General features: G+C 32.4%; 7 protein-coding genes and 1 long non-coding RNA gene across 18 annotated transcripts; 5 read left to right on the plus strand and 3 right to left on the minus strand.

Annotated features, from left to right (window-relative positions):
* Nucleotides 1-2,050: 2,050 nt before the first annotated feature.
* Nucleotides 2,051-6,292, plus strand: Qsox1 (Quiescin sulfhydryl oxidase 1). The gene has a single exon (XM_088260887.1). It carries the CDS (start codon nt 2,443-2,445, stop codon nt 4,252-4,254), a length of 1,812 nt encoding a protein of 603 aa, XP_088117013.1. The 5' UTR covers nt 2,051-2,442; the 3' UTR covers nt 4,255-6,292.
* Nucleotides 6,293-18,233: 11,941 nt separating this feature from the next.
* On the minus strand, nt 18,234-45,780 carry Flo1 (flotillin-1). 4 transcript variants are annotated; one of them, XM_088260864.1, is made up of 11 exons: nt 45,588-45,780; nt 40,170-40,336; nt 38,427-38,606; nt 37,137-37,220; nt 36,587-36,637; nt 30,751-30,969; nt 30,136-30,296; nt 29,264-29,498; nt 28,426-28,590; nt 22,126-22,206; nt 18,500-18,639 (listed from the first exon to the last, which is right to left on the minus strand). In XM_088260864.1, exons 1-10 carry the CDS (start codon nt 45,637-45,639, stop codon nt 22,135-22,137), a joined length of 1,386 nt encoding a protein of 461 aa, XP_088116990.1. In that variant the 5' UTR covers nt 45,640-45,780; the 3' UTR covers nt 18,500-18,639; nt 22,126-22,134. The 4 variants fall into 4 exon arrangements, with proteins under 4 accessions (XP_088116993.1, XP_088116994.1, XP_088116990.1 ...); XM_088260867.1 differs by lacking the exon at nt 22,126-22,206 and having other exon boundaries at nt 18,234-18,639; XM_088260866.1 differs by lacking the exon at nt 36,587-36,637.
* A 9,229-nt stretch (nt 45,781-55,009) lies between these two features.
* Nucleotides 55,010-73,845, plus strand: LOC148308878 (DNA topoisomerase 1-like). Of its 3 annotated transcripts, none has more exons than XM_088260934.1 (5): nt 55,010-55,120; nt 56,862-57,042; nt 65,885-66,051; nt 66,362-67,936; nt 68,442-73,845. In XM_088260934.1, the coding sequence occupies exons 2-5, from the start codon at nt 56,953-56,955 to the stop codon at nt 68,542-68,544; spliced, it is 1,935 nt and encodes a 644-aa protein (XP_088117060.1). In that variant the 5' UTR covers nt 55,010-55,120; nt 56,862-56,952; the 3' UTR covers nt 68,545-73,845. The 3 variants fall into 3 exon arrangements, with proteins under 3 accessions (XP_088117060.1, XP_088117061.1, XP_088117062.1); XM_088260935.1 differs by lacking the exon at nt 55,010-55,120 and adding an exon at nt 55,158-55,463; XM_088260936.1 differs by lacking the exon at nt 55,010-55,120 and having other exon boundaries at nt 56,914-57,001.
* A 2,698-nt stretch (nt 73,846-76,543) lies between these two features.
* Nucleotides 76,544-106,827, minus strand: LOC148308879 (protein scabrous-like). The gene is made up of 4 exons (XM_088260886.1): nt 106,545-106,827; nt 86,331-86,694; nt 78,532-79,200; nt 76,544-77,789 (listed from the first exon to the last, which is right to left on the minus strand). The coding sequence occupies exons 1-4, from the start codon at nt 106,709-106,711 to the stop codon at nt 77,061-77,063; spliced, it is 1,929 nt and encodes a 642-aa protein (XP_088117012.1). The 5' UTR covers nt 106,712-106,827; the 3' UTR covers nt 76,544-77,060.
* Nucleotides 106,828-224,168: 117,341 nt separating this feature from the next.
* LOC148308880 (uncharacterized) lies at nt 224,169-297,535 on the minus strand. The gene is made up of 3 exons (XR_015837625.1): nt 297,050-297,535; nt 225,870-225,935; nt 224,169-224,291 (listed from the first exon to the last, which is right to left on the minus strand). It is a non-coding gene; the product is annotated as an uncharacterized LOC148308880 (long non-coding RNA).
* Nucleotides 227,145-295,855, plus strand: LOC148308881 (uncharacterized). 4 transcript variants are annotated; one of them, XM_088260945.1, is made up of 7 exons: nt 227,145-227,389; nt 276,764-277,009; nt 284,864-285,032; nt 285,712-285,942; nt 290,177-290,344; nt 292,283-292,388; nt 294,781-295,855. In XM_088260945.1, the coding sequence occupies exons 1-7, from the start codon at nt 227,260-227,262 to the stop codon at nt 294,868-294,870; spliced, it is 1,140 nt and encodes a 379-aa protein (XP_088117071.1). In that variant the 5' UTR covers nt 227,145-227,259; the 3' UTR covers nt 294,871-295,855. The 4 variants fall into 4 exon arrangements, with proteins under 4 accessions (XP_088117071.1, XP_088117073.1, XP_088117070.1 ...); XM_088260944.1 differs by having other exon boundaries at nt 227,164-227,389; nt 285,712-285,936; XM_088260947.1 differs by lacking the exon at nt 290,177-290,344.
* A 919-nt stretch (nt 297,536-298,454) lies between the features above and the next one.
* Nucleotides 298,455-455,689, plus strand: LOC148308882 (WD repeat-containing protein 47). 3 transcript variants are annotated; one of them, XM_088260855.1, is made up of 11 exons: nt 298,455-298,630; nt 299,403-299,464; nt 345,648-346,884; nt 347,000-347,089; nt 378,407-378,455; nt 446,819-447,009; nt 450,406-450,586; nt 451,784-451,927; nt 452,357-452,512; nt 453,502-453,721; nt 454,284-455,689. In XM_088260855.1, exons 3-11 carry the CDS (start codon nt 345,659-345,661, stop codon nt 454,427-454,429), a joined length of 2,403 nt encoding a protein of 800 aa, XP_088116981.1. In that variant the 5' UTR covers nt 298,455-298,630; nt 299,403-299,464; nt 345,648-345,658; the 3' UTR covers nt 454,430-455,689. The 3 variants fall into 3 exon arrangements, with proteins under 3 accessions (XP_088116981.1, XP_088116983.1, XP_088116980.1); XM_088260857.1 differs by lacking the exons at nt 298,455-298,630; nt 299,403-299,464 and adding an exon at nt 314,662-314,801; XM_088260854.1 differs by lacking the exons at nt 298,455-298,630; nt 299,403-299,464 and adding an exon at nt 337,243-337,276.
* Nucleotides 390,494-434,387, plus strand: LOC148308883 (uncharacterized). Its single transcript, XM_088260858.1, has 3 exons — nt 390,494-390,866; nt 433,940-434,162; nt 434,255-434,387. The coding sequence occupies exons 1-3, from the start codon at nt 390,640-390,642 to the stop codon at nt 434,291-434,293; spliced, it is 489 nt and encodes a 162-aa protein (XP_088116984.1). The 5' UTR covers nt 390,494-390,639; the 3' UTR covers nt 434,294-434,387.
* Nucleotides 455,690-467,317: the final 11,628 nt, after the last annotated feature.

Consider the following 467,317-nt stretch of genomic DNA (forward strand, 5'->3'; position numbering starts at 1 on the left):
ACATGCAAACGCGATACAGTCACAAACTGGTCCCTGTTACAAATCACATGCATTCGCTGACCGAACGGTGCTTCTCAAACTAAATGTCAAGCGCACCTGTATGTTAGTGTTGAGAAGCAGTGGTTTTAATACGATGCCAACTGTGAAATGACAGTCAATTTCATACAACGTAATTCATTGAAAACGACAAGGCCTAAATGAATCCATGAAATAGTTGTATAATTTTCATGCTTTTTAAAGAATAAACGTCGAATGTAAATATATTCTTCAAAAATAATATTTTAATTACATTGAATTGATATGTTTCTTGGAAATCTGAAACCTAAAAATGTTTAAGTAAAATCTTGAGGCAATAGTAAATATAAAGATGCTAAAATATATCTTACGTCTTTTGTGGATTTCCATGTATGGAGCGTGTTTATAAAATACTCATTTTTTGTATTAAAAAAAAAATACACATGTAGGTATTAAAATTACATTTATTGTTTTACTCAGAATATAAATTAGTGAAAAAAAAAGGAATATTATTTTTGAACTGTAAAGAAAAAAGGGCGTATATACGGTTCAATCAAATGTGACATCATTTTTGGTAACACATATAATTTTTCTAGCTCCCATATGGTATTTAATAACGACACATTTTGTGACATTTGCAGATAGGACAGAACATCTTACCTCATCTTCTTATAAGATAAATAGTAAAGATACAGTCATGATACAAATCCAATCTCCAGGCAACCTTCATACCGTTGAATGCGGTGCCTGCAAGTCTTAAACAAAACTTCCATTTTCTGTTTGTAACACACTTCTAAGTACTTGAAACTCTCGACCCTTTGTTGCTGGGTATCTAAGCACGAGCTGTTTTACAACTGTAATTGGGCTCCACGTGTTTTAAAACCATCGGCGGAGTCGTCGATTACGACAGCATCATGTGCGTATTCTAGGCCGCAGAGTTTACGGAATAAGGTTGTGGTGTGTCGATCATCCATGAGGATGATAAAAAGAACGGAGCAATGACGCAACCAAACCAATTTGCGACAACATCAACTGTCAGTTTTTTTAAATGTAAAAATCGCTGGTTATTATGTCTTACACTATAACATATCCATAAAACGAGTCCCTGAGAAATTAAATTGGTAGTAAGAAGATTAAATATAATAAGTTATTTTAAAAAATGCATTCTAAGTACCAGCATTTGATAAATATCACGATGTGTGATTGTTAGATAATAAATTAATATGAAAAATCACAAGAATAACGGTGACATTCTTACTGAAGTCTGTAGAGAACTAAGGGAGATATTAAGGTTTAAACTTTATATATTTGAATAAAATGAAAAACGTGCGTTCGCATACTTCATCAAATTTCCGTCATCGAAGGTTTATGATGTCATATGGTTTATTGTCTATGGTTTATAGAGCTGTAATAGTAGTACTTTGGATTGTTTGTTTGCCACTACACTATTATACCATTTGTGTGACTTACTACTAATCTATATGACACCAACATTAAAATAACTTCATCGTTTCTGTGACGTCATTTATTGCCAACATACGAAAATAACCTTTTTTCGTAGGCGAATTTTTCAAAAGAAAATCATGAATGAAAAGTTAAATTATATCGGCTGTTATAAACACAAAACGAGTCTTATACAATCCTTTATAGGTTTAGTATGTTAAAATAGATATTCCTCCCGTCTGACAAAGATCCATTATTGTGGAAATCAAAAATCATTAAATTAATTTATCACAGATACATTTATTCAAGAAGACTAATGGGAAACCTAATTGAATCGACCAGATGTTAACTGGTATTGAAAGGAATGTGGACAAAATATTTAAATATGTTTTGTGCATTATATCCATTTCAAAGTCGATAAAGTGTACCTACCTACAAAAAAAAATGTAAAGTTATCCAACATACCCCATATAATTTTATGTTATTTATTTTCGTTGTGATGTCAGTACTCATAAAAGTCATTTTTCTATGGTTTGAAAAAAGAAGCATGCTGTTTTTGTCTACGTACTTCCTCTTTCGAGCTGTCATTATATAGTAGGGAGATTTCACGGGTTTCAGTTTCTAACGATCGGAACATAATGCGGAATATTTTTAAGTTTAACTGACACACATGAATATAGAAATGTCGATCTTCAGCAAGTAATGACGTGACTGTGGCATAGGGACTTGTTGATTCCACGGTATTCGAATTACGCCCGCGGTTATTATTCCGAAATACACAGCTCATACTATTTTGTTCTATTGAATAGAAATTCTCGCTACTGATAATAATTACTTATGTACCTGTCGCGGTCAAGCCGGTTAATGTGTGAAAGTAGAATTAAACGAAGCAATATTTACTGTTTATGTCATAGACTATGAGGTATTATTCCACGGACTAAGAGTCATTTTTTTTACCTTCGAGCCAGTCGCCCCGAAATCAACATGAAAAGACTGTGTGTATTATATATACTCGTATCGAGTATTTCTTCTGTCCACAACGGTGTGATCGAAAACAAAAAAAATGGAGTGAAAGGTTTATACGACCCTTCAGATAAAATAGCAATTCTCACTCACGAGAACTTCAACAGCAAAGTATTGAATAAGCCGAATGCTAATATTGTGGAATTTTACAACAGTTGGTGCGGCCATTGTATGAGGTTTGCGCCTATCTGGAAGGCTCTCGCCGCCGACGTCCAGCAGTGGAGTCCGGTAGTGGTGGTGGGAGCCATCGACTGCGCCGACGACGACAACAACGGCATCTGCAGGGAGTACGAGATATTGCAATACCCCACGTTGAAGTTCTTCCACCAGAAGTATAAAGCCGGCCCCGACATGATGGGCGAGACCGTGAGCAGCGGAGAATCTGCCCAAAGCATTCGGAACCTCCTGGTGCAGAAGCTGCAGAAGGAGCAGGCCGAGGGAAGGGGCGCCGGCTGGCCGCCGATCACTTCCCAGGACGCGGACTCCCTGCCGCAGTTGTGGACCAACCAGCCGCTGAACATCAAAGTGATGTTCCTTATATTCGAGACGAGCAATGCCACTATGGGAACTGAAGTTATTCTCGACATGAATGTGGTGTTTGGCATCCAAGTGAGGAAAGTGTCCAATTCTTCTTCTTTGGTGAAGTTGTTGAAGGTTTCGCAATATCCTAGTCTGATAGCGGTCAACAGAGATCTCTCCACCAAGAACCTCACCGACAGAAATGCTTCGCGGCAGAGTTTTCGGAAATCAATCATCACCTATATGCAATCTGATAAATACAAAGGTATCGTAGAACTGAACGATTTTGACGACGATCCGGACAACCCCGTCGTCTCTAAAAACGATTTCAGCAATCATTCTAAGAAAGATCTCCAAAGTGTAAGTATCGTGTTCCAAGCGGATATAGAGACCGCTCTGAGATATACATTAACGCACGAGATCGCTAAACTTAAGTACTTGAACGGCGAGGAGTTGGCGGCTTTGCGACGATATTTGCGAGTGGTAGCTAAATACTTTCCGTTTAATGCGAATGGGGATTTGTTTATGTCAGAATTAAACAAGCAACTTGCGAACGCTAATGTCCAGTGGACGGGAGAGCAGTTTGGCAACACCGTGCGGGAGTTAGAGTCTGCGTACGCTCCCGTGTACGCCACGAGTCCGGAGTATGTGGGGTGCAAGGGGAGCGCGCCTCGCTTCAGGGGATTCACTTGCGGACTGTGGACCGTGTTTCACGTACTGACTGTGAGCGCCGCCGACAAAAAAACTTCCGACGCATCCGAGGTCCTGAAAGCGATACACGGCTTCGTTAAGTACTTCTTCGGGTGCTCGGAGTGCTCGGAGCACTTCCAGGCCATGGCCGGCGAGCAGCTGGAGAAGGTGGCGGAGGCGGACGGAGCCATCATCTGGCTGTGGACCGCGCACAACGAGGTGAACCACCGCCTGGCCGGGGACCCCTCGGAGGACCCCCTGTTCCCCAAGAAGCAGTACCCCGGCGCGGAGCAGTGCCCCGCGTGCCGCGACGCCATGGGCGCTTGGGACTTCAAACAAGTATTGCTCTACCTTAAACATGTCTATAGTGGGAAACAAATTAGCCTCACCGCCGCCACAACTCTTCCTACGGACGCAACTAACGTTACTAATTTAGATTCCATTCTCTTCATGTTGTTGTACCTATATTTTGCTGTAATGATTATATTTATCTTGCGATTATTTCTAACTAAAAGGATATACAGGAAGAAGGTGTACATTCACGATTCTTTAGGCAAAGTCTAAATTTATCACAAGTTTGTAAAACTACAACATACTAGTTGTAGTTGGTAGTAGCCGACAAAATTGCAAGCTCTGGCATTCCATAGAGTCTGGAAAGTTTGCAATAAATAATTACACCGGATAGAACATTTTGTTTGTATGTAACAATTATGTTATTGCCCGAAATTGGAGAATGTATGGTATTTTTTCACATTGCCCGCTCGATACATGCTTGACGCATGAATATGCAAACATTACATTTTTCTATAACGCTATTATCATATGAATCCGCTGTTTTGTAGAGTCGTCATAGAAAACAGGTGTTGAATAATACAACATGTGGGTTCTGTTGATATAATCGTGCATTTCAACTCGAACTAACGATTGCAACTGAAACTAATGGAGCTCCCAATCAGCAAATTTATAAGACTCAATTTTCATAAATATATATCTACATATCTCTGTTATTGCCCAGAACAAAAAACCACAATCTAACAAAATGTTATTTTTAACTAATTCCCTATATGTAGTCATAAGGTTTACCTATTTATTCGCTTAGTATTCCTCGGGGCTCAAATGATATACAACAATTCTTGCGAAACTTTTATTGCGGTAATATAAATTTACACTTGTTTATTGTTAGAGACTTTAGAAACGATTTTTGAACAACGAATGTACTTTGAAAACATTGTTAGTATTAAATAAGGTGCGAAATGATGAATTGAATTTGAAAATATTTTGTCTTCCTAACTGCGAGTTAATCAATTTTCCTCAGATTTTAAATATGTATTTAGTTTTTAGCAAATGATTAATAATAAATGTAGAAATTTGAATGTGGAGTAAAATGTTTTTTTAACCACGGTGTTGTGAGCAATACAATGATTTTAGAGGTAAAATCACCAATTAATCAATCTAAAATGTATTGAAATATATGGTGTTCATTTTTATCTTAAAGCCATTTTTTTATATTTATTCACAAGATAATTTCTTGAAGACATTTATATTATATATATGGCAATAATAATTTATTTGTTAATAACTATAGGGTCCGCCATCTAAAGTTTTTTTTTTCAACTAGTGCTTATTTCGTGAATGGTAACACTTAGCTCATGTCTGATTTGACAGATAATTAGTTTTACCCTTCCGCTGAGCGAATATGGTTATGTATACGCTTGAACAACGCTGGGAAATATTGCGACATTACTTTGAAAATCATGGTAATGTTGCAGAATGTGTGCGAAAATTGCGTACGGTTTTTGGAAGAAGAGAAGCACCGTCAGCTCCGTATGTTCGTTATCTTGTGAAAAAAGTGAAAGAAACTGGCATCCTCATCAATAAACCAAAGCGTGAAAAGCCAAAAACAGTGCGTACACCCGAGAATATCGATGTTGTGGCAGAAAGTGTGCGTGAAGCGCCATCAACATCAATTCACCGTCGTTCTCAACAATTGAACATTTCGGAGACATCATTGAGACGAATTTTGCATAAAGACCTTGGTATGACGCCATACAAAGTCCAATTGGTTCAGGAGTTGAAGCCAACTGACCATCCAATGCGTTTTCGCTTCGCTGAGTGGGCCTGCGATCGACTTACAGAAGATGCCGATTTTGCCAAAAAAATCATCTTTTCGGATGAAGCTCATTTTGATCTTGGCGGGTATGTAAACAAGCAAAATTGTCGTATTTGGGGCACAGAAAACCCGCACGCATACATTGAAAAGCCGGTACACCCAAAACGAGTCACTGTTTGGTGCGGATTTTGGTCCAGAGGCATAATTGGGCCATTTTTCTTTGAAAATGAGCAAGGAGTGGCCGTTACAGTCAATGGCGATCGTTATCGGGCCATGTTGAACGGATTTTTGTTCACAAAAATTGAAGAGGAGGATATTGGCAACATTTGGTTTCAACAGGACGGCGCTACGTGCCACACAGCCGAAGTTTTTTAGTTTTTTTTTTATAGCATTTTCAAAAAAAAAAAGTTATTTGGCGGACCCTATATTAACTTGTTGAATAGAAAATTTCTAGGTTTTGCTTTGTATAGAATGCTTTGTAATATTTATTTGTTTTAGTAAAATAATAACATACTTAGTTATTGTTTTGTAGTAATTACATTTTAAAAATTACATATAATTAAATATATTAAAACTACAAATCAAAATCAAGTCTAAATAACAAATTGTATAATAGTTTAAGATTTGCTGATATATATATATATATATATATATATATATATATATATATATATATATATATATATATATATATATATATATATATATATATATATATATATATATATATATATATATATATATATATATATATATATATATATATATATATATGTATATATATATATATATATATATATATATATATATATGTATATATATATATATATATATATATATATATATATATATATATATATATATATATATATATATATATATATATATATGTGTGTGTGTGTGTTAAAATTGATAATAATTTATTTCTGATTTTAGTAAAAAAAAATATACTGATTTTAGATACTTTATTTTTTATACTGATTTTAGTAAATTTTCTTCAAAATGTTGTATATTTCACTTTGATTTTGATAAACATCATATTATTTATATATCCCAAACTTGAGGTAAAATGCGTGAGCATTATATGGTCCACATAGCTTAAGTAAGGTACAATATATTAAGTTAGGTAATCGTGTATTACATGGTGATATGTACTGTATCTTATCATATTGTTGGCGGAGGTTTTTTTATCAACCCCGACTCTGTATATTAACTAGGGTTGTATACTAATCACAAGTAACTGCAAACCCAACTCCAATCTATACCATGTTTTTGGCGTCTTGCGTTATACCAAAAGGAAGCAAATACAAAGCTCATAAGTGTCTCCCGCTCTCTACCAACAGTATTTTAAAGATGCTTTTAAGCATTTCCCGCAAGCAATGTATTTATAAACCAATATAAATAAACAAACATCAAAATATAATTAAACATAATATAATTAAAACCACAAAATGAACATTAAAAGTTTACACATTACACATCGTCATTTGGGATAAATGAATAAATCACTTCCATATATTACTGTTGGCTTTTGCATGTAAATTTTGCTTACTTTAAATAGTATGTATTTGTGCCTTTTTGATGCGTGATGCGAATACGTTGCCATCTTTTCTTCGTTTCTTTATTTTAATAATTGCATGTATCTATCAATTTTAATAATTTTAACAAATAACTGGCATAAATCAGCTCCAAAAATACTACACATTCATAAATATATTGTAAATATATTGTATATATTATAACAGTCAGATTGTCTGGTCAAACTGGTTGGTTACAATGAAAAGATGTTTTAGTTAAAACTACATACATAGTTTGCGAATTGTAAACCGATTGGACCAAACTCTTTTTCTGTTTGAAACATAGTAATTAGTTTTCTGCCTTAATTTGTTCTGTTCACTTTTCATAAGATAAGATTGTAAAATTTGTGTTTTAAAATAAATTGTATTTTTTTAATCAATAATGAGATTTTATCTTTATATCTTTAGCAATAACTCATAACGACGGTTAGTAGAGAAAAAGGCATATTTAAAAATTGAAATGTATTTTTATTTTGATAAACAAAAGACTTACTATACAAGTTTTTTTTTAAATCTTCAATGCCTTATCAGATTTCAAAATGAACACCACTATCCTAAAGCTCTTTAAACACATTAATCCTTTGGACGCGTAAATCGATTATATTCCATGACTTGTAAAAGCCATGGACTATAGTGCATGGCTTTTACAAGCCTTGGACATGGCTTAAACAAATAAAAGGAATTTTATAGAATACTTTACTTTTTATGAAAAATTTGCATTTTTCAAATCAACTTTTATTTTTTGCTTAACGCGTTCAAAGGGTTAAATAAAACTGTTAATGTTTACAACTTGGGGTACAATGATATTTTGGACAGTAAATTGACAATTTTACAAACAGCTTTCAGGGTGTACAAAACCACATGAGAATAGGCTACTTGGGGTATTAAAGACAAAATGTGCGATCAAAGGTCTATGCACAACTCGTCTTTGATAAAAAATCTCAGATAATATGCTCTTTTCGCTTTCCTACATCCATGTTTGAAAAAAATATTGTTGTAAAGGTTCCGCTTTGTAATTAGGAAAAAAAATTATGAGATATTTTTTAGTTGAAATAGTAGTATGTAATTAGTTCTATTAGAAGTAATATATTTTTTATGAAAAATGTGATTTTTTATTTCAATTTAGATAATTTAATTCAATATAAAACCTTGCTTTTAACCATATAAATAAATACGGTGAGTAAATTATGATCTTATGATATAATATGTAAATATCATAAGTAAATTATCATATGTAAATTATCAACTGCATTTATTTTTTTAATATCGCGCATTCAAAAGTTTAAACTCAATAAATTAAAAACTAGCTACGGTGTCTAGTGATAAATAGAATGCAAAAAATGTGAAAGTTCAATAACTGGAGTGGAACTAATGGTCAAAAAAACTTAAGAAAAACGACGTTTTCGTCCAGTGCTCTTATATTAATATATGCACTTAGTTATCTAGTGAGTGCCCTAACTTGGAGCAAAATTCATTATAAAATAATACATAGCGAGATTATAATACACACACATTTGTTAGTTGCTCAATTATAAAATAGTTTAACTTGCAATGTTTCTAAGTGCTGAATTTAAGATTAGATACTAATTAACACTTGAATGTTTCATCGCAATTTGCATAATTTATACGTGCATTACGGCTTCACGATTTGAATTTTGATATTCAAAATATACATGGAAGATTTTCTACGATTGATAGTAATATTTACAAATTTAATCATTGAATAATGTATTATGTGGAATTTGCTTGTAGATGTCCATAATTTATTGTCATTACTTTAAATAAACAAAATCAGTTTCAAATGAGCATATATATATATATATATATATATATATATATATATATATATATATATATATATATATATATATATATATATATATATATATATATATAAATATTAAAATCTACATAAACATATGTCTGTGAGAGTGTGTATATTTATCTATAAATAAATTTCACAAAAATTTTTGTTTTTTCTACATTTCTGTATTAGGTAGCAATTTCAACATATTCATGTTGGTCATCTAAAATAAAAATAAAAATTATAAATATATATATATATATATATATATATATATATATATATATATATATATATATATATATATATATATATAAATATACTATTTGATAAAAACGTATGAAATGTGAGATTAGCAATTATTGTGCAATATCGTTAGTTGTAATGGTGCAAATTAATCAATATTTAAAATATATATTTTTTATAAATCTTAAAAATTTAAATTGAAATCCATTTTGTTGAGATTGATGTAAAGTATTAGTAGAGTTTGTTATTTCACACTGCCTTTTTCATGTATTCTAAATTTAATTTCAATGATTATCTAGGATTTTATAGAGCAATCTTATAGAGTAATGCAATGTTACGTTGGTAATTACAAAATTTAAAGACTTATTATATTTAGAAGAGTCTTGAATAATTTGTTAATCTATTTTCATATTGTCTGAGTCCATTATTATTAAACAACTATTGAACAATAAGAAAATGTATATTCTTGAAGTCAAAATTCATGTGAATTTCTTTTGACAATCACCTTCCATTATATTTAGTAGATCATGTTAAGTAAAATTGATTTTAGTTTCAAAATTAATTTAAGATCTTCATATGGTTTGCTGCTTTTTAAGATAGTAGGCCTTAATTATTGAGATTTCCATGATAGGGCATGCTTTAAACGGAAATAAAAAAGGCTAATAAAGAAAACCTAGTTAAGATCTTACTTAAGATCTTACCGTCATGTAACTGAAGCTCCAAATATAAGATTTTCAATCCCATCCTTTTTCCATTAAAGGAAAACCTAATTTTTAAGCATAAGTTGAAAACTAACATGGGTTTTTTTAAATGACCTAATTTCAAGTGAGTTTGAAATTTAGTTACGGCTTATCCAACACCATTTATCAAACCCTACTTAGGCTCCAATTTTACATGTTTTATAGCCCATTCCTACTTATGAGTAGGTTAACTCGTAATGTTTAAAGTTAATATAATTTCATGTAAATAATGAGTGAAAATTCTAGACAAAAGCACTCGCTATCTCACTAAAGGCACGAGTTTAAACAAAACATGGACCCAAAATATAAAAATCCATTCAAAATAAATTAACTAAATTTAATTTGCAAATGTAAAAAAGTAATGTATTCCTGTGATCTATTTTCTTTGAAAACTTGATTTCACCAATGGAACTGCAATTTTGCAAAATGTGGCATTTTCATGCACATATCCCATAGTGTTGGTTAGGGGTTGCCTCGGTACTAATTATTCTAGTTCACTTTTTAGCTATTTCATATTGAATGTTTAAAGCATGATGTTATAAACTTGTATTTTAAATGCAGCTATTTTGTGTTTTTGAGTTCAAATTATCTGTAAGAATTTTTATGTTAGCAACTAATCTCGACATATCAAGTTATCTTAGCAGAATACCGACTTTTGTGCAGTATATATTGTCGAATTTTTTGATAATCTTAATTAAATGTTATTAAGCTCAAGGTTTTATAAAAATTAAACTCGCTTAAAAGTGTACTAATTGACAAACTAGTCTCGTGAAATTATATCTTAGAACTAAGAATACACATTTTTTCCCAGAGATTTAACATTTTGGCCAAAGGTCACTACTTATTTTATTTACCAAATTTAATATTTGAAGCATTTTACTGATAAGATATCAAATCACAAGAAATAATTTTTCTTAGCCACGCTTTTGCCTCAGCTTCCTAAATTTTATTCATTACGAAATATTATTTGAAATGAAGTACACCAGACAAGAGCAATTTAATTAAATAATGACTTGTTTCAAATAACAAATTGTTTCTTAATTTGGTTGCGCATTAAATATTTCTGTATATATATATATATATATATATATATATATATATATATATATATATATATATATATATATATATATATATATATATATATATATATATATATATATATATATATATATATATATGTATGAGTGCCGTTCAATTAATATGTAGACTGGCGTCACATGTCTTGATCCCTTACAGAGTAGTCACCTCCCCGACACAAACACTTATCCCGATGGTGTTTCCACTTTTAGGTCCTGGTCCTGTAAATTCCCAAAATTAAGGCAAATCTGACAAAGTAGTTGAAAGACATCACAAAAGTAGCATTTCAGGGCTGTTTTCAAAAGTGAAAACACCGTTGGGATAAGTGTGCATCAGGTAGGTGACTTTTTTGAAGGGGACTTAGATATGTAACTTTGAAATAAAGTATGCCTTGTTTTATGACTTCAGTCTACATATAGATTCAACAGACTAAGAGACCTAAAATTGACAATTAGACACCAGAAACTAACAAATACCATCCTAAACGGGTTATCGAAAATATTACATTTAAATGGGCATTAGTCACATCAGTAAACTACAAATTATCAATGTTTAAATATATAGTGCATAATTTATCTGTTATTTTATTAATTGTGTAACTATATATCTATATTTTTCAATTAAAGTGAAGACCGAAAAATCTATTTAATTGTTTCATAATCAATTTAAAGTCAAAAACCTACACGATATTTCCCTCATTTATCCCTCCCTTATCAAGGTATCTGACACTTTTATGTACCCAATGGTGTATAGTGCTCCGTGATGAGTCCTGTGTTTCAGATACCACCTTAGGATAATTTTAAACAATTATGAAATAATAGTGAAAATTCACATCTATTTATTTTAAGCCCCCTTTGGGAATCAAACCCGAGTACTTAAGCACCATTTTCAAATGAACTAACCACCAACCTAAGGAGATGGATTAAACCTGTACATAAATTTCTTAATCTGGAAATTTACTTCTCTTGAAATCCTTTTTTTATTTCAATTTCATGCTTTGTGTTGCGCGCTATCAACCCTTTTTTACGAAATCCAAATCAAATTCCTACTTGTTATTAAAATATAAGACCACACATATAATCGTTTTCTATCGTCAGCTCTTGCCCTGTTTATTTTTTACTTCTTCCTGAATATTATTTTTAATGACAACACTTTGAGTGGAAAATCTCTGTTGTTCAAATATACACATACACACAAACAGATAACATTTTACAGTTGTCTGCTATCAAATATCACTTGAATTTAATTTTATAGGAACTCATACAAATAAACAGCGTCCAAGTTACACAAGCTAGTACAAGTATGGGTTCGCAATTCCGAGTCACCTAACTATTACTGCCATGCGCTTCCCAGATAGAGGTAATGTCCTTAACCCTGAACTTGTTTATTTATGTAGTCTCTAACCAATCAGATAAGTTCAACTTCCATACTTAAACTGAAGTGCATGACTGATCGCCGTCTTCGTGTAATTGACAACAAGTTAATGGGTTGATACAATGTCCTTAAGGTGTATGACGCACAAGGACAGTCTTTGTGCGCCATATCGGTGCTAATAGTAGTCTTACATCGGTTAATTTATGATCAACGCTCCAAAATCTTTCGGTTTGATACCACCTATAACCATAAAATTCATATTGCGGGACACTGTATGAATTCTTTTTGTTCCAAAATTTACTTATTTCTTATTACTCCTACACACACAAGAATGTCTTCAAAAAACCATATAACAGATGACCTGTTTTGTCTTTTATCTTTTGTATAGTGTTTCCCATCAGCCATGCATTTTACCGTGATCCGCTTATTCTCAGTTTTTGATTGCACATCACAGTGGTGAAAATTTGTTTATCTTCATCATATGTACATATGTAATGCTGTTGCGGTTTTTTTTTAATTTTCTAACAATTAATCATGGCAGCTCAAGGTCTTCGTGTAATGTGGCCGATTGGTAATTCTTACATATCCATGATCCACAAATTCTGAAAAAAAGCATTGTCAGGTTGCAATTCTGAAAATACAGACTTGCCCGCACTAGTGAAGACATTAGTATGTGTGTGTACATTGCGGGTTAATTTTTATGTAAATGTAATTTATTTTCAGACAATATTATTTTTTTTAATAAAAATTATTAAACAAAAATGTCTTGTTTTATTTATGTTTCGGCATTTACTTTGTGGTAAGACATGTTGAAAGTATTAAAGAAAACACTTGTTTTTTTACCACTTGAGTTTATTGAAAACTAGTTTTGGATGCTTAGTTGCCATCTTCAGATCTAAATGTAAACTCGATACAATTTAGTAGACTCTAAAAAACGGTGTTTGATTTTAATATTTAATATATATATTATTTTTATAATTACTGCCTCAGCACTTCCTCCTTTGTAAATATTTTTTTTTTTTTTTTAGTATTCAACTCTCACGCAGTATTAAAATGTCTGTTGACCAGTCTGATTATGTCGGTTACGACAAAACCCGGTTGCTGGTCAAATAAAATATGTGTGGAAAAAATTACATAGCTGTTATTTTATTCTATAAAATGCAATTCCACCAAGAAATGTTAGTACAAAACTTAAATCTAGTATTAAAATGTGTTGTTGATATTTTAAAATGTAGTATACCTTTATAGTTTTAGGGTGGAATTTCATATTGAACCTTCCTTCAACAAAAATAGAAGAGGCATATTAGTGTTTTATTATATAACAATACATAAAAAAGTACTCGTATACAAAATAGATAAAAACTGATTTATAAATATTTTTATAACCAATAAAATTATTTTATTTGTTATAAAAACTATCAACCATTTCATAAAGAACACATACTATTTTATATAGATGTCAAACCTATTTTGGAGATATTCACAGGTTTGTTGACATGTTGTTTTGTAATCCAAAACTTTGTTTCGACACAATAACTCATTTTCTTAGTTTACTTCTATCACTGTCATTTTGTAAACCTCAACATATATATATATATTTTTTATTAGTTATAAAATGATAATCCCAAGTTTGTGTTTCAATCGTTGAAGAAATAAAAATAATGTTCCTGGATTACTCTTTTTTAACCAAAATAATAGTTTTGTTTATCTAAAGTGCCAAATGCACAAGCTAGTATGAGTACAGGTGTCCAAACCCGAGTACCCTAGCTATCGCTGCTGCGCTGCCTGTCCCGATTACCTTCCTTCTCCATTTCCTTTCCCATATGGCGGTGACGTCCTTCATGTCGACCTCTTTCGCTTTCGTCATCTGTATCCCCTTAAATTTATTCCACTCCTAATTCCGACAGAACAGAATAAATGGATAGATATTATCACAAAGTGGCAAATCAATTCATGAAAAGAAGATTCTCCGAATTAACCGGAATATAGATGGCCCCTCTGCATTTATGCAATGACAATATGCAATTGTGAATGGAATATACTTTGGTGAAACATTGTGTAATCTGTTTGTAAACAAAGTAGTTTGTAGAATGATTTGCATTAGTAATTTATTCAATACAGCCCGAGTACTTGATATTATTGTTAAATAGTTCACACATTTATCCGACCTTGAATGTGTCATAACAAAACCACAAAAACGTTGCCAAGCATTTTTTTAGTACCATTCAATGTTTTCAGTATTCAAAGCTGCCATTTTTCATACATGTACTAGTTGTAAATGGTTCATTTCAAATAATACCTCATATCGTGTCTCGTGGCTGGGATTTGTGTTTGAATCCTTACACCCCAAAATATCTATCAGACTTTTGTGCATTAGAAAGTACTCTAATCCACACTAAGGTCATCTTACAAGTCAAATAGATGAAAACTCTCTGACCTCCGACGCCAACCCAACACCAAGTTTGGGGAGCGAGCTTGCTTTTTTCTGTGAAGTGTAATTTATTAATTGCATTCAGATCATAATGAAGTTTTTGTATACATAGTACAAAGCAAAAGATGTTTTAAAAGTCAAATATAAAGCGCCTGTAAAACGATGTATTGTTAAAATTACCCAAATATTATTATTATTCCACATGGAAGTTATGCAGATATCTTGTGTAGATATCTATATGCTTCTATTATTTAAAATATATCCTTTTATTAAATATACAAGGTAATTTATTATTATTATCAACTTAAATCAAACGCAAATTATGATTGTACAAATTGATTTATTTTTCTGACAGGTGTTTCACCTTGCTAGGGCATTATCAAATTGGGTTGAAAAAATCAGATACACTGAAGTGCAAAGTCGTCAATAGAGTTGGATATTAATAAAGTTGCCAGTGCATTTTGAGCAGGGAGTGTATATTGCATGTTTAACTTTCCAATTGATTATTTATTCATGCGCCCGCAGTCAGCTCTATAGGGAAGTTACCAATTTGTGCTACTGTTGCAAATGAATATGATGATTGGTACGATGAAGGATGAGGAACAGCGTCTTATATTATCTGGATTACACAAAGTGTATATATATCAGCACCTGTCAACTTTATTGTAGATTTTTCTTTTATAATGTCCGAGTTTATAAAAAAAATGAATGAAATAAAACACTTTTTTTTTTACTGGAATATAGTTTATGAAAAGAAAAAACATATATAATATCATATATTTCTTAAAAATTAATAAACTTTTACATTCATTTAATACATACACTTAACAACATAATGAAAAAGAACTTGTTTATGTGGAATTTCTCTAATGTGCAAAAACTCTTGTTTGGCCCGATCAGTATGTAGTGTAAGGAAAGTCAAGTAGTATACATATATCGATAATGATTATCAAGCAAACCACACATTAATTATAATGTAGAAACACACTGCTATTATTAATGAAAGCTTAATGATAAAAAGAGTGGTGAATATAAAATATTGCTGAGGAACCAGCAACATCAGAGTTTTAGCACATAAGAGATACGGGCTAATAATATTTTTCTATAAACAAGGGTAGACCCCTATACATAATAAGATGTGGGAGGGAGATCTGCCCAAATATAGTTACTACATTACTGATAAACAGATAATTATAATAAGCAAAAGTTAATAGTTATCACGAAATTTCTACTGAAATTCCTAAAAAAAAAACTCTCTTTATAAATTTTTTATTGTAGTTGACAATATACAACCTCATTTCAGATTTCTTTTTAAAAATCATTTCAAATTTCAATAGTGACTTATTTACTTTAGTATACATTTTTAATGTTCTGCTAGTTGTTAGTGTGATTTCCATGCATAAAATCTTCATATGAATGTAAATGCGCGATGTCCATAACCATAATTTAAAAGTAATAAGTTAATTTTGTAATTCACCGAGTTTGTTATAAAAGTTCCTAGGCATTTTGAATTTAGGCAGACTTCCCTCGCATTATTAAGTTTAAATAAGATTCCGCATTACAGTGTGAAATAACATAAGAAAAATGACTAAAGGAGTAGTAAACTTAAGAAAAATAATGCATTTATGATTTTTGTTAGTAAGCTTTTTTTGTAATATTCATTTAGAGCGTCAGTAAACTGACATTATGTTAGATTTATATTATATATACACACCAAGATACGACACGTAGAAAAATAGCTTTTCCTCATTTTGACTGGAGTATATTCAGTACTTGAGGGTACACAATCAATATTCAACTCACTTCAAACTTTATTTTCCATTTAGAATCAAAATAGTACTGCAATTTTATAAATGGGATAGAATTCAGGCATTATTTTATTTATTACGAGAGTAAATAACATAAATCATAACAACTTGAAAAAATACATCCTAGTACTAGCTGTGAAAACATTACTTCTAAAAGTGACAATGTATTTTAAGGAATTATTTACATTAAAAGTATATTAAATGGGAAGGATTCTGTTAAGTTTTTCCCGTTGTATGAACACAATACATTTGTACGAGAAACGTATTCAAGCTTAACCAGCCAACTAGCAATTACACAGTATGGACAATTACTTTAACAATCAGCAGCTTGCCATAATTAAGGATACTTTCTATCATTGTTTACAGTGTATTAAGATTCTACTATTGCGTGTGGACACTTTAAATAGATGTCCCTGTCCATAGTAAAGTGGTAAGAAATTTTCCACTTCAAAATTGATTTGATGTAATTTATCACACAAAGACAAGGTAATCAGTCCTGACTGATCACTTTGTGCAAGCTTAGGGTCCATTAATATTACAGTGAAAAAACAACATTATTCTTTATCAACCAATGTTTCTATTTATAATATTATTTTTTTGACCTTATCCGCTTCCAATGGTGCATAGGGCACTGCTTCAATTTAATGCAATGTTAAGTTTGATTATTAATGATCAACTTAACATTGTATTAAATTGAATCAGTACCCTATGCACCATTGAAAGTGGATAGGGTCAAAAGAAGAATACTATAGACAGAAATATTGTTTAATATTAAATAATGTTGCGTTAAATATTTTTTCACTGTAATATTAATGGACCCTGAGCTTGCACATACTGAAGCGTACTACGGCTGTCCAAACTTAAAACACAGTAAGGGACATTTTTTTTGCAGTACGTTTTTTTTTTCATTTTTGGACTAAGTAGATTCTACTTAGTCCAAAATTGCATAAAAAACGTACTACAAAAAAATGTCCCTTACTGTGTTTTAAGTTTGGACAGCCGTAGTACGCTTCAGTATGTGCAAGCTCAGGGTCCATTAATATTACAGTGAAAAAATATTTAACGCAACATTATTTAATATTAAACAATATTTCTGTCTATAGTATTCTTCTTTTGACCCTGATTGCCCTACTGATTGCCCTTACAGTCGATGTAACACTGCATTTTACTGTTACAACTTTCTGTCCCCCATTTTATGTAGAAAAATAGGGATTAAGAAAGTTTTACAAGAGTAATTCAGTTACATTTTGTTTTCAAAAACTCGCTAGCAGACAGATTAAAAGAAAAAGCTAAAAACATAGAAAAATTTAAAGATTAAAAAAAAACTTAGTCTAGGGCATGGCAGATGAACAATTATTACAATATTTAGAATATTTTTTTATTGATTATAGTTTAAATATAATTTAATTTACTAGATAGCCCTAAATTTGTGCTAAAATAACAATATGTAAAATAACACACAACAAATCATAAAAGCAATGTTTGTGTATAATTAAAACACACTCGTGTCAATACATTTAACTAGTAAAATAAAGAATAAGTGTAGAGAAATACAAATGACTGGGAGCAATCACGTTCGTAATAATTCTGCTGTTCCCAAGCGGTCAGTGTATCTCTACGCTAGTTTGTCTTGACAGTTCTCCAAGTGTCACATTCTAGCTTATGATTGTTGTAAGCATTGAACAAGAGAGATTCTTAGGATAATGTGGCATATAATACCCTAGCTGTAGATATCTCGGGATCTGTTGAACCGGAACTTGTCTAAGCCGCTCGTACAGACTGAAACAAAATTAAACTTTAATTTTTTTGCACAATCCACATCTTTTCATGTCGACGCTGAAATGTTAGCATACTGAAAAAAATTCTATCCTACAAAGTAATCAGAAATTACCTACTTTTACATCCATATCATATTTTATCATGCTCTTTCTTGCAAATGTCACTAATTTATAATTACGCTATTTATTACATACATTTCCTTAAGCCCGATGGTTTGTGTACAACGTTTTTATGTACAACGTTTTGAGTGTGTACAAATTTGGATTATCTCCACTTAACGAGTTGTCGCCTACTTTCAAAATCAGCCAGATCCATGTAGGTCGATTTTACAAAAAATGTTAAATTCTTTGGGTAACATTTATGTTAAAAAGATTTGTCTATTTTTAGATAAAATATTATCAAATAGAGAATTTTCCCATTATTAAAAAAAATAATTCAGTATTAACAAAAAAAAACCACGAGACACAAACCGATAATCACGTCATCTTAATTTTTGACCTGTCCCTGCTCTCTGATTGGCCGATATGGGTCAGAAGGCAAGTTTCATGAATAAAGGGGAATATGAAATATAATGCTGTTTTTAAGTATTTTTTAGCAGGGTTTTCAAGTACATAAATATTTTAAACAATAAAACCCACAATGGCATTCCGATAGAGTAGTTAATTTTAAAATCTTATAAAATTGGATCTGGCGGATTTTGAAAGTAGGTGACAAAGTTATTTTTTACATTTTACACAAGTATTAGGACACACTGAGAATGTTGTAAATAAAATAACTAGTCAAATTATAAGCTAAATAAAATTGAAAACCACGTTTTCGGGCGGGTCTCAAGTATCTGAATGTAATCCAGGATTCGGACGTCACATACAAATAATAAGAGTCTCTGTTGAATATAAGCTTTCGTCATTCCAACATAGATGGTTGATGTGAACTCACACATACTGTGTCACAAATTTGATCAATATATCTAGAAGTTCCAAAAATTAAGGTCAAGCCTATGATATTCGTAAGCCCTGTAAATGCCCAGACTTCCATATTCTTCTTCATCTATGTTGAGATGTCAAAAATGTTAGTTTTATTCTCCATCTTTACCAGCCGTTTCTCCACTGCTGTATGTAGGCTTCTTCTAATGACTTACAAACTTCTCTAGTTTGGGAAAAAATGATAGTTTTATGTATTTAAAAATCCCAGTTAATGGATTCTTGATTTCTGTTGAGATCTTGAATATACCTTTTCCAATAAACTGTTTTTTCTCCCCGGATTAGTGACATTTGCGAGAACGGAGACAACATATATTTTTCAAACTCCAATCAAAATGATGCTTTATGAAATCAGGTCAAAGTTCCACCAGTAACAAGTAAATATCCATTTATAGCTTTACGAGTTAACCAGCCAATTCTACTTGATCATATTTTGCAAGAAAAGCTCTTAAGATTTCATTTCATAAATATGTATGTACAGGTAACTACTTAAAATTATACATCAATATATGAAATATTGAACTGTTATTTTACATATTATTCATATTAATAACTATTCGATAAATGTTCTGAGAAATCCTGCAAAATTTGGTAGAATGGATTCAGTTGGTTTAATGCATTAAACTATAAAAATAAAAAATAAATATTAAAGCTCATGTATAGACACCAATTAGTAAATTATTATACATATGTATACATATCTAAGATATTGAAAACAAACATAGCTATCTCCATGCAATTAAAACACAGACCTAATAATTAAACATTGATTACAAAAATCATTATTAATTTATTATTAGATTAAAACCAATATTTTTAGCTTTTCCACTTTTTTATTTGACCAGCGACCGGGTTTCGTCGTTACCGACATCATCAGACTGATGATGTCGGTAACGACGAAACCCGGTCGCTGGTCAAATAAAAAAAGTGGAAAAGCTAAAAATATTGGTTTTAATCTAATAATAAATTAAAAATGCAATTCCATCACGAAGTGTCAGTGGATAATATAAATCTATTAAAAATCATTATAATTTGGAGGGCGATTATGTTAAAATATAAAATACTTATAAACCATTTATTTTTATTGAATACCCGAGTGGTATTCGGTCAGTCTTGTTTCAACAGTTAAATGGTAAATAAGTAATAATATTTTAACTATAAGTATTATTACTATATGGAAGTCTAGGCATTTCAATCTGCTTGCATGCAAAAATAAGCATAAATGTAAAAAGAGATTACTTAAGCCAGCCAATTCCAGGTTGTAAGCATTGCGAATCCTCAGACTTCCATATTCTCTTTGAACAAAAAATGCTTCACCTCTGTTGAGATATCCAATATGTTATCATGAATCGTAAAAAAAAAATCTAAATTATACTACGAGTAGTTAACATATAAAATGGAGACAAAATTATTGAATTGGTAAACTGACTTGAAGTATTTGACTATTTTTATGATATAAAATAGACAAGTCAAAGCTTTACTACTTAATTAAATTACTTTAAAAGTTTAATTTTAATCAGAGCATATTAATTAATATTGAATTCTTATTGTAAACGTAATTCAATATTCATATAGTAATTACACCATAACTATGAATGAATGGCAACACCATGCAATCTAATGACTACATGAAATATACATAAAGTCCCATAAAGCAGGAAAGATGAGTTTGGCATTAACATTATTATACAGACTTGGTTATTAAGTTTTTGAAATCATAAACAAAATATCACAAGTCCAAATGTGACAATTAGCATAAAAACCCGATATATCCATCAACAGATGTTGAGATATGAAGGCAGTTTTGTAAAAGTAAAACTTGTGATACTGTGAAACAAAACATAACCGGCAGGGCCGAGAAGTAGTTTCAAACTATGACATACATTATAAACAAGTCAACCATAAGCACAAGTTAATTTAAGCAGTTATTTTTTTCTATTTGAAATATTATGTTAATTCAAAATATAAAAAAAAAATCAAATAATATCTTTCAGGTACAAATTGTAATACATATTTTTATAAATGTACATAAGTATAAAAATGCAACACATCAAAATAAAAAACAGTTAAAAATGTTACATTACAACAAACATTTTTTGTTTGTTTTAAATTTAAATCTACAATTCATTTTGCGGTTATCTGAAAAGTGTAATAATGGAAATATTGTGTTTTGAATACCTTAAGTCACACGAGAAAAACACATAGTTTAGAGTGCAAATTCTTAAGCCAAAGTATGGTGATTCGATACATATATATATCTCTTATTACACACTTATTAATATTACACATTTATTGCTCTTATTTGTAATACATATGTAATAGATTGTGAAAGTAGAGGTGCAAATTGCGTGGTTGTGATACACAAATTACATTTATGGACAACATGTATATTTCGACTTACCAATGTTATGATAAAAATTCTACTTTCTATCACCAGACGAATCTCAAATTAATATCGAGGCGAACAATCCGGGTCATAGAGAGTCGCCAATTTCGAATAACTTACGCATTTTTACTATTTACCAACGGGTTTTGTTTTAGCCGCAGTTCCTTGTGATTGCGATTGTGTTTGTGCATTCCGCCCAATCTGCCAGATAGAAAGTGGGGTTTGTTATTGGTGAGCAAAGCATTCTAGATCATCAACAACAAGGCTCGAGTCCAGCGAGATTCCATACCTCTCGTCCTTTGTTAAGGGACTTTATAGGACTCAATGCAAAATAACAACAGGTACAGAAATGTTCCGTCCAAAGTGAATACTCAGTTTCATTTAAAATAAGTTGTGGAAGATTGACATAATCGTTACAAATTGTACAGCACCTTATTCTTCAGTTTTACACTTGAAAGGTGCCACTCTAGGGTGAAAAATTTATCATTTTACTTAGTAATCACTTAAATTTGGGCGGACATTACTTCATATTAACCCTCATTAAGTGTCAACTGAGACAAATCACTCCAAACTGAAGCCAGACCAAATATAAAGGTTTACCAATTATATTATTATTATTTTGTAAGAGCCTCGTTACATAATGATGTTACCCAATTGCGTAGCATAGTTTACAAGTCTATGACTGGTTATGTTTATATTATCGGGATCTAGGTAGGTACACTCCCCATAAGTTGATTTTATCCAAAATACAATTATAAAACATTACATAGTTTAATTTTGCAAGCAGTTTCAATAGATACTGGATTTGAATTTTTCAGTAATTTTCAGTAATAATTGACATCAATAGTCTTTTATTTTCCATCTTTCATCTCTGCAGTGCTATCACAGCTTGATGGTATCTTATATCTACCTGGTTGAGTCATGAAACAAGAGCATTTTTGCTTATTATGCGTTTTATACTGAACTTTATTCCCAGTATCGAAGTAAGGTAGGTACACTATATACAGCGATATACAAGATTGAATTTTAAATACTTGTGTGCCTATATTTTCTTTTTTTTTGCTTCAATAATATTTTAGTTGAGTGAGGTTATCATTTATTCAGTTTCAGCAAACAATGCAACTGAAAAATCTATTAATTTGACAATATATAAGACGTGTTGCGATTAAAATACTAACATATACAATATTTGCGATTTTTAAAGACTTCCATTTTCAAATGTTTTTTTGTTGTTATTGTAGGTAATGTGTTTATTGGCTGTTTGAATTAATACGTGGAGTGATGTCATAAAACAAAATGTACTTTATTTGAAAGTTACATGTGTGGGTCCCCTTTAAAATATTCAAGTTCACGATGCACACATTTTTATCCCAATGGTGTTTCCACTATTGGAAACAGTCCTGGAATGCTTCTTTTATTCTTTTGTTCTTCCTTCCGCTTTTTCGTTGCATTTGCCTTCATCTCAGAAATCATCTCAAATCATCCTTTTATAGTCTTTTGAGTTTGGGGAACAAGAAGAGGTCAGAAGGAGCGAGATCGGATGAGTAGGGTGGGTGGGGAAGAACAGTAATCGAATGTTTGGCGAAAAACTAAAACCTAAATGGGCTGGAGCGTGACATGGGCGTATACATCAGCTTCACTCCATTCAGGTTTCAGAACTTGCGAGCCTTTGGCCAAACACTAGATAACTCTTCTTCCCCACTCACCCTACTTATCTCAATGTTTCTACTATTTAAAAGTCATGAAATGCTTATTTTGTGATTCCTTTAGATCTTTTGTGGCATTTGCTTTAATTTTGAGAATCGTCTCAAATCTTCTTCGTTTCAAAGGTCTTTTGAGTTTGGGGAACAAGAAGAAGTCAGAAGGAGCGAGATCAGGTGAGTAGGGTGGATGAGGAGGAACAGTGATCGAATGTTTGGCCAAAAACTAAAACCTGAACGGGCTGGAGTGTGAAGTGAGCGTTGTTATTATCTCAGCTTCACCCTATTCAGGTTCCACAACTTGCGAGTTGTTTGCCAAACACTCGATCACTCTTCTTCCCCACTCACTCTACTTATCTTAATGGTGTTTCCAATTTAGAAACAGTCCAGAAATGCTTTTTTTATGATTCTTTCAGATCTTTAGTCGCATTTGCTTTAATTTTGAGAATTGTCTCGAATCTTCTTTGTTTCAAAGATATTTTGAATTTGGGGAACAAGAAGAAGTCAGAAGGAGCGAGATCAGGTAAGCAGGGCGGCGGGTGAGGAAGAACAGTGATCGAATGTTTGGCCAAAAACTAAAACCTGAATGGGCTGGAGCGTAACATAGGCGTATATATATCAGCTTCACTCCATTCAGGTTTCAGAACTTGCGAGTTTTTTGCCAAACACTCAATCACTCCTCTTCCCCACCCACCCCGCTCACCTGATCACGCTCCTTTTGACTTCTTCTTGTTCCCAAACTCAAAATGAATGGAAAAACTATGAATGGAAGAAGATTTGAGACTATTCCCGAAATTAAAGCAAATGCGACAAAAGATCTGAAGGAATCACAAAAGAAGCATTCCAGGACTGTTTCTAAAAGTGAAAACACCATTGGGATAAGTGTGTGAATCGGAGAGGTGAATTCTTTAAAGGGGACCCAGACATGTAACTTCTAAATAAAGTACATTTTGTTTTATGACGCCGGTCTACGTATTAATTGAACAGGCCAAGTATAACATTGTATACCAGTAAGAGTTAAAGATATACTTTATTAACTTAAACACGCATGTCTTTACAATATTTTTATAGTCACACGTCAGATTTATAATTTGTTAATAACAAATTTTAAAAACTAGAGGTAATGTTTTGTTTGAAAGAATGAGGCATACACAATGCTGTTTAATGTTGGCAAAGTTGGTCACGCTGACAATGTTTTTTTTGTTTTATGGGATTGGTAGTGAATGTATCTATGTCGCTTACTATTAATAATGTATTATCCTAAAAGATGTATTATCAACCTGTGATTGCATTGTTCACTGATTGCAATGTTCTTCAAAAATCACTGTTTATACTTGGCGTATTTATAAAAATGGATATTGTTTGTACTATCCATAAACAAACAACTGTAATCTAACAGTACAATTTTTTTTACTTAAACCGCAGTCAAGATTAAACTATAAATGTTTGCGATTCAATTCTTCAAAAGTGGAAATAAAGGACACCACTACAAGAAAAAAACTAATATCTATACTCTACATAGATGTCACTAGCATGAACTTTTTGAAACCTCTATGTAATGATAGAAAATATTAAATGTTCAATTTGGTCACAGTAAAAGTGCATTAATTCGAAGGATGATTAAAATTTTACTGCAATTTGCATAATAATCCAAAACTTTAGTTTCTCAGATGGTTTTTCATACAAAACATTCAATATTTGAAACGTGGAAAAAAAATTGTATTAAATTTTTTTAAAAAAACTAGAAAAGAGCAAAAATTTTATAATAATTAGAATGTTTTTTTTCAATTGACATAATTTTATTTTATTTTGTCTACCAAAAATATGTACTCGCGCTATATGTCATTTTGAAATATCACTGTCATTGTAAACCATCGGTTTGCATGAGCCAACATGATTTTTTGAAATATTTAGAATAGAAATATTTCTTATATCCGGTCATAGAATTCTTTTATTAATGAGCTTTTACTGTATGCTATATTTATTTATGTATGTAATGACCCGGTGAATAGATAGATACATTCAGTTTATATACTTTCACTAAGTAGAATCACTAAGCAATATGCTAGTTATTATACAAAATATATAGCAAATGGAAATCTAACTGAAGTCTATGCGCCAAAAACTACACATATAAAGATCTTCAAAAAAGTTATTTATTCTTTAAAAACTCCAGTGGATTCAATTTCAAAATTTCAGGTTACAGAAGATTATTGCTGAAAAAATTCAACAAATAATATTTTACCTCGCATACCGATAATATAAAAAATCACCATTTTTCTACTAAGGCAGTTAGTTTTTTTTTGTTTGTGTGAAAATATTTGTTGCAGGTTAGTAAGCGTACATGAAAATTATAGAATATTTACAAAAATACAAACAAAAAATGGATATTTCAATTAATCAGTGAAGAGGTTTAGAATTTTTTTGGTAGTCTAGTTAATGGGTCAAAATTAAGGTAAAAATAATATTTTAACATTCAATTTTGTTAATATTAACTCTCTCGTCACGTTACCAGTGTCATTCTAGTACAATTCTATGACACAATTGACATAAATTTTGTATCCTTTAAGAATAGCCAGTCACCCTCAACATATTTTTTTTGTCATCAGCATTTCACTCAATCGATAGCTATGGAATTTAATAAAAAATCAAAATAGAATCAAAGGAGGTCAATATCACTAACATTATATTCACGATGGATTGTAATTTCAGCCTGGAATGATTATGACAGTGAAACAGTAAAATAATGATCAAAATACGGTGAATGAAGTGTCCAAAAGTGTGTGAACATATAAAATACTCAATACAAGTTTGAAACGGGAAATTATAAGTCGAAATAAATTTTAAATATGAGGCTACAATACATAAACACCATACAGTAAAAGTCCGTTAATTATAACAAGGATGATTTGTAATTTTTAAGGTTCCAAAATAGATTTTTTAAATAAATTTTATGAAAATTTCGATATTTAGTATATTTTTTAATTCGAAAAAAAAAATTCCCATACAGTATTTATGAATTATTGCAAAATTATCAGTTGACATCCCGTGAATGGTTTTATTAAACGGCTGACAAAAATACATTTAAAATGACAATTTCTGTCTTGACACCACATGTTTCGGATTGTTTGTGTTAAAATATATTCTCAAAATGTATTTTAAAACATTAAATAAATAAAAAAACAAATAACTCTGTTAATTGTTAGAATAAAATAACAACTATGTAGTTTTTCCACATTAATTTTATTTGACCAGCAACCGGGTATCATCAGACTGATCTGATGATACCCGGTTACGATACAACAAAACCCGGTTGCTGGTCAAATAAAATTCATGTGGAAAAACACATAGTTGTTATTTTAATCTATAAAAATGCAGTTCCACCAAGAAATGTTTGTACAAAACTTAAATCTAACTCTGTTAATGCAAGAGATATTTGTATTTTTGTGTGTAACTAAAAATAACTAATATGAATTCCATTAGTGCGAAGGAGACATCTATATGTTCAAGTATATCTATCTCTTGGTAAATTTCAAATTGATTACCAAAAAAAAATTGGATCCTTTAAAATAACAAATTATCATGCTGAGTAATGTACTTTTACTGAGGGTTGAGAAACTGAATGTAAACAGCAAAATGAAAACATTGATCTATGGTTTCATATATCTTGTCTCCAGTGTGGTCTTGGTAAAATGAACGGAGCATACTAAATTGAGATTCATTGGAGAACTATGCTCATCCATAATGTTGCAAGGTCCAAATTGAACGTCTTTCCCTGAGTTTGGATAGTCCTTCATAATTCTAGGTTACTTATCATTGCTGGACTTTGAGCACTTACACCAACCAGCACCATCAGCTCTCTAGACATAAATTCATAAAATAGTTATATGGCTTCACATTGTATGCAGGCAGTTAGTAAAAGAAGTATATTAAGAATAGCGGATACCACCCAGCTTCTTTAATCTTTTAAAAAACACCATACTTTAAAAAAAAAATACGATTCACATTTTACCATAAACGATTCATAATATGGTAAAGGTTCCTTATTTGTAAATTGAGGAATCAATAGCTTTTAAAAAAATCCCCCCCTTTTTGTATATACAAATTTTATGTTTCCAAATATACATGAATATTTTATTAACAAAAAACAAATCTATTTTTTCCCTTTGTTTGCTTTCCAGATTTTTTAACAAAAAAAAAGTGGTTTTGACTCTTATTTTGTGATTTGATTTGAAATTCAAGAGAAATATTTTAGCAAAATAAATAAATTATCAACTATGAGATAATGCGTATAATGTTAAGATGAATGAAAAAAATTGTGAGAAAAAGAAAATTACAAAATTAAAATATCTTGCCGTTGTGAAAACTTTTCATTCGTGGGTGTACCTATATAAAAAAAATATATTAGTATCAATATACACGACACATGTTGATATCAAAGACCGGAAAAAGATGTTCAAGATAAGTGGTGGGGTGCATTCCAGACACTGCAAGAGGTAATTGAAAATATATTACGATATTAAGATCAAGAAGATGAAAATTGGCAGATGACAATGAGTCAAATATATAATGATTTCTTTTATTAAGAAATTTCCAAAATATAAAATCATTCTGCAGTGGGGTTTCTGCAGATCTGACTTGTCGATTTGATATTTTTGTTTTAATTCACCGGTCGAATTCTGGAAATTGTCGCGAATGTGTTCAGTGACGAAGGGGGTACCTTAGCGATGTCAATTCCCGTGAGTGCACGGACCACTTCCGGCACGCGCTGAACAATGTTCAGCACCTCCCCCGTGAGCTTAGAGGCCCCCACATCGGCGCCGCCGCAGGACACCATGGTCACCTTGCGGGCCTGAGACAACGGAGCCGCCACCTCTGCAGCAATCTGGAGGAAGAACAGTTGTTATTATAAACCCCCAATGTGGCCAGAATGTCAAAGACAAGGACTTCAAGTATATACCAGTCCAGTGCGATATTAAACAAATATTAGAGTGAAAAATTACTGATAATTTTTTGACATTCCTAGGAAACAACAGTATGAAGGCTATCTGGATATCGGAGGACCAAATGCCACCTATATAATGCCTGCATCGCCTGTGAGACATGGCACATTACAAGGGCCTAGAGCAGCCGTATAAGAAATACGATGTAGGACACCGTAACCCGCGATCACTACTGTCGCCAAGAAAAGGCAATTCAGTTTTCTAGGCCATGTACTTCGCATGCCTCTCAAGAGCTGCCATCAAGCTTGCCTTTACAAGGCCCGCCTGCAGGACGTCCACTGCAGACAATCTATCGACAATTCAGAATGCGGACCTGACTTGAGAGGATGCGTGGGAGCTGGCAGCCGACAGAAGAGCCTGAAGGTAGTTTGTGAATTCCATATGATCCACATGGGGAGCGGATATGGTATGGAGTAGGAATCAAACCTAGGACCTTGTGCGAATTATGGTTGTGTATTATGGTTATGTAGTAGGAATCTATGGTTGTGTAGTAGATCCAGTGCCTGTTTGGGTAAACGCTGTTTAAAGTATATAGATGGCATTGCAGTGTGGAACCTTTGGAAGTGTTTCGAGTAACATCTCAATCATGGCAGCCTCCTTGTACTCCTTCCAGGCCTCGGCCTTGTTGGCCGCCTGCTCCGCCTCGGCCGTGGCGCGTGCGAGGGCGGCGCAGGCCTCTGCCTCGCCGCGCGCGCGCACCGCGGCCGCCTCGCCCTCCGCCTCCAGCACCGCACGCACCCGGTGCGCCTCCGCGATCTTTTCCAGTCGGTACTTCTCCGCCTCAGCCGGCCTGAAAACACAAAACAATATGGAACTGTTTACTAATAATGGAAGATCAGCGCATTTCGGGACACCAAATACGTTTTCATTTTACCAAAATTCACTTAGAATAAAACTACTCTATCACAATTTTCAGAGACTGACAAAATGGTGTTAATTCAAGGAATAGACACCATTTTAACAGTCTAGCAAAATAGACCTCTATTGTGATAGTTGTGAAGAACTATAATTGGTACTCATGATTTTATTTTTTGTATTCTGATGTATCATATATTGTAACTGTTGTTCTTCCTTACAATAAAAAAAAAAAAAAAAAGAAAGTGTAAAGGTGGTCCCACGCCTCTCAACTCGATCAAATTGTACATTCTGTCGTTTAACTCAACCACTCCATCCACTCGCAAACTCACATACAAATATATGTATATATGTGTATATATGTGTATATATGTGTATATATATATATATATATATATATATATATATATATATATATATATATATATATATATATATATATATATATATATATATATATATATATATATATATATATATATATATATATATATATATATATTTATATATATATATATATATCTCGTGCTATTGGATGCGTTGCGCCATAGTTTAGGGAGCTGTCACTATACCTGCGGACTGTGGCCTCCAGTTCTTGTTCCTTACGCTGCACTTCCTGTTGCTGTACTGCTATTTCCTGTGTGCGTTCCACCACTTTGATTTGCATTTGTTCTTCCTTGATCCTTTGCTTGGTCTTAGCTGCTTGGAGTTCATAGGCCATCTCAGCTTCAGCCTTAATTAAGATTAATACATTTAGTTCTGACCATCAGTGTCATGCATAAAAACTTTTCTCTCATTAGGTGCTTACTTTTCACGGTATTTTTTAAGGAAGAATATGATGAAACTCATTAATATAGAAGCTACTCAAGCTATAAGATGAAAATACGTTGATTCGATGCAGTGCTCTATATACCATTGGGTGAAGGCAAGTTTTTAAAATTAGATGGGACAGTATAACTTCATTTTTACATTTTTTTAATGGACTGATGAAAAAATATGTGAAATTGAAAAAACCAGAAAAAGTATGTAAAAATGCAGTTAAACAATTTCTTCGTCTTCTTTTTGTCATCCAATGGCACATAGGATACTGCATCAGATTGACGCAATGTCATGTTAGTTATATGAAAACAAGTAAAGGAAACCAGCTGAATGAGTGTTAGTTTTATGTCAGAAAATGTGTGTCACACCTTTTTAGTTTGAACCTCGACATCATAAGCAGCCTTTTTCAATTCGAAGTCTCGTTGCGCCTTGGCGATTTCGGTGTCGTTCAGGAACCTGGCGGCCATGCGTTGTTCCTCGGCGATGGCTTCCTTGATCTGCGCCTCGCAGCGGGCTTCCGCTTCTCCGATCCGAGCGTCTCTCTTCACCTCTGCAGTCCTGGCCATTCCCAGCGATTTGAGATATCCCTGAACAACAGCGGACACATTAATAAACGCATCAAACCGTCAGACTGATATTAGTAATAGACGGCGAATTCAAAATCTCACATTTCTACGCTTGCTTGGATTAAATTGTAAAGGAAAAATACTCGTCTTATACCACTTGCAAGTTTCCAAAACCAGTCGTTATAATCAAATAAATATAACTCGAGTGGTAAAAAACAAGTGTTTTTCTTTTACAATTTCCTCATGCCTTACCACAAAGTGAATGTCGGAACAATAAATAAAATATTTGCTTAGATTAATATAATACCTAACTGAATAAGTCCATTACTGTCTGGAAATATTGAGGAATTACGATAAAGAAGAATGTTGTGGCTCAGGAATATTAGAGGATGGAGTGGAATGGCTGACCATTCCAGGCCATTCTCTTAAATTCCATTAATTAAAAAATTATATATGAGCTCATATCAAACTAACATCTTGCATATACCTTTTTTAAATCGATTCACTGAGTCATCCCTACATAGTCGTAAAATGCTTCACTAAGAACAAAACAATAATAACAGCATACACTATATCACAGTAACAAAAAAATTACAAATGAATTGACATGACAAACATGTGCTTCAGCTGAATACTTAAGGTGAATTTCTAATTAGATTGCTACAGATCCTCACGTGACTATTATAAAAGCTATTATGTATATGTTATGGACCAAGTGACTTATCAAACATTATGCATAATGCCTGGGGCAAATATAATGTGTTACCACTTTGACTGATAAAATGCAACATACTTTTAGAGTAATGTAAGTAATAGTGTCAAACTAGGAGTTTGAATGAATGAGTTTTGTAAAAATTAAACAATATATTGTTGGCTTAGTTGCTCTATCTTAGCTTGCTTTACATCAGAGTAAAAACATTTAAAGAATTGATAAATTGGGAATACAAAAATACTTTATTACACTTGTACATACATATACAAAATATGTAATATGACTTTATAAAATAAATTAAAATGAATCCAATGCATGCTAAAATGATAATATTTGTTACTCTTTCTTGTAAAAGAAACCCGGGTGGAGTTAACCACTTTATAGATTATATATATCAATAATATGTATCTCTAAACCTTCCAGAGTAATAACACATGTATTGCCTCTATGTTTGATTATCTTATGTGAAAGTACGTCTGTTGATAAATGATCCGCAACACATACATACGCATTAAAGTGTTTGAAACATTTTTGAAAAAGTGTGAAAAATTTAAACCAAAAAAATTACACCATAAATTACTGAAAATATTAAACCCTTATCCGTCCAACAAATGCATTTGAAACAACATCGAATGCCATGCACGTTGAGCCCGAACCGTTAGGCCATACGGTTTGTGTTTCATCAGAATTGACAATAACAATGAGGTATGTACCTACATACAGAAAAACTTTACTCATTGCCATTACAATAAGTACCGGTGCTAAATGCAACCATGTTGAACGAGGTCATCTTAAAATGTAAATATTCACCATATCTCTTACCTCTCCATGTATCAAAGAGTGAAAATACCACATATGATTTATGGCAACCACTCTAGGCAACTAGAAACTGCCGAAATGCAAATGCTTAGATGTTCAGCTGGAGTGTCCCTTAGAGACAAAATAAAGAGTTCACACATTCGTGGATCCTGGGTATAACAGACATCAGTTGAAAGGTAGAGGTAAGGCAATACAGATGGTATGGGCACATAAGACATAGAGAACCTGAACATATTGTAAACCAGGCGATTGCCACGGATCTTCCTCGAAAGACATTTACAAAAAGTTTTAAAAAAATCATGGACGCTACAGAAAGGTAACATGATTCGAAGGCATGACCTAGGTGACGTTGTCCATGACAGAATGACCTACAACCTGAGGACGAGGAGAGCTGACCTCAACAGTCCACAAAGACGATAAGTTGGAATGGAGCCAGGAAGGAGATTTAGGGAGTGGCATACTCACTGTTTATTTATTTTTCATCATACACGTATTTACAAATTACAGTTTGTAATAATGTGCTGTCACTGTTATTACAAATTACACTTAGCAATAATGTGCTGTCACTGGATTTTCCTGTCCCAAAGGCAATTCATGTAAAACGAATAAAGATCAATGCCTTTCAGATTTCCATAAACCTTCCATTTTAAAAGCTTATCTGCTGGTACGATAGTAAGGATATGAAAATATATCACGAGCACCCCGATCAATTAAAAATTAATATTTCTGAATTCGTTTTGCAATTGACGGACAAAAAAATGGCTTTGTCAGTTTGACAGTCAGCACTCGTCTAGATTTTAAAAAAATATTGTTTTTGAAAAATTAGAATATCTTTTCATGATTCTATATTATGGTGATGAAAATATTTCCGTATATGTTTACAATTTAACTAAGATCAACAAAAAAAAACTGATATCTTAAATTTCGAATGAAGAAACAATTGTAATGTACGAATAAACAAATGAATTGGCTTTTGAGCCTGTAAAAAAAGTATTGAATATGTAAAAAAATAATATTTTGTTAAAATTAGTAGAAATATACAACCATTTTTCCTTCGTGAAAACCAAGTCAGGTTAGTACTTGATACTCATGCATTTTTTTACTATAATAAAGAATAAATAAATAAATATATATACATACATATACAGAGTAAACAAAAGAACTACTGGTTGCATTTGTTATTTGCTCGCAAAGTGTTGAATTAGAAGGGATAAGATTAAATGAGGAACCTATTAACATAATTTTGTGTTGAAATGTTGCAACAAAATTATCTTAAAGATTCAAAAATAAACATTAAAAAATATATTTTATTATTAATATATTTCAGCATGGTTGTCGTATCACCCATGATATGTATTTAAATTTACAGATATAATCGTTTAAAAGTTTAAAATGTCGCAACACGGTAAAAGTATCATTTTATACTAAAGGGAATATGCAAGTCTGGGAATTCACAGGACTTTCGACCTGGAATTGTCTAGCTTATGTCCATTTTGCCCATTATTGAATAAATGTGGCCTGTTCAATTAATATGCAGACTGACGTTATATAACAAAATGTACTTTGTATAGAAGTTGCATGTCTGGCGTTACATAAGGCAAATGCGACGAAAGAGCTGAAGAACATTGCGAAACATGCGTTGCAGGACTGTTTCCAAAAGTGAGAGCACCGGGGAGGTGAATACTTTGAAGGAGACCCAGACATGTAACTTCTAAATAAAGTGCATTTTTTTTAGGAAGCCAGTCTCTACGTATTAGTTGAACAGGCTGAGTATTACCTAAATTCTTGAAAATTTTATATCATATATTGAGTATTTTTACAAGCACTCTCATATCTCGACAGACGTGACTGGTATTCTGTTGAGAACTTTATAAAGAAAACATTTTTCCCCTTTTATATGAGAATTCTTTCAATAGATGAGAATTCTTTCGAATTTATTTTCACCTATTAGGAAACACTATTACAAAAACACTTTTTCAATTTGCATTTCTACTTCTATGAAAATTTGACAGATGATTATTAACAATATTTTTAATTTATTTTATTGTGTAACTCCTGAGGCCAGTATTTCGGTGCAATCAATTAATAATAAAAAACGATTTTTACTTTTTTTACTAAATTTATAATTAAAATTGATTGAAGAAAAATTTAAGAGATAGCGCAAAACTTTTTTTACATGATTTTTATATACACCGTGTTTCAGGACCATACCATGAAATTCAAGAGATCAATAATTAAGGAAAAAAAACTCCGATAGATTAAAATATAGCATATTGTGTTAGATATGAAAGAATAATGTTTCAATATATAAATACCACATTAGATATGAAAATACTTTACTGTGACTGTAAGGGCGTTTGTGCACTACATGGAATTTTACCGTCCGGCACTTCAATTAGTGTGATGAAACGATGATTAGCTTGTGTTTTTGTCAATCTTTCTTCGGATCGGTGCGTTAACACGTTGCGCGTAAATTCGATCACGCTAAACTACTGTAGTCGCTTATATTTTTCAAAACCGGACTGCCGGTAACTTTCCGTGTGGCGCACAAGTGGCTTAAAACTATAAAAACAGTGTACCAAAAAATAGCAAATGCTTTTAAAAAATCCTGATTTGACAAAAAAAAATTGTTTTTCGACTGATCCAGGCCAATTTGCCTTACTGCACCTAAAAAACTTTTACTTTAAAATTTTTTAGAATGTTCATCCAATTTCAATGTTTTAAAAAAAATAGCACCCGTCAATCAAAAGAAGTCTGATTCGGCTCGTAAGAAGTCACGTCAAGATCTAGTCCATTTTTATGTTAGTGTCACGTGTTTACTTTAATCATGCTATAATTTATTGATGGAGGTTGAAGTTGTGTTAACTAAAGAAATGTTAACAAATACTAAAAGTATAATGTCTAATATATAATATCAAAAAAAAATTACTGTGTATATTAGAAAAACAGACACCAGTCTGGCTATTCTTACCCTGACGAAATAAAGAATTCTTACCAGCTGCACTGGGTTACAATTACAAATCCTTTATAATTTTTACATGGCAATTGGTTCTTCAACCCATCCGGAGCAAACTGCCTACCCTCACCTCTTAATCGAATTGCTATCCATTGTTACTGCTTAGATATTACCAATTTACGGAGGGTACTGGATGAAAATGTCATCGATTTGCATTGTTTTTGAACATCAATTACATTTTAGTAAACAAGCTATGAAAACTACTTTTGCGAGCAATGTATTTAAAAAAAATTATAGTATTATTTTTATAATTATAATTTTATAATTACAAAATATTTTATAATTTGATAATTTAAAAAAAAAGCTTTATTGTAACTCTTTCCTTGCAGGTGGCATATAGTCTGCGAAACCTTGGATAATGCCCAGTGCGCATTTTGCATAAAGTTGGAGAAGCAGACAGAATTAATAGACCCAAAATTAAAATCTCAATATCCGTGTTCTCAATTTTCACATTGTAATGATTTTTTTATAAAACAGCTAATTTTTTATAGGATTGATATCTATGACAATAATTCTGAAAAATTATCTGTTAAGAAAAATTAGGGATTTGTGCCGTATGTATGTAAATACATATTAAATTAAATATTTCAAATTATTTAAAACTATATGGAAAATTTATCATCTGAATGGTTTTTAACTTACGTCAATATCTGGTACTATTGTAATAAATTAATGCTATTTGTTTTGAGTGATTAAAATAAAATAATAATAAAAGATTTCATAGTTGTGCCACGTAGTATGAATTTCATATGTAAGGATATATTAATATATTGTGTCGGGTTGTGGTCCCGTGGTTAGTGTAGCGGGCTCTTAAGTCAGAGTTTCTCAGTTCGAACCCACTTTACCACAATTTGATACCTTGACAACTAAAGCAAAACAATTGATAAAAAAGTGTAAACAATAACATTTCCATCTGATCCCTGATAATGTCTAGCATTTTTTTGGGTTAGTAAAACAAATATTTACTGGGTTATTATTTTTTAAATATATCCAAGCGTGCGTTTTAATTATTGAAAAAATACACTTTTCAATTCGCTTTCAATTCCCTTTAAAAAGCTTTTACAATTTTTAATTTGTTTTTTTTTTCTTACTGTATTACGCGTACTACGAGTAGTGATTCCATCCTGGCCCACAAACGTGCCCTGAAATACGGTGCATAGTAACATTTTCTAAACATTAAGAAATCCTAACTCTCATGGAACAAAGGTGGATTTCTCACTAATTACTTGATTAAATACAGACTAGTAATAGTGAAAAAGTAAAATAACAAAACAAAACAATGGTAAGCTAGGCCAAGTATCGCTACAGTCAATATTATACAACATCAAGTATACTTAAACTAAATAAATTGACATACCTTGGCCCCCTGTGGCAAAAGAAAAAAAAGAAATGTTTAATTATATTATTTAATATAAAATAAAAATTAAAGGCTACACGAATAATAGTTTGGGAAGTGAATGAAGAAATGTCAAAATTCAAATCTAAAGACTAGAGTTATTTTGAATTGTTTAAATGCCATAAATTAATTACAGCCAATATGGATGAAAACTAGCATTATCTGCTTACGGGTAAATTAAAACAAGACCATAATTAAATGATAATAATAATTAGGAGACAACTAAATTAGGGAGTGACCCTTACCTCTTCATCCCTGATATCTTTCAGAGTGTAAGACACAACGGTGATGCCCATATTCACAAGATCGCTAGAAGCAACCTCGAACACCTGCAAATTAAACAAAATATTCACTGTCAAACTGATGATGTCATGCACAGGGAAACCTCAATAATACAATTCCTTCAGTGTATCCTCATCCTGTCATTTCATAATCATACTAAAGAATATACGAGTCCATACTAGTAGTTGAGTGATGTAGGGGTGTGACTGATGAGTAACTGTTTCCTTTTCAGTTGCCTGATTCGGATGGCATTTGTTAATTTTTTTCGGTTTATACTTCCAGCTTATGTTTTTGATGTCAAATTGTAAAAAAAAAATACAAGTACATACGCAACAAAATTTGTGCACTGATTATCATTATTATCTTTAAATGATCTAATCCAAAAACAGAAATGGGTAAGACGCATAAGAAGTGGTTTTTTAATACTATTGCCCATGTCTTGAGGTACAAAGATAATAAAATGATATTAGATTTAACCTAATTAACCAACCAATAGATGAGCGTCATAGGCATAAAGAAGATAGTATTTACTATTCAGTAATATAAAATATTATTCTACTTTAAACTCTAATCTGGGCCCAATTGTGCACAGGTCATCACATTGAAACAATGTTATTTTGATCATTGATTACAGGAAGACAGAGTGATCAGTACTGTACTTATATTTAAAAGTGAAAAATAACTAATGTTCACTGGAAATTTAACACAGCACAGTAGCCCATTTGCATCAACTACTGTACTACAGAAGTGGATAAAAGGGAGAACTAGTATTTTCTCTTTTAAATATATTTAACTTAATGAATCGCATTCTTGAAAATGTGTTGGCTTTGATTTTTAAGCATGTGGGTTACAGACTTATAAATTTACAGAGCAGTAATTAACAAGTACCAAATGCCGCCTTTATAATGGCTGCACCACTCCTATTCTCTTAAACGGCAATGAGACATGGCACCATACAAGGGCCCAGAGCAGCCGTATACTTAGTGACAGGAATAGATGTCTGTGTAAGCACTGGTATGCTCAGACTTCTATCTTCTTTCATACTGACCTATATATTGACTTATAACTTGCCTGCCCAGAAACATCCAACCCCACATTGCACTACACGGATATCCCCAAGATAGACGACTCCCGGGCAGAGCACCAAAGAGATAGATTAACAGCTGGGAATCGACATCGCAGGAAGTTAATCCCTTTTAAAAACAGGCCACAAGGCCTACACCAAGCAGAAGAGAAAAAGAAGAAGAACTTGCCTGCTTGGAAAACTTCTTCCGGTCCTTGTAAATCTCTTCCACGGTCATGGATCCCATGATGGCCCTCTGGTGCCCTTCGAGTGTCACAAGAGCAATGTGCTGAATTTCGTGTTCACCCTTTCCTAGAAATTGCTCGCAAGCTGCAAGCAGCATCTCGGAGTTTTGCCCCTGTATTTTGACCTATAAAATAATTTCAGGAAATTCACATTCTGAATTTAATTTTCTTCCCAATATAGCAATAATGTCCTTCATTTACGTCATCCCTAAAAAAACTAACCAACTAACTAACCATCATGCCGCTTCCCGCAGGGGTAGTCAGAGAGAATAGAACGCCACACCACTCTGTCTTTGCAAACATTTTTCGCCTCTTCCATGTTCATGCATCTCCTCATACATACCCGCCGATTGTTACGACTCCTAACCTGACCACTTTCAAGTGGTCATCTCTATCCTATCAAAAATATTCCCTATTGTATATATTCATGAATCTGAAGCGCAGGACTGGTTACCTACCTTTTACAAGTATTTAATAGTATACCTAGTGAAGATAGACAGTAATTAATATGTTTGCTAAAAATATAAAATTCGTTTTACTTGATTGTATTAATTAATCCTTTTCACTGTTACAAACAAAACATATTGTACATCTACTATAATAAATGCTGATTTTTGGCACTGAACATTATGTATTTATAATAGTTTTAAATCAGGTTTGCATTGATTCAATGTGGCTTCTTATCTACTCCTATTGATGCAAAGGGCACTGTATTAGATAATTCAAAGCTATATAAATCATAAATTAATTTAATATATTAAATACTTCTCTCAACACCCAATTGTGCATAGGGCACCACATTGAATCAACACAGTATTAACTTGATTGTTAACTATAAACGGTGATGTAATGTGATCATTCCAGAGATCCAGATTATTGGATAAAACCCTATTTCCTTTGCAAAAAGAGATGTTAATTCTTTGTTGAGAAATCTAACGCAGTTAAACCCCGGAAGCTACAGATAAATATAAAGTTTGTATTCAAACTCGTAGATGGAAGCATCTGTAGCTTCTGAGACTAGTCGTAACAATATAATACTCAAGTGGTAAAAAACAAGTTTTTTCATTCACAATTCAGGTATATATCGCTCACTCCTTTCAAGAACGTCATAAATCAAAAAACTTGATTTTTCAGGAGAACGCTTTTAAAGTTTAAAAATATAATACAATGTATTAAAAACAAATAACAAGCCACTTATTGAAATTTTTACTGTGCAACACATCTTTTTAGGTAAAACCTGAATGTTTTATCTCCATTTGAAAAATATTTAATATATTTAAAAAAAGAATTAAACAATACCTTTTCTTCAAAATGCAAAAACAACATTTTCTGCCCTGTAGCGGGTAAATATTAAGTTGAAAATATGCCTCTTTTGCTGGGATATAGTACATTTTCTGGGCATTCCGAAAACGTGCACAACTGAAAATTGTCAATTTTTGATTTATGACGTTCTTGAAAGGAGTGAGCGATATGTACACTATACTGTAACTCAAAACTGTATATACATACATATGTAATTATATACTTTTTTTAAAAATCTTTTAATTCATTTCCCCAACATACCCATTTTAGTACATATGCAGGTTATTTTTAGATGTTAATGGGTTAACGGGTTAATTCACTATCCAAAACTGTCCCCTTTTTATTTCGGTTGACCGGGGTTTTACTGTATATCATATGACATTTACCTGCGCAATTCCGGTCACCGATATGGGCACGCCCTGACTGGTGTACACTGTGGGACTCTCCACTTGCAGAGTCATGGTGTTGAGCGATATCCTCTGGACTTGTTGGATGCACGGCCACACAAACGCGCGCCCGCCGGGCACCAACAGCGGCTTGGAATAACAGCATCCTGTAAAAACGGAATTCACACATTTGGGAAATGCGGTCTACTTTTACCCTTAGGAATGCACCAAACAGATGGGTATATTTTTATCCACCTTCGTTAGTTTTCATGTCTTAACCAGTTCCCTGACTAGCCTTCATGTGACTCGGACAAGGAGTGCCTGAGTCACGCGTATTGCATTTCACAAGTAAATTGTATTCTGACTTATCAGTCCTGCTTTGCCCGACCGAGTCAAATATTGACTCATTTGTTTTCATTGAATAACCCGACTAATGTGTAAAGGCAACTAGCCGTAACTCAATTTGCGGCTGTTTGGCGGAACACGGCTCAAAGCATTCTCATAACTGGCCTCTATCATATACAATCACAGATATTTTTTTTTTTCTTTACCGAGATATTCATTATCCAAATAGCCGCAAAATTTTATTAATATGATACATGTGTTGGCAAAAAGCATAATTTAAAATTAAATTTAAACTCATTTATCTCACAACTACTGTTTTATAACTTGCGGCTATTTGCCTTTGCACACTAGCCGAGCGGTGTTCGGACAGTTTTATTTCAACTTGTGGGGAGCAATTTTCTGCAGTGACGTATTTTCTTGCCAAAATTAAACAATTAAGTGGTTGAAAAAATAAGGTTTTGTAAATTATGTATTTTTTTTACATTTATTTCATTTGGTAAATACCACTATTTTTTTAAACCATTGTGACACATGTTTCGATGCATTTTGCATAATTTTCAAACACTGTATGTGACATATTGAGTTAAACTAAAACTTTGTTTTCAACCTACATTTATTTTTTAACCGGTTTCAACAAGAACCTTGTCACCTACAGGGATGGACAAGTAAATGTTCATCTCTTCTTGTCAAAACCGGTTAAAGAAAAGTACCAAAAATAATAGGTTTTAGTTTTAAAAACAAAGTTTTAACTTTTCAAAATTGTATAAAATGTACCACATAGTATCTGCAAAAAACATTTAAGAAGCCGTATGTGAAGCCAAGTCTAAATTTTAGACTTGTGTCTTTGGGATGTTTAAGGATGAATGCATCGAAACACGCACAACAATAGATTTTAAGAGATAGTGGTATTTATTATGTGAAATTTAAGTTAAAAAGTGACTGCCGAATCAAGTCATGAAATTATATTATTATTATCGTTCTAACCCTTATGCATACTCAATGGTGCATAGAGCACTGAAAAGCATCAACAAAGTGTTCTTTTTATGGTTAATTACATGAATGCAGTTGTGCGCTTTAGTTACCAGTGCAGGGTGATCAAATAAATGTCACAATGAAAAATCATTTATATTTATTTTGAACCCCCTGGAAAATTAACCCAGGACATTTAGCATGGTAGTCAAATGCACTTACTCTACATTATGAAGGCAGATAAAAATATGTGCACTACAGTGCCAAGGAATAATTTTATAGACAACAATCGCATACAGCAAGAAGTAACTACTGGCTTCACTATGCAAATTGACTAGTGAACGATTATAAACAAACAAGTTTCAAAATATTTTTTTTTAAACGACAAACTTCCACCATTTTGTTCTACAATTGAAAATGACAGCAAAAGTGTCACAAAAAATATGAAAAGCCTGTTCTGTTCACAAATACCCTAACAGCAGGTTCTCTTTTAGATAAAACCGGAGTTAAACGGTCACAATAAAAAGCGAAATGTGAATGTTGCAGGGGCAGGAAAAGGCAAGGCATAAAAGGAATACAAAAAAAACGTTAAAGTAACAAGGGCGGGAAGTATCATTACAAAAGAAATACATAAAACAAAAACAACAAAAAACATAAAAGGGGGACTCCATATCTTCGCCAAATTGAAAGTAAAAAAATATTAGAGGTGATCTAACAGAAAAAGCAAATCCTCCATTTCTTATATTATAATAACTTAAGGGAAGTATATTTGTAAATAAATGTATATATATATATATATTATAATTAAAATGTAACTTTGTTTTGAAATCACTTTCAACGATTAAAATAGAATAAAAATGTGTGTGTGTGTTTGTGTGTGTGTGTGTTTACTCATAGTGTAGGCCTTATTTTTTCAGTAAAACTTGTGATATCTTCAGCATTTTTGATAATTATCAATAGTTGATTATAATTATATGGCATTGTTATTTTTTTGTACAAAGATGAGGTTGTAAAAGTCATCACATAGCATTATTAAAATGACACATTATCACTGATTACAGTCACATGATTGCGTCTAAATATCAGATATAATACTATCAGTAAAAAGACAGACTGATAAATAAAATTAAAAAGTGAGATTTTAAGGCAGTTTCATAAGCACTTCTTTTTATTACTCAGCATCCAAATCCAACACTGTCTAGGCAAATTTTGACAACCTTCCAGGGGTGACATGAAAACATGTAGATATCTGTAACATAACTACCAGAAATTTATTTTAATGGTTTTGGTATTTTGAAACCATTCAGTAATCTGTATTGTCGTAAGTTAATGTTACCAATTTTAATATGTGTATTCATTTGAGTCGATTCACGAATAAAAGATTTTCAACGTTAATACTTATTTAAACATGAACATCCAGAACTGATCAACTTTGGATTTTTGTAATTAACAATACAATGCAATTCCCTATGCACCATTGGGTGCAGATAAGGGTTAGAAGAAGTGTTTTTTTTTTACAAATGGAATTGTTAAAATTTATTTACACCGCATAATTTAACCCAATTGGAATCAACACCCAGAACAGATAAGATGTGTTTTTATTACTCTAAAAGATTCACGTAGTCAATATATTATGATAAATGAAATAAATATAATAATTGTGATGTCATATTATATATATTAATTAAGATGTGCATGCTTACTTTAATGTCTGTGTTAAGTAAAATGGTGTCAAATCATAATATTGTAAGTCTGTGAGGGTATCGCAATCAGTATGTACGTCATGTCTTTTACTTACATGTCATTGAAATACATAATAATGACAAGGTCACAGTTCATAATAATCTTCATATTAACCTAACCGGATCTAATAGGGGGATTGAAATCCCCCAAATATGAATTTTTATTTATTATAAAGTAAAAAATTAGTATTATACTAGAAAATATGGTGTAAGTATCTCATACTTACTCCATATTTTTTGTAATCTTAAGGTGGGGACTGACCGGAGTCATTTAGTCGTAACGTAACATGTTACGATGCGAGCATTCCTATAGTCAGTATAGCGAGCCGAGCCGCTTCCGAGTACTCCATCTGAAGTCGGATGCTCGCTGCGAATGTTACATTACGACCAAATGTGGAGGTCAGTCCCCACGTTTTAAAATAATACCAAGGAAAATATAGTCACCCTGCGAGAATATATTCAATTACGTCATAAAATAATACGGGGAAATCAGTTTGAGCTATTTCTTCGCCGGGGTGATTTGCCCGTGCGGGCAAATTAAAGGGCCATTTTTATGCCCGTATGTTGTGTGCAAATCAAGGTTAATAAAAATGGTCAAATTATATGGAGCAAGCAGGTAATTGCAGAATATTAGTATAACTAACTTGGAGTACGCTGCCACAGTGTGGTTGTTAGTGTATGTCTTAGGTTTGATTCCAACAGTGGTCAAAATAAATAAATGTGATTTTCCACTACCGAAGACACGTTGATCACCTTGCCTTAACATAATTAACCTTCCCCTCCCGGTGATATGTATTTACTACAACTCGAGTTTCAAAATGAGAACATCAGTATAAAATATAATAGATACGAGCTTAGAATTTTTGTATTCTTCCGTAATAGTATTACAAAATAGTATTATAAAAGTTATTCATTTACAGCGACGAAAATAAATTGTAAATTAAATCAAGGATAGAATAACCAATACACAAACGTTTCTCAGAGTATGCGTGCGTGCCGCACTTTACGTACACGCGCACGCGGCTTCCTACTGTTTCGGACGATCTCATTTTAGTTGCCCATAAGACGTCGTCCTGGATGGTTCTATCGCTGTGCTAGCTGTGGCGGATACTTACGATGTACTTTTTTTTCTTTTTTAGGTACTTACCAGAGCTAACATTACAAAATTGATACATTTCAACTTCAGCTATGGCCAATATGAAGCAACATTTAGGAATATTCACATTTTTCCTGTATTTAAATCACATTTTCATATGGTGTACAAAATACATATCATGAGCAGCACACGGAAATTTTTAGCACCGTAAGGGAAGGGTTAATATATAGTACTGATGTAATAGTGCTCTAGACACCGACTCTTGACATCATAAACAACTGTATATGTACACCCATTTCGACAAACTTTACGGAAGTACAATAATACTAAAACTGACTATGTTTTGAGGTAATCATATATCATGGGATATATTAGAGTGATTGAGTTCTAAAAAAAATTTTACTACAATAAAAAAATAAAAATCAAATAAATACATACACCTCGTTTTTTATTTTGTAATTATGTTATCAACTAGCCGATAACATTGGCGAATTGATGAATCAGTAAATCAACAAATCTGTGAATCAGTAAGTCACTAAATAGTCCAGAACATGTGATATTCACTCAATATTGGAACCCAGTAACTCCATGTATGTTATCCCAATGACCCATATCTAAAAAAAGAGTTTTTTATCATAGTACACCATTTTCCCTGAAAAAATACCTATTTTTATTATACATTACTAGGCATTAGAATCTAATGAGTAGATAAACATGACTATCAGATACTCAAAGAAAAACAATTTTTGATAATGTTATTAATACTATACAACATTTGATATATAATGAGATAATAGAACGTCCAGCTTAGATGTTCTTAATAGGCAAATGCCGGATGGAATGATACATTTTGTTATAATATTCATATTATGTATTGAATAGAAGAAATCTATGAATGGCGTAATTTAAGAAATCAATAAAACTACTAAATTTAATTGAAATACTCTACGCGTATGAAATTGTTCTGCGTGTAATACGATAGCGAGAAAACGCTCAATTCCTTTAAATTAATGGATACTGTAAACAGAATAGGCAAATATATGGTTTTAGAGTTATAAATAGAATGATGGTGTCGGTCGCAAAATGTCTTAAAATTAACATAACACAAGTTCAGGAATAACGTAATATTGTCACCAAATTCGCGTTTTGAGAGCAAAGCAATGCACGAGGAAAAAATCAATAATGGTAACATTTATCGCAATAAACATGACGCGCCCATGGCGGTAGGACTGTCATGTAAGCTAGAATAACACTGTATTTCCATACCTGATACCACCAAAGCCTCGTTCGGTCCGCAAGTAGTGAATCCCCAGCCCATAATAACTGAATAAACAATGTTTGGCGTGCGAATTAATAAAAAAACGAAACTTTTAACACAATCGGAACCGACACCGCGACCAATTTACGCCAGTTACGCTTCACGCCGCCACAGACAAATTAGTGTTTTTTTTTTACGCAGAGACAAAAATAGCGCAATGACATAATTAGTGCAATGTTGCCATAGCAATAAATATTCAATATTATGTTTTTTTTATTTATTTAAAATTGTATGAATTTGAATGTTCAATAAGAAAAAATAAAAATAAATGCGTGTGCACCACCGTACACACGATAAAAGTTAAACTTCATAAAAAAAAACAGAATAAATGTGATTTACTTTACGAGACATGCAATTATGCAAAATTCGCTTAAAAATATTCTGTTCATTCCATATTCACGCTCTTATCGATTGGTGTTTCAAATGGTAATAATGATATTAATATTTTGTGATAACTACAATATTAGACATGTATCCGTTATTTAATATTTTCTAGATAAAGAGAATAAAATTGTATCTTAAGTAGATCCAGATTTTGTTGTTGGGTTTGTTATTTACGTACAGACCAAAATTCTCACGAAGAAAGTTAATTACTACGAGGCCTATAAACCCCTTTCCTTCATTCATATTTTTTGAAATTTTGTTATGGTTTTTACGATTGTTTTAGCTACACATGTGAAAATTTACGACATGGTGAATTATAGTCACTAGTTTCGTGTTTTATACATTTTTAAAATTATTAAATAAATAAAAAAATTTAGAACTCAATGGTAACAATCAGCAATGGGTAATCGAATTGAAAAACTGAATTAAATAAAAAAAACCTTTTTTTAAGTTCTTACTTAAATCGATTAATGGATTTGATTACCTACTAATCACTTTGCATGCACCGAGTTCATTATGTACTATACGTAATCGAATAATATAAATTTGATGATTTTGTATTTGTGTTTGTGTCAAATTCATGGGTTTACTTTTTTACATGTACATACAATTACTGACCGAAGTTAAAATATTTGATTGCCTAACATACATATGGTAAATCTTGTTTATTTATGTATTTAGGGAACTTTCTATACATAATATATGTACCTACATTAGCGGGCTTTTGAATACGAAGTAATATCTTTCAACTAACCAAACACAGACTAGTTATAGCAATCGTGGTTTTTCCATTACACAGCTATTTGAAATAAATGGGCAGATAGTGCTTGTACAAAACGTAAATTGTAAGGTCTGACACCACCAGATTTTAGGTACTGATTGATCTGATCGTGCCAAATCTTTTTCGGCCGTCCTCGTTCTGTTCTCCCACTCACATTCGCTACATATGCTTTCTTAGTCATTCTCTCTGTATCCATTCGTTCCACATGTCCATACCACCTTCAAGAACTCTTCTTATTATTTTCAATTATTCCTAGTTCAGCCTTACATTCTTATATGTTATGTTTATTTTATCTTTGTTTTTAATTCTGTCATACAATGATTTCACACACATTCGTCTCAGTGAGTGCATTTCAACAGCGTTCACTTTGCTTTCATCTTACCTTTACAAGTTCCATGTTCCGCTTCCATACATCAGTGTCGTTACCAGCACTCCGTTGTGAATCGCCAGTTTGGCTTCCATGGGAACTCGGAGTAGCATACCCGCCTGGCTTATAAACATGGGACACTACTAATATGCACGACCTCCCTGTGATACCATATTGTAATTACGGACACAAATAATATCTTAATTTCCTTTACCTTCAAATATCACCATCACCCGAAATCATTGATAAACCGGATGGTCTGCCGTTCATTTTTCTTTGAATCATTTCCTCACCTGAATGCAATACTATCTTAAGTCGCATATAAGTCAATAAGGTTTTATTTCTTCATATATTGTGTTCATTATGTTATTGATTTTATTGCGCAGAACGTTCTTAACATGATTAAATACCTAATCGAGCATTTTGATTATGAATATTTGAAAAAAAAATACTACTTGATGATTGAGAGAACTCTATTTCGAATGTTAATTTTTATTATCCGTTAATGTATGTAAAATGTCTTTATATGCAGATAGAATAGTTTTGAATTCAGGCGATTTGAAGGCGTGTACAGCCGTACAGCCTCCGAATGCGCCTCGTAGCGGATTTTATCCGAATTAATTCGAAAGAAAACATTATTGCAGTAAATTTTATTCATATATTCCCACAGATGGCAGAGCTATGTACAACGAAATAAATATTATCATTATTTAATTCGGCAGTAAGTTTGTGGTAATGTATTTTCTTTTTAAATTTTAATTTCATTTGGTAAATACCACTTTTTCTTCAAATTTATTATGGGACGTGTTTCAATGCATTCCGCATCATTTTCCAACATCGTACGCTTCTTCACTTTTCTTCAAACACTTATCCGCACCTGATGGTGCAAAGGGCACTGCATCACATAAACCAGTGTTATCTTTAAAACGAAGGAAAGGTGATCAGTCCTCCGCTTCAGGTACCAGTCCGTGTAATATTGAAAAAATATTATCGTTAAAAATTACTTATTTTTATTTGAACCCTCCTGGGATTCAATCGCGGGATCTCCAGCATGGTAGTCAATTACGCTGTTTTTTAAGCAGGTTTTAACATTTATGCATAGTGAAATAATTAAATCAGTTTTTCGAGATTTTCAACTTTAAATTCTAAAGTAATCATAAATTTACATTCTAGTAAAAATAAATTGTATTATACATAAGTAGTTAATATTTAGATAAAAGTAAAACAACTAGTCTTATTTATGTACTTATGTACTTATTTGATAAAGCAGAATACGTAAGTTCGACTCGATGAGCTGTTTGTACAATTTTTGGTCGGTAGATGGCATTACTCACAACTCTGTCAATTTAGTGCATATTCTGCAAAACCGTGTTAGTGAAAGACTTGAATAAAATTTTAATTTAATAAGAAAAAGTTGATACGATTTCATAATAATAAATAATATGTTAATATGCAATAATAAATATAAATTTATATTTAATTAAATTATTACCTAGACATAAGATCGCTAAAGATTATAAGATGATTTGATGGCAAATAGATTATTATGCCACAAATAAAGATGAAAAATCTATTTAATTATGCTGCAATATTTTAAACACCATTATCTCAGAACAGAACATTAGCTGTTAAAATATTACAATATTAGCTGAACCCATGTCTGACTTCTTGGGTTCAGTTAGTATACCCCCGATAGTACAAATTATTTTGTATTTCTCTTCCCTCATCAAAGTACTCTAACTTCATAATTAAATTGAAACTTTATTTTAAAATCACTATAAATATTTTATTATAATGTCTACCGGTTTCGAAGCTTACCGCTTCTTTATCAAAACTGATTAAAGCACACTGATGGTTGGCTTCGAAACCGATTTATAATTAAGTTATAATAAAATATTTATAGTGATTTTAAAACAAAGTTACATTTTAATTATAAAATGGAAAATCACTAAGTAAGTCCTTCAAATATAAATTACATACTCTAACTTCCTTTTCTTAACTTTGTTTTCTTAACAACGTTTTTAAATTTTCCCTCATTTTCACGCATCTTACATATAAATATAGTCTAATAATATAGATCAGCGTTACATTTCTTGGAAAAAATGTAGTGATTTCAAAGTACAACGTTCAAATAATAATATGCCTTGCGGACGCGGCGATTCAAATTATGATATGCCTACCGGAATTCGCCTATATTCGCAAAAAAATATACTCATGTGTAATTGTGCAATAATTGACTAAATGAATTTATGTCCAAGGTTTTAAAATCGTTGATATGTGTTTAAATATTATATATTAATTGTATATCGTTGTAGGTTATAAAATAACGCATTACATCATCCTAGAGCTCAAAAACGCATGTTTAAAGAATATTTTATTATGACGCAACTTTAAAGTTGCATTATTTGTATTAAACACATTGTTGGAAAATTTAAATTTAAAAAGCAAAATAAATAAATACTCGCCGACGAACGACGCTACATAAAAATATTATTCTGCTTTGTAGATAAATAACATTTTCATTTTTTTTTTCTGATGTATGTATATTCGTAGTTTCATTGAATTGTATTTTATTTCCAGAGCCTGTCAAATTAAGTAAAGATATACAAATATAATTCAAAATTACGACTAACGTTTGTGCTTGTTCTCTTCATGGGAACCAGTGTTCTCTTCATAGTACACTATCCCTTTAAGTGAACATTTCCCATTTTTGTAAAATTTCCATAACCTAGAATCTAACAGGAGAATCCAAAATTTACTATAGGTATTATAGAAGGAATGAATATTTTACAAAACTTCATACATTGTTTTTTAAACACTGTATTGATTTTGTATTTAGAGCAAGGAGATAAAAATATACCCTTCATGGTGGTTCTCCCCTACTTAATGTGCTATCATTTTAATTCAAATGCTTGTGGTGATGCAGCCTTCACCAGTTTGAAAATGAATTAACGAGAAAAACGCAAATGCGAAAAATGCAAACCACGTCTGCGCGGTTTTTTACTTTGCTGCACTAATTTCAAATATGTGAATCTAGGGTTGCTTTCTGAAAATTGCATAGTTAAACTCTTAAAATATTTTAAACGAACAATAATTAATTCTTCCCATTTTGCCGCTTCAGGCAGGGGTTGGTAACCATCCGGTTATTTTAATTTGTCAACTGGTGCTCTACAACTCTAAACAACAACTCAGTAGTACAGTGGAATTCTCTCAAGTTATTACGCCAGGAATGCTTGTTTCCTTTGGTGGGTTTACTTTCGACTTGCCTAGTAATATAACAGTCATAATTCATGTAAATATCCATATTCTTCTTCATCTATGTTTAGATGTACAAAATGTAAAAATAACTACTACTAAGTTGAGAAACCCGGATTTATGAACAAAGATTTAGACACATCCTAAATGTTGTGAATAAAAAATAACTGGTCAATTTATGAGCTACATAAAAATTGAAAATTGCTTTTTTAAGAGTCTCCCAGTATGTAAAAAAAACAGTCAGAATCTTGCATACATTTAAATAAAAGGTTCTCCTCTAAATAAGAGCTTATGAAGTTCGTACTGACATTTCGTGGTGGAATTGAATTTTCTATAATAAAATAATAACCATAAAGTTTTATATTTTATTTGACCAGTGACCGGGTTTCACCGTTACCGACATCATTAGAATGGTGGGCGGCTAGAAAAATGGATGTTATATATTTATTTTTTATTTATTTTATTTATTTTATTTATTTTATTTATTTATTTATTTCATAATACATAGATACATTCAATATACATATTCATTTCATATACACATTTATTATACGTATTACGGCTCTTTAGGCATGGCCTGTGTTGAGCCGAATACTAACATGGTAATACAAAGTTTATATATATATTTTTTTTAATTTTTAATATATATATATTTTTTTAATGATAAGATTATAAACATAACATACAGGAGATACAAAAATAATTTATGTTTTAAGGTTTTTAAATGTGATAATTACACCTGGACTTTAATTAATTCACTTTCCACCTTGTCCCTTCCAATGTTAAGTAACCATCGACGGACACTGTTCTTAAAGACCTGATCACTCCTGGAAATATACAACAAGGTAGGGGTTAAAAGCCACCATTATATATTTATTTCTTTCTGACAAAATGAATTCAAATTTACAAACAAAAATCCACTTAATAAATGAAATAAAAACGGGTTTTTTATGTGCTTTTAATTTCTAGTAATTCTTTACAATTTTTTTAAAATAGTATTAATATATTTGACTTGAAATAACGTATCATTTCAACTATCAGTCTCTGTGGTGCGTTTTGTAAAAACACCCCCACAAATACTTTTTTCCTCCTTGTTGTGATTGTATTTTTCCTCAAAGGAAGATCCCAGAGAACATGTTTACATTGAGATATAAAGAAATATACATAAAAATTGTGATTAAAATATAAACGCGTTCACCCACATACGTTTATAACCCTTTAAATACGTCGGGGTAGAATTTCGCTAGAATGTCTGTACATTTGTACACTGGGATTGAATTTACATGTGTTTCTGCGGTTGAAAGATGATGATAGCATTCAACAGGCAGAATTTTGTTTTCAGCGGATGGAGCTCTTTATTACGAACGTACTTACTAAGAGCGAAAGGGGTAACTGAAGTTTGGAATAAAAATTTGCAAAGAAAAGCAATATTTCATATATTTATTCTAAACTAGCGCATATATAAATACAAAAAGTTTAATGCATAATGCGTTTGTGAAATAAACATGGCCGATGAAATTATTAAACCGAATTAAATAATAATTTTTCTAAATAAGTCGTTATTCATATCGGTAAATATTATCAATCATTAATAATCCTCAAAATAATTGTTTTGTAAGACTCAAGTTTTGCACTGACATTTCATATAATAAAATAACAACTTTCGTTATTACTGACATCATCAGACTGGTCTTTCTAATGGTCTCAGTAAATTGAAAATCCGAAGTGTGTTTCAATCGTCGAAGACATACAAATGATGTTCCTGTTTTTTTCTGACTGAAAAACTGCATAAGTGAACGCCAATCAGTGCACAAAATGATTGTGTAATTTTACTTCTTAATATATTTTATTATTTGACATAAAAATCTTAGTGACGAATACCATACTAATGCGGTAGCCAAAAAATAACAGTTATCTATTAGTCACAACTCTACAGTAAAATGTTAAGCGCATATTTCGCTTGAGTCCTGGGTTCGATTCCCAGGAAGTTTTAAATTATAAAGAGAAAATTTGAGCGCAAACTTAATAACCTAGTCTCGTGTTATTAGAGATCATGTTTAACACTTTGTCGATCGGATGCAGTACCCTATGCACCAAAATCATATGTCATTAAAGAAGAAAAAGAGCGTAAATGAATTCAGTAAACGGGATAGTAAAATGAAAGTGAATACTTTATACATTTTTTAAAACCAACAAACGCCACCAGAAATATAGAAACAAGCATACTAAATAGGTAAACTTAAAAAGATAATCATGATATATATGTACGAGTTCCAAAAAATGTGTAGTGTGGTTGTCAATCATGGGTAGAATGGTGAATATTGCATGTGTGTAAAGTGATTACTCAACCTGTATATGACAGGTAAATACACAGGCTTCCATATGCTTCTTCATCTATGTCGAAATGAAAAAATAACGCCCAATTGGCCATTTGGATCCACCCAAAATGTTGTGAGTAAATTGACAATAAATTAAATGTAGATACCTTCTTTGAGCTTAGTACGTCCGTATCCCACGGTGCTTTATTATGCACGTATCAAACATACCGAGTCTCTCTCATCGCTGTAATCCTCCGCGTTTATTCCTGTTCTTGAATTTGCGTAATGGACGTATGTACCCTCGATGTTATAATGGAAAACTCCCAACGGCCTGAATAAGTTATGACGTCAGTATTACTAGAGCATCCGAATGTTGCTAAATTTATTCTATAACTGGTTTTAATCTAATATTCAATGAAGACGTGAAGGTACGCTATGACAATGGTAAGAGGGCCATAATAAAATTACTCCGTCACTAGCGCTAAGGGATCTTTGCTACAGGGCACTAACACACACCGAAATGGTTTACTTATGCTTGTTTATATTCTTAATCACGCTTTCCGACTGATTTTTCTTCATTATAAAATAAAGCTAACTTGTGTTTAACTACTGGTTAAACATGCACACGTTTAACCCTGATGATGACAAGGTTCTTGTCGAAACCGGTTAGAGAAAAGTACCAATAAAAAGTGGTCAAAAAGAAAGTAGTTTTATATTACAAAGTTTATAAAATGTGCCACAACAACATTCAAGAAATTATTTTTCTTCTTCATTCGCTATAAGTAGTCTTTGGCTTTCTCTAAGTTCAATCCAGCATCTCGAAGGTCCACGAGTATAGTCAGCAATGGTCGGTAGGGGTCGTCTTCGGGGTTGGAAGAAGAGACCAACACGCCAGCTTGCGTCCTTACGTTCTACCACCACCAGAAGCAGAAAACTTCAGAGATACATCACCATGGCGGGTCGCGGAAAAGGAGGTGAAGTGAACAGAAAATCAAGGTCCCGTTTAAAGTATGCCAGTCTGTAATTCCCCGTCGGCCGTATCTGGGCTTACGACCTGTATGTAATAGGCTGGTTTAAGTGACCACTTATATTTATACTTCAATTGACCCTTATTTAACATGCTAGTTCTTCGACACCTTCTATGGTTGGTGTCAGATTTTTTTTTTAAATCAGCAGTGACCATCAATAAATAGGTATGTAAGATTCTTCCTGAATTATTTTAATTAAATCTAAACAAAGCATTAATACAAAAAGTGGAAACAAATCCAGAAATTGCGAACAAAGATTTGGACACACTCAAAATATTGTAGTTATTTTGATTATTAATAGTTTTTGAATAGCATACTCCTCACTCAAAATACATTGATATATCAAAATCACTATTATATTTTACAAGATAGATTTTTTTTAAACACGAAAAACAAATTAGGTATGTCGTAATAAAAAAAAATTGTACTGAAGGGAACATTTTTCAATTTTAAAACATGACAAGCTGCGTTGTCAGTTTATGTTAAAGTAATATCTCAAATTAAGTATCTGTCATGTCACATACAAAGTGAAGATGTTTTTTACCGTCGTAGAAAGAGTTTAGAAAGATTTTCTTCCCCTTTCTGCGTCAAACTTGTACATTTTTCGTTTAAAAAATAAAATAAATTACTTACACGTTGACAACTAAACATAGATGAAGAAGAATGCGGAAGTCAGGAAGTCTTTTGTTCTTCATCTATGTTGAGATGCCATAATAAATAACCTGTAAGTGGACGAATACAGATTTTTAAACATAGATTTAGATACACTTAAAATATTGTAAATAAAATAACTAACCATAACGCCGTTATTTCCTCGCTCATTCGTTCCACGTGTCCAAACTATCTCAACGCTACTTATTTTGTCATTTTTTTTTATCGATAATTCTTATCTCAGCCTTGCATTCTTTCCTTATTTCACTATTCAAACATCTATCGTTTTGCCGCTTTCATCCTTCTTTTCTCAACTCCATGCTTCACTTCCATACATTATTTCATACATTCCGGTATCCGGTGTGCATTCCGGTGTGCTAGTATCTAAAACAATTCTAGTAGTATTTTACATACGTTTCATGAAAGTCTGCCAAATAAAATAAGTCTACTCAGCTCAACCATTTTCATTAATATCTACATTTTTTAATGTTAAGCGGGTACTATTCAGCACATTTTATAAAGTTCAAGTAGTCACCTCATAACATAAGTGATCTAAATTTAAATTATTTTTATTGGGCGATCGTTAATTTTTGGACTTAACAAGAAGTGGCCGTCATTCATACTACAAGTAGAAATAGACTTTATCAGTACATAATCATGGAACAATAGAAGGAACGGAGAACAGCTAAAAGACACGGTAGGTGTGTCGTTCTAAGAAATTAAATTATTGACATTAGATAGTAAATGAAGTAAACATTTACCATAAATAAGCCGTGTCTCTCTCTTTCTCTCTCATTTACAAACGTTAACAAGTATACTCGTATATTCCGAACGAGTAGGCAGAGAGAACATAACGTAACACCACTCTGTCTTTGCAAACATTATTCGCCTCTTCCATATTCGTGCATGTCCTCATACGTAGCCGCCGATTATTTCGACTTCTGACCTGACCACGCCCAAGTATTTGACATACTTGATCAAGCCGATTTTTTCTCGGTCCTCTTCTGCTTTTATTACCAACCACATGCCACCAAGATGATGTAAGTACAGTCCGCCAGAAAATAACATTTTTAGAGCAATATAACGTCGAATTGCAGGACCATCCATCGTATTCTCCCAATGGTCTTACAATATTAGTTTATATAAATGATAAATAGTGATATGAAAAATAACTATGAACTCAATGGTAACAGTCAGCGATGGGTAATCGAATAAAAAAAAACAATTAAATATCAACTTCTTTAAAGGTTGTTACTTAAACCGATTAATGGATGTTGTAAAGTCCTAACGATTTTTTCACATTACCGAAAATCAAGAACAGTTTAACTTAAAACGTTATTTAGACTGTACGAAGACGAGTGAAAAAACTGTCCTCAAATTCGGTTTGGACGCATCAAAAAATGTACTCATCTTCACAAAGAATATTCTTCTCCTTCTTCTTCCTTCTTATAGATCCTAGGATCTGTCTGCTCCATTATCTGTCTCTTGTGATGTGTATTGCCAGCTATCACACTTTCGCTTTGGAGGTCCTACATGTGGTCTTCTTCCATATGGGTTCTCTTGAACAGCATCGTGGATTTTGAATCGTTCATTTTGAAAAGTAATAAATTCATTATAACCTATCTTCTATTTATTCCATCTCTATATAAAAAAAACTTATAAGACAACCCTCGTATTATGATTTCTACTTTAAAACAAACAACTTATCCAATTAAAATCATTCTTGAATTCACTTTACAATTTACGGGAATCTATCCCGTGACTCTAGCTCCTCGACCCAACTACGTCATTACCTAGCTACGTCATGACCCAACAACGTCATGACCTAAACCTTTGAATGTCCATAACATTTCCTTTGTTGCAATTCACAATGGAAAAATTAAAACTTGATGGAAAACAAAACGCACAGTTACTGAAGCGAAGGAAGCATGGTTTTCATGTCAAAAGATTCAAATAAAATCTGTTCAAATTTTCTATTTCTTTCTAATGACCCCACCCGACCCATGTGTACAATTATCTAGTTCTGGTCATCCGTGAAATCACTTCTGAATTTTTTTGCACAGCCTTTTTGCAGCATTCTGTCAAGTCGCATTTCTGAGGAAAGAAGGTGAGAGGTGGTAGTCAACTTAATTCTGTATATAAAGACAATGTTCATTCTTCAAACCCTCATCCACATCCGATGGTGCATAGGGTACTGCATCATATAAACGCAGTGTTATCTTCATCGTTATCACATGAAGGAAAGGTGATCAGCCTTTCGCTTCAGGTACGAGTCCAGGGTAAAATTGAATAAATATTAGAGTGAAAAAATCACTTATATTTATTTGCCCCCCCCCCCATTGGAATCGAACCTGGGACCTCCAGTACGGTAGCCGAGTGATACACGAGCGTATCATATAATTGAAAAATAGGAAGATTAATAAATTATTTCTTTACAGGTTTTAACAAGGATTATACCGATCGCCATATGATTTTTATAATAATTTATTTTCCAATGTAAAAAAAGATCCATAAATTGTCTTTTTACAAATGGATAATCCCAAGACTATTATTGCGCAAGACAACTCCAAATCCGAAGGTTTGAACCGTCCCTGCAATAAAAATGATTTCAAATTAAAGGTATTTAAAAAAATGTGCATGCAACACCGTTCACGTGATAAAAGTGAAACTTCTAAAAAAATAAAGAAAAATTTAGTGTGAGACAGAGACATCTTAAAATAAATGCAATGCAAAATATGCACCAAAAATATTTTGTTAAAAAATCTTTCATAAAATGCTTGTGGTCAAATACGTGGCGTAAATCAACTATTTATATTTTTTTTGACGCCGTATACGCTTAAAAAAGTCATATTTATAATTTTTCAGTAGTTTAATATCTTTTCACGGGTATAATCAATTAATGTCTATACGTCGCGACGCGTCGCTCTCTTTTACGCGAGTGCACCGTGACGTTGGAATATGGTATACATCTCTTTCTTTTTCTCCGGACGTTATATCTTTCTTCTTTCTCGTGTAACAAAATGTCATCTCTCAATTTTCACCCAATTATCGATGATCGAATAGCCGCCGGAAAAAGTTTCACTTAAAAAAGTTGATAATCTATAGCATTTTGCAACATTTGTTTTTTTTAATGATTTTTACTCGTATGGTATGTAACGCGACAAAAGTTTCATCACAAAATACACAAACACATTGTATAAAGGTATGTACAATGCATACAACGCAAAAATGATTGGCGTTGGTAAATGTTGACATTTACCAAATCGGTGGAATAAAAACCCGAAACAAAGGCATTTTTCGGACGGTTAACACTTCACTATTGTAAAACCTTTGATGTTTGTTATTATGTTTCCGACTTTTACTATCACGTTAAATAACGATAGAGCATACTTTCCTATGCATATTCAATAAGTTAATAAAATAAGTCTTTTACGAAAATCACTCATAAACGAGTGGAGGCTTATAAAAAAAAATAATCATACTGAAATAAAGGTTGAATACGTCATGAGTTGTTATTTTAGTAATATAAAATATTTTAAATGGATCTATAGCATTTTCGCAAAATATTTTTTTTTCACATGGCCAAATATTATTATTGTGACATAAAACTGCTCTAAATGGCTAAAATTATTTTTCCTTTGCAAATTATTCTTAATAGATTAATAGCATTTTTCCAACACGACACAGCTTTACCAACGTCAAATGTATATTTAAACGTGTTTTACCAACAAAAACTGCTCTTATTAGCGATATAGTGTTTGTCCAACACAAAATTATATTTAATGGATTAACATTCTTTTTCCAACATAAACAGCTCTATTTATGTAGATAAAAAGGGCTTTTTCAACATAAAACACTCTTAATGGATTAACATTGTTTCTAAAACATACAACTGCTTTAATTAGCAATATATTGTTTTCCAATATAAAATTACTCTTAATGGATTTACAATGTTTATCCAACATAAAATTGCTCTAATTGATAATCAATGTTTTAAATGTTCGTATAGGTAAAAAAAATACTGAATCACTATAAAGACTGATACTCTTCTTTCTTATCCCAAAGTATGAATTAATGAATATTAATGAAAAAATAAAATATTTCATTTGATTCAGAGAGATTTTCTTCAATTAAATTGATTCGTTGTGCTCGATACCATGTCCGTGTCAGCGATTTTTTTTAAATTTTCACTTTAACCATAATATTATTTTGTCTGTTTTAACTTTAGACCAACTTCAAACGCTTCTCGTGTCCCATTTCAAGAAGACAATTTAAATTAATTTTATTATAATGGTTAAGTTCCAATTCGATACAAAGTTGTTCTGTATTATCTATATACAATAGTTTGGGTGCTAGATAGAAGTGTTTTCTCTGGTCGAATGCAGTTGACATTTTTTGTACATCACACATTTTTATTTATCTGAAAGGGGTTTCTACAAACCACAGTCAACCAGAACAGTTTTTAAAAAGTTTTAATGAAATTGCTTCATTCCGCACTTTACAGGATTCGCAGTGACGCTAACAGTGACCTTTTTATAATTGCTTTACTTTGTTTCAAATTTTTATTTTCTCATAAGAGAAGTCTGCGAAACAACCACAAAGGAACATTGTTGACGTCACATCCATGCAACGTGCTCATATTAATGAGAAAAATCCATATGCAAATCCTGCCCTAAAGACTATTTTATTCATTGTAAGTTCGCCTTATTTCTTGGAATCTAGTCACTGTCTACAGATTCTTCCGTCTTGCGGGTACAAACTCCCGTATAATAAGGCGAACAGCTTATTTTCATCCTAAAATGAAATCATTTTGAAACTAATAAGAATAATTGAAAAATTTGAAGGAAATATTAAAATACATAAAAAATATTTCTTTAATTTTAGTAAAATTAATTAAAGTACAGTAAAAATACACTTTCATAAATTAATTAATAAATTTATTCAAATTGGATCGTAATTGGTCTTACTCGTATAATTCTTGAAAAAAATATTATGTTTGATAATAATAAATGATTTATTAATAAAAAACTAAAATGAAATATTATTTATAGATATTACCAAAGAAAAAATTAAATGTTTTTGCATCCATATTTTTTCAGAATGTAGGCCTTTTTACATAAAATTTGTTTTTATTTAACGAGTGCAAGAATGCGCACGTTATTTTAATAGTTAAAAATGGTTATCATCTGGGGTTTTTACCCCAACTAAATATATTAATTGTTTATTACATTAATTTAATTTTTGTACGAACAAAATTGACATGCATAAATTTACATTATGATCATTTTGCTACAATTTATAGCCTTTGTTTTTCACAAAATCTATACTGTTGATGAAAATATTTATGTATCCAATGAAGCGCCCTTGAGGTAGTATTTTACGAAAATGGCGCTACAAAAATTATTTTAAATTATCTTTACTATCAATTTATCAGTAAAAATTACTATGGGATTTGTAATATTTTGTATGATAATAATTGGGCTCATGAATAGTATACAATAAAAGTAATTTTCTTCCTTACGTAACACTTATTTAAAGTTATTTTTAATTTAAGTTTTACTTGGTAAATACCCAGCGGTGGGCTGCAGGGGGCTCGGAGGGGCTGGCGCGAGCCACTTGTTGAATTAAAAGAAATCAATATTCTCTGATTAAATCAGCCATCAGAATTTTCTACCATAAAAAAATAAGTCATAACGACGAGTATATTTTGTCGTTTGATGTGCATATCAAGTATTTTTTAATATTTTTTATTACATTATGTATTTTGGATAGTTAAAACAAAATGAAAAAAATAAAAATCGTTAGACGCTATTTATGAACATTGAAGTTCCATGCATTGCGCAAGTCATATTTATCGTTGTGTTTTGGAATTATTTAGGTTTTTTTTATTTTTATATTTGTTTCCTGTGATTGTTTCAATACTTCCCCGAAGAGTTATTATGTAAGTGTATTTAAACTATAAAAAATTGATTAATAGTGACTTTTCTAGGCTTATACTAAAAAAAATTCAAAAATTAATATACGCCATGTATTTGACCACGTATATGAAAAGTTATTAAACACACGTTTTGTGAAAATTTTGTATTTTTTGTATTTTCTGTTTCTCTAACTTTATTCCGTTATTCTTTATTTTTTTTTAAGAAGTTTCACTTCTATCACGTATACAATGCTACACGCTCAATTTAAAAAAAAATATTTCCGGTCAATACTAAAGAACCAATTTACATATGTATCTACATGTTAAATATTTTAAAAATGGAATACGTTTTACAGAAATAGTAAAATGATTAATTTAACCGTTAAAACATTATTTTAACGTTAAAAGACATTTAATAAGTCGCTAAAAAGAAGTATTTTTAAAACTTAAGATGAAGATAAAAATATTCATATGCATCGTAAAAATAATATTTAAAAAAACGTGACCATTATCTAAAAAAAGGTTTTTTTTAATTATAATTTTCCTTAGGTTACTTGGCTATATTTAATTTAGCACTTTGTATTGTCTGCAAAAATATAAATCTTAATCAAATTTTTCCACAAATGTACAAACAAATTCAGTATCGGCAAATATGAAAATAAAATTATGATTTACAACATTTTGAGTGTGTCCAAATACTTGTTCACAAAATCTGGATTATCTCCGATTACAGGAGTTATTTTCATATTATTTTTTGACATCTCATCAAAGATGAAGAATATGGAAGGTATAGAATTATAAGCTTAATAATAAAAATGAAAATGGTATTTTCTGGCGTTTCTCATGTGTGTGATTATAATCCAGGATTCGGATCTCACATACTAATATAAGAGTTTCTGCTTAGTAAAAAGCTTCTTTACATCTCACCAATAGATGTCTCTAGTGAAGTTCTAGTGATTCATGAATAAGGTTTCTAAATTGGTTCATATATATAGAACTTCCAAGAATTTGAGTAGTGTGGTTGTCAATAATGGGTAGAACAGCCTATGACGGTCGTAAGCCCCGTAGATGCCCAGACTTCCATATTCTTCATCTTTGATGAGATGTCAAAAAATAATATAAAATTATGATCTTTAAATATGAAAGTAAATTTATTTTCTACCAATGAAAAAAATATTAACGATTGAGAAATACACTTTTCTCCCAATATATGATATGGAACAGACAGATGATTTCGTATATTTAGGAAGTATGTACTCTAGGGATGGATAAGAGATGATGCTGGAAACAGAGCACTATAAATGGCGTACATAAATCAGTTGTAGCAAACAAAAGCCACACACCGAAAGCTGAGTTCTGGTACCAACCCTAATGTACGAACATGAATCATGGAGGAGCAAAACAAGAATGAAAGTAGACTTAATACTGTCGAAATATGATCACTTACATGAATGCGCGGTATAATGATGTATGATAGATGTTCGAAAGGTAAAATAAATAAATAAGGCAAAGCTGAGATAAGCAGTCTGGATAATTTAAAAAAAATATATATGTTTCGATGGTTTTTACGTGTGGATAAAAAAATAATAAAATCCCTTTTACTCGTATAACACAAAAAAACCAAATCTTCTAACCCTTATCCGTACCAAATGGTGCATAGGGTACTGCATCGTATTACGCAGTGTTGTCTTGATTGTTACTTACATGAAGGCAGGGTGATCACTCCTGCGCTTTAGGGACCAGTCCCGGGTAATTTTAAATAAATATGAGCAAAATCCCTCATATTTATTTTTACCTCCCTTGGGATTCGAACCCGAGACATCCAGCACGGTAGCTAAACACGCTAACCATTGCACCACGGATGCGGACAAAAATCCCTATTACTCGAATAACAAAAATAACGTGAAAACGCCCAAGACTTCCATCTATCAACTAATTCGTCTGGAATGCACAGCTTTTTTTTTTAGATACTCTAGCCATATTATGTATTGATTTAGAAATGAGTAGACGGATTTTACACTCAACCCTTTCGGAAAAGCGTTACCAGTGCAGTTGATGAAGTAGTGGGGTGATGTGACTGAATTTCAAATTCCGAAAATTAGTCTCGCTGCAGCGTTCAACACTGATTGCAGTCATTTTATTGTTTGATGAACGCATGAATAAATTACACCTACCTAGATTAAGTGGTATAGCTCCGCATATTTAAATTTATCAAACAGGACACGTTTTTTACAATTTGAATTAGAAACAAAAACCTGACCAATAAACGAAGTGAGATGTTTTTGTGTTCCACAATAACAAAATGGTGTGAGAGAACTGTCATAATGTGAAAATGATTTTACTCATATTTCTGTACCCTTTATGGTTTTACTCTCGTTTTTATTTACATAAACCATTACAGATATGCACACAATATTTTTTAAAGTTTCATCGCAAACGGTTGAACAGTAAAGGAGTCTATAAAGGACAAACACACATACATTCATTTTTATACAAACGAATATATGGACTAGATGTATCCGGCTACCCGTTGCTGTGGCTCAGGCCGGTTAAAACAAAATTAACCCCATTTACAGTTATATTAAGAAAAATAAGTAAACGAAGAAGTTGAAGAAGACAGATAAGAAAAAAGAGTAGAAAAAGAATAATAATAATAATGAAAGTAGTAGAAATTATAAAAAAAATAATCACCATCATCTTCTTCCTCGTTTTCTTTCTACCTTCAGAAGGCCTTCTGCCGTCTGAGTTCTCTGGAGACATATTCGGGCAAGTATATATTCTTGCATTCTATTGACATGGGCATTCCAGAATCGTCTTCGCTGTTTTCCCCATCTGACTATATCTTCCGTACCACACATTTTTCACAATTTCCGCAATCCTAATTCGGTCTCTTAACGGGTTTCCGGTTATGCATCGCAATGTGCTCATTTCTGAAGTTCTTAGAAGAGATTTGGTTCTCGCTGTGCCTGCTCTGGTCTCTACCCCATATTGCTCACTCTTTTCAAAAACGTAAATATAAAAAAAATCGTCAATTTTCAGTTGTGCATGTTTTGGGAATGCCCAAAAAATGCACTATATCCCAGCAAAAGCGGCATATTTTTAACTTTATATTTACCCGCTACAAAAGCGGGTAAATATAAAGTTAAAAATATGGTAATATAATACAGGGCAAAACGTTTTTGCATTTTGAAGAAAAGGTATTGTTTAATTATTTTTTTTAATAAACTAGGTATTTTTTTAACGGAGAAAAAACTTTCAGGTTTTACCTAAAAAGATCTGTTGTACAGTGAAGAGTTCAATAAGTATCTTGATATTTAGTTTTAAAACATTTTATTATATTTTTGAAAAAAATTATATGAAAAATCAAGTTTTTTTTATATATATGACGTTGTTGAAAGGAGTGAGCGATATGTGGTCTTACACATATCTTCTGTATTTTTACTTTGCTCTCAATATTGATATGCTTATTCCTTCTTGGTACTTCTTTTTTCTCTTGTTTAATTATAATAAAATAATAATAATACTAATACTAATAATAAACGACAGTCGCTCGAGGTAATATGTATTTGTAATTTAAATTAAGGCAAAATTATGTTGTAAGTAGACTGAATGCAGTCGAAATACGATTTTTCAGACGAATGCATTTGTAAAACGATGTAAAGTTGAAATAAACATTATCCATTAAAAAAAATTAAGTTGTATTTAATGTTTTGGATATAAGTATATGTATTCGTATAAAGAGAAATGTCTTGAAATTTAGCAACAAAAAAAACAACACGATATGTTAATAAAAACCCCACAGTCCACTTGAGACGATATTTAACAAGCAGTCCAAAGAAACGGAGGGAAATCTCCGAGCACACTCCAGCAATGTATTTATTTATTTACTCATATTCAATATAAAACATCAAGCACAAATATGGTCCGAATATTGGGCCGCTTTCGGCTTGACGCTCGTCGAGACGCAATACATATTTACGAACACTTGAATACCTGTGTACGGACTCGAGGGTTGATATGACAGAATGTAAAGCTAACTTACCAAGTAATCATCGCGCCACTTTTCCGCAGGGGTAGGCAGAGAGAATAGAACACGACACTCATCTGTCTTTGCAAACAATCTTCGCCTCTTCCACATTCTTGCATCTCCTTATACATACCCGCCAATTATTCAGACTCCATACCTTACCACTTTCAAATGTATGAAATACTTGATCATGCCTTTTTTCCTCGGTCTTCCTCTGCTTCCATTTCCAGCCACATTCGCCTCATGAGTTTTGTTTTACTATCATGTCTTCACGCATTCGTCCCACATCCCCAAACCTTTTCTCAAGACACCTTCCTTAGTTTTATCCATAATGCTAATCTCAGCATTGCATTCTTTCCTTATTTCACCATTTGAACAAAATATATCATACATCGTTTTGACGTATTGTACATTCGTCTCAGTATATATGTATATTTAGGTATATATAATAATATATCAATAGAATTTCAATTTAAAATTCAATTTTCAGTTAAATGCATGTTTTAAAGGAGATCAATTCAAAATTATAATTTTAAATGTCAAAAAATGTCATTGTTTAACAATAGATCCATTTCAGATCATAGACCTGAAAATTGTATTGGAAGATGCGTAGTATTTTTGTGAAATGTTTCTTAATTTTTTTTATTGCACCTCTCCTCGCTGAAGTTTGCCGAAAACTTCTATTTTTACTTTATCTGTAGCTGATCTTATTTCTCTTTGTTTGTGAAATATTAGTAATTCAAAATATAATCTTCAAAATTCCATTTTTAGAAAGGTCACTTTCAATATTTACAACTTTAGAAATTTGAGTGAACTAACTTGATATGCCTGGCGAATTTTACAAGTGCATAAAGTGATATATTTAACATTTTTCATTTAAGTATTGATAAAAAAGTTTGTGAGAATATGAATGTCTGGCCATTCACAGGACGTACGACTGTTATTGGTTGGTGATGATTTTATAGACTGTGTGACGTTTACTATTCTACCCACGATTGATTACTACATTACTGAGATTTTATGGGTTAAAGTTACAACATACATATTTTTTTCAGGTCAAACTAAAAAAAAAGAGTTTGAAATTGGATAATATGCAAAACTTTCATTGCGTGCGACAGAATTTTGCCTAAAAATGTATTATTTTTTGTACTAATTGATACTTCCTTATTAATATTTAAGAAAGTGATCGCTTAAACTAGCTGTGAATGCGCTGAATTTTAATCTTTAATTACATCTAAACATTATCATATAAACATTATTAATCTTTAATTACAAGTATAAGTGGTGTACAACCAGATTTGTGAACATTCAAAATGAATGAAAAAGTGTATGAAGGGATCACTTATAAACCATGAAAGGTGGTAAGCCCTTTAAATGCTCAGACCTCTACATTCCTATGTTAATTACCTCTTCATCTATGTTTAAATATAAATAAAAATAACTCTCCATTTAAAACATTTGTGAAAGCACCTTTTCACACTTTTATTTTATTTTTATATGCGCATTTAATCTTTTAGAAGGAAAATCCTTTTACGAGAGAGAACGTAAATGCAATATCACCCAAGAAAAAGAAAAAAGTGGCTGTGAATATGGAGCCAATTCCATCAACAAGTAGCGGAGGAGGAAATATAATATTACCAATGGAAAAGAGAAAAATTGAAGCCGAAGAGGAAATTTGGAAATGGTAATAAAAGCTGTCATGTTTTTCAAACGATAATAAAAATAGAAAACTGACGGAGGATCACTTCTTAGATTAACAAGATTACACGAAAATTACTTTCCACGAAATACAATACTTTTTAATGTTATATTGATCATGACGCGATAAAAGAAAAGTATTTACAAATTTTGAAATACTTTATCATACAATTTCGAATAGTTGATAAGGACAAATAAAATTAAGAAAATGCATATAAAAGATGTTTTTATAATATTAATTTGAGTTGGGAAAAACGAAAACTCATATGTCGTATTGTTGAATTTTGTTTGCGTAGGTGGGATGAAGAAACAAAAAACGACGACATAAAATGGACATTCCTCGAACACAAAGGACCTCTCTTCGCACCCGAATATGAACTTTTACCGAGAGACGTTATTTTCCGCTACGACGGGCGGATATTTCCATTAAGTAGGAAATCTGAGGAAATCGCTGGATTTTATGCAAAGATGCTCGATCACGAATATACCACGAAATTCGTATTTAATCACAATTTCTTCAACGACTGGCGTAATTCTATGAATGATGATGAAAGAGCGATAATAAAGGATCTAACAAAATGTGATTTTAGACCGATGTATGAGTATTTTAAAGAGCAATCGAAGAGTAATAAAGATAAGACAAAAATTGAAGTCCTCGCTCTTAAATCCAAAAAAGAAGAGATTAAAAAAGAATATGGAATATGCAAAATTGACTCTCATACTGAGAAAATTGGAAACTTTCGGATAGAACCACCGGGACTTTTTAGAGGACGTGGTGAACACCCCAAAATGGGTATGATAAAACAAAGAGTCATGCCAGAAAATGTGATAATAAACTGTTCCAAGGATAGTAGGATACCGAGAGCTCCGGCTGGACACAGGTGGCAAGAAGTCAGACATGATAACACCGTCACGTGGCTCGCCTGCTGGAAAGAAAATATTCAAGAACAAGTTAAATATATTATGTTGAATCCTAGCTCCAAATTGAAGGGAGAAAAGGATTGGCAGAAATACGAAACTGCTAGAAAGCTAGCTGAGAGTATAGACCAAATCAGAGAAACGTACAGAAAAGAATGGAAATCTAAAGATATGAAAATTCGGCAGCGTGCAGTAGCACTCTACTTTATTGACAGGCTGGCACTCAGAGCGGGGAATGAGAAAGACGAAGGCCAAACTGATACCGTGGGTTGTTGCTCTCTTCGAGTCGAACATTTACAACTCCACAAAGAAAGAGAGGGTAAAAAATATGTTGTTATTTTCGATTTCTTAGGCAAAGATTCTATACGATACTATAATGAAGTCCCGGTTGAAAAATTAGTTTTTGAAAATTTAGAGCTCTTTAAAGCAAACAAAGGAAAAGGAGATAATTTATTTGATCATTTGAACACATTAACAATGAACGAGTACCTTAAAAGACTGATGCCTAACTTGACTGCCAAGGTTTTCCGCACATTTAACGCATCTTTCACGCTTCAACGTCGACTGGATGAACTTACATGTAATGACGCGACAATCGCGGAAAAAATTCTGGCATATAATCGTGCAAATAGATCTGTGGCTGTATTATGTAACCATCAGAAAGCTATTTCTAAAAGACATCAGAAGTCTATGCAAGCGCTTGCAGAGAAGATTCGGGCAATGCTTGATCAGATTGAAAAAGAAAAACGCGATTTTAAGGAAGCTGTGAGCCGAACTAGTTGCGGGTCGGATAAAGAGAAACTCACCGTAAGAAAGAAGCAGAAAGCAGTTGAATGTCTCCAGGAACGATTGAGAAAACTCAAAGTCCAAGAAACTGACCGTGATGAAAACAAAAGTATAGCTTTGGGAACATCCAAATTGAATTACCTAGATCCCAGAATTTCAATTGCTTGGTAAAGTATATTTTATAATATAAACCTCGTTCTTTGGAGTTCCAAAATAAACTGATCCAAATCATTGGTGACAATTTGCCAGTCTTTTAAAACCACCATTAAAACTCTCAAATAAACAATTCAGTCCGCAACCGGCTGCCTAAGAGCCAGACGCGTTGTTTGCACACAATTTTTTTCTTCATCTAATCTACATGTATTTAGAAAAAAATATTTGTTTTAGTTTTTATAACTTCTTACCTTTTAATAACTCATCGCACTTTTCAAAATCATATATTTACCATATATTTCTTTCAGTACGAAAACGCTGCTTTAAGCAAAAATTCAATTACGTTAAATGTTACCTGGGCTAAAAGGAAATTAAGTTCGGTTATCGATTATCCCGCCTCAATACAATGTTATACTAGAAATTATAAAAATACGATTTACCCTGATAAACGAGACTTAAAAAAAAACACCGATTCGCATGAGTATTTTAATTTTAATATTATGATTATTTTTTTTGCAGGTGTAAAAAACACGGAGTCCCCATTGAAAAAATTTATAACAAAACACAACGGGAAAAATTTCGATGGGCTGTGGATATGGCTTCAGAAGATTACGTTTTTTAAGTAATTTTTCTTCAAATTTTATTTTTGTCAACACGAATTTCAACATGTTCAAACCTTTGTATGAAGATATTAAGATAAGTTACGCAATATAAAATACAAAATTTTCAATATCTACACGAATTTCAATATCTTCAATCCTTTGTATGAAGATATTAAGGTAAGTTACGCAATGAAAATTACGAAATTACAGAATTTCTGGATTTATCTTTCGAGGGGTATTATACAGACACGTAACAATTTTACAGGTAGAATTCTTTAAATGTATTGAATGTATTTTTAGCACTGATAAGGCTTAGATGATCACGTTGTACATTTATAAAACGTTTATCATTATGTCCGTGTTTAACCCTCCCTTCCCGGTGTTGTGTACCTTGTACACATTGCTTCTAATAACCATCAATATCTCTATAAATATAGTACATACAAAGCTAAGATTTTAGGTATTCCTCATATTTACGCATTAATTAAAAAAATAATATAAATAGTAATAAACAAATAAACAGCGCGTGAAGAATGTGCGGGAGCCGCGACACTATATTCGCATCTCACTCTTGCATACTTGCACTGTGCAAGCGTGAGGAGCTCACTGCTCAATATTCTCTGGCTAGCGGCAGTCGGCAGTCGCTTATGGGCTTCCGACAAGAGTGGGCCTATGCTTGTTCCGTGAGCGTTGCCAGATGGTTTTTTAATGTTTTCAGCAAATAAATCTAGGTTATTATAATTTTTTAATTCATTTATAATTAATTAAGGGGATTAGCTATAAACGTCCGTATTTTTTCGATCGATAATTTTTTATTGTGTAGTGAGTACCCAACACCGGGACGCGCGTTTTATTTTAGGACCGGAAGGGAAAGGATAAACATCCATATCAATACTATTCTTATCGAAATCTGCAAATAAGTTATTGTGATATAAAAGATACAAATGAATAATATAATTAAAAAATAATACAACTCGTTACGTCCTCGCGTTGACACCATTACTTCTTTCGACCGCAGGAGTTTAAATCGTTGTAACTAAATACTTGATACCGACTCGAAGAATCTTAAATATATTTCATGAAGATCTTTGAAATAAAAAAATAACTAAATTCTAACACTTGCTGAATCACAACGAAAATAAAAAATGAATTTGTATAAAGTTAAAATAAAACATAAACATATGTACATATAAAGAATATACATCAATATTAAGATATTTATAGTAACGAATAAACAATTAAATAAAAGTATAGTGAAAAAATTATAATCTCTAAAAAACCTATCATTCCTAACCGATTCAGCGACATTGTTCATTATTATTATTATTTTTATTATTTTTTTTTTAAACCCTTATCCGCACCCCAATGGTGCATGGGGCACTGTGTCATATAAACGCAGTGTTATCTTGATCGTTATACACATGAAGAAAAGGTGATCAGCCCTCCGCTTCAGGTACTAGTCCATGGTAATATTGAATAAATATTACAGTGAAAAAATCACTTATATTTATTTTACCCCCCTTGGGAATCGAACCTGGGACCTCCAGAACGGTAGCCGAGCGTGCTGGCCGTTACACTACGGAGGCGGACAGATTATTGTTTATTATTATTCTTCCTTAATTGACTCGACAGTCAGTTTGCGGTAATATCTATCTATTTTTAAAATAAATTTTACTTGGAAAATACGAGTTGATACAGTGTTCGAGAATTATGCTTAATTTTTTTTTTTTTTTTCGTTGATATAGTTTTTTACATTTTTTAAAATTATAAGCATGTACTACGGCTCTTTAGGCATAGCCTGTATTGAGCCTGTGTTAATCCATCGACACTATCTTATTCTAACGTTTTGTATCGTTGTGCATATGTCGCTCTCTTTTCTCCACACCCGTGGCGTCGGAATGTATAGCACTCTTCCTTCTCTCTAAGTTTTTTATCTTTCTTCTCTCTCACGTAACAAAATTTACCTAATAAAAGTGTCGCGTTATTGAAATTTCAATTTCGAATCTCGTCCAATTATCGATTATCGAATCGCCGCCATAGAAGTTTTATTAAAAAAAGCTTAATATGATTATTTAAGGTTGTCTGTACCTATAAAAAAATATAAATTCGAACAAAGCACTATTGCTTAGAGCAAAACCGTTTTTATTAAGGCTACAGCGTAAAATGTCTTTGTTGAAAGCTTTAAGTTTAATATAAAAACCATTGAAAATCTAATCGTCGTAGGCGCCGTTACTTTCTCGGTCAATTGTTTTATAAATCCAATTTATGTATGTAACTGACCCGAATTAATTAAATAATGAAATTCAGGGGCATATTTTGTAAGACTTTTCTATAAAAATGCGTACCAGCCAGCAGCTTTGCTTCTCGTTTTATTGGTTTCCTATGAAGTTTATCCAATGGCACTTAAAAAGTTAGGAATTGCCACGCTTTATATGAAATAACGTGAAATGGCCTTTTCACTATTTTTTTAGGAACGAACCGTCTGAAAAAGGATTTTTTGTTACAAATTTAAAAAAAAAAGTGTTTACCAGTATATCGCGTATCCACGGGGGTAGGCAGTGAGAATAGAACCCCACAACAATCTTCGCCCCTTCCACGTTCATGCATCTCTTCATACATACCTGCCAAGTATTCCGACTCCTGACGTGACCAAGCCCAAATATTCGAAATACTAGATCATGCCAAGTTTGTCTCAGTTTTTCTTTCTTCTCTTCTTTTACCAACTAAATTCGCTTTATAATTTTGTTTTAATATTCTTTCATACTCATTCGATTCACTTGCTCGAACCATCTCAATACACCTATTTTTTCTTTCGATAATGCTTATCTCAGCCTTGCATCATTTCCTTATATCACCATTTGAACATCTATTACACATAGTTTTATTGTAAATTCGTCTATGATTGTAATATTTAAAATATTAAATTACCATTTGAAATATAATGTAATCATTTAAATTTTTTGCTAAATAGGGTATTTTTTCGTGTAAGTTTTTATATTTTTATGTCAAGTGTAAGTAGTGACTGAAAACATTAAAAGGAATGTTTACTTTTCAGTATTTCCACAAGTTAATACTTTCAGCGAGGTCCTTTTAGTGCATTGGCATGTACCTATATAATATCCTTTGAGTGCATTTGCTTCGCTCTAAATACGAAAGAGGAAAGCGTATATCTCCACGAATATTTCATTTTCTAAATGATTTCCGTTTATTTTATTTACATGAGAAAGATTATATTTTATTCTTAACTAACTATGACTAGACGAATACGACAAATAAATGAGCTCTGTGACAAATCTTGATTGATATAAGATATTGAATCCATTGTGTCTATTGTATTGTTTTTAGGGATCAACTTATAAATTTACTATTAGCTATACACATCCACTTTCATTTTTAAAACATATAAACCATATAGTATATGCTATAAATCCTGTACATAATAGGCGAATTTTCAATAATAATCATTTTAATAAGGAGAATTTTCCAAGACAAATAACTAATAAATATAAAAAAAAAATATTTTAAAAATACTAACTGTACTCGACATCTAAATGAAATATACTTTAATAAAATGGTTGGTGTTCGTAATGCTTGTACTATTAGGCGATTAAAGTATTAACAATCCGTGAAACCATTCTGTAATCAAAAACATTGAATATGCTAGGTGATAGCACATGTCAACAATTATGTCGTCAGCTATAAGGAATGTTTGGTATTGAGTGCGTAGCTGTTACTATCAACAAATGGCGCTGCCATAATTCTGAAAAAATTAACAATGTGTTATTTGTTTCATGTTAAAACACCTATCACAGGTGTTTTTGTACTACAATATATTCAAAATTTCAAATTAACCGGTGAATTACTTATGCCAAAAAATAAAGTATTATTTTTTGGCATCTCATCAAAGATGAAGAAAAATATGGAAGTCTGGGCATTTACGGGGCTGACTACCGTCATAGGCTGGTTAAAGTTATCACTTTACACACGTGTAACATTCACCAATTCTACCCATTATTGACAACCACACTACTCAAATTCTTAGAAGTTCTATATATATGAACCAATTCCGAAACGTTGTTCTTGAATTATTAGAACTTCACTAGATACACCTATGGGTGAGATGAAAAGAAACTTTTTTTATTGAGCAGAAACTCTTTTATTAGTATTTTCTTATTATCAGTTATATTAGTATTTTATATTATAAGTATCTTTTATTAGTGAGATCCGAATCATGGATTATAATCACATACACGAGAAACGCCAGAAAATATCATTTTTATTATTATTATTTTAGCTTATAATTTGTCCAGTTAATTAAAAATTATCATGTTATATTTCTGCTTCAATTGAGACCATCTTGCGCATGTTACGTCCTGGGCACCATCTATGTTAAGTAAGTTAGTAAGTTTTTTTTAAATGAGCAGAGACCTTTATAAAATATATTTATTATCTTTTCCGAATTACTTTACGTACTAGGAGACGCCTGAAAACATAATTATGAATTTTATTTAATCTTTATTTTAAACAGTTTATAATTCAGTTGGGTATGTATGAGGAGATGCATGAACGTGGAAGAGGTGAAGAATGTTTGCAAAGACAGAGTGGTGTGGCGTCCTATTCTCTCTACCTACCCCTGCGGAGAAGCGGCGTGATGGTTAGTTAGTTAGTTAGTTATATTTCACTGATTTTCGAATGCTCACAAATTCTTTGTTTACCTTTTACATGTTGTCTTTCATGATAGACAACATGCTTCTTGTCCACTGTTGTCGCTGTTTTTATTTGATATATTTATATATGTATTTTCAATACTTTTGATTAAATTGTTTTTTCATACTAATATTTTTTATTATGATATGAAACGGATTAAAATAAGATTTCGATTAAATTTATTTTCTATTTCATCAGATTGAGTCACATCGCGTGCTGGGTATAGTGAGTACTTAGTAAATACTTTACTTAAAATCTTTTGAGGCCCAATATTGATTCTTAATTTAATAATACAGCAAGAACATAGTAAACAATTTACTTAAAATCTTTTGATGCCTTATATTGTGATACCTAATGTAATAGTCTTTGGAGTGGAATCAATATCACCAATAAGTACAGGGAGCGCCAAAATAATCTGACGGTTTTTACCGCCGTAGTGTTGGGCGAGGTGGTAAGGGGTGGTGGGGATAAGACCGTTTCAGAGCCCTCGCGTTGACATATTTAGTGTTCATTTCCATGGTGGTCCGCTGATTGATTTGATGATTGATGAAATTTCATGATAAGCGACGAGTCACATTTTTATCTGGATGGTTTTATCAACAACTTTCGAAGAATTGCATGACCGTCCTCTGCTAAGTCCTAATGTTATCTTAGTACGTATAAACTTACATGGCAGTGATAAGGACTTTGAAAGCATAAGTAATATTTTTATTATTATTTACTGTTGACCGCGAAAAAGTGTATTTTGAATTAAAATACAAAAATATGTTTTTTTTTTTAAATTAATAAATAAATCATCAAATCATGTTGTTGCTCCCTTTATCATGTAAGTAAACTCGACTTTATATATTCATATGTTGTGTAAAGTTAACGTAACCAATTCCAACTCGGTATTTGTGTTCCCTAAATTAAAGTAATGTTTTGCTTATAAGCACGATACTAGGCTTATAATGATTGGAAATGTTCCTGATAACCCCTTGGGCATTTATTATAAGCCCGTATGTTTATATAACTTTTCAGTTAATAAATATTTTTTTTCCGATGTATGGATTTTTCTCCCTACTGATAAAATATCAATATTATTAATGTTCGAACATGAGATTCATTTTATTTTTAATTCAAATTTAATTTTATTTGAGAATTTACAAAATCAGTAATATCTATTGTAGTTATACACACATACGAGTATTATAAAAAAATGCTTGTACTGTTTCAATAACGAAATTCTGTATTTGTAAAAATACCTGGAAGAGGGACGGGAGGGAAAGGGGGAAAAGGTAAAGAAAAACGATCACAGCTCAAGTCAAAGACAAATTGTACGAAATGAGAAGCACACCACGAAATCAATGTCGACTGACAATGTCAAATGATCTCAGCGTTGACAAATGAAACATCTATCGTTCTTATTAAAGAAGATGGATGTCTGAGCATCCCAGGGAATACGGCCGGGCATTTGTCTGGCTTGAGTGGTCACTTTATAAACTTGTGTAACGTTCACCATCCTGCTCATTATTAATCATCCATATTGCATTATTTTTTAAATTTGTATACTTGTAATGCCGATAATATCGAATCACGGACATATTTTAGTCATTACAAACAATGAATATCAGTATTAGCAATTGAAAAACTAATCAATGACCGTGTAAATATTGAAAAAACATTTTATTTTGACAAACATATTGTTTTGTTGTATTTTTTTGGAGATGCACTCTCTTCCTCTATCTCAACGTCCCAAGGACACAACTCTAATATTTAGATTCAGATTAACATTACGGTGTTCGAAAATGATGCGGGAATTGTGGTATTTACCATGTAAAACTAAATTAAATAAAAAAATATAGATTTGAACAAAAAGTGACTACCGAATCAATTAATGAAATAATTTATATATATTTTTTATATTCTGTGGTATGGTAATTAAAGTGGTATTACACAAAGTAAACAATGGATGATAAGGAGAGTGTTTTAAATAATAGTTGTTTAGAGATGGTCTTATTTGTTTTAAACAAAAGTAAAGAAGAACTCATCGACAAGATTTATATTTGAATCAATAAAGACTACAGACTGTCGTCTTGTCCTTACTACTGAAAAGGGGTGGTGGATGTTAAGATTGTCGTTGTTCCCGTTTCTTCCCGGTAGCTCCCAATTATCCCGCGGGCACCGGCGCTACTCCAACGGCCCCAGGCCGCTGAAACCCCTCAAGCAACACCGGATCAAACCATTTTGGGCCGAAATTCTACTTCGAAAAGGGATGACATAATTAAAAATAGCAGAATAATAAAATTAAAAAGGACCGAATTATAAAATAAAACGGATTTCAAAGGACGCTTTTCAATGGACAAAAGCATTGTTTTTAGTATATTTTATAATTAACCTCTAACAAACTAACCATCAAACAACTCTCCCACAGGGATAGGCAGAAGGAATAAAACGAAACACCACTCTGTCCTCACAAACCTTCTACGTTTCTTCCACATTCATGCATTTCCTCATATTTAAATAAAAAAAATATCATTTCTAAATAAACGAAATCATTTACCTGTTCCATACATTCATATATATATATATATATATATATATATATATATATATATATATATATATATATATATATATATATATATATTTATTTATATATATATATATATATATATATATATATATATATATATATATTTATTTATTTTTTCTTCTAACCATTATCTGCCCCCAATGGTCCATAGGGCACTGCATCCAATATTCTTCTTACCCGTGACCGCACCCAATGGTGCATAGGATACTGCATACTATTGACGCAGTGTTATCTTGATTGTTATTTACGTGAAGGCAAGGTGATCATTCCTCCGATTCAGGGACCAGTCCAGTGTAATATTGAATAAATATTATGGTGTAAAATTACTAATATTTATTATCACCCTCCCCCCTCTGGGAATGGAATTGCATCCCACATAAACAGTTTTATCTGAATGCTTAAATTTATGTTAGCAAGGTAATCAACCCTGGACTCAAGTACAACTCCGGGTAAGTATTAAATAAATTCCAGAATAAAAAATCCATTTTGTTTTATTTTGACCCCCCTGGGAATCGAGCCCGGGACATCCGGTTAAAAGTGGTAACCACTGCACTATAGAGGCGGACAATATTAATTTTTTCGTTTAATCTTTAATTTTCTTTCCAAAAAAATAACCTTTTGTTAATTGCAGAATACTTAACTGCATTTTTTTTCGCTAACTAGATATGGTTTGGTAACAGAGGGTTGAAATAATCATGAGAATTAAAAGATGTTTTATTTCATAATCATTTATTATTTGCTTATAGCATTAATTCTTTAACACATAGATACATAGGTATATCGTGTACATGACGTACCCATACATGCATACTCTTCACCTCCACAGATGTTAACCGATCTATTATAGGTACGGACGTTCTCCTCAATGAACGATGATTTCTTTGACTTATCATTCGTTATTAAGTTCATACAATTTATTTAATATTAAGTGAGTAAGGTAATATGGCAAGCGATTATACAGAACGCTTCAAGGGTGCTTTGTTTAGAGAGAATACGTATTTCGAGTGATTCTTATAACATTCCTCAACCCTCTCCCGAGCACTGTTGAAGCTGCTTCAGTATCTGTATGTTAAAGATGATATTTATTATAAGTATTTATATTTTTACGTTAAATAGGATAATATTATATAATCTTAAAGTATTTCTTTAATATCTTTGACACCTTTACCTTCAAAGATTTGGTTTAAACATTAATGAATCTTTGGTTAATGGTAAATAAGTTATCGTCGACGTAGCGTGCGTTTTGGTTTCCGTTTAGTTGGCCTTGCAGTCCGGCTGGGTCTTCAGCTCCATTCGGGAGCTGGCGACGGCGATCCACTCGTTGTTGACGGAGTCGAACCAGGTCAGGCCCAAGATGTACTTGCCGTTCAGGTTCACCTGTTGGCAGTGAGAGAACCACCAGCCGCCCTCGTAGTTGCCGGCGCAGTGGCTGTTGGAGATGTCGCGGTCGCGGTCGATGGCGGAGAACTCCATGTTGTTCTGGTAGGCGAGCGCGTCGCCCGCGTTCCCGGAGTACCCGCTCACGGTGAGGCGGTAGCCGGAGCTGGCGGAGCCCACGCTGAACCTCTTGTAGTTGGCTTCCCAGTTGTGGCCGTAGATGTCCACCATCTGCACGCGGAGAGAAGTGCAGTTGTTGGCCGTCAGCCTGTGCAGGGCGTCGTTCCCGATCCAGAACTCTCCCTCGGGGCAGCCGAACCCTTCGGCGTAGTCCAGGTACTTCCTGTTGAAGTCCTCGGAGCCGTTGAAGCGGCTCTGCATCAGGGTCCAGCCTTTGTTGCACCGGGTCTGCAGGGGGGGTCCGTAGCCGGGAGAGATCAGTGCGTTGCCGGACGATTTCTCGATATCGCTGCAGTCGTCGGGAAGGTGGCTCACGATGTCTTGGTACTGCTTCTCCATTTCCTTAAGTTCCTCGAGCTCTCCGATCAGCTCGGGCATATCCTCCACATCCAGCGTGGAACCGTTCACGGATAGTTGGGCCTCGGTCTGGAAATAATAACAGCTCATTAATTCACTCACGGACTAATTATTTGATAATTATTGATAGTAGATAGACTGAGGATGAGTCTTAATAATTCCATGGGTTTTTTTCATTTTCTGTCAGATTTTGAGCCATTTTTGAAAACCGTCTGATATATAAGTAAATACAGAAGTTAACGGAAGCAAGCAACATTGCGAATTGAATAATTTGTTGAATTTCCTAACTAACCATTCGCCTTATAAAATAATTTAACATTTAAAAAAAAATCATAATCATATCCTACTAACTCTATTGGGCTATGACGATACTAAAAATTCACGGAGATTAGTTTTATGCTCCGTATGGTAGAAATTCGGAAATCGAATCTTAGCCCTCGCGCTAACCCTACTAAAGGCGATCAATATATTTGAAATATATGGCAATATGATCTCGAGGGTTGATTCCATATTTCGATCAAATATCCAAAGCGCAGGACTGATCACATCGCTTTAATATTAGTAACGATCAAGTGAACACCGCTTCGATCCGATGCAGTGCCCTATGAACCACCAGGGTCACAGAAATGCGGTGAATATGATATTAAATAAATTTACAATTTGATTGTATCAGTAATCAAGGTGCAGAAGGGATCATTTATTAAATATTGTTGAAAAGTCCAATGATCCTTATACCCCTCAACAACTGATATAGTTAATCACGATAAGTCACTAGTTACAAGTAGATAAAAATATATTAATATTTAATTACTTTTGTTATGTGGTCAGCCAAACGGTAGAAATGCAGCTTGGATTGGTTCTCCAGGTGGGTAATGGTTTTGTTGTTCGACTGCAGCAGAATGTGGTCTTCGTCTACCTTATCGGCCGTGTTCGAAACGCTAACGGCTATAGCCTTAACTGACTGGCAGATGCTCTCCTGGTTTTTCTGGAGGTACTCGAAGTGCGAGTTGAGCTGAGCCATGTCGATGTCGAGCTTGACGATCTCGTTCTTAAACTGAGGGAGCACCGTGTCTACCCTCTGCTCGAGGTTCTCCATGTTCTCGAGCAGCTGCATCATGGACGCGTGGACGCGGTTGAAGTTGCCCACTTGCCCGGTGATGTTTTCGATCTGATTGCGCTGTTGGATTTGTGCCTCCATGAGGTCTCGGATCTTCGTGGATTCCAAAAGGGAGCTCTCTCCCGCCAGAGCTTCCAGCTTGGCTTGAACGTGCACCATCTGGTCGGTCATCAGGTCCTGGACCATTTTCACGTTCGAGTAGAACTTCTTCAAGTCCCTGATCTGCTTGGTTATGAGGTTGAAGTGTCTCAGCTTGTGAGGGGGGATTGCCAAGGCTGATGCCCGCTTGTCCACAGTCCACTTCCTGGACAAACTATTGAATGCCTTGAAGCTCATTTTGTGCTCCACGTTGATCACCTTTATCTGAAACAAATGAAAAAGAACATAAAAATACAAATCATAGCTTGTTTGTTTCATTAATAATAATATACAAAAAAATTATAAACGAAATTCGATATACTTATTTAATAAATGTTTAAATGGGAAAAAATATGATACCCAGGTATGTATTTTATAATGTCGTATTTGACTTTATCATTTTCTAAACATAAATAATACGTACGTCTCCATAGTATTGTGTTTAAAACATTTTGCTACCATGCTGGAGGTCCCGAGTTCGATTCTCACGGAGGTCGAAATAAATATAAGTATTTTTTTCATTCTAATATTGATTTGATATGCCCTTTGGCTAGTGCCTGAAGCGATAGACTAGCCACCTTGCTATCATATAATAGACGATCGATCTAAGTTTGTATCGATTCGTTACATTTCTCTATGCACCATTGGATGCGAAAGAAAAGAAAAGTGAGTAAAACCACGGAATTTTAGAATTTCCCTTATCATAAAAGCCGAGTCTTCGTCTCTGCTCAGAGACGTGTAATTGAAACCTATGTAGTGTTTAACCGTTGGGTTTTAATCTCAAATAATCAACAGACGGCGGTTGATCGTGAGTGAAGTGCAGGCATGCATGTGTGCCGTGTAAATGTTAGCGTACTGTACGAGGAGTTGTGGATGTGTGGGTGTTTACCTCTGTTAATAATTACATTCCTCGGAAAGGGGATATCCCTCGATAGCACCTGCCGCCGGCGACCGTTTCATCGTACGAATATTGCGAGAAGACTTTTTATAATCAACAAAATTCGGTCGACAAATTCAAATTGCGCAAACCAGATACCGGTTTGGTATTAACTTAAAACCAAGGTAAGAAAATGAATCGCTGTTCAACTTATTACGACTGAAGTACACCACAAAAAACAGTAGCGATCGTTTCACTTATGTCCAAATCTTTGTAAGAACACGAATTCATAAATCATCCTTAGAGGGGTTTTATAAAGATTTATTTAACTTTTTACGACTAAAGTACACCTTTAAATAACAGTAGCAATTTTTTCACAAGAACATGAATTTATGAATCATTATTGAGGAGTTATATCAAGATTTATTCAATTTATTACATCTAAAGTACACCTTAAAAAGGCATGAAAGATCTATGCATTGACTTTAGATGAATGGTGAACGTTATATAAGCGTGTCAAGTGACATTTTATACCAGCCGATGACAGGTGTCTTGGATATGCCCACATTTCTCCCTTTCCGTAAATTCATTCGTAACTGACAACAACCCACAAAAAACTCCTAATATAAAATATTAAATATTAAATTCCTGACATATTAAATTCTTTGATTTCGAGCAAATATTGAAATCGCGCTACCATATAATGTACGAGTACCTGCGACACTGATATCGTGATGTGTCCCCCATTTCGTAAAATTTGTCTTTGACTTGAGCTTTGATCTTTCCCCTTTCCCCTTATTCCTCCCTCCCGTCCCTATTCCAGGTATTTTTACAAATACGGATTTTTTAAATTGGAACAGTACAAGTACTTGTTTTGTAACACTCGTATGCATGTGTGTAGCTATAACTTGATGTTACTAATTTGATAAATTCCCAAAATGTTTTTTTTTAATAAAAAAATAATTAAAATATTAAAAGATTGTTATTAATTGGGAATACCACCCACCATGTAACAAAAAAATACCTTTTCAGAAAAATGTATACATGATGATTAAAAAGTATAGTTTGCAAACGGATATCAATAATATCGTATATTCATTATAATATATTCAAGTACATCATTTCAGTACCTATGGAGCCGAAAGTCAAACATGGAGTCTCACCCGAGCTACCACAAGGAAGATTGAAGCAATTAAAATGTAGTGCAATATAAGTATGCCTAAAATATCATAGGGTTCAGAAAGGTCAAAACGAAGATGTTTTATGACGCATGGGAAAAAGTAAATCGTCAGATATTAAAGGTAAACGCTGCATAGGAATAAGACATATATCCTGGCCTAAAAACTAGTGAGAGTTGTTTCATTATAGCACTTAGTCGCTGTTTAGAGTTGTTGAAGACAAGGTAAACATTTATATGACGACGGCCACCCTTAGCGTGAAGTGGGCCGATGAGAAGTTTCCTCAATTTTGAACTTGAAATAGTTTCGTAGGAATTTGTAGATTTCCCACGACCAGTCCATTCATTATGAAGGCATATTATCTCACCTCATCACCGGTAATAAAACAAATTTAATAGCTTTTTAGTAATATTAAATTTGTTTATAAATACAAGCATTCGAATAACATTAACAGATCACTGCCTAAGATTAGGTCTAGCTGGTAACCTCTCCAGTACGGAGACGGCAGGGGCGTGCATTCTATTTAGGCAGATTAGTTGTGCCTACCTCACTATACCTTACTAGCCACCTCTGTGTCGAATGTCGTTGCAAACATCAAAATGTGATTAGAAAAAACTCAATTTACAAAGATTTATTGAGCGAAGTGACTTATATCAGCCGCGTTCAAGTGACGCGAAGTAGTACGAGTATGGGTATGCAACCTCGGGTGCCCTAGACGTTGATTATGTTTCTTCTGCATTTTCTTTTCTATACATATACAAGTCATGTCCTTCACCCTGGACTCCGTCACTTGTATCAAATATATTCTACCGCCATTCTAGATCTGCTCTCATATAATTAATGATTAAGTCAATACTGCATCGATCCGATAAGTACTTTATGCACCATATTGTTGCGAATAAGGGAAAAATTAAAATAAATGTTCCCTTGCTTTTGCACCCAACGAATCGTCTTACGTATGAAACTGATACGAGCTTTAGACATGTTATCGAATAAAAAGTGGGAGTTGTATTTTGAGCATATTCGATCCGGTCATTTAAATCCGTTCGTTGGCGAACTATCCACTCTAATACGGATATACTCTGGCCCGTATCCCTTTATTGTCTATTTTTCCACGATTAAGCTCAAATTGCTTAATTGTCGGGTGCTGGCGAATTTTTTCGAAAATTCCCACCAGATGTATTATTTTGGAGGGTTCCCGTGCGAAAACGCCAGAGAATCGGAATCCTTGAGAATAATTGTATTATTCCAAGTACTTGGTCACGATATACACCGATGTGTGAGACTTAAATCAATTATGGTCAGTTCCTTTCGCTCGCTGCGAGGAAAACGTTGTTTCTTCGAAAAATACATACGTTATTCTCTGTAACAATTAAGATGGCACAACAGATAAGCTGCGTAATGAAAATTTGAATGTTTTATTTACAGACATGTATGTACATAAATATAATTTTATGGGAAGCAAACCCAGAAATTTGAAATAGAATGAAAAAACTTCCCAGTAAACTTTTTGCATGTGAAAAATCTGCGTATGAATTCTAAATAATTCAACTTTGGGACCTTGGGAAATAGGTTTTTATCCGCCTCCATACACTTCACAGTGTTGTAGATCCCGGGATCGATTCCCAAGAGGATGAAAATTTATTTACACGATTTAAAATTTAAATATTTATTTATCAACAGTCTGGATTAGTACTTGAAGCGTGGGACTGAATGCCTTCATATCTTCGTGTATTATATTTAATGACCGGTCAAATAAAAAGCTTCATAAAACAGTTTTTTTTTAAAATAAGTGTTTGTAAATCATAGGTAGAATGGTGAATGTTACACGTGTACGAAGTAATCACTTAAGCCTATGACTCGACACAGGTCAAAAGCCCTGCTTTACCCAAACTTCCATATTCTTTTTCATCTACGTTCTTCTTTTGGTTGGAATACGCTTTGTGTCTTGTTTTTAACATTTATGTTGTCAGAATGACCAAAATTACACTGCGCCTATACGATGCAGTGCTCTATGCACCAAATGGCCCGAATAAGGGTAAGAAGAAGATTTATAAAATTATATGAACTAAAATATATTGCACTCAAACACTGGAAGGGCACATCTCGAGATCGATTGTAAAAATTATAAAATCGATTTTTAAAAATATATGGATTATATAGAAGTATATAATATAACTTTAAAAAGTGTTTCAGGCGGGTCGTAAAGTGTAAAAATACTTTCGGAAGAATTCTCACTTATATGGTCAGAAGGCAAAAGTATTTACTTTGCAAAGCTCTTAAAACAGATGTCAGTTCCAACTGAAATACGAAAGAGGTTGCGAAATATGCCATATAGACAACTTCCAAGAATCCTGGCGATATGGATGTTCAAGAATGGGGAAAGAAGTACTCGTTGTATATGCAATCACTTTAGGTTCAATTAGCCGTATAAATGCCCCGATTTGAATATCATATAATCGTTTGCTATAAAAAAAAAACCTGGTTTCTCTAAATACATTATTAAATCTACTTTTTTTTTTTAATGTCCGTCTCCTTAGTGTAATGGTCAGCACGCTCAGCTACCGTTCTAGAGGTCCCGGGTTCGATTCCCAGGGGGGTCAAATAAATAAAAGTGATTTTTTCACTCTAATTACCCTGGACTGGTTCCTGAAGCGGAGGGCTGATAACCTTTCCTTCATCTGTTAATGATCAAGATAACACTGCGTTTATATGATGCAGTGCCCTATGCACCATTGGGGTGCGGATAAGGGTTTGAATTAATGAATTATAATAAATCTTCCTGAATTTATTTCTTTAAATTTGTATGGTCGATTTCAAGTACCTACACAGATTCTTATATGGGTAATCAACAAAAATCACGAAAACGTTGCAGGATGTCAAAAATTAACCACATGGACAGTAAGTACGTTCGAAACTATTGATGAACAAGAAAATTACCCAAAATTTAATATTCCCTTACAGATTTTGCGCCGTATTCCGAGCCATATTAATAATCGCTAGGTGACATTACGCTTCAGTCATCCCGGGACAAGTACGAGAAAGTCGAACGTACGACGAGAAGAGCTATACGACTCGTGCGTTACACTTTGCCTCGAGTAGGTATCGAATATTAATTGTATCGAAAATTAGTTACCGAGAATAGTCCGCGTATTTAATTCAGATAAATTAATTTGAAATACAATTGAGCACACTAATTGTTTGAGTACTAATTTTAGCCTAGTACTTATAAAGAGGTTTAATTTACTTTACTGTGAACGTTAGTTCTTTTTAAAGGCTGATAATGATATAAAGATCTACGGCAAATTAAAATATATAAAACTTGTGCGACCCATCATGACATATGGAATCGAATACAGAGAGGACACCGTAGTAACAATAAACGCGGTAAAAGTCGGAAATGAAGACACTAAGAAACATATCTGGCATGAGTCTACTAGTTAGAATAAGGAACACCAGGATTAAAGAAATATGCGAGATCGAAGATGTCATTAGGTGGGGAAGGCAACAAAGAAGTATGCGCGTGTTAGGAGTATGGAATGATCCAGGCTCGCTCACATTGCTCTGCATGGCCAACCCCAAGGTAGACGCTTCCAGGGTAGACTACCATAGAGATTGATTGACAGCTGGGAATCGATATCGGAGGAGGCTTATCCCTCTTAAAAACAGGCTACCAGATCCCACACCAAGAAGAAGTAGAAGACTGGTACTTATGAGAAAAGTGGCAGGCTGAGGACCTCATTGTCCTGATGGAGGGTTGCTCAATATATTTTAGTATGGAGACCAACCATTTGATTAAACCTCAAAAATATTTGATCAATGTCTCTTGCATAGATGAAGAATTGTAGATTGCATATATAGAATTTGTAGAACCTGTAATTGTAAAAACCATCAATCCCGAAGGTAAATAATTCGATCCCGGGACCTATTGCAATCAAATGACGGAATATACCGCAAACGCAGAAAAATCGTAATTATTACATTATTTAATTTAAGGAAAAACCTTTCCTTTGAGGTTTGTGACCGAAAACAAAAACAAAACATTCCGCCCTCTTAAATACACATTACTTATACTTGAAGAGCATATTTCGTCTTACATAATATGTTCCGAGTTACCTCGATAGATATAGATTATTAAAAATATAATTTGGCTACCGAAGAAATAATACACAAAACGCATTTATTTATAAAACGTAATAAAACTCTGCTCCGTTGATCATGAATGTAAAATAAAAAATATAAAATATAAAAAAAATCGTAATTTATGTCTGTTAGAGACGTAAATGAGACGCAAACGTAAAGTTCTAACACGATATAATTAATTTTTAGTTTTAAAATAAACACGCCTAACGATTTTACCTTATAAAACGTAATAAACAGATTCTCGGCCAGTGTGTTTTTTCAACATTCGACCGATTTTTTGTTGTTGATATTATTTATATCTATTTCATTCAAATTAAGATATTAGAAAAAAAATTGCCTCACTGTATTTTAATACAATAATGTATGTTATACATAGATAATGCATATATACATAAATGTAAACGTATATTTATTTTATAAAATACAGGTATAATTAAAGTCGCGATGGTTAAAAGCCGTATTTCAGTATTCACTGGAATATGGCGGATAAAGTCGCTGTTTTTCAAAATGTATCACATTCGGTTTCTTCGCCTATATAAAAAAAATACACAAAAACGCATCATATAATATTTAACCTTTTCTGGAAGAACATCGTAAGCACTTTTAATGGGATAATTAAATATTGTAAGATAAAACTATTAATTGTAGAGAAGGTTTTTTTTCAAAAGTATTGTTTTAATTTTTTTCTTTGTTTGTAAATAAAAAAAATATTTGACACTAGCAGAAACATCCTTTCACTGGGTGATTGCCAGATAATAAATAATAAATGAATATTCTAGGTTACTTGTTACTCAAAAGTGGTATTAACCAATTAAAAAAGAATAGGTTTTACCACAAAGTGACTGCCGAATCAATCTATGAAATTATTTGGTTTTACACATTGCACTGCACAGCCAACCCCAAGGTAAACGACTCCCAGGCACACTACCAAAATGATGGATCGACAGGAAATCGACATCACAGGAGGTTAATGTGCCCTCTTAAAAAGAAGCCTACAATAAGAAGAAGAATCGATTTTAATTTGTTTTAAATACGTATTGCCTGCGTTTTACGATATTATTCAAGATTTTTAGCATTACGATGTTCTGCTTCTAAGGGACCGATATCTTCAAAGATCGTACGAAGTAACAAGGATTATGCAATTTGATAAAACTCACCTGTTCCTTGAGGGTTTGGATTTCCTGGTTCGAGATCTCGATTTGCCTCCAGGCGGTTTTGATGTCGCATTGCGCCTTGGCGAGCTGCTTCCTCAGGTCTCTCTCTACCTGCGGTATGGCGGTGGTCCTCGTCATCCTCGTCTCGGGAGCCGCTTCCGCCGAGAGCCGCAGGGACGCTTCCGTGGCCAGGTCGGTCTCCGCGGCGCGGGCCGTCGCGATCTCCGCGTGCATCGAGGATATCTCGCTCCGCAGGACGCCGATCTCGGCCCGGAGGCTGTCCACGGCTTCGTGCGCCCACTCCATGGCAGACGCGTCCGGGTACACTTCGTTCTCGGCTTTGGACGTGAGGATGACGACCTTTTCCCTGAAACAAAAAGAGAACACTTGTGTCAAACGACTGCTCGATGTATGGATTGGTTTTGAGCAGCGTTTAAAAACACTTTTAATTCGCATCCCAATATATATTTTATTCGCCAAGTCCAAGACAATAAAAAAATATCTATAATTAAAATATAACTTCGAAACATTAGACATAATGATCAAGTTTTAATAAGTTATTTGTAATGTTTTTAAAACATAACTATATTTTAATTATAAAATGGAAAATCACAAAGTTATTGCTACAAATGTAAATTATATAAAAAATTATCTCCTTGTGTAATATTATACGCCACATTCGTTAAAGTGAACTGTGGATGATCGCAGGAAATCAGCAGATGTGATCCTATTAACTAAATCGCTCAACTCGCATATGACTGGACGGAATTGTAAGAATGTATGTCTTTGTGTCCAGTCGAATCATCAGGCATCTGACACCTTAGCGCTTCCCACGAGTGGAACAAATTCTAAACAATGTTTATCGCTCCTCAAAATTGGTTCACAATGAATATGAGGATTTTAATGCATCGGCGCGTTTTTGCTAGATGCATCATAATTTTGATGCATCTAGCATCCATGTTTAAACTGACGAGACCTTACATATGAAAGAACGTGTCAATTATATAATATACAAATATACAAGTTCTCAAACATTTGATAAGTGCAGTTATCAAAAATAGGTAAATTGTTACACGTAATAAAGTGATAATTTAAACTAGCCTATAATAAGTGGTAAGCCCGGTAAATACCAAGATTTAAAAATCTTTGTTGAGATGTCAATATAAACAATTCCTTAGTGGCGAGACACTGATTTGTGAACAAAGATTTGGACACATCCCTATAATTTATTAATAGTATTTTTTCGTAAAAATATCATTGCAAATACTTTTGAGACGCACCCCTTAAATAAACATTATTCTCAACACATTAGGTACCAACTTAGTTCCTATAATATTTGAAGCGAAGATTGATAGTTTTCCCGGGACGTTATTCAATTTTAAACTCCTCAAAGACTTTCGTGGCTGCCATTTGTATATAAATGTGTTCATAAATTTATAATGAAATTTATTATAATTTTAACAGCGTGAGACTTGATGGTGAACGGAGTACAATATTATCGGGAATTAAATTTTTCTTTTAAAAATACATGAGCGAGAAAAATCTACGCTTACGAAAACAATAATAAAAATGCAAAATGAAGATTATAATATTCTGAAAGGTTTTCTATGTCACCTATATCTATTTCTGTAGAACAGAGACGTCGTTTTTAAGCGGATAATAATTTACCCAACAAACCATCATGCCGTTTCCCCGTAGAGGTAGGCGGAGAGAATAGAACGCCAAACCAATCTATCTTAGACAACAATCTTTACCTCTTCCACTCACGCAAAATAATAATAAATAATTTTCCAAAAACAGAAAAGCACAATTTTTATTTAAATTTCTAGAGATAAAAGTCTACTACGGTTTTTCGAACTTGTCGAATATGTATTGTTTGGTATTTTTTTAGGTGACCACTTTAAAAATAGTTACTGATCAAACAATAAACAGTTTATCATATTCTAGGATCTAGAAAACGTAATTGTCCGGTAAAAAAACCACCAAGTGAATTGCCATAAAAATGTTTTACAACGTAAATTAACGAATTATCCATTGTTCGTATGTAATTTTTATACAAATAAAAACACATGTCGTATAAAATAACAAATAAAATTAACGGTAATAACAGATAAAAGGTGATCTGTCAGACGAATGTGCGGGAAAACGATGTATGATTGATGTTCGAGAGATGATATATGTAAATCACTAAAGAAAGCAAAGCTGAAATAAGTATTATCGATAAAATTGAAAATTGTTTTGAATATGTGGAACTATTGAGTGAGAAAAGAACGGTATGTGGTTGGTAATAAAAACAAGAGTGCGGATAACTTGGAATGATCAAGTATTTCAAATTCGTGGTCAAATACTAAAAACGCAATTGTTTGCTGAATTATTTCGACGATCTCATTTCTCCAATTAAATCTCAGTGAAGCGCCTTTGAGGTAGGTTACGAAGATAGAGCGATATAAATATAAATTCTACAAAAATATTATTCTTATTAATATTATTACTATTTCGACAAGTTGGTCATTCGGATCAGGAATGAATCGTTCCGCTGGGCTAGTGGAAGGTAGCACCTTTATTGTATTTGTAGGTATAATAATGAAGACGGCAGCTGCAACCTACCTGTTTTTTTTATACCTTTCTGTACCTTCGCCAGGCCGCACGCATTTCTGGTTCAAAAGTATTCAATCAATACAGACATACGGGCACAATACACAACTTTCTCGTTTCGGTATTTTTTAAAACCGAATTTGCCAAAAATACAATATCGAGTGAGTTGGGCAATAAATTGCAACCGATTACTTTCTCCATAAAAGGCGCGTTACGAAGAAAAACGGACCGAAAATTGCGCGTGCATCACCGTACATGTGATAGAGGTAAACTTCTTTAAAAAAATGAATAAGAGAGCTTTTATGCAAGAGGAAAACTTTGCATGATCAAGTTTTTCAAATACCTGGTTGGGAGTCGGAATAATCGGCGGGTTTACATATATGCATGAGGAAATGCATGAATGATAAATCTGATTGGAGTTCTATTCTCTCTGCCCACTTCTACGGGGAAGCGGCGCGATCGTTAGTTAGTATTTAATGTGTGAAAAAGATAGAACATCTCAAAATAAATACAACGGCACAAAATTTTCCTAAAATAATCTGTTTATTCAATATTTACACTGTCATTTATTGGCGCTTCAATTGATAATACTGATATTGATGGTTTGTGGCAACTAAAATAAGAGATATATATCGTGATTAGATATTTTCGGCATTGAAAATAAACAAGTTTTGAAAATGAATGCAATATGGATGATTTGTAATGTGCACAAAAGTGTACGTTACACAAGTTTTTAAATTGATCACTGAATTGGTCAGCCTATGACAGGTATAAAAACTATTTAGCTGTTGTTTTAACAAACAAATAAAATTTAATAATTGAAATTTAACAAAGGTTAAAAGATGAAGAAAAATAATTGGTTTACTCTATTTTCGAAGGATTTAAAAGTCAAAGGATAAAAATCATACGATTTTTATAATTAATATTTGAGACAAAGGAATAATAAAGGAATATTTTAGCGATTCGTTTTTGTACACGTCAGAAGTGTCACCAACGTAAATCCGTCTTAAATAATCAAAGACGATTAAACCATCAAAAATTTCTCGAGCAAAAATTCTTCTTTGTTTTCCAAAAAAAAATATATCTACTCAAATTAATTAAGCCAACACGTTTTTCGAAAGATCACTGAAAAGCTTGTGTTAAAAACCGTTGATTATTTAATCTCTTGTAGTCTTTATTGGTACCTACTGGTGAGAACGTGAGTTAATTTAATATGAATGTTAAATTAAAGCTGTCAATTTGAACTGAATCCCACAGGGTAACTATGATATCTACATATCCCATTACTATCAATTTTTCTGGGTCGTAAATTACACACTATTAATCTTTATCTATCTACTATACACTCGTATTCACAAATCCTGTTGAAATGTGACCTTGAAACGAAAATTCTATTCAAAAAGGCACTTAGCAGATCCTTACTTCCTGCACGCTAATTGAATTGAATATAAATGTTTTTTTAACTAATTTAAACCATTACTTTTTTAAAAACGATAAATAACCGTCGCTCTGAATTTCAGATGCTTAGATCTATGTAAACGTTTTATTCAGATTAATTAAATTTTTAAAGAAAACTTTTGAAAGTTTACGGCTTGTAAGATGTAAAAATAAACATAAATAAACATTTAAAAAATACCCATTACATTAAAATAAAGTGTTATTGGCTATAACGAACGAAAAGTACAACATACTTTATTTAAAATTAAAATGCTCCGTTGACGGTGATACGGACTTTGAAAGCACTTGTAATAATTTTTATCTTTGATCGCGAAAAACTTTGCATGATTGAATAAATACTTATGACATTATTTTTTGCATGGATGGATCCGAATGGAAACCAAGAGTTTCCACATTAGACTTGGAATACGGCGGTAGTCTTCAGAGTACAACATACTTCTGAATTGGTAAAACGTGTATAGTAAATAAATGTATTTTAAGGACATCCCATCTAACTAACTAACTTACTGTCACGCCGCTTCTCCGAAGGCGTAGGCAGAGGGTATCCCTCTTATTATTCGCCTCTTCCGCATTCATGCATCGCTTCATTATCCTTGATTATTTTGACCCGACCGTTTTCAAGTTTTTGACAAACCTGATCAAGCCAGGTTTTCCTCAGCCTTCCTCTGCCCCTTTTCCCAAAAAAATTCGCCTCATAATTTTTCATACCTTTCTTTCCTCACTCATTCGCATGTGTAAACCATCTCATCTTAAGTACATAATAATTTTTTCATTAAAAAAACCCCGAAAAATATTTCAGCATTTTATAAGGCCTTTAGTAAGCATAGACAAGATTATATATTTCATTTAGTACATTTTATATTAGATAGTTTGACTGGAAATGATCCGAGGCAGATTGTGTTCTTTCCCTACCCGAGCGGGACAGATGGCAGGCAGCTGGCGCTGTGTGTATTGTGTAAAGGAATCGTGCGCGCTCTACAAATGTTACGTTTCTCTATCTCGTCGGGCCCAATAAAACCCTAAAGGTGCATCTTCGCTCATTAAACTTTTCAAAAAAACTTACAAAAGCAACGATAAATGCACTTAACCGCCCTATTAACCAAAGCACAACTGAAACTGAGCTATGAAAGGACACACGCACTGTGTGTATATATATATATATATATATATGTAATAAAATACCTAGGTACCTACCTATACATTTTATTAAGTACTTACAAAAAGTACCTACATGAAACAGTTCTACCACCAGATGCCGCATGCGTCGCTCAGAAGAAAACAAAAGACTTCCGATAATATTATTGACTGTCAGAATCAGATAGATAGATAGATAGATAGATATAAAAATTATTATAAAGATAAATTAAGAATAAACTTTAATTACAAAGCAACACATTGTTTATTTTATTATTATACACCCACTTTACATATTATTTACACTTAATTTTCAAAAGGAAAATATTACCACGTTATAAAACGACAATTTTGTTAATTGGAAATGGATTATGAAACATTAGATGTATTAAAACAATTACTACAATATGTTCGAAGTGAGAGAGAAAAATCAGAAGATGATCAAAGAAAACGATTAGAAGATAATCAAAGAAGACATGGAAATTTAAGAACTAGTGATAAAATTAAAAATAAAAATCATGTGAAAAAAATTTCTACAAAATATAAAATAAAATATACTCCAGAAAAGAAGAATTTCGAAGCAGATTTTATGAGCAGGAATCCAGTATTAGAATCGAAGGAAAATGCAAATGAACAATTAAAAGTTGTAAATTTGGTTAAATTAGAAGATATTTTAAAAGATCAGAATAAAAATGAAGACATACAAATAACACAAAAACAGTGCTTGAAAAATGAAAATAAAAATAAAGTAGAAAAAACTTCTACGAAAGATAAAATAAAATATACTCCAGGAAAGAAGAATTTAGAAGTAGATTGTCTAAGCAGGAATCCAGTATTAAAATCGAATGAAAATGCAGATGAACAATTAAAAGTTGTAAATTTGGTTAAATTAGAAGATATTTCAAAAGATCAGAATAAAAATGAAGACATACAAATAACACAGAAACAGTGCTTGAAAAATGAAAATAAAAATAAAGTAGAAAAAACTTCTACGAAAGATGAAATAAAATATACTCCAGGAAAGAAGAATTTAGAAGTAGATTGTCTAAGCCGGAATCCAGTTTTAGAATCGAATAAAAATGCAGATGAACAATTAAAAGTTGTACATTTGGTTATATTAGAAGATACTTTAAGAGATCTGAATAAAAATGAAGGAATTCAAAAGAAAAAAACAAATGGATTGAGAAAAACTGTGTCTACTTTAAAAGGGTCAAGAAAAAAAAAAAATACAAAAAAAGAAAGAAAGAAAAAAGAACGGAAAAAAAAGAAAGAAAGAAAAAAAAAAACAAGAAAGAAAAAAAAAAAAAAAAAAGAAGGAAAAAAAAGAAAGAAAGAAAAAAAAAAAAAAACTTTATCATATCACTAAACTTATACCAGTCCCTTCACTACAAGAAGATGATCCGGAGGACGAGTGAAAATTTTACTATGAATTTTCATCCCCAAGGGGGGAGATGTAATAAAATACCTAGGTACCTACCTATACATTTTATTAAGTACTTACAAAAAGTACCTACATGAAACAGTTCTACCACCAGATGCCGCATGCGTCGCTCAGAAGAAAACAAAAGACTTCCGATAATATTATTGACTGTCAGAATCAGATAGATAGATAGATAGATAGATATAAAAATTATTATAAAGATAAATTAAGAATAAACTTTAATTACAAAGCAACACATTGTTTATTTTATTATTATACACCCACTTTACATATTATTTACACTTAATTTTCAAAAGGAAAATATTACCACGTTATATATATATATATATATATATATATATATATATATATATATATATATATATATATATATATATATATATATATATATATATATATATATATATATATATATATATATATATATATATATATATATATATATATATATATATATATATATATATATATATATATATATTTATATATATATATATACATAAATATATATATATATATATATATATATATATATATATATATATATATATATATATATATATATATATATATATATATATATATATATATATGTATATATATATATATATATATATATATATATATATATATATATATATATATATATATATATAAATATATATAAATATATATATTTATATATATATATATATATATATATATATATATATATATATATATATATATATATATATATATATATATATATATATATACATATTTATATTTATATATATATATATATATATATATATATATATATATATATATATATATATATATATATATATATATATATATATATATATATATATATATATATATATATATATATATATTTATGTATATAAATATATATAAATATATATATATATATAAATATATTTATATATATATATATATATATATATATATATATATATATATATATATATATATATATATATATATATATATATATATATATATCATATTAACTTGATTATTAATTGTATGAAGATACGACGATTAGTCCTGTGGTGAATACTTAGTACCTTTGACCGTTGACGGTTGGCGTTCACAAGTTTACGGAGGGATCATAAGTAACTAGAAAAATAGTAGTTCAAACCTCATTTATATTCATTTCATCCACTCACTAGTTATTACATGGGGGCGCAGGTAATAAACGAAGAAATACCATTAAAGCGAGTAAGAAAAGTATTGAATAAATTAATTATCTTTAGGTTTACTTTTCATTTTTATTCTGTAAAGAAACTTTTGAAGGAAAAATCAAAACATAAGTACCCTACAAATTCATATGCTGAATAAAGTAACGTACAGATTTGTTTTCAAAGTTCCAGACTGACGCAAGTCTGGCTTCATGAATGCAACACCCTTTACTGAATAATATTTCAGCTTCGGTTTAAATATTTATTCGATATTCGTACGATCTCGCATTTCTTTGTGTTATCAAATTTATTGTGAAATATACACATGCTCCGGAATAAATCTCCACGTGAAAACTAAGCGGAATATCTACGAGAAAATATATTTCCATTTTATTATCGCATAATACAAAAGCATCGGGTTTAAATACCTTTGTTCCATTTACCATTCATTTCAAATATTCGCAAAACATTTATAATTGACGCATAAAAGGAGATAATAGTGGTAACCCATATTTTCCACAGTTTGAGAAAAACACGAGAAATATGACGTAATAAAATGCTGTATAGCTTCCACAGCCATAAAATCATTCAATTTGTTTTTAAAGTAAAAGATCTATAAAATTAATAATAGACAAACAAGATAGATTTTCGTGACAGAAACCCTATAACATAATTTAATTAAGAGACGTCTAGAGGAACGGATGCTAAAGAAAGATAACATGATTCGAATTGATGACCTACGTAATGTCGTCCATGATAGAAGGACAACCTGCGGATAAGGAGAGCTGACTCTAACAGCCTAAATATGTTCATACATATTTAAATATGAATCTACGCAATTTTCCCATACTGAATTATGGCATATTAAAAGGACGTGTATGTTCTTAAATATTTTCCAAATAATCGAATATATATATAATGGTAAAACAGGAGAAATATAAGAAAAGGTCAATCAATTTCAAATTTTTTTAGCAAATAAAGATGTATTAATTATTAAAAAATATATTTAAAAGATGTCTGTTAAATAAATGTTAATTTAAAAAAAAAATGTAAAAAGAAAAAAAAACTACTGCATTGAGTTTAAGTCCCTCTCCAAGCACAAGAGCGTAATCTCTTTTTTGGAGGCACACCGTAAATAGTGTAAAATACATACAGATGTTATAAGTGGAAAAATGTCTAGTAAATGAATTAAATTTCTAATATTTTATGTATTAGATAATATTTTTTTTATCCATATAAAAAATAAAGGATGTGAGTTGAATGAAAACGCTATTACTATTAAAAAATAATAACCATAAAATATTCACTGCTCGTTTTTTTCCACTTCGATAATCACGAAGTACCTTTAAACGTAATTATATTTGACTTGTTCCATACAAGTTTCTAGTGCTATTGTTGGTTGGCATCGAGCGGGCGCGAGTCCACTGCGCTCGCCCTGCGAGGGCAACCGGTGGCCCATTGACCGTGTCAAACTTAACCGATCCGAGAAAGGGTTTTTAAACTTGCTGTCAGCGAGCCAAAATAATATTAAGCTGTATTTTATCTAACCGTATCGGCTAACTCGTTAAAAGTACGTTCGTTTTATGGCACGATAAATCAGAAAAACGCATCTGGGGCCTATAAATTTGAAACTGCGTAGAGATAACTTTACTTCCATTCGGTATAACAATATTTTTTTCTTCTTTACGCGTCGTGTCGGGTCCCCCCCGACGTCGACTATCGCTTGTGAAAAAGTGTTCCAATTTTGCGCAGTCCCAAACAGCTCCTCGACTCTGTACTCCTGCCCACTGGTATATATTTTGGAGCCAGAAGATGCGCCGAATCAAATACTAATATGTTTTTATTTAATTTAAATATATTTTAACAAGAGCAGGATATTAAACCCCAATGACGATGTATATTAGGTGTCTCAAAAGATGTGAAGAATCTTTTTTTATTACTAAGAAGGAAATTTGAATGTCTGGACATCATAGGGCTCGCGATGTGGAACTAGTTGGCTTAAGGGATTTTATTCATTATTACAGAGTGCATAAAATGAACACAGAGCCAAGGCTGATATATATATATATATATATATATATATATATATATATATATATATATATATATATATATATATATATATATATATATATATATATATATATATTTATATATATATATATATATATATATATATATATATATATATATATATATATATATATATATATATATATATATATTTATATTTATATATTTATATATTTATATATATATAAATATATATATATATATATATATATATATATATATATTTATATATTTATATATATATATATATATATATATATATATATATATATATATATATATATATATATATATATATATATATTTATATTTATATATTTATATTTATATATTTATATATATATATATATATATATATATATATATATATATATATATATATATATATATATATATATATATATATATATATATATATATATATATATATATATATATATATATATATATATTTATTCTAATACCTTTGCTCTCAAAGGACTCTTTCATAAGCTCGGAATAATCCGTGTTCACTAATGACTTTAAGGCTGAATGCAGATTCGACTAAAGCTGATATGACGGGCCATAAAATAAATCAACGAGAGTTCTGTTATTTGGATATACGATATAAGCGGGCGTCCAATTTCGCAAACTTCGATGAAAAACAGTAGTAAAAAAATATTATGTTTAAACTTATAACTCAAATATACGAGTACCTTTCCGAATTTATTTCGCAGTATGAAGAGTATTCTTAGCGCAAATCTACCGTCTACTATATCGATAATAATATAAATAAGTTATTTATGGTCGCGTTTCAACGCAGGTGTTCGCTTTAACAACGGAGCGACGTTTGGCGTTGAGGATATTAAAAATAAAACACTGCCTCTTTTAAAAGTTTGCACCGGACGCGCTTAAAAATATTATAGATTATTTACTGCTTCTCAGCTGCCTTTGTGACGCCAGTGCTAGCGAAAAATCGAAAAGGAGTCCATATTTATAAATTATTGTCTACCAAGCGAGACCTTGCGAATTATAAATGTATTTTGTCGAATGAACGTTTCTGTTGAATATTTTAAATAAAACGCCTTTTCTGTTAGATGAAACCAATTGCGAAACGGGTAAATTGATACTTTAAAGTAGTAATAGCTAAAGAGGTTAATTTAGCTCTAGGCGCTGGGGTCTAGGGAGGGTGGTGGCCCTAGAAGGAAGAAAGTTAGCAGAGACAATAATGAATATTATTAATGAACCTCTTCCACCCAACGACTAGATCCTGCGCGTATTGAGTGCCTATTATTAGCTCCAGGAAGCGAAGGTCCTAAAAAGTTAGGAGTCACTGACTAAATAATAGATTTTAAATCAAAGAGACATCTGCTACATTAAATCATCAAATATATTGAAATGTTCTATTGATCTATTTGTAAATTACGCTTTACAAGGGTAACTCCAGCAATAAACACAATACATACACACTTAGGTACTAAGATGTATCGAAAGTTGTATAAAAGTAACAAAAATAATTTAGAAAGATAACGTTTCGTACGCAGGTATTCGTCGTTCTTATCTTAAGTCTAAAATATCAAATGTAACATGTTTTTGTTAATTTAAATAAACAGTCAAATGTTAAACTGTTAAACATAACATAAATGTAGAATTGTTTAATTGGCTTTATTATTGTAAATGTAACTTTTTTTGATAATGTAAATATTTTTTTATATAAAGCTGTAAAATTCCCGAATAAATAAATAAAAGAAATAAATATGTAAATGTTTCATTTCTGTTTTTAATTACATTTGAATCAATTGCAATATCAATTCCACTGACCGACGGACATCAGTCAGTGCCAATGACAAAAATAAATTCAATAAAACGTTATCATTAAACAATGTAAAGAATTCAAGGTAATAAAAGAACCTTCATTAAAAAAAAAGTGTTCTATTAGTGTAATTTGGTATATAAAAAATAATTTGACATTTTTTTATAAAGTATACTTTTTTATTAATTTTATTACACAAAATATTCCAACAAAAAGATAGCGATTTTGAAGAAATTATGAAGAAAAAAAATCATACCAAATTCATATACATTATTTATCATTTTAAAGCGTAAATCTCATGAACTTTAAATAAAAACATGAAGAAATAAAACCTAAAACATTCTTTTAAATATTTTAACGTGAACCTTTTTACAAATTTTCGCGGTTGTGTTGATAACTCAAGGAAATGAATATTAAACATGAAGTTAATAACAAAAGTAGGAATGTGGTGCGAAATTTATTTACAGGGCGAAATCCTCGCGCTTATTTCCAGGACTTTTTTACCGACAGCCTGACGTCTTCTCCTAGGTCAGAAAATCCGTTAAAATGTCGACGTCTAGTACCGAGCGCGCTCCGCCACACAACAATGGGTCGCACGCAATCGCTCTCAATAGGAATGAGAATGTTTGTGTGTTATCCGGTGAACCGACTCTCAATAGTGGCAACCCTTGGACAGGAAGCACGCGCCCGCGGCGGAAGCGGCTGCAGCGAGCCGCCGAGCCGCCAGGGACGGCCAACCGTCGGTGTCGGGTGCATAGGGCACTGCATAAAATAAACGCAGCGTTATCTTGATCGTTAATACATTAAGGAAAGGTGGTCAGCCCTCTGCTTCAGGCATCACCAACCAGTCCACGGGAAAATTGAATCAATATATGAGTGAAAAAAATATTCTAACCCTTATCGTTACCCAATGGTGCATAGGGCACTGAATCGTATTATCGCAGTGTTATCTTGATTTTTACTTACATGAAGGCAAGGTGATCACTCCTGCGTTTCAGGGACCAGTTTAGGGTAATATGAAATAAATATTAGAATGTTAAATCACTAAAATTTATTTTTACTCCCCCCCCCCTTTGAAATCTAACCTAGAACCTCCACCACGGTAGCTCAACACGCTTACCATTACATCACGGAAGCGGAAAACATACAAAACACGCTTAATATACTTAAGTCTTTACGCTGTAATAGGGCGAAAAACCCCAAAATACGAGCAACCTGTGGAACGTAAGGGTGTTAGCAGATGGGGAGAGAAAGATTACTAGCACGCACACGTAGAAATACGTGATAAGTGAAAGTCTCGCAAAATTAGCGATACGTCTCAAACCCGGAATTGTGTCTAGAGATAGCACAACTAGACTACTAGCAGGACGCGTCGAAAGTAGAAGAACAGATAGGTAGCTTAAACGCTAGACTAGTATAAAGTCCTGGGGATATCAGAGATGCGCAATATCTACGAAGCCGGACTCTCGGCCGACGGACAATAAGACAAACGGACACTCAGCTGAGGAAACATTTAGCAAACAATAAATTCTAGGCCGCTATAGTCATTTAATGAAATCTGAAGAAATGTGTTAGAATATATTTTTTCAAATATTTTGTACCAATAAAATATTCAAAGTGTAGAAACCCTGTAACAGACTATCGTATTTGAGCGTGTATATTAAAAAAAAAAAAAACGAAATCGACATGCTTTCAACTAAAAGAAAAGATTATTAGATTAAAACCAATATTTTTAGCTTTTCCACTTTTTTATTTGACCAGCGACCGGGTTTCGTCGTTACCGACATCATCAGACTGGTACCGACCGTTACCGACATCATCATGTCGGTAACGACGAAACCCGGTCGCTGGTCAAATAAAAAAGTGGAAAAGCTAAAAATATTGGTTTTAATCTAATAATAAATTAAAAATGCAATTCCATCACGAAGTGTCAGTGGATAATATAAATCTATTAAAAGAAAAGATTTTAGCACACAGCTGGTGAAAAATACAATACCCAAAACCTTTGAGCCCTTAAAATACCTACTGAAAATATCTGCCCTTAAAATATCTTAAAGTATAATTTTTATAATCTTGCTGCCAACGCTTGTAAAAATCATTCATTGGGCTATGCGTATCGAAGAATTAAAAAAACATACCTTTATGAAAAATGTATGTAATCGCAGATAGAATATTTCCCAAATTGATTTCGTTTTCCATATGACAGTGATGTCTCTCACCCTAAGCTCCTTTACTTAAGTCACCTGAATGAGTTATACATAATACCAACAATGATCTGTGCGATTATACAATGTTATAATCTAAAATTTACGAAATCAACATCGTCACACAAAGTCTACATTCACAATATTCATTAGTGTACGTAATAAAGCATCGCCTTAAAAAAATATGGATACTATACAAGAATTTATAGATAGCTCGGGAAATGAATGCTTTTATTTTTATGTTTCGATATCCAACTAATTTAATAGATTCGTTTCAAATGCCTGCGGGGTATTTCAAAACAATACGATACTGATATTATTGTCAATTAGTTTTCAGCGCAGAACAGCGGGTTTATTTTTAAAAAATCCATCATCTAAAATATGTTTTAAAAAAATATTAGAATATTGAAATTTTAGTTTAAATATCGATTTATATATTATTTTTTGACATCTCATCAAAGATGAAGAAGAATATGGAAGTCTGGGCATTTACGGGGCTGTACAGCCCCGTAAATGCCCAGACTTCCATATTCTTCTTCATCTTTGATGAGATGTCAAAAAATAATATGAAAATAACTCCTGTAATTGGATCCAGATTTTGTGAACAAGTATTTGGACACACTCAAAATGTTGTCGATTTATATATTTTGATTTATGAAAATTGATTCGTTTCAAAACAATACGATATTGACATTATTACTATTACGTAGACTTTTAACATGATCAAATCCTATTTTCTAACTGATTAAACATACAAAGTCTTTTTGTGCTGACCTCTATACAATGTAAGATATTGTTATAACTTTGAATCGAAACGCGGTTGATGATTCTACTGTGTTTATCAATTTTTATGATATTTATTTTCTCTCGCGATGGAATTGTCAAACTGTAAATATTACAAAGTAAGAATTCAAACGTATGTCGGGTATGACATCATATATAAGAGCAAGATACTCGCTATGTTTATTGAATCGCAAATCAAACCGGGATCATAATGTTTTCACACTGCAGTCTCATCACATAATAAATAACTAAAATATGCGTGACACTCGCGCGTCAGAGGTGGATCTTTTTAGCTTCTAGAAACAGTCAGTTGATTTTATGCGTTGACCTCTTTGCATTTGTTGAAGATTTTATTATCAGGATTAGAAAATGGTTGTCTGGAATTTCATACAAGAAATCATCTTTAAATTAGACAAAATACTTCGTTTATTCATCGATTTCCATAATTTCATACTCTGTGAAAGTAATGATGGACTTATTATAACTGAAGTATGATACAAATAATTAAGACTGAAAATTTTCTAAAAGACGAAAGAATACTGCGTCGATGGTAATGCCTGATTTGGTTGTAGACTTCATCAGTATTCAATTTTAACTTGAATTTCACAACAAAAAATCTTACTAATGTTTGAACTTCGTCTGAATTGAAATCACCAATCATAATCATTAATATTTTGCCCAGTTATTTTCCCAACAGTCCTGAAACATCAGTAGTGGAAATTGTTAACGAATGAATATTAAAACGTGTTAAAAAATCTGATTGCACTATAATATGCAAGCGTCTACTAGTTCCCTATGCTACGTATTAACACAGTACACGCGGCGCATGCGAGTAGACTGCCCATAACGTATGCGACGGAGAGAGTAGAAACGATTTTTCCTCCTCTTTCCTTTCAACTGACGGCTACATTCAGAGAAAGAGGAGTTTTTCACTTTTTTCTCTGATCCATGCCAAATTGTTCCACCATACCTAAAGAAGCTTCACATTGATAAATCCCAGAATTTAACTGCATTTCGTGAATTACATATTCGTCCTTTAATACACATAGCTACTGCACAGAATTATTGTATAGATGATAAGTATGTATAAATATAAATCGTAAAGTATTATATGAGATCGCAGCATCACGAAGTCGTAAAGAAAAATCAATTTGGATTATTTCAAATGAAGAGAAGATTTTTATAAGGGATTGAAACATAAAGGACCGCATGGGATTAATTTGTGGTTGGGAAATAGAAGTGGTGATTTTACCTCATCTATACAAATTATTTCCATGACGAGCTTTTATCTCAAAGTACTGCATGTCCACGGGATTAAAACCATGCTGTCCCTTTGACAAATAGATGGAAAATGCAAATATTGCAATATTCTGTACGAGAATATTAAAATAAAATACCGACTATCGGAAACGAAAATAATAAAAAAAATACTGTTTCAACAGAATCCATTTTATCCGGTGAATTTGTTATAAAGCTACTTTCAAATAAAAGCTAACTATTAAGCCGCTTCCCTGTAGGGTAGGCTAAAGCAGAACGCGTAAGGTAGGTCGAATAGAACGCTACACCAACTTCCACATAATGCATCTCCTCATACACACATACTCGCCGATTATACATACATTGTACTCCTGACCTGACTACAACCGAGTATTTGACATACTAAATCATGCTTCGTTTTCTTCGACCTTCCTCCGCTCCTACTTTCGACTTCATTCGCCTCACCGTTCTTACCTCACTCATTCGTTCCACATTTCCAAACTATCTTAACACACCTTTCTTAATTTTATCGATAGTGCTTATCACACAACATTGCATTAATTTCTTATTTCTCCATTCGCACATCTATCATATATCGTATTACCACACATTCGTCTAGGAGATCGTATTTCGACTGCATTGTCTACTTTCATCCTTCATTGTTAACTCCATGCTTCATAATCATACATTTTGGCTGGTACCAGGACCTTATTGTGAGCTGGCAATTTAGCTTTCGCTGTTATATTTTCATTTGCTATAACTGATTTCATTGTGCATTTACTCTGTTCCCAGCATTCACTCTCCTTTCAATATCTTTATCCTAGTGAAATGATATCCCGCAATAGTCCACAACTACAGCGAATAAAGACGTAATCCTGCATCAAAACGCACGATAATTTGACTGATGGTGTCCGAGAGATGCTGAAACACTGTCATATGTATAAATATGATATTTGTGATTGGTTATGTAGCCATTTATATGACGTTGACAAACGCGATAGATGGATGACTGCACAAACACGCAATCAAAGGCTTATGTTTTAATTGTAATGAATCCTGATGACGAAATTGATGCCCACTGATTCGAGTACCCCCATTAGCCCCTTCTGACCCCCTTTGACCCCGCTTTGCCTGCCCCCTTAACCATTTACTTTGAACTCCCCCTTCACCCGCCCCCTCGCAAATCCATCCTTCACCCCTCTTTGCCTCCTCTTCAATCTCAATCAAATAATCGGAAGTTTAGCGAATTATTTGCTCATGTTCATTTCACTAACAACGTGCATATAACAATGTAAAACAGGAATTTGACGGCAAAATAACCATGGGCGGTCGAAATTCGCAACGTATTGAGCAAAAATGTTAACATTTTTTAAATATATGCTTCCGAATAATATATCGGTAAGAAAAATTACGTAAAATGTTTTTCCTACTATGTCTCACGTGCAAGATGTTCTAGTAAAATATAAGTAAATAAATAAAAAATTGACGACCACATCTAGAAGCGAATCCAGATGATTTTTTTTTAAACTATCGTTTATGCGAAATGATACAGAGAGTACTGAAAGGCGCCAGGGCGTAATTGGGTAAACTCTAGAATGCAAAATTGGCGTCACGGGCTCGATTCCCATCAATTGCAACAATATAAATCCAAGGAAAAAAATTACAATCGGTGTGGGTGTTTAAAAAAATCTCCATATTTTTAAAAATTATATATCCAGGTATCAGTTACGGGTGATATTAAATAAATGTTAGTAGGTATTTATTAAAAAAAAACATTTGTATTTGTTTTGACCCCCCTTGGAACCGAACCCGGGATCTCTAGCGCGGTAGCCAAACACGCTGACCATCACTTTACGTGGGCGATTTTACGTTTACAATAAAATTTCATTCGCTTTCAAACGTCCTCGTGGCCCAACTACCTGTAGCTGAGGTATTCTCGCGGCCAATTACCCAAATGTCTCCACGCGTTATTTTAACCGAATTATCTCGCTGCTAATCATCTCGCGCCGTAACTTTTGCGCTTGCGCCCAAACGTGTTCGTAGTTAAATGACTTCGTGCCCATACCTGTCGCCCTGATTCTTAAACCTTAGTCTTAAACGTCTGGCGCCCAAAAGTTTTTTCGTCCAAATAACTTACTAGCCAAATACATACGCATCTAACGCCTTAGCGATTACATAATAAAACAACAACGATATACTTTTTTCTACATTTATTTTATTTAACCAGTGGGTGAGTTTCGTCGTTACCGATATCGGTAATGGCGAAACCCGGTCGCCGGTCAAATAAAACAGATGGAAAAAAATTGTTGTTTTACCATCTAAAATGTTGTTTAACCAAGAAATGTCGATACAAAACATAAAGCCTTTGCGATTAATTTTATCTGTGTCCTAATTTCGTGTCTACGTTAAGCGCCCAAACGTAAATATCCAGGCGCACTAACTCTCGCGCAAAAATTAATCTGAAAAAAGTCCTTACATATTTCCGCCCAAATATCCACGAACCCATGAAGATCTCCCTCTTCCGAAATATATTTAGGCACCAAAATGCCTAAAGGCCTAAGAATCTACGTTAGGCGCTCAAACGTACATGCGCGTAAACATTCTAGAAGACTATCGTTAAAAACACGTGAATTCTGTGTTTCAAATCGTATTTATTCCTAACCGTGAAAATATGAAACCGCGTCAAATAAAATATTCATTGTGAGTAAGCATTTGATATTGAAGTTATCATAATTTCAGTCCGAATCTGTCCATAAAATATATAAAAAACAGATTTCAATACACGCAAAAATCAATATGTAAGTTTAAACATGGCTGAATTATTTAACGCACGGCAAAGATGAATACATCATAAAATCGCGTTCAATTTGTGTCATTATAAAAATAATAAAATCACACACCACACACACACACACACACACACACATATATATATATATATATATATATATATAAATATATATATATATATATATATATATATATATATATATATATATATATATATATATATATATATATATATATATATATATATATATATATATATAAATATATATATATATATATGTATATATATATATATATATATATATATATATATATATATATATATATATATATATATATATATATATATATCACCTTAATGCATAACCAATGGTGCATAGGCCACTGTTCTGCTACAATTACTTACCTGAAAGCGATGTGACCAGTCCTCAGCTTCGGCAGCAGATCAGGATTCTATACTACGTACTTACCAAGTTCTAATGAAAAAATACGTAATTTGAGTCCCCGGGGAGTCAAACCCAGTACGGTAGCCAACGTACGACGCGGATGGACGAATGTGTTATCTTAATCAATTACCACCAATAAAAGAATCCTCCACATTGCTGGTGATATTCTAATCTGGGAATCGAACCCACGACCTAGTGTAATCTCACGTGTATTAAACCGTCACGGTCTGTCTACATTAGATAATGGGAGACTACCATTTTCGCATCATTAAAATAGTAATTGGATAAAGTGGTTTTTATTCGTTTGGCAAGGAACAAATATTTACTGGAAAACAATGCAGTCAATATGCCATACAAATATTGCATTTACTATATGTACTAAAGTCATATTTTTGTTTGTGCTTCGAAGGACGCTGGATTACCACCGCAATTTTCAATCTGTAGCCGCTCATACAGCCACCGGGATCTAAAGTGGAGCCCTTGAGCCAGGATATACGTCTTCGTCCTATCCAACGGCAAACGTTGCCTTGTAATATGGTACCTATTACTATATATTCTTATCCCCTCATAAAATCGTTAAAGCACGATAGCTGTAATTCATTAACTATATTTTTTTCACAATTTTCCCATAAACTAATTATACAATAAATATCTTTAGCCTTAAAAGTACACAAAATACGCACATGGGCAAAAATATATATGTAATTATAAAATAATATTAAAAAAAAAACAAAGAAAAACGAAGGACTGCGTATAAAAATAGAGAAATCGCAAATTGAAATAAATTTGTGTAATAATTTTTTGGGTGCGGTAAGGGTTTAAAAAAAAAGTAAACTATTAAAAAGCAGCAAAAACGACTAAACAAGGCGTTTTTTTTAATATTGTAATATTAAAATAATTTATAAAAATTAGAGGATACATAATATAATTAATAAAATAGCAAAGTAATAAAATAAAAAATGTAAAAATTCAAACTTATTGAGGCGAGCTCTCTCGTTCATTTAATTTTATAAAATATGTATAAGCACAAAAAAAACAACATTAAAAGACTTACTTGATCTCGTTCACCTCCTTCTTTATCCCCTTGATATTCGTAACGCACAAATCTTCTTTCATGGTCAGGAATTCGATCACTTCGCGCATTCCCGACACATTCTCGCCAATTTTGGCCGCGTGGACCATAAAAGTTAATCCTAATATTATCAAACACAGTCTCGGCATTTTGGACCAAAACTTGTAAACCAACAATTAAAAAATTACGAACTTAAGGAGCACTTGGAGCGCAGACGTACCGCGAACCGAACCGACGGAATGGTCCCACCAGCTGATGTGTTGTCGCGGCGAGGGAGCACAAACTAATGACTCCAGCCGGCAGGTAAACCCCTTATATAGATTTGTAGCAGTGACAGATGGCGCTTGCTTCGGGCTTGCGAGCCAATCAGACGGTGGCGTTTAAAAATAATGACCAATCAACGCAACTCGTTACTAGTACGTTTGTGTGCAAACAAATGTATTAGTGTGCGTGGCGCGCTTTTAAAAATATACGTGAAACCTAAAAATAATTAGAGAATATTCAATTAAAGTTTGCGATATAATTATTTCAATTAGGACAAAAAAATTGTTTCAAATAGTTAAATTAATATCTTACGAAAATAGCGTTATAGGAATAACTTTAGAATAAAAATAAATTAAGAAAGGTGTGTTGAGATGGTTTGGGCACGTGAATCGAATGAGTGAAAGAATAACAGTAAAACAAATTTACTAGGCAATTATGGTTGGAAAAAATGTAGAGGAAGACCTAGGAATACTTGGTATGATTTAGTATTTCAAATACTTGACAGTGGTCAGGTCAAGGGTCGAAATAATCGGCGGGTATGTATGAGGAGATGCATGAAAGTGGAAGAGGCGAAGACTGTTTGTAAAGACAGATTCGTGTGGCGTTCTATTCTCTCCGCTAACCACTGTACGGAAGTGGCGTGGCGGTTAGTTAGAATCGTTTTTAGTGAAGGGGCTTTATTTATTTATTCTTTTTGTAAAAATATTTGAGCATTGATTGGAAATTTAAAAAAACATATTCTAAATGATAAATATTCTCAACGAAGAAATTTAAATAATCATATTTAAACGTGTTTACACATCTAGGTACTCGTACGTGTCGGGTTGTTGTCCCGTGGTTAGTATCGCGGACTCGTAAGTCAGAGTTTCTTGGTTCGAACCCTCTCTACCACAATTTGATACTTATTTATAATAATGAGCCGCTTAGACTCACAGAAATAGTTTGAAATTAGAATTTACATGTGTAAATAATCAAATGTGTAAATAATATAATGTCCGCCTCCGTAGTGTAGTGGTCAGCACGCTCGGCTACCGTTCTGGAGGTCCCGGGTTCGATTCCCAAGGGGAGTAAAATAAATATAAGTGATTTTTTCACTGTAATATTTATTCAATACTACCCTGGACTGGTACCTGAAGCGGAGGGCTGATCACCTTTCCTTCGTATGTAAACGATCAAGATAACACTGTGTTTATATGACGCAGTGCCCTATGCACCATTGGGGTGCGGATAAGGGTTTTATTATTATTATTATTAAATAATAAAAACACAAATACAAAATTTTTACAATAATATTTTTTTTTAAACTTAGGAGCGGGTTGTTTCATCATGATTTGTATGCACAACATTTTTGGGTGTGTCTAAATACTTGTTCACAAATCGGGGTGGTTCAAAAATTGTCCACTGCGGAGTTATTTTTAAATTTTTACGTCCCAACTTAAATGAAGAAGAATAAGGAAGTTTTAGTATTTAAGGGGATTATGACCTGTTATAGGTTGGCTCACCAGCTGGTAACTAGCCTACGACAGGTCATAAGCCATTACTTCCATATTCATCTATGTTGAGATGGCAAAGTGATTTGAATGCATGTAAGCACAGAGGACATGTAAAGTAGTAATGAAAAAAGGAGTGGAATATGTTTGATGAAATGCAGATGACGAAGGAGCTCAGGAAAGAAAATGAAGGAAAAGAAATTTAATATATGTATGAAAAACAATGTGGGTCTTGGAGAGGAAATCAGAATAATAAAAATTGGCTAGGGCACTCGGGGTTGCATACTCGTACTTGTAAATTTAAAGATAACTGTGCGATTCTAAATACATAATATTTTATGTGTTTTTATACGAAGAATTAAGTGATGATACTATTACAATATTGCTAGATGCGAGATCGGTTCCTGTCGAGGTCGAAATGAACAGTTTTTTTTTTAAATTACATTGAACATGATTTAAGACAGTACGAGTAAATTCGTGTTGAATTTACTATCTTCATTCAATTTATTTGTTTTTTGAAAATTACGATCAAGACAACGCCACACTATTTTGATGAAGTAGCCGTTGCAAGTAAGGTGATTAGAAGAGACAAAGAATACAAAAATGAAGGATTTCGAAAGAAAGGGATCATGCTGCTTCCCGCAGGGGTGGGCAGAGAGAATAGAACGCAATACCACTCTGCCTTTGCAAACATTTTTTACCTTTTCCACATTCAAGCATCTCTTCATACATACCAACCAATTATTTCGACTACTTATCCGTCAATATTAATGACTTGCATTACATACCATAATTGAAAACCACACCACCAAAAATATGTGAAGAATGTCAATCATGGGTAGAATGTTACACGTTTATAAAGTGATCACTTATACTAGCCTGTGACAAGTCGCTAGCCCTGTAAATATCCAAACTTCGAAATTTTTGAATTAATTGATTCAGCAGTCACTTTGTGGTAAAACCTATCAATTTTTAATTAAAGTTTTACAAAATATCACTATTTCTTAAAATCTACTGTGACATGTGTTTCGATGCATTCCGCATCATTATGGTGTTTGAAAATGATGCGGAATGCATCAAAAAGTGTCACAGTAGATTTTAAGAAGTAGTATTATTTACTAAGTAAAACTTTAATTCAAAATTCAAAATTTTTCTTAATAAGTATGTATTTAGATGTCAGTAAAAAAGTGTTGTTTAATTAGTAGATAGTAATTTGGCTATAAATAAAGAAAAATATTACAACAGGTAAATACCTGTTGTAATTTTTTTCATACCCATCTTAACTTAGTGTAAGACTCTAGAAAATGAGCTTACGTATTGTATAATATAAAAAAAATTATATGAATTTTACAGTTATTATTACCACCTGTAAAAGCTGTTTATTTAAACTTGATTTAAATCTTATAAATCTTTTTAATTGAGAACGTACTCCGGACAGGATTTTTAACAGGGAACGACCAGACTTACCTTAATTAACAGTGCAGGTGGCTGGTATTCGTGTTTATATGGAAGGTATGCGAGTACGTACATAATATGCCTGAAATTCCTTTGACATACGGTCCGTATTTGGGTACCGCTCGAATATTGTACCAACATCATTATAGGAACATACATACATCAATAATACACCCAACGAGGTAATCTACCCCTTGGTTAATATTTCATAATAATAATAATAAAACCCTTATGTGCATAGGGCACTGTGTCATATAAACGCAGTGTTATCTTGATCGTTTACAAGTGAAGGAAAGGTGATCAGCCCTCAGCTTCAGGCACCAGTCCATGGTAATATTGAAAAAATATTACTATTTTTACACTTATATTTATTTTACACCCCTTGGGAATCGAACCCAGGACCTCCAGAACGGTAGCCGAGCGTGCTGACCATTACACTAAGGAGGCGGACAAAATAATGTTTTGCCAATATTGGTTAATATAGCCACGATCAAATCTTAACGAAACCACTCAAATCGAGTGCAAATTCATAGTTTAGTTTAATAGTTTAAATTAAATTAAATTCATAGTTTAGTTTTAGAGGTAATGAGGGGATCCCGAGGGGTGGGGACGAAGTGTCGGCCTCTGTCCGTACATCCTCCTCCCCCCTCATTAATTGAATAGAGCAATATTTATTTCTTCAGAAATATTTTGAAGATTTTCCTCTATGTGCAGCTGACAGAGAGTCCCTCAGGACTCTATAACTGCTGCGGGTGGATGGTGGGCTCAGTTTAGTTTAGCGCATTATACAGGGTGTTTTTTTAGAGGTATACAAATTCAAATTTCCCGTAATAAATGGATGGCGGCACAGGCCGTGTGGCATGTTGTGCCATCTTGTTGAAACCACAGCTTTGTCACATCGATGCCATTCAACTGAGGCACGAAGAAGTCAGTTAGCATGGCTCTGTAGCGCTTACCATCGACCATAACATTCTGACCGGAATCGCCTTTTAAAAATATGGGCCAATGATTCCTAAATGATAATCGAAAATATCTATAAATAAATATAAAAATATCTAATGCCGATCGGTGAGTAAAATTTTGCGTTAAAAAGAAGAGCTTAATATTTTTTTCGGCACATACACAGAACCTACGACACCCATAATAGTCATTCTGTCTATTAATGGTGAAATGGCAGAACAAACTGACTAAAAATCAACTGTCAACTGTTAATTAACAGTCTGTAGAAACAATGTTGCCAGTTTAAAAACCAAATCTCTAAAAATAAACACCCTTTATCTTGATTATGTGGTAATGGATCATTATCAGACGGGAAGAATATCTAAGTTAACATACTAAAGCTTTTAAGGATTGTATTAGACTCGTTTTGTGTTTATAACAGCCGATATAATTAATATTTTCATTCATCATTTTATTTTGGAAAATTGCCTTCGTAAATATGTTATTTTCGTAAGTTGGTAATGAATGACGTCACAGAAACGATGGAGTTATTTTAATATTGGTAACATTGCTAAATTATTGGCGGCTCTATTTGTTGATGTCTCTGGTCCACCCTCCTACCCCTCATATTTGTATAACACCAATGGTAGTGTAGTGGTAAACAAACAATCCACACTACTACTATTACAGCTCTATAAATCATAGACAAATAACCTTATGACGTCATAAAACGTTCGATGACGGAAATTTGATTACGTTTGTCAACGCACGTTTTTCGTTTTATTCAAATATCTGAAGTTTAAACCTTCATCTTTCCCTTAGTTCTCTATAGATTTTAATAAGAATGTTATCGATAGTCTTGTGATTTTTCATATGAATTTATTAACAAATAAACCAACATCGTGATAAAAAATCTATTAGGACGTGCCATGGGTACCATTTAATGTAGAAGGATTCTATAAACAATGAATCGTGCTACCGCTGTAGTTATGCGAATTATAAAACTAAATATCAAATTTTATTTCAATAATGATACCAACATTATGACAACACGAAAATTTAAACGAATGAGTAAGTTTAATATAATTTCCCTTAAAATTCAGAGTAATTACCATTCATTTGTTTCTTAAATTTATGTATACAGAAAAAAAAAACAGTTTTATTTATAAAACGTTGAATACAATGTAAATACGTTTTGATATCATTTTATTATTTTACGTAATATGCTAGTCGGTTTTTCAAGATAAATATTGTTTTATTACTCGCTGTTCAAAAATACCGAAAAATACCTCTTTCATTTCTAGTAAAGATATTCAGCCTCACGATATTTATCCCTGAATGTCTAATATTTAAACCCACCCATTTACTAAGGTAAATAAAGGGTTTATTTGAAGAGAAAAAAATACTTCGCGTTCGTGCGAAAAAATATCTCCACTGATAATTTTGATCGTAAAATTTTTCAACATCTCTATGGAGGGATATGTAAGTGGAACCGCTGTTAAGGATTAGCGGACGGTTAAATCTTAACCGCGTTGAAGGAATAGACCTTACCTTAGGCGAAGCCTCCAATATATGTACTCGTACGTATTAGGGCAGGTGGCCCATCCAGCCGTGATATTGCAGCAGAACATTATTATGATTCTACAATCGGATTTTGAATAAATTCCAAGAGATTCATTTTGGAATGTCTAAATTCAGTCAATCACCTCACTACTTCATCAACTGCACTGATTTTGTTCCCTCGAAAGGATTAAGTATAATCTTGAGTTGAACGCTTGCGTGTTATAATAAATAAATAATAATAAATTTGGATAACTTTAATAGTGCCATTTTCGTAAAAGAATACTTCAAGGGCGCTTCATAATGGTTAGCGTGTTAAGAACTCGGGACCTCCAGGTCCCGAGTTCGATTCCCAGGGAGGGGTGAAAATGCGTATTAGTGATCTAACTCTAATATTTATTTAATGGACTGGTCCCTGAAGCGCAGGAGTGATCACCTTGCCTTCATGTAAGTAACCACCATGATAACACTGCGTAAATACGATGCATTGCCCTATGCATCATTGGATGTGGATGAGGGTTAGAAGAAGAATAATAAACTCGAGGATCTAAAACAGCTGTGTTTTCCAAACGAATTAGTTTATAGATGTCTCAAGCTTAGATCGGCTACAACAACTGCTATGGGCGAAGTTTAAATTTGGCGCATAAAATTTGGCGCATAAAATCACAACTAGCGCATAAAATTTGGCGAGCGTGTCTCTGCTGTGGCGCAAAGAGTTAGAAATAGTGAGAGTGAGACGATCTTAAGAAAAAGAAAAAAAGAAGAACGCATTTGTTTGGTAAATCATTTCTATCTCCATTTCCCCAATTCAATCTCAGTTAAGCGCTCTTGAGGTAGTATTTTACAAAAATAGCACTGTATAAATTATTGAAATTTACAATTATTTTAATTAGCGTTAGCCACTGAAATATATTAGAAATGTAAGTTAGTAAATTCTGAATAGCCCCTGGACAATCCAGTAAAGCGCTTAGCCAATGCTACGTCTTCCCGCAACGTCCCACTAAAATCAGTTCAAGTGCTTGGTACCTGTCACCACAAGTGACCAAGATATACTGCTTGACGGCGCCGGCGTCTTACTGTGATCAACAGTCAGCCGGAATTATATCTTTAGCATTGGAATTCGAAGTATTTATCTTAATATCCACTTTGAATAACTCAAGTTAATTCTTGAGCGTTCATGTGTTGATGACATACTATCAAATTGACCATTTATAGAATTTAAAAGATCCAATCTGATTTAGTTCTCCATTGTACCTTATTTCAGACCAGGAGTCGAAATAATCAGTGGGTATGTATGATAATATGCATTAATGTTGAAGAGACGAAGAATGATCGCAAAGACAGGGTGATACGGCGTTTTATTCTCTATGCCTACCCCTATGGGGAAGCGGCGTGATGGTTAGTTAGTTTTTTACCTTATTTTATTAGACGGTGTTCAATATCTATTCCGCGTTTTATTTATAGTCAGTATCAAAATATTTTGAAGGTATGCAAAGAGATATTTAAAATTACTTCAACACGTTCTTTCGTGGGTTCTTGGCAGCGTCTATGGTTAAGTTGAGAAAGCTTTTTGTTTTGTTGATACCCTAATGAAATGTATGTAAGATTCTTCCCGAATTATTTTACATACTAGGAGATGCCTAAAATCAAGATTGTGAATATTTATTAAGCTTTTTATTTTACCAGTTATTTAATACGTAACATTTTCATTGTGACCAAATCCTTGATTTCAAATCTGGATTTCCCCTCTCGGGAGTTATACCTCCTTCCTTCCTTTATCATATTTGTTGAGATGTTGATACAAACGATAAATATTAAGGAGATGTATTACCAAACCCCGAATACTGCATTAAAAATACATGACAATAAAATTATGATAGTAAAAAAATCAGAAGTGAAATTACAGTTATCTTCACTGCTAAATTAACGCGTTTGTAATATTACCATTGGTCTTGGTCGAAAGAAAGAACATCTTGTTTGTAAATGTTACATCAAGTAACGAACTATAATAGTTTATCAGAAGTTGCGATGTAAAATAACACCAAAGAGTCGAATTGCACATTACTTTGAGAGATGTCATTCACATCTCATAATGATGATTGTTTATAATTCGTGACCAAGTGGGCCACACATTCGTGAGTAATGTAATACCTTCTTCGTAATACATCGTAAGGTCTTGCCCATATAAAAATAAATCGCATTGTTCGTTTAAGAAGTTTTTTTCTTAAACACGTGCGTCATTTGGTTGGTAAGTTGATAAGAAAGAATTGTTTAGGCATACGTTGCATAGTGGATATATAAACTGAATTAAAAACATCCTTTGATGTTTGAACCCCCGAGGAAACGAACTGAAAATCGAAAAATAGTATAAATATTACAATGATATTGTAGAAATAATACAATATTTCAATGTGTAATATAAACATTGATGAAAGCATAAAAAAACTGTTTGCTTTGGAATGGTAAGGTTTCGTGATGTCGTTACAAAGAGTTGGCCTCAACGAGTAATGCACACCGTAGTGCTGTACCATGCTGCATAATACAATGATATGGAAAAGCGAAGGATGGAACAATAATGTTTCTAAAGTATACTGAATACCGATGAAATGCGACATCTCAGACGAATGAATATAAAGTACATTTATTTTACAATTGTAAAATATGAATATATTTCCATGCGAAGATATCAGTCGTAAAATTAAAATATATTCACCATACAGGAATAAAGTCGTATAAATTTGATGATTTGGAGTAAATATAATAGTTACATATTTGATGTAGGTAGTATTTTTTATTTAAGAAATATTTTACGAAAACCTCAATATTTTTATGTAAAAATTGTAATGAAGCTGTATAAAATTTGATGATTTGGAGTTTAATATTTATTTATAATGTAGTCTTTTTTATTTATGAAATATTTCAGGGAAACCTCCAAACAGTATTTTGAACTATAGATTAACTTAAATCTCTGTCAAAATAAGTTTAACGAGAAAATTCGCGTACATAATTTATTCCCCTTTTTCAACGCTAATAAACGAACATTGAATAAATTCTCTGGGAAATGTATTTCCATCCCGAGAGATAACTGTTTTCCGAGAATTCGAAAACAAAATCTTTGGTAAGGATATTTCTGAATGCGAAATAAAGCTTGTACTATCACCTTTAAGTAATAAAATAATTAATTAAACACCCAAAGTATATTTCCAAAGATAACAACAGTTAACGCTTAAGGGGAAATACTTACTTTAATTAAGGTTAAATAGTATTCTGCTTTTAAAATACTAATTAATTAAATAATCAAAAGGTTTCCTTAACATTCTTTCATTTATCCGGACTAAGTTACGTGTATGTATATTATTAGATTGGAAATATTGAATTACAAAGAGCTAGTCTTTCACTGTTCACTGCCCACATTAAAAAGTTATGTATACAAATAGACAAAACATAAAATGGAATTGGCAAGCTGTACAATTTTTTTTTACAAAAAACATACATTTTTAAATTATCAGGTACTAACTAACTAACTAACTAACCATCACACCGCTTCTCCGCAGGGGTAGGCAGAGAGAATAGAACGACACACCACTCTGTCTTTGCAAAAATTCTTCGCCTCTTCCACGTTCATGCATCTCCTCATACATACCCGCCGATTGTTACGACTCCTAACCAGGTACCTAATCTTTACTTTATTTTAATCAGGTACCTTATCTTTAATTTATTTTAATTTTAATACCATTCAGAATACTGCTGCAATAGTTTTAGCAATTTGATGTGAGTGAGGCTGAGTAACAGAATATATATACCCTTTCCTTTTTTGATTTGCATTTTTCTCCGAAATTCTTTTTTGAACTGGTCCAGACTTCATCACGAGACCCATTGAATTTACATCATATCTCACATATACTTTTATTTACAAAGGAGCAAAGCGTTTTTTGTTATTTTTATAATTATTTTGAACTTTATCCGTCGGCAAGGCTGGCAACAGGGTAAAGGGTTTCCTCTTTCCTAATAACTGTGTTATTAGCCGCCGTAATAAAGGTGTTTTAAGAAATATACAAATAAATATAAAAATATTTTTTTGCGTGAATTATTCATCAAAGAATATATTGAGTAGTAATATACAAAAATGTATTATATTTAAAGTTCTGTCAAAATAACATTATATTTTTTCCATGAGTTTTTCAGATTTATGGTGATTTAACCAAAATAATTAGTAAAACATCTATATTGCCTTCGTTTAAAAAAATACATGCTTCATCTCAAATGCGATCTCTTAAACGAGTGTGCAGCAAAACGAAGTCAGTTAGATGTTCGAATTGTGAAATGAGTAGGGAGTACGAGGTTGAGTTAAGCATTATCAATTAAATTAAGAAAGTTGTGTTGAGATGGTTTGGACATGTGGAACAAATGAGCGAGGAAAGAACGTTAAAATGAAGCAAATGTTGTTTGAAATGGAGCAGATGAATACCAAGAAGAGTTGGCATAATCGAGTATGTCGAACACTTAAAAGCGGTCAAGTCAGGAGTCGGAATAATAGACGGGGGATGTATGATGAGGTGCATGAATGTTGAATTGGCGAATAATGTTTTTGGCGTTTTATTTTCTCTACCCATCCCTGCAGAGAAGCAGCGTGACGGTTAGTTAGTTAGTTTGTAATTATTACTATTTATTGAACAATTTATATATTCAATTATATTTACGCATAGCAAACGACATTCCCGCGTAAAGAGTTTCGAAGTCAAAACATTTAGATTTCAATAAATATTGTTGGCATAAATATCAAATAGGCATTGGAGTAACGAAAGTTTTTTTTTATAAGCTACAACAATTTGAAAATCATGTTTAATATTTTTACGCATATCAACAAATTTAAATGGCCTTTGGGCCGATCCTGTATTTTGTAATAATTGAGCGTTCACACATCAAAAAATTTAAGAATTTCGACGAATTTAGCTGAGCTGAAGCATTGTTCTTTGTAATGACTGATTTTTTTTTTCGGTGGGAAACGCAACGCAATCAAATCCGTGAAATTCTTGCAATCGCGATATGCTCATGCGTACGTGCAATAACTATGTATAGGAGAGTCGAGTCACGCGCTTTGAATATGACATTATTATCACATAATTATTTATTTTGGAAAACGTAAGCACTTATAAGTAATAAATTCTTCTTCATCTTCAAACCCGTGCATGGGGCACTGTATAATATAAAAACAGCGTTATCTTGATCGTTAACATATGAAGGAAAGTAGATCAGCCCTCCGCTTCAGGTACCAGTCCGGGGTAATATTAAATAAATATTAGAGTGAAAAAGTAGCTTGTGGTCCCGTGGTTAGTGTCGCGGACTCAAGTCAGAGTTTCTCGGTTCGAACCCACTCTACAACACTTTGATACCTATTTCTAATAATGAGCCGCTTAGGCTCACAGAAATAGTATGAAATTAGAATATTTGTGTAAATAATAAAAAAACAAATATTTCTCTTTTTAAAAAAAATCGCTCATATTTATTTGACATTTGGTAATTTTTTAATGTTTTTAACATTATTTCTTTAGTAAGCTCATATTATTTAAATTTTATTTATTGGAAAAAAACTGATTTTTTTATGTTGATACGATAATTCAATAGGAATGATATCAGTTGGTCATCAATAGGTGTTACAATCAGCAATACTTCCAAACCGTATTGAAAATCAAGGTTCCATGACCATTGCATATGTACGGGTTTCAAGAATGAATGAAATATGGATTTGAATAATGGGCAGAATCGTGAAGTTAACAAGGTTTAAACCAGCCAAATGCCAGGTCGTAAGCCCTGGGATACTCAGACTTCCATCTTATTTCATATAAAGTGGAAAGATTGATGTTTCATATCAAGTTGAGACACCTCTATAAAGGTCACCAATTCATTAGTATACATTTTCTATCCTCTCAGCTTTCCCCTGCGGGAAATCAGCATAATGGTTAGTTAGATAGGTTGAGTAATCGTAATATTATGTAATATTGTTCCTGTATCGTAATGTGGTGTTCAACCCGAGGCCTTAGCATGGAAGCCAAATGGGGTAACCATTAATTACACTATGGAAGCAGATAGAATTATTATCAGTGCAGACAATTTAATTGTTACTTTTTAAAAAAAATTGTGAATGCCTTACTAATAAATATACTATCACTAAAAAAAATTGTGTTATCTAGCAGATACTTTTTTAACTCGTTTTAAAAAATGTTGTGATTTTCCTTTACTTATTTGGATAATATTTGACATATTCCACTTCTATATCTGAGAATCTACAACGCAATACCAGCTACTTGGCTACATCTGGGTACCGATTTAGTTGATTCAGAAAGATCAAATTGTAAAATTAAAATCAACGGCCTTATAAAGCCATATTCCAAAGTCATTAAAGTTATCAGTGATTTAAATTATACCAGGAATTTCAAAACATTTATAATCTTATTCCATAAACACCTAACAAAAGTTATCTTGAATTGTTACACTTTTTAAAGACTGCCAGTTAGGTGTTGATAACAGAGATAAAATGTATTTAACAATCGTATAGTAAGATTCGTCGAAGACCCCCCTGGAATTCTGGGAACGATATCAAAGATAGAATAAGAGTTAAACTATTAACATGTAATATCCTAAATTAGGATTTTTACGGAGTATGTGGAAGTTTTTGGTGAGAGTATTTTAATGTTTTTTAATGTTTTTGAATTAAAATAAACCCTGATAATGACAAGGTTCTTGTCGAAACCGGTTGGTTAAATTGTATTAATAAAAAAGTGGTTAAAACATAGTTATTTAATTTTATAAAGTTTATAAAATGTGCCGCAAAGTATCTGCGGAAAACATTCAAGAAATTAATATGTAGGTATTTGTTAATATTGAATACATATTTTTAAATTTGATAAAGATTTATCTTGTCATGTAGTCAGCGCCCTTGAGGTAGTACTTTAGGAAAAAGATGCTACATAAATTATCCAAATGTATTATTTTTTTCTTCTTCTCTAGCTTTAAAGCTGGAAATTGGTTGGCAGCAAAGCAACTCTTTCTCCGTTCAGCTCGGTATTCCGCGATCTTCTTCAGTCACGGGTAGGAGGTACAGCCATATTTGGTCCAGATGCTCCCCGGGTACGACGCCCCTTGCCAATCGACCCATAATTATTCCTTCCAGTGTACTCGTACTGTACAGAGCTTTATATGTCGCAATACAAGTACATGACCCATCCACTTCGCACGTCTCTTCAATATGGTGTTTAACTGGTTCCTGGTTTTCTTTATCCTCATAATGTCTACTGCTATTACCATCACGCCGTTTCCCCGCAGGAGTAGGCAGAGAGGATGGAATACCATACTCTTCTGTTCCTACATACACTCCTCGCTTCCTCCATATCCTTAAACAGTTTACGATTGTGCAGAGTTTTGACACCACCAGATTTTAGGTTCTTGAGCTGATCGTGCCAAGTATTTTTCGGCCATCCAAGTTCTGTTCTCACGCTCAAATTCATTACATATACTTTCTTAGTCATTGTCTCGTTATGCATTCGTTCCATATGTCTTTACCAAAGATCTTTCAATATGGTGGAAAATATTACTTAAATTGTATTATTTAATATTATGTATTTCTTAAAAACGTATTGATTCATAAAACATCATTATTTTTGTAGCTATTTAGTCATTTTCCACCAATGCACTCGTATACAAGAACACATGCAAGTACGCTATTCTACTTATCCTATCCAATAAGTTTCCTCTGTTTCCATTCCCATATATCAGAAATGTCCTTCACTTACGTTATTCGTATCCCATCTAGTATACTCGTATTCCAATAATCTGGAGCGCAGAACTTCGTATTTATTGAAGTGGATTTATAACTCGAACGAATAAAACTTTTTTAATAAATTATTACGCTCGTATTTTAAAACAAAACTGATACAAATTAATAATCAATTCAGCGTATATAATCCGTCGAGATTATCCATCCAAAAGAAACAAGTCTTGCGTCAATTACAGTAGTGATGGAGTCATTAGTAGACTGCACATTCTCAAATGATAATTTACACTTGGTTGAGTATTTCAATGTACATCACGACTCCTGCGTGTCAACTCTTGCGAAAATTTTCAGCAGCTTGGGAATATTTGATTTCTCTCACCGTTTATAACTCGTATTAAGAGATTATCTTAATATTTGACCTCTTGATTAAATGCCCAATGAAATGAGCAGTCGACTTGACGTGACATAACCACGTTATGTTAAAAAAAAAATTTTTAGCCAATTACCATTGGAAAACTAAAAAATATTAACGTTCATATTTAACATAATCAGCCAAAACTCTTTAAGTAAGGAATGAAATGCAATAAAAAAATAATACTGTTGCAAAACTCGCTATGCTGATCGACAATTCACTTTCTAAAATCAAAAAAGCCCAAATCGGCAGAAGATCTTAATCTTCTACAGATTGGCACCATTGGCTAAAAAACTTAATTTTTTATCATAACGTGGTTCGCAAGTGGACTACTCAAATGAGTTAAGACCGATCCTTACCCATTGTATCACCCTCCCCCCACCCTCCCCCACCCTCCCCCCACCGTCATCCCACCCTCACTCCACCCTTACCTCTTAACCCTACCCATTTAAAACAATAACTTATCTAGTTAATTACCGTCGCTCCGTAATAGCTTGTTATATTTGTTCGTTCTGTTATCATCGCAGGAAATTCATATTTATTTAACCTTTTTGTTTAATTTATTTAAGTTGTTATTTCATAACGTAAATTGCAGTTCCACCAACAACAAAATAAAACATAAATACAGTATTGATCAGAAATTTAAATAATAAAAAAAGAGTTTCTTGTAATTTTAGCACTGGTTATTAAAAATGAAAGTGGAAAAAACTTTATACTGTACTTTTATTTTATTGTAGGTACGCGATATTATACAAAAACATATATTTTTTTTATTTTCATTAATGTTTTTTACTGATACTTTGTGGCATATTTTAAAACAAAATTATTATAAATATGTGAATCAATTGATTTTATTATTTGGACACACTCAAAATGTTCTAAATAAATTACCTGGTCAAATTATAAGCTAAAAATTATAAAAATTAAAAGGATATTTTCTAGCGTTTCTCATATATGTGATTATAATCCAGGATTCGGACCTCACATACTAATGAAAAAGTTTCTGCTCAATAAAAAGCTTCTTTCGTATCGCCTATATATGTCTGTAATGAAATGTTAGTGATTCAAGCACAAAGTTTCGAAATTGGATCATATATATAGAACCTCTAAGAATTTGTGTGGTTGTCAATCATGGGTAGAATTGGTAAATGTTACACGTGTGTAAAGTGGTCACCAGCCTATGACGGTCGTAAGCCCCGTAAATGCCTAGACTTCCATATTCTTCTTCATCTATATTGAGATGTCAAAAAATTATATGAAATTATTCTTGTATTTCACTTATATTTGTGCATTCACTTTGTGATTTTCCATTGTAAAACTAATATAAAAAGTGAGTTTATACCAGTTATTTTTAAGGTCATTTAAAATAATCGTCAACAAATTTTAAATAAAAGACCAATAATATGTAATTTGTAACTCTGTATAATTTCTCATAATTACATATATTATATAATATGTAGTATCAATACTGAGTAATACTCGAATTTTTTTGGCCATATCTCAATCTCCACCCACCCTTCTCACCTGATCTCGCTCCTTCTGGCTTATTCTTGTTCCCCAAACTCAGAAGACCTTTGAAAGGAAGATTTGAGACGATTGCCAAGAATAAAACAAATGCACCCAAAAGAAGGGTTCCGTACTCTTTCCGAAAATGGAAACACTGATGAGAATAGTGTGTTCATCGGGGAGGTGACTACTTTGAAGGGGACCCAGACATGAAACATCTAAATTAAGTACATTTTCAATTATGACGTCAGTCTACGTATAAATTTAACAGGTCAAGCAACATAACCAGTACGTCTCAATGTTTTGACATCTCAACATAGATGAAGAAGATTATGGATGTTTAGATATTTACAGTGCATAAATCTGTCATAGGCTGGTGTAAAAGATCACTTTGTTACGCGTGTATAAAATGATCGCATAAACCAGCCTATCACAGGTCGTAAGCCCTGTAAAATCCAGACTTCCCTATTTTTCTTTATCTATGTTGAGATATCGAAATGTAAGAATAACTCGTAAGTGGAGAAACTCAGATTTGTGAAGAAGGATTTGGATACAAACAAAATGTTGCGATCCAATAAAGTGCTTGTTGAATCTTTGGTAAACTCAATGTAGTAGAAAAACTTAGAGTTGAAATTGTAGAAAGATAATATTTCCGAATAAGCGCGTTCAGTTATTGGTTAGGACGTATTCAAACATAGACTGAAATAATGGCAGACCGCAGACTAGCGGCGAACACTCCTCGGGAGAGACTCGCGAAGCTGCAATTATGTAGGTTTATATTGTCTGCGCCGTACAGGGGAGCAGAAATACAAGGGCTTGAATCATTAAACTGCACTAAGTGCCCGTTTCGACGAGACCTCACGTTCGCAAATTCTCTTGGAGAGAGTTATCGAAATAATAATTTATTTGTCCAAGTAAATTGCACTTCGATACACAAACACACAGTAAATCTCTCTCTTGAGACATGAAAACCAGTATTCGATTGAAACATTGATCCTTATTTATTTATTTATAGAAAAATTAAACCATCCAGACTCCTCCACATCGCACTCCACGGTCAACCCGGGGTAGACGACTGCCGAGCAGACTACCAAAGAGATGGATTGACAGCTGGGAATCGACATGGCAGGAGGCTAATCCCACTTTAAAAAAAGGCCAAAAGGCCTCTATCAAGTGGTAGAAGAAGAAAACAATATTTATAAATTGTATTTACGGTAGTCCAAAGCGTACTGTTGTATAGAGCGAAACGTGGACTATCGGGCAGGCAGAACGGAGGCGTTTTAAATGTGATAGTACAGGCGCATGTGGGGATTCATCAATCGAAACATTAGGGAACAACGAGGTATTAGTTAGGGCTGAGAGTTTAGACCATAATATAAGACACCCAGGCCAGGCCTGCTTCTTATGATTGAATGATGGACGGCATGTGCGAAGACACAAACTACAAAGGACGAGACGGACCAAATTGTCTCCGACATGCGCTATAGCGGTTACGCCGAGTTGGAGAAACGAGCGGAGGATAGAGACGGGTGGAGACTGACGTTAAAAGAAGCAAAGCAATCATTACACACGTTACAACCTACGAAGAAAATTTCATATTGGATAATTGGTTTTCCCGGATGTATGGGTATAAAACTGTAAACTATAACTAACTTACTAACCATCACCCGCTTCCCCGCAGAAGTAGATAGAGAGAACATCATACGCAGAGAGATAGACATGTATAAAGTGATCACTTAAACCAGCCTCTGTAAATACACAGACTTCCATATTCTTCTCCGTCTTTGTTGATATACCAATATAAATAACATAACTCTTAACTGCACAAACATCAGATTTGTGAACACATACTCAAAATATTACAATTATTCCTTAACATATTTTTATTTATTGATTTATTTAACTTGTAGCCCGGCTTCTATTTTCCAGCACATTCTTCTTGCCATACCTTTATTATCTACTTGTCGTGACTTTCATTAATGACGTCAAAGCCATTGGGAATTTGTACACCGTAATCTGCGTTCCTTGAGGACTTGTATTTAAAGGAAATACAAATTGCTCTGCTTTTCCTACATTATCCTGTGAACAATCGTAAATCTTAATACCCAGATTTCTTCAGTTCATTTTCTTGCTTGGTCATTGCCAATTTCAATAAGTCTAAGGTACTTGATAAATACGGGGGATATTGTGTCGTGAAGTAATTTCAATAGATCTACAAATTGAATTTGTATATAATCAAATTCAAACGAGTCCAAGTATCAAGCAAATGAAATAAAATTTAAATTATCGAAATTAACGTATTGACTGTGCTCAAATTGTGTGATGTATAGCTTTCAGATAAGATTAATCGACTTAACTTACAATTAAACTCAAAATAAGTTGAAGATTTTTATTGATATCTCATGAAAGATGAAGAGGTTTATTGAGATAGGAACATAGAAGATTACGTATTTGGAAAGCTGATCGATCATTTCAAACAATGATCAATTTCATTCGCCATTCTATTAAAAATTTTATCGACTTGTGGACATGCACTTCAATTAAAATCATATGTACATGTTTTTTAGTCATACTTCGTTGGGAAAATCTACGTAGTTGTAACATTATTTTTCTCTATTTTAAGGTGTCTGAATTTGAGATGAAACATTTATCTTAATTGATTGATTCACTTTATGGTAATATCTACGCATTTTGAATTCAAGTTTTACTTGGTAAACACCACTAATTTTTAAAACCTATTATGACACGTATTCCGATGCATCCCGCACCGTATGTGAAGGTAAGTCTAAATTTTAAAGGTATGTCCTCGGGACGTAGAAGGATGAAGCTTAGGAAGTGTTGCTGAACAATAAATTTTAAGAAATTGTGGTATTTACCAAGTAAAACTCAAATTGAAAATGAAACATTTACCGTTTATATGAATAGAGATAGAAGTTTGAGTATCCCAGGGCACATAAGCCTTGGGGTTTGGTTAATTTATGTGATCACTTTATATACTTGTGTAACGTTCACCACCTGCTCAATATTGAACATCCGTAGTGGGAAATTCAAAGATCAGAATGGCCAATTCAACAAATGAAAATGATGTTTTTCGACTGTCAAATTTTCCGTAAAAAAATTACTAAAAAAATACATTTAAAAACTATCTACTACATTACAAACACCCCTTTACGAGTTAAATCTTATATACTTTCCAAGGCGAAATGGCTCAATGCAACCAATAACGATATTATATTTATCCTAATGGGACTTGCAGAGGGAATTGTTTGATACGATCCACAATGATTTCCATTCAATTTACATGCGAACTGAGTAAGCACTTGCATAATTACACAGGAAGATTCGTATTACTTAACTCACCCCGTTTCCTCAGAAACGCTTCGTATCTGACGTAAAGGATGCTGGAAATCATCGTCATCAAGTCCTGCAAATAAAAACATATGTAGGTTAGACAAAAAATAATATGTAAAAAATAATAATAATACTTTGTTTTGGATACTAACTTAAGACCATCAAATAGGAATCTTGGAAAACAAAGTACAGTTAAATTATGACTAAAAAATATTTAAATTAAAAATCTCTACAGATATTTTTCTATATAAATTATAACCTCGGTTTCAAAGCAACCTTTGTCAATACTAATTTATTTATTAAAATGAAGTTGTAGTTATTTCCTAACAAATTTGTTTTTTTATTATAAAATGGAATGTTTAAAATATATTTTTTGTAAGTCAAAAGTATTTATTCACGCGATGTATAAATTAAAGGTGGTAAAAAATCACTACTTAGCATACTTATTTGTAAAAAATAATAATTATTATTATTGAATCCTCATTTGAATTCAAACCTAGAGGTGAACTGTGCAAGCCTTTGATGTTCATATGGCATATGCATTACGCAAATACAATGAAATAATAAAAAAAAAGAACTTAAAAAAATATATGCAAGGAATAACAGTATACTAAAAAAGTCAGAATTTAAATCAAAGATGTATTCATGTAAATATGCTAATGTTTTTTCGTTTACACATATACATTTGAGAAGCATGTGCGGCTATGTATGTACGAATGGTGATATATGACTTATTTATATTGATAATCTCAACATAGAAAAATATGGAAGTCGGATATTTACAGGGATTACGATAATCATAGGCTGGTTTATGGGATCACTTTATACAAGTGTAACATTTACCTACATTCTTTTTATTCATGGGGATTGACAATCACACTACCCAAATTTCAATTTTAAATTTATGCTTCAATTGACACCTTTCATATGCTACTTCTCGGCACCATATATAGTTGAGTTTAGTGTAATTTTTTTACTTTTTGAAACGTTTGTTAATAATAATAATAATAAATTTGGATAACTTATATAGCGCCATTTTCGTAAAAAAATATATCAAGGGCGCTTCACTGTGAATGAATGGGGAAAAATATTATGGTGGAAATGATTTAGCAAACAAATGTGTTTTTAGTCTTTTTCTAAAGATCATCTCACTCTCACTATTTCTAACCATTGGTGGAAGAGCATTCCACGCCGTCGGTCCTGCAACAGCAAAGGCAGGCTCGCCAAATTTAGAGCGTTGGTTGCGAGCTGGTAAGATAACTTTGCCCATTGCAGATGTTGTAGCCGATCGAAGCGTGAGACGTCTATCAACCAATTCATCTGGAATACACAGCTCCTTAAGATACTCTGGAGCCATATCTACCGGAATTATTTTACATGCCAGGAGACGCTTGATATCATCATTTTCATGAATTTGGGTAGTGTGGTTGTCAATCAACGGTAAAATGGTGAGTGTTACACTTGTATAAAGTGATCACTTAAACCATCCATTCTATATACTTCTACGTCTTTGTCGAAATTATCAATATCAAAAAAACTTTTCTTAATCCCTTATTATGCCTGTCATTATTTATAATGCCTTGACTTTTCTATAGGTCGTCTAAGTGTGGCTCGGGAGCCGCGAGAGGTTCTTTGATCTTTTAAGTGCTGCTCCGGCACAAATATCCGCGGGAAGTCCCTTTGACTTCGTATTCATGCGAACAATTTTATTGAAGCATTATTTAAAGCTAACTGAGAAATCGTATTATTGATGGGAATCTGGAAACGTGCTTGATAAAACTTTTAAAGGAGATGTAAGGAGTGGTAAAGGAGTGATAAAGATAAAGATATAGAAAGGAGAGTGAATGCTGGGAACAAAGTGAACGGTGCACTGAAATCAGTTATAGCAAATAAAAACCTATCAGCGGAAGCTAAACTGGCAGTGCACAACGGAGTCCTGGTTCCAACTCTAATGTATGGAAGTGAAACATGGAGTTGGCAAAAGAAGGATGAAAGTAGACTGAATGCAGTCGAAATGCAATCTCTCAGAAGAATGTGTAACAAAACGATGTATGATAGATGTGCGAATAGTGAAATAAGGAAGGAATGCAAAGCTGAGATAACCATTATCGATAAAATTAAGAAAGGTGTGTTGAGATGGTTTGGACGTGTAGAACGAATGAGTGAGGAAAGAACGGTAAAACAAATTTATGAGGCGAATGTTAGCGGGAAAAGAAGCAGAGGAAGACCGAGAAAAACATGGCACGATCAGGTATGCCAAATACTTGAAAGTGGTCAGGTTAGGAGTCGTAACAATCGGCGGGTATGTATGAGGAGATGCATGAACGTGGAAGAGGCGAAGAATGTTTGCAAGGACAGAGTGGTGTGGCGCTCTATTCTCTCTGCCTACCCCTGCGGGGAAGCGGCGTGATGGTTAGTTAGTTAGTTAGTTAGGAGTGGTAATGGCGTTGATAACAATAACTACTTTAATCTGCCTTATTTCAAAAATATTTTATATCAGTAAATAAAATCGTTATTAAATGATAAATCAAGTTTTATACGTGTATTCGTTATTTAATAAAGGTTTAAACTTCTAATAAAGATAAACTAGAATCGCAAACAGGTTTGACTCTCAAGATTTTTTTTAATCGTTGTAATGTGCATATTTGACTCATTGACTAAGAAGTTGCCGACCACTGGTCCAAGCGTTTTACATTCACTATGCTTTTATCATTCTTTAACGATTTATTCTTCCATGTTTAATTACCATACATCAGTGTTGGGACTAGCACGTCGTTGTGAACTGCAATTCAGCTACCATGGACGTATTTTTTTTTGTAATTCGTTCACTGTTTTTCAGAGGTCACTTTTCACTTTTCATTTAGTATCTAAACACACTTTGATTTTAAGTTTTGTTTATTATTATAAAAGCCTGTCTGACATTTGATAAAAAAATAAATAGCGCTAAACTTGTAGACATGTGTTTGATAATGCTTCTTTATTGAAAGAATTTATATTTATGTACGGAAAGTAATTGAATGTAACATTGACTGAGTGTCCATATTTTTGTTCACAATGTTGGGTTTTACCCGATTCTCGAATATTAAATTTACAAGCTTACTTTTTTTCAATCGGAGTCTAAAATCTGGTCGTGTCAAAAGTCTACGTAATCGGATAGAATGTATGACTAGATATATTGATTTGAATGAAGCTAGCAGTGTATGTCAGGACAGACGAGTGTGGCGTCTCGTCCTCCCTGCCTACCTCGGTAGTAGTTTATACTTTTCAGTAAGCAATTGACCTCCATACGTGTATGGAAATGTTTATACCTCTACATGTAATACGGGCGAAAGCGGAATAAGCGCCCGCATGCTTGCAAATGGGAAGACATTTACGTACATAAATTATATATATTTTTATGTATAATGGCTCCAATCTATAAAAGTTATATTGCTCTTAATACCTGTCTCCGGCCACGTGTTGCTGCGACTCAGTGTGGTTAAATGGAAAACAAATAAAATGGAAAGTACACATTAACAACACATTTCATAATTCTCGAAGCATTTATTGTTTCGGTATTAACTTTGTGGTAAGACATGTTACAATAATTAAAGAAAACACTTGTTTTATACCACTTGAGTTTTATTGAAGACTACATGTTTCAGAAGTTAAACTTCCATCATTTAGGTCTGTATAATAACTGACATGTTATTATACAAACCTGAATGATGGAAGTTTAACTTCTGAAATATGTAGTCTTTAATAAAACTCAAGTGGTATAAAACAAGTGTTTTCTTTTATTATTATTCTTGAAGCAATGAATATTTTTAAAATCTATGAAGCAACAACGTAATCGATTTTTTTTAATAATGACATAAACAAAACAAAAAATAAAACATAAATCCATTTAATTAATAAATCATAATCATAACTATACGGCGGCTTCACTTTTCTCCCTTCAGACTCAGCATGTTTATATCTGTTATTATCATTTTTATATCATAATACACATCTATTTAAGCGCCCTTGAGGTAGTATTTTACGAAAATGGTGCTATTTAAATCATCCAACATTATTATTATTATTAAGGACATATTTTGAACCAATTGACATTTACATTTTTGATTTTATAGATATGTAAAACATATTCATAATTAATTCAATCAATACTAATTATCCGTTCCATGAACCGACAAATACGGAAAATAAATAAATACAGGCTGTGTCAAAACTAATATTTTCCCACAGGATTAGTAATTAACTTAAATTATATGTTGCCACACACGAATCTCATGCATAAATAAAAACGAATTCAACACGATCCTCACCTTGTGAAATAATGAAGCCAAAACAAGTTTAAGTAAACGATGTCAATTTTCAAGAAACAATTATTGATTATTTAAATTCATTGATAATTCATGAATAAAATGGTAGAGTGCCGATTGTATCCAAAAAAGATATTAAGTTAAATAAACAAGTCCTTTTCTGCAATTGAAATATGAATATATTTGATAGATGATTGAATGCTGCAATGAGGAAAGAATGCAAAAGGCTGGGATAAGCATTATCGATAAAATTAAGAAAGGTTGGTTTGGACATGTGGAATGAATTAGTGAGGAAAGAATAATCAAACAAAGTTATGAGGCGAATGCTGGAAATAAGAGCATAGGAACTTAATAATAATAACTTGGCACGATCAGATGTGTCAAATACTTGTCAGGGGTCAAAATAATCGGCGAGTAGGTATGTATGAGGAGATGCATGAATGTGGAAGAGGTGGAGAATGTTTGCAAAGACAGTGGAATGGCGTTTTACTCTCTCTGCTAGGTTCTTTGGGGAAGTGTCGTGATTGTTGGTTACTTAATTAGTTTGTTTGACAAAGATATATAGATGATTTTCTTTTATATTTTTTTTATCTTGATATATGTAAATAACTCTTTAGTGGTGTAAAACCATGAATACATGAATTTAGACAAACTCAAAATGTTGAGAATAAAAATTTAAATGATTTTAAACTTAATAAAATAAAACTCAAACATTGTTATTGATCGATTTTGGTGTCAAATGTCATTTGAAACAACACACCCAAATAAAGCATAACGTTTTTTTATTTAAAGTGATAAACATATTTGTGTTATTATTATTTACAAAATTTCTTAAATTTCAGATTTTTTCTGTGAGCTTAAGCGGCAAATTATTAACAGTTAAATAAAAAAATTATTTAACTGTTGGTTCGAACCTAGAAACTCAGACTTAGGGGTCCGCGACACTAACCACGAGACCACAACCCGACACTTTATTTATAATTTTATTATTTATTTTATTTTATTTTCTCCTTCAGAAGATATGAGAATTTCGCAATGGTGTACGTGCGGGTATAATATAACATTGAAGTAACAGCTGTATCGCCGCGCAAGAGCGTATTTATTTCTGTCTGCAAATACGAAATAGAGCAAAAGGAACACAAGTAAAAGGCAGCTTATAAGCGAGATGAGATTTTTTTTGTCGGAGCCATAGGGGAGAGTTGTGGTCCCGTTCACAAGGTGTCGCCCCACCTGGGGCAGATGGCGGGATGATTCCAGAGCGCCCTTAGGTCGACCACAGATAACTATTTTAATACCTTCTGCACATGCATATTTTTTAATAACCCGAGAGAGGAGACGCCACAATCGACAAACAACATGTGTATTCAATAGCACTTTACTTAAAAAATACATAAAATCGATAACAAGCTGTCGATGTCATGAAACTGGTCAGCGAGTGCAAATAAAACCCTCCTTGTTGTCATAAATTAATTTTTCTGGTATATACGTTCACATCACGTTTAAGTGATCACTTTACACGTGTTACATTTATCATTCTACCCATGATTGACAACCAATCTTTTACCAGTATCATTTGTCGGTTTTAGGTTGATTGGAAGATATTGCTTATTAGCCGTAAGCCCTATTAAATTTAATAAGTTTAAAAAGTAAATGCATTTAAGCATAAAATTGTTTTAATACATTTTACTTTGAAAATTCAAGATTGTGTAAGAAAAATAGCATTTGTATTAAGTAAGATAAAGTATATTTTGTATAATAATGTCATGGAGTACTTTGGCTATTTTATGAGGGATGAGAAATGCATTGTTATTCGTATAATATGACAAGGTGAAGACGGAGGTAAACGCAGTATAGGAAGAATGCGTTTATCCTGGCTTGAAAACTTGAGAGAGTGGTTCTACTGTTGCATTGAGTAGCTGTTTATAGCAGCTGCAGACAATGTAAATGATCACCAACCTTCAAAGTAAGGACTAAAAAATAGAGTAAATAGGTATTTACCAAGTAAAACTTAAAAATATGTCTGTTGATACATTTTTATAACTTTTTTATTTGGAGATCTCGTTTATTCTATTATCTTGTTATTTTTACTATTTGAAAAAATAATATGGAAAAAAATATTCCCCATAAATAATATTAAATATTAGATGAAGTAACCACAAACATTTAAAGTATGGGAAAGGGGTATTTAAAGCAGTGGGGTAAAAAGTAAAAAGTTTGACAGTAGAAGTAATAACTCTGACAAGAAAGTTTCAAATAAATGTAATACACAAAGTTTTTAAATTAAATTTTGAAATAATATTTACAAAACAATGTTTAAGAATCAAACTTATTATTTTCTTTTGCAACAAAATGTCGTGAAATTAATTCTGAGATATGAATTTAGAAACGTAAGTTAAAAATAAGTATTAGCAGTACATGTTCTAAAATAATATCAAAGTGCCGCTGGAAATTGATAAATATTTTTATTACCTTTGATTAAGTAATGATGCTGAAAATAGCAATTTTTACCTTTTGTTCATCGTCAATTTTTCATGGAAATCTGTGTACAAAAACATGTACGTACCGGAGGTGTATTAAAAAATGTATTTTGACGCTTTCAAATACGCTCGGATACTCGGGAAATGATAATTACAAATGCCTAAATAACCGTGGTAGGTACTTCGTGAAAAGACATGATTATATTAAAAAGAAAACGATTCTTTTATGCCACATGAGTTTTATATATTTTTACTTGTTTCGAAAACTACAGATGCTTGTATCTTTGGTATAATATGTGTATATATATATATATATATATATATATATATATATATATATATATATATATATATATATATATATATATATATATATATATACATATTATACCAAAGATACAAGCATCTGTAGTTTTCAAAACAAGTAAAAATATATAAAACTCATGTATATAAATTAAAAAATTGTTTTGCTAAAAATTTTGATGTTTAAAACTACATAATAAGGGTGTCCCTTATATGGCCAAAAATAAAATAAAATTTCCATATAAATTAAAGATAAATACAGACATTTTATAGAAAAAATAAACAATAATTAAATTTAATAAAAATATATGTATATGACCCTAAGACACACACACATATATATGTGTGTGTAAATATACATATGGCCAAAATATTATAATACGATAAATGTCTTAACTTGATTTGAAACACGTATCCATATATTGAAGTCTGAGCATCCATTATCGGTATGTGGTAGGGTGTCAAATCATTGCATTAATACAAGTTTCAAGAATTGGTGCAGTACTTATATGTAGTTTTTAAATAATGGGCAGAAAGCTGAACTGCTTTATACCAAGTTAAGACACTTATGACATCTCATCCGGTGTCCGATATAATAATAATATATTGTTAACATAAATATGTTATGTATTATTGTATGAAGTAACTTTTCCACTCTTGTTAGCAGCTGCATTGGAATGAACGATCAAAAGAGATATATGTTCTCTATGCGCCACACAAGATACTTTCCTTTTAATTTATTGGATAAAGTTCGAAATTAAATGATTTAATTTTTCACATACGAACCCAACCGGTTTGCGAATCAGGTGTTCTGTGTGATATGAAGATAACGTTACTTCATTCGTAAGAACGGAAGATGAATTTGATATTGAATATAACTAACAAACCATTACGCCGCTTCCCTGCGAGGGTAGGTAGAGATAATAGCACGCCACACCAATTTGTATTTGCGAACAACCTTCTCCTCCTCCACATTCATGTATCTTCTTATTATTCTGCCGATTATTCCGACTCCTGACCTGACCACTTTCAAGTATTTCAAATATCATGCCAAGTTATCCTCAGTCTTTCATTATTCCTATTAATAACTTCATTCGCCCAGTAAATTTGTTTTACCATTCTTTCTTTACTTATTTGATTCATAAGCCCAAACCATCCCAACGCGTCGTTCCAAATTTTACCGATAACATAATACTTACCTCAGCTTTGCATCACTTTCTTACATTACCATTCCAATATCTATCATATATCGTTGTGCTGCACATCTGAAAGATCGAGTTTCGACTACATACTTTCATTCTTCATTTGCCATCTTCATGCTTCACTTAGATACATCGGGGTTGGAACCAGGACTCCATTGTGCAGTGGCAGTTGAGCATTCGCTAAAAGGTTTTTATTTTCCAAAACTGATTTCAGTACCATCCTTCGAACATATATCATACTATACATCGTTTCGTCAAACACTAGTTAATTAATACAAGGTACATTAAAAAATTTTACAAGAGAGAATAAAATAAGCAGTAAATATTGGTGATGAAAAAGTTTAAATAATATTTGTAGCCTCTGTACCACCGCATTATTGATCGATGAAACGAGGAGAAGGGGAATTAGAGAAAAGTAAATCACGTGGTTTGATATTGGACGTCACGTTAGTTTTTAATTAAAGTATTTAGCGGGTTTCTCCAAATATTGAAAAAACTTTAAACCGCAAAGTGAAATGGACTTCGTTAATTAACCACCCTTTTTCAATTGTTCAAATCCAAACACATTTTTATTATATGGATAAAAAAAATCATAAGGCAATATCTGGTTGTCCAATATCCTTGAAAAAAGTATATTCTTGACGTAACAAATGTAATATAAGTAAATCAGAGGAAAACTTTGTAAAACGTGGCATGATCAAGTATTTCAAGTACTTTCAGGCGTTATATATATATTTATATATATATATATATATATATATATATATATATATATATATATATATATATATATATATATATATATATATATATATATATGTATATATATATATATATATATATATATATACATATATATATATATATATATATATATATATATATATATATATATATATATATATATATATATATATATATATATATATATATATATATATATATATATATATATATATATATATATATATATATATATAATATATATATATATATATATATATATATATATATATATATATATATATATATATATATATATATATGTATATATATATATATATATATATATATATTGAAATGGGGGACATTAGGAAGCAGAGGTAGCCAGAAAATATTTTTCAATATTTCCCAAATATACGAAATATAGGTACCTGTTCGAAATTGGGAGAAAATATATTTTTGTATTTTGTATTTCATAGTCATACAGGAGAAAGTGACCAAGAGCATTTTGTAAAAAAACGTGATTATTGACTATTTGATATCGTACTAGCTTAATATTGCCCTGAAAGGAATCCCAAAGGATTTTAAACTTGTAAGTAGAATATATTGACTTGTTAAGAATGACTAACTGCAATGATGTTTATTTGCTTACCAAGCAAAAGTGACTTAAATGACCCTCCCGAACATTTTACGTTTTGTTAGTTGGTCAATTTCTCCTGTACGACTCCGATTTGTACTATACTAAATACTAAATTTATTTTCATAACTGACGATATTGAATTAACTTTTATATTTTTAAATAATTAACTTACTTTCATATTTAAAAGAAAAAAAAATCATATTCAGCAATACGAATTTTATATTTATATTTGTAGAAAACTTTTATTTGATTTGGATTTTTATTTTTGTATACAGTAAAATAAGTACTAAAATAAATATAGACAGACTTTGATGATAATTAAAAATATTTTTAACTTCCTCTTATGTTTTAAAATTACTCCTTTTTGCGATTTACTATTTTTTAGCATTCAATTAATATTTGAAGCAATAACTTTGTGATTCAATTATTTAATTATATTTTTAACCGTTAAGAATAATATTTGAACGGTTTTAAGAAACATTTTAGTGTTTTTATAAAACATATATCTATTTTTAAAAAAATATTTCGAATAATTTTGGCTCTTGTAAATGTAATTAATTAACACCTGGAGTAGTACTAATAAAGCAATAATGATAAATAAAAGTGAGTAAAATTTATTTATCATAAAAGGAAATTTGGTTTTACCAAAGAATAAAGGCGCGCGAAAAATGAAAAGGTAAAAATATAGATTGCATTTGTAATTTATCGATTGCAAATTAGTGCTGGTTTCAATCCTAAAGTATTGAAGTTAAGCATGAAGTTTGAAAACGAACGATGAAAGTATGAGATCTATCAGTCGAAATGAGATCTCTGAGACGAATGTGCGGTAAAACGATGTATGACAGATAGTCGAAATGATCGGCGGGTGTGTATAAGGAGACGCATCACTGTGGAAGAAGCGAAGGTTGTTTGCAAAGACAGATTCTTCTTCTTCAAACCCTTATCTGCACCCCAGTGGTGCATAGGGCACTGCATATAAACGCAGTGTTATCTTGATCATTAACACGTGAAGGAAAGGTGATCAGCCCTTCGCTTCAGGTACCAGTCCAGGGTGATATTAAATAAATATTGGAGTGAAAAAATACCTTATATTTATTTGACCCCCCCTGGGAATCGAACCCGGGACCACCAGAACGGTAGCCGACCATTACAGTACGGAGGCGGACAAAGACAGATTAGTGTGGGGTTGTTATAGTACTCTCTCTGACTACCCCTACGGGTAAGCAGTGTGATAGTTAGTTAGTAAGGTATCGATTATCATGAAAAAAATGTGTTAAAGAGTGAATTTTATGATATGATACAAAAGTTAAAATAATGATATTGATTTACAACATTTTAAGTGTGTCCAAATACTTGTTCACAAAATCTGGATTATCTCCAATTACAGGAGTTATTTTCATATTATTTTTTGACATCTCATCAAAGATGAAGAAGAATATGGAAGTCTGGGCATTTACGGGGCTGACGACCGTCATAGGCTGGTTTAAGTGATCACTTTACACACGTGTAATTTTCACCAATTCTACCCATTAGTGAAGTTCTAGTGATTCAAGAAAAAGGTTTCTAAATTGGTTCATATATATAGAACTTCCAAGAATTTGAGTAGTGTGGTTGTCAATAATGGGTAGAATTGGTGAATGTCACACGTGTGTAAAGTGATCACTTAAACCAGCCTATGACGGTCGTCAGCCCCGTAAATGCCCAGACTTCCATATTCTTTTTCATCTTTGATGAGATGTCAAAAAATAAAATGATATAGATACCAGTTGAATTATATAACTTCCATCACAAATATTACGAATCTCAAACCATGGGTATTCCATCAGTTCCGTTTCTTAAGTTGATGCGGTTGTATCGTAATGTATTTTAAATTTAAAAGATATCAACATGGAAATGTACACTTACTTATGTAGATTTATATCTTCTTTGCTGAAAGTTACGTTATCAATATTGAAGTAAACCTTGACGCGTGATTTTTGTAATGTTCGTATTTTCGCGTCATTTCCAAACACCGTTTACGATGTTTACTTAAACTAGCTTTTAACGATCGTTAGCTCCATAAATGCTGAGACTTACATTTTCTTTTTCATCTATGTTGATATGCCAAAAAATAATATGTTAAATAACTCATATAATTGGAGATAATCCAGATGCGTATTTGGACACACTTAAAATGTTGTTAACCGTATACGGTGTTTTAAAATGATGCAGAATGCATCGAAACACGCGTCACATTAGATTTCAAGAGAAAGTTATATTTACCAAGTAAAAACTAAATTAAAAATTAAAGATTTTACCACAAAAAGACTGTGATGAAATCAGTAAATGATACCTTTTTTCACATTTTCTTCCGTCAATCATTAATACAGTAATTTTATATTTAAAGTATTCATGTCGTACACTCTTATATACTTTATTTAGAACTTACATATATTTTGTGGCAACCATTTCAAAAGAATCGTGTCCAAAAATTATCGATTGAATCATAAACAGTTATTTCATTTGTGTTTTGACTACTTTTATCGTATTTTTTTATCTCTCTGAGGGTTAAGGACATTAAAAGGGAAGGGGCATGGAAGAGAAATAGATAGTAATATTAATTGAAACAATACGAAAATAGAAACAATGGAATGTACATAGACTGATGGAGTATCGAGATTTGAAGGATTTGATTTCTATTGACAGTGAATACAAATAATGTTTCGAACCTATTCATTGAAGCCAAGCATTGTTTTTCAAGTATTGACATGCCATAGATACTGTTTTCAGGAACTGCTTTTCACTACAGAATGATTGAAAATGTTAAAAACTTTTTATTTTCCACTGATAGGTTATCATAAAATTTGAAACTGTGTACATTTATGATTGGAACTTGGAATGAATTGTCAAAACATCAACTATAATTTTAATATTTTTCAAATTTTTTTAAACTAATATTGTAAAAAAAATATATATAAGAAAGAGAAAGAGAGTATCTAAAAAGAAATATAACAAAATAAAATTAGCATATGAAAATATTATTTTTATTAAAAACAAATACTCTCTGATGGTGTTTCAATTGGTACTTCCGATATCAACGGTTTGTGACAACTAAAATATAAAATAAATGTCCGTGATTATTAGTCATTAAAACTAAATTAAAAAATTCGAAATTCATTTCCTTGTTTAACTATCTAAAAGCTTCGCTCGAGCCCCAGATATACTAAGAGAAGAACAATATAATATGGCACATAATAATTTATTCAAATTTTGAAAGGTTCATAGTATTAGTTTAATCCGGATACAAAGGTTCTAGTATAACTTTCAGCTGTTCAGAATTCAGTAGAATGTAAAATGAAATACCTTATTTACATAAAACAACTCGTTAAATACATTGCTTTATTTGAGTTAGCGTAAACATACAATTATGAATTTTAAAACATGAAGTATAATTTATGTAAAATAAACGTTTTATTGGAATATTGTTTTTTAACGCTTTTACTTTATTATGTATCACGTTCACGTATTTTCTGTAAAAACAACAGGCAATACTTGAATATATTTATGATATACCAAATATTTATTGAAAGTAAATTTGGGGAAATAAGGGGTCATCTTGGCGATCCGTATATGTGCCCTTTTAGAAATATATGAGCAAGGAGAGTAATCAATCAACGTTATTTCAGGATTGAAATCCTCACGTTCGGCAAAAAATGTTTTCATAAATAAACGAAGAATTTTCTTGTAAAAAATTATACACCCAAGAGAATCGCATACAATTTCAATCTAAAAATATTGTATTTGAAAATCAATAATACTGAGAATATCAAAATATTGTTCTTCATTCATCCAAAATGTTAAGAAATTCGAATTCAAACTTATAAAGGCGTTGGTTATTAAAATTTAGTATCCTCCTAATTTTTACCACTATAACTGAATTGTTTTAACACGTATTTCACATTTTTTTAAAGAAATGTCTACATTTTAAGTTTTATGTAAATTTGCCCTCAAAATAAAAGTTTACAAAAATATTAAAATAAGGTATTTTTTCTACTAAAACCAGTCGACTAAAAGTCATACGCTCTGTAATTTCATAGGTTTTTAGTATGATTTGTTATGCCCGGGATTCATATTCATATCTTGATGAACTTTTTCATTTATGTTGTGATATCTAGAAAAATCCCAAAATTGACCCTTTTTTACGGACGTGATTCGTAATACAAAACGTAAAATACGTAATGCCACGTAATATTTTTTTTAAATTACGCATTATTGAGACCCGAATGGTTTCGTATGGATTTTTATATAAGTAATGGATATAATTTTATTCTTTAAGTCTTGGATGAAAAAAAAATGCATCCGAAGTGGCGTGTAAATATTTGTGAGTCGTCAAGTTTTGACAGTAAGAAAGAAAAAATGTACAAAGCAACATAAAATAGATCACCGTACTTAATTTAAATAATGATCATATTACGTTTCGGGTTTTCCAATTAACAAAGACATGTGATATCAAAATCTGAGGTGAAGAGTAATTTATTACGTGGTTCGGTGTCACGTGACGGAGCACCACAGGTAACGATGGCTTGGGGCTCATTTTCAAGGTGTATTTTTCATCGCACCCTTAATTTAAAACGATGACAACTGAAAATTCGACAGTTTTATTTACATTATTTAGATATTGACATATTAACTCTGTGTGGTTAAAATATCAATTTTTATTTCACAATATTTTGAGGGTATCTTTAATCGTAAATATTGGATATTATTGTACATACTTAGAAGCATATAGATAGGAAACACTTGGTGGTCTGCCTGGGGAGTCTACGTTCTTCAGGGACATATTTGTTATTTTATCATTCAAACATACGAATGATAAAATAAAAAAAATATATGGTATAGTATAGTAAAAATATGGTGTAGTGCTTATATTGACCCAGTATTCTATATTTTTACATTTATTTGCGCTTACATTTAGACGGACTGGTAGAGGAACGAGAGGGAGAAAAGAGGGAAATATTAAAGCATAAGTCGAAGGTAAAATGTAAAAATATGGAAAATCACGATAATAATTCTAGGTAATGTAAAAGGATATCAGCGCAGAAACTGACGAGTTGAATACTTCACCTACATTCATCGTTAAACAATTTGTAAAGCAATGAATATAATACTAGAATATCGTGGAAAGCTTCAATGCCAGTTGTCTGGTATTTCAACCGACTGATAACTCTAAAACTAATACGTTCCTACAATTCCGGAAATTCCCGCAATTTATGCAGTAAAATTGCATCTGCTGATTTCTGCGCTCATACCGAGAGCTGTTTTCCACGCATTCAATATGGTCTATAATATCTAAACTCTATTTATCATATTATTATTTCTTTATCGTATTCGGCATTAAATTTGTGGAAGAAAATGATGAATTTTTGGGTAATAGATCCAAAATTAAACACGGTTATTGGATTGAATTCTACTTTTATTTACATATATGATATGTGACGTGATTCGTCTTATTAAGACATTATCCAATACTCACAGTTTTTGACAATGTCTTAATAAGAGAAAACGCCTCACATATCATATATGTCAATAAAAGTAAAATTCAATCCAATAACCGTGTTTAATTTTAGATATATTACCCAACAATTCAATATGGAATTCTACCCACTGCAGTTACAATAAACAAAATGATTATTTAAATAAAACACGCGTTTACACTGATGTAGGTTCTACTGATGATCAACAGTTTGCATTTTCATTTATTTGCTGTTATTATCATTATCAGCGCCCCATTGTGCATGAGGCACTGCATTGTACATAAGCATTGTTATCATTATCGTTAAATATACGAAGAAAAAAAGGTGAATAAAGTTTGTTTTCATTTTAAGTGATTTTTTATTATTATCCAGATATATCAGTATTTCGTTTGATTTAAACTCAATCACTATGCTTTGTATTACGTCATACCATACATGTTCAGTTCATTTGTTGTCGGCGTTCGTAAAATAGCTAAATGCTTTTCTTTTGCATGTGTGATGTTAAAATAAGAAATCATTTTGCCTCCAACCTGTTTGCCTCTTTCATTCTGTAGCGCGAGTCTTCGCAGGTGTAAATCAGGAAACAGGTGCTGAAAACTGATTATTTGCCCCAATAATAAATACAAATTATAACTTGTGGAGTAGTGGAAAAATTGCCACAATTTTTAAATGAAACTTCTAAGGATAATCGATAATTGGACGATAATTAAGAGTGAAATTTCAAGGATGCTTCTGGTTTTTTAGCACATTTCGTTACATGAGAGAGAAGAAATATATAACATAGAGAGAGAGAGAATCAGAAAGAAATCTATGCATTCCAATGCTAGGCGGGTGGAGAAAAAGAGAGCGACGTATACACAACGATAAAATAAGATAATATCGCACATGCGCGCGTGTATACTCGTACGTACACGTCAAACGATGTGTAGGTAATTTTGTATTATTTATTTTTTTATTTTTTTATCATTAAGTAATAAAATTTCAATAATTTTTCAAAACATTTATATTTTTTAACTTAAGAATATGGAAATCTATTCTCATCCCAATAAACTTCTTCATCTATGTTGAGATATCGTTAAAATGTTTATACAATAACTCCCAAGTGATGCAAAATTCAACATTAGAAAACATGGAATAAATCATACATAAATACTGTATTTCAAAAAAATATATTTAAGTTTTGAATTAACATTTCTCCGTGGAACTGAATTTTATTTGAAAAAATCTTTTTGAAACTTTTTTGTAAACTTTATAATGTTTTATTTTAGTGATAACAAGTTTATGGTTTTCTCCACATAAATTACATATTGTGACCAGTGACCGGGTTTTGTCGTAACTAACATCGTCAGTCTGATGATGTCGGTTACGTATTAAATACTGCGATTATAAAATAACCCATGTAAATCAGTTAAGTAACATTTAAAAAAACATATTTGCACAGGCGTTATTTATAAAATAATCTCACTCGCATTCATCAATATTTCTGCGTTCGTAACTTAAAATATTTACCATAGATGTCGACTACGAACATTTAAAAAAAGACGTGAATTGCGTTATCTTTTGAACCCTAAATCTGTACCAGATAACGATATTATTATAGAAAAACGTTGCTGCCAATCAAAAGTAAAATGGTGAATATTATTTCTCTACATATTTAAACTTTATTCACAGAAAATAAATAAGTACATTGGCGGGTTTATTGCAAAAAAGCAATATCTTCCAACCAACCAAATTACACAGAGTACTAAGTTACCGAGGAAAACTTGACATGATAAGGTATTTCAAATACTTGGGCTTGGTTAGGTCAGAAGTCGAAATAATCGGCGGGTATGCATGAGGAGATGCATGAATGTTGAAAGGGCGAAGTTAGTTTGCAAAGATAGATTAGTATGTTCCATTCTCTAAGCCTGGTCCTGCGAGGAAGCTGCGTGATGGTTGGTTGTTAGTATAAAGTTGAAAGTTAAGTCAGTCATTGACAGGTCGTAAGCCCTGTATGTAACCAAACTTTCAAGTTCCCATCGCAATAAACTTCGTCGTCTATATTGGGAGTACTAGAGAATCTTGCATTAAATGGCTTCTAAATGGAGCAAACTTTATCAAAGGGAACTTCCATACACCCATCTTAATAAACTTCATCGTCTATGTAAAGGGTACTTATGTAATATAATTATCATCTTTATGAAGAAGATCACTTTATTGGCTTCCATGGACATATTTTTGCAAATTTTTGTAAGCTTTATACATTGGAAAGTATACGCCTTATCAATTAAAAAAATACGTTTATTAATATTTTAATTGTGATAATTTTTTTCTTAGAAAGTTTTATTGTAAATCTTTTTTAAGAGATTGTTTTTGTGGAAAATTAAAGGTGTGGGGAGAGTTGACGCTGAAGAAGTGGGAACTTTGAAGGGCACTTCTAGGGTTATAAAGAACACTTACAAAAGTCGAAAAAAATTCAAGTTTGTTGTCGATTTTACCTAGGGGATACGAAGAAACATTCGAAGCATTTGATTTGTAGTTTTGTTACGAAGAATAAGGGAAAATATTAGCTGGATGAAAAGAGAGATAAAGAAGATTTATGAAGTAGAAAAACGAAGAAATGAAAATCTACATAGTATTAATTAACGAGTGGTTGGGATTTTTTTATATGTTCTGGATTCACAGAAACGGAATCGGACGTTAAAATAAAATGTCATAATAGATCTCATTGGTGAGAGAATGTGTTAAGTGTAACTCATTCATTAACATATTAAACATTGCACTGTTAAAATATTCATCATTCATTCACCATATTATTGGTGAAATAATGTATCACATAACCCTCGTTCATTCAAAGTAAAAGATGTAAATTGAGATTTCAAAGTTTGAATATTCATCATTCATTATTCATCGTTCATCTTATTGGTGAATGAATGTATTAAGTGTCCCTCATTTATTCACCGTCTTGACTTAACGTAATTGACTTAAATTATAAATTGATTAACGTGTTTGCTTGGTTAATTGATTAACGCTGGTAGTTTAAAGAGAGTAGCTTCCCATAGACAGGTGATTTAAAACTAAAATATTGTATTATTTTTTGATATCTCATCAAAGATGAAGAAGAATATGGAAGTCTGGGCATTTACGGGGCTTACGACCGTCATAGGCAGGTTTAAGTGATCACTTTACACACGTGTAACATTCACCAATTCTACCCATTATTGACAACCACACTACTCAAATTCTTGGGAGTTCTATATATATGAACCAATTTAGAAACCTTGTTCATGAATCACTAGAACTTCACTAGAGACATCTATTGGTGAGATGTAAAGAAGCTTTTTACTAAGCAGAAACTCTTATATTAGTATGCGAGATCCGAATCCTGGATTATAATCACACACATGAGAAACGCCAGTAAATACCATTTTCATTTTTATTATTAAGCTTATAATTTGACCAAATTGTAATTGGAGATAATCCAGATTTTGTGAACAAGTATTTGGACACACTCAAAATGTTGTAAAATATTGTAGATTGGATCCCAAAATACGTAAACAATTGAAAATGGTTAAAACTAACAGTCCGCCTCCGTGGTGTAATGGTTAGCGTGTTTAACTACCGTGCTGTGTAAGTCCCGGTTTCGATTCCCAGGGGTGGGTGAAAATACAAATTAGTGATTTTACACCTTATAAGCGCAAGAGTGATCACATTGTCTTCATGCAAGTAACGATCAAGGTAACAGTGCATCAATATGATACAGTGCCCTATGCACGATTGGGTGCGGAAAAAGGGAATGATGAAAAAGAATTCTTACAGTATCACTTACCATAAGGCCGTTTCCCCGCAGGGGTAGGCAGAGGGAATAGAACGCTATTTGATGGTGTGACACGACAGGGTGCTGTCTTTTCTTTTAAAAAAATCGCCTCTTCCACATTTAAGCATCTCGTCATTCACACATACATTTCGAGATAGTTTTTATCTAAAAATGATTAAGATAAAATCGATTTAAGTTGATGGTCTTGATAATCGGAACTGACTATTATTTTGGGTGAAAATTTTAAATTTAAATTGTTACTGGCCAAGGTCGTCTACTACCATCGGCGCAGTATTCTCTGGTTATTAAAAAAAAGCAGTATAAATTATCATACATATGTATGTATCATAAACCAATAAGTTATTACTTAGAGTATGAAATAACCTTACCATAACGCCTCTTCCCCGCAGAGGTAGGCAGAGAGAATAGAACGCCACACTAAGCTGTCTTTGATAACAATCTTCGCCTCCTCCACATTCAGGCATCTCCTCACACGTTTCCGGCGATTATTCCGACTCCTGCCCTGACCGTTTTCAAGTATTCGACATATTTGTTGATGCAATCATAAGAAGTTATGAAGTGCAACAAAGTTGATGCCAGCGCATCGGTGATGTGTTTTTATCTTAGAACGGAGATGTAAATACGTTTGATGACTCGTTTATGATATTGACGTCTGGAATGTAAAAGTGCTCATTGATTTGAAATTTTTATTACGAATGCAATCTATACCTTTGAGCTCTATATGGAATGAATCGGAGTGTGTAGATAATGATTCAATGATTAATTTTAAACAAACGTCTATCAAACTGTGTATCTTAATTCGTTATTTCAATGCGTGGATAAGATTTAAGTTTTGTACTGACATTTCTTGGTAGAACTGCATTTTATTTAATAAAACAACAACTAAACAGATTTTACATATTTATTTTATTTGACTAGTGATCGGGTTTCGTCGTTACCGACATCATCAGACTGGTGTGAGTCTAGTGTAATGGCCCTGCCATTTCTCATTCGCGCTTTTGTTGTCCTTTTTTAGAAAGTCGAGAGACTCGTCATTTGCTTGCAATATGTTGTCCGGCTTTAGTATGCGTTCCCATGACCATAAATCGGTACAGCATTTTATGATTCTCTACCCTAAAGCAAGAGGGTTTTTAACATAGTCTAATTTGGTACTTCGTGAGAGTCGGGTGTAACATAACTTAACAGAGCTGTTTGGAAGCACATGAGTATTGACTGCCGTATTGTTTGTTTTTAAATAAACATAAATACAAATAGTCGATACCGTGTTATTATTTAATATTCGCTTCAGTCCAACCTGCCTCCTGACAAAAAGGGGACTAAAGTGTCCTGTTTAATAGTGACGTCATCGAGTGCACGCGTACGCTGATCACAAAGTGTCTTCGCGCACGAGCACGCGACCGTCCGCCCAATACTATTACACTAGATAAAATTCTATGTTAAATACAGAAAAAGGCAGGGGTTGAAAACCGTGGTTTTATTTAATGTTTTTGACAAAATGAATTTAAAACGATTGAATTTATTAGTGTATTATAAAAAAAATATTTCATATAAAAGTTATAATAAGGGTTTTAAGTATGACTTTATATAACTATTTTACAGAAATCAATATTTGTATGTAAATTTAAATAAGTTGATATTATTTATGTGGCGAATGATGTTGGTGATAGAAGCACAGGTAGACCGAGGTAAACTTGGCATGATCAAATAAATCAAACACTTGAAAGTGGTCAGGTTAGGAGTCGGAATAAAAGGTGTACATCTGTAAGGAGACACATGAATGTGGAAGAGGCGAAGATTGTTTGCAAGGACAGTGTGACGTTCTACTATCTCAGCGTACATCGACGGGGAAGTGGCTTAGTGGCAATTAAAACTTATTCAATATATTTTGTTTATTAAGCATTGATAACTTTGTGGTATGGTATAACTTTATGGTAATATTACATTATCCTTTTCATTCATCACTCACTTTATGTAATACCATTTTACAACCATTTTAATGTGACATTACACAAGGTGAACGATAATTGATAAGGAGAGTGTTCTAATTCGATACATTTAATTTGTAAATAATTCTTTAATTACAATTTTAAGGCCCAGTATTCTTTAAATCGCAGCTTAATTTTCTTTAAACCCAGGTAGGTATCATGTCACGAAATAGACTTTTTTCTTAAAACACCATTTTGTATTGAAAAATATAAGTTATTTTTCGAAAAAAATATTTCGAAAAAAAAGAGTTTTTAAAAAGTAAGGATTTATTTATATTTAAAAAACAAAAAAAAAGTACAAGTTTTATTGTTTGAAAAAATGGGCGTGAACTGCCGACCGGCTCTCAGCGCTGCCAGATGCTTAGTGAATTGGATTATTGCGAGTAAGGCCTTAATAATTACGAATTTTTTTAAGACGTACCTATTACACAAAACAATGATATTGAAAACTGTACATAATCGTAAAATAAAATTTTTATCCAAATATCTATTGACGAGGGTCATGTTAGTTCATCATTGTAATTGACAGGATGAAAGGGTAGCTGAAATTCTCCCTACCCATTTTGTTTCTGACATATTTAGCAAAACGACAAAATATTAATATATTTCCTTATTTTCATTTTTTCAGTACAAATATATCTACTGGTACACAACCTTGATGGTCCAACCCATTGCGGTTATCTTTTTATATCCTCCATTTATTTTCCATCCTAATACGTTGCAAAACATTTACTCTAGGCAACTTGAAACTGCTGAGATACGAATGCTTAGATGGTCAGCTGGAGTGTCCCTTGGTGACAAAATAAAAAAGTTCACGCATTCGTGGAAGTCTGGCTGTAACTGACATCAATAGTACTGGTATGGGCACACCTGATCACATTGTGAACCAGGCTATTGCCTTGGATCTTCCTAGAAAGACAGGATGACCAAAAAAATCACGGGTGCTACAGAAAGATAACATGATTCGCAGGCATGGCCTAAGTGACGTTGTATATGATAGAAGGACCTACAACCTGAGGACGAGGACAGCTTACCTCAACAGAGGGTAAGTTGGGATGAAGCCAGGAAGAAGATTTATTTTCCTTCATAATAGTTTAGTCCTTTACCCTGATCTCTGTCACTTAATTTTAATCCTTTCAAACTTTTCCACTTCGAAGAATATAGATTTTAGCCTTAATCGCCTTACCTTTGCATAATTAATGGTATTACAGATATGACGACCATGGTTGGAAATAGGGATAAAATTAAACGACTTGATAACGTTGTTACACGTTCTACAACTAATATAAGTTACGTTATATAACTGTAACATTAGTTGTGGAATATTTCTGACAAATTTTGTACTAACCGAAAGAAAATCTAAATACTGTTTATTTGATTGTCACCCTTTTAACAAAAACTTTAATTTTTTACAATTACTTAATGTGATCTACCTCGCGTAATCAATATCCTAGAGTTGTAAACATTTAAAGATTAAAAATTAACAAAACAAATTGACATCTCAACCAAGATGAAGAAAAATTAGGAAGTCTGTGTTTTTAGAACTTATGACCTTTCATAAGCTAGTTAAGTCACCACGTTACATGCGTGTAACATTCACCATTCTACCCATGATTGACAACCGAGCTACTATTTTTTTTAGAATTCATACATTTATATTACCGCTTGATGTTTGAGTTCAAGGTAGCTATCTATTGTTGGTTTGAAAAAACTTTAATTTTAAAGAGACCCTTTATTAAGATGTATGCAACACCCCAACCGGGAGACGCCTGAAAACATGATTTTCAATTTTATGCAGCGAATAACTGACCAGTTATTTAATTTACTTTAGACTTTTAAAAATATAAGAGAAATCTGTTGACCACGACTTACATATTGTAATAAAATTATCTATCTTTATTGCCAAATTTTCAAATCCGTGCTTACATAATTGAATGTCTATTTTTTCTACATACATAGTATAACATGCTCTTGAAAGGCGAAATAGCTGTCGCATTTGTCAGTATTTGATTTTTATAAATAAATTTTTTAGTAACATATTAAATAAATTTTTCATCGGCCATTTTTCCTACTTACCGTTTCTTACTTACCGTTCAAGGCAGACAAGAAATGTTTTTGCGAGTGTTTAAATATCATCGTGGTTGATTGTTGCTTTTGATGAAATGTCGCTTTTCCTGATAAGGACGGTCTGGTAAATCATAAAAACAATTAATGCAATGAATCTTTTTTAAGGTATAAATTTGCAAATACCCCGTTGCAAATACGTTTATGTTCTATTTTTTTTCCTCCAGCACAATAGCTAAACACGCTAACCATTACACCACGGAGGCAGACAAATGTTTTATCGCAGTCGTCTCAAGACGATTTAAGATGAATCGTTTTTTATGTGAAAAAAAATTGAAGTATTGTAATACAAAACGATATGTGTTAGATGTTCGAATGGTGAAATGAGGATGGAATGCAATGCTGAAATTATAATTATCGATAAAATTAAGAAGGATGTGCTGAGATAGTTTGGAGATATAGAACGAATGAGTGAAGAAATGACGGTAATATTTGGCTTATGTAGTTGGAAACAGCAACAGAAGAAGACCAAAGAAAACTTTGTATAATCAAGTTGTATGTCAAATAAAGTCAAATCAGGAGTGTAAATAATCAGCGGGTATGTATGACGAGACGCATGAATGTGGAAGAGGCGAACACTGTTTGCAAAAGACAGAGGGGTGTAGCGTTGTATTCTCTCTGCCCACCGCTGCGGGTATTTGGCGTTATGGTTAGTTAGTATATAAAAAATAACTCACATTCAATGAATTGTACATTTATTGTTTAATTACATTACTTATTTTATTCGTAATGTTATGTACAATATTAAGTTCATATGTATTTACATTTTGACACCTCGACACACATGAAGAAGAATATGGAAGTCTAGGTATTTACAGGGCTCATGACCTGTCATAAGCTGTTGTAGATGATCACATTACACACGTGCAACATTTACCACTCTACCCATGGTTGACAACCACAGTATCCACTTAAATTTAGGTAGTTGTTAAATTCCTTTGATTGACACATTCTTTCACATGCAAATTCTCGACACCTCTGTGGTTGAGTTAAGTAAGTTTTAAATTTTATTTTTAACAGAGACCTTCAGGAAATATTGGAAGCTGTCCTACTGCATGCCCATATCTGATACAAAAGCATCTAGGCTTCCTGACAGATCTGCTCTTGCAAAGGATTTTTTGTTGCGAAATTTATTGAAAATGTGAAACAACATAAAATTGAATCCCGATTTTACTGTAAATTTACCTTCAGGAAATGTATTTAAGATTCTTCCGGAATTATTTTACACATAAATTTTCAGAACTCATATTATTTTATTTATTATATTTGTTCGGGAATTGTACAGATTCACACATAAAAAAGTAAATAATAAACAATGGTTACATAAACAATAATAAACATTACATTACATTAACAAAAAAAATTACATTAATAAAAATAAATCCAATTAAACAATTCCACATTAATGTTATAATAACTATTAAAAAAGATTCAGAGATTAAAAAAATGGTAAAAAAAAAAAAAAGATTTTGCAGGAAGGAGAAGGAAAGGAAAGGAATTAATGAAGGTGGTTAAAGGATTTTTTTCTCTAGGTCATATTGATCAATCTCGTGGCATATGAGTTCATACCAGCCATCTATGTTGAATCGAGAAAAGCTTTTATTTAGCAGAAACTCTATTTATATGTAGCATATGTATTTATTTATTTATTGAACGGCTGAAGCCTTTAAGATAATACATATAATACATACAATATATACAGTATCTAATATAAAAAAAATACACTATTTTATACGCCAATAGAGAAACAAAAAGTCTTGTAACAAATAGTCTTAAAATATAAAATCATAATTTTAAAAAATTAAGTAACTAGTAGTAAGCACTAGTAGATACACGTCTCCTTCAAACACATCGGGGAACAGTAAAAGAGAGTGAAACACAACGTTTAAATTTATCCATTATAACGTGGAGAAGAAATGCTGAGAAAGTACAGATTTCAAGGACAACAAAATATTAAATAAATCTATACTTTCAAAAGCATTGGCTAACATGTGAAGCCGCGGAACCGGAGAGAACATGGCATAGTTTGCATTATGTACAAATACTGCGAATACAGATTTTTGCCTAGCACCTCTTTGGCGCACGCTAAGCTTTGTTTGATTTAGGAGATCAGGGCTGTCCAAAAAATTGTTAGGAATTTTAAATATCAGTAATTACCCTTCTATCACTAAGATTTATCAATTTAAGACGCTTCATTATGCAATTATAATCTAACTCAACAATGGGTGTATTTAGTTTAAAATTAATATATCTAAGGAATGTTGTTGTATTTGCCTTTAGATGCCTTTACGCTGACCTTACCACTCGTGTCGTCCAGGATTAAAATTAGGCTAATTAAAACAAACTCGCCTTCAACAGATGCTCTCCGTGACTATAATGTATACGACATGCGAGCTGTATGCCGAAATCAATACAACGTCATAAAAAAACCTCGAATGCAAGGTAGTCCAGTCTTTGCATTGCGTCCGCCAATCAGGGTGATTGGATCTGGGAATTTCTCTGAGCAGGTGACAGCGAATACACCTGGATTCGAGAGAAAGCAAACCTGTGCGGACCAGATCGTAATTAGGCAGAGATCGTACCCAGTTTTACAGAAAAAAATATACAAAAACGGGTAATTTCATTTTTTTTCAACTGACTTTGGCGTGTAAAATTCAAATTTGAAAAAAAACGCTTTTTTATATTTCGCAACATTTTTGAGTGTACATATGGTACATACCACGATATCAATTTCGACTGACAATGTTGAAATATTATGATAGAGCTATTTCGTAATCAGGACATAAGTTTTTTTAAATCGTTTTTTAAATCGTACTCATTATCAAGAGTACCTACGACGAAATGTTCGATAAATGGAAGTAAGGAGAAGATTAAAAAATATGTATTTTTTTACTGTCAAAACATATGTTTTTACATTATTACATTTCGACATAGATGAAGGAGAAGTCTGGGTATTTACAGGGCTACCTATCATGACGGGTCTTATTTCCTTCCATATAGGCAGAAAAACAGTGCCTATCCTTACTTACCCGCGTGACTTATAAAAACGAAACCAGTACCTACCCTACCTTACTAAGTTGTTCCAGCTTACCTTTATACCTACCTCTACTGCCTACCCTAGTAAGTAGTTCCTAGTTTACCTTACTTCCTACCTCTACTGCGAACCCTAATGAATTATCTGTGCATGCCACTGCCTGTCATAGGCTGGGTATGAGATCACTTTACACAGTTATAACATTAACCCATGATTGTCAACCACACTACTCAAAATGTATGCATGATCCGAACCCCGGATTATTTTACATACCGAGAGACGCCTTAAACATAATTTTGGACTTTTTTATGCGGCTTATAATTTTAACAGTTATTTAAGAATGTGTCCAAACCTATGTATTATTTTGTTAAAAAAAAAAAAACAAAATAGTTTTTTCTACTTTTATTTTATTTGACCAGGGTCTGGGTTTCGTCGAAATTAGACAGAATATGGTAGCGTCAAAACCCATTCGCTGATCAAATACATAATATGAAAGTGGAGGAAGCTATTTAGTTTTATTTCTATATCGTTTATTTAAGTGTTATTTCAATTTCGTAAAAAAACTTTTTTAGAATATGTCTATACGGGTGTTAACATAATATTAATAAAAATGGCTTTGCAGTTTTAGTTTGCTTGATCTCTGTTTCTTGACATACGGTACGAAAACAAGAGCCGAGACCGCGAGAACGAAAAGCCTTCTTAGAACATCTGAAATGAAGACTCTACGACCCATCGCAGGCATAACACTTTGCGACAGAGTTAGAAACTCTGAAATAAGAAAAATCTGCGATGTTGGATGTTGTGCGATGGAGAAGAGAAAGAAGACGTTTCTGGAGAAATCATGTGGAAAGAGCGAGTTCGGATCGAGTGGTGAGGATAGCAGAGGACAGCAGCATGAGGTGGATCAGACCCCCAGGAAGACCACCTAAACGATGGAGGGATAGCTGGTCTTCCACCTCCCAGGAGCGAACCGGAGAATGACAGGACTTAGTCCTAAAAAAAGATGAAGAAGAAGAAGATTTCTGTATTTTGTCACAAGAAGACAATTATTTTATTTTCTTTACTAGGGTATACATTGAGTGCCCTTAAGGTAATTCGTCAGCAACTTATTTTATTGTAGTGAAATGAGGTAGAAATCACGAAAAAGGAGGAGAAAATAAGAAATATAAGTCTAAGTGGAAGGTACGCGTGGCACAGAAAGAAGACGTATTTCTTAAGACGGCTTAAATCTCGAGGGAGTGGTTTTTACAACAAAAGAAAGTAAGTGCCTCGAGAAATTTCAGGGATTTTCTTGATTGAAGGTGAATTATTAAAGCAAATTTCTGAAATTACACTATGTCTGTCTTTATTAACCCTACTTAAAACTGAATAAAAAATTATAAAGGGCTTAGATCTCTTCTTTCTCTATCTCTCGCTCTCTCTCTCTACTTCCCTGTAATTTCAGCACACATTTTCTAGAAATATTCTTTCTTTTGATGTACATGACACCAGCGAAATGGAGTCTTTCATGGATAGTTGAACCTAAGCCGTATAATAAATGTGAGATCTTGAACCAAAAAAACGCTAAGACCCGTGTAAAAATTATAAAACAAAATAAGGCTTTATTTTCTGCTGGTTTTAAAAAACGGAACCTGCTTTGATGATTTATTTATGATAACATAAACAAAGTGAAGAAAGATGATAGCATAAACGAAATCAAATAGAATAAATGGAAAGTAGGTAAAAAATACAGGACAAAGAAAATTCAACAAAATAAATGTCTTTACAAATATATTTTTTAAGGATCTGAGATAAAGATTTGACCTTAAGGAATGACATCTCAACATAGATGAAGAAGAATCTAGAGGTCTGGGTATTAAGAGGGTTTACGACCTGTCTTAGGCTAGTTTCAGTGATCACTTTATATACAGGCATACGTAGTTGAAAAAAGAAGAAGAGATAGATCGAGAAATTAATTTGGCATGATCGAGTAAACCAAATACATGGGCGTGGTCCGGTCAGGAGTCGAAATAATCAGCGGGTACGTGTGAGGAGATGCATGAGTGCGGAAGAGGCGAAGATTGTTTGCAAAGACAGATTGGTGTGGCATGGTCTTCTCTCTGCCTACTCCTGCGGAAAGAGGCGTGATGGTCAGTTAGTTCAAGGATATTGAGTTTAAGCTTTTTCCTTCGGTCCGCTGGAGAGCAACTGGCGATTCGGGTCATAGATGTTGTTATAGAGAGGTCTCGCTTGCACTCATGTCTGACGGTCCGCAGGATGCGCAAGTGCGAGCGAGAGGTAGTATATATGACGTAGATTATTATATGAGGAAATTGTATGCATTTACTTTCTTGTTGAATTACCATATCTGTGTATGGACCCTTTACCACCTTGTTGCACATTGGGCTACCCCATGTACCATATAAGGCCCGAGGTTCGATTCCCGGTGGAAAATAAATGCATAAAAATGTGCATTGATAAAATGGGACGTTATTAAATTAATATCACGACTTTTGCTAATATTTTAGAATCGTGTATAATGACTGGTCATTTTACATGACATTCTTTCTGATGCATCCATGTAATACCAGTCTATAGTCATGCAATGAAAACAGCTGAAGGGTTGATAATTTTTGTTAGTCTGTCAAAAAAATTATGAATCAATATTTTATTTACAGATGATGATATGCTTATTACGAGATACTGAAATTTTACACTTAAAAAAAGTGTATACTTATTACATATTCCCAAATTCAAATTAAACTTTTCAAAATTTTTCAAAACTTTTTGAAATTCAAATTATGACGCTTAGTGGTGCATAAGGCACTGCCCCGGATAGATACAATTCTTGCATAATACCACTTAATGAGTTTTATTTTATTACACACGACTAGTGTGTAATATAATAAAGCTCATTAAATAGTAATAAAGAAGTTTTTTTTTAAATAATCAATATGTCATTCTAAAAAAGTTTTTGATTATTTTTGAGGAGATTATTTGTGTTTTTTATTATTTACAAAAAAAACTTCAGTTTCATACTATTTAATACAGTATGTAATTTAAGTACTTGGGCGTGGAAATGTCAGAATCGTCTTTATAAGTATTAAATGATAACAGAAGCAGAGGAAGACCGAGGTAAGCGTGGCATGATCAAATATTTCAAATAATTCGGTGTGGTCAGGTCTGGAGTCGGAATAATCAAAGGGTATATATATATATATATATATATATATATATATATATATATATATATATATATATATATATATATATATATATATATATATATTGTATATGACGTAGTGTAATGGTCAGCACGCTCGGTGCTGAAGGTCCCGGGTTCGATTCCCATTAAGGGGTGAAAATAAATATTAGTGATTCTACACTCTAATTTTTATTTCATATTACCCTAGTCTCTAAAGCGCAGGAGTGGTCACCTTGCCTTCATGTAAGTAATGATCAAGATAACACTGCGTCAATACGATGCAGTGCCCTATGCACCATTGCGTGCGGATAAGGGTTATAAGAAGAATATGTGAGGAGATGCATGAATAATGAAGAGGGGAAGGATGATTGCATTTACATAGTGGTAAGGCGTTCTATCCTTTTTGCCTACCCTTACGGAGAATGGAGAGCATTTAGTCAGATTTAATTTTATTTTCTGGTTGAGTTTGTGATACAATAAAGAATATGTCGTAATGAACTCGAAAGCATGGTCGAGACAGGTATAGGTACATTGTGTTAGAAATAGTAGGAAGGTACTTATTCTGATGAACCGCTTATCCCTTCGGGCACACGATCCTCTCCGTAACAGATGCCCTTGTAGCAGCCGGCCAGGTGATGGGCAGGTGGTTGGTCACGCTTAAAAAGCCTCATTCCCACCGGAATAAGATTCGGCTCCAGCAAACGCGCGCGTCACAAAAATTATCAACTCTACAACATTATTCATCTCCGTTCGGACTTATATTAAATCATCCCTTTTCTCAAATGGTGCATAATTTACTTTTTTCACGAGAGCTTTTTTTAACGAGAATGGACAGAGTAGTAAAATCATTTACGAGACTTGGGTACAGGTAAGATAGTAGGGAGATGAGAGAATTAAAAAAATATATTTATCGATTTGCCGTTCAATTTATAAAATTCAATTTTAATTTATATATTTACTGTTAAAATTAAGCACTGATTTTTGTCGTCTATTAAATTATATTTATTTTTAAAAAACACATAAAAATACTGTTTGATACACTAAAAATCAGTGTTTGATTTTTACATTTGATGTATAAATAAAAAAAAATTATATGTATAAATAAATATACATCAAACAGTAAGATCGAATGGATAATAATTGCAAATATACCTTGTCTCTCATTCATATACATTAGTTAACACAACACAATGTCTATAATGTCTAGGGCACAACATAAAACAGTACTATTTAGTATTAAACTTAATATCCTCGGATAAACCTATATATAAATTGAAGGGAAGAATGGAGTTGGCAAAAGAAGGTTGAAAGTAGATTGAATACATTCGTTTATATTTATATACATATGTATATATAGCAAACTCATGCGAATGTATAGCAAAACAATAGTATGATAGATGTTCGAATAGTAACTGAATAAAAATATGAAATTCGGACATAATATATTAATAAAGGTTTAATGCGCAAAATTGGCTGACACTACAAGGCGCTGCCTTTAGAAGATGATGATGATGATGCGCAAAATTATAAAATGCATCTCTCAGACGAATGTGCGGCACAAAGATGTTTGATGTTAGTGTTCGAATAGTGATATAAAGAAATAATGCACGGCTAAGAGATAAGCATTATCGATGAAATTGCGAAAGGTTTATTGAGATGGTTTGAGTCATGTGAATCGAATGAGGGGAGAAAGAAGAGTAAAACGAATTTGAGGTAAACGCGGTTGATAATAGTAGCGAAGGAAGACCGAGGAAAATTCAGCGAAATTTATTTTTTCACACTTGGCTAAATCAGTAAGTAAAGTGATCAGGTCAGGATTAAGAATAATCGATGGGTATGTATATAAGTATATAAGGTTGTGCATGAATGAGGAAGAGGCGAATAATTTTAACAAAGACAGATTGGTGGCGTTTTATTCTCTCTGCCTACCCCTTCGAAGAAATGGCGTGATGGCTAGTTAGTTGGTTAGCTAGTAAAGATTTGGATAAATTTTGAAAATATTTTTTAGGGCAAAAAAACTGAAATGCGATTTTATAATTACGCGGGATGTTATATAAAGTAACAACAGACTTGGCGGTATTTGGAGTCGAATAACATTGAAAACATAAAAATATTAATCCACATATTCTATTTTTAAGTAAATTGTTAGGATAATGAAAATATTTCCCTTTGAAGAATTCTCGTATAAACCAATGCGGTTGAATATGATTACATATTTTGATGGGTGGGTTAGGTAGGCATGTTCAATTACATAAATATCCCCTCTAAATGAAATTCTTCGTTTTGATATCTTGTCAAAAAAATGAATCTGCGAGAGTATTAAAAGACGAATTATATTATATTGCCATTCCATCGCGTAATAATGCTTCTAATATAAAATGCGTAATTCAGTTTACATCACATTTTTGGACCATTGCGTAATCAAATCACAACGTAATCGTAATGAAAAATAGTATCAGTACAAATAACATAATTAGTATGTTTATCTCAAACCTTTCTTACTAAACAGAACTTTGGAATTAAAAAAAAAAACGAATAATATAGGCACTTTATTATAATAAGTAGTAACTTCGCAACATTTTGAGTGTGTCCAAATACTTGTTCACAACATATGGATTATCTCCAATTACAGGAGTTATTTTCATATTATTTTTTGACATCTCATCAAAGATGAAGAAGAATATGGAGTTAATAATATAAGAGTTTCTGCTAAATAAAAAGCTTCTTTACATTTCACCATAGATATTTATTATTCTACTGGAGTTCTAGTGATTCAAGAACAAGGTTTCTAAATTGATTCATACATGTAGAACTTCCAAGAATTTGAGTAGTGTGGTTGTCAATAATGGGTAGAATTGGTGAATGTTACACGTGTGTAAAGTGATCACTTAAACCAGCCTATGACGGTCGTCAGCGCCGTAAATGCCCAGACTTCCATATTCTCCTTCATCTTTGATGAGATGTCAAAAAATAATATAAGAATATGGAGGTCTAAGTATTTATAGGGGTTATGCCTTGTCATATATCATTCTACCCATGGTTGACAACATCACTTCTCAAACGGAATAATCATGTAAACATAATGTCAGATAACAGACTTCCACGTATCGCCCTTCAAAGAATCCCTGAAGGACGCAAAACCCCAGGCAGACCTCCAAAAAGGTGGAAATACAGCTAGGAGTCAACATCCCAAGAGCTACAAGCGAAGGCACAAACAGATCCTTAGGATCCTAAAAAAGAAGAAGAAGAAGACTCTCAAATATACGGAACTCCTAGATATATTGATCAACCTTATGACACAATACGTATGAGTTCACGAGATCAATCTATGTTAAATAATAAAAAGATTTTATTTAACAGAAAACCTTTTATTTGATGCTTAATACGATATAGCAATGTATGATCTGTGGCTGATCTTTGCTTTTATGTGAGTAACGATCAAGATAACACTATTGGATGCGGATGATGGTAAGAAAAAAATATTAGGTCGTGGACGTACAGAATGGTTTAGAGATAATAGATTTTTTGAGTTTTTTTTTTTAATTGTTAAATTACTCACACAAATTACAGGAAAAAGCTTCCCAGCTAGAAACATAAATCAATAATAATAGATTAACTTTGTCGCATTCTGCCAAAGGAACTTTGGGAATTACGATAAAGCTTTATAACCTGCTTTCGTTTTGTATAATGGCGCTTAGTAATAAAACTATTAATAAAAGAGTTTTAAATCCTTGTAAAATTGGTTGGTAGAAACGAAAAAATCGCTTCATTCGGCCATGCCATTCATGATTGTATGACTCATGTAGACAATTAACTAAATAAAAATTGTTTTATGAAGTAAATTGCGAAAAATGTGCTCACGGCATAGTGAGGAGTTATTGTACAATTTAAATTTACAATTTAATATATGTTTGTCAAAAATATTGTAATGACATATATTTAGGTACAACATTTTGAGTGTGTCCAAATACTTGTTCACAAAATCTGGATTATCTCCAATTACAGGAGTTATTTTAGTTATCTCATCAAAGATGAAGAAGAATATGGAAGTCTGGGCATTTACGGGGCTGACGACCGTCATAGGCTGGTTTAAGTGATCACTTTACACACGTGTAACATTCACCAATTCTACCCATTATTGACAACCACACTACTCAAATTCTTGGAAGTTCTATATATATGAACCAATTTAGAAACTTTGTTCTTGAATCACTAGAACTTCACTAGAGACATCTATTGGTGAGATGTAAAGAAGCTTTTTTATTAAGCAGAAACTCTTATATTAGTATGTGAGATCCGAATCCTGGATTATAATCACACACATGAGAAACGCCAGAAAACACCATTTTCATTTTTATTATTAAGCTTATAATTTGACCGGATAATTTATTTACAACATTTTGAGTGTGTCCAAATACTTGTTCACAAAATCTGGATTATCTCCAATTACAGGAATTATTTTCATATTATTTTTTGACATCTCATCAAAGATGAAGAAGAATATGGAAGTCTGAGCATTTTAAACCAGCCTATGACGGTCGTCAGCCCCGTAAATGCCCAGACTTCCATATTCTTCTTCATCTTTGATGAGATGTCAAAAAATAATACATATAAGTAAGTATTTAGGTGTTCGTTTATTCTCTATCATATAAAAAATATTACCTTAAAAAATCTGTTGCACAGTAAAAAGTTCAGAAAGTAGCATGATATTTATTTTTAATACATTTTATTATATTTTTAATCTTTAAAACGATACCCTGAAAAATCAAGTTTTTGATATATGACGCTGTTGAAAGGAATGAGAGATGTTTTATCAGTTTCAACATTTAATATATCTAATTAATATTCAGTTTCAACCCAAAAATACTACAAGCTTACATTAAGGAGTTTCATTTATTCGTGTGCCCAATTTACTTTACCGCCCTTAAAAAAATTAATAACTTGTAAAATATTCGTTTAAAGAAAGTTATTTTCCACGCCTACCATAAAGCACTTAAATTTTAAACGTAAATTAGAGTGGAATATAGTAGGAAATAACTGAGTTCCTAATTCACTTCAGGCATTCTTAAGAGTCAAATTAATAAACTAAAGTAGGTATTCATTTCAAAGCAATGTTGAGTGATCTTTTCATCTTTAAATATTTATTCATGAATCGCGTTCCGGAAAATATGAAAACTCATTTAGTCGGAATAAAACAAACGGAACAATTAATGGATTGTGACTAATGAGACGGGCACTTAAATGTTTTGAGGGATTTTAAGCTGCTTTTGAATTATCTATTAAATCTTTATTAATTTGTTTATTAAAGGACAGATATAAAACTTGCGTCTTTTGTTTATTTATCTTAAATTTCAGATATTCGCAACAATGTATACACATATTTAGATTTATATTGCACACATTCATTTTACGCAATAATTAGTATTATGTATACAAGCGTACTGTACATGTTCATTGATCTGAGCCGAATCCTTATTAAGATGAGTACAGAGTATAATCAAACAATGATCTTAGTTATATTCATATGATTATATTAATTGGGAAATATACGTAACCCCATTTTTACAATGTGTCGTCTCAAAGGCGCGTTACGTATCTCTTATTGACATAAATATTATACTATGTAGGTACCATAAATGATTTCATAATGAAATGTAATCCAAAACAACTAAGTAATTAACCATCACGCCGCTTCTCTGCAGGGGTAGGCAGAGAGAATAGAACTCCACACCACTCTGTCTTTGCAAAAATTACTCACCTCTTCCGCAATCATGCATCCCCTCATACATACCCGCTGATTATTTTGACTCATTCTCATTCTATTTTTTTTTATTCATCCTCCGCTCAAATTTTCATTTTCATCAATTCGTGTTACCATTCTTTCCTCACACATTCGTTCCACATGTCTAGACTTACATACTGTCTTACTACATTTTTCTTAATTTTATCGATTATGCTTATTTTAGCCTTTCATTCTTTCCTAATATCACCATTTGAACATCTATTATCCATCGTTTTATCGCCCATTCATCTGAGGGATCGTATTTAGACTACACTCTGACTACTTTCATTGTCTTTTGCCAACTACGTACACATATTTTGTTTTATTTAGTTACAAGAAATACATGAAAATAATTTGAATATAGTTAAATTACAGCGGGTAATAGGGAAAAGAAAATAATATTATTGCTTTAAGCGAGAGAGTGAATCATTTCATTCTGCTTCTTAGTTTGCCACTCCATGTTGAAGGTTGCGAAAGATCATCGTCAAGATCATTAACAATATTTTTTAGTATGTAGCCATCTGATCAGCGACACAGTGCTTCGTTGGAACCATTCTCTCAGGTTTTTAAACCACCCATGTACATTTTCTCCCTAACTGGGTTTCCTTTTTGACTTTTCCTTGAAATATATTACGTATTATCTCGTATTTCTCTCTCCTCATAAAAAGGCCAAAGTACTCTACCTCTTTTTTTATAGCGTATAAAACTTTTCTATTTCTTCCCATGTGTCCAAAACATCTTCGTTTTAAACTCTTTTAACTTACAACATTTTGGATCAGTCTTTAAATAGTGCTATATTTCTAATGCTTTAATTTTTTTCGTGATTTATGGCTAAGTGTCTAAAGATGACTTTGAATTTGAATTTTCTATTACTAAGATGGTTTGATTTTCCATTTTGAAGAAACAGTTTTTAAGTTATAATTCAATAAAGATAGTTTAAGAGAGTATATTTAACAATTATGAATGCCAAAACAGAACAAGGAAGGTCGAGAAAAATTTCAAATTCAAAAAGCTTGTCGTGTCAAAATAATATGTTGAGAATATCTTACCCTTATCACCAATATAACAGGCAATCGGCACAACATAATCATACACACAAGCAACCAAGGTTTTAATAAGGACCGCTAATATGTAAAAAAAACCATCAATCATATAACCAATGCGCTAACCACCGATGGCAAACTCAAATGGGGGTGCTATACCCGCAAGACTATCAGACAATTTATGTATTTACGGTGTTTGAAAATGATACGGAATGCATCAAAACACGTATCACAGTGGATTTTAAGAAATATTGGTATTTACCAAGTAAAAATTTTAATAAAAATTTATGTAGAGTTACGAAATTCCAACAGATCGAGTCTAGGATTCACATATGGTGTTGGTGAATTATGAAATGGATGTAGATAGATATCTCGCATAAATATGAACACGTTTCATGGAACGTGACTACAGCCATTTTTTTGTAGTGACAAAAGAACACTTATTCTTGACAAAAAAAACAAAGTTCTTGTTTTCCAAACTTTTCAGACGCAATGGCAAATATGAAAATGAACAATGTGGACAATTATGAAAAAGGTCACCATTTACACCAATGCGAATCCTACAAAGTGCGAGTTAATTAAAACTTCCAAAATGTTTTCAATGAATAATATATGAGACGTTAAAATTTGCCTTAAAAAAACACTATTAAGTTTTCTCCGCAACAACATTCGTCATTTTACCTTTATTACCCTTTACCCTTTATTATTATGGTAACCGCATAGCGTTACAAGTTTACACAAGTTTAATAAGAAAACACCACGACGGCGAATCCACCCTTACAAAGGAAGGGGGTGGGGAATTGAAACATCGGGAGATGTGTACGTGAAGATGATGAAAGGCGTCAAAGGTTTTCATTTTTACAGTGTTTGATCCATAAACAGAATTAAGTAACGTCTTCTTCATAAGAAGTCGTTACATTATTCAGTTTTTAGATTCGATTATTCGACGACACAATTTTGGTTGCTTTGCATGTTTCTAGCTTTTGATATATTTGACATCTCAACATTTTATTTACTCAATATTCAAAGTTTTAACGAAAATCCCATATGAAAATAATTTTTTCTACAGATACACAGCCCCTGTATCCTACCGTTATGCACTTAAAAACTATCATTTATTTAGTAAATTACCGTTACTTTTAAGGCGGGATAATCAATAGTCCGCAACCTATTTTTCTTTGAACCCAGGAAAATCAAAGGAAAAATGGTGTTTTCAATTTTATATTCATACGTACTGTAAAACTGTTATTAAAAATGTCAAAAGTCAAAGCCAACCCTTATTCAACAACCAAGAAAAAAGGATTTAAAAAAATATATATTAAGGAGAAAAGGGTAAAAACTTTTTTTGTAATATTTGCTTCATACTTGCTGTGAATATTTTATTTAATAAAAGGTTGCAACTGAAAACTAAAGGAAAATTAAGAAATACCCGAATTTAATGACGTCTTACCTCCTATTGATACAATTAAAAATAATAATTCTTTTTTTTTTTCAATCCAACATAATAATGATAATGATAATGATAGTTAGTGGGCGTTTTACGACCTTTACGTTTTGGGCGACCTAACATATTTTAGAATATATACATATATAAAAAACTGAAATTCCGAGAAAAAATGTAATTCATTTATGAGGGGTTGTAGAGAAGATCTTGCTTTATGGGTTTAACCTTTTTACTTGAGGGCTTCTTTTAAAATTTGTGATTAATATCAAGACTGGGACCTTGATATCAAAAATCTTTACATAAGCGTTTTATGCAAATTTAGTTTTTAGTTTCGAGATGAGCTGGGCCGTGGTATCTAGGATCTCGCGGCCTTGAGATCAATCATTATTCATTACGAATTAATCGTTGTTTACGTTTAAGTACAACATATTATTAATGAACGTAATACAGGAGTCAATATGTAAAAGGAACCTAGAAAAAAATTTTAATAAATATTTTGGTATACGAATAGACAAAAATATGAAATGAAATTTACGTCTTTTAGTTAAAATTTTTAAAACTCAATTAAAGTATATTCCATAGTATGTGATGACTGGGTTGAGTGGTACTGGTGACCACACAGTGTCAATGATGAACAAAAATCAACAATGAAACTAACTTTCTTGATTGTATTTTGCACATACTTTGATGTACAATAAGTTTGTCTCGGAACTTTAATTGTTATTTAAATTTTCAATTCAATACTTTTTAGTTATTATAATATTTGTATAAAATTAAACCACATATATTTTTAGTACATTTCTCCAACGGTTTCGATAAGCGTCTTGTCATTTTCAAGGATGTATATATAATGATGGATATGTAATGATGAATATGTACTGATGAATATGTACTGATGAATATGTACTGATGTACGGATGGATGGATATGAAACTGGTCGGAGAAGAATACTAAAAAAAAAATGTAAAAAACAAAGTTTCAGGTTTATTTTATTACTAAAACTAAGAAAACACTTTAAGTTCCGAGACATACATAAATATACTGAAGATATATTTAACAAATTATAACTTATGACAGTCAAACCAATGTACGATAAAACAATATTTATACAGATCTGAAAATTACTCACACAAATCACAAGAAAATACCTCCTAACTAAACGACACTTAATACCACACAAAATAAAACATTCATAGAACCCAAAGATCAAAAACGCAAAACACATCAATTTTTTATATGGCATTTTTGGTCAGAGGAACTTTTTAATTATCCGGAAAAAAAACTCTATCACCTATTCTTATTATCTATAAAATCATTTAAATAATGAAACTTTCTATAAAAGACCTTTTAATAATTGGATATGGAGGTATCCTCCTCGTAACTATCTAGATAAAAAATAGATTGAGTCATTCAGCCATATCATTCATGATTGCACGACTCATACCAAACTAAATAATTAAAAATACTTTGTGAAATGTTCCCTTGGCACGTGAAAACCCAGCGAGGACACATTATTGTAAATGTGTGTATTATGAAATACATAAATACATTAAATATACCAAGTTTGTAAATTAAATTATTCATTCAAGTATAAAAATAATTTTAAATCGACGGGAAACCCAAAATCTTAAACGGCATTGGAAAAATGTTAAAAAATCACGTTGTTAGCATGTCTCGGGTAATTAACACGTTTTTTATTTTAATTTATGGTGCATAGGACACTGCATCGTGTTAAAATAGATGTATATCAGATATCGAAACAGATCTATATTTCGGTCGTGATTAAAAAGGTGGTGAATCCTGTGCTTCAGGTGATATTAAAAAATATTAAAGTGAACATTTTTTTTTTGGTTTTGGCGATTCGTAGGAATTGAACATGGGTTCTCCAGCTTTGTAGCCAAATGCGCTTACCGCGTATTTACGCATTCGGTTTGATAACCTGACATATAACAATCAATATTTGAAGCATTCGAGTAACGATATAACTTAATAATTATTTAATAATTACGTTTAGAGAATCCTTCGCAATCAAATCATTCTATACCGGCTTTTTAATATTTAACCCTAGATTACGGGACATTCGTAAAATTTACGACGGACCTTCAACCAATTACATATTTTTTTTACGGCACGGGAAAACTCAGTGAGGACTTATTACTCTGATTTGTTATTTGTAATTGTGTATATGATAAAATGAATCAATCTGTGGGGAGCACGGAGGAAATACACGTAGGTACAACAATGTAGTGACAGCAGATTTTTGCGTATTTCTACAAGAAAATGATGAATAAAAGTATTGATTAAATCGGCTATTATTAACACAAAACGCGTCTAATACAATCCTCTATAGGTTGAGTATGTTAAATTTGATATTCCTCCCGACTGATAATGATCCATTAGCATGTACAGTAGACCCTCGATATAACGGACTGATTGGAGACAACAGGAGGTGTTCGTTAAAGCCAAAAGTCCATTATACAAAAACATGTGAATTAAAAAAAAACTGTATTAAGATATAAATGAATAATACAAAACACAAACCAATTTATATTTACTATCTTCGGAGTTTGATATCGACGCGCTTGCTTTCGGTGATGCTGCTTTGAAAAAGGAATCAATTGTTTGTACTTTTGAAGTTTTGAGGCACAATTTGATATAATGGCCGTTAAAATGGTTTATACTTGAATTTAAGCAAAATATTAACAATATATTTTTATTTTATTTTATTTATTTTCTGACAGGATTTTTTTTCTCTATATCTGAAGTTCGTAAAATAGAAGTCCGTCATATCGTAGCTTTATTGTATCTTAGTTTTTGACAGATATTTTATGTCCGCATTTTATATAAAATTCTCAAACAAATATTTTGCTCCTATTTTTAAATGTTTCTTGTAAACGTTTTTGGTTAAATATGAGTTTTTCATGTCGTCGTACATTTTACAACTGTCACCAGGGACATTGTCACAAGTCAGTCAAGTCAGACAAGTCCTGCGGTCTAGGGTTGAAATCATTATTGATTCGACTTCTTTACTAAGGCACCGTGGTTGGTTGGCGAACAATCCGTAAAAAGCTCCCATCACATGGTGGATATTACTACACCTGTTGCTCTCCAAGGGGATGCTCGGCCCTTTTTGCACCGTTTCGTGACTGAACTGAATAGCGCATACCCGAAGATAGCACGAGTCACCTGTTCCGTTCCGGATACGACCACCGAGTCGAGTAATATTGCAACAGGTAAAACAAAATAAATTTATACATCTGAGTGACCAGCACACAGCTTTTTCCGTACTTTCTAAAAAAATATAATTCTGCATAAGTCGAATAATCTACGACTTAACATTCATTTCCCAAATTCCATTATATTTACATACACACACACACACACGCACACACATATATGTTTATAAATATATATATATATATATATATATATACATATATATATATATATATATATATATATATATATATATATATATATATATATATATATATATATATATATATATATATATATATATATATATATATATATATATATATATATATATATATATATATATATATATATATATATATATATATATATATATATATATATATATATATATATATATATATATATATATATATATATATATATATATATATATATATATATATATATATATATATATATATTCGGAATAATTAGCGGGTATGTTTAGGCATAAATGTGGAAGAAGAGATGATTGTTCGCAGAGACATATTGGTGTGGCGTTCTCTCTGCCTACTCCTGCAGAGAAACAACGTTATATTTAGTAAGTTTACGTTTTAAATATAATGATATTCATGATTGAAACACAAACAAACTTAATTAAGGTATGTTGAGATGTGGACATGTGGAACAAATCATAGAAGAATGAACATTGGAATAAACTTGTGTGTTGAACAATCCAACATTTGTATTTTTATTTATATAAATTAATAAAAACACGCGACTATTCAACTGTTACGTAGTCTCAAGATTTCTAAGAAATCTGTTAACATAACGTTAACATAACGTAATAAAATAACGTTTAAATTTCTTGTTAATGGATAATAATGTTTTTGATTTTTTTCAACAGGTTATTGATTCATTTTGCTAGGAAGTTGAAATAACCGATTTCTTAAAGAGGAATACATATTTGTTTTTATGTAACAAAAGTAATGTTTGATGCCACGAAATGATTTGTTTATAATTAATATCATGAAAATATGGACTAATGACTCCATCGGTCATAATTTCAGATCCAACAGGTTATCTAAGAGAGAGTAATTTCACGCTCTCCGATCTTCGCACACCTAATTCCTCCCCAAAATGTTTGATTTAGTTTCTTTCCATGTCTGGACGGTATTTTTTATCGTAAGAAACGGTTGGAAAATATGATAAAACAAAAATTATATTTTATTTCAACTATGAAAGTTTTTAATAATATTATTTTTAAAGCAACAAGTTTTTTTAAACAGTCGTATAAAGTTGGGCCAGTCTGAAGTATAGATACATTATTAAGTATAGATTACACAAAACTATTGTAATCTCTAAGGTACTAACAAGTACAAAACTTCAGATGAAAACTTTTTGGTTCAGAGTTAAATCAATATTTTAAACCCAAAGATTTGTTAATTTGATAAATATTGCTGAAGCGTAACAGTATCTGTATTACAAGAGAATTTATGAGACAAAGGAATTCTAAAATAGAGTGATAAAATCTTGAATAACAGCGGTGATCAAAGTCACCTCAAAAGTCAAAGGTCACCCCGACCCCAGTATCTACTATAATGATTTTCTTTCTCACTTCGAATTAGTCGTTTGATAAATTAATATTTGTAGTCGTCGTTTTATCGGATTAATATTAAAATAATGAGATTGACGCGTAAGTGGGGAAACTTAAATAACAGACGTTTTCCACGTTTTGAGAAAATGCGCCTTAAATTTGATAAAGCCCTCTAGATTAAGCGACCGCCCCGTTAAGAAGGGTGGGTTTCGAGGAAAGAGTGAGGTGTTTTAGAGACTTTTAGGAGTACAGCGAGAATTACAACACAAAGAATCAATACGCGTATCTAAGGCATGTTTACTGGTGTGGAATTTAATTTGACGAACTCCATGAAATAAAATTAAAAAAATGACAAACTCTCTTAAATCAGTGTAGGCTGAAAAAAACTCCGTATTAAATAATTATCATAGAAAATTATTTACGATCACATGTTGATGTTATAATTTCTTCATGAATTTATTGGATGGTCTGTACCAATTACCTTAATATTCCATTTTTAATTTCTTTTTCAGGTAAGGGTAGGAGGAAAAGAAATTTAAAAAATAATAATAACTAATCGTTCGTATAACAGGAGGCGTATAACGTTTTCTATTTTATTTTTTTAAAACTTGTTTTTAAATCCATTTTTGTCCGCCTCCGTAGCGTAATGGTCAGCACGCTCGGCTACCGTTCTGGAGGTCCCGGGTTCGATTCCCAAGGGGGGTAAAATAAATATAAGTGATTTTTTCACTGTCATATTTATTCAATATTACCCTGGACTGGTACCTGAAGCGGAGGGCTGATCACCTTTCCTTCATGTGTAAACGATCAAGATAACACTGCGTTTATATGACGCAGTACCCTATGCACCATTGGGGTGCGGATAAGGGTTTTATTATTATTATGTTTTTAAATCATCCTGTCAAATGACAAAACGAAAAAAAATTACACGTAATTATTACCAAGTTATACAATACGCTATCAATGGTCAACATATGGTATTAGCGGATGTACGCTTCAATTTTTTTTATTTTTTTTATTCATATTTATTAAAAAAAAAAACGTGTTTTTATTATTTACACAAATATTTCAATTTTATACTATTTCTGTGAGCCTAAGCGGCTCATTATTAGAAATAGGTGTCAAATTGTGGTAGAGTGGGTTCGAACCGAGGAACTCTGACTTAAGAGTCCGCGACACTAATCACGGGACCACAACCCGACACATATTATTTAGTGAGAAAGCTTTTTTTTATTATTTGTTTCTTGATGTAAAAATTTTTAGCCAGCGAATCGATAACTGATAAATCAGAATGAAACGTCAAGAACCCGTCACGTCTATTAGGCACATTTCGTTACATGAGAGAGAGGAAAGAAGGAGAGGTATGAATTCTGACGCCACGGGAGTGGAGTAAAAGAGATCGATGTTTACACGATACAAAGCGATAGAATAAGATAGTGTCACAAATGCGCGCGTTGATTGTGATGCTCTTACGTATATTAGAGGCGAAGATAAAATCTATAATTCTTGGGAGAGATTTTAACGACAATTTTTAATCAAATGATTCTTTACCGTTAGCTATCTCTCTAGAGATAAATTTTGGTCTGTATATAAATAATCAATAACAATATCTGGAACTACAAAAAATTATTTTTTACTCATTATCTCTAAAATATAGGTATATCCCATATTTTAGATATCACCAAATAGGAATATAATACATAAAACAGGAAGTTGAAAAATACAAACAAAAATTTTAAAACATCTAAAAATAGGAATATCATTAATGTAAATAAACATTTTTGAAAAAATTTAATATCTGTAATACGAATACATATTTCTAGCATATTAAATAAAATGTATGTTTCCTAACAGTTTTTTTTTTAAAACGATAATAATTCATATGTGAACGAAAGCAAATTTGGAAACCTGTATTTTTTTTATTGGATATTTAAAAACTTTTAATAAATGAAAACTAAAATTTTAAAATTGTTTAAATGAGTCCAAATCTTTGTTTAAAAAAATCCGAATTCTTCCGCTTACGAGTTATATGTATATGAGTAGCATAGAAGAAGTATAATAGTTATTTATTACACGAAAACATGATGTATTTTCATCAAATTTTCGCTCCCGTCGTGGAGCATATGGAATCCACAAGCTCTTGTTACCGCCACATTCTTGACAGTTGTGACCACGGTGGCTTTGTCCGTTGTGAATTCTCAGACCGAAGTACACGCCTTGTGTAATATGCCGTGTTTCAAAGGCGTTTAATCTAATTTCAGTTTCCTTATATAATATGTAAAATGTATAATACCTGCATTATAGCTCCTCGCAATGTCACATAACCCTTAATGTCTTATCACACATTAATATTAAACGAGGAAATTTTCAATATTAAAATGGGAATAGGTCATTTCGTCGTTGAAATTTTAATATCATAGAATAAAATTAATCATCCAGGTTTTGTGAATTTATAAAGATAACACAGCCAAGGACGGGATTGGAGAAGCACTCTTTGTTAATATAAACCCATCTCTCTTTCATGGCTAATTCTGCCTCGCCTATAACCCTGATTTTTACTATGTATTTTATTTTTTATTTTTTATATTTTTTTATTTGGGTTAACAACAGCAACATATGTAAAACGAAACATTTAATACACTAAACAAGCCAATTAAAGCTAACCACAAAAATTTATTACAAAATATTTAGTGTATGTACATTTAGCAAAAAAACACGTATTTATGAGAGAAAATATGTGCAACAGGGTGTGTGTGTGTGTGTGTGTGTGTGTGTGTGTGTGTGTGTGTGTGTGTGTGTGTGTGTGTGTGTGTGTGTGTGTGTGTGTGTGTGTGTGTGTGTGTGTGTGTGTGTGTGTGTGTGTGTGTGTGTGTGTGTGTGTGTGTGTGTGTGTGTGTGTGTGTGTGTGTGTGTGTGTGTGTGTGTGTGTGTGTGTGTGTGTGTGTGTGTGTGTGTGTGTGTGTGTGTGTGTGTGTGTGTGTGTGTGTGTGTGTGTGTGTGTGTGTGTGTGTGTGTGTGTGCGTGTGCGTGTGTGTGTGTGTGTGTGCGTGTGTGATGTTGATGTTGAAGCATAGTTTTTAAAGATCCTGAGAAGACAATATGCTCACCATTCGACTTTTCAACACAGATTTTCCGCAGTTGAAATTGTCAACTTGGCTAAAACATGAGTTGTACTAACTAGCCATACGAAACATAGGTGAACTTCGCGCATAATTAATTCGAAGGACAGGTACTCTGAATAAAGATTGTGACATGTGACGGGTACGGTAGCCAGGTACATTATACACACAGATAAAAAAAGGCGAATTAAATGTGTACTAATCAATACACGGCCCGATTCAATTAACACTTCATTAATTATTTTGACATCTATACAAAGATGAAGAAGAATATGTAATTATGAGTATTTACATGCGTTACGATCAAGTTATCAGTTAAATAAAAAAATCGAGTTTCTTCAAGTATGTAAATTTATTGGGGGAGAATCTTACATGCATTTCATAAGCGTTTCTGCTACATAAAAAGCTTGCTGAACTCAATCTAGTGTTGCCTACAACTCACATGTAAAAAAACGTGTTAATCAAATGATATATACAGAACTGTTTCAAAACTTTTTGAGTATTTATTTTAACAGAGACTTTCAAGAAATGTACATAGGATTCTTCTGGAATTATTTTACATACTAAGAAACGTCTAAAAACATGTTTTTTTTCCTTTTCTTTACTTTTATTTTTTATTTTTATTAAGAACTTACATATGCAAAGTAGAAATACCACTTCTGAAAATTTAGTAGTGTGCTTTTCAGTCATGTGTAGTATGAATTGACTCAAACCAGCTTGTGACAGGTCGTAAGCCCTTTAAAACCCGGGCTTCCATAGTCTTCTTCATCTTTGTTGAGTAGTCAATAAATAAATAACTTAAGTGTATAAATGCTGATTTATGAACAAACATTTGGACACACTCGAAATATGTATCTTGAGTTCAGGAATTAGTCTCCATTAAAATATTCTGAAATATTAACAGGCAACTATTCAAGAAAAGCCAATAGGATAGATGGTATATATTATATAATCCGATGTAAGGTAAAAAATTCCATTATTTCTAGACTTTAATTTCTTATATAACTTTAAAAAAACAATAGAATTTCCATGAAATTGACTTTGAATACTTTCTACTTCACGATCTTACTGAATGCTTGGCGATCTTCTGAGATGTCGGGTACTTTGTGTCTATCTTTGAGTACCTAATTATGTATTTCTCAACAGTATTGCTTATATTTCAAAAGGCAAATTTATTCTCTCTTTTTTTAAGCTATTTTTTTTATAAGAGAGGTCGTGCACCATTTCTCGACTACCTAGAACTCCATACCGGGAGGGGGGTGGTCGGATGTTGCGAACAGGGTGGCAGGGATGGGTAGAGAAAGGAAGGATGCGAAAGAGAGGGCGAGGGAGGGAGAAGGAGGAGGAGGTAGAGGGAGGGAGGACCCAGTGGCCTACAGGGCTATCATGTCGCTCAGCTTTTTCTGTCTATTCTAAATTATCGTACAAATTGAATTTAAATGTAAAATAAACGCGTTAAGAAAATTAAGGATTTTTTTATTTATTTGGCGATCCGCTTTCAAACTTCAATTAAACGTCATTTGATAGAATTTGCGATTCCATTAAGCTCTACCAGAGGTTAATATTAAAAATCGGACTTTCGAAAAAATATCACAAACTCCTCTTATAGTTCATAATCGAAAATATATCGATAATGTATAAAAAATTGCATATATAAAACTGTTATTCTAATACTGATAGCACTATCTAGATGTATTTCTAGGTCAATTATTGTTTTCTTTTTCTTAAACCTTCTGTCCTTCACTGCTGGTTATGGGCCTCATCCAAATCTTTCCGTTTTTTCGGTTTATTGCTGTTTGTAGCCAATTTCCGCCCCCTACAGCGGCTATATCGTTGGAATATCTTCATTGAAGTCTTCCGACGCATCTTTTATTTTGCCAAGGTTATTTTCTCATATTTTTAGGTATCAACTTGTGGGGTCCTGTCTTGAACCATGTCCCTCACAATGACACTTGAATCAAGTATTGCAACATAATAAAGTAATTCTTCTGAGTATATTTATAACTACGTTTTACATTCCTCATTGGCTTCCATAATATTTCTTGTTCGTCTTATTCCTTATTACAGAGGGTTGTGACCCTTGTGGAAGTAATGACTCTTCTCCAGTTATCCAATAACACTGGCCAACAATTTTTAACTTTTAACTGGCATCAAAATACCTGATCTTTATGCACTTTGCATAGCTGAATTCAAAAATGAAAGCAAAAAAATATAGCACGTCAGATTTTTTTTGTTATAGATATTATTAATTCTGATATTGACTAAGTTCATCTTATTATTTATGTACAAATATATATCAACATATAATGCTATCGTATTCAATATGAATAATTTAATTTATTTCCATTGTTACTCCATAATTATCGATACTTTTCATGTCTAGATACCAGCCACTATAACGGTTTCAACCTATGGGGTCCATACAAACAATAATATGACTGTAACATCAAAACTTGACGTGATACAAGCTTGTTACCATGTAGACTTTCAATAAGTCCAAATCAGTCATCAAAATTTCACTTACAAAATCATCGTTGACCAGTGTAATTAATTGTCGGTCGTAACGTAATTTGCTGAAGCGCAGAAAATGTATTCGAAATAACCTTTACATTCTCCAAATGGGTCAAAAGTGCAAACGACACTCAACCTCATTCACCTATTTCAGCCCTTTCCACCTTGACACATTTCCTTTACTTATTCATTCCGTAATTACACACATTGCAAATTTAATATACATGTATGTAATCAGATCACGTTCAGCGATGTACTGTCGTTATTCTGCACTGGAATCGACATATCACGTAATTTGTCTGATACGCTATCTATTCCAATAGTCACACTGTGTTTTATAATGTGAAAAAGTTTTATGCAATTAAGCTCATTAGATATAAAAGTGTTATTAAGCGATTCGGTAATTACTTTGTGCTAAAATATGTATCTGATTTCAATTTAAACTATCCTGGTAATATCCAACATATAATTTATATTTTATACAGTCTATGTAGGTAGTATCTATTTATTTTTAATTCAGACTATCTAGGTAATTTCTGCGTCCATCAATGTCTCTTCCCACTTTGAAAATAGGTGTCTGCGAAGAATTTTAGGCGTGCAGTGGTTTGACTTTATGAGGAATGAAGAGATAAGGCGTAGGACGCAGCAAATTTTGGTCACAACTGTGGTTAAGAAAAGGCTATTCAGTTGGCTTGGCCATGTACTCCGCATGCCCCCGAGAGCCTTATTCAAGCTTGCCTCTTTTACAAGGAATCAGGCTCGCGCCACCCAGGACGACCATTGCTGACAATACGTTGGCAGTTCTCGTCAGAACTTCGGCACGCGGATCTGACTTGGGAGAATGCAAAGGAGCTGGCAGCCGACAGAAAAGCCTGGAGACAGTTTGTGGACTAAATATGCTTCACATAGAGAGCGAATATGGTTTAATAATCTATTTAATTAATATTTATTTTTAATTGATACTATCTAGGTAATATGTCCATTTTTAATTTATACCATATGGGTAATGCTAATCATTTTTATTTTTACTATCTAAGTAATATCAATAAATTTTTAATTATTACTACCTAGGTAATATCGACCCATTTTCAAACACCGCAAATACGATGAAACACTTGTCATAATAGATTTAGAGAAAAGGTGATATTTAAATATCAGATAAAAGCTCGATTCGACACTAAGCACTAACAATTATTCCGGCTGCCTCGGTACTAGAGCGCTTCAGAGTCACGGCTGACGTGTTAACTCTATCCGCACCCTACTACGTCACTACTACTAGATTATGGAGTCTTTCACAACTCAACCCTAAAATCAAATCAACGAATGTGACTATAATAACCACAGCAGGATGGATACAGTTGCCAATTGTGTGTGTGTTGTATGCATATTCTAAAAAATATTTAATATTTATTTTATTTTCAAAGTGCTCCTATAAAACAGTGTACGACAAAACGAAATGGTACGTCAGTTTTTAAGTAGGAAACTCAATTGTCTCTTTTTTCGTCCCTAATCTTTGTTCTTGGAATTATTTAAGTTTTATATTATAAAACTCTATTGAAATTATTTTTAACTTGTAACTTGGGATTAAAAGTAAAACTTCAATGTAAATAAGCGACTTAAATATAAAGTTTCTGAACATTTGTTTTTATTTTATTTTATTTTAAAAAGAGTAATACTTTTATTGTTTACAAAAAACACTTTTCCGAGTATTCCTATATTTATTAGAAATAGATGCCAAATTGTGGTAGAGTGGGTTTAAACCGAGGAACTATGACTCAAGAGTCCGCAACACTAACCACGGGACCACAACCCGAAACGAAGTAAACTTGTGACTTACAATTTAAAACTAATTATTTGGTGCATTGATTGACATTAAAGTAAAATTGTATTTATTTTTCTATTCTTATTACAATTTCCCTAATCTTATATTTTTCATTGTAAGATACGTTACAATTTATTCACCATATGAACGTTAAGGCCTGCATACGACACCTCAAGTTTCGGAATAAATAAATAAATATGGAATGAGAATTTCAATATATAAATAGACCCATCAGTTGACTCGACAGTCACATTGTGATAATATTTACCAGTCGTCGGATTTAGATTTTACTTGGTAAGATATTCAAATCGTGTATTGTGACACGTGTTTCCATGCACTCAACGTCATTATACAGCATCGTATGTGCAACTTGGCCTAAATTCTTGGAGCGCTGGAGGAGAAGGAAGGGGTGGTAGTTATTTATTTTTCTTATCAGTAGAAACGTGGACAATACGGGAGATACTTAAGTCAATGCCATATTTTTAATTATAGATTTATTATTGTTTAAGACCTTTAGAAAGAAGGTGGCACGGCCAGTTGTTATGGAAATGTGGAGCGAATGGATAGCGAGAAAACAACTAAGAAAGTATATGTGGCGAATGTGAGCGAGAACAGAACGAGGACGACCGAAAAAAACTTGGCTCGATCAGATCAATCAGAACCTAAAATGTGACGGTGTCAAAAGTCTGCGTAATCGTATGACTAGATGTATGGATAGGAGCGAGGAGTGTCTGTCAAGACAGAAAAGTGTGGCGTTCTATCCTATCTACCTACTCCTGCGGGGAAACGACGTGATGGTAGTAGTATAATAGCAGTATAATGAGTTATTTTCAGTATCTTTACGTTGTTTTTCCTTGATTGTGATTTTTTTTGCTGATACTTTATAACACATTTTATAAACTTTATAAAATAGAACAAAATTTTTGTTTTTAATCATTTTTATTTTTAGTATTTTTTCTAAGCACCTTATCATCTTGGGGGTTGAAAATGTACAAAACTGAAAACCTAGAAATATTCTTAGTGAGGTGGGTACGCGGGATAAAGGAGTGGGTAATTAAGTTAGTTTTAAAGTGAGAAGGGATGGAGGTGTGGAGTTTTTTTAATTATTTTTATTCCTAGAAATACAGAAAAATACTTAAAATAGGGATAATGCTTAAATTTTTTTGGTTTTTAATAACGTTTGAGCCTTGTATTACTTTTTTTTAAATATCCTAAATCTTCAAATGATGTATTAAATTACTTTTTTCAAATCTAATATTTTTATATATTTACAAAACTAAAGAATAGTTTTTTTTTTAAATTTATTATTAGATTAAAACCAATATTTTTAGCTTTTCCACTTTTTTATTTGACCAGCGACCGGGTTTCGTCGTTACAGACATCATCAGACTGGATGTCTGACCGTCTGATGATGTCTGTAACGACGAAACCCGGTCGCTGGTCAAATAAAAAAGTGGAAAAGCTAAAAATATTGGTTTTAATCTAATAATAAATTAAAAATGCAATTCCATCACGAAGTGTCAGTGGATAATATAAATCTATTAAAGAATAGTTGTTATCAAAAATATATTCAGCGAGTTCGAATAAAATCTTAATGCTTAGTTTACGATTTAAATACTAAATTATTATTTAATACTTCATCGCAGTCTAAATACTTGCTAATGGTCACTGGATATGATGTTGGTAACGACTAAATTTGGTAACTGATCAAATAAAATAAAAGTGGAAGTAGCTAAAAACATTTGTTATTTTATTATGTAAAATACAGTTCCACAAGGAAATATTAGTGCAAAACTAAAATCTAGGGATATTTACGAGAACCTAAATTTGAGTAGTGTGGTTATCAATCATGGGTAGAATGGTGAATGGTTATACGCGTATAAACTGATCACTTGAACCAGAATGTGACCTACCGTAAGGCATATAAATACCCAAACATCTATATTTTATGTTGAGTAGTGTGGTTATCTATGGTAGAATGGTCCATATAAAGTGATTACTTAAACCAGAATATGACAGACCGTAACCCCATTAAATATTCAGACTTCCATATTCATGTATGTTAAGATATCACGTAAATAACTCATAAGTGGACAAATCCAGATTTGTGATCAAAGATTTGAACAAACTCAAAATATAATATTGCTCACTTTAAAGGACGCCTATTTTCAACACTGAATCGAACAATTATACTGTAATTTGAAAATTAATAAAAAGAAACTTTCGTCTGTGACGTCTTATTGAAACTCAAATAAAATAAACCATATTTTTATTTTTGCTAGAACACAAATGCTATATTTATTCCCTGAGGGGTTGTCTACAGATTTATAGTCGCATCTATACCATGTTGTCTCGTTACTTGACAAGAATCTCGCTTGATGTCCCTTCAAACTCGCATGTGAAAGGGCACTTGAAGGAAATACAACATCAAAACCATGAAAAGGTAACAAGCATATAACGAGATCATTCACGGTTGTGAGTCCTGTAAATGCCTGAAGAATTTCACAATCCCCTCCTATAAAATTAGTCGGTGAGATATATAGCTCACTCCTTTCAACAGCGTCATGTATATTAAAAATCGTAAATTTTCAGTTGTGCATGTTTTCCGAATGCTTAGAAAACGTACTATATCCCAGCAAAAGGCATACTTTTAACTTAATATTTACCCGCTATAGGGCAGAAAGTGTTGTTTTTGTATTTTGAAGGTATTGTTTAAGAAAAATTTTAAACATAAGTAATAAATATTTTTCAAATGGAGAAAAAACATTTAGGTTAACTAAAAAGATCTGTTGCTTAGTAAAAAGTTCAATTAGTGGCTTGATAAATATTTTTAAAAAAAATTATATATTTTTAAACTTTAGAAACGATCTGCTGAAAAATCAAGTTTTTTTTAAATATATTATTGACGTTGCTGAAGGGAGTGAGCGATATTTTACAAACATTTTTCTTCTTTTAAATTTTATCCGTATACAAATAAAAAATAATATCGCCGCAATTTTTCATGATCGTTAATTATACATATAATGGAAATGTGATCGATCCGTTTAGTTTTTCAGATCTGTCTAGGGGTAAGTTTCCAATGAAAAGTAAACGATTTAATTATATTTTTAAATAAAAACAACAGTCATTATTTAGAAGTACGTACAACTTTTTACGACTGCTATTATTAAAGTAATTTTACCAGCTTGTAACCAGCGCTCTAAATTTAGCCAGCGTAACTTTGCTGTTGTGGGACTGATGGCGTGGAATGCTCTTCCACTAGAAACAGTGAGAATGAGATGATCTTTAGAAAGAAAAAAAAGAAAAAAAAACGCATTAGTTTACTACATCTCCTTTTACTCAATTCAATCACAGTGAAGCGTTTTAGAGGTAGTATTTTACGAAATAGGCGCTTTATCAATAAACTAATTATTATTATAATTTTCGTCCGCCTCTGTGGCGTAACGGTTGGCGCGTTTGCTACCGTGCTGGATGTCCCGGATTCGATTCCCAGGGGAAGATTAAAATAAATTTTAGTGATTTTCAACTCCAATATTTTTAAAATATTACCCTGGACTGGTCTCTGAAGTGCAGTAAGTTACGATCAAGATAACACTACGTCAATGTTATGCAGTGCCCAACGCACCATAGGGTATGGATAAGGGTTAGAAGAAGAATTATTATTGTTGTTTTCATTATTTTACTGAAATTTGTTGAGCAAACCTGTCATTTGCGAATAAAATTTGAGGCACATTCAGAATTGTTGGGTAATATATCCAAAATTAAACACGTTTATTGGATTGAATTCTACTTTTATTTACATGTATGATATGTGACGCGTTTCGTCTTATTAAGATATTATCAAACACGTTTGATAATGTCTTAATAAAATGAAACGCGTCAGACACGTCGCGTTAGGGTGTTTGATAATGTCTTAATAAGACGAAACGCGTCACATATCATAAATGTAAATAAAAGAAGAATTCAATCCATTAACCGTATTTAATTTTGGATATATTACCCAACATTCAATGTGGAATTCTACCAACTATCTGCAGTTATAATACACATTCAAAATATTAACAAATTTATCAGAATATCATCTAGGCTAGAGGACTACTTAAGAATCGAATATTGAAAAAGTGAGCTAGCAATTATTCATTGCTGAGCTAAATTCACTAAATTCAATTGGTCCATCAAGGAAACATAGCCTAATAGTTCTCTAGGTAATTCCCATTTGAAGTTAATGAAACAGAGTAATTGAAGTTCGCTTCCCCGTAGAGTTTAGAAACGGAATGTAAGTAGTACAGACCACACGGCAGGCAGTATTCAATTTGTGTTTCCAACACCCCGATAAATAATTGTAAATGTATTTAAATTGGTAAAATCGTCTCTATATCTCAGTACAAAAACATTTTTAAATACTTTGAATAGATATTTGCACACACCTAAAAATCATCAGGGTTAAATATATACACGTTTAACCCTGATGATGACAAGTTTCTTGTTGAAATTGGTTGAAGAAAAAATGTACCTACCAATAAAAAAATGGTTAAAAAAGTTGTTATTTTTTAAAAAAATTTATGCCATAAAGTATCTGAGAAAAACATTAAAGAAAAAACATATAATCAGCTTAAATCTAAATAAATTAGTCTCTATAATTAAAATGTAACTTTGTTTTAAAATCACTTTAAATATTTAATTATAACTTAACTATAATATGTACCGGTTTCTAGAAGCTAACCGTTTCATTATCAAGACTGATTAATACAGTTTAATCAGTTAAGTTACATTTTAATTTTAAAATGGAAAATCACAAAGTAAGTGTGCTTCAAATATAAATTATAAAATAGTCTCTTTGAAATAAAAGCTTTCCAAAAGATGGCTCCAGTGCACTCACACATAAGCAGTAAAATATTAATTATAAATAAAATGAATAACAATATTTTGGTTTGTCCAAATCATTGATCTTAAATTTGGGTTTGTTCACTTTACGAGTTATGCATATTTATAGACTGATATAAATATAAATAACTCCTAAGCGGACAAACCCAGATTTGTAATCAAAGATTACTGGTCAATTTGTAAGTTTAACAAAAAAAATATATTAAAATCATGTTTTGAAAGCGTCTCGTATATTGTAAAATGATAAAGGGAGAATATTACATAAATTTCATGAAGATCTCTTCAAAATAAATATAAAACATCTCACCTAAAGATGGTAGCGAGAACACTACAGAGTAAAAGAAGGCATCAATCAAAGGATAAATACAACTCCTGAAATTTAGAATGAAACGCACGTAAGCCCTGAAAATACCCACATTTCCATATTATTCTTCATACATGTTGAGATTTCAATAAAAAAAGTCGTAACTTTATACGTTTCTTCATCTAATTTTTAGACGTTTATTGCTTTAAAGGTTTTTTAACTTAAATTAAATTAATTAATTTGTGTTATAAGTATATTGAATCAATTAACTCCGAATGCAGCAACGAGGTATTATTTCATGGGGCACTAACCCCAGAAATCGCATCGTCGACCACGATGAACGACCAACGTCTGCTGTCGGAGCGATAACCAGGCGCTAGAGAATTTCTAATTTATTTATTTATTTCATCGTATACATAATACAATTTACAATAATGTGTCCTCATCGCGTTTTACCATACCGAGGACACATTTTACAATATTTATTTTAAGAAAATGTTTATGCAATCAAATACGACGGGGCCGAATGATACGATCTATTTCGAATCTACTTACTTCTATTATCTATTTATGAATAGCTCTTTTATATTATGTTTCTATTTTTAATGACTTTGTGGATAATGGAAGAAGGTTATTCAACTTCATTGCATTATTATCAAAATTCTTTTGACTAAAAGAGGTATTTGATAGATTTGGTTTGATGTGTTTTTTGTGTTATGGATCTTGTAGTTCAATGTATGTACGTTACCATAAAGTGTGCCAATTGTGAATTGTGGGCTTCTTTGCGAGGTGTTTTTATATGTTTTGAATATTGAAAGCATTAACTTTGTGGATCATATTGATATATTATTTCGAGAAATAAAAATACTTTGTGTTCTGATCCACTCACATTTTTATAAACCAACTAGTTTCGGCAACAACCTGTTGCCCTCTTCAGGGTTTCAATAAATTTTCAATAAATTTTCAATAAATGAAACCCTGAAGAGGGCAACAGGTTGTTGCCGAGACTAGTTGGTTAATAAAAATGTGAGTGGATCAGAACACAAAGTATTCTTATTTCTCGAAATAATATATATTTTTATATGGTTTGTGAGTGTAATTCTTAAATGCATATGTAAGGATAGTTTTAGCATATGCTGTAATTCGTTGAATATTTGATCGAGTACGAGTATGGAATCTAGAATGTCCATTGCTTATATTCTCTTCCACCTTCATTTCCTTTCCCAAATACTCATATCTTTCCCCCTGAGTTCCTTCATTTACGTCATCTGTATGTAATTGAAAACATTATACTTTTATATTCATGAATCTAGAGTGCCTGCACATAATTACACATAATTAACGATAAAGTTATCACTGGTCGATCTTGGACGGTGCCTTATGCACCAGTAGGGTGAATAGCGGTTAAAATGAAGGGAGAAATAAAGTTGAATCGATCCGAAGTTGTCTTTGATCTCAGAAAAGTAAAAGAGAGTTCCATTAAAATTGGATATTATAATTTGTTTTCTTTATTTCTAAATTACAATGTTTTTTTTTCCCCAAAAAATACATACCAGAGAAGCATATTGGAAGGCAGAATAATAAGTTTTTTTTTCTCAGAAAAAAATCTCATTACATAAAAGTCTTTAATATCAAAATGTTTTCCAGAAAGCTTCGTAAAATGATCCCTATAAAAGTCAAAGTTAAAAGTCAAAGTAACAAAAATCGTTTAAAATAAAATACATATATTCATTTTCGTATAATTATATATATTCAATACAATCCGAATATCAGCAAAACCTAAACTGGTACTACACAACGGAATCTTGGTGCCAACCCTATTGTACGGGAATGAAACATGGAGTTGGTAAAAGATGAATGAAAAAACTTGGCGTCAGCTGTTGGGCTTTTGTTAGCTACAACTGATTTAAGTACGCCATTTGCTTTATTCTCAGCATCGCTCCTTTCCATCCTTAGAATAAAAACATCACACATATACGAAATCGTCCATCTTTCCGTCTATATTGGAAGAAAAAATATTTTTATATTTGTCAATAGTAATTTTATTATTACACTTGTAGCTAATGAATTTACTTTCCTATTTATAAATAGTTAATTTATTTTTATGTTTGAAGAAATTTTAATTTGGATATTTATTTTTTCAGACAATACAATTACTTTACTAAAATAAATACAGCCAACTAAACAAATTAACGAAAATTATTCCAGAAATGATTATTTTAAGATAATGGTCACGTTTATAAAATATTATTATAAAATAATTAAAATTATTTTTATCTTCGTCTTAAATTTAAAAAATACCATTTTTTGCATATAACCGAAGTTTAATAACTTGCATAACAATTTTTTTTTCTAAATTAAGAAAGGTGTATTTAGATAAAGAACAGAAAAAAAAGATGAGTCAAATGTAATTGGTAATAGGAGCAGAGGAAGACCGAAGAAAAATTGGCATGATGAAGTATATATTTTTCTTGGGCGTAGCCAGGTCAGGGGTCGAAATAATCGGCGGATATGAATGATGAGATGCATGAATGTGGAAAAGGCGATTATTTTTTGTGAAGATTAATGTGGCGTTATATTCTATCTGCCTACCCTTTCGGAGAAGCATCGTAATATATAGTTAGTAAGATTTAAATTTTTTTTACTATTCTTTCTTCACTCATTCGATTCACATGTCAAAACAATTTCAGCACACCTTTTTTTATTTTACTGATAATTCTTATCTCAGCCTTGCATTCTTCCCTAAAAATAATGTTAATAAATACTTATAATGAAAGAATAGAATTTATAATAAAAAATATTTTTTAATAAATTAAGGTATGTAGAATACGTCTCGTGAAATAATAAAAAAAAAAAACGAATTATATATTTTACCTGTATAAAAAATCAATTCTTAAATTCAAAATATGACGTAAAAATTTAAAAACCGAATTATAATATTTTGTAACATAAACAGTAAGATAAAAGCAGTAAAAAATGCAATAATGTAAAAATATATTCATTTTTATTTCAGTAAAAGTGACTTGTAGAGTGCTCCAGTTGCAAAGTTAGACACATGTCACAACAAATGTTACAAAACACTTTTCTCCGTACTGCTGAGCTTAATGATAGTGTTACTGGCAGTGTTGAGGTCTTTTTCCAAACCAAGCTAAAATACTGTATTACAATGCCTAGAAATCGTAAAACAATTAAAAACAGATTTTTGTGTTATAAGATATTAAATGTATTTTTAAATTAAAGTGCTTTAAATAATACAAAAATAAACTTTAATTTAAATAGAAATTAAATAATACATAAAAGTTTTATTTGTCATTTGCATATAATATTAGCAAATAAACATAAACAAGCCAGGCGCTGTGGCGTAGTTGGGTAGACATTCGACTGCGAAACTGGCGTTCCGTGTTCGATTCCCACCAATTGCAAAACAAATTAAAGAAAGATGTATTTTCAATTGGTCTGGGTGTTTGTAATGTATTTTTCACATTTACCTTCCCTATCCTTACTATCCTACCTACAGACGAGCATCTAAAATAGACGCTTTGCGTGTTATTCCTTTTTTTTAAAACATCTGAAATAATAAATAAAAATATTAATTTTACTAAATAAAACTAAATTTTAAAAAAAATGTATGCACTTTGGTATTCTACTGAAAGCAAAATATTTTTATGAGTTTGGGAAGAATATTATATATCTTTATGTTATTTTGCATATTATTTAATACGAAATAAATTCAAATAGGCGTTAGCGATCTTGTGTTTTGTGAACAGTTTAAGCTGTTGTTTATTTTAAATGTCTATTAAAGATCGGTTGTTTTTAGTCAAATATCTCATTTTCATATCCGTAGTAGTATTTGAAAACAAAAATCTGCATTGTTTGTACAAAATGTTAATATCACAATTATTGATAATAATTTAATCGTCAAAGTTTCGTGAAAAATTACCTCTAGGGCGCTATACAATTTACGATTTACGAATTACTTATTTACAAAACAATTTTGCAATTCAGAAATCTGACTGAATCCAATGAACTTTAATAAACCTCAAATTGAGCGTGAAAACGATTTTCCAAGTTACTGGAAAGTACAATTTAAATAAAAATTAAGGCCACTTATATTTTTTCATACATGTAAGTTTGTATAAACGTTTTTAAAAGTTTTCATATATTTTTATAAGAAAATCAACAACTTTCCATAAAACCCATTTGAAATTCATTTTTGTAATAAATATATGTATTCCGCACAAGAATATAATATTTTTCAGTAATAATTATTATAACGCTCTCCTTATCATTCATCGATCACTTTGTAATATATTACCATACCACAAAGTTAAGCGTGCTTTTAATACAAAAAATATTAATAATTATTATTGACAAAATAATTTTAAAAATGTGGGACAAATAAAAGCACTATTTTTTTAAAATTTATAAGACTGAATTCAAAGATCATTTTTGTATGTTTTCTTTTATAGCTTAGTTTGGAATAAAGCCCTACGTACGAGTATAAAAATCCTTTATCATATAAAAATATTTATAAATCAACACCTGGACTGCGAAATTCCTGCATTCCTTTTTTTATAAAAACTGGTTTAATTTCGCTAACACCTGTTTGCCTCATCTTGACAGATTTTTTTATGCAGCAATCACATGTTTTATATAAAAAATGAACATTCACTTTATTCAGCCATCAGGGTTAAAATATTTAAATAAATTAGTATATTATATACGCAGATATTGGGTTCGATTCCAGGGGGAATCGCCATTAAATAATCGTAATAATAATAAAATATATCATTTATTATTTCGGCATTCACTTTGTGATAAGACATGATTAAATTACAAATAAAACACAACTTTTTTTCCACATGACTATTATATTTTAACGACTAGTTTCAGAAGCTACAGATGCTTCCATCTACGGGTATGAAAATAAAATATTTTATGCTTTTTTTTATTCGAAGCCGTAGATGTAAACATCTGTAGCTTCCGAAACTAGTCGTTAGAATTTTAATACTCAAGTGGTAAAAATACAGGTATTTTATTTATAATTTATAATATCATTTGAAGCATTAGATTTAGTGGTCCATTCATCGTTTAATGGGAATATGGGATAACCCGGGAATATGGGGATGGGTTTTACTACCTCCCAGCAAACCAAACATAATCCCTAATTATAATACAATAATGAGCTAACAAGCTCCTAGTTTCCAGGTGCGTACTTATTTTACATTTAGATTTGTGCCAATTATGAGGGAAGAAAGTCATTAAAAAGCTATTCAAAAAATCTGCCGTTTGAAGATAAACTTCTTGAGGTTAGACAGCAGTTTTTTTTAAACTGAGTGTTGGCGTCAACTATGCAAAGCCAATTAAAACTTTAGTTTTACTACCTTAATGCAAGTAGATGAAACCCTGCTAGATATTTTGAAGAAAATACTAAGAGGGGAATAGGGGAATATAAATTACGGTTTCCTGAAATAAGTCGAAGGTGTTAATTATAAAATTATAAAATAAATCGTAAGTATTACATATATATATATATATATATATATATATATATATATATATATATATATATATATATATATATATATATATACACATTACTTAAATAAATTTAAACGGTAACACATTGTATAAAAGCGCCAATAGAGGGTGTATAGAGGTTATAGATGGAGGACACCTCCCCTGGAATATGACGCGCTAACGAGGGAGACGACGGTATCTAAAGATTTACGGTCAAGGAAACCCTCTCGACCGGTATACCCTTAGCAGATTGGCTTAGCATGCTGGAAAATTAAATATCCCAAATACTCGAACCAACTAATCAGATCAATTCGCCAATTAACAGGATCCATATTGCGACGTTGGACAATGGGTGCAAAATGGAATGGTTTTTTTTACAGACACATTTTTATCCGTTGTCTATATCCAGTAAAAAAATGACATTAAAACATACGACATTTTGTGCGTGTTCAAATACTTGTTCACAAATCTGGATTATCTCCAATAATAGTTTAAATGTTCACATTATTTTTATGACATCTCAAAATACATGACCAATTCTACCCATGATTGACAACCACACTACTCTTTTTCCTTTTCTAGTGTTTCTCACGAATGTGCTTATAATCTAGAATTCAGACCTCATATACAAATGAAAGAGTTCCTGTTTAATTAAAAGCTGATTTCATCTCAACAAAAGATGTCTCTAGTGAAATTCTAGTGATTCAAGCACTTTGTTTCGAAATCAAGGTCGCAGAATTTGTTCTATTATTAATAAAAACACACCCTCCGAGCCATACCATAAGTATGAAAAATGACGTTTACAGAGTGGCGCGAAATTAATAATCCTTTCGGAAGATGACTTAATTTTTTCAAATGCCGTCGTACGTCAATCATATTTGACATTTGTGAAATAGACAGCTGCAGTATACAAACAAATTAATTAAATATACAAAATTGTTTATCAACACTGGCAGCAACCGCTTCACCGATATCATCATAACATCATATCATCGACACATAACAAAAAAATTGTAAAGGATAAAGATTTTCAGTGCTAATTTTTTTTTTCATGAAAAAGTTATTGAAAAAAATTGGAAGAATAACTTTGTACTATTCTTAATCTATTTGTATACTGTAGACGTCTAGTTCACAAATGTAAAATATTATTGACGTACGTTAAATTATTCTGAAAATTTTATTATACGTCATCTCTGATGGTGATTCATTTCCAAAAGTTGCACGAAGTGATTGTATGTATTGTTGTTGAGAAAAGCCTTTTTTAAATCATCAAAAATCATCCAATGCAAACCCTTAAGTGATCTCTATTTTCGCACAATCTTATTTCTTTCAAACAATCACTGTCGAGAACCTAGTTGGTCAATTTGTATGTTGCCAATGGCAACGCAATAACAAACCTCAATGCTCACAAACACAGTGATTTCACAACTCGCAAACGCCATCTACAATTCGATTGTAAAAAAACTTAAACCTCAACCCTCGTATATATACATATTATTAAATTGAATAATGTTTACTTGACCGAATGTGTTATCGACCACGGAGCGAATGAATGATAAATGACGGTTACACAGCCATTCGTGTATGTAAATATCCTGAGGCTGAACTCGGTAAGGTGACATCGGGAACCATGATCTATGCGCAAGTTTAAGCATGCTTGTGATTACACAACGTATGTTATATTCCGTTTTATTTTGAATTGCTTTAAATATTTTTCTCGGCTCCTCACCTATTTCTCCCTTTTAAATTTATTTAAATAAGTTCCATATAATACTTATAAATAACTGATACTCTTTCTGTTACCCGAGTGTGATGATAATCGTTATGTTTTAACGGGTATATATTTTATCAGATGAAGTTTAAATTCTCAAATATATTATATTAGAAGCAATGTCATAATAAGCTCAGAGTGGTTCAAATATATATATCCTATCAAGTATGAAGGAATAGTTTAACAAATTTACGAGGCAAATGTGGTTGGTAATAAGAGTATTGGAAGACCGACGATTTTATTTTATTAAAATTAAACGCTTGAATTTACCACTTCAATGAGTTTTATTTATATATATATGTATATATATATATATATATATATATATATATATATATATATATATATATATATATATATATATATATATATATATATATATATATATATGTATATATATATATATATATATATATATATATATATATATATATATATATATATATATATATATATATATAAATATGTATATATATATATATATATATATATATATATATTATATATATATATATATATATATATATATATATATAAATATGTATATATATATATATATATATATATATATATATATATATATATATATATATATATATATATATATATATAAATATGTATATATAATATATATATATATATATATATATATATATATATATATATATATATATAAATATGTATATATATATATATATATATATATATATATATATATATATATATATATATATATATAAATATGTATATATATATATATATATATATATATATATATATATATATATATATATATATATATATATATATATATATGTATATATATATATATATATATATATATATATATATATATATATATATATATATATATATATATAAATATGTATATATTTATATATATATATATATATATATATATATATAAATATATATATATATATATATATATATATATATATATATATATATATATATATATATAAATATGTATATATATATATATATATATATATATATATATATATATATATGTATATATATATATATATATATATATATATATATATATATAAATATGTATATATATATATATATATATATATATATACATATATATATATATATATATATATATATATATATATATATATATATATATATATATAGATGTTTTAGAAACTAGTCGTATATATAAATAAAACTCGTTAAAGTGGTATATTGTTTTTAGTAAAATGCTAGACATGAAGTAAGTTCCGGGACCTTTTTTGAAAAAAAAGAGCCCTGGTTATCAGAAACATATAAACATATTCTCCCTATTGCTAATCAAAATACTACCAAGAAATACGAGTTTTTCTTCTTCTATAAATTTTTGCCTTGTGTAAATTATGTCGGTTATATAACTAGGGGTAAAATCCGTGCTCCCCTAAGTCTAGAGGTGTACGAAATTTCTTCTGAACCAGCTCCATCACGGGGAGTACTTCAACTCCAGCCCGCTTCGCACCAACGAGTTGAGAATTCTAATTACGCGAGTGTCAGATAACCCATTAGCTATTCGAAGAACAAATCTCAATATTTTACGTGCATTATCCCGAATGGTGCCAATATGACTGCGAAACGTTACTCAAGCCTCAATCACGGTCCTTATGATTGTATTACTAGATATTGTATTATCATTTTGGTCCCTTTCGTAAAGATTATTTAACTAACCAGATAAGGTTAGATGAACGAACTCAAACAAAGAAATAAAACTTAATCGTAAGTAAAAGACGTGAAAAATAATAATTTATAGGTAGGTGCCTCAACCAGATATGAAACATCTATCGTTCGGATATTACTTAGTATATCAGAGACTAAATTATTCACCCTACGGATGAGATGTCAATATTATAGGTATCTCAATATGATATTACATTTTGAGTGTGTCCAAATACTTGTTCACAAATCTGGAATATCTCCAATTATAGGAGTCATTTTTCATATTATTTTTTGACAGCTCAATAAAAATGATATTTTCTGGCGTTTCTCACGTATGTGATTTTAATTCAGGATTCGGACCTTACATCCTTATAAATGAGTTTCTGCTCGATAAAAGCTTATTTTCATCTCACCAATAGATGTCTCTAGTAAAGTTCTAGTGATTCAAGAACAATGTTTCAAAATTGGTTCATGTTTAAAGAACTTTTAAGAATTTGAGTTGCGTGGTTGTCAATAATGGGTAGAATTGGTCAATGTTAGACGAGGGATCACTCAAACCAGCCTATGATGGTCTTCATCCCCGTAAATGCCCAGACTTCCAAATTCCTCTCCATCTTTGATGTGATGTCAAAAAATAATATCTCAGCTTGATATGAAACATCTATCGTTCCTCTTCATTTAAAAGAAGATGGAAGTCTGTCTGAGCATTCCAGGGCTTACGATCAGGCATTTGGCTGGCTTTAGCGATCACTTTATACCCCTCACTATTCTGCCTATTTTTGAACATCCATATTGCATTAATTGTTGAAACCTGCATACATGCAATATGGATCAACTAAACACTGTCTAGAGTGATATTTAGAGAAAAACCTAAAAAAAATCATTTCTTATTTTATGGCATGATATAATTTTAACTATATGATATAACATTATTTTCATTTAACACTAACATACTTATATTTATACTATAATCGACAAAAACTTAGCATGATCAAGTATTATATATCAAATACATAAAAGTAGTCCGGTCAAAAGTCTGAATTATCGACCCATATGTATGTATGTTGGAGAAGAGAAGATGTTTGCAAATACAGAGTGATGTGGCGTTCTATTCTCTCTTAGCTAATCCTTGCAAAGGAAAGGGGCGTGATAGTTATTTAAGTAATTTATGCAACTGTAAGCTTTTATTTGTTTCGCAAAATCCGTTTCTGAAAACAATCGATCTCTTAGTATCATAAATGTTTTAAATGAGTGAAAAAGTTCTCAACAATTATAACATTAAGTATATCAATCCTTTCTTGCTCGCACGGCATTTGATTAAACATTTTTGATTTTGAAATTTTTATTTGCATAGTTTGTTAAAAGGAAGAAAAGATAATTGCCAGAACACGTAAAATAATTAATATCTTTATCGTGTGCTTAAATTTCTGCAAAACCACACGACGTTTATGGAATTATTATATTCGAGTAGGGTTTCTGTAAAACATAGAGTTAATTTAAATATTATAATATAAATATAAAATAAAGAAATACAAAATAGAACTACGTAAGAGGATTTTCTGAAGAAATAAGAAATAGAGAAAATAGATTTGAAAATATTTCAGACCACTCAGAGCAGAAAAATAAGGGTGTTTCTTCAATTTCGAGCGTCCATTCGCCGTCGTTATATAAGTTTACCATATATTTACCAAGTTTGTAAAAATAGAAACATCTTTCAGATATGACGTCAGTGAATTAAAATGAATATTACGTTCACAATACAAATATTTTTTTATTAATTATGTTTTACATACAGACATTAATTTTCCGCATTTATCGTCTGAAGATTTATAATTTTCCGGAACTTTTAAGCGTGATACGTACACGTGGAAAACTTCTCGTTAGTGGAAAGTCATATTAGTTTTATCTCAGTATCTTTGAAATGCGGGCGAATGGCGGGATTTGAGATGTTTATCTAGAGAACTAACTCAAACCATCTAGGTACGATGTTATTTGAAGAAAGTTGTAAAAAAATCATTTGAAATATTTTACAAGCATAATTTTCTTTTAAAATATACTAAAATGTAACATAGGAGTTGATATAATATACACATATATATGCATTCAAATATATTAAATCTACTTTTTAATATATATATATATATATATATATATATATATATATACATATATATATATATATATATATATATATATATATATATATATATATATATATATATATATATATATATATATATATATATATATATATATATATATATATATATATATATATATATATATATATATATATATATATATATATATATATATATATATATATATATATATATATATATATATATATATATATATATATATATATATATATATATATATATATATATATATATATATATATACCTCGTTTCAATAAAAAAATATAAATATTCGTTTTGAATAATAACGCTTAACAAATATAATAATTAAAGTTTATAAGACGTAAATTGTAGTGATACAAGTTTTTTAAGCATTTGCTGGCAGCAAATAATTTCGTTTTTCTTCATACACAAATCTTATTTCAGAGAAAAGCCTCTTACTACCCACGTCGCCACGAGTACAAGGTGACAAGGCTGTTTGATGTTTGAAAACCCTCATTTTTAACGATCTGTTTTCCAATATGGGCGGATAAATTTTATTCTTAAACTCTAAGAAAACTGAGTAAATACCATTTATTATTATTTATACTAAGCCATGTATATTATTTTTATCACAAAATAGTGCAAAAACTAAATTTATACCATATTTACTTAATAATCAATATTTTAAGCTAATTTGTTTTAACGGTTTATAAAAACTAATCTAACCAAAAAAAACTACGGCATCGTTTCTTGTACTCTCAATTTGGCTGTATCGGTTGCGACTCCGTTTAGTCGGTTGAAAAAATGCCAATGTTTTTTGGTTATAATGTTATTTTCATAGCCATTGGTATTTCATTTATTATTTTTCATATTGCGACGTTAAGCTTGTCTTTAAAATGGAATTTAACTTTCAACAACATCCAAAATAATACGTGTATAGAATAGTGAATGGTTTTTAGGGATTACTTCAGAAAGTCTCCAAAAGAGAATTCAAAATTGGATATTAAGGCTATTATATATATATATATATATATATATATATATATATATATATATATATATATATATATATATATATATATATATATATATATATATATATATATATATATATATATATATATATATATATATATATATATATATATATATATATATATATATATATATATATATATATATATACATATATATATATATATATATATATATATATATATATATATATATATATATATATATATATATATATATATATATATATATATATATATATATATTTATATATATAGAATATTCTATGGAAATATAGCACTCCGTAGTGCAGTGATGAAGAATTAAAACCCTTAAAATTAAAACGATAATGATAAAACTCTATTCTAAAAAATAATAATTTTGGGCACTTTATATAGAGGCGTTTTCGTAAAACATTAACTTTAGACGGGCGATCAACTATGATATCAAATACTGATTTATTTCAAATAAGCCATGATATCATTCAGTTTTTTTTTAATATAACAATTTGAATCTCACAGTTTACAAATTTGGTCGCGTATTATATTTCTAAAGTTGCTATCAACTATAGGCATTTGACTTTTTGACATTAAAAACATAATCTGGAAAGAAATATATTTGAGAAAAATTGTCGAATATCATCCCAATTGTGTAACCAAAAAATTTATTGATAGTTATTTTCAAAATTTTTAGTCTACCACACTTCGGCTACACCCAGTATTTCTTTCTTACCGAATTAATATTAAAAATCCAAAAATGAAAAACACATTATTATTTTCTCATCCCGAAATAATAAAATCGCCAACAAATGCAAACAGAGCAATGTCTATTTTTTAAAATCACATTTCGAGACGCTAAATATTTTCATTCCTAACGCATATTTTTAGATCCAATTATTCACTTTTTTCCGACAAACTTCATTTCAAATATTGTTTAGGCCGCCAGATTCAGACAAAAGGTTTTATTTTTGCACTTTTGAGTGAGATACACTTTTTTAACGCTATTTGTAAAATTTCAACAGGCTTTTTTGAAGATTTTAATAAATTTATTTTTAAGTTGACGAAAATCGTTCATTGTTTTAATTTCTGCAGAGAAGTTTCCATGCAGAATTTAGCTGAAATTGCTTGGTGATAAATTAAAATTATTTCGGGATCTAATAAAACATTTTCTAAAGATATGATTCTTTTAAAATATGTTTTTTAAGTTTTCTTGGATTGATTGAATAATTGTCGCAAATATTAATTTTATTTTAGTAATTTTAGTTTTTGTTTCAAATATAACTCCAATGATTTTTAAATTGGGAACTTGTTATTTGGAGAATAGTTATTTTGAAGAGCACTTCATTAAAAATTGTTTTCTGTTTTACATAAATCAAGTTTATAATGTAGCATAATATTATTCTTTGATCGTTCTACAATATCACATTTTCAATATCAAATATGTAAGTCGCTAATGTGGCTAGATTTTTTATATTATTATCAACACTTTTTAACAAATAAAGATCGATCCACGTTGTGACAAGATTTGGCTGGAATTCTTGCATTTGTAACTTTCACAATGATTGCATTAATTTTTGTAAGGTTCACTGTTGTTGGTTTCGATGTTAGTTGTAATTTTGATAAATCGCTCACTCCTTTTAACAACGTCATACATGTATATTAAAAAACTAGATTTTTCAGGAGATCGTTTTTGTAGTTTAAGAATATAATGAAATGTATTAAAAATAAATATCAAGCTACTTATTGAAGTTTTTACTGCGCAACAGATCTAAAAACCTGAAGGTTTTTTCTCCATTTGAAAAATATTAAGTACTTATATTTAAAAAAAATAATTAAACAATACCTTTTCTTCAAAATGCAAAAACACTTTCTGCCCTGTAACGGGTAAAAAAAATTTAAAATATGTCGCTTTTGCTGGGATATAGTACATTTTCTGGGTATTCCGAAAACATGCACAACTGAAAATTGATGATTTTTGATATATGACGTTGTTGAAAACAGAGAGTAAAATGTCGTATTTTGGCAGATGGTTGTACCCCAAATTGAGAATTTATGAAATATATAGCTTTCTCCAATTCGGAATAAAATTCACCTTTGACTTCACTGGGTCTGGTATAGTATTTAAATATAAGATTGATTGTTAATCTATTTTGATCATTTTGTTATGCACAATTTATTTTATTAGACTCTAGAATATTCGCCCATCGGATATTTCAATACATTTGTATTGAAAATAATTGAAAAAAATTGAGTAAGGATGGTGTGGATTGTAAACAAACTAGGATTTAAAAGTATCCATATCTTTTTCAAGTAACGAGTACTGGTAACGAGTTCCATTCCGTTCTGCCCCATTTGTGATAACGGCCGTGTCGTCGGCATAAGACAATATTTTCCACTCAATTTTCGATTGAGAATGTCGTTGAAATAGATTATGAAGAATACTGTTACGAGCACCTTCCCTTGGGGACACCAAAATATCTGTAGGCTTAGTGTTTCATTGATTTTTACCTCGCCTTTTACCACACAATGGTAGCTTTATATCCAGTTCATAGCTTTGTGCTTTTCGAACATAATTTGCGTGTTTGCAACAACTACTACTACTATCGTCACTGCGTTTTACTGCAAGGGTAGGCTAAGTGGATACAATGCCACACTTATCTGTCTTTATGATCCACGTTTTAATTTTTTAATTTATTTTTATACATTTATTTAAATCACAATTTTTTTACATATATAAAACATTTTTTTTGCAGAGAGCCACCAAGCCACCTTGTGTGTCTTGTCGGTGGAGTTCTTTTTTAATACGTTTTTTATTGTTTTTAACGATTTTAACCTAATATACACACAAAAAAGAGAAAAAAATTAAGAATATAAACATTTTACAATTTTCATCAAATAAACTCTTGATTATTCGCCCATTCCTTTATTTTGCCTTAGTTCCATATTTTATTTTGACCTCTCACATCCGTCGGCAAGAATATGATTTTATAAATGAAGATTGAATAATTAATTTCAAAATGTTTTTGATTTCAGATGTCTCTCTATCTCCTTTTATATCCTTTTTTATTATGTATTTAAATGTATTTTGTTTGTAAGAGCAATTTTTTTTAATTTTATGCACCCAGTGATCAATAGAGTAGTGTATCGTAAATATATTGTATAAGAAGTGATCTTGATCGTTGAATACATGAGCGCGGTCGGGTCAAAAGTAGAAATAAATAGAGGGTATGTATTTATTATATTAGGAAATGCATGAATGTGAAATAGGCAAAGTATATTTGTAAAGACAGAGCAGTGTAGCGTTCTATTCTCGCTACCTACGCCTTCGGCTTAGTAGCAAGGTGGTTAATTAGTTAGTTAGTGGAAATTTTATTTCGCATTTTTATTTTTGTGGTTGTTTACGTATTGGTTAGAAAAACCATTAGGGTAGAATTGTTAGTAATTGACTAACTAACTAACTAACCATCACGCCGCTTCCCCGCAGGGGTAGGCAGAGAGAATAGAGCGCCACACCACTCTGTCCTTGAAAACATTCTTCGCCTCTTCCACGTTCATGCATCTCCTCATACATACCCGCCGATTGTTACGACTCCTAACTTGACCACTTTCAAGTTTTTGGTATACCTGATCGTGCCATGTTTTTCTCGGTCTTCCTCTGCTTCTTTTACCACTAACATTCGCCTCATAAATTTGTTATACCGTTCTTTCCTCACTCATTCGTTCTACATGTCCAAACCATCTCAACACACCTTTCTTAATTTTATCGATAATGCTTATCTCAGCTTTGCATTCCTTCCTTATTTCACTATTCGCACATCTATCATACATCGTTTTGTCGCACATTCTTCTGAGAGATCGCATTTCGACTACATTCAGTCTACTTTCATCCTTCTTTTGCCAACTCTATGTTTCACTTCCATACATTAGAGTAGGAACCAGGACTCCGTTGTGCACTGCCAGTTTAGTAATTGAAATGGTGCAATTTGTTTTGGACATTTTACGTTTATTTAGTTTTAAACCAATTTATTCACCATTAAAAGGGTGCGAGTAAATGAATAAATGCACGTGTTACAAAATAAGAGCCGAAGAGATAAAATATTAACACCTGTGTAATATTTATGGCTAACATATATCGCTCACTCCTTTCAAGAACGTCATAAATCAAAAATCGTCAATTTTCAGTTGTGCATGTTTTCATAATGCCCAGAAAATGTACTATATCCCAGCTAAAGAGGCATATTTTTAACTTAATATTTACCCGCTACAGGGCAGAAAGTGTTGTTTTTGCATTTTGAAGAAAAGGTATTGTTTAATTATTTTTTTAAATATACTAAATATTTTTCAAATGGAAAAAAAAAACCTTCAGGTTTTACCTAAAAAGATCTGCTGCGCAGTAAAAAGTTCAATAAGTGGCTTGATACTTATTTTTAATACATTGTATTATATTCTTAAACGTTAAAAACGTTCTCCTGAAAAATCAAGTATTTTAATTTATGACGTTCTTGAAAGGAGTGAGCGATATGTTAATTATCGCTTTGAAATGGTCTTTCAATTAACAACATAATTAATTATTAAACTTGATTAACGAGACTAATAGTAATTTAAAATATTATTCACTAAAATAATATTAATGTTGTTTTGTATTGTTAAGGAGGAGAGCGTACATAATTTATCTAGAACGCCGAGAATTTCGGTATAATAATTTGAAGTATTTTTTATTGAAGATAAAGAGAATGAAAAACGCCTCGAGCAATGCTTTAGTTATAAAATTATTATTAAGAGAGCACTTAACATAATAACAATTTACGAGATAATTTACTTAATTAGATTTAAATGTTTTATAACCTAACATTTTTATTTGCCTCTGAAAGAAAGAAAAAAATAAGAATAACATTTTTTTGAACGACGCCGGCGGTTGCTTTTTCTTAATATAAATACCGTATTACAATATTGGATTTTTCCCTTGCGATTTTTTTAAATTTATTTGTAATCAAGACAAAACATTTTTATTAGACATTCTTTGTTGTTTCGATATCTTTTTTTTGCTTACATATTTCGCGAGATTTCGGCGAAATGGCTACGGCGAAATCCTTTTAATAATCATTATACAACCCTCAGTTTTGCATAACGTATTTGAGATCATATTTCATTAAATTTCGTCTTTCAAAATTTGTTTGTAAAAATACAATACGTAAAAGAAAAGACCTATCATTGTCTAGTTTAAGTAATCACTTTTTATATTGTGTAACATACACCATTCTAACTATGATTAAGAATCATACTACTCAAATTTCTTGAGGTATATACATGCGCTTCAATTAAAAACACCTTCTGTATGACAACTATAGTTGAAATAAGTTTTAAATATGTAGATTCTTTCCGAATTGATTTCCATACTAGAATAAATATCTGAAAATATTGTTTTTATTTATCTTATTTTAAGACCAATTTCTTTTATTCGCAATATTTTTAAAACGTCCAAACTTTTGTTCACAAACTCTAGATTTGCTCCACTTCAGAATTTGTTAACAAAATGTAATCGCACTCACAATAATTTGATATATAATTAATATCAATTCAGAAACTTTCTGTATATATTTACATTACTTTAAAGAAACATTTCAGTAACTTTTTTTAATGATATTTTTTTCTACTTTAGAACTAAATTTTATCTCGTATTTTACAAGTAGGTAATCAACACATAAGTTTCATGTTGACATCTCATCATATAATTCACATGTCGCTTCATGTGAGAGTTTGCAGCAGCATCTGTGGTTGACATGATAATGTTTTTTTTTTTTTTTTTAGCAGAGATCCTTATTTCTAAATGTATGCAAGATCCTTCTCGAATTATTTTACATAACGGGGGACGCCTGAAAATATGATTTTTAACGCAGCTTATAATTTAACCGGTTGTATAAGTTTCAAACTAATCTGGTAACTTCTCGACATTTATACAAGTAATATTCCACCTTGTCGATATTTGAAGCACTTCTTAACTTTGTGATTTTCTATTACTGTTCCATGTTTCCATTTAGTTATAATGCGATATAAAGTGATTTAAAACAAAGTTATATTGTATGCTACACAGAACATTCCATATCTCAAGTAACTTAGTTACGTCTACCTATTTAGCTTTTCATACAACATATCATACTTTTAAAAACAAAATAGAAACTTGGAATTGGTTTCTCCAATTCTACGTTCAATAAAACACACTCGTGATGTTGCGTTTCTGTAGAGAAACTTTTCTATTTCGTATTATTGTTTCTAAATTTAGTATAAAAATATATTTTCTAAAAAGGAATAACCCGCTAAGTCTTTATTAGAGGAAACCTCAACTTTAGGGGAGGTAAATGTGAAAAATACATCACAAACACCCAGACCAATTGAAAATAAATCTTTCTTTAATTTATTTTGCACTCGGCAGGAATCGAACCCGTGACGCCAGTTTCGCAGTAGAGTGTCTACCCAACTACGCCACGGTGCCTGTCTATTTTTTTGTATTTACACTATCCTTGATTCTACTTATTTATATAACATTGAACCCAGTCAGGGATCCAAAAACGATGAACTGAAAAATACTTTATGGCAATATATTTTTGTTATTGATAAGCCATGTTTTCTCATTTGTTTAATTTAAACACGCTTCTTACCTTGTCTTTTTTATATGCCTATCTAATATACCCTTTCATTGTTTTATATTTCCAATTTTGTCCTGTGTTAGTATTGTTTAATTATTTATCTTGTTGTTAACCTTGATCCCACGATTAATGGAAATTTCTTATGAGGAATATTTTATATGTGACTTATGTATGTTCCATGTTTTAAAATAAATAAATCTAACATTCTTTTCATCTCACAAATAGATGTCTCTTGTGAAGTTCTAGTGATTCAAGAATAATGTTTCAAAGTTGGTTCATGTGTATAGAACTTACAAGAATTCGAGAAGTGTGGTTGTCAATAATGGGTAGAATTGGTGAATGTTACACGTGTGTACAGTGATCACTTAAATCAGTCTATGACGGTCGTCAGCCCCATAAATACCCAGACTTCCATATTCTTCTTCATCTTAGATGTAATGTCAAAAATTAATATAAAACTTACGTTTTTATATTCTATAAAAGTGTTTTAAACAACGAAAATAGTTTTTTTTTTAAACGAGTTATGACACTTTCTTCGCAGATTTTGTAAGATAAATATATCAGTTCTATCTATTAAGTGAGTAAAAACAATATACTGATAAATATTTACACGAATATGGTATGTGTGTGTAGAGATATTAAACAAGGTAATAAGGAATGGCTTCTCCAAATACTCGCAATGGCCCGGAGGCAATAGCTTGTGTGCAAACAGGCGAATAATACACCTAGTGGATGTGAAACCCATCCACGTGAATACCTTGCCGAAATTACTCGTTTCATAAAGTATCCTGTTCCAATACGTTGTAACTGAAAGGTTTCATTACAAACCCACTAGCCGTGTAAATAAAATAATATTTATTTTTATTACAGCCTTCGGAAAAAATAATGTTTTCTCAACATTTAACGAACACAAATAGAGAAAAATTGTTTGTATTCTTGAACAAATACCTTGTGAGGGATTACTTCTTGCTAAAGTTTTTCTACAAAGCTCAGAATTGTAAAAGCTCCCTATAACATTCCCGGGTCCTTTTGACTTCCTTCAGACCCACAAATGCGATATCAATTTATTTTTAACCGGTATTTAATCAGCCATGCAATTTGCAAAGTTCCTATTACTGTCAGCGAGGCTTGTAAAATAACACTTAATAGAGTGAACACTACTAACATGTTCCGATGCACAGGGTGACAGCAATAGGATGTGTTAAGGAGAAACATCAACAAACTTCAATTACTATAACGACTCTATCATCTATTTCCTATTTCCTTGACCCAAAGTTTCGCAAGAATAAGGCATATATATGTTTACCTATATACGATTTCACAATTCACAATTCTGATTGTATCCAGTAGATTCTACAAAATCTTTAAATTAAGCATTTACTGTTAACCATAATTTAAAATTACAAGGTAAGTACTTGTAAGTCTAATTTGAAATTACAAGACACTCGCAATATGTTTTGAATATTGAAAGCATTAACTTTGTGGATCAAATTGATATATAATTTTGAGAAATAAAAAGTCTTTGTTTTTCGAGTCTTTTTTATTTCTCAAAATAATATACTTGCAATATATTGAAGCGTCAAATTGATGTTCCAGCATCATGCTCAGTTAAAACTGTAAATCATAAAAATGCACTGGCGATCACAATTAATGGTTGATTAATGGTGTAGGGATTTCAATACACCTTGTGATCAATTCATCCCCCATAGTGTCATTTGTTCATGTTCGGCTATCATAAATTTTTCAATAGAGATACATTAATTTTGGTATCAAATACAAGCTTTTATTTTATTCGTTTTTTTTTCTGGCACTTAGGCAATCACAGCTGGTAATCCTTTTCAGAGTGAGTAAGTTGCTCCAAATTTTCCGAAACATGATTTACGATAAATCAAATAAAATTGATAGATTTTTTATCTAAATACTTTTTAAATACCACTATTTCAGTGGCTACCTTTTGATACCTCCTTTAACATGAATAGATGGAATTATTATCCCGTAGGCTGAAATACAATTTACAACAAATAAACATTAATAGAAGTGGTATTTAACAAGGAAGTAAGTATTCCTTTGAATAAAAAATAAAAATTATTTTTTTAAAAATTAAAGTATTTTTTTAATCGATAAATACACAATTATAAATCTCACAAAAAAGTGATTGTTGAAGCGATTTATTTGAATTTGATTGATTTCTACTTTATTTTCAGAGCCAAAAATTAATATTCTACAATATAATCACTAAAAGTTTGTCGACATATTTTCTAATGTAGCTTCAGTTATTCCGTCAAAATCAAGAAAAAAATATCAAAATTTCCGTAGAATAATTTGAAAACAGTTATTCGATCTACCAAAATTATAAGGCAAATATAATAAAATGACAACTGTGTAATTTTTTCCATATGAATTTTATTTGACCAGCAACCGGGTTTCGTCGTAACCGACATCATCAGACTGGTGTTGGTTATGACGATACCCGGTTTCTGGTCTACTAAAATTCATGTGGAAAAAATTACTTACATAGTTGTTTTTTTATTATATAAAATACAATTCCACCAAGAAATGTCAGTACAAAACTTAAATCTCATTATGAGGCAAACGTTAGTCTGCGTATCGTCGGGGCTAAAAACAAATTACTATGGGAATAAACTTATACGACAGAAAAAAAGACATAACTCGGATTACTTCATTCGTACTAAAAATGGACAATTCCAACCAAGGTTTAATTACAAAAGAGTTGTATTTCGAGGAATTTTCTAGCTTAAATGGTAAAGCCGCGTTAAAATATATATGACCTTACAATAGAACATTCAAATTAACGATCGAACTGTGAAAATGAATACTATAAAAATTAATTAAAAATCTGTATTTATTAACATTTAAACAGTAAACCCTTTTTCTCCAGAATAAATAATTTTAAAAAATGACCGTGCAGCACCTTACACGTGAAAATATAATATATGAGAGAATGTGAGTGTGAGACAGAGAAAGAGAGAAAGCGAGAAAGCATCTCAAAATAAATTAAATGTACACTTCCAAAATATTTTACATCATTAATTTATTCGTCCGTCTTCGTAGCGTAACGGTTAATGTATTTCAGTACAATTGTACGAAATCCTGAATTCTATTTCCAGGGGGTTAAAATAAATCAAAAGTTATTTTCACCCGAACATTTATGCGACAAACACCGTAAATATAATTAAAATAACCGTCATTGCCTTCGTATAATTATAAAGACATTAAATTTAGTGCTCTATACTCCACTAAAAGTATATAAAGGTCAGATGAAGAAAAATAAGAAATTCATAGATTTTTTTCATAAGATAAAAATACATCATGTACCAAAAAAACACACAACGCCTAGATACAGGGATCAATAGAAATCCTTTTGCAACATAGAAACAAGATCTTTTTAAAAATAAAAACTGTAAAGCCAATAAGTTAATGAAAAAATACGTGAAATTTGTAAGAAATTTGGACAGAGAAAGCTGTTCGAACTTTGAACGTACAATCTAAACAAATTATTTGTTAAATTATGCTTAAACTCTCTTCACTAGGGTGGCGTTATAATGGAAAAATAACGCGTTAACTTTATAAAGAAGATACCTTGTATTATTATACTTCCAACCGTTAAAAATTAAGAAAAAAAATCGAATCATTGACCCGTTTACAATACGGATGAAACCGGTATCAAAATACCAAAATCGCAGAAATTCAAATTAATCTACATTGCATAGTTAACCCGCTATCCACCCCTCGGGATCGATGCTCTTACTATTGATTTTCTTATTCTTATGTACTGAAAGGATTACATCGGTCCCTTGACCATTGTTTGACGACAATTGGCGCCTGCCTATAGGCAATCTTAGAACAACATCGCTATCTCAACATACAAACAACGCCTATATATAGGCAATGTACATATATACTAAACATTGAAGAAAAGAAATATTTTTTTCGTCGCATTAGATAGGATACGTATGGGAAAGAAAATGCAAGAGGAAAAATGAGCTGGATAAGAAATTAAAAACACAAAATAACGATAAGAAAAATTGATGCCAATATAAATAATATATATATATATATATATATATATATATATATATATATATATATATATATATATATATATATATATATATATATATATATATATATATATATATATATATATATATATATATATATATATATATATATATATATATATATATATATATATATATATATATATATATATATATATATATATATATATATATATATATATATATATATATATATATTATTAGATTAAAACCAATATTTTTAGTTTTTCCACTTTTTTTATATTTGACCAGCGACCGGGTTTCGTCGTTACCGACATCACAGACGACATCAGATGATGTCGGTAACGACGAAACCCGGTCGCTGGTCAAATATAAAAAAAAGTGGAAAAGCTAAAAATATTGGTTTTAATCTAATAATATATTAAAAATGCAATTCCATCACGAAGTGTCAGTGGATAAAATAAATCTATTAAATATATATATAGTGAAAATCTCAATACCAAATATAAAAACGAAAAACATTTTAGTAACTAGCCCATTCCTACAATGTTGAACATATATCGGATCCCTCCCCTTCAACTCCATACCTGATCCTAATGCTCATACCTGATCCTTGTTCGTGTATGTAAATATGTCAATAATGTACAAAGTGAATGCTTGAAATATTTACATTATACTGATTTTATTTTTTATGCGCTCCTCGTGTCTCACTCAGGGTTGCGACTATTGAATCGTTCCTGCGAATTTCAGAGTGGATAAATCCCGCCAATCGCAATTCGTACCATTTAAAGTGCATTCGTGTATACAATGGTATACACTGTTTTACTCCACCTAGTAGAACCACTAATTTGTAATTCCAGACTCCCCGTTTGCCAACACAAAAATCCTTTACAATTCTACTGGATATCAGTATTCTGCCATGCGATGTGAAAGGCGAATATGATTAGTTATTCTGAAAATCATGATTATAATAAGCATTATCTCAACCCCACGACTTCAATAAGTGAAGCATTCTAATACCCACATCAACGTTTCCACATATAAGTATACCTTTCGACCTCAGATAAACTCTTTAATAAAGTAAAAACCTTCATATTCAGTATCATTTGTCAATAAAATTACTAACAACCGAAAGGCAATGTATTATATTACGAGTCATTTTCCGACTTTGAACATTAATGGCAAAATGATATACGTGTCGCATCAACAGTGGCACGGTTCAAGTAGCATAATTCTAAATAATAACACAATGCAATAAGCCTTGGAGACACCTTTTACTTACGATTGTCACAAAAATGCCATGGGAAGTTCTACTTGTTTACCAAATTATTTCTATAATTTTCTTTTCCTCATTATTTAATCACAGGGAAGCACTCTTGTGACAGGTTTTTTTTTTACGAATATGACATCTTATAAATTATGCGACAATTATATTACTTTTATTCTCGCTCTACGGAAAATGTGCTTTAAGGGTAAAATAGTATGGAACATACATTCTCTGTGTCATTTAAAAATCAAAACTACTCGCATTAGGACGAGTAAATAGTAATAATTATGTTTTTTAAAACTAATTTCTTAATATGTAAAAAAACAACTGTTTGATTTTTTTCCACAAAAAAGTACAAATAATTTATTTGTGACCCAGTCTTTATACTTATTTCTTAATTTTAACATACTTTAAGGTCATTTGTTTTAGGAAGAATAAACCGCCACGAACGGTTTTTTTATGTTTATTTAACGTTACGAATATCTAGTTTAAAGTAAACAAATTAAATTAAAGGACCTAAATACAATTAGAAACATTCTATACTTGAATCTGTAAACGTGTTTTATTTACTAAAAAATCGTGAATTGAAATAGAATAAGGCCTGACTTCCACAGGCAAATTCCATTAAGTCTCTAGTCATATTGAGTGTAAAACGTGTACTTAAGTAAATTACACGACGACTAAGTAATAAAGCTTTTAACGAAGCAACATACTATCGTTTTATCTAGACAGTCTTTATTCTCGTACGCTAAGCAAATTACATCACCCGTCGAGATTGTATTTAACATGGGACTCGCTACATTTCACCCTTTTTTCAATCTCATTTTATAAGAATTTCACTTTAGTTTATTGGTTTTTTGGACCTGTTTGAATTTTCTCTTTACTTGTGGAATTTTCGAATTAACATAAAAATGTGTTTAGAATTGAACTCGAGGCCATATATTAAAACTAAGTAGGATTTTATTTCAGCATCCGTGTCACCATTTAAAAACAGTATTTATTTGCGTTTTTTTGTTACATGAAAAGTAACAAACAATGTGAACTCATGAATAGATAGTGAAAATTCTAGAAAACTATAGTGAAACCTCTCATAACGAGCATATTTTGTTTCAAAATCTTGCTCAATAAGCAAAACACTCGTTTAAGTAAATCATTTTTTATTTCGGCTGGCGCGGAAGTCCCGACTCACAAGTGAATGTCGTGAAAAAGGGACTACCCTTTCTCTGTAACTCGTTATGCAAAATGTCACTCGTTAAGGGAGCAACTTACTTTGTTGTTTGTTACGCGAATTACTCTTTATGAGAGGTTCCACTGTATACCTAATAGTGGTTGAACGACACAAATATTTTATTTAATAAAAATAAATTCTATTTATAAATATATTTTTACCCTCTGTAACATCAATAATAAATAAAATCAATAAAAAATGTTTTCTCTATTTGCGAAGGCGTGAAGGTGAAAATATAATGATTGAGTACCCAAGTAAGCAAACCAGCAAATATTCGGCCCTAATAAGGAACAATCGAATAAATACATATTACCTTATTCAAGTTTAGTTCAATTGTAGGAAAGGCTGCGGCACGTTTTTAATTTGTTTTATTTGCTACTGCTTTGTTAAAATAAATCACTTTGGCCAAATCTTATTACCTCTCGTATGACCCCCCCTTGTGCGCGTCGGACTCTTCCCATTTGTGGAAATTGAACAACATTTTTTTAGAGTAAAGTAGTGTTCACGATACCTATTCAACATATTTCATGAATTAAAACAATTTATATCTCGCTCGCTCAAAATGGAAAAAACGATATTGTATTCGCCGATATATTTATGTAGGTACCTTCTATATAGTTTCTTTCCTTACTCTAATTGTTTGATACTCCTGTACTTGAAAAGCATTAACTCTTAACTGCCCAGGCCATGGAAACCCCTCTAATGCCCACGGGGTCCATATGGGCCCAAATGTAAACTATTATGTTATTGATTATTGCTCGACTACCGTTTTTTTTGGGCTGGCAACACTTCTTTTGTAACACTGACAATACTGCTTAATACCAATTTACATTATTCCGTTATTTCTTATTTCCAATATATTTTTTCGTTAACGAAAAAAAATATTGGAAATTAGAAAAAAAAATCCTGGGCAAAAATTTCTGGCCCATATGGACCCCAGGGGCAGTCGTGGGTTAAATTATTTGTGGATCTAGAGGTTAAACAATTTTATCTCAAATAGTTGAATCACCCTTCTGCTAAAACTTTTAAAATTAATCGTTTAATATTTTAGTTTTAGTCTTACTTTTTAAATTACTATTAAACGTTATTCGATTCTGAATTTTTTGCTGACATGTGTTAGCAAATGGATTTTTCATTTTTATTTTATTTGATCAGTGACCTAATTACGTCGTTACAGTCTGATGATGTCGGTAATGACGAAACCCGGTCCGTAGTTATTGGTTTCTTTTCGTTTCAATTACTTGTTGTTTTATTCTTATTAATTTTTAGTCAGGCTGTGTTTTCATACTAAGTGTTTCGGATTCGAAGTCATATGCTCTATGGAATAACTAGCAAAATTCTATTTTAGAGACTTGTCTGCAAACAGGATAGTAAGAAAACGAAAAAAAAATTCAATATAATTCGTATAAAAATTACTCAGACTCATTCAAATTAAACATTTATCGAATTCAATTGGAAATTGGCAGGAATCAAACACTCGAGCGTCTACCCCACTACTCCAAGATGCTATTTTCAAATACAAACCATTTTTTACTTTGATTTTTGGTTTAAAATAGAAAAATTAAAGATAAAATTAAATACTGACAAAGGCCAGTACCAGATCAAGCACTACCATCGACACAGTATTCTCTCGTTATTTAAAAAAATGCAGTCATACAAAATCTGTATCGTACTTCAGTTATGAATTAGTGGAAATTGATTAATGAAAGAAATATTTCATTTGTTAAAAGAGGTGAACAAATGCAAAACGATCTTTGCATAAAATCAAGTTTTATGAATTGAAAGAAAAGAAAAAAATAATAATTAAAAATGCACTTTACGTGTTATGCTTCTCAGGTACTTTTTTCCTGAATTCATTATTTTCTCTTAGTTCCCATGGAAACATATGAATCTGTGAAGGTGATTTTATTTTACTACCAAGAATTTTCATTGGCTAGAAAACATATTATTTTCACAAAGGAAAAATCCACCATTCCTCGTTACGCAATAAAATGGAGAGGCGACGATTGAAAGTTTCAAACAACCTTTTCCGTAAAATAATTTGTCGGCCGAATAATATTTAAAAAATATTATACCAGTAAATTTTATTCGTTTCAGACATAACTTTTTAATTAGCCAGACGGTAGGGTTGACTTTATTATTACGAAGTGTTAAAGCAATCATTAAATAACTTTCCAATTTTTGTCTGATATTTTTCTGTAATTAAAAAACTTTCTAAAAACCTGTAAATTTATGAACGTTTGATCTTTAGAATTTATTTCATTTGCTAATAAAACAGAAAGCGCGGTTAAGCAAATGGGGTAGGGTAGGGTAAATACCTATATAAAAGGTGGGGAAGACATAACATTTTAGCTAACTTCTTTTCAACACATTTAAACAATTCATGAACAGTCAATTTGTCCAGAGGCCATAAAAACGCCAATGCCCGAAGTCGTAATATCAAAGTTCTGACGCAAACCAAATTAAATTATTCGTATTGCTTGGAATGGCGACACAAAAACATACGTGGCCTATCCAATTAATACGTAATCTGAAATCATAAAATAATGTTCAATTGATTTACAAGTTACATGTCTGCTTTCCCTTTACCTTCCCGACCCGCACATTTATCCTTACGGTGTTTAAACTTTTGAATAGAGACCTGGAAGGCTTCTTTTATGATGTCCTTCAGCTCCCGATCCAATCCAATCCTTATGACGCAATCGATTCTTTTATGATGCCTTAATTTCGAGACTCGTCTCAAATCCTCTTCCATTAAAGGGTCTTTTGAGTTTGGAGAATGAGAAGCTGATGAAACAACAAAACTCACAACGCTCCAGCCAATTCAGATTTCCAACTCATGACTTTTTGACCAAACACATGGTCACTGTTCTTCCCCACTCACCCTAGTTACCTGTTTTTGCTCCTTCCGACTTCTTTGTATATGTGGTGAGTAATCAAAGCAGAGGAATGCCGAGAAAAACTTGGCATAAAGTATTTCAAATACTTGGCCGTGGAGAGTCAAGAGTCGAAACAATCGGCGGGTATGTTTGAGGAGATGCATGAATGTAGAAGAGGCAAGGATTGTTTGCATAGACAGCTTTGTGTAGCGTTATATACTTTCAGCCTATCCCTGCGGAAAGCGGCGTGATGGTTAGTAAATTAGTTGGATTTTTTTTTATTACGATGATAAAAATTTCAATATTCAAACAAAATACGAGCATAAAAGTAAAAAAAAGGTATTCAAATTATTAAAATCTTGTGGGTGAAACGTATTTTTTGTGTTTGGTAAAGTAATCTATTGCACATAAATGTATAATAGTTATTACGATTTACGAAAAGTTATTCGTATAATAGGAACCCTAATGAGTCGGTCGGTGGAATCAATATTTGAATACTTCAAAGGTGTGATGCCCGGTGCCCTGTCCCACCCATAAATGTACTAAAAATGGCATGTAATACATTGATTAAACTTCAATTCGAATATTCCTGTTTTAACCTAAATCAAAGTACGCTTCGGTGAGATTGAATAGAATGTAATTTAAATGCCTACAATCAATTACAGGCAACATAAACTCAATTCCTACCATTGTACTACAAATGTGGAGGTTCTCACCAAAACGTTACATTTCCAATATTGCACAAAAAATCATTCAAACGCAAACATGTTTATTTTACTGTTTTCTATCGAAATCTTAATTTAAATTGCAACAAAATGTAACTCATTTGTAAAACCAATATGAAATCATTAAATCGTATCAAAACGTAACGATTTTACAAGCTAGAATCCTGATAACTTAAAATCATTCATAATGTAAATGTAACGTTTTGGTGAGGACCTTCACAAATGTTGATCTTACACCAACTACACGCAGTATAAGTATATAAGATATATTTTTCATATCGCGTTTCGACAGAATATTTCATTCGCTAATCATAGTTTCTCCACAACTATTGCTACAATAACCCTACGAAGTCTCGTAAATCTCTCGTCAAAATGTATGAGCAACTATCGAGCTAAGCTACCAATACACTTCTCGAAGGTTAAGTTGAGTTAAGTTTTCTTGGTAAATACCACTATTTCTTTAAATCTATTGTGACGCGTGTTTCGATGCTTTCCGCATCATTTTCAAACACTGTGGCCACGGTGTTTGAAAATGATGCCGGAATTCATCGAAATACGAGTCGTTTGCAGCAATTTATATTCTAACACCAATCCAATTATCTGTACAGACACTAATCTTCCACTTGAATTTCAACCAACATGAAGTCTCTCTTACGAAGTCACATTGGGAATTTGAAAACACAATATAACAAAGGATCAGATAGCTTAGAAAAGAAAACACGTCAACAAGTTTCTAAAATACAATTGCACTTACAAAAGCAAAAAAATGATCTCAACATGAGATGAAGAATATTGAAAGTCGGAACAAAATATATTATGCATTCCATTCATACCGTCATAGGCTGGTTTAAGTGATATGAAATATATACATATATATATATATATATATATATATATATATATATATATATATATATATATATAATATGTACGATAGGGTAAACGACATCAAAGAGAAAAGTACTCCAATACACAAACTGAAATTCTGCTCAAACTATGTTTCAATTGCTTCAATGTTGTGTCGATTATGGTCTGGTCACTGCTCACTGCTAGTGCAACTCTTCAGGATAAAACGGGCATCAACACCATATTGTTATGTGGACAGGATAAAAGGATTACGGGCTTTATTTTATTCCAGTGTCCTCTAACAACAGAATAGGAGAACTTCCCCAGTAAAATATGGGTCAGAATTTTATTTCCTCCACCGCCGTTTCTGATCGTAACTTTAGAGTTACGGCCATCATATCTTAAATGTATTAAAAACATGAATCCTACTTTATCACAAGTATTTTTATTGTTGTATAATAAATAACACTTTAGACACTCGTAGAAACATCTTCTTACTGGGTGATTGAGAATATGCTTCTTACCTTATGTTTTTCTCATTTATTTCTTTTAAATATGCTTCTTATGCCTATTTATTGTTTCTATATTTGCCATGTATTACTTTTGGTTATTTTAAACATATCTTTTTTGAAACTTTATTATTTGTGTTCCAGTCTTGTTAACCTTAATCCCATGTCCCAAAATGAGAAATATAAATTACTCATCGGGAATGTTATATATACATATATGACTCATGTATGTAATATGTTTTGAAAAATAAATAAATAAATAAAATACATAAAATCAATCAATATAATTAAAAATCTTTCGAAATCCTAGATACTTATATCTAGGATTATCTGGAGTAATCTAATTAAATAGTTATATATTTTTTGGTATTATAATTTTAATTTGTATCTAGATACGTTACAAACCTAAAAAAAACACATAAAGGGATTTGACGATGATTCAATACTTTGAACGACGGATTCTGATTATATTACCCATATTAAAAAAGCCCGTTAAAAGTTTTACTTTGTGATTAAAAGTCGGAAAATAATAACCAGTTCCTCACTCCATGTACCGTACGATCATCCATTTAAAATCATCGTTTATTCGGTAAATTACCAAAAACCAGCGCGCTTCAAATTTATATTAACGTAACCCGTTACGTTATATTTGACGAAATTTCCAACGAAAGTAACCAGACATCTGCATTAATTTCATAATTTATGAACTTTCTGTATGTTTTTGCTCGTTCTTTCACAAAGGACGAACAAAAACATAGCTGCGCTAAGGTTGTTCTTTGTAAATAATTAATATTTATGCTACGTTTTTCGATTACTGACTAGTATTTTGTTGAAATGTGCGAATAAAGCTACTACTACTACTACTACCATCACGCCGTTTCCCTGGAGGAGTAGGCGGATAGGATAGAACACTACTGTTCTGACAAACACTCCTAGCTTCCTTTGCATATATATGTATATCTTGTCATACATGCCCTCCGGTAACGTAGATTTTTGACACGACCAGATTTTTTTTTATTTAGATTTAACTGTTTCTTTCAAATAAAAATTTCTTGTGAAGTCTATTGTGGTCGTTTTTGTTTTGTCTCCAGTTCACATTTGTCAAACAAACTATCTTGTCGTTATCCATTCCCTCCACATGTCCATATCAACTTAAAGAAATTTTCTTAATCTTTTAACTATCACTATTTCAGCTTTACATTCCTTTTTAACATCTTCATTTTTATTTCTGTCGTACATTGACTTCCCACACATCCGTCAGAGGGAACGCACTTCAACAACCTTCACATTAACATTATCTTTCTTTTACTAATTTTATATTTTGATCCACACAATAATGCTTCCATAAAATTAATAAAAAAATTATAAACTTTATAAAATAAATCAACTTTGTTCTAACCACTTTTTATGAGCATTTCAATGTTTTACAATTAGTATATAAAACCTGATGATGACAAGGTTCTTGTTAAAACCGGTTGGAAAAAGTGTACCAATAAAAAGTAATTAAAACAAAGTTGTTTTATTTTATAAAGCTTATAAAATGTGCCACAAAGTATCTGCGAAAAACATTCAAGAAAATATAATTATAAGTTGAAGACGCATAGGGGCGTGCGTTCCATATAGGCAGAAAAGCAGTGCCTATCCTAACTTACTAGCGTGATATTTACCCTATCTTACGTAGTAGTACCTAGCTTTCCTTACTACCTAATTCTCTGTGCACGCCACTGAAGACTTGTAACAGAAAAGTATATGTTTTTTTTCCTATTTCTCTAAATAAATCTTAAACCGTTTCCATACAAAAACTCATTTTAAGACTAAATTCAATCGTTTGGTGGGTATATACATATAATATAAAAAAAAAAATATATGTATTTTAAAAACTTGTTAACCTACATGTACGATATGAGGTTGGGTCATGTTTAAGGTAGAATGACATAATGCGAGCGACAATATTGTACACGGGGGGTGAAACGTGAAGCTGCTCGAGAGAATATACCGTAAACCATTCCTGGGGTACGCTATAATCCTCATCCCGGTCAAATATAACTACGCTGCTCGAGCCACACTATACCGAGGTCTTATCTATACCAAAAGTGTTAGGTTTTACTTTATGTGTATGTGATAAAATACACACACTTAAGTTGTACATACACACATGTTGGTATGTGTGTTACTAACTCAAGTCAATATTTGAAGTATTAGCACCGACTAAGTAATTTTCCGTTGTATTACTTAAGAAACAAACTTTATGTACTCTGTTTAATTGAAATACCGGGATCGATTTTAAGACGAAGGGAGATCTTCCCACCCTCTGGCGGATCCCTAAGGGCGGTTGTACACTACACGGAATTTTACCGTCCTGCAATACGGTAAGCATGATAAAACGGATGATTGGCTTGTGCTTTTGGCCGTCTTTCTTTGGATCGGTGTGCTCGATCGGTGCGCTCGATCGGTGCGCTCGATCGGTGCGTGATCACGGTGCGCGTGAACTCGATCAGGCTAAGCTGTCGTAGTAGCTTTTATTTGAAAAAAAAAACCGGACTGCCGGACAGTAAAATTCCGTGTCGTGCACAAGCGCCCTAAAGGTAAGATGCCTCCGATTTCGTTGGCGTAATCCTTGTCTAATTGATAATTCTGTTAGATGATTAAAATTATAGACGCGTCGGTGAGTAATCGTTACTTTTTCGGTAGAAAATTTGAATTGAAGAAAGATTGATCGATGCATAGTTTGTTACTTTTTACAACTCAAGTTCATATACATGTTTAAATGCGCTTACGTTATTACAATATAAATTTATAAAAGTCGTCAAAATGATAGGAAAAGTTGTCTTTAATTTTATTTAAATGATTTTTGAAAATAATTTGTTTTAGTAAAAAGCTTGATATAAAAAGTGAGTTCCGGGACGTTTTTTGTTTTAAAAAAGCGCTGTGTGTATATAAATATATATATATATATATATATATATATATATATATATATATATATATATATATATATATATATATATATATATATATATATATATATATATATATATATATATATATATATATATTTATATATATTTTTATACATATAAATTTGTGTGTGTGTGAGGTTAAGAAATACTAAAAAGTTTTTTTAAAAGAAGGAATAAGCGTAAGGATATATGCAAATTATACAAACGTATATTACGTATAATATAATATATATTCCTCCTCCGAAATAATTTCCCAAGGGAAAACACAGTATTTGATGCTTGAATATACAAGGCATCAAATAGTATTATTCGAAAACGTTTCGTTTTTGCTTAATAACGACCAAAGCAAATACCATAAGGATGTATGGTACGTTCTTTAAAAAAAGTTGTATGATGAATGGTTTTCTTTTTACTCAAATATTTTTTCTCATAGATGTACTTATTTCTAAATTTAAGTTTTACCAGCGTTAATCATAAATTAAATTTATTATATATTTGAAAAGTTTATTGATCTTGTTGGTAAATTCTGAAAAATAGTTTACTAACCTGAATTAAAAAATAATTAAAGAAATAGGTGTTTCTTTAGTATAGTAGATAAATGATTCACAAGGTGTAGTTATTGTCCTGACGAAGAGAAAGGTACGTGGCAAAACCAGTAGACAGAGTGGTTATATATAAACATAACTAACATTAAAAAAAATAATAATATGACTAAACACCAAGTAAATGCTTTGATTAATAAATATAATCATTCATTTAAACGCTTTTATCCTCAACTATGGAGAAACAACATTTTTAAATATCGGTTAAATTTTTATTTTTTCAAACGAATATTTAATATTGATTGAAACTAGTAAAATATTCATTTAAAGGCGACTGATATGCATTTATCACCTCGCATTTATAACATCGAGTTAACATCACGTCGATCTATAACTGTACCCTATTGACAATCTGGTGAGTTGAGAGGTCATAGACGAAAGAAGAAATTTCCTCAAAGAGAATTACAGCAAATTAAGTATTAGTTAAGCTTTTGAAGGTTCAATCATTCGTTAAAAGTATTCGATAATCGATGCTTGAACGATGCCTCTAGAAATTACAGCGTTGGCGTCGCTTTCACCGCAAGTACGCCCTTTGACTTTGTAAAATCCAATATGCCATGTATATTGGATGTGGAATATCATCTCGCTCCTGTTGATGAAAATTATCTAATTCACACCCTCCAAGGTTCGATGAATATACTCAAACAACAGTCGTTAGTAAAATAAAGTCAAAGTTTCAAATCTAGTATTTGCAAACCAATATTTGAACACACTCAAATTATCGTTAAAATATAGTTAGAAAAACTCAATTATAAAGAACGCAAAAGCAGGCGTCTCCTATTATCTCAAATAATTCGGAAAGAATATCACATACATTAATAAAAATGTCGATTTCAAATGAAATAAAGGACTATGTCAATTCAACTTTTATTTTTATAAATATGGATATTATTGTAATATCCAATGACAGATTGTAAGCTTTGTAAAAACCCGGACTTCGATATTCCCATCTCGATAAATTTTTTGTCTTTGTTGAGAGAGCAATAATTTATTTATTTTAAAATTTCTAGCGTAAATAACATCTCGGGATAGCGTGATTCTCCCTCCAACCATGAAACACATATTCAGTATTCCTTTTTAGTGTTCGCTCTATATATGGTAATCAACGTAAATTGAAAAATCTTACCATAGACGCGAACAAGAGCATCTACCCGTTTTATATCAAATTACACGTAGATTTTTTTACAAATTTTCAGAATTTCGCTCGCTTCGGTAAACTAAAATAAACATCCATTACCGATATTTTTGTTAACTTGAACACTGGATTCTACCCCTGAAATATACGGAGATAAACTATATCAAATTTCTCGTAATCATCTTTTAAACAGAAACATGGAGGTGAGGGCATTCACAGGGCTCACACTTGGTATCAGCTGGCTTAAGTGATTACTTTATACAATTATTTATATTTCATCATACACGCAATAATGAATTGCAATAATGTGCCCTCATTAATTTTTCCAGTGCCAAGAGCACATTTCATGCTTGGAATCAATAAGAAATGGCCGAATAATGTGACCTATTTCAGATCTAGCCACCTCCATAATCCATTTATGAATAACTTTTTTTAAGTAGTTTCTTTTTTTAAAGACCCAACGTATGTTATTTATTGTTTCGGCATCCACTTTGAGGTGAGACATGATAAAGATTTAAATAAAACACTTGTTTTTTACCACTTCAGTATTATATTGTTACGAAGAGTTTCGGAAGCTACAGATGCTTCTATCTACAAGGTTCGAATACAATATCTATTTTAAATAAACATACACAATCAAAAGCAGATCGAATCTTTAAAAAAACTATATTTAAATTAGTAAGATTGAAAATAAAGAAGCCAAAAAAATAGGATTAGGCGAGGACTTGAATGGGAGGGGTAACAAAACCAAAATTGTATGACAAGAGAGATTAGGTTACGTAAGGTTAGGTTAGGTAAGACGTACATGTGAAGGTTAGGCTGTTGAACGTTAAGTTAGGGTACATGTGAAGAATTAATCCATTTCATAATGAAGCTGCTTGGATAAAAAACATAACTGAAAAATGACGTGTTTTGTCGAGTAATAGAAAGTGATACTACCATTAAAATATTAAAATGGATATTTGTTTTAGCCGAAAAGAAGTATATTAGCATACTCCACGTAGTCGAAGGGTTGATAATACTACCCTTCAGGGCTACTCGTTATATTCATTCGAAAGGTTTCATTACAATAATATTTACACAAACGCAGTAACAAATCAAACAAAATCAAACGTAAACCACATTTTGAAAAAGGTCTTTTAAAACATATAAAAACCTTTGACACGTGTTTTCATTGTGCATAAACTCAGTATTAAATAAAATGCGTTATTAAAATGATATCTATAAATGGATATGGAGTTAGGGATAAACAAAATACATCGTTTCAATCGGACGTGTCATTCATGATTGCATCACTAATGCTAGTCATGATTGTAATAATGATAATTATATTAATTGTCTTGACTCATTGCTATCAAATGACAACACTTTTGACATAAAGTAAATGTCCTCTCGAAATAGAAAATCCTATTAAGGGAAAATTACTTTTTTTGTTTGTTATTTATTGATTTGGTGTTTAATTTATAGAACTTCATAATTTATATTATGAATATCAAATTTAAACAATGATTTTAGGGTCTTCTAAGTTATAGATTCTTTTTTTCATACACAAAAAAAAAATCCTGACAAATGATTCGCCTTGTTAGTGCATTTTCAAACTACTGTCACGATAAACTTAGTGGTTTAAGAAAAAAAAAACCAAACATCAGTGTTTGATTTTAATATTTAAAACATATTTTAAAATTATGTTCTTATGTTTATTATTTCATTGAATGAACCTTAAAGTCTTGCAAATGTCGCTTCATGGTTTAAAATAAAGATATATAATGATACAAATAACAATAATTAAAAGTTTGTAAAAAAGTAAAACTCAATCTACGTTTTCTATTAACAATTTGCAACCCTTTTCCTCGGTAATAAATCATTAAAAGTTTATAAAAGTTGGGGATAGCGGCCGCTGGATTTTATGTAACTAGTTTATAGTAGTTAGTCCGCTACATATTGTAGTAGATTGTAAACACCCCGGACTGGTGCCTGATCACCTTGCCTTTACGTAACAAAGGATCAAATTAACATTGAGTCAATATTTTGAGTGAGTCCAAATCATTAAGAACAAATCTGAGTTTATCCACTTAGGAGCTATTTATTCTTCGGAAGAATCAATAGCTCCTAATCAATATTAATTAAGATTACTTAAACTAGCCTATGATGGTCGTAAGCCCCGTAAATACCCAGACATCCATATTCTTCTTTATCTTTGCATCAAAAATAATATGAGGTTCCAAGATTCAGTTGAAACAATTGTTCAAATAATTTCACATAAGTACGCTTTAATGTAAAACTGTAATGTACTTAAATATGAACATTATTTTAACCTTTTCGCATAAAAAGTATACAAGTGCGAGTCCACTCCAATCTGCATATATTTACTGCAAAAGTTTAATAATCTGACCACTTACATGTCGGTAGGTTTTCCTGTTTTGCATTTTAATTATTTTGAAATGGTTACTTCTTCCACACAGTATTTCCCAATGTAAGGAAGTGAAGCGAGGATTTAGCAAAAGAAGTAAGAAATAAGACTGAATGCGATCGAAATACGATCTCTCAGATGAATGTGTGGTAAAACATTGTATAATAGGTGTTCGAATGGTGATATAAGTAGTGAATGCAAGGCTGAGATAACCATTATCGATAAAATAAAGAAAGGTGTGTTGAAATGGTTTTGGCATGTAATTCGAATGAGTGAATAAAGGATAGTTCAATAAATTTATGAGGCGAATGTGTTTGGTAATCGAAGCAGATGAAGACTTAGAAAAACATGAAATTTTTAAATACTTGAAAGTGGTCACGTCAGGAGTCGCAATAATCGGCGTGTATGCACGAGAAGATGTATGAATGTGGGAGATGCGAAGATTGTGTGTAAAGACAGAGTAGTGTGGCGTTCTATTCTCTCTGCCCACCTCTGCGAGGAAGCAGCATGGTGGTTAGTTTTTTTAAATATTTCTTTATTCCAGTAAGTAATAAAAGCTTTATTTTATATTATCGACACAAAACAGAACTTTGCATGATTGGTTCAAAATGGAAGTAGCACCTATTTACCTCCACCTAAATTTATTTAAAATTTAAATATAATGAAAATTCAAAAACTGAAATAAGGTATGCTGAGCACCTCTTGGTAATACAATATAGTCGCGGTACTATCGGTTAAGTGACACATTTTCCAATACATCGTTTATGGCGGAATAAACTACGGAAAAATCCCCGCCATCGTTCGGTTATATCTGAAAACTCGACAGACTTTGTTACTATCAATAAAAAAGCAATAAAAAAGATAAATAAATTGCTTTATTCATCTGAACAAGTTTTAAAAGAAATCAAATGTTGCAACGTCTTTAAAATCAATGGGGGGATACTTTAAACATTGTGAATAAAAAAACTGGTGCAAATAAGAAAGATAGCGAAATGGAAAATAATACTTTCAGGCATTTCGTAGAGTGTGATAATGATAATGAAGTTTTATACTTAATAATATAGTTATCGCATTCGAAGTTTATTCTGAAAAAAAAGAACACGTGGGTTGTTTGTCACTTCCAACATATTCACAACTTTTAAAAAAAATTGCAAAGTCATCACGTGATCACTTAAAGCGGCCAATGATAGTTCGTAAGCCTTGCAGATGAGAACATCCATTCTCATTTTAATGTACTTTTCTTCATTCATACTGAATTAGCAATTAAATTTTCATCAAGATGGTCGACGATTTTAATAAATTAAGACTTTGGTGTAATATTTACATTGAAATATTGACAGAAACAAATGTGGATGATTTCTCTGATTAGCATATAAAAGAATTATGAAGATGATACTCTGAATCATTGAGGTTAAGCTACTAAGGGATTCCTTAACAATAATTAAGGGGTATTTAAATCCGTAATGATAATTCGTTTTATTTTTCTTCAATGCATTGCATAAATTTGTAAATGAGTAAATTTGGCCTTCGGAATCGATTAAAATATAAAAAAAAACTAACTAACCATCACGCCGCTTCCCCGCAGGGGTACGCAGAGAGAATCGAACGCCACACCACTCTGTCTTTGCAAACATTCTTTGCCTCTTCTACATTCATGCATCTCCTCATACATACCCGACGATTATTACGACACCTGACCCGGCCGCTTTCAAGTATTTGACATACCTGATTGTGCCAAGTTTTCCTCGGTCGTCCTCTGCTTCTTTTTCCAACTACATTCGCCTCATAAATTTGTTTGACCGTTCTTTCTTCACTCATACGCTCCACATGTCCAAACCATCTCAACACACCTTTCTTAATTTTATCGATAATGCTTATCTCACCAATAGATAGTCTCTAGTGAAGTTCTAGTGATACAAGAACACGGTTTCTAAATTGGTTCAAATATATAGAACTTCCAAGAATTTGAGTAGTGTAGTTGTCAATAATGGGTAGAATTGGTGAATGTTACACGTGTGTAAAGTGATCACTTAAACCAGCCTATGACGGTCGTCAGCTCCGAAAATGCCCTGACTTCCATATTCTTCTTCATCTTTGATGAGATGTCAAAAAATATTTTGAATTATCAGTTTGAATTTTCATCTATTGATGAAAACAACTGTAATTGTCGAAACTAGTCGTATTTAAATGAATAAACTCAGAAAAATGTATTATGCAAGTGTTTAAATCATTAAGTGTCATGTTGTAGTCCCGTGGTTGGTGTCGCGGACCATTGAGTCAGAATTTTTCGGTTCGAGCCCTCTCTACCACAATTTCATATCTTTTTCTAAGAATGAGCCGCTTAGGTTCACAGAAATAGTATGAAATTGAAGTATTTTTGTAAATGATAAACACATGTATTTTTTTTTTTAAATTTCAAGTTAGTTAATGCCTGATAAATGAGAAATTTACTCGTATGTGTATTATAAACTCCTCAAAGCATTATATTGGGTTCTCAATAGGCCTATTATGAATTCACACAAAAATGTATATTCCATTGGGCTGGAGTATCAAAAAAACAAGATCGTGGTTTCCAAATTATGAGATAATTTTAAGATATACAATTTTCTTTTCAAAGCTTTATTCAATAATACATTTGACAGATTTTCTCGTATGAAAATTGAAATATGACACCAAATTTTATTCACTTCACCCACAGACTCGGAAAGAGTAACCATATCTGAAGCATAAATTCTTTATATCGGTCGATATGATATTTTTTAGACACACACCTGTCACGCCGGCTTTTCAAGAAATAAGAGGAGCGAAGAATGGTATAAATCACCCCGTATAAAATAGAAATAGGAAAAATGTAAATATGCCGATAGGGTGACCATGGTGCAAAAATATGGTATTTCATTTTTTTACATTATTTCGGAGTATGGATTGCAATATTAATTCATAAAAGATATATAATTCGGATCAAGGGTAAAAAAGTGTTTTATAAAATACGTAGATAGACTTAAATAAAGAATATTAAAATATCTTTACTGTAAAATCGAAAATACTTTTTTGACATAATAAGTGAATATAACTAACTAACTACCCATCACGCCGCTTCCCCGCAGGGGTAGGCAGAGAGAACAGAACGCCACACCACTCTGTCCTTGCAAACATTCTTCGCCTCTTCCACGTTCATGCATCTCCTCATACACACCCACCGATTGTTAAAAAAAATTGATTGTTTCGACTCCTAACCTGACCACTTTCAAGTTTTTGGCATAGGCACTTGATCGTGCCAAGTTTTTCTCGGTCGAAAATAAGTGAATATTATAGCATGTATATTACGCATGCACACTAGTGCTATGTGTAATATCACGCGCGTATTTAAAAGTACCTAACGTTTTGTCAAAATTTCAAAGCAATCCTGCGAATTACTTATAGACGCTTATTCATATAGATATTTCTACACAAAAAATATGACTTAAAGCCAATAAATATATATTTTTTAACAAAACTTCCATGTTATTAATATAAGTAATGTCATCAAACGTGATTTCCCGTTCCAAATGTTAACCTTCGTTTGTCCATACGAAAGCATTCATTTTCGAAACTTTATCGCTTCAGACATGGTCACCGTTGTTTTGTTTAAACAAATGAATATGCACCCTCTTTGTCAGTTATAAACAATGGTATGTTGATGCTCCGTCACTAAGCGACGTTCACCAATCAACTGACGCGATTCCACTTACACAATTACACACCCCTATTCTACACAATTTATTTGCTTATGTGCTGGCATTAGCATCCTTATCTGGCGGGACTCTAACTAAATTACGTTATTTCTTTGTTGACTTATAAAACTATATTATATTGTACTACTGTTACTTATCCTACCAGACACTGGAGTGTACACTCAACCATTATTCATCGACACATAATGGTTGAGTGGAAATGCGATGACTGACTCTCTGACTATGTCTTTGCACTATTCCGTGTCTGTCTGCTTTGCTGGTCGGGGTTGTGGGCGTCTGTGTACCGGCCAACGTCGGGTCGGAATCGGATCTAGCTGACTAAATGAACCAAATACTTATCCCTTTCCCTTCCTACACCGGGGTACTTTTAGATAATTTGGTGACGGATTTACAAACTTGTATTTATTTAGATTGGCAGTGACAGGTATATCGAAAGCTTTTAAATGTAAATTCACAGTAAAATCGGGATACAATTTTATATTGTTTCACATTTTCAATAAATTTCGCAACTTAGATTTTTTTTAAATTGCTTTGCATGAGCAGATCTGTCAGGAAGCCTAGATGCTTCTGTATCAGATTTGGGCATGCGGTGGGACAGCTTTCAATGGAGTGTTCACTCTGTGGAGGACATAACAATATAATTATATGGTAGGTTTCTCAACTTAAGATGATATATCTGTCCATTTATAATTTAAGTTTTACTAGGTAAATACCGCTATTTCTTAAAATCTATTATGACACGTGTTTCGATACATTTTGTATTATTGTCAAACACCGTATTTGAAGATAACGATATTGTGTTTTTGGAACTGTTTCTTATTTTTGTTTATTTGTGATTTTTATTTTTCATCAGCGGAAACGTAGACAATGGTCATTGTCATATTGTTAATTATTATTTATTTTGGATGAATTTGTATTGTTTCAAAATTTTGCAGTATATGACTTTTTATTGTTGTTTTATGAGTGATTGTTAACTATTAAATTGGCAAACTATTATTAAAATATAAAAAATATTTTTTAATGAAAAACGATAGACGCTTCATCTATAGTTGAGACACCTTGATTATTATACTAATCAGGCAATCCTGAATATAAAAGATATCTACAGCGTGAATTTTAGATCAGATATTTATCGTTGGATAATTCATTTTAAATTACAATATTAATACCAAAATAAATGAATAAACATTTACTATTAATTAAGTATGGACTGTGGAATAAATTAATTAATTCAACTAACTCCACCCCACGTTTTAAATGCCCCAACCCTGTTGACCTTGAAGAAACGTCTGAAACATTTCTATCTTTACTTGGGACCTTAACTTTACATTTAATTTCTTTTTGAACCTTTTTGCTCCCTCCCTAAACTCCTCATCTCACCCTATCCATCCGTTTGCCCCATGTATTCCTTATTTTTTTTATCAATTACAGTATCATCACTTTTATATCAACTCGCCTTAGCGATGAAAGACCGTATATGTACTCGTAGGATTGATAACCAATAAACTGAGGTTGTTTGTTCGAGTAGTGTGAGGACATAACTCTTCGTTATCTATTTAGAAAAATTCCGCGCTAGTTTGAATTATGTATGATAAAGAAGCTTTACTATATCATCAGTTTTCATGATTTTTCAATAAACCATATAAAAATTGCCAATTAAAAAAAATGGTGCACAATATTTTGAGATGTTTTTTCGATCTGAATTAAATTTATTGATATTCTGTTTTCACGATTTTACAAACCATATAAAAATTGCCAATTAAAAAAAATGGTGCACAATATTTTGAGATGTTTTTTCGATCTGAATTAAATTTATTGATATTCTGCCCGGTAGTGAAGAAATTTCTCGCGAGTAAGTGATGCGATCTCAAAATGTTGGTTGCTTTTTTGGACTGTGATATTTTATTATAATTTAATGGAATTCGAATTTTAAATATGATAATATTTACACATTTTTCGTAGTCATACTTTGTCAAAAAGATAAGATATTTCTATATTACTGTATAAAAACTTAAATAAAAAAAACGTTTACAACAATGTGTATCACTCCATCGATTTTTTCGTCTTAAAAATATTTTTATTCTACATCTTCTTTCTTCTTACCCTTATCCGCTCCAATGGTGTATAGGGCACTCTATCGTATCAATAAAGTGTTATCTTGATCGTACTTGAACGTAAAGTGATAAGTCCTGCGCGTCAGGTGAATGAGAGTAAAAATCAAGTATATTTTATCTCTGGGTATCGAACCCGGGACTTTTAGCACTGAACCCAAACGCTGCAGAGGCGGTCATACCATAAAGGGATCAAATTGGCATAAAAATCTTAATTTCTAAAATGAGTTTCTGCGTTTGTAGACTTGTTTTATAAGATGGAATCCAATAACTTCGTGGGTCAAATAACATCCCCTCCTCACAATCCTAGAAAATCGAATGCCATATATCAAGGAACACCTTTCTTAAATGGCCTATATTACTTTTCAGTTATCGGGAATATAAAGCCTGGGTTTCGATCGCAATGATATCACTTGGCGATATAAATGCTATTGTATATGAGTCCAAACTAAAATTTCCTAGAAAATACTTATAAGACTTCGATGTACCATAATACACAGATACATATATTAATGAAGCCTTTTATTCGTCGTTTTCAGAGTTATTGGATTCGGGTAGTTGGTTTCAGACTATCTAATAAAGGTTTCTTCCTTTTGTGCATTGATATGGTTTTAAAAAAAGACTTTAAAATACGCATAATTATTTATTAAACTTTACAATAAATATTATATAATAAAAACAGCAGTAAAAGTTAATTGCAATCGCACTTTTTTTTGTTCGTGTCATTCTGATGGGTCGTAATACTTCAGTCACCTGAAATTAATTAACATTAATTAATTAACGAATTAATCTTATTGTTAATCGAATAAGTCTTATATTCTAATGTAAAAGATTTCATATGATTATAATTTATTGACATCTCAACATAGATGAAGAAGAATATGGGCTATAAGTCTGGGCATTTACGGGGCTTACGATCGTCATATGCCGGTTTAAGTGATCACTTTACACACGTGTAACACTCACCAATTCTACCCACGATTGACACTACAACCAAATTCTTAGAACTTATAAATATATTGTTTAAATTCGAAACAAAGTGCTTGCCATTCACAAGAAATTCACTAGTGACATCTATGGTGAGATGAATTTTAACAATATATATATATATATATATATATATATATATATATATATATATATATATATATATATATATATATATATATATATATATATACATATATATATATATATATAAATATATATATATATATATATACATATATTTATATATATATATATATATATATATATATATATATATATATATATATATATATATATATATATATATATATATATATATATATATATATATATATATATATATATATATATATATATATATATATATATATATATATATATATATATATATATATATATATATATATATATATATTTATATATATATATATATATATATATATATATATATATATATATATATATATATATATATATATATATATATTATATATATATATATATATATATATATATATATATATATATATATATATATATATATATATAAATATATATATATATATATATATACATATATATATATATATATATATATATATATATATATATATATATTTATATATATATATATATATATATATATATATATATATATATATATATATATATATATATATATATATATATATATTTATATATATATATATATATATATATATATATATATATATATATATATATATATTATATATATATATATATATATATATATATATATATATATATATATATATATATATATATATATATATATATATATATATATATATATATATATATATATATTCATATATATATATATATATATATATATATATATATATATATATATATATATTTATATATATATATATATATATATATATATATATATATATATATATATATATATATATATATATATACATGTTCCAAGAATTAGAGTAGTGTGGTTGTTAATCATGGGTAGAATAGGTGAATGTTACACGTGTGTAAAGTTATCACTTAAACCAGCCTATGACAGTCGTAGTTGCCCAGACTTCCATATTTTTCTTCATCTCTGTTGATATGTCAAAAAAAGTACAAAAAACTCATAAGTGGAGATAATCCAGATTTGTGAATAAGTATTGGAATACACTCAAAATGTTGTTAAAGATTTTAATTAAGTAAAGTTTTGACTCAGGATTATTTACGTTTTAAGAAAACCCATAAATATGTACCGCATTAATAAATAAAATAAATTAAATCATATTTAAACATATTTAAACATAAATATTTTTCAAAAACTTATTAACTTACATTAATTGTCAGACTTTCTGCTAATCATTTCTTCATACTATGTGTATCTACATATCTGCAGGTGCCCTGAAAATAATAAGAAAAAATAAACATTAAAACATGAAACTGAAATAAACAGCAGATATAATAAATAGCACCGGAAGCTTCCGCCACATTTCCGGATCCGATACTAAATTCTAGGTTTCCTGTCAGACTTGCAACGATTTTTTTAAAACCAAGTAGCAATTTTAACAATTATTAAAATTTTGTTCACGAATTTACATTCAATACTTTTTAAAATTCCTGTCACTGACGAGCTAGTAATAAAAAGTTAAATATTAAAAAAATATGAAGATAATCAGTTTTAACCGTGATAATGAGTAATTGCTAGTTACTGCATTTTTAATGTCCAAATCTTTGCTCACAAATCTGGGTTCATGAAATTAGTTAATTAATATATCATCATCGGAAATATAATTTAATGTAAAGGACTTGTGTTAAATTATCCGGATGGCCAAAAAGGGTTATTTTATTTTTTTAATAAAACATATTTTACTATGGCGATTTTAAAAAATAGCAAAACTGCATAAGTTTGATGAATTATAAATAATAAATTATTCTAACTGAAATCTCACAAAAAGCGATTTCTAAAACCGTCACAACTGATTTTTTGCGATTTGTCGCTCAGGACTAGCGAGGACAAATGAAATTATTTCACTTTTTTTTATATATTTATTTGGCAGTCACCCAGTGAAAGGATGTTTCTGCCAAAAAATGTAAAGCAATTTTAACCGTATGACAAATCATACGGTTAAAATTGCTTTAATCAAAATTAAACGAGCTAGTATGAATACGCGTGCCGTAGCCATGCTGCTATTCTTCTTTTTTTATCTACTATCATTTCTCTAATTGAAATCTTGTGAAAAAATGGAATAATTTCTTAAACGCCATTACATATATTTCACTCCCCAATCCTATTAAAAAAAACAGTTTATAGTTAATTAATATAAGTCATCCCTTAAAAAAACTTTTTTAAGGGATGACATATAATATTACCTTTCTATTGTTCTAAGGACGATAAGGAGTCTAAATTGTGGAGGGAGATTCCACCCCCTTCCTTATTTGTTTGTGGTGGAGGAAAGGGGTAATTTTTACACAATTAATAAAGGCTGCGTGTCGTAGCAACGTGAAATAGAAAAGTACGTGGTGGGTAGCTATAGAGATACGTAGCGAGCTACCTACGTCAGAGTGCTCGTTCACGCCGCCTATATAAACCGAGCTCGGGCCGCAATCCTCCTCAGTATTGATTCGACAGTCGGGGGGCACGCGCGCGGTAGCCTTCTTAAGCAGTGGACCTCTGAACAAGCAACATATGGTTTGGTGAAGCAGCCTGGTGCAGACCTGCCTTAAGATGCGATTTCGCCTCCGCCTCCGCCTGTATGCCGCCGCGGCGCGTCAAAACAATCGTCGGAAAATGGCTAAACTTATCAATCTCCTCGCGTTACTTTGGGGAATATTAGGAGTGGAAGGTCTTCATCCCGGTAAATACCACTTTTTTTTTTATGTATATATATTTTAAATGAAATAATTTCACCCTTTTTTCAGATTAAAAAAATAATATGCCGTTATTTTCAAGGAGTTCGGTAAAACCATTTAAGTAAAATAATGCACACCTGTCGATAGTTTTATCATATAAAACCGCTAATGTTTACATACGGAAACATGCTATTTCATTCCCTTTTACTCTTTAATCAGTATTTTATTATTTCTATAAATAAAACTAACTGTCTGCTTTCAAATTTAAATTTAAAGAAAAACAAACAATAACATTTTTTAAGCAACGGGTGAAATTATTTATATTAAAAAATAATTATAAATTTTTCCTTGTTTTATATTGATTGATGCATTAACTGTATTTTTAGGGAGATAAAAACCTAAGTTACGAAAACAAAATGATTTGGAATTATCCATAATTATTAAAACATATATTGTTAAACCAAATGAAAAAAAATAACAATAAGTATGAATCTCACCCAGTAAAACAATTTTTATCATTTTTACATTTATCTGCGAAATATTAAATGAATAAGGTAAAACACATTTATAAGGGTTAAAAAATACATATTCACCCGCCGAAGTTATGGTTACCTTTGCGAGAGCTTTTCTTAGCGTACTCGAATTGTGCAATAAAACGCGAAGTTATAAAAAAAAACTTTCCCGCAAAAATTCACAATTATTTTAAAAAGTAAGTGTTGGGAAAATATTTTAAGCTAAAATTTTAAATGAATTAAGAGAACACATTTATAATTTAATTAATTGTAATTTGCGGATAACATTTAATGACACGCAAATTTTTCAAACTACGTATTATATAAGAGTGCTTATTGTTAATTACTAGAGGTGTTTAAGGATCGCCTCGTTTCGCCACGAATTTCATTTTATGATTTGCGAAATTTCGATGTTATTAGGCAATTTAACACAGATATAGCGGATTCGACTCCTGTCAATTTTGAAGCAAACAAACCACCCATCGCACACCATTTTTTCCTTTCCACAGCAATTTACTTAATTTCATAATTTTTTTAATCTTATGATTTTTACGCAAAACAATATCGTGGAAATTCTTCAATTACCTTTAAACAAAATTAAAATATCTTTAATTTTCAATCACTTACTTGTCTTAAAAGTACTGAAAAGTATTCAAATAATAATAAAAGTAAAGTTTCGCAGTAGCGCAGCGGGTTTCATTCCCGGCAATCGCAATTGGTGAATCGGTCCAGCACTGATAGCTCGATCGTATAGAAAATTATCGTAAAAACACAATAATTTTATTTCCATCACTCTCCGTTTTTTCAAAATCGATTTTTACGTATTTTTATTACGATTTTAAGTTAAAAACATTAAAAAATACAATATTTCTAAGAAAATAAATAATGTCGTACACTTTTTTAAACAAATTATATGAAGATAAATGTAGCATTATTGTCATTAAAATACTAAAATCACAAAAAAAAACCTTAAAGTTTCATAAAAACTCAAAATAAAAATTACAATTTTATGGCGTCTCATCAATAAAAAAATCATCCAAAAACGAAGATATGTTTGGGATAAATCTAAGTCTTAACCTTCACTCTATACCCTTAAGGCTTTTATGATCAGATAAAAACTTGTCACCAAGCCAATTTTTTACCTCCCAAATTTATTTAACAATTGAAGACGTTGGGGGAAAAACACACATTCCACAAAACCCCCATTTGAACAGAAGACAGCAAAAAACAAATACCCTCGTTACCATTTTATAAATCGCGGCGTATTTTTCGCACTCGATTTGAGAGATATATGATTAATAAAATATAAAAAATCTACAGTTGGGTAAATTATAATCAAAGACAGGATATGTAAAAATGAAAAAAATACAGTCTTGGACAAAAGCTGTTTTTGGCCCAAAGTTATACCGTATTACATTAAAATACATTTTCTTTGTTAGAAATCATCATTTTAAAGATTTGAATACCTAGAGACCAAAAATTAAAATTTCCGTCGATCGGAAATGGAAAGAGATAAAGAAAGATTAAACATAATTTTCAATTCCCAAAAATTATTTTATGATGATTATTTATGCCATTTATTATATTTTTACTTCGAAAATAACCTACAACAATATCTGAAATACCAATAACATTTTTTTTTTTACAAATGTAACGTTAAAAAAATTTATAAATGCAAAATTAGAAAAACTCATATCATTATTGTAACTGTCGTGAATATGTAGAAACTTTAATAAAAATTTTATGATTATATTCCCAAAATACGAAAACTTGAGCATAAATTTGAATTATTATACACTATTCAAAAGAAGAACAAAACAACACACACACACATACACAAGTATTATTATTTAAAATAGAGTAAATTAATTAAAATATGAAAGAATTTTATTTTCACTTAAAAAAAATACTATACCAACTTCATTATTATACAACAGCCTTTTTTTATTATCTAGAAACTATAAAAAAACCTATGTTTATCATTTATTATTCCCGTGGAGGCAAAAGGTAGTTATTTTGCTACCCCGTACAGGTTCCTGAAACGCAGAACTGATTTTTTTGTCGTCATAAAATCATTAGTTAAGGTAACCGTGATATACAGATTCAGGAACATATACACTATAATCTGACTGGGCGTCTTAAAATGAGTAAAGAATATGAAATGATGATTTACACATTATACTGGTAAGGAAAAAGAAGAAGAAGCATCACCAGGCCAGCATGATCCCGGGAGAGTGGTTTCACTGAAAAACTGGTCACTAGTTAGAGCGGATTCGCAAAGTTGCCAGGATAGCGCACAGAGCGGAGAGGAGCAGAGAATTTCTTATTTTAACCCTTATCCATACCAAATGGTGCATAGAGCACTGCATCGCATTTATCGTTATGAAGGCAAGATGATGAGTTCCGTTAATCGTGATGATCAGTTTTGCGCGATATTAAACAAATACAACAGCGATAAATGACTAATATTTATTTTGAGACCATGGGAACCGAACTCGGGACATCCAGCATGGTAGCCAGACGCGCTTACTACTGAGGTGGACATGTTTAAACAATATATACATTATCATTTGCTAGCTTACTCGCTTAAAAAATCGAGCTCACAAAAAAAATATTCTCCTGTAAAAGCATTTTAAAATACCTTAATTATCAGCAAAAAAAAAACATTTTTTTTAAAACGGAATATCTTAAAAAGACGTTTTTGCATTTAACCGCTTTTACATTAATTTACCTTACATAAACTACATATCATTATTACCAGATTAAGACTTTGTCGTTTTAGTGAGTTAAACCACTGAAAAACAAACATCTTCACAAATTACTAATTAATTACTAACATGATTACATATGTGTATCTGTATTAGATGCATGCTTGAAAGCGCTTAAATTAAAATCACGTTTTCACGCGTGAATTCTGGTATGAACATTATTTGAAATCCAAAAAGAAAACTTGGAAATTTAGCGATATTTATCAAAATACTTAAATTTGAAATAAAAAAAACGTACTAGCGCTTGTTTGAATGTATGAATTAATAAAAAAGAAAAGGTAATGTCGCATTCATACATCGTTTTCAGCTTTAAAAATTCATTAAAAACCAAATTTCATTTGATTTTTTTTTTAAAGTACGGCGATACGGCAACTATAAATTTTATTTTTAAAATCATCACTTTCACAATGTTATCAAAGATGGTGGTTAGGTTGAAAGTTTTTTTTTAAGTATACTTAAATGAACGCGGGTTGTTTGAGTTGTACGATAAAAATGATAAATAATTGCGTGTTAAGCGTAGAACAAAAAATCGCGATTCAATTTTATAATATTTTGAATATATAATTAATCTATTTTTCCATCAGGCTTTCCGATTATTTTACTAAAACGATAAAAAGAGTTCTCAGCAATGGCCCATTTGTTAGACAGCGCGTCTTTGAAATAGTACGCAGAATTGCTAATTTGTCCGCATCAAACTCCAATATCTGGAATCTGGAGGTGAAAATAATGCTTAACAACAATCAACTAAAAAAAATAATGTCGTATCATTTGGTTGTTTTTTTTTAGTTTCGACTTCATCCCATTCGATTAAAAGACCCCAATAATACGGAAAATTCCAAATCACTTAGAAAATAAGACAATCAATCAATCTACAACTGAAACCCATTATAAATATGTAACAAAATGAACTTTTACTGATGTTCCCAACAGGAAAGAATTTTTCTCTAAAAAATACGGTAAAATTGATATACTTATGTATGTTGTTATAATATGATACGAGAAAGAATTCTAATTAACGTCGTCAAACTTACGGTTCCTTTATTCTATTTTTCTTATATATAATACAAAATGATATTAAGATAGGTCGATAAAGGGGTCCATGACACTTGCGCACATAACGACGCGCACGACAAAATGCTCAGATGACAAGTGCGCACACGGGCAAACACCCATAGATGTACTGCCCACAATCGGAGACAAAGAAGTGTGCCGGCTTCGATCGTTTTTTAGAAACGCCCTTATCCTTGATTTTTGCAGTTTTTTTTTACTATCACAACAACAGTTAAAAACGATATGTTTATTACATTTGCCAAAGGATTGAATGTGACGATTTGATTCATTTATACGAAATATGCTCAATATTACCTCCTTAGCCACGGCAGCAATATACATAAACACTTTTAAATAAATTATAGTTACAAAAACATTACAATTTAAGTCATTTACTAGACATAACCACTTATCATTAAACTAGTTAAGCTGTACCTCTTCAAACAATTTATATTTATAATGAATGATATTCTCTCATTCTACCCTCGCAAAGAAATTTCTAAAACGTTTAAACAACAATAAAATACTGGTAAAACAAGGTCTTCTATATAAAATATCTCGATTAATATAACATTCAATTGTTCTCTTAATACTTAGTGCTCTCTTGCGGGTGTAATTTGTATAGACTTAACCTTCAAGTATTGTATTCATTGAAGCCAACCAATTAATTATATTGGCTTCGGTATTACTGAAGTCGCACAATATTGGCTTTAGATATCAAAAACGGGTAACAACCATTTGACTCGTTTGAGTAAATCTGCGCATCAATTTTTTTGGGCATATATTCACGAAAGTTATACAACGTAGTGTTTTTATTTGAAATACAAGTTGACCATAAATCAAAATAATAAAAAAGAAACGGGTTTTTAGGAGAATAATTTAAGGTTTGTAAATAAAATTTAAAATTTCGGACAAAGAGACAAATTCAAGAATTCAAAATGAGCGGCGAACAACGAGTAAAACACCATTTCTCGTTTACACTTTTAAATATCATGAAAAAAAAGTAAAACAAAAACCTAAATTAGAAAACAAATGGGAGGAATGGAACTATTTTACGGAATCAAAAAAAAAAGTGTTAATTTCCCACCCTGTAACTACCTCACCATTGGTACGGTATAGTTCAAGCACAATTTTAAGTTAATGTTTTTATTTACAATAATTTTTTTTAAAGCCTTGAAAGGTAAAAACATATTTTTTTACAAAAATATAATATTGCTCGCGGTTCGCTGATAACATAAAACTAAAAAAGGCTACGTAAAACTAGTACTGAGTAAATCAAAAATAAAACCAATAAAATTTTAACGATGTGCCGGAAAAATAAATATCTAATCGTCACCGAATTCTCGAAATCGTGAGCTGGGGAAATTTATCCGTCTTCTTATAAGTTTACGCTGGGTTTAATTAAAGGTTATCCAAGCAATAACACTTTAGCCTTTTCATTTGAGAAGTTACCTTGCGATCATTATTTGGCCGCGTCCACACCTATCATTTGTGCTCTTTTTTTGTTAGGTTGTGCGCATTTTGCATGTGTGCGGTTATGCGGCAAGCGCCCGTCGCTTCTATCTCACACATCCACGTCGATCATTCCGACTCTTCGACATGTCCACTTCGCGTAATGGCTCGAGCCACGCCGAGGCTTCTAAGCCCCGCAACATTCGCGTCGTAAATTTGTTTTATCGTTCTTAAAAAAAGTTGCACATATATGTACAAGTGCTCTACGTGTCCAAACCATCTTAACGCACCAGGATAATATTGACATAAATTTTACTGAAATTTCTTGCCCTGTTTTATATTAAAAGTAATATAAAATTAACCTTTTTTTTAATTATCACAACATTTTCGTTTTGTTGTCATTATTCTTAATAAATGATGTAATTAGTTTATTTGTAATAAAATTAACCGTTTTTTTTTCACTCATGTGCCCAAACTATCTGAATACCTATTTTTTAATTTTATCGATACTAATTATCTCAGCCTTCTATTATCCTTATTTCGACAGTCATGTGTCAAGCATGCAAAGTTTTGCCGCAAATTCGAGTGATTGCGACTACATTCAATATTTTTTTTCCCTTCGTTTGCCAAGTCCGCGCTTCATTTCGATACATTAGGGTTGTCATCAGGACTCCGTTCAGATCTACATACATCTATTTTAAAAGGCATAACTTGAGATTTGTCTATATTCATTAATAAATCACATTCTTTCTACACAAGATACACCCTCGTTTTCAAAGACTCTTTATACAAGCGGCAAGGACTGTACTATCAGCGTAGAATTTTTATTTAAATATTTAGACAAGGCAGTTCTAGTCGCCGTTAAAATCGGCCGTTTCATCCTTGTAATCCTCAACGAGGCGTTTTTTTTCTGCGGAAAAAAGTTTTATCATCCGTCTTTGTCAATTAATTTAAAGATACATAAGAATGATCAAGCAGATTTTTTAACTTTGGATTTGAACACATAGTCTTTTTTTCTTTTTAACTTTTTTTTCATTTTTAAAATCTTTATTTGTATACATCGAAAACAGTTTTTTTTTGTTGTGTTCAAATCAATCAGTCCGCATTTCAGTATTCCGTCAGTATTTGCCACATTCAATTTATATTCTTCATCACTAACTACAAATTCTAATTAATTTCCAATTATTCAGTTATACATACAAAATTAAATAAACTGAAAACAAAAACAACACAACAAATTAACTTTTTTATCGATGTATCATAACTTAAACTACAAGTTAAAATTTTATCAACATACCATAAATATTTTTTCTGTGATCCTCTAAAAACTTTGAAATTGTTATTACTAAAATTTTTGTACGACAAAATTTATATTATTTTTATTTATATCATTTTACTTTAAAGAACAAAAAATGGCTTTTTAAAAAGACAATAATTTACAGTTAAAAAAAAACTAATTATCGTAAAATTTTGACTTTTTCATATTTATGTACTAAATACATGATACAATATTGCAAAAGGCAATACGCGCGTCAATATTTTAAATGTAATAATTTTTTTTTGAAAATATCGACGTTATTAAAAAAGTTATGTAGAGGTGGTTTGAACACGATGAACGCACAAGTCGGGAAAAACGGTAAAACAAATATATGAGGCAAACTTAGTTGGGAAAATCAGAGGAATACCGGGGAAACCTTGATTCAATCAAGTACTCCAAATACTTCGGTTTGGACAGGCCACAGCTGGAATAATTGGCCAGTACGAATGAGGAGATGCATGAATATGGAATAGGCGAATTATGTTTGCATAGACGGGATGGTGTTCCGTTCTACCCTCTACGTCCACACCCGGTACAAGAAATATCAATTAAAATGGTATATTATTTATTACCTTAAAAGTACTGTTATATTATTTAACAGGACGGGTCATTAAACATTCATCGAATGTATAACAGACATTGTAATGGAGAACTCTTTTCTTTTACATCCCTTTCCAACAATCGAATCGTAAAGTTAAATAAACACGTATACCATTTAAACCCAAATAATTGATTTTAGCCTAGTAGTATAATAGAGTACAAACGTATATCACTCGAAGTCACACTATATCTCTGAATCGATGTAAATTTGATCATTTATTATGTATCATAGTGTTTCAGCACGCCAACGTTTAGCGTTGGGTGGGTTAATTATTTAAAAGCATATCCGCGTAGGCCAAAAAACAGATATTGAGCATATCAAAACAGTTTCATAAATTGCTAGTTTCCTAGTTGGTTTGGATGTATCGTGGTTTGTTAAATAGCGTAAAGTAAACTCTGTAATTATGTATTTTAAATGACCACAACAGAAATATAACGCCTTATTAAACTGTTTGTTTACAAGGAAAAGTGGTAAATGTAATTTAGTATGATTTTCGTTATTTATTCTATACAATCAAAGCATTCCATATTACTCGTATTCAGCGAAAATGCCGAATAAAATGGACTCAGCGATAACTGAGCGCCGATAATTGCTCAGATTAGTAACAAAACGTATTCACAGAGTTTTAAGTGTATCCAAATCTTTATTAACAAATCTCGGTTTAGAGTGAGTCGTTTTCATATTGACATTTCAACAATGTGAAGAACATATGGAAGTCAAGGTATTAACAGGACTTAGGACATGGTCATAGGCTAGTTTAAGTGATCACTTAATACACGTGTAACATTCACCATTTTCTTCACGACTGACAACCACACTGTTCAAATTTTGGAACTCGGCGCAGACCCTTATTTTTTTCGAATCATTTCATATACTGGGAGACGCCTGAAAACATGATTTGAAATTTTTATTGAACTTATAATTTAACCAGCTATTTTATTCACAACATAAATAAATATAACGCATAATAAATCGCGCACACGACTCATAATATATTTTTTTCTCTGAATTAATTTTTCAGTAATAACGTCCTTAATGGTGAATTTACACAGCTACTTATAAATCCTCTCTTTGAAGCACTACAAAAACTGAAAGAAAAAAATATATTGTATATTCTTATAATTTTAAAACAGAATTTGTAAAAAACATTGTTAATATTTATCTTCGTTAAGTAATTTATACGTATTGTAAAAATATAAAGGATATTCGGTTTTACGATAATTTTCCGTAAAATTGATATTTGCAAGAGTAAAATATGTTTTCAGTGAAATTCCAACATTAAGGTTTTCTCATTATGTTTTTTTAGTATTTGGTTTAAGTAAAAATTCATTTTATTGTTCTTAGAAAAACATACCAATCTAAGGTTTTTTAATTATGTTTTATCTCAAAGTATAAATTTATTTTATCGTTCTTAGAATAATATATTAATTTTTAAAAGGTTCGTTTACAACAGAATAATTGCGGAAAATCAACGGTCAAGTTCTTGTAATCGCCCTATTCCCGAGGGATGGAGAGATGCCCAAAAAATAAAATAAAAACGTTGAACAGAGATACTATTTTCGTTTTAAATCTGTATACGCTTCAGCTTTCACTGATAAAAGCTAGCGAAAAGCCCAAGTACCGAGAAGGAAGGATATTGGAAATTCGAAATCAAAATATATGATATTCCCGCAATATTCAACACCAGATTTTGTTCATCAACTGTCGCCGTCTTTTAAAGCCTTATTTGTTAATTTACCGATGAAAACACTTTGAATGATTATTATTAGCTAAGCAATAAGTAATTTGAAAAAAAAATTACAACATTACAGTTATTTCCAAACTCATTTGACCAATGACTAAGGTTTCGTCGTTAGCGGTATTATCAGACTGGTGGGAGGCTTAAAAAATTCTTTGTTATAAACATAAAAAGGTTGGGGTTGAAAACCATGATTTCATATATTTTTTTCTGAAAAAATTAATTTATAATCAATCAGTGAATTTAAGAAGTGCATTATAATAATAATTACATATTATGGTAAGGGTTCAAGTTTTTCAAAAAAAACTAGCCCATATCCGCACCCAGTGGTGCATAGGGCACTGCTTCGTATTGGCTCAGTGTTAACAATGTGATTACGCATTATGATTTTATATAATTTTACTATAGAAATGGATTTTCGCAAGTCAAGTTTAATAAAACATGGGTGAATCTGAGAACTCTGTCACTGAAATGTATGTGGAAAAACCTATGTAGATGTTATTTTATAATATAAGATGCAGTTCCACCGAGGAATGTCAGTACAGAACTTGCAATATGTAATGTTTCAAAATCTCAAATTACCATTTTGAACTTAATGTAGAAAATATGAGTTGGAAGTAAAGATATGATAATATGATACTCGTAAATATCATCTCGATTCCCGTACATTATGTACACAGGATCACTTCGAATTCTTGAAATTCTCCTATCGGTACAGTTGGCGTGCATTTATAATGAGACTCGTGTATGTAGAAAAATAAAATCTGTATCCATTCAGCTTTTACATACAAATATGAATTTCTTTTGATACAGAAAAATATCTTTTTCGTAAGATGTTGGAAAAATGAATACGACCAATATTGTATATCCTGAGATGTTACCTGATGCTGACGGCAAGGCTGATAGGCATCGTCTCCATGTTGATTGCATTTCCTGCTTCATTCAACTATTTGCTTTTCATACTTCACAATTTCATTTTCTGTCATCCCTTTTTATCATGTTCCGTGGATTTCTCCGGAAATAGATTTATGAGTATCTTTATAAGGAATTTTTGAAAAATATCTTATTTGACGCGAGTATTAAATAAGAAATAAGTTTTAAAAATAAGTTCTGTATTTCTATTGCACCTTAAAAATTAAATATAGTATTCCCGTAAGTTCTGGGTGATAAAACAGAGAAATTTCATATGTGTATGTAGAGATTCGACAGTCATGACAGCCATATAGATATTTAGAGCTTTAAACGTGTTAAAAATCCGAGAGTAAACATTTCAGTATTTCGAACTTTTAGAAAATCAGAATTCGGAGCGGGAATTTCCGTGTTTCGATCTTTCGAAGTAGGAATTTTGATTATGAGCATTTCAGTATTTTGAACTTATAATATTTCGGAATTTCGGAAGTGAGCATTTTAGTATAATATTTCAAACTTATGATATGTCAGAATTCTGGAAGTGAGCATTTCAGTATCTCGAGCGTTTGATGTGCCGGAACTTCGAAAGCGGGTATTTCGATAATTCTAGCTTTTGTTATGTGGGAATTTTGAAATGTAACCTTTTTAATAATTCGACCTTTCGATGTTATCTCGGTAGAAGTTTACGTGCTTTGTTGAAATCTTAATGTTGCTCTACGTCTCGAATAAGGAGTAGAATCGTTAACATTTTATCGTATAAAGCTAGCGGAGAGAAACAAAAATATGTATGCATATACATATACATATAGTTAGCACGTGAAAGATAAACCAAACGCGAAATTATTAAGTGGAAAACGCCAAGAAATACATTTAAGCTGAATATATCCAGAAGTACTCGAGTTACCTTCAAGCGCGTTGAAAGTTTTAGGCCTCCGAGGAATTGCGTGGCTAACAAGAGTTCCCTCTATTTGTACCTACATCACGGAGCTTCAATAAATTAATTAAGGATTCGGCAACCAGTAGTATCTTTCAAACGTACACAAAATTATTCCTCGTTCCGGGGCCGAAGTCGCGGACGTTTAAGTCAGCTTAAGGTTCGATCCTAATCCACTCAACAAAGCAAAGCATCTGTGGCAATTTATAATACTGCAGATGCTTCGCTTTGATTAGTGGCAAAACGTTAATCGGCTAGGCTTACCTAAAAATGTGTTTGTCATTAAAATATATTAATGTAAAAATATTTTAAATAACGAATTTTAATAGAATTGCATGAAATTCTATCAGTAAGATTCAATAGACAGTGTCATATACAGCACCTGCAAACCTAACAAAAAAATATAATATTAAAAGGCTAAAAAAGATTTTTAACGAGACTCGTGTCCAGCGAATATTAAAACAATGTAGGTTCAGAGAATTTTAATTTGAAATCGGGTGAAAGAATTTCAGAAAACCGGGTCTGCACAAGATAAACACAGGAAAAGTGGAAATTCGATTATTTCTCCGATACGCCTCTGGGACTCGGTTTGCTGCTACTGACAAGGCATATCGGGGGAAAATTAATGAATATATTTGGCCTCGATTGATGAATATGAATTAGTGTGAAATCACACGTCCGGTGAATGAATATAATGGTTTGACATGATCCGGATTTTGAAGCTTAATTTGGATTTACATAGTACATGGACATGGATATGTACAATATATCCATGCATGCATGCGAGTATGTATATACCAACGATTTATGGAATAAGTTTTATACTAACATTCCGTAACTTTGAGAATAACATAATTTAATTTTATCATTACGTGATTATACCGTAGGTTATTTTTAAAGAAAAGAGCGTCTTTTTAGAGACATTATTAAGCGTCTTTTAAGAGACATTACAATAAAAGATAACGTATTATTATTACGATTTTTAAATAATAAATTTAAAGTTTAATTTAAACATTGATATTACATAAGATTCAGTAAAATCTAGTTGTAAAGTAAATGATTTATGAACATTACAGTACTCCTTCGCCAAATTGAAAAAAATTAAATCGCCGATTGACGAAAGCGATTAAATACCTTTTTAGCATTTTTATGGACATTAAAATAACAACGATATTTAAAATAAATTACAATGAAATAATTTTAAACAATCAACATATACCATTGTCTGATATTACCATATTGATTCGGCAATAAAATAATAGTAATATCTTTGCATTTTAATTTTACTTATTCTTTTTCAACATCTCATCAAAGATGAAGAAGAATATGGAAGTCTGGGCATTTACGGGGCTGACGACCGTCATAGGCTGGTTTAAGTGATCACTTTACACACGTGTAACATTCACCAATTCTACCCAGTATTGACAACCACACTACTCAAATTCTTGGAAGTTCTGTATATATGAACCAATTTAGAAACCTTGTTCTTGAATCACTAGAACTTCACAAGAGACATCTATTGGTGAGATGTAAAGAAGCTTTATTAAGCAGAAACTCTTACATTAGTATGTAAGGTCTGAATCTTGGATTATAATCACACACATGAGAAACGCCAGAAAATACCATTTTCATTTTTATTATTAAGCTTATAATTTGACCAGATAATTTATTTACAACATTTTGAGTGTGTATAAATACTTAATTTTACTTGGTAAATACCACACCGTAAATCTATTGTGACACCTGTTTCGATGCATTCCGAATTATTTACAAACGCTGTTTGAAAATGATTCGGAACAAGTGTCACAATACATTTTATGAAATAGTGGTTGCAAAGTAAACTTAAACCCAATTATTTAAATTGAACGCTTCCATCTAATACATTACCCGCATTTTTTATACCTCAAACCGTACAGACATTTGAGAACATAGTAAGACGCAGTTGAAGGATGCAGTACAGGGATGTAAGTGCAATAAATAAAAATCACCTAGCACTCGAGTGATTGAGAAGTTACGGTCTTTTACGGCGGGGAGCCGCAGGAATACGAGGAATTTGTCGGGAGAGAATAGTGGAGAAGCTTTTCACTGCTGAACAATACTATGCAGAGAATTCAATTCCATCTAAGCCAGAGAATTCAGTGTACTTATGTTTTACATTTATTTGAGTACCCTATCGAAAACATTCCCGGTTGAGGGGTTTTGTAAATGGATCTATGTTGCTTAAAACATCTAATAATATGATTTATGTTTGATTTTATTGCACTGTCGAATCTGTTGAAATTATGACGTACACTTTTTTTTTAAAAAGAGAAAAATTACACAAATGCTACTTCTACATTCTATAACCAAACATAACTATATCTACAATAGTTTAACTACTTAAAAACGAAACAAAAAAAACTAACTAGCTAACTAACTATCACGCCGCTTAGCCGCAGAGGTAGGCAGAGAGAATAAAAGGCCACACCAATATGTGGTTACCGACAATCTTCGCCTATTCAAGTATTTTAAATACCCGATCATTCCAAGTTTTGCTCGGACTTCCTCTGCTTCTATTTCCAAATACATTCGCCACATTAGTTTATTTAACTGTTCTTTCGTCACTCCAAACCATTTCAACAGATCTTTTTATCGTGGTTTGAATTAAGGTAATTGTTTTTTTTGTTGACAATATATTTTATTTAAATGTATTTTCGTTGGATTAAACGCATAAAAAAACTCTCTGTAGCTTCTAACCTTTGTAACTTGTAAAGGAAAACCTTTGGGATTATGAGTCCAGGGTTGTATTCCCTAATCCTATTTGTCCAACTTAATCAAAGCCCCTTTTATTCGCCGTTTACGAAAAAAACATTTTTTCTCGAGAACGTTTCCCTTTATTATTAAGGATAAACAAACCCCTCTTACTTTCGGTCAGGGGTGATAATGCTTTTTACGTATCCATTTCAACACAGGATACAGCAAAAGAAGAATAATTCATAATGAGTACGTATATTGGGTGAGACAGATTTGTACGGGATGCACTCGACTTTGCTGAAATTGAAAATGGGTCAGATGAGGCGAGAAGTGGCGCTTACCAAAGTTTTTAAGTAAATCAATTATAAATTCTTTCGTCGAAGTTTGCGATCGAGAAACTAGTTGGAAATAGTTGGAGTTAGAGAGTCCAGGCATCAGAAAATACATAATGTATGAAGTCAAGTCTGCATACAGACTATCCTTTAAGTACGGGCATGAAATATTGATTATGACAGAAATAAATAGTTCCCGCTCGCGGAGTAAGACATTTAACCCATTCGCATGTTAGTTTTTTTTTTCAATATGTATACAAATATTCTAATTGAATGTATCCCCGAAAGTAAAAAAAGTTGCCCCACCTGAAGGGGAGGTGACATGGTTTGTCAAACAATGGCGCTCTAATATTTTGCACCTGATAAAACAAGAACAAACATAGAAATAATCTTTAAATGCGGAAAAAGGTAACACGCTCTTAACAAATTGATTTTTGTGGCATAAATCTGTCTAATAAATCTTTACGCTCACGTGTGTCTCATACTTTTGAACTGTCAAAGGCGTTTAATTTATTCAGGCGTCTCATAAAATTATAACTATTATTGCTTCACCAATAAATATGGTTCATAAAACTAATACGGTCGTATTTCATCGAGTGTCTAGATCAGAAACATGATGAATTGAAAAGAAAACTTGAAAAAATACGTCAGTATAATATTACGCCTAGGATGCAAAGTTTTGAATTTTAACTGATTTTAGTTGATATTTTAATCAAAAAGATAATTCTATCCTTAGGGATGGTCAAGTGCCATTAGAAAATATGTATTGAAATAATGCATCACCAAAAGGTTTCTTTACTGATTTGTAGATATCACACGAAGTTATCTTTATATTATGTAATACCCTTAGACGGAAGTGTTACTTAAACCGCGGCTTAAACGTTGTGGCCCCGTGGTTAGTGTTGCGGAACCTTAAGACAGAGTTTCTCGGTTCGAACCCACTCTACTACAATTTGACACCTATTTCCAATAATGAGCCGCTTAGGTTCACAGAAATAGTGGGAAATTAAAACATAGAAACACAAATATTTCTCTTTTCTGTAAAATATAAATAAAAATATGGCGGCTGGTATGCGGATGGGTTAAGAGCAGCAAAGGCGTTTTTACTTTGAAAGAACATGCAAGGGAAGAATGTTAAGTCGGGAAATAAGAGCATGCTCGCGTAAATATAATAAAACCCATTCTACTGTCAATTTCTTACTGACAGGCCTTAATCGATCTCAACGTAAAATGCTCGCCTTTCTATCGGGCTTTCGTGAGAAATACGTGTCAGCGTTTTAATATCATATACACACGACGGTTGTATTTTACATTTTTTTGACAAATCCTCAACAAGTCACTAACACCACTTCGTGTCCATTATATTACATATATTTTTTAATTTATTACATCATATACCATACATACATACATATGATGAGATGCCTGAATGTATGAAGAATGAAAAGAGTCAGAAATAATTTAAAATTAATTGTTTGTTTATTGAAAGAAGATGTACATGTAAATTATGTGTAAAAAATAATTTGTATTGAATAGAATATAAGCTAACTAAAGAAATGAAATAAAAAATAATAACAATTACAAATAACCATATACGATAATGTGCTCTCACTTGAGTTTTCCCGTGCCGAGGGCACACTTATAAAATATATTTGAAATTTATTATGATTATTATTAAACGCAATAAAATATGACATGGCTGAATGATACGATCCATTTCAGATTCACTTCCACTTCCACTTCATCATTCACTTGCGAATAGCACTTTTAGTGTTCTCTATGAATATTATTTTACAACAAATGCGAGACTAACTTAAAAATATATTATTGACATCTCAACATGGCGAAGAAGTATATAAAAACCTTATTATTTACAGGACTCAAGACCTGCCATAGGCTACATTGAGTATTCGTTTTATACACGTATAACATTTACTTAAACTTAGAAATACTTAAAATTTAACTTAAAATTTAACTTGTTGCGTATACTAGTTCTGAAATTTTAGCAGAGTGGAAGTCAATCATGGGTAGAATGGTGAATGTGACACGTACACAAAAGTGATCACTAAACCATACTATGACAGGTCTTAAGCCCTGTAAATATCCACCCACCCTGTAAAAAAAACACATTTTAAACTGTTTAATTACGAAATATTTAAATAATTTGTAATAGCAATTGTATGTATATTCATATTTTGTAAATGCAACGTATGCTCAGGTGAAACAGTTTTCTTTCAAATTCTTACGTCTAATCGTACGCCGCTTTTGCTTTCAACTTTGACTTTTAATATAACATGTAACAAATTATTTCGTTTTAATTTCTCTCCTTAAATTTCCTTATTATCCAAGATGTCCCTCATCACAGCGTAAATCTTATTTCTCTTTTCGCGTGCGTCTTAGAACATCTTCTTAAATGATCAAATCGTTAAAATAAATGTCAAGGATAATGTTTTGAGCCTGCTCAAATCTTTGCGCACCAATCTGGGTTTCTTCACTTTATACTGACGTCTCAATATGATTATGAATAAGAAAATGGAAGTCTAAGCATTTACGGGGCTTACGACCGTCATGGGCTAGTTTTAAGAGATCACTTGTGTAATATACACAGTTACACGTATGTAGATACACACGTGTAACATTCACCAATTCTACCCATGATCGACAACCACACCACTTAAATTCTCGAAACTTCTAATTATATTGATAAATTTTGAAACCAGCTGTTTGAATCAACTAGAATTTTATAAAATGAAGTTACTTTGTTATAACCACTAAAATCCTTAATTTAGGATTTTTACGGAGTGTGTGGAAGTTTTTTGGTGAGAGTATTTTAATGTTTTTGAATTAATATAAACCCTTATGATGACAAGGTTCTTGTTGAAACCGGTTGGTTAAATTGTATTAATAAAAAAGTGGTTATTACAAAGTTGTTTCATTTTATAAAATTTATAAAGTGTGCCACAAAGTATATACGGAAAACATTCAAGAAAACAACTAGAATTTCACTGGAGACATCTATGATGGGTGAGATAAGCTTTTTCTTTATAAGCCCTCTGATCTCCATCGTTGGATATAGGCCTCTTCCCCTTCTTTCCATTTCCTCCGGTTGGTTGCTGCTTCCAGCCAGTTTTTACCCCCACAGCGACAATGTTCTCAGACCATCTCTTTGGGGTTTTCCGACACCTCTTTTGTTCTCCCAAGGTCTCTATAGTAGAAATTTTGAGGTCCATCTTGTGGGGTCCTGTCTCGCTATATGTCCTGCCCACTGCTATTTGAGTTTTGCCACGCGATCCACGATGTCCTCTACTTTGGTTTTTTCTTGGTATATTCATTTTTACTTTTATTCCTCAGGCTAAAACCAAGCGTGGATCATTCCATGGATCGCTGTGTGCACTTGAGCTTCTCTGCATTTCGCTTTGGCAGAGCCACAGTCTCTAGTGCATATGTGCTCACTGGCAGTTTGCTGGATTCATAAACTTTACTTTTCAAACAAATAATAAGCTTTTTATTAAGCAGAAACTCTTTCATTTGTATGTGAGGTCCGAATCCTGGATTATATTCACATATTCTACAAACGCTTGAAAATATCATTTTCATATTTTATTTTAGGCTTATAATTTGACCAGTTAATTTATTCACAACATTTTTATGTACAATAAACGTTTTAATAAATATGATTTTCATTTAAAAAAATATATTTTACCTGCGCTTTCAAACTAACCTTAACGCAATGAATTCTATTTTAATGTATGGCGATTGAACAAAATATTCCTCCCTATTCTTTCAACGTAATATTTTCTTGTTTAGGTACTTGCGCCCGCGTCTACTTGCATGGGAAAATATGTTCGCTAACTTGTTGCGCCGCGGAACATATCGCGCCCGGGTAGCAATAGGCGTATGCTTCTACACTATACGTGTGTGCATATGTAGATACATACTACCTTTCCACACACAATACACGATATGCCTTATCTAACGCGAGCGTTGCGGTTAGCGGAAGTTGTGGCCGTTTGATTGAGACAAACTAGCGATTCGAGTGCCAAGCGTTTAAACAGGAATTGCGAGACATCTCCTAAAGACTCCATAGAGGAATAGGATATTTGTATTAATTGATACCGCAGTCACTTTGTGGAAATACCCATCCATAACACTCTTCTTATCATTCATCGTTCACTTTGTGTAATACCACTTTAATTAAAGTGGCATTACACAAAGTGCACGATGCATGATAAGGAGTGTTATATTACCATACCACAAAGTTCACAATGCTTTTAATTTACAAAATATGTCCATACATTTTTAATTTAATTTAATTTAAATAAACCTGATATAGCCAATTACACGCAGTCTTTATCTGATTTATTTTTCATATTGCGTTTCAATTAGAATATTTCATTATTTATAGAGTTGGCGTTTAATTTGTAGAACTCTTTTTTAATTTATATATTAAATGTTAAAATCAAACACTGATTTTTCAGTCTACTTAATTTTTTTTTAAAACATACAAAAATAAGAATTGTGATAATTTTTTCGCCTTGTTATGGCATTTTCGAACGAATGTCATTCGTTAGAAAATGCCATAACTAGGCGAAACAATTGCTAAAAAAATTATTTGCATGTATTTTTTTAAACAATAAAATACAATTTAGTAGACTCAAAAAATCTCCGTTTAATTTCAAAATTTTATATTTAAATGAATATTTCATTAGCAAATCATAGTTTCTCCACAACAATTGCTACAATAATCCTGCAAAGTCTCGTAAATCCTTACATCTCTCGTCAATATATATGAGCAACTATCGAGCTGAGCTACCAACAAACTACTCAAAGGTTAAACACGGTAAACACTAATATTTATTAAAAATCAATGCGACCATTTTCGTCATTTTTAAATGGTGTTTGAAAATGATGCTGAATACAACGAAAGACGTATCACAATAGATTTAAATAAATAATGGTATTTACCTAGTGAAATTTAAACCATTAACTCAAATTGAAAGTTTCTATCTAACACATTAACTGCATTTTTCATATCTAACACAGACAGTTGAGAACTTAGTAGTAGAATGTATTTGAAATATGCAGTACAGAGAAGTAAGTGCAATGAATACAAATCACGAAGCACTCGAGTGATTGAAATTACGAGAAGTTACGGTCTTTTACGGTGCGGAGCCGCAGAAATACCAGTACGTGTGGATTTGTCGAGAAAGAAAATTCTTAATACTCATGGATCTCCTCATACATACCCGCCGATTATTCCGACTCCTGGCCTGACCACGCCCAAGTATTTGAAACACTTGATCACGCCAAATTTTTCTCGGTCTTCCTCTACTTCTATTACCAACCTCATCTCATAAATTTATTTTACTTTTCTTTCTTCACTCACTCGATTCACATGCCCAAACCATCTCAACACACCTTAATTTATTATTAGATTAAAACCAATATTTTTAGCTTTTCCACTTTTTTATTTGACCAGCGACCGGGTTTCGTCGTTACCGACATCACCAGTCTGATGATGTCAGTAACGACGAAACCCGGTCGCTGGTCAAATAAAAAAGTGGAAAAGCTAAAAATATTGGTTTTAATCTAATAATAAATTAAAAATGCAATTCCATCACGAAGTGTCAGTGGATAATATAAATCTATCAACACACCTTACTTAATTTTATCACAATTCCTTGCATTATTTTCTTATGTCACCATTCAAACATCTATCATAAACTGTTTTGACATATTGGTCTAAAAAAACGTATATATATATATATATATATATATATATATATATATATATATATATATATATATATATATATATATATATATATATATATATATATATTATATATATATATATATATATATATATATATATATATATATATATATATATATATATATATGTATATATATACATATATATTTATATATATTTATATTAATTGTATAAATACAAAAATATATCAGTCCCGAGACCGCGAAACGCCATGACGTCATCGATGTGACACATTGTCGCGCAAAGCATAGGGGCCACGAGTACATATGTAGATAATACTAAATTGCAGGTATGTGAATTATACATAGGTAAACTGATTCCATCTCACGAGACACCTTAGCTCCACCCCTTTACGCGAGTACATCTGTGAGTTATACTGAATTACAGGTACATGAATTATACATCAGTACACGGAATCCATCTCGGCTCCTCCCACTTAGGATAAGAGCGCTCGCCCACTCGAAACTATTTACGTTAACAAAGTTTTAATAACAAAGATAAAATAAACTATTCGTTATGATAAAACTATGTTCAATACGATACCAATAAGCCGATAAACACAACTTACTTTGGAGTAAGGTCCCTTATAATATAATATAATATATTGTGTATACCCAAATGAACCAGCTGCCTGACATAAAATAGAACCCAATCAGGGATCCATAACGAAGCGTTTTCGCTTAGAATTTTCACTCATGAATTACATGAAATTATAGTAACTTTAAACATAAAGAGTAAATCCACTCACGAGAAGGCATAGACTATGAAACATAAAAAGTTGAAGCCTGTGTAGGGTCATGATAAGCGGTGTTGCATAAGCCGTAGCTAGATTTAAGAGGCACTTGGACGTTAGGTAAATAAATTTAAAAAAAATCCATCATGAATGAACAGAAAAAAAAACTCTATGGGAAGATATATGTGTTAGAGATTAGTAATTTTAATATATTATTAGATTAAAACCAATATTTTTAGCTTTTCCACTTTATTTTAATTTGACCAGCGACCGGGTTTGACCGACATCATCAGACCAGTCTGATGATGTCGATAACGACGAAACCCGGTCGCTGGTCAAATTAAAATAAAGTGGAAAAGCTAAAAATATTGGTTTTAATCTAATAATATATTAAAAATGCAATTCCATCACGAAGTGTCAGTGGATAAAATAAATCTATTAGTAATTTTACCTCTTTTTTATCTTGAAACATGATCCTTACTTTATATATTTTTTTAATGCTTATTTACTGTACCTTTCACAGCATAATATATTTTTCATATTTTCATTTTGCCCTGCGTTTTCTTATTTGTTTTTCAGTCTTATTAACTTTAATGTCCCAAAATGAGAAATGGGAATAATTCGTCGAGAATATTATATACGCGACTTATGTATATAATATGTTTGAATAAATAAAGTTTTCTGTAGTACGTTCAGAGATGGCTAGTGAGTGAAATTGCCGGGTATGTATGAGGAGATGAATTGATTCATATTATAAATATATATATATATATAGAACTTCCAAGAATTTAAGTAGTGTGTTTGTCAATAATGGTAGAATTGGTGAATGTTTCACGTTTGTAAAGTGATCACTTAAACCAGCCTATGATGGTCGTCAGATCCGTAAATGCCCAGACTTCTATATTCTTCTTCATCTTGGATGAGATGTCAAAAAATAGTATGAGGAGGTGCATGAATGTGGGAAGAGGCAAAGATTGTTTGCGAAGACAGATTGGTGTGGCGTTTGATTCTCTCTGGCTACTCCTGCGAAAAAGCTTCGTGATGATAAGTTAGCTTTTTTTTTGTAAATCCAAATCACGTTTAAAATCTTCTTTTCCTTTCATTCGCATTACGTGGTGTAAAGGGTAGTTTATCGTACTATATAACGCAGAGGTTTGCTTATTACATAAAGCGAAGTAAATCGAATCGGCATTACTTTCATCCTAATCCCTGGTAACATACATAATAAATAACATTAAGTGCAAACACACCCCACATCAATTATTCAAACCGAAAACCATGAGCGCGGTGGAGAGACGCGTTGCCATCATACGACGGAGCCGGAATAAATACAGAATGGTGAAACAGCACGTCGCAGTAGATAATCCCCGATATATTGATAGCGTTTCCACTCTTAAATCTTCTCTACAAAAATGAGCGAACCTTATCAACAACGTTACAATAGAACAGATAAGGTTCGCGATAAAGGGTATTATAATTACAACTTTTTATGTCGTATGACGCTGTCGAGCGCAAGCCAAATTGCGAAAAAATATTTACAACATTTTGAGTGTGTCCAAATACTTGTTCACAAATCTGGATTATCTCCAATTATAGGAGTTATATTTCATGTTATTTTTTGACATCTCATCAAAGATGAAGAGCATACGGAAGTCTGGGCATTTACGGGGCTGACGACCGTCATAGGCTGGTTTAAGTGATTACTTTACAGTGATCGCAAAAGTGCGATGCGCAGACTTCGAGGTGTACCCCATATTTCTCTTCAAAATACTTTATATCGTCTCGCGCGCAGATTTTTTTTTAAATAGCAAAGAAGTAGGCTTACATTTGGACATCTCAACATATGTAGATGAAGAAGAGTATGGATGTCTGGGTAGGTTTACGGTCACTTCTAATTATCCACGACGTTTCCTCAATTCAACAACAAATTCACATTTTTCCATCAAATTATAATTTAAAGTTTCCCTAGCAATTTATCAATTGCATGTACATATACTATTTCATAAAACATATAAACACTTAACATATAAATAATTTTTTTTTTAATTGAATTTTTTCGTTAATTTAACGAGAAAAAATATATTTTCAATACACACGAAATGTTCTTCCTACTATTATCGGCACTCAATGGTACAAAGGGAACTACCGCATTTATGGAAGAAGTATTGTATTGATATTTAAATACACGAAGGAAAGTGATGAGACCTGCGCTTCAACTTAACAATGGGTAATTTTAAAAATGGTAAATAATCACTTATATAATGGGCGTACAATTTATGATTATTTTCGTCAAAAGGGTGCGCGGTCAAAAAAGTTTGGAGATCACAGGTCTAGAAAAAGCCATCTCATTTATGTATCACTAAAAGAAAATAAAACTGAATTATTTGGTACAAGTTCAAAGCGAGAAATATTTTTGTTGTTGTAATTTGAGTTGCATTAAAACTAAGACGAATGAAATGCTCCCTAAAATTGAAAACATGATTTCATTTCAGGTCAACAAAAACAAGAGAGCTTTCCATAGTCTAGACAGTTTTCGTAAAGTAATGTTGCATTTGTCTGGCATATTTTTTTCAATCTACAAAATATTGTTTTCATCACGTATTCTCAAGATACTATTTTTTATGTCAAGCACTTATTGACGTAACTTTTCTTTGACTTTTTAGCTGCTACAACCTACTTCAGTATTACAAATTGAAAATCCATTTTTCAGCAAATTGTGTGATCTCTATTTCGATGAACATAATTTAGAATTTACAGCATGTATTGCAAAATTTTCATTTGTACGCCTCCGTAGTTTGATGGTCAACATACTCGGTTACCGTACTGGAGGTCCCGAGTTCGATTTCCAGAGTGAAAGTCTCAGGGGGGTCAAACAAATATGAGTATTTTTTTCACTCTAATAGCGAAGCGAAGGGCTGATCACTTGGCCTTCACGTGTCAATCAAGATAACACTGCGTTTATTTGATCCAGTACCCTATGCACCATCGGATGCAGATGAGGATTTGAAGAAGATTAGTTTTAAGCATGGATTAACTATTATTTTGTATAAAGTTGTGATTATAGTGTTGATATGTATATACCCTAACATAAGTATGTTGATATGTTAATTCATTCAATACAAATTACAGCTATTAAATTTGCTTCTATTCGTAAAAAAAATCAGTAATATCTTTTGTTACATATGGCCAAGATTTTGAAACTTCAAATGTTTTCTGCGCAAATATTCACAACCGCGTTAATTCCGAAGTAAATACTTGGAAATAATGGAGTTGGTTTGAGAATCTTCAATCTATGAAAGTATTTTTTCTTAAGAAACTTCAATCTATAAGGAATTTACTCAGTAAACTGCATAGGCAGGAAGAAAAGCGCATTGTTATCATATTAGACCCGCGTTACTTCAGACCCCGGTATTTTCTATTAGACAACGTTATGTAGAAAAAGAATAGTACCATTTCCTTTCAGTAATATTCAACACTGAGAATCCCCATTCTCTTCGTTCAGGCACCATATAAAATTCTAAAACAACTAATAAGGAAAAATATTTTCATTGGAGTTATTCCAGAGCTATAATAAACTAAAATGGATATTGTAGAGTATGTCTGAAAACATGAAATGGGAGCGTTTCTCCACCGTCTCTGACCACCCTATATTTTATAGGATGTCTCAGGAAATACGAAATTAACAAATACCTTTATACCGAAACGCTGTTTGCATAATAATACAAGAAGACACAACGTGGATATTACCTGAAGGAGAAAATTAGTTTTTTTTATAAGATGAAAGTAGGATAGATTTCAATGCATGGAAGTGAAGCATGAATTTGGCATTTGATAAAAAAATATTGAATTCAGTCGAAATACGATGTATCATACATTTGTGCGAAAAACGATGTATGATAGATGTTCAAATGGTGATATAAGGAAAGAATGCAATGCTGAGATAATCATTACCGATTAAATTACCAAAGGTGTGTTGCGATGGTTTGGGCAAGTGAATTGTACGAGTGAAGAAAGAACAGTAAAAAAAATGTGAGGCGAATATAGTTGAAAACAGAATTCTGATGAAAACTTGGCAAGATTAGCGTTTCAAATACTTGAATGTGACCGGGCCAGGAGTCAGAAAATCGGCGAGTATGGATAGGAAGATGGACGAATGTGGAAGATTGTTTACAAAGACATGTTGGTGTTGCGTTCTATTCTCTCTGGCTCCTCTGCGAGCAAGTGGTGTGATGATTACTAAGTTTTTTAATTTTATTTATTGTTTCGGCATTAACTTTGTGGTAAGACATGTTACAATGATTAAAGAAAACACTTCGTTTTTTACCACTTGAGTTTTATTATAGACTACATGTTTCAGAAGTTAAACTTCCATCATTCAGGTCTGTATAATAACTAAAATATAAAATATAAAATATAAAATTGTTCTATAAATAAGGAGAGGGGAAAGTAAGGGGAAGGGGTTAGTCAAGGGACGGAGTTTGAAAACAAAGGAAAAATGTTATTACACCTTGTTCCATATAAAGGCCAATTTATGAATTATCTTGAAAATTTAGAAATCCAAAAAAACCTGAATTCTAACAATAATTTATTAAATAATATATTGTTTCAAAATTCTTCACCTTTGCTTTCCATTTTTCCTTTGTTTTCAAACTCCGTTGACTAACCCCTTCCCCTTACTTTCCCCTCTCCTTATTTATAGAACAATTTTGTATTTTATATTTTAGTTATTATACAGACCTGAATGATGGAAGTTTAACTTCTGAAACATGTAGTCTATAATAAAACTCAAGTGGTAAAAAACGAAGTGTTTTCTTTAATCATTGTAAGTTTTTTAATCGCATTCTGCTCAGGTAATGTTAAAAGCGTAATGAATTTACTTAAGAAAAAACAGTTTCATCTGATACACCCCATGCGAGCTAAAATTAACCCCTTTTCCTAGTAATTTATCCCATGTAGTAATAGGTACATACAGTGACGTGCGCGGGGTGTTTAATCAGGGAAAGATGTAGGGGTGGGTAAGATCTAGACATCCAGAAGATCCGCATCAATGAGTCTTCATCACGGACCAATTAAACTATGTCGGACAAAATTGCGTCGGCGGGGGAGTAGAATTTTCATCTCAAACGCTAAAGCTGATAACAACGGACATTGATCATAAGAAATCCGGGTACCTAACTAAAAATCATTTAATTTGTGGGAACCTACTTTAAAGAATTTAAAAACGAAAGGATTTGCTAATAAAACTGAGAAGAGGCACTTTAAACACCAGATATTTTTAATATAGTTTTATTACATTTGTTTTTAATATGAACGAACCGATATATAGTACCCTATACACCATTGGGTTAAGAAATATACAGAAACTAACTAACAATAACGCCGCATCTCCGCGAGGGTAGGCATATATAATAGAACGCCACACCACTCTGTCTTTGCAAGCAATCTTCGCCTCTTCCACATCCATGCATCTCCTCATACATACCCGCCGATTATTTCGACTCCTATTACCTATTATTAAAAGTATATAAATGCTTTACAAACAGATAACATTTCGTTAAAAAAACATACATACAAAAAATCGACTGCAGATTGTAAAATTTCTTCGGGAAGAAAAAAATCAAATCAATATATCACCAAGACAACGATCCTTTTTTACTCGCATCACAGCTGACTATGAGCGAACGAGCTTTAGCATTGCTAATCTACAATTTTTAATTAGTTTAGAGGCAGCGAAAAATAGTTTCGATTCGAAAATCGAACAAACGAAAGCATAGATGAAATGCAAGGAATATAGAAGTATTCAAAATTTCTCATTATTGTCATTGGAAATGTTTACTTTGTTTAAGCGTTTACTTTGATTTAAGCACGTGTTATGTATTTTAATGCAGAGCGATGGTAATTTACAATATAATTGATAGTTTAACTAGATGAGGGTACCGCAGGTGGTGAGCATCGGCCTAAACCCTTTTTATAGACTTTTCGTTACAACGGGATTCATGAATACGGGTCTGCATATAGAAAATACAGGATCAACATTATCTACTCATTTACACCATTTTGAGTGTGTTCAAATCTTCATTAATAAATTCTGGATTTGCTCTACTTTGGACTTATTTAAATCAATATTTTTAATTGATATAGATGTAGATAAAATATATAGCTTTAGATGTAGATAAAAAATAATAGTGAAGTTTCGGCATTTACAGGGTTTGCGACCTGTCACTGGCAGGTTTAAGTGATCACTGTACATACAATGTGTAACATTCTTCGTTATATACAAGGAATTCGGTTAATTATTTTTTTTAATTTATATTGTTTTCAGCCATAGATGTTCCCGCCACATTGTAACAATTTTAATTGAACTTTTACGAAATTTGTGTACAATGGTTGTAGAAAATGAGTAGAATGGCGAATGATACACAGTGTACAAAGTGATCACTCAAATTGGCCTTGGAAATGCACAGAATCAAAATATCAAAAAAATACATAAATATATAGTACACAAGTTTCGTTTGCGTTTATCCTATTTGGAAGTACATGGTCATCTTTGAATTTGGTCTACGAATTCAAAATTGAACAAACTTATCATAATTTTCCATTGATTGAATTCCTCGTCCGCCGATCAAACAACCAAACATAGAGGGTTAAATTACATAAGTAATATAACGAGCATTTAGATTGTAAAAGCAACCCGTATCCTTTGTCGAGGGAAGATAACCGTAATCTTGTTCCTCAAGTACTTATGTATATTCTTTACTACGCGTATAAAAGTACGCTTGGAAAGAGAATAAAGAAGAACAATATAAAAGTCCGGGTATGAACGGGGTTTACACCTATCTTAGGCTGGTTTAAGTGTATAAAAATTCATTTACAACATTTTGAGTGTGTCCAAATACACTCAAAATGTTGTAAATAAATTATCTGGTCAATTATAAGCTCAATAATAAAAATGAAAATAGTATTTTCTGGCGTTTCTCATGTGTGTGATTATAATCCAGGATTCGGACCTCACATACTAATATAAAAGTTTCTGCTTAATAAAGCTTCTTTACATCGCATCAATAGATGTCTCTAATGAAGTTCTAGTGATTCAAGAAAAAGGTTTCTAAATTGGTTCATATATATAGAACTTCCAATAATTTGAGTAGTGTGGGTGTCAATAATGGGTAGAATTGGTGAATGTTACACGTGTGTAAAGTGATCACTCAAACCAGCCTATGACGGTCTTTAGCCCCGTAAATGCCCAGACTTCCACATTCTTCTTCATCTTTGATGAGATGTCAAAAAATAATTTAAAACTCAGCATTCTACCAATGATTGATTTCTACACTACTCAAATTATTGGAACTCAAACGAATAAAATTCTCACGTCGCTTCATGCGTGAATTCGCGGCAGTATCTATGATTGATTTAAGTAAGCTTTTATACTTGATAAGGCAGCCTACTAAAAGCTTTATTAGCTAACCTATGACAGCATAAAAGCCCTGTAAATATTAAGACTTTCATATACTTCTTCATCTTTGTTGAGATGTCAAAATGTAAAAAAAACTTCTAAGTGGATAAACTTAGGTTTGTGAACAAGGATTCGGGCATACCAAAAATGTTTCAAAATAGTATAAAAAAATAATAGAAAAATAATACTTGGCAAGGCGGGACTTTTTGTAATGGGAACATAGACGATGACGGCGAAGTATTCGGGAAAAGCATATTATTAATTCATGTTTTACCATAACTCAAATTAATCAATAAATAGTTAAAAATACTTTCTCGTGACAAAATTAATTGACATGGTACTATCGGAATACTCGTTTTATACATAAATATTCAACCCTTTTATACAAAAGTACATAAGCCGAAGTTAGAGGTCTATCGTGACGCAAATGATTGATTGAAATAGCGTGATACAAATCATGTTTACTATTCAAATAGAAGTATGAAGACGGACAGGTGGTCGAAACAACCTCGGAACTTAATATAATAACCTCTCAATTTCATTACCAATTCATGATATTTTCTAACAGTATGGGATATGGCAACTGTAATAAGGGTGTGCCAAATATATTTTGTATATTAAAAGCATTGATAACTTTGCTTATGGTAATTAAACACTCTCCTCATCTTATTTATTTTTTTACAAAAATGTTAATAAAATTAGTATATAACCACTCACCGATTAAAATAAGTATATAACCACTCATCGGTGAGTGGTTATATACTAATTTTATTAACATTTTTGTAAAAAAATAAATAAGTAAAAATGACTAACCACAAAGTAAATGCTTTAAATATTAATAATATTGAGAATACTCTCCTTATCATTCATTGTTCACTTTGTGTAATACCACTTTAATAAACACTTATTCGTGACTACCAAAATTGTTATTTTTGTACAAATGTCAATACGTAATAATTTTATTTTAATGACCTGATGATGGAATGATTTTACGAAACCGGTAGTCACGAACAAGTGTTTATAAAAGTGGTATTACACAAAGTGAACAAAGGATGATAAGGAGTGTTGTTTTGTTATTGTAACAAATACTTTGGATGGTCATCTAGTTCAAGGAATAAATAAAACATATACGGTTAACATTCAAATTGAACAGTAAAAGCTAAACAGGCTATACACATTAGAGAAATGGATATACCAACCCTAGTGTATGGGAGTTAAGCATGGATATAAATAATTCCTAAGTGGAGCAAAATCCAGAATTTATGAACATTTCTTTGGACACACTTAGAATATTATAAAAAAATAAAGACTAACTAACTAACCATCACATCGTTTTCCCGCAGAGGTACACAGATAGAATAGAACACTATACCAATCTGTCTTCGCAAACAATATTCGACCTTTCTACATTCATGCATCTCCTCATACCTCATACATACCTGCCGATTATTTCGACTCCTGATCTGATCATGCCAAGCTTTCCTCGTTCTTTTTCTGCTTTTATTACCAACCACATTTGCCTTATAAATTTGTTTTAGTATTCTTTCTTCACTCATTCGATACAAATGCCTACACCATCTCAACTCACTTTCTTAATTTTATCGAAAATGCTTATCTCAGCATTACGTTTTTTCCATATATCTTCTTCTTATTCAAACACCCACCCGCACCCCATGGTGCATAGGGCACTATATCATATAAACGCAGTGTTATCTTGATTGTTAACACATGAAGGAAAGGTGACCATCCCTCCGCGAGTTTGACATGCCTGCTCTACTACCCTGAGTGAAAAAAAATCACTTATACATATTTGACCCCCCTACTGAGAATCGAATCCGGCACCTCCAGCACGGTATCTAAACACGCTTACCATTACACCACGGAGACAAAAAAAATCTCTCTCTTCCTTATATGTACATGTAAACTTATATTTAAACATAATCTGTTTTAATAATAAAATAGTAAAATATAATGTGTTATTATGTCAAATACAAAAGGTGAAATAAACTATAATAATCCAATTATTAATTGATTTTGCGTTTGATTTGTAGAACTCTATTTTAATTTATGTATTAATTTTTAAATAAAAAAGGTCTGTGTTTGATTTAAAAATTAGTACATAAAAAAAGATAATAACTCGTGGTTGCATATTTTTGATATCTGCCATGAATGGTTAGAACTCGATGTACATACATATATTCTCGTAAATAAATTTATCATACTCGGTTGTCAGATTCCTGTTGTTGACTTGATTTCGTACGCATAGTAAGTAGCGGGAATGGTTGTCGAATGAGCGTAATACCGACATTGGCAGACGCTAGGGGATGCGGGCCGGACTCCCCGCCGCCGCGACGCCGACGGCGGGGCGCGGGCATGCCAATCAAGCCTACTTACAGCCCTTCTCACTGACACAAAGGCTTATTTCGAGGGTTGTTCTTTTAATTAAGCATAAAAATCAATGATATCGATAAATACTGTACAAAGGCATCGAATCATTCCCGATTTTTCAAAATGAGCTCTCGAGAAAGATCGCATCTAGCTAGTACCCAGATACTACAATATTTCGACTTTTCCACACTTTATTTATTTTAAATTTACTTATTTATTATTTACAAAAATAACAAAATTAATCAAAAAAATAAAATTTAATTCCAATTACAGGTTTCACTTAAAAATAATATTTAAAAAAATTATCGTGTACATTAGTATTGTATAACTATATAACTTACATTTCATGCTATTTTTTGACATCTCAACATAGATGAAGACGAATATGGAAGTCTGGACATTTACGGGGCTTACGACCGTCATGAGATGTTAAAGAATAATATGAAAAATAACTCGTATAATTAGAGATAATCCAGATTTGTGTACAAGTATTTGAACGCACTTAAAATGTTGTAACTTACATTTAGTAATCAAATAGACATCAACAATATTTCATCATAAAACATCATGTTCCCGTTATAAATATAATATCATAGCCGTTATTATTTACTTCTAGATAAAAATCATTTGTTTTTGATCGCAGACAGGTTTCTGATAATTAATCCTAATTTGAGATTTGGGAAAATGCCATAACACAGCGAAAAAATTGTCACAAATTGAATTTTTATATGGTTTTAATAATAATATACAATTTAGTAGAATCTAAAATCGGTTCTACAAATTAAATGCTAAATCTATAAATATATTAAAATGATAAAAATAATTTGGTACAATCTATATAGCACCATTTTCGTAAAACACTACCTCAAGGGGACATTACTAAAATTAAATCGGAGAAAAGAAGAATTCGAGGAATAGTAATAATAATAATAATAATTTTCGATAATTTATATAGCGCCGTTTTCGCGAAATACTGAAAATAATTTAACAAACAAATAGGTTTTTTTCTCTAAAGTTTATGTCGCTCTCACTGTTTTGAACTGCTGATGGCACAGGAATCCATGCCATCGGTCCCGAAATAGCAAATACACGCACGCGCAGTTTATCTTTAAGATCGCTTTACCCATGGCAGTTATAGTAGCCGATCGGAGCGTGAGTCGTTGAATCAACTAGTTCGGCTGGAATGCACAGCTCTTTAAGATATTCTCGACCCGTATTATGTATTGATTAATATATAAAATAGAGTTTATGCTCTACTACCCTTTCGGGAAAGCGTATCCGGTGCAATCAATAATTTATTCGAGTGAATTTACAAAATATAGAAATTCCAAAAATCATTCTCGCTGCATCGTTTAACACTGATTGCAGTCGAGTCATTTTACTGTATGTAACTATCGGTTTATTTTCAAAGGGAATCGAATAATCAGCCCGTTAATTAAGTTATAATACTGATAATCAAACGTCACTCCAAAATTGTTGAGCAATTTAAAACACACGCCACAGCTGATATGGTCCGGGCATTTAAATTATGTAGGCTGTCTATAAAACGATCCTTTGACGGATTTCGATTTAATTAGCGATGCAACTGATAGAGCTTTACAGAATGCTGAATACTCGTATCAAGTACCTACCCGCTAGACGAGTTATTCCGATATTTACAAAGCAGATCATTTTGATCCTGTATACAAAGACTTCAATTAATATATTGTTCAGAGCTTTTTTTCATACAAATTATTCATTTTTAATTAGATTTCAGTTTTGTGCTGACATTTCTCAGAGGAACTGCATTTTAGTCTCGCATTATAAAATGACAACTATATGCTCCTATAAGGTTTTTCCACATTCCACCGACATTTTAAGACTAGCAGGAGGCTAGACAAAATTCTACGTATATAGGCTAGACAAAATTCTCATATACGCAACAAGCCAGGGGCTAAAAAACCAAGATTTAATATAATTTTTCTGACAAAATAAAATTGATTTTTTTTAAACTTATTTAATAGATTTATATTATACACTGACACTTCGTGATGGGATTGCATTTTTAATATATTATTAGATTAAAACCAATATTTTTAGCTTTTCCACTTTTTTTATTTGACCAGCGACCGGGTTTCGTCGTTACCGACATCATCAGACTGGTGATGTCGGTACCAGTCTGATGATGTCGGTAACGACGAAACCCAGTCGCTGTTCAAATAAAAAAAAAATAAAAAGAATTAAAAAAAATGGAAAAGCTAAAAATATTGGTTTTAATCTAATAATATATTTTACTTATTTATTTATTTACAAAAATGTTAGTAATATTAGTACAAAACCACTCGTCGGTGAGTGGTTATATACTTTATTAATAACATATTTAACTTTATTAATACAAACTTATTAATAACATTTTTGTAAAAAAAATTATAAGTAAAAATGACTAAATATTAATAATATTGAGACTATTCATTGTTAACATTAGTTTTCACATCTCAACATAGATATAGAAGAATATGGAAGTCTGGGCATTTAAAGGGCTTACGACCGTCATAGGCTGGTTTAAGCGATCACTTTACGCACGTGTCACATTAACAATTCTACCCATGATTGACTGAAATTCTTGAAACTTCTATATATATATTTATCAAACTCGAAACGCAGTGTGCGAGAGTTCCTAGAGACGTCTATGTTGGTATGAGGAAAGCTTTTATTAAAAAGAAACTCTTTCATTAGTATGTGAGGTCCGAATCCTGGATTATATTTACATACTTGAAAAACGCTAGAAAACATCACTTAAATTTTTTTTAAGCTTATAATTTGACCAGTAAAAATAAATTTGGAATGTTGTTATTTTATTATAGACGTATGCTAGGTTTTGTTTCCGTATTTTGAATACATACATGCCCTCCGATTACGCAGACTTTTGACACCGCCAGATTTTAGGTTCTGATTGATCTGACCGTGCAGTTTTTTTTTATAATTGTATGGTTGTACCTTTAATATTAGTTTCCATTAGTTTCCGTAAAATTCTTTGAATGTTTATGCTTAATGGAAACAGCGCGATTAAGGTTTGTAATATAATATGGCGTTAAACATACTTAAATGCCACTCAAATTAATAAAATTCACACTCTCTGTGTGAAATCGATTACGCAAAATGCCAGCTCCTCAACCGTTATAATACTAACTTAACGAAAAAGAGAAGTACTAAGCACCGCTTGGCGGCGGAATATCCTTTTTCATCTACCGCAAGTATAACAGTAATATTCTAAGCAAACTCGATCGCTCAACAACCTTATTTACAAATAACACACTTTGACGTAATAAAAATCTACAGGGTGCACTGAAAGTTTTCAATTATTCTAAGATAAAATAAAGTCCGCCTCCGTAGTGTAATGGTCAGCATGCTCGGCTACCGTTCTGGAGGTCCCGGGTTCGATTCCCAGGAGGGTTTAATAAATACAAGTGATTTTTTTACTCTAATATTTATTCGATATTACACTGGACTGGTACCTGAAGTGGAGGGCTGATCACCTTTCATTCATGTGTAAACGATCGAGATAACACTGCGTTTGTATGAAGCAGTGCCCTATGCACCATTGGGGTGCGGTAAGGGTTTTATTATTATTTAATAAAATAAAGTTATCCTTTTTGTTATTCAAAACAAGCTGTGCTCGGCCACGAGCCACTTTATTTTCCACTTTATTTTTTTTAATTGGAAAAGCTAAAAAAATTGGTTTTAATCTAATAATATATTGAAAGAAAAGAAGTATTTAAATCACTTGAAAATAGTCGTCAGGACAGGAGTCGAAATAATCGCCGGGTATTTTTTTATATCCTGAATTGATTTTTATGAAATAAAACATTTCCAAACGGTGAAAATAATTATGAGGCGAATTAGAATTAGTTGGAAATAGAAGAAGAGCACGAGCGAAGAAAACTTGTCATGATCATGTATTTCAAATACTCAAGTATTAATTAGTAAGGACACGGTTAGGTCAGAAGCCGCAATGATCGAGAGGTGCGCAAGAGGCGAAGATAATGTGCAAGTACAAATTGGTCTGACGTTCTATTCTCTCTGCCTATCCTTATGGGGAAGCGGCGTGAAGGTAAGTTACTTAGTAGAAACAAAAAAAAGACGAATTACCAAGATATTAAATTTCACAACGATCGTTGGTGTACAATGTTTAGAGGCTGTCAAGAAACGCTCTGGCCGCCATGAGTTATGCGTACTATTGCAAGTATTGCTGTAACGTTCAACAGATGGCGCTACTATTTCGGTCAAAATAGCTGTTTGAAAAAACAATTTTTTACCCGGTGCGCCGGGTGTTTTTGCGACATGTCCCAGGTGTAAATAAAATATTGGGTTGATGCAAAAGTAATGACCGTTTTTTATGATCCCAGGTAAATTTTTTTTTTTCATAAATTATGAATAGTATCTTCTTTTTTTACGATTCCATTGTATAAAGGATGCTTTTCCTCTACTTTCTATTCAGTTTTGGCCTAGCCAGAGTACAGTAATAACCCCTTGTATTTTTTCAAAATGTCGTTCGATAAAGTGCATTTACGTCATTGTTTACTTTATGAATTCCGTAAAGACAATACCGCGAGTGTGGCAACCAAAAACATTTGCGAAGTGTACGGAGCAGATGTCATCAAAGTTCGACAGGTACGAAGATGGTTTGCAAAATTCCGATCTGGAGATTTTTCACTCATTGATAAACCACGTACCGGGCGGCCATTGAAGTCTGATGAAGACGAATTAAAGGTCATAATTGACACCAATCCACGTCTAACCATCAGAGAGATTGTTTCAATGATGGGAGTCAACCAAACAATCGCATTAAGACATTTGAAGCGTATGGAAATGGTTTCGCGGTACGACGTTTGGATACCTTATCAATTGTCGGCTGCCAATTTATTGGATCGTGTTTCAACGCGCGTTGCTTTGAGTGCGAGACAAAAACATGAACCTTTTTTACATCGTTTGGTGACGGGAGATGAGAAATGGGTCGTGTACAACAACGTGACAAGAAAAAGACATTGGACTATACCTGGACAAGCCGACAAAACAACTTCGAAGGCCGAAATCTATAAAAAAAAGTTATACTTTGTGTTTGGTGGAATAATAAGGGTATTGTGTAATTTGAACTCTTGGAACACGATAAGACAAGTACAGCAGAACGATATTGTCAGCATTTATCCAAATTGAACATGGTCCTTCAAAAGGATAGACCAGAATTGGTAAACAGAAAAGGGGCAGTGTTTCATTACGACAACGCGCGACCACATGTGGCTATGATGACCCAACACAAGCTAAATGAGTTAAATTGGGATGTTATCAAGCATCCACTGTATTCTCCAGATCTTGCTCTTTCTGAATTTTATTTATTCCGATCACTGCAAAAAAAATTAAATGATGAAAAAAATTATTCAATAGAGCAGGTAAAAACATCCCTTACTTCATTTTTCGCATCAAAATCCACGGAATTTTATACTACTGGTATTAATTAATAAGTTGATAGAAAGATGGGAGAAGGTTATAAGAACTGATGAAAATTATATAATTTATTAAATAAATAATACACAAGAAAAAAAAATTAAAAAAAAATATATGTAAAAAAGGGTCAAAACTTTTGCATCAACCTAATATATAAAAATACGGGCGTATTCGAATATCACGTTGGGTGAAAATTTCAAAGCAATCTTGAATTAATTGGGAAGATTTAAGATTTTGAACGAACTGGATATAAATTTGTATTTATATGGATTTTCATAGTAACAGCGGTTATATTTACAAAGATTAAAAATATCAAGGGTAAGAGATCGAGGGTCGAAGGGGTGTCGGAAGATAGCGGATCTCCTGGTTTCATAATATGCACGAGTAGACAGGAGTACAAAACGTCGAGTAGCTGTTCCGGACTGCCCAAAATAGGGACACTTTCTCACGAGTAAGTGGCAACGTCGGGGGAACCCAAAACGACACGTAAAAAAGAAGAAGAAGAAACATCCGACAATTCTACATTCGAAATCAGTAGGTGCATTCTTTCAAAAGTTTATTGAATACTTCTCTTAAACTGCATCACATAAACGCAGTGTTATCTTGGTAGTTAACACATGAAGGAAAGGCTATCAGCCATCCGCTTCAGGTATCAGTCCAGGGTAATATTGAATAAATATTACAGTACTTGGATACAGCGATTTATAATTGCCCCTTCGAGAGTGAATCTTTGCATCAGTTTTTTTTTATATTTTAGAAGAAAAAAATATTAGCAAGAATTAGGTTGTGTGTAAATAGGTCATGAGTTTTACTTATTCTAAACAAAAAACGCGTTTGTTTTGTCCGCGGAGCAAGGAGTTGCATTTTCTTAGTAAAGATAACAATGCGCCTTCTCGGTCGTCTTTTGCAAAACTTTTCAGGACATTGTACAGAAATGGGTTGTGTACCACTCAGCTTTATTACAGTAGCGGCACAGTATTTTTTTTGCAATAGTTTTTACTTACCGAATTTCGATCGGCTACTCTCAGTTTCATTCACACGATTAATGTTTTTTTGCTGAAATTGTTTAATAAGTTTCTGTCTAAATTATAAATTAAAAGCTTACTTTTTACCATATGAGTATGTTTTATATTGTTACAACTAGTTTAGGAAGTTACAGATGTTTCTATCTACGTGTTTATATATAAAATTTTATATTCAAACCCGTATATGGAAGCATCTGTGGCGTTCAAAACTAGTCGATATAATATAAAACTCATATGGTAAAAAAAAGTGTTTTAATTGTAATTTAATAATTTCTTAGCACAAAGTGAATGCCGAAACAATAAATAACATAAGTTTATGTTTCATCGCGCGTAAAAATATCGTGAACATTTTTTTAAAAACCACTCGGTAAATACCACATACTACAATTTCTTTAAAATCGAAACAACGTGTCACAAGAAATTGTAAGAAAAAGTGGTATTTATCAAGTCAAATTTAATTTTAAAATGGATAAATGTTTCCATAAAACGACTGCCGAATCAATTAACGTTTTGTTTACTCTAATATTTATTTTATACCCTGGACCTGAAGCGCAAGGCTGATCACCTTGCCTATGATCAATTTGACATGGCATCAGTTTGATGCAGTACCCTATGCACCATTGGGTGCGTATAATGGTCAGTAGTCTGCCTGTATATGAATTCGCGACACAAGCCACCCTGACCTTAATATTCCTGTAAATTATAATTGGTATTCGACTCATACTATACTCCCTGGGCGTCTTCAAATTTATCAGAAAAATTCTCGTTCTTATACAATAAACCATCACAGTATGGCGCACTGGAAGTAAGGACACTTCAAGAATTGAAGTGCGGCGCTCGGGAAATTATCACTGAGAGAAACTCGACCACGACTCAATTCGGAATATCTAACTACGATCGCATATGGCGCATTAACACTGAAAGCGATTTGAAGTCGATAACTACCGCGCCACACGCGGTGTCAATAAACTTCAACAGTCGTAAACAATTCCAACTCTATCATCTTAAAGCGTGAAATTTATTTTCATTGCGACGACATGTTAGATCTAGTCCGTCAAACAAAAACAAAGGGGGTCGTTTTCATGATTTTTGAAGCACATAACTTTCAGTGCGACCTACAATGATCTAATAAAATACAAAATACGTTCTGATAAAATGCATTTGATATTTGATCGGCATCAGAATAGCGTCAATAACTGAATCGCAACAAAATATTGAGTTGAAGAAGATATTTCCTTTGTAGCCATAGTGGTAACTGCTCGGCTGTCCAAACTCAAAACACAGTAAGGGACATTTTTTGTAGTACGTTTTTTTGTAGTATTCTACTTAGTCCAAAAATGCAAAAAATAACGTACTACAAAAAAATGTCCCTTACTGTGTTTTAAGTTTGGACAGCCGTGCTCACATAGACAATTGTGTACAAAGTAATAAGCATTTTATAGATACATCGGACGAGGATAACAATTTTGTGAAAGGGGAATGTGGAGGTCTAGGCAATTAAAGGGCTTATGACCTGTCAATCACTGCTTTTAATTAACACCTTATAAAGAATTAAATATTCACCCTTTTGCCAATTTACCACAATGATTGATTTTTGGACGTGTACACATCCCATACGACAGGGAACGTTTTATAAACGGGATTTTTTCCCCAAATATTGAATTTTACGTAAAGTAAATTGAAAACATATCATTTATTGCTCTAGAGAGATTCTAATTAAATAATGTATATCATTTATCAGCCATTGCGTGAAAAACGGGTTTTTAATACCCATTTTTGATACTTTTTTCTTAGACTGGTTTTTTTTTACAAACAATATTTTGAATGTGTACAAACCTTTGAATATTTAATCTACATGTATATAATATATCCCTCGACAAATGGTAAAACAGATTTAATATCTATTTCAACGAATACAAACTTGAATGAAATCTAATTTATATTTAAAGCACTAACTTTGTGATTTTCCATTTAATAACTAAAATGTAACTTTAAGTCTTGATAAAGAAGCGGTAAGCTTCGAAACCGGTAGACATTATAATTAAGTTATAATAATATATTTATAGTGATTTTAAAACAAAGTTAGATTTTAATTATTGAATGAAATCGTCTGATAATATTAATAATATGGTCTCGGTAAAAACCACTTCAATGAGGTTTTTGTTTGCAGGACGTCGATTCCATCGAGAAATTAACGCATTTAATACGCAGTATAAAAAAACATTCATATCATGTTTAGACTTCTACTTCTAACATTAATTCGACTCAATATCAGCGCGCGAAACACTTGATATGAAATTATGTTTGCAACCCATTTCTTTTTCACACCAAGCTTTTCTTCGTTGGGAATTGATTAGACAACCCGAGTTTCCACTATATCTACAATATGACGCAAGGTGATACGTCTCAATATATTATCCTCTGACAACACTGTTCTGAAACTGTAAACACCCCTTCATCCAACACCTACCCTTTGTAGCCGGGACTGAGTATCTCGCATAACGCCGCCTTGCTAGTAATCTCAGAGTACAAGGAGTTTGTATTACTGGGGGCTATGCTTTTATAGGTGTCCGCACAGTAACAAGATGCATTCGCTTCATGCGATCCTCATCCTCGCGACCTCGCTCCTTTATATAACTTTATAATGGAAGTGAATATAAAATGAATTTTCCCACGAAAGGAAAATTTAATATTATACTTGGAAACAAGCTATCTACGGCACCTCTGAAACATCACGGTTGCATTATTCGTACTAACGCTGACTTCAGAAATATTATGACCATCAAAATATGATACCATACACTATTGCGAATGTGCTTGCTGAATGTCTTATCTGACCTAATTTAGTTTCTAAACAGTTGCGTGGATGATTGATGTGAGAAGGAGATCCTGATACTAAATATTCTTGAGTGTGTCCAAATCCGGGTACGTCTACTTAAAAGTTATTTACATTTACATCAACATAGGTGAAGAAGGGAAGTCTGGGTATTTACAGGGATTACGACCTGTAAAATTCTGATTCAAGTAATTACTTTATGCAAGTGTAACATTCACAATTTTACCCATGATTAACAACCTGTCTACAAAGTGGTATTTTTCCTTTTATTAACACCTTATTTTATATGCGAGTTCACAATAATTAAATAATAAATCAAATATATAAATCGTGTTCTGAGGCGCCCCGTAGTATGTTAAATATTTCCAGACGAAGCTTACAATTCCTGAAGGTCTGTAATAAATTAAATAAATAAAAACTTACTTCACTCAACAATAGAGGTGCCAAGAGCTTGCATGTGAAAGAAAATGTCAATCAAAGAGTATATATACTACTTCCTAAATTTGAGTAGTGTGGTTGTCAATCATGGGCAGAATGGTGAATGTTACACGTGTATAAACTAATCACTTAAACCACCTTATGACAGGTCGTACACCCTGTAAATATTTAGACCTCCATTTTCTTCATCATTTATGTTGACATGTTAATATTAAGAATTGTAATTTATCGTCAATAGCTGACTGAGTGCGTCCGAATTTTTGTTAGCAAAAGCTTGACTTTACTCTGCTAGTTTATGGGTGTTTACTGAGACTTTTATTGACACTTTTCCTTTCATATATTTTTATGGTCAGACACACGAGGTTAAGGTGGAAGTATGTCTTGCATTTCATGCCCAAACTCCGGAATATAATAAATAAATTGATATTGGATAGGAAAAAAATAAATAAATTTTTAAAGTAAACATTAATTTAAATTTTTAGCATATTAATCCTATTTCCTACACTGCTAGTGGCATATTGCATTTGTATTATTTTCTGAACACTCAAAATAGATGATGAAGAATATGGAAGTCTGGGCATTTACGGGACTTACGACCGTCATAGGTTGGTTGAAATAATCACTTCACACTCGTCTAACATTCATTAATTCTACTCATGATTGACAACAACACTACTCAAATTCTTTGAAGTTCTATATATATATGATCCAATTTTAAACCACTGTACAAGAATCACTAGAATTCTCACCAGAGACATCTATTGGTGAGATGAAGAAGCTTTTTTATTGAGCAGAAAATCTTATATTTGTATGGTGAGATCCGAATTCTGGATTTTAATCACATACCTACATGAGAAGCGCCTGAAATATCATTTTTATTTTATTATTTAAGCTTATAATTTAAAATAATATGAAAAATAACTCCTTTAATTGGAGATAATCCAGATTTGTGGACAAGTATTTGGACACATTCAAATGTTTATACTATTTGTGTTTACCGAATTCCCCAATATCACCCTGAAGCCCGGAATTCCAGATCCAGTTATTATTACTGCGGTACATAAATTGATATTGGTATTTGCTTATAACGTATCGTATAATAATTGACGTTTGAAATTACACCACAATGTTGTTCTATTATTACCGTGTATGATTGTCTAGCTATAGAACCGACCCGTCATTTCCCAACAGTAATCGGATTGAACTAATTCGGAATTGATGATATTTCATTCACATGTGGTATTAATATTTCGTTATTATTTCACATGTCTTTTGTATCAAATGATGCATTCAAATTTTGTTGAACCAACCAGTCAATAAGTTAAGAGTACCTAAGTATACGAGGTATGTGAATGTGTAAATATTTATAAAAAATATATTTGAAGCACTAACATTGTGATTTTCCATTTTATAATTAAATTTATACTTTTAATACGTATTTATCAATCTTGATAAAAAAGCTTTTAGATTCGAAACCGGTAAATATTACAATTAAGTAATAATAAAATATTTATAGTGATTTTAAAACAAAGTTACATTTTAATTATAATATGTAAATATTTAATTCCATTTCAATTCGTATGTTATATAACTTATTAATAATAATAATCAATATAATCGTCACTTAAAACAAACTAACCAACCATCGCAGAGCTTCCGAAGGGATAGGCAGAGAGGAAAAACGCCACATCAATCTGTATTTGAAAAAATCTTTGCCTCTTTCCATATTCATGCATCTCCTCATATCCGCCGATTATTCTGACTTCTGACCTGACCATGCCCAAGTATTTTAAATTCTCGATCAAGCCAAGTTTTCCTCGATATTTCTCTGCTTCTTTTCGCCTCATAAATTGATTTCACTGTTTGTTCCTCACTCTCAGATTCACATGTCCAAACCATTTCAACACACCATTTATAATTTTATCAATAATGCTTATCTCAACCATGCATTCTTTTCTTTAATCATCCTTCGAATCTATCATACATCGTTTTTCCGCACGTTCATCTGAGAACTATCGTCAAAGTTAACTAGGGATTGATTTTATTATTTATTTTCGCTTTATTTATGTATATTACTGAACAATTGTTATTTATAATCGTTTTATTTTTATTTCATTGTTTAAGGATATTGTATTTATTTATAACATAACACAAAATCTAATAAAAATTATGAATTATTTTCATCTCACCAATATATGTTTCTAGTGAAGTTCTAATGATTCAAGAACAACGTTTCGAAATTGGTTCATATATATAGAACGTCCAAGAATATGAGTAGTGTAGTTGTCAATAATGGGTAGAATTGGTGAACGTTACACGTGTGTAAAGTGATCATTTAAACCAGCCTATGACGGTCGTCAGCCCCGCAAATGCCCGGACTTTCATATTCTTCATAATCTTCGATGATATGTCAAAAAACAACATAAAATTTTACTCTATCTGTAGCTGCTTTAAAAGGCGTCTGAGTGCTTTAGTGGAACCACTATATCGAGATTTTAAGACAGGATATATGCTATCTCTTCTCCCTATTCTACGTTTACCTTCAACTTTGTCTCGTAATATAAAACGCATTACTTCGTATTGCTCTCCCCTCGTAAAATGGACAAAGTACTCCAGCTTTCTTTACTTTATAGTGTCCACAGCTTCTCTCTCTTTTCCCACGCGTCTTAAAACATCTTTGTTACAAATCCCTTCAACCCACGATAATATGAGCACTCTTCTATGACACCTCTTTTCGAATGCTTCAATCTTCTTTGTGGTAGATATATGAGCATCTAAAGTTGACATTGGACGTCATTGAGAACCACTAAGGAGATGTATGATCATACACTTATTATGCACATATTAAGGTTTTCAAAGGAGGAAAATTAATAAATTTAATATATCGTAATATATCTGAAAAACTCAATTTAAACTTTTAAAGACTGTTAAACTATAGACAGTTGTTTCTATTATAGTTGCTTATATCAAATATGGTAAGTAAACATTTTGAGTAAGACATAAAATATATATGATATATGATCGTTAATGACTTTCGCATGCTGAAAACATTAATATAATTCAGCTATAGTAAAAAAAGACAACAAAAATCCAAGTCTGAAATTATACGCAAAACTGCCATTTTCACAATTCCCTGAACGGGGATTATAACAAAATATGGCGGTTACGAACAAATTATTGATTTAAAGATTTGCGAAAAAGGAGACTGCCTAAGCTTCTACTTTAGAGACTCGATAAAGATTCCATTATAAAACTTAAGTAAAATATTCAGATGATGAATAATGTAGATCAACTTAATCCATTCTAAGCCGTAAAACTCTAGGCAGAAAAACCTTTAAGTACTTACCAAACAATGACGTAAAAATAAAGTATTGAAAAAGAACTTACATAATAAAAGCATGTAAGGGATAATGTGAATTTACTGTTTTCCGAATTTTTATTCGATAATCTGATACAAGTTAAAGAACTTACTCGAGTACTTAATTTAGATACTTAAAATTATAGTACTTTTCTGCCGAATCGCGTAATTTGATGCCCGAAGTAAAAATATGATGAAAAAGAGAACGTAATTATAATTTATACGAATTAAACTGATTGGAGACATTCGAGGGACGTGAAAATTTTACTTGTACATTATATGAAAAATCTGATTTGAATATGTAATGTTAAAAAGCGCCGACTGGTAGCAGACGCAACGCAGTTTCTGATATAATCAGGAAAAAAACTGTCAACCATTTTATAAAAGCGCATACGATTTTTTAAATATAAATATATATAAAAAAAAAACTTTAAAAAGTCAGTAATAAACTAACAATCAAATGGCTTCCCTGTAGGGGTAGACACAGATAATAGAGCAATCTGTCCTTGCAAACGATCTTCGAATCTTCTATATACATTCATGCATCTCCTCATACGTATCCGTTGATTATTCTAACATTCGCCTCATAAATTTGTTAAACTGTTTGGATATCGTTTCCTTACATAAAAATCAATTAGAAATATAAAAAAATTCATTAATAATGAGTAAATGCGAGGAATTTGGGAAATTCCAAGTTGCTGTTACGCATTGTAATGAATGTCAATTATTTACGAATGTTATACGTGTCTAAAGTGATCACTTAACCAAGCCTTTGACTGTCGTTAGCCCTGTAAATGCCCAGATTTCCATATTCATCTTTGTTGAGATGTAAAAAAATAATGTAATGTCAATTTTTTTAAGATTTTGTTTCGCATTTTTTTTGTTGTTATTTTGAAATCGAGTAAAAAACGCGTACAAAGGGATTTCAGTGTACATATATATGTTACAGAGCTTGATTTAAGGCGTGCATATTGTAACAAATTCTAAAGATAGGAAGAGAAAGGCCCTTTGGAAAATTTCGAACGAATCAATATCCGGTGCGATATTGTTCAGCATAAAGGTGGCTTTTTCAATATGCGTAATCACCGGCAGGTTGTTCCTGTTCCTTAAAACTTGACTCTTGAACTCGTGATAAAATGGAGACAGAATAATATACTTACTATTTTGTAAATTAAAAGCATTGTTAACTTTGTGGTATGGTAATGTAAAACTCTCCTTATTATTCAGTGTTCACTTTGTGAAAAACCACGTTTAAAAAATTGTGTAGTTTTGTGTACTTTTAAGCAGGATCGCACAAAGTGAACGATGAATAATAATAATAAAATAAAACCCTTATCCGCACCCCAATTGTGCATAGGGCACTGCGTCATATAAACGCAGTGTTATCTTGATCGTTTACACATGAAGGAAAGGTGATCAGCCCTCCGCTTCAGGTACCAATCCAGGGTAATAATGTTGAATAAATATTACAGTGAAAAAATCACTTAATATTTATTTTACCCCCCTCGGGAATCGAACCCGGGACCTCCAGAACGGTAGCCGAGCGTGCTGACCATTACACTACGGAGGCGGACATGAATAATAAGGAGAGTGTTAATATCCTAACTAACCATCACGTCACTTCACCACAGGGGCTGGCAGAGAGAATAGAACGCAACACGAATCTGCCTTTGCAAACAATTTTCGCTTCTTCCACATTCATGAATCTCCTCTTACACAGCCGATGATTATTCCGATTTATAAGTATTTGAAATACTTAATCATAACAATTTTTCCTCGATCTTCTGCTTTTATTTCCAACTATGACTTTCGACTGCATTAGTATACTTTTAGCCTTCTTTTACCAACTCCACGATTCCCTTCCATAAACTAGTATTGATACCAGGACTCCATCGTGTACCGCCAGATAAAATTTTTCTGTAAGGCTTTTATTCCAATCCTTACATTCTTTCGTTATTTTATTTATTGATTCGGCATTTTCACAGCTTTGTGGAATGACATGTTGATTATTTCCATAATTATTTAAGGTAGATAGTTTTGACAAGTGAATAATCACATGTCGAAATGAAAACAATATTGAAAACTGTAGTTTACGAAACTAGTCATGTGTAATGAAATAAAACTCAATAAGTGGTATTATGGAAGAGTTTTGTAATACAGTAAAAATATAAATTTATTTTTAAGAATGACGCTTAGTTTTAGGTTATCAAAACTGATTTATAACACTGTGAATTTAGTTACTTGTTCTTTCACCCACCACAAGTGAGTCGGTTTGGTTTCCGCGTTTTAGTGATAACGCGACACTAATAAGCGAGTATACAGTTAGCTGTATAAATTTAGGTGCAATATCTTCAGTCACGTTGCGAACGCAAGACATCACAAAATCAGGAATTTACAGGAGTGCGAAAACAATTATTACAGGAACCGAGCAAACACCGTATCCAAATATCCTTATCGCTACGTAACACATTACTCAATAAGTCTCCGATCTGACGTAAATGGCAACACTTTTGGCTGATTCCTGGATAGTTTTCTTCCTTAAACCCTCATACGCACCCGATGGTACATAGGGCACTTAATCTTATAAACGCGGTGTTATCTTGATCATTTACACATGAAGGAAAGGTGATTAGCCCTCCGCTTCAGGTAGGTACCGGTCCAGGGTAATATTGAATAAATATTAGAGTGAAAAAAGTCACTTATATTTGAACCCCCCTGGGAATGGAACCCGAAACATCTAGTTCGTTAGCCTAGCGTGCTGACCATTACACATTACACTATGGAAGACCTTTTAACGATAATTGCTAAAATTTCATGGCATTCTGACGTTCAGGTTACGGGTTACAGCAATTAAGGTGACCCAGATATGTGTACTTCGAAAATAAAAATAAAAATCCTGTATTGAATTGATATTGTTTTGTGATTGGAAAAATAGAGATTGAATCAAAGAGAGGCTTGATAATCGTTATTTGTTTAACTTTATTTTAAACTTTGAGATAAACAGCGCAAACCACGAAGCCTCATATGGTATATCTTATACATTATTTTAAATACAATGAAAAATTCTAATTAAGATCTTCAGTGGTAGATGATCCGACTAAAAGATATATTATGTTGATTTCCGTTATTATGTCTTAAAAGCTCTCTTTTAAAAGACAATGACTAAGCCAACTTGTAGTACCGTAAGCGTCATGATTTTGACGGATTCCCGATTTAAAAAATAGAATAAAAAACATTTTTAACTTCAGGATCTTTAGATCCTGAAGGAAAATTACGTCATTTTGATTGCAGAAGTCTCGCATCTATTTTTCTAGGCGTCTTTTTGACACACAGTTGAAAGATAATATTGCAAGGTCGAAGGCCGTTTTAAGATTTATTTGATGTCTTCTGACCGTAATAATTTTGGAATAATTGAAATAATATTCTGGGCAATTTTCACCATCGAGTAATTGTTGAAGTTGAGATTCGGACACAGTTATTTTAAAGATATTACATTCAACATTTTGAGTGTGTCCAAATACTTGTTCATAAAATCCGGATTTTCTCCAATTACAGGAGTTATTTCATATTATTTTTAGACATCTCATCAAAGATGAAGAAGAATATGGAAGTCTGGGCATTTACGGGGCTGACGGCCGTCATTGCCTGGTTTAAGTGATCACTTTACACACCAATCCTACCTATTATTGACAACCACACTACTCAAATTCTTGGAAGTTCTATTTATATGAACCAATTTTGAAACATTATTCTTGAATCACTAGAACTTCACTAGAGACATCTATTGGTGAGATGAGAAAAAGCTTTTTACTGAGCAGAAACTCTTTTATTAGTGAGGTCCGAATCCTGGATTATAATCACACACATGAGAAACGCCAGAAAATTTCACTTTCATTTTTATTATTTAAGCTTATGATTTAACTAGATAATTAATTCACAACATTTTGAGTGTGTCCAAATACTTGTTCACAAAATCTGGATTATCTCCAACTACAATTATTAGCCCCGTAAATGCCCAGACTTCCATATTCTTCTTCATCTTTGATGAGATGTCAAAAAATAATATATTGCAGTCACCCGACTATAACATTAATTCTAGTAGTTGGTAGTACAAGTGGAGTATGTTGAGTTTGCACTAGGGAAATCAACTACTAACCGACATGCTGAAACGCGGTCGTATAAACACCGATGAAGCTGAACGCTCTGGTCCACTGCAATACGAGATTGTCTCGAGAATGAAGGATTTCAAGAAATAACGCCGCGACCGTAATACGTGTTCCAGTCACCATTTTTTTTAGACTCATCAAACTGTCCCGATTGATTTTAATTAAAGAATTATAATACAAAATGAGGAAAAAAAACAACACAATACATTTGTTCACTCAAACTTACAATACATAAGAAATTTCGCAACATAACGTATATACATATCTAATTGGCACATAAAAAATAAATTATGCAATATTTTTAATTTCTCAACAAAGACGATGAAGAACATAGAAGTCTGGGTATTTACAGGGCTTACGACAATTGACTTCAAAAAGTTTAAATAATAATAATTTTATATTTATCATACAAAAAAGTTATATGTTTTTTAATTCCTAAATAAAAATCTCGCTTTCACTTCATGCTTGTTGTCGTACGTCTTAGAGAATCTTTGTCATATAATGTAGTGTTTTTCGTTCTATTGAATTATATAAGACTTCCGAAATTTGAGTAGTATGATTGTCAATCATAAGTAGAGTGGTGAATTTCACACGCGTATAACATAAAGTTATGCAACCGGCCTTTGACAAGTCGTAAGCCCTGTAAACACCCACACTTCCATGTTCTCCTTTATCTTTGTTACGATGCCAATATTATTTATTTTATCAGACACTGGATTATTTACGCACGATATATCAATATTAAAGGTGTCTTAGGTACTTGAGATGACCATTATATAACCTGAGCAGTATGTGAAGCAATGAGGTAAATGGATTCCCAAAATTGAAGGCTCTCCCAACCGCATTCCCGGATCTGATAAAGAAGCATCTAGACTTCCTAACAGACCTCTCTTGCAAATCAAAATTGTTTTATAAATTGAGTTGCATTAACCACTCAACCATTGTGTCATTCTCGTGTCACTCCTATCGGAGGCTGGCGACCATCTCCTTGAACTCCACACGATCCTGGGACAGCATGACGAAGGTTGCTACCTCTTGTATTCCAAACTACTGTCAAAGGTTTTTTAGCCATGATGTTCTCATGTTGTCCGTCTTTCTCCGGATCGGTGCGAGCAATTTCACCTGTCCGTCTTTACCCCGTACGCCTCCCTCCCCCGCCCCTCCCCGCTCGATCATGAATAATAATAAAAAACGGTCCGGAATGGGGAAAAGTAAAATGCCAGACGGTAAAATTATGTAAAGTGTACAAACATGTATTACGTTTATATGGCGTGCCATATCAGACCGTAAAAAACCGGACTGCTGGACAATAATATTCCGTGGAGCGTACAAACAGTAAGAAATCGGAGTTGTTAAATGTTGAAATGATTGTTGACAGGCATGGTCGACGATACGATAAAGGCGAGGCCGTCATCAGCAGACGAGGACGTGATGCAGGGCGAGCAGTACGTGGAGTACGCAGTGGTGCCCGAGTACGACTACTACCCCGCCGCGCCGCCCGAGCTGGCGCCCTTCGTGCCCGACTTCACGTACCGCGCCGAGGTGGTCGAGTGGCAGACCAAGGGCAGGCCCGACGCGGGCCGCTTCGCCATGTCGCCGGCCGACTTCGAGTTCTACCAACCGGGTCTGTATTCTTTCTCTTATCCTTTCTGCCGCATTCCGCTCTTATCGTGAACGCCGTCACTATCGACAAGTATCTCAACTTTACATCTATTCGATTTACAACAAAACCAAAAAAATGGCACACAAATACCGCGTTTATCCTCCGGAAGAGCGTTCCTTATAGAAACTACTACAACTCTTGGTGAATTCCATATTCCCTTCCTGCTTTTTCTTCTTATTCGTCATCTTTCTATAGATACTTAGGATCTGTCTGTGCCGCCGCCTATTGCTCTTGGGATGTTGAGTGACAGCTATCTCTCCATTTTTACGGGGGTCTGCCTGGGAGTTAACGTCCTTCAAGGTTTCCTTGAATGTCTATCTTCTGACATTCTGTTTAAATGCTCATTCCAATATCGCCCCCGTTGACCTCCTTATCTCGCGATATCTTCCGTCTTACACGTTCTCCGGATATAGATGTTTCTTACGCGATCTCGCAACGTGTTTCCGGTAATAGGCCGGAGAGTTCTCAACTGAGGGGTTCGAAGCTGAAATTTTGTTTAAGAAGTATCTGCTCTTGCTTCAATCCATAAGTGGCTTTTGGTCGAACACATGTTTTGCATATCTTCATTTCGCTCTCAATTCTCACGTGTTTGTTCCTCCAAACTGAATTTCTGAGGGATCCGGCCTGCAGCCTAATAAATTTGTTTAAGAGTCTCACTCTTACTGCTGATGGTTTATAATTCGGAAAAAATGACGCCAATAGTTAAAAGAAACACTAGATGTCGCCACTAACTAGCAGATGAATCGACGTATGGATATTAAACATTTTCACATTCCGAAAATCAAAGTGGACAGAATGGAAAACATTACACCACTAAATAAAGTGACGATTTAAGAAAGCCCATAACCGATCGTTAGCCCTGTAAAAGTCTAAAATGTATATTTTCTCTTTTCATAAATTGTTTTGACTCTGTAAGACATCATTGTAATAATTCTATTTAACAATATTATTATTACATATTATTATAAAAGCAGAACATTTATTTTAGAAATTCCACTCCTGTATCTCTCCCCAATCTTTGGGCAGCTCTTAAACTACTTGACATGACATGATATTTATTTCCGCGTTTATTTATTTTAAATCACCCATTCTTGACATACACTACTTTTTTTCCGTTCAATGATGTTGGAAATCGTCGTATCGTACAGGTCTTAATATCCTACTTCATTTCTTCGATGATCTATTCTCTTCTCAGCCCCGTTTGACATTTAATCTATCAAATTTATCTTAAAAGCAACGTCAATTTCCCGCAAATTTTCGCCCGATACAAACTGCCTAGATCGCCAAACGATAAATAAAGTTAACCTTACCGACGCGATGCGTATTCATTGTGTTCACGATTCCAGTCCAGGTGTCAGGCCAATTTCAACCATCACAACTCAAAAGGAACGAGTAAATATACTGCGAAGAGATAACCGACGTCTTTATACGTCGACGTCAGAATGTTCGTATTTAAACTAACCAGCTGCCTGACATATATAAAATAGAACTCAGTCAAGGATCTGAAGTTAATGAACTGAAAAAATACTTTATGGAAAGATATTTGTGTTAGTGTTTAGTTATATTGTATTTTTTCCCCTTTAAACATGGTTCTTGCCTCGCGTTTTTTGTATGCCTTTTTTCTGTAACTTTTATTGCTTAATATTTTACATTTTTTTATGTAATATGTTTAAACAAATAAAAGGATTATGATTTTGCATTCCTTAGAAGGGATCAGGTGAAATATAAATTACGATAGATGATCAATTCAATAGAATGTTATTAAGAAGCGTCGTATCACATTTGATCGTATAGAGATAGATAAATATCTTCAAAATCCTTTTGGCGATTTCGCTTCCAAAAAGCCCGAGTTCGGTGTAATTATATTACATAACGAGCTGCTAGAGACAACGGGTAGCCGATTTACAGCCTGAAAAACACAATTTCAAATTTTCACGTAATGGCGCGTTACGCAACGTTAAGACCGATTTTCCTAGCTTCTGAAAACGGGAAAAAAATCTCAAAATATACATGACTTATACTATAGTAGATTCTCCTTCACATTTTGACCCTTATCCGCATCCAATGGTGCAAAAGGCCTTGCATCGGAGAAATGCAGTGTTATCTGGATCGAAAAATACGTGAAGGCACGGTGATTAGTTCTGCGCTTCAGGTGTGATATTAAATAAATACTATATTTCGTACATTAAAAAATTTATTTATTTCAATAAAATTTTTGAAATTAAAATAAAATTATTACGATTTGACATTTGTATAAAAAAATTTTTGAAAGAGAGAATTATAGGAATATTTTCAAAAGTGGACTCAAAGTTAAATTTAGTTGGTTATTTAGTATGGGTTAGTTTTTATTGATTGCTTTACTTATTTATAATTTTTCTAGATTATCAAAACCAAGACCAGTTTAATTTACAAGTAAAATTTCTATACCCGTTAATTTATTAAAATTATGGTCTTCAGATATAAGGTGATTAGCAAATTCCGAAAAATTGTTATTTTTAAGGCACCGTAGATGTTCTTTAACTCTGATATTGAATTTACGCTTGCTACAGGGTGTCTGATGTCAATACTGCCCTCGCTATAGTTAATTGTCATATATAGTTATTTTTAAAAGTAGGTCTTATATATATTGAATAATTCTATTTCATCTATTAACTCGCAATTTCGGCCATGGACTTTTATTAATTCAGAAATTTAAAAAAAAACAGCTTGTTTTGTAACGATTTGAATTAGTGCTGTACAATAGTCGCTAAATGGTTTGGTATTTTTTGAACGTTTGACTTTGTTCGCCTTTGTAGGGTAGTGCTTGTACATTTTGTATACAATTAAGGCTAACCACCTTAAATGTATACAATTCACAATAAAGATAATTTAATTTATTTTATGCAGTGCTCTGCGCACCAAAGAGCGCCAAAGTGAAGAAAAAATTAAAAATGATCATAATATCGCGAATTAAAAGTTGTTTTCACCGCCAACGTAATGCAAAATAAATATGTGTTTTTCACTAAAATATTAATTTTATATTTCCTTGGATTGGTATTTGAAGCGTAAGAGCCTTTAATCACCTTACCTCCATATAACTAACGTACAACTTAACATTGCATCTATTTGATGCAACAATCTATGCACCATTGAGTGAGGATAAGTAAAAAGAGGAAAGTATAAATAATGTTTTCGCGTATACATGTATAGTACTAATATTTGGCGAATCGGTTTTTAATAGCATATTATAGTTGGCCTGTTCAATTGATACGTAGGATAACGTCATACAATATAGCGCACTTTAGTTAGAAGATATGGTATATATCTTAGTCCCTTTCAATGTATTCACCTCCCCGATGCACACATTTATCCCAACGGTGTTTCCACTTTTGAAAACAGTCCTGGAACGCTTCTTTTGTGATGTCCTTTCATCAGCTCCAGCCCATTCAATTTTCCAACGCAGAACGGAGTGTTTCAGAACTCGCGAGTTTTTTTTACCAAACACTCGATTACTGTTTTTCTCCACCCACCCTACTCACCTGATCTCGCTCCTTGTGACTTTTTCTTGTTCCCCAAACTCAAAAGACCTTTGACTTTGAAAGGAAGAAGATTTGAGACGATTCACGAGATTAAGTCAAATGCGACGTAAGAACTGAAGGACGTCACAAAAGAAAAGTTCAAAGGCTGTTTCCAAAAGTGGAAACACCGTCGTGTGCGTCGGGGAGGTGAATACTTCGAAAGAGATCAGTCTACGTATTGATTGAACAAGCCACGTATAATGGCCAGACTGATGATTTTTGTTGTTTCTTAGTTATTTACAAAACAAAATATTTTTTTATCTTCAGATTGTTCTAAAATACTAAAAATCCCATTAACCAAATGGGATATTAGCTTCCTTGTATGACACAATTTTTTTAATGTACACTGCGCACGAAGCGAATAATGCGATATCTACGGTACATCTTGCTAACGTACATTTTTCAAAAGATGAAAGAAATTTTGAACGTATTAATATGACAAGTATTATCTTTTATGACCATAATACACAAGTGGCTCAAATTGTGTGGAATATTTAACGTAATTTCCATATTAAAAAATACTGGTTTTACTTATAAAATTCTCGTAAACAAAACATTTATTTTCACAGTTCCCTAGCTCGCTAAACATAAATTTTATATCAAGTATTTTAATTTGCTCCAGAAATGGAAAATATCGTAGATGGTTTTTCATATTTTTTAGATGTGTTTCCCGGAAAATCGTATTTCGCAACGAGAGCTTTTTATCTCCGACGTACGTATATGTATATTTACCGAACGTGCCGGACATTGAGCACGCGCAACACGAACAGTGTGAAAAAAAGTATTTAATCGTTCCACTTTAATTGTACGAAGAAAGGAGATAATATTTGCGAATCGTGCAACATCCTCTATTTGTCTGGATTACTTCTTCGTGCCATCGAATGAATACTTGACGATCATTGTTACCGATCACGCTATTTTTATAACGGAATTAGAGCAACCTTGATTATTTAAAAATTCATAGACATTTATTGTTTCCCGATATCACGGAGGTTTCCAGGTCGTAAAAAAAGGAGAATAAGCCTCAAATCCCTGAAATCCCTGAAACTGGAAGGAAATTAAATAATGAGTGTCGAGCTTAGTATTGTAGAAATTAGCACGTTCGTTTGTTTGCCAAACAAACTATCACATGTTCGTTTCCCAACCGGGTCAACGAGAAAATTAATATACTTTTAATTTGATTTGAACAAAGGCCTATTTATTCATGATAATAATGTTACATTTCATTACAGAGCCCCGCGAATAAGGGATAGAAATATTAATATTGTTTCTGAATTCCGAAAGGTCGGAAATTTATTAATATAATATTTCTCGAGTAAGCCTGGAGCGACATTTTAATATGTTCGTTTGTGCAAAAAGAATCTCGAGTAGCTTGTTGGAATTTGATATTTGATTAAAAAAAACATTTCTGAATAGCTAACATTACCAAAGTAAATATCGAAAGATAATAAAGCGAAAAAATGTGGAAAAACACAGGGTAGTAATATTATCAACCAATTATATCTTGTTCTTCTTTGCGACGTTGCCAGTTGGCTAATATTGAATACATAATAATAATTCATCCTTTTAGTTAGAGCATTTTGCTCTTTATTTAATGGAATACGAAAGGTTGTTTTTTTTTATCTCGTTTCGTTTAGAAACTGTTACGAGGACTGTCCTAATCTTAATTTTACTCCTGTATAGGTTACCCATTGCAAGAAATGACGAAGATCTTCATACAAAAAAAACAGCTTAATTAAACGTGTATCACCTTTATCGAAACGGTTGTCAAATTTTGAATGTTAGCAGCCAAAATAACCAAAAGACTTCTTCATCCCACGAAACTAAGAGCATTGGACGCAGAAAAATAATCTGATGAAAACTCCATTGATTAATAATAAATATTTAATGTTTTAAAACTCCATTAATTAATAGTAATTACTTGAAAGTGGTCAGGTTAGGAGACGTAATAATCGCGGGTATGTATGAGGAGATGCATGAACGTGGAAGAGGCGAAGAATGTTTGTAAAGACAGGGTGGTGTGGTGTTCTATTCTCTCTGTCTACCCCTGTGGGTAGCGGCGTGATGGTTAGTAAGTTAGTCACTTACTTACTTATGCCATTTCAAACATTATTACATTTCAACTTTGATATTACGCATTATTTAGGATGTGGCAAAAATAACTTGAACTTGCTCTTTGTATTAAAATAACGGAATCATTTTAAACGCTTCGACAGCAAATGCACAAAACTCATCTGACCAGGCTGTAGTTGCTACCAAAAAGAGCGTGAGATGAGCTGGCAAGAGGCTGCCAACCCGCCACCCTCGCAACTCTATAGTCCGCCCAACCACCCGCTGTAATGTGGCAGGTCACCCCCTATAACACAGGCTGAAAGGACTACGCCGCTGTCCACACATGGAAATTGTCATGCTCCGATTACATTATTGTAGTAGCTGGAAATCGGTATTTACCTAGGGATTTCCATTTTAAACCAGATTTCAGTATGGAAGCGAGAGCTACGCTAAAAAGAGCTTAATTAAAATACAAGATTAATATCACGCGGTAGAATCGTTATATATTTTTTTCAATTCTATTTCCACCGTATAACGTACCCTTCTCTGCATAACTGAACATTGCTAAGTGACAGTAACCACTTTATAAATAATATCAACGAGGAAAATATTAAAAGGACGAAGAGGCAAGGGTAGGTTAAGGAGTTTTTTCAACAACAAAATAAATGGAGAAAGTAGATTTCGTAGCATCAAGATTTAAAAGCCGACCCGAATGATGGAGAACCGTTACATGTTTCTATTTGTTGAATAAGTAAAGTAGTACTTATAAAAGAGAACATACAACTTTATTTTAAAATGTTTGTCATAGTAATACGTTTCAAATTTGTTTTCAACTTGCTACTCGAAAAAAAACTCTTGCTAGTGAAAAAATAAGTTTTATAAATTCGTTGGATGTTTGATTTGTTAATAAAATAAATCAGTACATTAAAAAAAATCATAACTAAAAAAATTATACCATATTAGTCACATTCATAGGTTACAACATCGTTTCTCAGCCTGGGGAAAATCGTTGATGATAAAAAATTTATTAAACGGTAAAAATCAGGTTTTTATTTTCTTTCTTTCTGCTTTAGGGTGTCTCGATGTATTACAGCGTCAAATAATTAGAAGGTAATAGGGACGAGGCCACAAAACCTGAGAATTTTTATAACAAAATGAATAACTTTATCATTTCAATCCAGTTTTGATTTTCCATGCGTTTTTGTAATTTAAAGCACCGACGATTTAAATTGTATCGTGATTTAATAATACAATCATTTTTACTTCAGCGATTATATAGAAATTAGCAGTATGTTTAATTATTTTCTTTCAGCGTATGTATCGCATTATAATGAGTACAGTAAAACCTCGATATAATGGACTATCTGGGCGGAGTAGGTATCTATTAAAGCCGAAAGTCCGTTATATGAAAATAGGTTTAAAATAAACAAAAAAATGAAAATATTAACACTGTATTTAGATATAAGTAAATAAACAATACAAAATACAAACAAAATTCAATTTTTCGTCTTCGTAAACACGTTGTGAAGTGATTTTGATGACGACAATGTTTGCTAACGACAATGTTTAATAACGACGCGGTTGCTTTCGGTAATCCTGCATTGAAAACGGAATAAAGTTTTGTTTGCACTTTTGAATCATTTTATAATCAACCCTTTAAAATTACGAAAAAAAGAATAATATTTATTGACCGGATTTTTGTCCGTTATATCCGAAATTTGTTAAATGGAGGTCCATTATATCGAGGTTTAACTGTACAATAATTTGAATCGTTAATTGTTATTTTCATAAGCGAAATGATTCTTTATTTATGAACCATCGATCAAAACACAAAAAATATTGCGAAAATATAGTCGAGTTTTTCATAATACAAATTTCAGCGAAAATGTCCGAAGTAAGCGAACTGTAATTACAGTAAACCCCACTATAACGTTGATATGCTTTCTTAGTTATCGGAGGGAACGTTATGGGGGTTTAATGTTTTAAATTGTATTTTTATATTTTAACCAGTGAAAATTAATGAGAATATCATTATTTAATTAAAATACAATCTTAAAACATTTACCCCGTATAACAATGCCTGCGATAACGCGGTACCTATTCTCAACGTTATGGAGGGATTTAGTGTGTATGTTAAAAGGAACATATGATTATTACGCAGTATGTTATTATTATTATTAATTTATAATAATGACGATTCTTATAGACCCGAAACGCGCCATTCCAAACGACCCACCTGTGGATTTCGACTTCGAAGATTCATTCGCCGAACCTCGGCAGCACCGTCAGAACCCCAATTTGGCAGCGAACAAATTCAACAAGATCATGGCCCCGTCCGACCCGGTGCACGTCATCCGAGATTCCCTCATCAAGAGGTACGACCAACAACCACTAAGCGCGGAGAGGGTGCTGGCGATCTTAGTTAATTTAATTGCATAACCAATTTTCTTCAATTAAAATTTTTAATTCATATTATATATATTTTTATATGTGTGTGCGTATGTATATGCATGTATCAGGGGCGTACCTTCTATGTAGGCAAAAAAGAAGTGCCTGTCCTAACTTTGACATATAAAATCGCAACCAGTACCTACCCTTACTAAACAGAACCAGCTTACCTTACAACCTACCTCTACTGCCTACTCTGATTAATTCTCTATACACGCCGCTGGTATGTATCTATGTATATGTATATATTTGTTCGTTTATATATATGTATATAAATAAATTAAGTTAAATGCACGGTAAACCTCAGTGAGGGCATATTACCGAAATGTGTAATTTGTAATTGTATATATGATGCTAATAAACAAATAAAATAAAATAAATAAATAAATACTTAAATGCGATATCATGTGTCTAACTTAATCACGCATTTACTGCATAAAATCATGTGCCCGCGAATGTAGATGATACCCTCTTTGCGCTTAGGCCGGCTGAATAATACTATGTACAAGTACACAAAATTTACTTGTATATTAGTAAAAAAATATATATATACTTATACTTATGGCTTCGATTAGGAAATATTAATAGTGTACTATTATTTCACAGCGACAATGAAGCTACCGGGAGGGATTCCGCGTTCGGTAAGATCACTTCGGAAAAGGACATCCCGACATCTCTGGTGCCCGCCTCCCCGCGCCAGAAGCACATCCTCCAGCACTCGCTAATGCGCAACGGCACCCTGGACAGCGCAATGAGCATCTACATTTACGCGATGGTCGCCGGCGTGATGGCTGCCTCCACCGTGGCCATAGCTGCCTTCGCTTTCGGATGGTACACGTGAGTTTATAATGCACTTATACTCACAATGCACGTTAACTTTTGTTTTCTCTCGATAATAACTGAATCTTGGAAGACTATTTACGTGAATTTTACCGCGGCTATTTGTGTGAATTTAGTTTACTTCTGAATATTTTCAAAAAAGTTTAAGTAAAGTGAACATTTGTTTAGTTTTTATTCATGAGATATATCGGTCCTCTCCCGGAGTAAAATCTTAATGGTGAAAATTTTTCTTTGGGATACAGGTTAAAGTTTTATTAGAGTTTACAGGCGCGTACATAATTTGACTTTTAAATTATTTAAAAATGTTTTTCTCACATGTAGGCTTGCGATGTTTTACCGGTTGAAGAATTATGTTTACGAATAATGTTGAATTATACTTTTTTTAAGTATTTTTAATACAAAAGAACTCTACAGTTATGAAAATAAATATTTTTTGATTTCCAAGATTCAATTATGATCATTCAGCGAGAGATATAGAAAATTTATCGAATATGAGCTGTCTATAAAAACTATTACCCTCCCATAACTTACTTTTCCTACCCCGGGCTGTATTCGTGAGAATCTCACAAACCGGAACTAAACTATTTATGCAACTTCAATCCTTTGTAACGTGAAATAACTTCACATTGGAGTTACCTAAAGGGCTCTCGAAACGAAGCCCCCTTGAGAAAAACCGCATAACTTAGCTCTGGTTCTTTGAATTTTTTATATTACCATTTGTTCGACGTCTCCATAACATATGGCCAGATATATCGGGCTCATTTCCACTTTTATTCGAGATTACTTAACTACTTTCGCACTAACTATATTCAACCGCTATACGTGATATGCTAACTGAACGGTCAATGTCTTTATTTCAACCGCGAGGCTGCATATCATAAAGGAGCTCCTAGGCTCATTTGTGCATCTGCTTTCCACAAATTGGTGATTCGTTAAATTAATCCAATCGACGGACGCGACTGAGCCACATTCGAGAAAACCTGATCAGTGTTGAAATACAGACCGCATATACAATATGCTGGTCGGCCCATTTCTGGTGCCCGCGTATCAAGGATCCGATATCCTGTCTCCGCGTCGCGCGTCATTCTCAGCAGTTAGTTCTTTCTGGAACTATTACTTAGGATTCGCATCTCCGTACCGACATCGAAAATTATCAAGATTTTGGCAGATAGAGGACATTTTGAAGAAGGAAAATGACAAATCTCTCACAGAGCGCATACGAAAATTCAGGCACAAAAAGGTGTGGCGACCCACAGACGTTTACATCTGAATGACATCAGAACGATCTACAAGTTAACTTAACGCCACCGAAAGATAAATCGACTCAACTGGGATGGGAAATTTTTGTTGTTGCCTACTGTAACGTCGACGCTGTCACAATGAACGTCAAACATCAAATTAAATCCTACAACATATGTGATCAACTTAATACTGCGTTTATCTTATGCACCGTTGGGGTGCGGATAAGGGATATATATATATATATATATATATATATATATATATATATATATATATATATATATATATATATATATATATATACATATATATATATATATATATATATATATATATATATATATATATATATATATATATATATATATATATATATATATATATGTGTGTGTGTGTATGCGTAAAATAATTATTTCATTATTTGAAAACATGCGAACACACTATATTTTATCACTCGTGAGATATTATGAAGAAGGGAAATTTCATAGGTTTTAAGTGCCACCGGATAAATTTTACGGAAAAGCGATCAAACGAGACGATTTTATAAAACAGCAATTTCAACGCCGCTTATTGAATTACAGCCGTTAGCAAATATTCAAAGAACGCTTCCATACAAATAATTAACCAAGCCTTTGGATAAATTGCACAGGGAAACGATCGATAAAGACGCGGCGACATAGGTGCGGTATGGAACTTGTAAAACGACACTCGCAATATTTGCCGCTAAAATACGCTTTCCTCACTAATTGACAAATTCGGTTAATTAGCGAGTACGGGAAGAACAAAAATAACAACAGCAAAAAGCATGATTAATATTGCACATAGGCTGAATGCTATTTCCATTTTTCATAATGTCTAGGTGAGCTAATGAAAAATATGTAAAGAAAACATTGCCAGATTGTGAACGATTTTAGAAATAATTTATTGGACTTGCCATCAAAAAAGCTAAACGTTTATTTTATGGGCTTCGTTTAGACACGAAAATTTGTTTGATTTTATTCGTTTTCCATTCGATTCCTTCTTCATGATAAAGTGATTAAGAATGTCGGGACGACATATGTTATTGTCATAAAAACGGAAAAGTTACGTTACCAAATGGTATTTTTTTCAAATATTTTTGGTTAGTGTATAGCATAAAAATATATAAGTATATGTATAAACATATAATACAATTATTTATCTTTTACATAATAAATAAATACCTACGCAGAATGTTATAATGTTATGTGTTTTTCTGTTGAAAACTATTGTTTTAAAGTAGTATGCTATGTTGAAATTGCGCAATATTTTTAAATCGAGAAATGATTTCAACTGTGTTGGTTAATACCAAAACATATATTGTTAGTCCATTTTTGTATGTTTTTTTTTTATTTCTTTATAGATTCGATTACACACACATATTTATATATTTATATATAAAGGTGTGTTGAGATGGTTTAGGCACGTGAATCGAATGAGCGATGAAAGGATAGTCAAACAAATTTATGAAACGAATGTGTAATAGAAGCAGAGGAAGACTGGTGACATGATCAAGTATTTCAAATATTAGTGCGTGGTCAGGTCAGGAGTCGGAATAATCGGATGGTTGTTTGCAAAAACAGGCTGATGTGGCGTTCTATTCTCTCTGCCTACCCCTGAGGGAAAGCGGCATGATGGTTTGTTAGTTAATTAGTTGATTTGTGCGAAAGATTAATATACGAAACTCCAAATAAAATGGAAAAATCCTTAATTTCGGAAACATCCCGCACCGCGTATGTACGAACTGTAAAAATAAAAACTTATTTGTTTTAAAATTCTCAGTCTTTAGTTAGTAAAATTCTTAAGTACATCAGAAAAATTTAATAAATGATTTATTTTGAAACTACATAAAATAATATTATTTTTTTTATAATTTAATACTCGAAAAATTATTTGATATTACACTTTATATTTTTTGCCCTACTTATACAAATGTTATAATATTTAAAATCCTGATTTTCCAAAATCTTACCGACCATAAGGGACATAGACAAGTTTAGTATTTACTAACACAGTTTAAGTTGAACAAAGCGATAATACTACAGATTAGTAGAATACAGAAATAAATGTTCGTACAATTATATCGTCTGTAAAAAGGTAAAACGTTTTGCCAAATCCTTGAGAAGAAACGTAATTTCAACAGGATGGAGCTACGGCCCACACTCGGTTCGGGCAAGTTGATTACAAAGCCCGCGAGTGTACCCATTATCATTCCTTATGACATTTTTCTCCGGGAATAATCAAAAACCTGAGTGAAAAAAATCATCTTCCGATCCCTTAAGAACCCCAGAATGTCATGGCGGAGTTGAGAAATCGGCTTCCGGGGTACATAAAAAGCAACGATTGCCATTTGCTTTATTTCAATTTCAAAAATACTTAAAATTGCATGGTATATAACTATTATATTATAGTATTTTAAACGTGTTTATAGCCCGATTAAATAAAAACAATAAATTTACTTTAATATTAAACATGAGAAAAAATGTAACATCGCCTGTGAACATTTAATATCGTGATTTCAATACTATTATTTTTTTTACCTGTTTACAGACGATAAGTTTGTTTTTTGTTACAACAGCGTGTATTTTTATCATATACATATGTTAAAATGAAAAGCTGGCTTGTTAAAAGTTTCTTTTGATGAATAACTTTTTTTCAGGCATTTATAGGAACAGTATATACTTCGCTTGAACTTTGGATCGGTATGATACTACGTAAAAGTTTTGAAGTAAAAAATCGTAAATAATTGAACATTTTCAAAGTTTAACAGTGTATTTTGAGAAACATTTGTGAACCATTCGCTTTTCGAAAGCTTGTATTCGACTCGATAATACTCTATGGAACGACAAGATACAGGTATCGAACTGGACTTGGCCCTGCGACCACGCGCGCAGTGGAGGCTGGAAGAGTTGGCAGTTACGTTCGAGGGATTGTACCCGTGAAATAAATGAATAACCAAATGAAATTCCAGTATGCAGAAGAAGCTGAAAGCCGCGGCCGACGCGGAATATCCGGCATACGGCGTGACAGGACCGAACCCTCACGGGTCTCTGAGCCCCAGCGCAGACCGGCGTCTCGCGCACTCGGCCCAACTGTACCACTACCAACACCAGAAACAGCAAATACTGGCCATGGAGAAGTATTCACTCATCTCCGCAACTTAAGCATCTTTCTAGCACACGCGCCTCTTGTCTTGTGCCCACTCGCTTTTAGAATATCAAACCGCCCGGATGGCACAGCCCATCTACGCGAACTTTCGGAAGCAAATTGCAAATTCTACCACGAAACATGGACGTTTGAATGCTGTCTTGTGGTAATATTTTTTTTACTACGACACTTGGCTGTGTTTAGCTAGGTCTTGCCTACATTCGTAGAGCAGTACATATTTTTCAAATGTTTTTTTTCACATCCGTACTAGGGAATGAATCATTTTTAGTTTTTATTTTGTATAAATATATTTTTTAATAATTTTTAAAACCATTAAACTTTCGTATTTTTAAGGATAATTTTTAGCACCTTCATTTATTATAGAAGTAACTGTGCATAATAACTTTTTGTTATGTTAAAATGTAATACAGTATTATGTGAATCAATTTACTTAAAACAACCGCTTATTGTGCATTATTTTTTAATCAATTGATTGGCATAATAATGTACATATTGTATGTTCGTAGTGAACGTAGAATCTGTACTTTTTTTCAAATTGTTTTATACACTGATCGTCAACTTTCTCTATCTCACTTCTGTTTTTGTCTAATTTTTGTGTATTTATAATGTATTCGTTTTATAATACCAAATAAATTGATCATCACAAGTAGCACATTTATTCAGGTCCCTACAGAAGTTCACAGGATTTTTTTTTAAATTTCATTCCGTAACAAAAAGAGCTACCGCGTGGTGAGAAAAGGTAAAGTATATATTTAGTAAGGTGTTAGTTGCTTGAAAGCATTGAAGCATTTTGTAATAGGGTTTGGAAAAAGCAACGCATATCGACTTGGCCTCATCATTTTCGGATTCTATCTCCATCTCGCCAGTGCAAAACTCGTTTAATTTACCTAGGTGTACAAAAATACTGCGTTTTTATCCGGGCGTAACTTTGATTATAATTTTTGCTCGCCGCTTTGTCAGCTTCCGCGCCTACTAAAACACTTAAAATTATCTCGTTTCCAGATTTTTTTCAATTCTTTTTAAAACCAGCTTGATTTAACAACATTAATATGTATAAGTGTTATAATGTGGACCAAATTGGAAGAGATGCTCAACAACAACAACAACAGAAAACTATTTATATTCATCGAAAGTACAGTCTGTTCACAGTTATTTTATTTTTGTTACAGTTATTCTAGTTTTTTTATACTGCTAGATAAATTTCAAATTTATTTTACCTCTAGTTTTTTTTTATTATTTATAATGCCAAATAAATAATTAAAAAAAACTAGAGGTAAAATAACTGTGAACAGACTAGGCATATTACATTAGAATAGTATTATCATTATTCGGCATGCAATACCATATGGGAAAAGTTTTTTTAGTATGAGTGGTTTTTATCCGTAGTGTAGTAGTTAGTGCATTTTGCTACTGCGCCAGAGGTCTCGGGTTCGATTCCCAGGGCACTCAAAATAAATAAAGGTGAATTATTTAATAACACTCTGAACTGGTACTTTAAGAGTAGGACTGATCACATTTCCTTCAAATAATTAACTATGAAGATATTATAATATAACTTCCATTCGATGCATGCGGTGTCCTATACACCATTGGTTTAAAAAATAAGATTTTTTTTAATATATTTTTTTTTCACTCGAATTTTTTATATAAGTACTGATAAATTATGGTTTGGTCGACAGTAGTGATAGTAATAAGTAATATCGAGAATAGAGGAGGTTACAAGTAGTCAAAATTAGCATTTTTCCCGGGATTTGTCGCCATCATTCAAGTAATTTTGCATGTTTTTTTTTTTTAAGTTTACAATCGATCATAGAAAGGTCTTGTTCATGGTATTGCAACCCGAATGTGATATGCCTAGTTTGATCGAATGCGGGAGACAAGTTCTTTATGGATTTGATGCGCATTTCAGCCGCGGAGCTGTGGACGAACGCTTGGGATCGGTTTCGGACGCTGAATCTGATGACGAGAACGAAGAGGGAGACTACACCGTCTACGAATGCCCCGGATATGCTACCGTAAGTTTGTTTTTCTTATCCCGAAGATAATTTTCAATATTTGTTTCCAGCTTCCAATAACTAGAAATACTGCCGCTACGCTACTACTACAACTGCCGTAATAAAGTTCAAATGATCGCATCCAAAAACCGAATTAAGTAACGACTAGTTTTAAAGAAATTGTTATTTATTTCTTATTAATTCGTCCGTCCATATCTACCTACTAAGTAATATTATTGATTGATTCGGCATTAACTTTGTCGAATGACATGTTGATTTTTTTTTTTAAAATACTTGTGTAATACCACTTAATGAGTTTTATTTCATGACACACTAGTTTCGAAAACTACAGATATTTTCATCTACAAGTGAAGTAAAATTAAGGAGCAAAAATATTTTTCAGGTATATACATATATGGTATGTATACATGTTGGTAGGGTAATATACTTATTTCTTTTCTGTACATAAAGTTTAAATAAATAAATAGAGGGGACTTTTTGTAAAAGGAAACATAAATAATAATGGTGACATAAGTATATATGTATTTTGAAAAAGCATATTGTTAATTAACAAGTAGTTAATTTTTCTACTCATCTGTAGATGAAAACATCTGTAGTTTTCAAAACTAGAAATAAAACTCATTAAGTGGTATTATACAAGTGTTTAATTTTTTTAATCCACTTTCATTCCACAAAGTTAATGCTGAATTAATAAATATATAATATGATTTAGTTTCAAATGATCGCATCCAAAAACAAGTATTTTTCAAGCAAGTCGCTATTTAATTGTTTTTATTTTATTTATTTGACCGTCCATATCTACTAAGTAACATCCCCAAAAATGGTCACGAATTGCGAAACAGCGTAATCTAAGCGTCATCAATACGGAACGTCAAGAAAGTCTGTATTCCCGACCACGGATCGAGGACATCACGTGCTTCGGAGGTTGAGTGATTTACTGGAACATAATATAAAATCGTTGTGTAATTTTTATCAACAAAATATTATATTGATATTCCAGTGAATCATTTTAACAATTCATCAGTCGGCGGAGTCTTGGAAAAGCGAGAAACACAACAAAATGTACCGGATCAACAAATAATTGAACTTTATAGACATCTATTGGTGAAACTCGTAAGTTACGTTAGTTTTCTATGGATTCGAGGAAATTTTCGTAAATATTTACAATAATAGAAACGCCGGGAAACATTCCACTATCATCACGCTGCTTCCCTGTAGGGGTAGGCAGAGAGGATGGAGCGCCACACTCGTCTGTCCTGGCGTACACTAGTTGCTTCCTCTGCATTAGTGGACTTTTAACACGACCAGATCAAATTCTGGTCGTGCTCAATCTTTCTTGGCCGTCCTATTTCTATTTTTCCGTTGAGATTTGCCATATATACTCTTTGCCATTCTCGCATCATCCATTCGCTCCGCATATCCAAACCAGATCAAAGAACCTTTCTTAATATCTTCATTTATCCCTAACTTAACTTTAGATTCCTTTCTTATATCCCAATTATTACTTCTGTCGATTTTTCCACACATTCGTCTAAGGGATCGCATTGCAAGGGTGTTCACTCTAATCTCATTTTAATTTTGCCGATTCTATGTTAAGATTGCAAACATCAAATTTTGGACCAGTTATTTTTTAGCAATATTTTTAAACTTGTACGTCCAAATCTTTGTTCACAAATGCCAGATTTCATCCTTAGGAGCTGTTCCTATGAAGGACCTATTGACGTATCAACATAGATGAGGTTTATTGAGATAAGAATATGGAAATGTATAATTCTTCTTCTTATCCACACCCAACGGATCATAAGGCACTGCATTGTACAAAAGTAGCGATATAATAATCATTAAGTAATTGAAAGAAAGGTGATCAGTCTTTCGCTTCAGGTATTATCCTATGGTAAAATTAAACATACATATATTAGAGTGAAAAATTATTTATACTTATTTTGACTCCCCTGGGAATTAAACCCGGGACCTCCAGCAATGTAGACGAACACGCTGATCACTACGCTACAGACACATACAAATATACTTGTATAAAGTATTTATTAAAACCATTTAATGAGAAGTTTTACACTATAAATACCTAGATTTCCATATAACCATATCAATAGACTTCTTAGTCTATGTTAAGATGTCTTTAAAAAAATAAATAAGAACAGTTCTTAAGTCTAAAGATTATTTTATTTAGTGAAAAAATAAAAAATTAAATTTATTTATATATATATATATATATATACATATATATATATATATATATATATATATATATATATATATATATATATATATATATATATATATATATATAAACATAAAATTTTGCACGCCTGAAGAAGCTATGAGTAAAACCCTGCTTATACAATAGTAATATATGATTATAATTTGGTTTCAGACCTGCGAAATCGAGGTAAAGAACCCCCTGTACCTCGAGGCACCCACCCCGGCTACCCCAGGCAACGGCAAGAACACCCCCCGCAAGTAAACAATGACCACGAGCCATTGCACCATGACACGGAACCCTCAACATCCGATTGCAAACCACCCGTGACAGGCTAGTTTAAGGTTATTGAGAAATGAAGCTCAGAGCTGGATTTGTATTGCCGCTGTCAGTGGCTTACATCTCGCGAGTCCTTATTCCACTGCATCAGCAATACAAACTCTTCACTTGGAACAGACAGCCACTAAATATAACTTCTAGCTATTATCAATCGACTCAAGCATGGGAAATTTATTGACACTTTGAATAATCATATAAAATATTTAATCATAATATTATATAATAAAAAAACGTAGTTACCCTATCAGTCCCATATGTCTAATCAACGCAATATATTACGCAATTAGTAAAGTAATAATTTATTCATACTACTCTTAATATTAGATTATAATCGTGTTAGATTTAAATTCCGTTATATACAAAACGAGCACGATGGGTGTTGACAGCCACTTATGCCAATAAATCAGTTTCGATCATTTCACTGTAAGAATTTGTTAATCAAAGTTAAAAGCCGCGTAACTGATTGATAAAACTGAAGTTCAATTGTTTTGAGTGCAAGCTGATGACATAAAATGTCTATCGCTGTAAGCAAATTCAAAAATTTGTTATTGAATCCAAAACCGCCGGTCTGCATTTACATTTCAGAAATCAACAATAGAGCACAATTTCAATTATAACCAAATGTTCAGTCAACAGATTTAAATAATTAGTATCATATTGATTAGTATTAGCACAGAGTAACACAAGAGTGATTTTAACGCACCATTTTCAAACGACTCATATACAAAATAGACTTTTTGTATCCTAAACAAGTATCTCACACTAGAAATATTTGGTAAATTTCCTGCAAATGTCATTTTTGAAAGAAGAAAACATCTAAAAAATTAAATTTCCATGCAAGAATCAAAAAAGGTTACATAACCTTAGTAATCACATTTATAACATTCAATTTCACAACAAAAAAACAAAATTGTAAAACATTGACTACTAATTTGTGATTCTATGCCTGTCATTTATACTTAAAACATAAAAATTAATTTTAATATGGCAGCTCTTAAATACTAAATAAATTCATCATTCTGCGTATTTTAACATAATACTTTATACTTAAATTTAATAATCCTCTTGGATTTATATAAATATCTTAGCTAAGTAATAATTAAATGTTTAATAATATATATACCACAGATATAAATATATATATTTACATGTTATTAAATAAATATACTCAAATATATATATATATGTAAAAGTAATGATTTCAAAATAGCCAAGATATAATATAAAATTTTAAATAATATATGTCAAGCTTATAAAGATGTAGTCTAGGAGGAAAATATATCCTTGAATTATATAACATATATATTCCCATATGTAGAATTTGAGAAATCATTAAACTATTATACATTCAGATATTGTTTTTTTTACTACTAACCCACCTCTTTACGAACATCGTTCTAGTTAATTATTCAAGTACTTACTGGCAAAAATATTGTAAGTAAACACATATTATGAGAAAATATATACATGTTGAGTGTTGTTCAGTTTATTCCATTTGTTTGAATGAATAAAACACAACATTATTGCATTATTTAGTTCAAACAGTAAACATTATTCATATTTCTGCCAGTAAAAGGAAGATTCAACTAGTAAAACATGTACAACAGAATGGAAACAGGAATATGATTTCATACAATTAGGAAGTATGTCTTCTTGGGATAAAAAGACTGCTGACAATAAAACAAGAGTGAATGACACACTGCTATCAGTTGTAGCAATAAAAACCTATTAGCGAAAGCTAACACACAACAGAGTCAACCTTATTGTATGGAATTGAAGTACGGAGTTACCAAAGGGGAATTAAAGTAAACTTACTGCAATGTACTCAGACAAATGAGCAGCAAAACGATGTTTGATAGATGTTAAAATTGTGAAATAAGTTTAAAGCAGAAATTTTTTGTAATAATTGCCAGGTATCTATGAAAGCAGAAGAGTCGAAGAATGAATGTGGTAGCTTTATATTCTTAAAGAGACATTTCAGTGCCATACTTAGTCTTTGGAAAATTCGCGAGCATTGAAGTTGACAAACAAAACTACATTTGAGAAAGATTTAAGGAGATAATAAAGCACAGAAAGGACAACCAAATAATGGAGATTGACTTACAGAATAATCCCAGCAGTGAAAATTTGAAGTGCAGAAGCAATGAAGAACACTGAATATCGACGATCTCCAACACTAAATATCAAAAAGGTCCAACACTGAATATAATAAAACGTTCCTTTTCATAGAAGGTAGAGTTAAGCATTTTTGATTTGCACTGACCCATATACAGATAAATAGAAGCAAAAACTTTTTGAAAAATAATACGAAAACATGAAAAATCAATACAACATTTTCACTGTTGCCATTATTCACCGTTTACTTCAGACGTGATACGAGCAAGAATTTTCACAAACATTAGAATATGTCATTCTAATGATAAAATACCTGAAATGAAAAGGCATTAACTAACTATTAATATAAATAAACCGCTTTGGTGTTTACCAAGTACGTATTATAAATTTATCAGTTTCTTCTCAAACTTGAGGAACAGAATAAATCTTTCCACATTTAAAATTACTTAATTCAAAATAAAATAGACAATCTGACAGCTGTCAATCAAACTGTATGTTGCCATAAATATTAGTCATTTAGTACCTACAGGTAGGTACTCATAAAATGAGGAGAAAAAATACAAATTAGAATAATATATTCTGCCTGCCAATATTGTGTAATCAATATTTCCAAGAGAGTTCACGAAATGATTTATAGAAGCAATGGTAGGTATGGATTTATAGTTTTCTACTCCGGTAAATAAAAATATCCTAAATAATTTGTTTTTGTCTCCAAATCACTTTTTACATATATACTGCATTTAAACAACATTTAACTGCATTAAATAAAAACTCTCTTAGAGTATTGTTGTTTGAAATTTAAAAACGTGTATTAAAAGTATTAAAAATTTTCAATTCTTACGAATAACATAATTAAGTGACGTTTTTTCATTTTAAATTCCTTTTATCGATTACTAAAAAATTATATCCAATATCAAACTAATTATCTACACTCTGCTTCTCAATATATTTATTTACATATGTAGTGAAAAGAAACACCCTGTTTGACTTTTAGAGTTAAACGTCAAAATTAATTTACCGTGATTGTTTGAATGGAATTTGGTCGCAAAGATTATGGAAAAAATTATTTACGAGCACGATCAGTAAAAATTAACTTGGCCAAAAGCATAAATTCCATAATAATTGTTATTTTTCTTGCACAACTTGCTAAATACAGTAGTTAGCACTTTTTTTCATAAGGAAATCGTAAACATATTAATTCCAAATAGTGAGATACATGACGTCAAACTAAACTCTACATCGGAGTTGACGAAATAAAAATTATACTAACTTCACTCTTTAATTTATTTACATTCACCCTATTTTGTTAATTTTTTTAAAATTATCTTTCACTGTATATTCGTGCCCTACCGACATATTATTATTAAACTAGTTAGTGTCTGTGGTATAGAACCGATTGTGTTTATGGTATATTTCTGACAGTTAGCGGTTCGTACTGCGGTTTTGGTCGGCTTCATATTTCTTTTTACGGTGTTTTCGTGGGCGATTCAGTAATTTCTAAATCTTAACATTACCGTTTAGTAGTTATACTACAGTGTCTTAGTTAATTAATGCCCACAACTTAGCACAGGTGAAATATCCCACATTAACATAATTAAAGACAACTATCTTAACGTCTTTTTTAACTGTATTCAATCTTTCCTTTCTTCTTCTCAACTTTTAATGATTTTTGACTTCATCATTTACTTTTTTGTTCTTTACATTCAATAATAAACACGTTTCATTCAAATGTCTTTCTTCTTTTATTATATTACTTATAATCTAGCCTCGTATCTTATTCCTCAATGTTTTTTCTTCTCAATATAAAAGAAAAAAATTGCCAACCTCCATGTTTTTTTTTATTTATTTTTATAATTTCAACAAATATATGACTGTCATTTTCACAACGCCTGAAATAAATAGCGTTTCGAATCTAAACACATTTAAAAAAATATATTTTACATATGTTAAATTTAACAGGTTCCTATTAAATTTTACAATTGTTTGAAATGTTTAATAGATAAACAAAATCTTTTTCTCTTGTTTTGAGTTATCTTTTATTATGTAAATATTGAGATTTTTCTTCTCTTAAATATGCCAACAACTTTTAAAGGCTTCAAGAAGTAGAAAAAATATATAGTAATGCTTTGTTTGGGTAGCAAGCATTTGCCCAAAAGTCAACTGGCTTGTATACCAATTGTCCGTGCGCCAGCTGCTTGAATGATGTACTATCCAATAGCCTATTCCGGCATTTTGGGTAGTCAAACTCCTTGGTGTTTGTACATTCTATTTAAAAGATTTTGTATTTTTAACTTTAAATGAATTTTTTTTTACTTACTGAAGGACCACTCACTTTTTTTCAGATATCAATGAACAAAGAATGCATTAAGCTTTGTGAACTGCTTAAATTATGAATAATAAATAGGTAAGTCATTTCTTTATGATTAAAATAAAAGCACCCATCTTATTTTTTTTACAGCATAGCTAATTTTTTGTTCTAAAAGCATTACTCTGTGGTATAATACTATAAGGAACTCTTTATCATTCATCGTTTACTTTGTGATATTTCGTAATTTTCAAACTGAATTTTAAACCAAATTCTGAAACCAATCATCACGAAATAATAGGTGTAGGGTGGCAATAGCAGGAATCTTATATGTCCCTAAAATGCCAATAAAACTCAAGGTAAAATATACCAGACTATTGTCAGCCCCGCGATAATGGCTCTGAATGCTGGACTATTTATAGCACGTTTACCAGGCAGCTTAAGGCAGTAGAAATGCGAATGCTCATGTGGTCAGCGAGTGTATCATTGAAAGATAATATAAAAAGTTCACGCATTTGTGGGTAACATGGATGTGAATAACATATAAAGCTAGAAGAGAGGCAACTAGGATGGTAAGGCCACATAAGGCGGAGATCACTGGAACACATTGTTAACAATATCGTGTCAATGAATTGCCCGCAATATTCATCAAGAGGGAGACCAAAGAATACACGGATGATACAATGCGACAGGATACTGCGAAGAAATGGCCTGGATGAAGATGATATACAAAATAGAAGAGTAATCATGACCTTAGGACAAAAGCAGCCGACCCCAACAGCCTTCAGTGGCAATAATTGAGGACAGTGCCTGGAAGAAGAACAAATCATCATGAAGTAAAGTTTTACGTGGTATTATACAAAGTGAGCTTTGAATGATAAGGAGATTTTATTTCATGTTTTTATTATGCTGAATAAGTATAATCATAGAATGATGGTGCAAATAAATATTTTTTGACAAGCCTTTTAAATGAAATAATATATTTAACAAACATGTAATATGATGTGTCTATGACTTAAACTGCTGAATCTTAAGGTTCCTCCTAGGGTTCATTTGACTACATTATTACAATGTACCTTTAGCCTTTATATAAATTCACCCCATCTGAGAAATGCATTTATAGGCAGTGCCCACAGATGTAAGGAGAAAAATTTTGTACAAAACTAACACTAAAAGCTTTTAACACTAAAAGCTGCCAAAGGAACGCTAGAATCTTATCAGACCTGAAAAGTTTTCTTATTTCACTTTTCATGCTTATTACACGGTACTGTATAGAATCTTATCGGACTTCAATCGAATTTATTAAATAACTTTATCGACTTACTGTGGAGTGCGCTTTTCCATAAAAAGAACCTTTTCAAGTCCTCTTTCAACAATGTACGCTATGAGTTATCAGAATTTTTACTCCCTGTGATCTAGTAACCTCTACACCTATTTTTTTAATACAAAAGAAAGCACTGTATTATTTGCTTTTTTTAATTGAAAGGTGTAATTCAAGGGGTACATATGATTAAATATAAAACAGAGACAATAATAGAAAAATTCTGTCTCGGAAAACCCCTGGCAATATGGAACAGATCAATATCCAAAGTTATACTGTTAAGTATACTGGTTGGACTTCCGACAGTCTTAAGCATCGGCAGGTTGATCCTCTATTTCGAAATGTGAAAAAAATTTATATCAGGAACATACAAACCAATACTCTGCTTCATTCCAGAATTATCTGTCATATCATGTGACAATTGATAAATATGATTAATGAAATACGCATTCCTTCTAGTCATTAAACTTATTGTAACTAAGGATATTCTAAAGTCAGCGTTACATACCTTTCTAATATCTTCATTCTTAATTCTGGCATACCATCATTTGCGTTTTGATTTTAATGATCAGATGATAATTTTCAGGGGAAAAATCAGGCTTTTTCCCGCTGTATAATGGCGCATGGCGATATGAAATTTTCTTTGCTGGATAAACCACATGGACCAAGCATGCTCTAATTGAGGATTTTCTGCATTTCGATTCTGAAAAAGACTGTTTAATTGGTTTTGCACCAATTAGATGTTTCTATGTATCGTAGTAATCCAAGAAACAATGATGTTTTATTTTGATTTCCCAGATATTCTGAATTCTCTTTCCGAGCTACATTAGATATATCAACAGAGACAATGTATCTTTGTACATGAAGAGAACATGGAAGTCTAGGCATTTATGGGGCTAAAATCCTGGCATTTGCTGGCTTATGCGATTACTCATTATTGAACATACTCAGTTCTTAGAATTTGTATATATAGAGTATCTTAACCATTTTGGTGCTATGCTTTTATTAGCAAGTATGTATATAAATTGCTACAATTTTTTTTTGTTTATAGATAATAATTCTTTTTGCTATTATGCAAGTAAAGAATGATATTTTTATATCTTTAAAATAAACTTTTAACTTAACATTTAAAACAAAAAAAAAACAAAAAAAATACAAAATTATGCCACTTCATAATTATGTTTTCACTTACAAAGCCCATGTAGTCACTTTTTACAGAAGTTGAATTCGAAGATTAACTTTTTATTTGCATTTTTTTATGAGATAAACAATAATGTCACTTCCGTTGTTACTGTCCCCATTTATCGGAGCAAAGGTCTTGTCGTCCGTAGTGTTGCTGTCATTTCATACATTGCGATCATCGCGATGGTGAAAAATATTGATTCACTTTAAGGTGTAATTATTTCCATATGAAATACAGTCATCAAGACACGCGCCAACTGCAATATGCCACGCTCAAATTGTCGGATTGTGGTCCCGTGGTTAGTGTCGCGGACTCTTAATTCAGAGTTTCTCGGTTCGAAACTACTCTACCACAATTTGATACCTATTTCTAATAATGAGCCACTTAGGCTTACAGAAATTGTATGAAATTGAAATATTTGTGTAAGCAATAAAAAAAAACAAATATTTATTTTAACTTTAAAAAAAAACTCAAAAAATTGTAGCGCTATAGCGCTGCATAACAATTTACGTATATAACCTTAAGCGCGATTACGCTGGGCCACATTCCAACAGTTAACAACCGCTTAGGTATCTACGTTGTAAGTGCGATCTGTTTAGAACTTTGTGAAGTTAATAGCTGTACAGTTCTGCCATACACAATGTTTTAAGTATCCTTCAACCACATTTTAAATGCTTAAACATCTTGGTGGAAACCTAGGTGATAGTCCATAGTTGGCTTTCGACTGCATAGAGGAGCACTGAAAGGATTTATTATTGTATAATTTGTATGTGCAGATTCAGGTGGAAGTTTCTATTACTAAGGAGATCACGCATTTTAAAGAGGCATCTTCTCGCTGTTTCTTACCAGACTTTGATCTCTTTGCAATGGTTCCACTTGTCTTAAACCCAACATCTCAGATATATATAATAATATACCTATTCTGTTACATGATCTCATTCTGTGGACCACAACTGACAATTATTTATTTTATACTGACAATCATATATCGCTCACTCCTTTCAAGAACGTCATAAATCAAAAATCGTCAATTTTTAGTTGTGCGTGTTTTCAGAATGCTCAGAAAATGTTCTATATCCCAGCAAAAGAGGCATATTTTTAATTTAATATTTACCCGCTACAGGGCAGAAAGTGATGTTTTTGCATTTTGAAGAAAAGGTATCGTTCAATAATTTTTTGAAATATACTAAATATTTTTCAAATGGAGAAAAAACCTTCAGGTTTTACCTAAAAAGACCTGTTGCACAATAAAAAGTTCAAAAAGTGGCTTGATATTTATTTTTAATACATTGTATTATATTTTTAAACTTTAAAAATGTTCTCCTGAAAAATCAAGTTTTTTGATTTATGACGTTCTTGAAAAGAGTGAGCGATATTTGATTTTATACACATTAATTTTTATTTCCTTATTGTAAACAACCTATGTCAATATTATTCGTTATCTTTGCAAACCTCGCGCAATAATTATCTTTTGCAAAGATGCATTAAAAGTTATCTTATGTTTATGCAATTATTATATTTGCTTCAATGTTGTTCAATACTCGTATATCAAAGTAATCTTTTAACCTCCTATGACCTAATTTAAGAAAATAAGGTCGTCATAAATTCTATTTATTGGCAAAACATAATTTAATGTTTAATATTTTGCTATATTGTAAAATAATGATATTTATAATTAATCTAATTATTAGCGACTTAATGGGTATTACTCAATATTTTCTTAATACATATTGATAACACTATTGGGTCATATAAAAAGTCTCTGCGGTTTTTTGGTACATTTTTAACAAAATTTTTCTTTATTAAAAATGAAATTCAATCAAGTACGTATTGACCACTATTATAAGTGACCTTTTGCCATTTTTCGGGTAGTTTCATAATTCCATCGGAATAGAACTTCTGTGGTTTATCTACGAAAAATTTGGCCAAGTGATTTTTAGTGGCTCTTTGGTGGAACAATTTTTTACCATTAAGAGATTTTTACAGAGACCAAAACAAGTAGTAATCAAACAGTGCAAAATCCGGACTATATGGTGGATGTATAAAAACTTTCCAACCAAGTACCATTAATTAGTTCAGAGTCATCAAAGATGTGTGTGGCCGGGCATTGTCATGATGGAACACAACTCCCATTCTGTTGGCCAATTCTGGTCGTTCTTTCTGGATCGCGTCATTTAAACGGTCAAGTTGTGCACAGTACTGGACTGAATTGATGGTTTCGCCAGGTAACAACAACTCATAATGGACAACTCCCTGCCAATTCTACTAAACTATCAACATAACATTGTTTGCCGATAATCCAGGCTTTGAAATCGTTTGTGGAGGGTCACCAGCCTTTGACCATGATCACATGCATTTGATATTCTCGTATTTCACCAACTTTTTATGGTCTTTAATGATTCGCTCCAAAAATGGTTCAATTTCGTTGCGTTTCAGCAGCATTTCACTAATGGTGATTCGGTCAGTAAAATTTCTTTGCGTTAATTCATGTGGCACCCAAACATTGCTCTTCTTTTTGTAGCTTGCTCTTTTCAAATGATTTCAAACTGCTATGTGGTTGATGCTTAGTGTCTCCGCTATTTCTTGACAGCTTGCATGTCAGTCTTGCTCCACCAGTTTCAAAATTTCATTGACTTTTTCTATGACCAGCCGCCCAGAGGGAGATGCATCTTTGACATCGAAATTTCAGGAACTGGATCAAGCAAACAACTCCTTGGTCCTTTGTTTACTCAAAGCATTTCCACTGTACACTTCACAAAATTTTCGTAAATTTTTGCAATGTTTTTACCGTTTTTATAGTAAAAAAGCATCACAAAGCGTATTTCTTCAGATATTTAATAAATTTTCAAATCAATATAACTTTTTACAAAAGCAATGAATTGGATATCAATTTTTTCAAAAATGTAGACAAAAATGTCTTCTTTTAAGGACATGTTCATTTGAAACAATCAGGTGAGTATTGCCTGATATATCGCTCACTCCTTTCAAGAACGTCATAAATCAAAAAACTTGATTTTTCAGGAGAGCGTTTTAAAAGTTTAAAAATATAATACAAAGTATTAAAAATAAATATCAAGCCACTTATTGAACTTTTTACTGTGCAACAGATCGTTTTAGGTAAAACCTGAAGGTTTTTTCTCCATTTGAAAAATATTTAGTACGTTTGAAAAAATAAAAAAACAATACCTTTTCTTCAAAATGCAAAAACAACACTTTCTGCCCTATAGCGGGTAAATATTAAGTTAAAAATATGCCACTTTTGCTGGGATATAGTACATTTTCTGGGCATTCCGAAAACGTGCACAACTGAAAATTGACGATTTTTTGATTTATGACGTTCTTGAAAGGAGTGAGCGATATGGGCATCAACATCATCTAGTGGCAAAAAACTGCGGATACTTTTTATATGACCTATTATTTAGTTGCAAATGATATATTAAAAAGATAAAAATAATGGCCAATTTATAAAGCTATGTCATGAGAAATCTTCTCAAAGTTGCTCTAAAATATAAAATGTTTGTATTTTACGTTTTTACAATGGGACGTGTTGATAGTTTACGCAGTGCAATAAATGTCTATGGGTAAAAATGAAAGAGTAAATTTAGATATCGTTTGGAAAAGGTGAGTTTCAAATTTAAAAGGAAACTCAATAGAATTCTGGATAAATCTCAGATTTGGGGGTGAGTTGTTCCATGCAATGGGACATGGAACAGTGAATGGCTGGTACATATTTATATTAACAATACGTATTTATCATAAATTAATTTTTAGTAATCGGCTACCATCATGCCATTTCCCTGGAGGGTTAGGCGGAGATCATAAAACAGCACACTCCTCTGCTTCACGTTCATACATTATAGTTGGTACCAGGAAATTTTGTACTGCGTGTTAACTTTCACTGATAGGCTACTTTCTTCTACTTTTTTGAGAATAAGAGCTATCTTCCTCAGTCCTGGATATGTTTCTACCCCCAATCTTTACTCCTCCATCTGTCAAGTGCTCTCTTCATAATATTCTTCTAACCCTTATCCGCACCCAAAGGACACTGCATCATATAGAAACAGTGTTACCTTGATAGTTAAATACACAAAGGTAAGGTGATCAGCCTTCCACTTCAGGTAACAGTCGAGGGTCATATTAAATAAATATGAGACTGAAAAACCACTAATAATTATTTTTACCTTCTTGGGAATCGAACCCGGGACCTCCAGCATGGTAGCCTAGCACGCTAAGCACTACACTACGGAGGCGGACATAATATTAAGAGCACTGGAGATAAAAAAGAGCCTTGCCTTACGCCTTTCTGGACTTGAAGTTGTAAAGTGCATACGCTATTTGTTCATCAATAATTTACTAAAATTAAGAAAAAAAATACTTTAAAGAGATGAGTAATAATCTTTGAGCAGATAAGGATGATATAAATAATATTTTATTACCAAATACTGAAGTTAGTTATTTTATTACCAAATATTGAAGTTGAACTTTTCATTTTTAACTAACTAACCATCACGCCGCTTTCCGCAGGGGTAGGCAGAGAGAATCGAACGCCACACCACTCTGTCTTTGCAAACATTATTTGCCTCTTCCACTTTCATGCATATCCTCATACATATCCGACTATTATCTTCATTTTTTATTATCTTATAAATTCAATTTGATTTGACCTGTTCAGTACGTAGATATCATTTTAAATTTTTTTGTTGTGATATAGTTGAAGAAATATTGTGATCAAATATATGCATGTATAATGTGATCACTTAAACCAGCCGATGACAAGTCGTCGTTAGCCCTGTAAACACCCAGACTTCCATATTCTTAATCGTTTTTGTTGACATTTCAAAATATAAATAACTCCTATGTGTAGAAATCCAAATTTATGAACAACGATTTGGACACACTCAAAATATTGTGAAAAAATTGTCAAAAATCGTAAGGGTACTAAAAATATATGTACATAAGATACCACAACTACTACATGGTAGGCAAAGGGGATGGAACGCCACACTCGTCTGTCCTGACGTCCACTCCTAGTTTCCTTTACTTCCGCATTCGAACATCTATCATACATCGTTTTCCGCACATTCGTTCGAGAGATCGCATTTCGACTGCGTTCAGTACACTTTCATTCTTCGTTTGCTTAACTCCATGCTTCGCTTCTACACATTAGTGTCGGAAGCAGGACTCTATTGTGCACCGCCAGTTTAGCTTACGCTGAAGGGTTTTCATTTAGTATAACTGATGAAATATAATCTAACTCTATTATAATAAAATAACAACTATGTAATTTTTTCCACATGAATTTCTTTTGACCAGCAACCGGGTTTCGTCGTAACCGACATCATCAGACTGGTGTCGGTTACGACGAAACCCGGTTGATGGTCAAATAAAATTCATGTGGAAAAAATTACATAGTTGTTATTTTATTATATAAAATGCAGTTCCTCCATGAAATGTCAGTACAAAACTGAAATCTAGTAACTGTATTAAATATATCTATGTTTTTTGATGCTTGTCAGTCAAAACAATCTATTCGTACGAATTTAAACTGTTCATTTTGGTTTTTCTTTACTCATTGAACATAATAAAATTAACTAGCATTGATCTTGACCCGTGAGCGAGTAGGTTAGGTACATACACGTATATGTAATGTATGGCTCAGAGGCAGACTTGTCTAAGTCACAATTACATAAAGGATTATAAGGTTACGGTATTTCTATCGAAGTTAACCCTCCCTTCCCTGTGTTGTGTACCTTGTACACATTGCTTCCAATAACCATAATATCTCTATAAATATAATAAATACAAGGTTAAGATTTTAGGTATTCCTCCATACCATATTTACGCATAGATTAAAAAAATATCAATAATAATCAGAATTTATCGGGTACATCGGAGGTATTTTGTGAATATCGGAAACAAAATCGCGTATGCGGTAAGAGTGTGCGGGAACCGCGACACTATATTCGCATCTCACTCTAGCATACTCGCACTGTGCAAGCGTCAGGAGCTCAAAGGTCAATGTTCTCTGACTAGCGGCAGTAGCTTTTGGGCTTCCGACAAGAGTGGACTCATACTTGTTCCGTGAGCGTTGCCAGTTTAATGTTTTCAGCAAATAAATCTAAACTATTTAAATTTTTGACTTCATTTATAATTAATTAAGGGATTTAATTATGAATGTCCCTATTTTTCCGATTCAATATCGCTAATTTTTTATTGTGTAGTGACTACCCAACACCGGAACGCGCGTTTTATTTTATCACCGGAAAGGAAAGGTGAAGAAAATTACTCAAGGGATAATGTAAAGATATTTAAAAGATTAATAAAAAATATGTATTTTTATTATTATACAACAAGAGGGTGTTAAAATAAAATAAAAGACAAAAAAGAAAAACGAAAGCAAAATTGCAAACTACGTTATGTTAAAGGAATTTCAATATGCATGCCAGATAACGTAAAAAAGAACAGAATATGATTTTCTGAAAATGATTTTTCTATTTAAATTTAAATTTAAATGATCTTTTGCTCGAAATCTTAAATATCCTAAGGTTATTCACTGATTGTTTTGAATATTTGACATAAAATGTTTATGTTCGTTTGTTAAAGTCTATATCTCTTTTAAAATAAAGTGATTTTGAAAATTTTATATAACATGGAATTCGCGCGTTTTTGTATACCTGTGACAGGTGTTGGCCGCAATGGCAGCGCCATGTGTTCAACGGTGCATATACTGTCATTACCATTTTCAATGTTTTGGATAGCATTATTGTTTCATAGATTTTTGAATATTTCCATAGCTTCAAAAGCATGAAATTATATATTAACTAACTAAATAACCATCACGCCGCTTCCCCTCGGGGGTAGGCTGAGAGAATATGATAGCTTCGCCTCTTCCACATTCATGCATCTCCTCATAAATAATCTCCGGTTATATTGACTTCTGACCTGACCATGCTAAAGTATTTGAAATACTTGATGATAACAATATTTCCTCGGTCTTTTGTGATCCTATTACCAATCATATTCGTCTCACAAATTTGTTTTACAATATTTTCTTCACTCATTCGATTAACATGCCAAATAACCTCAACACACGTTTCTTAATTTTATCGATAATGATTTCTGAATTCTATCATACATCGTTTTGCCGCAGATTTGTCGAGTGAACTCATTTCGACTGCATTCATTCAACTTTCATTCTTCGTTTCCCAACTCCATGCATTTTTTAATTATATGTTATGTCTGTATTGTATTTTTTAAAATTATTTTTAATCAGTCTGAGCAACAGCGATACGTGGCTGGGTACAGGTGGTTTTTAAACAACAAAAAAAAATTGTTGGCAATGTTTTGCCCAAATCTAGTTTTTTTATTTTATTTTTGGGTTAGACATGTTTTCTCCTGAACCGCAAGATATATGAACATTATTAATACCGGTTTCGACATTCATTAAATTTATTAAAACCACAGTTTCGGTCATCAAACTCATTGGCACGAACAAATGTTTTTTTTTTACATCATATTTTTTTTACATGTATACTTATCATTCTAATTTATAGCCAAATTAGAGCGATTAAAAAAATATAGAGCGTTAGTTCTTAATCGACTTTTCTAAGGAATAGCTAAACCAGCATTAGTTATTACTGTTAAAATGGAAAATGGTGCTTAAGGCACTGCGTCAGATAAAATGCGTTTCGTCAAGCATTATCTTGACGAAACACATTTTATAGGTGTCTTAACTTCAGTTGAAAAATCTATCGTTTTTTTTTATATGAAAGAAGATGAAATTCTGAGCATCCTTACAACCTGGCATTTGGCTGGCTTAAGTGATCACTTTGTCCATCATAAAGTTGGCAAAAAATGATAAAAGTGGACTGAATGTATTCGAAATGTGATTTTTTAGAAAAATGGATGCAAAACGATATGTGCTTGATGTTCGGATGATGATAAAAGGAAAGAATTCAAGGTAGAGACAAGCATTATCGATAAAATTAAGAAAGGTGTTTTGAGATGGTTTGGAGACGTGGGACGAATGAGTAAGGGAAGAATAGCAATGAACAAAAATAGAAGCAGAGGAAGACCGAGGATAACTTGGCATGATCAGGTATGTCAAATACTTGGGCGTGGTCATGCCAGGAGTCGGATGAATCGGCGAGTATGTATGAAATGATGCATGAATGTGGAAGAGGCGAAGATTGTTTGCAATGACAGAGTTAAGTGGAGTACTATTCTCTCTGCCTTTTCCTGCGGATAAGCAGCGTGATGGTTTATTAATTTATTGGATAATATATGTAGCGCTGTTTTTGTTATAAATCACTAAAAGGGCGCTTTGTAAGGGTTAGTTTAGATTTAATTTTAAAAATATATATGCAACTAGTCTCATCAACGATCGATTTGTTTATTATTACTGATTATGTGTACCGTAGAATAGGGCTACTTGAACTTTGATGTGTTACTTGAGCCCAGAACAAAAAAAAATATTTAGATTTGTATTTGGTCTACAATAATGAACGTATCGACATGATTCATTGTTTCCCTGACAGGTGACACTTATTGTCACGATACGTTCATTATTGTAGACCAAATACAGATTAAATTTTCATTTTTGTACAGGGCTCAAGTAACACATCAAAGTGCAAGTAGCCCCGTTCTACGGTACATATAACATGTATTGTATAAGATACACATTTTATCAGTCCATGTATTGTGGGTCCGTCTTTTTTAACTAGCCGTTTCAAACCCGCGGGTGGTGAGAATCGACAGTTATTCGGGCAGTGCACCGAGACACTGAAATATACCCGCAGTCTCGGGTGCTGTCAAAATCCGACCTTGTAAAGAAAGGCCATACGAGCTAAAAATATAGGCTGATCCCCACCACGTATCCTACCTCAACCGGTTAAAAGCCATCATAATCTCTATCAAATTACCGGCGCTCAACAATCACCCGCCAAAAACCGATAACGATCCACCCGCCTTCCGTTATGTTTATCGAGATTTCCAGTGCCAGTTTATATCTCTTATGTAAAATCACCATCTAGCATCTAAGGCGGTGGAAGATGATTCCTGACCGTATTCCTAGTATATCAGTCACAGGTACAAATACTATGATACGTAAGAGATCATTCTATCATGATACTTGTATGGAGCTGGAATACGTACAATATTGCCCACGATTGCGGCTATGTTGTTGTCACCAACAAACCCACATTCCTTACAATATATGATACATACCTACCTATGCAGTATTTCATGAATTGTCTTTGGCATATTTGCCATACAATTGGTTGGTTCTAGACCTATTCTTTTTATTTTTATCCTTATTCTCACCCAATGGTGAAAAGGGCACTACATCGTATTGAAGCAGTGTTGAAGCACTAGAATCAGTGTTGTCGTGATCGAAGAATACACGTAAGAAAGGTGATCGGCTATTAGTTTTCCAGGAATATTGACTAAAGATTGGGGTGAAAATCACTTTAATTTTTTTAGGTAAACGTGTTGACCACTTCACTACGTAGGCGGGCTTCTAAATTTACATCACTATGTATGACTAGGTCATGTGAAGACCCAACATTCGTTAATTCTCAACTTAATATTCTATAAACAGAACAACATTAAAAAAAAAAATTGTTCGGGAATTTTACAGCTTTACATTAAAAATAGTATATAATAAACAATAGTTACATTTACAATAATAAACATTACATTAACAAAAATAGAAACATTAATACAAATAAACCCAATTAAACAATTCCACATTTATGTTATAATAACTATTTAAAACATTCAGAGATAAAAAAAAATTAAATAACGTAATTGATTTTTTCTTAAAACACACCGTTTTTGCATTGAAAAAACAATTTTTATTCAAAAAGATTATATGGTTTTGAAATGAAAAGAGTTACTAAAAGGTTAGGAGTTAAAAAATAAAGAAAAATATTTTTTCCATGTACATATCGCTCACTCCTTTCAAGAACGTCATAAATCAAAAAACTTGATTTTTCAGGAGAACGTTTTTAAAGTTTAAAAATACAATACAATGTATTAAAAATAAATATCAAGCCACTTATTGAACTTTTTACTGTGCAACAGATCTTTTTAGGTAAAACCTGAAGGTTTCTTCTCCATTTGAAAAATATTTAGTTTATTTAAAAAAAATAATTAAACAATACCTTTTCTTCAAAATGCAAAAACAAAATTTTCTGCCCTGTAGCGGGTAAAGATTAAGTTAAAAATATGCCGCTTTTGCTAAGATAAAGTACATTTTCTGGGCATTCCGAAAACATGCACAACTGAAAATGGACGATTTTTGATTAATGACGTTCTTGAAAGGAGTGAGCGATATATTCTATAAAATAAAAATTTAATATAGCCTTTAAAAAAATCGGGCATAAGCAGACAAGTGATCTCTCCGGTGGTCTTTGGTGTAATGAATGAGACTCAACGAATGCTGGGCCTTAAGTGTAAAAATTGGAAGTTATTAGGACTTTCGTAAAAAAAATACTTGTGAACCCTAATTATCGTTATGATTGAAGTGCGGTCATTTATTCATTTCTGTTTATGAACCTTTTTTGTTCCCGACCAATTTATAATGAACAAATATAATTATGCTACTCACCTACGATTAGAACTTTATTTATTACTGTTATTATCACCTGTCAAGATGTAAGCTATTGATGTGTTAAATTGTAGACGGCACGTAACTCACTAACAAACTAACCATCACGCTATTTACTATCAGGGGTAAGCTGAGAGAATTGGACGCCACTCTAATTTATCTTTGCAAACAATCTTCGCCTCTTCCCCTCACGCATATCCGTCGATTATTCCGACTCCTGTCCTGACCAGGCCCAAGTATTTGAAATACTTGATTATGTCAAGTTTTTTTCGGTCTTTCTTTGCTTCTATTTTGCCGACTACGCTCGCCTCATAAATTTGTTTTACTGTTCTTTCTTCTCTCGTTCGATTCACATACCCAAATCTTCTCAACGCATCTTTCTCAATTTTATCGATAATGATTATCTCAGCCTTGCATTCTTACCTTATATCACCATTCGTGCATCTATCATAGATGTTTTTGCCGCACATTCGTCTAAGATATTACATTTCGACTGCATTCAGTTTAATTACATCCGTCTTCTGCCAACTCCACGTTTCACTTCCATAAATACGTTTTTACTTTAATTATTGGTTCGATGTAGTGTAACTGTCCTGACAATTTTTTATGAAATAAAATATATATCATTTTAGTATCTCAATCCATCCGACAGTAACAGCATGAAACAATGGTATCACCTGACTATAGAATGGTCGTAGATGCGTTTGAAAGAATTTTGTTATGTTTGAAATTGTTTTCCAAGAATACGGTCATTTTTACGTTAAAATGAGTGAAGATCTTTCCGTCCTCGCTTCCGTATAAACAGTGTATGAGTATATACCATGCATGTGGATAGGTATGAATTTTAAATATTCTCTACGGGTGTCGATAGTTGACACCTTAGAGACGGGTCCCGCGCTAGTGTGGATTCGTGTGCAGTCGAACTCTTTATTAATTTATTTTTCATTATTTTTTTTTGCAGCTCTCAATATATTATAATTGTATTATTTAAAAAAATATATCCCTAAAAAAGGCATGGCCTGTGTGTGGGTATACATTTTATTTTAGGTTATAATAAAGGACACTGGAAAGAATACAATAAAAATAGATTAAAAGCCTTCGATGCCATCTCTTGGCTATTTTTTATTCATTAGCTAAATAAATGCATTTCATTCAAATATGTATTTTAATTTGCTTCAAAGAAAATAGTAAATTTCTGATGTTCAAATTTTACAAAATATCTTTTGCAAATGCAAATGCACAAATGTGCAATATTGTTTATTTAATATACCTTATCGTTGAGCCATATAAATTTATCGCGTAGACAAGTAACGCATCTGATTACTTTGACAGTGGCTCTCAACACATTTTTCATTAATTTATACGTAATTATTGAATTGCATAATTTAGTGGTTTTACAAAAAGGTCGTTTTTTTACTTTCAACTTAAATATATCTTACTGTACCATTCTTGAAGTTTTATTAAAATTGATTCCTAGTCGAGCTAATTAACGAATCTGATTACTGTAACAGTTGCTCTCAGCATGATTTTCATTATTTTATACATAATTATTTAATCGCATATTCAAGTGTTTTTACACAAAAAGAAACCTTTATTTTTTTACTAACAACTAAATGTGTTTTCTTGTACAATTCTTCGTTAAAATGATTTAATAGTAAAAAAAAAAGTTATGATGGTTATATTAAATTGTGCGATACGTGCGAATTTGCGCAAATAGTGCGATGCCTCGCGTATACGATGCCAAATTATTACCCGTCCTCGAAGTGTTGAGTTCGGTTAGTCGGAGAAGAAATTCCTACCGAGAGATCGGTTATATAGTAACCATCGGTAATCAGTTAATAATACACGCGATCTAACGACCGTGATTGCTGATGCAAGTGAATTTTGAATGAAAAGTCCGGTTCTCGACGGCGCGAGTGGTGTACTACATACTACACAGTTCCGACTAGCCACGGCACGCGGCAGTTCCGTTCGGTGCGGCCAGATGTGCCCGAAGCCCCGCCGCTTGGAGACTCCTGTCGCGGTGTAGCGGCTCTGCGGCCGGCGTGCGTTTCAAACTTGAACATTAAACTTTGAAATAATTTTAATAAGATCGTTATGTCACACTGATGATAACCCGTGGCCGATTTATTTTCTCATCGGAAGTGCTATTTAAACGATCGATCGTCGATCACCGTTACTAGTTGCAGTTCTGTTTTTGTTCTGTGCAGTGTTTGTTGTGCATCTATATCTATCTACTAAATAAAATTTTAAACCCAAGAATATTACAAGAAGATCACTCGCTGGATCATTAATACTATGTTTTAATAGATCACTCGCCGAGGTACGTATTATTAATTATTTTTCTTTTAATACATTTTACTTGATTTAATATTACATTCATTTTTATTTAGATAAAAATAATACATTTTTTCCAACTAGACTAACCCACCAACCATCTCGCCGCTTCTCCGCAGGGGTAGGCAGAGAAATAGAACGCCACACCAATTTGTCATTGCAAATACCCGCCGATTATTTCAACCAACTCCTGATTCGGCCACTTTCTAAGTATTTGAAATACTAGGTCATTCCAGGTTTATCTCGGTCTTCTTCTGCTTTTATTACCAACCATATTCGCATCATGAATTTGTTTTACTGTACCTTCATTACTCATTTGATTCACATGCCCAAATCATCTCACTTCACCTGTCGTAATTTTATCGATAATGCTTATCTCAGACTAGCATTATTTACTTACATTACCATTCATCTGAGAGATCGCATTTCGACTGCATTCGGTCTACTTTCATCCTTCATTTTTATTTGTTTTCGCATTTCTAGTCCCCGCCTCTTATGTCTCTTCATTTGTTTTTGTTCACTCTAACTTTTTTGTTTGTTGTTACTTTGTATTGTGCAATGCTCTAAAAAAATATTTGCATTCGTCACTAATTTGTATTTTTTACCCTTATCCGCACCCCAATGGTGCATCGAGCACTGCAACATATAAAAGCAGTGTTATCTTGATCTTTATTAACACATGAAGAAAAGGTGATCAGCCCTCCAGTTTAGGGTAATCTATATATACATAAAAATGTGCTGTCCGTTTGTTCGTTTGTGCTTGAGGCATTGCTATATTAAGTATAGGAAATGTTTGAAACTTTCGAAATATCTTCATTTCATCCTAGCGGAGGTCACTGTAATTAAACAATGACATGACAACACGTGAAAAGTATTTTAATTATAAAAAAAATCATAAGAATTTGTAAGCATGTGGGAGATTAAAATGTCATATTTAATACACTGTAGATTGGAAAAAACAGAATTTTCATTGAAAGATTTTTTTTGTTGAAAGTAGGTACTCACTCTTTCCTATTAAAAATCAAATAGAAAATTGTTTGTATTTAAAGTAGGTACATAGGTATATATTAAACCATATCCGCTTCCTAAGTGGAGCATATGGAGTCCACAAATTGTCTCCAGGCTTTTCTGTCGGCTGCCAGATCCCTTGCATCCTCACAAGTCAGATCCGCGTCCCGAATTTCTGATGAGAACTGCCGACGAATTGTCAGCAGTGGTCGTCCTTGGCGGCGCGAACTTGATGCCTTGTAAAATAGGCAAGCTTGATGGCGGCTCTCAGGAGGCATGCGGAGTACATGGCCGAGCCAACTGAATCGCCTTTTCTTGACCACAGTTGTAACCAAGATTTGCTGCGTCCTACGCCTTATCTCTTCATACCTCACAAAATCAAACCACCGCACGCTTAAAATTCTCCGCAGACACCTATTCTCAAGGCTTAGTACACGGCTGCTCCCAAGTATACGAATACAAATCTAAAATTATTATTTTAGAAAGAGATTAATGTAGTTCTTTAAAAAAACTAATCCCCACCCCAATAGTGTACATGGTACTGCATCATATAAATGCAGCGTTATCTTGATCGTTAACACATGAAGGAAAGGTGATCAGCCCTCCGCTACACGCTAGTTCTGAATGAGATTCTATAAAAGTGAATAATCACTTACATTTATTTGTCCTCCCTCCGGGAATCGAACCCTGGACATACAGTACGGTAGTTGAGCGTGCTGACCATTACACTACGGAGGCAGACATGTATTTACCAATCAATCAGCTGGAGCAGCAAATAAAAGTTTGTGTGTGATTAATCTATGTGTCAGTGTTTTATAATTATATAATCCTATTTTCTAATTTTATAATATTACTCCTTTAGATTTTACTTTTCTTTTAGTTCAACTCTCTATTTGCTTTCTTTTTATAATTATTATTTCATATTATTTCAGTCTTACCACCTTTATATTATCATTAAAATATATATAAAGCTGTATTATAAAAAGAATAAGCATACCCTGCCTACCTCAGAACAGGTATCTCCAAATACCTAGTGAGGATAGACAGTGTCCAATAAAAAAAAATAAAAAAAATATATGTTTATATATAAATATGTATAACTTAAGTATAAAATTATGTTAAATAATAAACGCTGTTCTGCAGCACTGAACCTGAACCTGAAAATCAAATCTTTTTAAATTGCATAGATGAAAAATAATGTGTGGTTTAAGAATTTTCTAAAGATGTAATGGAAAATCTTATCAAGTATATTATGATTGTATTATTTCTAGTACAATATACTGTAAAGCAGGTTATCGATATATTTAAAAAAAGTGTAACTAAGGCTAGGATTGCATACGGAATAGGATGTGTCATATGGATAACTGTTTCTTTTCCGGTTACCCGATTGGGATGGTGTTCATTACCTTTAATCGGTTTATATTCCTGTCCTGCTTATTTTTTTACATCATATTGTTGAATATTACTCTCTAAAAAAATTTTTTCAGCCGTTTCCCAGTATGTAAAAATAATCCAGGGTTCGTATCTTGTATAAAGGGTCTCTTCTACATAAAAGCTTTTCTCAATCCACCATAATTGGCTATTGTGAACTCGTTTGCAGTGTGTCATGAGATTGATCAATATATCTTTGAGTTCCGAAAAAAATTGTAGTATGGTTGTCAATCATAGGTAGAATGGTGAATGGCACGTGTGCAAAGTGATCACTTTACCCATAATTGACATTCGCGTTACTATTTTATTAATTGTTTCGGCATTAACTTTGTGGTAAGACATGTTACAATGATTAAAGAAAACACTTCGTTTTTTACCACTCAAGGTAAAAAACGAAGTGTTTTCTTTAATCATCCGCATTACTCATTCGTCTCATGACACAATACTTATGAGTTCACAAAAGTCATCCATGTTGGATTGAGAAAAGCTTTTATTTAGCAGCCCTTTCATTTGTATGCGAGATCAGAACACTGGATTATTTTTATATACTGGGAAGTGCCTGAAAACTTGATTTTTTGAATAATAATATTTGACAATGTGATATAAAAAATTAAGCACGTCATAGGCCCTGTAAATATCCAGACTTCCATATTCTTCTTCATCTTTGTTAAGATAGAAATACGCAACTAAATTTGTGCTCTGATTATCACCGAATCAAATAATCACTTCTTTGAAAGAAGTCGTTATTTAATCCGTTTTTTTAATTCGATCTCGATATTGGAAATCACGCTGATAAGACAAGACTAACGCTTCCTAAAGATGTAACATTCACATTACTTTTTTTTTGCCAAAAATGAAATATTCATTAGTTTAATATTTTGTAGCCTTATTAACTATATTTATAACTTTTTGTACAAAACTTATCGTTAGATAACAAGGCAGTCGTTAAATAACAAATAATAGTTCATAAGTAATGTCAAGGTTAACTACACTTTGTATTTAAAAGCTAAAGCTTCTTTAAGAAAGCACTATCAGACCAAAACAAGTATTGCAATAGATGTATACTCGTGCATAAATAAACTATGTATAGTAGATATTCGAATGGTGAAATAAGGATAATATGTAGGACTAAAAAAAGCATAATCGATCAAATTAAGAAAGGTGTTTTGAAAGGGTATGGGTGTTTCTTATTTATATTTATTGATTTATTTTTTATAATGAGTTGAGACGATAGAGGGGGGGGGGTATTCGTCATCATTATATTGTTAATTATAATTTTTTTTGTTTATTATTATTATTTTTAAATACTTGAAAGCGGGCAGGTTAGGTTAGGTTTTGTTATTATAATTTTGTGTGTGATCTTAACATTACCTTATTGTAACTGTTATACGTTATAAATAGTAGCCAGTAGTGATTGTTGTTTAGACCACTATCCAAAATTTGACAACAAAAAACAGATTGATATTCACGACATGTAAATATGACATTTGAAATAAATATACTTAAGATATGTGTAATTAAAACAGAAAGTAGAAAGTTTTTAAAAAAAATAAAACGAAAAACTTTATTTTGTATATCGTTCATATGACAGTTACCGAATGATAAATCATTTTGTAACTTAAAAACACAACAACAAAACACACATTTATTTACGGAAAAAAAAGTTACTAACCATCAAGGCCGCTCTCCGCAGTAGAAGCAAAGAGAATAGAACGCCACAGCAATCTGTCTTTGCAAACATTCTTCGCCTCTTCCTCGTTCATGCATCTCCTCATACATACCCGCCGATTATTAGGACTTCTCACTTGACCGCTTTCAAGTATATAAAAATAAAAATAAAAGTATAATTAACAATATGACAATGACTAAAGCCCCCCCCCCCCTCTATTGTCGATGTTTTCACTCATAAAAAAAAACAATATATATAAATAAGAAACAGCTCCTACCCTTTCTTCAACTTTCAACGTCTCAAGGACACAACTCTTAAATTTCGACTTAGCTTCACATACGGTGTTTGAAAAGGATGCGGAATGCATCGAAATAAGTGTAACAATAAAATTTAAGAAATAGTGGTTAAAACTTAAATTTAACATAGACACATAGTTTTTATTTATTGATTTGGCGTTTAATTTGTAGAACTCTATTTTAATTTATGTATTGATTGTTAAATCAAACAGATTTTTTGAGTCTGTCAAGTTGTATTTTATTGTTAAAAAACACATCAAAATTAATATTGTTACAATTGTTTCGCCTAGTTATGGCATTTTCAAACGAACGTGAAGATTAAACGGATTGACGGTACTTATATAGCTATACAATTCTTTAAATGAAATGCATTAAAAATAAATATCAAGCCATTTATTGAACTTTTTACTGTGCAGCAGATCTTTTTAGGTTAAAACCTGAAGGTTATTTATCCATTTGAAAAATATTTGATAAAAAAAAATTAAACAATACCTTTTCTTCGAAATGCATAAACAACACTTTCTGCCCATGTGCGGATAAATATTAAGCTAGAAATATACCGCTTTTGCTGGGATATAGTACATTTTCTGGGCATTACAAAAAACATGCACAACTGAAAATTGACGATTTTTGATATATGACGTTGTTGAAAGGAGTGAGCGATGCGCAGTAATAATTTAGACTCACAGTCCCTAATTCAATTCACGGTTTTACAAAAACAACTAAGACCATCTGAATTTATTTTTCTATGTATATTTTGTAAATATCTAATAACGGTTGAAGCTCTCTAAGCGATTGTTTAAATGCATGAGTAACAATGCAGATTAATTGCATTTAGGTTACGCATTAGCAATTTGATTTTAACGGGCCGTTTAAAGCGTAACGACTGGTGAAGTCTTCAAATTATAGTTTACAAAAGCGTTGCAATCTCCTTATGTATGTGGGGCATAATCTTCAGACTTATGTTGGATACAGTCTTCGTAACTAACGTTACACTCTAATATCATCTCCGTTAGACAACGAGTCACTATGTGCAAAATAGACATTTTCATTTTGTGTACATTCGTACTAATATCTAATTCACAATAGAAATAGGTAAAAATTCACAACAGAAATAGGTAAAAATTCACAACTCAACTGCCTAGATTATAAAAAAATAGAATTTGACATATTCCGTAAACCAACTTATACAGATACAATAATACACATTTCCTCTAATCATCTATGGCGCATAGGGCACTGCATCATATAAACGCAGTGTTATGGAGGAAAGGTGATCAGCCCTCCGCTTCAGGTACCAGACCAGGGTAATATTGAAAATTATTATAGTGAAATAATCACTTTTATTTATCTGACCCGCCCTGGGAATCGAGCCCGGGACCTCCAGTTCAGTAGCCATTCGTGCTAACCATTACACTACGGAGGCGGACCCATCTTAGGATACAGTTCAAATTCTCATCCAAAATTTTTCTAGTAAACTAACGTCTCTCTGTATCAATGTTAACGCGGCCCGTTTCGTCATGTTACACGTCAACGACAATATACTGCTGCTGCTGACGGCTTTATATACGACTGTTGACCAATACTAACCATATTTTAGTTTTTCTCTCTAAAATGCCCAAGCGTTTGCCAAAAATTATGCTAAAATTTGAGAAAAAAAAAGATTACATAGGTACGTTTCAAGTTTACTGATATTACAGGTTTGAAATTTTCAAGTGCTTTTATTAAAAAAAAAATGAAACTTTAAGTTTTGTACTGACATTTTTTGGCGGAACTGCTTTTTATATAATAAAACAACAACTATGTAATACATAAATTTTTCCACTTTTATTTCATTCGACCGGTGAACGGATTTCGTCGTCACCGACACCTGATGATGTTTTATTAATATTGTTCATTTATATGTTTAATTTATTTTGTGATGATTAAGAAAGAAAAAAACAGTGTAAGATAAGGGTTATATTTATATCATAAAAATTAGAAACATGCAATCTAATTAATGATCTTATTTTAAAAATTGACATTTCCAAGTTACACCACGCAAGGATTTTATAAATATTGGTTTCAACCCGTGTTTTTTACTTTTTCACAACATGTTATTTATGTAACCAAATATCTTTACTGTATGATTTTTCACACATTTAATGTGTAAACATTTTATTTTTTTCTTTGGAAATCTACGTGGGTGATTCAAATACGTCCCGGATGTATTTTTCCGTACATGATTTAAAAATACGGAGTACATTTTATTTTTATACCAATTCTTGATTTTTGAATGTATTTTTCTTACGCCACCAAAAAAATAATGACATGTTTACTCGTTTGCGCAAAGCTTAACAAAAGCTTCGTCGTAATTATTTTTGCCGGTAGAAATCCGTAACCTTTACTTGCCCGAAATATGTTCATATCCGAATGGTCCTTGGGTGGACAAGAATTAGTAAAAAGTGAGAGCCTCAGATTGAAGTGACCGAATAAGACGTTCGCATTGAATGGCCCTCTTTAGGAGGTGCCCACCTTTTGAAAGTTTCACATGTTACGTCCAAGGCTGGCATAAATGATAGAATAACTCAGGCCATGCTATAGATGTAAAGAGACGCTAATTTCCAATCAGAAACGTGATTTTCTCTCGACCTGAAATTTTAAGAAATTCACTGGATGGCATGGAACACTCACCCGGCGCAATCCAGATTTTTATCCCCATGGAATTATTACATGGTAAAACCGATGGAAAAAGAAAATTTAGGTGAACGATTAAGCATTGTCACTGGGTGTATATCATTGCTCAATTAGCTGTAGACATGCGATAATCTTTATATATATATATTATATATATATATATATATATATATATATATATATATATATATATATATATATATATATATATATATATATATATATATATATGTATATATATGACGATGCTGTTCTTCTTGCCGATAGCAGAGAAGACCTGCAGGCGTTGGTGACAAAAGTGTATAATGTGTGCAAGGAAAGCGATTTATTGATGAATGTTAGCAAATCCAAGATTATAGTTTTTGAAAGAGAAGAATGCAGATCTGAATGTGAAATATTGGTAAACGGAGAGATTTTGGAACAGGTAGATGATTTCGTGTATTTGGGTAGTATGTTTTCTAGGGATGGAAAGATTGATAAAGACATAGAAAGAAGAGTGAATGCTGGGAACAAAGTGAATGGTGCACTGAAATCAGTTATAGCAAATAAAAACCTATCAGCGGAAGCTAAACTGGCAGTGCACAACGGAGTCCTGGTTCCAACTCTAATGTATGGAAGTGAAACATGGAGTTGGCAAAAGAAGGATGAAAGTAGACTAAATGCAGTCGAAATGCGATCTCTCAGAAGAATGTGCGACAAAACGATGTATGATAGATGTACGAATAGTGAAACAAGGAAGGAATGCAAAGCTATAAGCAAAGGAGATAAGCATTATCGATAAAATTAAGAAAGGTGTGTTGAGATGGTTTGGACATGTAGAACGAATGAGTGAGGAAAGAACGGTAAAACAAATTTATGAGGGGAATGTTAGCGGGAAAAGAAGCAGAGGAAGACCGAGAAAAACATGGCACGATCAGGTATGCCAAATACTTGAAAGTGGTCAGGTTAGGAGTCGTAACAATCGGCGGGTATGTATGAGGAGATGCATGAACGTGGAAGAGGCGAAGAATGTTTGCAAGGACAGAGTGGTGTGGCGCTCTATTCTCTCTGCCTACCCCTGCGGGGAAGCGGCGTGATGTTTAGTTAGTTTTTTTTATTTATAGAAAATCCGGCTTATTTTGTATCTCCATGATATATTATTGTACAATGATTAAAGGAAACACTTCGTTTTTTACCACTTGAGTGGTAAAAAACGAAGTGTTTTCTTTAATCATTGTAACATGTCTTACCACAAAGTTAATGCCGAAACAATAAATAAAATATATATTATGGTAATTATAGTGTGTCGAATTTTCGTAACGGGATCATTGTTGTTTATCTTTGACAATTAATTTATGTTATTATTACTGTAATTCTCCCGACTCACGACTATCATTTCTAAATTAAAATTTGCAAAAAAAGTATTTCTATCCGTAAAATGATATCGCCAACACCGAACGGGTTCGCATGTCAGTTAATCCGTTTCCCTTACTGCATGATTTTTTTAAAACTTGTAAAAAAAATATATGATGTGTAAATTATGAAAAAAAAAGACACGTATTTTTTTATTTTTCAAAAAAATTATTTTTACCCATATAAAATACAAAAAATTATTTTGGTCCAAATCTGGCACGCCTTGCAGTTGTAGTAAAAAAAATACTAGAGTACATGACATGGCTTGGAATCGAAAACCACTATTCTTCATGGAAATTTGTATGGCAATTCCTGTCTTTATTCAGACATAAGTTTGTTTTGCATTTTTTGCAGATGACAAAGAAAGAATCAGCCTAAAAAATTTGGCCGATTAGGAGATTTTGACCCTCTTTACTTTCGTAAAGAGGGTCAAAATCTGGAGAATCTGGAGTTGCCATTACAGAGTTGTCGGCAAAATGCAGACATTTTTTTTATTTCCTCCCACCTATTGCACGTCATGGTTTCGGAAATTAATGGGTTACCTAGATCAGGATTCTAATAATGGCGTATAGAGGGTAACTGTACTATAGACATCATCATATTCCAATGAATTGTTCTATATCATTTTTCGACAATAAGATTGAAATGTCTGGTCTTTGGTTTGTCGAGTACAACCGTGATTCCAAAACTATCATTCCAAGATGTCGTCTTCAAAAAAATATTTAAAAAATTGAAAAGGAGAATCTATATCGTCAAAGTCATTTGGAAACTCTAGATCTTCCAAAAATGCAATATCATCTGGTGATTGACACATATTTCGACTTCCCCACACAAACTTCTTGGTAGCAGAAGTTGAAGGAGCTTCTTGGACTTCGTTTTCTTCATCAGAACTGCTCTCATCGCTTTCTAGAATAATTACATTTTTGGGAGTACTCATTTGGGGGTAATCCTCATTATCTGACACATCATCCTCGCTGTCAAAACCGTTCTTTGGTATTTCTCTTGCATATTTTGTAGTGTTGTAGAAATTACGAGCGTCCATATTTAAAAAATAATTGAAATCGATAAAAATACACTTTACTTGGTTATTGGCATTATATAACTTATTTGACCGTATGTGCAATTTTTTTTGACTAGCTGCATGATGGACCATATATGGACCAAAAACATTTTACACAATATTATCCATAATTTTATATAAAAGTGATCATTTTATTACTTAGCTGATGAAAATAATATTACACCAGTGTATTATAATTTTTATAGCGCTTTACAAACAAAAAACTTAAAAAAAAACACTTTTGAATATCACGTTTGTGCAGAAAATCATAAACCGACAGTTGGAAACAGTCGAACGCACATCTAGTACAATCAGATACATCTAGCAAGAAGTTTGACAACTAGTAATGCGGATCATAGATAAAACTTAAGTATTATTGCCGGAAACAATAAATACTTTATTATTTTGTTGTTTTTTAAGGCGAAAGATTATTTTGGATCATATATGAACCAGTATGCGGTAAGGGGTTAATATTAATTTTATTTATTCCAATACCACTCATTAATGATGATTAATTAATATTATGACAAAACCGACGAATTAATTTTTTTACTGTGACGTTTCATTAATCATCGTGTATAAGCATGTTTAAAGTGATATTATACAAATAGAACGATGAATGATAAGGAGAGTGTTATATTATATAAGTACATTAACATACCACAAAGTTAACAATGCTTTTAATATACAAAATACATAAGCTTTCTCCGGTGTCACTAGACGTGGTGTTGTTCCCAATATTCGGCCACGGTGATCAGTTGCGAGTTATGACATTACTATTTACAACAAACGGGTACTAAATTAAATTGGTAAAGCTACCTTTGTTTGGTCCGATCGTATACTTTCATTCTATATTAGACGAGGATTCCACACCTGGATACTTCATCGAACACTTATTTGCATAGAAGGCCGCGTATTAGAAACATATTTATATAAAAAATATAATCTAGACACTTAACACTAGAAAACGATGGAAAATGTATGGAAAACAATTAAAACACCGCATGGTAAAATATCACTACGCATACTTCTGATCTAATATTTCTTCTTCATATTTTGTTTGTGTGTATTGTCAAATCTAATTGATTTTTATTTGACAAAAGAAACCATTTTTTTTTCAAATCGCAATTAATAAAAACTTCATATTATTTTTTTGACATCTCATCAAAGATGAAGTAGAATATGGTAGTCTGGGCATTTACGGGGCTGACGACCGTCATAGGCTAGATCACTTTACACACGTGTAACATTCACCAATTCTACCCATTATTGACAACCACACTACTCAAATTCTTGGAAGTTCTTTATATATGAACCAATTTTGAAACACTATTTTTAAATCACTAGAACTTCACTAGAGTCATCTATTTACGAGATGAAAAAACTCTTTTATTACTATGTGAGGTCCGAATCCTGGATTATAATCACACACATGAGAAACGTCAGAAAATATCATTTTCATTTTTATTATTTAAGCTTATATTTGTGAACAAGTATTTGGACACACTCAAAATGTAAATAAAAACTTTTTTCAGTTTTACTGAAAACCTATGGATAATCATACGAATATATTTAAACATATACTTGTACATATATTTATTTCGTTCGTTGACTTTTAATATGTTAGACTGGTCCATGTCGAAATTCTGGACGTTGAAATAAATCATTTGTTTTATTTGTGCTCAAAATCTTGACGTCGTCTCTTATTCATTTCAAATACCTCGTTGATATTATTCGAACACCACAAGCGACCAACGTTTCTGCTATTATTATGTGCATGCGCGGTCTGAAATAATGCATCGATTATTTTGGCTGCCGATTTTAAACAATGGAGTCATTTGCGACCAGGATCAGTGACGCCACTCTGTATATGTTCTTTTAAAACGTAAGGCACCTAACTCGATCAGCCATAACACGAGTTATACAGGCCTTCGAGAGAAATACGTGTAAGGAATGTGTGTTGAGATGGTTTGGGCGTGTGAATCGAATGAGTGAAGAATGGATTGTTAAACAAATTTATGAGGCGTATGTGGTTGGTTTTCGGAATTCGGGTTCATTTTATTTGATTTGGAAGGAGTTTGGCATTGAAGCACAACGCTTGCCAGACGGGTTGATGAGTTTTGGGTTTCAGCCGCTCTTAAGACGCTGTTTGTAGCCGCCAATTCTGGCTCAGACGCTACTAATTTATTGACTTATTTATTTTCTCTTTTATGTACCTACATAACAATTTACATCAAATATTACAAAAAAACATATTACAAATAATTTAAGTAGAAGCAGAGGTATGATGAAGTATTTCAAATACTTAGGTCAGGAGTCAGAATAATCGGCGTGTATGTATGAGAAAATGTGAGAATGTGGAAGAGGCGAATATTGTGTGCAAAGACAGATTTTGTATCGTTCTATTCTCTTTGCTTACCCCAGCGGAGAAGTGGCCTATACAGACCCTGCTAATTATACAGGCCTAGTCTTTGTAGACTTTTGTCAGTTTTCTTCGTCCTCATGTTTTAGGTCCTTCTATCATGGATGACGTCACCTAGGCCATGCCTTCGAATCATGTTATCTTTCTGTAGCATCTATTAATTTATTGGTCTTCCTCTAGATTTCACAGGCTATTTAAGACAATATTCATAAACCGTCGGAAATAGATTTTAGTTCAATTAAAAGAAAGGTTATCAAATTTTGACCTCCGAGAAGACCTCTTGCTAAATTGGGCATTTGCATTTTAAATTTAGATATTTGTAAAATCGCTCTAAACATGTCTTTAATTATACAACTGTCGTAATAGATATGGACGATCGTGTTAAAAATCCGAATGAAATAACGACTTATTGAAAATAAGTATTTTTTTCATTCGGTTTTTTTTATTACACGTCCGAGCACAAATATATAAGTACACAGCTGAATTTAGTTGCGTATTGCGAATTTCGAGCTCTTGAGGCGAGATAATTGATAGGCCTTAACTGCATTTTATTTAACTCAGGTAACATTTAACGTAATTGTACCGACCGACTGATTTCGTATATTTAGGAGTACACCCTTGATATATTTGACAATTATATCACAAACTTTACACTTTATTTACCAACAATGTTTTTCAATGCTTACCTTGAAAACCGAGACTATTTATAGCAAAAAATACAAATTTTAACAAAAACCGTCATAATTTCTGCACCAATTAATAGTCAGATTTTTGCTGCCAACTGTAAACGACCAAACACTGATTAAAACTCCTACACATACATTCGCATCATAAATTTGTTTCGCCGTTCTTTCCTCACTCATTCGTGCCACAAGTCCAAACTATTTCTTGATTTTATCTATAATGCATATCTCGCCATGAAAGCTTTCCTTTATCGACCATTCGAACACCTATCATACGAGTACATCGTTTTTCCGCGCGGAGAGATTGCATTTTGACTTCATTCAGTCTACTTTCATCCTTTTTGCCAACTCCATGCTTCACTTCCATATATTAGGATTGAAAGAAACATGTACCGGGAAAAGGCAACGAATACCATTCCAATCGAGTTACCAAAAAAGCATCTCTTTTACTCATTAGTCCCTTCTCTATCAAATGCTAATAATATGTATTATTTTTATTTTAGTTTGTTGTTCGTATTTCCAAAGGTCACCAGTGTCGCAATTCCTTTGCCGTGACCCCGGAAAGAAACTTTTATCATAAATCTTACACATGTTACAAATAATACGAATATAGATGGCGAAAACAAACCTCAAATCTTCTTTATATAGATTCCGATTTATCCGAATAAAGTGCGTCATCGTTTTATTTTTATCTACAATGATACTTTTAGATTTTATAAGTACACATAAAAATACCCGTGGAGCACCGTACACGTGATAAAAGTTAATCTAAAGATAAAAATAAAATTAGAATAAGAGATTTAGTGTGAGGGATGGAGAGAGAGAGGGGGGGAGGGAGAGCATCTCAAAAGTAATACCATAATTTAGATTATATATTAAAAACATATTTTTTATTCCATATTTACATTATCGTTGATTGCTGCGTCAGTTGGTAATACCGAAATTAATGGTTTATGATAACTAAAATTAGAGAGGCAACATAAAATAATATATGTACGTAATTCCATATTTTCGAGATAAATACAAAGCAATGCATCTATTGTAGTTCCGGATTTTGTTATTTATTTGCAGAATATTTTTTCCTCGAAGAAGGTTAGTTATCGGTATAGAATCATTTGAAGCGAAATTTACGTTTAAATCTCCCCCAAGAATCATACGGGTTTTATCTTCGCCTCTACCAAGAACATTGACAATGTAACGAAATGTGCCTGATAAACGTGACGCGTCTCTGAATTTCACTCTCACTTCTAGTCCGTATCGACTACCGAATCGCGGCATATTAAGCTCTACTTCAAAAAATATTAATGTCATTTTTAGTGTTATGTGTTTTGTTACTTTATGAATAAAAAGTCACCACGTGACTTTACCTCGCTTTGTTACTTCGAGTCATCATCATGTATGTAAAACAACGTGTGGGGGAGAGCTCATACGCTCACTTTGAGCCTCGGAAATCTATGCCGAAGTATCTACACATTCCTTCATCGTTTCCTAACTTTCTTAGGGTCTGATTACACGAGCGATTAATTTACAAAATCGCTTGCATGACGTTAAGGGTAATTTCACAGTCGCTGTACGAGAATTCTGTATTTTCACGAAGGTCCGACCGCGCAACGAGGCCTTAAACTTGGCGGTTTTGAAACTACATACCATACACAAGACCGTGATGTGATTTTCTTTATCATGCAACTTATTACCAGTAACGTGCATAGATTTAAAAATAAATATTTATATCGTGGATAATTAATTTAAAAATAATTATTTAAAAAAAAAATTCCATGGGCACTTCATGAATATTATAAAACTCTAAAAATAACTTTAAAAAAAAATACCATGAAAATAATAATTAGTTCGTAAAAGTGTAGATACGCGGCGCTGAGAATTACACTTTCCGCATATTATTATAAGTTGCGAGTTCAAATATTAATTTGGTTGATTTGTTGGGGTGTTTTATATGTACACATATACATACTTAAGTGTGTTGAGATGGTTTGGGCGTGCGAATCGAATGAGTGAAGAAAGAGTAGTAAAACCAATTTACGGGCCGAATTTGGTCGGTAATAGAAGGAGATGAAGAACGAAGAAAACTTGACATGTTCAAGTATTTCAAATACTTAAAAGTAGTCAGGTCATGAGACACATGAATGTGGGAGAGGCGAAAATTGTTTGCAAATACATATGCATATGTTTATAAATAACGCACTGTTACACACACATGTTCTTGAGGGCCATTTAAGTCACATTTATATATATATATATAAATATATATATGTATATATATATATATAATATATATATATATATATATATATACATATATATATATATATATATATATATATATATATATATATATATATATATATATATATATATATATATATATATATATATAAATTTGTATTAGTAGTTAAGGTAGGCACTGGTGATGTTCCTATGTGGAACGCACGCCACTGTATATTACCTATGCGCAACAGCCCGATACGCGATTGTCATCAGAGCGAAACATCGAATCAGCTTTGTCTTGTACAATGCGCGATTCAATGTAATCTTCGGTTATGTAGAGGATTTTTAAAGATTTTTTTCCTTTATGTGTAGTTTAACTTCCGCTCAGACGCTTCTATACGGTACTTATCCCTCGCTGATTGCGCTTACTGCACGACAAAAAGTGGATAAGTGAATAATGTGGTGCCATTTGTGAAGCTGCAATTTAAAAAAAAAAACATATTCATTAAGCTCGATGCATTTCATAAATAATTAATCCTCACACCTTAAACGATCTCTATTGTAATATTCTCGACACATCAAGTGGCTAAGTGTATTTTACTCACGAACCAAGTATTATATTTACATATGTGGTGAAAACCACAGACCAATACGTTCATAAAGGCTTGTTTAGATTTTGTATTATCTCATTAACCTTGATATAAAATAAACTCCTTAATTAACTCCATGGTATCATTAATTTAGTTTCAATTTAAACCCTAAAACTTTCTTTAGGATTTTTTGCTTAAAAAAACTGTGTTCCTAGAGCTTGTTGGGTAATATATCCAAAATTAAGCACGGTTTATTCGGTTGAATTCTACATTTATTTATGTATATTTTAATACGTGACGCGTTTCGTCTTCTTAGGACATTATCAAACACTCAGAGTGTATACATAAATAAATGTAGAATTCAACCAAATAAACCGTGTTTAATTTTGGATACATTACCCAACAATTCAATATGGAATTCTACCAACTGTCTGCAGTTACAATAAATTCCTAGAGCTCATTATTTTGCTGTTATTTTTATGGCTAACTTACTTACTTACCATCATGCCGCTTCCCCGCAGGGCTAGGCACAGAGGATAGAACGCCAATCCGTCTTTGCAAACAATCTTCGCCTCTTTCACACTCATACATATCCGTCGATAATTCCGACTTTTGACCTGACCAAGCCCAAGTATTTTAAATACTTTATCGTACCAAGTTTTCCTCGGTCTTCTTCTGCTTGTATTTCTAACTAAATTCGCTACACTAATTTGCCGTTCTTTTCGCACTCATTTCCACGTGTCCTTAATTTTATTGATAATGCTTATCTTATCCTTACGGTCTTTTCTTTTATCACACATAGATTGCCGCACGTTCGTTTGCATTCAGTCTGTTTTCATCCTTTTGCCAACTCCACGATTCAGTTCAGTACTTTAGGGTTTTTGCCAGAACTGTATTGTGTACTGCCAAGTTAACTTTCGTCGATAGGCTTTTATTTGCTATATAATTAAATGATTTAAGTGCACTTATCCTCTGTTTGTAGCATTCACTCTCCTTTCAATATTATTTTTAATCTTTCCAACCCTAGAAAACATACTTCTCAAATATTTTCTATATATTTTTTTAAATAATTTCCCCTTCATATGATTAGATAACCATACGACACGTAAGTTCAACGATATATTACATATTAAACTAGGTTAGACGTACTGGTAAGACTAGTTTATTTACAATTACTTACAAATTAATGACGTGATTAATCATCCAGTTTTTTGATATTAATTTGTCTATATAAGTATGCACAAGTCCTCGATCTCGTTCAAATTCCCGCTAAGTTAGTTATAGGTGACGTGTTCATACGAGGAAGCACGAGTATTGGAGATGCCTAATCTGGATACACGACATATTATAATATACATACGTCGTCGTATCGGAGTGTGACATTCCTGAGCATTGTACGTATATAGGCCCAGACTCGCGGGACAATCGTACTTTAACATATTGATGTTATAATAATTGTAGGATTCTTTCACTAATTTTTAGTTTTACTTGGTAAATACCACTATTTTATTTTAATTTTATTTTGACTCATGTTTCGATGCATTCTGTATAATTAACAAACAAATTGTTTGATAATGATGCAAAATGCCTCGAAACATGTATCACAATAGATTTTAATAAAATAGTGGTACCAAGTAAAAAATTACATATTACCACAAAGTGACTGAATTTTTTTGCCAAAACTGACGATCATCAGTACTCAGTACTGAGTAACAAACATTTTTATGTAAAATAAAATAAATATTTATTTATTTTTACTTTTTACCATAAATTTCACTGTAAAATATATATCTTTTACGTATGTTTATATTCTATATTACGAGTATATGGTCACAAATGATGTAATTCGCATTATTATCAGACATTTTAATGTAAAATTGAAGAAATATTTTGGTTTACCGTTTGCCTTAGATTTCATGCTGAAATATGTTTCTTAAAATTTATTTATACTCCATGATATATGGTCACTGTTGAGGTCAAGTAAATATGATTTAGTTGGCTAGGCCATGTACTTCTCTTGGCTCCCGAGAGCCGCCATCAAGCTTGCCTCTTCTTCAGGGCTCAGGTTCCTACTGACGTCCACTACTGACAATTCGTCGGCAGTTCTAATCTGAACATCGGTTTACAGACCTGACTTGGGAGGATGCAATGACAGCTGGCAGCCGATAGAAAAGTTTGGTGACAGCTTTCAGACTCCATGTGCTGCACATAGGGAGCGGATGTAGATTAATGAAAATAATGAATATGTACATATGTAATATTTTAATTCAAATAGTTTGTGATGATGTCGTAATGGTTCCTGACGAAATACCAGTTTGGCAATTATCTAGTATCTAAACAAATTATCATAGACCAATTTATATTGTGATGGTAGATATTTTTTCTGATGATCTTTCAGTAAAAAAATGTTTTTTTCTTAGATGGTGTTGGCATTTCGGATGTCAGCATTTTGACGTAGACTTTATGTTAATGCACTCCCGAACAACGCGAAGCGTCCGACATCAACCTGTTGATCAAAACATGTGTGGTTCTCGAAACTAGTTCTTCTTGTAAAGTCAACAAGTACTTTGAGACATCGATCAGAACTGACTTCATATCTCGATCCAATTTAATTTTGACAGAATAATATCCTGTTTTCTTTTTTAATTAGATTATTGTCCTTGTTACTACATTGTTATGCTACTCGATTTTGTCAGAATTTACATTATTTCCAACTTCAAATCACTAATTTTTAATTTCATTAATTGACTCTTCACTCACCTTGTGGCAGTCGGCCGTCATTTTTAATTAAATTTTTGCTCGGTTTTTACCACTATTTCTTATGATCTATTGTGCATCCTGTTTAAAGATGCTGTTTGATGTTAAATGATGCGGAATGCATCGAAACACATGTGACAATAGATTGTAAGTATTTGTCGCCATGTGCAATGTTGAGAATTGCGTGTGCTGCTGTTACTTTCGTCAGATGGCGCTGCCATTGCAGTCATAAGATTTGAAAAAAAATACATGGTTTTACCTGTCACAAGTAAAATTACCTAATTATTGGGTTGATGCAAAAGTAATGACCGTTTTTTATGATCCCAGGTAAAAAAAAATTTTTTCATAAATTATGAATAAAATCTTCTTTTTTTATAATTCCATTGTATAAAGGATGCTTTCCCTCTACTTTCTATTCAGTTTTGGCCTGGCCAGAGTACAGTTATAACCCCTTGTATTTTTTCAAAATGTCGTTCGATAAAGTGAATTTACGTATTGTTTACTTTATGAATTCCGTAAAGACAATACCGCGAGTGTGGCAACCAAAAACATTTGTGAAGTGTATGGAGCAGATGTCATCAAAGTTCGACAGGTACGAAGATGGTTTGCAAAATTCCGATCTGGAGATTTTTCACTCATTGATAAACCACGTACCGGGCGGCCATTGAAGTCTGATGACGACGAATTAAAAGTCATAATTGACACCAATCCACGTCTAACCATCAGGGAGATTGTGTCAATGATGGGAGTCAACCAAACAATCGCATTAAGACATTTGAAGCGTATGGAAATGGTTTCGCGGTACGACGTTTGGATACCTCATCAATTGTCGGCTGCCAATTTATTGGATCGTGTTTCAACGCGCGTTGCTTTGAGTGCGAGACAAAAACATGAACCTTTTTTTCATCGTTTGGTGACGGGAGATGAGAAATGGGTCGTGTACAACAACGTGACAAGAAAAAGACATTGGACTATACCTGGACAAGCCCCATTAACAACTTCGAAAGCCGAAATCCATAAAAAAAGTTATACTTTGTGTTTGGTGGAATAATAAGGGTATTGTGTATTTTGAACTCTTAGAACACGATAAGACAAGTACAGCAGAACGATATTGTCAGCAATTATACAAATTGAACATGGTCCTTCAAAAGGATAGACCAGAATTGGTAAACAGAAAAGGGGCAGTGTTTCATCAGGACAACGCGCGACCACATGTGGCTATGATGACCCAACACAAGCTAAATGAGTTAAATTGGGATGTTATCAAGCATCCACTGTATTTTCCAGATCTTGCTCTTTCTGATTTTTATTTATTCCAATCACTGCGAAAAAATTTTAATGATGAAAAAAATTATTCTATAGAGCAGGTAAAAACATCCCTTACTTCATTTTTCGCATTAAAATCCGCGGAATTTTATACTACTAGTATTAATAAGTTGATAAAAAGATGGAAGAAGGTTAAAAGAACTGATGGAAATTATATAATTTATTAAATAAATAATACACAAGAAAAAAAAAATTAAAAAAAATATATGTAAAAAACGGTCAAAACTTTTGCATCAACCCAATAGTTACATTAATTCACGAGCGTATTGGAATCCAACGTTTTCTTTAAATTTTAATGCAATCGGTAAATAGCTTTAGGAGATTTGAGGTTTTTAGAAAATAAAAATTACATTTTTATTTATATATGTGTAGTGGTTTTACTATTTTTATCTTAAACAAGTGTGAAGTAAGCCTTTATTTTAAATGAATTTGTTATTAACAACATAAAAATGAAATAAAGTTGATGTTTGAGTATTTTTATTTACATACTTAAGTTTGTTTTTTTTTAAATCTCATTGCAAAAGTTTTACTATTCATAATAATTTAGTAGCCTTTTGGAATGTTTAGAGTAGGTACGGTACATTCATAGATTCGTTGGACCATAAAATGTTTTATTGGTTTTAACACGAGACGAACTTGATTTTTTGTCGCAAAAAATGAAACTGGTTGGAAGCTGTGAAAGTTGGATATCTTCTGTTTTTTTATTATTTTTTATATTACGGTGTGAGAACTCATTAAGACATTGGATTTTTTTTTCAGTAAATCAATCCAAAAACGTTTTTATTTAATCAGAACCGGTTAGCTGAAATGTGATTTTCATTTTCTACCGAAAGTGTACGTAACTTTTACCGTTTTGTCGACCATAGATTCTTATGACAGGATTATCTCAATTTATTCGAATATTCTTGATGACGAACAGCGTTTAATTGATGCTCCAATTTACTTGGCTTAAAAAATATCCTTTCTACCAAACGTCAAATGATTAATTCCGTCAACGTAACACGATGATGAAAGCAACAAACGATATAAGTCGACAACTGTAGATAATATATTTAGTTTAACGAATTTTTAAATAGTATCATTTCAAAATAAATCTAGGTCACACAAGCTTGCTATTTCTGCCATTATCATTTTATTTCTTCTCTATTTCCTTTCCCAGTAGCAACATTCTTCTCAATGCGGATATGACTCAGGGGGCAAAATCTATTTTTTAAGTGAAACCTTTTTTAGGCGCAGTAAGGTTGGCCCTGATCAGACGAAAAATTAAAAACCCTTCCCCTCCTCCGAATTCAACAGGCAGTTGAAAAGAAAGGGTGGGAGAATCGTTTATATTCTCCGCCGCATACGTCATAGACAATATATGCGCAGATGCCGCGTGAACTGTGTTAATACGTAGCGTAGAGAACCAGTAGGCGCTTGCATATTATACTGTACATCAGCTGAAATTGTTTTAGTACTTATTAATTAACAAATTCCATTGTATTACGGGTAAATTTGTGTAAAAGACAAGTACAGATATAGATTAAAGGAAATTGACGATTGAAATAAATATTTTATATCATTAAGAGAGATTTTCTATAATGTAATTCCACATAGCCATTTTTTAATCCTGAAATAATAAAATCGTCATCAAAAGCAAAGAGAACAGTGCACAAAGTCAACTATTTCTTCAACCTAAAAGGTTTCAGAAATTATGAAATTAGTACAATAAGGCTCTACAATCTAATATATATATACTATCCATATAAATCAAATAACGAAACTATTTTTTAATACATGGAATCGATATTTTGAAACCTGCATTTTCCATAACATAACATAACATAACATAACATAACATAACGTAACATAACAATAAGTTTGGCTAACCGACGCCGACGCAATAGGTCAATGATACGGTTTTTTTTTGTAAATCATACAGGACATTTCGCACTAAATGTTAAAGGGCATTAAATATCACAAGCATGACAATTTTTTCTGTATATGCAATGTATACGTGTGTATATGTATGCATGTATGTATATATGGTATGTATGCATGAGTGTATGTGTATGTGTATGTATGTGTATATGTATATGTATATGTATATATATATATATATATATATATATATATATATATATATATATATATATATATATATATATATATATATATATATATATATATATATATATATATATATATATATATATATATATATATATATATATATATATATATATATATATATATATATATAGATATATATATATATACAAAAAAAATATATTTAGTATATTATATATTTAATTCTCGGTTTTTCATTCTGCGAAAACCTGATTGACACTTTTTTCAATAATTAAGATACATTCATGTATGTTATTGTTCTCTGTTAGTTTTCCAAATAAATAAAAAAAGTAAGTACTTATAATATATATATATATAAGTACTTAAAATAAATATATATATATATATATATATATATATATATATATATATATATATATATATATATATATATATATATATATATATATATATATATATATATATATATATATATATATATATATATATATATATATATATATATATATATATATATATATATATATATATATATATACATACATACAATATATATATAATTATTTGATGCCCTGTACATTTTTAAATCCGTTTCAGATTTAATTCCGGTACGGATTGAAAATACACAGAGAACAATATGTATTTGTTATTCCGGTGCGGATTTAAAAATATGCAGAGCGACGCAAACCGATGATTTTTCACCTGGCAACATTGAATTCCCCTTTACCGATGCAACCCTTCGGCATTTGAACTTTACGGAATTGTTTCAGTCGCGTTTTCTTACCCGAGTTAACAACACTTCTTCCCGAAAGTGCTCTCTGTGCGTCCTGAGTCTTGACATGGCAAGATATTTTGATGGTATGTATGTTGTTCATTAATTTGTCCATCAATGGGTGCAACTTAGAATTCAAAACGAAATAATTTTAAAAATAACTTCATAATGTGTCGTTTAAATTTCTTACATTATTATGGCCAATCAATCATACACAGATTTTACGGGTTATAACAAACTAACTAACTAACTAACCATCACGCCGCTTCTTCGCAGGGGTAGGCAGAGAGAATCGAATGCCAAACCACTCTGTCTTTGCAAACATCTTCGCCTCTTCTCATTCATGCATGTCCTCATACATACCCGACGATTATTACGACTCTTGACCCGGCCGCTTTCAAGTATTTGGAATACCTAATTGTGCTAAGTTTTCCTCGGTCTTCATCTGCTTCTTTTTCCAACTACATTCGCCTCATACATTTGTTTAACCGTTCTTTCCTCACTCATACGTTCCACATGTCCAAACCATCTCAACACACCTTTCTTAATTTTATCGGTAATGCTTATCTCAGCCTTGTATTCTTTCCTTATTTCATTATTCAAACATCTATCGAACATCGTTTTGCCGCACATTCGTCTGAGTGATCGCATTTCGACTGCGTTCAGTCTGCTTTCATCCTTCTTTTGTCAACTCCATGGTTTGATTCCATACATAAGGGTTGGAACCTGAATTCCGTCGTGTACTGCCAGTTTAGCTTTTGCTGTTAGATTTTTATTTGCTAAAACTGATTTTACGGGTTATTTGGCCGTGTTTCTTAAACACACCTTATCGATGTTTCGGATTGTAGTGCAGCGCATATGTTAGGATATGACTGAAATATTATTTAAACTTTGTACTCGTATTAGACCTGTTGATATTGAAATTTAAAAAATAAAAATAAAAATATTTGAAAAAAAATCTAATTTATATTTGTTTAGTTAATTATTTAATCTTAATACATATTTATAAAAAAATAGCACTTTTCATTCAAGGTTTTTTAGTATATACCTAAATGAGTAGTTTGTCAGAAAAGGTTATTTAAATATCGTTTTTCTCCTTAAAGCCCTATCCGCATTCAGGTGGTTCATATGGTACTGCATTAGATGGACGAGATATTAACTTAATCATTAACCCTAGAGACCACGAGACAATTTATGTACCTTAATACAGGACTATCGTAAAATGTACGACGATATGAAAAACTCACATTTTAACAAAAACGTTTACTAAAAACAATTAAAAATAAGCCCAACATGTTTTTTGAGAACTTTATATAAAATACGAACATAAAATATCGGTAAAAAACTAAGATACATGCAGATTTTGTATGGAGGATAATGAAACGCCAATCCACATTCTCTATAATTGTGACGCACTCGCTCGCAAACGCAGTCACATCCTTGGAGGACCACAACTGGACTTCGAGAAGGTGAAGCTCCTACCACCAAGACAGGTCGTGAGTTACATGACACACGTACACTGCGACCATATTAGGTCACAATAGACCTAATATGGTCGGAGTGACATAAGGGATGCAAGATCCGTTGACCTCACAAAAAAAAGATACATGCCACTACATTCTTTACTTTCATTAATCGATTCGGCAGTTATTCAGCAGTTATTCCATTTTAAAAAACCATCAGGTTGGATGCCCTTTGTAAATTTTCGAATATCCCGTAATCTAGGGTCAATCATATGAAGACGAGGTGATCACCCCTGAATATTAAAATATTTTTTTAGATTTTTACGGCCGTTCGTATAGTGATACCATTTTTTTATGCTGATGTGCCGTGTATCATTAGCAATCCTTAAGGGGCTGACGTTTCACATTCGATTCCAAGGTCCCGGGGCTGATTTTACATTACATCACATCTCATTAGCCCTGATTTAATGTAATGTAACATGATGCTGGAGCATGCGATCCAAAACATCGTCTTATTACATATACATGCCACGCAATGATTGTTAGTTTTCAGATTACTTAATTTCTCCAATATTTTTGTATTTGGGACAAAGATAATCTAGTTGCTATATTTTTTTTTAAACCGAAAACGAAACCCGTAGTCGTGAATAAGCGTTTATCAAAGTGTTATTACACAAAGTGAACGATGAATGATAAGGAGAGAATTGTAATATTTTTAAATGATTTTTTAAGCGGGGGAGGTTGCTACGCCGATTAAAAGAAAAATGATATAAGTACTTATATTATTTTACATTTTTGAGTCAAATAATATAAGAGATTTGTACATTTGTTCCAATGGCTAGATAAGTCCCATAACTGTCGCGGACTTAGTCGTTAGATATCAATCTAATGACGTCCGTGACATCCTAAAGCTCTAGGTTTAATATCCAGAACCAGCTATAAAAATGGATATAAGTTATGCTTGCGATCAATGGGCAGATAGGAAAATGTTGGAAATGAAAAATAAATGACCCATTTCTTAGTTAGTTAGTCAAAGTTTAGCGTGAATTTTACGGTTGTTTCAACTTTCCATTTTTTTCAATATTATGAATATTTAAAGCATTTACTTTGTGGTTAGTCATTATTTATTGTGTCGGGTTGTGGTCCCGTGGTTAGTGTCGCGCACTGTTAAGTCAGAGTTTCTTGGTTCGAACCCACTCTACCACAATTTGATACCTATTTCTAATAATGAGCCACTTAGGCTCACAGAAATAGTATGAAACTGAAATATTTGTGTAAATAATAAAAACACAAATATTTCTCTTATATATTCAATATTTAAAATAATAATAATACAAATTTTTTAGTAATATTAGTATAAAACCACTCACCGAGATTTTTACCCGTCTCTTGGTGAGTGGTTATATACCATACTGATATTACTAACATTTTTGTGAAAAAAATCAGTTTAAATTTTTATTCTTTTCTATAAAATTGTTTCAATTTTTATTCATTCCTATAAACTTTAGTTAGAATGCATCCAATTATTTTGTTTACGTGCTTGGAGTATGAGTAATTTATGAAGAAGCAAGATACGTTTTATTATCTTTAATTTCGTTAGGTAAGGTTAACCTTAGAATCTTTTTAATGAATTAGAGATTATCAGAACTCTTAATTAGATCTCAATTTCTCGGAGTAATTATTGTAAACATTTTCGATACTTTTACTTAATGATCAACTGATTACCCGCACCCTTTGTTAGACCCTTATAACAAATTTCGTCGAAATATAATACGTTACCACATTCTAGAAAACCCATATTGGAAAATCCCACTATATGATATTTGATGTTCCTTGATTGCTTTGACAATTAAACAAGGGATATTTAAAAACTTAACAAAGAATTTGTAAAAATCTTTAATAATTTAACTATATTGTGAGACGTATTTGTATGCATTCAACACTTTATAGTTTTTTTTCCGGACTAAACGAGGAATATCTCTGTATTTTAAAATATAACACATTATGAGGAACAATATTTAATATTTAATTTAATTCCCAAAATTTTACAAATAATCTGTAAAAACCTCCAATTTTGAAACTTTATTGTGACACTGTTTTTATGCACTCAACGCTTATAATTTTACCAGTTAATGATTAAATAAAAAAAAATTAAATTCTTCAGCTTCTTTTTCCAACTGCATATTATACATCCGCCTCATAAATTTGTTTAACCGTTTTTTCTACACTCATTCGTTCCACATGTCCAAACCATCTCAACACACCTTTAAAATAGAGGAATTGTTTATTATTAAAATAAGGTAATCGTAATACACGAATAAGGTTATTGTAAATACGGTAATTGTTTAATAATCATTATTTTTACCCTTATCCACGTCCAATGGTGTAGGTATTCTAAGCAGATATTGATTGATACTAACATGAGTGCTAAATTGATCAGCCCTGCGCTCCGAGTTGATGTGAATTAATAACGGAATGATAAGTGGCTAATTTTTAATTCTACTCCTCTGAGAATCGAACCCGGGGACCTCCAGCACGAGAGCCAAATGCGCAAATCACTACACCGCGAAGGCGGACGGAAAGATAATTGCGTGATAGTATATTTCAGGCTGATATTAAACAACCCACATATCTGCCGGGTCATTAGTTATTCACTTTTCGTCTAGTCCTGGAGTAGGCGATAGGGCGTTACGGTGCCATTATTTGTGCTAATATCGTTAGCATGTTTCCACTTACCGCCGCGGCTATCCGCTCTACCACTCTCCTCACAATCACGATTCGATAAATTGATTCAATTTGTGTTTCTTTTTATTCGTGGAAAATCGTTTTATTCGCTCTTACAGCTGTCACAAATAATAACACGATCCGTCACGCGGCCGCGGATTGAGAAATCTCTATGAAATTTTAATTATAAAGGTCGATCTTTTTTTCCATGATGAGCTATGAATACTATCTGGAAATTCGAAAAACGGTAGTCAGCGGTGCAGGCAAAAGTAATAAACACCATTTTTAGTGTGTCTTGTCACTTGTTCACAACTATGGATTTTCTCCACTTTGACATCTCGACATAGATGAATACGATGAGATGTCAAAAATGATTTATAATAAAAACAAGATCACTTTGCGGTTTTATCTATCCGTTTTTAATTTCATTAATTGATTCGACAGTCATTTTGTTGTAATATCTATCCGTTTTTAATTTAAGTTTTACTTAGTAAATATGTACCACTATTTCTTATAATATATTGTGACACGTGTTTCGATGCATTCCGCATCATTTTTATACGGCGTTTGAAAATGATGCGAAAATGCATCGAAACACTGGTCACAATAGATTTTAAGGAAAAGTGTTTAAGTAAAATTTTAATTAAATAAAATAAATAAATAATATACTAATTTCAAAAAGCGTAAATGTTTTACAGGAGATCATGGTTTAATTAAATTTTATATTACAATTTGTTAAAATGGTGCTTTGTTCTGATCGCCACCTGCATTAAATGATGCAAAGTGCACTGTATCTAATCGATATAGTGTTAACTTGATCATTTGTCTTATGAAGGCAATATGCAGAATCAAGCGTTTCAAGTAATATTCTTCCTAGCCCTTAATCCTTACCCGCATCTAATGATGCATTGTATCGACTCAGTGTTATCTTGATCGTTACGAAGGGTATACACATGCCTATATATGGACATTAGATACTAAATTTCTGGACGTCATGACGTTTGTTAGATTCTATAAAATATATTTTCGCCGTAATTTTAAATTACAAACTTTGAAATTCAAACTTCAAGTAAAAACCAATACTTGACAGCTTAAATTTATATTTTAAAATAGTTATAAAATAATCGAATTCATTATTGTCCATCTTTTCGTCTGCATAGTACAGCGATGGGCGTCCGAATCAAGAAACCGAATTCTTTATTATTACTCGTTACTCTTTTTTTATTCAAACACTCAAATCTAACCACGCCAATCAAGGCACAAATTTGGTTGCGTATTGCGTATTTCCAGCTCTTTTCATATTTTACAAATGACATAGAAACTTCTGCTGGAAAGAAATATGAAACCCATAAAATGCAACGAATTTAACCCCAATCGAGTAGACTACAATGTATCGATTATTGAATAAGCTCGTCTATACTAGTCAATTTACTGCAAGACCTGGGAGTTGGGAAATATGGACGCAGATTGCAATACAAATCTGAGATGACGTCATTACAAGATCATTGAACTCTGTTTGAAACAGAACCTCTATGCTTCATGGTCATAAAACTAAGTCATTACGTCATTTTTATTATTTTTTAATACGCATGCAGCACTGTGCACATGAAAGAAGTGAGGTCTTAGAAAATTAGGAAGAAAAAGAGAATTAGTGTGAGACAAAGAGAGAAAGCATTTAAAAATAAATGCAACAATATAACGTTTGTATAAAAAATGGATTTGTGATGAAATAACTTTTAATACACAATGTTCATTATAATAAAAAAAAATTGCGTACAATGAGTATGCAATTTTAAATTATTTTATATACAGTCAAAATACAATTCCATTAATTGATTCGGCAGTAATTTTGTGGTAATATCTGTCCATTTTTAATTTGAGATTTATTTTGTAAATACTACTTATTTTTATAAAATCTATTGTGACACCTGTTTCAGCATTCCGCATCACTTTCAAATACCGATACTTGAAAATTACGCGGAATGCATTGAAACACGTGTCAAAACAGATTTTAAGAAATAACAGTATTTACCAAGTAAAACTCAAATTTAAAACGTTATCATTTATATCTTTCTTCTTTCTCATGTAACGTAATGTACCTAATAAACGTGACACGTCCTTGATATTTAACTCTCATTTTTGTCCAATTATCGATTATGGAATTGATGCTTAACATTTCCTTGTCTCGTATAGTATATATCCTTTTCTGATGCGTTCAAGTGTCTTCAGGCGTTTTTATTCTATCACGTGTACGGTGCTGCACGCACAGTTTTATTCTAACTAACTAACTAACTAACCATCACGCCGCTGGGGTAGGCAGAGAGAATAGAACGCCACACCACTCTGTCTTAACAAACATTATTCGCCTCTTCCACGTTCATGCATCTCCTCATACATACCCGCAAATTGTTTTGACTCCTGACCTGACCACTTTCAAGTATTTGGCATACCTGATCGTGACATGTTTTTCTCGGTCTTCCTCTGGTCTTTTTTCCAATTACATTCGCCTCATGAATTTGTTTTACCGTTCTTTCCTCACTCATTCGTTCTACATGTCCAAACCATCTCAACACACCTTTCTTAATTTTATCGATAATGCTTATCTCAGCTTTGCATTCCTTCCTTATTTCGCTATTCGAACATCTATCGTACATTGTTTTGTTGCACATTATTCAGAAAGATCGCATTTCGACTGCATTCAGACTACTTTCATCCTTTAATTCTATAAATATTATTGTTTTATTCTATTGTTTTATTGTGTTATTTTATTGTTTCATTCTTTAAATATTTTTAAATAAAGTGGGAAAGTTAAAAACGCGTAGTGTCTTTGCTGTTTTTATTACATACAGTCATGTTATTTTTCATTAATATATTTAAATGAGATAATAAAAAAATGGTGGTCCATCGTATTGAATTTAATTGCAGGCCATACTTATATCTATTTAGTTTTATTCAACCGGTTTCATAGCTATGAGGACTTGTCGTACCTGTACGTTAGGCTGTTATCATGTTTTTATCGTGAAATTAATTACGATTAAAAATCAGAAGACAGTCAGTGCTATTATTATGGAAATCTGTAAAAAAATATATGAAGTATTAATTTTTTTTATTTATTTATTCAATTGCAAGAAAAACTAATAATTCGTCACGTCATTAGTTGTTTTGCTGCAATAATTAAATTCGTAGTACTTAAATGCAACCCCTGTTCGGCTGTCCAAACTTAAAACACAGTAAAGGACATTTTTTTTGTAGAACTTTTTTTTTTTTGCGTTTTTGGACTTAGTAGATTCTACTTAGTCTAAAAATGCAAAAAAAACGTTCTACAAAAAAATGTCCCTCACTGTGTTTTGAGTTTGGACAGCCGTGTTAGCGCGTCGCAGTATTAGGTACTCTATTCAGTTTAATTCGTATTAGAAGCGGCGAACTGTCCGCTATAGAGACTTTAGTAAATAAAAGAAACTAGTTGTTATTAACTTTTCACAATCATCATCTTTTCAGGTGCCCCCAATGTTGGTGATCACTTTCGAGAAAACTTTTCTGCCGCTCGCAACAATTCCCCCACCTTTCTTATTCCGGTCCAATCTCTTATGTTTTTCTCACCCAGGACACCTTCTTTCTTCGACTTTTCGCTTTTATGATTTGTCAAAGGAGCGCTTCGTATTATCACCTCTCAGTACGTGTCCCATGTACAGATTTTGCGCTTTTTTACATTTATTAACAGTTCACGGCCTACTCCATGCATATACATACGTAATGATGTCGAAACATTAAAATGCAAGCGATTTTCGTAAACGGTAATGAAATATTTTGGATATTTACGAATACAAAGAAAATCTTAAGTATCCGATATCCATCCCCTCACCCTTGAGTGTAAATATCACGTAAGCAACATTATTAATTCAATATCTATAGCACCTAAGGACCTACCGCATTGTAATGCCACAAAAAAGGCCAAATGTATCAATGGCTAAGTGTTTCTAAAGTTTCTAGACGTGTTGCCAACGTGATTAGTCCTGATCTTTAAATACCAGTCTTGTTGATTTTAAATACTTATTTTGAACCCCTCCCTCCTGAGAATCGAACCCGAGTCCTTCAACACGATACTCTTATTCGCTAACCATTACGATCGATGGTAAACAAAATCGTTACATGGATTGACTTAACATCTTACTCCCCGCGCCCGGAAATGATTTTGATATTTCGGTCGATTTTATACCGAGTGTCCTTTCTATGGTATAATCTGTTAATTGTTAACGTTCGTTTGTTGCAGTCATCAAGAGTATGGCGGCCCAGCTGTGCCTGCGCGAGGAGGACGTGGTGCGGCTGGCGCTGGAGTTTCTGTCCTCGCGCGGCCTGCATCTGGCTCAGGTGGCCCTCGAGAGGGAAGCCGGAGTGATCAACGCCGCGCTGTCGCACGACGCGCTCTTCTTGCGCCAGCTCGTCATCGACGGCCAGTGGAACGACTGCCTGGAGTTCGTGCAGCCGCTGGAGACGCTCGAGGCCTTCCACGGGGACCGGGTCAAGTTCCTCATCCTGCGCCAGAAGTACGTGGAGCTGCTCTGCGTGCGCTCCGAGGCCGGCGGGACCGCCCACGGGGGCACCGTCAACGAAGTGGTCTCCGCCTTGGAACGCTTGGAAATATTCGCCACCAAGGAGGAGTACTCCGCGCTGTGTCTGCTGCTCACTCTCCCTCGTCTCGGGGACCATCTCGCCTTCCGCGACTGGAATCCCACCGAGTCGCGTATCAAGTGCTTCGCCGAACTCTACCCGCTCATCGAAGGCTTTCTCCCGGCGGATAGGAGGCCCGCTTCCGAAATCAAGTTTTCCAAAAATGATCGGCTCATGCAGATCATCATCAAGGGCATGCTGTACGAGTCTTGCGTGAATTATTGCCAGGAGAAGGCGACGGGCGGCGCGGAGGCTCGCACCGTCGACGTGAAGTTCTCGCACTTGTTGGACGGGTCCGGCTTCGGCGACTCGGATCTCAGTCTGCTGTCGTGGCTGAGGAGCATTCCCACGGAGACATTCGCCGTCCCCTTCGAGCAGCGGACGCTGAACGTGGACGTGGAGCGCCTGGAGCGGCCGGCGCTGGAGGCGTCGTGGACGGAACACATGCTGGTGCGGCCGATCAAGCCCAAAATGTTCCCCCACTCGGCCGTGGCGTTCAGCCGGCCGCGCTCCGCCGCCGAGGTGATGACGCGCTCGCTCCTGCCGCCCGCGAGCGCCGCCGTGCCGGCCGTGGCCGCCATGGCGCTCTCCACGGGCGACCTGCTGCCCGGGTTCCGCCTGTCGGGCGCGGGCGAGGAGGCCTCCCGTCCGATGGTGGCCTCGGTGGATCGGCTCTTCCTCAACGAAGACGCTTTCGTGAGCGACAACTTTGGCCGCCCGCTGCCGCTGATCGCTGAGGCTCCGGCGCCGGCCACGCCGTCTTCCCCGCCCTCGCCGGGCAGCGCTGGCAACCAAGAGCCACGCAGGGGGCAATCCGATACTCCTCTCTCTACGCCTCCGTAAGTACAAACAATTTACCCATAAATCTATCAAAACCAATGTCGTAGAATCTTTCCTTCATAGGCACTCTTAACGCCAAATATTTATTTATTTTATGTCGCATTACATTCGTAGGTCGGCTCCGACATCGACCTGCTCCCTCCAGCCGCCCGCCGACGCGCTGGCACAGAGATTTGCAGCATCGCTCAATATAGCGCCACAAAGGTAAGTTTATGTCAAAAATGTTTTCAAATTATTTGTATTTATTGTTACCAACGATACTGTTCATATATAAATATACATACATATAGTTGTGGGACTTTTTGTTATGACCACCCTTAGTTTTTCTGTAAAATTTAAAGAAAGTTTTTTTTTATCGAAATTTGAATTTTTTTTGTCAAGAAATACTTATTTTGCTTTTAAAATACATATTAACAAAAAAATGTAATATTAGACCAAATGCATGCATAGTAATCTTCCACCAATGCATTGTTAAAATGATTTTTTTTCCATACAATTTCCAACCCTTTCTGGTGTTATGTTTCTGTATTATATACATATTATCTATTTTGGAAAAATACGTATAAAAATGTCATGTTTTACTGATTTCTCTGAGCACAACTGATATTAGAAAACAGCTTTTCAATTCTACAATTTTTCGGGGTAGACAAATTAATTTTTTGCCCGTGTCTAAAATGTATAAATACATTTTAGTACCATAGTAGAGATATGTTTAAATACACATGTTCAATGAAATGTCGTGTAAAATATATAAAATTTATGACCAGATAGACATCTAGTTAATGACCAAAAGAGTTGACTTAATAATACTTAAACTGGTTTGAGTACTTACTTTGATTGTAAACAGAAATAAAAAATTGGAAAATCTCTTTAGTAAAATATACTCTTAACTTAGTGAGAATATTCGTAATGAGATGGCGTTTTACAAAATGCCTTCTAGGTAGGGCAGTTTTTCCAAGTATTTTATATCCAAGCTGTTTTTTTTACATCTTTTACATCTTCGAATAAATAAAATAAATTAAAAAGTGCAATATCGTTAAAGAAACAGGAATTTTGCTCAAATATTTTCGATTTTATAATGTGGCTATAACAAATTGTCATATGACTGTATAAATAATATATTATATTTCTTTGTAGCTATTTTTCGTTTTTGTTTTCATAGTTAATAGCATTTAAATAATCATAATAATAGTGTTCATTAAAATAACATTTTTAATTATTTATCGTTAAAACAAAATGGTAATAAGTAATTTAAAATATTCTTACTTGAGAAAATTATCATCCAACTACGGTAGATTCTAAGCTAACTCAGTAAAAATGGTTTCAGTATTTGAATGTTCTCGCTAGATGGCGCTACAATTTTGATAATAGAATTTTCAGGCATCGTCTTTAGAATAAGCCTTATTCTGACCATTATCCGTAACCGACGGTATAAAGGGCACTGCATTGAAGTTATGCTGTGTTACGGTGATCATTAATCATAAATAAGTGTGTCTTCCTATAAATTAAAGCCAATAAATTTTCTAATATAATAAAAATAAATTACCAACCATCGCGCTACTTCCCTGTAAAGGTTGGTAGAGAGGATAGATCGCCATTTCTACATTCTAGCATCTCGTCATACGTTATTCTAACCCCTATCCGCACACAATAGTGCATAGGGCCTTCCTCTGCTCCTTTTCCTACTACATTCGCGTCATAGATTTGTTTTACCGTTCTTTCCTCACTCAATCGTTCCATATGAACATGAGCTTTCGTTGAGAGGTTTTTGTTTGCTGTAACTGATTTCAGTGCACCATTCACTCTGTTCCCAGCATTCATTCTCCTTTCTATATCGTTATCAATCTTTCCATCCCTAAAAAAAAAACATGGTACCTACCCTAAATACAAAATTATCGACCTTTTCCATTATTTCCCCATTTACCGATACGTTACAACCAAATCTACATTCATTCAAAAACTTTAATTTTTGATTTGATAAAATTTACCAACGCCTGCAGGTCTTCTGTGTAGTTTTTGTCCACTAAATAGAAAATTTAAGCGTATTCGTGTCTAGTACAGATAATTCACAAGTCTCTGTTAAATTATCAGTGACATAAATTTAACAATTAATGTTTCTTTTTTAAATTTATTTATGTTCGGTGATTGTAAGTAGTACAAATGACGAGGCATATCAACGGCGCGGCTGCCATTGTGTTCGGTCGGTAAAGCGTGCAGGCTAGTTGGAAGACGAGACTAGAGCCGATGATTACGAGTGCGGAGTGTATAGCTCTATGTTTATATTATACAATAAATGCAAATCTTATTACCATTACTCGTATAAGGTCGCCTTTATCAAAATTTTCTCCTTTATTCCTAATTTTATGTCAATGTATAAAACACGTCTATAACGATATCTTGCATACACTAAACACATACAATAATAATATGTCAACATACATAATTTGATATTTTGACTAAAAATAATTCTTTCGTGAGACTTTTTGTATTTGATATTTTTCGCAGATACTTTGTGGCACATTTTATAAATTTTATAAAATAAACAGCTTTGTTTTAACCACTTTTTATTGGTACACTTTTTCCAACCGGTTTCGACAAGAACCTTGTGATTATCAGGGTTTATGTACTAATTCTAAAATATTGAAATACTCATAGTTAGGTTAAAGATAATTACCCTTCCCTTACGATACCTTCATATGGTGTACGGAGTGCGTGAAAGTTTTTGGTATCGTAAGGGAAGGGTAATTATATATAACCTAACTATGAGTATTTCAATGTTTTAGAATTAGTACATAAACCCTCATAATGACAAGGTTCTTGTCGAAACCGGTTGGAAAAAGTGTACCAATAAAAAGTGGTTAAAACAAAGTGGTTTTATTTTATAAAAAATAATTATGTTAATTTTTCTGTAATAATTTTCTATTCTTAGAAAAACATAGAGGTGGAGGTGTGTTAATGTACACATTGATGAATTTTCATAAAAAAAACTTACAATAGCCATACTTTATTTTTTCGTGTATTATTGACACTTTTGGAAGAAATTTGAAATATCAATTGCCGCAACTAAAGGTTTAAAATGAGATAAAAACAGATTTTCGGTCACTTTACTGTCTCACATTTGCACATCATTGCGCCAGAAATATATCTTGAACTAATTTTAAATGACAAATTTATTAAATATTTTTATAGATTAATTTATTCACAGCCGGAGTCCAATTGAAAAACATGAAATTTCATTAATTGATTCGGCAGTCACTCTGTGATAATATATGTCCATTTTTAATTTAAGTTTTATATGGTAGATACCACTTTTTCTTACAATCTATTGTGACACGTGTTTCTATGCATTCCGTATGATTTTTATATAATGTTTTTCATATAAATTATCTCTAGTTCAGACATATCTTTATATACACTTGTAATTGTACCAGTTAATAGTTGAATTATATATTATTTTTGGATTCTTCGTTCCTTTTTCCAACTCCAATCGCTTCATAAATTTGTTTTACCGTTCTTTCTTCACTCATTCGTTCCTCATGTCCAAACTATCTCTGCACACCTTTCTTAATTTGATCGATATTGCTTATCTCAGCTTTGCATTCTTTTCTTAATTCACCGTTCAAACATCTATCGTACATCGTTTTACCACACATTCGTCTGAGGGGTCGCATTTCGACTGCGTTCAGTCTACTTTCATCCTTTAGTCAACTCCATGCTTCACTTCCATACATTACGGTTGAAAGGATAGGACTCCGTTGTGTACTGCCAGTTTGACTTTTGCAGTAAATTATTTTGATGCAAATTGTTAAAAATATATTTATTTTAAGGGTTTTTAAATAATGTACTATTAAAACCGATAACCTTTCTTGAATTGGCACCTGATTTTTCTGTGATATATTTAACACTTCAATTCGGATACGAAAATAACCTACCATTTCTATAAAAATATCTTTTTGGCTATACCGACCAATATTTATTTTGGTTTTCAATTAATTTATTTTTGATATCCTGCATGACGTACACCGACCAAAATATACAGTCGAGTGATTCTAAAAATATGTTTTTGAGAATTGAGTTTTTTTGTCGTTTAATTTTTTACTTTCAATATTTTTTTCGGATATTTTTAAGAATACTAAATTAACAACTTTGTTATTTTTTCACGTGAATTTTTTACACATGGATATTTTTAAGTATTACCGATATAGATTTTTTTTAAATAAATCAAAAATCTGCGCCGTAAGTGGTGTATAAAGTCACGTCGTGTCAACTCGTTTGTAATTAGTCCTTCCATCCAGAATCATGTATTTTTTTTATTTTTATTTATTTCTTAAGTTAGCTTATATTAAAACTTATATAAACTATTATATACATTTACATCATCTTTATATATTTACATTTCCTTACAGTAACTTAGACATTTATTTTTAAATTCTTTCAGACACTTTTCATTCTTCATACATTCAGGCATCTCATCATACATTTTTAAACCCTATATAACCATGTATATGGATGACGTAAGCGAAGGAGCTGTGGATGATGATGAAGGCGATGATAGATGAATATAATAGTATGCACTATATTACAATAGCAGCAATAGGTAGAGCATTTGGGATTACATCCGTACTCGTGTGTAAGAGTTGCTTGTAGAAATAATTATTTAAAATATAACAAAGAACGTTATACTGGCAGTACACAACGGAATCCTGGTTCCAACTCTGATGTATACAAGATGGCTGTTGTAAACTCATATGTTCTGCATCATGAGAATTATCAATATATCTAGAAATATAGATCATTTGAACAGCGTGGTTGTCAATCATGGGTAGAACGGTGTATGTTGCACGTGTGCAAAGTAATCACTTCACCGGCCTGTGACATGTATTAATAATAATAATAAAACCCTTATCCGCACCCCAATGGTGCATAGGGCACTGTGTCATATAAACGCAGTGTTATCATGATCGTTTACACATGAAGGAAAGGTGATCAGCCCTCCGCTTCAGGTACCAGTCCATGGTAATATTGACTAAATATTACAGTGAAAAAAACACTTATATTTTATTTTACCCCCCCTTGGGAATCGAACCCGGACATGTATTAAGCCCTGTAAATACTCAGATTTCATATTCTTCTGTATCTTTGTTGAGATATCAAAATTATGTACTCGTTCTTCATAATTTCGCTTGGTCGTATGATTTTTTCACATTCATAATGAATCCCAATTTTCTTCCTTCAACTGCTGGATCGTCTTAACGCAATTCGTCTCAGATCAACCGTTCGTAATCGAGGATGTCTTTTGGCTATTAGTAATTTTATCTAATTTGGTCCTATTAACATTGGCAATTGACAAAATGGTTTCTTAATTGAACGTCTATGACTGTGTCTTTAGGACGCTTTGAACCTTACGGCTGCCGTCGACACCAACATTGTATTTCATCGTCCACCTACGTGTAATTATCGATTAAAATGTTGTCATCAATTAAAATTTTATTTTTTCCGTTTAAAACATCAAAAACTTGCCCATTACAAGTTGAATTACTAAATGTAATTTATATAAAAAAAATATTAAACCAACAAACTGTCACACCGATTCGCAGCAGGGGTCGGCAGAGAGAATAGAACGCCACATAATATTTTTCTGCAAACGATCTTCGACTTTTCCACATTCGTGCACCACCTCATACACCATACACATACCCGCTGATAATTCCTGGCGGCTTTCAAGTAGGTACTTGAAAAACTTGATTATGCCTAGATTTCCTTGGCATAATCAATTCCTCTTCTTCTGTTTTCAACTACGTCCTTTACGCATTCGATTCACTTGTCCAAACATCTCAACGCGCCTTTCTCAATTTTGTCGATAGTGCTTTTAACATACATCGGTTTGCGGGACATTCGTCTGATAGATCATATTTCGACTGCAAACTACATGATTCACTAGTGTTGGAACCTCAAATCAACCATAGATACTGCCGGGATATAGATATAAATATATATATATATATATATATATATATATATATATATATATATATATATATATATATATATATATATATATATATATATATATATATATATATATACATATATATATATATATACACATATATATATATATATATATATATATATATATATATATATATATATATATATATATATATATATATATATATATATATATATATATATATTTATATATATATATAATATATATATATATATATATATATATATATATATATATATATATATATATATATATATATATGTTTATATATATATATATATGTTTATATATATATATATATATATATATATATATAACATATATATATATATATATATATATATATTATATATACATATATATATATATATATATATATATATATATATATATATATATATATATATATATATATATATATATATATATTATAAATACATATATATATACAGTGGGTGGCCAAATTATTAGGGACACTTGTCCATTTTTGTAATTTTCAAGTTTAAATAAATTTTATGATCAAATAAATGTGTTATAATTAAAAATATTATTTATTTTGTTGCTGGTATCATAAATATTGTTTTTAAAACGTAGCAATGCTGCAAATATCAAAGAAGTAATTTTTTTTTCTCATTTTAGTGTTAATTAGTGAAAAATGGTGTTGGTGTGAGCTCAGTTAATATTTTTTTAAACCATTTTTCTGTATGTTTTTGAGTTCAAGACTATGAAAAATTAAGTATTGTTTAATAATTTATTAGTTTTGCTAATTTAATAAGTTAATTTCAATTAATTTTTAATTAAAATTCAATTTAGTTTGAATTGAACCTTAATATTCTAAATTTAAGTATGGGCAAGTCTTTAGACATATCTCCAAGAAAATGTAGGAAAGTACCAACCTAATTACTTCATTCCACATATTTCTAAAGAGAGATAGCAGCACTCACAGGTATTTCGAAGTCAGGAGTCAATCGGATAAAAAGAAAAATTCATAAAAACCCACCTCTAGAAGCAGCCCGCGTCTGAAAAAGTGGCAGAAAAACGATCACCACTCCGCGTGGTCACTGTAAAATCAGGGACATCTATTTCCAAAATCGTAAAACGTGTGTTGATTGTCCACTACGTTGATAAGCGATGTAGGAATCAACGCCTCCAAAATGACAGTTTGGAGACGGTTAGTCGAAGTAAATCTAATTGGTCGACGTCCAACCAAAAAACTACGCCTGACTGAGGCCATGAAGAAAAAACGACTCTTATGGGCCAGAGCACTCCGGAATATGACTGTTTCGTATTGGAATCGAGTATTTATGACTTACATTTGTATAATAAAATAAGAAGATAATAAAAAATACACATTTTTGCAATCATGGTAATACTTTATAGGTCTGCTTCTAAGAAGAGTCAACATTTAAAATTTTGGTGGGAAAAACTGAATTCGTCCGACGGGGCCCAGGAGAAAAATTCCACCCGGACTGCCTGGTAAAGAGGGCTAAAAACACCCTGTTAGCATAATGTTGTGGTCCATGATCTCATTTTAGGGTATGGGACGCCTCCATATCATGGAAGGGACCATGAGGCAAGACCAGTGCCAGCGAGTACTGAAAAGTCGGCTCCAGCCGAGGCTAAGGAATGGTTCCCTGGTGATGAAGAGTATGTGTTTATGCATGAATTGATACCGTGTCATAAAACCAGGAGTGTTACCGCATTCCTGGCTGAAAAAAACGTCTGTTGAGTATGTGTTTTGCCTTGCCCGGGCAATTTGCTGGATATGAACCCCATTGAAAACATTTGGAGGCTAACGAAACGGGAAATTGCTAAAAAAGTCATCACCACCAAGCGGTTACTGATAGAAACTCTTATCAGAGTATGGCATGGTAACCCTAATCTTCGGCACAATATAAAAATCTGCATAGAAAGCATGCCCCGACGTTTGGAAGTTGTCATCGCAGCAAAGGGTGTTATTACTAAATATTACGGTTTTTTCTGAAATTTTTGATAATCGCTTTTTATGATAAAAATTAGTTACTTTTATTAAATGTTTGATAACATTGTTTCTAAATTCTAAATAAAGCACCCCAATCAATAAAAAAATAATTAAAAAACCTAATTGTTTGCTCATTAAATTCATTTGAACATGAAAATTACAGGAAATTCGAAGTGTCCCTAATAATTTGGCCACCCACTGTATATATATATAAATATATATATATACAAACTGAGAAAAAAACTGTCAGTCACTATTTCGAACTAGAGTAAAATTAATACGGCAACTATAGTTACCGGCAGTGCCAGTTACTCTACGGTTTACCGTATGCGCAGTATGTACCTTGTTTGCAGATCCTTCTTAGATAATTACAGATCATATAACTATTCTTATATAAAAAGCATTAAAGTTTTTACTGAAGGCTATTGTTACTGCGTCATATAGTTAGGATAACGACTGTCACGTTGGAAATATAATAAATACCATATATCATCAGTTGGCTTTAAATGCGCGCGCCCAACGAAGCGTTTAGTGATGCATTAATAAACACAATATTGTCTTACACGAGTAGATATATGTCATAAACCTTAAAAGTATTTTTGATTTTCACTCAATTATTGGCTTACGGTTATATTGAAAAAAAAACTTTTTTTTAGATTCACATAGACCGTTTTGATACATTTCCTAACACGAACTAAGAGGGCCGAAAAAAACTTGACATCAAGTATTTCAAATACTTGGGCGTGGTAGTCGGAATAATCGGCAGATATGTATGAATGTGGAAGAGGTGAAAATGGTTTCCAAAGATAGAGCCATGTAGCGTTCTATTCTCTCTGCTTACATCTGCGGAGAAACGGCGTGATGGTTTGTTAGTTAGCTTTTAAGACTATTCGCAGATGTGTATCTATTGTAGTTGAGCATGCTCTAATTTATTTTTATGCATAGTATTGAACGTATGTTGCGAGATGATTGTGTCGAAGAAGGTGTTTATGACGAGGGGTATGGTGTTTTATTCTCTCTCCCTAACCCTATGGAGAAGCTTGGTTATGGTTGATTAGCTAGTTAATTAGATAAAAAATAGTATGCGTATACTGTAGACTAAGTTTTGTAGTATGAAGAGTTTGTATGGTACGCATAAAAGCTTCACGCAAAAAATATTCTACTTTTTACGTTTTTTTTACATTCTTGTTCATCTAGTTCAACTTCAATCTAGCTTGAACGATTTTTCAAATGCAAATATCGTGACTTGAACCTCCTAAAATTATTACTGTTACATCAATTATCTTTCTGATTGCAATCATTTACCACATGGTTGCTGTTTCGACTTAGTGGTAGGAATTTTTAATTACGTTCGATGCCTGTTAAGTTTGTAGATTTCAATATGTCTCGCCAGTTCTGTGCCTCTTCCCTGCTCAGAGGCACGTGGTCGAGGGTCAGTCTTGGTACGTTACCTGCATCGCGTCTTGACTCACTGTGTTAGTAATCTATACGAAATCTCGGCTGCCTGCGCTCGTGGACTGTTTACCAATATGACGTGTGGAATTTTTGCTTTTCGTGGGTAAAGGAATGCATTTTTTTTTCAAACCATATTTCATTTATTTCTGATATGTTCACTTTCAAGTACTTTTAATACTTGATCATGCCAAGTTTCCCTCGTTTTCTTCATTTTCCCTCTGCTTCTATTACTAACCACGTTCGCCTCATGGAATTGTTTTACTATTCTTTCTTCACATATTCGATTCACATGCCCAAACCATCTCAACGCACCTTTCTCAATTTTATCGATAACACTTATCTCAGCTTTGAATCCTTTCCTTATATCACGATTCGAACATTTATCATACAACGTTTTGCCATAACTAATAAAATAAAATGAGAGGAAATCCGAGAAAACTTGGCATGATCAAGTACTTCGAATGCTTGAAAGCAGTCAGATCAAGAATCGGAATAATCGGCGTGTATGTACGAGGAGATGCATTACTGTGGACGTTGCGAAGATTGTGTGCAAAGACAGATTGGTGTGGCATTCTATTATCTCTGCCTACCCCTGCGTGGAAGCGGCGTGATGCTAAATTAGTAAGATACAATACATTTGTAAACATAATGTATTGTTGTTACTTCACATCCTTGTGTGTGATGTGTGTTGATGAACAAAGCACCCTTCTATCGGCTGCCGGCTTTAATGTACCTCCTTTTAGTTCAAAACTGCGGACGAGTTGACAGCAGTGAGTTCCTGGACGACGAGAACCTGTTGCATTTAGATGAGCCAAGCTAGATGGTCTGTACTTGAAAATCACATATTTAGATGTCCGTAACAAATGCATAACGCCCTTGCCCTTAAGCGCCCTTGAGGTATTTTTTTACGAAAATGGCGCTATATAAGTTATCCAATTTTATTATTATTATTATTATAACGTTTAACGATTCCTATCGTCAAAGCCAAGTATACGTCTGTTCTGATCCTATTCGAGTTACTATATTCCTATAGGAAAATATGTATAATTCGTATATCCTGTATTGTCATTTATCTGAGATTTACAATTACTTTCTTTTAATTTATCAACAAATCGTTATAATTTAACGTATAATTTAACAACTATACAGTCTTTTCCACCATTTTTGACCAACGGCAAAATTTCGTACTTTCCGACATCATCACACTAGTTAGACGCTTGACAAAATAATTTTATAGATGAATTAAATTCATTTTAGGAGTTTATTGTAATGATTAAGCTAAGCGCATTTAAGTAGTAAAGTATCATAATTAAAATTTGTTTCTTCGGAAATTATATAAATAATAAAATGTATGTGTGTATATCCTTCATACGAATATAAACATATCCATTATCTTACTGTGGTTTACAGATAATATCTGTAACTAATATATTATATTAATTCGTCAACATTTTGTCAAATCAAAATATGAAATTAAAACATGCATCAAAAATGAATTTTAATTTCTATTTACCTGTCGGATGAGTATGTCGAGAGTGAATTGTGGTCGCTGTTGTCATTTTAAAAATAGTCACGATTCTGGTAAGTGCGATCGATTTCCTTTTTAGAGTCTTTAATGTGACCGTTGGCCTTTTCCTTCTAAGGTCCCATGTTTCAAATTACATTCACTGTCTCTTCTGACGAGTCACGTCATAAAAATTAGTTGACTGATTATTTCAAATACTTATTAGTGTTATGTAAACAAAACTTCCCAATCGGGCTCTCCATTTCGACGAACTCTAATTTCTTAGGTATTCTCTGTTTCGTATTAATTCTTGTGTAGCATATACCATACTTCGTTCGGTGCTAATTTTAGAATGTTATTTACGACATTTTGTCCGAAAGCGTTTGTACCGCACGTATTACTTTTTTTTCCGCATGTATCCGGCCCTTTGTATGATGATTCATGAGCAGAACAACGCGTTCGAAAAACACATGTTTCGTGCAAAATGTTATATCAGTTTGTGCTCCCTGCAAAACGATCGCTCTTTCTTTCTGCATGCATGATTCATACTTCAATACTTAAGAAAAAGGTGATTTAAAATATTGTTGTAATAAACCGCAACACTCCATAGGGTAATATGAATCTGAAGATTGTATTAGCATTACGGAATATTAAATTATTAGAGCCTAGTATTCGATTTTTTTTTAAATGTGTCATGTCGGAAATTTTAGCCAATGTTCCTAAGTCGCCATATCTCATCCTTCTTTTTACCCTTTCATCCCTGCTTTTCACCCTATCTCCTCTGCTTTCCACATTGGCACCTCTACTTTCCACCTTTTCCCCTGTACTTTCTACTTTTCCCCCTACTTTCTACTTTATCACTGCTTCTTGCATCTTGTCACCTCTATTTTCTACCTTGCCACCTCTCTCTATAGTAGAAAGTAGGGGGGACAAGGTGGAAGGAGACTTCCACCTTGTCCCCCCTACTTTCTACTATAACTTAATATACACGTATCCCAAAATGTGCCCTCGGCATGGGAAAACATTATGAGGACACTTGTACTATTATAAATTACAATGCTTAAATATGTGTATAAAAATACTGAAGTTTGATAAATTTGTTGAATCGTCACCTTGTATTTTAGTTTGATTGTATTTTTTGTTTCCTGTTTACATGAACTTATCGATTACTCATAATTAAACCAATTTATTTTATTCACTTTTTCTTATCGCTGAAAAATAATTCTCATTTAAACGATGTCGTCACCCCAATACTTAATTTTCGTCCATCTTAGATATTGTATTTCCAGTTAGTCTGGGCATTTATATATATATATATATATATATATATATATATATATATATATATATATATATATATATATATATATATATATATATATATATATATATATATGTATATATATATATATATATATATATATACTAACTAAGATCAATATGTTTTCTTATTGGGGATCAGGTAACAGCTTTCGAGATACTGTAGTACAATATTTTGATAGTCTTAATGTTTCTGAAGACAAAGTTCGTACGAATAATGCAACCGTAAAGTTTTAGAAATGCGATGGAGATCTAGTTTCCAAGTACAATATTGTATTTTCCTTTCGTGGGAAATTTCAGTTTATATTCACCCCCATTATAATATTGTACGTAGGAGCGAGGTTGCGAAGATGAGGATCGTATGAAGCGAATGCATCGTGTTACTGTGCGGTCACCCATAAAGCATAGCCCCCAGTAATACTAACTCCTTGTACTCTGAGATTACTAGCAAGGCGGCGTTATGCGAGATGCTCCGTCTCGGCAACAAAGGGTAGGTGTTGGATCAAGGGGTGTTTGCAGTTTCAGAACATCTAACAATATTGGCAGAGGATAACATATTGAGACGTATCACTTTATCTCATGGATACGGTAGAAACTCGAGCAGTGTACACAATCAAAACGAAAAAAAATTCAGTATGGGAAAAAGTCGGCTTGCGAACACAATTTCGTGTCGAGTGTAACTGACATTGGACGAATGAAATAATTTAGTGCGTTTATGATTCTTTTCTTAGCAAAATAAAGCGCGGTACTGAAACGATACCATTTCATGTCACGTTATAGATCTTTTGAGATCGTGCCTCATCTCCGCAGCATAATCAAATCCAGGCCTGATATTACAAGGAAAAGATAACGTATAAACTTCGCAGTGCACGTTATTTAAAATTAATTTTATTTGGTAAAAAAACAATAATTATTAACTCTCTTCAATGAATCAGATTTTGTGGTACTTTACTAACTAACTAACATACTAACTAGCAATCACGCCGCTTCCTCTCAGGGGTAGGCAGAAAGAATAGACACACCAATCTGTCTTTACAAACAACTTCGCCTCTTCCACATTCATGCATCGCCTCATACATACCCGCCGATTATTTCGACTCTTGACTTAGCCATGGTATTACACTATAATATTTAAAAATATGTATATTTTAATTAAAAATACACGATTCTTTTTTTCATATAGTATAAACGTAGAGGATTTCACTTTGTTTTAATTTTTTTTAATCAGTATATTTTAAGATGCCCGCACATTACAATCCACCCTGTATTTTTTAACATGCTTATTTAAAATAATTGCATCTTATCTTCAATTTTAAAGGTAGATTGATGTCTTAATTATGTTAAATTATGTAAACACGCCGGTTTGGCGAGTAAATAGAGCGAGCAATATTATTATTAAGCATATTTTTCCCTCAACAAGGTGGTTTAAAATTTGCGACACATGTTTTTGGTTTTTTCAATTATACGTAAAAGGTGTATAATTTATTATTATTATTATTTATTGGACAATTTATATATCGCCGCACAGGGCCAGGCGTTTTTAATTTACAGTAATTTTTATATATAAAATGACATGATTAAATAATGATCCATTAGATCAATACTTAAAATGTATTTATAATGGTAAAGTATAGATGAGCTTAAGTTTCATAAAAATATATTTATTCATTATTTTGTTGGTTTTAGAAACAAAATATTATTTGTTATGTATAATAATTCGTTCGAATAATCTCGAAAGCGACATACTAATTAAAACTTTTTCATAGATGTAGCGTTTTATAACTTAACAAAATATTTTTTTGTATTAATTTATTTATTTTAAAGGATATTACATGCATAAGTCTCATATATAAAATCCCGATGGGTATTTTCTGTTACTAGTCTTGGGACATGGAATTTAAGTTAACAAGACTGAAACACAAATAAGAAAGTAAAAAGAATAATTGAGTAAACCCAATTGAGTAAAATATAAAATATGAAACAATAAACAGCTACACAATATAAAATGTAAACAGAGAATGCGCCCTTTTAAAACACTGACTATACGTTACATGCATAAGTCTCATATATAAATTCCCGATGGGTATTTTCTGTTACTCGTCTTGGGACTTGAGATTAAAGTTAATAAGACTGAAACACAAATAAGAAAGTAAAAAGAATAATTAAATAAACCTAATTGAGTAAAATATAAAAAAATAAAACAATAAACAGCAACACAATATAAAATGTAAACAGAGAATGCGCCCTTTTAAAACACTGACTATACGTTACATGCATAAGTCTCATATATAAATTCCCGATGGGTATTTTCTGTTACTAGTCTTGGGACATGGAATTAAAGTTAACAAGACTGAAACACAAGTAAGAAAGTAAAAAGAATAATTGAATAAACCTAATTGAGTAAAATATAAAATGTAAAACAATAAACAGCAACACAGTGTAAAATGTAAACAGAGAATGCGCCCTTTTAAAACACTGACTATACGTAATTCGTAGTAAACCGTTTAAAATCTAACTATGGAAAGTTTGTAGCATCGATTAGTGCTAGAGTTGCAAAACGAAATATGCTACATTTTCTGTGTTTTGTATTTATTTTAAATCTAGATACTGAATGACGCGTGACAGTAATGAATAAATCCGATAATAATAATAATAATAATTTTGGATGATTTATATAGCGCCATTTTCGTAAAAAACTACCTCAAGGGCGCTTATAGGGGTATGGATTATGATATGAAAATGATAATGAGAGAAAATTAAAAAAAATATATAAGTGAAAAATGACGTCGGCTGAGTCTGAAGGCAGGAAAGTGGAGCCGCCGTATTGTTGCGCTTTCTTCTCGGTCTTCTTAGGCTGGATTCTTTGGCATGGCCAAAATGTTGGACAGGACGCCTCACTGTGTAATGGTAATGCCGGAGAGCAGCTTGTTAAGGTCCCGTCATTGTGGATATTCAACTGCAGATGGCGGAGGTAATGCTGGTCTTCTTGTTGTCACTGGAGGCATAGATGGCCATTTCCAACACCTTGGCAGCTAGGTACTCCATGAGGGCGGCAAGGTACGCGGGCGCACAAGCCCCAACTTTCTCAACGTAGTAGATGCGAGCTAGCGTGTTTTGGGGTTTTAAAATTGCCTCTGTACTCCATAAAGTTTAATAATGTTATGTGTTTTTTACTGCAAGGATATTTTTATGAAGTTTTAATAATAAATTGCACAAATAGAAGTTAGAGTAAGCACATGTTTTTGGGTCGCTATTGTCTATTGTATTCACTGTATTGACATGGTCGTAGGGATGCATTTAACACGTGTTTTTTTTTCGAAAGCACTTCTCTTGAAAACGGTCTATTTCTCGGAAATGGACCACGTCACGCAACAAGCTATCTTGAGTTGCATTAAAGTGATGCATCATTGATGCATTTTTCGCAAATAACAGCTAAACTTTAGAACTTTTTTTCACTTTTAACTTTTTCAATTTATCACAAATCACTATATTTCTAAATATGCAAAAAACTACGGACTTTAGATGCAAAAATCCGGGGGAATATAATTAAACTTAAGGAGCAGCTTCGGCCGGCAGCTATACAGCGCCAAGCCAGAAGACTACCGAAGAAGCCGATGTCACATACCCGGCTGTTATCTTCTAGTATTCGTTAATATCACTGTTAATATTTAAACAGATACAAATTGGATTAAATATTAAAAAATAAAATAATTAAGTATTACCTACACTTTAATTAACCAGCTGCCTGACATATAAAATAAAACTCAATCAGGGAGCCAGAATAAATTAACTGAAAAAATATTTTATGGGAAGATTTTGTGTTAGCGATTAGGTATATTTTCCTATTTGTTTCCTTTAAACATGCTTCTCACCTTTTGCTTTTTTTATTTTCCAATTTACTATACTTACCCGTTTATTGTTTTATATTTTGCCCTGTGCTAGTTTTTTTCACTTTCTTATTTGTGTTTTAGTCTTGTGAACCTTAATCACATGTCCCAAAATAAAATATGGAAATAACTCATCGGGAAAATTATATACATATCGCTCACTCCTTTCAACAACGTCAAATATAAAAAAAATCGTTAATTTTCAGTTGTGCATGTTTTCGGAATGCCCAGAAAATGTACTATATCCCAGCAAAAGCGGCATATACCCGCTACAGGGTAGAAAGTGTTGTTTTTGCATTTTGAAGAAAAGGTATTGTTTATTTTTTTCTAAATGTACCAAATATTTTTCAAATGGAGAAAAAACCTTCAGGTTTTACTAAAAAAGATCTGTTGTGCAGTTAAAAGTTCAATAAATGGCTCGATATTTATCTCTAATACATTTGATTATATTTTTAAACTTTAAAAACGATATCCTGAAATATCAAGTTTTTTGATAAATGACGTTGTTGAAAGGAGTGAGCGATATATGACTTATGTATGTAACATGTTTAATAATAGATAAATAAATACAATAAAAACACTTTGAGTAATTGAGTCACACCGTTGTAAGTACCTATATTTATCGATATTTTGTGTTTATACTATCTTAGGCATCGTCACGCACGCCGAGTCACTATCATAATCATGTTTAGATTCTTCCTAATCGTTAACAACTGATAATTAATATTTGTGTTTCGCTTACGGGGGTTTGCGACGTCACCCCGGCTAGGTGCTCCCGTCGCCGCACAGTGGTGGCGCGTCGTTACCCAGTCTGATGGAAAATTCCATCAACAAGTAAATCGATGAATTTGTGAAACAGCAAGCCATTGTATGCGCCAGCGCTCACGAACGAGATTCGCTCGAAACTATGCCTCGCCCGATCTGCTATGCTGGATAAACTAACTGACTAACTTACCATCACGCTGCTTCCCCGCAGGGGGAGGCAGAGAGAATAGAACGCCACGCCACACCACTCTGTCTTTGCTAACATTCTTCGCCTCTTTCACGTTCGTGCATCTCTTCATAAAAACCCGTCGATTATTTCGACTCCTAAACTGATCGCTTTCAAGAATTTCTTCTACTTTCGCCTCATAAATTTGTTTTACCGTTCTTTCCTCACTCATTCGCTCCACATGTCCAAACCATCTCAGCACACCCTTCTTAATTTTATCGATAATGCTTATCTCAGCTTTTCATTATTTTCTTATTTCAACGTTCGAACATCTATCGTACATCGTTTTACCACACATTCGTCTGAGGGATCGCATTTCGACTGCGTTCAGTCTACTTTCATCCTTTTGTCAACTCCATATTTCACTTCCATACATTAGTGTTGAAATAAGAACTCCGTTGTGTACAGCCAGTTTAGCTTTCAGTTTAGTTTTTAGTAAATTATTTTGATGTAAATTGTTAAAAATATTTTTATTTTAAGGGTATTTTAATAATGTACAATTAAAACCGGTAACCTTTCTTGAATTGGCACCTGATTTTCCCGTGATATATATAACTCTTCGATTCGGGTACGAAAATAACTTATCATTTCATAAAAATAACTTTTTCGTTATACCGGTCAATATTTATTTTGAATTTCAATTAATTTATTTTGAATATCCTGGATGACGTACACTGAACAAAATATTCTGTCGAGTGATTCTAAAAATATTTATTTGAGAATTGAGTTTTTTTGTCTTTTAATTTTTCATTGGCAATATCTTTTTCGTATATTTTTAACAAGAATAAAATAACAACTATGTAATTTTTTACGGGGAAGCGGCGTTATGGTTTATTAGTTGGTTTCTAATACAAACCTGTACGTATTATAATTCATACAAATTTGTGTAAGGATATAAGTATTGTTCCTTGAGGGTCCTTTCTTCTTAAATTTAACAGCTTATTTTTAATTCCCACTGCCCTCTATCAAAACCAAGTGTTCGAGACCTTTGTAACTTTTCCTCGGTCTTCTTGTACTCTTCTTGTACTCTTCTTGTACTCTTCTTGTACTCTTCTTGTACCCATCTTTTCTTCTATTTTCGCCTTCTATCATAGTGATTATAAGGTCATTGTGTCAAAATCACCCTTGAGGTAATTTAGACTTTATAAATACCATCGGTCATACATTGATAAATGTTGAATATGCCAAATTTTAGTATGTTTTAGAATCTCCCAAATCTGTCTCTACTCACCCCAGTGTTGCTCTTATAAATCAAACAGTATGTATTTTCATGATTTATTATTTATCATTTCCATTTCGCGTTTTTGAAATAGAAAAGAAGAACAAAAAGTCTACCGAGTCGATTATATAATATGTATAATCATATCGATGGTTTCCTTAATAGCTTCTATATATTATATTGGAAAGAAAACACACACAAGTATGATTGCTATTTATTTTCGATTATAATAAAAGGGTTTTAAGTATTACCGAAAAAATCAATTAAAAAAAATTTATAAAAACTATTTATAAAAAATCTGCTTTAGGTGTTATTTCTATTGATTTAGAAATCGTTTAAATAGCTAATATTCATGTGGTATGCGTAATATTTAAATTTAATGTTTAATATAATACATATATGGCAACGACACATATGATCGGCCAAGAAAACGACAGGAATAAATAGATACTATTTTGATGATAAATAATAATTAATATGGATAATTTATACAACGTTATTTTCGTAAAATACTACCTCAAGGGCGCTTCATGATATTGTGAATATGAAGTTACTGCATCCAACCCAATAAATATGTCAATGAAAATTTAAAAAATATATATTTTATCGAATTTTGGGAGCAAAATGATTTGATCGGTCAACTCTAATCATTCTAACCAGTGCGCGAAGTTGGTCGCGCGTGGCGCACAGTATGTTCAAGTTGATGTGCCTCCTGACTTTTATACCCTTGATGTAACAATCGGAAGCGAACAAGCCGAGCCGTATGTACTTCACTGTGTTCTGTCTCGTACGCGGCTGTCGGTGGTCGATTCATCCGACGCGGTTAGTCTCGCGGCTTCCTCAACGTTCCGCACATCGCGCGCCGTGACTCCCTTGCTCCGAGTATACAATCATTATATTTGTATACAACTTACTTGTCGCATCTATCCAGTACATCACAGAGCCATCACCGCGAGTGTCTAGTGTGTCTAATGTCGCGACAGCCCCGTCAGTGTCGCTAATTATTCGCGGTGCATTAATTTCGTACCGGCGACAGTTTTTGTGCGAGAGTTGTATTTATACTGCCTCAAATACACGCCCGACTTTCGTTTGAAGTGTTTTTTTCTAATCATAAAGTTCAAAGTAAAATTTCGCCGATTGTAACCCTCGTATTGACAATTTAACTTCCCCAAGAATCCCTCACCAATTAAAACGCGTCACATTTTTACCCTTTCACATTTACGTCATGGACAGGCGGATCTGAAGAGTAAAAGAAATTCTGAAGGGTGGCTCACGTTTATGTTCAACGTGACTCCCCTTCCCAACAATTGTGTTTTTATCCCTCATGAAATTTTCACTCACCCCATTACATTTCCTTACAGAGAACCCACCTACGTATACATGAAAGAAAACTGGCTTCATTCGTTGAACCCATTTTTAAAAAAGAAACATTGCGGATGCAGAACCGTACACGTAATAAAATAAAAACTTTTTAATAAATAAACAATTAGGGAAGTTAAGTGTGAGGGACAGAGACAAAAGAAACGCAACAATACAATTCGCATAAAAATATTAATTTTGGGGTTGATTTTTGAAATGTTTGATCCTGGTCGATCTTTGATCCTATAAAAGGACTCGCGATCCGAGCTACGGAGATCAGAAAACCGTTATAATTTTGATGACAAATTATTAACAGTATTTTTATAAAGAATATTTTCAGACATACACTCTCCCGTGATACGATCGTAGACGTCTAGAAATGTCCCAATAAAGGACAATTTATTGCAAATTGCGTAGTGTTGTTATCAATCATGGGTAGATTTTACAGTTTTTTTTTGACATCTCAACATAGATGAAGAATATGGAAGTCTTAAGTGACTTCACTAGCCCATGACACGTCGAAGGCCCTGTAAATACTCAGATTTCTAAATAAGTAAAAGTAACTCCTAAGTGGAGAAAACCCAGATTTTTAGCAAGTATTTAGACACACTCCAAATGTTGTGAAAGATTTTACAGTGTTTAAAGTATGCAACCAGTTGATAACAGGTCATTACCGTGTAAATACTCAGACTTACATATTCTAATCTAAATAAACTTTTTCATCTATCTTTATAAATAAAAATGTACCTTAATGTTCGTTTGCTCAAAATTTTAAATCCCCTAAAAGTATCCACCGATTGCTTTGTAATTTTGACACAACGTTGCATTCGTTTATATGCGTTTAAAAAAATATGTATTACAGATAAAAACATGTTTTTTTTTTCAAAATAATTTTTAACCAATGGCAGCGCCATCTGTTGAACGTAACAGCAACACACGCAACACTTAACTCGTTCTTCTTGACAGCTGATTTTCCTAAGCATTTTTAAAATTTTCAGTTGCAGTGATCTTTTATTTTTATTGGAAAAAAATTAACATGTTAATGATATGTGATTTCTCTTTTCTTTCTTTTCCATTTAACCAGAATAAACCCCAGCAACCGGGTACAGTTAGTGCTGTGATGAAAAAATCTTCCCTTATCGGAGGTCTATTTTTAATTCAAATTGTAACGGTATTATTACACCCACCAACGAATCTTATTCCTCACAGAATTTTTTTGGCAAATATGGCCAAAAATTATGGAATATTTTATACAACGCTAATTTCCGTCTTCCGCGTTATTTTCGAGCGTAAACATCTTAAAGGTCAGAGTTCGCGTCTTTACGGCATAATTTAATTTTTTCCCCTTGTATTTATTGAGTGCAATTTGGTCGGCGCTTCGCATGCCATATTAATGATTTGTCCGTCGTAAAATGGTTAGTGCCTCCAATTACCCATTGACATCATAATTTTGATCATCATTTATCATTGCACTGATCTCGTATGGTTGACATTTTAATGCCGACATAAATTCCAAGTGTTAAATTGATTGATTCATTAAATATATATCATGTGTGAGATTGTCTAAGAGATATTTACTTAATTAGCATTTTATTAGCTAGGTCGAGAAATATTCTTTTTTCAGACTCATTTGCAAGGTTTTCGTTGGGTTAGAAACAGAAAAATGTATTTACATTAAGAAATCTGATAATATGGCATCGAAAGCATTGCAAAACTTTAAATTTGATTTAATCACAATATTATTAATGTTGCTATGTTTCTTATCTATTAATTTAGTTCGTTTCGTTAACACCTTAGTTTATATCGAATTATATGTATTTCCTAAATATATATTTTTTATAATTAAAATGTTATTTTGTTTCATAATCACCATAAATATTATCATTTATAGTGATTTTGAAACAAAGTCACATTTTAATTATTGTATAAAATGGAAAATCACAAAGTTAATGCCTTAAATATAAATTATATATTTTTTTATTATGTATAAATCACATATAAAGTTCTTCTTAGTGACCCATTCACAAATTTTTAATTTTTAATGTATTGTTAAAATTAATACAATAGTTAATATTCTTCTTCTTCTTCTTCTTTATGTGCCATGTCAGGTCCCCTCCCCTAATCACTTCAAAATCCCTGTCTCGCTAAACAGCAACTCAATTGTTCTGATCCCCGTCCAATCTTATGTATAAAATAAATGCCAATACCAATTTAAAAATGCATTTCAAACCCTTATGGAAGTATTCATTCATTTCATTCAAACCCTTATCCGCACCCTATGGTGCATAGGGCACTGCATCATATAAACGCAGTGTTATGTTGATCATTAACACATGAAAGAAAGGTGATCAGCCCTCCGCTTCAGGTACCAGTCCAGGGTTATATTGAATAAATATTACAGTGAAAAAATCACTAATATTTATTTGACCCCCCCCCTGGGAATCGAACTCGGGACCTCCAGTATAGTAGCCGGGCATGCTAACCATTACACTATGGAAGTATATCGTAACTGAAATATTAAACTTATAGTCGAAATTCGATCTCTCAGAATATGCAGCAAAACTATGTTTTATTAATATTTAAAGCATTTAATTTGTGGTTAGTCATTTTTACTTATTTATTTTTTTACAAAAATGTTAATAATATTATATTAGTATAAAACCACTCACCGAGATTTTTCTGTCTACCGATTTCGAGACGTACCCGTCTCTTTTTTTTAATTTAAACATTTTTGTAAAAAAAATAATAATATGTAAAAAATGCAAGGCTGAGATAAGCATTTTAGTTAAATTAAGAAAGGCGTGTTGAGATGGTATGGTTGTTTGAATCGAACGAATGAAGAGAAAACAATAAATCAAAACTGTGTTGCGATTGTGGTTGGCTAATAGAAGCAGAGGAAGGGATGATCAATCGTTTGAAAATACTGGGGCGTGGTCAGGCAGGAGTCGAAATAATCGACGGTTATGTTTGAGGACTTTATTTATTTGAAAGAGGTGAAGATAGTTTGCAAATACATATCGGTGTGACGTTGTTTCTCTCTGCCTATCCCTGCGGAGCAGCGGCGTGATAGTTATTTTTTTTTAAATTAAAATATATGTTATACAGATCATTCGTGTAATTTAATATAGATCATTACAGAAAAGATAACAAAACATATTCCATTTAAAGTATTTATTTCATAGATTATAAATATTGTGATTAGATACTACTTTTATTTTAATATTAATTCATTGATAATTTGCTTTATTATCCACGAAAAAAATTAAATCGTAGAACAATGCCTTATTTGTACATTATCAATGAAATCGTCATCCATTCAACTCCGAATTAAAATAAATCGATGAGTTAGTAACACAAGACCACGTCTTCCAAATATGTTTCGAAATCAAGTATTATTTTATTATCAATCAATATATTTTTATTGTTAATTATTTTTGTATGCTAATCACTTATGGTAATTAAACTAAATTATAATTAAAAATTCAACTAAGGAATATCTAGTGCAGGTGGACAATTTTGCTTTAAAACTATGTAGAAATTTTATTAATCCAACTAGCTAACCATCACGCCGCTTCTTCACAGGGGTAGGCAGAGAGAATAGAACGCCACACCAATCTGTCTTTGCAAACAATCTTCGCCTCCTCCACATTTATACATCTCCTCATACATACACCCCGATTATTCCGACTCCTAACCTGATCACTTTCAAGTATTTGATAAACTTAATAATGCCAAGTTTGCCTCGGGTTTCCTCTGATTCTTTTATAAACCACATTCGCCTCGTAAATTTGTTTAACTATCATTTCTTCACTCATTCGATTCACGTGCCCGAACCATCTCAACACACCTTTCTTAATTTTATCGATAATGCTTATCTCAGCCTTACATATTTACTTATATCATCACCATTCGTAGGTCAATACAGCGTTTTGCCGCACATTCGTATGAGAGAGCTACTTTCATCATTCTCTTGCCTACTCCATGCTTGGAAAACAAACTATGTTTAATTGTAAAAAAAAAAAATTTGGCCGCTGAAACATTTTTCATTTATGAATGTAAGGTGTTTCAAGACTTCTTACGAAAAATAAGACTTGAGTGACATGTTTTTATCTTTTCTCTTTTTTTTACATAAAAATAGTTTTCTGCCAATAGATAAAAATCGTTAGTATGTAAATAACCGATCCAACGATATCTGTATATCTTCCACCATTCTCGCCTGTATTCCTTCAATGATACAATTTCTCGTATGACGTGTCAATGATGTTACCTACAATCTATTAACTTTACCGCAAACCGCTAAAATTCCATGTATCGTAATGTGTATTGCGTCACTGTTATTTGCCTTAAAATTTTACAATTATGAATACCATCGTATCAATAACACATTGTCCTTATAAGAAGACTGAGGAAAACTTGGCACGATCAAATTATGTCCGGAGTCGGAATAATCGGCGGATGCGGATGAGCTAAAGTACGAATGTGGAAGAGTCGATGATTGTTTGCAAAAACTGAGTCGTGTGGCGTTCTTTTCTCTATGCCTACCCCTGCCGAAAAGCGGTGTGTTGATGGGTTAGTTAGTAATTATCGTTAACAACCGTTATTATTAATTAATTAAAATCCAAATCGCTTTTTTTTTAAATTAGCTCAGAAACTGCGATATATTTTTAATCTTATTTTTACTAGATGTTTTTCAGGCGAAAATCTACGCTAAATGCTAACATGAAATATGTGTTTTATTTCCTTGTTTCGTACAATTTGTATTTGACTTGAGGTTTAATCTTTCCCCTTTCTCCTTTTCTTCCGTCTCATCCCTGTTCCGGGTATTTTTACAAATGATGAATTTTATAATTGGAACAGTACAAGTATTTTTTTGTAATACTCGAATATTTGTATAGCTTGATGTTATTGTCAAATTCCAAAATAAAATAAAAATAAATCAATTAAAATTTATCATTAAATAAATAATATACTCGTATTTTACCCTTACGTCTCTTAAGACAAGATACAATTTATATAATTAAATACTCACAAAAATAAATCACACTTTTTCTCCAATCGAAAACGAATTCTATTTAAAAAAATCTTAGTAAATTAAGTACACTGTAATTGATGCTTGTTAAGATATTATATTTAGTAAGTGCGAAGGGTTAAAAAATTTTTTTTTTAGTATAAAAAAATGTCCCTTGATCAAAATCTAAGCTTTTTGTTTATCGACTACTGGTAGACTATAATTATGCGTTCATTGCCGCAATTTATTTGATTGCTTTTGTAATCAATATTGCTTTAAAATTATTTTATGGTAGCGTTACCTGCACACCATATAATCACAATTAAACCACAATACATAATATTGTATGAGAACCAAAAAAATATGAATGTAGCGTAAACATGTGGCTAAATAATGTTCTTTGAAAGGATATTTAATAGACATGATATCAGTAGCCACGGAAAGATAAACACATTGTCTCGTCACAAAATAATAAAATACTAGCATGGAAAATAACGTACGCACTATAGCAATGATGTGTCCTTTGTTCTTTTATTGAAAATTTATATTCTACCTTTTTCAAATTTTCATTAATTATATTATCTTGATTCATCGATATATTTTTTTGTTATGAAATATTAATAATTTATGTCATTAATTTAACAGACTCGAATTGGACACTATAATTTTTGTTAATATGGGGAAAAATAACACATTTTGAAATAATGATGTACAGTAATGTATCTCGTATGTCTTATGGGCCACTCCCTATAAATTATACAGGCAATATTTCTTACTTGAAAACAATATAAAATAAAGACGGTAACAATAAATTGTGTAAGGTATGAAAGTGACGTATAACTATATTTTACCAAAATCACCGTAGCTCTTATATAAAAATAAAAATAAATGTTTTTAATCTTATACCACAGAATTGTACATATATGGTACAATAAACGATACAAATAATACAAAATTTGATTTTATCAATCCTGAGATGGTATTACAAAGAAAAGACGACGCGTTTACTGCGCAGTGCATATTACTTCATCTTTACTTATGAACTTTAATAATTGAGAACTTTGACATTTTGAAACATGTTATCGATCAGTATTTTCAGTAATTTAGTGACTGGCCAAAAAGAAAATTCACGTATTTTTTACCGAATACAAGTGAAGTTTAATTTATGTACATTACATAGTTAAAACGTTAAATTCCGTATGTAATCGATGCCCAGAGGTGTTAAACTACCTCCTTATAAGATAACACAAAATGATATCTATAAATTATGAAATCTATCCTTTTTGAGAAGTAAAATGTTATATATGTAATAGTGTTAAACTCAGCTTTGTTTAAATATGCAATAATTTAACGGAAGCCGTAGTGTGACTAAGCCTTAAACTTGTAAAGTTTGCAATAGAGCTAGATGCCTGCTTTAAAATATTGCATTTAATTTGTCAATCCCCTCGCAAGGTGAAACAGCTAATACAGTAATTTACTTTGAAATGTCTTGATATAATAATTCAATTATATGATAAACTTATAACTGAGCTTTGATATTAGTAATGTTAGTATAACTGAGCATTCAGAATATACTGAATATACTGTTATAACTGAGCATTCAGAATATACTGTCAAGTACACGATATCTCAATCCATGAAACAAATCTTCAGATTACATCTTGATGCACTGATATCTTAAATTAATTCTGGTTTTGTTTATATGTTTCAAATAATTAAAATCGCGTAATTTTTTAACTTTCAGTTTTTTGATACTTTGATTAAATTTTATATCCAATATTTAATTTAGTGCAATTGTAAGTTAGTATTATGGCCTGATATCATCTGTATGGCTTCACGTTCATCGTTGGTAATTCGTCGAGTGTGTCTAAGTGTTGTGATGCGTGCTCGTTATGATTAGCGAAGTTAGTTAGAACTTTTGATTTGTTTATCTTTCACCATAGAAACTATCGGACTCGCGGGTTAAATTATCGATCCTTTAGAAGTGCTGGCGTGATTGTCTTAATCAAATCTTAGAATTTATTATGTGACACGTGATCCAATTAAGAGGTAAACTCTGTTGGAAGGCTGTTATTTTGAATACACTAGAAACCAGGAACATAAGATCCCCATTACGTTACGCAGAGTGATTATAAGCGCTAATTATTTATTTATATAATATTATTTTAATGGCATCGCAAGTTTGATTCCACAAGCTACATGTATTGATTCATAAGCAGGCAGAGTTTGGGATAGCGTCACCAGTGCAGCTCTAAAAATAGTGCAATGATGTGAATGAATTAAGACATTTTAAACTTCATTTGTTTTGTGACCAACATTAACGGGACAACCGTTTTTTTCTCTGAAAATGTCAAGCCCATGGTTACTGAGCATTGCGAAAGATGAGGGCAAAATGATACAGCAAAGTCGCTTTTAATACAAGGAAACGTTTCTTGACCGTTAACGCTGTGTTGAAAATGAGTCGTTGATCGCTTTTGTAGAATGTAAGAATGTAGAATGTAGGATGTAGAAACCATATGTAAGTTATTCGTAAATTGTTGATAATTTTAAACACTTTAAAACACGCCAACTTAAAATTCTCACAACTCTGAAATTGTACGAGTAGTACCGAAATTCTCACAGTTTTTTGTTGTGTGAAGTATATTGTTTGCTTATTTATCTTTTAGCACTAGTGACAATTTTGGAGATAGGTTACCCACTGGAACTGATTGCCTTTTTGTTAGTCTGTCTCATAATATTGACAATTGACATGCATACATGACGCGTACATGGTAATTCACCATATTGAAATACACACCTGAATGTGTTAACAACGCCACATTGGTAAATAAGTACTACCGTCCTAGGCGAGATTTTCTTATTTTTAATTTTAGTTTTACTCGGTAAATACCACTATTTCTTAAAATCTAATGTGATACGTATTTCGATGCATTTCTCATAATTTTAAAAACCGTGTCATTATGACACGTTTTTCAAAAATAACAGATTTTAAGAAAAAATGCTATTTACCGATTAAAACATAAATTAAAAATGGATGGCTATTAATTAATAAAATTTTCTAAATCCAAGGTGACGTAACATATTTGTAACTTAATTTTCTACTATTGTTTACCGAAATACATCTATATTTTTTGTAGTTAATTTGATAAGTGTCATAAAACTTTAATTGTCGATTTTAAAAACGTTGATAATGTTATGTTTATATAGTGACTCAGTACGCCGCAAAAAAATGAACAATGTACTTAGGAAGAATATGAAATATCAAAATTCGGTCGTAAATATTTTTTTTACTTTTCACGTTTTGCATTACGTATTTTTCTCATTTCATCCGCAATTTTAATAAGCCGACAAGATTTTTCTTCACTTGATTATTTCTGTGACATTCTTGGAAAAACATATCATCCGGGAACCTTGTTAACGAAAAAACAACGTGCGGGGATTATATAATTTCCAATGATTTTTTTTCCGTCTTGTTTTCACCGGTACTCTGATGGTAGGAAATTCCTGAACGTTTTTTGGACCTGTATTGCAGTATTAATTTTATTGTTCTAGTGGTAAATAACATATACTTCATCGAATCGACTTAGATTTTTATATGTTGTATAAAGAAGACTTTTTTAATTAAAAAAATAGCGATGCGCCGTACACATGATAGGAGTATAATTGATGAAAAAATAGAGAATAAGAGAGATTGAGTGTGAGAGACATAGAGAGAGCATACAACAATTTCTAAATTTGCATATTTAAAAAAAAAAATGCAAATTATATATTTTTTTATGTTTATAATAAATATTCACACTTATTGATTGGTGCTTCAATTGGTAATACTGATATTAATCGATCTCTTTTGCTTCATTCCCGTGGCATCGGAATGTCTTTCCTCTCGTTCGTGTAACGAAGAGTGCCTAAAAAACGTGACGCGTCCTTGAAACTTTACTCTCAATTCTCGAAATTTCAATTAAAAAAATCTCGCGATGACGCCATTTTGATTATTTTAGCTTGCAGTGTACATCTTTGAAATTCTGTAATTGAACTTTGGCCTGCTGTTTATTGAGATGAGCTCGTTATGCGTAACGAACTGCAATTAATTATGCAGTGGAATACAGTGATACGGAATGTTCTCGATTTAACGACCATGCCCGATGGATTTACAATGCTTTTGGGAATTATAAGATATGCACATGATGTGGCATATAGGTATACTGCGGGGCCGCACCTTGGTACAACTCTGATCGAAGCAGAATCACATTCTGAGATCTGGGCATCGCCTCAACCTATATTTTACATATGTGTAACAAAAATGTACAACACTGATATAACGGATATCAAATATTCAGAACTTAATTATTCAACGATCTTCGTCTTCTTCTTCTTCTTCGATCTTATAGATCCTAGGATCTTTTATTCCCGTTATCCATCTCTTGCAATGTGGACTGCCAGCTGTCGCCCCATCGCTTTGGAGGCCTTCCAGATGGTCTTCTCCCATCTGGGTTTTCTTGAAGAGCAATTCGGGCCAGTCTATTTTCTTGCATTCTATTGACACGGGCATTCCAGAATCGTCTTCGCTGTCTTCTCCATCTGACTATAACCTCCGTACTACTACTGTATAACGATGATTATCGCAATTATAACTAATGTACTAACAAGGGTAGGCAGAGAGAATAGAACGCCACACTCCTCTGTCTTTGCAAACATTCTTCCCCTCTTCCACTTTCGCGCATCTCCTTATACATAACCGCCGATTATTTCGACTCCTGACCGAACTAATTTTAAGTATTTGACAAGCCTTATCATGCCACACTTTCGTCGATATTCCTCAGCTCCTTTTCCCAATGATATTCACCTCTTAAATTTGTTTTACCGTTTTTTCCTCACTCATTCGTTCCACATGTCCAATTCATATGAACACACCTTTCTTAATTTTATTGTGATGGTGACCAACGCTAACTACTTTTCGTGATAAAATAAAATAAAGGAAACACTTTGTGACTATTCTTTTTAAATGATAATTTTTTACTTCCCTGGCTAAATGCAGTTTCAATTTTTGATGTATTTTATTCACTTTTACTTGATTAATTTTTTCGTATAAGTACATTTATACGAAACGTGTTTTGGCACAAAATTTTCTTACACTCATAATACCCATTTTATTTAATATCACCAGCGTAGGTGTTCCAATTCAATCTTCGAAAAGCATCTTAGTTACACATTTTTGTCCGGTTTCCAATATGTGGATGTGCGCTAAATATTGAGTTCAGGGTTCTTCAGTGGCTAATATAAGGTTCCAAGATGTATCACAAGACACATCTGCATCCCCCTTCTCTCCTGTCGAGGCTGTTTCCCGAAAAGGAGCCACGTAAACATCTAGCCAGCTGCCCCGTTGCCGCGTGAGCACTATATATAATATTTAACAGTTGAATTATTGTAATAATGAAGGAAGTTGAATTACGATTGTAATACAGTGGAAGTCGGTTATAACGCGGGTTTGCGGACAGCGTACCTGACCCGCGTTTTGTGATCAAAATTATGTTTTTGTTTGAAGAATAAAACATTTTAAAATTTTTTAAAGTAAATAAAATTAAAAAAAATAAAAACATTACACATTCACTTTTAAACAAATCAGTAATCTCTTTAGAATATAATTTTTTATGTTATATTCTAAAAAAAACATACTTATCCTTGCAGTGATAAGTATGTTTTTTTTTCACAAAAAAACAAATTTGGCAAAAAAAGACCCTCGGTATACCTGAATGCGCGTTATAAAAGACGCGTTGTAACCGGCTTCTACCGTAATATAAAACTTTCCCCAAAAAAACATACCTACTATTATTTCTACCGATTTGTTGTAAATGAAGACGGTGCAAAGCCATAACGTGAAAAGCGCTGATAACATTTCGCTCACTCCTTTCAACAACGTCATATATTAGAAAATTTGCTTTTTCAGGAGATCGTTTTTAAAGTTTAAAAATTTGATAAAATGTATTAAAAAATAAACATCAAGCCACTTATTGAACTTCTTACTGTGCAACAGATCTTTTTAGGTAAAACCTGAATGTTTTTTTCTCTATTTGAAAAATAGTTAGTATATTTAAAAAGAAAATCGACAATACCTTTTCTTCAAAATGCAAAAACAACTCTATAGCTGTAAATATTAAGTTAAAAATATGCCGCTGATGCTGGGATATAGTACATTTTTTGGGCATTCCGAAAACATGCACAACTGAAAATTGTCATTTTTTGATATTTGACGTTGTTGAAAGGAGTGAGCGATATATCAATGAAGACTGAACATCACATACGATCTTCTACCAGGAAACAGTCTTTTTTTATAAAATATATGGTACAATCCTTATTTTGCAAGCAGTGTTTGTTTCCTTTAAATAAAACACAATAGTTTTTATTGTTGTTTGAATTAATTAAAAAGAGATATTATTTAAATCATCTGTATCACCAAATAAAAATTTAAAAACTTTTTCATGAATATTTTTAAATTATCATACATTACGAATCATGATACTTAACGATATAATATTTAAGCAACGAGTTAGAGCGCAATTGTTAGCTTGATTCGTCGGATTTGTCCTTTCGAAGAAATTTTGGAAGCATGCATAATAGATAAAACGATATACGTGTTTGTCAGACTAATGAAATAACTGGGTAAATTGATTTTTTTATGTCAGCCTTTTTCAGCTCACGTTTAGGGGTGTGATATTTTTTTTACACATTTCTTGCTTATTAGTTGTGTCTTTAAAATACGTAAAAATAATTTGTTGCATTTTTGCAGGAACGGAAGACAACCCGAAAATGCATCCAACGACTACGATCAAGTTCAGGTGAGTCATTTTTAAATTAGCTTTATATTTAGATTTATTGAATTGAATTTAAAATACCATTCCCATATTTTTCAGGCGTTTTTTGTATTTTATTTGAATTACACCGAAAATAATGGCAGAATTGTGTGTGTGTCGTTACGCAACGTGTTCCAGATACGTTACTTAATCGAAGTTCGTCGATCTAATATGACAGTATTAGCTACGACATCGTAACATTGTCCCTCGTAATTGAGATCGCTCAGGTCCAAATTGCAAAAAAAAACGCAAAATGCTACCAACGTGATAACATTGGGTTTTATCGCTAGAAGTTTAGTTGATTTTTTGTTTTTGTGAAATTATGAACAAAATCTTTTATTGTTTTGACATTAAGAAATATATTTTTTTTACATAAGGAAGTTATGTATTGCGTTGCAAAGCAAGTGCAGCCCGTCTTATCATACATTACCGTAAATTGATTTAAAATTGATTCAGCGTTCAATGTTTTCAGAACGATAAATAGACATATAAGAGAAAACCACGTAGAATCTAGATTTTTCATGAAACCTGTGAATCATCTTAGTACCTACCTACCTACGGAATAAATAATAAAGGTTTTTGTTCTAAACGGAGTTTGTCAAAACCCAATTCTTGTTTTGTTTACGTTTTATCTATACTTATATTGATTAAATAATACGTTTTCACATTAATATTGAGAAATATATTTGTAAGTGTTGTATATTATACTGTATGTACTAAAGATAAAATGCAATAATATGCAGATTTTTGCATCTGGTTTTCCGCATTTAAATACAGTCTACTGCAACAAGTGTGACCTAGTCAAAGTTGTTTAACGATGTGGGCGAAAAATTTTCCGCGGAAAATTATAACTACCTGAAGTCGTCATATTAAAATTATGATATCAAGTATTTACTCACAATAATTAATGCGGTCGTTCTTGGACTTGGTGCTTCTGGTCCGTTTTGCACTCTCTCGGTTAATCGATATCTCATTAAGTTCGATTATTAACGCCTACCTGAAATATTATATGCGTATTGATCGGGCTAGTTGTAATAGATATGATTTCCTGCATATTTTTGCTGTTTATGAAAATCCTGGGTTGACGTATAAATATAAATCACGTATAAAAAATCACAACTGATATTACAAAAATGTATTGTGCAATATTGATATACCTATTGCATAGCATTATTTTTTTGTCATACGACAGTTGCAATTGTTCTTCGCTTCGCTTGTCATGTACACGAGCCTCGGCAAAAATATTTTCCCTTTTCTGACTTTTTGTGTGAGTGTCCATCTGGATAGCCAAAGCTGGTCTATTCCTGAGAAGTCTCCGCGTCGGCTTTTGTGATAAGAAAACTATAGAAAAGTCATCAGGATAAGACGGGCTGCACTTGCTTTGCAACGCAATACATAACTTCCATTCCACTATGAGTTCGCATCTTTTGTTTTGTTTTGATTCACATTTTTACGATCTTTGCTAACGTATGTCGCGAATGCATTGCATTATTGCATGCATTAATAATTAATACCCGTACCTATGTCAACTGTCGGATATTTTAATGTAAATAAGTGAAACTGCGCGTTGTGACGATTTTCCGAGCTTTATTTTGCAAGTAACTGTTTTTCTTAAATCATCCATTGATTTGACAGTCACGTATAAATTAAATTTGTTATGGTTCGCCTCAATAAAAAGACAAATCCCTCAATTTAAAAACTAAAAAAAACGATTTTTGTGTTTCGCGTCGATAGAAAGACGAATTCCTCAATATGTCTTCAAATGTACCTTAAAAATTACGTCCGTGTTTAAAAATGAACCTTTTGTCTTATGAAAATCAGCTTTTTAACTTTTTCTTCGTTTGAATATTTTAGAATTTTTATGAATTCGGCCCAAAAAGATAAGTTAACGCAATATCTTAAGATTTTCCCAATGAAAGTCGCAGTTACTTAATTTTCTCACGTCCTATTTCTGTTATTATTTTTTTCTTAATTTTCTAATAAATCACAAAAGAAAATTAATATTACCATTGTCAAAAAAAATGGTAATATAATGGGATATAATAGGATCTTTGTTTCTAAAAAAAAACTAAACATGTGCCATTCTACATTTTATTGATTAAAGTGCATATGTATAACATTATAAAGTACATATAATGAGAACAAATAAAACTGATCAATCGACTGAAATTTGATATTGCTATTATTTATCAATGACGCAAACCTTTAAAGGTTCGCGTCATGGTTGCAAGTTTATCGTTGTTGCATAGATGGCGCTGATTACTGGACACTAAAGTCGTCTTCCCTGCTGACAGTCCGCGATATAGTACGAGAAAAATATGAAGAAAATAGTTTATTCTTTTAAAATCGTATAATAATTCGTGGTCGTGTCTATTTATCTATTTACGAACGGTTTTTAAAAAATCGGTAATATTTAATGTCGTCAATACATATGTACTGGCGCCCCTTGCACGTTTCTTGTGTCTTCAATTTAATTTATTTTAAAGTAATACATTCTACGCAATTTATAATATACAAATACCTTTTTTGTTTTTGTGCAAATACGCAATGTATTTGACAATACGATTTAAATGTATTTGATAATATGACTGGTCTATGTAGCGGTTAAATTTACTGGAATTCTCATGCCACGGTAAATTATTGTAATAAATGTGTAACTGTTATTCTACCTTCCCTATTTTTTAATACTTTAGTTACTAAATCATTTTACATATTTCATGAAGCAATTGAAAATTTAAAAAAAAATGTTTTCCAGCAACTTATAGAGATTGACGTATTTCTTGAAAGGGTACGCAGGAAAAACTATTTCGTAACTACTTTCAAGAAAAAAGGTTTAAATGGTCGTATATAAATGCGTGGGGCTTAAGTAATTGTAATTTTTATAACCTTAATACAAGACCACGGGACTTCAACGTACCTTAATACGGGACAATCGTAAAATGTACGGCGACAGAAAAAAGTCACATTTTACAATTTTGTTTTTATTAAAAAAATTTAAAAAGTGCAACATTTTTTTAAAATTACTTATAAAATACTTACGTAAAATATCGGTAATTTTTTTTAAATACATCCTAGTTTTCACTACATTCTTTACATGTGTTACCGCGGTGCTCCCCACAGATTGGATGTCAGGTGTAAATTTTACGAATTTCTCGTAATTTAGGATTAAAGTGCATTTGTAGAAATGTACAGAAAGGTACTTAAATTGTTACTGTTCAAGCAAAAGTCTCTAAGTGCAAAAACAGTTTTGACGCGTATCGCTTTAAAAATTTGGGACGCATTAAAAAAATAGTGTATGATTGTTTTGTAAGTGGGTTTTTTTCTATAAAATGGATTTCGTAGATCCATGATTCTTTAAATTATAAACATATTTATGTGGGCGCTGAGCGTTATTGAATATGGCATTTAAATCGTAGTTTAGAAGGCGGACTAATAAAATTTATTAGTCCATTGTATACGTAATCATAATTGTACGAAATGAAAATACAATCTCTTCGTTTATTTTTGAGACTGTTTTTTAGAAAAAAATCAATTTAAAACGAAATGTAAAACAAGAAAATTACTTCAGGGAGGGTTGCGCCCTCATAAGCTTGAAATTTCTAACTAACCATCACTCCGCTTATCAGGGGTAGACACAGAGAGTTGAACGCCACACCAATCTATAATTCGTTCAAACATTTTATTCGTTACAGGTAGTAAGGAAATGAGGTGATAGATTTTAGGTTTATGTGATAGTTTCCCAGGTTACAAGATCGCTATAACCCTGGCTTCCAGCTGAGTCTTAGAAGTTTGCCGCTATTGAGTATATCATTGGAAAGATTGCCTTTTCCAATACGTTCTTGTCAATTCTTACCGAGATGAATCACAAAATCTCACATGACTCCGTCAGCACCAGCAGCTATTCGACTTTAAGAAATATTATGTCTGTTTAGGGTGTCCAATATTGTGTATCAGTCGGAAGCTGAGTATAACGAGTCATCTTGTTTCTTCTTATGGCATGTGTTTCTTGGAAGGCTAAATGGTATCTCGACTTTGCTGGCTAGTTTGATCACGATATCTTATCTACTTCCATGACTTGCTCAAATAAAAATCGACATTCCAACATAGAATATTGAAGTGAAACGCTTTTTCCTCAAACTCTGTGAGGAAAGTATGGAATTAGCGGTCCTGTCTCTCGTTTTGGTCGTGTTGTAAACTCGAGATTTAAACAATCACTGAATGAAACCTTTGTGTAAACTGGCTAGATTTAAACAATTACTGAACGAATTGTCCAGACTACGCCTCCATGTTTTTTCATAGCTTTGTTTGATATTTTTTGTAATATTTAATGATTGTTTATATTTTTTAATGTACCTGATCCTTAAATGTAAATATATATATATAAGTATTTTATTTATTGTTTCGGCATTAACTTTGTGGTAAGACATGTTACAATGATTAAAGAAAACACTTGTTTTTTACCACTTGAGTTTTATTATAGACAACATGTTTCAGAAGTTAAACTTCAATCATTAAGGTCTGTATAATAACTGTTATTATACAAACCTGAATGATGGAAGTTTAACTTCTGAAACATGTAGTCTATAATAAAACTCAAGTGGTAAAAAACAAGTGTTTTCTTTAATCATTATATATATATATAAGGGTGGCGACTGATCGGATCATTTAGTCGTAACGTAACGTCATAACATCGCTCGCGGTGAGTATCAGCGAGCATCCGAAATAGTGGATGGAGCGCTCGGCTCGCTGTAGGTACTGACTGCCTGCATGCTCGCATCGTAACGTGTTACGTTACGACGAAATGGCTCCGGTCAGTCAGCACCCTTATACTTAAAGGGTAAACACAATGATAACAAAAACACTGTCAAGTCTTCCATTTTTAATGTTATGTTAATGATTGTATGTCGGGATGCAAAATATGAGTAAATGAGGAAATTTTGGAACAGGTAGATGATTTCATATATTTTAGAATAATGTTTTCTAGGGATGGAAAGATTGATAATTATACAGAAAGGAGAGGGAATGATGCGAACAGTGTGAACGGTACACTGAAATTAGTTAAAGCAAATTAAAACCTTTCAGCGATTGCTAAACTGAAAGTACACAATTGAGTCCTGGTTCCAATCCTAATGTGTGGAAGTGAAGCATCCACCCTAGGCAAAGGTCCACTGAAGCACAGGGTGGAGTTGGCAAAAGAAGGATGAAAGTAAACTGATTGCAGTCGAAATGTGATCTCTCAAACGAATTTGTGGCAAAACGATGTATGATGAATATTCGAATGGCGATATAAGGAAAGAATGCAAGTCTGAGATAATAATTATCGATAAAATTAAGAAAGGTGTGTTGAGATGGTTTGGGTGTGTGAATTGAATGAGTAAAGAAGGAACATAAAAAACAGATCTATGAGTCGAATGTAGTTAGAAATAGGAGCAGAGGAAGACCGAGGAAAAGTTGGCAAGATCATGTCAAGGGCTTCAAATACTTGAAAGTGGACAGGTCAGAAGTTGGAATTATCGCTAGGTACGTATCTTAATAATTAATGGCAATAAATGTTACCTTCATCACGAGCAAATTATGTTATATTTCATTATTTATTGGAACATTTGTATAAATACGAGTATGTGTCTCGGATTGATTTATTAATTTGTAGAATGAAGGCGAACATCTCGAGAATTTATTGTGAAATCATAATTATCAATGGTAATGACATAAGATTTATTGCTAATAATTATATTAATTTATCATTTGCGCATTCGGAAAACAATGTTCGCAAGTTGTGGAAGGAAGCCGTCATCCGGCCTGCCGTTGAACGCTACCCCGTATTCGTCCACCGCTCTATTCGTCAAAAGATTTCGGATATACACATTTATTCGGTATCCGAACGAATTGTTTCAGTGCCGAATGCGACCCCTTCTACTCAATAAATATTGTACAATTCAATCGCAGCGCCCTTAGGGTATGAAGAAAGTCCATCTAGATTGTTTAATAGATGAAAAATTCACATTAATTTTTTGACATCTCAACAAAGATGAAGAAGAATATGGAAGTCTGGGCATTAACGAGGTTTACGACCGTCATATGCTGGTTTAAGTGATTACACGTGATTACACGTCAAAAAATAATATAGATAAATCAGTATTCCAGTATTTGTATCAATCCAGTAAGTATTTGGACACAGTCAAAATGTTGTATATGAAAAATTCATTCTTTACATTATAAGTTAAGAGTAGTTATAGTAAATTGGCCAGGGGTGAAAATACAAGTGAGTGTTTTTGCCTAGAATTTTCACTCATGAATTACATGAAATTGTAGTAACTTTAAACATAAAGAGTAAATCCACTCACAAGTAGGCATAGGCTATGAAACTTATAAAGTTGAAGCCTGAGTAGGGACATGATAAACGGTGTTGCATAAGCCGTAGCTAGATTTCACAGTCACTTGGACGTTAGGTAATTCAACAACAAAAAAAAGGTGAAAATACAAGGACTGAAGATGTACATGATAAGATAAGCAGACGATAATGCACTAATTGCCGACACTGAAATGAACTTAATGAAACGTTAAGTAAAATGGAAACTGTATGGACAACAAAATATAGTATGACCATAAACAAATGCAAAACTAAATGTATGATCGTAGGAAGAGAGGAACAAGCAAACATTTTATATACAAGATAGTAAACATATCAAACTAGTAAAGGAATTTGTTTATTTGGGCAGAAAAATTACTCAGGATGGTTCAAAATTATCGAAATCAGAAATAGTCTGCTGGATAAAACGATCAAAAATAGTATTCAATAAGAAAACTGTTTTTTTTTATCCGATAACTAAGTTTAAGAATAAGATAAACCTGAATTAAATGTCTAGCATGGAGGATACTGTTGTATGGAAGTGAAACGTTGACTATCGGGCAGGAAGAACGGGGGCAGCTGGAGGCGTTTGAGATGTGCTATAGGCGCAGGTTGGGGATTCATTAGTCGGAACATGTAGAGAACAACAAGGTCCTAAGTAGGACTAGGGAGTCTAGATGCTTACTAAATAAAGTAACACAACAGTGAGCCAAATGGATAGGCCATACATGATATAAGACACCCAGGCCTGATTCTTACGATTGCGGAAGGCATGTGCGAAGACACACTACAGAGGACGATCCCGATTAACCTGCATTGACCAAATTATCTCCAACATGCATTGTAACGGGTACGCCGAGTTGAGAAGACGTGCGGATGATGAAGACGGGTGAAGACTGATCACAAATGAAGGAAACCAATCATTGCAATGATTGTAAACCAACAAAGAAGAAATATATCATTTCTACAAGCTTTTTTTAAAGCTTTGTAAGAGTCTTACACGTTAACAAAAACACTGTTAAGTCTTCCATAATCAAATGTATAAATGTTATGTTGATGACTGTAGATCTGGATGTAAAATAGTAGTGAATGGGGGAATTTTGGAACTGGTAAATTGATTTCGTAAATATGGAAAAAATTGATATAGAAAGGAGAGTGGATGATGGACTGAAATGAAATGTAGAGTTGGCTAGCATGAAAAGAAGGATGAAAATAGTCTCATTGCAGTTGGAATGCGACCTCTCAGACGAAGTGAGGCAGAACGATATATGATAGATGTTCGATTGATGATATAAAGAAAAAATGCAAATCTAAGATAAGGATTATCGATAAAATTAAGAAAGGTGAGTTAAGATGGTTTGGACGTTGAAGAAAGAGTAGAGAAATAAATTTATAAGGAAAATGCGCACACGGCCGCAACATAAGGTTCTTGAAACGCACAAAAATGTGCACATCGCCGCAACATAAGATTTCTCAAACGCACAAATATGTGTACACCGCCGCAACATGTGGTTTCTAAAACGCACAAAAATATGCGCGTCGTAAACAATGTGTTAAACGTGTTTATAACAAAGTCACTCTTCAGTATTCCAACTTTAAATGTATAAATGTTATTTATGTAAGTATCAAATGCAGTCGAAATGCGATCTCTCAGACGAATGTGCAGCAAGACGATTTATGAAAGATGTTCAAAAGGTGATATAAGGAAAGAATGTAAGGCTAAGATAAGCATTATCGATAAAATTATGAATTGTGTGTTGAGATGGCTTGGGCATGTAAATCGAATGACTGAAGAAAGAAGACTGAAATAAATTTATGAGTTGAATGTTGATTAAAATAGGAACAGAAGAATACCGAGGAAAACTTGGCATAATCAAGTATTTCAAATACTTGGGCGTGGTCAGGTAAGGAGTCGGAATAATCGGCGGGTATGTACGAGGAGGTCCATGAATAAAGAAAAGGTGAAGATTATTTGCAAAGATAGATCGGTGTGGCGTTCTATTCTCTCCGCCTACCCCTGCGGTGAGGTGGCGTGGTGACTTAATTAGTTAGTAATAACAACAATTTAACCGCCCTACACATACGAACGTACGTGATACGCTCGGTTTTTCTTCACCATTCCGCGCTAACCCGTATGACCTACGCGCACGAGAACCAACGAACTACGCGCACAAGAACCAAAAGATATCTTTTCCAAAAATATTTAATGCGTACCGGATACACTGACAATTTTTAGTCAGGTTTCATGCCTGACAATATTTTGTGACAACAAACGTTGTGATTTTTTTGCTTGTTTGTAAAAAATATCCCTGAAAATAACCCGAAGGTAGAGTGGTTAATGACTTTTTACCCATTAAGTTCTCATACACTGTGTGCGCCTGTAACGTTATTCTAATCAATTTAAAAACGTATTAATTAATCATATACACAAACTACTTTTAATTTATAATCATTAGAAAAATCAAAATAAATCTGATTTTTATTTTTAATGTCCGGTTTTGCTTATAATAATTTAGTGATCAATATGATAATTATTAACCATTTATAACATTGCAGACCATTTATAAAATTCAAAATTCAATTACGGCTGATACCGCATTTAGTAATGTCTGGCACATTATCATATTTAAGGCTTTTTTATTAGGTTAGCCGATGAAAAATAGCGTTCATTGATTTATAAACTTCTATCTCAAGTAACCACTCAATACCCGTTTAAGGAATGCAAGACTTCACAGCATAATATGTATATACGGGCGTTTGTGCACCTCTTCGATAAAAGGTCATATCATTAATCACATGCAATATTTGGTTTAAATATTGTCGTATGAATGAATATCGATACTGTTCGTGGAACACTTTCATCGCGATGGCAACACAGCCAAATGGATACTTTATTGTGTCGGATATACTAGTGGAATACTATTTTCATGTTGGCAACATAACAAATAATAAAGTCTTTCTTTAAATATTAGTGTCAGCAACACCAATGGACCACTTTTGTCTTGTTGGAAACACAATTTAGTGTCGGCAACACTAGTGTAATACTTTTTTTGTTTTGGCAATATAACACTAATGAACTCATTCATGTTAGTGCCAGCGACAATTTTGATACACTTTCGTCGTGTTGGAAACACAACACAAATGGATACTTTCTTTTAGTGGCGGCAACACTAGTGGAACACTTTTTTCGTGTTGGCAACACAACACAAATAAACTCATTCATATTAGTGTCTGCAACAAGGATGGAATACTTTCTTCTTAGTGTCGGCAACACTAATGCAATATTTTCGTCGTGTCAGCAACACTTTTATAATATGGATTAATAAACCATATGACTTCATTGGTCGATCAATTTTGTTTCATGGGCCCAAATCCCTTCGCACGAGAGGTTTTGCTAGTTTTGACAAATAAAGAAATAATGTCTTTGTTATTAATAATATTTATTTATGGTATTTGATGCCATTTGCATATTTTCTAGTGGACGCTCACATTGGATGTCGTGAATGATTTCTGATATGAAATCAAGATATTCATTTGATTTCAAGGCAAAAACTTGTCTCGTGTCACTTGTTAATTCGTCAATATTTGCATAACACACGCATAATTATTTTTATGCGAAAATATGTGCGTCAATACATCAGAACTATTGTAATATAATTTATTCATTTACGACTCCCGTTTACACAGCAAATAACGACTGTTTGTGAAAATCTGTGTCCCATTCGCACACTAGAGTGCCGATACTCACTGAGTGAGATGAAAAAATATTATTTTTATATTGTGTTTTAAAACAAACAAAAAAATACTACTTTTTAGCCCAGTCATTTGTTGCAAAGTGATAAAAAATATATATATAAAAAATATATGTATTTTAGACAATTTGCGTGCTTCTGTGAGGAAAGAAATAACAGTAAAATAATTTTATGAATCGAATGTATTTGGAATAGAAGCAAAGGAAGACCGAGAAAACCTTGGCATGATCAATTATTTCAGAACTAAGCCAGAAAAGGAATAATTTTCAAAACCGTATGTTTATTTCGAAGAAAATCTTATTTTTTCATACAAAAACGGTGTTTTAAGCAAAAATTAATTATTCTCAATATTATTAATATTTAAAGCATTTACTTTGTGGTTAGTCATTTTTACTTATTTATTTTTTTACAAAAATGTTAATAAAATTAGTATATAACCACTCACTCACGGTGAGTGGTTATATACTAATTTTATTAACATTTTTGTAAAAAAATAAATAAGTAAAAATTAATTACCTTAAATGTTATCTGGGTTAAAAGAAAAATAAGTTGCGATTTATCGTATATTGGGCCTTGAAACGGACTCAGTAACAATTATCGTGTTTTAATTTACCTAACCTTAACTCAGATAAATTAGAAAGAATTCCTTAATTTCTGGGACTTTTAAGATCTATCTCAATGTTACTGCACGACATCGTTAATTACACTATGTTAGTCACAGTGTAAATCATAACTGACCGAGTCCTGGTTTTATCAATAATTTGGTCCATGCATGTAAATTAATGTTCACACGAACCCCCATTTTTCGGTGGTTCGTACATCTACTTTTATAGCGCTTTGAAATCCCTGTTTTTTGGCTGATTTATTACTCTTTTTTGAGATTAATGTAAGTGGACTAAAATTTTATTTTATGCGTGGGACTGATTCCGTGCTATCGGGTAATAAATAATCAATATCGTTGCAAAAAAAAACAATTCCTTTGTAATATGTTTGATTTACTCTGTAGATCCGGATTGTGAAATAAATTAAATCATCGTGTGAGTATTTTTAATTATTGCATATCTTAGAACAGCCGTTCATTGCCAATGTCTTTATACCTCAACTAAATACAGAATAAAAGCTTCATTTGTTGAAATTTAAAGTTTTTTTTGTAATATTTCTCGGTAGAATCAAGTGTTATGAAAGAATATAACTTTTTTGTTGTTTGTTGAGATAATCCAGATTTTTAAACAAGTATTTAGACACACTCAAAATGTTGTAAAGAATATAACAGATATAAAAAAAGGTGTGTTGAGATAGTACGGGCATATGAATCGAACGAGTGAAGAAAGAACAGTAAAATGTGTTTATGAGGCGAATAAACTTGAAAATCGAAGCAGAGGAAGATTGAGGAAAACTTTAAGTGATTGAGTATTTCTTGTACTTTGGCGTGGTCAGGTTAGAAGTTCCCTATCCCTATCCCTGCGTTAGCCAATTGGTTTTATTTAGTTTATTTAAAAAAAAAACTATCATAATCTTTACATTTTACTTCTGGCGTATATCGCTATGCACTTTTAAACACATAATTATTAGCATCTTCTTGAAGAATTGGTGTTCTACAAAATGGATTGCTTCGATGATATAAATTCGTTGTTAAATGTGTATCGTGCATTATTGGTCGCGAAATGGCGCATCAGATTGCCTCACATAAGGTATTGTAGCGCTTCGGCCGCAGCGCGCGTATGGTGTAATCGAGATGAGCAGATGATGCGAGAGGAGAGACGAGGCGACATCTGCGCCTCGTCCTTGGCGCTCCATAACACCCAACACCTCGAGGCAACCAATACCTGGCTGCTGAGCGGGCCGGCAGTGCCAGTACCTTGCTAGGATCCTGCCGCACTAGTCGTGTCCGCCGCCCACTCGACAGTGACTAATCTGTCGGACGATTAACGCAGTCAGCGCCTGCTTTTGATCATATGACATCACTGTTTCTGGAATCGTAAATTGTGACTCGCGGCGGTCGAGCCTCCGCCGCCTGGAGGTATTCAGCTGCGTTTAGTGACTTAATTATTCGTCGCCGTCTCTCGCCATGACGACCAACCCCATAGTGAAGAGGATGGATCAGATGTTCAAGCGGTCCAGTGTTGTGTTTGTGGAGACCATTCCCGACGGGTCGTGCGACGTGCACGGCGCCAAGGGCCTGCACAACGGGACGCGCAGCCCCCTGAACGGGGCCAGGAGGGCCTCGCTGGCCCCCAACATGCTGGCGCCCCCCGCCGCCAGGCCCCGCCGCGCCTCCCTCCCGCCCCCCATCAGGTAGAGGGGAACGAGACCTTTTTTGTTTATTTCTTAATTAATTCCGACTATCCGAATCAGAGCCAACTGCGATAAGTCCGTTACGGTGGAATATTTACCGCCTGACACGTTAACCCAGATCGGCTTTGCGAAATATAAAATAAACGCTTATAATGCTTTATAACAATATATGAAAGGTTCGCAACCATGACGTCAATATTTATGATCACAATTTTAGGTTGGGCTTTCGTAATGTGTCATCGCATCGGAAAACGTTCAATGAATCTTAAATATATCTGGATATTGAAATGTTTGTTTATTTCGATAACGCGAATGAAACTCGTTGCTGAATCTTCGCTCACACTGGACCTGATCATGACCTTAGTAAGGTTTGCCTTGAAACACTTTTATTACCTGTTCATGATTTTTCAAGGGTGCCAATTCTTACATGGGTTCGTTCAGTCTCCTGAATATCATTGAAAATGTACAAACATATATTGTTTTTATTTTACTGTCAGTATTACTACACTATATTGTTCAAAGGGTTTAAATTATTTTAGCTGTGCAATTTTTATTCGCTTTGTGTTAATAATAGCTTACAGCTTCTATAAACATACTAATAATTTAATGAACTCGTTTGCATAATTTATTTAATGTTATGTATTTGATCCAATGTACTCTATTTTAATGATTTCATATTTTCTTACTATCCATTTTTTAATACATGTGTAATGAGTAACGAACAATCACCATATGTAATATTAATTAACCTATGTGAAAGCGGGTAATTTGCCAAATAATTAATTTCGTATAATGCAGTTGCGTGATTTTGCTAACGAACGTGCTTTGGTGGCTATATTTAACAATAATTCACATAAGTGGGCTATTTTTCGTGAAAAATTAAGGAAAATATAAAAAAAACATATGTTGTCAGTTACTAAATAATCAATTATACGAATTTACTATTGAAAATAAATACGGATTTCAATGAAAATTTTATTTTATTAAATACGGCATAAGAGAAAACTAAATAACCATATTTACTACTGCCAATAAACAAATGAAAGCTAACTTAATTAAATTTTAAAGTCACGGTTTCACAGTTACACAAAAAAAATGCAGTCTTATTTTCTCTTTTCAATGCTACTTTTTATCGATTTCTACGAAGCAGATATCGCTTCAATTAATATTCATGCTAGCTGGGGATTAAATTATAACGATTGTTAAAATCTTGACTGATGTATGGGCACTAGAATGCTTTTTTGATTTTACCTTTTTTGTAATTATATCAGATACATTGAACCCTATTTACACGTTAGATGCGTATCACGCGATACAGTGTAAAAAAATATGTTAAAATGATAAAATAAAATGTAGTGGATAGGATTCCTTTATTTTGGGGATAGGATTTTTGTTTATTGTATTATTATCATAATTTTATTTTAAAAATACTTTATACAAAATCAAAGCTAACAAAAAATAATAACAAAAAATAAATACCTAGCTCCCTTCCGCATACTTTTTTGAACACAGTACTGAATAATAAGTACATGATAGAGATGTAGAAAATTAAAAATTCTTCATTAATTGATTCGGCAGTCACTTTGGGGTACAATTTATCCATTTTAAATTTAAGTTTTACTTTATTTATTGTTTCGGCACTTACTTTCTTTAATAATTTTAAGTTTTACTTAGTAAATTCCAAGTAAAACTTAAATAAAAATGTAATGATACAAATTTTTCAAAATACGTGTCATGTCAGGTCCCCCTGACGTCGACTATCACTTGAGGGTAATTGTCCTCGTCTTGGTTAGCTGAAAAACCTATAAAAACTGAATTCAGTATGCTTAAATCAGGAGACTTTATCGAATACTTTGTCTATACTTCTGTAATTTATGTGATGAGGAAGAAGTCAAATATACTAAGAAAAGTACATAGTTCAAAATATGCTACGCATTAACATACCAATGTGGCTCTGTAAACAAGATGCCGATAAGAAGTGGATACCTCTGCCCACAGATGTCACGCAAACGTGTTAACGTAGTTGTGCTCTGTTTGTTTGCAGAGTTTCGTGTATTAACATATTAAAGTATTTGCTTATACTAACTGCTTATTCCATGTTGTGTGCATTAACTCTTTTATCGATAGTAATGTATATCATATTCATCGAAATATAAAAGACCCCAGTTGCACGAATGTTTTTTTTATTTTATTTTTATATTGTACCTTAAAACAAAATTAATAAACTCACCTTTATTTAAGAAATATTGAATATTCTGACGCAATTGGAGTCTGGGTATCTAGAGAGCTTACCACTTGCCATTGGCTGTTTTAAAACATCACTTTATACACGGTGTAACATTTCCATAATTGACTACAGTACTACCTTAATTACGAATAGTTGTATTTTTAAACCACTCCTTCACATTTTTGTATAAACTTCATAGGCGTCTATATTTAAATCTTCTAAGTTAGCAGATATCTTCATATATGTATAATATGTGAGATTGCCCGGGAATAAAGTAACTAGTTTAAAATAAATTTTAATTTAAAAGATATTTGAAGATATAATAAATGAAAATAAAGTATATGCATAACCCGCCTAGTACAGCTTTGACAATTCATTTTAGTATTTTAAAAATGTCGTGCGCACTATTTGCTTTGCTAAGACGCGTGATATTTTATTTTAAATCATTTGAACCCAAAACCGTAACTATTAGGACCCGGTTCGTTCCCTGACAAGTCAAATTGGCTTTTATCGTTAAATAACGAGAGTTTTTTTAAAGCTGGAATAACACATAATTAATAGTAATAGCAATTGACTCCATTCCGAATAATCCGGTATTTGGGCGGAATCAGCGAGCCGGATTAAGCCAAGTATAACTGCGCTAGTGCTACAGTAAGCTAAATCGGCAGCATAGTAATCGGTATACGCAAATCGGTTACTCGTATTAAATATCGGTGTGCAAATAAGAGCTGCTTTCTCCGGATAGCGATTTGAGTAATGCTAATATTATTTTCAGTAATTACGATCTGTATCGCTAATGCCTTAATTGCGGAGTTGTTAATCTGGCTCTGCTATTCTTTTGTTAAGAGTTAAAATCGCATTATACTTTTGGGAGATTTCTTCTCCATGCTTTGAATTTTTTGGATGAATTTATGGCGTTTCCGACATATTTATTGGTCCGTCTAATTGCAGCAATTTTGAAGTGTTATTCTTGAAATTCCGTTTTTTTGTACGTTATGATTAATATTTAAAAAATATATAAATTTAAACAAAGTTCAAATTTTCTTTAGCACAAAAAATAAATATGTATCTTTGGATGCTGTAATATTAATAAAGATTAATATTAAACTACGGATAAAACTTTAAAAAAATATGATTTAAATAATTGTATGTCTCACATTATCTTAATTATAATAATTAAAATATTAAGACCAATTATTAATTTTTGAGTTGAATTTAACTTGATTAAACCTCCTTTCAATACCACTATTAAAATAGTAGTAAACACCAAGTAAAAAAGGAATACAAAAAAATTGGTTACTTTTACCACAAAATGACTGCCGTATCAATTAATACAAGTTATTATTAAATAGTATTTATTGAGGAAGAAGCTGTTTGGTTCCAAACCTATACATACGGTACAATGAAGTTACTATGATACGTATATTTAGTGATTTTCAACAATATAATTTTCTTTCGTATTGAATGGAATATCATGATTCTTCGAATAAGAAACAATATCAAATATTATTTACTTTATCTTAGTCTATCCGAAATAAAGAATTTTTCGGTATGCTTTTTCTTTTAAATCAGATGTCGAGGATTATATTACGATATCCTAATTATTTTTTTAACTAGTGTATTTTTGTTTTATCAACGTTTGCAATCGTTTCTTACGCCAAATTTTATCGTCGTCATTAAGTAAAACTGGCCTACAGTCAAAACAAAAACTGGTCAGTTTACAAACTGATTTTATTAATTTTTAATAGTTTATTTTGATCGAATTGACGCGCGTTATTTTGTGCGAGTTTTGCGGCTTCGATCGTTATTTTCTTTACTGGGAATAAATTATTTCTTAACGTTTATTACTAGATTGACGATCGAACGGCGACATACTTTTCCTTTTCACTTGGAAATGGATCGATACATTGTATTCACTTTCTTGACACACAAACTAGAACGGCTGTCGTAATTGGCTGCGATTGAATTTTTTTCTTAATTTGGTCAAATTTGATCATAGACCGGGAGAAATTTTTAATTTGATAAATCAAACCGCGACTTTTTAGCCATCACAAAAGAGAGAACTTTTTTATGCGCCATTTATTTCGTTCAGCGGTTTATTTTTGAAAAAAAAAACGTAAATTTTTTTTCCAAACGGTTTTTACTAATTGAGTTATTAAATGCCACAAATTGTTACAAACCGAATTACCATATAAATAATTTTATTATTTGATGATTATTGTTTGAAGTAGAATTTATTTATTTATTTGTGGATACTTTTTGATTTTTTGAGTGATTTCATATAAATAACAGTATCGTTAAAAGAAAATCATTTGATTTTATTGAAGGGAAAATACGTTTATGCTGGACCAAAAGTAACAATTATTCTTTTTTTTATTGATTTATTTAACAATTTTTAATAGCTTAAGGTATTTTTTTAAATAGGTTTGATGCGTTTTTTATTTTTAATTTATGACTTTATATCTTGCTTCGGTACATTTGAGAGAGAAAGCAATATTTTTCTTTAAATTCACTGAGGCAAATATGCATAATAATTTATTTAAATATTTATTTACTCACTTGCGAAATAATTCATTCATATTGACGGGCTTATTTCCATAAAGAAATATTTTCCATCCAACCAAAACTGTAACGTACAAGAGATCTGTGTGTGAGTTTAAAAAATGTAATTTAATAATTAATATATAATATTCTAATATAATTAAATAGTACATTTCAGTTACGATGGTGTGTGAGGACGGAAAACGGAAAGGGAACGGGAGAGATGTCATGAAGAAGAAGAGTGATTAGAATGTATTTAAAATCTTGTTGTACGTTGCCATTTTTATTTAATTTGAATTAAAAAAGTAAAATGTCAATTCTGATTTTCTTTTTCTTTCGTACGAGGTAAAATGATATTGAAAAAATCATTGAAAAAAGTTGTTCTGCTCTTTCTATTTAATGGTGATTGTAGCAATTCTGTTTTGCATTTTTTTAGTGATTAAATAAGGCAATTTATTTATACTCGGCCGCATTTCTTGTTCCACATAATTATTCCTGTTAAAACTTTAATATAATTATATTATATTAATTTTATTTTAAATTATTGTTTTCACTCATCAACCACCCACAGACGATTGAGGCCTTAAAATACGCAATTGAAGTTGCCATTCTTGGGACTTATTCTTGGATTGAATCGAAAATATACTGAAAACTTGGGTAAACCTTTCTAATAAAACCATACTTTTGAAAAAAATATCTGAAGAATTGGGTCGATCTAATGGTGGTGTAGAGGGGCCAGCCGTGGCATTCGTCTGAATGATGTTGTGTTTTATGCTTTCATGGAAAAGTTCAATCTTTCTATAAAAATCGTACATTTATTTTAAGTTTTACTTGGTAATTACCTGTTTTTTATAGCCGAATTAAATTCCTTTAATTAGATGACGTTTATATGTTTAAAAGTCCATAAGATTTAATTATCCCAAAATAAATTGTAAAAAGTTTTATTTTTGGCCCCTCACATTAATGCTAAAACAAAGTTCGCAGTTGTCACTGGTAAAAACATAATTAGAAGGTTCGTAAATCGTATTTCTCTCTATTAATTATATGATGGCTTAATACGACCTTTTCCCACCGGGTTACTGCAATTCTTTTTTCTCTGTTATCTTAATTTGTAACCGTTTTCTTTTGCTAATTGTAACGTTAATTGTTTCCAATTCCGAATCGTTCATTTGTACTTAAATTGAAATCACGATATCTCTCGTGCTTTTATTACCTTTCTAGAAAACATAAAAGCGAACTGCCTAAAAAGCTTCTCACGCTAAGATTGCAATTTACGATTAAAGCAATCACACTATTTTAGTGCCCGCAGAGCTGGTGGCTTATCTAGGGCTCTAGTGATTTCCCTTTTAACTCACCTTAGTGTGAAAATTGTAATTTCACTTGTTATATCAGATAGCTGTACATATTTCACTGAATGACTCGTAACAAATCGCTAAGTGTTTGTATTTAACGGTTTTTATTTTTTGTTTACGCCTCATTCCGTTTTAGCGCATTCGTTTAATTTAAGAGCTTACGGGTATTTATTTTAAGGTTTAAATATATTTGTTGTACTTTGTTACAATAGAAGCAACAACTACAAAAGCAAAACTAGAATTATATTGTAAAAGGAAAACTTGGCACGGTCAAATATTTCAAATAAAGTTAACTGATCAGGATTTGGATAATCGGCGAAAATTTATGAGGTGATTCATGAATGTGGAATTGGTGAAGGTTGTTCCCAAAAGACAGATTGGTGTGGCGTTCTATTCTCTCTACCTACCTCTGCGTGGAAAGGGTGTGATGGTTAGTTAGTTGTTGTAATTATTTTTGCTTCAAACGTTTCCATAAATATCTGGCGTTGTCAACAGTCTGCGTAATCGGAAGACATGTATAACTAGATGTATGGATGTGAGAAAGCCAGGAGTGTGTGGCGTTCCATCTACACTACCTACCCCTGCAAGGAAACGGCGTGATGTTAGTAGTAATAGTAGTAGTAGTAGTAGTAATAGTAGTAGTAGATGTGGGTTTCCTTCTTGTCAATGCATTCATGTTATTGAACAAAATCTCTTATTTAGAAATGAAACGTTTCACTACAATACATGCTATATTATTTAAACTATCTCAAAATTCTTTGTTCCTCCCCTTTTCGTACCTAGAAAGTACAAGTGCAGACAACTTGAACTGTACAGCTATTGCTTATGCGCTTTGAAAAAAAACATCCGAAGACATTTGATGACTCATTTTATATCATCAACTTTACATTGCAGATAGACAAGCCGTTTCAAAATGTCGAAGTTTGTATTGTAGAAGTAAAAATTCTAAACCCATGTTAAAGTTATCTGCAGTACGTGTTATTAAGTCGTTAACTTTTCACCGTAATCACAGCCATGAGCTCCAAATTCTCGAATGTGAGAGCAGAATATACGAGTATGTGATGGGACACAAATGACGAAGGGGAATGAGTTCAAGGTGAAGGACGTTACTCCCATGTGAGAAAGATATTGAACGAGCTGTGATTTAGGTAGAAACAAGAGAATTGCAGTAATGAATATGTCATTCGGGATTGCATATTCGTACTCGTACTAGCTTGTGTTACTAGATACATATATATTTGACTAGATATGTAATTTATAGTCGCCTGAGACTTCTCAGTGGGGTTTTATTATTTTATTAATGCGATATGTACGTGTGAGGGTGTATATTTATGTGTGTGTGTGTGCGTGTGTGTGTGTGTGTGTGTGTGTGTGTGTGTGTGTGTGTGTGTGTGTGTGTGTGTGTGTGTGTATACATACATATATATATATATATATATATATATATATATATATATATATATATATATATATATATATATATATATATATATATATATTTATATATTTATATATATATATATTTATATATATATATATTTATATATATATATATATATATATATATATATATATATATATATATATATATATATATATATATATATTTATTTATATATATATAAATATATATATATATATATATTTATATATATATATATATATATATATATATATATATATGTATACTTATATATATATATATGTATACTTATATATATATATATATGTATACTTATGTATACATATATATATATATATATATATATATATATATATATATATATATATATATATATATATATATATATATATATATATATATATATATAAATCATTAATACAATCTCGAATATAATAACGTTAGTTTAAAGTACACAAAGTAATTGCGTTCAAATTACATTTTTTCTCAGTGAATCGAACGCATAGCAAACAGACACGGTGTTTACACATACTATGAGGGTACTAATTATTCTAAATTGTGTTTTTAAATGCATATTGCATCTGTTAAAAACGCGAGAATGCCAATAAATATTCATAACAGAGGTCGAACCTTATTACCAATTTAACTTTGTCGATCGTATGTTTTCTGTATTGAATACAGGTAATTGAGAATAGTTGTCGAACGCCGTGTACAATGTTTATTTGCGCTTGTAATTTTACATGAATTATTTGAAGTTAATAACAGTTTCGATATCGACTCCAAACAAGTAAAGTTGTCCCATTTGACATTATGCTTTTGGCATTGACGGGACATTTCAGCCGCGCGTTATGGACATCAACGGCTCTGAACTAGTTCGACGACTACTCGTTTTCTCTAACTAGACCGACCATCCGACTCTTTAGCCGATGTACTTGATTTATTTACAGCTTCCACGAGTACATTAATTGCATTTGAAAAACATTAAATTCTCATATCACATCGCCTATTCGAACGATTACTCTTTGCTCTTTTTTATTGGCACCAACTGGATTTACTAGCTCTGCCCGCGTATCCATTTAAATCGTGATTTTGAATCGATCACTTTTTGTACACTCTGAAATCCAAGGCATAGTTCGTGGGTGTTAAATATATGCGTTACAGTAGAAGAGTTAACATACTAGTCAATGTTTTAACATACTAATTAAAAAAAAAAGTATTCACATGTAACCCAATGTAAGCTTTGACTTTTAAACACATTTTTATATTTGATTCAGTAAAACTATGCACAAATGAAAGGCTAATATCTAAATTAATGATTTTACCTACTAATAACACACTTCACCTAATTATTATTCGTTCAAAAATAAGTATTCATTTTACGTATCAACAAAATCAGTTTTTTATAGCATTCTGGAAAAATAGCAATCGGAAAGTAGATGTTTATTTTAATTTTAAATTTACTTGGCAAATACCAGTTTTTATTCATGTCAATTGTGATTTGATACGTTCAACATCATTATTAAACAACGTATACAATTTTGTTTTTTTAAATAACCTGTTGATGAAAACAACTAGTTTTCGAAACTAGTGTGTAATAAAATAAAACTCAATAAGTGGTATCGTACGAGTGTTTATTTTTTTTAATTATCAAAAATTAAATACATTTTTTCGGGTTAAACCGTGAGTAATATTATTTTCTCGCATCAACATTTCGGTAACTCTTACAGGGACCTTCTTCGGGCCACCGTGGAATAAAATTGTTAAGTAAATAAATAAAGTTTGAATGAAATAGATGTTTTATGTATGGTAGAAAATATACTCTTTATCTAGCATATTATTTTTTTTACTAGACACTCTTATTAAATTTCTTCTAACTTTTATCCGCACCCAATGGTGCCTAGGGCACTGCATCGTATTGATGCAGTGTTATTTTGATCGTTACTTACATGAAGGCTAGGGGGTCACTCCTGCGCGCCAGGGACCAGTCGAGGGTAATATTAAATAAATATAAGAGTGTAGAATCACTAATTTTCAACCCCCCCCCCCCCCCCATGGGAATTGCACCCAGGACCTCCAGCACCGAAGCTTAACACGCTATTACACCATGGAGGCGAACTAAAATTAGTCAATTTTAACTTTAAATTTAGTCAATTTTAAAATCCATTGCCGGGCAAATGCATATATTTATTAAGGTAGACAAGTAGATTTAAAAAAAATATATTTATTTAAGAATATTGATACCTTAGTGTATAAAAAGTATTTTATACACTTATTCCTAGAAAGTAAACTTTAGCAAGTATGGTCTAAAAAATTCTTAACAATTAAACCAGTGATGATTTGTTTTCAATTTGTTATGGTACATGATCTTGACTTTGTATTTTATACACTTATTCCTAGAAAGTAAACTTTAGCAAGTATGGTCTAAAAAATTCTTAACAATTAAACCAGTGATGATTTGTTTTCAATTTGTTATGGTACATGATCTTGACTTTGTATTTTATACACTTATTCCTAGAAAGTAAACTTTAGCAAGTATGGTCTAAAAAATTCTTAACAATTAAACCAGTGATGATTTGTTTTCAATTTGTTATGGTACATGATCTTGACTTTGTATTTTATACACTTATTCCTAGAAAGTAAACTTTAGCAAGTATGGTCTAAAAAATTCTTAACAATTAAACCAGTGATGATTTGTTTTCAATTTGTTATGGTACATGATCTTGACTTTGTATTTTATACACTTATTCCTAGAAAGTAAACTTTAGCAAGTATGGTCTAAAAAATTCTTAACAATTAAACCAGTGATGATTTGTTTTCAATTTGTTATGGTACATGATCTTGACTTTGTATTTTTTGTCATACAAACGAACCTGAAGTATCGGCACGCCCACATGCGGAGTACCGCTCTGAAGACATTTTACTCAATTCTGCGCGGAACCCACTGATTTTCAACCGGTCTGCAATAATAAAAAAAAACGATTGATGTAGCAGTATCCCTTTCCATGTTAATGTTCCGCTATGTTATTTTCTTAACAAACAAAAAAAGGCTTTTTTAGGAGTGTTTGAACGGAACCTACATATATGTAATATGAAAGTTAACAATAATTATACATTAAAAGAAACACCGCTTCATCAAAGCGGGATATTTCTAGTAATAATGATTTTAATTTTCGAAACACTTTGTACCTATGCCGTCCTGAGAAAAGGGTAACATCTACAACAACAAAAATGATTTTTTCGTTGTTTTCATTTTTTCATTGGATTCAATAGTAAATTTCCTACTGTTTTATGCACATAAAAATGTTACATCTGCAATCTTACATCAAAATTCAATCTGCGGTATCTTAAAAAAATATAAACGAGTATATAACTAACCTATTGAAGACGAAATTAGACTTTTTGATATCAATTTTTCTAAAATTTAATACAGATGTATTTATTTTATAGTTTTGTTGATGCGCCCTTTAAGGATTATTTTACGGAAATGGCACAATATTATTTTGTAAAAAATATTCGTATCGATTACCACGATCGTATTCTTTGATTTATAAAAAAAATGGTAGCGTATTCCACAACTTAAAATTTTGAAAACTTTCCAAATTTCAATGACCGACGTTTCATCTCCTATCCCGTAACAACCTGTTTGTAGGTGCTGCGCTTTTCCTTATGACGACAGTAATATTGTATGTAAGAAATCCTAAAACTCTAGAACGGAACGCTTACCGTGGGCGATTCACTTCACAGGGGACTATTGAATATGGTATGTTTAGGGGGTATAAGTGTTAGAAGTAAGGTGGATAATTTTATACGTTTATTAAAATATTATACATATGGTAGGTTTATACGAAGAAATTTGAAAGGAATAAGTGTTGGTTTTATGATACTGAAATTTTAAATATGGCAATAAAGGTTATCGTGTATTATAAATTCGTCTTTTTTAAGTTGCGTCGATTAAAATCAGGCTAATATTTGGTGAGTGGCTTGATCGGTTCGGAGAGTTGTAAGTACTCCCGACCAACTTAATTTTGTGTTAAAAATTCTTAACAGCTAATAATAATAGGTGGAAGCGAGCTTATTATTAAAACGCGGTGGTTGTATTGACTAACGGACGTCCGTGGAAGGGATGTTTGTAACGTGTGTGGTTGTGACGTCAGGCGTCGCGACTCGATCGCCAGCCTGGTCCCGCAGCGCGAGTGCGAGCACCCGAGCGCCTTCCCGAGCCTGCTGCGGCGGCCGAGCGCGGCGCCGGCGGCGCGCCCGCGTGAGGCGCCGCGCGAGCCGCCGCGCGAGCCACCCCGGGCCCGCGGCGCCGCGCGCGACTGGAGCCGCGACTCGGCGCGCCTCTCCGTCGACTCACTGGACGGCCGCCGCAACTCCTGGGACCCGGGCCGCTTCTCCGCCGCCGCCTGGGAGGACAAGGTACACCGCCTAACCACTGCCGGAGAATAACTATGTGTAGTAACCAAATAACGCGTTCAAGTGGAAACTTCGCGAGGCAGGCATCAAAAACTAGATTCTGTTTATGTATAATCAAATAACCACTATGTGGCGTATTGTGAGGAATGTGGGTAAGTTGGTGACACAGCGGTGACAACGACATAGCCGGAATTGTGTGTACACCCGCATAGTCAGGCAAGCGGCATTCTAGATTAGTCTCTCCTAGAAACCAGTCACTTACTTTGAGCTACTTAGTATTTTTTATTATTATTTGGCAGTCACCATTGAGAGGATGTTTCTGCCAGTGCCTTATTTTTGTTTACTAACGAAATAATCATAAAAAATAGTAACAATTAATAATATTTTCATAGTTTAAATGCATTATCCACCTAATTTTATAACACATAAATATCAAATTCCTCTCCTTCGCAACTTATGTATGTATAACTCAGAACCCAAGGATATAATGTATTTAATTCTTGAGGTGCAATCCAAATACAGTGGAACCTCTCATAACGAGCACCTTTCGTAACGATTTATTCGCATAACGAGCAAAAAAAACTGAAAAAGTTTCTCCCTTAACGAGCGATTTCGCATAACGAGTTACAGAGAAGAGCAAATCCCTTTTTGACGAAATTTACTTGTGAGATGAGACTTCCGCGCCAAAAAATGTTTCGCTTAACGAGTAAGATTCTGTCACGAATTATGCTCGTCATGAAAGGTTCCACTGTGCAGAACTTATTTCCCCAAAGGATAATTCCTTTTTAAAACTCGCATAAAATATTTTCCATAAATTCCTTTCAAAGATACTCGGAAGTCTATTTCCGAAGAAGTCCACGTAACATTATATAAAAGAGATGACGGAAAATAAAATTGCGAAATACGAAAGGCAAATAGTTGAATAAAGCAGGAAATGCAATCATCAGCCTTGCCGTCGGCGCCAGGTAACATCTCGGGATATTACAGTATTGGCTATATTCATTTTTCTTACGTCTTACGAAAATAATATTCTTCTGTATCAAAAGAGATTCATGTTTGTAAAAGCTGAATAGGTACAGATTTTATTTTTCTACATACACGAGTCTCATTATAAATGCAAGGAAGTACCTACAGGAGAATTTCAAGAATTCGAAGTGATCCTGCGTATATAATGTAGGGAAGTCAAGATATGATGTGTACGATTAAGATTTAACATTACATATTGTATTTAAGTTTTGTACTGCCATTCCTTGGAAGAATCGTATTTTATAAAATAAGATAACAACTACATAGTGTTTTCCACATATATTTTATTTGAAAGACTGGGTTTTTAGATTCACCCATATTCTACTTTTATTACAAAAAAAATACATTGCTATCGTATAATAAAAATATTTAAGATAATACTTAAAACCTTAAACATAACTTAAATGTAATTATTTTTACAATTGACTACTTAAATTCACTCGATTTAAATTCAATTTATCAGAAAAAATTAAATGAAATCATGCTTTCCAACCCCTGCCTTGTATATATTACATACAACTTTATCTAACCCCCCATAAGTCTGATGATGTCGATTACGTGAAACCCAGTCGTCATTGGTCAAGTAAAATATATGCGGAAAAAAGTATACAGTTATTTTATTCTATAAAATGCAGTTCTACCAAGAAATATCGGTATAAAACTTAAATCTTGAGTTTGTTAATGAATATGGAATGATAACGCGGTCGGAACTAAATATATGCACATTATTCCCGATTTGTACGCCATAAAGAAAAAGGTTAATATAATCTCAAGGATTTACGACCCTTGGTCGGCATTTATGTCCGTATTTTTTGATACTTTCGTACATAAGTTTAACTACTCATTTTTTTATAATGTCGGTAGTAATTGGTGTTTCTAAATGTCTTCCGCGGCTAGTTATGGTTATATCGTTATCCATTTCCAACGGATTTACATGAGTTTTTAGTAACAGTCCTCCTTATTTGTTCCGCGCTGTAATAATTATTTTTCGTCAAATATTAATGGCAACGGTGACCATTATTTTTCCATGTTGGTCGTATCTTTGGATCTCTAACTGTGTATCTGGTGATCTTTTTTTGACAATTTGTATGGTAATCTTGTTTTGTTTTGATCTTGTTCAACAAGCGCGCGGGGTAATTAAAAAGTAGCCATTCCTTATAGAGCTTTTGTTATATGTCGTAATAAAAGTGATTTAATTGTATGCAAATACGCCGCATTCCATTCATTTCAAATCGATTAGATTTAATAGGTTATAACCGAATATCTTTTTGTATTTGCTAAACAAAACACAAGTGACGCACATTATATTGATCGTTGTAGATTTTTTTAAACAAATTTTGTCTTATTCCTTTCGTCCATTTGTAACGGACATGCTATAATAATGTTACCGTGGCTGTTTGATCTGTACATGGATAATTGTATGAAAGAACTGAAAGGTTAAATATTGGAGTTAAAATTATCAATTCGACTCTACCTTTTGTATGCTGACGATGTTGTGCTTCTTGCCGATATTAGAGAAGACTTGCAGGAGCTGGTATCAAAGGTGTATAGTGTGTGCAAGGAAACTGATTCTCTGTTGAATATTGACAAATTCAAAGTCGTGGTTTTTGAAAGAGATGAACGTAGATCTGGATGTAAAATAGTATTGAATGGGGAACAAGCGGGTGATTTCGTATATTTTGAAAGGATGGAATATTTGTAAGGATATAGAAAGGATAGTAAATTCTGAGGGCAGAGTTAATGGGGCACTGAATTTAGAAAATAAATTTAGGCGAAAGCTAAATTGGCAGTGCACGAAGAAGTCCTGTTTCCAAACCTAATGTATTGAAGTGAAGCATGGCATTGGCAAATAAAATATCCAAGTAGGCTAAATCCAGTTGAAACGCGCGGCAATATAATTGATAGTTTATACCTGTACAATACAGGGTATTTGTTGTTCTTAAATGTGCGGAAGACCGAGAAAAACTTGGAATGATCAAGTATGTCAAATACTTCGCCGTGGTCATGTCTAGATTGTTGAAGAGGCGAAGTTTGTTCGCGAAGAAAGATAGGTGTGGCGCTTCATTCTCTATGCCTACCCCTGCGGGAAAACAGCATGATGGTTTGTTACTTACAAATAATTGCTGAAGTTTACACGTATATTTTTAATGTCGCCGTCTAGCTTCAAATAACCTGAAATGTATCTGCAGTTTCCATTTGCTCTATACAAATTTTCGTGCAAATTCAAATCATTAAACGAAAATACTGGATTGAATTTTCTCAAAGTATTGCTTCTCATTTAACTCACGATTTGCCCAGTTTTAAAGTACATACTGCAAATTAATTTAACAAGCATGTATAATTAACAGTTTTCGTTTTATTATTCTATCAAATAGATTTTTCTTACTATTAAATTCAGTGTTTAAATCACGATTACGAAATGCGAGTCTATCCGTAGGCCCTGTGCTAGTTTCCAGATCACCTGAACGACGCGAGATAAACTACGTTTTGCCATATACGGGTGAAGTTGTAACATTTGGTATTTAAATCATTCGATCTACGTAATTTGTAGGCATTTCGAAACATTAAATTACTCCACGAACTCCACTCTCAATTTAGTCTGTGTTCAATCAATCTAATAACTTAAATTTAATTACTACAAAAAACTTGTTTTAATTGATAAATATTTTTCATTGCATATATTTACGAATACGAATTCAAACTCAAATTCGTATAAATAAACAAAATAAATTATTTTTATTTGTTTATTTATGTAAAACCACTTTAAATCAGAATTGAAATGCAAAACAATGCTTCAGTATGAAATGCAGAGATTTAACTGCTATTTTCTAGTTTATTTGATGTCATACGTACGGAATATAACTCAGAAATCTTGAAATACCACGCAATGTGACTTTCAGTGTCTGATTTGAAAACTCGAGAAACTTTGTTTGGTGTAATCCACTCACATTGTTTAGTGTAAATGTTTCCTAGTTTTAATGCTCTTGTTATTGAAATATTGTCTGTGCTCAAAGCGGTTTCGCCCACCTCAGCCAATAAAATAATTACGTTTCGTGAATTTATATGAGAACACGTGTCAAAATCATTACGAAATACATATGTAAAAATAATATCGGCTCCGTATTTTATTTCCTAATAAACCCTTTAAAGATTTACCTCACACTTTAGCATGTTTTTTTTATGATTTAATTATAGATTCCAGTGTCTACAAAATTCACCATAGACATCGTTAGTAAAAATGATAGCGACCACGTTCATAAAATATCAACCAGCTTTAAGCATCTCAAAGTAATTTAAAAATTTAAAACTGTGTAAGTATATATTTTTTTCTTTGTCGTCATTCTTAAATTCACAATCTTCGTATTTGTAATAAAAATGATACATGAACATAATAGTTTAAATTATTTTTACTTTTATTTAAAGTATTACAAAATAAGTGATTAAAAAAAAGTAGTGTACTATTCCAATACCAAAATTCAACAATTATTAATTTGAAAAAATATCTGGAAAGGGGACGGGAGGGAAGAAAGATCAAAGCTTAAAACTCATCTACGTGTGTGTGTATGTATATATATATATATATATATATATATATATATATATATATATATATATATATATATATATATATATATATATATATATATATATATATATATATATATATATATATATATATATATATATATATATATATATATTTTCTTGGAATTATTGTGGGTACAGTGAAATCGCTCAATTTATTCTCTACTCGTACAACTCGCCGACCGACCATATTTTTTCGATACGATTTTTCTAGTCACCACACATATGCTGGATGTTCGCATAATTCGACTCCTTGTCGACCTGTTTATTGACACAGTAGCTGACCATTTTAGACAAAAACAAAAAACAAACGGTCACCGCGCACGTGACAAAATTACACATTAGCCATAAGTTAAATAAGATCTTTTGAATAATGGATAAATAATTTTCTTTCTACGTTGGTCAGTGCTCATTAATTCTGCGGGTATAATGCGTCCGCGTTGTGGTTTTTATTATTGGATTATTATTATCCGCTTCTTCAATTGAAAAAATAAAAAACGCAATTTCTCTTGCTTTCTACTTTTTTATTATTATTTAAACCTTTCTCCAATCTTAATCAGCTGTAAAAGCGATATTATCTGGCCGAAACTTCCAGCATTCATTATTTACTTCTTGTCTCCTTTTCAACTGTCATTTTACATGAAATGAAGGCACTCGATTTATGTACATTAAGATCGTTGCGTTATTATTTGCCCTGGTTCGCTTTGATTTGCTAACAAAGCTGGTTATTTCGTCGATTTAAATCTGAAAACATTTACGAAATATGATTCCTCAATTCATGACGGGTTTGTAAGAAATATTTGTATATTTTTAGATAAATTATTTCACAATCTCTGAACTGGTGACGTGTGATTTTTTTCTTGAATCGTATTTTTTATTGGATTGTCATCCAGTTGTTTCTTTTCTGCATCTGAAAATGGCGTTTGTTTACTTGTTACGTTGACTCACATAATCCTACATGAGAATGAGTCGCCTTACACTCGATCGTATCCAGATTCAATATTTTATTGAAGAGAAAAAAGTTTTATTACGTCATTTTGTCCTATAAGGGACGGTTTCTTTTCAATATCCGTCAGAGAATCTTTAATTCCAACATCTAAATAAACATTTTTACATATAGTTTAACGTGAATTCATCATCATTGGTATGTCCTGACGTATTTACTCGTGCATTGAGCAAACACAAACTATTTTTAGTTCACTGCAAATTATTACGAATTTATGTTTCCATCGCTATTATTGCGTCCATCCCGTCTCGCTTCGTGGGCCATTACCTAACTATAGAGTTCCCTAATCGGCATTTCGCATTATGCATTTTAATTAGATTCGGTAGAAAGTGGTGTGTGTGGTGTTGTCAAATTCATTCAGTTTGCCTTTAGCGCTTCATACGTTTTAGTTCGGTATCTGAACCTGAAGGAAGTCCGTCGCACTACCGGTTCAAGAGACAATCGTATCGTAACTTACGGAGATATGGTTCGTTTGGCGATAGTGTAATCCCGGTAACGTGGGAAGTAGTATTCTTCCGGAGTCAGTTCGTTTGTGGAGATGTATTCGTCATCGAGTAGGGGCAGTCTGTCGAGTGGGTGCCGCGGTTCTTGCGACTGCTACCCTCGCGACAAGCCCTGGCTGCTGAAGAAGTACAGTCCCGAGCCCCGAGAGGGTTGGGTCAGCGAGCTCCCCGCCAGCCGCGAACTGTCGCCTTGCTCCGAAGAGCCTTCGCTGTATTTCGACGAGTGCTTCTCGACGGACGACTCTGGCTGGAAGTACTCGGAAGGGAGGAAGCGACCCGTCCAGGGGGCGGGCGTGAGGAGCCCCCGCGACCCCGTCTCTCGATGGATCAGCCAGCTGGAGACTGTGGAAGAGGTCGATACCGACTTTCGCTCCGCTTGTTCGACGGTATGACACCTTTTGACTTTTAATCTCATCCGAGCACTTTCGATTATCGCGAGCCCGTTTTCACTTTGCCGACCTACAAAATCATCCATCATATTTACGATCGGTGAACTTGGTAGCAATTTGAGAAGGAACTCGCGTATTGCGTTGTATCGTGCCGGAATGAGATTCGTCGAATCGAGCACTTAACACACTTGGTTGTTGTTATTTTTTGTGCTTTGAATAATAATCAAGAACTGCGATACCTGCATATATAACTCTGATTAAACCTCATTTTATTTTTTGTATTTTATATCATGTACAACTATGTCATATGAACTTTAGAGGCTTGTACACTTGACCTAAATGTTTGAAACAAAGATAAAATAAATAAATAAAAGTCTTGTTATTAGCGATGCTAAATAAATACCGAATCTCATTGTGTAGAAACACTCAACAGACCTGATGATATGTTGATAATATTTTTATAGAAGTATATCACCCGTACAAAAAGGTATTTTAACGCCGATTTCCTAGAAATTAGTTTTAACGTACTTAAAAACTAACCATCACGCTGCTTCTCCGCAGGGATAGGCAGTGAGAATAGAATACCATACCACTCTGTCTTTGCAAACATATATATATATATATATATATATATATATATATATATATATATATATATATATATATATATATATATATATATATATATATATATATATATATATATATATATATATATATATATATATATATATATATATATATATATATCATACAGATTTGATAGATCAATATAATTATTGCGTTCATAACTGTAATCGGTGAATTTCGCATTCTTGGAGACAACCTTGTTAGATACCTGTAGCATACATAAACCACAATATGGTCGAAAGTAATCCCAATAGGTTATTGTGACGCAGTTATTTCTATATAAATATTCAATTGCACGAAGCACAAAGGTATTCCTCATACGGAAGTCGATATATGTATCACAACACACTAAACACTGCGCTTGTCAGGTGTACCTTGAGCAACCACCTCGTACGCAGTTGCAAAATAATTTCGTTAATTGCATACGTATTAATATTGTAAATACACTCGCGATGCTTTCTAAAAATAAACCAGAAATGTAGAGTCATCTTACGAAACTTTTCGGTGTTCGTAATGTTATGTTAATGTTTATTAAAAAATATCGCTTGCGCATTTGAAACACACATAAATTTTTATGTGAAGGAGAACGGTAACAATTATCTTAATCCAATAATATTCTGAAACTTAAATAAATCATAAATATTAGATACATTCGAGTAGCGAGATTAATAGATAATTATAAATAATTATAGGTGTTGTCATTTTAGTTAAAATAGCAACAAAATACGCCATTTTTAATTATCATCTACATATTAATTATATCTGTTAGCTATAATGCTCTGTTTACACGGAGATATATGATGCTTCAAACTTTGCTCCAGCGCACTATGGGTAGGACGGCATTCAAGGAGGGAATTAATCGTTAACAAGTGAAATCTCCCGTCAATTGTTATTCAAATAGTGATAACTAAAGTTCTGTATCGTTTGCAAAGATATATTGGTGTGGCATTATATTCCCTTTGCTTACTCCTTCGGAAAAGCGGCTTAAGGGTTAGTTAGTTTTTTTAGTTGATATTTAATATTTTGAATACTTATGTATCTTGTTGTTTGTGAATTCTTAAAATGTTTGTATTTTTTTAAATAAAAATTAATAAAATGACGTCACTTTTTTATGGTGTAATTATACATTAATTTTTGAAATTCAATAATCAAGAAGCATTATTTTTACCTGTCATAGAAAAAATCACAAGTCACTGGTAAATAAATCATATTCGAATGCAACTTCGTGTCAAAATTTAAAAGGAATATATTACATTAATAAGATTGGATTTAAGATTTTTACTAAACGAACATTAACATTTTATGTGTTAAACCAACCATTCAGTTCGTATATAGAAAACAATTTAATGTATTTTTTTAAATGTAAAGTTTAAGCAATTTGATCTCTCGTCATGTCGCATTTGAAGGTTGTACAAAACGATCTAACTTAATTTAAATAAATAAATAAAATAAAAATTTATTATAGATACCGCATCATTAAGTCCCGGATAAGTGGATTTAATTAGTCGATTGTCATGCAAGCTTAATCTTAGATCTCGATAAACGAAACAAGCGTAACTGACTTGACACTGGCCTATCCGCCCACCTCGAGTTTTTACGCTCAACAATAATTAACTGGTACTTATTTATCCGACGCCAACACGTGGTCCATTGTCCATTACTGCAGCTCGTGCTCGTACTTTACGCTCGGGCGACGCGACCAGTTATCGACCGTCTCATTTCAAACTGTTAACAAATCGATAAGTCATTGATTTTGTTTTACATCACCTAAAAGGACTCTTACACTTTCTTCTTCTTCTGTGTGTGTCATGTCAGGTTCCCCCTGACGTTGACTATTACTTGAGAGCGATTGTCCTTGACTTGCTTGGGCAGCTCTAAACAGCATCTCAACGGACCTGATCACCGTCCAATCTCGTATATTCCGGAGCCAAGAGATCTGCCTTCTGCCCACACCCCGTCGGCCCTGTATTAGGTGCAATAGCTCGTACTTCTCTCCTCTAAGCACATGCCCCAGATAGGACACCTTCCGGACTTTGATATCAGACAGCAACTGTCTTCTTACTCTAGCTCTTTGGAGCATATTAATTTTGCTGACCATATCGGTCCATGAAATGCGTAGCATTTTACAACATAATCACATTTCGAATACCTCTAGTCGGTTCATAGTGCTGATTTTGAGGCTCCATGATTCAACTCTGTGTAGAAGTACTGACCAAACATACTTTCCCGATGTTTCAGATTAAGGTTGTCGTCACAGAATATCGTACATTTATAGTGTATATAGCAGAACAACATGATTTATACATGTAGAAATTGGCATATTTCATTTTTTATATGACAAGAAATTTTCGTTTTAATTGATTGTATTTTATCTATTCTAATTTATACCAATTTTTGACACCGTTTTTCACAAATATGTTACCGTATAATAAACAACAATTCTTGCAGATTCTTAAGGGATATTTTTAAATAAAATAAACAAACTACCTTCACATGCCTACACTTATACAAAATTCATATAAATCGCTAAATTAAAAAAAAAACATATTGGTGGAACCGTTTTTATAGATGAGGATACAAATATTAAGCTGGCATACAGGTAGTTCATTGTTCAAAGTGTAAAAAAACTCAACAAATCTATTCGGCGTACATTTATTAATTTATATTCATGATTCATTGTAACTGATTGAGTTTATTGAATGAAATCGATACGGTAATAATAACAATGAAATTGTTGCATAATTTGTAGTGTATAATTGTGTCAAATAATATGCGTAAAATAGTTACTAAGCCTTGTATGTACATATCGTAATTATGTATACTACCGCACCCCAATCATACAAAAATACAAGTTGACTGTGTTGTATTTTCAATTGCGCGTAGTATAATGGCCATCTTGGGTACATTAAGTATTGAAATCTGTTATCATTATCTCGAAACACCATTATAACTTGACTTTCGTATTGCAATATTGTAGTTACTTCGTTTAAGTTCGCTCCTCGTTGGGACTTAAGATCAGTCTTCATTTGTGTACTAGCAGAATAAGGAGCGTATTCACAAATCCCGTTTATAGTTTGACCTTGTAACGAACATTGATTTTTAACGTATAGAATATATTTCGAAATTCTTTCAAATGTTTATTTTTCTCTCCCGATGACTGTATATGTTCAATTGAGAAATATTTTTCCATATTAATCAGATATCGGTAAAAGGTAAATAATTTACGGGTGTCATCAAAATAATTATTCATAAATGTTTATATTTTTTAGTATGTAGAATATCAGAAAGATAACTTAAGTTAAATTATCATCTCGTTTTGCGTAAAATGACGTAAATCAGGTATCAAATAACATAAAAACAAATTAAGTCCGTGAAAGGCAAAAACTCGATGTCTTCGAAATGTGGTGTTTGAGACATACGCTCCGGATTTCCTGGACCGCGAGAAGGATAAGCATTTCCATTTTACAAGAGCTAAATGTAGATGTCTGTTTGAGACGAGTACTTCAGTTTTCGGACATATCGCCAGAAGTAACGATAACAGCCTTGAAAAGTTAATGGTCATGGGAGGGGTCGAAGACAGTAGAAGACGAGCAAGATTCCCCATTTTATGGACTGACCAAATCAAGGCTGCCACAAGTTCATAAGTGGTTAGAGCATAGCGGATGGCGGTGTGTCGAGAGAGTTGGAAAATAAGTGTAAAATCGGTTATAAAGACAAAGAGAGAGGGTGGTCACGACCATCAGCAATGAGAACAACGAAGCAGATGAAGAAGCGATAGAGTGTTCTGTCAATCATTTTTAGTTATTGTATGTTAAAGTATGGGACGTGCGCTCAGACGAGAAAATTAAAAGATACTGCAACTGATCAAGATGATGAGATGATGATGATAAGATCGAGGGTTGTCGAGGTGTCAGAAGAAAGCGGATCTCCTAGCTCCATTAGAATAGACAGGAGTACGGAAAATAGGGACACTTTCTCACAAATGGTAGTCAACGTCGGGAGAACCGACACGACCAGTAAATAATAATATGGGTAAGTATTAAGTACGGATGATTTACATATTTCTTTGGGGCACATACAAAAGTAGTGAATTCTATAAAAACTATTGATTTTATCGTGTTTACATCTTTGCCCTTCCAGTGTGCGATCCATTCCCACACACGACCACAACCTTCTCGATTAAGGACATTACAGCACTTGTAGAAATGATCAATATTTATACGTCGTCGATATGATCTAAGGTACACACATGTGGCTCTGCTCGGACACGATCTTGGATGTATGTATATTTTAACATTTATACGGACATAAAGGAGTGTTTTCAATTAATTATAAGAGCCCTTTCAAGGTCAGCGTTGAACATGCTCTTCATTACGTATTGCGTATTCAGTTTAACGCTTTATTTTATTGCGATAGAACGGAATATTATGACGTACATTCGAAGAGTCCTCCCACTCGTTGTTTCTTTGGTCTGTTGAGACATAGCTATCATGCTCCCATAGGTAACTTATTATCTCATTCCGCGTGTCCTTAATTGTATTTAAATTTATCTATTTACTTTTTTATTTTTAATAATAGACATACGGCAACTACAAAAATTAACAAATACAATAAACACATTATTATGGTTAAAATTGAAATAAAAAATCTAAATAGCAACTTGTTTTTACTTGTAGGGGAATTGGGCGTCTTGAAAATTGCTACGCATTTAAATATTTGTCATTCATGAACGTTGAATTAGATTATTTCAACTTTTAAATATGAACAAAGTTAGAAAAAATCCTGTTGCATCACGTCAATATTACTAATAGTCTAGATAACCAATATTGTTTACTCCCAGGTGTAGGCAGAGAGGATAAAACGTCGGAAACATCGCTTCATCCACACAATTATATGTCCACTTTTAAACATTTGTTGCATCCGATTTTCATTTTAATCACCTTACTTTGTTTCATTAATTGATTCCGCAGTCACATTGTGGTAAAATCTATCCATTTTTATTATAAGTTTTACTTGGTAAAAACTACCACTTGGTAAAAACTCGGGACGTTGAACGATGCGAGGGGGTAGGAGCTGCTTCATTTTTTATCAGTGGGAACATAGACAATAGTGGGGAGGCTCCAGTCATCGTCATATTGTTAATTACGAGTATTATTTATATTTTTATGACTTTCTATTGTTTCAAAATGTTGCAATTTTTAAAATATCTACGTTATTGTTGTTAAATGTGCGATCGTTATCTATTGAAGGTTAGCGACCTCTGGAAAAGTTCAGAGTTCGCTAACCATTTAGTAGATAACGATCACACATACTCGTATAACAACAATAACGTACCTGTGCATCCTAAAAACTATTAATATCTTCGTTTACATTACTAAGTGAAAGAATTGCGTTCTTAATTTCCAAAGATGACAGATTCATACTCCCGTAATAAATCATTATACATGCATTTCTAAAAATTTCGACGTTATAATTAGATATATTTATAAAAGAGATTGCCATTTCTTTCTGTAAAATATATGTTATATATTGTGATCTGTCTTGTCATTAAAATGCCGTGTAATAATTATTATTATTATTGATGGCTTTTATGCACTGCGCTAAATTTATAGCATTATAAAATAGAGATTTCTCTATAAAATGTGTAATGGTATTCATTACTTTTACAATATTATACCTCGTGCATTGGTCATTAATCTCTTTTATACACCGAGAGTAATCTATAAAAACATTTTTTTGCAATCGTAAATATTTTTGCTCGCAATTAAGACGTATTTTTTATGTTTACCATCAAGCGTGGCAGTGAAATCAATTCGGTGTTTTTCTTTTCTATCTTTTTTGTATACAGATTTCTATAATTTGGCATATATCGGATTGCGGATCTCAAAATACGGGATTAAAAAATACAATCCGTTCGAAAAGTAATAGCAATATGGGGTACAATTTGGTACAAGAAAAGTAAATGTGTGGAGAGAAAAACTAATTGAATAACTACCACGTCGTTTCCCCGCAGAGGTAGGCAGATATACGCCGCACCGATTTATCAATCTTCGTAAACAAACAATCGTAAGGTCAGGAGTCGGAATAATCGACGGACATGTATGAGCAGATGTATGTATTTAGAAGACAGACTAGTGTGGCGTTCTATTCTCTCTGCCTTCCCCTGCGAAGAAGCGGAGTGATGGTTAGTTAGTTACGAGCAGTTAATATCACTTTGCCCTTAGTAGTTGTTGTATCCGATGGGAGAGACGTCTATTTACCAATTAATAATAATAATAAATTTGGATAACTTATATAGCGCCATTTTCGTAAAATACTACCTCAAGGGCGCTTCACTGTGAATGAATTGGGGAAAATACTATGGTGGAAATGATTCAGCAAACAAATGTGTTTTAGTTTTTTTCTAAAGATAATCTCACTCTCACTATTTCTAACCACTGGTAGAAGAGCATTCCAAGCCATCGGCCCCGCAACAGAGAAGGCGCGCTCGCCAAATTTAGTTCGCTGGTTGCGAGCTGGTAAAATCACTTTGCCCATTGCAGTTGTTGTAGCCGATCGAAGCGTGAGACGTCTATCGACCAATTCATCTGGAATACACAGCTCTTGTCTGAAATACACAGCTCTTTTAGCTACTCGTGGCAGATTTTTTTTACTTTTTTGAAAACTAACTCTGATGGTTTCGTACACTGGATTCGAGAATTTTAAAGACGCCATTAATAAATAGTGAAATCATATAATATTATGTGTGCAACATTGTTGTAATATATTCACTTCCCATGGCGGGTGAGATTTTCCCGCGCGAAGTTTCTGACAGCTGTTACCAACTGACTTATTTAATATTGAATGATTTAGACATTACGAAGTTCGTTTCCACAAAAATATGTGGATAATTAGTGTTTTGTAAGCGCGTTTCGTAATGTCCAGAGATCGTGGCTTCCGCGTTATACAATTAGCGACTCTTAAAAAAATATTTTTCGTATTATTAAATATATTATCACTCATTTTTCTTCTTGTCTTCTTCTTAGTGTAGGCCTTGTAGCCTGTTTCTAAGAGGGATTAGCCCCCTGCGATGTCGATTCCCAACTGTCAATCCATCTCTTTGGTGGTCTGCCCGGGAGTCGTCTACCTTGGAGTTGCCCGTGCAACGCAATGTGGGGTGGTCTGGATGGTTCCATCTCCCCACGTGTGCATACTATTGTCTTCTTCGTTGCCTTTCCCACCTAAAGACATTTTCGATCTCGCATATTACTCTTATCCTGATGTTACTAATTCTGAAATAACAAAATCAATAACTAGCTACTTGATAGAAGCTTGATGTTGTATCTATCATTATGCATATCTTGAAATTATTATCTATCTTCAGACTGATTTGAAGATGCCTATAAATTTGTTACAGCTTTAATTGTTCATGATACTGTACGAAGTTTTAATTAATTTGTTCTAAATCAGTTCAAGTGAATCTTCATTAAATATAAAACCATTTTTTGCAATGAATATTTTTTTTACCCTATTGAAACTCTGAATCAGTATGCTATTTGAAATATCTTAAAAATCGGTACCCAAAAAGAGAGGAAAAAAATATAAGTGAAAAAGAGAGAGAAACATTATTTTTTTTAAATGTGGATACTGAGATGGAAAAAAACATTTGGTTTATTTTTCTTTGTTGATTGTTTATTCCCATGCTTAAGTAGTATGCCGAACGTACCTATTTTTTTTTCAAGAAAAATATTTAATTTCTGCATGATAATTACAACAACAACAAAAACAAAGAACTTTTATTATTCATTCGTCGATTATTAAAATTTAACTTTTTAAGTGATGATTCGAAATAAAGTAATAATAGTAAACATCTTTAGGAAGTATTTATTTTTATTTTATGTATTAATTTTTAAATCAAACAGATTTTTAGAGTCTACTAAGTTTGTGTCTAAAATTTGTGTTTGATTTAAAAATTAAAATGGAGTTCTACAAATTAAACGCCAAATCAATAAATAAATATCTTTAGAATGTATTACATTTTGACGCTGACCCATTGTTTTTTTAAAGAGTAATAACACCTTCCATTGCACCGGAATTGTCAACTCTGAAATGAATATTTAATTTTTTTTAAATGTTAATCAAAAGAATTCGCTTAAATAAACAATTGCGACAGGCACCTGCGAAATGAAAAGATTGTTATTTTCGTTATAACGAAACAATTACTGTGACTTAAGTAACATTCCGAAATATGAGTTCATCGTGTAAACCTGTCACCGTGCTGTTTGTTCCGAAGACGCGCCCCGGGTGTCCGCACTACCTACTGTTTACCGACTTCACTGTCTTGGCGGCTCAATTATTACGAATTATTCCGAAACTCATTGTTACCCGTATTCAGAAATCCCGTTAATATTTGACATTGTAACGAAAACTCCGTGTAAAATAATTGGTCATACCGATCTTCACCCCCGTATCTACAGTTCAAAGTTATTTTCATATACGGTATTTTTTCTTCTTACCATTATCCGCACACAATGGTGCATAGGACACTCCATTAGTATTATATCATCTTGTTTGCTTTGTTACAACACTTTCAGTGTGTTAAAATACTTGTTCACAAATCTGGATTATAGGAGTTATATTAGGAGTATATTAGGATCCAATTATAGGAGTTATTTTTCATATTTTTTTGACATCCCAACTTATTAAAATTATTAAAGAAAAGTTTTTTATACCACCTTAGTTTATTTATGTAGCTAAGATCCATTCTCAGGTCTAAATATAAACATTTACATTTAGACCTGAGGCTTTGCTTCCGAAACTAGTAGTCATAAATAAACTCAAGTGCTATAAAAAAAATTTCTTTAATAATTTTAACATGTCTTACCACAAAGTAAATGCCGAAATAATAAATAAAATATCTCAACATATCACTTTAACCGGCCTATGACCGTCGTAAGCCCCGTAAATGCCCAGACTTCCATATTTTTCTTCATTTTTGATGAGATGTCAAAAAGTAAAAATAATTTATTTTTGTTGTAAAATAATATCTGCATATCTGGCTTTATTCTTTAGGTGATATATTTATTTATAAAAAAATGTCGAAACAGCATTTTGTTTGAAAACTAAGTCCATTTTATGATAACATGATTATGTTCAATAAAAATGTATTGTTCAATTAATACGTAGCGACGTCATAAAATAAAATGTACTTTATTTAGAAGTTCATTGTCTAGGCCCCCTTCAAAGTAATCATTTTGCCGACGCACACACTTATCCCAACGGTATTTCCACTTTTGGAAACAGTCCTGGAACGCTTCTTTTGCGATTTCAATCTCAGGAATCGTCTCAAATCTTCTTCCTTTCAAGAATAAGTCAAATGGAGCGAGATCAGGTGAGTAGGGTGGGCGAGGAAGTGCAGTGTGTTCGAGTGTTTGGCCAAAACTCACGAGTTCTAAAACCTGAATGGACTGGAACGTTGTCGTGAGCAATGGTGTTTCATCAGCTTCAGCCCATTCAAGGTTTCAGAACACGTGAGTTTTGGCCAAACACTCGAACACACTGCACTTCCTCGCCCACCCTACTCAACTGAAAAAAAAATTGTATTATAGTTTTACAATTATCATATAATGTTCCTTCTTATGTCACCTTAACTAAAAAAAACATATTGCGGACTGGCTTCATTTTGCTTAACGCCCACTCAATGAAAACGATTACGAAATTTATAAGGTGCGAAAATACCCCTTTGTTAATAATTTTTTCCATATGTTTGTATCCATATTTTAAACGCGTTTCAGCTTATTTAGCACTGTAAAAAAATATCATCGCATCCTTTTGCAATACTTTTAATGTCTGAAAATACCCTATCCACGACTTTTTACTGGTATAAGTCATCATATGAGGTAATTATTTGACTAACTAATTCTCATAATGATTCGTCAATATCTCAAATATATTATGACGTAATAAACCTGTCATTCTCAATAACGTTACTTTTAGTCTATGTATTTCATATAATTTTGTGAAAATGTAGTAGGAATTCTAAAAATCTAAGCAGTGTGGTTGTTAATCATTGGAAGAATCATGCCGAATTTGCACGTGTGTAAAGTGATTACTTAACCAGCCTATGATAAGTCATAAGCCTTGTAAATAACCAGACTACCATATTCTTCTTCAACTATGTTAAGATGTCAAAAATGTAAAAATAACTTCTACGTGGGAGAAACTTAGATTTGTGAGCAAATATTTGGACGCACTCAAAATGTTGTGAATAGATATAAAAGTGCTATTCATAAGTGGATAATGAAAGTGGGCAGATCTGATATAGATCGCGTCATTCAGCCATGTAGTATTTGATTACACGAACAATTACATTTTGTAAAAAAATATTGCTAAATGGGACATCAGCATAAGAAACACCAAGGTACATCATTGTAATATGTTATTTTTAATTATGATGAAATAAATAATAAATACATTTTTTTAAATTATTATTTTCACTCGGGTGTATTAATAACATTTAGGTTTTGTACTGACAATTCTTAGTAGAACTGTATTTTATATAATGTAACAACAACTATATGGTTTTTGACTTTTATTTTATTTCACATTTATTGATATGTTTGACCAACTGGTGAAATAAAATATAGGTGTTGTTTTATGACATTTTTTGTAGTTTGTTTTTACGTAATAACGAACGTACTATATTTCAACTTCAGCATCTTTGAATTGACCGATTCTAGAACTGATTTCGTATTACCTGCAGATTTTAAATTCGGGCGATGTTAGTTCCCAATCGCCGCCTCTCGCCGTTACTATAGATCCCATTAAACTTGTGTGAAGTTACAGCATCGATCTATGAAATAGCCTATTATTAGTGTAAGTACTTCGTACTAACAATTTTCCGCCACATCCGCTAATCCAATAAGCAATATGCGCTCTAACGGTCCCCTGTGGGAGACTCTTGTATCGGAGCTATTGTTGGCAGATTATTGTTATTTTTTTACAAGTAGAGCTCTACATTTTTCAGTGTCGTTTACATGTAGCGGCAATTACGTTCAAACCCCCTAAATCTTCAAAGATTTCTGCTGCTGATTTTTTCTTATGTTACTGTTGAGAGTTGACGATTCTGTAGTCAGCTGGTGAATAGGTCTGATGGCTGTCAATGTTCTATGTATTGAGAGAATTTTTTTTTTTTTATTGAATATTATTCAAGAATCGAAAAGTCGAAGAAATCGGTGTAAATATAATAATTTATCACTCCATTATCAAAACAATAATTTAGGTTTTTACGATTTACCACCTAATTACCTTACGTTTTGACATTTGAAGTAAAAGTCATTAATTTTTCGGTTTCTAAAGAAAAGCTAAATAAAACAGACACAACGATACATTTTTTAAGAATTTCTTATTTCATTATAGAGTTTTAAAGCATGCATCGAATCTTCCCGAGGTGCCATTTGAATTATATTGTTTTTCACACTAAACGGTAAAGTCCAAACTTGTAGCAGGTACGTATGGACGTAAATTACTTAGAATTCTATTGTGTTTAACGAAAGCGAATACGTTTGATTTGAGTTTTTTGATACACGTGTCTTGAGCGCCCGTTTATTTTCATCGCCAACAAGTTTATCGATATTTTTAACGATTTATATGCAATATTCTTACTTGTCGCCGCCATTTTGTTTGGATAAGTGTTTTTAGTATTTTTTCACAAACCTTTTCTCCTGCGTCATCCGATTCCTAAATGTGTTACATCAACAACGTTCGTTCGGAAAAATATTTCATTATTATTACTGTTAAGAAATTCTCCTCTTACTTCAACAATTCCCCGGATTTTTAACGACTCGATAATTACTTTTACTGATAGATTTTTTTATTTGCTTTAACTGATTTCAGTGTACCATTCACCCTCCTTTTACAATCTTTGTCAATCTTTCCATCCCTAAAAAACACTTACCTCCCAAATATACAAATTCATCTACCTGTAATATGAAAAATATCTCCTATAATTGGAGATAATCCAGATTTGTGAACAGGTATTTGGACACACTCAAAATGTTGTGAAAACGGTTAATTAGTAGCTAGTTAGTTAATAATTCCTCGTTTTATAATTCGTCTATCTGAACCGTAAATGGTCATACAAGAAACACGAGCGATAAAATTACGCGTGATTTTTCCTACATTGATTTTAGGTTCCACAATTCGCACGATCATTAAGTAATTCTCTCCATAGTAATTATGGAATCGTGTCTTGTTTTGTGCGGAGTAATTTGAGTTTAACATACAATTAATTATAACGTTGGTTACATCCATACGGTTGTATTCATAGCTTCGGTTTAACTTTTTTTCTTATTAATTGTGTTTTTAATTCCCATCGCACACTCCTTCGCTACCTTTCCATGGTAAAACGCAGTTTAAAATTTTATAGCTTAATTTAATTTAATAGGCGTGCGGTGGTTTGACTTTGTGAGGAATGAAGATAAGGCATAGGACGCAGCAAATCCTGGTCACAACTGTCGTCAAGAAAAGGCGATTCAGTTGGCTCGGCCGTGTACTCTGCATGCCTCCCGAGAGCTGCCATCAAGCTTGCCTCTTTTACAAAGCGTCAGGTTTGCGCCGCCCAGGACGACCACTGTTCTCCCTGTCTACCCCTGCGAGGAAGCGATGGTTAGTTAGTTATTTAGTTAGTTTTACTCTGTCCTAATAGTTTGAGTGTGTCCAAATCATTGTTCGCCAATTTTGGGTTCGACTTCTCTACCCTTAGACGTTATCGATATCAATTTAAATAACTCATAGGTTTAGAAAACCCAAGTTTTTTGAAAAAATATTGTTATGGTATAATAACTGAATTATGGTTTAAATAACTGAATAAAATGTAAGTTTCATTAAAAATATTAAAAATATTTTCAAACGTCTCCTAGTATGTAAAATATTACGTTTTTATTATTAGATTAAAACCAATATTTTTAGCTTTTCCACTTTTTTATTTGACCAGCGACCGGGTTTCGTCGTTACCGACATCATCAGACTGGTATACCAGTTCCAGACATTACCAGTCTGATGATGTCGGTAACGACGAAACCCGGTCGCTGGTCAAATAAAAAAGTGGAAAAGCTAAAAATATTGGTTTTAATCTAATAATAAATTAAAAATGCAATTCCATCACGAAGTGTCAGTGGATAATATAAATCTATTAAAATATTACGGGAAAATCGTACATACGTTTCATAAAGGCCTCTGCTTATTAAAAGAAAACTTACTAAACTCAACCATAGATGGTGCCAAGAAGTAGCATGTAAAAGAAGGTGTCAATCGTAGCCTAAATATAATTTTCAATATTTCGCATGCATCACTAAAACAAGCCTTGATAGCTGTCGTGAGCGCCGTAAGTACCCAGTATGCCATATTCATCTTCATCTACGTTGAGATTGTCAACATTCCTCTTGATTGCATTTTTCTTTTGCCGAGATTCGACGTTACGTATTAGAGCTCTTCGGAAACGTGCTTTGCATTTTATATAATGCGTATAACGTAATAAAGGGATTGATAAATAACGAATCCGTCTGTTGGCAAACGCCGTTGCATAATTGTGTAGACGGTTTACTGATTTTTTTTTTTTAAATATATAACGAATGCTTATTGTATAATGTGCATAAATGACGTAATATTGTCTGACGGATCCTGGGGTTTTCAGAGAGGGTTCCGTACGTGTACCCGTTCTGCCTCCACTCGTCCGACACTGGTTCTGACATCCTGCGAGTAATTTCCTGCAATCCAACGGAGGTACCTGATAACTTTCGTTATCGTACAATTCCACTTTTCTTTTTGCGCCCGCTCGGCCGAGTGGACGGATGTGAGATGGAAATGCGACACGAAGAGAGCTCTTCCCGGATGTTGCGGAGGAAAGCGACAAAAGTGAACATTAAATAAAATCTCGAGAGAGAGAAAATGAGAAATCCGCTTATCTCGCCGTTCCTTGCAATAATTATGGTTCGTACTATTTAACGGCTTTTGCTCGGTTAAAGGTATTACCGACGAATTAAACACGGAAGTTTCTCTTTTCTCGTTGTGAATAAGTTGGTAATTAGCAATTTCAAACTCAGCGCAGATGCATCGTATACCTATGTAAATATAGTAAATATCAATATACGCTCGGGTATATACGATATAACTGCGTACAACGTTTACTTATTAGTAGGTTAATAAATGTATGATACCAATTACGTGTTGCGCTATGATTTTTCTATTCTGTCGGACTACTTGGTGCGTCCATGAAATCAAGCCGATTCACTCGTAACACAATTGTAACGAGTTTACTGGGTATCTACAATCTTCGGGTGGTTATACAGATTAAGTTTATTGCATCGAGTATATTGTTTGCCGACGATAAAACTTTCATCGTTTTCAATTCTCCCCCGGGCCAGTAGAGATGGGATCACTTGTCGGAGTGTGATGCTACCGTTCCGCGTGTCGTCGTCCACTTCCACTCGTGCGTGGTGTGCGAGTGCAGAAGTGCTTGTCGCCAATCGGGTCCATCTGTCCGAGCCGTTGCAGATGTGAAACCGTCTCCGCCGCATCCAGTACAACGGGAATCCGCGGTGAAAGACTCAGTGGGAACGACCACTCTCTAAAGAAGCGCGGAACGATTGTCTGAGCTAACCGCGCTCTAGCGCGAACCGAATCTCGGCTCGCTCAGACCCGCCAGCATCTTCCGTTATCGCGACGGCTCGCTATTTCTCTCGGCTGGATCGGCTTCGGTTTCCTCTCGCGCGGTTACCACCGCAGAGACGTGTTAAGTGGGGCGGCCTAGAAGCGGCAGTACATAGCATTTCTCCGGCGAGATCGGACCTTTCTCTACCACTGCAGACGCTGCACTCTTCACTATCGCCGGAAACCGTATCCAGCGTGCATGTGCGCGCTTATTCTCTCCGCGACATCTGCCGATACGAGTGCTCGAGTGACCGTCCTTCTATACTTTATCAATCGGTCCCTTCTTTTATCGACGATAAACCGCGATTCGATATTTTTTTGTGAAAAGTGGTTCGATCTTTACGTTGTGAAAAATAATTGTATAATTCTCTGGCCAAAGTTTAAATTTTGTTCGTACAATTTATTAACATACATCGAAGAATGCTCGAGTGCCATTCGGAAGGTATTTTATCGGTACACCTCGAACTCCCGAGCGGACGATAGTAGAGCTAGTTTCCCGCAGTGCGCGCGAGCAGGGTCGGCCCACGCCAGATGCCGGCATGATGGGCGACCTGCTGATGCGCCACAAGCCGCGCCCGTGGCCGCCCCTGTACCGCCCGTCGCCCGACTACCCTGGCATGAAGGGGCGCGACTACTACTTCTTCTCGCCGCCGTGGCGCGGCGCGCTGGGGGCGCCGCCGCGGGGCGCCGCGCGCTGCGGTTGCGCGCGCCCGCGATCGCGCTCGCGCTCCATGGAGGACGTGCGCGCGCCCGACGTGCTGGAGGGGCCCGCGCGCCGGGGACCCGCGCTGCCGCTGCCCGCCTCCGCCAGGCGGTCGGCGGAAAACCTCCTCGACCAGAGTTACCAGGTCCGATCCCTACTTCCTTAACGCTTCCGTTCCACGAAACATTAAGCTACCGATTTTAAATAGCGGACCAATATCCGTATTCACAAATCCTGTTAAAATTTTATTTAGGTAAAGACTGTCCTCAGCCTCTGTTTCCAACCCTCATCCTGTTAAAATTATTTTTCTCTAATGATTTTCGATAAGTAGAAAATGATGATTTTTACCGGATGATGGTGAAATACAAAAGAGGTGACGACTAGCGCTTATTTTTTTTATGTATGGAGTGTTTTTAACGAGATACAAATGCAAAAGTAAATGTGTGTACGCGCCTAAGTAAATGTTCCAAAAAAAGCATATAGTAAATCACAGACGAGCCCGGGAAGTCAGCATCAAACGTGCGTGGGCATTATCCTAACGAAAAGTGCGAACATTGGGAAAATACAGGAAGCGAGATATGGCTATATATTTATTAGCAGTCTCAAAACAATAACGAAATATGATCTCCAATATCAACAGTATTCTTCGGGTTAATAGCTGGTTCCACGGGAAAATTGGATACGCTAGAATCTGCTGCATGTTTAAAATAGACAACGCTTTATGAAATGGAATATTTTATAAGAGAACCGTGTATTTCCGATGCACATGCGGAAAATACACGATGTATAAGGGATATTGTAAGACGACATTAACTTATCGATATGCAATACTTATTATTTCATTTCATATTTTATTTTAAAGTACAAGTACTATAAAGTACGTGGAAGCGCTAACATCGATATAATCGTAAATCAACTCCTAGATACCGAATTGTTTTATTACATGTAATATCGTATCTCATCACGTAACCTTTTGGTTTCCGAGAATATGTCAAACGTAATCAAGTGACTATTTCTCGATCGAAAGATCAACTATTATTTGTATTAAAATTTACATAAATTATTTTATACGATTTGCACACCAACACAAAATATACGTTAAGCATTGACATTTTACTTCTTTTGAAATGTCTCATAATCAAAATTAATTAATATGTTATTGGGGATCGCAACGTTGTATGTTCATACATATTCATTTTACCATAAACTCCTCAACCTTCAAATGTTTAAAAAATTAGGTGAACTAAATTTAGCTCACAACACCCTATGTTTCGAATCAATAGTGCAATTGGATTCAGAACAATCTTGAACTAGTCGTAGATAAGGCGATTAACATGTATCGCGAATATTGTAGGTATAACATGTCGATGAAAATAATGGGAAATTTAAATAATTGTATTACTTTTAATGTATGTAAACAATAAAAACTTAACATTATATTAATTCATTTGGCAATTGTTTTTTAAAAAACATAACTAAAGTAAACTTTGTATAGCGTCGCTATTAGTTTAATGGTGTAAAAACAACTAGTTTTGAAAAATGTTGGTAATATTTTTTGTGATGACGTATGAAAAGGTTTTTAAGAAGAGTAAAAAAAACTTATTAGCTGTAATATGAAGAAGGAAAATGACAAAACGTATCCTGCGGCACGACGATATTATGATAGAAAGAAAATTATAAGGGAATTTAAGAGGAAAAAGACTAAAAGGAACTCTGCGGGGCAGACAAAAGAGAAGGCAGGCGTCGCGTCGTTTGGAATAAAGATCTGAAAAACCTGTTGAATATTCACGCTAGGCAAACGGATCAGATAGACTATTGCTTTGTTGTATTGTGCCTTTTTATTTAATTTTTTGTTTTATTATTTTTTTAAAGAGAACTATTTGTGTTTTTATTATTTTCTATCCTATTTCTGTGACCCTAAGCGGCCCATTTTTAGAAATAGGTATTAAATTGTGGTAGAGTGGGTTCGAACCGAGAAACTCCGACTTAAGAGTCCGCGACACTAACCACGGGACCACAACCCGACACAAAAATGAAACTTCTAAAACTTACGAGTCTACATAATACGAGCTGTTTTGCTCTCTATGGGAAAAACAGATGTCGAGAAATTGAGGCACTGTAATAATTATAAACGTTGACACGATGGCAAAAATGCCTAAGACGTACGCATAATCTATAAAATATACATTAATAATTTTTTTAAACTTTTTTATGATAATTCAATTAATGTTTTATTAATTAGGGTATTTCATATCGCGGACGAGCTATACTAGGTAATCACTGACCAGTTTTTTTTCAAAATCTCCATCAGACTTAGAGTTACCATCCTTGACCTGAAACGAACGGAGTGTTCGCCAATGCCGTCAAAAAAGCAAAACAACTGTCATTTACATTGAATCTAAAATTTTTACCTTTACTTTGTAAATGCCACTATTTTTTGACACGTATTTCGATGCTCTCATGATCGTTTGATAACTATGTTGGATGCTTTGTGTCACAATAACTTTTGTAATTGGTATTTACCGAGTAAAAATAATTTTTTTAAATGTTTTGGTATACTACAAAGCCACTGCCAAATCAAATAATAAAATTATAAAATCAAATTTAAGATCAAATCGATTAACCGGTTTTATTTTCATCGTCTTTTTATGTATTTTAATGAATGTAAACTTAATCCTATAATTATATTGCCACGAAATCGATTAAGTTAGTTAGCAAAAGCTGTTACAAAAAAAATTACCTCGCAGCATTAAAAAAAAGAGACGAGACCGATCCTAGCCCCGTGCATCCTACCTCCATCTGATATAAGACGTCATACCGCATTTTCTAGCACATTACCGGTGCGCAGGACCCATGTGTCAAATACTCGAAGCGAACGCGCCTCTTCGTTAAAAATTAACCAGTATGACAGTAATTATTTATTATTTTTTGACATCTTATCAAAGATGAAGAAGAATATGGAAGTCTGGGCATTTACGGGGCTGACGACCGTCATGGGCTGGTTTAAGTGATGGTTTAAGACTTCCATATCCTTCTTCATCTTTGATGAGATGTGAAAAAATAATATGAAAATAACTCCTATAATTGGAGATAATCCAGATTTTGTGAACAAGTATTTGGACACACTAAAAATGTTGTAAATAATTATTTATGTACATATCTGTGCAATATTTCATAAATTGTTCCGAGTGATTTCATTATTATTGGTCGATTCAAGATTTATGCCACGTTTATTAGATTTATGTTTTCTATCAAATAGTAAAGTTGTTACTGGTTAGTTGTAAAAAAATATAATCGTAACTATTGCTTTATTGATAGTGTAATTATTTTTTTAAAATTTTATCATAATTTTTTTTTTCGATTCCTGATTAATATTTATGTAGAAATTTTTTTTTCTCTCAACACATCGACCATTAACAAACATTCACAGACATCTGATTAGACATGAAAATTGATATACATATAACAGCAGGTATCAGCTGAATATGAAACGACAGATCGTGGATGCGTTTGAAAGTTTCTACTGTAAATTGTTATTGTATCTATTGTATGTAATGCATAAAATCTAGTAATAAAAAAAATCTATTAACATGTAAGTACTTTGGCTATGCCTAAAGAGCATGCTATGCCTGAAGAGCCGTAATACATATAATTTAAAAAAAAATGTATCTTTGAAAAATAAATAAAAAAGTATTTCGCTTTGTTAAAAATCAGTTATTTTGCATAAAACGCTTTAAAACCCCGTTCTGAGTGTTCGATGATCAACGATATATTTACCAGCTTAAATATTTCGTGCAAGTTGCATACCAAGTTTACCTGTTGCTTACCAATTTGTTATTTCAACCCCTTCGTTTCACCCTTTTCTCAGAATAAATTCATTTTTCTGCCTGCTTGACGAAAAAGTGTAACCTTTTTCAATGAAGCCATGGAAGTTGCGCGATTTCAATAAACTTAATAAAAAGTGTTTTGAAAGGTAGCAAAAATATGTCATGCCTTTTTTATTTCTATTTGATCTCTAAAGGTTGCGACTAATTTAAAAGTAATTAAACCGATTTTTTTTATTTATGTAATATAAACCACAATAACCTTGGTCTCACATAGTAAAAATATGCAGCAATGTTATATACGTGTAAAAAAAATTATACACTTGTATAAGACCGTTTTTAACTATATTGTTGTAAACACAACTGAATCCGATAAGTACATATCGCTCACTCCTTTCTACAACGTCATATATCAAAAAACTAATTTTTCAGGAGATCGTTTTTAAAGTTTAAAATCAAATAAAATGTATTATCAATAAATATCATGCCACTTATTGAACTTTTTACTGTGCAACAGAACTTTTTAGGTAAAACCTGAATGTTTTTTCTCCATTTGAAAAATATATAGTTTATTTAAAAAAAAATATTTAACAATACATTTTCTTCGAAATGCAAAAACAACACTTTATGCCCTGTAGCGGGTAAATATTAAGTTAAGAATATGCCGCTTTTGCTGGAATAAAGTACATTTTCTGTGCATTCCGAAAACATACACAACTGAAAATTGTAGATTTTTGAAATATGACGTTTTTGAAAGTTGAGTTTGTATTTCAGTCAGTCAGTACAGTTTGTTAGAACATATGTATTTTCACCTGTTGATGAGAACATCTGTAGTTCTCGAAACTATTCGTGTTTATATAAATGAGTGGTTTTACACAAGTATACTTATATATTTTTAAATTTAATATAATAATATTTAATTTTAAAAAAATCTTGCTCCACAATGGTAATATGAATCGATATAATAAAACCCTTATCCGCACCCCAATGGTGCATAGGGCACTGCTTCATATAAACGCAGTGTTATCTTGATCGTTTACACATGAAGGAAAGGTGATCAGCCCTCCGCTTCAGGTACCAGTCCAGGGTAATATTGAATAAATATTACAGTGAAAAAAAATCACTTATATTTATTTGACCCCCCCCCCTGGGAATCGAACCCGGGACCTCCAGAACGGTAGCCGAGCGTGCTGACCATTACACTACGGAGGCGGACATGAATCGATATACAATATAATATGTTATACGTGACTATGAATTCTATCGGAAATTGAATTTAATTCAACAGTCATCATGTCCGCATTTTGTGAGTTACGGATGTATCTCGTGCAATATGTCAATATACAATGTATATCAATGCCTGAGGGGCGACCGTATTAATTACGATGATGGGTTCGGATAAAGCATTTTATTCCTTTGGGAAAATTGAGTCCATATTTGAAAACTGCAATCTTCATAAACACAGAAAGTATTAGCTCGATTACTATGTAAAAAAAATATGTTCATACTGTTATACTTTACTTGCTCAAATAAAATTCAATTTTCCAACTTAGAAGAATGAAGCGCCGTTTCCTCAATCTCCGTAGAAAAAAATGGTATGTAATTTATATTTGAAGCACTTACTTTGTGATTTTCCATTTTATAATAAATATGTAACTTTGTTTTAAAATCACTGTAAATATTTTATTGTAACTTAATAATAATGTCTACCGGTTTCGAAGCTAAACGCTTCTTTATCAAGACTGATTAACACTAAAACACTATCTACTTAACATACAACTTGAATATTGTTAAGTACATAGTGTTTTAGTATTAATCAGTCTTGATAAAGAATCGGTTAGCTTCGAAACCGGTAGACATTATAATTATATTTACATTACATTATAATAAGTTATGATAAAATATTTGTAGTGATTTTAAAAACAAAGTTACATTTTAATTATAAAAAACAATATGCATTTAGCGCTTCAGTCTCTCGTTTGGGTCCTGTTATAAACTCGAGACTGGATCTGGACTTCTTCTGTGTAAATTTGGCTGTATTAAAAAAAAAATCGCCGAATAAATTGTACGGTCTTCGTCTTCATATGTCATAGCTTTGTTTTCAATTTTCCATAATGTATTTTTTTTAATCTGGACTTACTCTTTAGATATTTGAATTATACAAGGTAGATAATTTTTCAGGCGAACGATTTAACTGTTAAATATGATGACAACAAAAACATTATTCAGTCTTCCATTTTACTCGTACATAATATAAATGTTAATTATATAAGTATTATCTACAAACGAAATGTGGTCTCTCAGATGAATGCGCAGCAAAATGATGAATGATAGATGTTCGATTGGTGATAGAATTAAAGAAAGCGGGGCTAAGCTGAGCATTTTGATGAAATTGTGTTGAGATGGTTTGGGCATGTGAATCGAATGAGTGTAGAACGTAAAACGAAATAATGAAGCGAATTTAGTTACAAATAGAAACAGAAGAAGACCGAAGAATATTTGGTAGAATCAAGAATCTGTTTACGTGTTACTTCATATAAATCTGCTTCTTTTTTTTCGGTGCAAACATTTATTTTAATTTCTAAATATAATGTAAATATGTTTTGATTTATTGTCACATGATTTATATTCATGTTGAAAATTAATAAATAAAGTAATATTACCAAAAAAGAATATGGAAGTCTAAGTATTTACAGGGCTTATGAACATCGTGGGCTGGTTAAGTGATCACCTGCTCTGTAAATACCCAGACTTTAATATTCTTTTTCACCTATGTTGAGATTGAGAAGTGGAGAAAACCCAGATTTATGAAGTATCATAGTTGCGAATAATATTACCAATACCAAATGTAAGTAGAGGTCCCGTGTGGTACGGTTTATATAACTCTATATAACCTGTTTCTAACGTTCAACAAGCGCAAATGCGGTAAGGTATCTATCATATATGCAATTAGAGTATCATTGCAATATAGAGCGCAAGGTTACCGTAATACAAAATCTAGCGGTTATATATTTTTTTAATTTGAAACATAAATAAACTTATACTATATTTTTTTTGTCGAATACGCGTCATGCGTTTTTACATATCGTTATCTCCATTTGACTATTTTGAAGACACGTCCGCTTCCCGAAGCTCAGACTAGAGATGCCGACGAATTGTCAGCAGCGAACATTCTGGCGGGAACCTGTTGCCTTGTAAAAGAGGCAAGCTCGATGGCGGCTCTCGGGAGGCATGCGGAGCACTGCCTAGAAAACTGAATCGCCTTTCCTTAACGTCAATTGTTATCATGGTTTTTTTTTAGATGGGAATTTCATTTATTATTTACCTTCTTATTACAAGGTTTATAGAGCATTAAGTGGATTTTCGTTTCTTCTAACTAAATAAAGATGTTGTAATCATGGGCTACATTTTCCACGCCATTTTGAGCCCTCGCGAGGTGCCATCTTTTAGCAGTATATAAAAATAAGTATATTGCAAGCATTGTATAGATGGCATTCGTTTTTCAACGAGTACAATTCCGATCTCCAGACAGCCTTCGTACTGTTGTATGTGACCCAATTCTTTCGATGAGGTGGTGACTCAACGCCAAGGGTTGCTGGACACTCGGCACGAATCGTTGCACAACGCGTTGGTTTTGGAAACGTTGATTTTGAGACCCATGTGTGTAAAGTACTTATTAAGCATATCGACAATTGATTCAAGAGCCTGAACGGAGTCAAATATCACGACAGCCTCATCTGTCGCAAAGTTTCCGGTAGAGGAGGTTATGATTTTTCTTCAGTCGGGTTGGTACAAAGTATAAAATTTATACTTCGATTACTTACTTTTTTTACTTATGATATTATTCTAACAATTTTCTCTAGTATTATTTTAATCAACTTCACGTAAAAATATTTGGCATTACAAGTATCGCTTTGGTCTCGTACAAATTAATAAATTTTATAGAAATATATATTCAATTATAAAAATATTTTTATAAATGTTAATTATTTGTGAAAATTTTTTTTACCTGTCATATTGTTTTGACAATTTTCTCTAGTATTATTTTAAGCAATTCACGCAAAAAATATTTGCCATTTCAAGCTTCGTTTGGTCTCGCGCAAATTAATTAATGTTATACAAATATAGATTTAATTAAAAAAATGTTTTTAAGAATGTTAATTAAGCGTTAAAAACGAATTGGGTAAGTTCCTTCGCCCGACTAATTAAAAATTGCATTGTCCACCGGCCGATACTTTGGAGGAACGAAAATAAACGGGTAAATGTAAATCAACATCTAAAATTGTGTGCAATCGAAGTGCTACCCACGCAACCTCAATTTAAGGGAGGACTCGACATCCCTCCGGCTCAGTTTACGGCGCGCTTTCGGAAGATCTGGAGCTGGAATAAAGTAGTATTTGCGTACTAAACAAGTCGCTGAAAATGACATACTGTATCGTGAAAACTTGCAAGTACAATAAGAAATCAGTTAAAAGGAAACCTCATATGTCGTTTCACAGGTAAGTAAGTTATTCAATTTTAATTTTTCAATAATTATATTGGCTTACGTATGCATATTTAATATTTTGTTTTAAAAACTATATATGTTTTATAGTTATATTTATTTGGCACTTTTAATTTCATCCTTCAATTTTAGTTTCATTTTATTTTCGAAATCGTGAAACAATAAAATAATTCTTCAAAAAATTAACCAATTATTAAATTGAAGTTCGGTTTTTAGACTTTTATGGTAAAATTGACGAGACTTATTTTTTTGACAGATTTCCTAAAGATGCGTATCGCCGTGAGCGGTGGTCGATGCTGGTCGGGGGTCCGAATTGGATGCCCAAAAATCACCACCTCGTTTGTTCGGAACACTTCCTAGAGACTGACTTCAAAATATCGAGGAAAGGAATGAAATTGCTACGCAAACTCGCATCTCCGATGGTTTTCCACTTGACTGCTATTCCTCCCGAAGAATTAAAAACATCACCCTGCGGTTTGGTAAATATTCCGATGCTTTATCATTCGGTATTTCTTAATATTATATAATTCTAGAGTCTGTTGTGTCTAATTGTCTTTGTTTTTGTTTACAGATTGTCCAATATAGAATGGAAACCTTATTGCTGTATTAAATTAAATTAAATTAAATTAGTAGTTTTTATTCATACTAGTTACCAATTCTGGGTTCATCCGCCCTATATTTTTAAATGCAACTGTTTCTGTTTACAAACACGGAGTAAGTTGTTATTTCTACTACTATCAAAGTAGGCATAAGGAAGAATGGAACACCTCGCGCGTCGATCCAAACATAACTATGTAGCTCAATTTTCTACTTCCTTCCCGTGTATGGTCTTTGCATGGCCCTTTTTCTAGTCCTGATTTTTTTAATGAAGATTTTTTCCTTTAAAAAATACGAGCACATCTCATTTTTCAAGTAGGTTTTAATAGTTTTTTAAGTAGGTAATATAATTATTGAAGTATTTGAAAAAATGTGTCATTTTTGAATAGTTGGAGTGTATTGGAGTGTGTAGTGTGGAATACACATAATTTTCTAAGTAGTTAAAAAAATATGTGTCATTTTTAAAATAATCGTTAAGGTGTGTAAATATTTTTTGAAGCAGCTCACCATCTGTGATAACGAGTAGAGTAGTAGCCGTTTTACGGGCCAATAAACGCTTTTTTTAGGTGTTCATTTGTATTTGTAACATATAATTCAATAGTTCAAATAGTGCTTTGTAAAGACAGGGACAGGGAATAAAAAATTGTAATACACTTGTTTACTTGCATTTAAATTTCAGTCCAGATACTAAAACTCGCATTTATAAAATTACCGGTTATCAATAGATATCCTTTCAAATTTAATCATGCAGTTAGTACCAAAACAAAAATGTGATTTTATTTTATCATATTTTTTTTTAATTTGTTGCGTTTATGTAGGAGGTTTATTGATTGATCAATAATTTATTGGTTATGCTAGTTTCATCCTAGTCGTTATTTTAATTTTAAGTATTATATAATGTCCTGTAGTATTATTGAATATTAAGTGTTTTTATTATGATTACTTTATAGTCGCGATCTCAGAAAAAATAGGTACTTAGTAGTCGTAATACAATTGTTGTTCTTAATGTACGATATAAATGGTTTTTGTCATTCAAATAAATATTATTAAGTCAATGTGATAAGCAAAACTTTGTTTAATTTTTCTATCCCTAAATGTAATCCTGTTCTAAGGTATTAAATTAAACCCATATGAAATGCCGCTCACACATACACTTTTCTCTTTTCTCACACATTAGGCCAAAAAATATTCACTTCAAAATACTTACCTCTTCACAATGTTTTGAGTGTATCCAAATCTTAATCACTAATCTGGGTTCGTCCACTTGGGTACTATTTATATTGACGTCTTAACATAAATGAAAAAAGAATATGGATTTACATGGCTCACGACCTGTTGGTTTAAGTAAACACTTCCTTTTCACAAAATTTCGAGAGTTCAAATCTTTGTTCACAAATCTGGGTTTGTCTACTTGGGAGTTATTAAAAAACTACCCCTTTCTATAACATCCTTATGGAAGTGAATATAAACTGGATTTTTCCAGGAAAGAAAATATAACATTTCACTTGGAAACAAGATATCTACCGTATTTCTAAAACTTTCCGGTTTCACTATTCGTACAAACGCTGAAATTCTATCAAAATACTACACAAAACATTACCTAGAAAGTGCACATGTTTCTGCTTTCCATTCAAAATACATATTGATCTTATTTAGTTCGTCCAAAATGGCTTTATAAGAAAAGTTGCGTGGACGATTGATGTGAAAAGGAGAGACTTTTCTCATACTGACACTAAGAATTCTTCACAAAATTAGAGTGTGTCCAAATCTGAGTTCGCAAATGTAGGTTTGTCCACTTCAATTAAAGGAAAAATACCACTATCGAAATTGGAGTAGGGAGGTTGTTAATCATGGGTAGAATGGTGAATGTTACACGTATGTAAAGTAACCACCTGAACCAGCTTATGACAACTCGTAAACCCTGTAAATACCCAGACTTGCATATTCTTCTTCATCTATGTTGGGATGTCACTACTTACTTATTGTCGTTCCGGACTTACATATTTTTCTTCATCTATGTTGAGATGTCAATACTTGCTAAAAGTCGCTCCCCTGTTAGTGTGGAAAGAATTAGCAGTTTACATTCGATGAAATCAATTCCTCTAAGCTGCCGCTCAGATCGTATTCTGAGCGAGATATTTGTATCGAAACTGCAGATCGCTCAACTCATGCAGCTTGATGCAGATAACCCTATTAAATAACTGTTTTAAACTGCTAGTCTGTCTCCGAATGTACTTTTCAATAAATTGAGTATCAACAGTTTGTTTGGCGGTACACAAGAAATTTAGAGAGTATTTGCGTAAAGTCGCGTAATACTTATGGAAAGATGAAAAGGTGATGGAAAGGAAAAAATGCAAGGCTGAGATAAACATTATCGATAAAATTAAAAAAAGGTGTTAGGATGGTTTAGGCATGTGAGTCGAATGAGTGAAGATTAAATAATTAATCAAATTTATGGGGCACATTTTGTTGGCAATAGAAACAGAGAAAGGCCGAGGATAATTTGGTATTATCAATTATTTCAATTATTTAAAAGTGGTCATGTCAGGAGTCGGAATAATTGGTGTGGCGTTCTTTTCTCTCTGCATACTCCTGCGGGAAAGTGGCGTGATTGTTAGTCAGTTAATTAGTTTTTGGGTCATACCTACTCATTGAGAATGAAACGTAAAATATTTTTTACGAATATTAATTAAAAGTTTAACAATTTGTTTTCCACCACCGGCGTATCAAGTTTTTTTTCACCCTTAATTTCACCTTACTTATTTGTTTTCATTATTTCAATAACACCTTCTGAGTACCCTTGATGTATTTACAAATCAAAATTATGGAATATCTGCGTCACTGGCGAAATCGATCAAGTTGATCCGATGCTTCAATATCTTGATATTAATTTAAAATCTTATGTTTTCTGTTATTCCGAGTCAGACACCCTTTTTACGAATGTATGAGAATATCTGCGTCACTGAGCGCACCTTTCGTATCACTTGTTTTGCGATAAACATTTCTGATGAAAATTAAACTTCTAAAGATTAAACTTCTTAAGAAAGATAATAATAAAGATAATTTATCAAATTTGATAAATTTATGTTATTTTTTGACATCTCATCAAGGATGAAGAAGAATATGGAAGTCTGGGCATTTATGGGATAGATACGGCCAATAGATGTCTCTAGTGAAGTTCTAGTGATTCAAGAACAAGGTTTTTAAATTGGTTCATATATATATAGAACTTCCAAGAATTTGAGTAGAGGGGTTGTCAATAATGGGTAGAATTGGTGAATGTTACACGTGTGTAAAGTGATCACTTAAACCAGCCGATGACGGTCGTCAGCCCCATAAATGCCCAGACTTCCATATTCTTCTTCATCTTTGATGAGATGTCAAAAAATAATATGAAAATAACTCCTGTAATTGGAGATAATCCAGATTTTGTGAACAAGTATTTGGACACACTCAAAATGTTGTAAATTTTATGTAATCGTATTTAATAAATGTACGAGTAAAATCCCAATTTTGATGATACTTTAAATTTAAATATTGTTTTATATTATTTAAAAATAACTTAACTTTACTTTTTTAAACTTAAATTTAACAAAAGTTATTTAAGAAATAAAGAAACTGTATCCAAAATAAAATAAAATAAATTGTCACAACGCTATGATTGTATCCAAGTCGTCGTTCATAAATCAGGATTTCTTCAGCTGAATTATTTTATATTGACATCTCCACAAAGATGAAGAAGTTTGAGTATTTACAGGGCTTACGACCTGTCGTAGGCTGGTTTAAGTCATTTGCTCATCAAGTCAGTTAAATCATTTTATAAGCGTGTAACATTCATTATTCTACGTGAAAATGGCAACCCAATTTCATATGAGATTCAAATTTAAAAAATCTCCATTTTGCGCAAACACTTGTAGACATTGTACGTTTTTCTTCTGGGAGTCATACGTCAAGAAGGCCATAACATATATTTGTCTCGACAAAGACAAAACATGTATATTACATTTGTGTAAAAAAATGTCATGAGACACCTTATATTTATTTATATATCGTCCTTAATTAAATTTAGTCTACTAAACATGGATGAAGACAAATACCGATGTCTGGGCTTTAACAGGCCTTACGACCCGGCATAAGTTGATTTTATTCTCGGCAGGCTTTTTATTCAGCAGGGACCCTTATTTAAATGTATGCGAGATCCTTCTCGAATTAATTCTCTTACTGGTAGACGCCAGAAAACAAGATCTTTAATACTTATGGACCTTAAATTTTGACCAGTCATTATATTCACAACATTTTGAATGTATCCAAATCCTTGTTAACAAATCTGGGATTCTCCACTTAGGAATTATTTTTATACTTAGCCCGTAAGTGAAGAGACCCAGATTTATGAACAAGGATTTGGAGTCCGAGGAAAACTTGGCACAATCAGGTATGTCAAATACTTGTAATAATCGTCGGGTATGTATGAGGAGATGCATGAATGTAGAAGAGGCAAATAATGTTTGCAAAGACAGAGTGGTGTGGCGTTCGATTCTCTCTGCCTACCCCTGCGGGGAAGCGGCGTGATGGTTAGTTAGTTAGTTAGTTAGATTTGGAGTCACTCTGAATTTTGTCGTTTATAATTATTTTTATTTATTTACTATTATTTTTATTGTTTTAGATTTCATTTTCGTACATTTTTGTAGCAGCATATAAGAATATTGCTTTACACCCACCCACCAAACCACTTGTTGCGACTTGTAAGGGTAGTTTTAGCTTTTAGTGACTGCTACCTGTAGCGCAGGACTGATCGTTTTACATGAAATAACAATGCGTCGATGCGATGCAGGATGCAGTGATCTTTACAACGTTTGGCACGGATAAGGGTTAATATATTATTAGATTAAAACCAATGTTTTTAGCTTTTCCACTTTATTTTTATTTGACCAGCGACCGGGTTTCGTCGTTACCGACATCATCAGACTGGTCAAGGGATATGAATAAGGTTTAGAAAAAGATCCATCGTAAAGTAAACATCAATTTGAGGCAAATGTCGATAAACTTGTTTTTATCGTGAGAAAACTGAAAATTTATGTTTTTAAGCGTTTCTCATGTATGTGAATATAATCCAGCGTTCGGACCTCACATTCAAATGAAAAAGTCTAAGCTTAATAAAAAGCTTTGCTCATTCCACCATAGATGTTTCTAGTGAACTCTCGTGTATTGTGTTTTGAGTTTTATCAATATGTCGAGAAGTTTCAAGAATTTGAGTAGTGTGTGTATCAATCGTGGGTGAATGTTACACGTGTGTAAAGTGATCAATTAAACCATGTGCCTGTGAGGTTCGTAAGCCCTGTAAATCCTCAGACTTCCATATATTCTTTATCGATATTGAGATGTCAAAAATAATGTAAGAAATCACCCAAACAAAAGTTGGTTCCACAAAGTATGTCATGATATATTTTAACTTATTTAACGATTTTAAGCTCTTTACGTCTGACCGTATAGAATGTACGTAGATTCAATTACAATGCTCGCGTCAGATAATCATTCAATCGCCCGAAAGATAATTTAATTTAGTTACAGTTATCTTTCATTTTCCCACCGAATCATTTTGTTAGTGTACGGTAACACATGTTTTTTCATACTTTTTCAAATTAGTATCGGCTCTCTCGATACGATTTTCCTCGGTGTACTAAAACGGTAACGCGTTTACTAGCTTTAAATTCAAATTTACAATATCTCTATTATATCAAATAAACAACAGTTTTTTTTCTCGGTATTATTTGTTGAAACGCGTGTAGCGGTACAATCTCAAATTGCTAAGTCAGCTGTATTGTTAACAACCGAGGTTGGAATATTCAAAACAAAAAGTTCAGAATCATGCCCTTTTTATTTTTATTATATTTTAATACGAACATGGATCATATGACCTGTATGCATAATAATATTATGTTTCCAATTAGACCACTTATGTTTATAAAAATATTGATGCGAGACAAATATAGCAATTATTAAATGAATTTAAACGAAAAAAGTTTCTCTGATCAATAATTTTGCCGCCCGTTGTCTGAGAAATCGCATTTTGATTGAACTTTCGTAAAATTACAAGATCCTTAACACATGCAAATACATTCTTCTTTTGATCAAAAGAACTTATTCAATAAATTTTTACAACCCTCTAGCATTATCCATAATGTCATTAAAAAAAGATATTTATACATAGATAACGGAAGTGAGTAGATCTGAAATAGATCGCATCATTCGGCCATGGCGTATTTAATTCTTCTTCTTATTCTTCTTCTTCTTTAGTTAGGACTGTGTCCGGTTATTCTCCAGTCCGCTCCTGGGAGGTGGAAGACCAGCTGTATCTCCATCGTTTAGGGGTCTGTTACCTCTTATGCTGTGCTCCCGGGACTCTAAAATTATAAATATATATACTTTATTGTGAAATTTTATAAATATATAGTGAAAAATGTGTCCTCGGCACGGTATAACTCTGTGAGGGCACATTATTGTAATCTGTGATTATGTGGTTGTGTGTATGTGTTTCATGAAATAAATATAATCTTAGTTTTGTCTTACTTCACTATTCCGATGATATATAAGATATATTCAATTCAAAACTTAGTATGAATTAGCAAGTCCGCCAATTATCCAGGGTAGACAGAACCTGCTCCAACTACCCCACTGACTCTCCACTGTATCACATTCGAGAAATTCCTACGAGCCGCACACATAAACCTAATTTATCGTAATTTAACATACGAGTACAATTTGATGGCTTGCACTTGCAAATGGCTGTATCTAACTACCAAATAATATATTCATTTCTCCTTTGTTTTGTGTAAAAACCATTAGTCCATCGCAAGAATAAGACACCATTTAAACCATGTTCCGAATTCAAACACACTATGTTTTTTATGGCTGGAAATATCGAAAGGACATTAAAAGGAGGAACAGGGTATTACCAAATAACAGGTTATCATTAAATTCATCTCTTCATTCCTTGCACCATTTTTTTTAAACTTGCTGTACCCAGCCACGCATTGCAATTGCTCAGTCTGATCAAATGGAAAAGAAGGAAAATAAAATGCACGCAATTTTTAGTATGTTTAATTTCGCAATACATATTGAATATTTTTATTGTGTTGCTGTTCAATTGACGATGTATGGTAGCATTGCGGTCAAAAATGTTTTCTATAAAAACAGGTTGCGTATAAAAACGTGTGCGTGTTCGAATGCAAGGTCGTGTCAAAACTTCAAAACAATCGGCAAATATGTAACTTAAAACTGAAAAAAAATATGTATCACTCTACCCGCTCTAATCAATGTCTAGACTAGCTGGTACCTGAAGCGCAGGACTGATCACCTTGCATTCGTATAATAAACGATCAAATTAACATTGCATCAATTTGATGTAGTGCCTTATGCAGCACTGGGTGCGAATAAGGGTTGGTAGTGATGCAAGTAACATATACACTCAATCTGATCACTTTTTACGCTTTAACGTTAAATATCCCTTCTTTTATTTTGTTATGAATCTATATTTCGTATAGAATATCTTTCTACCAATTTAAAAAATTGTATTTAGTTTAAAATATCCCAATTGAGACATCTTAATTATCTTGGAAAATGTTTATTCTATGGATCTTGGTTTTCCACAAAAACAGTCCCCTCTTTTATTTTATGATACAGAATAAATGTACATACTTATATTGGCGGGCTTATTGCTAATAACCAATATCTTCTAAGCGATCAAAAACAGACGGATGAGCACAACGTAAAAAAATACGTATTTTTTTATGAGTTGCGGTGTGAATGGTCAAATAATCACAATTGTAATGTATATGTGTGTAACTGTAAAATCTGTTTTTTTTTATTCGAACAAAAGGAGTAGGATCATGGAGAGAGGTAGATAAATCTAAGGAAAGGATATGATGGAACAATTAAAGTTCCCCAAGATAGATCGTAATGCGGTCGTTTCTTAAAGGTCATTTTAAAGCGGAAGTCGTGTATTTTCATGTGTCAAGGCTAGATCAGTCTAGAGTCCTGGTGATTGAGCTACGGGTAGCAGCTCACGTGCATATTACGTTATATTGCAGATCATTCAATTGAGCTTGCAGTTCTGTCGTGCGTGTGAACTGATACTTTCTATCCACCTCGATCAAAATCTCTGCTCCAGATAGTGCGACGTTTCCATCAGCGCAGCGTCTCTCGGCAACCTCCCGTGTCACGCTAGGCGGCGGCGGCCGGTGACGAGTCGTGAGTGTCAAACGTGATTGTCTTATCTTCGCATCGACATGCTCGCACCGCCTTCACTTTCTTCGCCCCACTTTATACAATATGGTTGCGCATCGTGCGGAAAAAGGTCAAGTACCTTTGCGATTTTATGCGTCGGTACGATACAAAATGTGCAGTGCTTACCTCGAACCATTCGAAATCTCGACTAGCTTATGTTTACATTTCTCCGCCTATACTGAAAGACCTCGTCACTCTTATTCACTTTCTTATTCGTTGCGTGTCATGCCAAGTCCTGCTGACGTCGACTAACACTTGAGAGTAATTTGTCCTTGTCTTGGGCAGCTCTAAACAGCGCCTCGACGGTCCTGATCCCCGTCCAATCTCGTCTATTCGGTTAGGTCTTCTGCCCACACCTCGTCGTCCTTCTATTTTACCTTTTATGATTAGGTTTTCCTCTTTAACACTCTTTCAAAAAAATCTTTGCAATTTGTCAAATTACTGGCAATAGATTATTTTTTTTTTGCGATAAATTTACTTAAATCAATAAAATTTGATATCTTTAGTCAGATAGTATTTATACATTGACAAATTTGTTTCCAAGAACCAATATCGTCCTACCAACCAAAGTTCAAAATTAGTTCGTACTTGTTGAGTTGTTTGAGTATTTAGGCAGATTTAAACAGTATTCATATATATAATTATGTTAATAAATCTGAGAATATTTGTACATTTCCCAATATTAGATTATAAATAGAATCAGGAAAAAGTTGTGGGTAGAGGAAAACTATTAGGTTACCTTGGAAAATTATTGATGGTTAAAATTGCTATTTTTCCTGTTTTTATTTTTATTTTGTGTGCTTCTTAAATCTCTCGTGTTTGTAGTAAAATAGTGTTTTTACAGATCCGTCTTTGTATTGTACGTTAGATTTGTCAAGATATTATCATTCATAAGCATATTAAAACATACTCGCAAGTCTTGATTATTATTATGTTACTGACCTAGTGAAATCTGTTTTACTACGATATATTGAGTTCTTCAATTCATAGCCTGCAGGCCTAAACATAACGATCTTTTTAATGTAGGTATCTCTTTGAATATTTAACACCGTAGTCAGCGTTGCATAAACGCTTATTCATGACCTACTGTGTTTCTTTCATAGATACAAGATAACATTTTATCAGTGATATTTCTTCTCACTATTATGTTAATTAATTTTTTGTTTACCAATTTAAAAGCAGTCTTCTTAATTAAGATGAAGATTTTTTGTTGTATGCAAAATTCAACACTATTTAAAATAAATATTTTCATATCAATTTTAAATCAAATGAAAAACTATCAATAAAATTAAATAAAATTTGGACGTTTGGCGAATTAAGAAGCAAACTTTCCTTCAAGCAAGTATTATTCGTTTCTTTTGTTGTGTAGACTCTTATGCATTAATTACATTTACATCTGCGAGTGTTTGTACTTGTATTATAATGGATCTTTGTCAGACGGGAGGAATATCTAATTTAACATACTCAACCCATAAAAGATTGTATTAGGCTCGTGAAGTGTTAACAACAGCCGATATAATTAATATTTTCATTCATCATTTTCTTTTGGAAAATTCGCCTTCGAAAAAACGTTATTTTCGTAAGTTGGCAATAAATAACGTCACACAAACGATGGAGTTATCTTAATATTGATAACATTGCTAAATTATTGACCGCTCGTATTTGTTGATGTCTATGGTCCACCCTCTCACCCACCCCCCCTCCCCTCATATTTCTATAGCACAAATGGTAGTGTAGTGGTAAACAAACAATCCACACTACTACTATTACAGCTCTATAAACCATAGACAATAAACCATATGACGTCATAAAACGTTCGATGATGGAAATTTGATGACGTATGCGAACGTACGTTTTTCGTTTTATAAAAATAGCTAAAGTTTAAACCTTCATATATCCCTTATTTCTGTACATATTTCAATAAGAATGCTTCCGATAGTCTTGTGATTTTTCATATCAATTTATTAGCCAATACTCACACATCGTGATATTTATCCATTTAGCGTGTGTACAACACAGTAGAAGGTATAAATATTATAAATATATATATATATATATATATATATATATATATATATATATATATATATATATATATATATATATATATATATATATATATATATATATATATATATATATATATATATATATATATATATATATATATATATATATATATATATATATATATATATATATATATATATATATATATATATATATAAGATGAATATAAAACGCCCTTGAGAAATTTTGTGAAAATGGCGTTATGTAAATTAGCCGAATATTATTATTACCGTACGAAATACCAAATGTGTCATGTTTTACAGTCGATAAGCTGCAATAATAATTACAACCGTATAAACATTTCTTTGTACGTAAACATTTAAAGTTCTTACATACATTTTCGTTTACTATTTAACAGTAATACAAAATAACAAGACTTCCACGGCAACTGTATAATAATTGTCGGTAACAATTTAATATAATTTCTGTTCAACTTTGTAGGAATTTCGGTCATATGCACATACCATATATGCGCTTAAATTGGAATGGCGTGGAACTTTTCGCGGTTCACCATTGATTATCATGGCTATCGTCATAGAATACTTATCGTTGAGTAAAATCCACTGTTTTCAGAACGTTCGGGATCCCTTACCTAATGATTCATGTTAAAACATGCATTTTAAATAAATAAATGTGAAACGTGATAATTTATCTTTTAAAAAAAGTGTTTTTGAATATACCATAAATGATTTCGGAATGCCAACATTCTTTAAAGTACTGGCGCCTCGTATAACTAAACTGATAGGCGACAATAAGAAAAATGTTAATTTACTTATTTTATTTATGATTTTTTCTGCATTTTCACATGCCTTTAATTATTTTAGTTAGCACACAAGGGCAAATGAATTTGTTGTTCAAACAAAAATTCAAAAATATCATTGCTCTTTAAAGACGTAATCATGTTAGTATGCAATACATTGTTATATACATATACGAGTAAGTATATGTATGTATAATTTTTAGATAAAATGTTCGCCTTTAGCGGTTCAAAATATTCGCTCTTTTAAATTTATTTTATTGTCGATTTGTGTCGTAAATATAAGCCACCTACTAGTGAATAAATTTTTTGACATTTTATTTCATCTCTGAATCGTCTGCTTTTTCTTACTATAAAATAATGTTTTATAATGGTGATTTAGTCACCATAAACTCATGTTAATGCATTTTTTTACCACAAATATTAAATATCTATAATCCAGTATAAAAATCGTGTATTGAAATTCACGTATGATAATTATATATCGATAAAATATCCAGTAAATTTACATTAATAGTTTTAATAGTTTGCATTTTATTTTAGACATTTTTTGTTGTCACGCCCAGATGTATGTCATATTTCAACGAAATACACTCAAAAATAATTTGCATAATATGACATGACAAAATTGTCGTTTATTTTAAGTTTTGCTTTATAAAAAAAAAACTTTTTAGCATTTACCAGTGGTATTTACCAAGTAAACTGAAATTAAAAAATTATGGATATTACCACAAAGAGACTGCCGAATCAATTAATGAAAATTGTCGTTCGTTATCCATTTCGTACGTATTGCATGAAACAAATCTCCATGGGTTTATAGTCCATTTATAGACTATGGCTAAGTGGTTTGTTTAATGAGATTATGCAAAATTCCCAGGCGTGATTTATAATGCACAGAGAATTCGAGAAACTGAACTCAGTTACAGCCATGTTCATGTGTCAAGATGCATTTTAGATGCAAAGAAGCAGCGTGATAGTTAGTTAGTATTTTCACCTTTTAATGAGAACATCTGTAGTTCTCGAAATTAGTCGTGTTAACATTAATTATTGATATTTTCAAAAATTAGTCTTATACAATATGCTTTTAATTTACAAAATATTATATTTTTATATTTAAATCATCATGTTATTCCGCAATGGTATAGCCAAATCAATAAATAATTGTCAAATGATTATCAACGAAAGTATGAAAATATGCGTAGACTCAAAATCTGTCTCTGGCTTTATCTCATCGTGTCAATGTACAGAGTTCTACAAATAAATTTTGCGTCTTTTTTTTATTTGAGTTTTACTTGGTAAATACGCGTGTTTCGCATTCAGCATCATTTTCAGACACTGTATAAAATAGTAATATATAATGTAAATAGTGATATATTATTGAAATTTGGCGTCATGTGAATGAATTAACCGACTCGTTTCGTTCCGCAGCCGGTGGCGTCGGGAGCGCTGTGCAAGTCGGAGCCGAGCGAGGCCCGGCCCAGGTTCGTGGCCGTGACCACCCTGGAGGACGCGCAGGCCATCCGCTGCGCCGACTTCCACCCCTCGGGCCGCCTCTACGCCGTGGGCTCCAACTCCAAGACGCTGAGGATCTGCGCGTACCCCGACATAACGAGGCTCAGGTAACTACCAACCTACCCATGACACTCTCCTTCATACCTTTCGCAAGCGATATGTTCTCTCCATAACCCTTTTTACTTCTTCTAACCTAACCTAACCAAACCCGTTCACACTCTCTCTTCACACCTTTGTCAAACAATATGTTCTTTCCATAACCCTTCTTACTTCTTCTAATCTAACCTACACCCATGCACACTGTCTCTCTCTCTCTCTCTCTTTACCTTTCTCAAACAATATGTTCTCTCCATAACCCCTCTAACTTCTTCTAACCTAACCTAACTACACCCATGCACACTCTTTCTTCATACCTTTCGCAAACTATATATTTTCTCCATCGTCCTTTTTACTTCTTTCGTACAGTCAGCTTTTGCAACTTTACAGTTAAATTCAAAGCACTTTATTAAAATTGTTGATATCTTAACATATATAAAAACATGATGAGTGTCTTAATTTGATATGAAACATCTATCGTTCTTTTTGTACGAAAGAAGATCGATGATGGAGATGTTTGCTGACATGGGATTATACAATATTTTAGGTTTCTCAACAGTCGAAATATCTAGGACAGGGCTTACGACCCGCCAAAAGCCAGATCGTAAGCCCGGAGATGCTCAGACTCCCATCTTCCTTCGTAAAAAAACTAAAGATATTTTATCTCAAGTTGGGACACCTATAATAATAATATTTCATCCATCGGGTGAACAATCCAGTTAAGTTTCGATTCGTCATTATGTACGTCTTCTCTTAACGACATTCTCATAACATTTTATTATTTAATTGTGATGTCATAATATTTTTTTCAAACATGAATTTCTCTTCCTCCCGTAGAAAACTTAAAAACATTTCTCTTTTTTTAAAGTACGAGTAATGTGGTTGTCAATCAGGGGTAGAATGGTAAATGTTACACGTGTGTAAAGCGATCACATAAACCAGCTTTTGACGGGTCGTAAGTCCTCCGAATACCCAGACTTCCATTTTCTTCTTCATCTACGTGAAGATGTAAAAATAGCTCCCAATAGTGATTTGTGAACATGGATTTGTATATCCCATAGCTGGTATTTCTTCTTTTTTTCAAGATTACCAACTTTCGGAGTTGGAATCACCGCTTACAGAAAATAACTGGAGCACTGATCAGAAAGTTTCTATATTTTAGCGAAAATAATACGCTTCGAACAGATTTTTATCCATGGGAATTGTAACGACATGTTACCCGCCCAAAACTCTGAGCCCATAATATAATGGCTGCAAATAGTCAACATCAATTATTTGACCCGAACAAAAGAATTTGCTATCAACGCGAACATTGTTTGTGGCGCACATTTCTCACTGCGTCTCCGTGACCCGTGACAGATCTCTCCGACCTTTCGGGACTTATCGCTTATAATATACATATATTACACTATTACTCGACTAATACGCGACTGAATACCGTATTTTTCATACATAAACTGAACGCACGCTAAAATCACCATACAATTCAATGCAATAACACCATTCAATGCAGGGGAAGATTTCTTTAAATAGTGCCGATGTGAAATTATTGATGATATATTGTATATATACATACATACACACATATATATATATATATATATATATATATATATATATATATATATATATATATATATATATATATATATATATATATAAAGGGTCCGCCAAATAACTTTTTTTTTTTGAAAATGCTATAAAAAAAAAACTTCGTAGCTTCGGCTGTGTGGCACGTAGCGCCGTCCTGTTGAAACCAAATGTTGCCAATATCCTCCTCTTCAATTTTTGTGAACAAAAATCCGTTCAACATGGCCCGATAACGATCGCCATTGACTGTAACGGCCACTCCTTGCTCATTTTCAAAGAAAAATGGCCCAATTATGCCTCTGGACCAAAATCCGCACCAAACAGTGACTCGTTTTGGGTGTACCGGCTTTTCAATGTATGCGTGCGGGTTTTCTGTGCCCCAAATACGACAATTTTGCTTGTTTACATACCCGCCAAGATCAAAATGAGCTTCATCCGAAAAGATGATTTTTTTGGCAAAATCGGCATCTTCTGTAAGTCGATCGCAGGCCCACTCAGCGAAGCGAAAACGCATTGGATGGTCAGTTGGCTTCAACTCCTGAACCAATTGGACTTTGTATGGCGTCATACCAAGGTCTTTATGCAAAATTCGTCTCAATGATGTCTCCGAAATGTTCAATTGTTGAGAACGACGGTGAATTGATGTTGATGGCGCTTCACGCACACTTTCTGCCACAACATCGATATTCTCGGGTGTACGCACTGTTTTTGGCTTTTCACGCTTTGGTTTATCGATGAGGATGCCAGTTTCTTTCACTTTTTTCACAAGATAACGAACATACGGAGCTGACGGTGCTTCTCTTCTTCCAAAAACCGTACGCAATTTTCGCACACATTCTGCAACATTACCATGATTTTCAAAGTAATGTCGCAATATTTCCCAGCGTTGTTCAAGCGTATACACAACCATATTCGCTTAGCGGAAGGATAAAACTAATTATCTGTCAAATCAGACATGAGCTAAGTGTTACCATTCACGAAATAAGCACTAGTTGAAAAAAAAAACTTTAGATGGCGGACCCTATATATATTCTTCTTTTTTGTCTTTGTTTTTGTAGATGATTACGTGTATTTGGGTAGTATGTTTTCTAGGGATGGAAAGATTGATAAAGACATAGAAAGGAAAGTGAATGCTGGGAACAAAGTGAATGGTGCACTGAAATCAGTTAAAGCAAATAAAAACCTATTAGCGGAAACTAAACTGGCAGTGCACAACAGAGTCCTGGTTCCAACTCTAATGTATGGAAGTGAAACATGGAGTTGGCAAAAGAAGGATGAAAGTAGACTGAATGCAGTCGAAATGCGATCTCTCAGAAGAATGTGCGACAAAACGATGTATGATAGATGTGCGAATAGTGAAATAAGGAAGGAATGCAAAGCTGAGATAAGCATTATCGATAAAATTAAGAAAGGTGTGTTGAGATGGTTTGGACATGTGGAACGAATGAGTGAGGAAAGAACGGTAAAACAAATGTATGAGGCGAATGTTATTGGGAAAAGAAGCAGAGGAAGACCGAGAAAAACATGGCACGATCAGGTATGCCAAATACTTGAAAGTGGTCAGGTTAGGAGTCGTAACAATCGGCGGGTATGTATGAGATGCATGAATGTGGAAGAGGCGAAGAATGTTTGCATTTTTTTTATTCACTCCCCCCCCCCTACTCTGGGAATCGAACCCGGGACCTCCAGAACGGTAGCCGAGCGTTCTGACCATTACATTATGGAGCCGGACTATCATGTAACGTGGAGATCCTCTTGGTGAAAATACAATGTTTTTTACATTTTATTATATAAATTATTTTGATTGTATAATTCAGGGAGGACCACAAGGCTTACCAGCCGACCGTTGTCCTGAAGAGGACCAAGCACCACAAGGGCTCCCTGTACTGCCTGTCCTGGAGCCCGGCCGGCGACCTGCTGGCCACGGGATCCAACGACAAGACTGTCAAAGTGATGAAGTTCAACCTCGACACCGCCAACTTGGAAGGCCAGGATGAGGTAAGGCTTTTTTCATTCAAATCACAAAGAGAATTTAAATTACTCTATTACCATATTAAAATTTTAATTAACTTTTTTCTCAGTAACTACCATTATGTATACACAAAATAGTGGTATTTACTAAGTAAAACCTAAATGAAAAATGGATAGATCTTACCACAAAGTGACTGCCGAACCAACTTTTGAAGATTTTTAATACAGTAGAGTCTCGATTATCCGACCTAAGCTGCAAGGTAGGATAACACGGAAAATGATAAAAATGAAATTGTAAATATGTTAATTTTATTTGCACATCGATTTTTTTAAATATATTCATGTAACATAACTGAATCTAACGAACTAAAACATCAAGATTCTTCTTCTCGGTCTTATTCCTCATTGCTGAGGGTTGTGACCCTTGCAGAAGCAATGATTCTTCTCCAGTTATCCCTTGACTGCGCTGGACGTAGCACTCCAACCACCGAGGTGCCTGCTGCTGCCTTAATTCGATCTGTCCATCGTGTGGGGATCTTCCTCTCCCTCTCTTTCCCTCCAGGCTACCGATCACAACTAGTCGTTCCAGGCTATCCTCGTTGCCACGCGCAAAGTGTCCAAAGAACTGGAGAATCCGTCGGGTACAGACATTGGCCAGAGTCAAACCATCCAAGCGTAGTTCCTGGCGAATGGACTCAATTCAAACATCAAAATACACTAAAACATATTTTACAGTAGGTGCATACTCACATACAATGCAGTGAAGTATGAAACTAAACTTAAGCTCGGGTAAAAAAGTCCGTGAATGTCTTTTATAGGTAGGTTCGGTAGGTCGGATAACTAAGACTCTACTTCGTAAAATTTACGATGGACATCCAATCTGTGGGGAGCACCTCGGTTGCCTTTCCAACACATATATTGATGGAGTTAACAATTAGATAAGACCCTACAAGATGGACCCTTTAAATTTTAAGATGGAGACCTTGAGAGAATAAAAGAAGTGTCAGAAGACCTCAAAAAAGATTGTCTGTTTGGGGGTAAAAACTGGCTGTAAGCAGCAACCGACCAAAAAATGGAAGGATACGGAAGTCACCTATATTCAGCAGTGGAGGACAGAATGCTAAAGAAGAAGATAGAATTAAGCTGCTATTGTTTCAAAGATAGTGAAATCCTTAAAAAACATTTAATGTTGGTGTTTCATCCTAATGTTGTTTCTGCTTCCAGATCGAGCTGCTGATGCACGATGGAACTGTTCGCGATGTGTGCTTCATTGAAGATACGAGCAACAAGTCCAGTCTCCTGATCAGTGCAGGAGCTGGAGATTGCAAGATATACGTCACAGACTGCGCCACAGGAAACCCATTCCGGGTCCGTTCTATTTCCATTCTTATCCAAGTTTTCAACTGACTTCCTCAGCATAAGGAACTCATTATTATTTATGATATGATTTCTTTCCGACTTCTGCGCCATCTCATCTCAACAAAGATGAAAAAAAATATGGATGTCTGGGTATTCACAGGTCTGACTACCTGTCATAGGCTAATTTAAGTGATTTATTCATTCAATATTTACAATTTTATCCATGATTGACAACCACACTTTCCAAATTTCGGGAATTATATATACTTAAGTTTCAATCAACACCTTTCACATGCTAGTTCTTGACACCATCTTTAATTGAGATGACTTAGACATTATGAAGTTGTTGAAATTTCAATATTTTATGTGGTTAAATCATTTTGATAAATTAGTCTTCTTAGGTATATGTTTATTTTAATTTTAATATTGTTATTTCAGGCTCTAAGTGGACACTCTGGACCCATTCTCTCTCTCTGCAGTTGGGGCGGCGCCCTGTTTGCGAGCGGCTCTCAGGACCGCACTGTCCGTCTCTGGGACCTCCGCACCGCCTCTTGTATCGCTCTCTTCACGCCGCCAACGGCCATTGGACCCAGGGTGAGTTCAGCAACTTCTAAATCTTATATGCATTGATATTTCTCTAAGAAACTTATCATAATGACATAGAAACAGTGTTCTGTAAATTTCACACAAATGAACACATTGTGGCAAGATTTTTTGTACATAACAGGAGATAAAAGGTTATTATCATTTAACCACATCCGCTCTCTATGAAGTCCACAAATTGTCTCCAGGCTTTACTGTCGGCTGCCAGCTCCCTTGCATCCTCCAAAGTCAGGTCCACGTCTCGAAGTTCAGACGAGAACTGGGCAGTGCGAACCTGATGTCTTGTAAAAGAGGCAAGCTTAATGGCGGCTCACGGAAGGCATGCGGAGTATATAGCCTAGCCAATTGAATCGCCTTTTCTTGATGACAGTTGTGACCAAGATTTGCTGTGTCCTACTCCTTATCTCTTCATTCCTCACAAAGTCGAACCACCGTCTTGTGTTCATGTCATGTCAGCTGCTCTAAACAGTACCTCGATGTTCCTGATCTCTGTCTGATCTCGTATATTTCGGAGCCAGAAAATCTATCTCTACCCACACCTCATCGACCCTCTATTAGGTGCAACAGCTCGTTTTTGTATCCTCCTTAGCACATGCCCCAGATAGGACACCTTCCGGATTTTAATATCAGTCTTCTTTTAATATGAATTTTTCTCAATCAACCATATTGGTCCATGGGATGCGTAGCAGCATGCTACAATGTAGCCACATTTCGAATGCCTCTAGTTGGTTCACAGTGCTGACTTTGAGGATCCACGATTCAACTCCGTTTAGAAGCACTGACCAGACATAACACCTAACCATTATCTGCTGAAGCTTCAGATTGAAGCTGTTGTTACAGAATATATTTCTCGTCTTATTGAAAACTGTACTAGCGGCTTTTAATCTGCACTTTACTTTGGTTTCTGGGTCAAACCCCCGCACGCCTAAAATTCTTTGTAGGTAAAAATATTGGATGAAAAATGAATGGATGGTTTGCAGGGCTCTCCGGTGGGCAGCGTGAGCGTGGAGCCATCTGGCCGCTTGCTGGTGTCCGGGCACGAGGACGCAGCGTGCGTGCTGTATGACGTGCGCGGGTCCCGCACGCTGCAGAGCTTCCGGCCCCACGCGCAGGACGTGCGCTCCGTGCGCTTCTCCCCCGCTGCCTACTACTTGCTCACGGCCAGCTACGACTCCAAGCTCATCCTCACGGACCTGCAAGGTAAGAATAGGAGACTTGCCGACATGCGTGAACATTTTGTACAAATTATATTTCTAATCTCAGCACTCTATTGGTTAACTAACTAACCATCACGCCGCTTCTCCGTAGGGGTAGGCAGAGAGAATAGAATGCCACACCTCTCTGTCTTTTAAAACATTCTTCACTTCTTCCACATTCATGCTTCTCCTCATACAACCCCCCTGATTATTTCAACTCCTAAAAAACCTGGATGCCATCAAGCAATAATTACATTGCGAGATTCAGTTTAGATGCTACCTTACCAATAATCCATAAACTTGGTAACACTCATAGTGAGGCATTAGATATTTTTTCCAACTCCTTATCTTCCCATAAACTGGCATTACGCAATAGATTTCTGACAAAAAGACTATTTATTTAACTAAAGTGACAAATTTATGTAATGTAGAACATACTTTCTTGTAATATTATGTATTCGAATGTGCTTGTCTGTATTCTTAAAACAAATTTGTGTCACTGGAATTTACTTGTATGTGAATAAAATAATATATTTTATTTTATTTTAATCTTTGAATGTTTCCAGGTGACCTGACTGTGGCGCTGCCCAGCGTGGTGGTTGGGAGGCACTGTGACAAGGCCATCTCGGGGCGCTGGCACCCGCGCGACTTCTCCTTCCTCTCCACGTCGGCCGACCGCACGGCCACCCTCTGGGCCCTGCCCCCCGCATAGGCCCATCCGACCCCACTCCGTAACCGCACAACTCACCCTTAACCAGCCAGCTAAACGAAACAACACACTTAACACGATGGGAGTGTATTCGGAACGGACTATAAACTGCAATGACACCCTCCAGCTCCGTTTGTTTGTCATTCCCACGGTCCTAACAGTTACTTAACAATTTGCTATGAGACGATTGTTGGCAGAATACCTCGATGATTTGTACCATCCAGACTCACATTAAAATAATAAAAAAGTATTATTTACTTAAAATTACATGCAACTAGTACCAACATGCTCCGAAATATTTTTAATAATTCAGCAAGTGATTATGTTTGATATTACAGCAAACCCTTTGAATAATCTGTAATACTTACCTAGCATTTTATTTTATAAAAAAATATGAAAGGCCTCAAGTCTTACCATTTCAGAATATTGAATGGCTTTAAGGCATATTTTACATTTAATGCGGAGAAATTTGAATCAGATAGCTTTACAGAAACTTGTCAATCTTTTGCCATTACATAGAAGTCTGGATATCTGAGGTCATCGATGTACCCTGTGTTTTTATTTTAAAATTAATTTAATGCCCTTATTTGCAACTCAATTAATCGTCACATGGCATCTTCATTTATTTCATAAAGTAATGAAGTAACTTTTGTATTTACATGTCAAATATTATCAAATATTCTTTAATGTTTTATACCATCAGTAATATTCATATACGAATATATGAATCGGAACAGGATTTATGATTGTACTTAATGTATTTTAGTTTTGTGACAGCATTATCAAACTGCATCGAGAAATCCAAATGATTATATTAAAGTACAAATTTATAAAGCAGGCAACGAAATCAAATTCTTTTACTACGCATTTTGAATGAATAATATTGTTAGTTTATACGCTATGGAGTAAATTGATGTATCATATTTCTGGGAGTTTATGGTCTTTTGTCAGCAGTAAAGTTATTTTATATCTTTATGGAACAGCTGTCACAAAGAAAAATTAAGTAGAATCAAAAATTGTGTTTTGATTTGTATTAATAAAAACACATTATGGAATTCTTCAAAGTAAACGCCAAATCAATAAAGAAAATTGTTTATTATTGCTGCATCTCATTTTCATACGAATTAGCCTTTATGGGCTTACTCGTATTTAATTTAGTTTTGACAAGTGTTTTTTTAAAGGATCTCATATACAATTGGGTCCGTAACTTTTTTTAAATAATTAAAAATATATCTAAATGTTCTAGATGTCGTAAAATAAAAACATTGTCATTTGTAAATGTAATATCGATGTACTTTATAATCATATTTGAATGAACTCGAATCTTAACTATGAATTTCTTGTGCCACTTTGCTGTTTCAGTATTACAAGGTTGTATGTTACTTTTTTCCTATAAAAATAAGAATCGCAACAACAGTAGATTTTTACAAAATTGTGTTATTTTATCTGATTTTTTTTTTTAATATTCTATCAGAAAGGCATTGTAACGTAGTATTTTGCTTATACAAATATATTTTTTTTAATGTTTTAACAAACATATTACTGTGCAACAAACTGTCATTTTTATATTTAAAGTTTTAAGTTCTCAAATTTACAGTATAAAAATAAATAAAAAAATACTGAAATTAATTTAAGGTGATACAAATTTTTGTAATAAAAAAAATCTCATTCGAAAATTGGGATGGTAATCAGTATTCTGTAAAGTTCTGCTTAAAAGCTATTTCAGTACTAAACGTAGTCCATGATATCGCATATGGTATTCCTGAAAATCACGCACAATTTATTGCTTTGATACTCTTATGTTTTGTTTAGCATTGAACTTATTGAAACATATCCCTCGTTATATATTTATGAATAAATTTATCATTCGTAAGTAAAGAGTCTACAGCAAAATACATATCTACGAAAATACTATGTTGCGATGCCCTTTAAGTCTTCAAAGAGTCAGCATTTTTAACCAAACTATACTAGGAGGTGTAGATATTTGTAATGTGACATATATTACGTATTTGCCAATGAAATAATCGTTTCTCAATAGTTGGAGAAATGATGTTTTATTATTAGTGAACCTACAAATCAAACACTAATTGAGTATCACTCAACTGGGCAAAATTGGCGATCATTGATCCTAAAGTACATGACTGTTGGAAATTTAGTTTTTCTTCCAAAACCTTGAAATTAGGAACCTTATAAAGACAAACCTAAGAACCTGAGAAGCCAAACCTGCGCATACGTTTGTTAAATGTACATTACAGCCTTGTAATATTATGTCAGCAACATGTATGGTGCCTCAATACAGGTGTCATTCATTCTGGAAAATATATTGTTGTAAACATAAGCTGTGTAATCGTAATGTGCTTCATAGCAGATTATACTATGTATTAAATTTTTAGAGTTATCTATGAACAGAACAATGTTTTATGATCAAATATTGAATTGATATTTTTTTTTTTTGTAATACGTGTTATACCTATTACCTAGGCCACACGCTAAATGTTTTAAGAGCACATTTAAAAAATATTTATGAATAGTTAAGCCATATAAAATTGATGTTGAATATCGGTGTGTATTTTACAAAGAACCAAAACTCTGTTTCATACATTTTGTGATGTTGTATATTTATTTTCAAAATCTCTAAACTGATTACAAAATTCATAGTTTTATGTGTGTTAATTGAAATATATTATCGTTAATAATATCTATATTGAATTATTTTAAAATTGTAACAATTTGGCATTTTCTCAAGTAATCTTGAAATATTAACAGAAATCATATATAACGCAAATATTGATTCACTTCTGGAAATATATAAATTATATCCTTTATTTTTCAGTATTTCATTATTGTTTTAAAAATCAAGCGATACTTATCAAGTTTCATTTTAAATTTCCCTCCAACGATCAAACTCAAACAACGAAGGTGTCATTAAATTATCAATTATTGAATTAGTTTTTTAAAGTTAAGAGTATGTTTTATAAATCATCTCAGAAAGAATAAATCAATTTAAAATGATCAGATTTTACCAGTTCTCAGACACGTTTTCTCATTTCGTTTACATATTTTTGCCAGCTTAATTCTAATACTAGTTTTGAAGGCAGTATGAAATTGTCCGCCCCCGTAATGTAGTGGTAGGCTAGTTTGGCTACCATGCTAGATTGTGCTAGGTCATGGGTTGAATCCGTGCAGTTCAAAATAAAATGAGATTTCCTTCTGATGTATATTTTATATCAACTTAAGATTTACATAACTGATTTCTTTGTCTTCGCGTATTTACCTATCAAGAAAAGGGTACGTACATACAAAGCTCTGCTTTGTGCACCATTAGAAGAAGAATATCAATATTATAGCCTTTATATTTTTTCACTTAGTAAAAACATATTTTAAAGATTTAAAGTGCCTAATCTTACCCTAAAATCTGATAATATCTAATGATGATATTAATGTAACGCACCATTCATACCTGCCCGTTGTTTAACTCACAATAGGAAATAACTCCTAAATTTAATTACGTACCAATAAGGAGATTTTAACACATATTTGTTTGTCAAAAACTTGAACTGATGAATTACTTACTACGTCTTAGAATTAGGCTGAAGACAGTTTGTAAATTATTAAATTTATTAGTATTAGTGACACCAATTTTAATTTTTTTACTTTTTTTACTTTTCATATTAACGAATTCTTGACATCGATTGCAGATAGTTTAAAAATGGTGCCATAGTTTAGTATCTGCCTTGTTTTATTTCCCAAATGTGCAAAGGTGCCCTTCAATTTAAAGTAAGCCTTCTCTCACAAATTAATATGCTTTAATTAAAACTTATCGTACTGTAATATTGATTTTGAATTATTCTAAGTTAGTTTTATTCATCAAATGTGCTTTTAAATGATGAAAACTAGTTATTTCCTTAGTGATTGAATGTTTTAACTCATTAATATTGTAATTTGAGAAAAAAGTGCGTGTAAAAAGCCTTTATTTATGCCAAAAGTGAGACTTTTTGTCACTTATTAAAACATAAAAATTTAAGACCGTCACGTATTATAATGAAATGGTAGTATTATTTTTGTTAGACTCGGTTACTCATCTCATGTTTTTATCTGTCTCGGCCTTGGACAGTTACGATTTCCAACGCCTCCAAAGAAGTTTCACTTAATTTTTTCAGAATGTTTTAATAAATGGCTGAGTTTGCACCAATTTCTTTCATGTGTAAGTTTAGTTTTCCGATACCAATGTAGATACTTATTACTATATAAAATGATGAAGGTCGAAATGTGCAGTATTAATAATAAGCATTCTGTTTAATACTTTTTTACAAAGCAAAGCATATTTCTATTTGCTTACATAAGAATCTCAAACATCAACACGTCCAATGGATAGAATGCAGCTGCAGATTTTATTAATAAAATTAATTATTTTATTAATGAATTATTATACCAACTTACTAACCATCACGCCGCTTCTTCGCACGGGTAGGTAGAGAGAATAGCACACCACATCAATCTATATTTGCAAACAATCTTCGCCTCTTCCACATTCATGCTGCTCCTCATATATGCTGCTCCCCGCTGACTATTCCAACTGCTGACTTGACCATTCTCAAGTTTTTGAAATACTCAATCTCGGTCTCCCTCTGCTTCTATTTCCAACTACATTCAGATCATAAATTTATTTTACTGTTCTTTTATCACTTATTCAATTCACCTGCCTTAACCATCTCACCATACCTTTCTTAATTTTTGTCAATAATGCCTCGCAATAATGTCCAGCCTTCACCATTCAAGCATGTCTTTCATAATTTTGTCTTACATTCGTCTGAGAGATCGCGTTTTAACTGCACTCATGAATTATTATTCAAATGAAATTGATATTATCAAATTGGGAGATTGACCCATGACATCACTACTTAGGTCATTAGGAGTTTGTCACACCTCCCTACTACACTGACACAATGGTAACCATTGAAAACACATCATATGTAACATGATCTGAGATTTACTGTTACAACGAATATAAAAAATTGCTATTAGTTTCTTGGTTTGGTTTCTGTCATATTTCCTTCCCAACCCAAGTAAGTAGCTACCCTAATTAAGCGCAATGGACTAAACGTATCTTCCTAAAATTTGTTTTTTTTTGTTACCTGGGGTAAATTGGGTTTTTGGACAGCATATAATTTTTTTCACTCAGATCTAAATTTTATCCAGTTTTTTGTCTCTTTATCAACAACTTGATATTTTCTGCAGGTGTGACTTTATTTATTTGGACATGTCGATGCATATTTTTTCCTAATTTTATGTTTTAATTACAGTTCTCGAAATGAGAAATAATTTTGCTAGTGAATTACCCGTAAAAAAATTGGATCATGTTCTTCTTTACAATATATTAAATATATTTAGATTTATACTCCCTGTTTCGACCTTATCGACTTTGTATATAACATAACTAAGTAATAGTTTTAAACTAATATTTTATATGAGAAATGAGAAGAAGTTCACCAATAAAAAAGTATTTATATAAAACACGTCTTCTTCTTTTCATTTTATTACAACTTATATTTTTTTAACAATACAAATGTATGTCTATTAAATTTTCTTTAAAATTTATGTTTTTACTTTAATGTATTTGGTTATAATTATGCGTATTTCGAAATATTTTGTTGCTAAAAAATATTTTTGCCAACCCTTCAAAGTTGCGATTAATTAATATGTATCTTGCGATTTGCGATTGAATTTTCATAACTAAGTTTTAATTTTGATTATGTTTTTTAAATATGTTTTAGGATAAGATACTTCAATTAATGTTTTAGATTAATTTAGTGTTTAAGAATGTGTGTCTCTTTACTTATTTTTTTTACTTGCAATGCGATTATTCTATGTATGTGCGTAGTAACAACATATGTACATCATTCGTAGATCTTATCCAAGAATATATTTGATGTTTAGATATTAAATCTTTGTGTAGTCAGTCTCAACAGATCTTAATTTTCTGATTAAGACATTGCTGTTAATATCTTCAATTGAATAATATCTCAAACGTATATCGGAACTATATTTTTTTTTGTAAATTCCTTAATATTTTCATCCAATTGATTATAGTAAATATATCATTATAACACATCTAGTATTCATTTGATATGTAATGAATATTTTTCATATTACATACTAATTTTTATTTTTGTTTAGTTTTGAGTACTTTTTACTGCATCTTTGATACTTTGAGTGTGAATTTTTAAATTCACATTTTTCTCGTTTGATTTAATTAAATTATCTTTAAAACTTCAAGATTATTGGCATTGTTTTGATGAATGATATTTCTCATTTTTCCGTGAACTATTTTCTCTACTGTTCATATCCTTGGCAGAATAATCAAACAGCTTGTCAAATTGTTCAATTATCAAAATCAAGAATTCGGTGCAGCTTTTTTTTTTATCTATCTGTCTGTCTTAGTTACATGATTTTAAATGAAAATATGGTGTGATTAAGAATAAAATAGTGTATCATGTGTTTTCAAAATAATGTGGTTTCAAGAATGTGCGAAAACAGTCTAACGCTGTCACTATAGCCTCGCTTATAGTGGTTTAACCAGTAAAATGGCAAGTTAATACTTAAATTAGTCGAAGGCATCGTAAGTCTAGATAAAATAACATGTCTTGTGTTTTGACATCAAACACACATTATAGTTAAAAATTACATTATTTTTCAGCTTTTTGCTACTTTTAATTTGAATTTCTGCCAACGATATTAATGTATTTTTGCATTACTGTATTTCAATAGGTGCGTAATCTGTTTCTGAAACTATCTTTTATTTAGCATTTAAATTATAAATAATACATAACCTCTTAATATTTACTAAGATTATTTTTTTATTTTACAATATTTCATTTAAGTGAAAAATATGTTACAAGAAATTTGAATTAAGGGTGATTTGAATTAATATAATAATGAATATTTGATGTTTTAAAATTTTTGATAAACCCCTTGATATTTTAATTTTTGTATCCTTCATACTAACAATTTGCGATTTTAGGTTAAATATTGTCAAAAGTTATGTTCGTAATTTTATCTACCAAAATAAAGCACTAATTATAATCATTGTTTGTTTTAATACTTGATTATTTACAATAAGACCCACTTAACACTGTTCCAGTACTAGGCTGTATGTAATATAAGTACTCTCTAAAATATTGTTGCCATGATACTCACATGCAGTATTGCGCTGCTTGGTCTCTTGGCTGCCCTGATACGGTCTTTTCATGTTAAAAATATCAAAAAAATTGAAATTGTTCAAAATCATTTCAATCTCGGGTCCACAGCAGCAAAGATATCCCAAACTTAGTGGGCTGGTTGCAAGCTGATATCATTTCAGCTGATGGAAGCTGTAGCCGATGGAAGCGTGAAACATCTATCAACCAATTTTATATACTTGGAGCCATATTATCCATTGATTTTTACAAAAATAGAGAGTTTATACTCTACCCTTTTCGTAAAATATAACTGGTGTGATTTGTCTTCAGTGGAGTTTTATGACTGAATTCAGAAATTTCAAAAATCTGTTTCTCTACCACAATCAATATTGATTGCTGTCAAGTCATTTTATTGTTTAGTAGACCCGTATACACTAGAGGTGTGACTAATAGGTGACTGTTATTTGGTTACCTAGTTGGAATGGTATTTACTACAATAACTTTTTTTAAAGGCTTGTCTGCAGGTAGGGTAGTAAGGATAAGGAAGGAAAATGTGAAAATTGCATCACAAACACCCAGACCAATTGAAAACAAATCTTTCTTGAATTTATATTGCAACTGGCGGGAATCAAACCCATCACTATTTACTGTTTGTGTTTCTCGCTTGTTTTTTATGTCAAATTATCAAATATTTAGAAAGCTAGAAATATGCAATATACGCGACCAAATCACATCATGGGTGCTTGCTTACAAATGCATTTATTAATAGGCGGGTAGCATAAACATTTTGTGTACTGTTTATTTGGGGGTAGCTATCTTCGCTTTATTCACTAATACTAAAATAAAACAAATAAAGTAATGATAAAAATTTATTAAACAACTGCGAAACTTAAAAAGAATGTACAATATGTAATTTATTTTGATTAATCATGATGTATACATGGAATTAAAAACAAGTAAAATGCAAAATATCATCCTATTACTGACAAAAAACAGATTGTCTTTTTTGTTATGAAATTATTAATTTATACATAGACTTTAACAAACCACATGTACGTATGTTATCATAGAAAAGTGGAAAGATTAGAAGAAAAAATTATATAGAACGCGATATTATTGTAAAGAGGCTCTTTTTGAAATAATAGGATGATATTTTATAATAATTAAAATTAAAATAATATAAATGTTATAAATTCATCTCCAACTGTTGTTTTATCATACTACAAATATTTTTACCCCACTACGACCGTTATTTGGATTACATTATAGAAACAATCAGTACGTTTATTTTAATTCCGGACAATACAAGGCGTTTAAATTCTCTCTTGGACATTTGACTCAAAAAACAAGAAAACATAAGTTTAGGTGAAATACGTATACGGGCAACAAAAGTAGACCCTTTGGGTCAACGTAGGTAGTTGCGACCTGATATTTGACAATTTTCGAGTTTTTAATAGAGGATTTATTTTTATTTTGACTGATGGATTTACGTTTTTAAAAATCTGGTTTTGATTTTTTAAGATTACTTTTTTTCTGATTTTATTTATTTTTTAAGTTGTCGTGTCCAAAAAAAATATCTGACATAATTTTATAATTGTTCAGTTTACAAAAAAGATGTATTTAAAAACATGACTTAGGTAGGTACTTAATTAGTATCTCTAAATATACGTTAGGATATGTATAACACGGCAAGCCAAAAATATGTGCGTTGACCTAGAAATTCCTGCCTAAGTGATTATATGCCTGCCTGAGAAATTATATGTGTATTTTGTCTTTTGGCCTTATGTATAGCCGGACAGATAAACATTTACACAAACTTTTAGGATTATAGCATAGATATATAAAATATTAAAAATTAAGCTTATAATAAAATTAGTTTGATGATTTAACATGTAGAAAATTATTATTCAAGATTCTAATACAACAAAAATGGGAGTATTAATATCAAAACGAAAATAATAAAATTTTTAAAACGTTAACAGGAATGAAAAAATTCAAATGGCTGTAGATATTAAATGATTTATATTTTGTATATTAGTCATTGTTTATTCATTTAGCAAATTAAATAAAATGGAAGATAAAAGTGGAAGATACTCTTATGTACCTACTTCTGCACTAAAAATAAAACACCACAAGTTGAATGGCTGATGTTTTGACTTTGATAATAATTTTCTTCATGTTTTTTTTTTGTATTTGTTCTTTTTTTTAAATTTATTAAACCGAGCCTGTCAACTAAGGGCCCAGTTCATCTCAATATTAAACACTAAATTCTTATAATAACCCAATTTTTAGAGTAACTCGAGTGAAACAGATGAAACAAAGTCTTCTCTAAAATATTTCATAAAATAATTTTAAAAAATTCTTAGTGTGATTAATTTGTAAATATTTTAATGCCTTTTTTTAAAGAAACACACATTTTAAAATAAATATTAAAAATAACTTCTCAGTAGAAAGTAGTGAGTGATTTAGATAGGAAAAGCTGTTGATTTTTTTAAATATTTCAATAAAAAAATATAGTACGTATAAACATAAATGGGAAAAAACTTATATATATATATATATATATATATATATATATATATATATATATATATATATATATATATATATATATATATATATATATATATATATATATATATATATATATATATATATATATATATATATATATATATATATATATATATATATATATATATATATATATATATATATATATATATATATATATATATATATATATATACATACATATATATATTTTATGGAGGCTGGAATTTTCAATTTAAGTTTTACTCAGTAAATACCTCTATTTATTATAATGTTTCGATGCATTCCGCATCATTTTCAAACACCGTACGGTGTTTGAAAATTATGCGGAATGCATCGAAACATGTCACAATAGATTTTAATAAATAGTGGTATGTACCAAGTAAAACATAAATTAAAAATGGATAGATACTACCACAAAGTGACTCCTGAATCAATTAATGAAATTTAATGAGTGAACCGCAGTGTACAGGTAAGTTTTACATTATTTCTAATGACTTAGGCAATTTTAAACCACTTGTTAGGAAGTTAAAGTTACTGATATTTAAAAATATGCCTTTTTTGTAGAAACATACATGTATATTTTCAAAGATTTAAAAAAAAAACTTACTCCATATCTATTATATATATTTAGTAGAAGGGTGAGCGCTTTAGATCGGAAAAGCTGTTGATTTTACTTTTGACATTTCCAACAAGAATTTTAGAGTACATATGAATATAAAATGGGGAAAAACATATATATCTTTGACACAAGGAGGCTTGACTTACAGTGGAAAGTTAAGGCCTAAACCACATAGTGCAGGAAACTTTTACATTATTTTAAATGACTTAGACATTTTCAAACCACTTGTTAGGAAGTTAAAGTTACCTATTTAAAAAAAAACATTGTTTTTTTACTGAATAGAAGTAAAATTGAAACTATCTTTATTATGTAGTTAAAACGTTAACTTCCGTATGTAATCCATCCCCAGGGTGTTGATTCCATAGGGAACTCTCCGTTTTAACTTTTTTAACGATTGAATAAACTTTAATTCTAGATTTTATTTTTAATGACTTTAGCAGTTTTAAACTGGTGATCAATTCATTGTCAGGAAGTTGGAGTAACAATTTTTTTTTAATGAATTTCAGTTTTTTTACCAAACGGAAGTGAAGTTGAAAGTCATCTACGCAACATAGCTAAGACATTAACCTCCTTATGGAATCGGGATGGGTGAGGAAGTACTGAATCATAAACCATAAAGAAATACAAATTTCATAGTTAGTTGCGAACAGAATAGTTAAATATTAAAAAAGTTAATGTTTCACATTAATAAACACATTACTAACATTCAGATCTGACACAATTTTACTAAAACTACGTTGTTACCAAATTAGGTACACTGATATTAAATTTTAAACGCGTGCATTTTCTTGACACTAAATGCAAACAGAATGACAAGCGTCTAGGCAAGCATGCGCATAATCATTGGTAAAACTGGTATTAATACCACATTAATTGTATCTTAAAAATACACGGGTGTTTTCTGGATTTGCTATAGAAAAGATTAAGTAGCTTCATTTCTAATTTTTTTTAAACTAACACCAAAAATGCTAAGTGCATAGTCATACAATACGGTACTACATTGCTTTCAACGTGCACTGCACACCGTCACAATAAATTGTAGAAAACTTGTGACGATTTGAGTATTATAAGGCAAGCTGCTGGTTTTATAGCTAATAGAATTCTCCACAGATTTTGGAATTGAATATTACACTATCAGTATGTGACGACTCGATGAATTTACAGCGGAAGTGCTACTACAACTCCACCACGCCGCTCACTGCGGGGGAAGCAAATGGAACGCCACACTCATCCATACAATTGACACATTAATTTTTTCAATGCCAATGAGGTAGTCGGTTTTTTAAATTAAAATAGAGTTTTATAAACTATCCTAAATTATTATTAACATTACCATACTTATCACGCACAGCACACCCTCATTCGTACTTCCCTCCATTTCATCTTTCTTTCGCTTCCCTTTTGTTTGTCCTGACAAATAATACTGATTTTTCCACCTTTCCATTCCATCAAAATCAGGCATTCTTCTTCTCAGTGACAAGTGGTTCCACACCCTTATCACACCGTGCATCCGCTTTCATTATCTCTGCATCCGTGAGGTAGTATGTTTATTAAAGTAAAAAGTGCCGCTTAGTGTATCCTAAATTACTACTATTCCTACTATACTTAGTTTAAACACCATTCATACTTCGCTCTGTTAAGAATACATATCTTTCAAACACTTTATTCATCTTTCTTCCACTTTACTTTCGTACTTACTGTCCGATAATACTGGTTGTTAAATTTTCTCACATAATAAAATGCATACCGATCATTACTTGTTTCATTCTTCAATTCGTACCGCTGCACTCCGAGCACCATTCTTCTTTATGCTTTCACTCATACATGCAATATCTAGAGCTTTGCTCATCACACACGCAATACCTAGAGCTTTGCTCATCCTACTTTCGCACAAATCATTCGTCGTGTCCATTCCTTGCATGCACGTACGCGGCATTCCATCTTTGTTCCTGCATCCCCTACGAGAGACAGCGTAGTAGGTGGCGAGCCTCACTGTCTCATTCTCTCGCTATCTTTTCTGGTTGTATAATATGTTTACCAAATTACTGTGTCTCGCTGTCATATTATCGGTTTCTAATTCTATTCTGGTTTTTAATTGCTTATGATATGTTGCTTTTTGAACTTTAATTAATAATAAATTATTGTACACCCTGAAAATCCAGAGTCAACGGAATTTACTCTCTCAAAAATCATAATCATATAGACAAATCCAAATAGGCATTTAATACACGTCGCAAAGATAATTCTCAGCTAGTATTTTGTTTAAGAGTACACATAGTATTAATCACGTAATTATAAAGGTTTTGTGGCACTTAGGTGATATTTTTTACATTGAAATCAAATTGTTACAAATAGTTATATCAGAATTTCAAAAATATATATATTTAGCACATTAAAAGATATCAGACACATTGCTCTTTTATGAAATACGAGAAATTATTAGGACTTTGTGATGAAAGGGGATGGGATAACAGCAATACAGCAACTGCCGCTGACCTGGTCAAAGGACAAACGTCTGCGTATCCTGCACTCTGGGAG

Source organism: Brachycentrus maculatus, unplaced genomic scaffold (genome assembly GCF_059751285.1).
Source record: "Brachycentrus maculatus isolate JH-2025_06_01 unplaced genomic scaffold, ASM5975128v1 h1tg000144l, whole genome shotgun sequence".
Taxonomy (NCBI): Eukaryota; Metazoa; Arthropoda; class Insecta; order Trichoptera; family Brachycentridae; genus Brachycentrus; species Brachycentrus maculatus.

What these genes read in the sequence shown, in the direction of transcription:
- LOC148308878 (XM_088260934.1), top strand. Translation starts at nt 56,953, where the DNA reads ATGGATAATCCCAAGACTATTATTGCGCAAGACAACTCCAAATCCGAA. An exon ending in AAAATGATTTCAAATTAAAG is followed by an intron (nt 57,043 to 65,884) that starts GTATTTAAAAAA and finishes TTAATCTTTTAG; the next exon opens with AAGGAAAATCCTTTTACGAG. An exon ending in GAAGAGGAAATTTGGAAATG is followed by an intron (nt 66,052 to 66,361) that starts GTAATAAAAGCT and finishes TTGTTTGCGTAG; the next exon opens with GTGGGATGAAGAAACAAAAA.
- LOC148308882 (XM_088260854.1), top strand. An exon ending in ACTCCTCTCTCTACGCCTCC is followed by an intron (nt 346,885 to 346,999) that starts GTAAGTACAAAC and finishes TTACATTCGTAG; the next exon opens with GTCGGCTCCGACATCGACCT. An exon ending in CCCGACATAACGAGGCTCAG is followed by an intron (nt 447,010 to 450,405) that starts GTAACTACCAAC and finishes TGTATAATTCAG; the next exon opens with GGAGGACCACAAGGCTTACC.
- Qsox1 (XM_088260887.1), top strand. Translation starts at nt 2,443, where the DNA reads ATGAAAAGACTGTGTGTATTATATATACTCGTATCGAGTATTTCTTCT.
- LOC148308879 (XM_088260886.1), bottom strand. Translation starts at nt 106,711, where the DNA reads ATGCCGAGACTGTGTTTGATAATATTAGGATTAACTTTTATGGTCCAC. An exon ending in AAGGAGGTGAACGAGATCAA is followed by an intron (nt 86,695 to 106,544) that starts GTAAGTCTTTTA and finishes TTTTTGTTTCAG; the next exon opens with GGAAAAGGTCGTCATCCTCA. An exon ending in TCCAAACCCTCAAGGAACAG is followed by an intron (nt 79,201 to 86,330) that starts GTGAGTTTTATC and finishes CATTTGTTTCAG; the next exon opens with ATAAAGGTGATCAACGTGGA.
- LOC148308881 (XM_088260945.1), top strand. Translation starts at nt 227,260, where the DNA reads ATGCGATTTCGCCTCCGCCTCCGCCTGTATGCCGCCGCGGCGCGTCAA. An exon ending in TTCGCTTTCGGATGGTACAC is followed by an intron (nt 285,943 to 290,176) that starts GTGAGTTTATAA and finishes ATGAAATTCCAG; the next exon opens with TATGCAGAAGAAGCTGAAAG. An exon ending in CAAATACTGGCCATGGAGAA is followed by an intron (nt 290,345 to 292,282) that starts GTATTCACTCAT and finishes TGCGCATTTCAG; the next exon opens with CCGCGGAGCTGTGGACGAAC.
- Flo1 (XM_088260864.1), bottom strand. Translation starts at nt 45,639, where the DNA reads ATGGGCTGGGGATTCACTACTTGCGGACCGAACGAGGCTTTGGTGGTA. An exon ending in CTCGTAGTACGCGTAATACA is followed by an intron (nt 30,970 to 36,586) that starts GTAAGAAAAAAA and finishes GCTGTTGTTCAG; the next exon opens with GGATATCTCAAATCGCTGGG. An exon ending in CTGGAGGCCACAGTCCGCAG is followed by an intron (nt 29,499 to 30,135) that starts GTATAGTGACAG and finishes TTGTGTTTTCAG; the next exon opens with GCCGGCTGAGGCGGAGAAGT.
- LOC148308883 (XM_088260858.1), top strand. Translation starts at nt 390,640, where the DNA reads ATGACGACCAACCCCATAGTGAAGAGGATGGATCAGATGTTCAAGCGG. An exon ending in TCCCTCCCGCCCCCCATCAG is followed by an intron (nt 390,867 to 433,939) that starts GTAGAGGGGAAC and finishes TTTTTTTGACAG; the next exon opens with ATTTCCTAAAGATGCGTATC. An exon ending in AAACATCACCCTGCGGTTTG is followed by an intron (nt 434,163 to 434,254) that starts GTAAATATTCCG and finishes TTTTGTTTACAG; the next exon opens with ATTGTCCAATATAGAATGGA.